The sequence below is a fragment of the Pan troglodytes genome, chromosome 2 (genome assembly GCF_028858775.2).
Source record: "Pan troglodytes isolate AG18354 chromosome 2, NHGRI_mPanTro3-v2.0_pri, whole genome shotgun sequence".
NCBI lineage: Eukaryota > Metazoa > Chordata > Mammalia > Primates > Hominidae > Pan > Pan troglodytes.
The window spans coordinates 128,343,353-128,805,941 of NC_086015.1; the positions used below are offsets into that span (position 1 = coordinate 128,343,353).

General features: G+C 41.4%; 3 protein-coding genes, 1 long non-coding RNA gene, 2 other non-coding genes and 2 pseudogenes across 39 annotated transcripts; 2 read left to right on the forward strand and 6 right to left on the reverse strand.

The window, feature by feature from the left end:
• Positions 1 to 4,782: 4,782 nt before the first annotated feature.
• On the reverse strand, positions 4,783 to 14,411 carry LOC134809590 (uncharacterized). Its single transcript, XR_010155742.1, has 4 exons — positions 9,070 to 14,411; positions 8,105 to 8,248; positions 7,445 to 7,860; positions 4,783 to 6,601 (listed from the first exon to the last, which is right to left on the reverse strand). It is a non-coding gene; the product is annotated as an uncharacterized LOC134809590 (long non-coding RNA).
• Positions 14,412 to 17,112: 2,701 nt separating this feature from the next.
• Positions 17,113 to 147,497, reverse strand: SLC12A8 (solute carrier family 12 member 8). 15 transcript variants are annotated; one of them, XR_010155741.1, is made up of 16 exons: positions 147,399 to 147,475; positions 145,996 to 146,091; positions 125,094 to 125,240; positions 121,956 to 122,147; positions 112,773 to 113,004; positions 71,098 to 71,211; positions 56,371 to 56,458; positions 54,541 to 54,628; positions 45,950 to 46,096; positions 43,253 to 43,898; positions 30,290 to 32,454; positions 28,733 to 28,830; positions 28,070 to 28,187; positions 22,269 to 22,329; positions 18,268 to 18,378; positions 17,113 to 18,012 (listed from the first exon to the last, which is right to left on the reverse strand). XR_010155741.1 is itself a non-coding variant. In XM_016941817.3 (16 exons), exons 5-16 carry the CDS (start codon positions 125,142 to 125,144, stop codon positions 17,850 to 17,852), a joined length of 1,998 nt encoding a protein of 665 aa, XP_016797306.2. In that variant the 5' UTR covers positions 125,145 to 125,240; positions 125,438 to 125,816; positions 127,305 to 127,411; positions 145,996 to 146,091; positions 147,399 to 147,482; the 3' UTR covers positions 17,113 to 17,849. The 15 variants fall into 15 exon arrangements, 12 of the variants coding, with proteins under 12 accessions (XP_016797306.2, XP_063663120.1, XP_063663123.1 ...); XM_016941817.3 differs by lacking the exons at positions 18,268 to 18,378; positions 30,290 to 32,454 and adding exons at positions 125,438 to 125,816; positions 127,305 to 127,411 and having other exon boundaries at positions 147,399 to 147,482; XR_010155740.1 differs by lacking the exon at positions 18,268 to 18,378.
• Positions 54,869 to 54,972, reverse strand: LOC112208725 (U6 spliceosomal RNA). The gene has a single exon (XR_002943302.1). It is a non-coding gene; the product is annotated as a U6 spliceosomal RNA (small nuclear RNA).
• A 12,831-nt stretch (positions 147,498 to 160,328) lies between the features above and the next one.
• On the reverse strand, positions 160,329 to 309,867 carry ZNF148 (zinc finger protein 148). Of its 16 annotated transcripts, XM_063807065.1 has the most exons (11): positions 309,591 to 309,781; positions 268,204 to 268,331; positions 265,934 to 266,017; positions 257,993 to 258,128; positions 249,590 to 249,706; positions 247,961 to 248,309; positions 222,769 to 222,894; positions 213,769 to 213,892; positions 212,371 to 212,454; positions 168,863 to 168,981; positions 162,211 to 168,595 (listed from the first exon to the last, which is right to left on the reverse strand). In XM_063807065.1, exons 6-11 carry the CDS (start codon positions 248,291 to 248,293, stop codon positions 166,997 to 166,999), a joined length of 2,385 nt encoding a protein of 794 aa, XP_063663135.1. In that variant the 5' UTR covers positions 248,294 to 248,309; positions 249,590 to 249,706; positions 257,993 to 258,128; positions 265,934 to 266,017; positions 268,204 to 268,331; positions 309,591 to 309,781; the 3' UTR covers positions 162,211 to 166,996. The 16 variants fall into 16 exon arrangements, with proteins under 16 accessions (XP_063663134.1, XP_063663137.1, XP_063663131.1 ...); XM_063807064.1 differs by lacking the exon at positions 268,204 to 268,331 and having other exon boundaries at positions 160,329 to 168,595; positions 309,591 to 309,857; XM_063807067.1 differs by lacking the exon at positions 268,204 to 268,331 and having other exon boundaries at positions 160,329 to 168,595; positions 265,934 to 266,012; positions 309,591 to 309,843.
• Positions 245,533 to 246,006, forward strand: LOC104005718 (deoxyuridine 5'-triphosphate nucleotidohydrolase, mitochondrial-like; annotated as a pseudogene).
• Positions 278,503 to 279,365, reverse strand: LOC134809591 (dnaJ homolog subfamily B member 6-like; annotated as a pseudogene).
• A 70,725-nt stretch (positions 309,868 to 380,592) lies between the features above and the next one.
• LOC112208851 (small nucleolar RNA U13) lies at positions 380,593 to 380,695 on the forward strand. Its single transcript, XR_002943403.1, has one exon. It is a non-coding gene; the product is annotated as a small nucleolar RNA U13 (small nucleolar RNA).
• Positions 380,696 to 381,190: 495 nt separating this feature from the next.
• On the reverse strand, positions 381,191 to 454,981 carry SNX4 (sorting nexin 4). 5 transcript variants are annotated; one of them, XM_001169563.7, is made up of 14 exons: positions 454,607 to 454,981; positions 439,071 to 439,192; positions 432,480 to 432,615; positions 432,255 to 432,404; positions 431,766 to 431,813; positions 423,909 to 423,964; positions 414,744 to 414,816; positions 411,182 to 411,243; positions 403,938 to 404,003; positions 395,223 to 395,312; positions 391,731 to 391,830; positions 388,269 to 388,414; positions 385,755 to 385,869; positions 381,191 to 382,369 (listed from the first exon to the last, which is right to left on the reverse strand). In XM_001169563.7, the coding sequence occupies exons 1-14, from the start codon at positions 454,745 to 454,747 to the stop codon at positions 382,322 to 382,324; spliced, it is 1,353 nt and encodes a 450-aa protein (XP_001169563.2). In that variant the 5' UTR covers positions 454,748 to 454,981; the 3' UTR covers positions 381,191 to 382,321. The 5 variants fall into 5 exon arrangements, with proteins under 5 accessions (XP_001169563.2, XP_054536913.1, XP_054536910.1 ...); XM_054680935.2 differs by lacking the exon at positions 381,191 to 382,369 and adding an exon at positions 383,722 to 383,871 and having other exon boundaries at positions 454,607 to 454,891; XM_054680937.2 differs by lacking the exons at positions 381,191 to 382,369; positions 454,607 to 454,981 and adding exons at positions 383,722 to 383,871; positions 445,525 to 445,585.
• Positions 454,982 to 462,589: the final 7,608 nt, after the last annotated feature.

Sequence of the window (462,589 nt, forward strand, 5' to 3'; positions counted from 1 at the left end):
GCACCCTCCCACCCAAGTTGTTCCTCCCCATCCACCCAAAACAAACCTTGTGTCCTGAGGCTCATGCCGTGAAATGTGTTGTTTCCTCAGGCCTTGCCCGGATGGTTTCTACAAGGGGAGACCTCGAGCAGCCAGCCCACAGATTCTTTGTGAGTGCCCACCACACTGGCAGACCTGTCCTCAGTGCTCTGGGGATACAAAGCTACAGGCTCCCTGCCCTTGGGGCACTCCCACCTGGGTGAGGGGGGAAGTATAGCCTGAATGACAGAGAGTGATATGAGTGAGGAAGGGTCTACAGTGCGAGGGGGCTCTGAGGATGATCAACATGTGAGAGGGGTTCTGAGGCAAGAGCTCCTGAGAGCCTCCTGGGGAGACGGGGAAATGAATGAGAGCCTTGAAAACTACATGAAACCGGTGATTCTCAGCCCTGGCCGGACATCACCCATGCCAGGGGAGCTTTCACAAAATGCCAGTGCCTGGAACCCCCCACTCCATCACAATCGATGGCTGTGGGGCCCGGACATCAGTATTCTTCCAAGGCTTCCCAAGTGGGTCTAATGTGCGGCCACACCTGAAACTGAAACTTACTGCACTAGGAAATAGAGACTCAGTGTAGGCTTTCAGCAGTAGAGGGACATGATCAAAGGGTCACTCAAGAAATATTTATTGAAGGGAGAGGGCCAGGGTTGAAAAACTACCTATCAGGTACTATGCTCACTAGTTGGGCAATGAGATCCTAAGAAGCCCAAACCTCAGCATCACATAATATACCTATGTAACAAACCTGCACATGTGCTCCCTGAATCTAAAATAAAACGTTTAGAAGAAACATTTAGTGAGCACCTACTCTGGCTATCCAAAGATGAAGAAGATGTATGTAGTGCCTGCCCTTGTCCAGCCAACAGATTAGGAGAAAAAATGGATCCATAAATATGTGTAATGTAAGGGAAGTTATTTCACATAAGTATGAACCAAGTGCTCTAAGGACATTGAGAGTTGCTAGAGAAAGCATTCTTAGAGATATTAGAACTCTTTCCTGAGAGATGTTTAGGAGTTTCCCAAGCAAAGAAAACAGAGGAGAATATTATACATGAAAGACAGAGTACTACATGGGTGCTGAGTCCTGTGGGGACCAGGTGTGCTCAGGGAATATTGGGAGAGGCGGACAGGAGGCTGGAAAGAATGGGGAAGGTAAACGCCAAGGGCCTGGATTCTATCTGAGCTCTCAGTATTTGAACATTGAGACAGAGGGGACAGATCAGAAAAGAGAGAGGAAGGTAGACCAGTTAGAAGCCACAGTAGTGATTCAGATGTAAGGTGATGATGGGCTGGACCAAGGAATTGACAGTGGGAATGAGGAAGGGAGAAACCCAAGAGACATCTCCTTAAAAGGCAATGGAATTTGGTAACAGAACAGAGATAAAGAAAGAGGGAGAGGTGAAGATGGCTCCACAGTGACTAATTTGAGGCAACGGGATAGATAACAGAGGAATAGCAAAGACTGAGGACGCTGGGTAGATGACTTAAATTTTGCTTAACTCCAAGACATCCACATGGAGATGTGTCCAAAAGGCTAGCAGAAGGACAGAAGCTGGATTGTAGAAGGTGAAGGGGGAAAATATAAGGAGAGAAAGTGGAATATCCAGATACAAGCTATATACACCAGGCACTCGGCAGGAGAAGGAAAGAACAGGGGTGGCACCTGGCAGATCAGGTACCAGCGTATTTGCCAGGACTGGCCCGTGTGTGGGTAGAGACCGGAGAAAGGAGGGGAAACAGGAGTCGCTGAGGAGATGGTCTGTAAGGCACAGGAGCATGGCGTCCAACAGAGGGGAAGAGTTTGCCTTTAGAGAGGACAGGCATGTCTTTTTTTTTTGGAGACGGGGCCTCACTCTGTTGCCCAGGCTGGAGTGCAGCAGCGTGATCTGGCTCACTGCAACCTCCGCCTTCTGGGCTCCAGCAATTCTCATGCCTCAGCCTCCCAAGTAGCTGGGATTACAAACGCACCACCAAGTCTGGCTAATTTTTGGATTTTTAATAGAGATGGGGTTTTGACATGTTGGCCAGGCTGGTCTCGAACTCCTGGCCTCAAGTGATCCGCCTGCTTCGGCCTCCCAAAGTGCTGTGATTACAGGTGTGAGCCACCACGCCTGACTAGGGCAGGCATTTCTTAATAGAGGTAGAGATGTCTGAGAAAATGTTCCCCAGGGCCCAGGTCCTGTCTAAAGAGAATAGATCAAAATCATCTAAAGCAGGGCTCAGGAAACATTTTCTGTAAAGGGCCAGATAGTAAATATTTTAGGCTTTGTGGGCCCTATGGTGCCTGTCACAACAGCTGTAGAACTCTGCTGCTGCAGTGTAAAAGCAGCCACCGACAATGCGTGAGTGGGTGTGCTGTGTTCCAATAAAGCTTTCGTTTCAAAAACAGGCAGTGATTACAATCGTTAATTTTATGTTATGTGAGTTTCACCTCAATTAAAACAAAAGCAGGCCATGGGTTTGATTTGGCCCATGGAGCTGTAGTTTGTAAACACCTGTTCTAGACAGTGGGGCAAGAGGGGTGAAGGGCAGGATGGGGAGGAGCACTTGGGGACTTAGAGAAGACAAAGGCTGGGCTGGCTTCCATGGGTCCCATGAACAGTGACCAGTGAATGATCTGAGTTCAAATCTGACTCTGTCACTTCCTAGCTATGGGACTTTCAGTAAATTACTTATTTACTTATCCTGAGCCTCAGTTTTCCTCTTCTATAAAATGGGGAAAAAGAGTACCTACATCATTGCATTGTTCTGGGAATCAAATGAGATAATGAATGTGGGTGGCTAGCATAAGGTCAATAAAGATTTTCTTACTTAATTTTAAGGATTGACTATGAATTGCAAGACCCTAGCTGTTCCTAGGGCTCCAAGCCCTGCCTGGGGTCCCTGATCATGGATCAGCTCTTCTCTGGACTGTTATCTAGGCAGGGCTTGGAGCCCTAGCAGCCAGAGAGGTGAGACTGGAAAGAAGGGAGGAGTTGGGCACTGGGGTGGGAGGTAAAGGAAGAGGCCCTACCAGTCAGTGGCAGAGAGAACAAAATGTGTATCCCCAGATCTACAGAGAAATAGACCCCACAGGTGCAAACACAAACTTCATGCACACATGCACACCAAGATGATGCAGCCCGTCTCCACCATGCTTGGTAAAACAAGGTTCTGAAGTGCTTTGTCTCCAGCTCATCAACGTGACCCACAGGGACAGGCCTCGTTGCAGTGTGGTTTATTGGACCCCAGTGTGGACCAGTGTGTCTCACCAGCACTAGCACATGAAGCTCTGGTCTGGGACTCCTGCTGCTCGCTGCAGAGCCTGGAGCTGATGGAGACAGCTAGTCACAGACTCAGGGCAGCCCAAAGCCCTTCCACCTGTGCTTCTCATGCCTTAACAAATCACCTGGAGAGGGATTGCTTAAATGGAAGGGCCCCAAATCTGCATATTAGCAAGCATCCCAGATGACTTTTTATTTTATCAGTGAGCTGAGGACTACACTTTCAGACATAAGGCTTTACTTCCTCATCTTTGAATGCAGTCACATGACGGCACAAGGAGGTCCCCAACTTCCTTCCTGGACTGTGGCTATACGGCAGGGTCCACCCTTATCTCTTATGCTTCCTCCTCATTGCTCATGAGAAAAAGATAATCTGAGGTTGTATTTCTTGGGGTGACATAAGTAATTCTGAAATACATGTGAGGATGTTCCAAGACACTGGGTTTATTCAGAAAAACAAAACACCAGTCCAGGGAAAAGCTGATCCAGTGTTCTTCAGCCAATGAGAAAATGTTATGGATAATCACTCTTCCCAGGACACTTCAGTTGAACCATCAAGTGCAGCCTATTCCAAGACCAGTTTCCTCTCATACTGGCCATCCAAGAGGTCTGTGCCCGATTCTTGCTTCTTAATCCTAGAACACTCTGTTGCTAGCAACTACAAACTGAGCTTCAGGCTGCTAGGGAAGCGGTTGCTGTCATCTAGTATCACAGTTTGTCTGAATCAAGCAAAATAGCTTTGCACACATAGACATTCAATACATACTTAGTGAGTGACTGAGCAAATCCATGATGGGTTATACAGGCTGATGGCATGTCAAGAATACTTAAAACCATAAATTGAGATGATTGCTTACAGAAGATACACCTCTACTCCTGTAGATTCAGTTGATTGGGCAAAAAGATCAACATAGATCATGAATAAATGACAGCGTATGAACGTAAACTACAAAGCAATCCACTACACACACACACACACACACACACACACACACACACACACACACACTCAATTTATCAAAATGTATATACAGTCATGTGTCATTTAATGACAAGGATACTTTCTGAGAAATGTATCCTTAGGTAATTGTGTTGTTGTTTGAACATCATAGAGTATACTCACACAAACACAGAAGGTACTGCCTACTACGCACCTAGGCTGTATGACATAGGCTACGGTTCCTATGTGACAAACCTGTACAGCATGTTACTGCACTGAATAATGTAGACTACTGTAACACAATGGTATTTGTTTATCTAAACATGGAAAAGCTGCAGTAAAAATAAAGTATAAAAGATTTAAAAAGGTACACCTGTACAGGGCACTTACCGTAAATGGATCTTGTAGGACTGGAAGTTGCTCTGGGTGAGTCAGTGAGTGAGAGGTAGGTGAATGGGAAGGCCTGGGACATTCCTGTGCCTGACTCTGTAGACTTTATGTAGACGCTGTGTTTAGGCTACGCTAAATTTATAAAAGATATTTTTCTTTCTTCAATAACAAATTAACCTTAATGTAACATTTTTACTTTATAAACCTTTAATTTTTTTAACTTTTTATCTCTTTTATATTAACATTTAGCTAAAACACAAACACATTGTATAGCTATACAAAAAGATGTTCTTTCTTTATATCCTTTACATCCTTATTCTATAATTTCTGCTTTTTTCTACTTTTCTACTTTTTTTCTAATTTTCTAATTTTTTTCTACTTTTAAATTTTTTTACTTGTTTTTACTTTTTAAGCTTTTTTGTTAAAAACAAAGATACAAACACACACATTAGATCTACACAGGGTCAGGATCATCACTATCACTGTCTTCCATCTCCACATCTTGCCCCACTGGCGGGTCTTCAGGGGCAATAATACACATGGAGCTGCCATCTCCTGTAATAACAATGCCTTCTTCTAGAATACCTCCTGAAGGACCTGCCTGAGGCTATTTTACACTTAACTCTTTTTTTTTAATCTGGAAATACCAGATTAGGTTTACTTTAAATTTTAAAAAGAGATTTTAGCAGATTTATTTAATTTTTCTTTTTTCTACACCACTTCTTTTTTAATAAGTAGCAGGTGTACACTCTAAAATAACAATAAAAAGGCTGAGTGTGGTGGCTCACACCTGTAATCCCAGCACTTTGGGAAGCCAAGGCAGGTGGATTACTTGAGGTCAGGAGTTCGAGACCAGCCTGGCCAACATGGTGAAACCCTGTCTCTATTAAAAACACAAAACAAAATTAGCTGGGTGTGGTTGTACACGCCTGTAATCCCAGCTACTTGGGAAGCTGAGGTGGGAGGATCACTTGAACCCAGGAGGCGGAGGTTGTAGTGAGCCAAGATCATGCCACTGCACTCCATCCTGGGTGATAGAGCAAGACTCTGTCTCAAAAACGAAAAGAAAAACAAAAAATAAGATAACAATAAAAAGTATAGTATACTAAATATATAAACCAGTAACATGGTTGTTTATTATCAAGTATTATGTACTATATATAATTGTATTAATATGTGCTATACTTTTATACAACTGGCAGTGAAGTGGGTTTGTTTACACCAGCATCACCACAAGCACGAGTAATGTGTTGTGTTATGACATTACAATGGCTATAACATCATTAGGTGATAGGAATTTTCTTATATAATCTTATGGGACCCCTGTCATATATGTGTTCTGTCTTTGACCCAAATGTCATCATGTGGCACATGACTGCATGTAAATGAATGTTGTTCCTTCCAAATCAGCCCCTTGGGAAGCCTCACAGAATTATTCCAGTGACACAGTCAATCCTCAAAATGTGCTGTGTGGGTATCTCATCTTTGGAATTTGCCTCAAGAGTTGGTTTACTTTATGGTCACACCTCATTTTTGACCCAAAAAAGGTGATTTAGCTTGATCAGTCCCCTTATTCCCAGGCTTGGTTCCAAATGATTTCTGGTGCTTCTAGGAATCAAAAGAACTCTCAAAGGATAAAAATTTACCATTCATTAGAATATTCAAAGGCTCTGAAGAGAGTACCAAAAATGGAATCCCAAGCATGATTTGAAGAATGGCAGAATTGTTGGCTGGAGTGTGTGATTCACCACAGGAGACAGAGCTCTGAAGGCACAAACCTAGTCAAGTCAGGAGACTCACTCATTTGCCCTTAATAAGGAACTTCATCCAGCTTTCTCATCCAGCAGCATGGTGGCAGGAACTGGCCAGATGCCCACCAAACTCAGTCCTCTTCTTCCTGAGCACACAGCTGCTCTGTAGCTCCCAGACTGCTTTCAGTTTGACAGATGATATGTCTACTTCTGGCCAACTGAATGAAGGAGAAAGTGACAGGAGCCCTTTCAGGCTTGGCCCCTAAAACCTTTCTGGGTTCCTCCATGTGTCCCTCTTCTCTCACCTGCCAGCTGGTGCTGAGAATTCAGGGGAAGACTCTGGGGTCATAGAAGGTGTTCAAGCCATGCAACTGAAGGAGCCCAGGTCCCTGAATGACAGTGTAAAGAAAAACTCATTCCCTTCTGACTTGCATTGGACTGTAACATGAACTAGGAATAAATTTATAGTGTTCAGTCACAGCAATGTGGGGGCCGTTTGTTATAGCAGCAAGTCTGGCCTGACTGACACAGACACACAGAATTACACTAAGTTGCCTATGTGAGAAGCAGCTTAAGTAGAATAGAAATTGACACTGCCATTTGGAGCATTTATCCTTATGACTTTCAGTTTGGGGTTCATATCTGAAGCCAGTGTTGTTTTCTCCATCGTCAGCCTCTTAATACATATGGTATATGTCACATCGCACAGATCAGCACTCGTCAAGCCCTCTTGCTGGCTGCTGGGGCATGACTGCTAATCCTTTGAAATGCCACCTGCCCTCAGAGCTCCCCAAAGTGAATCTGATGTATACCACATGGCCCGTATTTTAAGCCAGGCTTCACATTTGGTGAGTCCAACCTTCTCTAACAGAAACAAGAAAGTGCACACATGTACACATGCACTGGTGTGTGTTATTTAAAACAAGATAAAGCAGGAAAAAAAAACAGGCTTTCCAATATTTTAGAGACTCTCATTTAGAGAATCACTCTGCACCTTTTAGAAGGTGGCTGTGTCCCCCTTCACGCCAACGAAAGGTGGTGAGTCTGCATCCCCCACTCACCCTTGGCAGGTTGGAGGTTGGGAACAGGGAGCTGGTGCCAGCCGTGATGCTGCAGAATGGGCTGCATTCCCGGAAGCACAGCCAGCTGGAGACCCCTGATGCTGGTGGGCCTTTCTCACCATCTGCTTTGCCTTCTACTTGAATGTGGCCTTCTTCCCAAGAAGAGTGTCTTATCAAGAGTCAGGGGCTTAAGCCTCTCCTTCCTGCCTCAAGTTGACTAACTGGCATCTGTTTCTGCTGTGAGCCTCCCCAAAGGAGCCCAGGTACATCTCCAAGATGCAGGACTGCTGAGCAGTATTTGGTGAGCACAGATTTCCACAGTCCCCCTGCCGATGGAGAAGTGCCAGCAATGTAGAAAAATCTCCAGCCCATGCACTTCCACAGCGGATCCTCCCCTCTTAGATGTCTATGAGGACCTCGAGGGGATAAGACAGAGCAAGGTGTGAGTTGTTTACTCTCAGGTAAGCCATGGTTCAAAAGAACTGGAGAGCAAGGTAGGTTTTAAGTAACATTTCCAGCCAGGTGCAATGACTCACGCCTGTAATCCCAACACTTTGGGAGGATGAGGTAGGTGGATTGCTTGAGCCCAGGAGTTCGAGACCAGCCTGGGCAACAGAGTGAGACCCTGTCTCTACAAGAATAAATTTTTTTTAAAGTTACCTGGGTATGGTAGTGAGTGTCTGTGGTCCCAGCTACTCAGGAGGCTGAGGCAGGAGGATCACTTGAGCTTGGAAGATTGAGGCTGCAGTGAATTATGACTGTGCCACTGCACTCCAGTCTAGGTGACAGGGTGAGCTCCTGTCTCTAAATAAATAAAATAAAATAAAATTTAAAATTTCCAAAGCTCTGGGAAGGGAGGGAGGAGGCTGGGCAAAGGAGTGATATAGGGAAGTGGCTAAATAAATTTGATAGGCTAAGGAGGTGGCTGGGTGGCGCAGTGGGCAGAGCTGAAATGGCAGTTGAGTGGCAGCTCTGCAGCCTCTCCTCTCTCTGATTTGGGCTTGCAGGTTTCCTGGTGCTGGCTAGTGAGGGTGCACCGCTGTGTCTGTGTCTCACATGATACAGCATGACCTCCTGAAGCAGAACCCCACTGTGCTCTGAGATTCCAGGTGAGCAGATGCCAAGACACACTGCAGTTTTCATGGCTTTTTGTTTTTTTCCTGTGGTGTTGCCCACAGTAAGTGGCATGGAATGAGCAGGGGTGGGAGGAGAACATTCTTGAGATGCTCCTCCACATCCCCCAGCAACACCCCATCTTTATCTCCTCCAAAAAAATGTGTCTCACTTTTTTAGTACTCACAACTCCACGTGGAGGAAGGTAGGATTATAATTCCCATGTTACGGAGAAGGAAACCAAAGCTCAGAGATGAAGGAGGCTGCCCGAGGCCACAGAGCTAGTAAGTGACAGAGCCAAGGTGGAAACAGAGATTTTCTTTCCCAATTCCCATGAATTTGCAGCCACAACAACCTCCTTCTCAGGTGACCTCACTTAAAAGTAAAAGGCAGGAAGAAGAGGCCTGGGTTACAGGTAGGCCTGCTCTCTCCTGCCTGGGGCCTTCTGCCCCATGTGTCTTTGTCCATCTCATTCTCTTGGTTCAGAAGCCTTGCCACGTCCTCTCACCAACCTGGTTTGAAACTCGCTTCCTCCAAGAAGTCTCCTGGGCTTCTTCCTCACTGGTTGTCTCCCCGGCACTTGTGGATTCATCTTGTCGCATGTTGCTTGGCTGCATGCTGTATGCTTTGTGGTTACGCTCCAGCCATTTCCCGCATGCCCCCAAGTCACATATGGCAGGCAGAAGGATGCCCCTCCAAAGACGGTCTGGTTCTAATCCCCAAAACCTGTGAAGATGTCTCTTACAGGACAAAAGGGACTGTGCAGCTATGATTAAATTAAGGATCTTGAGAGGGGAGACTGTGCTGGATTATCCAGGCATGCCCGATCTAATCACAAGGGTCCTTCAAAGCAGAAGAGGAAGAGAGCCAGAGGAGGAGGTGAGATGGCAGAAGCAGAGGCCAGAGGAGATGTGCTTGCTGCCTGCTGGAGCTGAAGATGCTCCAGCTGAAGATGCTCCAGCTGAAGATGCAACAGCCTTGATCAAGGAAAGCAGACACTTCTAGAAGCTGGAAAAAGAAAGGAGCAGACTACCTCACAGAGCCTGCAGCAGGAGCCCAGCTCTGCCGCCTTGATTCTAGCCAGTGAGACCCATTTCAGCCTTCTGACCTCTAGAACTGTAAGATAACAAATCTATGTTGCTTTAAGCCACTAAACGTGTGCAAATTTATTGTAGCAGCCACAGGAAAGTAACACTTCAGGGCTGGGTGTACTGTTCAATTTGTTCCTGTCTCTACTCTCCCCCAAGACCACTTCCACAGGCCCCCAGTATATACAGTGCACTGGAGCTCAGCATACAGTGGAGGCTCTGAGAACTGCAAGTGACTGCCCCCTGCCCCTCCAGGGGTCTGGGCTGGCTCCTCGGCCTCTCCTCCCACTGGCCTAATATCAGGGGTGGAAAGCCCCCTGCTGGCCCTCCCCCAATTCTCCAGTGTAGCAAGGAGGGCAGAAACAGGAACCAACGAATGTGTCAGGTAAACAGGAGATCAGAGGCTGGATTTTTCCTGATCCTGGATCATGCAAATTCATTTTAAAAATAAAACCCCGTAACATTTAGAGGATTGATTTTTGCTATCACTCTCCGGCCTTCCCTCCTCATTCTCTAGGCACATAGGGTGGTCTGCAAGCCCCTTCAGGATCCGACTTAGCCTACCTCTCCTGCCTCAGGCTGCTGCAGGCCATAGGCTCCTGAAAGCCTAAATTATGGCCAGTCCCCATACACTGTGTCTCATCTCCTTGCCTTTGATCACGCTGTCCCTTCTGTGTAGATGCCCGGCCGTCCTCTCTGCAGCTAACTGCTTGAGTGCGGGTCATTTACCTCCTCCCCAGGGAGCCCTCCCTGACCATTGTCAGAGTGGGCTAGGGGCTCCTTTGCCCATCCATGGACCCTGGCTCTGCCACTGTCTCTGCTGTCACCACCACTGGGCTCCTTTCTTCAGTCCTCACTTCCCTCCACTCATGGAAAGGATGGAACTCCCATCCAACTTCCTTCCTCCATGACAAAGAAGAGGGAACACTCTGCCCCCTGCTCCACCTCTGTCGTCCTGTATTTGCTCCTCCCCATGGTGGGGGGCAATCTGATTGGCTAGTGCCTGGACCACCCTGCATTGGTAGGCAGGGCCCTGAGTTGAAAGGTAATGTGTGGCCACCACATGGTCTCTGTCCATCTGTTACTGGGTGACAAGACCAGCTGCCCTCGCCACCCAGATGGGCATTCTTTCTCTTGGTGCCAGCTTCTCATCCATCCTCATGGGGTCTCTGGATTCTTAGACTTAAGAGGAATAAAGGTAGACACTAGAGGACTTGTGTCAATCCTCTGACCTTGACTGCATTCTCCACTACAGCTCTTAACAAAAGCTTTGCACCCTCGTCCTGGTATTAATACATTAACAGACACATTGTTTCCCATCTCCTCAGTCAGAAACCTGGAGAGAAGAAAGGATGATGGAATCCTGGACCTCAAACTCCCACACTAATTTATAATTGTGCAGGATACCCCCTATTATATAGGTGAGAGGACTTGTTAGCATGACTCCTGGAGACAGCTGAGAAAATCACCGCTGTTCTGGTTCCTCACCTGAGTTTAAGAATGCTCTGGCATTGGGCTGTACTCATCCTTAAGGTCTGAGGTTGGTGGCTGGGGAGTCTGCTTATACCTGCATGGCCTGTGATCATATTTTTACATGATAGAGCTCTGAGACTGGTGAGGTGTACCTGACTCTGATGAGGTAGTTTCAGACACCCATCTACAAAGTTATGAGAACAGTTGCTCCAGCCATGGATGGATGGGTGGATGGATTGATGGATGGATGGCTGGGTAGGTCAATGGGTGGGTGTGTGGGCGGGTAGATGGATCATTGGATGGATCAATCTATAGACTGGTCTGAAGGGAGACCTTCATGGGCCCAGAAGGTCTGATACAACCTTCACTCATTCAGACATTATCACCTACAACTGTGGACTTCTTGGTAAAATTCAGGCCAGGAATCTGCCCCTCTCCCTATCTTAGAAAATGTTGCTGGTCTCACTGTCACATATACCGGCTGTACTGACATTTTGGGGGCATCCTTTAGATAAGAATGATCCAGTGACATGCATGTTTTGTCTGACAACCTGTACTTACCACTGACCTCTGTCAATATACACATTATTTATAATCCCTCTTAATGTGCCACCTCAGATCCTCTCTGCTCCACCTGTCTCTGGGGCAAGTCCACTTGTTCCATCTCAGCCGCCACTGGAACAACCAGTTCTGGTGGGCTGCAGCAAGTGTCTTCTTGCTGCAGCCTGCTAAGCACTCACGTCGTGCAGGTCACAATGGCAGGGTTGCTGGTGCCCACCCAGAGCTAACTTTTGATTATGGGAAGCAGAAGCCAGTAGATGAATTCTGATCCCTTCCTACCCCTAGGGTTCCTGTGGTTTCTCAGCAGAGTCCTTTGAGGTGAAGCATCATTTGCATATGATACTAAGTTGTTGCTAGCCCTCTTCTCCTGCTTTACCCCTCTTTCCTCTCATCCTGCTTCTGTGGCTGCACTCTCCAATCAAGGGGTAGCTCATAAGCTTCCGCTTTCTGAGAAATCCAGGCTAAGACCTGGTGTTACTATTACTATTTTCACAATCTAGCTGGAGTGAAATACAAGATTTTTGGACCTCATTAGAAAGTCAGCCTGTGTAGCACCTGCCTCCTACACTAGACCGAGCCATTCATTTTGGCGTCCCCAATGTGGAAAATAATGTTTGAATTCTGTATCATGCTCCATTCTTCTCTTATTCTTTTCCATAAAATCAATCACATTAGGAAGGTGCTCTTCCTGGATACTTGGATATTCTACTGCATTTGATTTTTAACCTTGGTACCATCTTTTTCAAACTGCTGGTTTTCAAACTCAGTACTATCCTTTTCAGAGTGGTTACTTTCTTAAGTGTATAATTCAATGATTTTAATAAGTGGATATAATCATAAAACCACCACCGAAATCAAGTTACAGAATAATTTCCCCAGCCAGGCGCAATGGCTCATGCTTGTAATCCCAGCACTTTGGAAGGCTGAGGCGGGAGGATCACTTGAGGTCATGAGTTCAAGACCAGCCTGGCCAACATGGCGAAACCCTGTCTCCACTAAAAACACAAAAATTAGCTGGGCTTGGTGGCACATACCTGTAATGCCAGCTACTTGGGAGGCTGAGGCAGGAGAATCACTTGAACCCGTGAGGCGGAGGTTGCAGTGAGCCGAGATCGCACCACTACACTCCAGCCTGGGTGACAGAGCGAGACTCCATCTCAAAAAAAAAAAGAAGAAGAAGAAGAAGAATTTCCTCACCACAAAAAGTTGTGTCATGCCCTTGGCAACCGATCCCCTCCCAGACCCAGACCCAGCCTTCTGTCATTGTGCTACTGCCTTTCCTGGAGGTCAAACAAATAAAACTTCAAGTATTTCATCTTTTGTGCCTGGCTTCCTTTACTTACCCAGTGCTTTAAAATTCAGCTACATGGTTTCCTGTGTCAGTACTTTAATACTCACTAGGATTCCATTGCGTGGATGCAACAGGATGTTGATCCATTCTTGTCAATAGAGAGTTGGGTCATTTCTACTTTCTGGTTATTTTACATAAAGCTACAATAACGTTGCTTGTTACCTCTGAACTGGACTGGAGCTGGACTCCCAGGCAGTCCTGGATACAGATGAGCCTGGGGGCAGGAAAGGCCAGGACCTGTAGACAACTGGCAGCCACAGGACTAGAGTTCCATCTTCTTTTTGAAAAGATTTCTCTGGCTGCCACACAAAAATGATACCTTGGCCAGGGTGGCATCAACATGAAAGGGGATATATTTGGCACTACAGCAATTCCAGTTGCTCTTCCAGCCCTCAGCCTCCAGGTCCACTCAGTGACAATGAGCAAAAATAGACATATTAAGATTAGTCATGGCCGGGTGGGGTGGCTCATACCTGTAATCCCAGCACTTTGTGAGGCTGAGGCAGGAGGATTACTTGAGCCTAGAAATTCGAGACCAGCATGGCAACATGGCAAAATCCCATCTTTACGAAAATTACAAAGATTAGCTGGGTACGCTGGTGCACTCCCAGCTACTTGGGAGGCTGAGGTGGGAGGATGGCTGGAGCCCAGGAGGTTGACGCTGCAGTGAGCTGTGATTGCACCACTGTACTCCAGCCTGGGTGACAGAGTAAGATCATGTTTCAAAGGAAAAAAAAAAAAAAGATTAGTCATAACAGCACAAAAGGAAAGGAGCAGACAAGATAAGGATCTGTCCACTCAAAAGTCAGGGCCGATTGCTGTGATTACCTTAAGCCCTCGGGACGCAGATTTGAGGACTGACCCAGAGGTCTTCAAATGGAGAGAATCAAGCTTAGTCTTGATGGACACCATCAGAGATGTCACCTTTAAGCATTTATCACAGTTACCAGTTTACATTTTTGTAATTTTTTAAGAAATGCTTGTTTCCTAGTAGAATATCATTCCACTTGTATCCTACAGTCAGTGACATCTGATTACTGGTTTCTAGACTTTTGAGACCAGTCTCCTAGGCAGGTGCTGGAGACAACCTCTTCTCGACACTGCTGAGGAGTGTGGGACATCCTCTGTAAACAAGAGACCTTATTCTTGCTGCTCCAGGAACTACTGGAGGCTGTCACGACAACTATGGTCCCTCAGGCTGAGCTCTAGGCCCAACATGGAGTCATGATATCTAGGCCACAAGACTTGGCCCACAGAGCTCCGTACTCTTTCCAGGAAGCTCTTGGGCAACAATGCAAATGAGACCATACCTGAATTTTGACCTATTCCTTACCATTCTGCTGTCCTTTCTGAAGCAAAGTCAGGACTCCCCACAAAAGCCTTCCCTTCCCTATTAAACTATCACCAGTAAATGACTGTGACAAAGCACCAACTGAAGCACACGCTTGGGAGCACAGGTGGCTCCTGCACTTGGTGCTTAAGGCGAGCAGTGCCTGATACTGCTCTCAATCCATCCCATGCAATGAGCAGGAACCCCAGGATTGAAGTGGCTTAAACTCTTTGTCACACAATCCAGGGCAGTGTAAGGCAGGCAACTCCTGGGCTAGAAGAGTTGGAAACTCGATGCGTCTCATACAGGCATCATGTGTGGGGCCAACAATATCCATGAGAAAGGGCAACCATCTCTGGAAGCTCTGAGACCCCATCTCAGGTGCTCTTGGCCAAGGTTAGATCATGTCCTTACCTAACCCATCAATGGGGAGGCAATGAGGGCTCCCAAAGGGCTTAAACAGAGTGGCTACTTTTTTAGCTTGTTACGTAGAATTCAAAAAAGCAGATTCAGTAAAGGTTCTGTGATAGGCTGAAAAAGGGCCCCCCAAAAGACCCAGGTCCTATTCTCTGGAACCTGTGAATGTTTCCTCATTTGGCAAAGCGTTTGCAGATGTGATTGAAGTACGGCTCTTGAGATGTGGCGATGATCCTGGATTATCTGGGTGGTCCCTGAATGCAATCACATGTATCCTTACAGAAAGGAGACAGAGGTAGACTTCATATACACAGAGAAGAGGGTGATGTAAAGATGGAACAGAGAGATTTGAAAATGTTGGCTTTAAAGATTTGGGTGATGTGATCACAAGCCACCAGAAGCTGGAAGAGGCAGGGAATAAATCCCTCGTGGAGCCTCTGAAGGGAGCTCGGCCCTGCTGACACCTTGAATTAACCTAAGTGTTACTGATTTCAGATGTCTGGCCTCCAGAACTGTGAAAGAATACATTTCTGTTGTTTTCAAGCCATCCGATTTATGTAATTTGGTATAGTAGCCACAGGAAACTAGAACAGCTTCTTCTTAAAAAGCGCCTGGGTAATATACCAAAAAAATTAGCCAGGCGTGGTGGTGTGTACCTGTAGTCTCAGCTACTTAGGAAGCTGAAGTGAGAGGATCGCTTGAACCTAGGAGGTGGAGGCTGCAGTGAGCTATGATCATGCCACTGCACTCCGCTTTGGATGACAGAGTGAGACCCTGTCTCAAAAATAAATAAAAAGGTCCTCCAAGGTCACCCAACTTAGCCCTTCATAGCTACAACCTTTTTCAGCATTTCTCCTTCCTACATGCCTACTGCCAACTCAGACTCTGCTTTCTAATGATGCTCAGAAATCTGGTATTTAACTAAAGCCAGATTGTGAGAACAGTAATAATAAATAAAACCTCATCTTCCAGGAGAGAACATTAGGATCTAGCTGACCCTTCATCCTGACCTTCCCAGCCCTCACCCACACTAAGCCCCTTCCATTCAACAGCTCAGCGTTTCTCAAAACGCGGTCCAAGGACTGCCTGCATTGAATCACCTGAGGCACTTGTTAAAGATGTAAAGTCTAGGACTCCATCTCAGACTTGCCAAATAAAAAGTTTAGGGGTGAGATGCAGAAATCTGCACTTTTTTTTTTTTTGAGACGGAGTTTCACTCTTGTTGCCCAGGCTGGAGTGCAGTGGTGTGACCTCGGCTCACTGCAACCTCTGCCTCCCAGATTCAAGCGATTCTCCTGCCTCAACCTCCCAAGTAGCTGGGATTACAGGTGCCCGCCATCACACCCAGCTAATTTTTTGTATTTTTAGTAGAGACGGGGTTTCATCATGTTGGCCACGCTGGTCTCGAACTCCTGACCTCAAGTGATCCACCCGTCTCAGCCTCCCAAAGTGCTGGGATTACAGGTGTGAACCACCAAGCCCAGCCTGAAATCTGCACTTTTGACAAGCATCCCAGGTGATTGTTAGCCCACTGATTCATGAGAACCTCCACTATAGAAGAAGGAGCCAGAAGTGATCCAACAGTACTTTCCTCCATGGCTTGATGGCGAAGCCTCTGACCCTGGGCCAAGTGCTAAACTTTTCTGGGGAAAGCTACTGCCACGGCCCCCGGTACTGGGTGCTTGTGATGAATGTCAGGCAGAGCTCATAAGGAAACCAAAAGAGTCCTGTCCCCTCATGCCTTTCATGCTGCAAAACAGCTGCAAAGGCATTCCAGGAGTTGAGGACCACAAATTCTTTTGAGAATATGAGTCACCATTAGGCAATTCATGTTAATTCTTTAATTAAAAAGACCCTCACTAAACAATAATAGTTTACAAATGCATGTACCTTTTGATCCTGCAATTCCACTTTTGGGAATTTATCCTAGAGATATACTTTATGCTTGCACATTTGTACAAGATTATTCACTGCAGAGCTGATTGTCATTGCAAAAGATTGGAAAGAATCCAAATGCTCATCATTGTGGAACTGGTGAAATAAATTATAACACATTTATACAATGAAAAAAGTGAACAAATGGCATATGAATTGATATGAAATGTCTCCAAGATAGATTGTTAAGGGAAAAAAGCAAGGTGCAGAACATGTGTATAACGTGCTAACTTTTGTGTATAAAGAGAGAATGTGAGACTCTACATTCCCATTTGCTTGTATATCCATAAAGAAATGCTGGATGTATGGATGAGAACAGTGGTTACCTCTAGGCCAGGGTAGACAGGAACTGAGCAGGTGGAGAATAAGGATTGGAGGGAGACTTTTCACTCTATATATCTTTTGGGTGTGGAAACATGTGAGTGTATTATTTATTTTTGAATAAATAATACAATAAAATATAAAACATACACTTATTGTGGCCCTCTGCACAAGCAATCTGGTTGTGCAGAGTCTTGGTGTCCCCTGCTAGTCTTAGTACCTGTATAGAGCTCTTCAGACTGGGTGTCGTGTTGCCGAGGCTAGCACCATTCCTGATGTCATCCTGGGTGAGACGTGGTCCTCAGAATCCAGATTTCCTTTTTTGTCTTTTTCCTTCTTCCACATGTTCTAAGAAAACATAGATTTCTGGCCAGGCATGGTGGCTCACGCCTGTAATCCCAGTACTTTGGGAGGCTGAGACGGGTGGATCACGAGGTCAGGAGTTCGAGACCAGCCTGGCCAACATGGTAAAACCCTGTCTCCAGTAAAAATACAAAAAATAGCTGGGTGTGGTGGTGCATGCCTGTAATCCCAGCTACTCAGGAGGCTGAGGCAGGAGAATTGCTTGAACTCGGGAAGCAGAGGTTGCAGTGAGCCAAGATTGTGCCACTGGACTCCAGCCTGGGTGACAGGGCGAGACTCTGTCTCAAAAAAAAAAAAAATGGGAAAAGAAAATGTAGATTTCCATTGTCCAAAGTGACAGCGGGAGGATGGGTCTTGAGTTTCTCAGGTTGGAGAAGCAGCTCCATGAAGGTCCTGGGCTTGGGTCTACTGTGCATGGGACAGCTCCAAAAGAGGAAGGTCCCAGCACTGCATCTAGTAGTGAGGCATCAGCTGCTCCCGGCTCATGAGGGACGAGTGGTGGTAGTGATCCCGAGTGGCGAAGTCTGCATTCTCCTGGGTGAGCTGAGTCATCTCCATGTCAACCTTAGCCAGGGACGGCGCCAAGATGATCTGCTCCTGAGGGGACCGCAAGCTCCTGCAGTGAGAGAGACACAGAGGATGGTGAGAAGGACAGAACAGAGACTGAACAGTAGAGGTGAGTCTACTGGGCATAAAGAAATTATTTGTAAACACACATGTATTTGAATGTTTAAAACATAATTGTTGAAAGGTATATGTACAAGTATATATGAACTCAAAGCATGAGAAATACAAAGTATCAAATAAAATAAAAAGAGAGAGAGAGTGATATTTACCCTCCCTCAGTAGAAAAGTATAAAGCCGTACCTACCTGATAGGAAATAACCAACAAAGAGAGGTTTTGCCCTCCAAATGGTATCATGTTGGGGCTCTGTAGCTTTTCTTTGCTTTTTTTTTTGTCAAAAATAATGGAATGGAGTGGCTGGAAAATTGACAAGAGCAGAAAGAGAAAATTCTCGTAGGTGTATTGAAAAGACAGTTGAATAAGGAGTGATTTCAAGAGCTAAGGCTCACACAGCAAGCAGCTAAGAGGGACTGCAAAGGCTTTTGACACCAAGGTGGCCTCAAGTGAAGAGCAAAACCCATATGGATTCCACTGTCACTGGAGTCTCTGCATACAGTTTCGGTTGGAATAAACTGGGAAAGAAAAATGTTAGGGATGCATAGGGAAAGTGCTAAGAGGAAGAAAGGAGTGAGGAAAGCTCAGGCTGGCTGCCCAGGCAGCTGCTACGGAAGGCAGACCCAGTCACAGCTCTGTCCCTAATCAGCTAGGTGGCCTCCAGAAGCCTCTTTACCTTCTTGTGTCTCTATTTTCTCATCTTCCCGGGTCTCTTCCAGTTCCTATAGTCTGTGTTAGGTCCGTAAGTCATACCTTAGACATGGATTTCCTCTTAAAATTTTTACTCTAAAAGAATCATCTACTTTATGAGTAGTAAGGTTCAATTGTTTGAATATGAAATATATTTGAGAGTTGTGAAAAGGTAGAAATCTAATGTTATTGATCTGTGGAACCTAAACAGAAAGTTTCAACGGACTCTGGCCAAATGTCCTGCTATAGAAGTTCAGATCACGTGACTATGGCATTACAGCCAGTTGTTGAGAACATGTATAAATCATATAGGTCTCTGAGGGTTCTTGAGAACTGAATTAACTTCTATAAAGGCTGAATATCCAAAAAGGTTAGGAGGTGACAAAAATGTCACACCAGTCAACATGTAAGTGTTTTTGCTAATGCTTTTGATTTGATTTTTTAGGTGAAACCATTACATTCTTCTGAGTCTGGAGAAGTAAAATACTTCACTCTCTAGTCTAGAATGACTTTCAAATCCTCATTTGGACAGTTGCTAGTGCTTCAAGAAAGAAAGCCTTCTCAATGACAGGCTCAACTTCACACAGTTCATGGGAATTGTAGGCATAACAGAGGAAGTAACCTAGTCAAATTCTTCTGCCAAAACACACCCTACATTCTTCTTCTTCTTAGGTTTTGAAGAGCATTTTGGGGGTTATAGTTGGGGACTGAGAGGGGAACTCAAAACTACAAAGCAGAAACACAGCTACAAATCTCTATTTTTATTTTTTTATCTTATTTTAATTATTTGAGACAGAGTGTCATTCTATTGCCCAGGCTGGAGTGCAGTGGTTGATCTCAGCTTACTGCAAACTCTGCCTCCCAGGTTCAAGCAATTCTCATGCCTCAGCCTCCCAAGTAGCTGGGATTACAGGTGTGCACCACCACACCTGGCTAACTTTTGTATTTTTAGTAGAGATGGTGTTTTGCCATGTTGCCGAGGTTGGTCTCGAACTTCTGGCCTAAGTGATCCGCCTGCCTCAGCCTCCCAAAGTGCTGGGATTACAGGTATGAGCCAGTGCATCTGACCAATCTCTATTTTAAAATAAATCACCATTTTTTTTCTTTTTTTTTGAGACAAGGTCTCACTCTATTGCTCAGACTGGAGTGCAATGGTGCTATCTCAGCTTACTGAAACCTCCGCCTCCCGGGTTCAAGTGATTCTCCTGCCTCAGCCTCCTCAGTACCTGGGACTATAGGCACCTGCCACATGCCTGGTGACAGGGTTTTGCCATGTTGACCAGGCTGGTCTTGAAATCCTGACCTCAGGTGATCTACCCGCCTCAGCCTCTCAAAGTCCTGGGGTTACATGTGTGAGCCACTGCGCCCAGCCTTTCTTGGTTCTTTCAACCTCCTGAATAACCATCCCAAAGTATCACCCAGCAGCCATGGTAAGGCCAATGAGTTTGATGTTGACTTAGCTGAGGCCTCTGCCCCCCACCTCACAGCCCGCAGAGCCTGGTGTTTGTGTTATGAATGGTGTGGACTGATTCTACTCCAAACAAAGTACTGTCCTTTTCTAAGAATAATCTCCCCCTAGTACATTCTTCTTTCTACATAGCACTGCTGTGACCTCCAAGGTGAAATCCTAGGAATTCAGAGTACAACATAAGGACTGGTGACCTCCCATGGCATTTTTAGGCTTTAAAACCAGAAATGACTAAAAATATTCCTGTAAATCAGGCAAGGCAAAAAAATAGTCTCACCCACACACCACTTGCAGCTCCAGAATCTGTAGGCAGCTTTTACACAGAATCTATTTCCATTTAAACTCTACTCTTTCTCAGGACTGGGTTGTAGGGGAGAAGAGATCAGTGAAGAAATGTTGTGACCTGGCTCACCCAACCTTGTGCATCGGACAGGACAAGAGGCAGAAAGATCACTCACCCTCTCTGCAGCTCCACATGAGACATTGAGCCCAGCTGGCCCAAGGAAGCAGATGACAGGGTGCTCCCCATGCACCCCAGCCTCCATCCCTGGGCCCTGTCCCTGCTGGTGTCTGTAGCCCTTGCTGCTGCTTCTTGTCATCCCAAGCTCCAGCACGAACGCTTTATTTCTTGTGCCATCTTGAATAGATTGGCAATTATTTGTGAAGAGTTGTCTTAAATAGGATTCTTGGGAATGGAGAGTGTTTAATGGGCATGGTGATGATAGCACAGCAATGTGAATGTCCTTAATGCCACTGAACTGCACACTGCACGTAAACATGGCTAAGATGGTACATCTCACGTTACATGTATTTCACTTTTTTTTTTTTTTTTTTTTTTTGAGATGGAGTCTCACTTTGTCGACTAGACTGGAGTTCAGTGGCACGATCCCGGCTCACTGCAACCTCTGCCTCTCGGGTTCCAGCGATTCTCCTGCCTCAGCCTCCCTAGAAGTTGGGATTACAGGCACGCCACCATGCCCAACTAATTTTTGTAGTTTTAGTAGAGATGGGGTTTCACTATGTTAGCCAGGCTGGTTTTGAACTCCTGATCTCAGGTGATCTGCCCACCTCGGCCTCCCAAAGTGCTGAGATTACAGGCGTAAGCCACCACGCCCAGCCCTATTTTACCATAATTTTTAAAATGAGGGGAAAAAAGGATTATGAAGTTACACCTGGGATCAATGGGAAAGGATCCCATGATCCACTAGCAATGTCTGAACATGCAGGGTGGAAATATTAGCAAGTACAACCTGGACATCTAGAGTCTCAAAAACAAACCAACAAAATGCAACCAAATGAACACTCGGTTGGGTTCTGCCTGGATTTTCCTAGCCTGCAGCTCTAGCTCCTCACTGATATTGAAAGGGGACAGAGGGTGGGTGTAATTCCCCAGAATCCCAGGGCCTTAAAAGGTAAGAAGCAGTGATACTGCAAGAGTGGAGGAGAAGGAGTGAGATTAGGGCACATGTGAAATATACCCTCTCTATGAGGCTTCTATTTCTCAGGAAAGTTTTTTTCTCCTTTCCTGTATATCTGACCATGGAGGTCCCACAGAAATCCTCCAGGATCTCCACTTTATTTCTATACTTGGCCTCTGCACTGTCCCCAACCCAGTCATGTCAACTACCTCTGACTCAGATGGAAGAATGTGCTTCCTGGCGTTACATTTCCCTTGGGCTTTAATCTTGTGTGTGATTATGCATTGATGTGAATGTGTCTTAGACTGTAAACTCACTGAGAGTAGTGACTTATCACCCCAGCAACCAGATTCTAAATAAAGCCTCTGTTCTTGATGACTGAGGATAAGAAGGGAAGAGGACACGAGCCTAGAGGAAGCTTCTGATGAGCCGAATCTGGGGGCCGAGTGTGGTGGAGTGCAGGCAGGAGCAACATCTGAGTCTCCCGGAGGTGCCCAGTTGTTAGGTTCCCATGCCACAATCCAGGCCCAAGCCCAGCCAGGAATGGGACACCCTTGGCACCTCCCAGGACTCTGGACACTCATCCATTCTGGTACTGGCTCCAAACTGGCACAGACCTGCAGGAGGGGAGCAAGAGAGACCTCATCCACCGGAAAAAGCTGAAGTTGGAGGCTGATCCTGCAGGGAAGACATATACATAACCATTTTTGAAGGTTCTACATAACGCATCTAGAAGCTCAGTTTTAATAGGGTGAATGCAAACCCCAATACACACACACGCACAGAATTAACACAAATGTTTTCCTTTTTCAGTCTAAACAAATAATATTCATTGTAATCTTCCATGACAGCAGCCTACTAAGGACTTTTACTCATGTGAATCCTTCAAAAGTTTATTTCCAAACTCCAAAATCACTCCTGAAAAACTGGATAAAGTGCTATAAAGACAAATGCAGAAGACTTGCTAACTTTAGTCTTAAGAATTAAAAAACTTTGATAAATTTTTTAAGATTCATACTGACAAGTGTTGAATACACACTATAAAATTTTCTACTAGACCATACACTGAGAATTGGGAACATGTCTTTTTCATCCTTATAATCATCACAGTACCTCACAGGATCTGGCACTTAAGAATTTTTTTAACAGGTGTTAAGTGAATCAAATAGTTCCACATGTAGAAATGTTAGAGCTGAATTGTTGTTGATTCTAGCCAAATAATCCTGACATCAAACACACAGATTTGAATAGGGTTTATCAATGGAAAAAAATCCATTCCTCCTTTGGTGTAGGTTTAAAAAAATTCACATAGTAAATTATATATAACTTTAGAGAAACAAATCAAATGTGATTTTAGAAAATGCTTTTCTAAATTATACATACTTATGATTGAAAATTGATTGATTAGATAATGTTCAATATATGATCAGGAAAATAGCATTATTTTAAGAGGCTTATGTTAAAATCTCCACAAATATCAACAGTATGCAGCTGATAACCTGTTTCCTCAATATCATTTAGGCCCTTATGGCTAAAGGGAAGATAAATTTTAGATCTGCATTTGCAATTGCAAAGAGAAGATTTCTAATACATTTTGAGATTGTCAGAAGGAAGAAAATAAACATATTTTATTAACTCACCCTACTTAAGTGTGATAATTTAGATTCTAAATTATTTGAATTTTAGATGGACATTGGCCTGAAATTTGATTTCATGTTTTCCTATGAATAGATTTCTAGGAAATAATTGAAATTTCTTAAGATCAAACTACTTTTTAAGAAATAAAGAAGCAATCACTGAAGTAATCACTGTTAATTAAAATATATTCTATCCATGATGTCAGCTAACATAAGGACCTCTTCTTAACATTACTGTTTTTCTAAATCATTATTTTTAATACACACGACTTAAAATGTTTGAAGTGCATTTCTTTCAAAGTGTTTGAAGTGCATCAGACTATTCTAATTCTGAAGAACCTTTTTTTCTTTTTTTTTTTTTTTTGAGTCGGAGTCTCACTCTTGTTGCCCAGGCTGGAGTGCAATGGCTTGATCTCGGCTCACTGCAACCTCCGCCTACTGGGCTCAAGCAATTCTCCTGCCTCAGCCTCCCGAGTAGCTGGGATTACAGGCACCTGCCAACATGCCCGGCTAATTTTTGTATTTTTAGTAGAGATGGGGTTTCACCATATTGGTCAGGCTGGTCTTGAACTCCTGACCTCGTGATCTGCCTGCCTTGGCCTCCCAAAGTGCTGGGATTACAGGTGTGAGCCACCTCACCCGGCAAACTTTTTTTTTTTTTTTTTTTTTAGTTTGCCTAAATAGTTATGGGCTATTTGATTTAGTTAGTAGTTGTAACAAGTTGCTTTATTTTAAATTGGAGCATCATAGGATTTTGCTGAAAAGGGCTCTCTAATGTATTTTTAAACAGCTTTATTATTAAAGAATAATTGATATGCAATAAACTGTGTATTGACTGTATTTTCTTGTTTTCTATATTCTGGATGCCCTGGCATTTTGGATCTTGATCCTGGAGGGTCTAGCTAATTCCTAGATACTGAATAGCAAACAATTCTCCAGTGGGTGGGCTTTTGATATAAAACCAACCAATCCAGGGCCTTCCCCTTAATGTAGTTCTTTATCAAACTCTCCCACACCAAGCCAATATTACCCCTGCCCTAAATCACACGAGGACGAGACAACTATAGTTCATCCCTGTAGCCCAGAGTCTGCTAAAATTACTCGAATTATTCAATCCTAGCCTTATGCAGTGTACCTACCCTGCCTTGCTCATTCCTTTCCACAAAAACCCAAAAGAGGCTCTAGGCCATGATCTCCCCTCTTCCTCTTCTGCCCCATGACTAACCCTGGTCCATCCCCACATGGCCCTGCATGGCATACCAAGCCTCCTGTTTCTAATGATCTTCCTCCTTCATGACAGTCATTTCCAGGTCTGTGTGTTTTACCACACCTGACTAAAACAAATCCTGGGTACATCTGCAGAACAAACTGCATGTAAAGACAGTCCATGACTTACAATTATTCTTTACGATTGGTTTATCAGGACATAATCCCATCATTAAATCAAGGAGTGTCTGTATTTAAAGTATACAATTTGGTCTGTGTGTGTGTGTATATGTATATATATATTTCACAGTGTACACATGGTTAGATGTGTGTGTGTATATATATATACACACAAGCAAGATAATGAACATGTCTAGCATCACAAGCAAGATAATGAACATGTCTAGCACCTCCAAAAGTTTCCTCAAGCCACTTCATAAGATCTCTCTCCCATGTATCCTTACTCCACTCCCATTCAAAAGTATCCACTGATCTGCTGTCACTATAAACTAAACCCAGCCTTAAAAGTATTTTTTGAAGGTCAGAAGTCCTTAATTTTGATAAAGTCCAATTTATAAATGTTTTCATGCTTTTGTTGTATCTAAGAAATCTTTGCTGACTCACAGTCGCAAAGATTTTTCTCTTACATTTCCTGCTAGAAATTTTATAGGTTTAAGTTTCACATTTAGTTTTAATATCCATTTTGAGTTATATTTTTATATGGTATGATATATAGGTGGAAGTCTACTTTCTGCATATGGCTTTCTGGTTGTTTCAGTGCCATTTGTTGAAAGACTATTCTTTCCTCCCACTGAATTACCTTTGAATCTTTTTCAAAAATCAGTTGACCTTATATGTGTGGGTCAGTTTCCAAATCCTCTACTCTGTCCATTGATTCACTTGTCTAGCTCTTCCACATCACACTGTCTTGATGACTTTAGCTTTAAAATCAGTCTTGAAATCAGAAAGTGCAAGTCTTACAACCTTATTCTTCTTTTACAAAATTGGTTGGGCTATTAGGTCCTTTGCATTTCCATATAAATATTTTAGAATCTGATTGACAATTTCTATAAAAAGGCAGCGGAGATTTTTGACTGGGATTATGTTAAATGTATATAAAAATTGAGGGATAATTAAAATTTTAAGAATATTAAGTCTTCCAATTCATGAACATAGTATATCTCTTCATTTATTTCTTTAATTTACTCTTTAATTTTTTTTCAGGAATGCTTTGTAGTTTTCCTTTTCTCATCTGTAAATATGGTGAATTACATTGATTAACTTCAAATGCTAAATGAACCTTGCATTCCTGGAAGAAACCCACTTGATCATGGTGTATTATTCTTTTCACATATTATTGCATTCCATTTGTTAAAATTTTGTTAAGAATTTTTGCATCTATATTCATGAGATATGTTAGTCTATAGTTTTCCAAAGAGTTTGTATAGAATTAATATTTTTTCTTCTTTAAATGTTTGGTTGAATTTATTAGTAAAGCTGTCTGGGCATAGGCTTTTCTCTCTGGTAGGGTTTTTAATGACCAGTTTAATTTCTTTAATAGATGACCTGAATAGCCCCATATCTATTTCTTCTTGAGTGAGCTTTGAAAGTTTGTATCTTTCAAGGAATTTGTCCAATTCATCTAAGTTGTCAATTTATCAAGAGAAAGTTGTTTATATTATTTCTTTATTTCACTTTTAATATCTATAGGATTTCTAATGATGTCATGTCACTCATTCCTGGTATTGGTAATTTGTGCTTCTTCTTCTTTTATTCTGATCAGTCTGGCTAGAGGTTTATCAATTTTACTGATCTTCTCACATAATCAGTTTTTTGCTTCATTTGCATTCTCTATTTTTTTCTGTTTTACATTTTATTAATTTCTACTCTGATCTATTCTGATTTATTATTTCCTTTTTTCTTCTTACTTTGGGTTTAATTTGCTCTTCTTTTTCTAGTTTCTTAAGTTGGATGTTGGGATCACTGATTTGCAAATGATCTTCTTTTCTAATGTAAGCATTTGATGCTATAAATTTTCCTTAGCTACATCCCACAATTTTGCTGTTCCATTTTCACTTTTATTCAGTTCAAAATACTTTGTAATTTCACTCTGCTTTCTTCTTTGAAGCATGGATTATTTATTTTCTGTATTTTAATTAGGGTTATGTAATATTCTTTAGTTTCTAAATATTTGGGGATTTTCTTTTCTTTTTTTAATTTTTAATTTAGGAGACAGAGTCTTGTTATTTTGCCCAGGCTGGCCTCAAACTCCTGGCCTCAAGCAATTCTCCTGCCTTAGCCCTCCAAGTAGCTAAGACAACAGGTGTGTGCCAACTGTGCCTGGCTTATTCGAGGATTTTCTGATATCTTCCTGTTATTTATTTCTAATTACTCCCCGCTCTGGTCAGAGAGCATACTCTGTTCTTGAATTGACTTGAATACTTTTAAATTTATTGAAATATTTTTTATGTACTAGAATATAGTCTCTCCTGGTAAATGTTTCATGTATAATTGAAAAGAACATATATTCTGCTGTTTTGGCGTAGAATGTTCTCTAACTGTCAATTAAGCCAGGTTTGTTGATAGTGTTATTCAAGTCTTCTGTAGACTTACTGATTGTATACTTATTTATCAATTATTAGGAAGGAGGTATTGAAATCTCTGACTATGGTTGTGAACTTTTCTATTTCTTCTTGTAGTTCTATCAGGTTTTGGTTTGTGTATTTCAAAGCTGTGTTTTTAAGTGCATAAATGTTAAGCTTTGTTATGTCTTCCTGATGTGTTTTTCCCTTCAGCTTCATGAAATCACCCTCTTTATCACTGTAATATTCTTTTCTCCAAACTCTACTTTGCCTAATGTTAATATAGCTACACTGCTTTGTTTTTCATTAGTGTTAGCCTGATGTATCTTTTTCCTTCCTTTTACTTTTAACATGTTTGTGTCTTTATATATAAAGAAGGATTCTTGTAGGCAGCATATAGTTGGGTCATGCTTTTTCATTCAATCTGACAATCTTTGGCATTCAATTAGGGTGTTTAGACTACCCATATCTAGCGTGATTATTGATATGGCTGGGATTACATATACATAAACCATCTTGTTATTTGTTTTTTGTTTGTCTCATTTGTCCTTTATTATCTTTTTCTGCCTTATTTTGATTGAGTACTTTTTATCTCCTTTACTGGCTTAACTATAACTGTTGTGTTATCTTAGGTTGCTTTAGGGTTTATAGTATACATTTTAAACTTACCACAATCGGCCATCAAGTGATGTTATAGTATTTAACAAAGTATAAGAAACTTACAACAGTATACTTTCACTTCACTGCTAGCTCTTGGACTATTGTTATTCATTTTTACTTCTACATATCTTATAAACCTCACGCTAAGTTATTATTTTTATTGGTAATCATTCATGTGCTTGTCACAGTTCTCCTCCTAGACTATAAATTATTTGAAAATGGGATTCACATCTGAATCAGTGTTGGCATTCAATTGATATTCAAAATCTTTTTTTTTCCAATGAATGGTAGAGAGAATGAGGGAACCAGTGGCAAAATGGCTCTGCTGCTTACCAAGGTGAAGCCCTGGACTGGCCCGGCCAATGTAGAAATACACAATGGCAGCAACACCCATGTTAACCAGGGTATACACCCACTGTATCACAAACATGATGAGAAGGGACCCAACAGCCTGTGAAAACAGAGTAGGAAGAGCAAATCACCTAATGGCTTTCTACATGGTAAGCAAGCCACAAGGCTAATGTCTTCAGCAACAACATTCCCTCTCATCAACTTCTGATCACTGTAAAAGTCTGAATAATAGAAGTTTATGAAGAATTCAAAAAACCTCACTTAAGCAGATATTTGGGCAGATATCCTCTGAAAATAACTCTTTAATTAAAACTATCAACTAGATATTCTATCTTATCTCCTTGTCCCATTCCTCCCTATAAGAAACAAATTAGGATGAAAGTATGATAACTTAGCGTACCTTAAAATTTAGTAACCCAGAAGTTATCATAGACAATTATTTAAAAAGGAAATTATTGATTAAAATAAGCGGTTCATTAAATGTAATCTTGCCATATGTAGTCTCATCTAAATTCTAATACAACAGGCAAATCACATTGCTTCTAATTAGGCCCTCCATCTTTCCTCCCCCACAGCCCAAGATCACACATGTGTCCACCTGAACTCTGTCCCAAAAACAACTGAGATCAAGATGAAGTTACTCACCCCCAACAGGGAGACCCAGGGGTTGCACATGTGGGTATAGAAAGAAGTGGATCTTCTCCAGACATCTTGTTCTTGGAGCCTGGACTTCAGGAAGAAATCTAAAAAATAGCCAAAGATTTGGCTGCCAAATTGCTATCAACCCTCTACTGTTTTTTAGGAAAATATACCTATGAGCTCCTCTTCCCCAATTTTGTAACTTAGCCTAAAAGACATCTCCCAGGGCTTGCTCTTGGAAAAGGAAGAAAGAAGTGTTTATGGCCTCCCACTAGCCAAGGATCTGAGAAAGAAAGAGAAGAAAGAGACAGAGTGGAAAGGAAGGTCCTCTGATGCTCAAGGCACAACTGTCCAGATATGTCATCTGGGGCAACTGGAAACTCAGCTCTCCCCTCTTTTTCAGATGTAAGGTGTTAGAGTGGGAGAACTAGACATCTGGTATTCTTGGCTTCCAGGTGTGACCACCGGGACTGCTAGGGCAGGTTGGCTTTTGTCTAATGAGAGATGGTCTTTGCTACCTTCTGACTCTGAAAGTTAGCTCATGTTAGACCTGTCTCAGGTATCAACCAGAAACTGATGAAGGAGAAAGATGGAGGGAGAATAGCTCCTCTGATTCCTTCCTCTGGCAATTGAAATGGCTGAGGGGAAAGGGGCCTGGCAATAAACAAATGCATGATCCTGCCTCATCCTTTCAGGCACAACAGGGCTTCTCAGAGCTATGTCATGTTCTATTCAGCTCTGCATTCTCAGTTTACAGTTGGTTCCAGAAGCGCTCAATTTAAAAAAAAAATAATTTTTTAATGTCAGAGTAGTGAAGTTTGGGCTTTTAGTGTAAGCCTCACCCAAATAGTGTACACTGTAGCCATTAGGCAATTTCTCATCGCTCAATCCCACCCTCCTACCTTTCCAAGTCTCCAACGTCTATTACTCCACAATCTGTGTCAATGTGTACACATTATTTAGCTCCCACTTATAAGTGAAAACGTGAGGCATTTGACTTTCTATTTCTGCAGAAATGCTCAATTTAACTATGAAAATGCATCTAGATTGTTTAACAATATGGTCTAATCACCATGAACACCACAATAATGTTTCAAATAAATGACATGTTGAATTAACTTTGCAGTATGTTTATACTTCATTTCAACACTAAAACTTCAGGTGTTCTCAACCTTCAAAGTTTGTTGCTCAGGAAATATAGTAGAAAGCTCCCTACATAGCCCTTCTCTGTTCTCCAATATCAAATTTCCACTTCAGCCAAACTGTCTTGACTGTGCCATCTCCTCTGCCAAGCCCTTCCTTCTTCACTATGGTCCAAATCCTGTCTCATATACCAGTGTTCTTCCCCACATCAACCACTCCTGATGTGTTGGTTCCTGGAATCTATCTGGGATCCACGTCTCATGGATCCCCTAGCCCTCTGCTTATCTAACTCCTATGCATCCCTCAGGTCTCAGCTCAGTTATCACTTCCTCAGGGAAATCAGCCCCCACAGGAAAATCTAAATATATTCCCACATACCATTAATATTTCCTTATGGCCCATTTCCTTCACAGCACTTACCATCATTTATAGTTGTATACTTATTTACATGTTTCTATGCCCACTGGATTATATGCTTCATGGGGGCAGGGTCCACATCCATCTTGAGCCTAGGGCTTGGCATGTAGCAGAACTCACTAAGTATTCCTAGTCCAAGTCTCCCAACCTCTCTGGTCACTGTTGCTTTATGATCTAGCCCCTTTGAAGCACATGCCATCAGACTATTTCACACCCTACCCTTCATCATTACAGTCTTTTACCAAGTTGTCATTCTTCTCTTGCTTGTTAAATATTTCAGCCCCTGGTTCACCATCTTTTTCTCTATCAGCATCCATTGTCATCCTTGGTGACTTCTACAAAAACAACTCATCCAAAGCCCTACTTTCTCGATTCCTCGAAATCCTCATACTAATAATCTTTTCTTTCACTCATCCCAACTGTCAACTCCCTTAGCTGCACTTGCGGTGTGTCATTACCAGTAACCTTACACTTCCTAAATCATGACTTTAAGCAATCTACTCTCAGCCCATAACCTCCTTTAAAAACAAAGTTAAGCTCATTTGCTCTGCTGTTCCTCATTCCAACCATTCATAGTCTACAGAGGGACCTTTAGATAATTTGCCTTAGTATGTTTTTGATTTCCATCACCTACCTCCCGCTTTCCCTAACCTCTTACCTACATACACATCTGCTCCCATGCTTCAGAATTACTCAGCAGCCTCATACCTAGGCAACTCATCCTCCTACTCTCTGATAGAACAAATTTACAAGCTCTCTTCTCCAAAGAGAACTTTTCATGTTCTCTCATCACCCAATTAGCCAATTCACTTGCATCTATACCCTCTATTCTTCCTTCCTTCCTTTCACGGTGGATGAACAGCCTCTGATCCTAAGGCCCATCCCTCCACTTGTGCCAGGATCCCATTCCTTTTGGCCTGTTCAAGGACTTTGTTCTCACATCATCAATTTTCCTGTCCCCTACTGAATCATTCCCAACAAATACAAATATACTGTCATCTCTCCCACCTAAACAAATGTCTACAGGTCACCCCTAGTTATTGTCCTATTGCTGTGTCTCCCTTATAGCAAAGTTCCTCAAAAGAATTGCCTATGCAGTCTCTATATCCCATTATTTCCCCAACCCACTCTTATGATTGTATCCACTTTTCCACTAAAACTACTCTTACCAAAGTTGCCAATGATTTGAATCTTTTCAAATTCTGTGGTCAACTCCTAGCCCTCATCCCATTTGATCTTTCAGGCAGCATCTGATACATGTGATCACTTTCTCCTTCTTGGAACAATTAGCCTCTAAGATGCCTCACTCTCTTGATTTTTCTATGTCACTGCCCACTCTCTCAGTCTTCTTTGCTGGCTCGCCTCCTCCTTCCAGCCTGAAAATATTGGAGTATTCCAACATTCAGTCTTCAGCACTCCTTTTTTCCATGTATACCCACTCCTAAGAGATTTCTTCTAGTCTCATGGCTTTAAATGCTACTGATATATTGATGACTCCAAGTTTACATCATCCTCGACCTCTCCCTTGAACTTAAGTTTTGAATAGCTCATTGTCTTCTCAGTATCACCCATTAGTTGGCTAATAAGCACCTTAAACTTAACATGACTAACACAGAAATCTATTCACCTCAAATCTTCATTTGAATAAATAACACCACCATTTACACAAACATGTAAGATTCATCCTGACTCCCTTCTTTCTCTCACACCTATACTTATTCCATCCGTAAACCTTGTTGATTCTACTATCAGAATATATTCTGGATACAATGACTCCTCACTGCCTCCATTGCTCCCATCCTAGTCCAACCCACTTTCATCTTTCATCCATTTACTGCAGCGGGCTCCTGTGGTACAGACCACAGCTAGAGTACAGTCCACAGGATTTCTCACTGTTAGGTGTAACCATGTGACTAAGTTCTCAGCAACAGAATGTGAACAGAAGCAGTGAGTGCCACTCCTGGCCCAAGGTCTTTAAGAGAATGTGTGCCTCTTCTCTGTGCACTTTCCCCTTCCTCTGCCTGAAATCTGAATGTGATAACTCAGTCTTGACTCTTCACACGACTAGGTCCGAGGGCACAGTGAAGTCATACAAATGGCAGGAGCCTGGATCCCTGAGTGGATGCATGGAAGAGAGCCTCCCACGGAGTTGGAACACCCTTCTTGCACTGTAAAGCAAGTAAATAATATTTTTTGGTTATTTGTTTAGCCTACCCTAATTAATATACCTCCAAATTGGCCTTGGCTCTCTCTCTTACCTCTAAAAGCCAGTGATCTTCTTAAAGACTGACTCTGGTCACATTGTAGCTGTAGCTAGAACTTTCAGCGCCTTCCATCACACTCACAATGGCCCACATGGCCCTATACAGCACTGCCCCCCACTTTCCTCACTGGACCCCTCTCATCTCTCTTCCCTGGCTCACTGCTCTCCAGTCACTACTGGGCCTCTGCCATTCTTGATGAGTTGCCAGTCCAGTTCCCACCTGGACTTTTTTACATGCCAGGTCCTCTACCTGGAACTCTTGTTCTACTTCTCTGCATGGCTCACTGCTTCATGCAATTCAGTTCTCCATTAAAATATCATCTTCCCAGTGAGATCTTTTCTAATAAACCTACCTGAAGCAGTGCATCTTCCTCCCCACCCTGGTCTCTCTTTATCCCATTACTCTATTATTATTCATTATACTTATCACTTACTGACATCACAGTATGGTATTTGCTTGTTTATCATATGTCTTCCCCTACTAGAATGTAAGCTCTACAACAGCAAAAACCTTCTATGTCTATTCAGCATGTTAAATTGTATAGTTTTAACAATTTAATTAATGGCAATCATAATTATTTTAAAAATTGTTTAATTTTAACAATTTAATTAATGGCAAACATAGGCTTAGTAAAATACAGTTGCCCTCTTGGTTATTAAGAAGGAACACTAGGCCGGGCACAGTGGCTCACACCTGTAATCCCAGCACTTTGGGAGGCCAAGGGGCAGGTGCATCACAAGGTCAAGAGATCGAGACCATCCTGGCCAACATGGTGAAACCCCGTCTCTACTAAAAAAAATACAAAAAATTAGCTGAGCATGGTGGAACACACCTGTAATCCCAGCTACTTGGGAGGCTGAGGCAGAAGAATTGCTTAAACCCAGGAGGCTGAGGTTGCAGTGAGCCAAGATCACACCACTGCATTCTAGCACGGGCAACAGAGCAAGACTCTGTCTCAAAAAAAAAAAAAAAAGAAGAAGAAACACTATTGGTTAAGAACTTATATTTTTGCCTCTCTCTGAGATCTGTCACCTGTTAAAGCTCACCGTTTTACAACACTTGATCTTACACAACCTCAATTTTACTGAACCTAAAGGGAATTGTGTGTGTGTGTGTGTGTGTGTGTATGTGTGTGTGTTCTGAGGAACTTGGGCAGAAGTAGTAGGAAAGGTTTGTCCTCTAGGCAGCCACAATGCTGTTTTATATATCAGCAATGTAAGGGAAAATTTATGCAAAGATGCTCAATGACTCTTTGAATAGGTACTGTAAAATAGACAATTATTCATAATTCTGAATAGCTAGGGTTTCAAAACTCTTCCAAAGTGACTAGAGGAATTTTTTTTCTTGTCTCAGATTTTGCTGGAGAAAGCAAGTTGTACAAACTTGTCAGAGGGGCAGGGGACAGCTTCTCATGCTAGAAATACTAGGAAGTTACAACTAGGCAGGTAACTTTACTTTATCAAGCCTCTACTCATAAAACAAACAAGCATGCATCGTGCATGTTAAAAATGCTACACATAACAAATATAAGGCAAAATATTAAATTGACTTTTAAAATCTAGTGATATGTCTAAGTTCTATGTTCACAGCAGATATAAACACTTTAAGCATAAAGGAGGAAACCCCAATTATGTTAATTTTTAAATAATAAATTTAAGTAATTTTATAGAAATTACTTAAATATTAAACCCTCTGTGAAAATTCACTTCATATCTTTATCAGAATAAATAAACACATAGTTCTAATTAGCATGTATAAACTGATAACATATATTGCCTTAGTCCACACAGAATCATGTTTAAAGTCCATGTGGTATTTTATCATGTTGATGTTATAATTTGCTTAACCACTTTCCAAATGCTGAGCACTTAAGTTATTTCTAATTTGTCATTAGCACAAACAATGCAGCTATGACAATCTTGTACACATTTTTTGGTTTGCTGTTTGGCTGATTTGGGGTGGTTTCCTTGATAAACAGTTCCCTCAAATAGACTAAGTCAGGGCAATTAAACAGTTTTGTGTTTCTTGTTACATCTTGAAAGATCATTCTCCACAAACAATGAACCAGAGGGACTTCTAGCCATGGCAGTATGAAGAGGTCAGTGAATCTTCTCCACACACACACACACACACACACACAAAAGTATAAAACTAGACAAAATAGTCCAAAACACTTATTTCAGAGCTCCAGAAATTTACCAGATGAAGAAAACAAATTGAGAAGTATTTATTTTTCAAAAATTTCTAAAGCTGAGGGTAAGAAACATGAAAGCCTGTAGCCTTCTTGCCTAAGCTGCTCCCATTAAGCATGAAGCTGGTCAGAAACCAGCAGTTTGCTGTCAGAGGGGCAAAGTTGATCCGAAGCCAGGGCAAAAGGCTGTGGCTTTATATGCTAAATATGATAAGCACAGTAGAAAAATGAATGGGGAAAATCCTTGCTAGCCTGAAAGTGCAGACCCAGCTAGGGTGAGCAGAAGACCAGCAGAAATTTAATGGGGAGATCCTGGAAATGAGAGCACCATAGAAAGACTAGATAACCTCCCCACATTTCCCTGGATGACTAGAAAACTATGCCCATGCCTGGGGAGGCCTGAAAGAACCTGGCAAAACATAAAACCCAGAGGAGAATGGGGAACTAATTGGATCCAGTTTTGACTATGCTTCCCAAGTGACACACAGATCCACTGGCAGAGAGCAGAGCCTTAAGGGCTATGCAGACACAGGGGGCAACTCCTAGGAAGCAAGGCTAAACACATAAGAATAAAAAGCTGACTAACGATATCAGCAGCCACACACCACGGGGGAGGCAGATGCCACAGTTGAAATCCAGGCAATTTACTAAAATAAACAAAAAACTAAAAACTCAGAAATATATATCAGAATAAAGAGTTGCTACAATACATTATTTAAATTGTCTAGTTTTCAACCAAAAATTACAAGACATGCAAAAAACCCAGAAAACTGTCATCCATGCTCAGGAAAGAAAAACATCAAGTAAAAGAAACTAACTGAGTAGGTTCATATGTTGTATTTAGCAGACGAAGACTTCAAACTTCAAAGCAGCTGTTAAAAATATATTTAAAGAATTAAAGAAAACTATAATGTTAATGAGAAAAAAATTAGGATGACAATGACTTTAAAAATAAATAATACCAACAGAGAAATATAAACTAAAGGCCAGGTACAGTGGCTCATGCCTGTAATCCCAGCACTTTGGGAGGCTGAGGCATGCAGATCCCCTAAGGTCAGGAGTTTGAGACCAGCCTGGCCAACATGGTGAAACCCCATCTCTACTAAAAATAAAAAATTAGCTGAGCACGGTGGTGAGCATCTGTAATCCCAGCTACTCAGGAGGCTGAGGCAGGAGAATCGCTTGAACCCAGGAGGTGGAGGTTGCAGTGAGCCGAGATCACACCATTGCACTCCAGCCTGGGCAACAAGAGCGAAACTCTGTTTCAAAAAAGAGAGAGAGAGAAATATAAACTATAAAAAAGAACCAAATGAAAACTCTACAGTTAGAAAGCACAGTAACAGAAATGAAAAATGTACTAGATGCTATCAACAGAAGATTTGAGATGACAGAGGAAAGAATCAGTGAACTTCAAGACAAAAATGATCCAAAGTGAAGAACAGAGGTGGAAAGATGGAAGCAAAGGAAAGAGAGTCTCAGAGGCCTAATGGGATAATGTCAAGTATATCAACAAATATGTAATGGAAGTCCCACAGGGACAGGAGAAAAAGAAAGGGCAGAAAAAATATTTGAAGAAATATTAGCCAAAAACTTCCCAAATTTGATGAAAAACTTTAATCAACAGGAAAGAAAGAATGAATCAATTGATGTTGCCTCTAGCAATGTGTACATACACCTAATTATCACAAATCTGCTATTTTTATTTAAATTTTTATAGCTTAATAGATACACAATTATATATATTTATTATTATTATTTTTTAAAAATGGAGTCTCACTCTTATTGCCCAGGCTGGAGTGCAATGGCATGATCTCGACTCACTGCAACCTCCACCTCCCAGGTTCAAGTGATTCTCCTGCCTCAGCCTCCTAAGTAGCTGGGATTACAGGCATGTGCCACCATGCCCGGCTAATTTTTGTATTTTTAGTAGAGGTGAGGTTTCTCCATGTTGGTCAGGCTGGTCTCGAACTCCTGACCTCAGGTGATCCACCTGCCTTGGCCTCCCAAAGTGCTGGGATTACAGGCATGAGCCACCATGCCCAGCTTAATGATATCTTAAAGATGATTTAATTTGTGTTCATTTAATCAATATCATGGCCTAGTTCAAAACAAATACCCATTGCAAGTGTTGGCATACACACTGTGTAGTGGTTAAGAGCACAGGTTTGACAGTCAGATTGACCTGGGTTCAAATTCTGACTGTCTCCTATCATGAGCAAGTGTTTAACTTCTCTGAGCCTCAGTTTTATCATCTGTAGAAAGACATAACAATGCCTAAATCTGGGCTTCAGTGAAATAGCTCATATTAAATGCTAATCTCAGTGCCAGGCACATAGGATGTGCTCAGTAAGTGCTGGCTATTTTTAGCTACTAATGATACTTAACAATAAGAATTCATTTGTTGAATGAATTCACTCATTCATGTCATGAATGAGTGAGCATTGATTTTTCAAATGTAAAACTTTGTATTTATCTCACCTGATATCTTTTCAGTAAAATCTGGATTTTGACCTTCCTGTTTTTAAAAATAATACGCTTCAGAAGGTATGCTTTCATCAGTTGTGTTTTGTCAGAATAATTGTTTCCTTCTGTGACACTGTGTTGTACAAATGTTTTTTATTTCTATTTAATCAGATATCTTGTCTTTGATGATGTCTACATAGTTAAAAATATCTCTCTTGCACAGCTGTTGTAAATAAATAATTCTTGTGTATATAAGGTATAAAATACAGCCTCAAGTTAATTTTTAAAATCCATGCTTTCAGGAATATTTATTCCATTGTGATTTGATTATTATTATTTTATAGCATCTGGTTTGTCAATGATTAGGTTCTTATAATAGTTTAACTCCTTCTATTTGATCAATGCTTCAGTGTTTTAGCCAATATTTGCTCAATTGCTCATCAATTCAAGTAGGCTTTACTGAGTGTTTGCTACATTATGTGTACTATGTGGGAATATCGTGATGAGTACAGAGGTAAAAAGACATAGTTTGAAAACAAAGGAATCTGACAATCTAGTGGCAAAGAAATGAGTTTAATATTTATTTCCTTAAGATAGACAAATAAACCTAAAGACAAATGTGTGAACAAATGTGATATAAATATGATGTGACATAAATATGAGATAATAGTTTATATTACTAATATGAATCAAATGTTATGGTTGCACAGTGGAAGACATCAGAGAATCCTCCTCCAAAAGGGGTGAAAGTGGATCTTAAAAGTCAGATGGATTTTAAATGATGTCAGAGTTTTCCAGATGGAGAAGGGGGAGGTGAAGCAATCGGAGGAGGCAGAACAGGGTGTATGAAGGCAGGAAGGAATAAAGAACATGGTGTGTTTAGGACATCAGTTTGGGTGAAAGTGGAACGCACAGTGCATGGGTTGTCATGAGAAGTGTGGCCAGGAACGTAGGTTAGGGCTGCATTGCGAAGAACCTTGCATCGTACACACTATCTGGGACTTCACATGGAAGGGGTTAAATTCCAGCAAGCATTTTTAAATAAGAGAGACATGATGAGAGTTTTATTTTAGAAAGATCATTCAGTGGGCAGCATGAAGGAGAAATGGGATGGGGGAGAGTCTTGGAGACTTAGCAAGAGTCCAGGTACAAGATGATGAGGGTCTGCACCAAAGTAAAGGCAGCAGGGAGTGGGAGAGAGGGAATGGTCAGCAACACCTATGACATTTCTAAGACTAGGCAGCTGGACAGCGACCACTTCCTTGATTAAACATTGCAGACTGTCCACGTCTCTCCTGAAAATCCAATGAGAAGACAGAAAAGGAATGAAACAGACAGAAACCCACAAACACGAAGAGAATGAGAGAGGAAAAATAAAAACAAGTCCTGGAAGATGGAAAGGTGACCGTAGTGACAGACTGAGCAGAGCAGAGGAGAGTGAACCCTAGGGCCTCCAGAGAGGATGCTGGCAGGGAGCAGCCCAGTTCATTCCGGCAGACCAGCTTCAGGACCAGGAAGCACCACATCCCACGCAGTGGTAAGGTATAGGTGGCTGTGGGAGGTCTATATTTGTTGTATACCAAGATCCTTTTCTCTGCCTATGAAGCCAAGTAACAACCCTTCCGTTGCCCAATTCCCTCCTCAAGGGGGTTTTCCTTTGAAACAATCAAGCCAGAGAGTGCCTAAACTTGGCACAGCAGGCACAGCAAAGAGTGTGGAAATGGAACTTGAAGCCAGGGAATTAAATGAACATCTATACCCTAAACAGTGAGACCCCTCTCCAACTCACTCACCTCATCCTGTTCCCAGAACGCCCGTACCTATCTGTGTGTCCCTCAGGCAAGGGATTAAAGAACTCTCCTCCAGAGGAAAACGTGAAGAGCCCAAGAGAAAAACCTCTAGATATTCACATTTGGGGGTCCTCCAGTAAAAGTCTAGCCCACTCCTCCTTATTCTACAGTCAGGTGCCCCAATTAACAAGCCCTGCTAATGTACAAAGCTCTTCTAAACAGTTTTTTAGTACTTCACTTAAAAAAAAAAAAAAAAAAGAGAGACAGAGGCTCACCCTGTCACCAAGGCTGGAGTACAGTGGTGTGATGATGGCTTATTGTAGCCTCAACCTCCCAGGCTCAAGCAATCCTCCCACCTCAGCCTCCTGAGTAGCTGGAACTACAGGCATGTGCCATCACACTTGGCTCATTGAAAAAAAATTTTTGTAGACACAGGGTCTCAATATGTTACCTAGGCTGGAGTGCAGTGATGTGATCACCACTCACTACAGCTTCAACTTCCCAGGCTCAAGTTGTCTTCCCACCTCAGCCTCCCAAGTAGCTGAGACTACAGGCATGTGCCACTATACCCCCACTAATTTTTTAGTTTTTTGTAGCAGCCGGATCTCGCTATGATGTCCAGGCTGGTCTTGAACTCCTGGGCTCAAGCATTCCTCCTGTCTCAGCCTCCCAAAGTGCTGGATTACAGGTGTGAGCCACCGTGCCCAGCGAGTGCTTCACTTTTAAGTACAAAAAGAAGTCAAAAGATCAATGGACATTTTAGTAAAAGCCTCCAAGATTTAAAAAAAAAAAAAAAAAGAGAGAGAAAGAGAGAGCCCAAACCAAAGAGAAAAGAATTAAAGAAAACAGAACAGTGAAAGGAACAGAAAAACTTTTTAAAATTATTTTTACTTTTATTTTTAGAGACAGGGTCTTGCTCTGTCGCCCAGGCTGGAGTGCGGTGGAGTGATCATAGCTCATTGTAACTTTGAATTTCTGGGCTTAAGAGATCCCCCCACCTCGCCTCTGGAGTAGCTGGGGCTACAGGCATATGCCACTATGCCCAGCTAACTTCCCTTTTAATTTTTGTAGATAAGGGGTCTCACTATGTTGCCCAGGCTGATCTTGAACTCCTGGCCTCAGGTGATCCTCCTGCCCCAGCCTCCCAAAGTGCTGGGATTACAGGTATGAGCCACCATGTCCAGCCTCAGAAAAAAATTTTAAAGGAGGAAGATCAATAATAGTATCAGAGAGAGAAGATAAGCCATTGTACCCATAGAACAAAAATAGATGATGTTCAAATTAGAAAAAAAAAAAAAGACAAGGACAAATTAGATCACAACCAAGAGGTCTTGGAAATTAAAAACTGCATAATTGTGGCATAGACTGATAGTTGCTACCTTATCTCTCCTCCTTTCTTAGGAAAAAAAGAAAAAACACATAATTTTATGTAAAGTAGTAATATGACCAGTTAAAAAACAATTTTATCAGCCTTCTTTGCAGTTTGTTGTAATCACATGACTAAATTCCAACCAATGAAATATGAGAAGTTGGAATGGGACTTTTGAGGAAGCCTCCTCCAAATGACTCAATTTAGAGGCTCACCCTTTTGCCCTTTTTCCCTCCCCTTTTTCTAGTGCCTGGAATATAAATGTAATGGCGTGACCCCAGCAACCACATGTTGGATCACAGAACAATATACTAAGTGATAAAGGAGCATGGGTCACTCAGGACCATGGAGGTGCCATGGCAGCCATGGACTGCCCACCTCTGGATCCTTGTGTATGAGCTAGATGAAGTCACTATTATTTTGCAATTTTGTTATCCTCAGTGAAAACTAATCGTGACTGATACAACAACCAACATTTTAAAAAAAAATCATTAGAAGCCTTGGGAGAGAAAATCCATGAAATATCCCAGAAAAAAAACAACAAATAAATGAAAAATAGGAAAGAGAAAAGAAAGAAGATTAGAGAACCATTTAAGAAGATACAAAATCGAGATAATAGAGGGGGGATGGAGGGATGGGGGTGGGGAATTATCAAAGAAAAACTATGTAAAAGCATGACTTTGGTAACAAATCTCTTGTTTCCTGGATCTGACACAGAAGTGTGGTAACAAGAGGAATTCTAAGACAACAGCTTTGTAGCAGACCTAGCAAACAAACAATCTAGAGTGGAACAGAAGGATGGAGCCATAGGACAGAGGGGAAAAAAGAAAAGAATACATTTCTGAAGAATTGGAGCATTTTGAAAATAACACAAAAAGGCATTTGACAGATCTGCCAGAGCGTTTAAAGAAAAATGATGACAGAAAACCAAGCAAAGAAAAAACTAAGGCAATTATTAATTCCAGGAAACAGCAAAAGTTGAGCAAAAAAGGAAATGTAATCATAGTGTAACATATGGCTCAGAACTGAGCAATATTTACTTAGTCATGATAACAAGAATACTAGCTTTTAATTTAATAAAAAACTGTGAGATAACTACTCTGGGGGCATTAAATAAGGGGAAGTCAGAGTGGCATATAAGAGTTAAATCCAGGCAGGGTGTGGTGGCTCACGCCTGTAATTTCAGCACTTTGGGAGGCTGAGGTGGGCAGATCACTTGAGGTCAGGAGTTCAAGACCAGCCTGGCCAACATGGTGAAACCCCATCTCTACTAAAAATACAAAAATTAGCTGGGTGTGGTGGTGGGTCCCTGTAATCTCAGCTACTTGGGAGGCTGAGGCAGGAGAACCACTTGAACCCGGGAGGTGGAGGTTGCAGTGAGCTGATATCGCACCAAATCCTCATTTACCATAACAGCAACTCAAAAGATGATGTCAGAAACTGACATATCAAGAAGTAGCAACGCAAATACATTATTTAGTGACAGATTAACAGAAGAAGCATATTTTTGGTTCAAAGTGGGATTTTCTGGGAATGGGACTGGAAATAGAGAAGGGTAAAAGGGGTGGTATAAAAGAGTAGGAACTACTGTTTCTGGTTATGTGACTTTTAATATTATTTGGCTTATTAAATTGTACACTTATTACATTGATTAAAATAAAATAATTTTTATTTTTAATTAAAAGTTCCCCAGAAATTTAGAGGCAAAGAAGGAAAAACAGGTTTCTGGGAGAACTTAAAACACTAGGTTTTTGGGGTTTTTTTTTTGTTGTTGTTGTTGTTGTTTTGTTTTGAGATGGAGTCTCACTCTGTCACCCAGGCTGGAGTGCAGTGGCATGATCTTGGCTCACTGCAACCTCTGCCTCCCAGGTTCAAGCAACTCTCCTGCCACTGCAACCTCCGCCTCCTGGGTTCAAGCAATTCTCCTGCCTCAGCCTCATGAGTAGCTGGGATTACAGGCACCAGCCACCATGCCTGGCTAATTATTTGTATTTTTAGTAGAGACAAGGTTTCACCATGTTGGTCTGGCTGGGATTACAGACGTGAGCCACCGCGCCCGGCCAAAACACTATTTTTCAGACACCTCCTTCTATGTCCCTCATCTCCTCCTCTTTGCCCACACCTGTCTGTATATAGCTCCAGGGAGAGCATAATGTAGAGGAAAGTACATGGGCCTCAAATACAGACAATACAATGCAGGGTGATGTCCAGCTGTGCAAAGAATCAGGTCAGAGTCTTCTCTGTGACCTAATGTGGACACAAGGTCTTATTTGTAAAAGGGAAAATGCTAATATATGTTATATTACACGAAGTAATAGATGTAAAGCACCTAGAATATGGTAGGTCCTTGAAAATACGAGTTCTCATTTTCAGAATTTCTCATGCTCTATAAGCCTCTCTGTGAGTGTCTCTGTGTATTTCTGTGTTTATAGATTTGAGAAAACAAAGCTTGAGCCACCTTCTTTCCATCCCCTCTTGCCTGGTTTGGGAGGTTCATCTTCCACAAAGAAAACATATTGCGTCCTTAACAGGTAGTTTATCACAACACATTTCCACTTCTCTTGTAAGGAGAGATGATTTTACTCACATTGGCTTTATACTTCCGTTCATTTTTGAGTGAAAAGAGATTGATACCCAATTACTAGCTGTGGCTCTCAGGTCTAACATACAGGAGTAGATAGAAATTTCTGTTTAAAATTAACTATCTATAACAGAGTACAATTACAAATAATTCAGCTGATACCTGAATATAATGTTTTAAAACAAATATTGCACAAAATTAACAAGGATTTTAAACCCAGTTATAACTGGTTCACAATAACTGGGTAGGTAGGATAATCAGTGGTCATCCCCAAATAAGAGGCCCCAGTGTGATACCAGAGCACTCACCTTCTCCACTGGACTCTGATTTGTTGCACAGCTCAGGAACAAGTTGCTCTCCATATGTTCCCTCAGGCTGAGTCCCTTCGCTCCTGGAAGTCTGCTTGTTCCAGCAGGACTCCTGCCCCTCCCAGGAGGCAGCGGGCAACCTGTCAGAGATCTCAACAGGGAAAGAAGGAGGGGATTTGAGGTCCAAGAGGAAGCTATCTTGTAGGGTCTCCTTGGTGGCCTTCTTGCTTTTCCTCTTCTGACTTTCTGGGGTCCTGTTACCCTCTCCTTGCCTGGGCTGGCTACTCTCAAGCTTCCTGGTTAGCTGGAGGAGCTGATCCATGTCCTTGGTGAATTCCAGTAGCGTGCCCTCCAAGACTCTTTGGGCAGGTCCCTCAGAGCCGTAACTGGGAGCTTTCTCTAAGAGCAGGTGCTCAGAGCAGTGGAGGCCTTCCGGGCCCTCCCTGAGCACCGGCTCAGGCACCGGGGTCAGGCTGCAGGAACACATGGACAGGGAGAAGTAAGAGTAGTCCACTGCGATGTATGTCAGCATGAAGTTGATGGTGACGATGGGGGCCAGAATGTTCACTTGACCCACAAAAACAAAGGCCATGGTCACCAAGCTGGTCAGGCAGATGGCAGCCACGGGTGTTTTGTTTGGCCCCTTCTGCAGGAACAAAAATAACATGCAGGACCATAAAATTTCAGATAGAACGCTTCAGAGATTTCAGAAGTTACAGGCTAGAAACACAACTCATAATGACTCAGCCACTTCTCCCCATGTGATTATTCATCTATAAACTTGAGATAATAATATCCTACTCATGGGATTAGTTCATGCATGTGAAATGCTTCACACAGACTGACATGCAGTAAGCTCCACAGATATTAGTTGTATTAGCAACTTTTTTTTTTTTTTTTTTTTTTTTTGAGACGGTCTGGCTCTGTTGCCCAGGCTGGACTGCAGTGATGTGATCTCAGCTCATTGCAACCTCCGCCTCTTGGGCTTAAGCCATCGTCCCACCTCAGCATCCTGAATAGCTGGGACTACAGGTGCACACCACCATGCATGGCTAATTTTTGTATTTCTTGTAGAGATGTGGTTTTGCTATGTTGCCCAGGCCAGTCACAAACTCCTGGCCTCAAGCAATCTGCCCACCTCGGCCTCCCAGAGTGTTAGGATTACAGGCATGAGCCACTGTGCCCAGCCATATGAATAACTTTGAACATGGGGCATTATTATAGAATTTTGACTTCCCAAATATTTTCTCCTTTTGTCTTTCATTGGGTTTTAATACCAGCATAGAAAATCAAAGAAATGCAAAGTTGATTCTTCCCAGGGAGAGGCAGATTCCGGAAGACACAGCAGAATCACTGGTGGCTGGAGGAGGGGAATTCTGACACTAAACATCCGCAAATGCTCAGGCACACACATTACACACACCTGTTATTAATGGAGGTGGGTATGGTGACCTTCAGGTGGACAGGAGTAGAAAAAAGGTGCTAGCTGCCTCTCCTGGGAGCTCTTCATCACAGTCACTGACATAGTTCTTGGGCCAAAAGCAACAGTCACTTCTCAGTCCCTGTCTTCTTTAACCCAGCTGGCTACTCTGTCCTCTTCGAAACACTTTCTTCACCTTACTTCTCCTGATTGGCCTCCCTCTTCACTGGCTGCTCCTTCTTGGTTTCTGTGGCTGGCTTTTCACGTCTCTGAACTCCACATTTAAAGCAGCCCCAGGCTCCATCCTCAGATCTCTATCTGTACTCCCTCCCTTGGTGAGCTCAACTAGGCTCACGGCTTTGAATACCGGCATTATACTGACAACTTCCAAATTTGAATCTCCAGCCTAAAACATTCCCCTGAAACCCAGGCTTACATATCCAACTGCCTACTCAACATTCCCAGTGAACGTCTAATAGGATCTCAAACGGACTATGTCCAAAACCAATCTGCATTTTTGGAGGAAGATAAAGGAAGAAATCAAGGATAAGTTGCAACGATGTGTTCCCTAAACCAGAGAGAGGCTGAAAATTGGAAGTGGCTGGGGAGGCCCTCTGGGGTACCCCAACAAGACAAAAATGAACTCTAGCTTGCAAACCATATTAGTGGGAAATGGGATTCTCTGTTTATGTCTCTTTGGTCCTCCCCTGGACTTTAGGAATGTCTATTTTAATCATTCCAGCCATGTCTCAACTGAGCTGTCCTTTATGTATCAGTTAAGGTTTGGTTCATGATGGTTAACAGGAAGTGTAGATGCCAGAGGGGTAGGAAATCATCAAACAGCAACCCCCAAGGGGCGGGTGAAACTCAAGGGCAGAGTTAGAGCTGCAAGGACCAGCTTGCCTCCTGACCAAAACATGCTTTCTTCTATGCTAAACCTGGAGGATCCTGAATTCATTTTTATTAAAGGATGGGGCACTGCATTTTCATGCTGCTCAGGGTCCAAGATGTTACCAGGACTGGTTAGCTAACCCAGTCCTAACAGTGCTAAGGGGCTGGGTGGCTGGGACATTTAAGATGCTTCATCTACTTAGCCCTAACCTAAGCCAGCCAGAGGACAGGGCTGAAAGAAATGACCTCTGCATTATTTTCTGTGTCACCCCAAAGAAATTGACCAGAGGCTCTGATCAGAAAAGCTTAACCAATTGATGGGCCAACAATGAGGTTAGCAGCAAAACATGTTTCAAAAAACAAACCAAAAAAAGAGGATTACTCACCCCTTGTCCCAGACAGGCAAGTGCAGGGATCACTTTCTCCTGGGCAATGCACTGCAGGATGCGGGGAGCTCCATAAAGTCCTCCCATACAGGAAGCCAGGGACGAGATGTATAAGCCCAAAAGGAACAGGAAGCCCACGAGGGATACCTGCGTGAGAAGCGGTTTCATTCGCCAGTGCCAGAACCTGCTCCTGTGCCTTTCTACTCCCCCAGCACCCACCCACCTGCACCCCATGCAATCATCCACTGAGTCCTCTAGATCTGATCTCTGGGATACAGTTTCCACATCCCCAGCCTCACCCCCATTCATTCCATGGTTTCAGCTGAATCCACCACCACATTTCATATGGATTGCACAGTGGTCCTCAAATGAAGCGTCTGCCAGACTCAGCTGCAGGGCTTGCTAAACACAAACTTCTGGGCCCCCTCCTCAGAGTTCCTGGTTCAGTAGGCTTGGGGTGGGGCCTAGAAATCTGGATTCCGCATGCATTCCCAGAGACCACACTTTGAGAACAAACTGGCCAACCACAATGCTTACTGGCCTCTTGTCTTTAAGCTCACCCTTAAAGATGAGTTTAAATCTTCAGATGAGTCACTCTGAATCATCCCCTAAGCCTCTGTTCTCTAAACTCAAATCTGATCACAATGTCTCCATTGCAGATATATCAAAATCTCCCCCTGTCCTGACATATAAGGCTCTTCATGGTCTGTGACCTCTTTAGCTCCACACCCTGCACACTGAAAGTCTGATCAGCATGATTTTTCTGTCTGTAGGAAGCCTCTGTTCACACGCCCTAATCTACTCATTGTCTGTTAAACTCCTAATTGTGCTACAAAACTCAGCACCAACTTCACCTCCACTGTGAGGCCATCCCCTCTTCCCTGACTACAGTAGTCGCTTCTCAGTGCTCCATAGCATCCCCAACATGATGTTAGGATAGCACCTATCATGGTGCCCCCTCCACTAATCTGGAGGCTTCATTTAAGCAGGTCTTCTGTCTTGTTTACCCTAGAATTCTTGGTGCCCAACACAGAAATATAAATGACGAATGAATGAATGAGATCCATGACCCACAAGGCACCAACAGATAGAATAAGAGGGCACAGCTGTTCTTCTTGGTGTCAACTTGCAAAAGATCAGGGTCCAAGATGTTACTAGCTAACTCAGGGCTAAAAGTGCTAAGGGGCTGGATGGCTGCATGACTGCTTGCCATGCACAGCCAGATCCCAAGCTGTCACTCATGAATTCACCCTCCTGGGCCAGACCTCATCTGTACCCACAGGGAAGCATCTTTGTTTTCTTATTTGAGGTGCCCTTTCCATTCTACTTTCCTTTAGGCACAATGGCCAGAACTGTACATTCCAAGTACTCATGCGTCCAATGCTTACAGATAGGTTAGAGTTAATATTCAGCTTTGTCACTTACACCCTTCTTGATGAAGCCTCTCCTCACCCCATTTTTTACTTCCTTGCATCAGCAAAGCACCGGATTCGTGTCATCAAGCTACATTGAACACAAGCCACTGGCTAGACTTCTTTCCTGGCTCATAAATTATCACTGGAATAATTTGACTGACTGATGAATCAGTCAGGATAGTTGATTGGAAAAAAAAAATTTCTTTAAAAAAGAATATATTTGTAGGACACTGGTGGTTTGTAGAATCATCAGGAGGCTAAAGGATGAGGCTCAGAAAAGGGCAGGACCAAGCCTGGAGGCATACCCAGCCTCTTCCCCAGGAACAGCTTGGCCAGGATGCTGCCAACACCCCTGCTGCCCTGTGGACGGATTCTCACCAGCTCTTTATCTTTACTTCATTGGTTACAATGGGAGCACGCAATGGCCTAGTGTAGGTCATGTGCCCTACCAGGGCTGCAAAGGGACAGGCAAAAGAGGTCTGGTCCATTGGGTTTCTCTTACACACAATGGGGGTACTCTCTCCCTTCAAGACCATTGGTGGAATAACCCCCAAATGGTCAGGAAGGTCAGAGGCTTGATGAACAAGACTAAGGTCCACTACGGAGCCCACCTTGTCTTTAATTCACTGTTGATTCCTGTCTTTATCATCTCATGCTTATCCCCAAAGAATCTCACCTGTCTCTTTTTTCAATATCGCAGATTTCTTGGGTTTATCCTGCCCACCCCACTCACCATTTTATTACTACAGGAAATCAATGTCATCTAGTGTTTCCATCACTTTATGTGATCTGATGGCATTTTGTTACTTTCCATCCTGTGGGATAGTTAGTTATGCTCATGGCTTATCCTGCCAGCACCCTGAGCACCTCACAGGTAGAACTGTATCATGCTTCCTGGCCCCCTTCCCCCAGCACCTCATGCAGAATCTGGCAAGCAAAGCTCAACAGCTGAATTCATGCAGCTTCATGACTTTGCTGTAATCGTGCCCTAGGTGCCTTACAAAACTGTTAGATAAGCTGGATCCATTATCAATCCTCAATCCATTCTGAGATGTGATCATTTATCGATAACCTTTATTTCCGTCTTCTCTACCAAATGCAGCCTATGTTGACTGGTTTTTAAAAACCAGATTCTATGATGAAATTTTATCAAGAAAGAGCCTTTTGAAAATTTAAGTCAATAGTTCTCCACTCTGCCTAAATGTAAGAATCACCCAGAGATTATGATTTAATTAGTGTAGAGTGAGACACAGACGTGGTTGAGTTTAAGAAAGCCCTCCAGGTGATTCTAATGTGCAGCCGATGTGGAGAACCCCTGGGCACAACACATTGTAGCCACTGCATTCTCCCCTCAAAAAATTCTTTGGGAGAGTCAGGCACGGCATCTCCTTGCAGAAATTTCACTGCTTCTTACCTAAAAGGTTATGTATATTTGAATTTTTACAACTCTTTTTCATTTAAGGCCTGTCTATTTACTCAGAGCAGGAATGAGTGGGAATGCCCCAGCCTGGCATCCTTCTAGTGTTGGACTGACCTCAGGAACTGGGTTGAGCCTCTGGCACCATGAGTACACAATATGGTGGCTTCCGTCTTTGGCCAGCCTTCCCACAGACACACCCTGGGATTCCTCCAGAGCCCTAGGAGCTGGGGTCAGACAGGGCCAAGTATAGCAACCTATGTCCAGTTTGTCAATTGTGTAGAATGATCTGTTCACTTACCACTTTAAAAAAATATAAAACTATTATTCAGTCTATTTTCTGAGTAATATATGAAATGTTGGTCTCCACATCTAGATAAATTATAAAAACTTCATTCCATCTCTCTCCTGCCTAAATCCTATCTCTTTCTGTCATTTGTCATCCATCCATCCATCCATCCATCCATTCAGGAAGCATTTCCTGACAACAGATTATGTTCCTGGCATGGTGCTAGGCAGAGCAAGGCTTATAGACACGTAGCTCTGCTCCCAGCCCTCACAGAACTTAATTGTTTTCTCTATTCATATCAGACTGAAAATTTGCTAAATGTGCCAGTGGAGGTGGAAGTGAGAATTTATTTGAGCAGAGGTGTGTCAACAGCTCTTTTTAAATAAACAGTGATTCTTTTCTGGCATACACCTGTTTGAGCCATCCCCCCACCCCCAGAGCTCTTTCCAAAATATTACGTGGGGTGTGAGCTACCCTGATTTCTTTCTTCAGTAACTACTGATGAAAATAATTACTTCCATCTCTCTGCTCTTAGTATTTTCTCCCAGCTCCCACTTGAGCTTCGGTCATTGAGGGACTCCACTCATTCATTGGCTGCTCTCTTCTCTCAAAGGACTGGATTTAAAGTCATTTGCAAGGGGCTCATTCTGTCTCATCTAATTGCGGTGACCCCTGACATAACTGGGGAGTGCACCCTAAAAACCTTTACAATCCCAAGTGTATTAATAAGGCCGAGTCTCAACAACACTTTGGTTTTTTCCTCCCACGTCTCATTTCTAGAGTCATAAGTTTCCTAACATCTCCACGCTCCATGAATTGATCAACATCTCAACTTTCAGTCAAGTTTTACCTCTCACTTGAGAGCCATTTTCCATAATGAGACCTAGTCTGCTTCCCTTCCTGAGAGGCAGGACTGTGTCCACGATGGAGGGCAGAGGACACTCAGACTGACCCACTCCCAGGTGCTGAGTGGCCCACTAGGCTCACTCCCCTGTTACCAGCGCTGTCCCATCCCCATCTTCCCTGTACAGCTTGTGTCATGAGCTTCCAAGGTCCCTCTTGAATATGTGAAACCATGACTATTAAATCCAGGAATCAGAGTTTGCTCTGTGGGATTACCCAGTTTTAGGGGGGTTTTGTATTTTTGAGACAGAGTTTCGCACTGTTGCCCAGGCTGGAGTGCAGTAGCACGATCTTGGCTCACTGCAACCTCCGCCTCCCGGGTTCTAGCGATTCTCTTGCCTCAGCCTCTCGAGTAGCTGGAACTACAGGCATGCACCACCACGCCTGGCATATTTTTGTATTTTTTGGTGGAGATGGGGGTTTCACCGTGTTGGCCAGGCTGGTCTTGAACTCCTGACCTCAAGTGATCTGCCCGCCACGGCCTCCCAAAGTGCTGGGATTACAGGCATGAGCCACCCAGATTCCCTAGTCTTAACAATAATACTTTTGGGATATTTTTCCTTCTTAGATTGCTCTTATTTTGCTAGTTAGCAAGCCCCAGGGCTCCTAAGGTATTTGGCCTTTTTTGTTTGTAATAAACATCTGTTTCCTGGCCTGTATACAAGTTTATTCTGAAACATTTAATCTATTTAATTTCACCCCAACTAACACTGTGTTTATACAATTCCTTTTCTAACTAAATAATACTGAGATTGACTGTTCTGGCTTTTCTATTAAATATGGTGGATTTGTGGGGAGAAAATGTGTTCCTAAAATAAATGTCTTGATCTGTAAGGGTATGCTCATAAGGAGTGTGGAAGGGAGTTAAAATTTAGTTAGCATCTGCTATGTGCCAGGTAAAATGTATTATAATTAGCACCTACTACATGCTTTCATGGGTTATCTCAGAGCCACCACTGTATACAAGACGTTTAAGAACACACATACACCTGAGAGCTGGGAGAAAGTTCCTCTGTGGTGGGGATAAAAAGTAAAAAGACGTCGCCGGGCGCAGTAGCTCATCCCTGTAATCCCAGCACTTTGGGAGACTGAGGTGGGTGGATCACCTGAGGTCAGGAGTTCAAGACCAGCCTGGCTAACATGGTGAAACCCCGTTTCTACTAAAAATACAAAAAATTAGCCAGGCATGGTGGCATGTGCCTGTAATCCCAGCTACTTGGGGGGCTGAAGCAGGAGAATCACTTGAACCTGGGAGGTGGAGGTTGCAGTGAGCTGAGATCATGCCATTGTACTCCAGCTTGGGCAACAAGAGCAAAACTCCATCTCAAGAAAAACAACAACAAAAAAAGTAAAAAGACGCTTCTTAGAGAAACTGTGAGTTGAGAAGCCAAATAATTAGAAATAGATCAGAGAAGCTGTAGGAAACCCAGAAAGAAACAGATTAACTGACCAGCTGCAGATCAGTAGAAAGGAATCCAGGGCAGCCTGCAGCCATTGAAGATAATTGTTCTGGCAGAAAGCCCCCAAGAGAAAGAGGAGTGCATTGGGGAGCTGCGTGTGAACGAGCGCCAAGGAGAGTATGTCAGAGACCCACCCTGTCTCAGTGTCCAGAGGTGATGTGCGGGGCACACATACAGAAGAGGCCTTTTTTCAGGCCCAGGAAAGCTCAGAGATGTGCCGGCTCAGAACTGAAGCCACAAGTAAGACAGGAAGCTGAGGTGAACAGGTTATCAGGGTGGCCGGTTGTGTCAAGTGACCAAAGTAAAGAAACTCCGCCCTTGCACCTCCCAACCAGTGTAGGTTGCACCCTCCCATTCTCCAGGTACTGCCAGTAAAAACATCTGTGGCCCAATCTACTGCCTGAGCACGGTACCTGCTACTGCAGCGGAGTCAGTCCCAAGGAGCGACACCAGTGAGCAGGAAAGCAGAAAAGGTGTGGGAGGAAACTCCTGTGTGGTCCCCTTTAGGGGGTGGGTAGTGGGAACCAGAAGACCCAGGTGCTGCTATTTTGAAGTCATCAGGGTCGGTTCCATCACTGCTTACTGACTTGCTGCACCTGCCCATTTCTACTGAGAACCAAGAGCAGTAGCTTTGTTCCTTTATAGGCTTTACAATAGTCTCTTCCAGGGAATGGTCTCTTGTCCTCTCCGAAAACTAAATCTCCACATTTCATCCCAGTGTGTGCATAATTACATTCCCAAGTGTCATTGCTGGGCCTGATGAAGCAGGTGCCCCCAGCTGGCTAAGTGCTTGCCTACCTGCTCACTGTCGGGACAGGTGGCATTCCAAAGGAGGCTCCCCTGGTCTGTGTGCCTATTATTAGGTGTGGGATTTCCACCCACAAAGGCTCTCATGTGCTGTCTCTGGGCTGTTTTTACCCTACTGCTGTTTGTGGCCTTCCTTAGATACAAAGCTGCCTGCCCTCCCATATACCTACTCTGATCATTCCCTTGAAAAGCAGGGGAAGGAGAGGAGGGAGGAGAGCTGTGGCCCAGGGGATAATCAGATCAGAGTCTCTAAAGGGTGGAAGGACCTCTGTGAAGGAAAGCACGAGAAAGGAACTTTAGAAGCAGGCAGAGCTGGTCAGCCACTGGCAAGCTGCAGACGAGCAGGAAGCATTTCCCTCGGTCAAACCAGCCTCACCCAGTCTGCTCCCTGAGGCCTTCAATTCCTGTAATGCAGCCAAGCTTTTCATTCCACAACTAGAGAACAGGCCCTTGGGAGTGAAACTTCAGACGGAAGCATGCATGTAGATACAAATGAGGGCTATAGATTCCTGCCCTGAGAGCAAACCTTGCCACCTGAGGGTCTGTGACCTTGGGTACTGGAAAGTGGGTATCAGTTCTCTCACTAACTGAACTGTACTGCCTTCCAAAAAACCTGCTTTTATACTAAGGGCAAGACCCTTGAAAACAAATAATCACCTTTGCATGGGTGCCTACAAGCCTTAAAAAGAAACCTGTGCTAATGTGAAAACCAAGCTCAAACATATCTCTCAAAAGAAAATTCAGAGTTTCCTGCCCCAGGTTGCCCCAGGCACTGGCCCTCCATGAAGATCAGCAGGGCTGCTTTGCAAAGCCTCACACCAAGAGAAAATGGTACTCTATCCTAAAATATAGGGGCTCATGCCTGTAATCCCAGCACTTTGGAAGGCTGAGGTGGGAGGATCACCTAAAGCCAGGAGTTCAAGACCAGCCTGGGCAACATGGCGAGACCCTGTCTCTACAAAAAATTGAAAAAAAAAAATTAGCTGGGTGTGGTGGTGCATGTCTGTAGTCCTGGCTACTTGGGAGGCTGAGGTGGTAGAATCACCTGAGCCCTGGAAGTTGAGGCTGTAATGAGCCATGTTCACGTCACTGTACTCTAGCCTGGGTGACAGAGTGAGACCCTGTCTTTAAAAAGTTAAAATTAAAATATTAAAATTTAAAATACATAAAATATAAGCAGTGATACTCAGGAGTTCACAGAAAAACTCCCTAACCAACTACATTTCTCTGAAAAATGATGGGAATCTCAGGGTCTACTTTTTCTCCAAGAACTTAAAGGAGGGTAGGAGTTTTTGGGGATTTCCAGAAAAATATCTGGAAATCTTATTCATGTGGCTTCTAGGACGCCAAATAAATGTCCTTGATGTCAGATGACCTCCAGCCAACGCCAGGAATTCATTAATCTTCTCCTGGCAGGGTGCGGACTCTAGAAACAAAGATGTTGCAGCCAAATCAACCCAGAATGTCTGAGATCCTCAGGAAAGCCAAAGGGGTCAAGGACCTCAGGGACAAGGAGGGCCTCGGCCCTCACCCTGGCACTGGGCTTCCGCCCGCTCCCTCCACCTCTGCCTGTCCAGCCTCCTTCTCCACTTGCCACTTCTGAACAGCACATTTGATTCATCGTGGAAGGTGAAGCTATTAGCAAAAGTGAGGCACTTGCTTAACTGGGAATTTGGGGTGAGCAGATTCTTCTGTTTCTGTCCTGATTTTTGACAGGAAGAGATGTCCCCATTATCTAGCCCCTCATATTCGTGAATCCCTCTGGGCATCATTATCTGTTTCTAGAAACCCCTAAGCAGGGCCTGTACCTTTTCCATCATGTCTCTTCCCCACCACAACCCAACACTTCAGTCCTGGGCTAGAGACTATATGAAGGCTGGGTGTGGTGGCTCACGCCTGTAATCCCAGCACTTTGGGAGGTCAAGGTGGGAGGATCACTTGAGGCCAGGAGTTTAAGACCAGCCTGGGCAACATGGTGAGACCTCATCTCTACCAAAAAATTAAAAATAAATTAGCCCAGCATGAGGGCATGCCCCTGTAGTCCCAGCTACCTGGCGGTCTGAGACAGGAGAATTGCTTGAGCCTGGAAGGTTGAGGCTACAGTGGGCTGAGATTGCAACACTGCACTCCAGCCTAGGCAACAGAGTGAGACCCTGTCTCAAAAAATAAATTAATTAAATTTTAAAAAGACTATATGGATTCCCAGACAGTACTGCAAGGGGAAGGTGGCCATTTGTTGGTGAGAACAAATAAATGACTCCGGCAGACTGAGCCCTTGGAGTAGCGCAGGCCTCACTCACCTTTTCCGCTATGAGGAAGTCATAGCGAAGGGCCTCTCGAGTGCAGATGGCGCCCAGGAGGAAGACGAAGACGATGTACAGAAACCACCTGCAAAACCCAAGAGCAGAACAGAGCTGCCCCCCACTCACCTCACCCAGCCCCATCCAATTCCCCCACTCAACCTTCTGTTTCCAAAGGGAACTTGTATCAGAATGAGAGAAAGGCCAGTCATGAAGCTTCCCCAGCTGGCTTGGGAGGACACTTTTTGTACTATTTCTCTTCTGGCATATTTCTTACCAAAAAAGGGGTACCATTGTTTTGTTTCTTTTTTTACTTTTAAATATATATAAAAATATGGAACACTTCACGAATTTGCATGTCATCCTTGCACATGGGCCATGCTAATCTCTGTATTGTTTTAATTTTAGTATATGTACTGCTGAAGTGAGCACTGTTTTTTCTCTTTCTTATATTAAAAAAGAAAAACATACAAAGGGCATTCCGAGTAGGGAAGTGGGAGACCCAGTTGCCTCTAGGTTGCCAGGATTCAGGCCAGGGTTGCCCCGCAGCCTCGCACCCCAGCCTCCTCCAGCAAAAGAACAAGCTGATGATCCTTCGGGCCTCTAAGTCCTGCTGGTCTGTTATCTTTGGATCAGATAACAAAGAGGGAAACTAAAGTCAAAAGGCAGAGAGCAGAGGCCTGGCTCTGTCCCCAAGATGCCCTGTAACCTTGAACAAGACCCAGGTTCCTGTGGTCTCCTCATTCCCATCTGGGTAGTGAGAGGATGGGCCAAGGGTTCCTCCTGGAACCTCCCAGCTGGGGCCAGAAACAAGACAGGGTCCTCATTCAGAAGCCTCTTTCTTTTATTTCCTTCCCAACACTCAACTCTATCTCTGTTGTCTTCATTTTCTTCCCAATGTTATTGCACAAAATACCCTGATGCTGTACGCCAGGCTGATAGCAATGGTTTCACTGCAGTAAGCTAAGAGCAAATTCAGTGTTTGTGAAACAGATACATTAATATTTTCTAAATACTGTGGTTAGAATAACACAGGCCCTTTTAACTTCTCAAGTCATTGTTTCTGGTCTCTGATCTCTTTGCCTCTTCACACCTACCCAATGAAGGGCAGAGAAGCTTCTTCCTGTGGTACAGAGAGAAACAATATTCTAAAAGGTCAGAAATAGACCCAAGGTTACCCAGCCTGCTTGTGTGGGTGGCACAGTGTGAACTAAAACCCCAGAGGCCTGACGGCCTGGGGGAGCTGGAGGGGAGGCTCACTGGGGGAAGAAGAAGAGCTGGGTGCTGAGCTTCCACTGTGTGCCTTCTCTCCTCGCCGCAGTCTACGTAGCACATACAGTGTCATTATCCCCATTTCACAGGAAAGGACATGGAGGCTCAGAGAACTCAGTAAATTGTCCAGAGTCATGCAGCCAATCAGCGGCAGAGCTGAGGTGCAGCCCCAATTCGTCTGATTGCAAAACTCTTCATCTTTATGCTCCCTCCAGTGATCCTGGAAACTCGGTGGTTAAAAAAATCCCCAAGTTCAAAATGGGGGTGGGGGAGGGACGGGGGCGGGAGGCCGAGGAAAGGAAAGAAAGGATTCGATCTGTGATCTGGGTCCTGACACTCCTCCTCGGCAGCATTCCCAGGCAGGGCGCATGAAAGGGCAGTGTCTGAACCCACCAGACGTGAATTTTCCAGCCCACCGAGTGTTAAAAGAAGGATCGGAATATGAAATAGATTGGTCACAGTCGGGGCACTCTCAGAACAAAAGGGGCAATCCCTCTTCTGCCTGGGGTTTTCTCTCCCACTCTCTAGCTCAGACTGATTGCCATGAGGGGAACTTACGAGATGCCAACAGCTGCCAGGGAGCCCAGGGGAATGCTGGCGGCAGGCTCCCTGAGGTCGCCCCCCATGTTGAAGCCGGCCATGACTCCTGAAAGACACCCAGATGGGGAATGGGGTGAGCAGCCTCCTCCACGCATCGCCTTCCCCAGGGCTGCCCCTTCCTCTCCTGCGGGACCCTCTCCTGGAAGCTGTCCCACGGCAAGCCCTCCAGCTGCAGCTCTGCGCACAGGCTGCTTTTCAATCTCCCCTGGCAACTAGGGAGGCATCCCTGTGGCGTGAAAGGGACCTTTGTGGGTTGGAGGAGGCTCAGGAGGAAAGCCCTCCCAGCTCCAAAAGCATCCTACCGCTCAGCGCAAAGCAACCAGGGGGTGGAAAGCGGCTTGCAAGGCACACAGAGGTCCTGCGCTGCCTGCTGAGCTGGGACAATGCCCTGGAGAGGCTCAGCATTACAAAGGTCTGGCAGCCTCCTGCTCAGCGGCTTTCCCTGCCTCTGCTGCCTGCGATTCCATGGGCCCTTCCTGTGTCCTCCGGGTCAGGTACCATCCTCCAAGCCCCTGAGCTACCAAAGGGCTTGAAATAAACTCCAAAAAAACCAATCCTGATGCCACTGACATGGAGTCACAAGCTCCTTTTCATCATCACCTCTCTTCTGCAAGAACACTAATGAAAACGAATTAATCCATGAGGGACCCACAGCACAGTGCTGCATGGTGAGGTGGGGATGTTGCCTCTTCCCATACAAACAAATATATGAAAGCAACAAGACAGGGTGTTCTGAACATCGGATGAGGATCCAGCCCACAAGTGCCATAACAACTCAGTGTGATGGGCTGCCCTGGTCAGGAAAGACCCGTGGAGGGGGGTGTATCTTGAATGTGGCCTTGAAAGAGGGATTTGAATGGGCTTAGGGATGGGAGTGAATCTAACTCCATGATTTGTGAACACTTTCAAACTGCCTGGGCCTGTGTCAAGTGCTTTACATGCATTTTTTTATCCTGTTTAATTCTCATAACAACCTCATCAGAAAGGTAGAATTATTTCCTCATCTTATGGAAAAGTGTTCAAAGAGGTTAATTAAAACAGCCTAAGGTCACACATTTAATAAGCAGCAAAGCTAAGATTCAACCCTGGTCTGTCTGACTCTGAAAATTATGCTCTTAATGCCTCTGCTATAATGCTTCACAGAATCCAAGCGAAGTGCAGTGAAGTGACAGTTTGGAACCAGAAAGTGAAAGTAGGGGGGTGTATTTCAGAGAGAACCCTGAACGCTGGCCCGCAGATGGGGTGCATATACTGTCACCCAGCAACTCCACTGTGAGGACTTTACCCATCGTAGGTAGTCAAGGCTATGAGGGAAGATTTAGCCCAGCGTGTTTATAAACGCTTGTTTAGAATAGTGGAAATTAGAAACAACCTAATGTCTAAAAATAGAGGGTTGGTTAAATAAGTGATGATATAGCTTTCAATAAATACTAGGTCTCAGAATATTGTAAGGGATATGTTGTGACATGGAAAGACGTTTAGAAGCTTTTGCTTAGTTTTAAGAAGCATATTAGAAAACAGAACACATGGTATGATCCCATTATTATAAAAATATATAGAAAAAGGAACTGGAACATGTTTTAAAACATTAACAATGTTATTTCTGGGTGATAAAAGAACAGGTCATTTTTATTTGACTGTTTATATTTTCTCAATTTTCTACAATGATCATTTTGAAACGTGAAAACTTTTAAGGTTTTGTTGTTGTTGTTTTTGTTTTTGTTTTTAACGGCCTGTTAGGCACATTTTCTTTCCTCTCATTCCCTCCTCTCCAAGATCCTATTAAGAGCATAGTAAAGGGGAAAAGTAGATAAATTCCCATAAGCAAAGAGAAGTTGGGAGGAGGACCCTAAGTAGATGAAAGGTTCCCATGAATGTCTGGAACACAGAACATAGAAAATGGAGAATATAATACCGAGGAAAAGAGAAGGAAAGAAAGCCTCGGAATGCTTCTCTACAAGATCTCAATACACTGAGGAAAACCAGGGCTGGACGTTTGCACCCCAAATAAAGCCCTGCTCAAGAATCAACAGCACTCACAAACTTCTCATCAAGGTAGGGCCCCAGCAGGGAGACAGACCTAACCATGCGACAGCTGGGGAAATCCATGCCCACAACCAAGATCACCCAATGTGTGATGAAAACCAGCAACAAATAAACAAATACACGCATAAATAGAAACAGAACAACCCAGGCTGGAAGAAACATATAAATCAGGATACAGAGAGAATTTGGAAAAAAACACTAATTAGTAGCTCCAGGTACATCCAAGAAGAATATTCTATCTATAAAACAAGGTGCTATGAAAAAAAATCCAAGAACAACAAAGAACTTTTGGAAATTAAAAATATGATCATTAAAATAAAAAATGCAACAGATTTAAGGGCCAGGTGTGGTGGTTCATGCCTGTAATCCCAGCGCTTTGGGAGGCCAAGGCAGAAGGATCACTTGAGGCTGGGTGTAATGGCTCACACCTTTAATCCCAGCATTTTGGGAGGCCGAGGCAGGCAGATCATCTGAGGTCAGGAGTTCGAGACCAGCCTGACTAACATGGTGAAACTCCATCTCTACTAAAAATGCAAAAAGTAGCCAGGTGTGGTGGTGCACACCTATAATCCCAGCTACTTGGGAGGCTGTGGTGGGAGGATCACTTGAGCCCAGGAGGTAGAAGTTGCAGTGAGCGGATATCATGCCACTCACTCCAGCCTGGGTGACAGAGATCCATCTCAGGAAGAAAAAAAAAAAAAAGAAGGATCCCTTCAGGCCACAAGTTTGAGACCAGCTTGGACCACACAGCATCTCTTCATAAAATAAAAAATTTATCCGGGCATGGTGGTACACACATCCCAGCTACTCAGGAGGCTAAGGCAGCTTCAATTGACTCACAGTTCCACATGGCTGAGGAGGCATCACAAATCATGGCAGAAGGGGAAGGAGAAGCAAAGTCACGTCTTGCATGGCAGCAGGCAAGAGAGAGCTTGTGTAGGGGAACTCCTATTTATAAAACCATCAGATCTCGTGAGACTTATTCACTGCCATGGGAACAGCACGGGAAAGAGACTCACCCTCATGATTCAATTCCCTCCCACCAGGTTCCTCCTACGACACGTAGGAATTGTTACAATTCAAGGTGAGATTTGGGTGGGGACACAGAGCCAAACCATATCATGACATAGTGCTCTTTATTCCTCGCCATTGTTGTACCTCCTACAGTTTGTCAGGTCACTTTGTACACCTTCCTTCAGATCATTTATACAGAAGTTAACCCATGAAGACCCCTGAGAACGCCACAGCAATATATGCTTCTGTGGAGGAAAGTGACTGATTCATCTTAATTGCTTCCTGCTTCCAAACACTTACTGTCTCCATAACAAACCCCCTTTCCTCCTCCCCCAGGTTCTGTGTAGGCTGCCTGTTGTGCAGTACATTAGGATGCTGCTCAGTGGGTGGAGAAAGGACTGACCGTGACACAGGAATGAGCCAGGCCCAGATATGGCCAGAAAGTTGGCTTTTGAGACAAAACAGAGAAGCCAGAAAGTAGATTATATCACAGACACAAAGAGCCAGAAACAGGAAAATGCAGGCAACTCGGACTGCAGACAAGAAGTCTCACGGGTGATTCCTGCTGGGGCAATGTGGGTGGTTCCCACAGCAAAGTGTACATTTGTTTTTGTTTGTTTGTTTGGATTTTTTTTTTTGAGATGGAGTTTCCCTCTGTCGCCCAAGCTGGAGTGCAATAGTGTGATCTTGGCTCATTGCAACTTCTGCCTCCTGGGTTCAAGTGATTCTCCTGCCTCAGCCTCCCAAGTAGTTGGGATTATAGGCACCTTCCACCATGTCTGGCTAATTTTTGTATTTTTAGTAGAGATGGGGTTTCACCATGTTGGCCAGGCTGGTCTCGAACTCCTAACATCAGGTGATCTGACTGCCTCGGCCTCCAAAGTGCTGGGATTACAGGCATGAGCCACCGTGCCTGGCCTGCACATTTGTTATAGGGGCTCACACACTGTGGCTGTCATTTCCAAAATTCTACCTCTGTGTTACCACACAATTCTTGGGCAATGTTCCCTAGCTTCGGTGAATTATAAATGTCTTATTCACTAGTTAGAGCTAGAAAAATTATTTTGACTTAGTATTTTTTTCCTGTCTTTGTTAAGTGTTACAGAAATTCTCTAGTTTGCTTTCTTTTTGCATCCAGTGCAATTTTAAAACACTATCATTAAGGTTAGAGTTACATTTAGGGTTGGCGTAATAGAACAAATACTATTTCCCAGAGCATTAGTGCCCAGCTGTTTTACAAATATTACATTTTTTAAAAAGTTCCACAATTGAAAATAAGGTTGGGAAAACCTTAATTAGAGAGGTTTTCAGTGCTGGGCTATTGTAGTGCCTATAATATGCTAATATTCATTGTCCATCTCTAAGAGGAGAAATACAGCGCACAGTTTCGCAAAACTTATTTGGCATTGAACCCTTTTTTTTTTTTAAAGAAATGAAACCCTTTCTTCATTATTAAAGTTCCACAGAGCACAGTTTGGGAAACACTCAGTGCCCATTTTATAATTACTATTTGGTCTTGACACTTTTCTTGGCGGGCTTCCAAAAATTGTTTAAATTTGGCTATTTAGGACTGGATGGAGTGGCTCATGCCTGTAATCCCAGCACTTTGGGAGGCTAAGGTGGGTGGATCATCTGAGGTCAGGAGTTCAAGACCAGCCTGACCAACATTGTGAAACCCCGTGTCTACTAAAAATACAAAAAAATTAGCCAGGCATGGTGGCATGCACCTGTAGTCCCAGCTACTTGGGAGGCTGAGGCAGGAAAATCACTTGAATCTGGGAAGCGTAGGTTGCAATGAGCCAAGATCACGCCGCTGCACTTCAGCCTGGGTGACAGAGCAAGACTCCGTCTCAAAAACAATAAAAATAAAAAATAAAACAGTTATTTAGAATCATGATTCTTAAATCTAGGTGATACCCTAGCGATCATCTACTCCAACCTTTTATTTCACAGATGAGTCAACGGAGGCCCAAAGAAGGGAAGCCATTTGATTCAAGTGTTCCAAGCTAATTGCTAACAGAACCAGCACTAACCCTCAAGCTTCCTGATTCCAAGTCAGTGTTGTTTCCACTACATCACATAGCCTCTCCATTTCTTCCTAACACCCCTGCTCTTCGTAGATTTCCCCTTCTGAAACAGTAATTGCATGATTAATGTGGGGTTACATACCCACAAGAAGGCTGAGCTTATCAGTTATAATCGGCGCTATGTATTGGTTTCCCCACAGGCACTTGCATCACCAGCTCCTAATCTCTAGACAGTGCTGGATTGATGGCATTTCTGGGTTTTAAACGCCAATTCCAGGAAGCAGTTAATTGCTTTACCCAAAAACATTTTTTCTCCCTGCATCACAACGATGATCTGTCTGGTCTGCACACTGTTACCATGTGACTTAGGTAAACAGCTTCCTTAATATGGGGAAAGCCTTCTGGCTTGGTCTTCCACCCCAGTCCTGGGGACTTCGGGCACATATTTATGGTCTCAGTTTTGATATGCAAGTCTGAAGGTGTCAGCCATCACTTGACCAGTTTAGGTTTATGAGGCTACACCTCGAGTGGCATCCGTAGCCACCTAGACATCGACATTACACCTACAGTTTCGATGGATGGCACCAGGTGAACAGGGGACTTGGGGTCAGCGCCCACTTCCAGTGTCTGGTCTCACAGAAGACATAGAGGGCCAGAAAATGAATCAACCCCTTATAGCTCTCAAAAATATATCCTTGGGTAAAATAACCAGTGTAAATGTCAATGACCACTTACCAACATTTGCAAGTGGGTAGGTCATCTCTTTTCTTCCCTGCCCCCTGAATCACCCAGTGGCACACATTGATCAAAGTCCTTACTTATCACCAATTACCACAAGCCCGTTTCCCACCCCAATTCCCTTTTCTGTTCCTGAAAATGAAGATTAGTAGGAAAAGAAAACCCCAACAGTTTTTCTAGGCTTTTCAGGTTCCTGTTAGTTCATAAAGGACTACTTACTCTTTCTCAAGGAACTTCCAAGATTCCTCCTGGGGACTTTTCAATCCAAATCTGTGTCCTCAGAAACTCTTCAACTTTTTCTTTCCATTTATAGCTTAATCGTTTCTCTGCTGCCTGTTTTCTAAGTTCATAACTTTATTTTTCTTTCTTATGAAGGTAGACTACACATGCACTAACGTGCCCAAGTCTCATCTGCTGCCTTTTTTTTTTTAACTGAAAAAAAGGGATCTATTACTGTTTGGAGGCAATGTGGCTCTGAGCCCTGCTTTCCTCACCTGTAAATGGGGATTATACTATTTGCTTTGCAGGACTGTGGTGAAGTTGGAACAGATATTCATAAGCACCTAGCACAGTGGCTGGCACCTTGTAGGTGCTAAATAAATGCTCACCCAGGAGAGATGGGCTCTGCTCCTTACTCAGAAATCCCTCAGATTCCTAAAGACTGGTCTGCCTCTCTTTACCTTCCTTCTGATTTCCAAACCCCATTCCTTTCCCATACCTGGCTTGTTGGTTGGTTTGTTCAGCTGTTCCTGCAGAAATCTCTAAACCTGTCTTGCTCTGTTCTTGGAGCAAAACTTGTGAGTTTCCCTCCCTCTCAATGTTTTAGAGATGCTGCTGGGACAGACAGTGTCAAATAATGCAACTTTCCACCTCCAGGACCCAGGCAAGATTTATTGGCTTCTGGATGAGGGGCGGCACCAACATTATGTGTTCTCTCTTTATGGGAAGCAACGGGGTTTACCGCTTACTGGCCGGGAGATGTTGGGGAAATAACCTCTCTAAATCTTTGTTTCCTCATCTGTAAAATGGGTAAATAATAGAACCTGTGGGAGGATCTAGGTTCCATGTGGCCTGATATTTTTTTGAAAGTACAAAATTATGAATATAAAATTAGGAACAAGGCTTTGGAAGGAGCTCACGCAAGTGAGGGACCTTGAAGCCCAGGCTTCAACCACTTCATGGCAGCCTTGTGTCTGATGGAACTAGTCAGGCTGTGGAGAAGTTTAAACAGAAAACTATACATAAAGTGCTTAGTGGCTGACATAATAGGTTATTGTAATGATAATAAGTATTGTCGCTATTTATAATTGTTTTGATAAAAACTGTTGATATGTATAATTATTTTGATAAAACAATTATAAATTAATTCCATAAATAAAATTACAAAAAATAAACATGTATAATAATTATAAAGCTTTTTTTTTTGAGACGGAGTATCGCTTTGTCGCCAGATTGGAGTGCAGTGGTGTGATCTTGGCTCACTGCAACCTCCACCTCCCGGGCTCAAGTGATTCTCCTGCCTCAGCCTCCCGAGTAGCTGGGACTACAGGCATGCACCATGCTTGGCTAATTTTTGTATTTTTAGTAGAGACAGGGTTTCACCATGTTGGCCAGGATGGTCTTGATCTCTTGACCTCGTGATCTGCCCGCCAACCTCCCAAAGTGCTGGGATTACAGGCATGAGCCACCGCGCCTGGCCTAAGCTTATTTTTTTTTTTTTTTAAGACAGGGTCTCACTCTGACGCCCAGGCTGGAGTGCAGTGATGCAATCTTGGCTCACTGCAACCTCTGCCTCCTGGGTTCAAGCAATTTTCCTGCCTCAGCCTCCCGAGTAGCTGGGACTACAGGCTTGAGCCACTGCACCCAGTCAAAGCTTCCTTCTTGTCTCCTGTTTCTGCTCATAAGTCCATCAGAATGAAGGGAGTGGAGTGAGCCCCCATCTTCAGACTGTCCCTACTTGGGGCTCTCTAGTCCTTAAACATGGGAACCCCATTCTGATCCAGCAGGTTCTTGTCCTCTCACTCACAAGACACATAACTTGTGAGGAGACCCAGGGGACGCCTAGGAGGGGGGAATGGGGGAAGTAGGCCAGAGGAGGGGTGAGCACTAACAGCCGGGCTGAGGGGCCTGGAGACAGCCAGCCAATTGGAGGGCCCAGCAAATTCCCAGAGCTTCCCAGGGTGTGTACATGAGCAGGAGAGAGGAGTCAGGCCCAGGGAGGTCAAAGGGCATCACAGAAATAGCTGGGTTCTTGAAAAGGAAGGTGACTGTGGACATTTCAGTAAAGGCTGTAGGTTTCCTACCACATTTTTTCGTGCTGGGTGTGGTCAACCACAGGCCCATGTGTTGGCTGTGGCCAAAGAGGCCCTTATCCCTTCCAGTAAGAGTTTAGAATCTGGGAACAAGGGTTACAGGACTTCACATGACTGATATTCTTTTCAGTGAATTTCCATTTCCTAGTTCCTCTGTGAATCGTGTTCCTGGATCCCTGGAGTGGCTGCATCCACATGGTATGTGTGAAACCCTGGAGAGGAGATGTCTGCTTCTCAGGGAAAGTTTGGTAGTGGAGCTTGGAGAAGGAATGCACTTTGAGAAGGAATGCACTTTAAGAAGCAAAGCAAGTACAACGTCCACTCCAAGCTCCCCCCACTCCACCCCTGCAGCCACCAGCACAGGGTGTAATGGAGAAGAGTGCAGTGAGGGGGCAGGGGGACAGCTTCCTAAATCCAGAGGAGCCCCCAGACCGAATCTCCAGCCGCTCTTCCCAGGAAGCTGCCTGCCCTTGGGATAAAATATCTGAAGTAACGTAACTATCATATCTCTGACAGGAGGATGGGGGGCTGGGGACAGAAGGGTTTGTTCATCAAAACTCTCTCCTCGCCACAGTCTGGAGGTTCTCTTGTTCCAGAAGAGGATGGTGTTGGAGGGAGCCCCAGCCATGACTCACTCGGAGCTAATCCTTAGCAAATCTATCACCATGGAAACTGCCAATCATCCATGCTTTTCATAGCTGAACCGAACATCTGCCAGGAGACAGCAAGTCATACAAACCATTCGTCCTGCCTATCGTGTTTACAATTGGGGCCCTGAAAAACAGAGACAGAGACACGGAGGGCAGCTCTCCACAGCAGGGTGACGGCCCAACTCTGGCCACTAATCAGCTTCGTGACCTCTGTCGGGTCCTTCATAAGCTCCTCTGCACCCCTCCTCCCCAGCTGGTAAAATAAAGGATCAGATCAATGATTCTTCACCTCGGTTGGGCCAATGGAGAGTGAGAGGGACAGGAAAGCAGGTCCCCTAATAGGGGTGGGGCAGAGAGGCCTGTGTAGTTACAATCTATGCGCTATTATCATTTTACATTTGAAAGCTTTCAAAATAATACTCATAATTTAAACCACAGAAAATAAATCTTGACTCATTGTCTTAGGTAGCTATAGCTTTCTCAGCGGAAGGACAACGACACTCCATCTCTGAGCCAGAATGTCCAGTGTCTGTGAGACTTTTAGTATCATTATCAAAAGTGAATATAGGCCAGGCATGGTGGCTCATGCCTCTAATCCCAGCACTTTTGGAGGTGGGAGGTCGAGGCGGGTGGATCACTTGAGGTCAAGAGTTCGAGACCACCCTGGACAACATGGCAAAACTCCATCTCTACTGAAAATACAAAAATTAGCCAGGCATAGTGGCATGCTGTTGTAATCCCAGCTACTCAGGAAGCTGAAGCACGAGAATCTCTTCAACCAGAGAGGCAGAGGTTGTAGTGAGCTGAGATCACACCACTGCACTCCAGCCTGGGTGACAGAGCGAGACCCTGTCTTAAAAAAAAGAAAAAGAAAAAGAAAAAGAAATATGGATTAAAAAGACAAAAGCCTGGGAGTTGGACTAGCTGATCTCACATGTGAGTCCAGCTCATACTCTGGGCTACTGGGTGGCATCTTCAAGCCTCAGGCTGCTGCTAACTCCTGCCTGGAGGGAGAAGCTGGAGGGGAGGCTCACCGCCCCCTTCCCCCACTCACACCAGGCATCCTCTCTCTTAGGAAAGCCAGCCGTGGGAGCAGAGTGGAGGGGCACATCAGGGCCACATTGCCAAGACAAACCCCTGGTGCACCTGAGGACGCCCAAGACATTCCCTGCACAGTGTGACCAGGCAAAGAGGCCTTCTGCCCTGCCTCTAGGGTAAATGCTAACCTGGCATCTTGGCCCAGGGGACTTCACTCAGTGGGGACACTGCCAGGCTCCAGAGAACACTCAGATGGTTTTCAATTTGTGTGTGGAAGGAAAGAGGAAGAGAGGCTGGGAAATATCTTCAGATGTTAACTTTGTTTAATTCCCTCTGTTTTTCCCCTTTCCTTTTCTGTCCATTCAGGAGGAAGCTGACCTATATTCTCTTGTCTTGTGGGAGACAAGAGGCAGAGAGGAAGCAGAATTTGCCTGTGCACTGTTTTGGCTTCTGTTTCTCAAAAGCCTAGGTCCTTAGAAGATTTTGGAGGGAAACAGAAAAGAAACAGCAGAATCGCTGGGGAAAACATGAGGCGACAAGGAGAAAAACTATCACACAGTTTGTGGGGCCACATAAAAATACAAATGCAGAATCAAAAATTATTAAGATTTTTTTTTTTTTTGAGACAGAGTCTTGCTCTGTCACCCAGGCTGGAGTGCAGTGGCACGATTTCAGCGCACTGCAATCTCTGCCTCCCAGGTTCAAGTGATTTTTCTGCCTCAGCCTCCCTGAGTATCTGGAATTACAGGCATGCCCTACCACACCTGGCTAATTTTTGTATTTTTAGTAGAGATGGGGTTTCACCATGTTGGCCAGGCTGGTCTCAAACTCCCGGGCTCAAGTGATCTGCCCACCTCATCCTCCCAAAGTGCTGGTATTACAGGCATGAGCCACCAGGCCCGGCCCAAGAATTTTAGCAACAGCAAAGCCTTAAAACAAGCACGAGTCCCTTCTCAGGGTGGGGACAGTGTAAATGCATAGGTCACACACCCAGAAAGCTGGCCCTGGACAGGAGTGTCCCCATATTTGACAGAAGATTGGTTCTGGAGTCGGGGGCAGGGAGAGAGAGAGGCTGTTCCCAGGTTCTGGGGAAATGAGGACCTGGAACCCCCCCCCCGCCAACTCCCTGGCAGTACTGGTGGGGAGCCAGTAAGACCCCCAGAAGGAAAGGTTTGGGGAGTACATAGACCATAAGCATAGGGTTCCCAATCTCAGATTTCCAGTCCTTGAACGTGGCTCAGAGGCAGCACAAACCTGAAAGGCCCTATGGACAGGACAATGGGAAGGCCTGGTTCTGTTTACAGATAAGGAATTGCAGAGCCCCCCAAACATGTCTGGGTACTGTTTAAAACCCTAAGCCCCTGGAGCTGGTGCAGAGCATGGCAGGAGCAGGTGGAGGCATGCTGAATTACTGCTGTTACTTTTAAGCCATCCTGGCAGAATGAAGGCTTGGAGTCGGAGACTGACTCTTTTTGTTTTATAAAAATGAAAGCGACACACTATTTCTGGCAAATCTGGATTTGTAGACCAGGATTCGACCTGCCACTTCCAAGCCCTAGTTCCAGGCTCATTTCCATGGCTGAGCCTTAAGAAAAGTCAGGCAGGAGGGTGACACAGTGATACAAGTGATAGACGAAGCTGGGACCAGAGTGGTCAGGTGGTAGACATAAGGAGAAGTAGAGAGAATCTAGCAACTCTTAGGAGGTAAAATTGACAAGACTTAGAGGGCACTGGAAAGAAAGAGGGAGGTCTGATCACTGGCATAAGCATTTGGCTGGGTGGAGGTGCCATTTACTGACATCAGGAGTACAGGAGGAGGACAAGTTGAGGGGTAGGTGAGATGGGTTTGGTTCAAACTTGTTCGGTCCCAGATACCCAAGAGAAGATGTCACATGGACAACTGAATGTATGATGTGAAGCTTGGAAGAGAAGTCTGGGCTGGAAGTGTAAATTTTGCAGTCACCAGTTTTGAGGGTGGTTATTCAACAATAAGCATGGATGAGACTCCAAGGAAAATAGTTGAGAAAGAGATGTGAGGGCCTAGGAGTAGCTTGAAGATCCCCAACACTGGACAGGCAGGCGGAGGGGATGCACCTATAAAGGCAAGTCAGCGAGTAGGAGGGAGCTGAGAAGCCTGCATCGTGGAAGGCAAGAGAAATGCAAGGGGAAGTGGGTTGTTGCTGAGAGTTAAATAAAGTGAGAGACTAAAAATGCACGCTGCATTTAGTAACAAGGAAGTCACTGGTGAAAGAGCCATGTCATTCAGAGACAGGCTTGCAATTCCCAAAGGAGAAACTGGGAGAGTTGAGCAGGGGATACAAGAATGGACATGGGGAGCCAGGTTGTTTGGCTATGAAGAGGAGAGGGAAAGGCTATTGCTATAAGGAAAAGTGGGATTGAGGAAAATCAATTAAAGATGATTAAAGTTATTGTCTTTTTCATTTTAACAGCTTTATTGAGGTATAACTAACATTCTATAAGATGTACATGTTTAAAGTGTAACAACTTGAAAAGCTTTGCTATATGAATATACCCATAAAACCATCACTATAATCAGGAATACACACACTCACACACACACACACAATTTTTTTTTTTGATACAGGGTCTCACTCTGTCACTCAGGCTGGAGTATCATGGCGTGACCAAAGCTCAATGTAGCCTTGACCTCCCAGGATCAAGCAGTCCTCCTGCCACCCACCTCCCACCCCTAAGTAGCTGAGAATCACTACAAGTGATTTTCCTGCCTCAGCCTCCCGAGTTGCTGGGACTACAGGTGCATGCCACCACGCCCAGCTAATTTTTGTATTTTTAGTAGAGATGGGGTTTCACCATGTTGGCCAGGCTGGTCTCAAACTCCTGACCTCAGGTGATCCGGCTGCCTCAGCCTCCCAAAGTTCTGAGATTGTAGGCATGAGCCACTGCGCCCGGCCAAAGCTAACTTTTTAATCATGTTTTGTAGAGACCACAGGGTCTCACTATGTTGCCCAGGCTGGTCTCAAACTCCTGAGCTTGAGGGATCCTCCTGTCTTGGCCTCCCAAAGTGCTAGGATTATAGGCACAAGCCACCACGCCAGGCCAGGAATATATTTTTCATCCCCCCAGAGTTTCCTTCTGCACTTTAGTAATCCCTCCTTCGTGCTCCTCTCACTCCCATTCCCAGGCATCTGTCACTATAGATTGCATTTTCTAGAACTGCATATAAATGGAGATTTATACAATCTTTTTTTGGTCTGACTTATTTTACTCAGCATAATTATTTTGAGATTCACCTATATTGTTGTGTGTATCGATAGTTATTTTTCTTTGTTTAGAGACACAGTCTCGCTCTGTCGCCCAGGCTGGAGTGCAGTGGCGCCATCTCAGCTCACTGCAACCTCTGCCTCCCAGGTTCAAGTGATTCTCCTGCCTCAGCCTCCTAAGTAGCTGGAACTACAGGCATGCACCACCATGCCAGGCTAATTTTTTTTTATATATTTTTAGTAGAGATGGGGTTTCACCATGTTGTCCAGGCTGGTCTTGAACTCCTGACCTCAGGTGATCCACCTGCCTTGGCCTCCCAAAGTGCTAGGATTACAGGTATGAGCCACCACGCCTGACCAGTTATTTATTTTTATTATTGAGTGGTTTTCTATTGTGTGGCTACATCATAGTTTATTTATGCACTCACCTGTTGATGAACATTCAAGCTATTTCCAGTTTGGGACTATTAAAATTTAAGCTGCTTGGAAGTTCATGTACAAATCTTCGTATGAACACAGGCTTTTGATCCTCTGCAGTAGATAACTAGGCATGGAATAGCTGGATGTAATTTTTAAGAAACTGTCAAACTTTTTTCCAAAGTCACTGTACCATTTTACATTCCCTTCAGCAGTGCATGAGGGTTCTGGTGTCTCCACATCCTTGCTAACACTTGTATGGACAATCTTCTCAATCTTAGACACTCTAGTAGCTTCTCCTTCTTTTTCTGTCCCTATCCCATTTGGGGTGGGGACAACAAGTAAGGAAATTGCCATATGTGGGAGGGCAGAGGGAAAGGAGAGAGAGACAAGGAGACAAGACAGATATCCTCTGGCCATCAATACTGTCTTGATCAAGAGTGAAATGCTTTTCTCTCTTCATTAAGAGTCTGTTCCCTGGGGACAAGCCCAGTCACTAGCAAATGTTATTTTTTATGGAGCATCTGGTCAACATGTTAGCTTATTGCCTTCCAGGCCAGGGACCCAAGCATGGGGCAGGAGCCCTACAGGGACCTTGGCTGTGGGAGGCTCCTCTACAGTCACTGCAGAGCAGGAACTTGGGGAAGGGAGGGTAAGGAGATTCATTCCTCACCCCCGCGATACTGGTTTGGCTCACACCTGATACAGCAAGAAAACAAAAGACAATAGTGTTTCTCTGCCCTCTAGGAGAAGATGTGCTGGTACGGGTAGGGGGAAGGGAAGTTTCGATTCCAGGTATGCACTTATTCCACCTGTGGAAAGAGCGGCTTGTCCTGCTGAGGAATCCGTCCTGTTCAGCCCTATGAGATATGTATCCTTTCTATGAACAAAAGGTGTCAATGTGTAAGGAGTGAGGAGGATTAAATCATATCGAAGGCCTTCAGTAAACTCTGTTAAAATAATAGATTTTTATGTTTGAGGCCAGGGGTTCAAGACCAGCCTGGGCAACATAGTGAGACCCTGTCTCTACAAAATACATACATAAATAGATAAAATAACAAAATTTTAGTCAAAGCTAAGCCCATATCTAAAGTTGGATATACATACCAAGAGCACCTGCAGGCCAATGATGATGCTGAATTTTGGAACCAAGAATGTATACCCCTAATTTGAGAGTAAAAAAGAACCCAGATTACAATACCTGTAGCTGCTGGGAAGAAAACCCCAAAGACAGTGAAAAAAGATTCCCCCGGGCTGTAATCGGGCAGCGTGTTGTTCTGTAGCAGTTCGGGTGAATATCCAATGAAACCATGTTCTGAAATAATGCAATGGAGAGCAACGTGAGCCCAGTGAGAAGACACAGGACACATTTCCCTAGATTATGGTACTATTTCATATATCGCTTTAAATATTGGAAAGGTAGGGGCATGTATGTGACACACAGCGACAGAGCGGGTCTGCAGAACCATCTACCTTCCCACTTCTAGGGTTGACTTTTGTGTGCTGCTCCCATAGACACAGGTGGATGAAATAACATGAAAGGAAGCAGTGGTTACTTCTGGGAAGGGGAGCATTTTCATCTTTTGCTTCATAGACTTTAATATAGCTGAAATAGCTTTCAATGAGCATGTATTTATATGTTTGTTTTCCATTAAAAAAATTAATCGATATTTGCAAGTTACTTCCGTACTCGAAAACCTTCCACGGGTCCCTAATAGCTACAGAATCAAGTCCAAACTCCTATCAAAGCCTCCACAACCTGGCAACAGCCACCGCTCCCTACTCATCCCTTGCTTTTTCTCCTCCCCAGCAGCCACACCCTGAGGAAGGCCACCCACACCCACCCCCATGCCTTCGTTAGGCAGTCTCTGGGCCTTCCAGACTCTTCTCCCACATCTCTAAGCATCGTAGTGGGCCAACTCTTCAAGCTCAGCCCAAATGGTGCTCCTTTGGGCTTTATAAGCACTCCCTAATCAGAATCTATTCCTCCCTCCTCACCGCTCTTGACGCTAGGTCTGGCCACAGTAGGACTTTCCCCAACTAAACTCCTTGAGGCATGAAATCCAGGTCTGCAGATCTCTATCCCCCAGAGCCAAGCACTGCACTGGTGCACAGTAGGTAGGTTGCAAATATGGGTCACGCTGAAAAGAACCTTTCTTTTAGATCTCTCAGCCTATGGACACATCTCGCTTCCACACTTTCAATTTGACTTGTTCACAGCCTACTTCATAGCAGGAACATCTCAGATCTCATTTCCTCAAAGCATTTTAAACATTTTTGTACATCGACTTTAACAAACTTTTTTCAAGTGGTTTCAACCCTGCAGGCACGTTGCTTCTTTGTCAAAGGAGGTCACTTTGAACAGCATCTGTGAACATGCTAGTGGGCTGTGGAATTTTAAGACACAAGTCAAGTGTTGTTGGTTTCAGGAACACCCAGGATATTCAGCCTCTGCTTCTGAATCTTGTCTCTGAGAAGGAGTTGGTTTGTTCCTATTAACTGTCGTCCAAGAGAAGCCAATCCCTGCTCCTTTTCCCTCAACCCCTGTAGTCCCGTAGGATGGGTATTCAGCTGTCACTCCATAGCCAACCCTAGGGTTTCAGGGACAGAATTTCCCCAAGCCTCATCCTCCACCCGCTCGGAGCTTAATTACAGCCCAAGCTTCCATCCACAAAAGAAGGCTCCTGCCACTCTGATGAGTCCAATGAGGTCGCCCGCACTTCACACAGCTTCCAAGATTCATAACTTCATAAGAAAAATATTTTTTTAAAAAAATAATGAAACGAAATCTCAGGGAAGCACAAGGGACCCTTGGGAGTCCAGTCAGGACTTAAATCATTGTCAATTGCTTTATTTTGCCTGAACACAGAATTTGTTCTGGCATATTCAATCCCAAGTGCTGTACAACTTTTCTGAATGGTTTGGCGTCTTTGTAGCTGGCCCTCCCCTCATTAACAAAAAAGCAATAATAGCTAAGTTAACTTTAGCTTATCCGCTGGCTGACCTCACTGATGAGTCTTAAGGAGGAGAAAACCAGCCCAGCCTGCCTTGGAACCGAGCTCAGCCAAGCTGGACTAATGTGCAGGTCGGAAAGCACATCTGAGCGGAGGGCTGTGTGTGCCCGGCAGGCCCGCCTCGCAGGACAGAAAACACTTCATCAGGCGTATTCATCTCCAAGGGCCCAAGGGCGGCCCTGACTCAGGGGAATATTTGGTCACTGGGCCTGAAGGGCTTTGCCCTGGCCAGCTTGAAGGTTCAGAGGGATTTCAGGCCCAATAGATGAGTCACTGGGAAGCCTTTTCTCTGCCCATCCCTTCAGCAAGACCCACAGGCTGAGATAATGAGTCACTTGGCTCCCTCGTGGGCCTGCCTCAGTTGCCATCTCTTGCAGGGCCAATGAGAAATGCAGCCCTGCCACATTCACAAAGTGCACACTCACGCTGACACACGCTCACGCTCACACTCACGCTCATGCTCACGCTCACACTCACACGCTCACACTCACACTACTGCTGGCCCAGCCTGCTCTGGGCTGAAGCCAAGCTCAGTTCTGAATCTTGCTCTAGGAAATAGTCTTAACTTTGCAAAGAACGCTATGGACAAAAATATGTGTCAATGCTTTGTTTACAATAATGTAAAATCGGGGGAGGGGTCGGGTGCAGTGGCTCACGCCTGTAATCCCAGCACTTTGGGAGGCCGAGGCAGGTGGATCACTTGAGATTAGGAGTTTGAAACCAGCCTGGCCAAAAGGTGAAACCCCATCTGTACTAAAAATACAAAAATTAGCCGGCCGTGATGGGGTGTGCCTGTAGTCCCCGCTACTCTGGAGGCTGAGGCGAGAGGATTGCTTGAACCCAGGAGGCAGAGGTTGCAGTGAGCCAAGATTGCACCACTGCAGTCCAGCCTGGGCAACAGAGCAAGATTCCATCTCAATTTTTTAAAATTTAAAAATAAATAAAAAATGAAAAAATCAGAGGAGGTTCTAAATGTTTATGTGGAACTGAGACATTTTAAATGCTTATAAAGAGTTTTTAGTATAAGAGAAAACTGTCCATGTTATATATACTATATGCTAATTCAGAAAACTGGATGCCATTTATAGTATAAATACAAAAAAAGGTGTATTAATCTATACATGTAAGAAACAGCTAGAAGAAAACACACCGAAATACTAACTGTGGTTGTTTGTATAATGCAATTACAGGCAATTCTTTTACTTTCTTTTTTTATTTCTACAAAACATCCACATTTAAGTTAAAGGGCTCAGTGCAGTGGCTCATGTCTGCAATCCCAGCACTTTGGGAGGCTAAGGTGGGAGGATTGCTTGAGCCAAGGTGTTTTAGACCAGCCTGGGCAACACAGAAAGACCCCTTCTACAAAACACACACACACACACACACACACACACACACACACACACACACACTTAGCAGGGCATGGTACTAGCTACTCAAGAGGCTGGGGTGGGAGAATCACTTGAGCCCAGAAGGTCAAGGCTGCAGTCAGCTGTGACTATGCTACTGCACTCCAGTTTGGGTGACAAAATAATTTTTTTAAATGAACATAATCTACTTGTCATCAAAAAATATCTTTTAGGAAAACAAACAAAACATCCCACAATTGAAAGCCCACTTTCTCGTCAGCTTTTCTATGTATGAAGAGCTTTTCTTTCTTTCCGTTTGTACTCTGTTTCCCAAAATGACTTGAGTGGCTTATGAGAAAAACATAAACAAGACAGGAAAAATAAAATAAGGACCAAAGAAAGAAAGAAACTGAGCAAAAGAGAGAGAGGGTGAGAACACCCCCAGTCGTACCTCCATGACCCACAGTCTGAGGCCTTATTCAGAGAGAATTTTCTAACTCTTTGACCAAGCGCACTGAGGCAGGGCATTGGATCTGGTGGCCCATCCCTCACATGGGCCACTTTCCAGTGGACAACAAGGAGCCCCCAAAGCTGGCACAGTGGACCCTGCCTCATTTCCTCTGCCCCTATTTTCCCAGGCCCTTTATGACTTGCACCCCTCACCTATCACCACCCCACCTCACGGTCCCCTGTCCTGAGCCAGTCCCCAAAGAGTCTTGCTCACTGGTCCCCATCCTGCCTGCTGGGGCCTGGGTCTCTTTCCCGCACCCTGAACCTGGTGGCCCACCCAGACCTGAGGCATTGTTGACTCTCTGTTGGGCTTATGCAGAGTGGGTGCCCAGGGGAGGCACTCATGTCTCTGACTGGCCGGTACTGGCTAGCTAAGCATGGTGTGAGGTCAGTGGGTCACACCCAGGGTAGGGCTGAGGTCCATGCCGCCTGCCATGCCCTCCGACAGTGGCTCTTAATGCCTGACTTGCTGATGCCCAGAACAAAGGTTCCTAATTCTTTTAGTTGCCCCCATTTGAGAGTCTGATGAAAACCATGGTCCCTGTCCCCATAGACACCACATTTTGCATACCATTTTGGGAAAGGGCAGATTTCTGAAGCCTCTCTGGAGAGCATGGACCTTAAGGTTCGAGACCTCTACTCTAGCAGCTACATCTGCACGTGAGATTGTCCCGCCAGGAGGCACCTACAACTTCCCAAGGCCTGACTGCCACCATGCCCTGCCTCAGAGTGGACAGCAGCCCTGAGAGTGACATAGCCAATAATGTCTTCATGCCACAGTCCTTGCCAAGCAATGGCCAAGACTGTGTGCACAGAGATTGTGCAGGTCACTCCAAGGACACCACAGGGCAACCTCACTTCTGAAAATAATGCTGAGCGACCAGTGACTGAACCCTTCCTATGTGCCAGCCACTGAACAACAAGACCTTACAATGTCATACTTGTACGATGACTAACTGAGGACACCGAGGCTCCGGAACGTGAAAAAGCTTGTCCGAGGGTTACATAGCCAGATCTGCCTGTATTTCACCCACTGCCTCTCCCGGTGGCAGAAGCCAGGCCTCTCTCCAGGAGGTGGGTTCCCAGGCCCTGGCACTGCACCCCCTTACAGCACAGGTTGCCATTCAGCCCCAGGAAACATGCCCACAGAGATCATGGCATCTCCCCCGGCCCCATCTGTGTAGGGCAGGCAGGAGTCCTATCCTGTGGAATACCATGTGCCTACCGGTATGCAACTGGCTGGAGCTTACACAGCTGGGAGGACACAGCCTGTCCTGGACCCCACATCTGAGTGAATTCAGGTCTCCATCTACCACACTGACCCTCTGTAATCCATCCCAAAGTCATTCCCCAGGAATTTCCTTTTTTTTTTTCTTTTCTTTCTTTCCTTTTTTTTCTTAAAGAGGCGGGGTCTCGCTCTATCACCGAGGCTGGAGTGCAGTGGCACTATCGTAGCTCACTGCAACCTCAAACTCCCAGCCTCGAGCAACCCTCCCACCTTGGCCTCCCAAAGCACTGGGATTACAGGTGTGAGCCACCACGTCTAGCCTCCCCAGGGATTTCTAACACTTGTTTCTTGACCTCAGAAGAGTCTCTTTGCCTCTCTGTTGGGCTTTCAATTCCTCTGCTGGTGAAACTGAGTCTTGTGGTCTGGGGTCCTGTCATCTGACATCTTTCAACTCTCAAAGGCCTGGGATGCCTGGGGCCTGCAGCTGCTGCGTGTGAATGGATCTGGGTTTGACCTGAACATCTGTTTCTCTATCCACGGAATAAAAATACTTTGGTCCAGTTTGAGCTGTATGCTTTTAGGAAGAACAAAAACAAAAAGGGGGGTGGGGTGGGGTGCGGGTAAGAGAGAGAACAAATGACAACAAGACCCAGGCAGGAACAGGCAGAGGGAAAGTCCTTGAAGCTCTGTCTGCAGAAAGGCTTGATCTTTCCACCCGGAATTCGGGTAATTCAGGCTTCTTGTGATGTGGCCAGTGGGCTGTGGCTCTTCAGGGCCCACCATCTGCTCCCAAGGGGTGCTCGTGGGAGCCTACCCTCCTCCCCTGAGCCAAAGGCAGGCAGCGGGGGTCACTAGTGGGACCGAGAGCTGCTCCAGCAGGGCTGCTTGGGGTGTCCAGCAGCCGGGCATGGGACCCTTGCCCTGGGTAGGCGGCTGCTGGGGGGCTCTGGGTGGCACCTGCGGTGCCCCCGACATCCCCTCCCCCCACGCCGCTGGGGGCTGCTGAAATTAGAAGAGGGAGTCGGGAAGTCATACCCCTCCCTGTGGGCGTCGGGTTGCACTGTTGACTAACTTAGAAAGCGAGATTTCTAAAAATGATGCTGGGGCTGCAGGCTGCGGGCTGCGGGCTGCTGCCGCGGCGGGGGCTTCCGGCGGCGCTCTCTTCTGGGTCCCCCACCCCTGGACCAGCGACCGACGACCAGCCAGACAGCCCTTTCCTGGGAATGGACAATGGGAGAGGCTGGCGCAACCGAGAATAGCCAGCGCGGAGGAAGGGCTCCGGACGGAGCTAGGAGGGTGGGGCTCGGAGGGCGCAGGAAGAGCGGCTCTGCGAGGAAAGGGAAAGGAGAGGCCGCTTCTGGGAAGGGACCCGCACGACGACGCCCGAAGGGCGTCGGGGGAAACGGTAGGCCCCGGAGACTGCGCGAGGCTCCTCAGCAAAGGAAGTGGGCGCGGCGCGCACGCAAGACCTCGCACCCGGCCTCGCGCGCCGCCTCTGGACAGCCCAGCGCCTCTCAGTACCTGTACCTCGCCAGACGCGGCCTCACGGAGACGGGGATCTGCAGCCAATCCGAAACTGCCTGACCCAGGGGGTCCGCGGAAAGGGGAGGAAGGGGAGTGTCCACGGGCCCCATCCTGCCACTTGTCACCCACAAGAGTTCCTTCCCAAGCAGCCCCACCCTCACCCGGACACTCACTCAGATACTGCCCAGCCCCAGATGGGCTGAGAGGCACAGAGATGGGCAATTAAACACAGCAGGCCTGGCCTGCCTGGGCTGGGGATGGGGTTTTTCTTCTGGGAGCTGCAAAGGGTGAAGCAGTTACAGGTCGTCAGGGAGGAGCCCAGTCAAAACTGAACTCAAGGAGCATAGATTTGGGAGAAGTCCCTGCCATGCTTATCCTCCCTCGGCGTGAAGCACAGGGCCCCCTTCCAGGCACAAGGACCCTGAAGATCTCTGGGTGGAGGAAGGCAAGAACAGTGGCAAAATCAGGAATCAGGACACCTGGGTTCGGGCCCTGGTTATGCGAGGACTCACTGTGGGACTGTAAACAAGCCCTTTTCCCTCTGAGCTTTGAAACGCAAATTTTGAGTCAGCGAGACTGGCATGGGCCAGAGACCCAGCCTTCCTAATGAGCTCCCCGGAGATGCCACGCTCCTGCCTGCAGATCGAACTGTCAATAGCACAGTACGAGATGATTTTCAGAACCCTTCTAATTCTGAAGTCTTCCCAGCCAGAAGCCCACTCTCAGGCCTCTCAGGACACACTGTCCAAATACACAGTTGGTTTCCAATGGCAGAGGTAAAATCCCAAACCAGCTTCCATAACATGCCCTCCTCCCTTCCCTGACTCTGTGATTGTTGATACAGGATGTGCTCCAGAACCGTGAAACAAGCTCACTACGACAGTTTCATATGTTAATAAAACCTTACTGGCCGATAATGAGAGATTACATGGAAGGGCAGAGATGAGGAAACCTTCATGGTCTAATTCATTGGCCTATTTTGACAACTGAGGAAACTGAAGTGCAGAGCTGGAGCCAATTGTTCAAAAGACACGCAGAGTCAAAAGGGGAACAGTAACCCTAATTGAGAGTACAGTTTGGAGTCCAGATAGTATCAAGTCCCAATCTGTTGGGCTCTCCCATTGAACTGGGTCATAACAATCCTGGTACAACTAACTATTGGTGTTCAATAAAAGTGTTTTGAAATAGAACTGAATCGGGCTGTATTGCGTTGGACTGTTTTGAAATTAAACTGAATCGGGCTGTATTGCTTTGTATTGATCACTGCCTGGAGATTTGGAAGAGGAAATAATGATAGGTTTCGAAGAGGCCCCCAAAGAGTCCTGGGCGTGAGCCTGGAGTCTTCCTCGGACCACAGTCTCCTCTCTGGCTTCAGCCCTATTGACTTTGGTCCTGCAAAGAGAGGGTGGAGAGAGGATGTGCACAGGGTTTCCAGCCTAAGACCCCACCCAGAGAGAAAATACACAGAGGGAGGGCTGGGCATTCCAACAGTGGCCAGAAGGGAAATCTGAAGTGGGGCTTGACCTGCCCAGAGGGCCAGGGGAGTCCCGCCCAGCCTGCCTAGAAAGGAGCAGCCTAGAGCCCCTGCCTGGCCATGGGGAGAGCCTCCACCCTGTGGGAGGACTGGCTGTTGTGAAACAGTGGGAAGGACCCCCAGGGCTGGGCAACCCAGGGGATGAAAGGCCAGATTGGGGGATGTCAGGGCAGCCTCCCTGGCCTGGGAGGGAAGGGGCTGAAAGTGTCCCGTAACAAGAGCAGCTCCTGCCATGCCCTGTGGTCTAGGAGGGCAGTCCCGGGGCTCTTTCTGAGCTAAGGATTCCTCATTTGTGAAAGGAAAGATAAGCCTTTTCTTCATGAAGAATGGTTTCTAATAACCAAGAAATTGTTCCATCTGCTAACACGGGCTCTATTTTAAATGCTTAATGAACCTTTTCTCATAATGGCCTTGGGGTCAGTAAGCTGAGATGAGATTTTTGCCTAGAGAGGCCTACAGCGGAAAGAGCTGTCAAATGCCCAAGAATGTGAAAAGAATCTGACTTGAGGAGACACTAGGTTCTCACCTGGGCCCCAGGAAACAAGAGGCATCTTGGGGTGAGAACAGTGCTGTCTACTTCCGCTGCATACCATTCGTTCCAAGTGCTTTACCGTATTAACTCATTGAAGCCTCACAACTACCCTATGAGGTAGATGGATTTTTTTCAGGGAAGGAAACTGAGGCACAGAGAGGCAACTGGGATTCAAACGTTGTGCTGCCACTGCTGCGGCAGTGCTTGTCCAAGGCTGCAGGGAGTCTTGGATGAGTGCCAGGGGCTCCAGCTGCTCCAGCTGGGACCCTGCAGAGGGGTCCAGAGGGACCTGGCCCCAGCCCAGCCCACAGAGCCCCCACTAGCCTACCCTAGAAAGGAGCCCTGAGAAAGGAAAATCTGGCCTCCTTATCTCCTGGGGTAAAGGAATGCACTCTCCCTCCTGCCAGGATAAGGGGCTGTTTTAACGGGAAGTCTCCACCCTGGCTGTGGGTTCCTCCCAGCCACCACTTATTCCTTCTGGCTGTCTCTGCCTCTGGCATCCCACTTCCCATGCTTCAACTCCTGACCCCTGACACCCCCAAAATAATCCTAACTCAACTCATGGCCCCCTCAAATCAGCTGCTCCTGCACAGCTCCAAGCTGGTCAAGAAGTCTTCCCTGCCCCACTGTTGCTTGGATATCCTCTCCAGGCAGGCAGCTGAGAGGGGGTGGGAGGTCAAGTGACCCCTGCAGGGAAGGGGCAGTCAGTATCAACACACCGATATGTAAGCAGAGCCCCCCTCCTGCCAAGCACCAGGCTGAAAATATTCACATGCTCAGACCCCTTCCCCACCAAGTTCTGAGGCCATGGGCAGCTCTCCCCCACCCCAAGTCCTACCCAAGAAACAAAGCAGGGCCTCCCTCAGAATGCCATGGCTAAAGATTCAGTATCATAGAACTGTAGAAAGTTAGCATCACAGCAGTCTTTAGCCTCAAATCCATTTTACAGATGGGAAAGCTGAGGCCTGAGAAAGGAGATGCCCACGTCACAAAGTTAGCAGCTGCTCAGGGGAGACCAGAACACAGTGTGGCCAAGCCCTTGTCCAATATGTCCTATGGGTCCCCATCTCTCTGCTGTTACTGGCTGGCTACTTGCCTGTTTTTTCCACTAGACTATGAGCCAGGTGGGGGCAGGCACCATACTCTCTTATTTTCTGGGGTGTCTCTGGCACCTAGCCCCAGGGGACATGCAAAAAATATAAAACATTAATAATAACAAACAGTGGAAACAACCCAAATGTCCATCCACAGATGAATGAACAAAATGTGGTATATCGATACAATGGAATGTTATTCCACCATAAAAAGGAATGAATTTCTGATACATGCTACAACACAGATGAACTTTGAAGACCTCATGCTAAGTGAAAGAAGCCAGATGCAAAAGGACAAATGTTGTATAATTCCCCTTACAGTAGCTCCCCTTTATCCACAGGGCATCCTTTCCAAAACCCTCAGTGGAGGCCTGAAATGGCAGATAATACCAAACCCTATATATACTATGTTTTTTCCTATGTATACATACCTGTGATCAAGTTTAACTTATAAATTAGGCTCAGTAAGAGACTAGCAACAATGACATAATAAAATACAATTATATTATAATAAAAGTTTTATGAATGTGGTCTCTCTCCCTCATCTCAAAATACCTTTTTTATTCTTTTCTTTCTTTCTTTTTTGAGACTGGGTCTTGCTCTGTCACCCCATCTGGAGTGCAGTGGCACGATCACGGCTCACGGCAGCCTCCACCTCCCAGGGCTCAAGTGATCCTCCCACTTCAGCCTCCCGACTAGCTGAGACTACAGGCTGGCGCCACCATGCTCAGCTAATTTTTTATATTTTTTGTAGAGACAGGGTCTCACTTTGTTGCCCAGGCTGGTCTCAAACTCCTGAGCTCAAGCAATCCTCCCACCTCAGCCTCCCAAAGTGCTGAGATTATAGGCATGAGCCACTGCGCCTGGCCCAAAATACCTTATTGTACTATACTATTTTCATCTATTTTTGGACCACTGTTGACCGTGGATAACTGCAACTGCAGAAAACAAAACTGTAGATAAGGGGAACTACTGCCTATGAAATATCTAGAATAGGCAAATTCAGAGAGGCAGAAAGTATCATAGAACAGAAGTTACTAGGGGCGGAGTTTCTGTTTGGGGTGACGACAAAGTTTTGGACGCAAATGGTTAGGATAATTGCACAACAGTGTGAATGTAACTAATGCCACCGAATTGTATAGTTAAAAAGGGTTAAAATGGCAAAGTGTGTGCTATGGATATTTTACCACAATAAAAAACAAAACAAAACAAAACAAACAAACAAAGAAAACCTCAAGCCATTTCTTTCCACAGCACCCTCCCCAGGGATCCTCAGAGATGGCACCCTGCATCCTTGCTTAAGGCCTGGGCTCCTCCCTGCCGTACAGATGTGGGAATAGAGGACAAAGGGGGCTTCCTGGCCAAGGATGGTGGAAGGTGAGGACACAGCCACAGGCCCTGCCTACTAGCTGTGGCCTCCCTCGGAGTGCAGCGGCATGATCACGGCTCACTGCAGCCTCCACCTCCCATGGCTCAAGTGATCCTCCCACTTCAGCCTCCCGACTAGCTGGGACCACAGGCTGACGCCACCATGCCCAGCTAAGTTTGTACATTTTTTGTAGAGACAAGGTCTCTGTTTGTTGCCACAGGGAACACCTCTTCGCACCACAGGGAGGCCCTTCCTCCATGAGAAGCGGGGCGGGGAAGCTGCCCAGCAAGCCATCTGACCACCAGTCACCAATGTAGGCAGAAATCACTGTGTGCTCAGGGCTTTAGGTGGAAAGGACCGTTGTGCTCGGGAGTTTGCCGACGTCTGGAATCCTTGGAGTTTTACTCAAGGGCAAGGTGCGTGAGAATTTGCAGCAAAGCCGTCAAGAAACACAAACTGCAGCGTCTCAATATCAAGCATGCCCAACTTCCAGGGAAGACTTCTGCAAAATCAAGGGCGCTGTTGTCCTAGTCCTAGGGCCAACACATGTTCTCATTTTCAAAACTTTCCTGGTCACTGGGACCCAAGGCCTGGGAGCAGCATTTAACCTGCGGTGCCACTAAATGAGAGCTGGCCTTGAGTGAGTGTGCCTTTAACCCGGGCTGCCCTGGGCTAGTGCCATATCACCTGACCTTGCAGCTTCAGGCTGCACTCCGCTTCCCTTTGTGGGGCTGGCAGGGGCACTCTGCTCTCAGCCTTCTAGCTCTGAGAGGAGAAAACCAGAAGTGGCCCCTTCCTGTGCCTCTGTGTGTTCCTTTGCAAGCCATTGTGTGCCCTTTCTGCAGGCGCTTATGGAGAGTGAGGTGTGTTTGTACCATCTCCCCGTCAGATTAGGAATCCTCAAGGTCAGAGACAAGTTCCCTCCTCCCTCCGGATCCCCTCCTCATCCCCAGGTGGCTGCAGTCACTGGGGTGCTGGATGAGTCCAGTGACCATACATCCTGCCCTACATCCTGCCTGGAGGAAGTGTTTTGATGATTGATCAACCCAGAGAGCACGAGGCGAGAGCAAGAGGAGGAGAAAGGATGCTGCTGCTCCTGACTGAACGTGATTGAGGTGCCCCAGGAAACTACCTTGCTATGCAAAGTATGGTCCCCAACCTGCGGCATTGGAACCTTCATTTTAACAAGATCCCCAGATCCTGAAGCACTGCCTTAGAGGATAACCCAGGGCCTCCAGGGACCTATTCTTCCAGGACAAGCAATGATAATGACAATGATTATTTATTGAGCACCTACTTTGTGCCAGGCATAACACTAGGCCTCTTATAAACATTATCTTATTTTATGCTTTGGCAACCTAGCGAGGCAGGCGTTATTACCTGCTTTTCAGAAACAAAGAGAGCAGGTCAGAGAGGTTAACTACCTTGACCAAATCTATGCAGCAAATTATAGCTGAGCTGGAACTTGAACCTGGAGGTCTGAGTCCAAAGCCATGTCTCTGACAACTGTAGTATATGTGATGCAATCTTTCACATTAGGCCAACAATGACAGCCACTTGCCAACTCTCTATGGGGCCCAGAGATTTAAAGGCAAATGCAATCCCCAGGGAGATGTCTAGAGGCTGCCCCATTGCCTAGTGCTGGCCTGGGGTGTGGGCACCTATGTGTTGGGGTTAGGTCAACCCTGTGGCAGAGGCCTCAATATTTCTTCAAAACACATCCCTGAAGATGAAGGTGCATGCCTCAGTCCCCAGGGAGCATGAAGATCCAGGCAAGAGGGACGTGTAAGTTGGATTGTGAGCAGGCCTGGAAGCTCTAGCACTGGCCTTGTCTGGGCCCTGGAGTGAGGGTAGTGGGGAGAAGAGTGGGGTGGGGGGCCCACGTGAGTCCTTTGTATATTATTTAACTTTCAAATTTGCAATTTGGGACATCATCTCCTGCCAGCCTCAGGAGGTGGCACTCTCCTGCCAGCTCCACCTCTGGGTTCACTCCCACCCCCGACCCTCGGCCAGCACTCACAGGCTGCTCGCACCACAGAGCCCACTCTCTGCACGCCCACTGTCAGCCCAGGACTTCCTGCCTTGTTCTCTGGGTCTGTAGCTGGCCGCCTTGCTCCCCACCCAAATGTGAGTGACTTGAGGGCACATATCCCACTTTGTGCTTTATACAGACCCACCATCCTGCCTCCTACCCCAGGAGGTACCCCCAAAATGGTGAAGCCAGAAGTGCCTTCAGGGACCCTTCTACAGTCACATGGAGAGTAATCTGCAAATTCCCCACAGCCAGGGGACACCTGCCACGTGCAGTGAGAGGAACACAAACCAGCAGTGGGGGGGCACAGGGAGGATGTTTCGGCCCACCCCTCAGCGGTCACCCACCGCTTCCTCGGAACTCCCAGCTGCCCAGGGCTGAGGTGGGCGAGGCTCAGAAGTGTGGAAAGGCCCTCCCCAGCTGGTGACTTCATGTGTCAGGCATCCATACCCGGAACGCCCAGCCAGGGAGTCGGGCCAGCCCATCCCTCCTGCTCACAGAGTCACAGAGTGGGAGCAGACTCAGGGGTCGAAGCTGGGCAGCGCTCGCTCGCACTTCCTTCTGCAACCTTGACCAGGTCCCACGGCCTCTTCAGCCCATGGCTCCTTTCTCTGATCCCCAAACCAAAGCCAGCAAACGAGAATAATCCAGAAGAGACAGCTGGGTTGTGGGATCAGGGTAGGGGCTCAGAGCCAGGGGTCTGGGATTCTGGTCAGCCAGTTTTTCTTCATCAGAATCAATCTCAGAACAAGAGGGAGGCCTAAGGCATGCCTGCTGCTGGCCAGGGGTGATGGGGACCACTGCCCACAGAAAGCCTTCTAACAAAGGCTGGATCCAAACAATCAAGGAACAAGGATGCCTAAAGCATTAGTTTCTCACCTAGCCAGAGAAATATTAAATGTGCAACTCACATAATTTTACAAACAAGAACCGCCAACATAAAATAAGTGGAATATTGAAAATATTCAACAGGTAGAACAAGTCAAAGTACATGCTTTGCTTCCTATTCAGGCCAGGAAGGGAGAGAAAGAGAAGAAATGGAAGGTGAGGAGGGATGGGGAGATGGCAAAGTGGGGGCAGAGGGGAAAAAGAGAGACAAAAGGATTGGGGAGAAAAAACAGAGAGAGACAAGCATAAAGGAAGAAAGGATGAGGCAGAAAGAAAAGAGGAGGGAGAGCAGGTGGATTTTGGGGAATGCTGGACAATTGGTCAGTCTTGGTCTGCAGAGGCTCAGAAATCCTTACCTGGACATGAGCCTTTGTTTATAATTCTTCACTGTTCTAACCCTGAAAAATACCTCTGTTCTAATCCTTAATCTTTCCCCCTTCAGGTCAAGAATGCCTTTGAGAATCTGGCAGTAGTTCTGAACCCTGTCCTAGAAAAATACACTTATTTACATACAATTGTGCACGCAACTTCAGGGGCTCAAGGACTCTATGTTAAAAATACTTATTCTAGAAGCTCCACTCTGATTGGGAGACCCATAATGGCCAAAGCAAAAACACCTCAATTGCCAGATGAAACTAAAATGAGGGTGGGATGTGTTGTATTCAAGTCTTCACATTGAGCTTTAATTATACCATTGGCTTCAGTGACAGAATTTAGGGCCTAAGCACCTTCTCCTGGTTACTACCCCAACAGTCATATTGGAAGCAAGGCTGGTTACTCCAAGGGGTCCATTGTGTACATGGATGGTTATTTCGCAGTAAGGGGCCTGTCAAAGACAGGTAACAATGTGTGAGTCAAATTAACCCTTTACAGATCAATAGGATTAGTAAATCCCATATACGTAGTAGTTTCCAAATCTGAATGTACATAAGAATTTCCAGTATGCTTATCTAAAATGTAGATTACTAGTCCAAAATTTGAGAGTATGGATCAGACTGTCTTTCTAATGAGTTTCTAGATAATTCCGATACAGGAAATCTCCAAACCAAACGCTGAGACACACTGTTCTCAGAGAACATTGCAAGCCTGAGAGGCTGAGCTTCTGGTCCCACAGGTCAGCTGATTCTCTACTCCTTGCAGTGCGATTCTTGTACAGTAGGGGGCAGGACTGAGCACATATACAAGGGCACCGCAAGACAAGGTTTGGACTACTGCATCAAAAAGGCTACCTTTACAGGGGAAAATAGAATGAGCAATGCAGAACATGAAAGGTATAGTGCCAGGAGAAACCTTCCAAGGGCCTTGAAGACAGTAGTTCCCAGATCTGACTTAAAAATCATGATAAAAAACTACCTGGAGCACTTCTTACAATCCAGATTCCCGGGCCTCAGGCTATTAGGAAACGCGCTCACACACACACACCAAGTTTCCTCAGGGATTCTGATACACACGCAAGTATCACAACTTGTTTGTTTATGGCACTTCAAGCCCAAGGGTATTTTGATCACTATACCAGACCATTATTATAAAGACGCTTTGAAAAACTAAAGTGCCCTTATAATTCTAAAGCAAAAAACAGTGAACATTACCAGGGTTTTCTTCTTCTTTTCTCTTCCTCTTCCTCCCCCTCTTTCTTTTTCATTGAGGAGGCTAATTGGAGAAGGTGGGCCACGCTGGAATGCCCTGAATGGGTTCCAGATGGTGAAGTCATTGGCCTCTTGGCCCAACTGTTCCTCCCTTTTCCCTGGAGTGCTGTACAAATATTATCATTTTCTGGCTGTGCAGTGACATAAAAATGGTTGAGAGGCTCTAGGTCAAGTGTAAAAGAAACTCATGGAAAGGGAAGAACAGCTCGGTCCAAAAGAAATTGTGGAGATACTTTCCGATTCTCTGCAAGGTGGAGAATCCCAAATCAGATGCCAAGCTCAGCGTGGATTGGTTTGGGCTCATCATGTTGTCCAGTCCCCACTGGGTTTGGCATCTGATCTGGGATTGTGAGAGGGTGGGGTGGGTCTCAAGAGAAATGCTGAAGGGGCAGCCCTGCTTCAGGCTGCTTAGCAGAGTGGTGGCGACAGGGAAACCCAGGCACAGACTGCAGATCCTCCGCCCAGGGAGGATGACCACGATAACAAGACTGTCTTACATTTATTTAGAATCTTCCTTTGCCAAGGCAATCGTATTTATAGTAGTTGCTCATTTTGAGTATAACTTTTAAAAAACATTTTGATTTTCTGAAATTTGGATGTCTTACAAGCAACATGAGGACTTAATGTAATGCTTTTTTCCACCTGAAAATTTGGTGTGAATTAAAATTGATGGTGACTTGGAATTGAGGAAATACGTTTTATTACGTCATTTAATCTCTAAATAATCTGTGAGGCAGATATTATTATTCTCTATTTTCTAGAGGAGGAAACTGACGCTTAGGTGATTTCCCCAAGGTCAAGGATTGAGAAAGTGGCAGAGCCAGGACTAAAATCCAGGTTCCAGTATTTCTTCCCTGATAATGTATGAGCAGATTTGTTCATACACTAGGAATTTGGGATTGCAGAGTAATTGCTCCAGAACTGCTCCAAAAACTGGCTGCCACCCACAGTTACTGGGGCAGAGAAAGCAAGAAGTGACTTTCCTTTTGCTTCAAGTAGAAATTTGAGGGAAAAGAAACAGAAATGTATATAGGTTTGTATGGTGGCTGTTTGTTTGCTTTAGGCCATAACAGAAGTCCCTTGATTACTTTAGGAGCTTCAGAATGTACCATGCTCATTCCTCATACCACGATCACCTCTGGTACGTGTGAGTTTAAAATGGTGCTCGTTCGGTCATTACAGATTTACTGTTTGAATTTGTTATTTTATTTACTTTAGAATGCTTTTCATTTTTAGCAATCAGGATTCTAGAGTGTCATATCTTTAAAAGTCTAGCATTTTTATTTCTGCCAGTTCAAGAGGATGCAGGAAGAAGTTTAACAGAAGAAACCGTCTTCAAAATAATAAAACCCCAAAATTATTCTCTACAATATCCAGTAAGTGCTGATTTTCTAGAAAACAGTTGGCAGGGGGAGAGGGAGAAGGAACCACCCCTCCCCCCAGACTCAAAGAAAAAATAACTACTTTGGACATATTATTTCTAATCCTTTAAAAAACACTCTTCCAGGAGGGTATGTCTTTCCATTAGACAGATGGACAAACTCAAAGGGTTTCGGTGACTTGCCCACAGCCACACGGCTAACAAGAAGCATGTGTTCTGATAGCATTAATCAGAAAAGCATATATTGCTGACATGGATTCCCTGTTTCATGAGGGCAGGGACCATGGCTATCCTATTCTCCGCTGTATCCCAAAGCCTACCTCCTGGCACCCCGTAGGCTTTGATGACTACCTATAGGGTGGGAGGATGCGAGGAAGAAAGAAAGGGAGGCGGAACAGGTGTGTGTGCAGCCAGGCGCTCCGTCCACCCTGCCACTCCTTTTCTTTGGAGACAGTGCTCTGACAATCTGTTCCATCAACTCCATTCTCCTGCAACTCTCATCACACTTTCACAAGCTGTGCAGATTACGTTTCCTAGGACTGTGTCCATCCATCTGCCTCACTGGATGCTGATCCACTCTGGTGTGTTTCCCAGTCAGTCACTCAGCAAAGTGCAACCGAGAGCCAACCATGTGCCCGGTACTTTCCAAGATGCCAGTATAAAACGGCAATAATATGGGATTCCTGTGCTTGAGGTTTTTACAGCCTGAAAAACAATGACCTCTGCATTTCCTACTCAGCACCGCGTGCCATCAACATCCAAGGTATGGGGATTTTCTGTAGCTGCCTATCAAACTCTCTCAGCTACCACCAGTGCTTCTTTCTGCTATATCTGATGCCTTGTTTTGTTACTTTCAGAGACACCAAAGGATGGCCGCAATTGAGGGACTCTTCTCAATAGCATGTTCTTGTGCTTCTTCATTTAGGACACATCTCCCATGCTGGGAAGTACAAGACAAATACGAGGAGTTGGGCAAGTGTCGCACTAAGTTCTGCCCCTGGCTGGGCAGCCCACTGACTTCTAAGAGATAATGAAATTTATGTATTTATTTATTTATATATTTTTTGAGATGGAGTCTCACTGTCTCATCCAGGCTGGAGTGCAGTGGTGTGACCTTGGCTCACTGCAACCTCCACCTCCCAAGTTCAAGCGATTCTCCTGCCTCACCAGGAGAATCTTGTGATGCTGTAAGATGATAAAATGCCTATGTGACGAGACGATGTGGGGCGGATGACGCAGCATCGTGACATAGCACTTGGCTATTATTGGCCTTGAGCTCTGGACTAGCTGGGGTTACAGGCGCGTGACACCACACCCAGCTAATTTTTGTATTTTTAGTAGAGACAGGGTTTTACCATGTTGGCCAGGCTGGTCTCGAACTCCTGACCTCAGGTGACCCACCCACCTTGGCCTCCCAAAGTGCTGGGATTGCAGGCATGAGTCACCGTGCCCGGCCAGATGATGAATTTTAAAATCAAGTTTTATTATGGGGAAACTGAAGACCCACAGATATTGGGGTGCTGGCCTAGGGTCCCACAGACAGTGGTAGAGAGAATGCTGGCTTCAAGTCTCCCAGTGCAAAATACTTTAACTACCGTCCCCTTTCACTTCACTAGTTAGCAGCTTCGCAAACTGCATTTTCAATGCCATGCCCTACATGGGACTTATGTGTCCTGCTTGTTTTCTAATTCAGTCAGTGAAGAGCAGGCGGCCCCAGCAGCTGGAAACAATGTGAGCTTGATGGTTAAGGACACGGACCCTGAGGTCAGAAGCCAGGGCTCAAATTCTGGCTCCATTGCTTACCAGCTGGATAACTGCTGGGCAATCTAACCTCTCTGAACATCAGTTATCTCATCTTTATCATGGGGACAATAACACACAGGGACTCCATGGATAGGATATAGTGAGATGTATAATGCTTAGTATAGCACCTGGCACAAACAGAATGCTCAATAAACATTAGCTATTACAGTATCCCCCCTCCCTTATCCATTAGGGGTACATCCCACGACCCCCAGGGGATGCCTGAAACCAAGGATAGTACCTAACCCTATATACACCACGTTTTTTCCTATATATGCATACCTATGGTAAAGTTTAATTTATAAATTAGGCACAAGAAGATATCAACCACAATAATTAATAATAAAATAGAACAACTCTAACAATATACTATAATAAAAGTTATGTGAACGTCTCTCTCTCAAAATAGCTTACCATGCTGTATTCACCCTGCTTCTTGTGATGATGTAAGATGATAAAACGCCTACGTGACGAGAAGTGAGGCGGATGATGCAGGCATCGTGACATAGCACTTGGCTATTATTGGCCTCGAGCTCAAGCCCTCTGCTACTTGACAGTTGACCTGATAACCAAGCCAGGTACTAAGTGACTGATGGCAGGTAGTGTGTACGGTGTGGCCACACTGGACAAAGCAGGGTTCATGTCCCGGGTGAGATGGTGCAAGATTTCATTATGCTACTCAGAATGGCGGGCAATTTAAAACGTATGAACTGTTTGTTTCTGGTATTTTCCATTTAGTATTTTCGGACTGTGGTTGACTACGGGTAATGGAAACCATGGAAAGTGAAACCGTGGGTGGCGGGGTGGGAGCTACTGTGTTACTTCCCTTGCTCACCGCACCACCTTCAAATCTTAAATTCAAGAAATGTACAGCAATGTGAATTGACCCAGGACTTTTTTCTCATCTTAATAAATTATTCCACTTTACTTTCTTCTCTGCTTACAAGCAGAAATATACTCAGTGTTTCAAAAAGTATTAATTTCAGCGAAGCCGTTTGGTAAAGAATGTCTGATAAGGACACTGTGAGATTCTGATGCAGGAATTGATGTAGACATCTGACATGATTTTCTGATGGCTTATTAGAAATAAGTTTGAGCCAGGCGCAGTGGCTCACGCCTGTAATCCCAGCACTTTGGAAGGCTGAGGCGGGCGGATCACAAGGTCAGGAGATCGAGACCATCCTGGCTAACACGGTGAAACCCTGTCTCTACTAAAAATACAAAAAATTAGCCGGGTGTGGTAGCGGGCACCTGTAGTCCCAGCTACTCGGGAGGCTGAGACAGGAGGATGGCGTGAACCTGGGAGGCGGAGCTTGCAGTAAGCCAAGATCACGCCACTGCACTCCAGCCTGGGTGACACAGCGAGACTCTGTCTCAAAAAAAAAAAAAAAAAAAAAGAAAGAAGTTTGAAAGGACTAAGAGCAGGGTAACAGTTGATGAACCACTTTTCTTAATCATTATTGCTTACTCTTGCCAAAAAAAAAAAAAAAAAAAAAACCCAACTTCGTAACTCCAATTATTTTTAATTTTTCAGAAAAGTGGCACATATTCTCAGAGAAGCAAGGGAAATTTCCCTTCACATCCCTAGATCGTATGCTCAGGGTGAAAGAGACTATTGTTTGGGCCACAGACTTGTGAGCCAGACGTGATTTTCACATGCAAATGGTGGCCACATACAGAGATAATCCAGGCCCCGGGCCAGGCAGAGACCCCAGCCGGCTGCCTCATCATGCTCTCACGGGGCATGTGGCTGAGCTGTAGTGCTGTGATGAGGGAGTGTGCCATCCAATGGGAGAGGCCATGTGTGGAAAAGGACTAAAAATACAAAGCACACTAGAAACCGTGCAAATGAATTTAGTTCAGAGTGAGAAGGCATTTTGTCACTGAATCATGGATGGGGCTGGCCAAGGTTTACCACAGGAAGTGAAGTGTTTGAGTTCATGTGCCAGACATGGTGCCGGCTGCTTTGTCTCCAGTATCTCAGGGCCAGGCCATCAGTGTGTGTGATCATGCATGGGTCTATGTGTGCACCCACTCACGTAGCCAGTGGCGCGAGAAAAGTAAATACTTATGGCAGGATCTTGGACCCTTTTAAATTTTTTCATCATTGTTTTGGATTATAAACTAACGAGACAAAAAATCAATCAAAGTTCTCATTGGTTAAAATAATTTTGTTTGTGTTTAACAAGTACGTGGATGTTCCCGATGGCGGTGGTGGACCAAAGACGGGATGAGAGGTGGGATGAGAAGGGCGGGAATGGAAACAATTAAGAGGCATGTACAAACAAATCAAGAAAATGAGATCACGAAACTGTCTCCCAAACTGCATCTGGTCTTCATCTCTACCCCACCTCGACTGCATCAGTCCAGGCTGTGTCTTCTCTAGACTGGACAATTGCAACCACCTTTGAAGGGCCCCAGCCTCAGTCCCTCCCCATTTGTGCCTACCCTAACTCCAGGCAGGGCTCCAAAGAGCAAATCTGATTCAACCCCTTCCCTGCTTCAAAGAGAAGCCTATTGACCTTTTGCTCAGCTTTTATGATTTCCGTATCTTTAAAACGCATGTTGAATTTTAAACTTATTTCTGGTTATTTTGTTTGTTTGTTTGTTTGTTTGTTTGCTTTTCTAACTAGAGAGACTAAGAAAATTCTCAAGATATGTCATCAAGCCTCTGTTTATAGTACATTCCATCTGGGACTTCTGAATGTTGCTACATTAGTTTTAACTTCAAAAATATTATATACTATGTGAGCTCAATTATGTTTTAAAACGAAAAAGGATGAAAAAAAGGCTATAAGGAAATAGCTTTTAGATATATTTTTAAATTAAATATGTATAGTTCTTAATAAAAATAAGTTAAAATTATAATTTAGTAGGTACTATCTACTCACATATATGAATACAAACATGCAAGGCAAGAATACTGGAAGGAAATACACTAATTATAAATACAGATGCTCCTTGACTTTCAGTGGGGCCATGTTCCGATAAACCTGTCATAAGTGAAAAATAACGGCTGTGATCTGAACAGAGACAAGCTACTGTTCTGCTTTTCACCAAGACCTGTGATTCAAGCCAATCCTGGAAGCCCTAGAAGCTGAAAGTTCCCTGAGCTTCCCTCTGCCTCCTCGCTTTGAAGCACCATCACCTCAGGGAACTGGGAAGAACTCTCTCTTGAACCTGAAAAGGCCCTGTACCCTTCTGGCCCTCTGTCCCCAAACCCTGTCCCAGCACACTCAGCTCCAGCACACCTACCTTCCTGCACTTTCTGAACTCTTCCACGCGCGCTGAGTCTTCACATACGCTGTTCCTGTTCCTTGGGATCACCATCCCCAGTTTACTACCAGGTGAACACTTGTGTGACCTCTGGGGTACACTCGCATCACCCTCTCCTTGAAGACATCTCAGAAACCCCAAGGTCAAGGTTCTTCCACTCTCCTCCACCTGCAACTTGCATATTTTCCTTTAAAATACTGACCCAGGAAATGGTGATTGTTTGGTTAGGGGAGAGACTATGCCTTATTCTTGTGTGTATCCTCAATTTCTAGCTTTGGGTCTGCACATAGTGGGACTCAGGAAAAGTTTTTCAGTGAACTGATTAGAGTGGAGGAGAGAGGGAAATCCAGGTGGGGAGGAGACAAAGAAATACAGAGATGAAGAGGCACATGAGCCAAGGAAGGATGGCGGAAATGAAGGAATCAGGGACCGAATGTTAGCAAGACACAACTTGACAACTCACTGTGGAAAATCTTTTCAGGAATAAATACATTTTCTTGTTTCAATCTAAGGTTTCATTTCTAAGTAGGCCATTTCTCTGCTTATATTTGTTCCTAGTAAGCCCCAATGTCAAATTAGCTTTTCCTTTTTTTTTTTTTTTCTTTTTTGAGACAGAGTCTTGCTCTGTCACCCAGGCTGCAGTGCAGTGGCGCGATCTTGGCTCATTACAGCTCCTGCCTCCCAGGTTCAAGCAATTCTCCTGCCTCAGCCTCCCGAGTAGCTGGGATTACAGGCATGTGCCACCACGCCCAGCTAATTTTTGTATTTTTAGTAGAGACGGGGTTTCACCATGTTGCCCAGGATGGTCTCCAACTCCTGACCTCAAGTGATCTGCCCACCTCGGCCTCCCAAAGTGCTGGGATTATAGGTGTGAGCCACAGTGCCTGGGCCCCCAGTGGGCTTTTCTAATTATAAGTGTATCCAACTATTATAAGATCCTCTTTAGACAACTTAAGCTTTTTCTTTAGATATTGTTCCCACATATTTCAAGCATGAAATCACTATTTTCCCTGGAGTGATACCTAAAACTTGCTTCTCTGCTGTTTGCAAATCCTCAAAAGTCAGGGAGGAAAGCTCTTACAGTCACTTTGGAAGGGTGTCACCATGCAAATTCACAGTTTCTGACTGCTGTGATTAAGTATCAGCCCATAAGGTAACACCTACTGAAGATAACAAGTAGTCTCAAATATTTATGATGACACTAAGTCAGAAATCATATTGCAGCAACCCACCAAGAGAAAATACCTTCTTCATATCTCTTCCAGGATACCATCCCAAATGGCTTCAAAAAGACTCAGAAATCTGTTTACAAAGCACTATTCCACAATGGTCAGATTTCCACAAATGGTCCCTAGAATCAGGGGTAGAATTCACAGTGATCACAGTCCTGAATCTAGGACTGTAAAGTTTGCCAGAGCAAGACAGACAATGATCTCTCACAAAGAGATATACGAATACACCTTTCTAAATGAAAAATGATACTTTTTGGAGAGGAAATAATAAAATTCTCTAATTAAAAATTTTTTAAGTATGGTTAGTTTGTCATTGAAAAACATTAATACCAGACTTATCAGTTAAGATGGCAGACTGAATACATGTACCAAATTTCGTTCCCTCCCCACATCATGCCCATATATATCAAAGAACTTTTTTTTTAGAGGTGGGGTCTCACTATGTTGCCCAGGCTAGTCTCAAACCCCTGGACTCAAGCAATCCGCCCCCCTTGGTCTCCCAAAGTGCTGGGATTAGAGGCAAGAGCCACTGCACCCATCAAAGAAATTTTTAAAAGGATATAAATCCATAAGGGGCTGGGCGCGGTGGCTCACGCCTGTAATCCCAGCACTTTGGGAGGCCGAGGCGGGCGGATCACGAGGTCAGGAGATCGAGACCATCCTGGCTAACACGGTGAAACCCCGTCTCTACTAAAAATACTAAAAATTAGCCGGGCGTGGTAGCGGGCGCCTGTAGTCCCAGCTACTCGGGAGGCTGAGGCAGGAGAATGGCGTGAACCCGGGAGGCGGAGCTTGCAGTGAGCCGAGATCGCGCCACTGCACTCCAGCCTGGGCGACAGAGCGAGACTCCGTCTCAAAAAAAAAAAAAAAAAAAAAATCCATAAGAATGGGGAAAACAGTAGAACACAGCAACAAAATTTCGGAAGTTAAAAAGTAGATAGTCCAGTGGTACAGATATCAGTCCCAAGAAAACGGAATGTCAAGTCAGCAGAGAGAAAATCTGAGAACCAATCTGATTTAGCCCTCCAAATGCTCAGAGGTCTCAGGAGCTGGCAGCACCAGGTATTTCTGGACATGGGTGTGAGAGATGGAGGTCTTGGCCTCCCAAAGTGCTGGGATTACAGGCGTGAGCCACCGGCCCCCAGGCAGTGTTCTGGTTTGACCCACTCCTGAGACCTAGAGGTAGGCAATGAGGAGCTTAGAAGCAAAATACAGAGCAGCTTGCTCTCCCAAGCACTCCCTCCGGTCATCTAGAACCCCAGGCCTATGACGGCTCCTCCAGCTGCCCAGACACATGCCCTTTTCTGGGACTCAGATTTGACTCTATGAACAGAAAGTAGGTACATAAATAACCAAAAGTCTAAGAGTTACTGCTGTGGAGATGCAACTGGAAAGAAGCAATGGTACTGGTAATATTCTTTCTTTCTTTTTTAGGGTCAGGGTTCTCGCTCTGTCGCCCAGGCTGGAGTGCTCACTGTGACCTCGAACTCTTGGGCTCAAGTGATTCCTCCTGCCTCAGCCTTCTGAGTACCTGAGACAACAGGTGTGCACCACCATGTCCAGCTAATTTTTAAAATGTTTTCTAGAGATGAAGTCTCACTGTATTGCCTAGGCTTGTCTCGAACTCCTGGGCTCAAGTGATCCTCCTACCTCAGCCTCCCAAAGTGCTGGGATTACAGAGGTGAGCCACCGCACCCAGTGCGACTTGGTTCTCAACTCTACCTATGGTAGGTGAGGTACTCACCTCTCACCACCTCTGTTTCCCCACTGTAAAATGGGAATAATAGTATCTACTTTTTTTGTAAGAGTTAAATGAATTAATACATATAAAGTACAAAAAATCAGTGCCTGGCATATAGTAATGCTCAATAAAGGTTAGCTACCACTGTCCTCACTATTACAGATAAGCAGCATCTGACTACACATGATAACTATCTGCAAGGGAAGTTCTTTCCATCCAAAGGTCCACAAGTCCTGGCCCTTGCTGAGGGGGTCCTTCTCCTCATGGCTTCCTGGTGTCCACAGCCTTTGCCATTTCTCAATCAGCCACTGGTTGCAAATGCGAGTTTAGATGAAGCGGGTGACGCTTATAACACCTTAAGTCTTTTCACACTCAGGATTAAGACATGGATCCCTAAAAGTGGCAAACTTAGCCTGCTGGTGGGCTGTCAAACAGCATAGCTGCCTCCTCCACCAGCCAGTGCCATAAGGGGCCTCTTTGCAAGAGAATCGATACACAGATGTGAGTGAGGACTCATCATAAACACAGGTGGTCACATGGGACTCGGAGGGAGCTGCACGGGGGCACAGGGCAGAGAGCACTGGCTGGGGAGCTGGGAGAACTGGGTTCCAACAGTGGCTATGTGTGACCCAGCGAAGGTCACTCATCCAGATTCCACATGCCCGGGTTCCGGGACTCTTAAGTGGTTTGTTGGTTTGCCTTTAAATACCATGTAATTAATGCAGGGAGAGAGGGAGGTCAGTCACAGGGCAGTGAGTCTACTGAAAAACACAGTCTATCATCCCAAACTGACTTCAGAGCCAGTGCTGACCTGCTTGGGCTTCCCATCCTCTTGTCTCGGCAGGGCTCATAACAATGTTATCACTTTTTAAAACATATGCCTAAGCTAGTTCCTATTCTAGACAATTGGCAGGTGCCCAGTTAATAGATTATTCCACCAGACAGTTGAATGCATTGGCCATTGATCAAAAATGAGGTCACTGCAATTCTATGTGCTAGAACTGGAAAAGCCTGATGAGAAACAACTGTATCTTTCTTAACAAATAGAAATCCATATTCCTATTTCCCTAAATTTGTCTTGCCTGGCTTGTAGCTCAGAAGCAAAGGAGGATTTTGTTTAAGGTCAAGTCGGTCTTGCTTTTTGGCCCCATATGTTTGGTTTTGTGACTGTCCATGCGTGTTTCACATCAGCAAATCCCCAGCTGGATTCCAACTGACCTGCAGGAATATCTGGCCAACACTGCCAGATCCCTGGTCTTTCTCTCAAACCTGCACAGTCGGAAAGAACAGGTCAAGAGACTCTTCGTCCCAGCTATCTGGATCCTTGTTTAAATTTTACTCACTTACATCTGTGCTGTGGACACAGGTAATATGAAGCACATGTACTTTTCTCAAAAAAAAAAAAAAAAATCTAAGGAACACAGAGCTGTTATATCAGAGGCTGCAACGTCTTCCCAGCACGTGGGCATTCGCAGACAAAGCTATCCCTGCTGACCTGCTGTGGGAAAGACACGCACTCTGATTTCACCACTGACCCGGCCACACTCTTTTGTCCAGTATATAACGCCTCCCTAAGCATCTCCTTTCCTTGCAAACAAAAAAACCCTGGAGGAAAACTTTCAAAGCCACAGTTTCTTCTCAGTTGCAACCCTTCCTTCCTTCCTTCTTCCCAAGAAGGTCTGACTGGGCTTGCAAGCTGGCCCCACCCTGGGCTGGGCCTCCACACAGGCATTGTGCGATCCTCTGCCATTCTGTGTAGATGGAATACCTGCGAACTGCTGCCAACACAGGAAGGTTGGCGCCTCTCTGGAGGGAGGCCTGGGGAGTATCCATCGCCCAGGCGACTGCAGATAAGCAGCTAAGGGGCTAGGGTTCTCCACACCTCCATGTGGGTTCCAGAGCCTTTCTCTTGTACTTCTTTTACTGTTTTTGATTCATCCTTAATTCATTCACTTAGCAAACCTATTGAGCCCCTGCCCACAGCAAGCCCTGTGCTGGTGTTGGAGGACACAGAGTTGACTGAGATAGATTCCTGTCCTCAAGGCTCTCATGTTGCTGAGACAGGCCACTCATGGAGCAACCCTGGCACCTGGGACTCCTGGAGCCCCCACTGAAACCACCTTTCTGCAATCCCAGTATCAATCCCATCAGCAGGGTCCCTTAGATCACGTCACCACAGACAAAGCCAACGGAGGGTGGAAGCAACAGGAGCGTGGTGCGGATCCACCAGCCCCAACTCCACCTCCTGGGTTTCATCCCTCCCTTAGCACCACCGAGGACTTCCAGATTCAGATTGTTTTTGGTCTTAAGAACTTTCTTGTCACAGCCAAGTGGCAGGCGGGACATGGTAATTGGCCTATGTTGCGCTTGGACCTAGCAAATGAGTAAACTTTTTAAGACTAAATCATCAATGCTACCCACTCTGGATCCTCCAAACACCTGCTCATTATCAGCATCTGCAATACAACAAGTACCTACCTAGGTAGTAACTAACATACATAATGGTGATTCACAAAGAGGAATGAGGGCAGTAAGAGGAAGGATCTCAGGCCTGGCCAGAAACCCCTATCCAGTAGCTCATCCCAAGGGTCCAGCTAGGGATACTGGCAGAGGGAAAGAGATCAGAACCAGAAAAAGAGGAAGAGGAAAAAGAGTCAGAGTCAGAAAGGGATGGGAAGAAAGAAAAAGAAAAAAAGACAGGAGAAACCTAATAAAGGTTTGAAATGGTCCTTGGGGCGAGGTGCGGTGGTTCATGCCTATAATCCCAGCCCTTTGGGAGGCCAAGACAGGTGGACTATTTGAGCCCAGGAGTTCGAGACTAGTCTGGGCAACATGATGAAACCCTGTCTCTACAAAAGATACAAAAAGATACAGGTGGTGCACACCTGTAGTCCCAGCTACTCAGGAGGCTGACAAGTGGGAGAATCGCTTAAGCCTGGGAAGTTGAGGCTGCAGTGGGTCAATATCACACCACTGCACTCTAGCCTGGGTGAGAGAGCAAGACCCTGTCTCAAAAATAAAAATAATAAAAAAAAAGAAAGCCGGGTGCGGTGGTTCACGCCTGTAATCCCAGCACTTTGGGAGGCCGAGGTGGATGGATCACGAGGTCGGGAGATCAAGACCATCCTGGCTAACACGGTGAAACCCCCATCTCTACTAAAAAAAAAATACAAAAAATTAGCCAGGCGCCTGTAGTCCCAGCTACTTGGGAGGCTGAGGCAGGAGAATGGTGTGAACCCGGGAGGCAGAGCTTGGAGTGAGCTGAGATCGCGCCACTGCACTCCAGCGTGGGCAACAGAGCGAGACTCTGTCTCAAAAAAAAAAAAAAAATTAAAAAAAAAGAAAAGAAAAAGAAATGCTACTTGGTGCTTCCCATGTCTTTCATTGTGGCCACAAATTCCAGCAGGTCTGCTGCCTCTTTAGGGGCCCTGTGATCCCTTCGTACTTCTGATTAACACAACCTTCCAAGGAATCATCCAAGAAAGGGGCAGAAATTCTCCCTGATGCTGGGGTCAGACTGCCCAAGGCCAAGGATGCAGAGGGCTGGGGCCGAGCAGCTGGGCTCCCAAGCTGGCCTCACCCTGTGTGCTCCAGGAGGTGCTGCTGAGGCCCTGTGGGCTGAGCTGGGAGCGCCCCTGCCTGGCCGGACACCATTCCCCGCCTGACGTGGGACTTGAGTTTGGTCCTGAGCTGAGCGTGTCTATGGCCTCTGTTCCTGGTGGCACTGGGGAGGTATGTTTTAGCCGCCTCAGCTCCTGGTCCTCACAGTCCACATCTCATTTCCTGCTTCCCCTTAAAGAGGCTCACCTCTAACAGTTTTAACCAGGCATGAACGGGCCCAGCGGAGACTGGCAGGTTCTCAGACCCCCTTGATCCGAAAGGAGAAAGGAAGCAGTAAGGAGTTCACCAACTTCCTCCAAGGGCACCCCAGAGCCAGCAGGTGCCAGGGGGCACCAGGGAATCACGCTTTGGAGTCAGGTGCCTCTGGGTTTCAATCCTGGCTGAGCCACGGACTATGCAAACTCAAGAAAGTTGCATAACCCCTCTGGGGCTTTGACTTCCTTGTCTCTAAAACTGGAATAACCATCTCACCCATCTCACTCAGTTGTTTCAAAGATAAATAGAATAATCTATGCAAAGTGCGTGACACAGAGTTGGTGCTCCTTCCCAGTTCGTCACACACATCCACACCCACAACTAAGCAGGTGTTTGCTGTACTTGTGGCCCTCAGCTGAGTGCAGGTCGAGTGGGAAATGCAGGAGGAAAAGGAGCCAGTCCTTACGTCAGGGGCTAACTGAAGAAGAGTTCCAGTCCTGGCCCTGAGCCTGTGCCCTGTGTAAAGGGGATGACAGTCTTGTCTCCAGGGTCTTGCCGGCCTGAGCGCTGAGGTACTTGGCCTGGATTGCTTTGGTTTCCTCCACTGAGCCTGGGCGCCCATCTCTGCAGATAACAGAGCAGAGCCTGCATGAGTAGAGGCTGAAAGGCAAAGGTTCTCAACCCTGGCTGCACAGTAGCACCAGGAGCACTTGAAAATACAGACCAATGGGCCCACCCCAGAGTGCTGATTTACTCGGTCCGGGGTGGAGCTTGGGATTCTTCTTTCCACACCTGAGGCTCCCCTGGTGCTTCTGATGTGCAGACAGGGTTAAGAACCCCAGGGATGGAGGCCAGGCTGTGAGGCTGGGGCCCCCACTTAAACCGCTCATCAGCTATTCTGAGACTTTCTTCCTCTCTGCTGGGCCAGGAAGGTGGCTGGAGACTGAGGCCTGGGCTTTGAAGTTACTTCACCTCTCTAGGTCACTGTTCCTGCATCTTTGAGGAGGGGAAAGCAACCCAGCCCACCTCCATCCCACCATCATCATGAGGGTCACATGAGAGAGTGCGGAAGGCCATGCTGTGTAGCATCACCCACCCCACCAGCCCAGAAGGAGAACATGAATGCCAGGATCCCACAGCCATTTCACGCAAAAGAGTGTTTCCTCTTAGTACCTCTGTGGGCAGTGAGGAAGGGTTGAGCCCGCTGTCCTGGGACGAGCCTTTCCAGCCATGAGAGGCCAGAAAACAAACAGTCAGAATCACAACTCCACACAGAGGCCATCCTGGGCACTGCAGGGCCCTTCCAGGCTGCCCTAGCTCACTGGAGCCCAGAAGACCCTTCCTGGCAAAGACATGCAGATGCCCTTCCACCACATGGCGAAGGGAGCCACAAAGGAGACTCGGGGACACGCCCTGCTGGGAGGACGATTCTACAGAATTTTGGTGGTAGCTAACTGCTGGCTCTTCATCTCAGGAGGATAACAGAGCCCCATCCAAGGGGGACCCAGGCAGATGTTCCCCATGGGGGCGTGGAGGGCTCCCTCCAGGCACCCATGGATGAGCCATCCTCACCCGTCCGGGCAGAAAAGGCCACTGAGTCAGGCATCACAACCTTCCACGCAGTGTGTTCGTTCTTTGCACAAGTATTTCCTGAATACCTACAAAAGGCCAGCACCGTGCATCCTAGGAAGACCCCAGGCCTGGCCCTCCGCAGACACAGTGCAGGCCAGCTGCGAGGCCCGCAGAGCAGCCAGAACATCCATGTGTTCCCTGCATCCCGAGTGGAACAGCCACCTGGGGAGATTCTGGGTGTGTTTCTGGGCAAAGAATATTGATTTTTAGCTTACCCACTTTGTATGTTTGGAATTTTGTCAGAAAGGTTTTTTTAAAAATATATAGAACAGTGAAAATGCCTCTTCTGGTAAATTAAATTCACTCAACAAATATGGCTCTTTCCGCTTCCAAACCAGCACAGGCTGCCCAAGCGTTTCGCCCAGCCCACCGCTTCTCCTGCTCCCATGCTGCAGGGCGCTTTACCCCAGCCCTGATCACACCTCCGAGATCTGGGCCACTGTCTTCGGCTGACCTCTCACACTAGCCTCGCCATTTCCCCCACACCTGTTCCAGCTGCCATGTTCCTCCCGAGTCCCAGAACGTGAAGCCACCAGCCAGCCAGTCAGGCGTCAGCCTTATCCCTTTTCTTGGCCTCACCCCATACCCCGCCCCCATCTCGTCTCTTTTCCACCCTAGAGGCCCTGCCTGGCTCTTTTGGGTTGCCGTAGCAGCCTCTCAAGTGAGTCCTGCCTCCTTTCTTCATCCCTATCCTGGGCCAGTTTCCGTATTGGGACCAGAGCAATCTTTCTAAAATATGAACTTGAGTCAGGTTTCCCGCTGCCCCCAAAATAAAGCCCAAGCCCCGCTGGGTGGCAGACAAGGCCTCTGCGTCCGTCTCCCTTAACACTCAGCTCCCAGACAATCTCCTCTAAAAAGTCTTTCCTGCCTCTCCGACTGTACGGGGAGCGCCAGGAGACCCGGGTGCCCTGTGCAAACCCCTCTCACACCACTTTCACCACTCAGTAACTTTTCTGTGTCTCCCTTGCACGAAGAACAGTTAAAATGAATGAAATGCCATGACATGCATTAACATGGATAAATTGCGAAAATATGTTGGCTGAAAGAAAGCAAATTGCACAATCATTCACTCACCATTCAAATTATTTATCAAGTGAAAGGATCCATGCGGTATGATACAATGTATATAAAATTTTCAAACGCTAAACAATAGCCGACATCACTTAGGGCCAGCTACATATGGTAGAAAAATAAAAACACACGGGGAGGATGAGCCTCCGGACAGTGGTCCCTTGGGGAACAGGAGGGGGTCGGTGAAGGTACAGCTTAAACTGCATCTGTAATGCTTTATTTATTTTTATGTTAAATAGAGCTCTGAAGCAAAACTGGCAAAATAATATCCATTAAATTCGGGTGGTGGATAAATGAATATCTGTTATACTCTTTCCTGTATACTTGAAAGCATTCATCAGTACATTTTTAAAACTTTTTTTTTTTTTTTTGGAGACAGAGTCTCCCTCTGTCACCCAGGCTGGAGTGCAATGGCACAATCTTGGCTCACTGCAACCTCTGCCTCCAGGGTTCAAGAGATTCTCCTGCCTCAGCCTCCCCAGTAGCTGGGACTACAGGCATGCACCGCACCTGGCTAATTTTGTATTTTTCGTAGAGATGGGGTTTCACCATGTTGGCCAGGCTGGTCTCAAACTCCTGACCTCAGGTCATCCACCCACTTCGGCCTCCCAAAGTGCTGGGATTATAGACATTAGACACAGCACCCAGCCTTAAAAATTTTAACAAGGAACCAGAGTCCCAAATGCCCTCATTAAAGTCCCTGGGGTCCTGAGCAGACTGTTATAGCCCCTCACCCAAAGGATCTCCATGGGCCTTGGGCCTGGCAGCCACGCTGAGACAGGCAGGAAGGCAGCCTGGAGATGTAAATATGATTTTCATCCTTGTTTTTAACCAATGAGAAAACCAAAGCTGAGAACATCTAACATGGCTCAAGACCACACAGGGGATCCTGGATTTCAGACCATGCCTTCTTCATGTACAATTTCCTGAACTACTTCATCCAAGAGCAAGAACTTAGGTCTAATACAGCATGGTGAAGAGAATTCCAGAATTAGAAGGAGAGCTGTATTCATATGCTTCATAAATCAATGAATAAACACGTTTTGCGGAGAATTGTTCAGAAAGGGGCAGAATTGGAGATACAACTAAATGGGAAATTTAGGGATAGCCCATGTGGCTCTTTGAATGCAAACAGAATGGGTTTGGGTTTTGTCCTACAGCAATAGAAAGCAACTGATGCTGTTTAAGCTGGAGAGTGACCGAGGCAAAGCACTGTTTTACGAAAAGTGATCTGGCTTCAGTGCATAGGAGGTGTCAGTCACCCTTAGGAAATGGCTGGGGACAACCAAAGGGAAGATCCTCAAGGGATAAATTTGGATTTGGAAATTATCTAAATGGCCCACAGAGGAAATGACATTGCTAATCTAAGGTGGGAACTGTGGGGTTGTAAAGGATAAAAGAGCTTAAGCTAGACAGAGAAATAAAAGTTCTTTTCCAAGTTTTCCAGGCTTGGGGAAATGGTGATAGGCATTCAGATGATAAGCTGATTATTGGCTTGTTGATTAATTGGTGGAAAGGGCAGTGGGGGAAGAAAAGGTTAACTAAAGAGAGGAGTGAGAAATTGAGGGCTTTCGCTTTGTCTGCCTTTAATTCAAGATGGTGCCCAGACAGCCAGGTAGAGATCCGACAGGAGCTGGCGATATGAGAGCTATATTGAAGAAAGCTGGAGAAGCAGGGGACAGCCACTGGTGCAGCGATGGTGGAAGTTTATTTCTGAGGAAAAAGGCACAAAAACAGTGACGTGATAGCAGAGGACTGAGCCCCGTGGCCTCCCTGCCCACATCAGGGAACAGGAAAACCAAGAAGAGAGCTAAGCCAGTGTTGTATTGTGGAAGAAGTAGGAAGAGACCATTTCAAATTAGCATAGGTGGTCAACAGTGCAAAAAGTTTCAAGAATAAGAAATGAGTCAAGGTCCTGGGGTTGAAGATCAGGAGATTATGGGAGCCTGAGATAAAGGAATCTCAGCAGACAGCAGAGGCAGGCATGCTTGCCCCATCCCTTCTACAGCTCCAAAGGAGTGACCTTGTCCTCACAGCCAAGCACAAGCCCCCTCCCTCACCCAGCAGAAGCAGCTCCCGTCTGCTACATTCAGCGTGAGATGGACCTGTGCCTGGCCTGGCCCAACTGATCCACCTCCCACAGATGGCAGAGGGCCATGGCAGGACAGAGAGTGTGCAGTGCAGGCTCTGGAGTGGAACCCTGTAGAGACCAGGCTACCGTCTTCCTAGATAACCAAACACTTCAGCTTGGAGAGGCATGAGTTCATTTCCAAATGCAGAACATAGGATTCAAATGTGCCACATGTCACTTTATTTTCTAAAATGTATTTTCTCTATATTTGCCTGACTTCTATGGCAATAAAATCATTTTGGCATGACACTCATCTTACATAAATGAAAATATGAGCCAACAGAATGGCATTTTAGTAGCTTTAAGCCAAACAAATTCTTGAGAGGGTCTTGTTTAAATTAAGTTTTCGTGCTATTTAGCTTTTTACAGTGAAGAAGCTCTGTGTCTTCAGAGAGCCTTGTGCAGTGATGCTTGTTTTTGGAAGGACGGGACAGGAGGTGAAGAAAGGAAGAGGGGCCCAGGCTGCCAGGCTGCAGATCAAGAAGTCAGGAGGTGAGGAAATGAGGACGATGAGGAGGACCCACTGTTATTGGAAGTTTGGAGATGAAATGAGAGACAAGACATAGAGTGAGGGTGACAGGGGAAGACAACTTGAGACGGAAGGACACAGTGGAGGGAGGGGTGTGCCAGGGGAAAGCATCTGATGAACGACAGTCTGCACCTGACTATGAGGCTGCCAGCCCCTTTGCCCACCTCCACTCTGCTCCCCGAACTGAGGCAGCCGGGCATGTCCCTGGCAGGAGATGAGAGAATTCTTCTCTGGAGAATATGAACTATACCAGAGAAAGACCTGCAGAAACGAACATTTGGGAGACTTCCAATGAAACAACGCAGTTTGCCACCAATCACCCTACCGTGATGCCCACCTGTCACAACTGCCACCCACTTGGGTTGTGGATGGAACTCCCGATCAGCTCTGTGGTGCCTCGTTACCAACAATGGATGGACAGCCAAGGACTACCAGACATTTGGACAAAGCTGGCAGCACCTGACAGGGAGAGCAGAACAAGATTGTAGAAAAAGAAATCTGGAAAAGAAAATAGGGAAAATAGAAAGCAAAAACAGGGTAAGATTATAGACGATTCAAAGAAAAAAAATACAAGTGGGAATAAAATACAAAAAAAATCCTCATTAATGATTCAAGAAAAGCAAATCAAAAGAAAAAGATTACATTTTTTTGCCCATCACATGACAGAAACTTGAAAAATTGAGCCTCTTCAATATTTTCCAAGGTATGGGGAATCAGTAACTCTTAGCTACTGTTAGTGATCGTTCAGAATGCAACAACTTTATTGGAAGGCAATCTGGTAGAACCTAACAAAATTTTTAAAGTGTTTGACCTTTGTCCTGTGAATTCTATTTATAAGCAATAATCCTGCAGAAATTAGCTCAAACTTTTGTACAGGATGTACACATCAGCAATATTTGTGATAGCAACAAACTGGAAAAATCTAAATACTCATCAGTAAGCTAATCTTTAAATATAAAGTATTTTAAATCTCTAATATGGAATGCTATGTGGGTGTTTTAAAAGAATGAGGACATCCTAAATGTACTGACATTGAAGGATATCCATGATATGTTAAAGAGTGGGGAGTAGCAAAACAATGTGGAATTTAATTATACTTTTACAAAGAGCTGTGCTGTGTGTGTTTATGTACATGCACATGTGCATGTGAGCTTGTGCATGTATACAAAATAGACTGGGGGCCGGGCGTGGTGGCTCACGCCTGTAATCCCAGCACTTTGGGAGGCTGAGGCGGGCAGATCACGAGGTCAGGAGATTGAGACCATCCTGGCTAACACGGTGAAATCCCGTCTCTACTAAAAATACAAAAAAATTAGCCGGGCATGGTGGCGGGCGCCTGTAGTCCCAGCTACTCAGGAGGCTGAGTCAGGAGAATGGCGTGAACCTGGGAGGCAGAGCTTGCAGTGAGCCGAGATCACGCCACTGCACTCCAGCCTGGGTGACAGAGCGAGACTCCGTCTCAAAAAAAAAAAAAAAAAAGAAAAAGAAAGAAAATAGACTGAGAAGCTATGTGCCGATCTCCCTCTGGAGAGTAGGAGTGGGAAAATGGAGTGAAGGGAAGAAACTTTCACTTGTCACTTGATAAATTTCAGGATATTTTATATTTTTATGAAACAAAGACATTGATTTTGTCTTTAAAATAAAAATAAAGAGAAAATATAGTTTGACTTAAGTGTATTTATAACTGTTTTCTGATTTTAAAATTAACTATTGTGGTTTTTAAATGTGACTTCAAATTCTTTGACACTTCTCCATTGAAAAGGTGAAAATTAGGCCGGGCATGGTGGCTCAAGCCTGTAATCCCAGCACTTTAGGAGACAGAGGCAGGCGGATCACCTGAGTTCAGGAGTTCAAGTCCAGCCTGGCCAACATGGTGATACCCTGTCTCTACTAAAAATATAAAAATTAGCCAGACATGTTGGCTAGTGCCTGTAATCTCAGCTACTCAGGAGGCTGAGGCAGGAGAATCACTTGAACCCAGGAGGTGGTAGTTGCAGTGAGCTGAGATCCCGCCACTGCACTCCGGCCTGGGTGACAAGCACAAAACTCCTTCTTTAAAAAAAAAAAAAAATTCATCTTCTCTGTTCTCTCTCTCTCTCCCTCTCCCTCTTTCTCTCTCTCTCCCTGTCTCTCTCTCTCTGATTGTTTGCTCTGGGAGAAGTCAGTTACCCCTTGTCTTAAGGATATTAAAACAGCTCTCAGGAAAAGACCACATGGACCACTGAGGCCTCCTAACAAGAAGAAATACCAACTTGCCAGTGAGATCCTCCAGCCCCAATTAAGCCTTCAGATGACCACAGACCCTGAGGACATCTGACTGAACCTCACCAGAGACTCTGATCCAGGGCCGCCAGCCAAGTCACACCCAAATTACTGGCTTACAGAAAAGGCCAGAGATAACAAATGTTTATTGTTATCTTATGCCACTAAATGTTGGGGTAATTTGTTTGACAATAATAGATAACTAATACATGGACCAATCTCCCTCTGGAAAGAAGTGGAGAAACTGAGTGAAGGAGGAGACTTTCATTCTTTACTTTACTTTTTACATTTTTACATTATACATTTCAGGATTGTTTGGAATTGTTTCGTTTTTTATATTTAAAGAAATGGGAAGAAATAAAGTTAGGCTTAAGTGTACTTTAAAAAAACCTTTTTTCTGATTTTAAGAGTAACACTGGTCAGGCACAGTGGCTCACACCTGTAATCGCAGCACTTTGGGAGGCCAAGGCGGATGGATCACCTGAAGTCAGGAGTTCGAGACCAGCCTTGCCAACATGGTGAAACACTGTCTCTACCAAAAATACAAAAATTAGCCAGGTGTGGTGGTGCATGCCTGTAATCCCAGCTACTCGGGAGGCTGAGGCAGGAGAATTGCTTGAACCCAGGAGATGGAGGTTGTAGTGAGCCAAGATTGCACCACTGTACTACAGCTTGGGCAACAAGGGTGAAACTCCATCTCAAAAAAACAAACAAACAAACAAAAAAACCACTGGTGAAAAGGGACAAAGTTGGAGGATAGATGCTAACCAACTTTAAGACTTACTATAAAGCTGTAGTAATCAAGACAGTATGGTATTGGAGACAGAATAGACAAACAGAGCAATGGAACAGAAAAGAGAACCCAGAAACACACAAATACAGTCAACTGATGTTTGACAAAGGCACAAAAGCAACTCAATGGAGACAGGAGAGTCTTTTCAACAACTGGTGCTGAAACAACTTGATATTCATGAGCCAAAAAAAACAAAAAACAAAAAACAAAATAACCTGGACACTCATCTTACACCCTTCACAAAATATTAACTCAATCTGGATCATAGAACTAAATGTCAAACAAAACTTCTAAAATGAGAAAATCTAGGAGTTTGGCAAAGAGATTTTAGGTACAGCACCCAAGGACCCAAGGCATGATCCACGGAAAAACACTGATAAGATAGACTCCATTACAGTTTAAAACTTCTGCTCTGCAAAAGACACTGTTAAGAGAATGAAAGAACCAACCACAGACTGGGGAGAAAAAATTTGCAAAACACACATCTGATAAAGGGTTTGAATCCAAAATATACAAAGCACTCTTAAAACTCAACAGTGGCCGGGCGCAGTGGCTCAGGCCTATAATCCCAGCACTTTGGGAGGCTGAGGCGGGTGGATCTCTTGAGGCCAGGAGTTCAAGACCAGCCTGGCCAACATGGTGAAACCCTATCTCTGATAAAAATACAAAAAATTAGTCAGGCGTGGTGGTACATGCCTGTAATCCCAGCAACTTGGGAGGCTGAGGCACAAGAATTGCTTAAACCCGGGAGGCAGAGGTTGCAGTGAGCCAAGATCGTGCCACCGCACTCCAGCCTGGGTGACACAGCAAGACCCTGTCTCAAAACAGAACAAAACAACTCAATGATAGGAAAACAAACAAACAAACAAAAAAATACAAGTTTTTTAAAAGGGCAAAAGATCTTGACAAACACTTCACCAAAGGTGATATACAGATGGCAAATAAGCATACAAAAACACGTTCAATATCATACGTCATTAGAGAATCGCAAATTAAAACAATGATGAGATATTACTATGCATCTACTAGAATTACTAAAAAACAAAAACAAAAAAACTGACAATACCAAATGCTGATGAGGATGTGGAGCAACAGGAACTCTCATTCATTGTTGGTGGGAATGCAAAATGGTACAGCCACTTTAGAAGACAGTTTGGCAGTTTCTTACAAACATAGTCTTACCATATGCTCCAACAATGATGCGTCTAGGTATTTATCCAAATGAATGAAAAATGTATCCTCACAAAAACCTGAACATGGATGTTTATATCAGTTTTATTAATAATTGCCAAAAACTGGAGGCAACCAAGATGTCCTTCAGTAGGTGAATGGACAAACAGTGCTACATCCAGTTTCTTTTTATTCAGTGATAAAAAGAAATGAGTTATCAAGCCAGAAAAAGACATGGAGGAATCTTAAGTGCATATTACTAGTGAAAGAAGCCAAGCTGAAAATGCTATGTACTGTATGGTTCCAACTATACAGCATTCTGGAAAAGGCAAAACTATGGAAACAGTAAAAAGATCAGTGGTTGCCAGGAGTTGGGGAGCATTAAAAGGCAAAGCACAGGGAATTTTTAGGGCAGTGAAACTCATCTGTATGATGCTGTAATGCTGCATACGTAACATTGTACATTGTCAAAATCCATAGAATGTATAATACTGAGTGAACCCTAAACTATTAGCAATAACATATCAATATTGGTTCATCACTTCCAGTAAATGTACCACATTAACACAGGATATTAATAATAGGGGAAACTGTGGTGGGGGAGAGAGAAAAGGGGTATGTGGGAACTTTTGTACTATCTGCTTAATTTTCCATAAACCTAAAACTGCTCTAAAAGTGAATTAATTTTTTTAAAAAAAGTAACACTGGTCATTTGAAGGAAAAGTAGAAATAAGATAATTTAGCCACATATAATCTCAACAGAAAGATAGTCACTATTATGCATAGTTCCTTCCAGTCTTTTTTTCAAATGTCTACATATATGTCCTCATTTTTTAAGAGTTGAAATCACTCTGTTAAATTCATTTTGAAGGTTTATAGTTTGGTTTCAGTTTGGATTTTTAACCACAAAGAAAATATCCCATATGAAACATCAGTGATACCAAAAACAGATTCTTGAGGAGCCAGTTGCTATGGGAATGGTTGAAAATAAATTTCATCTCACACTACACTCTACTAATGTATTGACCAGAAGGAAGGAAAAATATTTGGAGTAACTTAGAAGAGCAGCCAAGAAAACTTCTAATCAAGAAGAAGGAAAATACATCAGGCTAGTGTGAGGTTTCAAAGAAGCCAGTAGCACGGCCTTGCAATTTCACTAATTAAGCTCTTCCAGCAACCGTGTCACTGGAGGGGGAAGTACAAGGAATCAGGGACCTGAGTGGACTCTGTCTTTCCTTCACTGACAGTTTGATGAGCCAAAGGCCAGCAAGTCTCCCTCCATATGCAGGCCATCTCTGCAGGGTGGTACATGGCCAGGAAAAAAAAAAAAATCACTGTTTCCTTCCTGGAGATGCGTCAAATATTTAGCAAGCTGCAAAGCCTGGGCTCCAGGTGATCAGTATGGACATCACATTGGCCCTGAGCATTAGAGTGGGCCCTGGGGTTAACCCTTTAGGTGCCGGATCGTTGGGGCATCTGAAGGTTCCTGGAGAGGGACTAGGATGCCAGAGGGTAGGGGATACTCAGGGAGTTCAGGGGAGTGACAGTTTTCCAACAGAAGATTTTAACATGCTCAGAAGTAGTAAGGCCAGATCAGTGGATGCCAACCGAATGCTGACCTTCCCACAACCAACATTTTTCTAAAAGGCAGGACTGTGTAGGTGCACATCAGGGCTGGCCTCCAAGGGGAAAAGCAGAGTTGCTGTCACAAAAAGACAGCATATCATCGTGCAAAAACAGGCCCCACTTCTCACCTCAGGGAACAGCTTTAGCAACAAACAGATCTCGCTAAATAATTTTTTTTGTATTTAGTAGAGACAGGGTTTCACCATGTTGGTCAGGCTGGTCTCAAACTCCTGACTTCAGGTGATCCACCTGTCTCGGCCTCCCAAAGGGCTGGGAATACAGGCATGAGCCACTGTGCCTGGCCTGGTTTTTTTAATAGCAAGAAAATAAAAGGACACATAGGCATGGGCAAGGACTTCATGTCTAAAACACCAAAAGCAATGGCAACAAAAGCCAAAATTGACAAATGGGATACAATTAAACTAAAGAGCTTCTGCACAGCAAAAGAAATCACCATCAGAGTGAATAGGCAACCTACATAATGGGAGAAAATTTTTGCAACCTACTCATCTGACAAAGGGCTAATATCCAGAATCTACAATGAACTCAAACAAATTTACAAGAAAAAAACAAACAACCCTATCAAAAAGGGGGCAAAGGATATGAACAGACACTTCTCAAAAGAAGACATTTATGCAGCCAAAAAACACATGAAAAAATGCTCATCATCACTGGCCATCAGAGAAATGCAAATCAAAACCACAATGAGATACCATCTCACACCAGTTAGAATGGCAATCATTAAAAAGTCAGGAAACAACAGGTGCTGGAGAGGATGTGGAGAAATAGGAACACTTTTACACTGTTGGTGGGACTGTAAACTAGTTCAAGCATTGTGGAAGTCGGTGTGGCGATTCCTCACGGATCTAGAACTAGAAATACCATTTGACCCAGCCATCCCATTACTGGGTATATACCCAAAGGATTATAAATCATGCTGCTATAAAGACACATGCACAAGTATGTTTATTGCGGCACTATTCACAATAGCAAAGACTTGGAACCAACCCAAATGTCCAACAATGATAGACTGGATTAAGAAAATGTGGCACATATACACCATGGAATACTATGCAGCCATAAAAAAGGATGAGTTCATGTCCTTTGTAGGGACATGGATGAAGCTGGAAACCATCATTCTCAGCAAACTATCGCAAGGACAAAAAACCAAACACCGCATGTTCTCAGTCATATGTGGGAATTGAACAATGAGAACACATGGACACAGGAAGGGGAACATCACACACCGGGGACTGTTGTGGGGTGGGGGGAGGGGGGAGGATAGCATGAGGAGATATACCTAATGGAAATGACGAGTTAATGGGAGCAGCACACCAACATGGCACATGTACACATATGTAACTAACCTGCATGTTGTGCACATGTTATCCTAAAACTTAAAGTATAATAATAATAAATAAATAAATAAATATACATTAAAAAAAGAAAATAAAAGGACACATAGAAAATGTGCTAGGCGATGTCTGTGTGAAGAGGAGCTTCTAGCCTCATGAAGCTGCTCCAAGACACACCTGCTCACCTGATCCAGGAACAGCTCACACCAATTGTAGGTAAAGCCTATGGTAAAGCCTATGGGGGTTAGGGGGAGATGGGGTGGGCAAACTCACACCTACAAACATCTCCAAAGCAGTGAAGATCCATAAGGCCACATACTGGACTCTGAAAGGCTTACCTGGGTCCAGGTGGGTGAAAGAACCCACCACAAAGTCCAGTGTGGACACGGCCAGCAGGAACAGCAACAGCAGCTGGAGGCGGATTATCCATTTGACACCTGCGAGGTTAATGCCCAGCAAGGCCAGAAGCACCGCAACTGAAATTCCTCGCACAGCCCAAATATTCCCGAGGCCCAGCAAATCCGAGATGGATTCAGCAAAGCCGGTGATGTACATGGCACCTGCAACACACTGACATGCGATTCCAGGTAGAAGAGTCAGCAGGACAGAAAGGCATGGGCCCATGGGCAGAACCGCCCAGCGCTGAGAACCCTGCACCCCCATCAGACACACTCACTGGCACCAAGGCTCAGTGCCTGGGACCAGTGCAGGGTTAAACGAGCCCTTCCCACCCGTGAACCTGCCTCAGGCCCCATTTCTACTTGTCTACATCTCAACTAAAGAATGAAGGAGGAACCCAAGCTGAGAGCTGGCTGTCAGTGATAACAAAGATGAAAAGACTATGGGAGGAAGAAGATGGGACACTGGGCTAAAGAGGCCTCCGGATTTCTCAGTCCGAGTTATTCAAGAACTAAATATAGAACAAGAACACACAGGGGGTCCCATCTACAGAGCCTTAAAAGGACACTGCAGTAAACCAGATTTTTCTTCATTTCTCTATAGGTCAGTATTATTTTTAAAATTATCTAAAACTTAGCAATAGAAAAAAAAGTGAGTGGCACGTCTTTTTCAACGTCATATGTGGCGAAGGCTACCTAAGGACTATCTAGGTGAATGTACTTCATTTTACTCACTATTTGCTGTTGATTAAATGCATTATATGCCCCAGATTTAATAAAGTTACATGTTACCTTATGGATTTTTTTCCAGTACAGATGCAAATAACTTCTGTCCAGTGGAACATATAACCCAAAAGATTAGGATTTGTTGTCCTGTAAGACATTAACTGATTTTCTATCTAACCCAGCAATCTTATCCTAACATTTATTTATTCAACTGCCTAGTTATGAATTTACTAATCTGACCTCTGTCCACCCAGCATCCTTTGCAGATGCTCTTTAACATCTTACTGGCTCCTCCATTAATTCATAAATTAAATACAACCCCTGGTCCAGGTGACGCTTCCTATGAGTATTTGTTATATAATCTTTTTTTAAAAAAATGAAATGAAATCCTTGGCACATGTTTTTCTTATATTTGCCTGAGTATCATGATTTTATCTTTTGGGAAATATTTGAAAGATCATTTCAAATTAAATTGTTGAAAATAACATCAGTCTCACTTTTCCTAATTCCTCAGCCTCAGCCTTCTTCTCTCCTCAGGTTTGTCCTTCACTGCCCCCCAGGGCCAGCTGGTCACTCTAATCACTGTAGCCCTGTCCTTGCCATTCTCTGGGAACAAATTCTATTAGGGCCTCATTCGTTCAAGTCCCTCCTTTTCCATGAAGCCTCTCCTCAACCTCTTTTTCTGAATAAATAGTAAGCTAACTGCTAAGGCCATACAATTAATTATCTGGTTCCATATTCTATTATCATGTCATGAACGTAAGTTTGTCTCCCCACCCCACAACCAAGAATGCAAATATCTTAAAAAATTGTTTATGCTGATTGTACCTCTTCAAATACTTGCATTTGCTAAGTATGTTGCAAGCATTCAATAAATACTTTGTGATATGCTGATCATATAAAAGGTGCTCTGGGAAGCAGGCTCCATGAGTTCCAGCCCTTTCGTGTAAAGGCAAAAGGGTAATATAACTTCTGGATTTGAAAGGAGCTTGTGAACAAGGCCCCATTCTTCAATGAGATCAGCTCACTTTGCAGCTAGGCACATATCATGTTTGTCAGCATCCCCCAAATTTACACTTAGCTTAACAGTTATTCCAGCATCCCATAGTGGTAAACATTTCTGTCCATATTAGGATGAGGTGGAAAGCCCAAGGAATGTGAGGGAAATACAATCATTTCTGAGAGAGAGAGAGAGAGAGAAAGAGAGAAAGAGAAAGACAGAGAGACTAATGTTTTCCTGCATTCATCTCAGAACTCAAACTTCCTCTTTACTAAACACCAAGAGTGTGATGTGTGATAGTGACGTTATTTCATCAGTATTTGGCCAGGTCAACAGGACTCTTCATGGTCAAAATTATCGGAGCAAAATAAAAGTAAATAAAATAAATGACAAAAATGTAGCAATGGATACCATTTATATGGGCACCACTTTCCCAGGTACCTGATGTCTCTGACATGCAGAGGATGATGCCATGGGACCATCTGCATCCAAAGCTTCCAAACTGATTTTTTTTTCCTAGCAGTAGAACAATTTGCTCGCGCAATGTGAGCCAAGCTGTAAATGCTGCCTTTTGTTCCCAGTAACTCCAGTGGATCTCATCCTTCTGGTTTGTATCTAAAATTGCTTTTTAGCCCAAAGATGCCAGCAACAGGGGATGGGGCAGGGTAGGGGGCAGGGGAAGCTCCTCAGGAGGCTTGTAAGGGCATGGTGGTTAGGAGCATGACTGCGAAGCCAAAATATCTAAGGCCAAATCCTGGCTGACTTGGGAAAGTGTTTTAACCCCTCCATGAAATACAGATAATGATAGTAACCTTCAAAAGGTTACTGTGAGAACTAAATGAGATGATTTATGTAAAGACCTAGAACAATATCTGGCTCATAGAGTTGTAGAAACAATAGCTACCACCTGTAATCCCAGCACTTTGGGAGGCCAAGGAGAGCAGATCACTTAAGGCCAGAAGTTTGAGACTAGCCTGGGCAACATGGTGAAACTCCATCTCTACTAAAAATAAAAATAAGCCAGGCACGGTGGTGTGCACCTGTAGTCCCAGCTGCTTGAGAGGCTGAGGCAGAAAAATCGCTTGAACCCGGGAGACAGAGGTTGCAGTGAGCTGAGATCACGCCACCGCACTCCAGCCTGGGCAGAAAATAATAATAATAATAATAGCTACCGTCATTATTATGACTTTGTTATTCTTCGCTGCTGAAGAAGAGGAAACAGTAGCTAGCTATGAATATCATAAGATACTTTGTTGATGCTAAATAGATGATGGTACCATCACTGGAAATTTGCAATATAAGTTGTAAATAAGGATGCTTGAAACCAAAGAGACTTACTTTAAGGAAAGCAATTAACAGTCCAAAATTAAACTGTCTTCTCACAATGAGTCTGGGGGTAGAAGTGGGGGTGTTTATGGAGAGTAGGAAAGTAAATGTATCATAGAAGTTTAATATTTGGTTGGTAGAGGAGCTAGTAAATAATGTGTCTTGGTTGAGAAGTGTAGAAAATTATGATAGAAAAGGATAAGTTTAATTATGACTTCTGAGGGTAGACTGTCACTACTAGAAGAACTAAAAGCATAGTAGAACTTCCAAATCAACCAAAATGCAATAGAAAAATAACTGACACATGTTGCCAAAGTCAAAAGAAATGAAAAATAAAATTTTATATTTTTTACAAAGTAATGAAAAAGAGAATGTTTTATTCAAAAACTCAAGAGGCATAACTAAACTTGGGTTCAGAAGAGAAAAATGTAGTCTTAAATGATTTTATTAGTTAAAAAGAAAAATAAAGGAACGAAGTATTAACTTCAGTCACAAAAATATCAACATAAATAAAAAGATAATAGAGAGAAGTATTTTATATAAAGAAATATGAAATTAATGAAATAGAAGAAAAAATAACAAAAGAAAAATACAAGAAACAAAAGCTGATCTTTTAAAAAAAATTAAATAGATAAGCCTCTGGTAGCCTGATTACAAAGAAAAGAGAAAATGCAAAAATATAGACTATTAGGAAAAAAACTACATATACAGAGGAGAGTAAAGAATGAATAGAGGGCCAGGCCCAGTGGCTCATGCCTGTAATCTCCGCACTTTGGGAGACCAAGGTGAGAGGATCACTTGAGTCCAGGAGTTCAAGACCAGCCTGGGCAACATGGCAAAACCTTGTCTCTACAAAAAAATACAAGGCTGGGTGCCGGGTGCAGTGGTTTACGCCTATAATCCCAGCACTTTGGGACACCAAAGTGGGAGGATTGCTTAAGCCCAGAAGTTCAAGACCAGCCTGGGTAACATGTCAAAACTTTGTCTCTACAAAAATAATTTAAAAATTAGCTGAGCATAGTGGTGCATGCCTGTAGTCTCACCTACTCGGGAGGCTGGGGTGGGAGGATCACTGGAGCCCAGGAGTGCCAGGCTGCAGTGAGCTGTGATGGCGTCACTGCACTCCACCCTAGGCAACAGACTGAGACCCTGTCTCAAAAAAAATTTAAAAAAGAATGAATGGAGAATAGAAATGAGCCATAAATTATGGTATATTTATACTATACGATATTAAGTAACCATTTAAAAAGCATTGGTTTAAAACATTGACCAAGAGATATATCTATTACTTAAAGTGAGAACTACAAGCCATGGAATAATGTATGAAATTTGTCCCCATTTTTTTTTTTTTTTTTTTTTTTTTGAGACAGAGTCTTGCTCTGTCGCCTAGGCTGTAGTGCAGCGGCGTGATCTTGGTTCACTGCAACCTCTGCCTCCTGGGTTCAAGTGATTCTCCTGCCTCAGACTCCCGAGTAGCCGGGACTACAGGTGTGCACCACCACGCCTGGTTAATTTTTGTATTTTTAGTAGGGACAGGGTTTCACCGTATCGGTCAGGCTGGTCTCGAACTCCTGACCTCATGATCCACCCGCCTTGGCCTCCCAAAGTTCTGGGATTACAGGCGTGAGCCACCGCGCCTGGCCTTGGCCTTGTCCCCATTTTTGTAAAAACAAGCAAGCACTTCAAAAATCCATAAATACATGTGTATAAGCCGAGGGAAATGTTCCAAAAGAGAACACTGGGATCACCTCAAGGGTGTGGGGGAAAACTCTTTCTTTTCATTGTCTCCAATGTGTTAACTGACTACAATGAATATCATTATGTAACTGTCAAAGCATTTTATTAAAAAATACAAGCAAACATATTAAAAGTACCCTTATGTTTACGCAAAAACTAAATCAGGGTATATCATCACCCTGTCTGCCCAGGTTTAGGGAAGCAGCCCAGGACTCAAGGCCTTCGTCCACACTCTCAGCAACTGCCCAGCCTTCCCTAGAGCAATCCAGCCACCCCAGAGGCGGTACCCCTTCCAACGTGAATGCTGCTTTCCTTGGAAAACATTCCTGGCGGTGTGTTTAATGTGTAAATGTCTTAAGGGTTTGTTATACGTTAAACGTATTCTATTTCCTCCTAAATCTTAGACCAGGCATTCCTTTTCTTTTTCATTCTCCACAGAGAAAAGCCCAATTCCTTCTCACAAGACACAGTGGGTGTTGCTCACCATTTTAAAGAGAGAAAGTGGCCTATTTTCAGAGTGTAATGCTTCCATTCCAAGGTAATTCTTTTAGCAAAATTGCACCTTGACAATCACAGGCATTTTCCTTCCACCTTACCTGGAGGATCAGCGCTGCCCCTCAACACCCCTCCCCTTCTGACACAAACTTCCAGGTTTAAGGTTAAAGAGTTGGTGGATTAACACATATGTCCCAAATATGCGTTAACACCCATAACAAAAACTCCAGGCCTACATCAGGTCCATAAAAACTTTCCAGTCATTCATTGTTTTTATACAGAGTCCAGCACAAAGCATGTGAGCCACTAATGAACGTTCTTCCACGTGTCAGCACAGGCTGAAGCTAGACATTTTGGTGTTCAGGTTAAACAGTCACCAAGAACCCTCAGGCCCACACAGGTAAGTGGAGCAGGGAGTGAGGAGATTCTCTAGTCCATCGTCTCCTCCCCTGACAAAGAGTTTGGTCCCACAGAGCAGGCCCTGCCACCAAGGCCTGAGAGGGATGAAGGGGGAAGGGTTTTGTAGGATGCAGGGCAATGACGAGCCTTTGCAAGCTTTTGTTTTACTTTTTATTATTATTATTATTATTATTATTATTTTGAAATGGAGTATCGCTCTGTCACCCAGGCTGGAGTGCAGTGGCGCATTCTCAGCTCACTGCAACCTCTGCCTCCCAGGTTCAAGCAATTCTCCTGCCTCAGCCTCCCAAGCAGCTGGGATTACAGACGTGCGCCACCACGCCTGGCTAATTTTTGTATTTAGTAGAGACAGGGTTTCACTATGTTGGTCAAGCTGGTCTCCAACTCCTGACCTCAGGTGATCCACCTGCCTTGACCTCCCAAAGTGCTGGGATTACAGGCGTGAGCAACCACGCCCGACCTGCAAGCTTTTAAAATCGTTACTTTAAGTGTTAATATCTCCTCAGTTTTGATGCTCTAGGGAAGGGATTGACAAACTGGCTCACTGGCCAAATCCTTCTTGCTGATTATTTTGGTAAATAAAGTTTTATTGGGACACAACTATACCCGTTTTTTGTAAGCCATTTATCTGTGGCTGCATTCACGCTACAGTGGCAGGGTTGAGTAGTTGTGACAAAGCCATATGACCCTCAAAACCCAAAATATTTATGATCTGCCCTTTATAGAAGTTTGCTGACCCCTGCTTGGGGGTAAAATCAGGGAATCTGTTTTGACAATCATTAGAAATAAATGAATGCACACATGCCCTGGAATGAGGGCTGAGGGAGTTAATAAGAACAAGGAATAGGGAGCCTCAAAACCCCAACCGCACCCTAGAGGAAGGAGGAGCTCAAATCAGTAACCCAACCTGTCACCTTAAGAAACTAGGGAAAGATGAGCAAAGTGAACCCAAGCAAGCAGAAGAAGGAATCAATAAAGGTCAGAGCAGAAATGAATTAGGGACCAGAAAAACAATAGAGAAAATCACCAAAACCAATAATTAGTTCTTTGTAAACACACCTTTATCTAAGCTGATCAAGAAAAAAGAAAGAGAAGACATTATTTAAATTAGGAATGAAAGGGGAGACATTACCACCAAACTTACACAAATAAAAAGGACTATAAGAAAATCTATAGACAATTAATATGCCGATGCATTAGATAACCTACATGAAGTGGACAAATTCATGGCCGGGCACAGTGGCTTACGCCTGTAATCCCAGCACTTTGGGAGGCCGAGGCGGGCGGATCACCTCAGGTCGGGAGTTCAAAACTAGCCTGACCAATATGGAGAAACCCCATCTCTACTAAAAATACAAAGTTAGCCGGGCGTGATGGCGCATGCCTGTAACCCCAGCTACTCGGGAGGCTGAGGCAGGAGAATTGCTTGAACCCAGGAGGTGGAGATTGTGGTGAGCCAAGATCACGCCATTGCACACCAGCCTGGGAAACAAGAGCAAAACGGCGTCTCAAAAACAAAAAAACAAAAAACAAAACAAAATTCCCAGATTAAAAAAAAAAAAAAGAAATGGACAAATTCCTAGGAAGATATAAACTATCAAAACTAAATCAAGAAGAAGTAGAAAATCAGAATATGCCTATATAAGTAAAGAGATTCCATTAGTAACCAAAAAACTTTCTATCAAAAAAAACCCAGGACCAGATGGCTTCATGGCAAAATTCTACCATATGTTTAAAGAATTAACACCAACCCTTCACAAACTCCTCCAAAAAATAGAGAAGGAGGGAACACCTTCCAACTCAGTCTACGAGGCCAGAATTAGCCTGACACCAAAACCAGACAAAGAATCACAAGGAAACTACAGACCAATATCCCTCATGAATATATACACAAAAATCCTCCACAAAATGTTAACAAACCAAATTCAGCAATTTATAAAAAGGATTACACACTAACCACACCCTGATCAGGGACTCCCGGCCCACGCCAGCTACAAACAAAGCACAGGCACTCCAGAGACAGTGACCAGGGGGACTCTAATGTTTGGGACCAGGGCCCAAGTGGAAAGGCAGGAAAATAGCTGGGATGCTGGGGCAGTGGCGTCTCAGGCCGTGGCCGCCAGCACTTAGAAAACATCTTATCTGTGAACATCTTTTTTCCAAATCAGCCCATGTAAGTGGGACTCTCAGCAGCACAGCTCCCTGTCTTTGTCCAGGGGTGTTCACACCAGTGCCCATCCATGGCATCTGCCTCTAGAGGCTCACTTGGTGTCTGCACCAAGAGGGGGAAAGCAGGATTTTGCCTACCTTGCAGCCTGGTTGGCTATAAAATAGCAGAGAAGTAAAAAAAAAAAAAAAAAATTTATATACCAAGTCCCCAGGGTAATAAAGTAAACTGACCATTTATTACTCCCCTCTCCAACTACTATACTTAAATAACTTTCTGCAGTCAAGGCAAGTGCTTTTTAAGAGTGCAGAGGCCATCTGTTTGCCTTCCCTGCACTGTCTTAGACACACACAGGCACCCCCACCGCCCACACATGCACACACGCAGCTCTGTGCTGTTCGAGAATCAGATGTATTTATGCTGAAACACCCTGCTCCTGCTGCCTAAAAATAAAAGAAACAAAACCGATGCTTTCTCTGGGGAGATTCTTGCACACTCTTACTTAGACAAATTCTTCTCTTTAAACTGTTTTTTCAACCACCCACCACCATTTGCACTCTCATAAAAGCCTTTTTCAATCCAAGAAATGCTGACAAAGAACTGCTTCTTAATGTCTGTACTTTGTTCCCTCAGCATTAAGTCACCATGCCTGTGTTTTAGCTAAAAAAGCCTTAGGATTTCCCCCTACTCGCTCATTTTCGGAGTGCCTCCGTCCATTCTGATGAAGCACACTCCTCATTAACATTCTCCCTCTCAGACAGGGCGTCCACACAAGAGGCTGTCAGCCTCCCTGTGAAGGCCACCCGAGCTATCAAATGCTCCCGGGAGCTCCAGCTCATTTGAGAAGTGCCTGCTTCTAGGAAAGCCCTTTGGCACAGGCAAAATACCCATCTTCAGTAAAAAAGCGTCCCAGGGCCCAGGCCACCTGGTTGCCACCTGGGCTTCAGCCACTGTCATGCAATCTGGTCCCCAGATTGAACAGCAAGAATGTGCTGGCCAGGCCCTGCCCTGCTGGTTACATCAGGCATCCAGGAGGCGGGAGTGGCAGAGGGAAAGGAGTGCTGGACTAAGAGGTCAGGCCCTGGATAGTGACTTGACTCTCTGCTGAATTCCCTTCAGAGCCCCAGCCTGCTCGTCTGTCACATGCGGCAATTGTCCCCACCCTCGCCTCTCACCAGGTCAAGTGAGGAAATGGACAAGAAGAAAGTGGCAGAGGGCCAGGCAGGGGAAGCATCCCGGGCGCAGGCCTCACCTGTCCAAACACATAGAGCAGCCCGATGGTGCCTCCCGTCTGCCCACCCAGGACCGAGGAGATCATGGAGTAGACGCCACCGCTGCCGATGCTGCTGCGCTCCCCGACGCCAATGCCAGACAGCACCGTGATGAGGGCCACCAGGATGACGAAGGACACCAGGAACATGCCCAGGAGCACTCCTGTGTTTCCCTGCAGCAGAATAGCAAGGAGCAAGGTTGGATTAGGTGAGGAGGCCCCGCCAGCTCCCTGCTGGGGGCATTGACCACCTCCCCTCCTCCCACAGCACTGGAATAGGGGCCAGGGGCGGGGGCACAGAGTCAGGACAACTAAAAAGGACAAAGCAAGCACCACAACAGCCAAGGCCAGGAAGAAGTTCTAAGTGAAGGGAAGCGTCCTGGATGCAAATTCTTCAATGACTCTCCCACCTATAGGGTACAGTCAGAGCTGCTGATGCCCTCACGAGGTGCCTCCTAATCTCACTTTGTGCCTGACGTGCAGCGACAAGTTCTCTCCCCACCCCCACCCCTCCTCATGCTGATTCCCCTGCCTGGAAGGCCTCTCCTGGTCATTCTGTACCTTTGTCAGGTTAACTCCAGCATATCCTTTAGGCCTCAACGTTTAGGATTTCTCACCAGGAAGCTGGCCCTGTAACCCTTTCTCTGGGCTCCTCCAGTGCCAGGGCTTAGTACTTTTCACAGGACTTGTCATATTGAGTCTGTTTCCAAGCCAGTTTTGACCTCTAGGCTGTGAGCTCCAGGGTAGAATGATATGGTTTAGATGTTTGGATTTGGATCCCTTCCAAATCTCATGTCGAAATGTGATCCCCAATGTTGGAGGTGGGGCCTGGTGGGAGGTGTTTGGGTCATGGGGGTGGACCCCTCGTGAATGGCTTGGTGTCCTCCCACAGTAATGGGTGAGTTCTCACTCTGTTCGTTCACAGGAGAGCTGGTTGTTTAAAAGAGCCTGGCATCTCTCTTGCCTTCTCTCCGGCTATGTGGCACGCTGCTCCCCCTTCACCTTCCCCCATGAGTGAAAGCTTGCTGAGGCCTCACCAAATGCAGATGCTGGTGCCATGCTTCTTGTACAGCCTGCAGAACTGTGAGCTAAATAAACCTCTTTTCTTCATAAATTAGCCTCAGGTATTCCTTTATAGCAAGGTAACATGGACTAATACGGAGCAGGATCATGTTTTCTTCCCCTTCATATTCTCAGTGCTTAGCATAACCTCCACAAAATAGGTGTTCATTAAATGCTTGTTGAGCGAATAAACAAACCATGCATGCCTGGAGATGAACACATGTAGACAGACACATTTCAGTGTGAAAAGCAAGAGTCGCAGAGAGGCAGTGGACACAGCACTTCTAAGAAGGAGATGTAATGTCACATGTTTTGCAATAGAAAGCAAGGAAGACTCCTGATAGTCAAGACTCCATGTGTTGTGAGTGCTGGAGAGGGTCCTAGGAGTGGGCAGAGCCAGTTCAAGAGCTGAGTGGCCTAACATGAGCTGGAAAATTGTCCTGGAAGTCAGTTGTACTCTGTTCCAGTGTTCATAATATAATGCTCAAGGGCTCCACTGCTGGTCTGAGACCCACCCTGGCTGTGGCTAAGGCCGAAACCTGAGCTGAGGATCTGAGTGTGGTGTAGAATGAGAGCTTAGGAAGGTCTGGCCTTGCCCAGACTTCTTATGGGGGCTAAGAATCCTGTACATCCCACTATAAAGGAGCTTAAATCTCCCCAAATTTGCCTATGTAATGGTTAATTTTATATGTCAACTTGGCTAGACTACGGCAACTAATTGTTTAGTCAAACACTAGTCTAAATGTTGCTGTCAAGGTGATTTTCAGATGTGATTAATATTTACTATCAGTTGACCTTAAGTAAAGGAGATTACCCTCCATAGTATGGGTGGGCCTCGTCTAATCAGTTGAAGGCCTTACAAGCAAAGGCTGGTTTCCCAAAGAGGAAGGAATTCTGCCTCCAAGCTGCAATACAGAAATTCTTCCTGCATTTCCAGCCTTCAGACTCAAGACTGCAGCATCAATCCTTACCTGCTAATATATACATGACATACTTACATCTTCTGTTGGCATTGGCCTGTTTCTCTGGAGAATCCTGACTAGTAGATTCTACACCTTGAATGGCCTCCTCTCTTTCACCCATCTAGTCCAGCTCACCCTTCAAAGCCTGGCTCAACTGCATCTCCTCCAGGAAGGCTTCCTGACACCTCAGTGACTGCAGCACTCATAGCCTGTTCCACCCCAAGGGACTTAATGCTGTTTTCAGAACTCTCCTAATGCAATATCTACCCACCACAGCTGTTAGCTCATAGGGCTGGGCGGGGAGGAGAGGAGGGGATGAGGGCCCAGGCCATGTCTTGTCTTTTGTGATCCCACTGGCACTAAGTAGTGCTTGGCCCACAGCAGGTGCTCATCCATGTTTAGATGGTGACTGGCTTGCCTTTTGTTCTGCGCACCTGTGTGGTCTACTGAAGTCCCACTGCATGAGATGGCACTGTGTGTGGGACTGAGAACCCCTGCTCCAGACACACATCTGCTTGGAAGGTCCTAGGATGCTTTTGCATAAGAATTAAAGAAGAGGCCTTTTGTTCCTTCTACAGGGGGAGATGAACTGACCCCCAGGATCTCACACAGCAGAGTCCATCCTAGGCAATCCATCCCTAGAGGTAGGCGGCCCACACCTCTGACCAAGCATCCCCATGCACAGTCTTACCTACAGGGTTGCAGTGTGGTGGGGGAAGGCAACCATGTGGGCGGGCCCAAGATGAAGTGAAGAATACCGGGAAAACTACAGAGGGCCACAAGCTGGAGGCAAAATTGCCATCAATCTGATCTCTCTGACCCATCTCAAGTCCCGCCCATGATGAGCCCTGACTTCTGTGCTCTATTCTGCAGTTAAATCTACGGTGTGAGGTTTCCATTAGAAATTCGGAAGCCTATGTTCACAGGATGCTCATTTAACAAGCAATGCTAGCTATTCGTCGTGCTTGCTTCTGTTTCATGTTTCAGGAGCATCTGTGCTTCAGGAATCTGTGGCCTGCACTGTAGAATGCAAGAGTGGCAGAGCTTTCCTGTCTTGGGCCCGTGAGAGGCTCCAGGCCACCAACTCAGCACTCACCACCAGCCAGCCAGTCCTCAGGAAGAGCACAACCCCAAAGATGTTGATCATGCAGGATGTGAACACACCATCCCAGGTCCCAAACAGCACAGGCTCCCACACGAACAGCTGGGTCTTCCACCAGGGCTGGGGCTGGGCCAGGGCATCCTGCAAACAGAACACACAGAAATCAGCTGAGGGGCCATTGGGAGGGCCAGGGATGGCAAGAGAGTGGAACAGGAGGAGGGAGGTAGGAGAACTCAGCTTAAAAACAGTCCTGTCTTATTGTGCCAGGGCAAGTGTGTGTGTATACACACACGCATGCACATACACACACATGCACACACACACATCTTGAAGCATACCTCTACAAAAGGATCACTGTTCTCTCATAACAACAGTGATTCCGTATCCATATGTAGCAGAGACTCATTATTCACAAACGTAGTCCTTTTCCTCTGGTCATCACTCAAGTAGTCAGGGAGTCAGGTAGACTCCCAGCCTCTTTGCAGCTAGAGGTGGCTGTGTGACTGAGTTCTAGCCCTTGGAATGCAGGCAGAAGCAATAGATGACACTTCTAAGTGAGTGTGAGATTCTGGGTTTCACCTCCTGGGGCTCATGGTCATGAGCCCTCTTCATCCTCCAGTCCTAGCAGGGACAGCAGCTTCCGGCAGTTGACGTTTGGCCAACCTTTCTGAAGCGCTCTTTGCTCCTTCAGCCCTTCTAACACCTCTGCAATCAGCCCTGTGGATGAGATTCCCTGTTTAAAATGACTGAAGTTATTTCTGTTTTCCTTACTGAGCACTAATACAGTGATCTCTGCTGATACCCCAGGATTCTACAGCATTACTGGACAATTGTTTGGAATCAGAGGCGAATAATGAAAAAACAGATTCCTTGCTCATTTTTCCAATTCACAAATAACAAAGGCACTTATAAACACTCAAATGGAAACCCTTTACTAAAAAAACCATAACTTGGTGGATATACTAAAATGATCTTAAACAAAACCAGTAGTAACTCACACTGTGAATGCTCTTATGAAGGTTTGGCAATTAATCTAAACTCAAGCATGAACAGAGTCTTCCAGTGACCACAAACGACTACAGCAGTGATTATGGTTCTCAGCTGGGTGGGGTGGGTGGGGAGAGGGAGGCATCCAAAGCTAGGAGTCACTGTGTGCAATGAATCTGGACCTGGTGAGCAAATGTTATCCATAAACACAATAAAAAGGCAGAAAAATCAAGAGTTTAGGGGAAAATCCAAGATCCAGAGTCCACGGGGCATGGCTCCTGAATGGCTGAGAACAATGGGTGCGCCCAGGATCTAGAACCAAAGGCTGAGGCCAACGGCATGTGCTCAAAACCAAAAGGGAGGATCCCAGCTCCTCTTCCACCTCCTGTATCACACATCCACAGATCAAGAAGGGGCCTCGAGAAATACTCAGGGATCTCAGTTCAGCCACATGGGACTGATGGGCCAGGGGACCCCCTGTGTCTCCGTCAGTCTCCAACTCCGTAAGCTTCATTTATGCATGTACATGACTGCTTGCCTGTCCTTCACAAACCACAAATGAGCAATCTCCTGAAAGTCAATAATTGTCAGAACAGTCCTCGTGGTTCGGAACAAAGACTCTGCCAATCTAGGCTTGTCCTTGAGCAAATGGTACCAAAGGACCTGTCTGGGGAATGCAGGAGTTTTTCCCAGGATCCTCATCTCGAAATTCAGGATGGGTCCCAACTTCCTGTCTCTGCTTGTGTTCCACTTCCTATCGTGGCTTGCTACAGGCCGACTGTTCCTCAGTAATAACAGTGACTCTCAGCAACAAAAAGACTAATACTGTAGAGAGTGCCATCAGCTTCCACAGGAGCTCTCTGCTCTGCTCCTCACAGCAGCCCCGTGAGGCAGGCCGGGAGGGGGCCCCACTGAGGGCTGAGGAGATGGAGGCTGAGAGAAGAAACCTGACGGCCCAGTCTCACAGCCAGGGCTTCCCCCAGCACTTGTAAGATCTGTGCTTTTCCCTGCCCCACACTCACCTAAACATTACTTGCCCTTTTTGCCCCTAAATTTAAGTCTTTCAGGTTTCAAATTCTAACACTCTGGACTTTGCATAACTGCGAATACATCTGCCTCACCCATGAATGCCTTTGTGATGACAGAAACCTTATTCCTCTTTCACGCGTGCCTTCATTTTCCCACTCTGAAGGCTGGTTTGCATATGCATTTGTTTACCTGCTGGTGTATGAAATGCCTTTCATTTCCTTGATCTCACTGGACTAGTCAATCAGCCTCAAGGGTAGAAACTTAGAGCAGGTAGAAACTTCAGGAAACCCTTTACCCTGAGAATGAAAATATAACTGGTTTAAAATGGGTTTGGTGACTGAGCCCTGGCAGCTTGTTTCAGGATATTGAGGGGTGCGTACCTACCTTTTCTCACCACATGACAAAAAACCATAACTAAGTCTTCCCACAGTCTGCTCATCGGAGACTGGGTGGGAAGAGCGTAGGTTTGACCCCAAGGGAGTAACCCTGATGTTCTTGGAGAAAGAGAGAGACACTACATAAGCCCAGCAAGAGACAGAGAAAGAAGGAAAAGGACGAAACCAAAACAGAGAGAAAGGGGAAGCGGATGAGATGGAAAGCCCCAGAATAAAATGCCAAATAAAGCCCCCGAGGGATATTTCCCAGATGCCACGCTGCCTCCCAGGCATCCATGTAGAAATAGCAGCTTGGGGCTGGGCGCAGTGGCTCATGCCTGTAATCCCAGCACTTTTGGAGGCTGAGGTGGGTGGATCACTTGAGGTCAGGAGTTTGAGACCAGCCTCGTTAACATGGCGAAACCCTGTCTCTGCTAAAAAATACAAAAATTAGCCGGGTGTGGTTGTGTGTGCCTGTAGTCCCAGCTACTCGGGAGGCTGAGGCATGAGAATCACTTGAACCTGGGAGGCTGAGGTTGCAGTGAGCCGAGATTGCACCACTGCACTCCAGGCTGGGTGATAGAGTGAGACCCTGTCTCAAAAAAAAAGAAGTAGCAGCTTGTGTGTCCCCGCTCTTCTCACAGATCCCTTGTCCAGGCTCGCCACATTTGTGATGCCATTCAGACTTTAGCTAGTGCCCAGAGCTCGCCTCTTGGGAGAGGACTGGCTGGAGAACTCAAAGCAGCTCCCTTGCGTCGTGAGAGCTCTTGCTCTGTCCTGCATGCTCTCCCGTTCTCTTCAGCTCCTGCTCTGACAGGCTGAGGGGCAGGGCCACGGTCTGCAGTATGGGCAGACATGTAACATGAGGACAGAATGTCAGCTCCCGTCCACATACACACAAAGTACTGGATTCTCCTGAGTCTGCATCCCCAATTCCTTCCCCTGAGGCAGAAGGAAGGAACCCCTCAACCCAAATAGGCCCTCCCACAAAGTCCACGCTAAGATTCTCTGAGTGCCACCACCCAGTCATTTCTGTTGCCCAGGGGAGGAGGGGGTGGAAGGGCTGGGGTGATGGTTGCTGAAGGTTAGGCCAGTTCCAGGCTCTCTTGTTAAACACCAGGAGAGAGGTCTGGTCCCAACCATGGGTAGCTCTCTTTAGGACCTAGTGTCCCAGATTTGGGCCCCAGTCCTCAATTCCAGCATAACACGAATCCCATTCAACATCCTATTACATAGACATAATGGGCTGGGGAAATGGAATGTACCCTACGCCCAGCATTGAGTCTACAGCAAAGTAGAGATAGAGGATGAGGGGGATAAGAAAAGCAAGGGGCAAATCAATCCTTCAGAAAGGGCAGCATAAAACATGCCTGAGGGCAAGAGTCCTCTCCTCCCTGAAGACCCTCAGCCTGGCAGGGGCCAGCTTGACAGGTTCCAGGGGTGCGGCGACTTGGCGCCTGGCCCAGGATGATCCCTCTGCCATGCTCCTCATTGCTAGGGTCTTCCTTCCCAAGCCCCCAGGACAAGAAGCCAGACTCCTGTCCCTCTGAGCCCAGGGGCCTGCGCCCCATGCTGGAAAAACCATGACTGCCTGGTGGGTGTTTTTAGTTCAGAAGGGGAAATCGTTCTCCTGTGAATAATCTCCATACTTGAGCGAGGTGGGGGGCAGATTGGTGGGGGTAGGGGGTTGTCTAGAAAGGTGGGGAAGTTGCACCTGAGTGGGAAATACCCTCAATCCTGCATCCAGCAAGCAGAGCTGAGTAAGAGGCTGGAAAGTTCTGCCAGAGGCAATGACATGAGCTCAGCCCCAGAAGCCTTTTGCCTCAAACAGTCACCAGCTAAGTCTTCATGAATGCATCTGCAATGTGAGATGACACCTTTTCTCCTTTCTGGGAGCTGGAGGAAAAGCAATCAGGTGAGAAATTCTGCTTCTGTCCATGCAGGTCAGGGGTGTAGGTGGAAGCAAGACCCGGCCTGCCCCTTTCTCCCAAAGTGCACCTGCAGAGACTGGTTCCACCTGGATTACATACACATGCGAACCAGCAGATGGCTTTCTGAAAGTTAATTATTGGATTATTAATTAAACATCAGAGAATATACCCAAGCTGCTGCTGAACTGCAATCCAATGGGCAGACTGAGGAGCCTCATTCCTTTCCCCTGCCTCTGAACCGGCCCCATGTGCTGGACCACAGGGGTTGAGAGCTGGGCCGGGCGCCAGCATGGCTGTGGGTTCCATGGGCCACAGTCCACATGTGCAGCTACATGCCTGCCTCAGGGGGGTTCTGTAAAGTTTAGATGAGATGATAGTTGTGAAAGTTTGTGTAAACACGAAACACAACAGAGGATTTTAAATATACATGAGGATTTCTTCAGGGAAGTTGGAAGGAAGACAAAGAAGTCTTTTGACTGCATTTGCTGCTTTCCCCAGCTAACTTGTCTTCATGTTTAAAGTGGAATCCTTGCTCTACAGCTCAGCCCTGAAAGCTGCATCTCTAACCCCTGCCCAGCCCAGGCATTCTGAGTAAGAGAGAGCCCATCCCTTCTGTTTTGTAGTGGGAGTTCCAGAATGGACCTCCAGTGAGTGCTGCACCATGTGACTGATGCTGGAAATGGAAATGGCTCTGTAGCCAAGGAAGCAAGGATCCAATTGGAGCCGTCAAAGTCTGATTTCCCTGGGTTAGGATCTGGGCAGCACCCTTGGTCTGTATAGATTTAGTCATTCCTAGAAATGTGAGGTCTTCGTGGCTGTGTCAGTCTCTTCTACCACAGAGCTGGTATGAAAGCTGGGGTTGAAATCTAGTCATTCCCACAGACTCAATCTGTTGTTTTTTTTTTCTCCATATCTGTGCATCTTCACACTTGTTCAAGGCTGGGATTCTCACAAGGGCATGACCTGGTCACACATGGCTCAGCCCCCACAGTGATAAGACCATCAGAGGCTGTGAAAACTTTGATGCCGAAGTTCTGCCTCCCAGGACCACACAGCAGCCTCAAAACTCAGAGCCCAGAGACGAGCTCTGGAAATCTGATGTCACCTGGCAAATGACAAAACCCCACAGCAGCCATGTCAAGGCCACCTAAACAAGGGCTTCCTCTGCCCTTCCCAACCTCCTTAGCAAAAGGGCAGAGCTTTTCCTGCTGGACACAGGCTGCCGCTAGGAAGTCTACCTGGATTTAACACAAGGAGGAGCAAAATAGACCCTAATGCCCTCCCCCTAATAACAGGTGAACGAGTGAAACATCAGCTGCAAAAAGGTTATTATCCCAGGTGCTTCAGTGGATCAGCCACTATTCTATCCATTTAAGAATTCTTATGTAGTGAGTAGACCCATTCATATAGTTAAAATTTTTGGAATCATGTTAATATTTTACATATACTCAAAATCAAATACCATTAAATCAACAAAGATGAAAGTTAAAAATCTAAATAGAATGCAAAGAGAAACAAATTATCCTAGCTGTATTTCAAATGAATGACATAACCATACTTAAAGCGGAAAAAGAACTAACCAGAGTAACTTATGAACACAGTACTTTGACTATGTATCACATTCGAAAACAAAAATAACTGCAATTAATATTAAATGCCAGATAGAAAATTTGGGTATTTGTAGGAGTATGAATTACCAATTCTAAATCTGCTTTCTGTGAATTATAAGCAAATAACAAAATATATTGAATAAGAGTCAAGTTTCTCACAGTTGGAGAAGGAATTCCAACTAAGGAAATAAGAGGAGAATAACCCCCATACTGAGGAATTGGAGTTAGACGTATTAGTATGAATTTATGGTTTTTAATATATAGAGACCTAGATAGATCACTGTACATATTTATATTTACATTCCTTCCCTCTGCCCACTTAAAGTGTCTATAAGGCCAGGCACAGTGGCTCACACCTGTAATCCCAGCACTTTGGGAGACAGAAGCTGGATAATTGCTTGAGGCCAGGTGTTTAAGACCAGCCTGGGCAACATAATGAGACCACACCTCTACAAAAAATAGAAAAAGTAGCCAGGTGTGGTGGTGCATGCCTGTAGTCCTAGCTACATAGGAGGCTGAGGCAAGAGGATTGCTTGAGCCTAGGAATTCAAGGTCACAGTGAGCTACGATCATGCTGCTGCACTCCAGCCTGGGCTACAAAGGAGACCTTGTCTCAAACAAACAAACAAAAAAAGTGACTATAAGCCAAGACATCCCAGTGGCAATGAACATACCTAGCACCCAGATCTTGATTTCTAAATATCATTCTTCACTTTAAGGAACCAGGGCTCCTTGCAGAAGTTGCTAATTCAAGGCTAGGGCAGAGAACGTACAAAATGAGTCTGGAATATCTTGTACCAGAAAGTAGGGAAGTGCTAAAAAGAAAAAAATGACAAGGATGTGTCAAAAGGACACAAGAGCCACTTGAAGGGGCTCCCACTAGCCAAATCTGGCACAATTTGGCCCTGAAAGTAAATAATAGCAATAGAATATTCAAGGAATAGAATAAGAATCTGAGTCCATACAGACATAAATAAATTAATTAACCGATTTTTTTTCTTTGAGACAGGGTCTTGCTCTGTCACCCAGGCTGGAGTACAGTGGCATGATCACGGCTCACTTCAGCCTCAACTTTCCAGGCTGAAGCAATCCTCCTGCCTCAGCTTCCTGAGTATCTGGGATTGCAGGTGTGCATCACCATGCCCAGCTAATTTTTGTATGTTTTGTAGAGACAGAGTTTTGCGCTGTTGCCCAGGCTGGTCTCAAACTCCTGGGCTCAAGTGATCCTCCTGTCTCAGCCCCGCAGAGTGCTGGGATTACAGGCGTGAGCCACCCCACCCGGCCATGACTGATCATAATATATCTATTTCTGCTTATTGTCACTGAGTGGACCTGGAGGCTGAGGGCTGGAAGAGCAACTGGAATTGCTGTAGTGCCAAATATATCCCCTTTTATATTGATGTGGCCCTGTCAAAGGTATCATTCCCGTGTGGGAGCAAGAAGAGAAAGCCCTTCCTTACAGTGGAAAACCAAATGATCCATATGGAAGGAATTATGGGGTTAGAAAATCACCATTTTGCAGCCATCACAGCAATAGCCAGCTCTGCCAAGAATCATCAATGGATGCTAATGCTAGTGAGTGAAGGATTAATGAGGAAGAGGGTATTTCTATAGTCTCAAAGCATCTACAAATTCCTTATTAACAAAAAAGAGAAATTAGTAACTTTAGAGGGGATTAACCTAGTGGACACCACCTTAAATAAATAGCCAAAGTTAACATCACCAATAATGGGACAAATGGAAATTATGTAGCTCCTACTATGATGTCCTGGGAAAAGTACTTTATCACTGCTATGGTGTTCCTGACAAAAATAGAAAACCTAAATCTACCTGTGACAGGTCATTCCCCAAACTGAGGGACATCATCCCCAATTCTGCCTATAAAATACAAAAAAACAAAAATAAGAAAACCTGAGGACATTCTACAAAATAACCAACATGTGTTCTTTAAAAAAAAAAAAAAGAAAAGAAAAAAAAAAAAACAGTCAAGGTCATAAAAGACAAAGAAAGGCCAAGGGACTATTCCAGATTAAAAGAGACTAAAGAGATTGTCACAACTGGCCAGGAGCGGTGGCTCAGGCCTGTAATCCCAGCACTTTGGGAGGCTGAGGTGGGTGATCACCTGAGGTCAGGAGTTCGAAAACAGCCTGGCCAATATGGTGAAACCCCACCTCTACTAAAAATACAAAAATTAGCTGGGTGTGGTGGCGGATGCCTGTAATCCCAGCTACTCGGGAGGCTGAGGCAGAAGCATCGCTTGAAACTGGGAGGCAGAGGTTGCAGTGAGCCGAGATCTCACCACTGAACTCCAGCCTGGGGGAGAAGAGTGAAACTCTGTCTCAAATAAAATAAAATAGAGAGAAATCACAACTAAGGGTCATGTATGATCCTGGATTGGATCCTGGAAGGAGGTCTTGGGGAGAAGCTGGGGGATGTTAGTGGGATAACTGGCAAAATTTTAATGTAGAGCTACAGATTAGACAATAGGATTTTTTTTTTTTTTTTTTGAGATGGAGTCTTGCTCTATCACCCAGGCTGGAGTGCAGTGGCGTGATCTCGGCTCACTGCAAGCTCCACCTCTCGAGTTCACGCCATTCCCCTGCCTCAGCCTCCCCAGTAGCTGAGACTACAGGCGCATGCCACCACGCCCGGCTAATTTTTTTGAATTTTTAGTAGAGATGGGGTTTCACCATGTTAGCCAGGATGGTCTCAATCTCCTGACCTCGTGATTCACCCTCCTTGGCCTCCCAAAGTGCTGGGATTACAGGCGTGAGCCACCATGCCCGGCTGACAATAGGATTTTTCTATGTTAAATGTCCTGATCCTGAAAAAGATACTGTGGTTAGGTAAAAAAACATTCTTGTTCTTAGGAAATAGACACTGAAGTATTTATGGATAAAAGGACATGATGTCTCCAAATTGTTTTTATATGGTTTAGAGAAAATATATACATATATATAGAGAAAATGGTCTAATGATAAAGCAAAAAGGCAAAGTGTTAACAAGTGGTCAATCTGAATCGACTGAGTCAAGAGTATGTGGGGTTTTTTATTGTATTATTACAACTTTTCTGTAAGTGTAAAATTTTGTCAAATAAATAAATAGGTTGCAAAACATTATGAATGTATTTAATACCATTGAACTGTACACATAAAAATAGTTAAGAGGGTAGGCCTGGGGCAGTGGCTTATGCCTGTAATTCCAACACTTTAGGAAGCCAAGGCAGGAGGGCCACTTGAAGCCAGGAGTTTGAGACCAGCCTGGGCAACATAATCAGACCCCTTCTCTAGAAGAAGAAGAAAAAAAAAAGGCCAGGTGTGGTGGCACATGCCTGTAGTCCCAGCTACTTGGGAGGCTGAGGTGGGAGGATCGCTTGAGCCCAGGAGTTCGAGGCTACAGTGAACTATGCTCACGCCACTGCACTCCAGCCTGGGTGACAGAGCAAGACCTGGTCTCAAAAAAAAATAAAATAAAATACATTTTTATAACCAACTATAATAAACATGAAAATACAGTTCCAGAAAAAAATGGTATAAACCTTGACAATGTAAAAATAACAAAGCAACTATTAAAAATGGAAATGAAATTAGAGAAATGGAAGGAAGTGTATGTGTGCCAATGTCCTATTTTTCATATGGGAAACAGGAAGTGAAATGATAACAAATTGGTAACCTAAGAAACTGAGGTATAAGAATATTATTTAAAGTTACAGTGAGAACAATTAGAAGACATGAAAACCAGAAGCCATTAGCAATGACTGCCACTGGGGAATAGAAGTGAAGAAAGAGGGAAGGCTTTTCATTTCATGTCATGCTGTATTGTGTGAATCCTTCTCACTTCATGCATGTAGTACTTCTATGATAAAAACCCTAGACCAGCCACAGTGGCTCACACCAGTAATCCCAGCACTTTGGGAGGCCCAGGCAGGCGGATCACTTGAGTCCAGGAGTTTGAGACCAGCCTGGGAACATGGCGAAACCCCGTCTCTACTAAAAATACAAAAAATAAGCTGGGCATGGTGGTGTGCCCTTGTGGTCCTAGCTATTTAGGAGGCTGAGGCGGGAGGATCATCTGAGCCTGGGAGGTTAAGGCTCCAGTGAGCCATGATCGTGCCACTGTACTCCAGCTGGGAACAGAGCGAGACTCTGTCTCAAAGAAAAACAACAACAACAACAAAAACTAACTTATTTTATGTTTAAAGAAAAAATTACCACATTATTAGAAATATTTTAAAAACAGAATGGGTTTTTTGGCTGACCTGGCGTTAGGGATACCGTTTATGGCTATATGTCATTTTATTCAGTGGATGAATTCACCAAAAGATTCCTGTGATTTCCATCACATTTTAAAATGTATTGAATACATGGAATACTTAAAGATGGTGAATCCTTTTGTAAAATCAATGTCTACCTCAAAATTCTTTGTGTATCTCAAGTTTTTAAATTTGTTTTTGCTTTGTGTTATTCTTTACTAATAACTACCTAAAATTAAAAAGGAAAGTGACTCAAAAGGAGTCATGGCTTTCGGTTTTAAGTTGAATTCTATGAACACTGAGACTCATGGTAGAGCAGGAACGCAACTATTTTTGGCTTAGCGAGGGTTGCTCAGCCACCATTGCCTCAAGTTAATCAGTAAGCTCCTAAAGCCTGTAACCAGGGACAGTGACCATGGATGTGATTTACCGGATATCTGCAGACTGGGAAAAGAACATGCTAGAATATTTACACAGGTGAGTGGTTTTTACCACACTACCCTTTTTTCTTTCTTTCTGACTGTTCATGTGGGGAAGAAGACATTCACACAACAAATCAAAAACAAACAGGCTGGACATGGTGGCTCACATTTGTAATCCCAGTGCTTTCAGAGGCTGAGGCGGGAAGATCACTTGAGGCCAGGCAAGGAGTTCATCACCAGCCTGGGAAACACAGTGAGACCCCATCTCTACAAAAAATTTAAAAATTTGCCAGACATGGTGGCATGTGCTGTAGTCCTAGCTACTTGGGAGGCTGAGGTGGGAGGATCCCTTGAGTCCCAGGAGTTTAAGGCTGCAGTGAGCTATGATCACATCACTGCACTCCAACCTGGGCAACAGAGTGAGACCCTGTCTCTAAAAACAAACAAAAAAAAGGAATGTAAATAGGACCTTTCTCCCAAGCAGTGGTAAATGTTAAAGCATTATTGTATTAGAAATGCATCAAAGCCAGGTGAGGTGGCTGATACCTGTAATCCCAGTATTTTGGGAGGCCCATGGGAGGATTGCTTGAGCCCAAGAGTTCAAGACCAGCCTGGGCAAAATGGCAAAACTCTGCCTCTACAAAATATTTTTAAAATAACCAGGCATGGTGGCATGAACCTGTGGTCCCAGCTACTCAGGCCCAGGAGGTTGAGGCTGCAGTAAGCCATGATTGAAAAAAAAAAAAAAAAAAAAAGAAGCATCAAAGCTTAAATAGGTACTACCTCTAAAGACTTTTCACGTCAAGCACACCCACCCTTTGATTAAGGTGTTAAAATTCAGAAAGAAAAAATTTAGGAATTAGATTAAATTATACTTGATAATTATTGAAGAGCAAAAAGAGATACTGAATTGAATTATACTGAAGTATGTGTATTTCTTTTTAATTTAATTTTTTTTGAGATGGAGTCTCACTCTGTCACCCAGGCTGGAGTGCAGTGGTTTGATCTCAGCTCACTGCAACCTCCGCCTCCTGGGTTCAAGTGATTCTCTCACCTCAGCCTCCTGAGTAGCTGGGATTACAGGCACCTGCCACCACACCCAGCTAAACTTTTTTGTATTTTTGTAGAGATGGCGTTTCACCATGGTGGCCAGGCTAGTCTCGAACTCCTGACTTGAGGTGATCTGCTCGCCTCGGCCTCCCAAAGTGCTGGGATTACTGGCATGAGCCACCTCGCCCAGCCGTATGTGTATTTCTCTTAATCCTACCACAATTAATTGATAATGTTCTAGGAATATAGAACTATCTAATGTTTTAACTGTTATTCTGAAGAGATGTGTTTTGATCAGAGAAAGTATAAAATGAATGAAAAGGTAAGCTAAAACTCAGTTACTCTCCCCTACAGGAAGCCAGGGTGTTCAATCAGGCCGGGCGGCCAGAGTAAAAGCACCACCTAATGGCACCTTATTCAAATTACAAGAATAGTACTTCAGAGGCATTACCATAGCATCTAGGCTTTCCTTGCAAACCCCAGACGATTAAATGATGGCAAATGCAGTATTTTGTCTATATCTGACCATGGATGAAATTTAGCTTAAGGCAGTAAGAAGGTTTGAAGTTACCTAGTCCCTCTATTCATAGCTAGGTGGAATGTATTAACCATGTTTTTTTTTTTAAAAAAAAAAATCTGTATCTAATGATGTTATGACAACTTAAAAATCTTGCTGACCAAGGACATGAAAAACCTCTACAATGAGAACTACGAAACACTGATGAAATAAATTAAAGAGGACACAAACAAATGGAAAGACATCCCATGCTTAGAATTATTAATGAGAAGCCGGGCACGGTGGCTCAGGCCTGTAATCCCAGTACTTTGGGAGGCCGAGGCGGGCGGATCACCTGAGGTCAGGAGTTTGAGACCAGCCTGCCCAACATGGTGAAACCCCGTCTCTACTAAAAACACAAAAATTAGCCAAGTGTGGTGGCAGGCACCTATAATCCCAGCTACTCGGGAGGCTGAGGCAGGAGAATCGCTTGAACCCGGGAGGTGAAGGTTGCAGTGAGCTGAGATCACATCATTGCACTCCAGCCTGGGGGACAAGAGCGAGACTTCATCTCAAAAAAAAAAAAAAAGAATTATTAGTGAGAAGAATTACTATTGTTAAAATGGCCATACTATGCAAAGCAATCTACAGAGTCAATACAATCCCTATTGAAATACCAATGACATTGTTCACATAAATAGAAAAAAAAAACCCTAAAATTTGTATGAAACAACAACAAAAAATGAGCCAGAATAGCCAAAGCAATCCTGAGCAAAAAGAACAAAGCTGAAAGCATCACACTACCCAACTTCAAAATATACTACAAAGCCATGGTAGCCAAAACAGCATGATATTGGTATAGAAACAGACACATAAACCAAAGGAACAGAATAGAGAATCTGGAAATAAATCCACATATTTACAGCCAACTGATTTTCAACAAAGGTGCCAAGGACATATATTGGGGAAAGGACACCCTCTTCAATAAATGGTACTAGGAAAACTGTATATCCACATGCAGAAGAATGAAACTAGACCCCCATCTCTCAACCTATACAAAAAGCAACACAAAATGGATTAAAGACATAAATGTAACACCCAAACTATAAACCTGCTAGAAGAAAACATAGGGGGCATGCTTTGGGACATTGGTCTGGGAAAAGGTTTTATGGCTAAGATTTCAAAAGCACAAGCAACAGAAACAAAAATAGACAAATGGGGTCATATTGATTTAAAAAGTTTCTGCACTGCAAAGGAAACAGTAGAGTGAAAAGACAACCTGTAGAATGGGATAAAATATTTGCAAGATATTCATGCAACAAGGGACTAATATCCAGAACATACAAGGAACTCAAACAACAGCATAAAATGACTAATCCCATTAAAAAGTGGGCAAAACATCTGAATAGACATTCCTCAAAAGAAGACACACAGATGGCCAACAGGCACATGAAAAAATGCTCAACAGCACTAATTATCAGGGAAATGCAAATCAAAACCACAATGAGATACCACCTCACACCTGTTAGAATGACTATTATCCAAAAAATGTAAAATAACAAGTGTTTGTGGGGCTTTGGAGAAAAGGGAACACTTGTGCACTGTTGGTGAAAATGTGAATTATTACAGGCATTATAAAAAACAATATGGAAGCTCATTAAAAATTAAAAATAGAACTACCATATGATCCAGCAATCCCACTGTGGGTACTTATCCAAAGGAAAGGAAATGAGTATACCAAAGGGATGCCTGCACGCCCATGTTTATTGCAGCCCTATTCGCAATAGCAAAAGGAGTCAACCTAAGTGTCTATCAACAGATGAATGAATAAAGAAAATGTGGTAAATGTATACAATGGAAAAAGTATTTAGCCATAAAAATGAATGAAATCCTGTCATGTGCAGCAACGTGGATGGAACTGGAGGTCATTAGGTTAAGTGAAATTAACCAGGAACAGAAAGACAGATATCACATGTTCTTATCCATATGTGGGAGCTAAAACAGTTGACTTCATTGAGCTAAATAGTAGAATGATGGTTATCAGAGGGTGGGAAGGGGATTGGGGGGATGAAGAGAGGTTGGTTAATGGGTATAACTGTATAGTTAGATAAAAAGAGTAAGTTCTAGTGTTCTATAGCAAAGAAGGGTAACTATAGTTAACAATAACTTATTGTATATTTCAAAATAGCTAGAGGAGAAGATTTGAAATGCTCCTAAAACAAAGAAATGATAAATATTTGAGGTGATGGATACCCCAATTACCCTGATTTGATCATTACACATTGTATATATGTACCAAAATATCATATGTACCCCCATAAATACGTATAATTATTATATATCAACTTAAAAATGTTTTAAAATCTTGCTGGCCTAGGAAAGACTGACCCTCTCAGACCTAGTCAATTCTCAGAGAGAGCAAAAGGCTTAGCCATGAACACAGCTTTCTTAAGCAAAACAACCAATGCTGAGTCTATACCACCAAAGACCACCTCCTCATCTAACTCACACACCAAGCCAAGATTTCTCCTGACCCCAATCATCCCAGAGCCAGACACCTGGCAACCAGAGGCCACCCCTATAACCCAGAGCCCACTAGAATTGTTCAAACTGCCAGTCCTAAGCTGTCCACCGTGCCCTGCCTTTCCTCTCCTGCAGAAACCCCAATAAACCCTCACTCCTGTCTTCAGCCCCCTGAGCATCCCTGGTGCTTCCCCTGTGACCCTGTGTGGCATAGTGTATTCTCTCTTCTCAAGCAAGGTAAGTGACAGAAATCTTCTTTCAGTGGCATTGACCTCTGCATGTTCTCACCTCTGTAAGTTAAAATACGGCGGGTACAAATGAGTCACAGAACCCTGCCTAACTCATTTCAGTGAAGAACACTTTCACTCCAGTTTCTAGGTGGGACACTTTTATCCAGAAAATGTCCCCACTCTATTTTTTACAAATATGCAGCATTTGGGGCCCAGTTGTCATTTTGAGGCAAAGTAACCAACAGGTCTTTAAAGTGGAAAGGGGGAAAGACAGAGGAGAAAGAGGAAAGGATGTCAGTGTGCATATGAAATGCTCCCGCCGCATCTCAATCCTGAGAACAGGATCTGCTATTACTTCTCTCCAGCTCCAGGAGCATAAGCCTCTTGTCTTCTGCTGCCTTTAAAGTTGCTTCTGTCCATTGACCAGAGGTGGTTTTATGGTGAAGCTAACAGCTTAAGCCTTAGGATGCATCATTTGGCATTTGGTCCCTTCCAAAGATTATGCCAAATTTTCTATTTGCAATTTGTATCCTTTTTACTAGAGAGTCCATAAAAATGGTATAAGCTTCATGCCCTACAAAACCTGGGATAGTGAGGGGGTCATGGCCCTAGGAATCCCAGAATTGAGCCCTGCTCTTCCACCCAACCATTTGGGCCCCAGTGTCCTCATCTTAAAAAGAGGGGCTTCAAGAGATATAAATATGCTTAAAGAAAAAAAAGAGGGGCTAACAAGACCGTCTTGTCTGAAGTTCCCTTTTCCTTCCTCCTCAGCCGCATTCATTTTTCTACATCTACTAATAAAGCAATATGCTATTGCCTGGCACATGGCTGCTGAGGCTCACTTTGCATATTGCTTTTTAAAGATGCTAAAACAGCCCTGAAGAATGCATAGTAAAAATAAAAGTCAGTTCTTAACCATACACTGGCTAATGAGCACCCAGAAAATATGAGCCAAGCTTTTGCAATGAAGCCTGACACCCATACTCAAAATTGGATATGTCAGGGTCAACTCAGGGCTGTGTTCTGGGGCCAGTAGCCTTGCTTCTAACCTGGTTCTGCCTTCTAACCTTGCTCTGGGCAAGTCATTCAATATTTACGTCCTCCTGGACCCACTACTGCTGGAACTCAAGTCTCCGGGCTTGCTTCTTGACACGACAAGCAAATGGACTAGGCCAGAAGATCTCTGAGGACTCCTCCGTGTCTTGATTGTTTGGTTCTATTTCTATCTACCTCTCTTGCCAGTGCCACTTCTCTATTCACCATTGCCCCAAAACTTGACCAGGCTCTATCTTACCACACCAAGCTAACTCAGGTAAGCCATCTAATTGAAGAGGAAAAGACAGAGAAAAAGTGTGTATTAGTCCGTACGTGCATTGCTATAAAGAAATACTTGAGACTGGGTAATTTATAAAGAAAAGAGGTTTAATTGGCTTATGGTTCCACAGGCTGTACGGGAAGCATAGCAGCTTCTGCTTCCAGGGAGGCCTCAGGAAACTTTCAATCATGGTGGAAGGCAAAGGCGAGGCAGGCATCTTATGTCACCAGAGCAGGAGCAAGAGGTCCTGGGAGGTGCTGCACACTTTTAAACAACCAGATTTCATGAGAACTCACTCACTCACTATCAGAACAGCATCGAGGGAATGGTGCTAAACCATTCATGAGAAACCACCCCCAGGATCGAATCATCTCCCACCAGGCCCTACCTCCAACACTGGGAATTACAATTAAACATAAGATTTGGTGGGGACACAGATACAAACCATGAGAGAGCAAGAGAGGAGAGGACACAGAAGGGAAAGAGCCGGGACGCTGTACAAGAAGACGGAGCAGAGTCAGAACCCAGGCAGGTCTCAGAGACCTGGAAACTCCTCCTCCTGTGCTTGGGCCAGACATAACGGTTCTGACGGGGAGCCTGCTCCCACAGCCTGCAGCGGGTTTTTTCTAGAATAATTAGCCAGACTTTGGCCTGCAGACCTCCTAGAAAAGGGTCCACATGGACCCACTAGTGCTACACTTCAAGTCTCTGTGGTAGAGCAGAATGCAGAAAAGCATGAATCCAGTGTACTAGTTATATTGGTTTTTGGTGACTTATTCTCAGGCCAGCTTCCCTTTTAAGTTCCTGTTGAGACCCTCCAACCCTGAGAGAAGAAAGACAAAAGCTTCAGGCTAGCTGGAGGCACTTCTTATTCCATAAGAACTAGGAGATTGCTGTTGTTTTTGTACTTGGGATCCTGGCAAGAACTGTCATTCAATAAACACCTGGTAAATGAAACCGAGTTTTCTCCCTATTCCCAACGCTAAGAGCATGAGATTCCGCTGGACTTCAGACCTCCACACAGCTTGTCAGCTTGCCATCTGTTTTTGTCTCAGGCTACCTGCTTTCTCCTGCCAACTCAGTCTTCCTGAAACACCCAGATCGTCACAGTCCTGTCTGTCCAGTACCTGGCACAGACAAGCACCCAATCATGGCTCATTAGCCTTCTGTTCACCTCCCTCTGCACCGGCTGTTTCTTTCTTAGTTTTCAAGCCCCAAGTTTCACAGCCTACTCCGCTGGGTTTCTGTGTGCAGTCGGCTTCATCCAATCATCAAATAAGCATTTTACTTAGGGCTTGTCATGAGAGAGGCACTGGCCCAGACCCTTCCACATATGGCATCTCCTTTAATCTCATAAAAACCCTGAGAATCAGGTCCACTCACCCCATCACATAGTTGTGGAAATAGACTGGGAGCCTGTGGGTAACTTGCCCAAGGGCCCAGCCTATCCAGCAGCACAGTCAGAATGGGAAACCCAGAACCCAGGTTTGAGTCTACCACCAGAGCACACAAAGTGCCTCCAGATGGAGGCCCCTGGAACAAGACTTGGCCTGCCAGCAGTTCGGTGGGTCTCCAAACACACACTCACATTCCCAAACCACTCCAGACTCACCCAGGCCTAGAAAGCACACATCATCCTCAATAGACTGCCCACCCAGCAGGTTGTCTGGAACAATGTCCCACATTCTGGTGTTGGCCCAAGGTATGATTTTGGGTTTGAGACTCCTGCCTTAGGTCTTCTGCCTGACTCAGCTGTACTGAGTCATGCATTGATTTGCCAATGGATCCTTCTGCTCATTTATACCACTACCCCCTGGATTAAATACATACTCCCCTTAGTTTAATTATTAGCCATTTATATAATATAAGCTGAATGCTGACCAGGAACCAAGCACTATACCAAATATTTACACAAATTATCTCTTTTAATTGTCTTCATTCTCTATGGTAGTTTCAATCACTGGGCAGTCATTTTGTAGGTGAGGAAATGGAGGCTTAGTGAGGTTACGAAACTTGTTCAAGGTCACAAAGTATTAGAGCCAGGACTTGACCCAGGCAGCACATGCACCCTCGACCACCACACCATTAACACTCAGATCTACAGCTCCTTCCCAGCTGGTTCACTTATTACTGACCAATCTACACACACACACACACACACACACACACACACACAGAGAGAGAGAGAGAGCGAGAGAGAGCTACCCTATCTGGTCCTAAAATGATTAAAGCCAAACCAAGAGTCCATTCATTCACCCTCCACCTAACTTCCAAGTGTCCCCACCCTTGCCAAACTTCCTGTGAGCCACTTTCTAATCACCGTGACCAAGAGAAGAGCAGGTCAAGACTGAAGGTGGCATGACACCCACTAGCCTGTCTTCCCACTGGGCACTGCCTCCTAATCTTGTGTTCTGCAGGCCCCAAAGCTCCTAGCAGAATTTCTGATCCCCAAGACTGGAATAAAATTGTTCAAAGGTTCACAGGAAATTTCTTGAGGGCCAGCCACTCCTAGAGTTCAGCTTCCAGCATTTTAGCCACCTAACTTACTCTCTGTTCCCACGCAGAGGTCCTTAATTTGCCATCTGGGTGGCTTTGCTTATACCATTTGGAGCAGGAGGCACATAGCAAAAAGGATGAAAGCTTGGGACTTGGCATCAAACATGCCTGGCTTTACAGTGCTACAGTTCTTCTTGTGTCAAACCAAAATAATCATATCAACTTCAGAATGTTGTAGTGGAGATAAATGAGGTAATGCATATTAAGTGCTCAGTATACAGTAAGCGCCCACTAATTGGTAGCTATTATCATTTTCTCACCCTCCCACCTGGAATATGCTTCCCAAGTCCACCATATGTTCCACTTCCACCATTACTTTAAGACTTAATGCAAATGGCAACTCACCCAATTTCTAGCCAGGTAAGTTCAGTTCAGTAGAACCAACACTGATGGGGCATCTTCTATACACAACACACCATGCCAGGTATTGGGGATACAAAAATAAATAAGACATGCCCCTGAATTTAAGTTCACAGCTTTAAGGGAGACAGAAAAGAAGCAGCTCATTTCAATGCTACATGGTAAGTGCAGTGACACAGGATGCTGTGGAACAGAAGGGATGAGTTAACCATCACAGAGGGCCCTGGGGGCCAAGATGAGGAGTCTGAGCTGAATTCTGAAGGCAGTGAGAAGCTATTGAAGGAATTTAAGCAGAGGGGTCAAATGCACAGATCTATGCTTCATAAAAGCATCACTTTAGTAGCAATGTGGAAAAAGAACTTAGGAGAGTATGAATCATCCAATCAAGAAATGGTACCTTAACAAGACAGTGCAGGGGAGGGAGAGAGAAAGAAAGGATGGATTTCTAAATCATGAACACCAAAGGCCTTAAAATTGGGCATTGGGCCATGTCCAATTCTTCGATGTTTAGCTATTAGGGGAGAAGGAGGCAACACAGAGATCATTGTATCCATCACATTTTAGAAATCAACTCTCTCTTAGGGCACTTATGACAATTTAACTTGCATTGTAGTTTTCTGTTGTTTGTTCATGTGATCAATCAACTAAAATTTACTGTCCACTTAAATACCAATTTAAATACTTAAATACCACTTAAATACTTGGGCGAAGGTTTCAGTGACAAATTGTTGATAAGAAGCATCAGCAAAGATCAAGGGAAAGATATAAGCTCTGGGGAATGGTGTGGTTCAGCTGGAAGGTGTGGCAGGAAGAAGAAGATGTGGGGAACTCAACTTGAGACTCAGGTGGGGTCAGACTGTATAGGGCTGAGGCTGAAGAGTTTGAGCCCTGAGTGGTGCACATGAGGAGACACTGAAGGTTTTAAACAGGGGAGAGAGGAACAGATGCCATCACATGGGAGATCTCAGAATGTCTTATTTGTCTCTCCTTTGGGAATTCCTGGGCCTCACATTTTCTATCTGGGTTTCTTGTTCATTGTTGATTCTCTCCCCTCTGATGGGGCTTGTCCCCCTGTTACAAGGCTGGGAAATCCTCCTGCCACTCTCTAGAAGCAGGAGAGAAACCCAAGGGATGGTGAAAACTTCATGTTGAGTGATCATGGATGGCAAAGACCCTGGGTGCACATAGTTTCTGGATAAACACTTTAGTATGGTTTATCATTATTATTATTATTTCTTAAGGGATCAGCTCTCCATTTCTGGGTAGAGCCACTTCAATTCCATATCTACAGAATGCATGTAACTAATGATCAGCAGGGAGAAGATAAAGAAAAAAGAAGAAAAAAAAATAGCAAACACCAGGGCATCCAGAAATCCTTTTGGCTTCAGAACATAAGAGTTTTTTCAGAAATCAATTTACCTTCTTACATTGGTTTGATTCAGAATTAAAATGAGTTCATATTATCTGAGTCCTCACTGTGACTGTCTGTGGAAGACCTCTCAGGATGGAGTTTGGAGTTGTGGGGGATCCCAGGATTCAAAATCCACCACAAATAATGCCAAAGGTTTTCTGTATATGAACAGTTAATAATGGCTATAATATTTTGGCTATAATATTTTCTCATTGAACTGGATGACCAAAATAGACTTTGGAGTTAATTACGTCTAAAGTGTACACTGTAATGTTTGCATCCAGCCCACTGTCTGGGGATCCCGGTGCTCACAGGCCTCCATCACAGACCCTGGCACATCCTGAGCCTACCTGCTGGGCTGCCTCATGGAAGAGCTCCTGCACCTGGGACATCTGGGTCATTCTCCAGCAAGCAGGGATCCTGGTGATCTGGACAGGGAGACTGCTCTGGAAGGTAACAGCATCCTTGGTCAGGCTGGCTTCTCCTCTCCTCTCCCCTTGTTGTCCATCCTTTCTCTCTACTAGAATTGTTCAAACTACCAGGCGAGGCCCTGGCTGAGGAAGAAACCTTGTCTACCTCATCTGGAAACTTGGCCAGGTTACCTTTTTGGTACCCAGGTAGATCCCGCTGGTCCTTCAGAGCCCACCTGTGCTCAAACCTTGCTGCCCTAGAGCCTCAGGCACTCCCAGCTCTCTCCTTCCCTGAGCTCCTTAAATACTTGAGGGTCAGAGCCAGCTGCCCTGCTGCCCAGCCCTTGAGGACACAGAGTCACACTCCTCTCCCACCCTCAAGTGCCTCGTGAACCCCTCTCTCCAGGAGGAGGGCATCATGACGCACTAGACCTGGCTGCAGGTGGTGAGTGAATGTAGCTGCGCCCTGAGCAGAGGGGAGAGGGGCCATGAGGAGGCTGTTTTGGGGCCCTTCTGGAGCAGGGCCGGAGAAGGGTAGGGGATTGAAGAGGGTGAGTGAGAAAAGGCTGGACAGGACTAGGGCAGCTCCTCAACCCACCCCCCCAGGCACCCTCCCCTTCGCGCTGGACCTGGCTTTCCTTGAGGGGAGAAGGGAGTTTGTCCCCTTGATCTGTGTGGCGCCTCTCCCCAGCACAGTGCTGCAAGGTAGACGGGGCTCAGGACCCTTTGGAAGAAGGAGGAAGGGGGAGGAAGAGAGCAAGGGGGAGGGGTAGAGCTGATCGTCCTGGGAAGAGGGCGACTAAGGACAGCAGCCAGCGCTGGCGAGGAGGGAAGGCGCCCGGAGCACTGAGTGGGGGGTTGGGGGAGGAGGGTTAGCCCAGTGGGAAGCTGGGAAGGCTGGGGGACTTGGTGGGCTGCAGTCCTGCCAAAAGCCGGGTGACAGGTTGGGAGCCAGAGCACCCGGGTGTCCCCGGCTGCCCGCGCCGCACAGAGCAAGGGACCCCAGGCCTCCGCTCGCCCTTCCCGCCGTCCCGCGGCCTCCGCAGGCCGCCCCGCAGGCCTCCGCCCACATTCACCCGGCTCCTCCGCGGAGCCCCTACCCTCACGTTTGGGCCACGCTGGGACCCGGGCCCCTTGGCACCCCACGCAGACGCGGACCCGCACCCCAAGTACTGGGGCCAGGCCCGTGTGCCGGCGCGCGGGTGACCGGCGGTAGGAGAGGATCCACCTGGGCGGGGAGGTGGGGGCAAAGGTGACCCCAGGCCTGGCTCCTAACTGCGGGCCGGGGAGAGGAACTGTCCCGAGACCACCCTCTCCACCCCCCACAGCCCTTCCGCCCTCACCTGCTCCTGGGACAGCCAGCTCCCAGCGCCCGGCCCTCCCGGTCCCCGCCCCGCCGCCACGTGGCTGCCCCGGCTCGGCTGCGCGGGTCCCAGCTGTCCCGTCCCGGCGGGAGCACCCCTGCCACGCCAGCACCGGGAGTCTCGGGCCCAGGTGGAGAGGAGGCGCTGCAGAGGCTTTCCCTCCGCAAGGGCCGGGCCTTCGCGCCTACCTGGACAAGAACATTCACCTGGGTAGGGGGAAGGGCTGGGGGAAAACAGGGAGTAGGAGCCGCAAGCCCACAGGCTCGACGTGACCAGCCACTGCCTCTCCCCCCTCGACAGTGCCACCAGCGGAGATGCCCAGCCCCGGGACCAGGGGACTAGGGACAGGAGCCTACCCTGTGCGGCTCTGAGGAGTGGCTGTGAGCACTGCACGCAGGACTGAGAAAGCCCGGGATGAGCCCGGAGTGCAGGGAAACCCGCAGCCCCCTGGGCAGATGTGGAGAAGCATCTGGACAAGCTGACCGAGACCCCGGTACCGGGGGTCTCCGTGTGTGCCTGGCTGCGTGATCAGGTGACCCCAGACTCTGAAGGCGTGGAACTGCTTTTGCCAGGAAAGCGCTCTGGGCATGCTGTGTAGGGGTGAATTACCCTTACCCCCTTCACCAAGACCCAGAACTGCCTTTCCTAGGGGTGAAGTAAGGTTTCCAGGGCCTCATGTTGCAGAAAAAAAGAACCCTAAATTAACATACAGAGAGATTAAATTATCTCCATTCCCAATCTGGCATATTTCCTAAACCTTAAATAACTTGAGAGGCTTCCATGTGGGCTTCTGAGAAACAGGAGGGCAGCTGGGAGAACTTCCCACGCCCACAAGCCTTTGTGTGAAAATCCCTAAAAATAGAGGTTGTTCTTTTAAAAACAAAAGGGAAGGCTAAGCCATGGGAACACTGACAGAACCTAACCTCTCGCTTCTGCTCCAGCAAAGACGTGTGTGAAGATATAGAACATCATATTTGCCATTTTTACCATTTTAAGTGTACAGTTCAGTGGTATTAATCACACACAATATTGTCCAACCATCATCGCTATTTCCAAAACTTTCATCGTCCCCAGTAGACACTCTGTAGCCACTAAGTACTAACTCCCCGTTTCGTCTACCCTCAGAGGTAACTCCCCTCATCTACTTCCCCTCTCTATGGATTTACCTATTTTGTGTATTTCATGTAAGTAGAATCATACAATACTTGTCCTTTTGTGTCTGGCTTACTTCACTCAGCATAATGTCCTCAAGGTTCATCCATGTTGTAGCATGTGTCAGAATTTCATTCCCAGCAAAGAAATTTTTAATAACCCATCTCTGCCAGAAAAAAAGACCCCCCAAAAGTTACAGATTAACCATCTGTGAACAAAGGATGAATGGGTGGACAGGCTGACACAGTCACGTTACTGGAATCCATTATGCAGTCACCGCTTGGCATCTGCAGGAGATTAGTTCCAGGCTCCCTGACCAATACCAAAATGTGTAGATGCTTAAGTCCCTGATATAAAGTGATGCAGTATTTGCATTTAACCTACACACATCCTCCCACATACTTTAAGTAATCTCCAGATTACATATAATACCTAATTCAAGGCCAGGCACAGTAGCTCACACCTGTAATTCCAGCACTTTGGAATTACAAAAATTCCAAATCTCCAGGCCAAGGTGAGAGGATCACGTGAGCCCAGGAATTCAAGACCAGCTTGGGCAACATGGTGAGAGCCTATTCTTTTCCCCACAAAAGAAATTTTAAAAATTAGCTGGGCATGGTGGTGCATGCCTGTAGTCCCACCTACTTGGGAGGCTGAGGTGGGAGGATTGCCTGAGCCCAGGAGGTTGAGGCTCTAGTGAGCCATGATCATACCACTACATTAAAGCCTGAGTGACAGAGTGAGATCCTGTCTTAAAAAAAAACAAACAATCAAACAAAAAAAAAAACTATGTAAATTGTTGTTATACTGTATTGTTTAGGGAATAATGACAAGAAGAAAACTTTGTACATGCTCAGTACAAAAAAGCTGCAACCATGCTTTTTTTTTTAACCAAATATTTTTGACCTGCCTTGGTCAAATCCACAGATATGAAGGGCTGACTGTATTTCCACAGATTCATCAGAATGATCAGCAGAGTCATTTTTCTTATTCACTTTTGGTGGGTCATACATGACACTGCTCTCTTTTTTTTTTTTTTGCCTCAAGCTGGTTTCCTGTTTGCTGTCACCTTCCGATGAGTCTCCCTCTAAGTGTCAACATGAATTTTGAAGAATCTGCATTCAATTCCATATCAGCCTGAGTTAAAAACTTTAGAATGGGGAATCCACCTCTCGCTTTATAACCACCTACTTCCTGTCACTCATCATTTTCTAAATAAATGAGAAGTTCCCTTCAAAGCTTATAAGCATCTTCTAAACCCAGAAACAAATATAGTTGTTTATTTTCTTCATGTTAAGGCTACAGAAACCTGCCCTTTGCAAAGAAAAATATATATATATCCTGCTTAATGTAGATTTTTCTTATAACACCTTAAAAAAACAAAAAAACAAAAACAAAAACAAAAACCTCATGTTGAAAAATAGTATCTTGGCTGGGCGAGGTGGCTTGCACCTGTAATCCCAGAATTTTGGGAGGCTGAGGCAGGTGGATCATCTGAGGTCAGGAGTTCGAGACCAGCCTGGCCAACATGGTGAAAAACTGTCTCTACTAAAAATACCAAATTTAGCCAGGTGTGATGGTAGGCACCTGTGATTCGGGAGGCTGAAACAGGAGAATTGCTTGAACCTGGGAGGTAGAGGTTGCAGTGAGCTGAGATCATGCCACTGCACTCCAGCCTGGGCGACAGAGTAAGACTCTGTCAAAAAAAAAGAGAGAGAGAGAGAGAGATAGTATCCTGCATATCCTTTAAACATTGCCATTTTTAAGATACTGCCCTACATGAACTAGGAAAAGCATGTTTGTTGCATCATTACTTTGTAATACTTTAAACAATGAGAACAACCTAAAGGTCCATCAACAGAAGACTGCTTAGATAAACGGTACAGCCATACTATGACAGCTGGCATTAGAAATAATTAGGTGTTTCTGGGCTGGGTGCAGTGGCTCACGCCTATAATCCTAGCACTTTGAGAGGCTGAGGCCGGTAGATCACCTGAGGTCAGGAGTTTGAGACCAGCCTGGCTAACATTTTTTTTTTTTTTTTTTTTTTGAGACAGAGCCTCGCCCTGTCGCTCTGGATGGAGTGCAATGGCATGATCTCGGCTCACTGCAACCTCTGCCTCCTGGGTTCCAACGATTCTCCTGCTTCAGCCTCCTGAATAGCTGGGATTACAGGCGCCTGCCACCATGTCCAGCTAATTTTTGTATTTTTAGTAGAGACGGGGTTTCACCATGTTGGCCAGGCTGGTCTCGAACTCCTGACTTCGTGATCCGCCCCCTCAACCTCCCAAAGTGCTGGGATTACAGGCATGAGCCACTGTGCCCAGCTGCCTAGCCAACATTTCTCATAAAAATACAAAAAATAAAAACCCCATTTCCTATTTTTTTTTTTTTTTTTGAGACGGAATCTCACTCTGTTGCCAGGCTGGAGTACAGTGGCATGATCTTGGCTCACCACAACCTCTGCCTGCCAGGTTCAAGTGATTCTCCTGCCTCAGCCTCCCGAGTAGCTGGGATTACAAGCGCCAGCCACCACACCCGGCTAATTTTTGTATTTTTAGTAGAGTCAGGGTTTCATCGTGTTGGCCAGGCTCGTCTCAAACTCCTGACTTCAGGTGATCCACCCGCCTCGTTCTAAAAACCTCATTTCTAATAAAAATACAAAACAAATTAGCTAGGTATCATGGCGCGTGCCTGTAACCCCAGCTACTTGGGAGGCTGAGGCACAAGAATTGCTTGAACCTGGGAAGCGGAAGTTGCAGTGGGCTGAGATGGTGCCACTGCACTCCAGCCTGGGTGGCAGAGCGAGACTCCATCTCGAAAAAAAAAAGAAGCAAAGAATTAAATGTTTCTATACATGCTAACATGGAACTCTGTTCATCACATAATAATGAACAAACACAGCAAGTCGAAGAATAATGTATAGTGTTGTTTTTTTTAAAAGCAGTGTACACACACACACACACACACACACATATATGTGGTTTGTATAGAAAAATATGGCCGGGCGCGGTGGCTCATGTCTGTAATCCCAGCACTTTGGGAGGCTGAGGCGGTTGGATTACCTGAGGTCGGGAGTTCAAGACCAGCCTGACCAACATGGAAAAACTCCGTCTTTACTAAAAATACAAAAACACTAGCCGGGCATGGTGGCACATGCCTGTAATTCCAGCTACTCTGGAGGCTGAGGCAGGAGAATCGTTTGAACCAGGGAGGCGGAGGTTGCGGTGAGCCGAGATTGCGCCATTGCACTCCAGCCTGGGCAACAAGAACAAAACTCCATCTCAAAAAACAAAAAAAGAAAGAAAGAAAGAAAAGAAAAAAAAAAAAACACATCAATCTGTTAATAGTGGTTATCTCCAGGGAGAGATTGAGATAGTGAGTATAGACTTTCGTGTATAAATTCTGAATTTTTGTTGTTGTTGTTCTGGTAGAGACAGGGTCTCTGTTGCCCAGGCTGGTCTCAGGCAATTCTCCTGCCTCAGCCCCCCAAAGTGCTGGGATTATAGGCATGAGCCACCAAACCAGTCAATTCTGGATTTTTATTTATTTATTTTTTCTTGCAATGAGCATACGTTACTTTGGAATCTGGAGGGGGTGGGGTGGGAGGTGAATAAGAAAATTAAAAAACAAACAATGTGGGGTAGATTGTATTTCCCATATGCTCTTCCTACAATATGATGTTGGGATTCCTTCAAAAGGAGTTAGGGTCTATGTTACCTCCCACTGAGCCTGAGTGGACCTTTTTAAGTGCCCCAGCCAACAGGAGAAATGGCAGAAATGACACTACATGACTTTGTGGGCTAGGTCCTAAAGGCAATACGGAGCCTGGCTTCCTCACTGTCAGTGCACTTACCCTTGGGATTCAGCCACCATGTCGTGAGGAAGCCACATGGAGAGGCCACATGTTGGTGTTCCAGCCAATAGCCAGTGTCAACCACTGGACATGTGAGTGAAACAAGCCTGCAGATGATTCCAGCCGCCCGCGGAGGCTCCAGGCATTGTAGAGCAAAGACAAGCTGTGCTTGCTGGGCTCTGTCTGAATTCCTGACTCACAGAACCCAGAAGAGAAAATAAATCATTGTTGTTGTTGTAAGCCACTAAGGTTTGGGGTAATCTGTTACACAGTGATAGTGAATACCTAGAGCATCCAACCAAGGTTAAAAAAAAAAAAAACACTTTATTTCCCTTCAAAGTATTTCTATTTATTTCATTGTTTGAATTCACTGTTTTTGAAGCCCGGTTATATATATAAAAATAATAATATTGCTATTAAAACTCACTTTTTTTTTTTTTTGAGACGGAGTTTCGCTTTTGTTGCCCAGGCTGGAGTGCAATGGCACAATCTTGGCTCATGGCAACCTCCACCTCCTGGGTTCAAGTGATTCCCCTGCCTCAGCCTCCCGAGTAGCTGGAATTACAGGCATGCACCACCATGCCCAGGTAATCTTGTATTTTTAGTAAAGATGGGGTTTCACCATGTTGGCCAGGCTGGTCTTGAACTCCCGAGCTCAGGTGATCCACCTGCCTGAGCTGGGTGAGACACACAAAGCAATAGGCTCACTACTGTGTGCTTCACCTTGACCTTGAGTTGTTACTGAATAGAAGAAAAGGTGAATTTAAGGCCGGGTGTGGTGGCTTAGGCCTGTAATCCCAGCACTTCGAGAGGCCAGATGCTCCCTCACCTCTTTCCTTCCAGTGGCTGGCGCTGAGAAATGCCATCTGTGTGAAGGCTGGCAACAAAATCATAACCTGAAAGATAGAGTCATTTGTCAGAAAGTCTGAACCCTGGAGGGAGATCAGGGCTCCGAAAAGGTCAACCAGAATAGGAATGGGAAAGCAGGTTGAAAACATTAAGTCATGATGTGAATAGGTATGTACACAAAAACATATCTATCTCACAGCCTAGGCCCTGGAACCACAGTCAAAAGTGCCTCGAGAGGTGGCTCACCTAGTGTGGTGCACATTTTACAATCACCTAGGGGTGGTTTCAGAAAATACCAATACCTGGGGGATCCACCTCCAGATATTCTGACTTAATTACTTAATTGGTCTGGGGTGGGGCCTAGAAATCAGCATTTTCTTTAAACTTCTCAGATGATTCTAATGCTCAGCCAAGGTTTGAAAATCATGAGATTTCTAGCCCGATAGTATTTTTTCCCCTCTTCAAAACACCTGAGAGATGGAATACATCTTGTTGGCAGTGGTGTCTTATTGTAGTTACAATTTTCAATGACAGGGAGAAGGTGGATATATCACTAAGGCAGCACAAGTAATTTACTATTTAAAGAGAGTAATTATATAAACTGCATATATATGTTTTAGTTGGTCATTGTGATGCACCTCCCTAGGGCAAGCCTGCGTATTTAAAAAAATCACAGGAATTCTGCACACACTCACAAGGGTTTGCCGGCTCTGAGGGTGGAGCCGAGATTGGAACATAGGTCTCATTCCAATGCCAGGCTCTCTCCTCTGCACAATGCAACCTCTTTAATCCAGGTGAAGAGATAAAACAGAAAAAAGTTTTCCTTCTTCACGGACTTTGAAATGCAATTCCAAGAGCCCCAGGTCCAAGAGGGTGTCCTGCCAGAGGGCCACCCAGCATTCCGGGGAGCTGGGAGGGGGTGACTCGGGAGATGCAGGCCGGAACAAAGCACAAGCCCTCACACAGGCTGAGAGAGCCTGGCTCCCAGGGAAGTTGGGGCAGGCCAGTCTCCTCCTCTGGCTTCCCTGGTAAGACTGAGTGGAGAGGGAGGGGCCGCAGCTTTCCTGGTGTCGGGTGTTCAGCTCCTTTTGGACAGGTCTCTCCTCCAGGATCTAGGCTATTTGTTGATTCTGGGGGTTTGCCCTGACAAGAGAAAGTCATTCTGCCTCTATCAGCCACCTGGCATCTGTCATGGGCTGGGACCTGGTGGGAGCACAAAACAAAATGTAGATGCAGAAAAGAGCCAGAGAAACAGGGTCCAGATTATTTTATGATGACAGTGGCAGCCTCACTAGACTGTGACAACAAAGTGATTAGCATTAGCTTTTCCTCAAATACCATCTACGGCAGACCCAGTGACAGGCTGTCTAGAGTGTAGATGAGAGAAGTCAGGTCTGGATCTGAGACCTGATTCTCCCTCTTCACTCTATGACCTTGCCCACGGTCTCCAATGTGTCTAAGCTTCCATTTTCTTACTTGTAGCATGGAGTTAATGATTAAGACCTGCCGAGCCTACCTGGCAGAGTGGTTATGAACATTCTAGAATTTTACTGGGGACTGAAATCCAGATCAGCTATCTCGTTTTCACAATCCACTATTTTCCCTCCCATTTTGAAAATCACATGTCCAGTTTTCTGGTCTTATGGCAGTTATCCAGAGCCTCAAACTCCCTGCGAGTGATTCTTCTGCCGGACCGGCAAGCTTCTCTTTCCATCCTTGGATATAACTCAGGGGCCTGCATCCCCTCCTTCAACCACATTCACCAAACATCTGTTGCTCACTGACTGTGGCCAACACAGAACACAGAGTGGGAAGCAAGACCGCTCCAGGCAGGCAGGCAAGACAGACATTCATCAAATGCTCACACATTACAAACAGCCATCTAGAGGCTAGAGAAACTGTACAGAGTGATGAGAGAGATTCTGAAATGGTTAATGTGACCTAATCAGGAAAATCAGGATACGCTTTTCTGGGAAAGTGATGCTAGGGCTGAAATCCAAGGGATGCATGGGGTGGGAGTAGGAGGTTTAATGGAGTGTAGAGAGAAAATAGTGCCTTTGTAGCCCAAGAGGACATGACCAAGTATCCGAAGCTGAAAGCAGTCCAGTGGTGAAAGAGGAGAGAGGATGAGAGCCTTACTGTAGGGAAGGCGGGGGCTACGGGCAGCGGATGACCTCACAGGGCCAAGGTAAGGAATGCCATGTTTCTCCAAGTAACAACTGGGAAGCTTCTGACGCATGGCTGTTATGTGGAGCAAGAACCAGAGGCCAAGAAGAGTGCATGTACAGGAACTTACAGAAACCCAGGCAAGACCTGAAGGTGGTTTGGGCTGTGGTAGAAAAGGGAGGGAGGGTTCCAAAGAATTTGAGAAATATTCACAAGCCCTGCCCTCCAGGAGTGGCCTGATTGATTAGATCATAGAATACTTACTGAACCCCATCCAGCAGTGAGCATTTTCCATTACTAAGCCTCACATGTGGACATGTCTCTTTTTTGCTTCTTCTTTTCTTTGCTCCTATGCAACTGCAGCAGTGAGAAAAGGGCTGGGGCCCACCTGCTCACTGATGAGTCCTGGCCATCCTACTCCTTATTCATTCGATTCTCATATACTGAGATGCCCCGGTCAGCACGAGGTGGTAAGGTGCCAAGGGGAAGGAAGTGGCTCTAGAGGCCTTATAGTTCCAGCCACATCCTCTAGCTCATTTCTATACTAGGGTTTGGGAAATGGGCATAGCACATATTGTATTAAGAGGGTGCCTTGTTTCCCACTGGCCTTTGATTCTTGTGTGCCACTTTACGGAATTTTTTTTTGAAGGTTATGGCAAGTGCAAGTTGTAGTTGAGTGCAGAATTCTGGCATTTCCAGGCTCCTGGATGACAGCATCACCTTAATGCCACTGAATTTCCACCATACTTCTAATACCTTCAAATAGCCCTCCGAATGCCTCCTGTACCCCCTAGCATTGTTCATTCATTCACACTTGCTCATTGTGTGAGGTAGCTTTATGCTCTCTGAACTTAATGCCTTTAAGAAGCTTACAATCTAATCCAGGGGGTCTCACAATCTTCTCCTGATGATCAATTTAGTTTTGAATGTTCCTGAAATATGAATACTTAAAAAAAAAAAACAAATAAACCTAACCTGCATGAGAGGCAGGGCTTCAAAACTCATCACATAGCATCTGCTGGTTGTTTCTATTCGATGTATACCTGTGATTACGGTATAGACACTCAGGAGAAAGAAATAAAAATAATAGCAAAGAAGGGACAGAAATAGTGAAAGAAAAATAATGTAAGAGAAAAAAAGGAAGAGAGAAAAAAGGGGTTCCAACATCCTAACCTCATTGTCCATAATTTTGCTTTTGCCTCATGGGTCAGCCAGGTTCCCGTTCCTGACTAACCAATAGCTTAGGAGTGAGAAAGTGGGGACTTCCACCTCAGTATATTCCCTTACTTTTGTAGGATGACACTTCTGCTTATTGTTTCTCATTTGTGGCAATGTATGTCAGTGTTGTTTAGACTTCGTCCAGAATGTTCCATCCCGTTCAGTGTATGTGATAATGAAATCATACTTTTTTTGAGACAGGGTCTCACTCTGACACCCAGAGTGGAGTGCAGTGGCACAATCACGGCTCACTGCAGCCCCAACCTCCTGAGCACATGATCCTCCCATCTCGGCCTCCTGAGTTGCTGGGACTTCAGGTGTGCACCACCACACCTGGGTGTTAAAAGTTTTTTTGAGAGATGGGGGTCTCTGCTATGTTGCCCAGGCTGGAGTCATAGTTTTTTAATGAAGTTTTTTGATTATGTGTTTCTAAGGTTTAGGGCATGTGCTATAAAATAATACGCTGTACTCCATTTCCCAGTGAACACAAATTATGAGATAAGTAATCACTTATTTACAAAATTCCTATCACTTCTGCCTCACTAACTAGTTATTCCTTGTTGGTCAATTAAATCCAGACAGACTCTCATATCTTCTTCAGTCTTTTGAAAGATAATATTGTCTGCAAGTGAAAGTTATTACATGTTCTGCTTTACATGAGATGAAGCTTCCAATTGTGAGGAAGCCAGGCTCTCTATTGCCTTTAGGACCTAGCCCACAAAGTCATGTAGTGTCATTTCTACCATTTCTCCTATTGGTTGGGGCACTTAAAAAGTCCACTCAGGCTCAATGGGAGGTAACATAGACTCTACTCCTTTTGAAGGAATCCCAACATCATGTTGTAAGAAGAGCATATGGGAAATACAATCTACTCCACATTGTTTGTTTTTTAATTTTCTTATTCATCTCCCACCCCACCCCCTCCAGATTCCAAATACTTTGGAATCTGTATTTACTGAATACAGTAAATACAGTAAATACACTTGTCCAACTCTATCTTGCTTTTGTGCTGCTTCAAAATCTGGATAGGCTGGGCACAGTGTAATCACACCTGTAATCCCAACACTTTGGGAGGCCAAGAAGGGAGGACTGCTTCAGTCCAGGAGTTCGAGATCAGCCTGGGTAACATAAACAAACAAACAAACAAAAAAACCCTGTCTCTATAAAAAATAAAACAAAGATTAGCTAGACGTAGTGGAGCAAGCCTGAAGCCTCAGCTATTCAGAAGGCTGAGGCAAGAGGATCTCTAGAGCCCAGGAGTTCGAGGATACAGTGAGCTATGATCATGCCACTACACTCCACCTGGGCAACAGAGCGAGACCTCCTTAAGAAAATAAATACATAAAATCTGAATAGGGTATGTATTTAGCACTTTACAGTTTACAAATTATCTCAAGTGATTTGACATTCACAGCAATTCATATAGGCATTCTTTACCCTTAATTTGCAGATGAAAAAGTTGAGGCTCAGAAAAATATGTGACTTGAACGAGGCTACACAGATAGATCAAGGCAGAACAGTGATTTAATCCTCTTAAGTCCTCTGCTTATTTCACTGCCCCTTATTTGCCCATGCAGCCTATAGAATATTATCAAACTACAGCTCTACTGTCTCACAATCATCCTCAACAAAAAACATGCATAGCTCATTTAAAGCTGTCCCATGCAGCATTGGATATGCTGCCTTGGAAGTATTTTCTTGAAGGATATTTTTAGTCCGAGGTAGGGTGATCACTTGAGACCAGGAGTTCAACAGCAAGCCTGGGAAACATACCAAGACCCTGTCTCTACACAACATAATAAACATAATGGGGCATGGTGGCACATGCCTGTAGTCCCACCTACTCAGGAGGCTGAAGCAAGAGGATCACTTGAGCCCAGGAGTACAAGGCTGCAGTGAACTATGATCATGCCATTGCATTCCAGCCTGGGCCACAGAGCAAGACTCCATCCCCCTCCCCCCGAAAAAAACATAAAACAATCCACAAAAAAAGGAAACCCTATTTTTTACACACATATTACTAGACTCTGTGTATACTCTCCCCTTCCCCCCCACCCCCGACAATGCACAAAACTGCTCTCAGCCATCTTCTGTGAAGTCTCAAATTACTCTGCATGCGTTTACTCTGCTGTGTCCTCTTTCAGCCATTTCGTGATCTAGCAATCAGGCTTAACCCTCATACTGTCTTCACAAAAGTTGCGTTAGGGTGATGGTGCTGAAACTTCCATAGTTTTCCCATAGGGAAAACTACCGTATCGGAAGTTTAAAAGGTAAGTTTGGCAGAGGCCAAAATACCTTGAAGGAAATGGCCAAGGAAGAGAAAGAGAATCATACAAAGGGACAGCTGGAAGTTATTTAACATGAAGTACCATAAACATAATCGTAGTCTGGGAGGATTGAACAAGTAGCATATGACTTCAAGGTGTTTAAAATATTAATACCTTTCCATGAAGACTGCTAGAATGACGAATCAGCCTTGGTTTAGTTATTTCTCCACTTCCAGGAAACCATCTCTCACCACCCATTTCCAACCCCGCAGTGGGGTACAGGTGACCCTCTAGTGTATTTTCACTCTAACGTGTGTGAACCTCAGTCCTGTGGTAGGTCAGTTCCTTCAAAACAAAGTCTGTTTCTCATTTCCACAGTCCAGGCTTGAATCCTATCCCTAACTTTGTTATTTTTAGGTAGAGTATAATTTTTAACAATGTTCCCTATTTCCACTTTTTTAGTCTGTATATATTTTCTATCTTGTGAAATTTATTAAGATTATATTTTCTAATCCTATCCTAACAAAGGGAATAAATGTACTTACAAGTTTGAGGGATGAGATTACTCAGCATAGCACTCAACACATCTTAACACTCATTGTTTGCTTGAATAATCTAAAGTACAATACTGCAACCTGCAATTGATAACACTATAAATACCTTTCACATGGTCAAATAAAGATGCTAATGGCCTCAACCATCTATTATTTGCATGGAGCACAATGCCTGTTATTAAATAGATGATTGGTGCTGAATGAACGCAGGGTCAAAGAAGTCGGCCCCAGTAAGACTCAAATCAATAGAAAACACAGTTCCTACCTTGGGCAAGGCATTTCTTTGGCTCCCTTCCCCACCTTGACACAACATCTTATTTTCAGAACCTTATTAAGAATGAGAAGCTAGGGAAAATTAAGGTTACAACTTTAAAAGTTCATCTGTATTAGTAGGTAAATATGCAAATGCTCAAATGTTCTCTAACAATTCAAGTCCATTTCTAAACTTGAGTTTTCCCAGTCACTTGAAAATCACTTTGAAATGTCATTCTAATTTACAATATCACATTTCACATCCCAGCTCTTACACATATGCATATGCAGCTGTGTGAATGTCTGGGTAAAATGTTCCTTTTAATTACACTTGAAAATGACAAAAGAAAGAAAATTATGAGACCCAAATTTTAGCTTTAGTTCACTTAAAACTTTTCACCTCCATTCATTCTTTATGCATCATATGAATATAATTTATATCCTATCAGGTTCACCAGAGAAGAAATAAAACAGAACAGCCAGCATTCTGAAAAAAAAAAATTTTAAATTCAATCCAAACATATAATCAGGAAAATCTTCATAATCACTTTGTGCATGATAAATTGTCGAGTAAGACTCAATGACAACACATTAATTCAAGTGACTTCAATTTTTTATTTTTTCTTATAATCTTTAGAAGATTGGAGAAGTATCATGTAGAATATCTCCCCTCCCCTCTCCCCACCATTCCTAATCATTCAAGAAAAACTGGGATCTAGGAAATGCATTAGTAGACTATCAGTGGTATTATTATGTACAATTGGTTAAAGCACCATGCTAATAATAAGGCCAGGGTCCTAGGACTGATCATTGCGAGGGCCAATTAGTTTAAATTTGTTCCATGGACCCAGACTGCACTCCTAACCACAGACAACTTTCTTACAATGCATCCCGCTGGTCACAAGCTAGGGTACTGGCAAGGTGGTAGATGGATGAAAACAAATCTCCACTAATGAAAGAAAAAAGAAAAGAAATCCCACGTATGCTGACAGTGGGTTAACAGAGTCTTATCTGTAAAGAAAAAAACACATATTTTCTTAGCCCTATGATAAACACGTTTCAAGTCTAAAATATTCAATGACAGTAACATTTGACTCTTGCATTTTAGAATAACATTCCACATAAAGCTATAATAAAGGCCCTGATAATTGTTACCCAATTTGTGTAACTGTTAATTCCACACAGAAATTCTTTTCTCTTTACGGTTGTATCTATGCACCATGATTTTTGCATATTTACCATTCGTTATTTGGTTCAGAATATTGTGAAAAATTCAGCTCGAAAATTATCCATAAAACTGTATTCTATATTTTATTTTTCAAACAGCCAGTGTCCACATTTAAAATGCAGAATTTGCAAATATTAGTCTAATAATTCAATTTAAAGTAAAGCAAAACAACTTCCTTTAGTATCACAATACATAAAATGGTTTTATAAACTCCAAATGGCAAAGATAACTATATGACAATAGTGTTGAAAGCCGTGAAACTCATTAAACCTCTTATCAATAGGTCAGTTTAAAGAACATCTCTATGTTCCATGACTATGCATGAAACAAGCTGTCACTATATTATAAAGGCTCAGCAATTCATTCATGGCATAATATAGGGTCAAGCAAGATTTTGTTTTTACAATGACAATTAAAACATATTTAAAGAAACAAAAAATCCTTCCAATTGTTTAAAAACAATTCTATTTGGAGAGCAAAATATTTTAAAATATATCGACTTACCAAATTTCAATTGTCAGGCTGCTGACTACTGATGTAAAAGTTTATATTTAAAAATATCACAAATCTCTTTTTATTTAACACTGAAAATTTCAATGTGATAAGTTTCATTGCAAAGCAACTGTCACCTGAGTAGATTTTAAAATTTAGTGCTCCTATTTTTGGGGGGAGAGGGGAAGGAAAGACCCATTTTGTATCTGATCCCGAGTTTGCAGTTGAGTCCTTCACAATGATTTCTTAGGGAGTTGAAGAAACAACCTGCTGCAACCTTCCCAAGACACACGATGCCCCCCTTTCCCTCGGAAATTTGCTCTAGCATTTTAGGAACTCTCAGTATTCATCAAATATTTCCATTTCACTACCCACTCAAGCATAGCAACCCAATTCATTTAGTTCTATACAACAGTGTCTATATTATGTACATATTTAATTATCAATAGGAAATAGAAAATAAAAATTTACAGTGATTGAGAAAAGGTCAGAAAATGGGATAGGAATAGTAATACTGTATAATCAGAATATCCTATTATCTTACCAGTTTTAATGACAGGGTTTTTCCTTTATTAGTTGAAATACAAAGAAGGCATAGGGGATCCCAGGAAAATAACACTATATATCAGAAAATTCAACGTGCTCCACCATCAGGATTTCCATCACACATTTAATTTCTTCTGTACAATGTTTATAAACTTGTTTTTCTTTTCAAAATCATCAGATTTTCAGATTAAATTCAGCACTACACAGTATGCCCTTGAAGTAAAATGAGGTTACCTGCTTTATTTGGATACCAAGTTCCCTTCAGACAGCATTAAAATAAAGACAAGTAAGACTACACAGATAAAATCCAGTATAATTCAAATCCAACAATGAAAAATTTCCCCCATATTGTTGCAAAATTCTTTCTACTGAAATGCTTTGCTACAATAATAAAAAGCATACATTACATATAAAAGATACCAGTGTACTAAAAAGTGACAGAAGTGGACTAGCAAATCCTTCAAAGCACATTATATAAATGACTAGCATTTAAAAACATTTTTTCCTATAAAATGTAGGTCATATACATTTATAAATTGGCGGTTTTATTTCTAAAGCAGTGATGTGTGTTCAAATAGCTGTCCTGTACAATATAATGTCTACTCACTTGAAACTATAATAGGTTTGTCTTTCTTTGTATTGAAGTTGAATAAATTCATCTGATCAGCTGAGAAACCAAGCTTGAAAAATAAGTATCTAAAAATCAATGTAGAAAGTTTAGAATTATTGAAATGTAGTTATGAAATATGAAGAGAACTATCTATTTCACAATGGAGCTGAAGTCACCTCAAAACTTACGGGCTTGAATCTAAAACAGAAACAAATATTAAAATCCAAAGCAAATCACAAAGTTAGGTAGCAGTACAGAAGCAGGAAAAAAAACCACATCCCTTCCTTCAGTGTGATGGGCACTAAGTTTTGCGGTCTTCCTCCATCTTGCAGAAGAGTGGTAAGGCCATTCAATGCTTAGTGAAAGTGAGTACAGATGAAGTCAGATTTAGCCTGTCTCCCCTGCAACTTCAATTATGCTGTGTAAACAGTGTTACGTTCCAATAGGAGGAACAATGGAATTTGCTTATAAAAACTGATTAAAGATAATCATTATTAAATGAAATAAGGATAATTAATAACTCTGAAATGTTTTTAGAACTTTCCTGATGCTACTTGTAGAGTTAGCACTGCTATGTATTATTGCTTACATACAGTACAACATCATATGCCTTCTAACATAAAGCAGTACTGTGATTTGTTTGTACATATTTACAGATTCTTAAAAACAAGCTGTAAAAACATTACATACTTTCAGACAATACAAATTAGCACATTGGTACTCACTTCAAAACAAATGGAATGCATAACATTAATAAACATCATAAAGGAAGACTCACATAAAAGTCCTTGATTGTCAAGACACGTTTATATATAAACTCTAACTGTGCAGAATTAAAGATTCAATCATAGGTACATCCTTATTTGATGAACCATATTTACAGCATGGTATTGCATAAAAAAATAAAATAATGTTTACAGGGTTTTACTTTTTTATCCATTGGATTAAAGAAAGCAACAAACATAACAAGAAATGTTTGTCTGCTTTAGTTTGTTTCCTACCAAAGTTTAAGTGAAAAAAGGAAACACGGTTTTTATTTGCAGAATATAGCAAAACAACTGGAAAATTATTTCCCTGAAATAAAGCAATTTGAAACGGAAAATTAAATTAAATTTCAGACTCAAAATACTTCTCAATGATTATTATAGTGCTTCTTCAAGTAAATATACTGTGAAAAAAAATGAGTTCTAGTTTAAAATGTTCTAAGAAATGCAGTACTACAGTAATGCCTACTTTTAAAGTTTCCCGGCCTTTTTTTTTTTTTTTAAACAGCCCTTTAAAAACCCAAATTAATCAAATGAAAGAAGCGGCAAAAGATCTAACCTAGCTGGCACTCTGCAAGTGTCTCTCCTCTGCGGAAACGAAATCCTGCCCTGAGCACAATTCTTGACATAACTGCCTTCTGCCTCTTGAGATAAAAATGACCTGACCGATGGCTGGCACCCTCAGCCAGAGCTAAGAAGATGGATTCCTACCTTATTAAGTACCACATTTGCATGTAGACCCAAAACGTTTAAGAGCCACTTAAATATTCAAGACAAATGAAATATGTGAGAATAAGGTTTTAAAAAACCCTTTAGAAGATGTTCAAGAGATATTACCTCGCCTAACGTGATGTTTCCAATCTTCAAACGTGAGTAGGTCCCAAGAGGAAAAGCACACCTCACTCAGATTGATCAAAAGTTTAAGGGTGTACCAGCATGTTTTTATAGAACAATGTGCTCACTTTGAGAAATGAGAAACATGAATTGCAGAAGAATATCTCATATCCTCCATGTTTCAATCTGAAGCAGCACACAAGGCTACTTATGTTCTCCATTAATGCCCAGATAGAAATTAAATAACCTTCTGAACCAAAGTGGGGAAATCCAAAACTGTTGAGATGTTTGTTATATTATGATAGAACAAGGTAACTCTGGTAGGCATTTGGAATTTCACAGTAAGAGAGTGATGACTATACGTAAATGGTAAGTCAATAAGTTATGCTGGCTGAGTATCACTTATCTAAAAAATGCTTATAACCTGGTAGAAAAGTCTGCCATTATGTAGATTTAAAGAAATGTGTTGAAAACAGGAATGCAACACCTGAAAGTCTGCTTGCATAACTACCATTTTCAAAGGCCTTCCTTCCCAAGCTCACCCTAAATGCTCAGCAAGAGTCACATTCTAAAAACTATGCTGGTGATGTTAAAACAACCGAAAAAAACCTCTCCACTGTATCAAAATTGCATCAAGTTCTCCATGAACAAAATTTTTGATCAGGCTCCAAAACAACTCAAGAAATAAATGCCTACTCTCACCAAAAGAGAAAAATACCAATGCCTATTTAGGGTGAGCACAGTTCCATTTTTAACATATCACCTGAATGAAGCCTTTTTGTAATTATGTAATGCACAACACAACACACACAATCTTAAGAGTCAATAATGGCAGAACTTAAATATTTACTTCAAAGAAGTCTTAAATTCTTGAAAACTTTGGCAGCAAAGAAAGCTGTCAAACGGGAAAACTACTATTTCAAGCAAAACTTAATAACCAAAGTATACAGGAAACCACATTAAATATAATTTATATTCCTTATCATAAAAACACCAATATATTCAAAATAAATGAAGGATGTTAAGGGTGGATAGTTATTTCTTCCCTTTCTTTATGAGAACAGTCTTCGGATAACATTAAATAAAAGAAAAAATAATTTAAACGGATAACATATTCTATATTGAAACAAAGACTGCAGAGCTATAGGGCCAGTATAAGAGTCAAAATGGAAATTAAGAATATTTTCATTTTCCAAGGGTATTAATTTTAGATTTTCACTGGTGCTATATCAGGATGTGCATTGTGACAACGATGGCAGAAATTTAAAATGTAAAAATGAAAAAGTTGTAACAAAGAGTCAATAACTAATATAACTTCCAAAAATCAAAACTGCCCAACACATAACTCAAACCATCATTCTTCAGAAAAGTGTGTGTGTGTATATATACATAAAAGCACTATTTATTGTACCATGCTGTATTATTTTAAGACAGAGTATTAAAAAAAAACATTCATGGTATAAGGATAAAGTCTGTAGTTTATTTAGATTTTGAAATGCAACAAAAATTTTCCGATCACTCATCTAGCTGAAAAAGAAATGGTAGTTACTGGAATTAGTAAACACTTTTGGTTTGTAAAGTTGTAATGAGCAGTGTTCATTAAAAAGTAACTCAAGATAAAATATGCAATTAAAATGCCCATTTCTTTAGTTTCTCTGGATACTGTTTAATTATTCAATCTATCAAGAGTCTAGAAAGAAAAAGATTAAACCAGGTTTTACAGTTCCAAAGATATCCCAATTTCCTTTTATTGCCAAAAGTTAAAATTGTCAATTATGAGATGATTATGACACAACCATATCAAACCTAAAAATCTAATTTTTTTTTTTACTTTGAGAAATCAAAAATACCAAATAGATTCTAAGTGCTCTATGTTAACTGAAGTGTATATGTAAAGTAAAATACAATTAAGCTTTAAAACGTGGAATATACATTTTGTGTAAGCATTATGTTCTTGGGAATGTAATCTACAGAATTTCTTTTACTAAAACTTCAAAACCTTGATACCTGCACATGAAAAATCATAAAAAATATCTAAGTACAACTGTACAAAGAAACTGACACCAATATGCATACTTCCATAGAGAAGTGACTGCTTCAACAGTTGTGTGTTTTGGTAAAAGTTTTGAAAGTATGCATATTTTTAAAGTAATTAGGCTTTTAAATAGTGGAGTCTTAGACTATCAGATTTTTATTACTTTTTTTCCTTCAAAAAAACACGTCAATATAATGCAAAATGAAAATCAAGGGTATATGGCATATCATTCTTTTTAAAAGGTGGTTTCTTGGTTTTTTTCCCCCTATAGGACACACTAATTTATTTAAGCCATAATCTCTTGACATTAAACTTTTAAGTTCACTCTGTCTGTAAAGTATACTCAGATTCCCTGCTGAAGTGCAATGACTATGCTGAAAAACTTAGAAACAGTATGAGTAAATTTCACACAATTACTAATCTCCTAAGAATGTACAATGTTATCAGTTAGGAAACAATTGTGCGAAAGTCTTTTTTTTTTCCTTTTTAACTTGGTGTGGGTGGAATAGCAAGTTTCTGATCTAAAACAAGTAATGCATTGCTTCTATAAAGGTGACAACATGTAAGGCAGTTCAAAGAATGCTGACTAACCAAACGAAATGCAGTTATTGGATTATCTTGCTATTCATATCAGCTTAACTTGTTATTACGCATTGCTCTTAAATCTGTACAGCACTCCATTTACACAGAGTAACCCCACTCTTGATTAATCTGTTCTAAAGTGCCAGTATTATTTACACTTTTTTTTTTTTTTTTAGCCAAAAGTCTGGCCAGTTGTGGCATCAGGTGAAGATGTCATCCCAGCTCTATTATCATTTACATTCACCAAGGGAAATTCTGAAAATTCAGCACTTGTCCCTGGTCCCCGAAGGTTCACCTGTCCATTGGCAGTGCTAAATTGAGTAGCTATTCCAGCTCTTGATCCATGATAGGGAGCACGGAAGGGCTGTTCAAAGGAGCTCATTTGGTAAGCTTGGTGGACAGGCTGGGCCTCAGCTTTCTTCTGAGAAGTCACTTGATCCAGAAAGTCCTGTGTTGATGTGGCAGAAGCATGGTTTGTCTCATCACCTGAAAAGGGAAATGAGTGCTGTGAATCACCAACTATTAGTCCAAAGTGGGACTTATCTGGAGTTGTTCTTAGTGGAGAATTCATTCCTGATCGAAAGCTATTGATGGGCATGGTGGCATAGACCTGCTTGTCTATGGAAGAGAATGCTGGCTGATTTGGGAGGGTCTGGTTATCAGTCACAAAGTTAAGGCTCGGGCTATTCAAATAGGCATCATTTTGGCTAGTTCTGTCCAAAGCCTGCTGCAGAAACTTGGAGTATTCCTGCAACATGTTGGCTTTATCTGATGAGGATGCTTGGGAGCTTGATCCAACATTCTCTGACGGGGTGACCTCTGGTACTTCTGAAGAATTTATTGATATGCTAGAAGTCACTTCAGTATCTGCAACACTGAAGGATATCTCATGCTGTCCATTAGCTTTGTGGGAATAATGATCCAACAGAGTCTGCAGTACCTCATCTGGAATAACATTTTTGTCATGATTACTCTTAATCTCCACATTCAGTGCCTGTGACTCTAATATGGATGCCGTGGTACTTTCATCAATGACACTTGCCACAGCTGCTTGTGTTACAGAAGGCTGAGAAGCTATGGTACCCACATTCAGCGCATATTCCCTGCTGTTGTTACTTGCTGCTTGAAGATACCGCTTCTTCTTCAAAAACTGCATGGCATCATCATAATTAGTACTACTATGCACAGGTTTACTGGGCCCCTCCTGCAAATTATCAACCTGATCAATGTCAGCATTGCCTTCTGAGTCCAGTAAAGCCTGTTTATCCACAAGTTCAAAAGCATACTTTGAAACTTTGCTCTCTTCATATGTGGATAAAGGTGAAATTGTTTGATTTTGCTCCAGTGGCTGTTTCAGACTTCTCTTACTATTAATTTTTTTGAGAACTAACTTAGGTGGGTGTATTTCTCCTGACGCATCTTCTAAATGCGAGCCCCCAACTGAAGAATGTGGCATTTCAACAGCATATTCTGCAACCATATACTCATCTTTTACTTTAGTACTTGAAGAATAAAGAGGCAAGTAATCATTTTTGTCTTTTTTCAGGTCAGATTTGTCCAAAGCACTCTCTTTGTCCATTCCAGATGATTTTTTCTCCGTTTTCTGCCTCTTCTTTTTTGGCAGTGAGTTGTCTTTTGGTGATGTAGAAAAGCCAGAATCTTCCTCAGATGTCAGAAGGCCACCTTTGATGGCACATCTATTTAGTTTTTTGTCATGATTTTCATGGCACATACGTTTATGTTTCAATACACGATCTGTTCTGGAAAAATACTGTTGAATTCAGAGGATGGTAGTGGGTTGTGGTTTTGGTCAACCAAGAAAAGAAAAAGTGAAACAAAACAATTAATATAAAGATATATTAATGCAATAACATACATAATTCCAAACAAATTCACTGAGCCAATTTTCTATTATAAATCTAATCTGTAAGAGTTAGAAGGCCCCTCAAATAGCTCTAAGTTGTAATATTTTCTAATCTAATTTATAATTATTGTATAATTTAATTACAGTAGAAGAATTTCAAGCCATCTCTCTTACCTGTAAACAGTATTCACACTGGTAAGGTTTTTCTCCACTATGAGTTCTCTTATGCCTTTCCATATGATATTTTTGTATGAATCTCATACCACATTCATCACAGCGAAATGGTTTTTCACCTAGCACATAATATAGAAAGTTTAAAACAAAACAAATATTGTAAAATAATGAATTGCTTTGCCATAAGAATCTCTAAAATAAATGGCTTTTGAAAGTTGTAACTTCCAATTTCATTTGCCAAATATATTTTGCTTTATAAAAATGAAAAGGATTAGCATATGCTATTGGAAAGAAAAGGATGAATACAGGCACAGTCCATTTTCCTGTCTTTTTGTTATGTGCGTATGTAATACCCTCTTTCCAAGAAGAACAGCAGTGCCAGGAATTTATAGCAATATGAACAGACTAGCTGATGTTTCTAATCTTTTTTTCAATCATATAAAATATTGTATAACAGTAAAAAACAAAAAGTTACCCATGCACAATACAACACAATTCCTGGAGACAGTTTTTTAACTCAATTCCTTTTTTAAAACATTTGTGGTTAAATAAAATCTGAATCCTGAAAATATCCTTAAAAATCTAATTTAATAAAATACAAAAAGAACTTAAAGAGTCTTAAGTTTGTTTATATTTATTCTTTTCCTCAACTCAAGCCAGCACTTCCCATATCATTTAGGGAATGAATTAAACTGAGTATTGTTAATTGGACACATAACACATAACCCCCATTTTTGAAAATCCCCTAATGACTCCTAGAATCTTCTGATTCATAGTCAGGTGTGTTATCCATTGTGCCACTGGCCCCCGCAATGATTTCTAAGCTGTAAAGAACCACTACTATGAAGCTCTAAAATAGTTTTTACTGATAAAACCACAGTCTAAGTAAACAGAAGGGTATGACAAGAAGTTACCTTGAATAATGCTTGTTGGGGAAACTACTGTTTCTCCCTTTCATACATTTAACAAAATTTTTACCAAATACTACTACTATATCCAAACCCCTTGTTGTAGGAGGTTAAAAGTATAAGACATACTACTTGTCTTCAAAGTTTATAACATAATTGGGAAAACAAGATACACACATTTTAAAAAGACAACTAACAACACTATGTCTATTCTGATTTACTTTTACATCTTTATATTTCACTCTTTCTCTTGGTAACCCTTTCAGACAAACCAAAATACCTACCATCTCATGCTTTCCTACTTTTGCCCTGATTCACGCTGCTCCTTCGATTGGGAATGTCCACCTTTGGGTGTTCAAATACTATATTCCCTTTGAGACCCAACCCATCTCCTTTGGGATACTCTGTCCTTTTCTCCAAGGTGAAAGGTATCTTTAAGTTTCCACAGAATTCTATCTGTACCTCTTCTATGGCACTCATTACTTTCAACTCAATAATCATTGAGTTAAACTTTTTTTAAATTTCAAATTACTGAGTTGTTTACTGCTGCACTATTCACAATAGCAAAGACTTGGAACCAACCCAAATGTCCAACAACGATAGACTGGATTAAGAAAATGTGGCACATATACACCATGGAATACTATGCAGCCATAAAAAGGATGAGTTCATGTCCTTTGTAGGGACATGGATGAAGCTGGAAACCATCATTCTCAGCAAACTATCACAAGGACAAAAAACCAAACACTGCATGTTCTCACTCATAGGTGGGAACTGAACGAGAACACCTGGACAAAGGAAGAGGAACATCATAAACCAGGGACTGTTGTGGGGTGGGGGGAGGGGGGAGGGATAGCATTAGGAGATATACCTAATGTAAATGACGAGTTAATGGGTGCAGCGCACCAACATGGCACATGTATACATATGTAACAAACCTGCACATTGTGCACATGTATCCTAAAACTTAAAGTATTAAAAAAAAAAGAAATAATTATATTTAATTATTTTGCATATCTCTATTCTTCTACTAGATTATATTTCTTTAGGTCAGAATCCAGGCCTAAATTATACTGATGTAGTTCAAAGTACCTTACACAATTAAAAAAATTTTTTTTTCTTGTACAGATGGGATCTCACTATGTTGCCCAAGGCCTGTCTCGAACTCCAGGCTCAAGCAATCCTCCTCCTGCCTTGCCCTCACAGAGTGTTGGGGTTACAGGCATGAGCCACTGCGCCTTGCCCCTTGTGATAATTTTAAGTGCCAAATGAAAGGCATAAATAGTGACCATTACAGTGGATTATCAAGGGGAAAATGTTACTATGAGCTAGTATAATTTGGAATGGTTTCTTAGAAGTGTTGAAATTTAAGCTCAGTAGCAGAGAGATTAAAGCCAAGGGGAAAAAAATGTTGGGGGTGGGGAGGGAAATAACAGTACTCTAAGTGTTTAGATACTATAAAATGTGCAGGAGAAATGGTGTCTAAGAAGAGAATTTAATTTGGCCACAAGTAAATTGTTTAAAACTTTCAGGAATGTAACTTCAGTAATTACTGCAGAGCTACCAAATTTTAGAGCTGAAGGGTTTCCAGTGGCTTTTGAGCTGTGCTCTTTCAAGCTCCAGAGGCCCACACGGACGGCTGCTGATGTGGCAACAGGCTCAAAGCTTACCACTCAAAATTAGTACAGAATAGCTCACTTGTATACAATGGGGCTCCAAGTAAGGGTTCCAAAGATTCAGAGACTAGAAAGACAGCTTACTACAATGAATCCAGACCAATTCACTCATTTTACAGAAAGGAAATATTGAAGGCCGAAAAGTTAAGGCACTTGGTCAAGGGGTAATGAATGCATTAACTAATGAAGCAATGGAAGCTGGGAGAGAAAGTCACTTATAAAGGAAGTTTGGAAGTGAAAGAAATGAGAAGATGGAGATGGGAAATAATAGTTAAGAGGCAATCCATTCCAGAATAAGCACTGTTTAGGACAGGGAGACTGAATTGACTGAAGGCAGAGGAGCCAGTGAAGAGAAACTGATTATCAATACTGAATACCGCTGAAATGGTGCACAATCAAAAGAACAAAATCCAGAGGAACCAAGATGGGAAGGGAAGGAGATTACAGGTAATGTTGTTGGACAGGGGAAGAAAGAATACGTGCAAATTTTGAAATAGAACTGGTAAAGCTGGGTGCAGTGGCTCATGCCTGTAATCCCAGCACTTTGGGAGGCTGTGGTGGGTGAACTGCTTGAGCTCAGGAGTTCAAGACCAGCTTGGGCAACATGGGGAAACCTGTTTCTACTAAAAATACAAAAATTTAGCCATGTGTGATGGTGTGCGCTTATGGTTCCAGCTACTCGGGAGGCTGAGGTGGAAGGATCGTTTAAGCCTGGGAGGTGAAGGTTGTAGAGAGCCAAGATCCAGCCACTGTTCTCCAACCTGGGTGACAGAGTGAGACTCCATCTCAAAAAAAATTAAACTAAATTTAAAAAAGAATGTAGATGATAGAGCTCATTAACGTCAGAAGTTAGTTATTTATCAAAAGTGATAATGAAAGAGAAAAATCAGTAAGTTGATTACAATTCAATTCATTCTATATATTTGTGGATTGGAAGACAACGTTAAGATGGCAAAACTCCTCAAACTGATCTACAGATTTAAAACAGAAATTGACGAACTAATCTTAAAATTCGCATCTAAAAGAGCCAAAACTATCTTGAAAAAGAAGAATGAAGCAGGAGGACTTATACTTCCAGATTTCAAAATTTACTACAAAACCACAATAACCAAGATATCGTGATAATAGCTTAAGGACAAGACATACATATCAAGGAATAAAATTCAGAGTCCAAAAGTAAATCCTTACATTTATGGTCAACTGATTTTCTAAAAAGGTGCCAAGGTAATGGGGAAAGAATAGTCTTTTCAACAAATTTGATACCCACATACAAAAGAATGAAGTTAGACCCCCCAACCAACTCCCACACCTCTCACACCATAAACAAAAGTTAACTGAAAATGGATTAGAGGCCTGAATGTGAGACCTAAAACTATAAAAATGTTAGAATATAATATAGGAATAAATCCTTATGACCTTAGTTAGGCAATGGTTTCCTATACAAAATCAAAAGCAGCACAAGCAAACAAAAAATAAATAAATTGGACTTAATCAAAATTTAAAACTTTCATGCTTCAAAGGACACTATCAAAAAAATGAAAAGATAGGCCAGGCACTGTGGCTCACACCTGTAATCTCAACACTTTGGGAGGCAGAGGCAGGTGGATCACTTGAGGTCAGGAGTTCAAGACCGGTCTGGCCAACATGGTGAAACCCTGTCTCTACTAAAAATACAAAAATTAGCCAGGCATGGTGGCACACTCCTGTAATCCCAGCTACTCAGGAGGCTGAGGCAGGAGAATCACCTGAACCTGGGAAGCAGAGGTTGCAGTGAGCCGAGATCACACCACTGTACTCTAGTCTGGGCGACAGAAAAAGACTCTGTCTAAAGGAAAAAAAACGCACACACAAATGAAATGACATTTAGGAAATATGTCTGCTGTTGGGACTGAGGAAGAGTTTGGCACTTCCTCGAAAAGTTTAACAGAATTATCACATGACCCAGCAATTCCATTCCTAGGTACATATCTAAAAGAATTGAAAACATGGATTCAAACAGATGCTTGTATGCCAACACTGATCACAGAATTATTCAAAATAGACAAAAGGCAGAAGTAACCCAAGTGTCCATCAACAGATGAATGGATAGAAATATGTGACACATACAAAGAATGAAGTATTATTCACCTAGAAAAATGAAATTATGATACATACTACAACATGAGTGAATCTTGAAGACATTACGCTAAATGTAGAAGCCAGATACAAAAGGGCAAATGTGGAATGATTCTGCTTATATGCGGTATCTAGAACAGGAAAATTCAGAGTGATAGAAAGTAGAACAGTGGTTATCAGGACTGAAGAAGAGGGGAAAAGAGAGTTATTGCTTAATGGGTACAGAGTTTCTATTCGGTTACACAACATTATATATGTACTTGATGTCACTGAATTGTACACTTATGATAAACTTCATGGTATGGTTGTAAAAAAGTGAAGACATAACTCCAGAATGGAATAAAAAATATTTACAAATCATGTATCAGATAAGGAACGTGTATCCAGAATATAAAGAGAACTCTTACAACTCAATGGGAAACACACAACTAATTTAAAAATAGGCAATGGATCTGAATGGGCATTTCTCCAAAGAAGATATACAAATGACCAATCAGCACATGAAAAGATGCTCACCATCATGATCATCAGGGAAATATAAATCAAAACCACAAGATTTCACTTGATTTCACCACTTCACACCCACGAGGATGGCTAAAATAATAATAACAAAAGCATGGATGTAGAGAATTGAAACCCTCATACATGGCTGGTAGAACTGTAAAATGGTATTAAGTGCTTTGGAAAACAGTTTTGCAGACCATGAAAATGTTAAATATGACCCAGCAATTTCACCCCTAAGCACATACCCAAGACAACTAAAAATGTTAAGTTCACACAAAAACTCATGCACAAGTATTCATAGCGGCATTATTCACAATGGCCAAAAGAGGAAACGGCCCAAATGTCCCTCAACCAATAAATGAATGAAAATGTGACATATCCAACTATAAAAATGGAATGGAATATTACTCAACTATAAAAAGAAAGAAAGTGCAGGCTACACACATGCCCCAAATAGGCAAATCCACAGTGACAGAAAGTGATTAATGGTGACCCAGGGCTGGAAGGGAGTGGAGAATGGGGAGTGACTACTAACAGGTATGGGTTTTCTTCTGGGGGGTGACAAAAATATTCTAAACACCAGATAGTGGTGATAGTTGTACAACTCTGTGAACATACTAAAAACTAATGAATTATACATTTTAAATGGGTGGGTTTTCTGAAATTGTGAATTATATCTCAGTAACGTTATTTTTAAATATGCATGGTAATACAATTGATACTATGCAAAGTGAGAAGTTATTTTTTTCCCTCAAGGAGCTCAAGATTAATTAAAAAGAAATTAACTGGAGAAAGCCGAGTGCAGTGCCTCACGTCTGTCATCTCAGCACTTTGGGAGGATGAGGCAGGCGGATCACTTAAAGCCAGGAGTTCAAGACCAGCCTGGCTAACATGGCGAAACACCCCCAACCCACCGTCTCTGAATGAATAAATACACACATACATACATAAACTGGAGAAAACCCATGTTTAAATTACTTGCTACATTCTAATAGATGAACCAATAATTAACAGTTTATTTAACTAAAAGCAACACTACGGCATTTCCTTTAACAAAAAAGTCAACCAGGTGTGGTGCCTCAAGCCACTGATCCCAGCACTTTGAGAGGTTCAGGCGGGAGGATCACTTGAGTCTAGAAGTTCAGGACCAGTCTGGGTGACACAGTGGACCCTGTATCTACAAAAAATTTTTTTAAATTAGCAGGGTGTGGTGGCACATGTCTGTGGTCCCAGCTACTCAGAGGTGCAGGCAGCAGGATTACTTGAGCCTGGGAGGTTGAGGCTGCAGTGAGCTGTGATTGCGCCACTGCATTCCAGCCTGGGTGACAAGTGCAAGATCCTGTCTGCAAAAAAAAAAAAAAACCAAAAACCAAAACAAAACCAGAAACATTAACGCCTTAAAAGTAATTTGTACAAATGTTCTTTTGTTGCTAAAAACAATCCTCCTCCCAACTAAATAGAGCAATTATGATGGCTAACTCAGTCAAAAATGAATGCAAACATAAATTCACCTTCCATGGTCATTTATTATTTTTTGATTGGTTCTCATTTTTTATTCCTGTCTTTTGTTCTCCTTTAGTACATATTTCCTTCCTTTTTTACTGTACCATCTTTTTTCATATCCCTTTTCCTCCCTCCCATTCTTATACTCATCTCCATTCCTTTCTTTTAAAACTAGCCATTCTAGATATTTTTAAAATTTAAGTTTTGCCACTTAAGGATCCCTATTTATGGATTAGGGAATGTTATTTACAGAGTTAAAAAAAATCAAAACACTTAAAAAGAGTATACAGGAAAATGTCTTCCTCCTATCTTTGGCCCCGACAAAGGTAACTACATTTATTTGTTTGTGCGAGTTTCTTTACAGAGTTTCTTTTTTCTTTCTTTTTTTTTTTTTTTTTTAAAAGACAGGGTCTCGCTATATTGCCTAGGCTGGTCTCGAATTCAGGGGCTCAAGTGATATTCCCACCTTCTAAGTAGCTGGGATTACAGGCATGCACCTGGCCAGGTTTCTTGACACAACATAAGTAAAAATGAATACATAATCTTTTCTACTTTTCCCTCATTCTTTTACAAAGATAGCATATTTAATTCACTGTTCTTATCTTTTCTTTTTCCTTCAGTCAACAACGTATTTTGGAGATCTTAGCAGCAGAAAGAGAATTAGCTCATTCTTTCTGACAGCGGATGTTATTTAATTTTCACTGATGGAAAGACATACTACAATTTATTTAATCAATCCTCTATTATTTCCCAACATTTGCTATTATGATTTTGTATTGGATAACTTGTAAATGTATTAATTCACATATATGCAGGTATATTTGTGGAATAAACACCCATAAAAAGAATTTCTGGACAAATAAAATATATGTTCATGATTTTGAAATGTATTACTAAACTGGTCTCCACAGGAGATGCTATGAATCTGTACTCCCACACCAGCCATGGATGTGTTACAATTTCCCTATAACTCACTATGTTGTCAAACTTTCTGATGACTACATATCTAATAGGTGAAAAAACATTATCTCAGCAGGAGGTGGATGGAGCCATCTTATATTTCATTTTCTGCGAACTGTCTGCTCATATCTTCCACCTACTTTTTTGTAGTTCCAGGTTTTTTGCTTGATGACTTAAAATAGCTTTATTAAGAAGGTTGGTCTTTTGTCTATAATGAGTTTCAGGATTTTTTCCTGGCCTTTCCCCTGCCCTTGAATGGTAGGGGTAGAGTTGTTTGCTAGTAGAGATTTTCATTTTTATGTAGTTGAATGTATCAATCTTTTCTTTTATGGATACTGGATTTTGAGTGTTATTTAGAAAAGACTTCTCCACTCCGATCTGCTCATATTTTCAGACACATAAGTTTAAACTGTTAAGTTTCATTTTTTACATTAAATCTCTCATATGGCCGGGTGCAGTGGCTCATGCCTATAATCCCAGCACTTTGCGAGGCCGAGGCAGGTGGATCACCTGAGGTCAGGAGTTTGAGACCAGCTTGGCCAACATGACAAAATTTCCCGTCTCTACTAAAAATACAAAACTTAGCCAAGCGTGGTGGCACACGCCTAATCCCAGCTACTTGGGAGGCTGAAGCAGGAGAATTGCTTGAATCTGGTGTCGGGGAGCAGGCAGAGGTTACAGTGAGCTGAGACTGCGCCACTGCACTCCAGCCTGGCAAAGGGGTGAGACTCTGTCTCAAAAACAAAAACAAAAACAAAAAAAACAAAAATGAAAAACAAATCCTCATATATTTGGAGCTTATCTTGAGGCAGAATGTGAGGTATGGACAAAACTTTTGTTTTTTCAGATGGCTATCCAGTTTCCCCAACACCATTTGTTGAAAAGTTCAGCTTTTCTTGATCACACTTACCATTCCTTTATCATAATCACACACTAATTAAGTTCCATGGGTCTATCCCTAGACCTGCTCATCTGTTCCACTAGTGTGACTGTTCATAAGCCAGAACCAAAATGTTTCAATTCATAAGCCTTTATAATATCCTTTATTGTTGGTAAGGCTAATCTTCCTCATTGCTTTTTCTGCATTCTTCTCGTTTGTCCTGCTGGACCACTTTCCATATAAATTTCAGAATTAGCTCATCTAGAATTAGAGGGAGGAGAGTTCTCTGAAGTGTTTATGTTAACTTATGAACAATTTGATATTATTTACTATGTTTACTCTTTTCACCTAGGAAGAAAAAAGATACGTCTTCCCATTTCACAAACCTTTGTATCCTCCGTAGTGCTTTGAATGATTTCTTCATATGGGATTTTCTACATCTTCTTAAATTCATTCCTGGGCTTGTCTTCTCGTTGATATTGTGAAAAGAGTGTTTTCTTCTGTTATATCTTCTATTCCCTGCGTATGTGTGTGTGGCTATACAAAGGGTATGGTTTTCTGCTATTTTAATGAATTTACTTATTTGCAGTAATTTTTCAGTTGAACCTCTTGGGTTTTCCAAGTTTATAATCATATTGCTTGCAAAAAATATTTTTTAACTTATTTTTCTCATCCATTATTCTCAAACAATTAAAAAGAAGTAGTGATAATGGGCTCTACATCTTATTCCTGATGTGTGTACTTTCGTATGTTTCTGATTCTTTTTTTTTTTTTCTTTTTTCTTTTTTTTTGAAGAGCAGAGTCTCACTCTGGCACCCAGGCTGGAGTGGAGTGACACAATCATAGCTCACTGCAGCCGTGAACTCCTGGGCTCAAGTGATCCTCCCCAACTTCAGCCTCCCAAGTAGCCAGGACCACAGGCATGCACCACCATGCCCAGCTAATTATGAAAATTTTTTTTATAGAGACAGGGTCTTGTTATGGTGTCCAGACTGGTCTCGAATTCCTGGCCTCAAGTGATCCTCCCAACTCAGCCTCCCAAAGTATTGTGATTACAGACATGAACTACCACGTCTGACCTGTTTCTTGATTCTTGAAATAAGAATAAAATGACTGATATCTATTTTTCCTGAGAAAAATAAAAACACTTAAATGAAAAATTCCCTTATTGAGAAAATCCCTTTATCATTTTTCCCCTTGAGGGCTAAAGCGTCTCTACTGGAAAAGGAAGATAAATCTATACAGCACTTGAGTGATTTCAAGAATGACACAAAAAGCTTATCTGAAAAGTATCAAGAAATTTTAAATGTTTTTTACATCCAGGAAAGCAATAACACGGTAAGGAAAAAAACAATCTCCAGGTGTCCCACAAAATGATGATTTTCCCCTACCCAAGGGCCCTAAAGTTTCTCTTCTAACAGTTATCCAGTGGGACTGTTTCCCTAATGTGATGTTTCTCCCTGGTAACTTTGACACTGCACACAATCAGCTGTTTATGGATAAAAATTTTTACTATAATATATGGGTAACTGTTAAGGTAAACTATATATGAGAGAGTTATAAAGACATAAGATTTATGTATAATCTAGCTCCCTATGGTTTGACATACTAATCTGATTTTTGGCAACTGCAAACCTTCCTTTCCCTCTTCAAACCATTCCATCCGGCTGCTGCAATGACCCACCATATCAAAATGGTTCTTGTAAATCACACTCAGGTCACCAATACAACCAAGTCTCTTCAGAAATCTTTTTTTTTCTGAGACGGAGTTTCGCTCTTGTCCCCCAGGCTGGAGGGCAATGGTGCCATCTCGGCTCACTGCAACCTCCACCTCCCTGGTTTAAGTGATTCTCCTGCCTCAGCCTCCTGAGTAGCTGGCATTACAGGCATGCACCACCATGCCCAGCTTATTTTTGTATTACTAGTAGAGATGGGGTTTCACCATGTTGGCCAGGCTGGTCTTGAACTCCTGACCTCAAGTGATCTACCCACCTTGCCCTCCCAAAGTGCTGGGATTACAGGCATGAGCCATCGCACCTGGCCCAGAAATCTTACTAGTCCTCTCAACAGCATTCAACTCAAGTGATCCCTTTCTTTTTCCTGAAACTCACTTTTGCCTTGGCATCTATGACATCCATACTCCTTCAACCTCTCCAACTGCTCCTTCTCAGTGGTCTTTCCAGCTCACCCTCTTCCTTCCAAATGTGAAATGTTTTAGTTCTTCAAAACAAGCTTTCTGCTTATCTCATTCTATATTTTTCTCTTTGGCATGAAGGGAAGCCCATCTATCCATAGCTTTAATTACTCTCAAGACCTCCAAAACCACATATCCAAACTGCTTATATAATATATCCACTTCTGTAACACTTAAGAATCTCAAATACATCATATCCCACAATAAACTTAGGGACTGTGACATGGTTTGGCTCTGTTCCGCACCCAAATTTCATCTCAAATTGTAATCCCCATAATCCCCATGTGTCAAAGAGGGACCAGGTGAGAGGTGACTGGATCATGGGGGCATTTCCCCTCATGCCGTTCTCCTGATAGTGAGTTCTCACGAGATCTGACGGCTTTCTAAAACAATTTTCCTGCTCTTGCTCGCTTTCTCTCACCTGCCACCACGTAAGACTTGCCTCTTCCCCTTCCACCATGATTGCAAGTTTCCTGATGCCTCCCCAGCCATGTGGAACTGTGAGTCAATTAAACCTCTTTTCTTTATAAATTACCAGTCTTGGGTATGTCCTTACAGCAATGTGAGAATGGACTAATACAATCTTCAACTTACAGCTTATGCCACAAATGGCACTCCTCTCCCCTCTAAACTGCACAAACGAGAGAACTGTACAGCTTTTTTCTTCTTTATCCTCTCTCCATATTTGGACAATTGACAGGCCCTACTGATTCAGCCTACTAAATACCTATCAAATCTGTTCACTTTTCTCCACTTCCCACTGTCATCACCCAAAGGTCAAGACACCATCATCCTGTGGTCTAGCCTATCACATAACATCCTCCTAAGGAGTAGTTTCTCTGGGATCTATTATCTTCTTCTAATTCCACATTACAGCCAGCCTCTGTTTATTTAAGTAAATCTGATCATGTTTAAAGCATACTATTGGCCTTCTGCTGTTCTAAGAATAAAAATTAAAACAGGGTCCTCTATTCATCTGGCCCCTACCTTTCTTGTGTCTGACCTGTCTTCGCAATTCCCCACTCTGCTTTCTGAGCTCTAATCAAAGTGGCTTTCTTTCTATTCCTAAACTACCATGCTTTTTTCTTACCTCCATAATCATTTTCTGCTGATTTTTTTCTACAAAATTTCCCCAAATGAATTCTTTGTTATGACAGCAAATGTAAAGCACTTAATACTCAAAAAATGGTATCCACTGTTGTATTAATCAGAATGTATGTGAAAATTATTTTAATAATAAAGGGTCTTCATAAAATCTGGGTGAAAAATAATGATGAGACTATGACAAAGTTAACATGGCATAATAAACATACTTGACAACACAAGGAAACATCCATATTTAATAAATTACAAAGGGTAGACAATAAAATTTACAAGCATCATAACTATTACACTAACCAAAAAAAGATCATGTACCATTATGTGATGCAACATAAAATAGTACTTAAGAGTACAGGTTCTACAGCCAGATGAGCTGAGTTTTAATGCTGGTCTCAGCATTTCTTACTGTGAGAAATAAGCATGTATTTAAACTTCTACGACTTTATATTCTCATCTGCAAAATGGAAATATTAATAGAATATACCTCAGAGCCAAATGTTAAATGAGATAATTAATGTGAAGTAGGAATTTAAGAAAGAAGCCTAGCACAGTAGTATAACAGCTCAAAAAAATGTTAGCTATTAAGAACAGGAATGAGGAGGTTGATAACAAATGATTACTTATATATTGATTATACATACATATTGATTATAATTATAACCATACTTACATATTGATTATAATTATAACCCAGTGTCTGGGCTATATATCCTAAATGAAAATATCCTTAAGCTGAACAATAAACTTGAGAAAAGGTGAAACAATGACAATTACTAAAATAAATCCATGGACTAATAACTACATACCCAATAATTTTCCTTAAAACTTTAGAAAATATCAGAATATCTTTGGCATATAGTGCTTCCAGGAGGTTGGAAAGATCATTTATCAGGCTAAGTAGAACCCATATACTATGCAGGAAATTACATCCTATAGGAAATCATCTGAGACTAAATTACAACCAATGAAGTAGAATATAAAAACTGAGAAGCTGCAACACTAACACAAAGACATGTCAATGTCAGTTAAATCAAAGTGGCAAAAAACTCACAGGCATTATGGTAACTAATGAAATAATTAATTTTTCTGGGTATCAAACTTTTTAAATAACACCTTTCTAGTATAGAATGGTTTTCTTTCCCTAGAATGCAGGGCAGTGAGAAACTTCAAATTCTGCATTTCAAATTGGCAATGTTTGCCCATTTTGTAAAATAACAGATTGGGGTCACTAACTCCTCCCTCCCCAAAAAGAAAGTTTAAAAAATTCTTTTTTCTGGGTTTTCTTTTGCAGAGTTATGAAATTACACATTTATATACACTGTAATATTTAAAGTAGTCTATTTCTCAAGTTTCTTAGGATGAAACAGCAAATGAGAGCAGGAAAACTTTTTTTTTTTGAGACAGAGTCTCACTCTGTCAACCAGGCTAGAGTGCAGTGGCGCAACCTCAGCTCACCACAACCTCTGCCTCCTGAGGTTCAAGCGATTCTCATGCCTCAGCCTCCTGAGTAGCTGGGATTACAGGCACGTACCACCAGGCCAGGCTAATTTTTTTGTATTTTTAGTAGAGACAGGGTTTCACCATGTTGCCCAGCTGGTCTCAAACTCCTGACCTCAGGTGATCTGCCTGTCTCGCCCTCCCAAAGTGCTGGGATTACATGTGTGAGCCACCATGACTGGCTGAGGGAAACTGTTTCGTGGCTTCCATAGATTAGGTTTTAAACTTCCACTTTATGAGGGAGCCATCAATGAAAACTGATCAATTACCTCTAGTAAGAGCAACATCCTCAGGAAGCCCTATGCACAAATTAAAGATCTGAGAGTTGGTCTAGGAAGTATACATGAAAAATACAAAACAAAACAAAAAAACCATTGTCCTAATTCCAAAATAAGCTGAACACCATACATTTATGACACTTCCACATCTCACTTTTCTATCAGCCAGTTATACACTCGGTACACAACTGGTACTAGCATCTAAGCATATTAACACTAAATAATTGATGTTCCAATGATGGCACCTATGCAGTACAAGACCTAAATTAAAGCAATAGCAGTTACTGTAAACACCATCTAAATATGACGTATGTAAAATTAGTAAAATGGCTGGATATGTAGGCACCAGTGAGTTCTTACCAAACACAAATGAGTTAGAATCCCAAAACGTACAACAGATTTTTAAAAACAATGTTTACTAAAAAGTATCCTGACTTCTAACATTTTAAATTAGTCATGTCTATTTCTGAACTTGATATAAGCCCCCCAATTTCCAGCTACCTCCTGAAAACAAGTGCCCTATAATAAGAGCTCAGCAGTGAAGGCTACATTAAGCCCATAATGGACTTACCAAATCAGATGACTCTATGTTGAGTCCCCTTAAAAGAAACCCATCATCAGCTTACTCTTCATATAAAACTGTAAAAATGCACATCGGCTTTCTTCCCTTTAAAAAAATTAACTAGGGTATAAAAGATGAAGGACCATTCTCTCAGAAAGCATACTTTTTTCATGACTAAAATCATTTTCCTAATCAGGGTCCTGTGGCTTTTTGCCCACCCATACGATGTCACTATTATTCTGCCACAATAAAATGATTTGCTTTTTTTATACTAGCTGCAACTTACACTTTAATTTCATATACACTGTATTTCAGAAACATGGTTTAGGTGCTCTAATTTGAGCACAGAGCATTAACACTACTTTTATGCAAAGAAACGAGAGAATCAGACTCAGAATTAGTGACAAATTCAGCAGCTATCTCTTCTGGATTTGGCTGTCAATTAAATATCTAAAAAGAATAAACAAGCACTACAGGTTCCAGGAACACGAAGTGTTCTGCTGCAAGAGGTCTATTTCTTAAAGTATCATCTTAAAAATGCAGGTGTAATTTGCATTTCAATCTAGAATACCTGCCTTATTTCTCTCTTTAAAGCTTAAATCTCTATTCTTGTACACCATACACGAAAAAACAACTCAAAAAGGATTAAAGACTTAAACGTAAGACCTGAAACCATAAAAATCCTTGAAGAAAGCATGGGAGAAAGCTCCTTGACATGGGTCTTGGTAATGATTTTGTAGATATGACAACAAAACCATAAGCAAATAAAGCAAAAATAAATGAGTAGGACGTCAAACTGAAAAGTTTCAACACGCTCAACAAAATGAAAAGATAACCTATGGAATGGGAAAAAACATTTGCAAGCCATATATCCATCAAGAAAAGCTAATATCCAAAATGCAAAAGGAACTCATACAACTCAATAGCAAAAACCTACAAATAGCCTACTTTTAAAATGGGCAAAGGACCTGAATATACATTTTTCCAAAGAAGACCACACATTTTTCCAACAGGCATATAAAAATGTACTCAACATCACAAATCATCAGGGAAATGCAAGTCAAAAGCATGAGATGTCATCTCACACCTGTTAGGATGGCTATTATCAAAAAGTCAAATGATAACAAGTGTTGGTGAAGCTGTGAAGAAAAGAAACCACTGCACACTGCTGCCGAGATTGTAAACTGACAGAGCCATTATGGAAAACAGTATGGAGGTTTCTAAAAAAACAAAAAAACTAAAAATAGAACTACCATATGATCCAGTAATTTCATTTCTGGCTATATATCCAAAGGAACTGAAATCATTATCTTAAAGAGATATCTGAACATTCACTGTAGCATTATTCACAATAGCCAAGATATAGAAACAACCCAAGCATCTGTCAATGGATGAATGGATAAAGAAAATGTGGGGGGTGTGTGTGTACATAATGAAATATTATTCAGCTTAAAAAAGGAAAGCCTGTCATTTGTGACAATGTGGATGAATCTGGAGGACATTATATTAGTTGAAATAAGCCAGACACAGAGAGACAAACATGCATGATCTCATTTATAGGTGGAATCTAAAGAGGCAGAATTTAAAAAACAGAGTAGAATAATAGTCACCAGGAGCTATGGTAAGGGGGAATGGGAGGATTTTGGTCAAAGGTTACAAACTTTCAGTTGTAAGATGAGTTAGTTCTGGAGATATATAGCATGGGATCTATAGTTAATAATTTGTAAACATGGAATTGTTGAGGGTAAATCTTAAGCGTTCTCACCACACACACAAAAGATCGTTATGTGAAGTGATGGTTATGTTCATTAGTTTGACTGTGGCAATCACTTCACAATGTATACATATATCATGTTGTATACCTTAAATATATACAATTTCCATTTGTCAATTATACCTTGATGAGGCTAGGGAGAGGAATAAATTATCCTCACCAGGTGATGAAAGTTTTGCCCAGGTCATGATGCTAATAAACCAAGCCTGGGAATCAACGCTGGCTGGCTGCCTTTCATCTCCAGAAAAGCTGCTTCAGTGCCTTATTCATCTGACATAGCTTATCTCAGAGCATCCCTGAGTGCGGATCTCTGATTACATGTACATACTTCTTTCAAATAATCTGTAACTTACCTGTAAGAAACTCATGCTCAATATTTTCTATAGTTAAAAAAAAATGTAGACCAATAATATGCCAAATGGCACCCCAGTCATTAATTCATTTAGCAAGTATTAAGTTGTTACTAGTGTCTGGTCTTCTTCCAGGTAGATGACAGCAGTTGGAATAAGTTGAACCTAAGTTTTCTGGGGTTTTTTGTTTGCTTTTGTTTTTTGCATTATTTGACTATTTGGTTAGTTCTGAAAGCATCATCACAATCAAGACAATATATTTATCTTAAACCACAAAATTTCCTTTTATTCTCTATATTTCCTTTCTCCTGCTCCTCTCTGTCATCCCCCTCCAGGAACAAATTGTCTGCTTTCTATTCCTATAGTTTATCTTAATTATCATTATGGATCTTTTCAAACATACACAAAAGTAGAGAACACATAAAGATCCCTCGCTTATCACCCAGCTTCAATAATTACCAATAATCAGCAAATTTTATTTCGTCTAACCCTTCTCATTATTTCTTTCTTCGCTACTTTCTTATTTTAGGCAAACTTTTTACTAGAGTGTAACAGTCATAGAGAAAAGTAAATAAATCATAATCATAGCTCATTAAATTTCCACAAAGTCCATCAACTCACGTAACCAGCACTCATAATCAAGAAATAGAACATTATGAGCACTTCCTAAGTGCCTCTTGAAGTCTCACCTGATCAGCATGTCTAACTTCTCAAAAATAACCACTATCCAGGCTTCTAATACCACAAATTAGTTTTCTCTTTTAACTACCTTTTTATCAAGGAAAATTTAAAGCATATAGAAAGTACACAGAAGGTACCCTCACTATATTTTAAAAGTAAACATACTGAACTGTAATAGATGTACAGAAAAGTATACAAACCGTAAGTGCCGTTTGAGGAATTTTCTCAAAGTGAACACACCAGTGTAATTAGTAGCCCAATAAAGAAAGGGAACGTTAGACACTGCAGAAGCACCTCCACCCCTTTTCTCCATCAGTGATCACTATCCTAATTTCTAACACAATTAATTTTGCCTTATGAACTTCACATGAATGGAATTATATAGTATATATTCTTTTGTGTCTTTTAGTCAATGTTATGCTTGTAAGATTAACCCACAATGATGGGTCCAATATTCATTCCATTCATATACCACAACTGATTCATTGTGGTAGATTCTTGATGGAAATCTGGGTTGTTTCCTCAGTTTTTGGTGACCACTAACAAGGCTGCTTAAATGTTCTTATCCTTTGGTGAAAATATGTATGCAATTATATAGGGTATATAGCTAGGAGTGGAAATGACAGATCATAGGGTTTGTGTATGTTCAGTCTCCACAGATTACCGAAGTGGATGCACCAATTTACAGACTTGCCAGCAGTATGAGAGTTCCAACTGTTCCACATCCTTGTGAGTACTTTGTACCACCTGTATTTTTCATTTTGGCCATTCCAGGGTATATGCAAGTGGCCTCAGAGTACAGTTTTATGTAATTTTCCTGATGGTTAATGAAGCTGAATACCTTTTCATACATCTAACCATTTAGATATCCTTTTTGTGTTTCTGTGAAGTGTCTATTCAAGCACTCTGCCCACTTTTCTACTAGCTTGTCCTTTAACAGATTTGTAGAAATTCTGTACATATTCATCAGGCTTGGTTTTTCACCTTCTTGATGGTGTCTTTAATGAACAAAAGGTCTTAACAATAATGTGACCCAAATTACCAATTTTTCCATTATGATTAGTACTTTCTATATCCTGTTTAGGATTTTCCCCCCATTCCAAGTTATGACATTATTCTCTAAAGTTTTCTAATAGAAGTTTCATTATTTAAAAAAAAAGAAGTTTCATTATTTTACCCTCATATTTAGATCTACAATTCATCCAGAAATGGTTTTTGTATATGGTGTAAGATAAAAGTCAAGATTAATTTTTCCCCCTAGACCTAGCAACATTCATTAAAACATCATCCTGCCAGGCCTGGTGGCTCACACATGTAATCCCTGCACGAGGCAGGTGGATCACGAGGTCAGGAGATCGAGACCCTCTTGGCCAACATGATGAAACCCCGTCTCTACTAAAAATACAAAAATTAGCTGGGGGTGGTGGCGCATGCCTGTAATCCCAGCTAATCAGGAGGCTGAGGCAGGAGAATCACTTGAACCAGGGAGTCGGAGGTTGCAGTGAGCCGAGATTGTGCCCCTGCACTCCAGCCTGGCGACAGAGCAAGACTCTGTCTCAAAAAAAAAAAAAAAACCCACAAAAAAACACATCATCCTTTCTCAGCCACACTCCAGTGTCATCTTTACTGTACATCAAGTGAATGTAATATATGTAGGTCTGTTTCTGGAGCAACTGATCTCTGTTTCTCCCTGTGCCAATTATACAATGTTTCAAATGATTATAGCTTTATAATATATCTTGATATCCAGCTTAGCTCCATGCTTTTCCATATATGTTTTAAAATCAGTTTGAAAGCTCTCCCCTCCCATTCTCTCCCCTCTCTCTCTGCCACATACGCATCTGCTGGTATTTGATATTTTAACTGAAATTGCATTTAATTCATAGATCAGTTAGTAGGATAGACTAACATTAGTCTCATAATCAATGAATACATTATATCATTCCATTAAGTTTTTTCATATCTCTTTATAATGTTAATTTAGAAGTCTTGCACATCAGGTCAGATTTATTCCTGGCTATCTGATCCTTTTAAGTTATTTTAAGTGGTATCATCAATAACATGTTCATGTTCTATTCATTGGTATACATAAAAACACAATTAATTTTTGAATACTGACCTTGTATACAGTGATAACTGATGAATTTACTATAAATTATCTGCAAGTTATTTTGAATTTTCTATGTATTTAAAATAATTTGTGAGTGATAGTTTCCTTCTTTCTTTACTTTTTTTTTGTTCTGGCCTTACTGCACTGACTAGGACCTCCAATACCATGTTGAACAGAAGTGGTGATACCGGCATCAATCTCAGGGGGAAAAATTTTAGTATTTCACCATTAAATAATTCAATAGTTGTTATAGATGTTTGCTACATAGTCAGATAAAATAAGTCCCCTATTATTCTAGTTAAGATGTTACTAATCGGAAGACGTTAAATTTCACCAAATGTTTTCTACCTACCTACTGAGATAAAATTTCCCTCCTTAATTTGTTAATTAAGGGTGAATTTGATTTGCTGATATGTGAATATTAAACCAGTTTTGATACTTGAAAAGTTGATGTTGTCATGATAAATTATATTTAAATACTGCTGGATCTGACAGTTAATACTCTACATAGAACTCTTAAACCCATGTTGATAAGACAGAAATAGGTCTGCAATTTTCTTTTCCTGTCATTTCTTTCTTGGGGTTTGGGTCAAGTTATGATGGTTTCATAAAACAAACTGAAAAGTGCTTCCTCTCTTTCTGTTTTCTGGGAGAGTAAGACTAGCATTATTTTTTCCTTAAATATCTAGAAGAATTCACCAGGGAAGCCACCTGAGCCTGGAGATATGTGAAAAAAATTTAAATTTAGATTCAATGCATTTAGTATATACAGAATTAGTCACAGAATTATTTCACTTTTGGTAAACTGTATTATTTTAGGAATGTCCATTTACCTTATTTTTCAATTTTTGAAACAAAGTTTTAATCTCTCTCCCCTTTCTTATGACTATGTAGATCTAAGTGATGTACACATTTATGTTCCTAATAATTACCATTTATATTTGATAGTGGGCTGAGGTTTGCTTTATGGCCAAATGCATGATCTCTTTTGACAAATGTACCTACCATGTACACTTGAAAATAATGTGTACTTGGTTACTGTTGGGTACATGGGCTATATATGTCACTCAGGTCATGGTTGTGTTATTCAGATCTCACAGATTATTCTATCTCACAGATACTTTGGTCTCTTGTACTATTGATTATTGATAAACACATTATCATAGGTAACCACTATGTGAATCTGTCTACTTCATTTTGTTCTGTCCATTTCTGCTTAACAGACACACGTTTAAAATTTTTTGAAAAATCTTCTGATGAAGACAACCCTTTATCATTATTAAATGTTTCCTTCATTTCTAATAATGCTTCTTGCCTTATTCTCTTCTGTCTGACATTAGCTTAGCAACACTTGCTTTTTGTGGTTGTTTCATACACAGCATTTTTTAAAAATTATTTTATGTTCTGCCTTACTAATCCTTACATATAAAGTGTGTCTCTTGTAAGAAGCATGCCATACGGTTCTGTTTTGATATGAATCTAACTCTTTACATGAAAGTATTTAGATTATTTGCATTTAATGTACTTTCTTATCTGTTTTGGATTAAATCTTTATTTGTTTTCTGTTTGTCCCATCTGTTCTTTGTTCTTTTTATTTTTCTTTACTGCTTTAAGACTCAATCAAGTATTTATTTTTCCATTTTTCTGCCATTTGATCTTGTTAGATTTTATAATCCTTTTAGTGATTATACAGAAATGAATTATTAATTTCTAATTTCAATGATTACTATTACCACTTCCATGACAATACTAGGATCTTGGAGCATTAATTCCATTTACCCGCCTCACTATTTTTGCTATTGGTGTTACACATTTTCAGACTACAAATATTTTAAGCCCCACAATAACATTATCAATGTCTGGTCTGTAAATATTCATTTACGTTTAGCCACATATTTAGTGATTTAATGTCTCCACCTGCTTTTTTTTTTTTTTTTTTTTTTGAGACGGTGTCTGGCTCTGTTGCCCAGGCTGGAGTGCAGTGGCACAATCTTGGCTCACTGTAACCTCTGCCTCCCAGGTTCAAGCGATTCTCCTGCCTCAGCCTCCCAAGTAGCTAGGATTATAGGCATGCACCACCATGCCTAGCTAATTTTTGTATTTTTAGTAGAGACGGGGTTTCGCCATGTTGGCCAGGCTGGTCTCGAACTCCTGACCTCAAGTGATCCACCTGCCTCCACCTTACAAAGTGCTGGGATTACAGGCATAAGCCACCATGCCTGGCCCACTCTTGACTACATTTCCATGTTTTCATATGGGATCTTTTTTTTTCAACCTAAGGAACTATGGTTTCTTTTAGTGTGAGACTGCTGGGAACAAATTTACTCAGTTTTTCTTCACCTGAAAACATTTTAATTTTACCTTCGTTTTTTATGACTAGTTAGGGAACTAGTCATAAAGGTACAGAATTCTAGGTTAGCTTTCAGCATTTTAAAGATGTCATTCCATTTTTCTCTGACATTCCATTTTTTTCATTTCTGATGAAAAAGCATCCACTCTTCTTACTGGTTCTTTGAGGATAATTTGTCTTTTTTTTCCCTGCCTGTCTTTAAAATCTTCTTGGTCTTTAGTTTTCAGCTGTTTCAAATGATGTGCCTCCTTGGTTGTTTTTTTAAAAAAAATTTAACCTGCTTGGGATTAATAGACATGGCTTGATATTCTTCATCAATTTTGTAAAGTTCAGCCACTGTTCTTTCTCGTATTTATCTGCGATTCCAATTATAAATATGCCCAGCTTTCCTCAATTAGAATTCCATTAAAAAAAAAAAAATCGGCGGGGCGCAGTGTAATTCCAGCACTTTGGGAGGCCGAGGCGGGTGGATCACAAGGTCAGGAGATCGAGCCCATCCTGGCTAACACAGCAAAACCCTGTCTCTACTGAAAATACAGAAAAAAAAATTAGCCGGGCACGGTGGCAGGTGCCTGTAGTCCCAGCTACTCGGGAGGCTGAGGCGGGAGAATGGCGTGAACCCAGGAGGTGGAGCTTGCAGTGAGCCGAGACAGCACCACTGCAGTGTGGCCTGGGTCAAAGAGCGAGACTCCATTTCCAAAAAAAAAAAAAAAAAAAAATTAAGCCCTGGCTAGGTGTGGTGGCTCATGCCTGTAATCCCAGCACTTTGGGAGGTCAAGGCGGGCGGATCACCTGAGCTCAGGAGCTCAAGACCAACCTGGCCAATATGGTGAAACCCCGTCTCTACAAAAATACAAAAATTAGCCAGCCATGATGGCAAATGCCTGTAATCCCAGCTACTCGGGAGGCTAAGGCAGAAGAATCACTTGAACCCAGGAGGCAGTGGCTGCAGTGAGCTGAGATCGTGCCACTACACTCCAGCCTGGGCAACAGAGCGAGACTCCATCTCAAAAAAAAAAAAACAAAACAAAACAAAAAATTAAGCCCTAATGCTCTAAGACATCCATTCTATGCAGTAAATTATCCTTTCCTACTAGTCATGTACTATCCTTGAGAGAAGTGAGGAATCCCAGTAAAGATTGTGTCCTATGTCTCTTTCTCTGTTTTCATTTTCTCTGTGATATTTCCTACTGATGTCTTTCAATTCATTAATCTTCTCTTTTGTTGTCTCTAATCTTCCATTAAACTTATGTGCAATGTTTCTTATATCAGTTATTATGTTTTCAGTTCCAGAACTTCCAGTTTTGTTTTTTTGTTTTTTTTTTTTTTTTACAAACTGCAATTCTCTGGTAAAATTATTTCTCTTTTCATCTATTTTCCATACCTTTTCCACTATTTTCTTAAATGTCAGTAACAGTTTAAAAACTCTACTCTGATAACTCTAATCTCTGAATCACCCATGAGTTTGTTTTTATTATCTATTTTTCTCTTGGCTTTCTGTCATTCTGTTCTGTCACTTAGCATGAACTGTAACTTTTATTGGATGAGAAACACTGTATATGAAAAATTACAGGGACTGGATTATAATTTCTTCTTTTAAAATAGGTTTGGCCGGGCACGGTGGCTCACGCCTGCAATCCCAGCACTTTGGGAGGCCAAGGTGGGCAGATCACCTGAGGTCAGGAGTTTGAGAACAGCCTGGCCTGAACATGGCGAAACCCCGTCTCTACTAAAAATACAAAAAAATTAGCTGGACGTGGTGGCGTGCACCTGTAGTCCCAGCTACGTGGGAGGCTGAGACGAGAATCGCTTGAACTCGGGCTGCGGAGGTTGGTGGTGAGCTGAGATCACGCCACTGCACTCCAGCCTGGGCAACAGAGTGAGACTCTGTCTCTATTAAAAAAAAAAAAAAAGTTCACCCTTTCTTCTCCAGAGCACATACAGGGGATTACGCCAATTTCAGACTAGGTTATTTGTGGCAAATCCACAACTCTGTGGTTTTTCAAAATAAGAAAATGCTTCATTTCCTTCCCATTTCTCTCTACCCTCAAAAATTTTTATTTTTAATAAAAACTGCTTCCGGATGTCTAATGTTCACCATGACTTCATAAATCCCTGAAATATTTGCATAAGTATTATACTCATTGTTTTTTCATCTCAACTGTTTCCTCCTCTTCTGAAAACTGCTCTTGTCTTGTTACTCATTTCCTATTCTGCCTCCTTCACCTTCCCTACCTTTATGGTGTTCCTTCTAGTCAGTGACAAGCAAAGTACCAAAAACTGTAATACAATTACAATAGTAGTTCTAAGATTTTATATAACCTATTCTCTCTAATAGCATCAGGTCCCTTAATTTTACTATGGACTTTTAGATTATTTAATGTGAATGAGGGTCTTCACTTACTGAGATCATACTGTTAATTTCATATATACTGTGGTAACTGCATTTTTTTTAAAGAGATAGCATCTTCCGGCCGGGTGCAGTGGCTCATGCCTGTAATCCCAGCACTTTGGGAGGCCAAGGTGGGCGGATCACGAGGTCAGGAGATCGAAACCATCCTGGCTAACACGGTGAAACCCCATCTCTACTAAAAAATACAAAAAAAATTAGCCGGGCGTGGTGGCAGGTGCCTGTATTCCCAGCTACTCGGGAGGCTGAGGCAGGAGAATGGCGTGAACCCGGGAGGCAGAGCTTGCAGTGAGCCGAGATTGCGCCACTGCACTCCAGCCTGGGAGACAGTGAGACTCCATCTCAAAAAAAAAAAAGGGGGATAGCGTCTTCCTATGTTACCCAGGCTGGGCTCAAACTCCTGGGCTCATGATGTGATTCTCCCACCTTATCCTCCCAAGTAGCTGGGTCTACAGGTGTGCACCACTGCACCTGGCTGTAACTACATTTTAATTGTTACAAGCAAAGCATGAATCTGAAAATTAGTAAGAATAAATACAAATTAATCATATGTTAAAATATTTTCCAAATGTAATTTATTACCCATATGATATAAGTTAAATCTTTTAGTGCTTCAGTTTGGTAGTAAACTTTTATTTTAAGTAACTTATTTTACTTAAAACAGTCTAACCCATTTTTTAAGAAATAGATGTTATGTAAGAATACTTACATTACCCACTGAATATTTAAAAATTCATAATGTTCTTTAAAATATATAATAAAACTTAGGCTCCAAACTCAACAAAGAAAAATCAAATCTAACTGATATGCCACATTTTTGGTTTTGGATTTCTGCCTATTTCAAAAAAATATGTTAATGTAAACTCATTACCCTTTTACTTTTTATTTTGTATTACAGTTAGAAATATGAAGTTAATTGTATATTGCACAGAAAAATAAAATTAAGCATGATGTTATATCTTGGAAAGTACTAAGAGGCCTTTTGAGAAAAAAATACTTCATCAATTTGAAAAACAATCTATGGGAAAAAAATTGCAAATCACATATCCAATAAATGAAAAACTCTCAAAAATCAACAATAAGGAAAGAAATAATCCAATTTCTTAAATGCGTAAAATAGCTGAACAGACACATTATTCCTCTACCCAATATACAAATAAACACATGAAAAAATGCTCAACATGTTAGGTCCTTATAGTAAAACCACAGTGAGATACTAGTACACACTTATTAGAATGACTAAAATGAAATATAGCAGTGCCAAGTGCTGTCAAGGACACAGATCAACCAGAAATCTCATAAGATACTGTGGAGATGTAAAATGGTATAGTTGCTTTGGAAAATGCTATGGTGATTTTTCATAACATTAAACATACAGGCATACCTTGGAGATATTGCAGGTTCAGTTCCAGACAACCACAATAAAGCTAACATCACAATAAAGCAAGTCACACAAATTTTTTTCTCAGTGCATGTAAAACATGTAAAAGTTATGTTTACATTATACTATAGCCTATTAACTGTAAAATAGCATTACGTCTAAAAAAAACCAATGTACATTATCACAATTTAAAAATACTTTATTGCACTGGGTGCGGTGGCTCATACCTGCAATCTCAGCACTTTGGGAGGCTGAGGAAGGCAGTCCACTTGAGGTCAGGGGGCTACAGTAGTACTTTTAATTTCCTTTAAGAACTTTTTCCTTTGCATTCACAACTTGGCTTACTGGCACAAGAGACCTAGCTTTTCAGCCTCTCTTGGCTTTCAACGTATCTTCCTCACTAAGCTTAATCATTTCTAGCTTTTGACTTAAAGTGAGAGGTGTGCAAATTTTCCTTTCACTTGCACACTTAGAGGCCACTGCAGGGTTAACTGGCTTAATTTCAATATTGTAGTGTCTCAGGAAATGGGGTCACAGTAGAGGCAGAGAAATGAGGGAACAGCCAGTTGGTGGAGCAGTTGGAACATACACAACACTTATCGATTAAGTTCACTCTCTTATGTGGGTGCAGTTTGTGGTGCCCCAAAACAATTACAATAGTAACATCAAAGATCACCGATCACAAATCACCACAACAGGTAATACTGAAAAGATCTGAAATATTGAAAGAATTATCAAAATGTGACACAGAGATAGAAAGTGAGTGCACGCTGCTGGAAACATGATGCTGACAGACGCTCAACACAGGGTTGCCATAAACCTTCAATTAAAAAAAAAAACACTGTAATTTGCAAAGTGTAGTAAAGTGAAGTGCAATAAAATGAGGTATGCCTGTCCATTTATCATATGACCCAGCAATATCACTCCAAGGTATTTTCCCAATGGAATACTACTCAGCAATAAAAAGCAATGAATTATTGGTGCATCAACACAGATGACTTTCAAATGCACTATACTAAGTGAAGTAAGTCAGATTCAAAAGGCTACATACCATATAATTCAATTTATACGATGTTCTGGAAGAGGCAAAACTACAGAGACAAAAATCTTATCAGTGTTTGTCATGGGGTGTTGGTAGGAGAGGGGCTCACTTCAAAAAGTGCAAGGGACCCTTGGGGAGTGACGGAACTAGTCTGTATCTTGACTGTGGTAGTAGTTACAAAACTGTCAACACGCACAGAACTATACACTAAAAATGGTAAAGCTTATTGTATGTAAATTGTACATTAAAAGAAGTCTGAGGTCAACAACACATATTTCCCTTCATGGAAAACGAAGATTTAAACTACCTATACATACCTAAACATACTTAAACAAAACATTGGAAAAAATCCTGAGCTTTTTTGCAAAATAAAATAAATCACTATTTGCCCATCTTTCTCCAAAAGATCAAAACTTCCTGATTTATTGATAAGCAGAAGTACTACAAACTTACTGAATTTCTCATCTGATTACTTCAATTTGCTCAGTGATTGATACAGGGTGGGGGAAGTGTTGGAGGTTTATGGAAAGGAGAATGTATGAAACACCTGTTTAGGAGAAAGACTGACAAGCTTTTAAAAGGGCCACAAAGCAAATATTTTAGGCTTTCAGGGGCCATATGATCTCTGTCACAGCTACTCAGCTTTGCTGCGTAGCCATAGATAATACATTAAGGAACTGGTAAGGCTCTGTTCCAATAAAATTTTAATTACGACAATAGACAGGTGGAGCTGGCCGATTGTTTGAACTAAAGACCCAATCTGGATGAGCAGGAGAATGAAAGGACTAAGGAAATCATTTCCAGAAGTCATTATGGGCCCTCTTAAAATCTAAAGTGACCCTAATTCACTGTGGCTTTCTGTTGGAGTAACACAGTCAGGTGAATAAAAAGATCATTAAATTTACTTATGGCTGTAATTTAGCCAACGTAAGTACTATGTATGAGAGGGCAAGGGTATGAATGTAAGCAAGGTAGTGAATATGATAAATGATGACAATTTAAATTAAATAAGGAAAATGAAGATATGAGGAAAATGAGGGATAGTGAAAAGGAGGTAGAATCACTGGATTGTGGGTCCTCGTGAAGACAAAGGACTGTTGAAACCTAAGTACTAAACGACATGAGGAGGACTGATAGGAGAGAGTGCCTGGGAAATAAGAAACTACAGTCACAGGAAGACTAAAGCTTGATGAGCACTAGTCTAACATGACCATGACAGAGGAAGAATAAATGACAGTGTCACCAAGAAAACAGAGGTCTAAGAACTGAGAGGGTGGGGCATTCAAAATAACCTGACAGGGGTTGACAAGCTTTTTTTTTTTTTTTAACACAAAGGGCCACAGAGTAAATAATATTAAGCTTTGTAGACCAAAAGGTAAAATCAAGGATACTGTATACAAACTCATATAAGAGAGAAAACAATTTCCACAAAAATTTTATTAATGAAATTCAAACTATGATAATAATAATAATGCATAACTTTTCACCATACAGTTCTACTAATGAAAACGCTGGAATTCTCTTTTATAGGGCTTCAAAATTAGCATTCCCTATCATTAAAGTCAATTGTAAATGTATGTTAATGCTGATCTGCAATGAGATTTTATGCATTTCATCTTTGAAACCGTCTTGTCACAAAGACAGATACTGATATCAATCCATGAAAATGTGATTTTATCAAGCATTATTCACCACTTGGAAGGCATTTACAGAAAATTTTATTAGATCCCTGATATTTGCCTTTTATCATGTATTACACTGGACATTAACTACTTCCAATTAAAGAGTAGGCAGAGTTGCACAATTAAGTGGATTCTGAAATATGAAAACTTTCTTTGCACTTGCATCAAGGTCCAAAATCTGACGAAATTGTAGTTTGAGCTTGGAAAATATATCCACTGCCTATTTGTGTGAGAGTGGAGATTTTGCTTCTTGTTCTGATAGCATAGGAAGTACATAAAACAGCATTTTGTGATTCAATATTAGGTGCTGTCAAGATAACTTTATCATGGGAGAAATTTCACATATAAACACTGGTTTCCCTTGTAATAACAGGCTGAATTTATTACGAAACATTTTCAAGTCTTCAGCAGAAGCTAATTTCTAAAGCTATTCTTCAGTGATTGAGATTGGTGATATTAATTCAGAAAAAGTTTAATTTTGGCTTTACATTCAAAAGCTCCCAATAAGACTTTACCACTTCTAAGATATTAAACTGCTATATAATAGAGTAAATCAGAACATTCAGCTTCCATAGCTGACAGAAATTCACGGAACACTGATAATAGTTAAGCCCACCAGAGCAAATGAAGTTCACTATTGACACTATTGGTTCAATGACACATAATGTATTCAAATGTTTCTCACAAAGTACTGGTCACAAATACTAACATGAAAGGCCATAAACTTTAAATGCTTTGTATTTCTCAAGCTTTGTAAATTAGTTCAACTAAACTATTCTGTTCCACATGTATTTTTTCCCCACCATTCGCTGTAACACAACTTAGCAGATCCACTTCAGTTTATATTAAAATGTTTTATCAAGTTCTTTACTCATTTTTTTGAAAACACCTTGACATTTAAGTTGCATACCATTCCATTCATCCATTTAAAGTGTATAATTCCATTTTGAAACTATTCTTGCCTATAGTTGTTGCACAGAGACGAATTCTTCAGTCACTTCAAACCTAGTATTGACTTCTTGAGTAAATAACAGGGTAATATTGTAGTATAAGAAATATATATTTAGGCTGGGCACGGTGGCTCACGAGCCTGTAATCCCAGGACTTTGGGAAGCCAAGACGGGTGGGTCATCTGAGGTGAGGAGTTCGAGACCAGCCTGGCCAACATGGTGGAACCCTGTCTCTACTACAAATACAAAAATTAGCCGGGTGTGGTGGCATGCACCTGTAATCCCAGGTACTCAGGAGGCTGGGGCAGGAGAATCACTTGAACCCGGGAGACTGAGGTTGCAGTGAGCCAAGATTGTGCCACTGCACTCCAGCCTAGGAAATAGAGTAAGACTCTGTCTCAAAAAAAAAAAAAAAAAAGAAATATACATTCAATTTTTGTCCCCAGGTCCAGACAAAGAGCTCCTAAAACTCTAGTAATTTCCTGAGTGATCGGGGTGATAAAACCATCTTTTGTTCTAATATTTGGTCTTTGTCCCTGATTCCTGACAGAGCTCCTAAAATCCTTTCAATTTCCTGAGTGATAGCAGTGTCTTTTATTCCTGACACAGAACTCCTGAAACCCTAGGGATTTCCTGGGTGATAGAAGCCTCTTTCGTTCTAATGAGGCAACTCTTTCTGGGACCCTAGATAGCTTCAGGATAGGGGCTGGTCACCAGAAAGACAAGGCCTTGAGTAGAAGCCTAGAAATTTCAGCCCCATTCTCCTCAACCTCCAGGAAGGGAAGAAGGGCTAGAAACTGAGTTAATAATCAATCCATCATGCCTACATTACTAACCTCCATAAAAGCCCCTAAGTAATGAGGTTCTGAGAGCTTCTGGGTTGGTGAACACATCCAAGTGCCAGGATGGTGGCACACCCTAAATCCACAAGACAGAAGCTCCGGTACTTGGGACCCTTCCAGACCTTGTCCTGTGGACCCTCTTCATCTGGCTGTACATCTGAATCCTTTGTAATAAAATGGTAAATGTAAGTAAAGCGCTTTCCTGGGTTCTGTAAACTGTTATAGCAAATTATCCAAACTCCCTCCCCCCATGATTTATAGCCAGTTGGTCAGAAGTACAAGAGGCCTAAACTTGTGATTGGCATCCGAAGAGGGGGCAGCCCTGTGGGACTGAGCCCTTAATTTGCAGGATCTGATGCTAACTCCAAGTAGTTAGTGTCAGCATTTAATTAAACTGTATAATAGGACAGCCGGCTGGTGTCCAAAGAGTTGGAGAAGTGTTTGTTGGTATGAGGAAAAACCCACACACTTGGTGTCAGAAGTGGATAGAAACAGATCATAGTAATTGGTACCATCTGTCAACTCATCAATAGCCAAGGAAAACCACTTGAAATCATCTGCCTTGTTTTTTAATTGACTATTGATGTTGATACCATGTAGGATTTCATTTGAGAATCAGAGTTCCATCAAAAAAAGTTTAAAAGCCATTCTCCTATATTAGTTTCACTCCAATTTCTCCTGTTTAAACTACTATTAAATTTCATCTGTAATTATTTTTCCTCTGAAATGCCTTTCATGTCCATTTCATTCAATTTTCAGTCTTCAGGTCTTTTTCAGAACCTCATCACTTAATAAAATATACTTTGCTAGAGTATGATAGTAGTATTCCTAAGAAATCTCATCATTAAACAATCATTTCAATGAGGCAGGGGAAAGAGAGACTGAGATTAGTTTCAGAAGTTAGTTTCCTTCAGGGGAAAAAAATTTAATGGCTAATTAATTAGATCTACAACCCAAACGCTGCTGAGTGAATATATCCAGGCTGTTATAGAGTAAGTAGCTTTAACTCTCAGTTCAAAAGAGTAATGATTTCATGTAAACTTCAAGTTTATACACAATATTCCAAGAACAGCTTTCGAATACAAAATACCACATAAAATACAAGGTGGAAAATGAACAAAAATACTTTTATTCTGCTAAGATAGTCTGTTACTACTGCTTATTTTTTCACTGCAATCTTTTACTTTTTAATATCAGAAAAGGCCTAGATAATGTTAGACACTGAGCAAATTCTCCTACTAAATAATCTAGCTGAAGTCTGGATGATTAAAGCATAGCATCAAGTATTGCTTTTAGTAGCTAGCCTCCACTCACCCTGTAACAATCAAGAGCTTCTTCAGCCTTGCCTGGCATCGCATCTCCTTAATAACAGCACCTCAAAAGTTTCCCAGCCAGTCTCTAGCATTTTTGTCAAAGGCTTCTGCATAAGCCAAACTCCCTTGGATTTGTCACGGAATCCTAACATTTTAAAATAATACCTTTCAGGTTCCTATAAGTCCATTGTCTATTTCTCCTAAATATCATTTAAGAAAACAAAATGTCTGAAGAACAGGTAGAGCACAACAAGATTTTTCTATTGGGATAAAGTTAGACTTTCTCAGGACTCTAGAGTTAGAGTGGATCAAACTCCACGTCCTCCCCCTCAATCCACTGATAAAGAACTAAAAGTTAGATGAAGTGGGCAAGACCATATATGATTGATTTTTAAGGTGAAGAGAGATGAAGTGGGAAAGAATATATATGATTGATTTTTAAGGTAGAGTTCCTCCATTATGTAAGTACAATAGGCCCATATAGAATACTGTGTGTCTTCAAACAGCAACAAATAGGTTGTTCTTTTTGTGTTTGCAGTCATTTTGTTTTTTTAATGAATGCACTTGTCTCTTTAATTTTAACTAATCACACAAATGTAAAACAAGAAAGAGTAGGGGTCATTATTCTTGTATCAGATAAAACAGACTTTAAACCAACAGTAAAAAAAGACAAAGAAGGTCATTTTATAATGATAAAGGGTTCAATTCAACAAGAAGACTTAACTATCCTAAATATATATGCACCCAAAATTGGAGCACCTAGATTCATAAAGCAAATACGTCTAAACCTAGGAAAAGATGTATACAGCCATACAATAATGGGAGACTTCAACATCCCACTGACAGCCTTAAATAGATTATTGAGGCAGAAAACTAACACAGAAATTCTGGACAAGTGTCTAATTTCTCACTTGACCAACTGGACCTAATAGAGCTCTACAGTATACTCTACCCAACAACCATAGAAAATACATTTTTCTCATTTGCACACAGAACATATTCTAAGATCAACCTCTTGCTGGGCCATAAATCAAGTCTCAATAAATTCAAAAAAATGGAAGTCATACCAAGCACATTCTCAGACCACATTGGAATAAAAATAGGTATCAATACCAAGAAGAACCCTCAAAACCACACAATTACTAGAAACTAAACAACTTGCTCCTGAATGACTTTTGGATAAACAATGAAATCAAGGCAGAAATCAAAATATTCTTTGAAACAAACGAAAACAGAGACACAACCTACCAAAATCTATAGAATGCAGCAAAAGCAGTGTTAAGAGGAAAGTTTATAGCACTAAACTCCCACATCAAGAGGACAGAAAGATTTCAAATTAATCATGTAACATCACACCTAAAGGAACTAGAAAAACAAGAACAAACTAATCCCAAGGCTAACGGAATAAAAGAAAACAGAGTAGAAATGAAACTGAGACCCAAAAACCATACAAAGAATCAAAACAAAAAGTTGGTTCTTTGAAAGGATAAACAAGATTGACAGACCACTAGCTAGATTAACAAAGAAAAAGATTCAAATAAGCACAATCAGAAACAACAAAAGTGACATTATAACTAATCCCACAGAAATACAAAAGCTCCAGTGAGATTATTATGAACACCCCTATACACACAAACTAGAAAATCTAGAGAATATAGTTAAATTCTTATAAACACACACCTCCCAAGATTGAATCAGGAAAAAATTCAAACCTTGAACAGATCAATAACGAGTTCCAAAATTAAATCACTAATAAAAAACACACCAACCAGGAAAGAAAAAAAAAAAAAAAAAAGCCCTGGACCAGATGGATTCACAGCTGAATTCTACCAAATGTACAAAAGACAGCTGGTACCAATCCTACTGAAACCATTCCAAAAAATCAAGGAGAAGGGATTCCTCCCTAACTCATTCTACAAAACCAGTATCATCCTGATACCAAAATCTGGCAAAGACACAACGGGGGAAAAAAAAACAAAACTAAAGGCCAACATCCCTGATGGAAATAGATGCAAAAATCCTGAACAAAATACTAGCAAACTGAATCTAGGAGCACACCAAAAAGTTAATTCAGTTTGATCAAGTATGCTTTATTCCCGGGATGCAATGCTGGTTCACCATATGCAAATCAATGAATGTGATTCACCAAATAAACAGAATTAAAAACAAAAATCACATAATCATATGATCATCTCAATAGACACAGGAACAGCTTTTGATAAAATCCAACATCCCTTCATTATAAAAACCCTCAAAAAACTAGGCATCAAAGGAACATACCTCACAATAATAAGAGCCATCTATGACAAACCACAATCAACACTATGCTGAACAGGCAAAAGCTGGACACATTCCCCCTAAGAACTGGAACAAGACAAGGACGCCTATTCTCATCACTCCTCTTCAACATAGTACTGGAAGTCCTAGCCAGAGTAATCAGGCAAGAGAAAGAAATAAAAGACATCCAAATAGGAAAAGAGACACTCAAATTATCTCTCTTTGCTGACCATATGATTCAGTATCTAGAAAGCCCTAAAGACTCTGCCAAAAGGCTCCTAGACATGATAAACAATTTCAGTAAAGTTTCAGGATACAAAATCAACAGCGTTTCTATACACCAATAACATTCAGCTGAGAGGCAAATCAAGAACATAATCCCATTTACACTAGATGCACACACACATACTCATACCCTAGGAATACATCTAACCAAGAAGGTGAAAGATCTCTATAAGAAGAACTAAAAAACACTGCTGAAGGAAATCATAGATGACATAAACAAACGAAAAAAAGTTCCATGTTAATGAACTAGAAGAATCAATAACATTAAAATTGTCCATACTTCCCAAAGCAATCTACAGATTCACCACCATTCCTATCGAACTACTAATATCATTTTTCACAGACATAGAAAAAACTATTCTAAAATTTATATAGAACCAAAAAAAAAAAAAAAAAAAAAAAAAAACAGCCCCAAAAGCCAAAGCAATCCTAGCCAAAAAAGAACAAAACCAGGACTTCAAACTATACTACAGGCTACAGTAACCAAAACAGCATGGTACTGGTACAAAAATAGATACACAAACCAATGGAACAGAATAGAGAACCCAGAAAAAAAAGCTGCACACCTACAACCAATTGATATTCAAGAAAGTTGGCAAAAAATAATCAATGGGGAAAAGACCCCTAATAAATGGTGCAGTGGAAACTAGCTAACCATATCCAAAAGAATGAAAGTAGACTTCTACCTATCACCATATGCAAAAATTAATGCAAGACAAATTAAAGACTTAAATGTAAAACAAAAACTATAAAAATCCTGGAAGAAAACCTAGGAAATACCCTTCCAGACATAAGCCTTGGCGAAGAATTTATGACTAAGTCCCGCAATTGCAACAACAATGAAAACTGACAGGCAGGACATAGTGGTTCATACCTGCAATCCTAGCACTTTGGGAGGCCAAAGTAAGAGGACTGCTTGAGGCCAGGAGTTCAAGACCAGCCTGGGCAACATGGCAAGACCTGATCTCTACAAAAAAAACTGCAACAAAAACAAAAATTGACAAGTAGGACTTAAAGAAACTAGAGTTTCTGCATAGCAAAAGAATCAGCAGAGTAAACAGACAACCTACAGAATGGGAGAAAATATTTACAAACTATGCATTCAACAAGAAACTAATATCCAGAACCTGTAAGGCAGTTAAATCAACAAGCAAAAAACAACCCCATTAAAAACTGGTCAAAGGACATGAGAACAGACACTTCTCAAAATAAGACATACAAGCAGTCAACATATGAAAAAGGTCAGGCACAGTGGCTTATTCCTGTAATCCCAGTACTTTAGGAGGCTAAGGCAGGTGGATCGCTTGAGCCCAGCAATTTGAGACCAGCCTGGGCAACATGGTGAAGCCCGGTCTCTACCAAAAAAAAAAAAAAAAAAAAAAAAGCAAAAATTAGCTGCAAGTGGTGGTGTGCACCTGCAGTCCCAGCTACTCAGAAGCCTGAGGTGGGAGGATCGCTTGAGCCCGGGAGGTTGAGGCCACAGTGAGCCCAGATCATGCCATCGCACACCAGCCTAAGTGACACAGCAACACCATCTTTAAAAAAAAAAAACAATGAACACCACAATGAGATACTATCTCACACCCCTAAGAAGGGCTATTATTAAAATGTCAAAAAAAAAAAAACATGTTGGCGAAGCTACAGAGAAAAGGGAACACTTATACATTATTGGTAGACGTGAATTATTTCAGCGACTGTGAAAAACAGTCTGGAGATTTCTCAAGGAAGTAAAAACAAAACTACCATTTGACCCAGCGATCCCATTACTGGGTACATACCCAAAGGAAAAAAAAAATTCTACCGAATGACACATGCACTCATACGTTTATGGCAGCACTATTCACAAAAGCAAAGACACAAAATCAACACAGGTAACCATCAGCAGTGGACTAGATAAAGAAAATGTGGTACATATACACCATGGAATACTACACAGCCATAAAAAGAGCAAAATCATGTCTTTTGCAGAAACATGGATGCAGCTGGAGTCAATCACCCTAAGTGAATTAACATAAAAAACAGAAAACCAAATAACACATGTTCCCACTTATAAGTGGGCGTTAAATCTTGGGTACACACAGACGTAAAAAATGGGAACAATAGACACTAGGGACTCCAAAAGGAAGAAGAGAAGGAATGGGGGAAAGGCCTGAAAAACTTCCTATTGGGTACTATGTTCACTGTCTGGGTGACAGGATTAATAGAAGCCCAAATCTCAGAATCATGCAATATCCCCTTGTAAGAAACTTGCATACGTACCCCCTGAATCTAAAGTAAAAATTTTAATTAAAAAAAGTTTAATAATTAACCTATGACCTCATCAATTCACTCCTAGGTAATTAAGAGTAAACTGAGTATATTTTCTGGAATAATTAAAAACGCACACTGAAGCTAGGCACAGTGGCTCAGGCCTATAATCTCAGCACTCTGGGAGGCCAAAATCGGAGGATCACTTGAGCCCAGGAGTTCCAGACCAGCCTGGGATACATAGGGAGACTCCATCTCTAAAAAAAAAAAAAATACAAAAAATTAAAAAAGATTACCCAGGCATGGTGGTGTGCTTCCAATATTCAAAAATCCTGAGGTCTTCAGGAGTTTGAGTTTAAAGAAGTAATTGAGTATTTTTCCAAAAGAACATGGTGTGAAATAATTTGTAAAACAAAGCATTATGTCTAGACCCAACTGAATGAATGTTTCATCTTCTGTAGAATGTAAAATAATTTTTCAGGGGGCCCTACATTAAAGGAAGGCAGGTTAACAAGTCAAAGAGTAGAGAAACTTATCTTGTTTCAGAGTACATTTTCTACAGTTTTTGAAAATATTTTAAAAAGGCAAACCAAACCATACTATGGACAAATAAGAAAAATAAGAAACTACTGTGAAAAATAACTTTAGCCAGGCATGCTGGTGCACACCTGTAGTCCCAGAAACTCAAGGAAGCTAAGGCAGGAGGATTGCTTGAGCCCAGGAGGTGGAGGCTGCAGTGAGCTATGATCATGCCACTGCACTCCAGCCTAGGCAACAGAGGGAGACTTCATCTCTGAAAACAAAAAAAGTATTTAAGTTTTGCCTACTTCTCAAACTGACCAAAGCTAAAGTAATATTACATTCCTTAAAGCTTAACTATGTTGTTCCATTTGTTTTAAAAAAATTTAAATACCTAAATTTGATTAATACATTTGTAATTATGAGTAAATATTTTAGCATAAAAATATTAAATATTATACAATTTTCTTCATATTAGTTATGATTAACAGTAACTTATTTTCCAAATTTCCAACTTTCCTCACAAAACAGTATTTTTTTTAACATGGCAGTTAAATGCCTTGGTATCTTATAATGCTTTACAAGATAAATCTGACATTCCTTAGCTTAGCATCAAGGCTAGACAATGCAATTCCAAAATCAAGCTTTCTAGACTTATCTCCTCACCCCCACTCTCCCCGTCCTTCCTGCTTTCCTCAGAATGGCCATTTACATGCACATCTTGCCTCTGCCCACTCCGTTGTGAAATCCGGTCTTACCCCTACACCCACAGACTTCGTTTCAGTGAAGCATAGAAGGCTACATACATATAGGCTACAGGCCAGGTTCAGGACTGGCTTTACCCTTACCTGAACAAAATAAAAATCTCCCTAGTTAAAACCAAAAGTTGATGTCACTTCGAAATTTCCTTGGTGCTTGATCTACCCTTTCAACAGCATATTGGTTAAGGGCACAAACTTTGAAGAGCTAGATTGTTATTTACCAGTTATACGCACTGAGGGAGGTGACTTAATCATTTTGAACCTTATCTGTAAAACAGGAATACCAGTACCCTCCTCACAGGACTGCTGTGTGGATAAAGTGAGATAATTTATGTATTGGGTTACAGTGCTTGGTGGAGAACAGGTACTCAATAAATTTACTTGAGTATCACTAGGTTTATGATAATCATGAATTCTTAGGAATTGCTAGGTTTTTTTAAACTGCAATGAAGTACCTGCCTCCTTCCGGTTCTTTTAAGCCAGGATATATGACACACTGCTTGGCCTCTTGTCCAGCATCTGCAACTGTCTGGGTGTTTGCCTGTCTGCCTCAGTTTTAACTTGCTACCCTGTGTGTGTTTCTGAATCGATTATCTGAGTATCTGTTTACCTCTTCTCGCCCAACGATTCCCAACTTCCTTCAGTACACTGTAGATTTTCTTTCTGGTCCTGGCTTCCATCATGCCTTTGCTTTACTACCTATGGTTCCTGTGATGACACTTGACTCCCATGCAACACATGGATTACAAAGCCTAAATCAAATTCACTCTTGAGATCACTTAAGTTCTATCTCTTCCATGAAGACACCAATCTGAATTGTCTGGTCTATTTCAATGAAATTCTAAAGCACAGGTTGTCTGCATCATTGTGTTGGAAATCTGACATATGCTTCATCAAATTGTGAGTCACATGATTCACATGTTCATTCATTCAATGACTATATGTAAGAATGAGACCACTTCAACCAAGTCTCAATTTGTTAAAGACTTGTTAAAACAAATGCTACACATCTTTTTTAAATATAGCTGCTATGAACTAACAAAAACATTCTATATAGATTTGAGGGGTAGGGATACTCATACATAAAATACATACACTTAATTGAAAACTGGGCAACTTTCATTATAAAGCCTCTGATTTGCCATATTTCTGTTGTAAGACATAATAATAAAATGGAATCAATCTTCTGGATGACTTCCCCTATCCTCCTAAACAAAAAAAATTTTAAGTATGGTTTAATATTTTTATATATATCAGGTTTTTATCAATTTATATATTTAATTACACCATACTTTAATTATATACATATATACACACATATAAATGATCTCTTTTATGTCTTTATTGGGATATTTTGATATATAGTGTTAAGCTTTTATATGTTTTATGTATAACCAATCTTTTAGTATGAATTATTAACAGCTTTGCAAATAAAAAAAAATTGGTTTCTAAAAGCTTTGATAAAGCAGAAAATGTCAGTCCCAGCAATCCATACTTCTCTGCTTAATACTTCCTTGGCAAGCTCTGTCCATGCCAGTGCAGTCTGGGCTTCAGCAATCACAATGCCAGGAGCTTGTAGTGCACACAACATTCTCAGTTACACAAACAGTATTCATTTCCTTCATCCTCACAAATTAAGAGTTAAACTCTAAGTAGGTCTTTAACATTTTCTTTCATAAGACTTCTCTATTAGAGCTAATTAACTATAAATTAGGGCTTGAAAAATGTGAGCAGAAAACTAATTTTTATCGATAACTGAACCATACTAAGGGAAATATAAAGGGTTAAGCTAAGTTAGTCAAGAGTAAATCAACATTCTCTCTAACCCCACCCCATTAGCCCAACTGGTTTACAAAAATAAGATGCTGTTATTATTCAGCTATTTAATACAGTTGTGAATAAAAGTCATAGTAAAGAGAAAAAGAGGACTGCTGTGTTTTCAGGCATGAAGAACACTAACTTAGATGACAGGTTTTCCAGTGTTTTTATATTTTTACAGAGAGAACTGTATACATCTAAGAACTAAAGGCTTAAAAAAGAACCTTATGGAAAAAGAAACCTAGTGAACATATATAATTCTGAGTGATTTAGTTTTTTCAAAAATCTCTTTTTTTTGGGAAGAGAATCTTTTTTTTTTTTTGAGACGGAGTCTTGCTCTGCTGCCCAGGCTGGAGTGCAATGGCATGCTCGGCTCACCACAACCTCCGCCTCCCAGGTTCAAGCGATTCTCCTGCCTCAGCCTCCCGAGTAGCTAGGACTAAAGGCATGTGCCACCACGCCTGGCTAATTTTTGTATTTTTAGTAGAGATTGGGTTTCACTATGTTCTCAAACTCCTGACCTCGTGATCCGCCTGCCGTGGCCTCCCAAAGTGCTGGGATTACAGCGTGAGCCACCGCACCCGGCCGGGAGGAGAATCATTTATAAAAACTTCCCTATAGAAATAGCTTCGTAACATTTTTACTAATTGAAATAAAAAATAAATTATGAAAACTGGCATAACTAAAAAGCTACCATAATTTGTATAACAGAACATCAGGATAGGTATTCTGTGGCTTACTATTTAGAGGAATTTACAAAAATAAAATTAAAAATTGTACTTAAGTTTTTTACTCCTCAATCCCTCTTGGTGATAAGACTGGCAGTTTCTTAGAGTAAAATGCTCATGGGGTGAGAAGAAAATAACACAACTATGGATATATGCCATTCTAACATTTATTCTATATATGCATTTTTAAAATAGGCACCTTAGACAAGGAAAGGGCACGTCAGACAAAAGTACTTGATCCACAAGAAAATCTGCCAATGATGATAAATGTTTAACCTTGATATGCGCTTGATCAGTAATCCTGGCCCTAAACAAAATGATCAATTATAATTATCTTCGACCTTAGCCTCAAATCCTCATCTTCTCTCTCACATCCAAAACATCACCTAAATAAAGGATCTGTAATATTCACAAAAAATATAATATTCACAAAAAAGGTAAATCTCCCATAACTGCCAAAAATAGCAGTCCTGAGGATATTTACAATGTGGCAGTTTTCAGTGCCATAGTCTAAAGGAATAAAGCTTAAACCAGAATTTCAGGGATCAGCCTCTGGATGAAAAAGTACTCTCCCCTAAAATGGTGTTTCATAGACAAGCCCAAATGTAGGAAATGGAATTAAATAGTAGCCTGTCTAGAGCACATTAAAAATTTTTCCTTTTGAAACCAAATCAACTATGTTCTTGGTTTTAATAAGACACAGGTTTCTTTATTGTTGGCCACAGCTACCAAGCAAGTAATGATTTTTAACTATGTTGCAAAGGGACAGAGAATGGGCTTGGAGGCCTGAGGGAACAGGAGAAGACAGTATAATGAGACCTAAAGGGAGAAGGAAGGATGTATGGAAAATGGAGCCTTTAAGGGCAGATGGTTTTCACCAACCTTTGAGGGTCGGTTAGGTGACTCATTACTCATTTGACAATTTAAAAATGGATAAAAATATGGAAAATCTTTTTAAATGCCGTAACTATTTAAATGCATTCTTCTAAACTAAGGGCCTACAAATAAAGAAAGCCTTCACATGGGCAAACTTCAGGGCACTACCCTCTTCCAAAAATAAAAGTCACTTAGAAAATGAAAGGAAGAACAGTAAGAACAGAATAATAAATGATGGAGACCTATTTGTGGTTCTAGATATATATTCCCAAATAGGTTTAACAAAAAACATTTTACTGTCTTTAAAAAGAATCTATAAAAAGAATCAAGAATACGAAGTAAAGAAGGGAAAACTATCCCCTTATATCAGTTCCACCTAGTAGGGAGGGAACAATAGGGCAGAATTGATTCTCTCTTCAAAAGAACTTTTCTTTGTTAAGGAACCCTAGTGATTGCTTTGCCCTGGTTCCTCTCAACTCCTTATCTTCTTCTACACTGTTCTCTCTAACATGAGAACTCCAGCCTTTGCTTCTACCACTTTTAGATGCTACTATACCTATAGGAAGGCTAAGCCATAATTGGCTTAGTGACAGAGCAAGAAAAACTCAAAAAGGCCCAAATATAACTTTCTGCTTCTAGTCCCATTCTGCATAGCCAGTGATTTCACATGTGTACTCTGGACTCACAGAGGCTTGAGCTGAAATCTTGGTTCCATCATTTATTAGATATATACATTTGGGAAAGTTCCTTGACTTATGTGCACTTCTTACTACCTCCTCATCTATAAAATGGGGATAGTAATAACTCCTGCCTTTCAAGATTAATGTGAGGACTAAATGAGATATTTAACACAGTTTTCTGGTACTTAGTAAATTCTAAACAAACATTAACAACCCATTATACTCTGCTTAAATCCAAGATTCCCCATGGTCTAGTGCAGTTGATTACAGGATTGTGACCAGCACTTTTTTAAAAAAAGAATTCATACTCACACACAAAATATCACAGTGCAATGAAGGTAAGTATTGTTTCAAAAATATGTTTTTCAGATACACACCCACCCACGCACATATATTCTTAACTTAGCCTCATGTGGCTTTTCTGTGACACCTTCCCTAAGAACGGACAGCACATGTGTCTCTTCCTCAGGGCACAATAGTATCTTGAGAATTTTGTATAAAATTCTACAACACTTAACTGCACTGTGCTTGCTTATATGTGTGTTTTTCCACGTCTGTTTTTCCACAAGAACGTAAACTCCAAAGAAAGAAACTGCCTTATGTTATCTATTTCTGGTGCTTGAAAAACACTGGATGCTCAATAAATTTTTGTTGAATGAATGAGTAAAATATCAAAACCTATTAGGTATTAAGAACACACAAAAATAATCACTTTCATTTGTATCTGATCAGGTTTTATTGTTATATAGGAATTTAAATTTAGCTATAAGTCACACAAAATCTATAAAGTTTTTTCTCCCACAGTGCCTAGTATAGCCCCTTCTAATAAAAAGAGATGAATACGTTTACTTAAAAAACTGAAACTAGTAATGTGCAAAATGATTGTTAAAAAGTAGAACATCCAAGCATACAGACATGTTGCACAGTTAAAGTTTTATTTATTTATTTATTTATTTATTTATTTATTTTATTTATTTTTGAGACGGAGTTTCACTCTTATTGCCCAGGCTGGAGTGCAATGGCGCGATCTCGACTCACCGCAACCTCCGCCTCCCGGGTTCAAGCAATTCTCCTGCCTCAGCCTCCCGAGTAGCTGGGATTACAGGCATGTGCTACCACGCCCGGCTAATTTTGTATTTTTAGTAGAGACGGGGTTTCTTCCATGTTGGTCAGGCTGGTATCGAACTCCCGACCTCAAGTGATCCGCCCACCTCAGCCTCCCAAAGTGCTGAGATTACAGGCATGAGCCACTGAGCCCAGCCCAGTTAAAGTTTTATTTAAGCAGACCAGACACATTCAGGCTTCTTTTTGGGGGCAAAGAAAATTGAAAAAAAAGTTATCAGACAGAAAAGGTTGTTTCTATATGACAAACTGTCCTTTCACAAATACTGCAGGTCCCATGAGAACACATCGAAATAACAACACTGGGCAGGTACTTGCTTGAGTACTTAAAACAGAAAAATACGAAGAACTTAAATATTTTCAATATTCTCATATTATCACAATTCTCAATTCTATTCAAATGTAAAATTCAAAGTTATACAAATTTACCAACTCTGCTTTTATTCCATCACAAAAAGCAAAACACTGGAAATCAATTCTAAAGAAACACTTTTCAACATGCTTAGAGGCAACAGAGGCAAAGTCAACAGACTACTAAATCAAAGTTACTTATAAAAGTTGGTTTTACCATTGGCAAAAATAGATGCAAATAAATATTTGCTCTAAAATGAGACTTAGGTTTTTACGGTATGTGTTCCTTTATAGTAATCCTCTAGAATATTTAATTTCTAAATCATTAATAACTTGACTGAGAAATTGGCAGTTCTCAACTTTTTAAGATTACATGTCTAAGGGTAAGGTATATACATGAAAGGGAAAGAAAGAGAATGAATTGTACTGCTGCTTTAGGAGTCAGGAATTTGCTTCCTACCCCAGACTAATTAATGATAATTTTGAGTTCAGTAAACACCTAAGGAAATAGCAATTTCAGAAAATCTTCCTTCCTTTTGTGACTTTAAACATATATTTTAGGTTATTATGCAACTCTATTTCAAAGTAATTTCTTGGGCTTGGACATTAAAGTTAAGTCTTAACAGTTAACATTGATTTATTGAAGGGAGAAAAAAGATAATCTGTGATTTATAGTCTAAACCAATGGAAATGGCAGCAAGTCACTGCCACTTATTAAAAATTCTTCCCTCCATTTGAAATAATCATTTTCATGAACCTAGTAAGGGTGGTTAACACTCACCAGTATGAATCTTCTCATGTCTCTGTAGCAGGTACTTCTGTATGAAACGCATGTCACATTGACTACATTGAAATGGTTTTTCACCTTAAAATAATTTCACATCCACAAATTAGTTACTGAATAAAACAATGGTTTTTAGTTACTGTTTCTGAGGAAAGAAAAATCTTAGATGCCCAAATTTTGGAAAATTACAAAATAGCCATACAAATTTTTAATGTTATTAACAGAATTTTATGTCCTCTCAATTTTTTTCCCAGGATTTAAAAATTCATATTCTCACAATCACAGAAAAATGAGATTAAATTTGATCTATATATTCAAGGGGGGGAAGGAAATAAATAAAACAATTTAAAATTGAATTTTAACATCATGGGGTGAGAAAGAAATACAGGTTCTCACGTGTCCTAAACATCTTTTCTTCCTTTTTATCTGGAAGAAGGTGCGCCCATCCTGTTTTCTCCCTAGTTAACCATCCATTTATGCCCTTTTACACATTTTCTTCAGAGCCTTCAGAACTTTCTAAACATCCCTTTTTTAAAAGATCCTGTCTCTTCAAACTTTCTCTCTCTGCTGGGGCTTTTCCTTTTAAGGAAAGTATTCTCTGGCCTGCTCTATGCTGAGAAACCTTGTTTCAGTCCTGAAACACTTCTACCTTAGTACTTTCTCTCCTTCTCTTTCACTACACCTCCTTAAAAGAGTAGTCTACTCTAAGTCAAATTCTTCACTGCCCACTTGCGGTTTAACCCTTATACTCTGCTTTCTGAAAAGCTACTTGTGATCTCCTTGCTATTTATTCCAAAGATTTTTTCTTGGTTCTCTAACCTCTATCCTCCTAGGGCACTGGCACTGTTGGTCACATCCTGCTTGGAATTCTATCTTCTACTAGCTTCTGGGACACTATTTTCCTAGTTCAATGAATCTCCCTTATAACTGTTTTTCTTCCTCATTTCATCTTACATGTCTAGTTTGTTTACCCAAAGGTCTGTCATCTTTAATACTGTTCTCTACAATTTCATTATCTTAGCTATCATTTATTTATATTTGATTTCCAAATCCATGTTTTAAACTCTGCCTGGACATTTTGCACATACAAAAAATGAACACTGATAAACAGGCTTTTAATAATACATTCTTTAATCATTTCTCTAGCTAAATGGAGCACATTAAGCCAAACAGGTGTCCAATTAAGACTATTTAATTAATTTTACACATCCATGCTAATTGTTTTCTCACTTCAGAGTTTTTCCTGGTTTCCTTCTGACATTCTGGCCTATAAAATCTCTGATTTGGAATGCCAGATTAGCTATGGTCTTAGGAATGAATGACAGTTACACGAAGATGAAAATAACAAAGATAATAACTTTAATGGCCACAAGCCCATTTTAATTCAAGAAATACCTGTATGAATGAAGACATGTCTCTGTAAGTGATAGTTCGTTCTAAAGGCAGCATTGCAGTGCTCACAAACGTGAGATTTAGGGGTTTTCAAACCAAGTGATCCATCCTCATTTATTGTAAGGATCTAGTTCAAAAAAAAAAAAAAAGGCAAAAACAAAAGAAATAAGTTTTTAAAACGTAATTAAATAGTAATTTTAAAAAAAAGATAATGCAAACAACAGTCGCCACAGATTATGAAATATTTTGTTCTTAAATGATCTTGAAAAGACTATTAGAATAATGTTATCATTAACTGTAGGAAAGTACAATGTGACTCAGAATGAGCAAAAATCACTAATAAAACCTTGGAAGCTGGTTAAGTAAGATCTCATCACGGCCTTCTCCTCTGTAATGCTTATGCGTGATGGAGTTCCTAAGTCTTCAGTTAGGGTGAACACAGGTATATTTTCAATTTCAAATTCTCATATATGCAGGAAAAAAGCCTTTAGACATGATCTAATATCAATCAGTATGGGGCTAATTAAATAAATCATGGAAAATGAATACAATTTAATATTATGTGGTTGTGAAATAAAATGACAAAGCTCTCTATATACTTATATGAAAAGCGTGTCAGGATTTGTTAAGTTAAAAAAAAAAAAGGCAAAGTTTAGAACCCAGTGTATAGTTTTGCTAACTTTTGTATATAAAAGGTACATATAGGAATATATATTTGCATAGGCATAAAAACTACTTGAGAAGGATATATATACATAAGTATATAACCTTGATTGTGATGGCTGGGGAACTGGGCAGACAAGAAATAAAATGGGAGGGAAGTTTTACACTGTCCACTTAACACATTTTTTTGAACCATGTAAGTGGTTACCTATTACTAAAAAAAAAGAGAACACTAAGTTTTCAAGTTACAATATGGTAGAATTTATGGTCTGTTTCAGTCTAGGATCACTATGGTTATTCTAGAACTACTAAATTATTATTAAACATATTCCTAAGAATATTTGTCAAATAAATAAATTAGAAGTGGGTATGGGGTCCATCTGGGGCATAAGTACTGAATAAGAAAATTATTCAGCACTTATAAATTCAGTTTTTTTAAAAATAGAAGTGGGTAAAAAGAAGGAAGACAAGAGACAAAGCAACCTTGTCTTTCTGGGCTTATTGAGATTAAGAGTATTGCGAGCCTGGTTTGGATGGTACCACACAGAAACTCACCTTAGGCTGCATGTATTCCAATTTATCAACAACTTGTTCAATGTGCAACATTAAGCTGCCTTTTGGCCAGGCATGGTGGCTCAAGCCTGTAATCCCAGCACTTTGGGTGGCTGAGGTGGGTGGCTCACTTCAGTTCAGGAGTTCGAGACCAGCCTGGGCAAAATGAGGAAACCCCATCTCCACTAAAATACAAAAATTAGCCAGGTGTGGTGCCACACACCTGTACTCTCAGCTACTTGGGAGGCTGAGGATGGGAGGATCACTTGGGCCAGGAGGTCAAGGCTGCAATGAGCCATCATCATGCCACTGCACTCCAGCCTGGGCAATACAGTAATACCCATCTCAAAAAAAAAAAAAAAAATTGCCTTTCATCAGACATGTGGAAGAGTGAAAATAATGATTCCTTTTTCATTATTGACGAAAGCACAAAAAAAAAAAAAAGGCACAATATTATGCTGAAACAGCAAAGAAAACTAGAAGATCTGATCAGGAGGGGTATGGCCAGTGAGAGGGAAACAATGCTGTAGGTGTGGGCATACAGAATGGGGCTAAGAAACTGTCCAACAAAGGTAGAGAAATCTGGGAAATAAATATAAAGAACTGTGGAAACTGATTAGGGCCTGCAAACACACAGCTATGACCCCTTCTCAAACCTAGAAAAGGGCAGTACGTAAGGGGAAAAGGGCAGTACGTAAGGGAAAAAGGCTTTAATCCTTAAAACATTTTTACTTTAAATTCAAGAAGACAGTTCAGCCTATACTATATGCAGATCAGTGGTAATTATTATGCAAATTATACAGGGCATTTGGATTCTGGGCAAACAGCCAATGTGGTCAACAATGCTTCAAAGTCTATGCACCAAAGTCATGGAAGGGAAACATTTGGCAGGAGAATGGAAGTGGGTGTCACAGCTTCCTGAGGAGAGTCAAAGAAAGTGGAAAGCTTCATCTCTGGGCCAGTCAGTTTTGAATTTTTTCAACCCCTCCAAGTCACATAATAATAAGCAAGTTAACACTGTGCAAAAGGAAAACACACAAAATCTTTTAAAATATGACTCAAAATATTTTATACATAAAACAAACAAAAAGATGTTAAATACTTATATAAAATGGAACTAAAAACAAGACAGCACCAGGTATTTTTTTTTTCATGTATGTTGATAACAAATAAGAAAATCCAACTGCCAAAAACCATGGCACTTCAATAGCTTTCTGTGGCATAGCAACTGCAAGGAAAGGCTTTGTAAAGAACAAATCTGGCCCAAGTTGCTTAATGTGAAACGGATGTAATCCTTGACTGTACAAAGCCCTTTTATGAAGAGTTAAGGAGTTCTAGGTCATTGTTTTCTGGCACTGGAGGTACTGCTGCCTTTCATTGTAGATTTAAGCCTTAATTCAAGGTGAATTTTATGGATGAAACAGCTACCACTGCCTTGTGGATAAACACACAGGAAAATCTAGCTTTTTTAAAGTTCAAAGACAGAAACACCAAATTCTTGGACATTTTATATTTTCCTTACTTTCTTTAGGCCAGAGTAATAAAGGACATAAACTCATCTTGACTCAGATGAGCATCAATGGCCCTTCCAATTTGTAACCTGTTTTAAATATATCCAACTGATTTTTATTCACCCTTATAATCTCAGTGTTCAAAATGGTATCTGGAGCATAGTGGAGACTCTATACCTGTCAAAGGACCTGGCTGCCTGCTGTCCATAACAATTACTCCTCCTAGCTTACCACTTTATTGTTTTTTAAATTTGTTGCTAAAAGCAATACTTTACTTTTCAATTTTTTAGTCTTCAGATAACTGAGTAGTGAGAGAAGCGGGTAGGCAAAGAATAAAATCCCTTAGCAGAACACAAATAGCACACTAACGCAGGCAAAATTTTCTTCCCCGGTATAGACTTGCCTTCTTTTCTTGCTCACACCTTTTCAAGATCTTTTAGTAGAATGTGATCTACCAGCTGAGTGTGTTTGCCTTAGAGATTAGCAGTCTTATCTGCAACTGGTTCCATAAAACATCTTTGCTTTTCTTTTTTCCCCAACATATGGACACCATTACAACTGAAGAATTTTATGTTTAAAATTTTAAATTCTAAGATGCCTGCTAGACATCTTCAGATGCTTTATCTTGCCCCTTGTCATTGCTACTTCAGGAGAAATATGGTATATTACATAGACCAAGCAATCAGGTTTTAGCAAGTGGAGAAATTAGTAATACTCTAATTCTCAACACACTACATTTTTTTTTCTTATCTGTTTAGTAAATTTAAAACAAGACTTTATAGAAAAAAATTGAGTATCAAATGGAATTTCTCAGTTAATCTGCTTTCTTAATCTCATATCCATTATGACATATTTTCTGTTTTAAGACAAATCTATTACCAGCCAGCTACCTAAATATACACATATGGTAAAGGTTATCTTAAATAATATACCCATTTTCATCAGGCAAAGCCCTAAGGTCTGCCTATTCAAATTCAGAGATTTTTCACTCCATAAGGATCACTGCCACTGAATAAATGAAACCTGACACCCCTCACTGAGAAAAAGTTCTGTTTTCTTAAAAGGCAGACATGATTTTTCACATTCAAATGTGTACTACTAAAATTATTAAAGCATATTTTAAACTAAACACTATAGGTTTTTATCATATATTCCTGAATCAATCAAAATCAACTTTGAAGCCACCAAAACTCAAAAGACAACTTAGATAAGAGAGTTTACATTTCTCACCTATTATGAGACGTTCTACTGCAACTGGGGATGGAGAATGACAGCTGTGACAATTCTCTTTACTCTCCAAATCCAATGAGAAATGGAAAATAGTGCAAGTCCAAAGATATACAAATAACAAAGTCACCCTGAGTAATACCCATCATGACAACTTGACTGTCCTGGTCATCGTTAATAACCTACTCTAACATTGTCACTTTCTTTCATTCATCAAGATTTTTTATTGTTTCTCAGTACTAGATTTTTCTCATAACCAAATTTCCTTTTTAAATGGTAAGCTTTTGACAGCACCAGAACAAGAAATTCACTGTATCATAAGCATGGCACAACAACTATGTTCAGCAAAATGACCCTGGGTTTTAGAAAAAGGCTGTTTCTTCCCTGTTTCCTGAATATTAGGCAAAGAAGTAGGTGATATTTTCTAAAGAAAGATTTACATCAGATTTTTTTTCAAAGTTAGGGTTCAGTTCTATGGAAAAACAATTTATCCAAGACACACAATTTCCTGGGAAAATTAGATAAATAAAACTCTATTATTTTGCCAATCTTCTTCCTTCATTTTCTTACTATTCCATACTTCCTGTTTGCATCCTCAGTCTTATAATCAGTTCATCTTTAAAGCTACTTCTTCCTAAATCAAGGTAACATGTAGAAGAAAGCATGACAAATGTCTGGTATATCTACTTCTCTGTTTCTTTTCATTAAATTTTCCTTATTTTACGTAATTCAATCTTTCTGATACCAAAGTCTAAAATCTTTTCTGGGAACCAACAATATATAATAAATTGCTGGGAAAGGATTCTCTATATAATCTATCTGATGTGTGAAAAGTGCTCTTCCTCAGTTCAGCATAACTTTGAATAATGAATTTTTATTCAGATCACCTAAAGTGTTACAACAAACAACCCAGTTCCTTTTTTCAGTACCTGATGAGAGATCCTGGCACATAACAGGCACTCAAATTATTTGTTGAATAAATGAAAAGAGAGATACATTTCAGAATAAAGAGAAGGAATTAAAAATATCCTCTCTCTCATTCAGTTACTAAGGAGTTGGAAAAGACCTATATAATATATACAACATGGGATTTAGATAATATTGTTATATTTTACTGAAAAAAATTCTTAGATTTCATTAATGTTAACCCAACAATCCTCCTAAAACCCTTCTGAGATGGAAACTGTTACCTTCTAATTCATGTAACAAGTGAATACCAAAGTCCAGTAGTAATACCTCATTTATTCAGAAACTTCTAGTGTCAAGATTTGAAGTTTTCAAGCTTAAGAGTATAACAGTCACCAAAAACAGACTCAAAGGGGCAAAGGAAAGTGATGTTAAGTGGCCACCCAGATATACAGCAATGTAAAAATGAATAGCACGTCACCAAGGAATGAGAAGTGAAGTGATTATAAGCAGTATAACACTTAAAGTCTAGCAGTGAGGATTTGCAGGGTCAGGTGGATGGGGGAGAGCCCTAAAATCTCTGTTCTCCTAGAGGGCTTCAACTGCAATACGCAATTTAAAAAAATGTTTATGTCAGCTTCAAGACATTAAAAGCTGAATTATGTTCAAATACACTATATTTAAAAGGAAAACAACACCTTAAAGATTTCCCCAAAAAAATGGTGAAAATAAAATGAAATTTGATATTTAAAAGGTGTAAGCTTCTATTATGTAGAAAACTTACTTTCTTAAAACAGCTAATTCCACAACAGATGCAAATAGCTTGACCTAGATGATGTTCCCTAGCTCAGTTACCCTCTTCATCAGGCATGCTGCCAAGTGTATTTAGGCAAATTTCAAGTGTCAAAACCTACCTTAAGATGATCAGGCTTTCCCATTGCATTTAAGTTTTCCAAAAAAAAAAAAAAAAAGACTCAGCTTTGCCATATGAGAAAAGTTCAGAAGGCAATTATTGCTTAAAATCCATGGCAGCTAAAGATGGCATAACAACACAGGACTTTAAGGCAGCCATAGTTACATGGATGTTTATAAGCTCTGATGTTTTTACTAAAACTCTATCACATTAGTTATACTTCTTGTGCAGATCCCCAATCTAATACTACACAATGGTGACACAAACTCAAAATATTCACAATGGCAAGATTTTAAGATTTTGAAAAGATGCTGGGGGAGAGTGGAGTCCTCTAGGCATAATAAATCATAATTCTTTGAGGAACTTAAAATTGTTTTTAAGGAATTTAAAACAAGTAACACTTACTGATTTACAAACATGGGTAAGTTTCTCTTTCTCTTCATACCAAAGAGCAGAATGAATTATTTTAACAGAAGTTCTGAAGTATAAATTTTTATATACACTCCTGAGAAAATGTAAAATTACTCACTGGTTATATCTTAAAGTTCTAAGACTCCAGACACAAAAAACCCATTCACCTGGAGATGGCAGACCAGTGGTTAAAAAACAGTCCAAAACCATTCCCTGTCCCATTACATGTAACATGCCAGGACAATTGAAAAATAATTGTTTGTTCTTTATTTAAAAAAACAAAACAAAACAAAACCAGAGACAGGGTTCCACAATGTTGCCCAGGATGGTCTTGAACTCCTGGGGTCAAGCAATTCTTCCGTCTCAGCCTCCCAAAGTGCTAGGATTACAAGTGTGAGCCACTGTACCTGGCCTGTTTGTTATTCTTACACCTCTGTCTGCTGTATATTGTTTCTAGTCACTTCATCTTCCTAAGAATTCTCTAAAGGGCTACCCTAAAACATTCTCTTATACGCACTATACTTAGAATAGGACAACTCTGTCATCTGGCCACTACAGAGGTATATAAATACTTAAATAATACCTTTAGAAATATTCTAAAATGATACATTATAATGAGTTTATCGCAAATTAGACAAGCAAAATAGCTTAAAGCCTGTAAATACCTAATCTATATTTACAAATACCTAGAACATATCACCAAATACAGAGTCCAACACCCAATAAGAAGATAATCTGGGTTTTAGTCAGAATTTCAAGAAGAGAGTACACTTGAAATAGATACCCCATAGATCAGCAATGAATCCAAAGTAACAAGCAATCACTATCACAAACGATTTTAGAAATAATTTTTTACATAAAACCTAGTATTATTCTATATCTGAAGAACTTGATTTGTTCATTAATGTAAAGAACCCCCAAAAATGATATAAATTACTGAGAAAAACATTAAAGCCCCAAAAAAAGAAGTGGAGGGAGAGGGAAGAAAAGAAGAAGGGAGAATTTCACAAAACATGAAATATAAAATGCCAACAAAAATTTTAGAAGTTTAGTGTGACCAGAAACTAAAGAAATTCAAATTTAAACTATAATGAGGCTCCCATCTTAAGCAAAGTCAGACACTCAAGACCAGTGAGAATGCAGACAGATACACCTCAGGTCCACTGCAGGTAGAAATGTAACTGGTATAACATTTCTGAAAAGAGTAACATTATCAAGAAATCTTACCAAAAGTTCACACCCTTTGATCAATAGTGCACAAAGATACATACTCAAACATTTTAAGTGCAGCATGATTTAAAACAGAAACAAAAGGACTACAACTTTCAAACAACATAATAATGTCCAATAAAACAACCATTAAATATAACATGATCTATTAAGAAATAGATTATGTAGCTAATAAATGATTACAAAAAACATTAAAAACTTTAAGCACAAAAGTTGCTTACATTTCAAGTGTTAAAAATCAGCTAATTTATTCTATATTATACCTCCATATCTATCTGCACAAATTTGAAAAAAGAAAGGGAATATGGCAGAAAATCCAAGTAGTTATCTCTAGGAAATGTAACTATGGGTTATTTTAGTCTCTATGTTTTTCAAAATTTGCTATTGTAGGCATATTTATATGTCCCCAAAATAGTGGTATGCTGGCAAATATTTAACCACCAACTAAGGAATCGGGGGTATAGAAACATTTGCTGATTTCCAGGGTGTAAATATTCCCACCATAGCTAATTATAAGCTACCAATGGTTTTGGCAACTAATTTGCAAATGAAATCTTGCAAGCCAGCTCAAGCTGGCTCCAACACACTAATAAGTCCAAAAGTATACAAAAATATAAATAATAATGATGATTATGATTTCAAATCACAGATTTTTAAAAAGCCATCAAAAAATCATATTACAGTATGATCTTTTTAAAAAGGACTTTCTCACCATATGAGGGAAGAAAAAAAATAAGAGTTAACTATAAAAATGCAAATATGCTGCAGAGAGTTCAGAGAATTTCTAGGAATACCAAAAATGCTGTATACATTCAGCTATCACTATACTAAAGAGAAAAAAACAGGCCAGGAGTGGTGGCTCACGCCTGTAATCCTAATACTTTGGGAGGCTGAAGTGGGAGGATGGCTTGAGACCAGGAGTTTGAGACTAGCCTGGCCAACATAGCAAGACCCCATTTCTGTAAGAAATTCAAAAATTAGCCAGGCATGTTGGCACATGCCTGTGGTCCCAGCTACTCAGGAGGCTGAGGCAGGAGGATCCCTTGAGACTGGGAGACTGAGGCTGCAGTGAGCCATGATCATGCCACTGCACTCAGCCTGGGTTACTTGTTTATTTACTAACCCATTCATTAACCCATAAAATATTTACTGAGGATCTATTATGTCTCCTATTCCAGGCTCTTAGGATACAGCTGTGAACAAAATGAAGTCCCTGCCCTCATGAAGTTTACATCCTATTAACAGGGATCCTATATCTTTTCCTGATGAATAACTGGTATTACATTTTCCTGAAACCTTAATATAAAGATAAGGAAAACTAATACAAATGAGAAGAAAGGGCAATGCATGCCATCCGATAGAGATATGGAAAAAGAAAAGTTCACTTTTAGACAAGTCAGGAACATGGTGAAAGAGAAGCAGAAAAATTGAAAGCAAGGCCCACCACCTCCATGCAGGCATGCACCCCCTCCTACTAAACCACACAAGACTTCTACATCTGCCTTAGGGTCCAGCCAGGTTCTTGCCTATAGAATTAACCAACAGTTGGAATTAAGAGGTTGTGATTACCACCTTAATACATTGTCTTACTTTTGCGGGAGAACGTTGTTTCCGCTTCTTCTTTTTCTGTAAGTCTACTGGCTCTCTGATTTGTTTTTTGTCTCTCATCAGTTGCTCAGATACATCAGTAAAAGTAATTTCCTGCTTTACGCTTATCTGTTTAAAAAAAGAAAAGCCAATTTTAGACATAAATAAAAAGTTCATTGTGACAAAAGGCCATTTTATGTTTAATCCTTTGCTAAACCCACATACAGGTGCTTCCAGAATGATGATCTATGTGTGTGTGTGCTAACTATATACAGTGCTATAGAATTCATTAATAGGCAGTGGGTAATAAGAATTGAGAGTACATAAATTGAGGGATAAACAGATTTTTTTTTAATCTACTTGAGAAAAAAGATCAAAGACGTCCTGGGAAAAGATGATCATAAGACCAAGCAGAAGTCAAGAAATCGTAACATCAATTTCATTCCCACATTTAAGGAAACTGATACTGAAGTTAAAAGCGCACAAAAAAGGTTAAGGTCCAAAATTCAACACAATACTAGGGAATGAAAGAGGTATTTAGACTTCTAGATGGGCTCTGTATTTATAAAATATCAAGTAAACCACACAAATTCTAAAAGATAATTTGTCAAAAGAAAGACAAATTAACAATGAAAATCTAATTATCTTCATGCTCAACAGTTTTGTCATATGACTCAAGATCTCAGCCAGTACTTTCCTGGGCTCTACAACAGACCATCACCAAATATGTGTTTATAGAAGCAATTATAATTTTAGGCTGCTACACTGTACAAGACATGATGCTAACTACGTAATAGAGAAATACTAGAAGAAACATTAAGATTTCAACAATGTTCTTCAATTTTCAGATCTTAATTCTCAGAGTTACTTGTCCTTAAAGAAAGAAAAGAAAAACCAAGGTTCTAAGATCACTAACAGTACCGTCGTCAGTTCTCATCAGATTTGATGGTGTTCAGTCATCCCCTCCTCACTGCTACATTTTCAATCTATCCTTGAAGTAAAACAAGAACCTTAAAACTAGGAAACTTTCAACTCAGGCTATAAAATACAGTAAAGATCCTTGAGAATAATTCAGTAAGTACAACGTGCTAATGGCTACATTTTCAAGAAACACACTAAAAAGCATGGTGCAAAAGATGATGAACATCTTACAGATTCAGTGTAAAGGTGGAAAACAGCTATGTAGAAGAGGTTCACAAGAAAAATGCAACCTAAGCCAGGAATTTCAGACTGACAAAATAAAAAGTGGAAGTTCTCATGAATTCCTGAAATGCAGGCCATGTGAGAATCACAAATCAAGAACCCTGGCACAAAAACATGATGTAAATGATTATTTATTTAGCTAGTAATTCTACCAAGTTACAGAAGGGTACAGTGACCACTCTTCTGGCTTCATTGGTATCAATTATTTTGACTACAAAATACGATGGTAAAATCACCACCTACAAGACTTGGGAATACAGACCTCTTATCACCTCTGAAGTGGTATTTACTGAAAAACAATAACTGGGAATGGGTATGAGACAAGAAGAGATAACAGACTATGTAAGCAGCTGTGGAATTTCTCTGCCCTACTTTGAAGGAGTACCAAAAAGTAGTACAAACATTTCTGTCAGCGTGTAAATTCCAAATAAACCATGGAAATGTAGCATGTGGCAATAAAAAAGAGGAACTCTTTTTAGCAAGTGTCAAGAAGAGTGTAAGATAAATTCATAAATAAGTTCTGCTGTTAACTGCCATTCACAAACCAAACAAGAGCCTTTATATGCAAACAGTAAAAAAGATTAACACATATATCTGAACCTGTTATTTCCACATATATGGAAAGTGATTATATTAATACTGTGATTTTCACCTAGTCCCATTAGTACCCTCATGCTTATTTGCAGGCCTGAATTTCAATGCTGTTCTTATTACCAGTCCAGATATGCCACCACCACCACCATCCACCACCATCCACCACCACTCTACCTGCCCTTCTTTCTTCAGATTTGACTAAACTCAGACATTTCTCCTAAAACTCTAAAGCCCCTGCTCATCCACTGAGTCAGTCTCCCTCTGGGCTTCCCACTTTGATACTACAGAAGCAGTCAGACATGATTTCCTTTTCATATCTCCCTTCTATACTCATCTAACTTCTTCCCCAGGTTAAGACAGAAGTAGAGACCTATAGTGTCATGCTTCCTCTCCTCTTGCCACTCCCTATGCCGGTTCTTTCTTGCAAGTTCTAAAATATCTCTTAATTACCCTTTTTCTCATTTTCAATCTTTCCCTCTTTATTTTCCTGACTTTAAAGAGTCCTCCCTATACTGAAAATATTCTTCCTTTGATTCTAATCATTAACTCAACTCCAGAATGACTTGCTTTATCAAGACTTATTTCTCACCCCAAAATAAAGTCTTACTTTTATATTTAACTATTTCATGTACATGTATACTGTTTTGATATTTTAAAGTAAGATACTCTTTGTTGGTATTTCTTATAATAGCTGTCATTCATTTTCTCATTCAACAGCTATTAAGTGCCTGCTCTGTCAGGCTAAAATACTATAACAAAAACATTTACTGAGATTGTAATATGTGCAAAGTGCCATTCTAGATACTAAGCACATTCTAAAGATCAGATTTCCTTTTCAAAGGTCTTAAAATGTACGTGCAGGGTTCTGATGCATTACCAAAAAAAAACCTAATACAGACAGCACATGTGTCATACTCTAACTGAACAGAACAGAGAATAAGGGTAGAAATTCAAAGGGAGAAATAAAGACAACGTGAAATAACTGCATCAGGCTTTGGGGATGAAACAACAGACAATGACAGCTGCAAGTTTAGCACATATATCCCCCCTTTTAACTTTTTCTTGCAAATTTGCTACTCTTCTTAACTTCACCTAGTCTCAATAATGATAATAAGCGATGTAACAAATATAAATTGTACCTAAAATAATGTTGCCAGACACAATGTGATGAATAAATGTTTCACTACAGTTGCAAATTTTGGTCTACCCCCTCTCCCCACCTTCCAAACAAGATGACTGACTCCTTGGAATCATTTTAGACTCTTCTCTTCATTCTCAACATCCTGCACCCATACCCAGTGACATCCACTTCCCTCCAATTAACCATACCAACCTCACTGACTTAGAGCATTATCATCTCCCAATGTATTCTTCTACAAATAAATTAATATAAAACTATTTCCTTAACATTTCCTCAGTGAGGAATTGGCAACAGACTGTTGCCTATAGTATTCATTATCAGCTCCCCAGCTCAGCTTTCAAAATTCTATATGATCCACTTTACAGAAAAGACCTAAGGTACTTGGCAGAAGGATATGACCTTACCCTCACTCCTCTCCACTTCTGAAGTCACATGTTCCTATCAATTTTCAATTTCAAATTTTGGTGTTCTCACTCATCTTCCAACCCAGTAGAGTAAAAGGAAGGTGGTCTTTCTGTTTTCCCCTATACTCCTGATTCCATTCCCACCCATTTTCATAGCTCTGCTGCTTCACTATCTATTTTATAGTCTCCCTGACACTACTAGCTACTTCTTCTCTTCTTAAAAGCACACTGAAATTTCCCCTATAAGTTCTTGTGGACCAAAATTTTTCCAGCTACTATATTCCTTCTTTTGGCCAAACATTTTAAAAGAATAATCTGTAGTCAGCATACAGAGATAAAATAACTGTGCCCAAATTTAGAGAAATGGTTGTTCTGAGAGTAAAAGTAGTATACACAGCCGTATAAAAAAAGATGTGTTTAACTATCACTAGAAGGAACCTGTTCCAAAATATTGCCTAGGAAACACCCAAGTTAAATCAAGGTGACTAAAAGTATAACTAGTTTAAATGTAAAAGGCAAGGTATAACACAATTAACTGTACTGTAAACGTACTGTCTAACGAATGTCAGCAATATTTGGGGGTATTCATGGAGTCCAGAAAAGGAGAAATTTAAGATTTAAATTTAATTTGCATGTATATTTCCAAGATAGAACTGCAAGAACAGTTTGATGTAACCAGACAACAGGAAGACTTCAAATTCCAAGCTCACAAAGTCACAGAACAGGACAGGGAGGTGAAGCAGTACACTGATGGATAGGCCTGTGTGAATCACGAACTATATCTGTCCCGTTTGCCTGATCCATGACTGCATGCAAAATTTTGAAAGGAGCTACATTTGTTAGGGGAAAGTCCACAGCTATCCTTTGATTTTCGAAAAGGTTCAGAGAGCCACAGTTGGAAACAAACATTCTGATCTATTTCCCTATTACATTTCTCACTATAAATGTAAACTCTGGTTACTATATCAGCATCTTATAGTTTATATAATTAAAGATTAACTAGATGAACTGATCAAATCAAGTTACCTTACCTGAAACAGTGCTGACCATCCCTACCCTACTTGGAAATTCTAGTCTTCCAAGTTCCATAAAATCACCTAATTTAAGTTCTCTCCTTTTCTTCATAGCAGTTCTTCTGGATCCATCCTTCCAGTAATATGTGCCTGTATTTTGTAACAGTTTCAGTAAATCTACATCAGTGGTTCTTAACTCTTTATGTTTAAAGTCGGGAGAATAAAAAAGGAAAGACTGAAAATGAGAAAAAGGTCAGGGTAATTAAGAGATGTTTTAGAACTTGCAAGAAACAGCCAGCATAGCATGGGGACTCCTGAAGGTTCCTTATGCCCTTTCAGGTCATTCATGACATCAAAACTACTTTCACAATAGTACCTGCTTTTAAAAACTCTCTTTCCCTTAAAAGTATACAGTGGCATTTTACAGAGGCTAATTAAAATGTGATATCATCACAGACTTAATATATGTCACCACAGATATGCATTATATCCAGTTATATTAAGCCAGATAATAAAGAGATATCAAAAAAATGTAAAACAATTTCCCTCTTCTCACTAAATTTTTTGTTTTGGAAAACAGTTATTTTTTATTTACAAATGTTACATGCTAACATGTAGTAGTTTTATTGTGACAAATTAATACATAAAACTTTAAATTTCTCAGCTTTAGTTTTGAATATGGTAAATACTGATATATATAACCAACATAAGCAAAAGCTCTGAGGAGTCCTCAGTATTTTTTAAGAGTATAAAGGGACCCCACGGCCAGAACATTTGAGAGCTGCTAATCTAGATACATCTTAACTATACAATCCCTTTCTCTCTTTCACTCAATCTCTTTTAATACAGATGCCCGGGCCCTACCAATATAAAGAAATTACTATAGATGTTGTGTGCATGTGTGGGTTAGTAGACATACATGTATTTTCCTAGCTTGTTTGCTGAGGTCACTGAAAAGCAACGACACCCAACACACCTAGCATCCAGAACTTAGTTTCTAAATGCCATTATCCAAACAAAAAAGAACCAGAGTTCTCTGAGAAGTGGCTGAGCCCAGAGCTGGGTCGGGGAAAAATATAAGATGACTCTAGAAAATCATAATGTCAGAAGCTAAAGTGTTCAAAAAAGGATCAGAGGATGTCAAAAGGACATAAGACCCAGACTGAAAGAGCTCCTAATGGCCAAAGATGGAATCTGAGCAAGAACGTAAGCAACAACAGTACTGGATTATAACCCACAGAATAAAATGCATATCCACAGATACAAAATGAAACAGTAAAAACAATAAATAAATGGAGGAAATGGGACAGCTACAAGGAACATCAATATAGAAGGAATGAGGAAAAGACAAAATCACAATTAGGTAAACATCATGGTAATAACCATTACAGGCAAGGCCCACCAATAGATGCTAAAGTTAGTAGGCAAAATTTTGAGAGAGAGGATATTTAAACGGTCTCAAAGTATCTCCTCCAAGATATCTGTCAATTATAAAGAAAAAAACAGTAACTCTACAGTGGGGAAACCTGGCAGATAATCACAGTAAAGAAGGATCAAGGTTACTATCACCAGTTTTAAGACCTATCCACATTATGTGCCCCCGATATGATGCACTGAGGGGGACACAACATCACTTCTGTGGGTAGTCAAAAATGTAGAGCATCAATCTAACCATGAGAAAACACCAGAGAAGCTCAAATTAAGAAACAGTCTACAACACAACTGACCAACACTCATCAAAGTATAAAGGTCATAAAAGATGAGGAAAAGTCTGCGTTCAACTGAAACAGATTGGAGGTGGCTAAAAAAACAGGATAACTCAATGAAATGTGGGTCCTGAATTGAATCCTCAAACAGAAAAAGGGTATTTGGAGGGAAACATAAAATTCAAACAAGGTCTGTAGTTTAATACTATTTCACCAATGTTAAATTCTTGGTCTTGACAACTGTACCATATGGTTACATAAGTTTTAACATTAGGGGAAGCTGTGTGAAAAGTTTATGCAAACTCTACTATTTCTGCAACTTTAAGTATAAAATAATTTCAAAATGAAAAGTTAAACTAGACTCTGATTTTTCTAACTACAAAAATACTCAGCATTTACATGGCATTTTTATGAGTTTGTGATTCTGCCTCCTCAGCATATACTAAGATTTATCAGACATTCACTATCATGCACTGTCCTAAGTGCTGAAGATATTAATACAATACATGGGGAAGACATGGTCTCTAGCCTGTATAGTCTATTGCATTAAATCCTACAGTAACACTACATTAAGAATTTTCATTAAAAAAATAGAAAACTAAGGCCCAGGAAGGTTGAGTTACTTGCCTAAAAGCACAGTAATTAAGACAGAAAGACAAAATTTAAACCAAAGTCTTCTGAATCCAGTGACTAAGATCCTAATGATTGTGATCTGTGAATTGTTTCTTATCCTCATGTTACCAATAAACAAACTAAAATTTCAGGGAGGTAAGTGTCTTACCCAAGTTATTAAGTTGTAAAACTAGGACTTAAGATCAAATACTTTTCAGTCCAGGACTGCTTTTCAATAAATCTAAATTATTCAAACTTATTTAAAAATGCTTTTTATAGAAACATACTGTATTTTTCCATATATGAACTATAGTTTGGTTGCTTTCAAAATAAGAAAAAAACTTCTAGTGGTTTTAGAACACCTAGTGATTATTACTAAAGGAAAATAAAATGCCAGGCACAGAGGCTCATGCCTGTAATCCCAGCACTTTGGGAGGCCGAGGTGGGTGGATCACGAGGTCAGAAATTCAAGACCAGCTGGCCAAGATGGTGAAACCCCGTCTCTACTAAAACTACAAAAATTAGCTGGGCACAATGGCAGACTCCTGTAATCCCAGCTACTTGGGAGGCTGAGGCAGGAAAATAGCTTGAACCCAGCTGGCAGAGGTTGCAGCGAGCCAGGATCGTGCCACTGCACTCCAGCCTGGGCGACAGAGTGAGACTCCATCTCAAAAAAAAAAAAAAGACAAAATGCCAAGAATATTTAGATGAAACATTAGAAGACTTGGGTTTCAATACTATCTCTTCCAATTATTAGCTAGGTGAACTTGGCTTCCAGAAGTAGTATGGCAAAACAAGAAAAGCACAGGCTTGGGAATTCAAAGAAATAAAATCCAGTTTCAAAGAGTAATACTAACAGTGTGTGAGGTTGAACAACTAAAATTGGGATCATGCCGAACTTTGCTCACCTGTAACCTGGAGGGGAAAATCTCATAGGATTTTTACAGAGTTAAATAAGATAACTCTGTAAAGTACTAACTACAGTACAGAGCAGTATGAAATAGTTCTTGATGCTACTTAGTATCATAATAAACTCATCTGTTAATTGGCAGTAGTAATAATATGCATCTTACATCAGAAAATCAAAAGAGATTACATGAAAAGCACCTTGAACACCTTAAAGCACTAAACGAATATACAGTTATTAATTATCATACAATTAATAGGTGTGTAATTGCTTGGATACACAAAGGATTAGCAATTTCTATAAAATATCTCTACGTAGACATCTTGATATCTAAAACTCAATATGCCTAAAAAAAAAATCTTTCCTTACACATTAGATCCTCCTTCTAAATTCCCTGCCTTTCAATATATCATCCCAGTATCCTATCTAAAGATTCTTTTTTTTTTTTTTTAAGACAGAGTCTCGCTCTATCACCCAGATTGGAGTGCAGTGGTGCAATCTCGCCTCACTGCAACCTCCGCCTCCCAAGTTCAAGCAATTCTCATGCCTCAGCCTTTCGAGTATCTGGGACTACAGATATGTACCACCACGCCCAGCTAATTATTTTGTATTTTTAGTAGAGACAGGGTTGGCCGTGTTGGCCAAGCTGGTCTCAAATTCCTGGCCTCAAGAGATCCACCCGCCTCGGCCTCCCAAAGTGCTGGGATTACAGGCGTGAGCCACCATGCCCAGCCAATGCTATTTTTTAGTTTTCTTTTCTACCTTCCACCCAGGACAAAGTCCAGTTGTTGCTGTTCTTCCTAAATATAATATACAAATCTAGAAATTATACTTCATATTTCCTTCTTTAGATTATTTATAATGATACTAAGTTGGGACTCTCATACACTACTAGAGGGTCATCTTTTGTAGACTACAATTTGGCCAATATACAATAAAAGCCTTAAGAGACCTATACTGAAGAAATACTTTCTCATGACAAAAAAGCACATATACAACACCACAGTATTATTTATAACAGTAAGAAAAGGGTGCAAATGTCTAATACCCAATAATAAAGAAATTGGGAGATAAATTATAATACAGCTATATGGCATTATACAAATATTAGAAATCTGACTTTTAATGACCAAGATGAAATGCTCACGGTTTAAGGTAAAGTAATAAATATAAATAGGCATGTAGATAAATACATTTTCACAATTTTATACAAACACAAATATAGACACAGCAAACTTTATGCAAACACACAACTACCTACGTAGAAAAAAAAAACAAAAAAAGAAACATTAAAATGCTAGCAATGGTATGTCAAGAGCAGTTTTCCTAAAGTAGTAAGATTATAACAATTTTTATTCTCTTCTTTATAGTTTTAAAATTTATACATTTTTCAATCTTAAAAAGATATTAAATCTAGTCCTAGTACAAATCCTTACCATTAATTAAAAAAATATATTATTATCTTAATATACTAAGTTGTTCTAAAAACTGAAACACTAACCCAGCAAAGTAAAGTGAAAGGAAATCTCTATGGGTAAGTTTGAGAAAGAAACCAGAACTATCAACTAAATCTTAATCTCCACAATTCACATAACCAGCAAAAATCAATTCCCAGTGGATTACTGATCTAAATGGGAACGGAAAACCATAAAGCCTCCAAAAGTTAAAAAAGGAAAATATCTTCACAATGTTGGGACAGGCAAAAATTTCTTAAGAAGGACACAAAAAATACCAAAAGGAAAAGACTTATACAATAAATCGAACCTTATTAACTCCTGTTTACCAAAAAAGTAAAAAGACCCACCAGAGTCAGAAATGATCACTGCAATACATGCATCCAACCAGTGGATAAAGAACTACTACAAATCTGTAAGAGAAAGAAACAACCTACTAGAAAATTAAGCAAAAGATGAACATCTACCTTACTAAAAAATAATATTTAAATTGTCAATAAACATGAAAAGATAATCAATTTCATTAGTTACTAGTGAAATGAAACATTAAGTCATATTGCAATTCCACTATCATACCACCAAAACAGCTAAACTTAAAAGGACTGACAAGATCAAATAGCAAGGATATAGAACAATTATTATAAATTGGCAAAACCAATTTAAAAAACTTCTGTCAGTATGTACTAAAGCTGAACATAGGCATATCCAGTAAATTCAATTCTAAGTATATAACCAACAGAAATGAGTACATACACACACAAGTGACATCCAAGAATATTCACAGCAGCACTTAATACCAAACATCTAGAAACAATCTAAATGACTATTAGACTAGAATAAATGAAATTCACCCAACTGATGATTCTACAGAAATTACATGCAATAACATGGGTATATCTCATAAACAATGAAAATAAAGAAACCAGATACCTAGTATATAGTGCCTATGATTCTGCTTATTTCGAATTCAAAGTCAGGTAAAACTAATAGACTATGACAAAAGTGTTGGGGTGGTAGTAATCTTTAGGAACTAGAGGAGTGCTGTGACCAAAAGGGATTCTATATCTTGATCTTGATAGCAGTTACACGAGATGTTCACTTCAGAGAAATTTAATCAAGATGTACTCTTATGATTTGTGCGCTTTTCTGTATAAATGTTACATTTCAATAAAAAGACATATACCTAGAGCAATGTTATAAATGTGCATACACACACACACACACGCTCCTTTCCAATTATTTCATTTAAACAAACCCAGTAATAACAAATGTCAATCAACAGAGGAGTGTGATTAAATAAATTATGGCATATCCTTTAATCACTCATTAAAATAGGGCAGTTTTACATGCAATAACATGGAAATCTCCACAAGATGCGTCATTAAATGAATAATGTAAATTTCAAATGCATACAAATAGCATTATCCAATTTATGTAATAAAACAAAATATTGTACATTTATATTAAATATGGTTTTTTTGTTTTTGTTTTTGTTTTTGAGACAGAGTCTCACTCTGTCGCCCATGCTGGAGTGCAGTGGCGCGATCTCAGCTCACTGCAAGCCCCACCTCCCAGGTTCATGCCATTCTCCTGCCTCAGCCTCCCAAGTAGCTGGGACTACAGGCGCGTGCCACCATGCCCAGCTAATTTTTTTTTGTATTTTTAGTAGAGACAGGGTTTCACCATGTTAGCCAGGATGGTCTCAATCTCCTGACCTCGTGATCCGTCCACCTCGGCCTCCCAAAGTGCTGGGATTACAGGCGTGAGCCACTGCACCCAGCCAAATGTATGTATTATATATCCAAAATGTATTAGACATAAATGCATGCACACAATATGTTTCTTTATAAATGTAAAACTTCCAGAAAGGTATCAATATTAGTAGCTATTTCTTTGGAATTAGAGTAGTAGACAGACATCGGAAAGAAGGAAATTTTACTTTTCACTTTATTATTTCTTCTACCTTGTTTTAATATTTACAATGACTATGCAGTCCTTTTATAATAAAATACAAATATAAAAACACCAAAGTAGACCTCTCTGAAACTGATGTAGCTAGGCTGACTCTACATACCCTGTCCTAAATGATTTCCAGTTGGTGTACTACTAGTTTAAGAGCATAACTCTCCTTCAGTACCACTGTCTCACAATTCCAGATGAAGCAATTAGACATCAAAGGTCAGACAGAACTATATTAAGAGTGTTAGGAGACTGGTTATGTTATTAAAGTCAGCTGGAAACCAGCTGTGGTGGCTTACACCTGTAATCCCAACACTTTGAGAGGCTGAGGCAAAAGGCTGGCTTGAAGCCAGGAGTTCAAGGCCAGACTGGGCAACCTAGCAAGTTTCTATCTCTGTAAAAAATTTAAAAATAAAAATAATAAAGTCATCTATAAAGAAATCTTCTACCAACAATTCATGTCCACTTAAGGGGGAAAAAAAGGATATAAACTGGGTCAAACAACCTTAAGAACAAGTGAGGATACTGAAAAATAGACCATGTTGGGTCAACTCCCTAAAACAATCTACTGGAAGAGATAATCTGATTCATCTACTTGCCTGTTGAGTTGAAATCATTAATAATAAGCAATAAACACGACTCTCACCAGGAAAGGAATAGCACTCAGTCCCTGCTTTCTGCCCAAATAATGATTGCTGTTAGATAATACACTTTTTTAAAGAGCCATGTGGTATGAGAGTAAAATCTTGTGAAAAAACTAGAGTTGAAGTTAGTTACCATCTATTCTCCTTAAAACAAGCTCAATTAAACTACTTGTGAAAATGATATTCAAATAATACACTGAGGTAAAAAGGATTTGAATGTTTGTTTTGTTGTTGTTGTTTCTGAGGCAGGGTCCCACTCTGTCACCCAAGCTGGAGGGCAGTGGTGCCATCTCGGCTCACTGCAACCTCCACCTCCCAGGTTCAAGCAATTCTCGTGCCTCAGCCTCCTGAGTAGCTGGGATTACAGGCGCCCACCACCATGCCTGCCTAATTTTTGTATTTTTAGTAGAGACAGGGTTTCACCATGTTGGCCAGGCTGGACTTGAACTCCTGACCTCAAATGATGTGCCCACCTCAGCCTCCCAAAGTGTTGAGATTAGAGGTGAGAGCCACCATGCCTGGCCTGAATGTATTTTTTGAAGCACCTCTTGAAACATATATCCCCAATAAAAGACAATGCAACCACTTCAAAAGGTAAGGACCCAACAGCCAGTGCAAAAACCAAAACTACTACTGAATCCCTCAAATAAACTTTAAAAGAAATGCAATGGTAATTAAGAATTGGGTGTAACTAACGATAGGATTCAAGGAAATTTAAAAACTAAAAACCAAAACAGAGGTCTTATACCAATGGCCAAATATGTTTTGAGTTTCCTGGGTCATTAACTGAATTAATCATAAACACGAAAATGCACAACAGTATGCCTGCAATTTTATACATGCTGCTTTATAGCACAAAAATTCATGACTAACAATGTTACATGAATGCTAAAGCATTTTTTAAGGAATTACACATGCCTGAAATATTTCATATTTTATTACATCATTATGTGACTAGAGCATGATTTTTTAGATAGTTCCTACTTTATAAAATCTTTTCACTCAAGTGATACAAAGCAATAGTTTTCTAGAAGATGAATGCAGCATACATCACTGTGAATTACAATTTGCTCTGTTTTGCTAATACAGAACATAAGTCCTTCCTCTTAACATGCTTGCCACCAAACTGAAAAAATAAAGACCATAAAAATTTATGATTTGCTAAATCCTCCTGAATGGGTCTGATAAGTGTAAAATGGATAAGCCAAATAGTTTTTTTTAATTGCTGAAATAAATTTTGTTTCTGAGTTGAGAGGCTTTCTAATATAGTACTATCTAATAAAATATTTTGAAATGATGAAAATATCCTTTATGCTATCCAATACAGAAGCCATTAGCTACATGTGACTACTGAACACTTGAAATGTGACTAGTGTGACCAAGGAACTGAAAAATTAATTTTATTAAAATATAATTTAAATGTCTAAAATATTAAAAAACAAAGTTCTAATGAGAAAGATGTAGACGTTCAAAAGTTGGCCTAGGCCAGGTATGGCAGCTCATGCCTGTAATCCCAGCAGGATCACTTTTGAGGCCAGGAGTTTGAGACCAGCCTGGGTAACACAGCGAGACCCCATCACTATTAATAAAATTTATTAAAATAAGAAACAGCTGGCCTATATTTTGCTGTTGAAAACATAGTGCCATTGAGCTAAATCTGAGTGACTGACTTAGAGAGCCAAAATAAATCCTGAAAATTGGCAGTTATCACACATGATGACTTATACTTCAAATGTCACCAAACACTAGCGAGTTTACATAGGCTACAGAACTTAAATAATTTTAAAACACTAAAAACTCAATTTTTTGCTTTGAACTAACCAAAATAAGTTAACATAAAGTTCTTTGTACCTTCCACATGAATGAGCAAATCAAAGAAGAAAATCATTAACATGCTCAATATCAATTTTTAAAAGGCTTTATTTAGCACAATCTAGAAAAACACTTGAGTAAAGGACTGTTAAGTTTCTACAGTTTTGGGGACCTGTATCATACTATTCTAGATCAATGTTCTCTCTTCAATTCAAAAATGTACATTCGGCCAGGTGCAGTGGCTCACACCTATAATCCCACCACTCTGGGAGGCCGAGGTGGGTGGATCACCTGAGGTCAGGAGTTCAAGACCAGCCTGGCCAACATGGTGAAATACTGTCTCTATTAAAAATACAAAAATTAGCCAGGCATGGTGGCGGGCATCTGGAATCCCAGTTACTTGGGAGGCTGAGGCAGGGAGAAATGCTTGAACCCAGGAGGTGGAGGTTGCACTGAGCCAAGACCACGCCACTGCACTCCAGCCTGGGTGACAGGGCGAGACTCCATCTCAAAAAAATAAATAAATAAAAGTACATTCATGGCCAGTTGTGGTGGCTCACACCAGTAATCCCAGCACTTTGGGAAGCCAAGGTGGGAGGATCGCTTGAGCCCAGGAGTTCAAGAGCAGTCTGGACAACATACTGAGATCCCATCTCTGAAAAAAATTGTAAACATTAGCCAGGCAAGGTGGCACACAACTGTGGTGCCAGCAACTTTGGAGGCAACAGTGAGAGGATCACTTGACCCAAAGAGATCAAGTCTGCCATGAGCCATGATCATGCCACTGCACTCCAGCCTGGGTGACAGAACAAGACCCTGTCTCAAAAAAAAAAAAAAAAAGAAAAGAAAAGAAAAAAAAAGTACATTAATGAAACCCAGACCTGCCCTTTACCTCCCTGCCTTATCAACAGGAACCCATAAGTAAGAAGTAAGGGATAGAATTTCTCATGTCTCTTATGTTCTACTATAAACCAATGTTATGCAAACACTTTGCAAATTCTGCCCATCTGGTATATGGCATAATACAGCTTTTCATTGATTCATTTTCAGAATGGACTCAAATTTATCATTATCTATTAGGAATAAAAGGACTGAATTATGGGTTACCATAAAAATGGAATTATCAAGCAGACACTGAAGTTGTTTTAGAAGAACACACAATTGAGAAAAATTCAAAATATACTGTTAAGTGAAAAGACTACATAAAAAGCAATATGATCTTATGTATGGCATGCTTATCAAAAAATCATAAAGCACATACATTAAAATGTTATGAGTGACTATATCTGGGTGATAGGGGTATGGTAGGGTATTTATTCTAGAGATGAATACCTATATTCACAGAAAAACCTGCACACAAATGTTAATAGCAGCTTTATTTTTAATAACCAAAACCTGGAGACAACTAAAATGTCCCTCAATAAGTGAATGGTAAACTGCGGTACATTGATGCTATGCAACACTACTACAAAACAAACAGTAAGAAATTACTGATACATGCAACAACCTGGACAACTCTCAAGAGCATTACGTTGAGTGAAAAAAATAGTCAATTCCAAAAGGTCACATCCTGTAGGATTCCATTGATACAACATTCTCAAAAATGACACAGTTCTAGAAATAAACAACAGATTAAGGATATTCAGGGGTTAGGAATGATGGAAGGAAGAGAAGAGGTGTGACTATAGGGGGTAGCACCAGAGAGATCTTTGTTATCCTGGCTTAGTTCTGAATCTTGATTGCTCTGGTGGTTACACAAATCTACACATGCTGCAAGGGTCCCCAACTCCCAGGCCGTGGACCAGCACCAGGCTGTGACCTGTTAGGAACCCGGCTGCACATCAGGAGGTGAGTGGCCAGTGAGCAAGCAAAGCTTCATCTGTATTTACACACTGTCCCCACTGCTTGCATTAATGCCTGAGCTCTGCCTCCTGTTAGGTCACCGGCAGCATTAAATTCTCATAGGAGCTGAAACCCTATTGTGAACTGCACATGCAAGGGATCTAGGTTGCCTGCTCCTTTATGAGAACCTAATGCCTAATGATGATCTGTCACTGTCTCCCATCACTCCCACATGGGATGGTCTAGTTGCAGGAAAACAAGCCCAGGGCTCCTACTGACTCTACATTATGGTGAGTTGTATAATTACTTCATTATATATTATAATATAATAATAATAGAAATAAAGTGCACAATACATGTAATGCTCTTGAATCATCCTGAAACCATCTCCACCCCCACCCCATTCGTGGAAAAACTGTCTTCCACAAAACTAGTCCCTGGTGCCAAAAACGGTTAGGGGTTGCTGCATAAAGTACTCAACATGGGATACACTGTAGCAATGTGAATTTCTTGATTTTGACATTGCAGTATATTTATATAAAATGTAACAACTGGGAGAAATTGGATGAGGGATGCAGGGGGTCTTCTCTGTACCATTTTTGCCACCTTCCATAAATCTATATAATTTTAAAATAAAAAAATTTTTAAGTAAAAGGATAGATTTTTGTCCTTTTCCCCTTCCTGCTCTTGCCTATCCTCTTATCCTCCAGGAACCAGTCAGGTCTAAAGCCATAAGCTGGGGCCAAACAAGGTGTCAGATACCAGACAGAAGGAAGAGGGCTTCTACATGGGAGGATGGCCCAATATAAGATGTCAAAGACCAAGCGGGGTGAGGTGATTCTCCATATAGAAGGGCAGCTCAACATGAGGTGCTGGAGCCCAAGCAGCATAAGGAAGAGTCTAGATTGTGGGAAAAGGGCAGCCTGGACCACCATGTCAAAAGCTAAGTGGGGTGAAGAAAGTATCAAAGAGTGGATGTAGACCAGTGCAATGTATCTAAGTAAGAGTGCCATAAGGAGGGGGTCTGCTTGGTGCTAAGGTCTAGTTCAAGTTGTCAAAGCACATGTAGGAGGAGAAAGGTATCCACGCAGGACAGGGGTAGCAAGTACTCCTGTGAGGCTTACAAGCCTAGGAGCATCTGCATTAGGGGTTAGGATAATAAGAAAATAAGTAAATATGCTGAGATAACAAGCCAGGTTTCTCACCGTCTAATGTACTCTGCTGGACTTGTAATGGGAGGTAGCAGTAGGAACTTATGGTTTTCAATATTGATAGATATGGAAATTATAGAAAGGAATATGTGCACTATATGTAAATGTATATCATTATATACATACATACATTCTCTAGCTCTGTCCACTGAGAGGCCTAGGAGCAGCTATATCCCAACTGCAAGGAGCAGCATGTTCAGCACCCAGACCTTGGCTTCTAAATACCATTCTCCACTAAAATGAACTAGGGGGTCCTTGGAGAAATGGCTGACTCCAGAACTGAAGCAGAAAAAGGACAAGATAAGCCTAGAACATAATGTGCCAAAAAGCAAAGAAGTACTCAACGACTGACGAGATATGTCCAAGAACATAAAACCTGCTTGAAAAGGCTTCTGTTAGCCAAATCTTAAACAAACTGAGTATTAAAATAATCACAGTAATAGATTTTAACCCAGCAAATTTTTAAAAACCCTAATTCCATATTGATAAATAAAGTGTGATAAGGAATAACTTTATAGCAGCAAAGCCTGGAAGGTATCAATTGATCAAAGTGAACCATCATCTGAATGACGGCAAATAAAACTCAGGTGCTGCCTGTCAGAATGCAATGGCGAGAAAACACAGCATTATTTCCACAATATTCCTGCCAAAGATGCTTAACTTAAATATCCTAAGGAGGAAAAAAAATCAGGTAAGGCCTGAGGGACATTCTACTAAATAAATGTAAAATATAAATTCCAAAAGTGATGAATTAACCCAGACTAACAAAAACTGAAGAACATGACAATTAAATGCAACATGTAATTTTGAACTGAGTCTTTTAGCTAACAAACTTTAACTGCTGGACTTTAGCAGCTCTCTCCCAGTAACTAACAGAACATGTAGTTCAGTGAGTACATAAAAGAGTTAAAGAATACAATTAGTGGCCGGGCGTTGTGGCTCACACCTGTAATCCCAGTACTTTGGGAGGTGAAAGCAGGAGGATCGCTCGAACCCAGGAGTGTGAGACTAGCCTGGGCAACATAGTGAGACTCTGTCTCTACAAAAAAATTTTAAAATAAGCCTGGCATGGTGGTGTGTGCCCGTAGACCAGGTAGCTCAGGAGACTGAGTTGTGAGGATTACTTGAGCTCAGGAGGTGAAGGCTACATTAAGCCATGATCACACCACTGCACACCAGCATGGGCAAAAAAAGAAAAAAAGAAAAAAGAAACAGTGAATACAACTAAACAACTTGACCTAACTGACATTTATAAAATAATCCAACCAACAATAGCCAGAATACACATTCTTTTCAAGTACACATAGAACACTCACCAAATAGATCATATGCCAAGCACTGAAACAAGTCTCAATAAATTTAAAAGGGCAGAAATCATACAGCATATATTTTCTACCCACACTTACTAGATATTAATGATGAAAAGATATCTGGAAAACTTCAAAATATTCAGAAATTAAGCAAAACACTTCTAATTAACTCATGAATCAAAAAGAAATAAAGGAAGTTAGAAGTATCTTTAATTGAATTAAAATGAAAAAAATATATCAAAAGCTATGCTGAGAAAAAAGTTTGGAGCTTCACACGTTTAGGTCAAAAATGAATATCTAAAATCAGTCACCAAACTTTCTACTTTAAAAAGCTAAGATAAGAAGAGCAAATGAAAACCAAAGTAGTAGAAAGAAATAATAAAAAGTAAAAATGAACAAAAGTTAAAGTGAATAGTGAAAATCGATAAAACCGAAACTTCACTATTTGAACAATGAAAACAAGTAAATCTCTACCCCGTCTAATTATGAAAAAGAAAAATTATTATACCAATATCAGGAATGAGAAAAAAGAAATCACCATTGATCCTTAAAACAACAAAAGAAAATATTAATAGAACTTTGGTCAATTAAACAATTAAGAAAATACAATTTACCAAAACTTATTCAAGAAAAAATGTTTAGTATGAATAGCCTACTTATGTTTTTTAAATAAAATTTGTAATTTAAAACCTTCCCACAGGCTGAGGTGGGAGGCCACTTGAGCCCAGGAGTTCAAGACAAGTCTGGAAAACATAGTGAGACCCTGTCTCTACAAAAAAATTTTTTTCTAATTAGCCTGATGTGATGACATGTGTGTATAGTCCCAACTACTTGGGAAGCTGAGGTGGGAGGATCATTTAAGCCTAAGAGGTTGAGATTACAGTGAGCTGTGACTGTGCACCTGCACTCTGCACTCCAGCCTGGGCAACAGAGCAAGACCTTGTCTCCAAAGAACAACAAAAAACCCTTCCCACAAAGAAAACTCAACTCTAGATTAGCTTTACTGGTAAAGCCTATCAAATATGTATGATAAAAATATCAATCTTACACAAACTCTTTCAGAAAACAGAGAAGGAAACACTTCCTAACCCATTTACAATGAGGCCAATATACCTAAAAACGACATAGCTATTCCAAAAAAAAAAAAAGAAAACCATGGACTAATATCTCTCATAAACATACAAATGTTTAAATTAGCAAACTGAATTCAACAAGAAAAAAGGACGACACATCATGACCAAGTGTGATTTATCCCAGGAACGCAAGAGCTGTTTAATATTTGAAAATCAGCATAATTCACCATATTAAGAGAATAATGACAGGATATTCATATGATCATTTCAATCGATGCAGAAGAAGTACTTGATGAAGTTAAATATCCATTCATGTTTTTTTTTTTTTGAGACGGAGTCTCGCTCTGTCGCCCAGGCTGGAGTGCAGTGGCGCGATCTCAGCTCACTGCAAGCTCCGCCTCCTGCATTCACGCCATTCTCCTGCCTCAGCCTCCGAGTAGCTGGGACCACAGGTGCTTGCTACCACGCCCGGCTAATTTTTTGTATTTTTTTAGTTGAGACGGGGTTTCACCTTGTTAGCCAGGATTGTCTCAATCTCCTGACCTCGTGATCCGCCCGCTTCGGCCTCCCAAACCACTCACGTTTTTTAAACAAAGTCTCAGCAAACTAGGAAGAACACTTTAACCTAATAAAAGTAATCTATGAAAAACCTACACCTAATTCTTTTTTTGAAACAGTCTCACTCTGTCACCCAGGCTGGAGTACAATGGTGTGATCTTGGCTCACTGCAACCTCCGCCTCCTGGACTCAGGTGATCCTCCCAATTCAGCCTCCCAAGCAGCTGAGACTACAGGTGCACGCCACCATGCCCAGATAATTTTTTTTTTTTTTTTGGCAGAGATGCGGTTTCCCCATGTTGTGCAGACTGGTCTTGAAGTTCTTAACTCAAGCAATCCCTTGCCTGCCTCGGCCCCCTAAAGTGCTGAGATTACAGGCATTAGCCACTGCACCCAGCCCCTAACATAATTCTTAATGATGAAAGAGTAAATGCAGTCCCCTTAAGATCTGGAACAAAGCAAACATGTCTACTTGCATCGCTTCTATTCATCATTGTTTTGTAGGCCCCAGACAGTGCAATAAGAAAAAGAAATAAAAGAGATACAGATTGGAAAGTAAGTAAAACATATGGACAATACAATAGTGAAGAAACCTAAGGAATCTACAACATAACTACTATAACTAATCAGTAAAGATAACAAAGTTACAGAATACATAGTCAATATAAAAAGAATCAACTGCATTTCTATATTCTAGAAAGTAACAATTAGAATTTGACATTTTAAAACATACCATTTATGATAGCGTCCAACCAAAACCATGAAATACTTAAGGATAAAATTAACAAAATGTGCCCAATAACTTTACACTGAAAACTACAGAACAATGCTGAAATAAAGAAAACCTAAATAAAAGTAAAGGTGTACTATGTTCATGGACTGGGAGCCATTATTGTTTAGATGTTGGTTTGTCAATCAAGTCAATATACAGAATCAATGCAATCTCAATCAGAATCAGTTGACTTTTCTAAAAAAAAAAAAAAAAAAAAAAAAAACCTAAAAGGTGGATTCCATACTTTATATGAAAATGCAAAGGACCTAACATAGTCACTACAGTATTACAAAAGAACAACAAAATTGGAGGACTTACACAATTTGATTTCAAGATTTACTATAAAAGATACAGCAATCAAAACAGTGTGACACTGATTTAAAGACAGACACTAGGTCCATCAATGAAAACCCACAAGAAAAAAGACTTACACAAACACGTACCAAGAGAAATGAAAAAAGACTTGTACAACAATTTTCCTAACCACTTTATTCATAGTAATTGAAAGCAAGAGACAACACAAGTAACCACAAAAAGGAGAATGAATAAACAAATTTTGATATTAATTAAAATGACTAAACATTAATCAATAGGGAAAAAGAATGAACTGTTGATACATTCAACCAACATGGATGAATCCCAAAACATGTTGTGCAAAAGCAGCCAGACACAAGAGTTACATGTAACTCCATTTACATGACGTTCTCAAGGACAATGACAATCTATGAAGAAAAAATATCAGAACAACTGTTGTGGAGGAATTGACTGGGAAGAATTACAAAAAAACTTCCCAGGATGACTAAAACATTTGGTATCTTGATGGATTATGGATTATACAAGTTTATGCAGTTGTCAAAACTCTGAACTACAAACTCAGAATCTGAACATTTCACTTTAAACTTTTCCTCAATTAAAAACAGAATGTATATTTTCACTCAAAAAAAATCTGATTGCCTACTACAACCCAGGTATTGAGAACACAAAATTTAAAGGCAGGATACAGAAAAAAATACCTTAAAGTATAATGACAAGACAGTCTTGCAAGCAAAGAAATGCAAAGTTATTATAGTTACCATAATGAAAAATCACAAGAAAGAGACATCTTTTAAGGTGAAACATGAATAACAGTAAATTGCCAAATAAATAATATTATAGGCATATACGACATGAACAAAAGTAACAGAAAAAAACCATAGTGGACCTAGGCAACTAAATTAATTTGATATGCTTAAAGCATAAAATGGTGGGGAAAGGGGCTGAACTACAGTTAAAAAAAAAAGTTGGATAAGGGACGGGATTATGACGGCTATTTCCGCCCATGCAAAAAAGTACATTTTAGCTGTTTAGTAATGAGGAACCACTGGGGAAGTTTCAGTAAGGGAATGACATGTATACATCTCATTTGGAAAGATCACTGTAGAAACTATCTGAAAGATACACTGGAGAAGGCGCAGGCTACTGTCAGTCCAATAAAAATGTCAGTCTATTGCAATCTATAGACTACCTCATCCAACAAAAACAGAATGCACATTCTTTTCAAGCTCGCACGTAACATTTCACCAAGGTGGACAACATTCTGGGCCATAAAATACAATCTAACAAACTTAAGAGAATAGCAATCATATGGCGTCTGCTCTAAGACCACAACAGAATTAAACTACAACTAATAACAGAATGGTAGCTAGAAAATATCTCAAAATACTTGGATATTAAACAACACACTTCTAAACAATAATGGTTCAAAGAATTTTTTTTTTTTTTTTTTTTAAGACAGAGTTTCACTCTGTCACCCAGGCTGGAGTGCAGTGGCACAATCTTGGCTCACTGCAACCTCTGCCTCTGGAGTTCAAGTGATTCTTATGCCTCAGCCTCCCACATAGCTGGGATTACAGGTGCATGCCACCATGCCTGGCTAATTTTTGTATTTTTAGTAGAGATGGGGTTTTGTCATGTTGCCCAAGCTGGTCTCAAACTCCTGAGCTCAAGTAATCCGCCCACTTTAGCCTCCCAAAGTGCTGAGATTATAGGCATGAGGCACCACACCCAGTCCAAAGAAGAAATCTTAACAGAAATTTTAAAATATATTGAACTAAATGAAAATAAAAATACAATTATCAAAATCCATGCAATGTAGCTAAAGCAGTGCTTAGAGGAAAATTTATAGTATGAATGCATATATTAGAAACAAAAAATCTAAAATGAATACGCTTCCACTTTAGGAAAGTAGAAAAAGAAGAGCAAATTAAATCCGAAACAAGCAGAAAAAAATTATAAAAATTAGAGCAGAAATAAATGAAACTGAAAATAGGAAATAGAGGAAAAAAAATCAAGAAAATCAAAAGCTGTTTCTTTGAAAATATCAATAAAATAAGCAAGCCTCTACCACTGGGCAGGGGGAAATGCAGAGTTGTTCGAACATGAGTTTCAGTTTCAGTTTTGCAAGATGAAAAAGTTCTAGAGATCTGTTGTACGACAATGTCAATATAGTTTGCACTACTAAAATGGACATTTAAAAATTGTTGCTCTCTCCTCTGCTCGCATTTTCACTCTGCCATGCCCTGCTCTGAAGAGACACCCACCGTTACCCTCAGCAAACAGGCTGGTTTGCAGAGGAAGGCAGCATGCAGCTCCGTTTTGCCCCATTCTCTGAGCAGGCCACAACCCTGACTCAGGGATCCACACAGGCCACAGGCTATGACCTCAACGGTGCCTATGATGATACAATACCACCTATGGAGAAAGCTCTAGGGAAAATGGACATTCAGATAGCTCTTCCTTCTGGATGTTACAGAAGAGTAGCTCCATGGTTTGGCTTAGCTGCAAAACACTTTATTGATAGACGAAGATTACTGAGGAAATGTTGGTGCTGTACTGTTTAATTTTGGCAAAGAAAAGTTTAAAGTCAGAAAAAGTGATCGTATTGCACAGCTCATTTGTGAATGAATTTTTAATCCAGAAATAGAAGTTCAAGCTTTGGATGATGCTAAAAGGCATTCAGAAGAGTTAGGTTCTACTAGAAAGAATTAAAATTTATGCCAAGAATAGAAAATGAGAACTCATACCTTTTTCTTAAAGAGTTTTTGCTTAAAGCATTTTGGTAAAACTTCTGTAATCTTAATAGCTTTACCTTCTAAAAATACTGCATTTTCTTATGATCAAAGAAAAGAGTACCTCTGTTCAGATCACACAGAAATTTTGTTTTTCTGCTGACAGTTGTATGTAAATCTGCTTTGTCCTGATATAAGACAGTGTCTTTTTAAAATCAAATGTACATCAATTACAGACCCCAAAAAACCCTATATAATTTAACTTAGTAAATGATACACCAAAAAAAAGGGAATTGTTAAGACAGTAATTTTTTTTAAATTACTGTCTTAAGACAAGAAAAAAAGAAAAAAAGAGAAAACACAAATTACTAATATCAGAAATCAAAGAGAGGACATCACTATAAACCCCTGGACATTAAAAGGATAATAAAACAATACTATGAACTTTGTTCCCACAAATTTGACAACTTTATCAAAATAGACCAATTCCTTGGAAGACACAATCTGTCAAAACTCACACAAGAAGAATCAGATAATCTGAAGAGACCTATATTTATAGGAGAAATCAAATCAACAATAACTTTCCAAAACAGAAAGCACCAGACCCAAAGCAGTTCACTGGTGAATTCTACCAAACATTTAAGGAAGAAATTACATCAGTTCTCTACAATCTCTTCCAGAAGATATAAGCAGAGGGAATACTTGCTAATTTATTCTATGAGACCAGCATTACCCTAATATCAAAAACAGACAAAGACATCAAGAAAACTATAGACTAATATTTCTCATGAACACAAATGTAAAAATCCTCAAAATATGATCAAATCAAATCCAACCACATCTAAAAAGAACTATATACCACAAACAAGCAGGATTTATTCCAGGTATGAAAGTTGCTTCCATATTCAAAAATCAACTAATGTAATCCATTACATCAACAGGCTAAAGAGGAAAAAGTTACTGCAATGGGCTAGGTAAAGCTGGTGAATGTATGTATCAGAGCACAACTACAAGTAGTTATCCACTCATTCACACCATGTGCCAACACCTGGACTACAGTGAAAAGTAAGACAAAACTCCTGTCCTTATGGAGTCTACAATCCATCAGAGAAACATCGTACAAGTAAATCACAAGTCCTTATCACAGGGACTCAACCTAGAGTCAAGAGAAGTGACAGGCTGATGATGATGGAGCACTATCTAGAGGTTATAAAACAGGTATGAAGTATGACTGAGGGTAATATCTCAAGCAGGATATATTAAAGTCCTAAAGCAAAAGAAAAAGTACATGTTAGATGAACTGAAAGGAACCCAGGTTTGATATCATAGAAAGAAGAGACAAGAATTTACATGATGGTTGTGGTTTCACTGATTATTGGGTAAAAATAAAGGTAGAAGAAGGAAAAACATATGGGTGCTTATGAAACATCTTAAATGACGTCTGGGTAGATAGGAAAGAGTAAAGGGCTGATATACTTTAAAAAGATAAACAGATCAAGCAAGCGGAGGATACAAAGAGAACAGAGAATAGGAGCATATTAGAAAAATTTAAGAAGGCAAGAATTACAGAATTTGAAGGAAAAACCCTTGAATGTGTGATATTTTTCTAGTTACGCTGAAGATTCAAATGTTTTACTCTTTAAGGAGAAACCTAGAAGTTAAATAAAATATCTTTTAAAATTAAGCATTTAAAATTTAATACCAAAATAATCCTGAGAAATATTGTTATCCTGAAAGAAATAAGCTTCTAAAATAATATAATACAAGAACTTAATTTTGCCTTTCAAATATGATTTATGTCAATATTTTAGTATATCTATTCAAGAACACTATTTAGCCCTGAAACATTTTCTGAAATTTCTTCAATGACTTGCAGTATTACGTAACAAAAAATTATGTTTCTAAGTTTAATATCTTATAAAGGAATTACTTACAGGTACATTAAGTGCATACTGTAGTCCTTGAGGAAGTCTTTCATGTGTTTCCATCTGCTCTTCATCATTTTTCACTGTCTCCTCATGGACCATGAGTTCATCATGTGATATCATATCCTGTTGTCTCATTTCACTTTCTTGTAACACTTCATCGGCAGCAAGGATCTCCTGGTGAGGCATACTTCGATCTTGAAGTACTGAATCCTGTAGCTCTCCAGACACAGTAGACTGGCCAGACACTCCACCCATTACAACCATTGTCCTGGAAGACTGCATTTCGTCTATGCCGCCACATTTAAGAAACAATCCTTCCAGTTTGTCGTCAATGTTCATGCTTAAGTATAACTGCCTAGAAAACCAAGTTTGGCAACAAAACATAGTAAATTAGTTTTATATGACTACTTCATTTTAAATTTTCAAATTAAGAATTTGAACATTCAAATACAAAGATTTTATTGATGTACTTTGGAACTGCCTCCAATTTTAAAATTATAATACCAATATCGGTTTCCAAAGGCTGGTAGAATAAAACACAAATTTTCATTTTCATATAAAGGCATCAAATCCTAACTACTTTATTATTGAAAAATAAGCCTGACATAAAAGCAAATTAGGGAAAAGTATTTGTAACATCAGTCAAGGGATCCATATTCTTTAATATATTAATAATATATTGAAATGTGTTAAAAATAGAGATGAATTCAGTAAGGAATAAACTGACAGAACATCATCAAGCAAATCATTTTTAAAAATTTAGAAATAGTCATTAAGCATATAAAAAAGAGTCTCAGCAGTAATCCAAGAAATTACCATTAAACAGCACTATCATATTTCATCTACCAAACTGATAATGACTCTTAAAAAATACATCCAATGTTGAAGTATTAAAAAAAGACACTCATCTACTGATAATAAAAGTATGTATTAGATCAACTATTTTCAAAAGCCATTTGGTATCAAATGCTATGAAACGTATCAAAAGCTATAAAAATGTACATATTCTTTGAACAAGGAATTCTACATTTTGGAATTTATCTTGATGAAATAAAAAATGTAAACAAAGGTAGACACAGAAAATCACTACAGTAGTCAATACCATAATGAAAATGTTAAGTATATTTCAGTTTAGTCACTTCTTTCCCAAATTAATCACCTAAGCAATGACCAACTTTGATCATAGTTTTCAGCAGTCAAATACCTAAGTTAAATTCCAACACACTACTGAAATCAAAATACTCTTTCCTTTACTAAGGTTATCATTAACAGAGAAAACTTTACTGAAATGAACAGCTCAAAAAAACCTTATAAACAGCAAAATCCACAAATGTATAATTCATAACTTGCTAATCTTTCTTCCCTGGTACCAGGTATTATCAACCTAGAATATATACAGTATATCTGTACAAAACATCTGATTTCACTTTTCAAAATCTTTAGGTAGTAAAGTTAAAATCTAAAGGTCAAAGATTGCTGGGTATGGTAGCTCACGCCTGTAATTCCAACACTCTAGGAGGCCGAGGCGGGCGTATCGCTTGAGCCCAGGGGTTTGAGACCAGCTAGGGCAACAAGGCAAAACCCCATCTCTACAAAATAAAAATACAATAATGAGCTGGGCATGGTGGCACGCACCTGTGGTCCCAGCTACTTGGGAGGCTGAGGCAGGAGGATGGCTTGAGCCCAAGAGGTTGGGGCTGCAGTGAGCTGTGACTGTACTACTGCACTCCACCTGGGTGACAGAACAAGACCCTGTCTCAAAAATAAACAAATAAAAATAAAGGTCAAAGATGTTACATACATCACCAAATAGCTGCTCTCTTCAAAAATTTCATTTATCACATTTCTTAGAAAACAAACTAAAACTAAATGAAACAAGTCTCTTAAGGCTAAAATTTCATTATTCTGTCCATTTATTTGGAAATCCTTAAGAATCAATTGGTGAAAAGTATTTGTAACATCAGTCAAAAACTCCATATCCTTAATATATTAAAATACCTTAAAAATTAGAAGAGATCAATAAACTGACAGGAACACTATCAGACAAATCACTAAAGAAAACTTAGAAACAACCATTAAATATATAAAATAACTATATTTTTATGTTTTAAATATATAAAACATTGGCCGGGTGCAGTGGCTCACGTCTGTCATCCCAACACTTTGGGAGGCCGAGGTGGGCACATCAGGAGGTCAGGAGATCGAGACCATCCTGGCCAACATGGTGAAACCCTGTCTCTACTAAAAATACAAAAAAATTAGCTGGGCATGATGGTGCATGCCTGTAGTCCCAGCTACTCAGGAGGCTGAGGCAGGACAATCATTTGAACCCAGGAGGCGAAGGGTGCAGTGAGCCGAGATCGAGCCACTGCACTCCAACCTGGTGACAGAGCAGGACTCCATCTCAAAAAAAAAAAAAAAAAAATTGGAGGGAGTAAATATATACATAAGTATATACATTTATGGGGTACATGAGATATTTTGATACAAGCATGCAACGTGAAATAAGCAAATCATGGAGAATGGGGTATCCATCCCCTCAATAATTTACCCTTTGAGTTACAAACAACCCAATTACACTCTTTATTTTTAAATGCACAATCAAGTTGTTATTGACTATAGTCATCCTATTGTGCTATCAAATAGTAGGTCTTATTCATTTTTTCTATTTTTTTTGTGTGCCCATTAACCATCCCCACCTTCCCCTTCTCAGCCTCTAGTAACTATGCCCTTTTACTCTCTATATCCATGAGTTCAACTGTTTTGATTTTTAGATCCCACAAATAAATGAGAACATGCATTTGTCTTTCTGTGCCTGGCTTATTTCATTTAACATAATGATCTCCAGTTTCACCCATGTTGTTGCAAATGACTGGATCTCATTCTTTTTTTATGGCTGAATACTACTCCATTGTGCATATGTACATTTTCTTTATCCACTCATCTGTTCACAGACACTTAGGTGGCTTCCAAGTCTTAGCTATTGTAAACAGTGCTGCAACAAATACAGGAGTGCAACTATCTTTTAATATACTGATTTCCTTTTTGGGGGAAATATACCCAGCAGTGCGATTGCTAGATTGTATGCTAGCTCAATTTTTAGTTTTTTGAGGAACCACCAAACTTTTCTCCACAGTGGTTGTACTAATTTACATTCCCACCAACAGCATAGAAGGGTTCCCTTTTCTCCACATCCTCACCAGCATTGGTAATTGCCTGTCTTTTGGATATAAGCCATTTTAACTGGAGTGAGATGACATCTCATTGCAGTTTTGATCTCCATTTCTCTGATGATCAACGATGTTGAGCACCTTTTCATATGCCTGTCTGCCATTTATATCTCTTCTTTTGAGAAATGTCTATTGAAATCTTTTGCCCATTTTTTGATTGAATTACTAGATTTTTTTTCCTATAGAGTTGTTTGAGCTCCTTATATATTCTGGTTATTAATCTCTTGTCAGATGGGTAGTTTGCAAATATTTTCCCCCATTCTGTGGGTTGTCTCTTCACTTTATTGACTGTATCCTTTCCTGTGCAGAAGATTTTTAGCTCGATGTGATTTTTTTAAATTAATCTTATGCCTAGCATCAAGCCAAAACAATAAATATTGAGGAAGTAGTAGTACTCTGGGGACAGATAATATTTTGGAAAAAAGGCATAAAGTGCTAGAGTGAGAGACCTGGAACAGGAAGAGAGCACACCTTGATACAGAAGTAGTAAAGTGAAGACAAAGTGGAAATACTCCAAATGAAAAACAAATGACCTCTTCAAAAATCTTCCCGAAAACCAACCACATGCAAAGAAAAAGAAATCTCTCTTCCTTTTTACTAAGTTCCTTATTCCTATGGCCCCAAATTAAGGCATATATTTGGAGTTAAACTGTCTGGCCTGGAAACTGTTTTTGAAATACCCTGAAATTTCCCCAAAATACCAGCAAGTACTAAGATACCAAAACAGACTCCAATATCAATGGACACAAGGTTTTAAATAAGACAAAGTTTTAAAATGAGCTTTGGAAATATCTTATCAAAATGAAAACTGTATGTACTCTTGATCCAGCAATCTCACTGCTAGGGATATACAGTATACAACCTTATGGGTTTATTCATAGACATTCACCAAAGAAGTAAGTATAAGGATGTTTGCTACAACCCTTCAATGGGAAAAGACTGGAAACAAATTTAAGCATCCATAGACAGGTGACTTGTTACATTAATTATGACTCAACCATACAATGGAACACATGCAGCCATTAAAAGGAATGACGTTAGCATTATGTGCTGGTTCTCCAAGATAAATTAAGTGAAAAAAAATCAAGGAGAACTATGTAGATAGTAAGATCTTTTATATATATATATATATAGAGAGAGAGAGAGAGATACATATACACACACACACACACACACACACACATATATATATATATATATTTTTTTTTTTTCTGGTAAGAAACTTACCTGGAATTTGGAAAATGAAATAAGAAAGGATCTTCATGAAGAAGACTAATTTTGACTTTTTATTATTCCTTTTTCATGTACCAACATCTTTTCTTTCTTTAATGTTACGGCAAGCTAACAGGGTATGAGTAACAGAATTGACTCTAGGTCTTGTTTTTCTTCTTTATTTTAAAACAAAGACTTAGTGTTATTTTAAAATATGTTTCAAAGACAAAGTGAGTCATACCTCTATCATATACCTCAACCTGTCTCTGGCCAGGAAATTTTACCAGGCCCATGGAAAAAGGGAATAGGACAAAGCTACACTTAATAATGAAAGATAAAAGTACAAAAAAAATACATTTTTATTGTCTTTGCACCTCCCTTCTATGCCATTATGGTTTTAACCTTTCCCACTTAAACTCTTAAGTGGTCTCAGTCAAAGCTCTCATGTGCCTCACTGCATATTCAAAAATCCAAATACAACAAAAGGTCCCATGCTCAAAAGCTAACACATGCCATATCCCTCCTCTAATTTCATTATTTTTAGGGAGGATCAGCCAAGTGTAAAGAAAGAAAACTGAGGTAATCAAGCCACACTAATATGTAAATAATTAACTGTCTCTTCCTGTTAACTCCTCAAAAAGCCAACTGCTTTCTAATCCAAATGTGTGTATAATTAATGGAAAGTCAGGGGCTAGGGATACTACACAGAAGAGAGGAGGAAAGAAATAATGCTCCCTTTAAATCTTATTACTCACATGGAAGACTGATTTGGAAGGGGAAAAAAAACTAAACAATTAATTTCAGCTTCAAGGAACCTCTATCCAACTGGAAAGAAAAGAAAATACGTGGAGTAATAAGCCACTCTGAGCTCCCTGTGAAGACCCTTTATCTTGTAGAGACCTTAGGCAGCTGACACCACAGAGTACAAAATGGCAGCGCTGTTAAGAACCAAGACAGGCTGGAAAATGATGTCCAAGGGCTAATTCAGCTAAGAGTGAGAGGCAATCCTTCCTCTGCACTGCAAGTTACCCAGAGCAGAGAATGATGAAAACTACAACGGAGCAGGAAAGAGAAAGGAAGGAGACCAACTCAGGCCAATTTCTCCTAAATCTCCCTTTCGCAGATTACTTCAAATTCTGCATTCTTCCCCCGCTTCCATGATTTATTCTTCCCTCATCACCATCCCTCTGCGAGAGAAACTGTCTACAGGGGTATCTAGGGGGCCACAACACAACTTCCAGTTCCATTAAATTTCCCCTCCCTGCTCCCACTCCCAACCCCCACACACCTAACATCCTTCCTATTGACACGTGTTTAGTTCAGCTGTGTAAAAGCCTAACTGCAGTGGCTTAGGTAACCCTCTAGTCATTTAAGCCTAGTGGCAGAGGGCTACTTAAAAAGAACGTAAATTATCTGCCATTACCTTTCTCCTGTCTACCAGAAGAAATAGCTGACTCTTCTTGTGGTCATCTTCTAATTTAATGTTTCTAATCAATTATGTGTAAGTAATTAAAAACTAAGCTTTATAGATTTATATTAAGTTGAAACAGAGTAAACAGTTTTGGGTCGGGGCTTTTAATAAGGAATTAAATACATAGGCTTTTAATACAAATGTTTTTGACAATTATGTCCAAAACTCGGGGAACTGTCTGGGCTCGTCTTCAGAGGACAAAGTTAACAGAAGCATTACAAATGGACAAGTTGGGCACTACTACTCATTTTTAATCAAATATACAAGGCTCTTAAAAATGCTTGCTTGTTCTACAAGGGTCAATTAAAAACTGGGGGAAAAAATGCTTGCTGAGGTTTTTTGTAATGGGAGTTTCATACAATTAATGAGGTCTTTCCAAATTAATATGTTTATGTCTGTATTCTAAAATTCAGAAATTATGAAAACCTGGAGAGGAAAGACAACTAATGTGTGCTGAGATGTAAGACACTGTGCTGGGCACCTTTAAATATATTACCTTACTTAATATTTACAATAACCCTCAAGACAGTAACAGCATATCCCCATTTAACAGACAAATTGGGGCTTACCCAAGGATACATAGCTCAGAAGGAAACTGGGATTTCAAACCAGACTTACCTGACTCAATGCACTTTTTACCTTATCACACTATTTCCTGACTTTAAAAGGCCCTGGACACATTAGGAAGTAGTTGAACTCTCATTGTCCTCTCACCACCTGCTCTTAAGGCCTTCTGTCATCATTGCTTGGCTTGGCAAAGCAATCAAACTGTCCTTAGCTGACTACTCCACCTCATGGCTACTACGGGAGAACTTTCCGACACAGAATCCCCTTTTCTCCTGTGGGAGGATTCAACACTTTCCACGTTTTCTATTTTCCAATTTTCTACCTGTTACTCATATCTCAGTGAATTTCTCCTCAGCCATTCTTTCTTTTTCATGTGTTTAAATGTATCTTCTTAAGCCACCTTCCTTCCTCTGTTTTCTCAAAGCCTTACCAGGAACATCTCTCTACCTTCCCATTCCAATTGAAAATTTAAAAATAATCCTAAATATGGCTAATAAATGTAAAACCAGTCAGTCCTAATGATACACCTGTATCAAAAAAAGAGGGCTGTACATTTTTAAATGAAAACAGATTTGAAGGCTTGTGCTATATGCTCTAAAATTTTTTAAAGCACCAAGTTCCCTTTCCGAATGTACATGAACATCCATGTGTCACTTATTACCTTTAATTAATCTGCATTTGAGCATGAAAGAAATAAATATTTCTCACTTAGAGATCCTACGTTTCTGTTTCATTTATTGAGTTTGGTAGTAATATTATTTTCCATAAACTTTTTTGAATAATATGGAACTTCAACTATGAGTCAAAGCAGGTTATAATAGGCAAGCTTCTGAACCTAATCATCATCGTCTTTTGTATAAAAAGAGTAATTCCCAACTTAAAATATTCTCACAAATTCAGTAATACCTCTTCCCCTGACTTTGTAACAGAACCCATTCAATCTAAAATGAAACTTCACTTGTAAGCCAAAAGAGAAGCACTCAAAGGAACTTGTTCTGAAAACAGGTAAAAGAAAAAAGCTAGATTTCACAAATTACTTCTGATCCAAAGCACTCTGTTATTTGGAGGATGCCAGTTACATTAACTTGGATATTAACATTTCTAACCTATGTTTCTAACTGTGAGAAATTATACCTTAAAAATATCAGCATTAGAAATACAAATATCAACCGGCCTCCAGATCATTTGGTGAGATGAAACCCATGATTAATACCAGAACCTTTAACAAATTTGCTATTTGTTATTCTGAAGAAGTTTTGTATTTGCTTTCATCCTTGAAAAGTATAGTTTTGATCTGAGCAGAAACTATTTCATCTCTTATTAATAAAACAAAATCTATTTCTTGTCTAAGTACATTCAAAGACCTCTTCAGATATACCTCTGTATAACTACCATTTTGTATCTATAAAACGTATCTTCTAAACCATGTTAATTTTTAAAGTACTACTATTTCAAAATATCCTAATAGGAACATCATTTATAATAATGGTAACTGGACAAAATGGTCTCTGATCAGTGCTAACAAGAAAGGATGTTTAAACAAATATCTATTTAAACAGCTGCTAACACAAGTATTAATCAGAAAACTTACACGTTAACAATAATCATTTTATATGACTTTAAAAACCTAAAAGCTTTAAAAAAAAACTCTATTTTTTCACCACAGAAAAATAATTTATAAATATTTGAGTAAGTCAAAGTTAACAGGCATTTCTATACCACACTGAAGCCCCTCTCAAATAAAACAGAATCTAGGCATATTCTGCATTCCAAATACTTATCATCTGTTTTGTAAAACAATGTAACATCAAGAAGATAGTAGTATTTAGAAATACTAAAACATCAAATTTACGGAAATCCAAACAGTTTAAGAAACAGCTATAATTTATCTTAACAAGGAGAGGGGGAGGGAAAAGGTAAAAAAAAAGTTCACGCAAAGCAGAATCTGACATTCTGTTGGATCTAGTCATTGCATCCATTACATTTTATGCCAATATCAATAATTCAAACATTAATATTCAAACTATAGTTTCTGTAATCTTACATAATAAAGAAATATTTTTAAAAAACTTCTTAAAACAAAATTTCCCTGTATACTATGAACAAATGTTAAACACCTAATTTTTTTTTTAATTACATGAGATGGGACTGTGCACATACCACTATGCCTAGATTGCTAATGGTTATTTTTAATACATACTATACAGTAACCAAGACTCATTCCAGAACAACAACAAAAAAGTTAACTGTTTAAGGCTTTTTTTTTTTTTTTTTTTTTTTTTTTTTTTGAGAGAGAGTCTCGCTCTCACCCAGGCTGGAGTGCAGTGGTGCCATCTCGGCTCACTGCAAGCTATGCCTCCCAGGTTCCCGCCATTCTCCTGCCTCAGCCTCCCGAGTAGCCAGGACTACAGGGGCCCACCACCTCGCACGGCTAATTTTTTTTGTATTTTTCAGTAGAGACAGGGTTTCACTGTGTGAGCCAGGATGGTCTCGATGTCCTGACTTCGTGATCCACCAGCCTCAGCCTGCCAGCCTGCTGGGATTACAGGCCTGAGGCAATTTTTTTTTTTTAATGAAAATAAATCTGACTCAAACCTTAATGTGACAGATAGCTGGCTATCTCCCCAGAATCTGTTCTCTCCTTCTTATGCAGTAATAAAAATTAAGTGCAACATATGGCTGCCTAGGTCAGAGTCACTCACTTCCCAGCCTCCTTTGCAACTGGTTGTGACATGTGACAAAGTTAGAGCCAGAGGGATCTGAGTGAAAGTGATATACACAAACTCCTCTTAAAGGTAAAGAGAATGCCCTTCTCTTTTTCTTCTTATTAGCAGACACAATGGTAACCATCCTCGCCCACAATACAGAAACTGCATAGAAGAAGAGCAGAGCAAGACAAAGGAGCCCTGGGACACAGTGATTTTGCAGCCTCCATTTAATCTCAAGATAGTTTACACAGACTTTTCAAGTAAATATAAACATATTTCTACCTTTATAAGCCTCTGTCACAGTAGCCAAGTCTATATACTAATATATCAAACTTAAGTGATTACTGAATTATCTATAAGACTGCTTCCTTATATTAGTGCAGGCATACATACAACATGTATAGATGTATAAAAACTGATATGTTTTCTCACATTTTAAAAATTATATAGCAAACATCATTAAATTTGACTAACATGTCTAACTTTCCTCGGTGTGAAAACAGTTTCTCTGAAAATTCTGGGAAACTTAATGAGTGTATATGTGTTCAGGATAGGGGGTAAAAAATGCTATACCCTGTTGAGAAAAAGTGTTAAACCAAGAAAATAACTCTCAATTAAATTTCACTTAAGACTACACATTTTTGTTGTGTTAGAGTCTAAAATGACATCATTATTCATCATTTAAATTTCTTTTCTCAGGAAAAAAACTAGTTTCTTCCAAATATAAATACCAAAACTTTAAGAAACTATTATATAAATTCAGTATAAAATTCTAGCAGCTGAACACAATGACTTTATATTTGAAAAAACTTATTTATTCAAGATTATGAAAAATAAGTATTAAAATTACCCGAGACTAAGGTAAAAACGAAGACTTCAAGGAAAGGAATGCTGTAGAGTTGAAAAAGAAATCATGGTTGAGTTTCTACCTTTCATAGGCTTCAGAAATCCTCAATACCACCTTAATCACTTATGCCATCCGATTCCTACAATAAAACACACACACAACAAACATTATTTATGGTAGGAAAAGATACTATACAAATATAATATGTGCAAATTGGTATGAATACTGAAGTGAAAATTCTTTCTAAATACAGTAAGTTATGACTGAATGACCAATGTACTGACTTGTTTTTATGTTTGAAATTGGGAAAATACAATAGTGGTAAGTAGACAGTAAATGAGAAATAAACTTGGCCTTATAAAGAACAATTGCCGGCCAGTCGCAGTTGCTCACGCCTGTAATCCCAGCACTTTGGGAGGCCGAGGCAGGCGGATCACGAGGTCAGGAGATTGAGACCATCCTGGCTAACATGATGAAACCCCGTCTCTACTAAAAATACAAAAAATTAGCCAGGCATGGCAGCCGGCGCCTGTAATCCCAGCTACTCGGAGACTGAGGCAGGAGAATGGCGTGAACCCAGGAGGCAGAGCTTGCAGTGAGCCGAGATCGCGCCACTGCACTCCAGCCTGGGCGACAGAGCGAGACTCTGTCTCAAAAAAAAAAAAAAAAAAAAAGGAAAAAAGAACAATTGCCTAGATGTGGAGTCTACAGCCTCAAAGATACAGGATATTCAAGGAAATTCAGATAATTACAAACCTAAAAGGTTAGAAAAAACAAAACTTAAGAAACTACTTACAGGGTGCAGTGCACCAGCATGGCACATGTATACATATGTAACTAACCTGCACATTGTGCACATGTACCCTAAAACTTAAAGTATAATAATAAAAAAAATAAAAAGAAACTACTTACAAACAGTAATCATATCTGCTTTGTTAAAGTCTATGAAGTGAAGAGAGAAGAAACACAATGGCAGGCCTTACAAACAAACAGAACTAACGCATGCCAAAACTTAAAAGAAACTATTATATAAATTCAACATAAAATTCTAGTGGCCAAAAACAATAGAAACGACTATGGTTATAAAATCAGCAAGATTCCCAGCAAGATTACCAGTGACAGAGAAAAGCTGACAAAAAGATAGATAAAATCATATGGAACATTTTTAGCACATTCAAAACAAAAACAGAGTATAGGCTATACACAGGAAGAAAACTTCCTGACAGTAAGTATTCTGAGCATAGTTAACAGACTAAAGATTTTATGGAATTTCCTACCCTGGAGGCTCTTAAAATATTAGATTCCTATCTATCAAGAATAGTTCACATACACTCCTTCACAAGAAGTGTGGAGACCAGATGATACATGAAAGATCCTGTGATTTTACATTAGCTTATGATGGTACAAAGGCAAAAAGAATAAATAGTCTTTCCCACCTACATCCATATCACTAATGATTTCCTCTTTGAACTTCAGAAAGTATAATATTAATTCATTTTTTAAAAAACATTTCAACAGTTTATATATTTTTTTAAAAGCTCAAATTCTTGTAGAACTATTCACCTCTCAGTACTCCTGCATTTCAGAATTTTCCTGGATATTCATGTATATCTCTTTTTCCAGATACACTTTTGTGCAAAATAAAATTTATTTTTCTCAGTAGGATTGTATCATATATAAACTATAGTGAAATGACAACAGTAACAATAAGAGGGGAGGGGCTCATCACAATCCAGAGTTGTTACAATATATTATGTAAAATATCTATTATACATATGTTAAATATGTTAAAAGGAACTCATGTTTTAAAGTTTTTTAATTATGAAAAACTGCAATCAACAAATAAGAGATCTTCAACAAAGATGCAGAAATTATGTAAAAGAACCAAATGGAAATCCTGAAGTTTAAGAATACAGTAACAGAAAGAAAAAATTCATCAGAAGGGCTCAACAGATTTATGGCAAAAGAAAATCAGTGACCTTTAAGATACATCAATAGAAACCATCCACTCTGAAAAACAGAGTGGAAAAAGATGGAAGTAAAATGAACAGAGCCTCAAAGATGTATGGAACAACATTCAGCTTACCAACATTTTGAGTACCAGGAAAGAAGAGAAAGAGCAGAAAAAAAAAAATTAATAAAATATTGGCCAAAAACTTGCCAAATTTACTTTTACTTTTTTTTTGAGACAGAGTCTCACTGAGTTGCCCAGGCTGGAGTGCGATAGTACAATCTCGGCTCAGTGCAACCTCTGCCTCCCCGGTTCAAGCGATTCTCCTGCCTCAGCCTCCCGAGTAGCTGGGATTACAGGAACCCTCCATCATGCCTGGCTAATTTTTGTATTTTTCTAGAGACAGGGTTTCACCATGTTAGCCAAGCTGGTCTCGAACTCCTGACCTCAGGTGATCTGACCATCTTGGCCTCCCAAATCCCCACCTGTGCTGGGATTATAGGTATGAGCCACCACATCTGGCCCCAAATTTAATTTTTCTAAGGAAAATAAATCTACAGATCTAAGAAGCACAATGAATTTCAAGTAGGAAAATATAAAGCAACCTACACCTGGACACAACATAGTCAAACTTGTTGAAAGCAAACCTAAGGAGAAAAATCTTGAAAGCAGGAAGAGAATAATGATTCAGCATATGCAGAGATTAGTGGCTAACTTCCAGTTAGAAACAATAGAGGCAAGAAAGACAGTGAAATCACATATTCAAAAAGCTGAAAGATACAGCTGTCAACCAAGAAGACAGCAAAACTATCCTTCAAAAATGAAAAAATATTCCCAGATAACCAAATATTGAGAAAATTTTTTTTGCTAGTAGACCTGCCTTAAACAAACACTAAAGGAAGCCCATTAAGCTGAAAGGAAAACACATCAGACTTAAATCCACAGAAAGAATTGAAGAGCACCAGAAATGGCAAATATGTGGATTAATTCAAAAAACACTCCATAAACATATTTTTCTCATTTCTTCCTCCCTTTAAAAGACCTAAGAATGTATAAAGCAATGATCACGACACTGTACTACTGGGTTTATAATATATACAGATGTATATTACAATAGCAGTACAATAAAGAAGAGAAAATGGACCTACATTGGAAGAAAGTTTAGCTTACTGATAATAAGCAGCCTGTTAAAATGCATAATCCTGACAGCAACCACAAAGAAAATATCTTTAAAAATATAGTTAAAAAAATCAATGGAGAAATTAAAATGGCACACTAAAAAGTATTTAACACAAAAGGCAATAGAGGAAACAAAGGAACAAAAACATAGGTGATATCTACCTATATCTATGTAAAGATACATATATATATAAAGGATCATATCATATATAAACCATAGTGAAATGACACTATATATATGAGTATATATATATATATACTTGCTTTATATATGTATATATATCTTTTTATATATGTATATATATCTTTTTATATATGTATATATGTAAAGATACATATATATAAAGGATCATATCATATATAAACCATAGTGAAATGACACTATATATGAGTATATATATATACTTGCTTTATATATGTATATATATCTTTTTATATATGTATATAAAGATATATCTTTTTATATACATACATCAAGATATCTTCTTATATATGTAAAGATATATATCTTTTTATATATGTATACAGATATATATGTATATAAAGATATATATATATATAGTGTGTGTGTGTAGCAGATACCAAAATGGCAAATGTAAATCCAACCATATCCCTAATTAAATATGAATGGTCTAAATAGTCCAGTGGAAAGGCAGCGACTGTCGGAAAGGATAAAAACACAAATTCCAACTATATGCTGTCAACAAGACATATCCTACATTCAAAACTGAAAGTAAAAGGATGGGGAAAAAAGGATATACTATAGAAGCAGTAACCGTAAGAGACAGAATGGCTATATTAACATCAGACAAAACAGACTTTAAGACTATAGAGACAAAGAAAGACATTTCATAATAATAAACAGTCAAAACATCAGGAAGATATAATAACTGTGTATGCACCTAAAAAGAGTCCCAAAATAATGAAGCAGTAACTAACATTATTAAAAGGAAAAATTAAAAATTCAACAATTATATTTGGAGATCTCAATGTCCCACTCTAAATAAGTGACAGAATAATTAGACAGAAAATTAGCAAAGACAGAGAAGACCTGAACCACACTATCAACCAACTATACCTAAGTGGCATATATAGAAAACACTACCAAACAATACTAGAATACATACAGTTTTAAAACATTCTCTAGGACAGGCCACACGCGGGGCCATAAAATAAGTCTCACTAAACTTAAATGGATTGAAGTCATAAAAATATGTTGTCTGAGCCGCACAACGTGGCCCACGCCTGTAACCCCAGCACTTCGGGAGCCTGAGGTGGATGGATTGCTTAAGCCCTGGAGTTCAAGACCAGCCTGGGCAACACAGCATGACCCTGTCTTACAAACAAATACATTTATATGTTCTCTAACCATACCAGAATTGAATTTGATATCAACTAAAAAACTGGGAAATCCACAAACATTTGGAAATTAAACTTCAAACTTCTAAATAACAATGACAAAATGTAAAGGGAAATTAGAAAATATTTTTAACTGAATGAAAATGAAAACAAATATCAAAATTTACAGGATGCAGCAAACGCAATACTTAAAATATACAGCTTTAAATATATATTTGAAGAAGAGTCTCATATGTATCCTCCTATCAAAAAATGTAACTGATTCAAATACTCTTTCTTATTCTTCCATACAGTTTCAAATTTTTTTTTAAGTAATATGCTCTCAGGCATTTTATCTTTGTAGTTGTCATTATGAATGTATACCTATTCTTCCATCATGAGTCCCAATACCTATTATTTATATTTTAAAAGATAATTATTTATGTATACTCTTTTTCTTCCTAAAGACACCTGGCCAAACTAATTTAAGAAAAAAAAGAAAAAGAAGCAAAAGTCAAAGTATAAGTTAGAGACTCATGTCATTCAGAGATGCTACAACCTGGAGCGAAAAGTGAGCCCCTATAATCAATGATAAAGACCTTTAAATATAACAGAGAACTGTTCTTCACTGCCCACCTCAGCCATGGAAGCTGAGATTACTATATTCAACAATAAAAAATGAAAACTTCCGTTGGGCAAAATAATAAAATCAAAAGATGAGCAAAAGTAATTTGTCTAATAAATGACAAGAGGCTCACAAAGAAATGGTAAATATTTGAAGTGATGAAAATACTCTAATTAGCCAGATTTGATCATTACACAATGTAAGCATGTATCAAAATATATAGTGTTTATTTTGAATATACAGTAATTTTAATAGTGTGTAAAATTTAAATATACACTATGTATGTTACCATAAATATACACTATGTATGTGTCAAGCAAAAATAAAAAACATTATACCCTCATAAGTATATACAACTGTCAATTGGAAAACTTAAAAAAAAAATGACAAGAGGCTCCTTTCCTTAATATACAAATATATAAAGAGCTCCATAAAAGGGCAAAGCACATGACCAAATTGGTAACTGAAAACACACATTATGGCCAATAATAATAGAGAAAATCCTCAAACTCACTCATAAGAAAAGCTAATCAACAAAAAACTGACAAATATTAAAAAGTTTGATACTAGCTAGTGTTGTCAAAGAGATAGAGAGATCCCCTCTCTCATAGACTACTGATATTTGGCCTTCTTTTTAGAGTTAGGCAATTTATCCACCAAATTGTTAAATGTACATAATCTTTGGTCCAATAATTTTTCCCTTCGGAATTTATACTACTGATATATATATATATATATATATATATATCTGTATATGTATAGAAATTGTCTGGAAGGATATACAATGATTATACTGAATGGGGAAGGGTTGGAAAGCCTTTTTTCGATGTTATAACATTCTCTATTGCCTAAGTGTATACACCTATCATAATAAACATGAGTAAAGAAGTGAAAAATGTTGAACATGACAATTATCAGAAGATATGGAAAAACACATATATATCTGTAGTATAAATATATGTATAGATATATATCTGTAGTATATACATATGAATGTATATTTATATGTATATGTATATATGTATATTCATACTACAGATATATATATAATTTTTTATATATATATAAAATTTTACATATATAAAAAAATTTTTTTTTTTTTTAAAAGACAGAGTCTCGCTCTGTCGTCCAGGCTGGAGTGCAGTGGTGGCATCTTGGCTCAACGCAACCTCTGCCTCCTGGGTTTAAGCGATTCTTCTGCCTCAGCCTCCCGAGTAGGTGGGGTAACAGGCACCCACCTGTCTGGCTAATTTTTGTATTTTTAGTATAGCTGGGGTTTCACCATGTTGGCCAAGCTAGTCTCGAACTCCTGACCTCAAGTGATCCACCTGCCTTGGCCTCCCAAAGTGCTGGGATTACAGGCATGAGCGATCACGCCTAGCCAGATATATTTTTAAATATGTGCAAAGGTGTACCCAAGAATATTCACTACATCATCATTTATAATAGCAAAAAAAAGCCTAAATATCCATAAGTAGATGACTAATTAGACAAATTATGGTATGTCCAAATATCAGAATACTATGCAGCATAAAGTGAAAAGGAATGATTTGCAAAAATGTGGAAGTTTATTTTTTAATATTACTGAATAATATGGTGTGATCTCATTTGTGTAAAAAAATGTGTAAATATAAGCACACATATAAATGCTTGTATACGTATAGAAATTGTCTGGAAGGATATACAATGATTATACTGAATGGGGAAGGGTTGGAAAGCCTTTTTTCGATGTTATAACATTCTCTATTGCCTAAGTGTATACACCTATTATAATAAACGTGGGTAAAGAAGTGAAAAATGTTGAACATGACAATTATCAGAAGATATGGAAAAAACAGGAAAATCCTAAAATATGGCTGCTGAAACTCCAAATAATTTCATTCCACAAGGTGAAAAAGAATTCTCAGGCTGAGCGCAGTGGCTCAGGTCTATAATCCCAGCGCTTTGGGAGGCCAAGGCAGATGGATTGCTTGAGCTCAGGAGTTCAAGACCCGCCTGGGCAACATGGCAAAACCCTATCTCAAGAAAAAACACAAAAGTTAGCCAGGTGTGGTGGCATGTGCCTGTGGTCCCAGCTACTTGAGAGGCCTGAGGTGGGTGGATCACTTGAGCCCCGCAGGTAGAGGGTGCAGTGAGCCAAGATCACACCACTGCACTCCAGCCTGGGCAACAGGGCAAAACCCTATCTCAAAAAAAAAAAAAAATTCTCAAAAAACAAATTTTAAAATGCACAGAGAAATTTTAGAATTTTTATGATCAGGCTGGGTACAGTGGCTCACACCTGTAATCCTAGGACTTTGGGAGGCTGAGGTAAGAGGACTACTTGAGTTCAGGGGTTGAGGACCAGCCTGGGCAACATAGTCAAGACCCTGTCTCTATTAAAAAATTAAAAATTAAAAATACAACAAACAGAAGAATTTTTATGATCATTAATAACTGACATGAGTATGTGCCACTGACATATATGTAAACTCCTTGAAAACTGTTAGATATCTTCTTTCATGTTGTGTGAAAGATAAAAGCATAGGTTTAATATATGCACCAACATCATTTGCCTTCCTAACATAAAGGAAATGAGGCCTAAAAGAAGATATGCAAGTAATCTTAAGAGAAGATAATTGACTTCATCTTATAAAATTAATAATGTTCTTTTCTATGTACATATGTCCATATCTACATATTATTTATAATATTTATAATAGTGATACCATGTTATTTATATGAATATAAAAAGAAAAGATATTGGCCATAAATGCACACTTATACCCAACAGTTACTGTAAGTATGTGTAGTAACATGGGCATCCATTACAGGTAAAAATTAAAGATTGACTCAAAGAATGCTGAATTACCTCCATTAAATACATCAGGCAAATGCCCATCCCGCCAGATCACGTGCTTGAATTTCCAAGCTGCTGATTCCTCCTCCCTCTATCCTACAAAAGTACACAAATACAGGTTAACCCCCAAAAGAATCAGGATTAAACATAGTCTTAAAGAAGTCAGGTAAAACTGTTACATTTAAGTGTCCTAAGTCTACCAAAATTCTTTCCATGGTAGATACGTTAGAGTAAATAAAATTAGTAACAACTAACACTTAGTCTGAGTGCAATGAGCCATCAAATGCTAAATGATATCACAACAATGACTCACATACAAATTGGACTTTTTCAAACTTAACTTCCAGTGAAGGATTAAGATTTCTTTGAAGTCAGGACAATAAACTTGACTATCATCTTAAATATCATAACATAGGAAGGAAAGCACAAATGTGTTTCACTAAAATCATATTTTGATACTCTCCAACACTCATATAGCACTATTTCTTGATAAACTCTTACAGTAACATTTCCCTCAGCTGAAAAAATCTAAATATATTAAGGATGCAGTTTTTGAAAACACAAACAGCATTTTAAAAGTTCAAAGCAAAAGGTATTTAATAATGCTAAAATGGTCCATCGATATTTTTTAAACATCATGCTATAACTAACCTTTTAGCAGAGACTAACACAGAAAATTAACATTCCACATTGGTACTGCATTGATGCCGACCACAGATCACTTTATTCATGTAACTGGGATTTTTCCGAGGTATATTAAATGAAAGTAATGAAGACTGAAAGTTGAATTATCAGAAATAAAGAACAAGCCAAATATAATTTTATTCAGAAACAATAGATAAAGCATTTTATGTAACAGTCCTAATACAAGTTTAGGGATCCATAAATACCTTGCACATCAATAAAAGCCATAAATGTAAAAGCAGAATATTTTCTAGAAATTGATAATCTCTAGAAAATAACCAAGTACATCAATTCAAGGCTGTATTTACATATGCTTTATCAAGAACTACAAACAGTACAGTCTTTCTGATAATTTAGAATTTTCCAGTACTTAGCTAGTCAGTAGCTTTGTTACTGAGGTAGTTACAAACAAAAAAAATCTATTTTAAAATACTTGATTTCTACTAAGCTCCTAATTGCCTGCCTCAATGTTTTGCAGCCAAGCATTCAAAAGCATATACATGTCATTCCTCTCAACTATGCAAAGTTATTTTAAGTACATACTCCTATAGCAATAGTACCAAAAGGATAATAAAAGCTATAAAACTATACTACTGTTAGACACTATTAAAAATGGGTAAAGTAAAGCTAAATTATGTTAAATTAAATTAGGTTTAAAGTTGCTTCTCTAGGTAGCCAATTAAACCTAACTTACTATGTAAACAAACTGCTACCTAATTTAAGAGCATATTTTTGTAACAAGTAGCTGAGTCTCAGCAAATCACAGTAGCCAAGCCTCAACCAATTACAGACTGCCACCTGATAAGACCATGTCCATATAAGGCAAATGCCAAGCGGTAACCAATCAAGCTATTTCTGCTTGTCACTTGCTTTTTCTGTGTATAAATACTGCCTGCCTATGTTGCTGGGTGGAGCTCTCCAAACCTCTTCTGGTTCAGAGTGCTGCCTGATTCATGAATAGTTCTTTGCACAGATACACTCTGCTAAATTTAATTTGTTTAAAATTCTTCTTTTAACAACTGTTTCTGCATTACACTGCTTGTTCACTATTCTATTAGAATATTATATATTCTGTACACATATTGCTACATACATTACTATATTCAACTTTTAGAATTGCTAATTACAAGAATAAAATTGAATAGAAAAGGACACTGCAAAGCCTATAGACAGGGAAAAAAATGTCTTCACATTATGCATTTTAACATTGTGAGTCTTTAAAAGTTGATGTGATGTATCTAATCCACAATCAGGATATTATTACACATCTCATCATGAGCTAGTAACATCTATAGACTGGACAAATGTTTTTGAAATCTTAACATTCCGTTGAAAACATTTTCACAAAAAGCATACTCACCTTCTTGCATCACATTTTATTGAAAGCACTAAATTACTGCAGCTACACATCACAGAATATAACTTAGATATGTAAAAAGAAAACAAAAATAAAATAGTGAAGCAAGAAGGAAAAGGAAATGTGCATACACACAAAATAATATAATCTCAAAGTATAAATTTATAAACAGAAATTCTGGAATGTCTTTCCCACACAACCACTCCTCTACCATGGAAACCCACAATTTCCCCCAAGTCACCTGTCACATAGTCTGTCTCTGGAACCGTAATTCATTTAGCATCATCTACTAATTTCATTTCTTCAAGCCTCTATCCCCCTTTCTTCTCTTCCACTCCTCTCAACCAAGAATGGGGAGAAGAGAACCTACTAAGATGGAAACGGAAACCATGCAAATACAAAAAGACAGATAGAAAATTACTTGGACAACCACCCAAGTCAGTTCAGATCTTCCTCTTTCCTTGCCCTACTCCCCCACTTCAGCAGTCAGTGAATATTCCTCCTTAGCAATTCTTTTAACATTTTTCTGGCTAAATAATCTGATTATAAACACTTGGGCAGATATAAACAGATTAAGACTAAAAATATACAGATATTCCTTGACTTATGATGAGGTTATGTCCCAATAGGTCACAAGTTTATGCCTATAGCTAAACGCCTATGCCTTTTGCATCATCATAAAGTCAAAATATCCTAAATCAAACCACTGTTAAGTAGGGAACTATTGTATTTTAAGGTAGGAGTTTTATTGTATCTATGCTATCAATCAAGGTAGTATTTGTTTCCTATCAACCAATGACAGCAAATGTTAATAGATACACAATAATATACATAAAGACTTTTCATTTTACATGGTACAAACTTGTATACCTATATAATATTTAAGGAAATTTTCTACTAATACCAATTTGAATAATTATGGCACAGAAATAAAATGCACAAGTATTTTGCAGAAGTCGTTAGCTACCACCCTTCCGCTATTTAGTTTTGATAGACTGGCAATGTTCCAATATACTTACTAGCAGGTGGTCCAATTTATTAATTAAGCCAACATTTTTGTCATTAACTCAGTCAACATTTTTTATCACATGATATATTTTTACAACACATTAAGATTCCTAAGACATAATAAAATACCCTGGTCTCTGTCCAAAGGCATTCATAATTTAGCAAGGATGATAAGCACATACAGAGTAAATGTTTGTGATAATAATGTGATATAATTGAAGCATAAGAAATTTATCATAGAAAAATCAAAGCAGGGAGCAATTAACTCTCCCTTTGCTACCTTTTCAAAAGAAAAGGAAGAAGGTGATCTCTTAATGTTGATTCCACATGTAAGAATATATGCAATATGTAAGCAATGAATATATGCTTTGGACTCTGCTCAGTAGTGTTCCTAGGACACTACAGGTATTAAATCACTTAATCAAAACAACAAACCTATGAGATAGTATTGTTATTATTCACATTTTACAGATGACAAAACTAAAAGGTTATATAATTTCCCAAAGAATACAAAAGTAGTAAGAGGCAGACCTGAACTCCTTATAAGGGTCTACAAGGCCTTACATGCACTCCTGTGCTTATCCCCCACCCATCAACGACCACCTCCACCACCACCCACCCTCATCTTTCAGACCTCATTTTCTAGCCTCTCCCCTTGTTCACTCCACTCCAGCAGCAGTGACCTGACCTCCTTATTGTCGCAGAATCTCCAGCATACAGCAGAATCTACTGCAGTGGCTGTTCCTCTGTCTGGAACACTCTTCCTTGAGAGATCCTCGTAACTAAATCCTTTAGCTACTACAAGTCTAGCTAAAGTCTTGTTAATGAGGTCTCTTCCAGTCACACCATTTGAAATTGCAACATCCCACCACATACACTCAATCCCCCTTTTATTCTGTTATACATTTTGCACAGTACTGCCCACCTCCTAACATATTACACAACCGACTTATTCATGTTTTTTTCTGCCCTAACTATAAGCTCCACAAGAGAAGAAATTTTTGTCTGTTTTATCCACTGACATATCCCAGTGCCTAAAACAGTGCCTTACACATAAGAGACTCAGTATTTTTTTAATTATTAGTAAAGCTGGAATTTCCTCCCAGGAAATCAGGCTCTAGAAGCTTAACCACCATACAACACTCTCTTTCTAATTATGGAATCACAGATAACAAAACAAAGGCATGTAGAAAAGTCACCCAAGGTCACATAAACCTAATAAAATGGCGAAACTTGGTCTCAAAACCAGCCTAAATGGGGTTTGGCAACATTACCTTACCTAGAATTTCCAGAAAAAGACTTGACTGTCTCAACAATAAAGAGATTCAACCTATTGATAAGTCCACTATAAACTTTATCAAACACTGTATCAAATGCACCATGGTAATTCTTAGCAACATAAATAGGTTAGTCCAATCTAACTTAATTTCCATTCTGTGTTTAAAAATAATGCTAGTAACAAATTTCAGAAGTACTCCTTCAGAAAAGCTACAAAAACTGCATGCACGTTGCAACAGATAGGAAGAGCTTCTTTCATATTTTCAAATATTTCACATTTCATGTTTTCAAATATTTCACATTTCATGTAGACAGTTTCTACTGATACAGTATTTTCAAAGTATATCTTTATGTTGTTTGCAGAGTATACTTTTAGCCCACCAAATTATGTTTTAACTGTCATCTTTGCCTAGAAAAGTAAGATTGCTAAAGATGAAGTTTTATGAATTAACGTAGCAAGATCCAGATAAGAGATGTGTTAGAAGAAACTCCCACAAAAATTCTGTCAAGAATATAAATTTCTGAAGCAATAAATAAAACCTTAATGTTACTCCTAAGTATGATCATCCTTTGAAAAGCCATTCATTGATAAAGAACATAGTTCTTGGTTAATTAAGGTAATCTTTCTAGAAAATTATTTTTAAAGTTTCAATGAAACGTGTAATGCTTACACATTTTTAACTGTTTATGCTCCCATGAGCACTACCAAATAAAAAGGCTACCTCTGCCCTTTAAATCAAAAGCCCAAAGCAATGAAAGGATAAATTACAGCACACATGGCATAAGAATCTGAAACTAAAAATGCTTACAGTCCTTTAGCATCTTTTAACTAGAGCACATTTTACACATTATACATTTACACATTAGTCAAGTTATATTTTTAAATTAGTTCTTACTTTTATGATTTAATGAGCCTTTCTGAATGATGTTTTAAAAAGAATAAAAACTTGTTCCAGGCAAGAGATTTCTATGAATTTGGTTTGAATCTCTACAGAGTGACAATGCAAAGAACAGACGTATGTGTTCTTTAAATTTATAGTAACTGCTTTCAAATTTAAAGTTATTAAGATTCCCTCTAAGGAGTTATACTTTATATATTTTGAACTAAATGATATCTGAATGGCCTAATAGTATATTTTTCATAACCATATCTATCCCAAGGATAACCAACCAATAAACTCAAACCAACCACCCCAGAAATCACTTTTTTTTTTTTTTTTTTTTGAGATGTAGTCTTGCTCTGTCACCAGGCTGGAGTGCGGTGGTACGATCTCAGCTCACCACAACCTCCACCTCCCAGGTTCAAGTGATTCCCCTGCCTCAGCCTCCCACATAGCTGGGACTACAGGCGCATGCCTCCATGCTCAGCTAATTTTTTGTATTTTAGTAGAGATGGGGTTTCACCATGTTGGCCAGGATGTTCTCGATCTCCTGACCTCATGATCCACCCGCCGTGGCCTCCCAAAGTGCTGGTATTACCAGTGTGAGCCACCGCACCCAGCCAGAAATCACCCTTCTTAAGCCATTTTCCATTTCTACTCTCACAAAAAAAAAAAAAAAAAAAAAATCAAGCCAAAAATCTTTAAAACTTTGCAATTAGTGTGGTTACTGCACTTAGCTGAAAAAGAAAATCCTACAAAGGAGCACTCAGATATATAGAAGCTGGCTGAGCAAAATGAGTAAAATAAAGCCATCAAGTGAAAATTTTCACCTACCCTTGACCTTTTCAAATCAACTAACCAATACACATTTGTCAAACAAGAAACCAACTGTCCATCTATGTTAGAAAAAGTGATGCTACAAAAGCATTGTTATAAACAATGCTACAAAAATAAGCATTTTATAAACTTTAAACTACTAAAGAGATAGAACTTTTAAATCTAAATCACCTGCTTCCAGAAGAAACATTCCAAAACTAACCTATCACAGTGAGGATGCTGCACTAACAAGCAACTATGTAATCCTTCCCCAGATAATGTAAATGAGTTTTTAAGGTTAGTAAGCCACCAAACTTAAGGAAAAGCTGTTTAATTCTTACATAAGTTTTTACTGAATAAACATTAATTTTGTAAATAATCATGATACACTTTGTACTATGATGATCAAGATCACCCAGGCAAACTCTGAAACAATCTTCTCAAAGATGAAACCACCATATTCTGATAAAGTACTTTAGAGTTTACAAAGTGCTTTCACATGCGACATTTCATTCCCCACCCCCTAAACACTCACACACAACTACCTGAGCAAGTATTATTGTTTGTCTCAGTTCTTTAGATGATGAAACAGGTTCAAGAGGTTAAGTAACGAAGATTACACACCATCTTAGTGGCAAGACAAGGACTTCAACTAAGGCCAGGCACAGCAGTTCATGCCTATAATCCCAACACTTTGGGAGGCCAAGGTGAGAGGATCACTTGAGCCCAGGAGTTTGAGACCAGCCTGGAGAACATAGTGAGACCCCAGCTCTACAAAAAAAAAATTTTTTTTTAGTTAGCCAGGCATGGTGGTGCATGCCACCCAGACACTAGGAAGGCTGAGGTGGGAGGATTACTTGAGCCAAGGAGTTTGAGGCTGCAGTGAGCTAGGATTGCACCACTGCACTCCAGCCTGAGCAACAGAGTGAGACCCTGTCTCCAAATCAAAAACAAAAGCCATCAACCAGATCCTCCACCTCCTAATAAATGTCTACTCTAACATAACACCACAGGTAAGGTCATTTTCAAATTAAGATATATTTAACGTTACTCTTAGCAATATTCTAGGAGTCAGAAAAAAAAGTAAACATCTTCAAAGTTCAATGTAACACCAATAGACATAAATTTTGAAATGAAGATGCTATTTACAATGATAGGTACATATGTATACAATCAGAAAACTCATCATTTTTATTACATAAAGTTACTGTAATAATGAAGGGAACCCTAGAAAAGAATATAGAAATGCCCACTTAAAAATTAAAGTTTAACACTTCATTTAACTTTGATTTTTAAAGTGTCAATTCTTTGTGATCAAAAACATGTTAAAATACTATTACAAGTAATTAGCCAGGCATGGTGGTACACGCCTGTAATCCCAGCTACTTGGAAGGCTGAGGCATGAGAATCGCTTTAGCCTGGGGGGCAAAGGTCACAGTGAGCCGACATTGTGCCACTGCACTCCAGACTGAGTGACAGAGTGAGACCCTGTCTCAAAAAAAAAAAAAAAAAAAACAACTATCACAAGTCAAAAATAACAAGAAGGAATGGAATTACTAGTTTTAATATGAAATATAATTAAATATGGTCATTTAAAAACTTGTAAGTGGGCCACAAAAAGCCATACTCCATTTCCAGTCCATCTTTTGATATTTTTCACCTTATTCAATGCCAGAACCAATCGGATCTACTCTGTCTAGAATACATGCCCAGAATTACACTAGGCACTGAACACAATGTAGAGGTGTGCCTAAACATAAAAGAAATCATACAGTCACTGAGCAAAGGGAATCATTTTTAATCTGATTAGGAAAACTGAGATTTGCCATAAGAATCAATTAGAGAATACTAAGAAGTAGCTGCAAAGGAGCCCAGTGATTCCGTTGTTGTTGTTGTTAGTGATGGAGTCTCACTACATTTCCCCAGGCTGATCTCAAACTCCTGACCCTCAAGTGATCCTCCCACCTCAGCCTCCCAAGTTGCTGAGATTACAGGTGTGAGCCGCCATCCCCAGCCAGAAACACTAGCTTCTATTAATGTATGGTGAACATGTTCTTATTTTGGGCCAATTTATTCTCCATTGGAAAACTAGGCAATGTAAAAGCACGACAATTTATCTTACCTTTTCCAATCTATTAACTAGAATAAATCAGTTGCATAATACAAGATTTTCAGTCTTTTTTTGAAAAATGTTTAAGAGTGCTAAAATGCAGTAACATATTACGGGAATAGTTGAAACATCTTAAGTACAATCTATTAAACACATCTTTGAAGAAAATGCTCAGAATTCAAAAACTCACTTTAATTAACTAAATAACAAAATTCTGTTTATGTGTAGACGCACAGTAAAACAGTATGCATCTATTCCCTAGCAACCTCTTGAGCTGGATATGACTGACCTCACAAAAACCTTCTGAGTGTCAGATAGTGTGGTTTATAAGTGAAGCACACATTTTATATAATGCTTAGAAGTAAACAAGGCTGTACATTTTTAAATAACTAAAATAATATAATTGGATTGTTGGTAATACAAAGGATAAATGCTTGAGGAGATGGATGCCCCATAACCATATTATGCCTGTATCAAAATATCTCATGTACCCCATAAACATATACACCTACTATGTACCTACAAAAATTAAAAATTAAAAATAAATTTTAAGTTCACAAAGCACATAATTATATACCATTATTTTCAGACGAGATCTGGTGCGTTCAGGGTGGTATGGCCGTAGACAATATATACCATTATTTTCAATGCTGAAATAACTGCCTGGATTGAGATGATGCAGGGACTTCAACTTCCAGTTCAGATAAAATAGCCTAGATCTGTTCTCCTACTGCCCCTACTCACGAAGCACAACTGTAAACCACTGAAATAACAAGCAAAGGAAAATCCAAAAGTGGTAAAAAGGCAGTAAACCAATTTGGGACCCAAGGAACGGAGAAACAAAAGAGCAGCAGAGTGTTTCTGTCCTCACACCCAATAGAAGAAGACAATCCAGACCTGGCATTTCCCAACCACCAATCTAGCAACAGAAAGCAGCTCAGATAGTCACATTCCTCCGCCAAAACAAATGGCAACAACTCTCTGATGTTGTCCTGAAAACATCAGGAGAAGGAGATCAACTGGAAGCCCAAATGACAATAAAGACCACAGGAAGCACTCTTCTTCCCTATTTGGCCTGAGGCTGTTTTCCACCTAGAGATAGAGAGGCAAGTAGGCGAAATTCAGGGACCTAGCCATAGCAAGTGGCTCAGGTTGGGCCAAGAACCTCTTCACTTGCCCAAAGTTACCAGGACAGGCGAGAAAAGAAGAGACCAGTAGGTGGGTCCCACCATAATCCTCTCCCATCTGTAGACAATCAGAAACCCAGCATGGGGAAACCCCTTCCAGTGGGAGCTCCAGTAGGATCAAACAAACCAAGTAGACTGCAAAGTCTCTAAAAATTAAACTGCCACTAGAACCACAGCCCACTCCTAAAATAAAAATTTAAATAGGGCCCAGAGCCTCCTAAGGTAACAGATAAAATGTCCATGATGTAACAAAAAACACCTAAGAAAATCATACCATAAATGAGAAAAGAAAATCAACCAAAGCCAAAGTAGAGGTAAATCAGATGTTGGAATTTGACAAGAATTTTTAAGCAAAAGTTTCAACAATATATTAACAAATTCTACTGCAACAAGTGAAAAAAAAACAGCCATAATAAAAATGTTTCCACAATTATACATTATCCAGAAATAAGTGAAAAAATGGAAAATCTCAGCAAAGAAACAGAAGTTATTAAAAAAAGAAGCATAGTCTTCAGATACCTACTACAGAAAAATTTGGAAAAAAAAAAAAAAAAGCAAAGCCAGCTGCAGTAGCTCACACCTGTAATTTCAGCACTTTGGGAAGATGAAGCAGGAGGATCACTTCTGCTCAGGAGGGTAAGATCAGCGTGGGCAACACAGTGAGACCCCATCTGTACAAAAAAAATTTACAAATTAACTGGGCATGGTGGCACACACCTGTAGTCCCAGCTACTTGCCAGGCTAAGGTAAGAAGATTGCTTGAGCCTGGGAGGTCAGAGCAGTAGTGAGCTGTGATCACACCACTGCACTCCTGCCTAGAAAAAAAAGTAAATAAAATAAATAAGCAAATAAATAAAAACTAAAAAGAAAAAAATTAAGACAACTAAAAAGTACAATAAATTTTTAAGGTGGGCTCAATAAAAACACAGAGATGGGCTAGGCATGGTGGCTCGTGCCTGTAATCCCAGCACTGTGGAAGGCCAAGGCAGGTGGATTACGTGAGCTTAGGAGTTCAAGACCAGCCTGGGCAACATGGCGAAACACCATCTCTACAAAAAATATAAAAATTAGCCAGACATGGTGGCTTTACACCTGTAGTCCCAGCTACTCAGGACGCTAAGGTAGGGGAATGACTTGAGCCTGGGAGGTGGTGGCTGCAGTGAGCCAAGATCGTGCCACTAACTCCAGCCTGGGTGACAGAGCCACACTCTGTTTCGGGGGGGGGGAAAATGGAAAACATGGGGAAGAGAATCATTGAACTTGAGGACAGAAAAGTAGAATTCACCCAATCTGAACAAGAGAAGAAAATAAATTGAAAAAAGTAGTAGCTTTAGGGAACTACAGGGCAATAAAAAAAAAAAATCCAACATTCACACCATCAAAGTTTCATAAAGAAGGAAGAAAGGGAGTGGGGCTCAAACACTACTTGAAGAAATGATAACTGAAACGTACTCAAATTTAGGAACACTAACTTGCAGATCCAAATAGCTAAGCAAATACAAAGAGGATAAGCCTAACGAAATTCACTCTAACATCATAATTAAACATTCAAAAACTAAAGACAAAAAAAAAACCTTGAAAGCAGCCAGAGAGAAACAACACATTACCCATAAGGGAACACCAATTCAAATGACACCAGATTTCTCATCTCAAACCACAGAGGCCAAAAATAAAAGTAGCACAGTATTTTTCAAATATTGGAAAAAATGCAACTGCCAACTGGGAATTCTATATCCAGTGAAACTGCCCTTCAGAAATAATAAGGAAATAAAAGTACATTCTCAAATGAAGAAAAGTTAAAAAAAAAAAAAAAGTCTCTAGCACACCTATCCATAAAAGACTGGCTGAAGAAAACTTGCTGAACATAAAGAAAATGATTTTTTTAAAAAGGAATGTTGAAATATCAAAGAAGAAACAACAGAAAGAACAGAAATATAGGTATAAACAAGACTTTTTCTTGGTTAGTTTTATAAATCATATTACATGATGGAAACAAAAGTTATAACACCATCTGATACTCAAGACAATTATATTTAAAATTGGAGAAGGTGAAAGGTAAAATAAAAGTGAGGTTTCCACACTTCTGTTGAAGTATAAAAGTTGATACTAGTAGACTAAGTCATGTATGCATATAATAACCAAAGCAGCCACTACAAAGCCGAGATAGACTCAAAACAACATTATAAATAAGTCAAGATGGAATCCTAAATAAAGGTTCTAGTAATCTGCAAGAAGACAGGAAACAAACATTCACGCACTACCAGAAAAATTCTTAATTTATATTAAACCAGAAATGTAACGATTTCTGTAGAAGATTCATCCTGGCTATGCTAACTTCACAGCAGACTAACACTACATGACTCACATTTTAAACACGATGGAAAAGTAGATCCATGCTTTTACGTGTTTTTTTTAGTATGCAATCTTTTCCTACCACTGACGTGTCAAGGCTCACCTTGGAGTACATTTAATAAAAATGCAAAGTACACATAGAGATTTACAATTTTAAAGACAAAAAAAAAGGTCCTATTATGTGGTCCCAATGAGAGGTGAAGCCAGCTGGACTTCCTGGGGACTAGGGACTTGGAGAACTTTTCTGTCTTACAAGAGGATTGTAAAATGCACCAACCAGTGCTCTGTAGCTAGCAAGAGGATTGTAAAATGCACCAATCAGCGCTCTGTAAAAACTCACCAATGAGCACTCTGTAGCTAGCAAGAGGATTGTAAAATGCACCAATCAGCGCTCTGTAAAACACACCAATCAGCGCACTGCAAAATGCACTAATCAGCGCTCTGTAAAACGCACCAATCAGCAGAATCCTAAAAGCAGCCAATTGCAGGGAGGATTGAAAAAAGGGCATTCTGATAGCACAGAAACAGAACATGGGCAGGGACAAATAAGGGAATAAAAGCTAGCCACGCCAGCCAGCAGCAGCAATCCGCTCGGGTCCCCTTCCACACTGTGGAAGCTTTGTCCTTTCTTCACAATAAACCTTGCTACTGCTCACTCTTTGGGTCCGTGCCATCTTTAAGAGCTGTAACACTCACTGAACGCGAAGGTCCATGGCTTCATTCTTGAAGTTAGAGAGACCACGAACCCACCGACAGGAACCAACTCCAGACACACCAACAATAAACTGAAAAGTCTATGACAAATGGGGACTCTGTTGAGCTGTCTATAAATACTTTAGATTTGGTACAATTATAGTGAAAGTTGAGTTCATTTGAAATGTTCAAAAAAAAATGTTCCTGTTAATCTTCAAATGGTGCTTGTTATAGTTTAACAGTTCTGTTAAATGCACGCATTAAATTACTTGAGTTACCCAAATGCAGCAGCTGCTCCTAACCCTGTATGGTTAAGGACTTTAACTGGCCATCTTCCTCAAATTCTATTCCTTCCTGACCATTCTCAACAATTCTCTTTGTAGTGATTTTTCTGCCATTAGCCATTTTAGAAGAACCTGATATCAATTTGGAAGTGCCCATCCCACTACCACCAAATGACATGGAAGAGAATGAAGTGAAGCCCCCATGACCTAGTGACCCGAATGAAACAAATCTTGTATCAAAAGAAGAAAATCCACTTCCAAAAGATGGAAATCCACTGAATGTGGAAAAAATGACTCTGTCCCTTGGCCTCCTCAGGGACCCCATTCCAAAAAAAAGTCCTCAAAAGGGTCTTCAAAGAAGTCAAATAAAAATGGGTCCCTTCCACCAAAAAAATTCCCTGAAGACATCATCTGGGTTACAAAATGTGAAGCCAAACTCAAATGGACTGTCAAAATGACTTCCACCTCCTCCTCCACCATTTAATCCTTCTTTGCCATCATTTAATCCTGTCATAGATGTACCATCTTTTAGCATCTTACAGCACCTCACATGCCTCAGCCACTTGTTTTGATTTTCTCTCTGCTTCTTCTTTATTCTCAGGTATCTGGGTGCCACTTCAGTGCCAGTTTCCATTATGCTTTTTTAATATCCTTGGGTGAGGTATGTCTCTGCACACCTAGAACTTCATAGTAATCCATCATGTTTTAGCAGATAGTTGGAAGAGGACTGAGGATGCAGGTGGCAGGCGATGGGACACAGGGGAAGTGGGGCAGTGGCCTGGATGCTCTGGGCTCTGGATCTCCTCTCAGCTAGCCTGAGTAGATTTTTTTTTTAATGGCCCAATTATATGTTGCTTGCAAGAAATTTAAATTCAGCAACATAACAAGTTAAAAGCACAAGAATGGAAAGACATGACAATAAATTTTTTAAAGCAGAGTGGCTACATTAATAACACAATCAACCAACATGGTCTTCTTGACATATGTAGAGAATATTCCACTCAATAACAGCAGAATACACATTTTTTTCAAGTACCCATGGAACATTCACCAAGGCCATAAAACAAACCTCAAAAAACTTAAAAGAACTGAAATGGTAACAGTGTATTTTCTAACCAGTAACTAGAAATCAGTAACAGAAAGACAACAGGAAAATCTCTAAATAGAGCAATAAACAACACACTTTAAAAAAGTCCATGGATGAAAACAGAAGTCTCAAAATTTTTAAATATACATAAAAATAAATGAAAATAAAAACATAACACACATCAAAATACATGGGATGCAGCTAACAACAATCAGACGCACTAAACGCTTACATTAGAAATGAGGAAAGATGTCGAACCAGTAATTGAATTACCAAAAGAAACTAAAAAAGAGCAAAATGAAGCCAAAGCAAGAAGGAAGGAATTATTAAAAGAAATAAAAGAGGAAAATAGAGAAAATCAATTAAGCAAAAAATTTGTAAGCCTCTATCAAAACCAACAACAACAACAACAACAACAAAAGACAAACAGAAGACACAAAACATCAGGTATGAAACAGGACATCAGTACAGATCCTATAGCAGTTTTAAAAGAATATAAGGGAATACTACAAACAATTTTATGCTCTTAAATTTGACACCAACTTCACAAAACCACATTAGCAAAACACAACCAAGATGAAACAGAGAATATAAATAACCCCATAGCCATTAAATAAAACTGACTTCTTAATTTAAAAGCCCCCCCAACTGCTGCCAAAAAACAAAAAACAAAAAAAACCCTGCAGGCTCAGATGGCTTCACTGGTGAATTCTACCAAACATTTAATGAAGAATTAATACCAACTGTTCACAAACTCTTCCCAAAACTTGGGGAGAATATTCTTCAACTCATTTTATGAGATCAGCATTACTGTTACCAACACAAGACAAAGACATCACAAGAAAAGAAAATGACAAGCCTATAACTCTTACAAATGTAGCTGCAAAAATCCTCAACAAAATACTAACCAAATCTACCAACACATAGAAAGGATTATGCATGACCATGTAGGATTTATCTCAGAAATGCAAGGTTGGCTTAAGATTTGAAAATCAATATAATACACCACATCAATAGAACAAAGTCCAAAAACTTTTATTTTTGGCAGATCATCTTAGATGAAGAAAAACATTTGATGAAATACAACACCATTTACACAATAAAAACACCCAACTAGGAAAGGGAACTTCCTCAACCTGATAAAGGCCATCTATGAAAAATCAAAGCTAACATCATATTCAAAAGTAAAATAATAAGTGCTTCCCCCTAAGATCAGAAAGAAGACAAGGATGTCTACTCTTGCTACTACTTCTATTCAACACTACAGTAGAGGTTCTAGCAAGGTAAATGATATGATTTGGTTCTGTACCCCACCCAAATTTGATCTCAAATTGTAATCCCCACATATCAAGACAGGGACCTGTAATCCCCACATGTCAAGGGAGGAAGATGATTGGATCACACGAGCAGTTCCCCCATGCTATTCTCATGATAGTGAATGAGTTCTCAAAAGATGTGATGGTTTTATAAGCAACTGGCATTTCCACTACTTGCATTTCTCTCTTCAGCCAACATGTGAAGAAGGTCCTTATTTCCCCTTCATCTTCTGCCATATTTGTAAGTTTCTTCAGGCCTCCCCAGCCAATTAAACCTCTTTATAAATTACCCAGTCTTGGGTATTTCTTTATAGCAGTGTGAGAATGAACTAATCCCCAAAACTTACTGTAAATTTTGCTTAATTTACAGTAAATTAAGCAAAAAACTGAATTAAATGGCATTAATATTGGGAAAAAAAACTGTCTCTATTTCCAAATGACATGATCATATATATAGAAAACCCTATGGAATCCACTAAAGCTACTAGAATAAACAAGTTCACCAAGGATGCAAAATTTACAAAAATCAATTATATTTCTGTACACAAGCAATGAACAATTCAAAAATAAAATTAAGAAAATCATAAGCACTTATAATAGCAGGAAAAAATAAAGTACTTGGTAATAAATTTAACAAAACAGGTACAAGACATGTACACTGAAAACTACAAAACATCCCTGAAAGAAATTAACAAAGACCTAAACAAACATCTAATGTTCATGGATTGAAAAATTTCATATTGTTAAGAGGAAAATACTTCACCAAATCACCTACTGATTCAGTGCAACTCATATCAAAACCCCAGAACCTTTCTTTGCAGCAATGGACAAACTAATGCTAAAATTCATATGGAATTGCAAAGGACCAAGAAAATCCAAAACAATCTTGAAAGAAAAGAACAAAGTTAAAGGATGCATACATTCTGATTTTAAAACTAACAAAGCTACAGTAATCAAGACACTGTGGTACTGGCATGAAGATAAACATATAGATCAAGGAATAGAATTTAGAGTCCAGACTTAAATAACTAAATTTATGGTCAATCTTTTTTGTTAAATTTTATGTATTCTTTTTTTTTTTTTTTTTTTTTTTCTGAGACAGGGTCCCACTCTGTCACCCAGGCTGGAGTGCAGTGGCACGATCTCAGCTCACTGCAAACTCCACCTCCTGGGTTCAAGTGATTCTCCTGACTCAGCCTCCCAATTTTATGTATTCTTTTTATAGAGGTGGGGTCTCATTATGTTGCCCAGGCTGGACTCGAACTCCTGGGCTCAAAGATCCTCCTATCTCAGCCTCCCAAACAGCTGAGACTACAGGAGTGTGCCCATTGCACCAGGCTAAGTCAACCAATTTTTTGACACCAAGACAATTCAGTAGAGAAAGAAGTCTTTTCAACAAACCAGTGCTAGAACCAAGGAATATCTACATGCAAAAGAATGAAACTGGATACCTTCATCATTCCATATACAAATATTAACTCTAAATGGATTAAAGACCTGGCTCAGTGGCTCATGCCTGTTATCCCAGCAAACGCAGGTGGATCATTTGAGCCCAGGAGCTTGAGACCAGCCTGGGCAACATGGCAAAACGTCATTTCTACCAAAAAAAAAATACAAAAATTAGCTGGGCGTGGTGGCATGTGCCATAGTCCCAGCTACTCGGGAGGCTGTAGCTGGAGGATTGCTTGAGCCTGGGAGATCAAGGCTGCAGTGAGCCTTGATCGTGCCACTGCACTCCAGCCTGGGTGACAGAGCAAGACCTTGTTTCCAAGAAAAAAAAAAAATTAGTTAAATGAATTAAAGACCTATAAGTAACAGCTGAAGCTTCAAAAGTGTCAGAAGAAAAGTCTAGTGTGGTGGCGCATACCTATAGTCCCAGCTACTCAGGAGGCTGAGACAGGAGGATCACTTGGGCCCGAGACGCCAAGGTTGCAGTGAGCTGTGATAGCACCACTGCACTCCAGCCCAGGAAAAAAAGCAAGACCCTGTCTCAAAAAAAAAAAAAAAAAAAAAAAAGCTATACAACAGCAACAGCATCAAAAACAATACTTAAACTTAACTAAGGAGGCAAAGACTTGTATGCACTGAAAACTACAAAACACTGATGAAAGAAATTGACGACACAAATAAATGGAAACACATCCCATGTTCATGGATTAGAAGACTTAATGTTAAAATGTCCATACTACTCACAGCGATGTACAGATTCAATACGATCTCAATGAAAATCCCAATGGCATTTTTTACAGGAATACAAAAACAATCCTAAAACCCAAACAGAACCACAAAAGCCCCCGAATGTAGCCAAAACAATCTTGAAAAAGAACAACAAAGCTAAAGGCCTCACACTTCCTGATTTCAAAACACATTAAAACAGTATGGTACTGGCATAAAAACAAAACATACAGACCAATGGAACAGAACAGAAAGCCCAGAAATAAACCCAGGCATACAGAGGCAACTGATCTTCAAGAAAGGTGCCAAGAATCCACAACAGGAAAAGAACAGTCTCTTCAATAAATGGTACTGGGAAATCTGGGCAGCTATATGAAAAAGAATTGAAGTTTGACCCTCATTTTACACCATACATAAAAGTCAACTCAAAATAGATTAGAAACTTTAATAAGGCCTGAAACTGTAAAACTCCTAGAAGAAAACATGGGAGAAAAGCTTCATGGCACAGCCATGATTTCTAGGATTTGACACCAAAAGCACGGGCAACAAGCGTAAAAACAGACAAGTGAGATTACATCAAGCTAAAAAGCTTCGCAGAGCAAACAGATCAATCAACAGAGCAACCAGGCAACTTATGAAATGGGAAAAAATATTTGCAACTACACATCTGCTAAGGGGCTAAAATCCACAATATACAAGGAACTCCTACAACTCAATAGCAAAAAATAACAAATAGCCTGCTTTTCAAATGGGCAAAGGACCTGAAAAAATATTTATTCAAAGACAACATACACAAGGCCAACAGGTATATAAGCAGATGCTCACCATCAGTAATCATCAGGAATATGCAAATCAAAACCACAATGAGATACCATCTCACACCAGTAAGAATGGCTATTATTAAAAATCATAAACTAACAGATGTTGGTGAGGCTGTGAAGAGAAGGGAACACTTAAATATTGCTGGTGGAAATGTAAATTAGTTCAGCCACTGTGGAAAACAACTTCAAGATTTCTCAAAAAACTTAAAACAGGCCAGATGTGGTGGTTTACACCTGTAATCCCAGCACTTCAGGAGGCTGAGGCAGGAGGATCACTTGAGTCCAGGAGTTTGAGGTTGCAGTGAGCTATGATCTCACCACTGCACTACAGCTCAGATGACAGAGCCAGACCCTGTCTCAAAAAACAAACAGACTTAAAACAGAGCTACTATTTGACCCCACAATCCCATTACTGGATGTATATCCAAAAGAAAGAAATCATTATACCAAAAAGATACATGAACTTGTATGAACAACCATTATCCAAAAATAACAATAACAAGTATTGGCAAGGATGGAGAAATTGTAAACCCTGTGTACTGTTCATAGGAATGCAAAATGGTGCATAATTTTTTTTTTAAGTTCAGAGGTTCCTCACAAAACTAAAAATAGAACTACTGTATGTTCCAGAAATCCCACTTGTGCATATTTATCCAAAAGAATTGATAATGGGTTTTGGGTTTTTTTGTTTTGTTTTTTGAGACAGAGTCTCACTCTGTCACCCAGACTACAGTGCAGTGGTGCAATCTCGGCTTACTGCAATCTCCCGTCTCCTGGGTTCAAGTGATTCTCCCAACTCAGCCTCCCAAGTAGCTGAGACTACAGGCATGTGTCACCAGGCCCATCTAATTTTTTTTTGTATTTTTATTAGAGACAGGGTTTCACCATGTTGGCCAGGTGGGTCTCAAACTCCTGACCTCAAATGACCCACCTGCCTTGGCCTCGGCCTCCCCAAGTGCTGGGATAACAGGCGTGAGCCACCACCATGGATTTTTGAGGAAATATTTGCACTCATGTTAACTACAGCAGTAGTCCCCAACCTTTTTAGCACCAGGGACTGGTTTCATGGAAGACAATTTTTCAATGGGTCAAGGATGGTTTCAGGATGAAACTGTTCCACCTTAGATCATCAGGCATTAGATTCTCAAAAGGAGCATGTAAAACAGATTCCTCACCTGCGCTGTTAAAAATAGGCTTCACGCTCCTAAGAGAATGTAAGAGAATCTAATGCCACTGCTGATTTGACAGTAGGCAGAGCTCAGGCAGTAATGCTCACTCACCTGCCACTCACTTCCTGCTGTGCAGCCCAATCTGTAACAGGCCTCTGACTGGCAGCAGTCCATATATATACACACACACACAATGGAACATTATTCATCCTTAAAGAAGGAAATTCTATAATGTTGACAACATGGATGAACCTTAAGAACATTATAAGTGAAACAAGCCAGTCACAGGAGGCCAAATACTGTATGATTCCACTTTTATGAGGGATTTAAGATAAAGTAGTCAATCTCATAGGAGCAGAAAGTAAAACAATGGTTGCCAGGGGATGAGGGGAGGTAGAAATGAGGAGTTGAGGCTGGGTGTGGTGGCCCACACCTGTAATCCCGGCACTCTGAGTGACCAAGATGGGAGGATCGCTTGAAGCCAAGAGGTCGAGACTACAGTGAGCTGTGATTGCACCACTGCACTCCAGCCTGGGCAACAGAATGAGACCCAGTCTCTACAAAAATAATTTAAAAATTTAAAATTAGCCAGGTGTGGTGGCAGGTGCCTGTAGTCCTAGCTACTCAGAAGGCTGAGGCGAGAAGCTTGTTTAAGCCCAGAAGGTTGAGACTGCAATCTGTTACCGTGCCACCACACTCCGGCCTGGGCCACAGAGTGAGACCTTGTTTCTCAAAAAAAAAAAAAAAAAAAAACGCAGTTGCTATTCAATGGGTATTGTTTAAGCTATCCAAAATGAAAACGTTCTAGAGATCTGCTGTACAACATTGTGCTTATAATTAACAATACTGTATTGCACACTTAGAAATTTGTTAAAAGGATAGGTCTCATATTATGTATTTTTTATTACAATAAGAAAATTTTAACTGTTATGCTTCAAAAGACACTATCAAGAAAGTGAAAACAACCCACAGAATTGGAGAAGATATATGCAAATCATTTACCTGATAAGTCTAACATCCAGAACATATAAAGAACTCTTAAAACCCAACAATAAAAAGACAACCCAACTAAAAAACAGGCAAAAGATCAGAAGACATTTCTCCAAAAAATACATACAAATGGCCAATAAGCAGATGAAATGATGCTCCACAGCATTAGCCAACAGAGACATGCTAATCAAACCATGAAATATTGCTTCACACCCACCAGCATAGCTATAATCAAAAAGACAGTATGAAGTGTTATCAAGGATATGGGGAAACTGGAACCCTCATATACTGCTGATAGAAATGTAAAATGGTAAAGCTGCTTTGAAACATAGTCTGGAAGTTACTCAAATGGTTAAACAGAGGTACCACATGACTCAGCAATTTTTCACTCTTACATACACATACACAAAAGAAATGAAAACAAATGTTCACATAAAAACTTGCACATGGACGTTCACAGCAGCATTATTCACAATGGCCAAAAAAAAAAAACAAAGTGGAAACAACCCAACAACTGATGAATGAATACAAAAAAAAGTGGTAAACCCATATAATAGATTACTATTCAGCAATTAAAAGGAATGAACTGCTGACACATGCTACATCATGTAACATTACACTAAGTAAAAGAAGCCAGACAAAAAAGATCATCTACTTTATGATTCAATTCATATGAAATGTCCAGAACAGGCAAAGTCCTAGAGACTGAAAGTAGACTAGTAGTTGCCAGGGACGGGGAGGAAGAGGGAATGGAAATTGACTGCTAATGGGTAGTTTCTTTTTAGGGTGATGAAACTGTTCTAAAATTGATTATGCTGATGGCTGTATGCCTCTGTACGCTGAAAACAACTGAACTGTATAGCTTAAGTGGGTGAATTGTATGGTATATAAGTTATACCTCAATAACACTGTTTAAGGAAAACTATATGATGGCTGGAATTTGCTTCAAAATAACATGGAAGATCTAAGTAAACGGAGAAATATCCTGTGGTCATGGACTGAAGGACCTCTATATTAAAAAAAAAAAAAAAAAGATCTTCTCGAATTCAACTATAGGTTTATTCAATTCCTATCAAACTCCCAGCAAGATTTTTTTTGTAGATACAGATGTGATTATTCTAAAATTTATATGGAAAGGCAACAAAACCAGAAGAGCTAAAACAATCTTGACAGAGAAGAATGAAGTGAGAGGAGGCACTCTACTCGATAAGACTCACTATAAAGCTATAATAATCAAGACAGCGTGGTACTGGAGGGAAGGCAGACACACTTATCAATGGAAGAGAATACAGAACCCCAAAACAGACCAATACAAATATGTTCAACTGATTTTTGAGCAGTTTGGAAGTTTTTTAAATAACTAAACCTGTACTTGCCATACAACCCAGCAATCCCACTCTTGGGCATTTATCTCAAAGAAAGGAAAACTTTTGTTTACAAAAAACGCTGTACACAAATGTCCATAACCTCTTTATTCATAATAACAAAATACTGCAACATACTAAAAGTTCTTTAACAAGTGAATGGCTAAACAAAGTATGTATACAAAGTATACATACATAAACAAACTATGTCATTCTGGAAAGAACAAAACTATAGATAGTAAACAGTTTGCCAGGGTACAAGGAGGAGTGTTGGAATGGGGTGGGAATATAAAGGGATAGCAAGAGGAGTTTCCTTTGTGATGATGCAATAGTTCTGGATCTTGGTCTTGGTGGTAGTTACATGAATTTATATATGGGATAAAATTGCTAGAACTGTGAACACACAAAAATAAGTGCAGGTTTAAAAAGCAGTGAAAATGATATAAATTCTGTAGTGTGGTTAACAGTAATATACCAATGTCAATTTCCTAGTTTTGATGTCTTACTAGAACTTTATTAAGATGTCTGGGTGAAGGGTACACAGGACTATGTACTAATTTTGCCACTTCCTGTGAGTCTATAATTTTTTCAAAATAAAGGTTTTTTCCTGTTTTTATATAGTAGGGACAGAGTTTCGCCATGTTTCCTAGGCTGTTCTTGAACTCCTGAGTTCAACAGATTCACCTGCCTTGGTCTCCCATAGTGTAGGGATTACAGGCATGAGCCACTGTGCACAGCCCAGAATAAAGTTAAAAAAAAAAAAAATTAACATGTGAGGCCAGGTTCAGTGGTTCATGCTTGTAATCCCAGCACTTTGGGAGGCCAAAGCGGGAAGATCACGTGAGCCTAGGAGTTTGAGACCAGCCTGGGCAACATAGCAAGACCCCATCTCTATATAGAAACTAAAAAAAGAGAGAGGAGAGAGGGGTAAAGTGGAGGTACAGATGACATAAGCTTAGCCATTAATTGCTATATGAGAGTTCATAATATTCTATTTTTCATCATTTACATTTTTCCATAATAAAAGGTTAATAAAAATATAAGAAAGCCATATACCAAAATATTAAAAGCAGTTTCTCTTGATTCCATTTTTCTTTATGCTAATATGCATTTTAAGTTTTTTCTATTAAATAAATTTCTTACATAAAATTTAAATATTAAATTTCAAAATTTTTTTAAATTTCAATGTCATATATAAATTTTTAAGGAAATCTTTGCTCATATTGTCTTTTTGGAGATGTTCACTGCTCCTGGGGCCACACAAATCATACTCAGACATTCAGAGCCTGGAAAACTCAGTTCACTTTTTTTGTTTTGTTTTTAGGAAAAAAAATTAAATATAAAAGAACCCCATTGAGGGAACACTTATTCTATTTTATGGAATTGTTGCCCAATTCTTTAAAAAATTAATTTAAAAAAGAACCCCATTGATACTGCTTAAGCAATCTGAAAATATTTCATGTAAATATCCAATTTGTATTTCCCCAATTACATTTCACCTGAAGGTTCCAGTTATCTTTTTCTAAAATTAACTAGGGGGTCTTGCTATAACAGGTTTACAATCAGCACAATAATTCACCACTTTAGTGATCCTCACACAACAGAACAAATGTGTTAAGTTCAAGATACCCTAAGATGTTTCAGTAATTCTGGTTGAGTTTGCATTCAAAATTTTGCCTAAGCTATCATAACTAACTTTAATTGTTTTGTTTTAAAAATTGTATGTGGTCTTTTTAAATTTTTCAGACATTTTCTTAAAAAGCAACCACTGAAAAGTTTACAGTGGTAACAACACCATGCTGAAGAATTCAAAAATATGTGTGAATCTGAAAAAGTAACTAATTCACTGAAAGACAATATTTCTCACAATGCGATTATTTAACATTGTAATTTGATTAAATTTATCTGTATCAAGCAAAAGTGATGCCACACCCTTTCCCTCAGCAATGATTTAAACTAAGAAGTAGAGGTAATAAGAGACCTGAGCTCTGCATTATCTGTCCAACCTTGGGTAAGTCACCATCTCTCCATAACTCAATGTCTTCATCTACATACTGAAGGAGTTATACTTGTTAATCTTCCAGCTCCACAATCCTGTGTTCTAATGTTCTAATATATACTTCATAACCTTTGACCCATGATCATTCTAATGACAACATTGGAAAAAGATTTATAATATACATGATATAGAGATATCAATTAGATTACAAATAACTTTCATAGGTTTAAATCATTTGGGAGAATGTTATTCTCAGTACATCAGATCAGGGTTTTGTCAACATCAGCACTACTGACATTTTGCAGTGGATAATTTCTTTGTCATGGGGACTGTCATATGCATTGTAGGAGGTTTATCTACCCACTAGATGCCAGTGGAACCCCCTCGGCGTGCTGACCAAAAATGTCTCCAGACGTTTGACAAAATCACCTCTGGTTTGAGAACTATTGCATTCGATTTAAAATGTCCAGGGTTTCCAGACAAGGGAAAAAGAAGAAGACTGTTTTTGTTTTGTGATATAGGAGGAATGGCATAAGAAAAGACAGGAATGTTTTCCAGCAAAACAAAAGGTCGGGCTGGGCACAGTGGCTCACATGTGTAATCCTAGCACTTTGGGAGGCCAAGGCAGGAGGATAGCTTGAGGCCAGGTGTTTGAGACCAGCCTGCTCAACACAGTGAGACCCCAGTCTCTATTTAAAAAAAAAAAAAATTGCAACTCACATACTAGAAAAAGGTACCCTCTTGTATGAGGCCTAATGAAAACATTAATTAAATATTGTTGTGTGTGGCTAATGTAGTAACAATGAGAATAAAAGTATATAAGCTATGGGGAAATCCATAGGTATTCCATCCATGCCTTGTAAAGAATCCTCAATAAAGAGGTCCAAACGTTTTCAACAGAGATTAATGACATTAACTTAATTCCTCTTCTCCCTAGCATTTCAAGGAGGCTAAAAGTGCTCAAGTTACTTACTCCCTATTCTAACCACTGAGAACACTCGCATGAAAAACATATCTTCCCCCCGTTAAAAACCATAAGCATCTGCCTGTTGTAATCAAATGTAAATGTGGTACAAATCCCACTAGAAGTACCACTGGGTAATATCCTCAAGTCCTCTGTTTTTAAAGAAAGGCCAAAGAAATCCAGTGTGGAGAAATTACTTTTAAATGTTTTAACAGAAAAGTAAACGTTCACACGTTCACTTTTTGGCTCAGCCATATTTTCCACCAAACAGACAAACACCCAGTTTCCTTAGTCTATTCTGGGATTGGTCACCAGACTGGGCATAAGAGACCCAGAGTCTATTCCAGCTCCAAAACAGACTGGTAATCTCAAGCAAATTATTTACTCAGGTTAAGGTTCTATACCTGTATCATGCTAACAATACTGAAAATCTGCCCAGAAACAAGCACAGAGAAACCCAGGACTTCCTCCTGCACCCAAAGGACAACTGCAAATATATTTTTAGATTTATTAAATCTAAATATCTGAACAGGATTTTATTTATAGCAACATTTCAACATACTTGAAATTTCCAAACTGAGTGGTGCCTTTACCACTGCCCTCTATAAAATTAAGAAACGCTCTTGTTTAATCACACCATGCCTAATTTTGCAAAATTCTTCATGCAAACTCAACAAATCACAATTATTATATAAAACAAAAAGCTGTTTTAAATGCAAGCTGTTGGAAAGAACTTCAACTTTTGCATTTCCAACTCTAGCTTTCATTCTACTGCACAAGTAGTTCTTTCCTGTCATCGTAAAAGGTGTTTCACAAAGTCTGGAGAGCAAAAGTTTGCCCCACAGCCCAATTCTGGAAAGGCCTTAGGATTGTTCTTACCACTAGACAGGCAGGGTTTTTAAATATAAGGATACAGGTGTACATTTTTTGCTCTTAATACCCAGTAAAAAGCTGTCTAGTAAAGCAAGTTACCTGCTGACCTTTTCACAGACATGAAACTGTAAACACAATGCAGTTCAACAGAAGATTTGTAAAAGAGGAATAAGAAGAAAAACGGGTGTCCATCATCAGCCTTCGGCGGCCCCCCCGCTGTCTGGCGGACACTTGTTAGTGGCTGCGGAGAAGCCACTCACAAAGTTTCCCATCCCGCTGAAGGAAGGGGTCCTGACTGCGCCAGCGGGGCAGGCCCAGAAGGCGCGGTATCTGGGAGGTCCGGCCGCCGCAGACGACTCCGCCGAGGCCCCAAGTGCGCCAGCTTCTCCGCGCCCCTCCGCCTCCTCCTCCTCCTCCTCCTCCTCCTCCTCCTCCTCCCCCCTGCAGAGGGGCGCACGCGCACAGACACACGCACGCACGCACGCACTTACACACAAAAGGAAGTCATGGAAGGTGCTGGTCCCTGCATACAGGCACACTCGTGCGGGACACACACACACACCCCCCCCAAAAAGAGGCGTGCGGGGTTCGCCAGACGGTGGGCAAAAGCCCGTCCTCCCCCGCTTCCAGGGCCTGCTCACTTCAGGGAGCGCCCACTCGCCCAGCCACGGGCCAAGAGCGCACGGACCCAGGCGGGCGGCAGCCCACCCGCCACCACGCAGCTCCACTTCGCTGTTCCACAGCCACCAACCGCACAGCCCGCACAGTCCCGCCCGCGCAGCTGGCCCAATCGGGCCTGGGCTGCAAAAGCCCAGGGAATATGAGGGCTCCCTACTTCCAAGTTTCTTTAATAAAAATATTACATTTAATGATGCTTGTCAATATCCTCACCTCTACAAACCAAGGCCTGTTTAAGCCCCTTTCCTTAAAGAACCAGTTATCAATAGTATCCAACAAAACGCTGCAGAACACAGCTTTGTATTATCACACAGCCTGACAGTAAGAAATCTCTTTCAGTAGCCTCCGCCTTAATCCTTCCTCTTACTCTAACTTTTCCACACCCTAATTTACTCATTTTAGTTTTTTCTTGCCTTGCTGTTTTATATTGTTCCCAAAAGAAATCTTCTCTAAACCATCTTTCCATTTTACTTTTCTAATACTTGAAGTAACAAGCTTCATAAATCGGACCGGCACGGGGACTCAGGCCTGTAATCCCAGCACTTTGGGAGGCTGAGGCGAGTGGATCACGTGAAGTCAGGAGTTCAAGACCAGCCTATCCAAAATGGTGAAACCTCATCTCTACTAAAAATACAAAAAATTAGCCGGGTGTGGTGGCGGGCACCTGTAATCCCAGTTATTCAGGAGGCTGAGACAGGAGAATCGCTTGAACCCAAAAGGCAGAGGTTGCAGTGAGGCGTGATAACGCCACTGCACTCCACTCTGGGCAACAGAGCAAGATGCCATCTCAAAAAAGAAAAAGAAAAAAAAAAGCTTCATAAATCACTTCCATGATATCTCCCACTTTAGCTATTCAAAATCTCTCCACAACTTTTATAATTTTTATCAGCTCCTACCAAATCAATACATAAATAACTTTCTCAAACACTGCGTTTTTCTTGTCTGTTCTCATTTCCTCAAAGCTAACACTCTCCAACTTACACAAATTTGCCCCAAACTGCCATCAAAGTTTGTGCATCTATTCCAGAAGCCCCTATGGCTACAGAAAAATCTATTTCCTAGGCTCGTCTCCAAAACCTTGAAAATGACCTTTCCAAATATTCTGTAACAATTCATTTAACTCATTCATAACTCAAAACTAGTTCCACTACTAGTCCCACTTCCCTTAAAACTAATTATATAACCTAATCAAATAAACAAATTTTAATATTATATGTATCTACACATACAGGTGTGTACATATGACAAGCACACATATACAGGGGCCTGCAGAACAGCAAGTGTGCATTTCATTCTAATCTCTTGGATATTGGCTCTTCTCAATTTTACAGGGAAAACTTCTCCATGCCACCCTAGATGTTCAAAGGTCAAACCCCTGTATTGTGAAGACATTTATCTATGTTGAATTAATATAGTTATCATTTAAAACACACTTCTCTCCATGTCTACTATAATCCTTCCCATCACCTTCTTTAAGATACTCATCATTGGCCTAACCCACACAATCCACCCAAATATTCAGAATATGCTCTCCCTCAACAAGGTCCAGTCTGAGGCACATCCTAGAAACAACTCTAGACTGAATCAGGCAGGGCTGCTACATGATGGTACAGCCAAGTTTCATGAGTTGAGCAAAGTGAGAACCCTGGGCCCTCTCAGGCCTTCAACACTCTGAGTCTCCAGAGATCTTTCATTATTAAATTTGGTGGCTAAATAGATGTAGAAGTTAAGGCAGGAAGAAAGTGATGAAAGCCCAGGGCTAAATCCTGGAACTAATCCTGAAGCAAAGCTACACTAGGATGGAACACCAATACTACGTATTTTGTGCCTTGTCATATTTTTCTCACTGCCATTTCATGTTTCTACATTAAATATGCTTTCTCTCTCTCTCTCTGAAACATGAACATCAAAAACTCTGATATGGGCCATGCACAGTGGCTCATGTCTATAATCCCAGCACTTCAGGATTATTAAAGTCATTATAGACAAAAAAGAAAGTAAAGAGTCCACTTTAGTTCCCTTAGGACATCTCATTCTTACCATGTGCCCCATTCTTCCACATTTTACCCGAATCTCTTTACTTATGCAAGTTTTTGCCAGTTTTTGCAAACAGAAAACATGATGTGGTTTTCAAGCACACAAATAGAGATCTCAATGTCTCTATCACTGACAATATTTTTTTAAAAGCTGGCATGACATACTGCCACCTTTTATCATGGGTGGCATAGACTGTTCTTATTTGCACAGAGAAAGAATAGGTTTCTGACATCAGTTATTTCCTGCTCACTTCAGCGAGCGCCCACCTGCCTGCCCTGCCATGGGCCAAGAGCACACAGACCCAAGTGGGCGGCAGCCCACCCGCCACCATGCAGCTCCACGCCACTGCTCCGCCAGCTGCTAAGTGCACCGCCAGCACAGGCCCGCCCATGCAGCTGGCACAACTGGGCCTGGGCTGCAAAAGCCCAGGGAATACGAGGGCTCCCTACTTCCCAGTTTAATAAAAATATTACACTTAATGATGCTTGTCAATATCCTCGCCCCTACAAACCATGGCCTGTTTAAACCCCTTTCCATATGTTCTCTCCATATTTTCTCTGCTGCAAGCTACTCCCTCCTCTCTTATGCCTACAACTTCAACTTCCTCATTCATTTCCAGTCCATCTATTTACCAGATCCTATCAGCTTCTCCATGTTCTATTGTCAACAAACAATAGAACATCTTTTGTCTTTTACCTTCGTCTTTTTTTTTTAGACAGGGTTTTTGTATTTTTTTGATTTTTTTAGACAGGGTCTCACTCTGTGGCCCAGGCTGAGCACAGTGGTGCAATCATGGCTCACTGCAGCCTTGACTTCCAGGGCTCAAGTGATTCTCCCACCTCAGCCTCCTGAGTAACTGGAACTATAAGTGTGCACCACCATGCCCAGCTAATTTTTTATTTTTGTGTAGAGACAGGGTTTCCCTATGTTGCCCAGGCTGGTCTCGAACTCCTGAGCTCAAGTGATCCTCCTGCCCCTGCCTCCCAAATCACTGGGATTACAGGTGTGAGCCATCATACTCAGCTTACCTTATCTTTAATACACCTCCACCTCATCTTTTGTTTCCAATGTCTCATTTCTTAACCCACAAATATCTTTCAGCTAAATTTATATCAGTATATTACACATGAATGGTTATGATTTTGCAAGTATTATTTATTTTATAAACAAACTGTTGGGAGGCCAGGAGGGAAGATCGCTTGAGACCAGAAGTTTAAGACCAGCCTGGGCAACATAGGAAGACCACATCTCTTTAAAAAAAAAAAAAAAAAAAAATTAAAATTAAAAAATTAAAAAATATATATATACATATATATAGAAAAGAAAAGCCAGGTATGGTGGTACACACATGTAATCCCAACTACTCAGAAGGCTGAGGCAGAAGAATTGCTTGAGCCCAGGAGGCAAGGCTGCAGTGAGCCATGACTGGACCACTGCACTCCAGCCTGGGTAACAGAGAAGACCCTGTCTGAAAAATTAAAAAATAACAATAATAAGAGAACTGGTAAATGTAACAAATCTAGCTATTTTTCTCAATTCCCGTGGCTCAATGATTCTAATCACTATCAACTCTTGCCCAATTATTGTGACCACCTGTCTCATCTTACCTGGCTTTTCCTGGACAATCTGCTTCTCTCATGACTAGCTATATCATTCTCCTACTCCTTCAGCTTCATAAAAAAGGACTTGCTGCTTCTTGCTCCCCAGGACCACTCCCTGTTATCCTATCACTAAAAAATCGCTTGGGAGTCACATTACTCACTGAAACCATTCCTTCTGCAACATCTACCAACCTCCAGAACACCCTCCTATTTCCCCTACCCAATAACTTCAATTCTACTTGCTCCCAAATTCAGCCATTATTCTCAATGACTTCAACAAAGATGCTCAAGAACTTTCTACACCCTGACCTTCAAAAACTCCTAAGACCTTCATCTGCACTTCAGCTAGCCACAAAGAAACAAAACAGAGCCATCAACTGAAAAGTGCTAGGCCGGGTGTGGTGGCTCACGTCTGTAATCCCAACACTTTAGGAGGCCAAAGCAGGTGGATCACTTGAGGTCAGGAGTTCGACACCAGGCCTGGCCAACATGGTGAAACCCTGTCTCCATTAAAAATACAGAAAATTAGCCGGACATGGCGGCTCATGCCTTAATCCCAGCTACTTGGGTGGTTGAGGCAGGAGAATCACTTGAACCTGGGAAGCAGAGGCTGCAGTGAGCCAAGATTATGCCACTGTACTGCAGCCTGGGTGACAGAGCGAGACCCTGTCTCAAAAAAAAAAAAAAATAGTTACAATCCACTAGGATTGTAACTTCAGAGACCACCCCCCTTTTCTTTATCCACAACTACTTTATATTCTAGTTGTAGACCTGCTCTTTACCTCCACTTGGCTTTATTGTCTCCCTATATAATTTAAACCTGTCCAACAGCCATTTTAACACTGTCCTCTCCAGAATATCATGACCTTCCATTATTCTCACTATGCATCTCCCCAGTGATAGACAATCCTCACCATCTGTTTTCTCCATGCCCACGCACTGGGTGTTAAGCACCACCAGAAAGCTATGAAATCTTCCACAACAGATTTATTCTAAATACAACTCTCCATCTCATTGACTAATCCAAATCATTTTCATATTTAAATCCCTAATCCCAACAAATACTCGAACCCTTCTATAAAATTCCCTCAAATCACACCTTCTCCACCTGTAATCAAATCCTCTTCACAGCTTCTAAAATGCTGTAACTTCATCCATCTGTTACTTCTTGCCTCCAGTTTTAGAGTAAGAGTTGTTGTTCTTCCTTCTCAAACTAAACTTCTTTAATCAATTCCTGTATTTATTGCTTCCATATTCTTCCAACCCACTCAGTAAACCACCATGCACCCTGGTCTCTGAACTGCTCTCTTGAAGACCACAAAAAAAAAAAAAAAAAAAAACTAAAAAATCTATGTTCCAAATCGTATGATCCCCCACCAAAGTCCTTACCCGTTTTTTGTTTTTGTTTTTGTTTTGAGACGGGCTCTTACTCTGTCACCCAGGCTGGAGTGCAGTGGTGCAATACCAGCTCACTGCAACCTCCACCTCCCAAGCTCAAGTGATCCTCCCACCTCAGCCCCCCAAGTAGCTGGGACTACAAGTGCACGCCACCACACCCAGCAAAGTTTGTTATCTTTTGTAGAGATGAGGTTTCGTCATGTTGCCCAGCATGGTCTCGAACTCCTGAGCTCAAGCAATATGCCCACCTCAGCCTCCCGAAGTGCTGAAATAACAGGTATGAGCCACCATGCTCGGCCAGTCCTTACCCTCTTTTTGGCAATGACACTTAAGCTACCCACCTTGCTTTATGTCACTGTAATGATTCTACTCTGACTTCTCTGGTTGTTTCTTCTATCTGAAATCACTGCTGCTCTTCCTAGCCCAAATGTGGATATTTTCCCAAGGTCTGACCTGGAGCCTCCTATAATTCTCAGCCACTGAGGGTCTCATCCCTCACCACTGTTTCTACATTTTCATTCTTCATATGGCTATCTTCCCCCAGCTACCCAAAATAATCTTTAAACCATCACCCTCTCCTACAATCCAATTTACTCCTGAGGAATTAGAATATATAATGATTTCTTTTTAACTAGAATTGGAATGCATAATGATTTCAACTAGATTCTTCAACTATTACTTCAATTAACACTTCAATTATCAGTCCAAATAATTTCATAACCGTCAGTGCCCTAACTAAATCCAGAATTAGTAGCTATATAATTATCAACTCTATGTATGTATTCCCAACTCTATATTGGACTTCTTTTCTTAGCTCCAATCCAGTACTGATGCCTCACACACAGGTCAATGTGTCTTAAAACCCCAAAACAGTTCTGCTAAGTGATCTAATAATTTCTATTAATGGCACCATCAATCTCAGTCACCCAGATTAAAAGCCCTAGAGCTTTTCTTCAGTTTTCTTTTTCTCTACTGTTTCCCAAAAGCCTATCTGCCATCAAACCTTCCCATTCTTTCTTTGAGGTATTTCTTATAGCTATCCCTCTCCTTTTATTCCCACTATGACTACCCAACTTATACCCTCAATACTTCACACTTTTTTTTTTTTTTTTTTTGAGACAGGGTCTCCCTCTGTCACCCAGGCTGGAGTGTAGATTTCAGCTCACTGCAACCTCTGCCTTCTGGGTTCAAGTGATTCTCCTGCCTCAGCCTCCCGTGCAGCTGGAACTACAGGCATGTGCCACCATGCCCCGCTAATTTTTTTATCTTTGTAGAGACAAGGTTTCGCCATGTTGCCTAGGCTGGTCTCAAACTCCTGAGCTCAAGCAATCTGCCTGCCTCAGCCTCCCAAAATGCTGAGATTACAGGCATAAGCCACTGTGTCCAGCCTACTTCACACTTTTTCCTAACTTTGTCTCCCAGTCACCAGGTTCTCTTCATTACAAAAAGAGAAAGGTCACCAGATTAGTATTCTTAAATAGTCTCTTATTTACCCGTTCAAAAATCAACACTGGTTCTCCACTGCATACTGACTTAAGTTAAAACTCCTCAGACTTCAGCCAGGTATGGTGGCTCATGCCTGTAATCCCAGCACTCTGGGAGACCGAGGTGGGCAGATCACTTGAGGTGAGGAGTTTGAGAACAGCCTGGCCAATATGGCAAAACCCTGTCTCTACTAAAAATGCAAAAATTAGCTGGGCGTGGTGTCACATGCCTGTAATCCTGGCTACTAGGGCGGCTAAGGTAGGAGAATAGCTTGAACCCAGAAGGCGGAGGTTGCAGTGAGCAGACATCGCACCACTCCAGCCTGGGTGAGTGAGACTCTGCCTGAAAAAAACAAACAAAACTCCTCAGACTTCAAAAAACTTGAAACCATCCAATAATCATGGAATAGATAAATACACTGTGGTATATTCATATGATAGAATACCACACAGCAATGAAAAAAGAATAAACAGCCAAACATAACATGGATAAAACTCACAGACATGCTCCTTGAGAAAAAGGAACTAGACACAGAAATTGGGTTCCACTTATACAAAATTCAAAAACACACAACACTACTCTGTTATGACAAAAGTCAGAATAATAGTTATTTTTGGTTGGATGAGATATCAGCTTGGAAATGGCACATGAGGCATCCTTCTGGAAGTTGGAAATGTCCTGTATATTGAACTGGGTGGTGGCTACATAAATTTATACCTAAGTGCCCTTAAGATTGGAGCACTTTACTGTATTTATCTCAATAAATACATTTTCAAAATCCAAGTTAGCCTGAATTTTTGAGATAGTCTGCCTACTTCCCAGCTTTATTTCCCTCCATTCCTCAACATGAACCCTAAATTATAGCTAATCTAGACCACCAACCCCTAAACATGTCCTGAACTTTGCTCACTGTCACTCATATCACTCCTTCTTCTAGGAAAGCCAACCCTCACCTTCTTGCCTATTATCTTATTTATCCTTCAAGGTCTAAGCTTCGCACCAATTTCTCCACAAAGCCAACCTTGAACAAACCTGCCACAGTACTTGTGTCATAGATGGATGTGTATGTTTTGTCCCTGGATAAATTCCTGAAGAACACGGACTGTGTCATATATAAACATGTATCCTTCACACTCCCTACCATAGAACCTTGCACATGGTAAATATAAAAATATACCCTGAATGAATAAATTCTGGCAGTCCATTGCATACAGTAAATATAAAAATATACCCTGAATGAATAAATTCTGGCAGTCCATCAAAGTATCCTCCAGTCTAACCCTCCTTCTCATATCCACCCATCACTGCTTCTACTCACAATTCATCCCACAGTTCACGTATTTAGTTTCTATCATTCAACAAATAATTGAGCACCTACTACATGAAAGAAACTAAAACTATACTCTAATGTACTGCACTAAACTACCCAAAAATATAATCCAATTTCAGCTGCTGCCATTTGAATATTTCTACAACTCTAAATTTCCAGTCAGCCAGGCATGGTGGCTCACACCTGTAATCCCAACACTTTGGGAAGCTGAGGGAGGGGATCACTGGAGCCCAAGAGTTTGAGATCAGCCCAGGCAACATGGTGAGACCACATCTCTACAAAAAAAATTGAAAATTAGCCAGGCGTGGTGGTACATGCCTGTGGTCCCAGGTACTCGGAAGGCTGAGGCAAGAGGATCACTTGAATCCATGAGGTAGAGGCTGCAGTGAGCTGCTGCGTTCACACAACTGCATTCCAGCCTGGGCAACAGATCAAGAGCCTCACGTTCGTTCATTCAATAATAAATAAATAAATAGAATATTTCTAGTCATCTTCCCCTCTTCCCTACCTCCAACTGCATTCCACTCCCATATTCTAATCCTACTGCTATCAAACTAATTCAAGCCCTTCTTAATATCTCCAGTAGCCACCTAACTGGTCTTTTTGTTTTCTAACTGGTCTTTTCACATACAATCTTACTCTACCACCACATTACCCGCAATCTATCCAGTAAGGTATAGCTATTGCCAGCTATCTAATATACGGTCCTTGGCTCAATTCTCTACTCAGAAAAGTTCAACAGCTATACACTAATGATTTCTGCTAACATACTTTAATCATATGTTAACATACTTTAATTCTCACATCCTCACCATAACCCTTGCCAGGAAAGTATGATTATCAATTTTATGAGAAAATGGAAACTCAGAAAGGAAATAATTCTCCATAATCATACAGTGGATAAACAGAAGAGCCAAGACTAAAACCCAGCTTCTGTTTGCTTACCAAGCACAACACTACATCATATCAAATACAAACTACTTAGCTTAGCTTTCAAGGCCATCCATTTTCAACCCAACCCCAACTGACTCTCCTACCTTGTATTATACCTTATTCATGAACTCTCTGCGTTCCAAACTATAGATTGTGATTAATTATTTTGTCGGTCATGAAATCAGTTTAATGAGTGACAATCAGCTTTTTTTTCTTCCCCCTTGGCCAGCTTTTTTTCTTTTTAGTCAAACAAAATAGATAACATCCAACTGCACCTGCCACTGTTAAGGACAGTTACTGTATTATGAAACTTCTTGTTTTACCCACACACAAACATTCATACATGCATATATTAGATAGAAGTGTGACATGTATTTCTTACTATAGGTCATAGTTTAAAAATTAAAACCTAACTCACCATTCCCCACATCTCCTGGGCTTCTCACCTCCAAGCCTTTGCTTACGCTAATCTCTCAGGCAGGAATGCTCTCTTTCAGTAATCTTTGCCAATCAAAATCTTATCAATCCAAAACTTAAAAAAAAAAAAATCTTATCAATCCCTTCAAAGACTAGCTAAAATTCCACTTTTATGCCTTTAAAATTCTGTCTCAGGTTTTCTCCTAATCAAATGCATTTTCTGCCTTTTAAATTCAGTAATATTTGGTATATTTGTGACTCACAGATATATTCGTGATTATAGTACAGGTATTTGTGCACAAGTCCAGCTGCCCTACCACAATATAAATCCCAAAGGTTTTATTCCTGACAGCAAAGCATTATATGCTTTTGCATATAACAAATGTGCATTATCTGTTAAATAAAGCTCATCCCATCATTTTCTGAAACCTTGTTATAAATCAACATAATTTAATAACTTCTACTATATTCCAAACTTCTGTTGACTCTTATCCTTCAAATAGCCTTACCATCTTCCTCCTCAAAACAGCCCTCTCAAATAATCCTCTTTACCTTCCATCTTCTCATGCTTTCCTCCAAAGATAGCCTGTCATATTTCAGTAATCTTTTCCCTCCTTCAGAATCACGCTTTCTATCAGATACCACCTTTCCTTCCCCATCTGCTTATCTTCTACCTTATTCCTAATTCTCTAACACCGATACACATTGATCTATATTCTTTAAACAGATTTTTCTTTTCTTCATCATCTCTTTAACCAGATTTATTGAATTATTTCAATTCATTGCTAGTGCATATAGTTTGGCAGCCCTGTTAAGTCCTTTGTAGAAAAAGGCAGGTTATGAATAAATGAAAAAGAAACATAAAACATATAGACAATTCAGATCTCCTAAATTATCTCAAATATCTCATTCATTCATTCATTCAACAAGCTCGTGTCTACTGGACACATGCCCTCAGTTCTGTCTATTCTATTCCGTAATTCAGAAAGCAGCTGTGAGAAAAGCATGCAGGAAAATGCCAGGATAACAGGGCCAAGTTGACTCATGCTCTTCTCTCATGAAGGCCAAGTAATTTGTGGGGTACAGGCTCATAAAAGAACAACTAAAAGTTACACTATACGAAGATGGAAAACAGACCCCATAGTTGTTTCAGGGGGCTCAACATCTACCAACAAATGTGAATCTGAAAGGAACAAACCAGTAGGAGTAGCTAAAATGAAACAGGCAGAAAGCATTCAGACAAAAATAGATCCAGACTCTAGGTTCACTTTAGGGCTGCAAGAGGAATTTGGAGTCATTTAGTTCCTCTCTGAGATCCCTAAGGAATCTTTTCAAATATAAGTATGGTTCACTTAAATCATTTCACCAAACCTTAGCCAATGTTCATTTCTCCATTCCCTGAACTCCTACAGCACTTACTGTCTGTAAAACTCATTTGTGAACTTAAACTATCTTGCTCAAGGTAATAAAATTATTAACAAACATACTCAGAATTTATTTCATCTGAGAAAAATGAGTTTTTTAAAAAATTTATTTACACATTCAAATCAGTATGGTCCTCTTTAAAATATGTTACTTTGGAAGGCTACCACTTACTCATTTATTCACTCCATCCATCCAACCATCTGATGCACTCAACCAACATTTATGTAGTGCCTAACTAACTACATGTGAAGCTATCACCCCTGTTCAAAATATTTCCAACTTCCTCCTTGGGAGTGTTTTCAAAATCAGCTAATAAGTCAACCAAGAAAATTATTCCCGTTTCTGTGATTAACTGGATTTAAGGCAAAACTATTCTTCATTCACTCTATTTCATATTGACTAACCTTCAGCATTTCTAAAAATCAAAATTTCAAAGTAAAAAGATCTGTCATCAATAAGACCATTCAGAATAAGATTATACCATGTATTATTTAAAAGTGTGCCTCTTGGCCGGGTGTGATGACTCATGCCTGAAATCACAGCACTTTGGGAGGCCAAGGTGAGTGGATCACTTGAGGCCAGGAGTTCGACACCAGCCTGGCCAACACGGCGAAACCCCATCTCTACTAAAAAATACAAAAAATTGCCAGAAGTGGTGGTGCACACCTGTAGTCCCAGCTACTCTGAGACTGAGGCAGGAGAATCGCTTGAACCTGGGAGGCAGAGGTTGCAGTGAGCCAAGATGGCGCCACTGCACTCCAGCCTGGGTGACAGAGAGAGGCTCCATCTCAAAAAACAAACAAACAAACAAACAAAAGTGTGCCTCTTGGGCTGGGCGCAGTGGCTCACACCTGTAATCCCAGCACTTTGAGAGGCTAAGGCAGGCAGATCACCTGAGGCCAGGAGTTCGAGACCAGCCTGGCCAACATGGTGAAACCGTGTCTCTACTTAAAATACAAAAATTAGCTGGGTATGCTGGTGTGTGCCTCTAGTCCCAGCTACTTGGTAGGCTGAGGCACGAGAATCAGTTGAACTCAGGAGGCGGAGGTTGCAGTGAGCCAAGATCGCACCACCGGACTCCAGCCTGAGTGACAGAGTGAGATCCTGCCTCAAAAAAAAAAAAAAAAAAAAAAAAAAAAAAGGCCATAGAAGCCTAGAAAGAACATTCTAGGGTCATTTTAATACATTTCCAGATTTCCCACACTAAAACTCTCCAGAAGACAAAGAATACTGCAACCTCAAAAAAAAAAAAAAAAAAAAAAAAAAAGTGTGCCTCTTGAAGGGATTATGAACTCCTAGCAAACAGGGACCATGTTTCGCTCACCTTTATAGACCCCTTCCCCCAACAGCACACACTAGATACTCAATAAATAGGAAAATTCTATAGAATTGTACTCAGAAGTTAATTCAGAAAAGGTGTTCTAAAAACATTCTGAACACTGCTACTGAAAATGACCACCAAAATATAAAAGTTCTTATCTGGAGATATAATTTTGATATTTGTTTTTAAAAATCAACTTTCTGAAATCTTATACCATAACTGAATTATTTCACAACTGTCTTTCTCTCTCAAAAGAATGTAAATACTACTTTGGGATGCCAAGGTGGGAGGATCACCTGAGGTCAGGAGTTCAAGACCAGCCTGGCCAGAATGGTGAAACCCCATCTCTACTAAAAATACAAAAATTAGCTGAGCATGGTGGCACGCTCCTGTAATCCCAGCTACTTGGGAGGCTGAGGCAGGAGAATTGTTTGAACCCAGGAGGCGGAGGCTGCAGTGAGCTGAGATCACACCACTGCTCCCCAGCCTGGGCAACAGAGCAAGACCCCGTCTCAAAAAAAAAAAAAATTGTAAATACTATAAATTCCTTGAGAGAAGAAGCTTATCTGTTATTTTTACTATCCTAAAAAAGAATTAAACCAGACAGTCCTAAAACAGTCATTTATGCCTGAGGTAAAAAAAAAAATCTAAATTAAACCAGCACCCTGCTACAGACCAGATTTTACTCCAGATTAAACTAGCTTCAAATTTAGAAGAGACCCCTTGGTCCCACCTCTTCCAAGTTGTTACAGAACCACTGCAATTCCATTCTAATCCAGTCTGTCTTCTTCCCTTAAATCTAAAGGTCCTCTCCAGATATCCCTTTTGTCCTTCACGCTGTCAAACACACACACACACAGTTTTGTCTACAATACCCCCAAAGTACTCAGCAATTTCATACAATCCCACTATTATCGCTAACAGTGAACACTACTTTCTATCAGTCATTCAACAGGTATTTATTAAGCACTTAAGAATCAACCTGCTGTTAGTTTCCCTAGAGACTACAGGAAGTCTCTGCTCTAGAACAGGTTACAATGTACCATTTGCAAAACAAAGAGAATAATTGTCACAAATACAAAATTTAGCAATACATAAACTACATGTGAATACTGTTACTACTGAAAGTAAGGAAGACTCTCAAGAGTTGCCATTACTTAGACTCCCAAAAAGAAGTGGAGTAATTATCTTTCTAATCTCCCAACATCCACCATAGTGATTTGCACCTCATACACAAATTTCAAAAACACTAATATTTTATGACTCTAACCTAACAGAGGAGATTGGGCCCAGTATAGTTTTTTCCTACCACATTCCCAACATATTAGTGACTTAAACATGCTAATTTCCTTAAAAATGACAAAAATTTTAGTCTCATCACCATAAGGTAAACCTCCTTCACATTAACTATATCCAAATCCCCCTCAAAATTCTTTACCTTTTCTTCAGCCTCCTCAAAATGTATCACCACCTCCATCAGACCCTGTTCCTCATCCTCATCCTCCTCTTACCACATTTCCCATCTCTCCCTACTACATCCCCCCAAAAAACACATGTATATGCCAATCCATTACCTCCTAAAAATAAAAACATAAGAATTGTGGCCGGGCACGGTGGCTCACACCTGTAATCCTAGCACTTTGGGAGGCTGAGGCAAGCAGATCACTTGAGCCCAAGAGTGCAAGACCAGCCTGGGCAACATGACGAAACCCCGTCTCTATAAAAAATACAAAAAAAGTTAGCCGGGAGTGGTGGCTCATGCCTGTATTCCCGGCTACTTGTGGGGCTGAGGTGAGAGGATTGCTTGAGCCCAGGAGGTGGAGGCTGCAGTGAGCCGGGAACATGCGCACTGCACTTCAGCCTGGGTGACAAAGTGAGACCCTGTTTCAAAAAAAAAAAAAAAAAAGGGGGGGGGGCAGGGCGAAGTGGCTCACGCCTGTAATCCCAGCATTTTGGGAAGCCGAAGCGGACAGATCATGAGGTCAGGAGATCGAGACCATCTACAGTGAAACCCTGTCTCTACTAAAAACACAAAAAAATTAGCCAGGTGTGGTAGCGGGCACCTGTAATCTCAGCTACTCAGGAGGCTGAGGCAGGAGAATTGCTTGAACCCAGGAGGCAGAGGTTGCAGTGAGCCGAGATTGTGCCACTGCACTTCAGCCTGAGCGACAAAGCTAGACTCCGTCTCAAAAAAAAAAAAAAAAAAAAAAAAAGAATTGCCACAGAACCCTAGAAAAAACATTCAAGGGTCATTTTAATGCATTTCCAGATTTCCCACACTAAAACTCTCCAGAAGACTGTCAAAGAATACTGCAATCAGGCCGGGCGCGGAGACTCATGCCTGTAATCCCAGCACTTTGGGAGGCAGAGGCGGGTAGATCACGAGGTCAGGAGATCGAGATCATCCTGGCTAACACGGTGAAACCCCGTCTCTACTAAAAATACAGAAAATTAGCCGGGCGTGGTGGTGGGAGCCTGTAGTCCCAGCTACTTGGGAGGCTGAGGCAGGAGAATGGCGTGAACCTGGGAGGCAGAGCTTGCAGTGAGCCGAGATCACACCACTGCACTCTAGCCTGGGTGACAGAGCGAGACTCCGTCTCAAAAAAAAAAAAAAAAAATACTGCAATCTGGTAACTAATTCCAAGATGAACAACTATCATTGTCAAGCAACTCCTCTTCATCTCTAACAAGCAAATCTTACACTGCAAAGATGGTTCCTACAACATGGTCTTTCTGATAGGTCCATCCAAACTTCTCTTTATCATCTCATCCAGCATTTTTAGTCTAATTGTCAATGTTCTTTCTACTTCAGGAAAGCCATACCTAGGCTAAATCCCTAAAATACAATGGGGAAATCAAGAGATACAGCCTAAGATTGTTGGATTCTAAAATCAAGGTTTAAGCATATTATTTAAAAATATAAACACACTGAATAAAATAACTAAAATAAATATCAAAGGTCAGAAAGGAGGAGAAAGGGGATAATGTCAATGACACATTCATAAACATCTTCTGACTCCGATAATGTCATTTTGATAAATCAAGAAATAATATTATATGCCCATTACTTGGAGACATGGAAAAAAGCATGGTAAGAAATACAAAATTAATGCTTAAAAGTAGCAGCCTCAGTAAAGTGGAACTGCAATAGGCAGGTGAGACAGGGGCTGCTGTTTTTCATTATAAGTTCCCTCAGAACAATTTTATAATAAAAGAGTAGAGGCCGAGCACAGTGGCTCACGCCTGTAATCCCAGCACTTTGGAGGCCAAGGCGGGTGGATCACTTGAGGTCAGGAGTTCGAGACCAGCCTCACCAACATGGAGAAACTCCATCTCTACTAAAAATACAAAATTAGCCAGGGGTGGCGGCAGGCACCTTTAGTCCCAGCTACTTGGGAGGCTGAGGCAGGAGAATTGCTTGAACCCGGGAGGTGGAGGTTGCAGTGAGCCGAGATCACGCCATTGCACTCCAGTCTGGGCAACAAGAGTGAAACTCCGTCTCAAAAAAAAAATAAATAAAAAATTTTAAAAAAAGGGTAGAAAGACAATAATGACATATTTAAGTGCATTCTGCTTACAAAAATTAAAAGAACAGATAATATACAGTGCTGGTGAGGGAAAAGGGAAGGAAGACTAGCCTTCTCATGCCATGATGACAATAAAATTGAGTACAGCATACTATGTTTAAAAAAGACCTGGCCAGGCATGGTGGTTCACACCCGTAATCCCAGCACTTTGAGAGGCCAAGGCGGGCGGATCACTTGAGGCCAGGAGTTCGACACCAGCCTGGCATGGTGGGGTTTCACATAGTGATGGGGTTTCACCATGTTGGCGAGGCTGATCTTAAACTCCTGACCTCAGGTGATCCGCTCGCCTCAGCCTCCCAAAGTGCTGGGATTACAGGCATAAGCCACCGCGCCCAGCTGTATATAGTTTTTTCTTAATAAAAGGTGAATAATATCCGGGTAGTTTTTAAGAGTATGGTTCTAGCCCAGAGTTCCCTCTTGGAAATCTGGTCTGGTGTGAGCTCAGCAAATCCAGAGAGAGCTTGGTTCATTTCCTGACATAGAGATGCTAATCCTCCCTCCAACCTGGCTCTAGAGTCGTCCAGTCTCCTAGGTTCCCCTAGACCTTCTGATAACTAGTCCTGACCTCCTTGCAACCTAAAACCAAAACAGATATTCTAGATCCTCCATTCTGCAGGCCCACACTTTGCTGGCTGATACGTTTTCTTCAATACCATCATGCCTGAATGAGAGTATTCTCTCACTGGAGAACTCCCTCACAGTTCACATCAGGAACTGTGAATGGCAGAAGATCTCCCACCAGCCACAGATTTATGGAACCAATCCAGCCAACTAATTTGAGCTACAAATGAAGTATCTAAAGAAGAGCCAGCAAGCATGTCTTCCCCCCCACCATTAATTATAATCTTGTGTACTGCAATCCAGGCTGAATAATACGGCACCAATTCTCCTGGATCAGATAAACTGGGCAGTGAAGAAAACCACCAAGTCAATTAATTTCCATTCCAGCGTTTGCCAGGATAGTATTTACCCAACCTCGGGTAAGTGTTAATACTTCAAATTTTCTAGAATCGAAGCTCCATAGCCTAAGGAATCCCCACAGGCCAGGCCCTTTCTCAAGGTCTGCTTCAGAGGTTCTCATACTCATTGGTGCACGTCTAAAATGTCACAGACCAAACTACAGACTAAAATCTAATTCTCAGTGACCCCAACCACGGCCCAGACCCACACTTACCAGATGTCATCTACTGAACAGCCCACACAGGTTCGGAACTAGGCCATCCCGGCCCATCTGGAATAACTCTTCAGTACTCAGGCCAATATTTATTAATTATACTACATCTGTCTATTCTATTATGCATTCCCTGCATCTTCTCTACTATTTAGCACTCCCTCTTGCTTCAAACGCGATCCTTTCTATTCACGGGAACTCCTATCTCCCTTCTTTCCTTCCCTGAGAAACGCTTCAGTTCTTTCCATAATGAAATACCTAACGTATCTGCACAATGAACACCCCCCAGAATCCTCAAGACTCCTCCACAGCCACCTCCCCGCATTCCTCCACCTCTCCGGCATCTTTCCTCCGGCCCCTCTCCCTGTTCGCACTCCCACTACGTTTCCTGCAAGCATTCCCTTTTCTCCAACCCCTGCCCTTCCCTTCTCCCAAAGAGCACACTCCGGCAGCAACAGTGACTGAGGCCTGCGGTGCATAAAGCACTGCACCAGGCACGGTGGACAGAGCCCTGGTGTCTCCCTAGCCTTTTCACACCCACACCCAGCACCCTCCGGCCTCCCCGTGCAAACATCCCACCTCCTCCCCTACCTCTGACACCCGCCTCCAGCCTCGGAGGCCGCCTTCTCGCCTCCGCCACCCCCGTCATTATCCCTCCTCAACCCCCCAACCCACCCTCCGCGCCCTGCTTCCTCACGTCCCCCAGCCAGCCCCAGCGTTTCCCTCGGCCTCGGCTGGCCCCCTGGCCACCCCCAGCCTCGCCACGGCTCGCTCCCCCCGGGGTCAGGCCGTTACCGCCGCGCGCTCCCCCCGCGCGCCGCCCCCTCCCCCTCCCCCGCCCTCCCCCGGGCCCGGGCCTGCCAGGCCGAGCGCTTTACCGCGGGCGGGCGCCGAGTCGCGCGGTCACCGACTGCAGGCGGCGGCAGCTCCAACCTTTCTAGGGGCCTTGAGAGGAGGGGAAGGGGGGAGGGGGGAGAACTTTTGCTGTGGCAGCTTCGGCAACAGCTCCCACCCCTGCGCCTTTCTCCTCTTCCTCCCCCTCCTCCTCCTCCTCCTCTTCCTCCTTCTCTTCCTCCTCCCAGAGCAGTAGAGACGCAGACATGCCGCAGCTAGAGCGCCGCCGCGGTCGCCGCCACTGCCGGCCCGGTGCATTGTGGGAAGCCCCGCACACGGGAAGCGCTCCGCGGCGCCCGCCCTCGTCTGGCGCAGAGACCTGGCTGGAAAGACACAGCGTGGCTTCGATTCCGGCGCCTGCGTGTCACCAGCCCAGGGTGGCCGTGGAAGCTGGACCCGAGCCGCAGGCCCCCTAGGCTGGGCCTGGGAGGAAAGCCGTTTGAAAAAGATCGGAACTGAGGAACTCTCTTAGAGCGGGGGACTCCCTGCTCCTACAGCCTTAACCAATGCCCAGCGCTTGGAAAGTCGAGGACTCGGGGATTCGGGAGCGTTTCAGGCCTGGGGAAATGGAAGGGTCGGGGACCTAGGTGAAAGGTTATTTGCCAGAAATGTCTTGGCTTTTTCATTTATTCTGTCTTACCTAGCCCTTCGCCGCCACCTCCAGTCGTTGGCCTCTTACCACCTTCAAATGCCACCTTTTCCGGAAGATGTAGCCCTGCGCCCTTGAAACTGGCAAACCCTATTAGTGTCTGCAAGCTGAGATGCAGGGTGTGGGCATAGACACAGATCAAGAGATCCGGCCCTGGACCCTCTTGGGCAGAACCTTGCCCTTCTCATTTCACCTGAAGCCCAAACTTTGTCTGTATGGCAAAGACTTGGTAATGATCTCTATAGAGCTAGGATTACACAGTTGTCTCATCCTTTGGGGGCCCTTTAGCCAAACTGTGACCTCCTTAATGGTGCCTTCGTCAGCTAACATTAGGCGCCCTGAGGTGCTTCTGCATACTGCCATCGTTTACAATTACTCATCTTTGTGTACACACCCTAGCACAAGGTCAGCCATATAACATAAAAGATGCTCAGTGAATGTTGAGTAATTGTGAGCATCTGGAACTTGCCGTGGGATAAAACGCGTTCATTGGGATTTCTTCATAATATGAAAATTCCATTTAGCGCCTCTCTGCAATACTTAAACGTAACCTTTGAGGGGAGAGGGAAAAGAAAAGGCATGAAAATATCTATAGAGCCATTTCTGGTGTTCTCCTTCCCTTTTCCACACCCGCCTTCCCACCCCTTGCCAACTAAATGTTCATTTGAATAGTGCTTTTTGGCAAAATTCCAAACTCCTGCATTATGCACTTGTGATGACACTGAATTAGATTAGTGTCTGCAAGGTTAATGTTCCCTCAGGCATTAACCTTAGTAAATCATGATGCCTGTTTAGAAATAGCTAAGGCCCAGAGGTTCAGCTTAATTTAGACACAGGTAACTAAGAGCAAGAGTAAACCACAGCTCCACAATCAACTCTCTCTGTGTGCTTTCTCCATTAAAAAATATAAATTTTAATAAGATGACTGCACATATTCTGAATGTTAATTGCAACAAAACAATGACACAAGTTAGAGCCAAGGGACAGTTATCTGGAGGACAGCCTTCTGGCAACTTCTAGCACCTGCAGTGGCATCAAATTCAGACGTCATAATGAAAAACACCTCTGGCAGCAAGAAAGCCGACTCTCAGTATTAGGCAGTGGGAAAACTAATAACTGAAAAGGGCTCAAGGCCTGGAGGTTACATCCAATGGGCTAGGATTGATTGGTTTGCTATTAGGAATAGATCTAGTTCTCTGCTCAGCAGCCTAACAAGCGATAGAGAAACAGCTGTCTAAAATGGGCAGAACGAAGAGCACTACAGGGATAGTAACAGCAAAAGCGATGGTGAGGAGCAAGCTTAGGTCCTTTATAAGTTAAACTGGAAAAACTTCTCAGCTTCAGGTTGGCTCTCCATGCTCCTCTTGCTCACTTCCCTAAACACCACCCGTAGGTACTCAGCCTACTTACTTTTCCTTTTTTTTTTTAACTTTTTATTTTGAAATAATTATAGACTCACAAGAAGTTGCAAAAATAGTCCAGAGTCCCATGCTTTCCCCAATGGTGACATCTTACAAAGCTCTAGTAAGACATCAAAATCAGTGTCAACCTAAATAACAGAGAGGCTTTCTAAAAGAAAATAATGTTTATTTGGGAATAGAGCATGGCAATGAAAATATACACATCACGGTTAACTGCATATTCAGGGATGTAAAGGAAGACAAAGGTGTTTAAAGGAAAAAAATGGAAAGGATTACATAATTGTTTTGAAATAATTATCCTTGACTACAAAGATCAATAACAAGGGTGACGCCAGTCCGAGGTTGGACAGGCATTTGCTGGGGAGATGTCCTTGCAGAAGTATTTTTTTATGTAAGGTTGTGATGGCCTTTGTGCAAGGTTGTGGGTTTTGCAGTCTTTTTTTGATAGTTTTTGTTATCAGGTATACAAATGTAAGAACCCTCTCTTCGTAGGCAGCCTTCCCTAGCTCTGTTTGTCAGGGTTTCTTAACATTAGTAACTCCATTTTGATTGTGACAACTTTCACACCAGGAAATCGACAACAGTAGATTACTGTTTACTATAGACTTCAGAACTTATTACTTGCCATTTTCTTAACCTGTGTTCTGTTTTGTGTGTGTGTGTGTGTGTGTGGTTCAATGCAACTTTACCTCACTTACAGATCCTTGTAACCACTCCTATAATGAAGACATAGAACTGTTCCATCACCACAAAAGAACTCCCTCATACTACCTTTTTGTATTCACAAATCCCCTTCCGCACTGCAACCGCTCGCCCAACTCCATGCCTGTCCTCTAGTAACCACTAAACTATTCTCCATCTCTATACTTTTGTCATTTCAAAAATGTTATCTAAGTGGAATCATACAGCATGTAAACTTTTGAGATTGATGTTTTAGCCTAAACATAAAGGTCCACAGCTCAAGCAAATCTAAAGGGCACAGACACTTCCAGCTGATGGTTTCCAAGGGGGAATGTAATATTTAGGAAATCAAGAGAAGTCAGGAATCTGAGTTTTGGGGTGAAATCTCACAAATATTAAATGTTGACAACTCATTCTGTTTTTTTTTAAGAACACAAAAGCATGTCAGACAAAACATGCCTGTGGGCCAGATTAAGCCCATAGCCCCCAGTATATCTTCTCTGATGTGACCTAACCCATAGAGGCTGGCACCGCTGTTCTGATGGGTGAGATTCTCAGGGACTCCCAAGGCCTCTTTCCTCTCTTCTGGCTCTGGAATTAGTTCTGAGGCTTGGTCTTTGCACTCCTTCCAGGAGAAGAATGTACTTCCATCTCTTTCCTGCTTCACCAGGTCTTCAGACCCTCCTCTAGTAATCTCTTTCCTTCCTTTTTTCTAGTATTCTCAGACTCAAGACTAGATGGAAGTTCTGTCTTCTCTATCCTTATGGCTCCCTGCAGCACTAGCCATTCGTCAAAGCTGGTTCTACCTTAAGGATAAACTTGTCCTTTTCTTTGCAAAACTCTAAATTCATAGCTTTGCTACAGATTAATCCACAAGAACCTGCCTCTACTGCGTCACTCCTACTGTACCCAGAAAAATATGGCTTTTCCTGTTCCTAAAGGAGTTCTTTTCCTGGGACATCCTGGGACCCCCTGAATTCCTGCTTCAGATATGCTTCAGGCCTGGGGAAATGGAAGGGTTGGGGACCTAGGTGAAAGGTTATTTGCCAGAAATTTCTTAGCTTTTTTGTTTATTCTCTCTTACCTAGCCCTCCGCTGGAGGGCAAAGGGCATCCCAGATAACTGATATATTCTAAAACTAATGAATAGTCTACTGTCTCCTGCTTAGGATATAGAGTGTAGGTAATTTCTTGAGTTTGAGACAAAAAACCCTGCACCTCTTAGAAACATCTAAAGAAGGTACTAGGTTGCACTAAAGTTCATCAGTTGTGAGATAACTATGGTTTAGAGGGGCACAAGGGAAGACACCACTGAAAGGCCCAAGATACATAAGAATGAATGAAAATGAGGTCTTGGGCCAGGATGATATTAGTGGGTAAGGAAAAAATAAATAATATGAGGATAATATCTACTAGTGCCTAGAGGTTAGTCTGGTGATTAAGTCCACAGATTCTGCAGCTGAAGCCAAGTGAAGTCAGGGTTTGAATCCTGACTCTACCACTTACTGGCTTTGCAATCTTAAGTTACTTAACCTCTCTGTGCTGTCAAGTGCCCCATCTAGCAAATGGAGCTAAGAATAGTACCTTCTTTTTAGGGATATTATGGCTATTAAATATTAACATAGAGTAGTTTAGTGTTTATTTATTTATTTATTTTAGAGACAGGGTCTCTGTTGCCCAGACTGGAAGGCAGTGGTACAATCGTAGTTCACTGCAGCCTCAAACTCCCAGGCTCAAGTGATCCTCCCACCTCAGCCTCCTGAGTACCTGGGACTACAAGTGTGCGCCACCATGTCTGGCTGATTTTTGTATTTTTGTAGCAATAGGATCTGGCAGTATTGCCCAGGCTGATCTCAAACTCCTGGCCTCAAAGCAAGCCTCCCAGCTCGGCCTCCCTAAATACTGGGATTACAGGCATGAACCACCACACCTGGCAATGTAAAGCAGTTAGAACAATAACTGACACATAGTTAAATGTTCTATGTGGTGTTGATATTGCAGTTGCTATTATTACTATTTAAAATAACCTAAAGGTAACACTGAACCAAATTTCCTAAAAATAAAATTCAATAGAGAAAAGACATCAGTTTCTACAAGTGGATTGGGGTGAGGAAAAGAATAGAAACTACACAAGGACAAAAAAAAAAAAAAGAACATGATGAGAGAGGTGATTTAGGTGGGAAAATACCTTTCAGAATGTTTACCATGGGGAATAAAAAGGGTATGCAATAGGTAGATGGCACTAGGAAAAAAATTGACCTGCAAAAAAAAACTGCCATTATTCAGATATTTTATTTCTGAGCATAATCTTTGCCTCAACAATTTTATAAGGCTGATGACATTGGTCTGTTTTAAGGATGCTTGCTACTTTCTATCCAGCCAACACCAGTGAATCAAGTGCCTACCTCTTCTTTCCCAAAGTTTAACCAGAATGAAGACAAGTTAACTATTCATGTATTAAAGTTGTGGGTTTTCATAAGAGAGAAATAATAACAATTTTTACCATCCCGGAGTGTTCAGAGATCTCACAATTTGCTTATTGCCAAGATGGTGCAATATAATGCAGAAATGATTTTTTTATTTCTTGTTTTTACTCTCAATATGATTTGAATTAAAAAGCATGTGAGAATTCTGGGCTCATCAAAGTATATCAAAACTACCCTGTTATATGTAGTAATTCAACACAGAGAAAAAGCGTTCATTTTCCCTCCATTACTATCTTTCTAACTTGCCAATATTCGGCTTAAATATTTATTTAAAACCCACATGCCAAGAGCTACAAATGGCACCACAAAAGGGATAAAACAGATACAGGATTGCACTAAAGCCTATCAGCTGTGCAATAACTATGGTTTGGAGGGACACAGGGGAAGATATGGGGAAAAGGTCAAAACAGGCAAAGACACAAGAATTAAGCATTGGGGTTAACTCTGTTTTACCTTTTCTTTCCTACTTGATTTTTCACGAAGGCAACCATTTTACACTTCCTGAAGAAAAGTATGTAGCTGTGTAAGAACACAGTGTTAAGGTTCAAAGAAGACTAAGACATGTTCTAAGTTCATGAGAAGCTGTAAACTAATGGAGGAGGCCGGGCGCAGTGGCTCATGCCTGTGATCACAGCACCTTGGGAGGTGGGAGGATCGCTTGAGCCCAAGAGTTTGAGGCCAGCCTGAGCAACACAGTGAGACGCCATCTCTACAAAAAATCAAAAAATTAGCTGGGCATGGTGGCACATGGCTGTAGTCCCAGCTATTTGGGAGGCTGAGGTGGGAGGATCACTTGGGCCTGGGAAGTCAAGGCTGCAATGAGCTATGATCACACCATTGCACTCCAGCCTGGGCATACAGAGTGAGACCCTGTGTCAAGAAAAATTTTAAAAATGAAATTAGCCGGGTGTGGTGATGCATGCCTGTGGTCCCAGCTACTTGGTGGGCTGAGGTAGGAGGGTTGCTTGAGTCTGGGCAGTTGAGGCTGCAGTGAGCTATGATCACCATTGCACTCCAGCCTAGGTGACAGAGCAAGACTCTATCTCAAAAAATAAATAAATAGGTAAATAGATAATGTAGCTAGGGTGAGAATGAGCCCTCACTTCTTTCAATTGCTCAATTGTGGTTTTTGAATACCTAGTATGTGTCAGGCAATGAGCTGAGTGTCAGGGATATTCAGTCCATTGAGAAATCCGTACATCTGTTCTTTTATTCATCAAACAAATTGTTATTGAATGTCTGGGACTATACTAAATACCAGAAATACTGTGGTAAATAAAATACTCTTCTAGGCCAGAAGCTTACAACCATCAGTTGGTGGAGTAAAACAGGTGAATAAACTGCTTCACTGCAGGGTGATACATTCTAATATAGAGATGAGCACCGGACGCTGGAGGAGGACACTGGAAGAGGACCTGTGCAGCCCCGGGCCAGGACAGCTTCCCCAACATGACATTTTAGCTGAGACATGAAAGGGGTGGTATTGGTGGAGTCCTGAGCAGAGGAAGGAGATGGCATGTGCAGAGTCCTAGTGCCAAAAGGAGCTCAGTGTGTTCAGGGACCTGCGAGTCGTTCCGAATGAATGCATGCAGGAAGTGGTAAAAAAGAAAAAAAAATGATACTGCAGTGGAAAGCACCAGCAAGCTCCAGAGTGCCTTGTGGACTTAGTTGAGGTATCTGACCTTCCTTTATCCCAAGAACAGTCTTTCCCAAAGTGTGGCTGGATGATAAGAAGATCTTAGATGGTACACAGAATACTATTTTTTTTTTATTTTCGTAGTTAATGGGGTGAACACGCATAGAAAATATATAGATAGATAGATCTATTTCATGCATGCAACACATTGCTTATCTTATATTTTTGCTTAGGATGAGGTTGACTGACAAAAGTAATTCAACTGACAGAATACTACCTAGATTATAGTTGGTACATGAACAACCATGAATGACTGATGTTTGGGCAAAAATGCCTGAGGCTGACAGATTGCCATGGAAAGCTTTTATGTAGGGAAGTCACATAAGAATACTTCTAGGTTAGAAAGAGCACTCTGGTTGTGGAGAATAGATAAGGACAGTATTTGCCAAACTTCTGGTTAAGTCACATGAGTGGATTCTGAAATCAAATTTAAAGTTGTGCTGGGTGCAGTTGAGCAACCTGCAATCCCAGCTACTGGGAAAGCTGAGGTGGGAAGATTACTTGAGCCCAGGAGTTCAAGAGCAGCCTGGGCAACACAGTGAGACCCCATCTCAAAAAAAATTTGTTTTTAATTTTCTTTAAGTTGTAACTGGCAGAGTTTTTTTTCAGTAAAACATAATAGGATACAATAAATATTATCAGACGGCTTCACATACAATCAGATGGCATCACATGTAACAATACTTTTAATTTTACATATGCATCTATAAGCATGTATGCATGTGTGTAAGTGTTACTAGGTTACAGCACAAAATATTTTTCTTACTGTGGGTCAAAGTCAAAGAAAGTTTAAAAGTCACTGGAAACAGACCAATTAGGAGTCTGTTGCAGTATTTTGTTCATTCAATTAGTGTTTATTGAGTACATGTTATGTAACAGGTGCTATTCTACGCACTGAGAATATGGCTGGTGAACAAAATTGATAATGTTCCTGATCTCACAACATTTACACTTTGGTGAGGAGAGGATACAATGAGCAAGTAACCAAATAAGTTCCTAAGACAACTTAAGTGAAGTTCTTTAAAAAGCAATAAATCTGAGGGAGAAATGTAGGCTCCACATAGGCTGGTCTCTTCTTTTTTCTTTTCTTTTTTATTTTTTTTCATTGCTGTGTTCCAAGCATAGAGAATAGGAATAGTGCTTAGAACATAATAGCTGCTCAGTAAGTATTCGTTGAATGACTGAATGAATGAATCATTCAATGAAGGCAGCTGTTGGCTTGACTTAGGTAGTTAAAATAGAAATTAAGAGAACTAGATGGATTCAAGATATATTTAAGAGGTAAAATAAATGGGGTTTAGTGAGAAAAGTAGGATTTGGGGGTTAAGAGATAAAAATAAGAGGAATAGTTTCTCTACAACCTACTCTAAAGATAGTAACCAGAGTGATCATGTGATTTCTCCATTGCAAACCCTCCACAGCTTCCTATTGTACTCGGAGTAAAGCCCAGGCTCCTTACAATGGCCAGGAATGCTGTCCATGACCTGGGCTTGGGTGCCTCACTAACCTCATCACTAAAAATCTCCCTCTGTCTCGCTCTGTTCCAGCCACACTGGCCACCTTGCTGTTCCCCAAACCCCCAGTTAAGGCACTGGTCAAGGCATTTGCACTCACTGTCCCCTCTTGAAATGCTCTTCTCCCAAATATTCACATAGCATAGACCTCTCTTTCTTCAAGTGTCTCCTTCTTGGAGAGGTCTAATGTTACAACCACGTAATGTTACAACTCATGTACCGTGACATACATTCTTCTGCCTGCTCAGTTTTTCCCCACAGCACTTACTGTGAGACGTGTGTATGGGGGTGTGTGTGTGTGTGTGTGTGTGCAGCACTCTAACATACTATTATAGTCGATTATCCTCATTGTCTGTCTCCCACAGGAATGTCACTATCCATGAGCGTAAAGCAGTTTGGCACATTGTAGGTGCTCCATCAATATTTGTTGAAAAAACAAAGACAACTCTCAGGTTTCTGGTTTGAGCAACTGGGTGATTGTGGCTTACTGAGGCAAGAAACACAGAAGGATACAGAGTCCGATGGGAAGTGACAAGTTCCTTTTTTGACATGCTGAGTCCGTGTCTTGTGAGAGCAATGTCCAGGTGGGAATTCTCTTTAGGCAGTTGAATATATGGGTCTGGTCCTCCAAAGAGCCACAGATATAAACTTGAGGGATTACTGGCTTATAGATGGCATTTGAATGGATGAGACCAGCAAGAAAATGTATACAGAGATGAAGAGAAGACCTTGGGGAAACAGCAGGAGCTGAAAAACAGCAATAGTAGAAGAGCCCACAAAGGAAAGAGAGCAAGTGATGGAGTTAGAATGAAAAGCAGTTGTGCAAATTCATGGGAGAGTAGTTTTAAGAAGGGAGGTATATTTATTATCTATTCCTGTATAAAACTTATTCCAGCCTCATAACTATATATAATTATTATGTGTCAGTTAAAAATACATTTTAAGGCCAGGCGTGGTGGCTCATGCCTGTAATCCCAGCACTTTGGGAGGCTGAGGTGAGAGGATCACTTGAAGTCAGGAGCTCGAGACCAGCCTGACCAACATGGCGAAACCCCAACTCTACTAAAAATACAAAAATTAGCCAGGCATGGTGGCGGGCACCTGTAATCCCAGCTACTCAGGAGACTGAGGCAAGAGAATCGCTTGAACCTGGGAGGCGGAGGTTGCAGTGAGCCAAGATCATGCCACTGCACTCCAGCCTGAGTGACAGAGAAAGACTGTGTCTCAAAAATAAATAAATTTAAAATAATTACCCCAAAATTTAGTGGCTGAAAGCAAAAACATTTATTATCTCACTGTCTGATAAAACAAACTCTGTCTCTCTACACTGTCACACAGAACACTGCTAACACCAGGTGTACAGGGTTTTTTCCACACTGAAAATTCTCTGACACCAGTTGGGTGTCCTACAATTAAATTCTGACACTATCTACCTGGAGTTTGGGTCAGATCCCACAAGTTAAGGGCTCAATCCCACAAGACTGCTCCCACCTAAAATGCCAATCTCAAGTCCAGGCCTCTTGTACTTCTGATCCACCCACTATAAGTTGGGGTTTCCCATGACCCTCTCCTCATGTGCAATAATTTTCTAAAATGGGGCACAGAACTCAGAAAAACACTTTATTTACGTTTATGGTTTATCATAAAGGGTACTGTTAAAGCAAACTAAATATGGCCTGAGAAAGCTTCCATACTTCTATATTTGAGTCCTTGTGGATGAACTGTAACCTAGATTAATAGTCAGACAAAATTGAAAACCTAACTTAGGAGTGGCCAGCCGTGGTGGCTCACGCCTGTAATCCCAGAACTTTGGGAGGCTGAGGTGGGCAGATTACTTAAGGTCAGGAGTTTGAGACCAGCCTGGCCAATATGGTGAAACCCCATCTGTACTAAAAATACAAAAATTAGCTGAGCATGGTGGCGTGTGCCTGTAGTCCCAGCTACTCGGGAGGTTGAGGCAGGAGAATTACTTGAACCGGGGAGGCAGAGGTTGCAGTGAGCCGAGATTGCTCCATTGCACTCCAGTCTGGGCATCGTGGCAAGACTCCATCTCAAAAAAAAAAAAGAAGAAAACCTAACTTAGGAGTATGTGCCTGTTACAATAACTGAGTCTTGGCCAATCCCAGTGGCCATACTTCATTCATAGACTAAGTGTTCAAACTGGGTTCCAATAAGGCAAACGCCAACCTGTAATCAATCCAGCTGTTTCTGTACCTCACTGCCGATTTCTGTATGTCATTTCCTTTGTTTTTGTTTGTTTATTTGTTTGTTTTGTCTATAAATCTTCTTCCACCATGTGGCTGCACTGGAGTCTCTGTGAATCTGCTGTGATTCTGGGGGCTGCTCGATTGATGAATCGTTCATTGCTCAATTGAACTCCTTTAAATTTAATTTGGCTGAAGTTTTTGTTGTTGTTGTTGTTGTTGTTGTTGTTGTTGTTGTTGTTTTTGAGATGGAGTCTCGCTGTGCGGCCCAGGTTGGAGTGCAGTAACACAATCTTGGCTCACTACATGAAGTTATACTTTTTTGTTGTTGTTTTTTGTTTGTTTGTTTGTTTGTTTTTTATCAGAACAGATGAACAGCCAGATGAAGGGATACATGGGGTGTAGTCTGGAAGGATCCCAAGAACAGGAGCTCTGTCCCTGTGGAGTTGGGGTCCACCACCCTCCTGTCATCCTACTATTATTGTTGTGCAAGAGTTTTCAAAGAGCTTAATCTCTAGCCTCTTCCAGGAAGTCTGTTGGTAGGCCCGAAAGTTCTAACCTTGTAATCACTTGGTCTTTCTGGTGACCAGCCCCATCCTGAGGCTATTAGGGGCAAGTTACCTCATTAATATAAACTCAGATGTGACCAAAAAGTGTTCATTATGAATAACAAAAGAAACTCATGAAATACCAAGGGCTTTAGGAGCTCTGTGCCAAGAATCAGAGACCAAGACCAAATACATTTCTTGTTACACCACATGCTATTTCTGTGGGTACAGGGTCCTGCGCTACCTAACTGGGTCCTCTGTTTTAGGGTCTCTTACAAGGCTGTAATCAAAGTGTCACTCAAGGCTGTGGTCCCATCTGCAGGCTTCTCTAGATAGTGATCCTCTTTCAAACTGTTGGCAAACTGTTTCAGTTGTTGACAGGATTCAGTTTTCTAAGGACTGCTGGACTGAGGGCCTCAGATCTTTCTCATGGGGATTTCTCTATAGGGCACCTCACAACATGGGAGCTTGCTTCATTCACCAGAGCAAACCTGAAAGGAGAATCCACGAAAAGTGTGAGCAAGTCTTCTATAACCTCATCTTGTAAGTGCTATGTCATTCCATCTCACTTTTGTCTTATTCTAGTCATTAGAAGCAAGATACTAGGCTCAGCCCACACAAAAGGAAGGGATTAAAAAAGGGAGTGAATACCAGGAGGTGGGGATCACTGTGAGCTGCTTTCGAAACAGCCTCCTACAGAGGATGTGTCAGTAGTGTTAAAAGTCATAGAGTGGTCAAGCGTCCAGGACATTTGGCAACAAGGAGCAGCGTTTGTTATTTTAGAGACAGCTGGCTTAGCAGAGGGTGGAGGCAAAGCCAGATGATGAAGGTCTGAAGAGTGAATCAGAATGGAAGAAGTAGAGGTGGCAAGCACAGACAATTCTTTCAAGAGGCTTAAATATAAAGGGAAGGATAGTGATAGAGTGGCTGCAGGAAGGAATGGACTCAAAACCAGATAGCGGTTTATTATTATTATTATTATTATTATTTGAAAGAGATTTAAATGCATTTAAAAGTTATCAGGGGCCGGGTGTGGTAGCTCATGCCTCCCAGCAGTTTGGGAGGCCAAGGAGGGAGGATCACTTGAGGCCAGGAGTTTGAGACCTGCCTGGGCAACTTAGCAAGAACCTTGTCACTACAAAAAGTTAAAAAAAAGTAGCCAGGAATAGTGATGCCCACCTGTAGTCCCAGCTACTTGGCAGTCTGGAGTGGGAGGATCACTTGAGCCCGGGAGGTGGAGGATGCAGTAAGCCAAGATTGTGCCACTGCACTCCAGCCCAGGAGACAGAGTGAGACCCTATCTCTAAAGAAAATAATAAAAATAAGAATAAATAAAAGTTATTGGATAGGCATGTATAGAAAAAAGAGATTAAAGAAAGAAACTGGATCCCTTCCTTACACCGTATAAAAAAATTAACTCAAGATGGATTAAAGACTTAAATGTAAGACCTAACACCATAAAAACCCTAGAAGAAAACCTAGTCAATACCATTCAGGACATAGGCATGGGCAAAGACTTCATGACTAAAACACCAAAAGCAATAGCAACAAAAGCCAAAATAGACAAATGGGATATAATTAAACTAAAGAGCTTCTGCACAGCAAAGGAAATTATCATCAGAGTGAACAGGCAACCTACAGAATGGGAGAAAATTTTTGTAATCTACCCATCTGACAAAGGGCTAATATCCAGAATCTACAAAGAACTTAAACAGATTTACAAGAAAAAAATAAACAACCCCATCAAAAAGTGGGCAAAGGATATGAACAGACACTTCTCAAAAGAAGACATTTATGCAGCCAACAGACATATGCAAAAATGCTCATCATCATTGGTCATCAGTGAAATGCAAATCAGAACCACAATGAGATACCATCTCACGCCAGTTAGAATGGCAATCATTAAAAAGTTAGGAAACGACAGATGCTGGAGAGGATGTGGACAAATAGAAATGCTTTTACACTGTTGGTGGGAGTGTAAATTAGTTCAACCATTGTGGAAGACAGTGTGGCAATTCCTCAAGGATCTAGAACTAGAAACACCATTTGACCCAGCAATCCCATTACTGGGCATATGCCCAAAGGATTATAAATCATTGTACAATAAAGACACATGCCCACGTATGTTTATTGCTGCACTATTCACAATAGCAAAGACATGGAACCAACCCAAATGTCCATCAATGATAGACTGGTTAAGAAAATGTGGCACATATACACCATGGAATACTATGCAGCCATAAAAAAAGGATGAGTTAATGTCCTTTGCAGGCACATGGATGAAGCTGAAAACCATCATTCTAAGCAAACTATCACAAGGACAGAAAACCAAACACCGAATGCTCTCACTCATAGGTGGGAGTTGAACAATGGGAACACATGGACACAGGGCAGGGAACATCACACACTGGTGCCTGTCGGGTATGGGGGGCTGAGGGAGAGATAGCATTAGGAGAAATACCTAATGTAAATTACGAGTTGATGGGTGCAGCAAACCACCATGGCACATGTATACCTATGTAACAAACCTGCACATTGTGCACTTGTACCCTAGAATTTAAAGTATAATAATAATAATAATATTTTTAAAAGGCAGTAGAGTGCGCACTTCAGCAGCACATATACTAAAATTGGAACAATACAGAAAAGATTTGCACACCCCCTACTAGGCCCGGCTGGGTGTGGTGGCTCATACTTGTAATCCTAGCACTATGGAAGGCTGAGGAGGGAGGATCACTTGAGCTCAGGAGTTCGGGACCAGCCTGTCAACATAGTGGGACCCCATTTCCACAAAACAATAAAAAATTAGTGGGGCATGGTGATGTGAGCCTGTAGTTCCAGCTGCTTGAGAGGCTGAGGTGGGAGGATGGCTTGATCCCAAGAGGTCAAGGCTGCAGTAAGCTATGATCACGCCACTGCACTGCAGCCTAGGTGACTGGGTGAGACCTTGTCTCAAAAAAAAAAAAAAGCTGTATGGGACGGTCACAGGACTGAAAAAGGGGCCCCAAGCACAATAGAAGTATTAGGCAAAGGGGCAGAAGAGAGGACAAGACTAGATAGAGGTCAATCCATGGAAGAAGTGGCAGGAAGTCAATAGACGCTTTTATTTCCTCTGTAAACCACGAGATCACCTGCTGAGAGGAAGTGGGAAGGTGCTGTGGTAGGAAGTCGGAAGAGTTTGGAGAAGGTTTGAAATGGCTGCATTCAAAAGGGAAAATAAAGAGATTAAGAGCAGCTCGAGGACTCTGAGATTAGACCCATAAGGAGCAGCTTGTTACGTCACTTTCTCCAGCAGCATCCAGCAGCTCAGGTGGAATATGGGAAGGCCAACAAATACCCGCAATAAGCTCAAGGTTTCCTAAGGTCAGCACTGCAAAGAATATGGGTCAAGGAAATCAATGGCACTGGCAAAAGGGACAGACCTGTGGTCTAGCCAGAGAGGAGAGAAATCCCATTCAGAGTGCGGGAGCAGATGGGGCTAACGGGAGATAATAAAAGGGCCAAAACCTCAATACAACTGAAAACCAGGCACAGTGAGCAAAATGAAGTAAGAGAGCTGAAAGTTAGATAGTTGGGGTCAGAGATAGAAACGAATCACTTGGATGGGATGATCAGGGATGGAGAAGACCAGTAGTGAGCCCAGGAAAGAGATGATGTGGGCCTAAAAAACTACCCTTTATTAAGCCCCTACTTGTCCAGGCTTAACATGCTAAAAGCTTTACCTGTATAATCTCATGTAATACAACTCTCAAAGGTAAGGCTTGTATCAGCATTATACAGAAGAGGAAACAGGCCAAGAGAAACTGCATACTTGGCTAGGCGCAGTGGCTCACGTCTGTAATCCCAGCACTTTGGGAGGCCAAGGTAGGCGGATCACTTGAGGTCAGGAGTTAGCCTGGCCAACATGGTGAAATCCCATCTCTACTAAAAATACAAAAATTAGCCAGGCATGGTGGCACATGCCTGTAATCCCAGCTGCCTTTTAAACAGAACCCTTAACTTTCTTTTTTTGAGTTGAAGTTTTTGCTCTGTTGGCCAGGCAGGAGTACAGTAACACAATCTTGGCTCACTGCAACCTCCGTCTCCCGGGTTCAAGCAATTCTTCTGTCTCAGCCTCCTGAGTAGCTGGGATTACAGGTACCCACCAACAAGCCTGGCTAATTTTTGTAGTTTTAGTAGAGATGGGGTTTCACCATGTTGGTCAGGCTGGTCTTAAACTCCTGACCTCAAGTGATCTACCTGCCTTGGCTTCCCAAAGTGCTGAGATTATGGCATGCCCAGATCTCTTTTTTTTTCTTCTTCTTCTTTTCTTTTCTTTTTTTTTTTTGAGACAGAGTTTCGCTCTTGTTGCCCAGGCTGAAGTGTAATGGCGTGACCTCAGCTCACTGCAACCTCTGTCTCCTGGGTTCAAGCAATTCTCTTGCCTCAACCTACAGAGTAGCTGGGATTACAGGTATCTGCCACTACGCCTGGCTAATTTTTGTATTTTTAGTAGAGATGGGGTTTCACCATGTTGGCCAGGCTAGTCTCGAACTCCTGACCTCAGGTGATCCACCCGCCTTGGCCTCCCAAAGTTCTGGGATTACAGGCGTGAGTCACCGCACCTGGCCCCAGAGCTCTTAACTTTCTAAATAATTCTCCGATCTGTCTTCTGCTTTCATCTTTAACACACCTACCTTAGTTTAGGCTCTGAGTGGCAGTATCACCTAGCACAGCGCAGTGCTTCTCAAACTTTGGCTGCTTCAGTTATCTGCAAGGCATATTGAAACACAAATTCTAGGCCCCACCCCAATTCGAGAACCCCAGAATATCTGATTCAGTAAGTCTTGGATAGGATCTGATAATGTGAATTTCTGTCAAATTTCCAGGCATTGCTGATGCTGCTTGTTGCTGGTTGAGACCCAGTGGCCTAGAGGTTGATTTCAAATGTTACCCCTCTTATTTACTATATGACCTTCAGCAACTTATGTAGTTTCTTTTTTATTTATTTTATTTTATTTTTGAGATAGAGTCTTGCTCTGTCACCCAGGCTGGAGTGCAGTGGCACTATCTGGCTCACTGCAACTTCCACCTCCCAGATTCAAGCAATTCTCCCTGCCTCACCCTCCCAAGTAGCTGGGATTACAGGCGCCCACCACCACACCTGGCTATTTTTTTGTATTTTTAGTAGAGACGAGGTTTTGCCATGTTGTCCAGGCTGGTCTTGAACTCCTGACCTCAGGTGATGCGCCCGCCTTGGCCTCCCAAAGTGTTGGGATTACAGACGTGAGCCACTGTTCCTGGTCCCAATTTATATGTTTTTAATTGCTTATGCTCTGAGTGTCGTATCTAAGAAATTATTGCCTAATCCAAGGTCAAAAAGATCTACACTGATTTTTCTTCTAAGAGTTTTATGATTTTAGCTCTTACATTTAGGAAGTTCATGATTTTGAGTTAATTTTTGTGTATGGTGATAGGTCAGATAATTCTTATGATTCCATGAGATGAATATTGCAGACTACAGGGCACATTGTAAGTGCTCAGGGACTGGTAGTTAGTATTATTATTGTATGATTTGTTTAAGGAAATCACCAATGTACAATAATCATTGAATAAACTTCACAGAAAGATCAATCTTACTTCTTCACGGTCATGTCTTCTTTGGGGGAAAAACCGTAACATGATCACCTAATTTGATTGTCCACCTTGCTCATCTCCTTGGTAACTTCTAGTTGTTTCCAAAAGGATGAAGACTTGTCACAGGTAGAGAATTCAAAGCAGAGGTTGGTCCCAAAGGCAGGCCTGGCACCATCCTGGGGAATGAGGTACCTCTGGCAGAAGCATAAAGCCTCCCAGGGTGACTGCAAAAGAGGAAAAAACATGCATTTTGGCATGGGTATTTTTCATGAAACATTATAGTTTCATCTTTGTGTTTCTATGTCCATGTGCATAAATATTTATTCACATAAGCTTTACACAGAGTTAATTAACTTCTAGGGATTTACCAAGGACCCAAGCGCTACAATTAAGTCATCAACCCAGCTACCCAAATATACCATATTTATTATCTGGATCTTCTGTATTCTCAGTGGTTCCATGCGAGTCTTCTCTTGGGAAGTCCTGCACACTAAAATCTCAGTGTTTTTAATTGGGTGTGGAGACTGCTTTGCCCCATCGTATATTTGGCAATGTCTGGAGATATTTTTGGTTGTTACATCTGAAGGGGCATTACTGGCATCTAGTGGGTGGAGGCCAGGGATGCTGCTAAACATCCTACAATGCACAGAATACCCCCCATACAAAAAATTATCCAGCCCAAAATGTCAATAGTGCCAAGGCTGAGAAACCCTGACTAGCTATATGTGAGTTGTCTATGCTTACACTTTGAACTAAGGCAGCAAGCTGTGATGGCTCTGAAATCAGAGAGACTGGGCTCAAATCCCAGCACTGTCACTTACTGCCTCTGTGACCCGGAGCAAGTTACTCCACCTTTCTGGGCCTTAGTTTCATCTGCTAATCAGTGTAATATCTATCCATGTGTATATAAAATAATCTAATATACATAATAATCATCTAACATATTTTAAATCATCTTATGTGTAAACACACACACATGTGTCTGTGTTATATGCTGCCCAATGACTAGTACATATTAAATACTCAATAAATATTAGCTGACATTAATATAGGTGACAACAATATTATATATAAAAAAAAAACTTAGGGCCAGGCATGGTGGCTCACACCTGAAATCACAGCACTTTGGGAGGCCGAGGCAGGAGAATTGCTTGAGCTCAGGAGTTCAAGACCAATCTGGGCAAAATAATGAGACCCCCGTCTCCACTAAAAATAAAAAATATTTGCTGGGCGTGGTGGCACAAGCCTGCAGTCCCAGCTACTTGGAAGGTGGGAGGATTGCTGGGGTCAGGGAGATCAAGGCTTCAGTGAGCTATGATTGCACCACTGCACTCCAGCCTGGGCAACAGAGCAAGACCCTGTCTCAAATAAATAATACCTTAGTTTTTTTTTTGTTTATTTTGTTTTTTGTTTTTTGTTTTTTAAGTTGAGTTTATTGGCTGGGCACGGTGGCTCATGCCTGTAATCCCAACACTTTGTGAGGCCAAGGCAGGCAGATCCCTTGAAGTCAGGAGTTCGAGACCAGGCTGGCCAAAGTGGCAAAACCCCATCTGTACTAAAAATACAAAAATTAGTAGGGCATGGTGGTGCATGCCTGCAGTCCCAGCTACTCGGGAGGCTGAGGTATGAGAATCGCTTGAACCTGGGAGGCAGTGGTTGCAGTGAGGCGAGATCAGGCCACTGCACTCCAGCCTGGGCAACAGGGCAAGACTCTATCTCAAAAAAAAAAAAAAAAAAAAAAAAGTCAGGTTTATTGAAGTATAATTTACACAGAATATAATTTATCTTTTTACAGCATACATTCAATGAGTTTTGGAGGATACCGTTCTATAACCACCACCACAATCAAGATATCAAAGTTTCATCACCCCACAAAATTCCCTCATACCCCTTTGTAGAAAATTCTCGCCCACACCCAGCCACAGACAACCACTAATCTGCTTTCTGCCCCTATAGTTTTTTGCCTTTTTCAAAATATTGTGTAAATGAAATATCGCCTTTTATGTCTGGCTTCTTTCATTCACGTGATACTTTTGAGACTCACCCAAGTTGTTGCATGTATCAGTAGCTTTGTTCCTTTTCATTTGAGTAGTATTCCATTGTTTAGAGATACCACAATTTGTTTATCAATTTACTAGTTGAGTTGATGTACTTCTGGGTTATTCATCCAACAGGGGTGGGATTTCTGGGTCCTATGCTAACTGTATGTTTAACTTTGTAAGAAATTGCCAAACCCCTTTCCCAAAGTAGCTATCATTTTGCATTATTGATCCAAATCCTCGTCAGCACTTGGTGCTGTCTGGTTTTTTGTTTGTTTGTTTCATACTTTAATTTTAGCCACTGTAGAAGGCAGATAGTGGTATCTTGTTGTGTTTTAAATTTGCATTATCCCTAATAACTAGCAATGTTAAGCTCTTTCATCTTTATTTCATTTCATAAAATACAGGACATTTTGGATGCTTTAAATCTCTAAAACTGTATTAGGTAGAAATAAACATGTTCATGCTGATAAGAATTAAATGTGTGCCTTCTCTCCACCCCATCATCTCCAAAGTGACTGCTTCCCCACTTCCCATAAGAAAAGAAATGTCTGGTTTTGTGTACTCTCTAGCAACCCAAGCTGTAGCCAATCTGCGTCATCCTCCCTGTGTAATTAGAGGCTGGAGGTGCCCACGTGTCTCATTTTAGGATCCTGTGGGCTACATTTGGCCCAGATTAGGTTATACTTTAGGCATTTCACTGCATATCTCTTCTTTTTCCTCTCAATGTTCCATTTCTCAGAATGTTTGTTCTTCAGAGAACAAATAGATCTGGGCTGGCATGAAAAGTCTCATTCTCTGAGGACAGTGGGGTGAAAGGGACCTCTGTCAGGCACGATCTCAAAAGCAGAAAAGAAGAGAGCTCAAAATCCACCAGCCCTCAATGGCACAGAGTCTTGGACTCAAACCCAGCAAGAGTGCACTGCTTCACTTACTAAAATCGTCTGTCCACAAAAATCCTGTTTATTTCACAAGTGGGCACTGGCCCTGCCCACGTCGTCCACGTTTTCCTCTCCCTTCTTCTCACACAGAACCTATCACCACCACCACTTTTCCTTGCTTCCTAGTTATAGTTGCCAGATAAAATGCAGGATGTCCAGTTAAAATTGAATTTGACATCAACAATAAATTTTTTTTGGTATAAGTACACCTTGTACAATATTTGGAGGCTACCTCCACTGCCAGTGTAGAGGGAGCTAGTTTATTTTTATTAAGGAAGTCATGCACTTATTTGGTGAAAGAGACAAGAACCTGTTTGACTTCTTTTGGATCTATGCGTGGTTGTTTTCAGAGGCAACTGCTTACTTTCCCCACTGAAGCATCGGTCATGAGACTTCAGAAGCATGAAGAAACAGAGCTAGATGACAGTGACCTACCTTTCAGGAACAATCCCTATAAAAAAAAAACAATGAAAAAAGCAAAGCTCTTTCTGGGCTGGCTCTGTATAACCATATGAAAAACTGACTACCAGCCAGGTGCAGTGGCTCAAGCCTGTAATCCCAGCACTTTGATAGGCCGAGGCGGGTGAATCACCTGAAGTCAGGAGTTCGAGACCAGCCTGACCAACGTGGTGAAACCCTGTCTCTAATAAAAATACAAAATTAGCTGGGTGTGGTGGCACACACCTGTAATCCCAGCTACTCGGGAGGCTGAGGCAGGAGAATTGCTTGAACCCAGGAGGCAGAGGTTGCAGTGAGCTGAGATTGTGCCACTGCACTCCAGCCTGGCGACAGAGCACTACTCCGTCTCAAAAATAAATAAATAAAATAAAAATAAATTAAAGGGCCACTTCAGCTCATTTCTGCCCAGCGTTTTGGGAGGCTAAGATGGGAGGATAGCTTGAGGCCAGGAGTTCGAAACCAGCCTGGGCAACATAGCAAGACCACACCCACCCACCCCCACCCCCAGGTCATCTCTACGAAAATTAAATTAAATTAAAATTTAAAAACTCATTTCTGGAGTCAATTTGATATAAATTCATTCATTTAATTTCAATAGTTTTGGGTTGCTGCACTGTATACCAAACCTGCTAAGGTTCACTTCCCCTACAGGTACGGGCAACAAGCAAATTGGAACCCTCTGGCCCCACATGTAAGTTTTAGAGGAAAAAAAAATGCAAAATATAAGTAAATGTAAACAGAACAAACATTACTTTTTAATAGAAGAGAAAAAATTTATTTAATGCCTCCTATGTGCCACGTTTCCTGTGTGCATTATCTACGTGTATCTAATTTTTGCTAACATATTTGTGAGTTGTGTGTTATGAGACTCTGAGTACAATAATTTGCCCAATACTAGTGGGTAGCTTGGACTTGAATTAAGGTCAGTCTGATTCTGAAACCAAAGGTCTCCCTCCTAATCTATACAAGTCCGATAACACGATCATCCAGGAGAAGGAAAGAAACGCTTCCCAGTAAAAATGCTCAGTGGCGTGTGGAAATTATCTCGAGTCAGCCCCACAGTCCAAGGCCTGCGAATCCACCAACCAAGCAGAACCCATCTGGACAGCTCTGACAGTGATGCAAAGGAGAGGTTTGAGGTGCCATGGCCATGGATTGTTTGAGGCAGCAGTGGGGCTTGAGTGAAGGGTCAGGACTAGAGATGGGTAATCGTCTCCTTCCAATATCACCATCGTCTCTGGAAACGATCTGAAATACAGAGTAGACATGAGAAGCAACTACAAACACTGAGGCATCCAAAAGTCATTGAAACAGAGGGGAGGAAAAGCATCTTGTAATTGCCAGAGGCCAGAGCAGCAAAGAGATCAGGAATCAGGCAGGCTGAGAAATCCAATCTCATTTCTAGCCGCCAAAGCACCATGACATGACTGTGCCTCCAAGGTAACGTCTGGGCCAGCCACGTTCAGGGACTGGGACCTGCGTCCTCAGGTGTGAACACCAACAATAGCAAGAGCTAACACTTTACATAGAACTTTCCAGGTGCCAGGCTCTGTTCTGAAAACTGTATATCCATTAACTAATTTACTCTTTACAACAGCCATTTGAGATTAGTACTCTTATTATCCTCCCTTTATAGATGAGAAAACTGGGACAAGGAGAGGTTAAGTAACTTGCCCAAGATCCCACAGTGGTTAGGTGGCAGAGCCGGGATTCAAGCAGGGCGGTCTGTGCTCTTTGCCATCAGGCCATACTGCTCTGGTCTTTGCACTGGTCCAGGAGTAGTGCTAATGAGGTCTGAAGAAAGGATTGAAATGATAAGTTGAGGCCGGGCACGGTGGTTCATGCCTGTAATCCCAGCACTTTGGGAGACCGAGGCGGGTGGATCACCTGAGGTCAGGAGTTCGAGACTAGCCTGGCCAACATGGCAAAACCCCATCTCTACTAAAAATAGAAAAGATTAGCTGGGCGGGGTGGCATGCACACCTGTAATCCTAGCTTCTTGGGAGGCTGAGGCAGGAGAATCACTATAACCCAGGAGGTAGAGGTTGCAGTGAGCCAAGATCGCCCCACTGCACTCCAGCCTGAGTGACAAAGTGAGACTCTGTCTCAAAAAAAAAAAAAAAAAGAAGAAGAACAAATAATGAGTTGGGATCAGCTTACCAAAGAGGGCCATGGATAAAGGAGGGATGGCACTGGGGTAGCCACTGAAGGGAATCGGATTATGCAATATCAGGAGAGCAGCAGGAAGAGGAAGGGAATCCACAGTGTCAAGTGCTGCAGGGACAGGAGGGCCTAAGAAATGGTCATTGCAACAGGCAATCAGAAGCTTATGTTGAAGATATGGGTTACTCTATAATGATACAGATTTGGCTGCTGTAATAAAGACCAAAATAACAGTGTACAGTATATCTTCCTCACACAAGAGCCCAGCATAAATAGTTCAGGGATAATGTGGAAGCGCCACATTGATGGGGACCCGTACTCCTTCTATCTTGTTGCTCTACTATCTTCAGCACATGGGGTTGCTATTTCAGGTCAAAAATGACTGTCCCTGACATCCTTCTACATTCTAGCCAGGGTGCAGGTGAAAAGCAAAAGTGAATAGCATGCCCCCTTTCTTTTCAGGGGACATCCCAGAAGTTACATACATGGTAACACTTAGCTGCAAGGAAAACTTGCAAATGCAATCTTTAACTGGGCAGTCTGGTATGCAGCTAAAAATAATGGGTTCTATTTCTAAAAGAAGATGACAGATGTTGGGACATAACTCTCTGTCACGAAGGTCATTGGTCACCTTTGGAGTTACAGTTTTGTGTGAACCTATAAAGTTTGCAGGGAGATGATGGAGTGAATAAGGGTGAAGAAGTACCATCTGAGAAGGCTGGTGTTGCTGGAAATAGAGAAACTCAGGATAGTTTAAGAAGTAACAGAATAGAGAGTTAGTTTGTACAAGAGAAACAGGGAAGCAGGTTTGTTTGTGGAGAGCAGGAAAAAATAAGAGGTGATGCTGGAGAGGTGAGGACAGTCGATGGGGCAAGGCTTCAAGGATATTGGGTGAGAAGGGATTGAGGTTCAGTTGGAGAAGTTAGCCTTGGGCACTTCTTTTTTTTCTTTGGGACAGGGTCTTGCTCTGTCACTCATGCTGGGGTGCAGTGGCACGTTCATGGCTCACTGCAGACTCAAACCCCTAGGCTCAAGGCATCCTCCTGCCTCAACCTCCAAAAAGTAGCCAGGACTACAGGCGTGTGCCACAATGCCCAGCTAATTTTTTCATTTTTTTGTAAAGACGGGGGTCTCACTATGTTGCACAGGCTGGTCTTGAACTGCCGGCCTCAAGTGATGCTCCTGCCTCAGCCTCCCAAAGTGCTGAGATTATAGGCATGAGCCACCATGCTTGGTCAGCCTTAGGCATTTCTTTCTTGAAACAAGAGAGAAGAAGGCAATGAGTAAAGATACAAAGACATTTTTATGTGAAAAGTAGGAAAGCTGGCCAGGTGCAGAGGTTGAGGCCACAGTGAGCTATGATTGCACCACTGCACTCCAGTGTGGGTGACCTGTCTCAAAAAAAAAAAAAAAAAAAAGAGAGAGAGAGAGTAGGAAAGTTGAAGAAACCTGGATTCAGGTGTCCTCAATCCCTGCCATGTAGGTGAGATCATCTCCCTCCATAAACTGTGTTTCCAAATGTGAAGGCTGCTGAGAGCTTATGAAATCTAAGAATGAGGCTCCATCTGCCTCACTAGCATCTGATCGCCTGGGGGCACCCTGCCTCCCAGGAGGAGGTTAATGAATATGCAATATCTCCCTCCTACAGAGTTAGAACACCTGACAGAGCTGCCTCTAACCTGGGAAGCCAAAGAGACACTGTGGGCACAGAGTTGGCCCTCAATAAATATTTGTTATGTGAATGAATGCATGAATGAATGAACCAACGCATTTCCTACTCCATGATTTTGGATAGTTGCACATGTTCAGAACATTAAAATTTCTCTTGAGCAGTACAATTCCCTGAAGGCTGACATTCATTTCAACTGATTCCATTTCCAAACCTGCTTCCTTCTTCTCTAAAACATGAGAATTATGTGTTCCCTGGAATTTCTGAGATGTGGATTTTACTAGGCAATGGCTGGATCTTCTGTTTTGAGTTGTCAGAGGAGCTTGTAGGGATCCACTCAAGCTAAATGTTGACTTCCTCCAGTTTAAAAAAAATAGCATCACTAATAGGTTGGTTTTTTTTTCTCTCTAAAAGGAAAATATGCATTCATGGAAGTCCTTCGTGTGTATTTGTTTCCAACTGCCATAATGTCACATCATTTCAGATGCCAGGCAAGCCATGAGAGAACTCAAGAATCCAGATATTTCAGACCAAGAAAACAAAACAACCTCCCCTCACCTCCACTTCCAGCCCTCAGTTTTTGTAGTTGCTTCTCATGTCTGCTCTGCATTTCAGATCATTTCCAGAGAAGATGGTGACATTGGAAGGAGAAGATCAGATCAGCCATCAACCACCCACAAAATCAGGATTTTTTTTTTTTAGAGACAGCATTATCTCACTTTGTTGCCCAAGCTGGTCTTGAACTCCTGGCCTTAAGCCATCCTCCTGCCTTGGCCTTCCTAAGTGTTCAGATTATAGGCATGAGCTATCATGCCCAGCCAGGAAGTCTTTTATCATAGTCATTGTATGTGGTGATGTGCTGAGGACTAGACAAACCAAATAACAAAGAGCTAGCGGCTGCTGCCACATAGGCACAAAGGCCCCCTCTCGTGAGAGAGTCCCCTCCCTGTGACAACTTGCAACCTTGACCCTCCCCTGAGCTTCTTGCTGAAAGAAGCCTATTCTGCTGGTCAGACACACAGAAATGATTTTCGAGCAAAATGATTACATCACTTCTAATTATGATTCTTATTTTCTGGCCTCAACATGAGGAAGTGATGTGCTTGCTTTTATCCTCACCTTCAGATGCCAGCTCTCCAAGTAGCCTTCACCTTCTGAAGGGCAAAGCTGCCTCTGGTCTGCTACCCTTGGAAATCTCTCTGAACTTGTCTCTTTCCAGACACGGTATTCTGTAGAGCGTTCTCTAAAGCCCTGACTCTATAACACAAGAAAAGAGCAGGTGTGCAAGGGAGCTGAGACAACTATCCCCTTCCTTCTCCAAGTGGGGCGGCTTTTGATGAATATATTTGGGTCACTACCTCTGCCTCTTTTCTATTCTCCTAAGAACACCGAGTTTCCCAATGTTCTGGGCAAGGAAACAGGGCACCACTTTTGGTCTCAATCCCACCCTGCCTTCCAGATTATTCCACTAACATCTGTCTGGAAACAACCCAGGGCCCCCATATCACTTATGTTTGACATGAGAGCCTCCAACTTCTCAGCCAGCATCCTCAAGTGGCCAATGGGGCTCTTCCTGCCAGAGCACTAAAATTACAAGGTTGCATTTGTGTCCAATCCTTGGTTAAACATAATCAAATTGGTGCTAAAACTTGTCTGTCCTTTTCTGACCACATGGTTATGGTCACGGGTGATTTGTGCCTCTGTGAGGTCTATCTTAGCCCATGCCAGGGTCCCCACGCTGACCTGGCCAGGGCCCAGATCCCTTTCTAATTACAGAGCAGCTAGCCTGGGTTCTTCTGTGTCTGAATCTTGTCCCAGCCCTTCTTGATGCATTTGATATTTCATACTCAGTGTTTGGTTCTGGGTATCATATTTAAGAAGGACATTGACAGATTTAGGAGAACACCCAGCTGGTGAGGAATCTGGAAACCATCTTATGCCAAGAATGGTCAGAGAAACTGAGGACACAAGCTAGAGAAGAGAGAATTGGTGAGTGGACATGGCTAGACATGGTTGTTGTAGAAGCTCCAACTCTGGATTAGGGCAGAACAAGGACTGGTGAGATACATGTGTTGTTTTCAACTCAACAGAAGGGATACCTTTCTTTTACTAACCCAGCTACACTAAAGTAGTGCAGACTGTTCTAGGAAAATGGTAAGTGCCTCTTTACCTAAACTGTTCTAGCAGAGGTTATCTGGCCCTCCAGCAGAGATGTTCCAGAAGGAATTCTTTTGTTGGTTAGGAGGCTGGCCTTCCAACTGCATAATTGCCTATTTCTATGAAGAAGACACAGAGAGGGTCTGGAATTTTTTGGTGACTATGATCCTGTTAAGCCTCGCTGCTTGCTTGGCTCTAGACATCAGTCAGCTTTCAACTATTATTATTATTATCCTTTGAAATTCTGACATGCTCTCCAGGAATTTAAAATATTCCCTTCTGCAGGGTGACATAGCCTGCCAGCTTTCAATTTCAAACTTCAAAGCTGCTTTGGACATAAAGGTTTGCTTTGACAATTTTAAAGATTTCTAGCCATAGGAAAAATGACTTGCACTTTGGAAATTTGTTTTTGAAATGTAGACCTATTGACCAATTTACTGGTTAGATTGAGAGTCCTCTCAACATGGACAAGCGCCTGTTTAGCTTACCTTTGTTCTCGGAAATAAAAAGGCCTGCCTCCAATCTAGAGTTGTCTGGAGCAGCAGTTCCCCACTCTAGATGCACATCAGCATCAAACGGCCTCCGAAAAAAATAAGATAATTGCCCAGGCCTCACACTCATACGCACTGATTTAATTGGTCCGGGATTGGACTCCTGCATAATTTCTTTTTTTTTTTTTTTTTTGAGACAGGGTCTCACTCTGTCACCCAGGCTGGAGTGCACTGGCGCAATCATGGCTCACTGTGGCCTTGACCTCCCAGGCTCAGGTGATCCTCCTACCTCAGCCTCCCAAGTAGCTGGGACTACAGGCGCATGCCACCATGCCAGGCTAATTTTTGTATTTTCAGTAGAGACGGGGTCCTACCATGTTGCCCAGGCTGGTCTCGAACTCCTGGACTAAAGCAATCCACCCACCTCAGCCTCCCAAAGTGCTGGGATTACAGGAGTGAGCCACCGCACCCGGCCATCAATAATTTTTTAAATGCCATGGGTCATTCCAATGTGGAGCCAGGGGTGAGAAACTGTTCTTGAGGAATTAAGAGTCGCAATAGTCAAATATGCCCCATGTTCCTCTCAGAAACTATTTCAGATCAAGCCAGTTTACTTGGTTTCTAGAGGATTCATAGTAATATCATATTCCAAAAGATCGTTCCGGAACAAACGGATGAATTCTTGATAACCTGTTGTTTTGATCCTCAGTGAACCTTGTGTCTCAGGTCTACTGGACCCAACTCTCACAGTGGGATGAGAGTGGGGTGGAGTTTGAGGGATGTTTTTACATCTCTAATGACAAAAGTAGGATTTTCTGCTCAAGCTAAAATCAACTGCAGGTGTTTTGAGTTTCCCTTGGATGCCCCTTGCCAAGACACAGTTTCCCTCTGCCTAGACAAAAACATCTTTCTCTGAAGCTTTCAAAGTCTCAGCCAAGAGGCAGCACTCCATTAGGGAGGCTTTTTGATATGCTGATTGCAGCTGCTTATATTCCAGAAGAGCTGTCAACCGGGAAAATCACACCCACATGACTTTTGAAATATAACTGCCCGCAGGAACCCATGAGCCAGCAGATTCACCATTTTGCATGCTGCTAGACCCTTGTCACCCCCCACAAAAAAAAAAACCCATGAAGACAGAGGCCTCATGGATCTTGTTCATCTTTCTAATTTCAAAGCTCAGAAAAATGCCTGACACAAAGTGGATGCTCGATAAATGTATTCATTGGATGAATAAATGAGTAAATGAATGAAATGATACTCAGGGCCCAGATAGAACTCCAGTGACTATCAAGATCACTTAACAACTAACTAAAAGATTTATGTCCACATTCTCGTTTCCCCAGAGCTTCGAAGAAGAGCTCAGATACCAGCGGAAGGCCTTGCAGACATCTTCACACATTGACCCTGGGAGGAACAAGGTGGCCAGAACAAAGACAAGTCAATCTATAAGAAGCCTTGGATCTCCTTCTAAGTTACCAGCCTCTCTCATTGGCAGAGTCCTCCAACCTCCACTCCCTTCAGCCTGAGCATCATCAAAGTCCCCTTCTGCAGAGCTGCCTCCCAGAACCCAGGAATTCGCTGCTACTAACCATATTAATGTCCCTACTAACCAACTTCCCTCCAGGGAGAGCCCCTCTCTAATACATTTATTTTGCCCAGGTTTCAAGGCCAAGCCCCCTCTCCTTGCACAATTCCAGTTTTACCGGTCATATAGCACCCTGCTCTGCCCAGCTGGGTAAGGCATCATCAAGCCCCTCTTATCCTCAAAGAAGGCAGCTCGGCAAAAACATTCTATTGGTAACTCAAAAAATTAGAACGAGGCTTGTCCAGCCTTAGCAGTATTAGCAATCATCTGCTGGAGAAGCATACAAATTTGAGTTTAAAAAAAGCCAAGCAGCTGCATTCTCCCAATCCCCAGGGCCCTAGAACACACCCCATGAAGAGTAGAAATCCTTTCTAGAATATAGAATGTGGGCTTTGATGACAAGATTCTGCCTTGGTCCTCTTTCTCCTCAGCTGTCACATCACCCGCCTAGAGGGGCCTGGTTACAAAAGGGGAAGCTACACCCAGTGAATTGTAGCTCCCCCTGTAGCCTGGCACTAACTGTGTGACTGGGCAGAGCTGAGCAGTTCTCCGTGAGTCTCTGACTGGTACAATAAGGAATTTTTACTTTGAGGCTAAGTCAGCTTTCTGATGAAAGGAATTCACTACGGCTCAGTATAAGTATTGCCTGTGTCAGTGTGCACATGGAAAAATGAGATGCTAGGACCCAATAGTTAATGTGTTCAGTCTCTTATATTTATCACAATCTCTGCCCGAGATTCAAAATGAGGAATTAAATGCCGGAGACCTGAATGCTAGCCTCGTGGGTGGCTCTAGAAAAGTCCCATCCATGCATTAATTCAACTAGGAAGATTGTTTCCCTATGGATCACACCTCTAGGGATATGCATCTTGATTGAAGAGGGAAATATTCAATCAGCTTGATTTCCAACAATAACCTGTGATTGTTAACTGCAAGTTAATGTTTTAAGAGGAACAGCATTCAAATTTCTAATCAAGGGGCCATTGTTATTGGTATGATTATTCCCTCCCTGCTTATCCCTAGCTCTGAAATCCACATCCTACGTGGGGTGGAAAGTGATCACTTATTTAGGAAACTTCAATGTGTTCCACATTATCACAACCCCTGGGAAGTTCAATCCAATGGGATGATAGATTAGGGACTGAGAGGCAAGGCTGAGAGACAGACAGTACATTTAAAGTAGCATCTGGTTAGCAGCCGCCTGAGGCAGCTTTTCTCAACTTCCCCCTAGCAGACGCAGAGTATTGAAAACTCTAAGTCATTCAAATACTTAAAACATATTCATCTGACAAGTGCTGAGTAAACAGTTACTGCTTGCAAGGAACTTATGGTCCAGTCAGTAGACCAAATTCTGTGTTAATTAAGTATTGCTACCTAACAAATTACCCCAAAACTTAGTGGCTTAAAACAACATACAGGCCGGACACAGTGGCTCACATCCGTAATCTCAGCACTTTGAGAGGCTGAGGCGGGTGGATCACCTGAGGTCAGGAGTTCAAGACCACCCTGACCAACATGGAGAAACCCCGTCTCTACTAAAAAAAAAAAAGATACAAAATTAGCCGGGCTTGGTGGTGCATGCCTGTAATCCCAGCTACTCGGGAGGCTGAGGCAGGAGAATCGCTTGAACCCAGGAGGCGGAGGTTTCAGTGAGCTGAGTTCGCACCATTGCACACTCCAGCCTGGGCAACAAGAGTGAAACTCCATCTAAAACAACAACAACAACAATAACAACAACAACAACAACAAAAAACATACATTTATTATCTCCGATTTCCAGGGGACAGGAATCCAGGTACAGAGCAGGTGAGTCTCCCAAATGAATTTCTCAAAAAGCTGTAGTCATCTCAAAACTCAACTAGGAAGGACACGTCTTCCTCCCTCACTCAGGTGGTTGTTGGTAAGATTCAGTTGTGCAAGGGTTGGGGTGAGTATCCCTTGTTTCTTGCAGTGTGGACTTCCCCATAGAAAGTACCACAACATGGCAGCTTCAACCTGCAGATGAGCAAGAACACTTCCAAACTTCCCACCCATCACCCATCACTGCTGCGATTCAGTGGGTATCTTAAATGTTTAGTAGCTACCCATTTGCATTTAGGCTTTCTTCTTGTTCCTTCCTGTATTCGTCTATTCTCACGCTGCTAATAAAGACATACCTGAAACTGGGTAATTTATAAAGAAATAGAGGTTTAATAGACTCACAGTTCTACATGGCTGGGGAGGCCTCACAATCATTGAGGAAGGTGAAGGAGGAGCAAAGGCATGTCTTACATGGCAGCAGGCAAGACAGTGTGTGCTCATGAACTATCCTTTATAAAACCATCAGATCTCGTGAGACTTATTCACTATCACAAGAACAGCATGGGAAAAACCTGCCCCCATGATTCAGTGACTTCCCACTGGGTCCCTCCCTCAACACGTGGGGATTACAGGAGCTACAATTCAAGATGAGATTTAGGTGGGGACACAGACAAACCATATCACTTCCTTCATCAATTTACCCATTCAATAAATATTTTGGGGCTCTCTCTACATGCCAAGCACTATTTTGGGTAGTGGGAATACGGCAGTGAACAAAACAAATTTCCTATTCTTAAGGACTTTACACTACAGTAGAGAAAAAAGATAATAAATAAATAAGAAATGTAGAGTATAGCAGAGGATAAGCGTTACAGAAAAAAATAAGGCAAGGTAAATGGGAGGGGAAGGGCTGAGAACTGTGTGTGTGTGTGTGTGTATGTGTAGGTGTAAGTGTAGTTGTGGGCGATGGGAGGTTATAAGGTGACGTTTGAGCAGAGGAGTGAAGAAAATAGAGGTCTTGGGGTGGGAGTGTTCTTGGCATGTTCAAGGAACAGCAGTAAAGTCAGTGGAGCTGAGGAAAGTCAGTGAAGCAGAGAATAGCAAGGCACATGGTGACAGGGGTAGTTTGTTGAGGGCAATGGGGTTCACTGCACAATAAGTTGAAGGGCTTTGTAAATCATTTTAAGACTTTGAATTTTACTTTAAGATAGAGTAAAAATCTACATGGGCAGATTTGGAGAAGAGGAGCAACATAATGTGATGTAAGATCACATTTGTTGCTAGGTTTTTTTTTTTTTTTTGGTTGTGGGAGGGTGGTTTTGGTGTTTTGTTTTTTTTTTAGAGATGAGATCTCCCTCTGTTACAGAGGCTGCAGTGCCATGGCATAGTCGTAGCTCACTGCAGCCTTGAACTCCTGACCTAAAGGGATTTTCAGCCCCTAAGTAGCTTGAGCCTCCTGAGTAGCTGGTACTACAGGCTCACACCACCATGCCCAGCTAATTTTTTACAGACAGAATCTCACTGTGTTCCAGGCTGGTCTCAAACTCCTGGTCTCAAGTGATTCTCGCACTTCAGCCTCCCAAATTGCTGGGATTAAAGGTGTGAACCACCACACCTGGGTTGCTAGGTTTGAGTGACTGTCAGTGGAGGCAACAAGGAAAGCCCAGGAGACCACTTGAAAACTGTTGTTTTGTGTGTGGGTTTTTTTGTTTGTCTGAGACAGGGTCTTACTCTGTCACCCAGGCTGGAGTGCAGCAGCAGAATCACAGCTCACTGCAGCCTCAACCTCCTGGACTCAAGTGATCCTCCCACCTTAGCTTCCTGAGTAGCTAGGACCACAAGTGCATGCCACCATGCCTGGCTCATTTTTTTTTTTTTTTTCAGAGATGGGATCTCACCAAGTTGTCCAAACTTAGTTGAAAACTATTGAAAAAATTCAAGGCCAACGCCAAGCACGGTAGTTCAAGCCTGTAATCCCAGCACTTTGGGAGGCCAAGGCAGGCGTATTGCATTAGCTCAGGAGTTCACGACCAGCCTGGGCAACATGGCAAGACCCTGCCTCTACAAAAAATTTAAAAATTAGCCAGGCATGGGAGCGTACACCTGTGGTCCCAGCTACTCAGGAGGCTAAGGCAGAAGGATTGATTGAGCCCAGGAGGCTGAGGCTGCAGCGAGCTGTGTTCCTACCATTGCACTCCAGTCTGGGTGACAGAGCATTTATAGGAAAAAGAAACACTCAGGGAGGGGCAAGTTGGGGAATGTGCAGAAACTAGGAATTCCTTCAAATGTGTTAATTTGAGAGCCTATTAGAATCCCAAGTGGACATGTCAAGTAAGCAGTTAGATAAATGAGACCGCAGTTCATGGATTGAGTCTGGGCTAAAGATATAAATCTGGGACTCATCAGTTTAAATCTGGGACTCCTAGGATTAAACCCTGGGACACTCCAGCAGTGAAGAAGTGGCCAATAGGTAAGAGGAGAATCAAGAAAAAGTTGGCCTGGCATGGTGGCTTATGCCTGTAATCCCAGCACTTTGGGAGGCCAAGACGGGAGGATCCCTTGAGCCCAGGAGTTTGGGACCAGCCTGAACAGCATAGTGAGACTCGGTCTCTACAAAAAAATACTACTAATGAAAACAGAAAAAATGGTGCCAGGAAAACAAGTGGAGAAAGTATTCCAAGGTATTGCATCTTCCTTTAGTTTATCTAAGTGTTATTCAAATGCTAATGTATGTAAGAATCACTCTACAAGGTAAATACATAATATCTTAATTACTTCTTTCATGGGAAATATAAAGGATTTTCAAGGCAATTGAAGCGCTGAATGAAGAACGAAACTGTGGTCAAATGGGAACCGAACCCACTGAGGACATGGAATGTAAGCAGGATTCCATAGTACTAAAGGGACAGAAGCAGTGTTTCATCGGGAGTCAGGTGTTAAGGGTTTATTGTATTTTTTTTTATAAATTCAATTTTTAAAACTTTTTATTATAGAGAATATCAGGTATACAAAATGAGCAGAATAGTATAATGATCCTCTATGCTGCCATCACCCCATTCAACAATTATCAACTCATGGCCAATCTGATTTCTTTTAAATCCAGTTAGTACTCCCCGTTCAATTTGAAACATACTGCAAACATTGTACCATTTATTTCATCTGTAAATAGTTTTGCAGTTATCTTTAAAATTTTTTTTACATTATACAATACCTTTATCACCCCAATAGTTAACATAATTTCTTTTTTTTTTTCTTTTTTTTTTTTTTTTTTTTATAGAGACAGGGTCTTGCCATGTTGCCCAGGCTGGTCTCAAACTTCTCAGCTCAGGCGATCCACCGGCCTCAGCCTCCCGAAGTGCTGAGGTTACAGGTGTGAGCCACTGCACCCAGCCACATTTCTTAATATTATTTAAAAAAACAAAAAACAAAAAAAAAAACACGAGCTAGCACTAGGTTAATTTTTTAAAAAAAGAAAAAAAATCCAGTCAGTGCTCAAATTTTTCACTCATTTAATAACTATACTTTTTAATCGCTTGAATCAGAATCTAAATAAGTTTCATACATTGAGAATCTTTTTTTTTTTTAAAGAGTCTCGCTCTGTTGCCCAGGCTGGAGTGTGCTACACGATCTCCACTCACTGCAGCCCCAATATCCCAGGCTCAGGAGATCCTCTGACCTCGGCCTCCTGGGTAGCTGGGACCACAAGTGCGCATCACCACACCTGGCTAATTTTTTGTATTTTTGTAGAGATGGAGTTTTACCATATTGCCCAGGCTGGTCTCGAACTCCTGGGCTCAAGTGATCTGACTGCCTTGGCCTTCCAAAGTGCTGGGATTACAGGTGTGAGCCACTGTGCCTGAGAATCTTTTAAGTCTCTATACATTCCCCTTCTACCATTTCTCTCATATAGAGAGAGAGAGTTATTTTTTCTCCTGGCAAATTATTTGTTAAAGAGAGCAAGTTGTTTGTCCTGTAGAGTTTCCCACAGTCTGGATTTTGATGACTGCATACTCATATTGCTAGTGGTGAAATGTTTAACATGTTCCTCTACCTCTGAATTTCCTGTAAAATGGGAGTTGAATCTAGGGGCTTGATCAGGTTTGTCAGATATTTTTGGCAAGACTACTTCATAGATGCTGCTGTTTTCTTCCACCAGGAGTCCCTTAATGTCTAGTTATGTCTCTTTTTCGTGATGATGGTAGCTGTTCATGATCAAAGCCTAGATTCATTATACATTAGGGGTTGCAAAACGGTTCTAACGCTATCCTTCCTTCTTCATTTGTCACCTGTAATACTTCCATAAGGAGAAATTTCCCCACAATCTGTATATGGCTTCTCAGTGATAAAGTTCACATAGGAAAGGCAATGTAAACACTTGCTTTCTTACCTTTATCTATCAATTTTCAAAATAATGAGTTGGCCTCTAACATGTTCTCACAGAACCTAACTAGGGCTTTTGTTTTGGGAAGGGAATAATGATGAATGCATAGACTTAATTATTTTATGTTTCAATCCATTGCAATTATCTCACTGACACTCAAATTATCTGTCATTGGCCAGTGGAAGCCCTTCAAGTTGGTTCCTGAGTCATTTTGATGAATAATCCTCACTATCTGGTATTCAAAGACATTCAGGTTTATGTTGTGTATTTCCTACCCAGACCTGGAATCAGCCATTTCCCCTAGAAGCCCTGATTCCTCTTAATGGAAAAGGAGTTGAAGTTGTTATGCACGATATGGGGTCACAGAATCAAAGAGCCAGGCAGTAGGTGTCGAAGGAGATGCCACCTCTGCGAGCAAAGCTGTATTAGAGTCCTCTAGAACTCAGAGTTTGACTGGGAACCATTTACACCAACCTCCTCTCAAGCTGTCGATCTAAGAAAAGGATGCTATTATCTCCCAAGCAGAGAGTGAGGGGCCAAGCTGGACAATTTTGTTTCATTCATGCCAAGTAAGTAAAAAGAGAAAAAAAATTGAGCCCACGACAAAATGCTACTGAATAGGAGAAAGGACAAATCCCTTCCTCCTTGAAGAGCAAGAGGAAGGGGATAATTCCTGAAAATGCAGACTACTGCAGGATACAAGAAAATGTTGGAAAATTGTTTGACATCTTCAACAGAATGGAAGAAGAGATGTCTTTCATAAAACATGAGCAGTCAGCCATATGAAGAAAACAAGCAGAGAAGAAAAAGAACAAAATAAATCAAACAGTAGTAGATGGATAAGATGAAGAATTCTAAGGGAAATTCAAAACGCAAGAGCAAAAATAGAACGAAATTATACATATACATTTTTATATACAATACTGTTGTTTTCTCCCAGCAATAGATGAGAAACGTCTTTCTACACGTCATTAACTATCTGTTTTCATGATATTTCTATGACTGGACTGCACGGATAATTCAACATATGAAGGATCACTCTTCACTTACTATATACACCCTCTTGTTAGAAAGTTAAGCATTTTCCAGACTTTTTTCTTTTTTGCCATTATGAGCAATGTGAAAAGGGTGCATCCTTGTGCATGTGCCCATGAATTCAATAACTTTTTTTTCTTTTTTTTTTTTTTTTTTGAGACAGGGTCTCACTCTGTCACCCAGGCTGGAGTGCAGTGATGCAATCATGGCCCCCTGCAGCCTTCACCTCCCAGGCTTAAGCAATCCTCCCACTTCAGCCTCTCAAGTAGTTGAGACTACAGGCACGTGCACCTGTATGGCTAACTTTTTGGTTTTTTTGCTTTGGTAGAGAGGGGCTTTTGCCATGTTTCCCTCGAACTCCTGGCTGGGCTCAAGCCGTCCGCACAACTTGGCCTCCCGAAGTGCTGGGACTACACCCATGAGCCACCGTGCCCAGCCCAAATTCAATAACTGTTTATTGAGCACTTAATGATTACCAGGCACAGCACTAGGTGCCAAGGTACATGGTGATGAAAAAGATGGACACAGTTCCCATCTACATGGCCCTTGTGGTCTAACAGGGAAAGACAATTAAGTATGAAATTTCAATACTTTTGTGATGGGTGGTAGAGAAAAGAAATACAGGTGATAAGGAAGCACATGGCCAGGAAACCTAACCTAAGAAAGTGACATTTAATCTGAAACCTGAAAACGAGAGGAGTTAAGCTAAGAAAAGAAAAAGCAGAACAATATTTTAAGGAGGGAGAACAGCATGTTCAAAGACCTGAATGTGAGAGAGAGCAAGGCACACTCAAGATGAAAGAAATTCAGTGGCAGCTCAGAAAGGGCCTTGCCACTGAAGGATTTTCAGCATGGGAGGGTCATGGTCAAGTTTTTTTGTGATAGATCTCTGGAGCACAATGGACGTTGGATTATAGCCTAGCATAATTAAAGGTAGGGAAACCATTAGGAAGTGAGTCAATAGCCCAGGCGTGGAAGGGTGGTGGGCAAGAAGAGGGTATTGGCAATGAGAATGTAAAGAAGCAAATAGACTAGAAAAATATATTTAGGAGAGGCTGATTCATTTGACGTGGGTGGCAGGGGAGAGGGGAGTCAAAGCTGGCTCTCTGGTTTCTGACTTTAGAAAACCAGGTGGTGCCATTTACTAGTAACGGCAGAAACATATAGAAGAAATTATGAGTTCAGCTGGGTAATGCTGAGTTTGAGGTTCCTACAAAACTCCTAAATGAAAATATCCATTATGCATTTGGCTATACAGATCTGGAGCCCAGGAGAGAGGTCTGGGCTGGAATTCTAGACTTGGGATACATCAGTATATGGGTTATAATGGAAACTTTGAGAATGGTTGAGAGCTTCCAGAAAGCATATATACAGGGAGACAGAAAAGCACCTAGGAGAGAACCCTGAGGAGCAGCACTAACATTTAAGGGATGGGCAAAGGAAAAAGACTTTTAAAAGACTCTCCAAGTCTAGACGAGTAAATTGCTTCTTTCCAATTGCTTCTTTTCCAGAAAAAAGAAATCCAGAGAGCATGCAACTTTAAGAAGCCAGTAAGGCTGAGTACAGTGGTTCATACCTATAATCCCAGCACTTTGGGAGACCGAGGCAGGCCAATTACTTGAGACCAGGAGTTGGAGACCAGCCTGGCCAACATGGTGAAACCCCATCTCTACTAAAAATACAAAAATTAGCCAGGTGTGGTGCCTGTAGTCCCAGCTACTTGGGAGGCTGAGGCAGGAGAATCACTTGAACCCAGGAGGCAGAGGTTGCAGTGAGTCAAGATTACGCCACTGCACTCTAGCCTGGGTGACAAAACAACACTCCATCTCAAAAAAAAAAAAAGAAGAAGAAGAAGAAGCCAGGAGAATGGCTTGCGTTAAGAGGAAAGGTGTGGCTAATAGCATCAAATATTTTCCAAGAGGTTAAGAAAGACAAGGGCTGAAAAGATTCTACTAGATTTAGTGACCACCTAAATGACCTTGGTCACCATGATAAAAGCAGTGAGTGGCCGTGGTGACCAGATATTATGGTAAATAATTAGGGGGTTTTGTTTGTATTTTTTAGACACAAGGTCTCACTCTATTGCCCAGGATGGAGCAATGACATGATCATAGCTCATCACAGCCTCAAACGCCTGGGCTCAAGGGATCCTCCTGCCTCAGCCTCCTGAGAGCTGGGTCTACAGCCATGCACCACCACACCTGGCTATTTGTTTTACTATTTTCTTTTGATTTTTGTAGAGACAGGTTCTTGCTACGGTGCCAGGGAGGGCTGGTCTCGAACTCATGGGCTCAAGTGGTCCGCCCCAAGCTTCCCAAAGTGCTGGGATTACAGATGTGCCCAACTGCACCTAGCCATAAAGAGTGAGTTAACTGAAGGTGAGAAAGCATTCAGTCTCATTTGACTTTTGACCCAGTTTGAGAATCATTGTCTTTTACTAGGCAAGTTTAACTCATCTACATTTATATTCATAATGGTTTTATTTGGGTTTGCTTCTTTCATTTTCTTTTATGCTTTCTAGTTTTTATATTCCCTTGCTCTTTCTTTTCTATTCTATGTTTTGCTGAGTAGATTCTTTATTTACCATTAGCTCCTGAGGTGAATTCGAGGGTAGACAGTCTGCTTTTAAATCTACTCAGTAGTGGAACCAGAATTTGCATCCAGGCAGTCCAGAGTCCACAGATTCTAGCTACTGTGCTACGCTGCCTTTCTTGCAACTCACAGCATCATAACAGACATGGAAAATTAATTTGTCCTTGAAAATAGTCACACCACATGGGCAATAATTTCACTTCCAGAAATATATCTTAAAGAGCCAATCAGAAAATTATGCACATAGGTACTCACTGCAGCATTAAAAAAGTTTTTTTCCACTCTGTCACCCAGGCTGGAGTTCAGTGACACAATCACAGCTCATTGCAGCCTCAACATCCTCAGCTCAAGCAATCCTCCTGCCTCAGCCTCCCAAGCAGCTGGGACTGCAGGTGGCTCGAGCCACCACGTTCACCTCAATTTTTTATTTTTTGTAAAGATGGTGGTCTCACTATGTTGCCCAGGCTGGTCTCGAACTCCTGGGCTCAAGTGATCCTCCCAACTCAGCCTCCCAAAGTGCTTGGATTAGAGTGTGAACCTCCTCCAGCCGGCATTTTTTAAAAATAGTAAAACAATGTAAATTTGCATAGATTTTCCTTTCTTAAAAAATACTGGCCGGGCGCAGTGGCTCACACCTGTAATCCCAGCACTTTGGGAGGTCGAGGTGGGTGGATCATCTGAGGTTAGGAGTTCGAGACCAGCCTGGCCAACATGGTGACACCCCGTCTCTACTAAAAATACAAAAAAAAAAAAAAAATTAGCTGGGCGTGGTGGTGGGCACCTGAAATCCCAGCTACTCCAGAGGCTGAGGCAGGAGAATCGCTCGAACCCAGGAGACAGAAGTTGCAGTGAGCCAAGATCGCGCCATTGGATTGCAGCCTGGGCAACAAGAGTGAAATTCCATCTCAAATAAATAAATTAATTAATTAATTAATACATAAATAAATCAGCTGTTTCTCTTTAATGCTTGACTTGTCTTAGAGTCTGTGTTAATAGTTTTTTGCCTTGTTTGTGAATTTTGGTTGTAAATTGGTCATGGTCATTTAAAAGTTGATTGAAAAAATATATATGTTAAAATGTGTGCCCTGCTTGCTTCCTGGGCTGGCTATTTACAGCCCAGAACAGGACATGACATACAGGAGTGGGAAAGCAGAGTCCATCTGAAGGTGACAGAAGAAGCAGGCATTTTCCAGCACCAGGACCAAACATATTAAAAGACTAAGAGATTTGCTTCTAAGATGTCTGGCAATGAAGCACAAAGAAACACAGTAAGTTACATAATTTTTATTGTCCAATATGACAAAGAAATTCTAATTCTTCTGCGGGAGTAGTTTTATCTGGGATCTAAAAGTCAAGCAGGAATTTATTCTGTGTATCCTCCTGGAAAGGGTATTGAGGGACGCTAAAGACTATCTTTAAACAATTGATAAAGAAATCCCATTAAACCCATTCATGTGGATGGCCTCTATGAACTTGCCATCCAAGCTCACAGTGAGGCATCAGCTCCTAACCAGGGGAAGGCGTTTATGCCTCGCAGCTGAACGGGGGTTCGGGTGCGGTCTTCTGGTTCATCTGCAGAGCTCTGCCTCCAGCAAGGCCCTTCACATCCCGTGCTTCTCCAGCTTTGCACAAAAGCACCCTCACGTGAACACCAGCTGGGGGCGGGTGAGAAGAGGTTGTAGCCCAAAAAGGCCAGCTGTAAGCTAAAAATTTCTTTGAAAATTTGCAATTTATATTTAAAATTCATGTGAATTTTACAGTCTGTTTCATAATGTGTTTATAGATAAAAATGTGTTTTCCCCCTTAAAACTTCTAAAAAATTGGTGCTCCGGGTGGATGGGCTGTATTTACCCTATTTGAGTATCTCTCGGCAAGCTACCCTGGACCTCCCCACCTAATCCCCACCCTCCACAGACATATCATGATTTTAATTTGATGTTGAGCCAGACTCTCCAAGTCTAGATGAGTAAATTGCTTCTTTCCAATGTTATACGTCCTGGAATAGAACATCATATATTCTTCTAACATATAGAGAAGAGGGTCTATGTAAGCTTTGGTTGACAGGTGTTTTTGAAATTGCCTTGCGAACATTTGTGAGTAGGACTTCCTGTACAGACAGGGGTGACCACATTAGGCAAGAGCTACAGGATCTTTTAAGCTCTAGGGCTCATGATTGGTCATGACCTACCTAAAGTCCCAGGGAGAGCATGTCTGGGTGGCAGGCACTTGGCAGGGCTGACCTCACTACAATCACAAGGCTCTAAATGAGAGGTTTGAAACCCCCCATTTGCCACAAGTTCCCTGAGAGAGCAAACATCTCTAGGAACTTCTGCACATTGAATCATTTATCCTGGAAACTCAGTCCCTATTCAGTTGGCCCTTTCTCTGGCTAGGACTTTTGGCTTTCAAAAGTCCAGGGTGGGTTAAGGCAGCTCTAAATGGCAGAGGGCTGGTGTGCAACTCCTCTGGCTAGATTTAGGGCTGGGCCAGGCTGTCCATAGGTGTTTAAGGTTGGATGGAAGGCACAAGATCATTTGGGGAAAGATGTATTCTCCTGAAATTGGAGGTCACATCCTTCATGAGCAAGACTTTTAGAGTGCTGTCCATGGGTGTGATGAAAAGGGGCTCATTAAGAATAACAAAGGGGCCAGACTCAGTGGCTCATGCCTATAATCCCAGCGCTTTTGGAGGCCAAGGTGGGAGGGTCCCTTGAGCTCAGGAGTTCGAGACCAGCCTGGACAACATAGAGAAACCCCATCTCTTCAAAAATACAAAAATTAACCAGGCATGGTGGTGTGTGCCTGTAGTTCCAGCTATTCGAGAGACCGAGGCAGAGGGATTGCTCTAGCCCAGGAGGTCGAGGCCGCAGTGAGCCATGTTCGTTTGTGCCACTGCACTCCAGCCTGGGCAACAGAGCAAGACTGTATCTCAAAAAAAAAAAAAAAAAAAAAAGAAGAAGAAGAACAAAGGAAAAAGAAAAGAAATAAAGAATAACAAAAGACACTCCTGTTAGGAAACTCCAAGGGTTTTAGGTGCTCTGTGACAGGAATCTAGGCAAAGACCAAGGATACTCTATATTATACCACAGAACCCCCATCCAGAAATCCTTGGGGGTGGGAACAGGGGCAGCCCAACCCATGGGACTTCCCTGAAGTGATGTCATTCCAGGACTAATACCCTGGGAAGAGGAGATCCTTCACCTAAGGACCTGGATCATTAAATGAGGCCCTCAGCAAGTTGCAGTGGGGAATCCACTTCCCTCTACTGGCCTCATTGTCCCAACTTTCGACTGCCTTAGTAGAGGGAGTCAAGGTGGTGTCAGCCTGTGGATTTTGGAGGTACAGAAGAGAGAGAGGGACCTCTGGAGAGAGTCACAAAGCAAGCCCTGCCTTGTGAGCCAGATTTTCCTTTTTTTTTTTTTTTTGAGACAGGTTCTTGCTCTGTTGCCCAGGCTGGGGTGCAGGGATGTGGCCATGGCTCACTGCAGCCTTGATCCTCTGGGCTCAAGTGATCCTCCCGCCTCAGCCTCCCAAGTAGCTGGGACACCAGGTGTGTGCCACCATACCTGGCTAATTTTTTTAATTTTTTGTAGATGAGGTCTCACTATGTTGCCCAAGCTGGTCTTTTAAACTTCTGGGCTCAAGCAATCTTCCCACCTCAGCCTCCTAAACTGCTGGGATTACAGGCGTGAGCCACAGTGCCCAGCCCAGACTGCCACTTTCGTATCACTGTGTTCTCTTCTCAGTTGTATGTCTTAAGCTTTTGTTAAAACCTTGTTTAAGTAGGGTAGCCTTGTCTCCACTGTCTGGATGGTAAGAAAAAAGGTTATATATTCACCCTTGGGACAGAGGATCAAAGCAGGAAGCAGGTGTGGGAGCCTGGGGTTGGTGAAAAGAGACTCCTAGGGAGAGGATAAGGTTCCAGCTCCACGTTAGAGCCACATGTTCCAGCTGCCCGTTCCCCTCAAGAGATTCTGCTCTCATGCCAAGGAATAGATTCTGCTCTCATGGGTATTTTATTAACATATCTGGCATTTCCTTACTACCAACTACCCTCAATCTGCTTGACCCCATAACCACAGCTGTCAATACAGCAGCCAGGAATCCAGATCTTGGCCTGTGGGTGCAGCTGCCCACAGATGGAGGTGTGCAGTTATTTCAGACCTGAGACCCAGGCAGGCAGAAATGTAAGAGACCTCCAGGCCAGGGCGAGACTCCAGAGGGCTGGAGATCGTTTCTATCTGATGGACACAAGGCCCTCGGGGAAATTAAAATCCTTTCCACCTTGAATCCTGTCCCAGGATCTTGGTGAACTTTCTGGTGAGCGTCTCCGCCCTCAGCAAAGAAGGGTCAGAGGAACGAATGACCTGCATAATCCTAGGGTTTCATGGGTTTCACATTGTGGCCTTTGGGCCTCTGGGGTGGTGGCAGCATCCCAGCCGTGGGGGTGCAATGCGCTGTCCTGGGTCTACAGTTTGCAGTAGTACCATTCCTTGATCATATCTGTATGCTGAACAAGCATGGCTTGTGATGAAATAAAAAACTATTTCTTGCCTCCCATTACCTTTTTTTTTTTTTGAGACAGAGTCTCACTCTGTCACCCAGGCTGGAGTGCAGTGGTGTAATCTCGACTCACTGCAACCTCCGCCTCCTGGGTTCAAGTGATTCTCCTGCCTTAGCCTACCGAGTAGCTGGGATTACAGGCACATGCCACTGCACCTGGTTAATTTTTGTATTTCTAGTAGAGACAGCGTTTCGCCATGTTGGCCAGGCTGGTCTTGAACTCCTGACCTCAAGTGATCCGCCTACCTTGGCCTCCCAAAGTGCTGGGATTACAGGTGTGAGCCACCACGCCTGGTCTCCCACTACCCTTTTTAACGTGAGTCAGGGTGGGAAGTGTTTCTTCTGCTACAGAATGAAAGCTCAGCAGGCTCAGTTTCAGGTCATAGAGAGGCTTTCAGTCACTTTATATCAGAAGGACAGTCTCAATTCAATAGTTACATATAAATAACTCTTGAGTCTTCATGTGAAGGAAAGGCTTCTCCCTCTCTTGCTGCAGACACTTGTAGTTGATGCTGCTGTCTCTGAGAAAGGGGTGACGATCAGCTTCTTCCTCCAACCCAATCTCCTCCTCTCTCCCTTCCATAGCACTGTTTCCATCATCACCAGGTGAGGGAAAGGGCAGGAGATGAGGTAAGGGGCTGGTCACATGCCATTTGGCCAGCTGGCTTTGCTCTCTCTGGGTTGGCAGAGAATTCAAACTGACTTTCTGTTTGGATGCTTTGTAGATTGCTCAGAGACTCCCGTCCCTGGGATCTTTCTTCCACAATTCCTTGGCCAGGGTGGTGCATCCATTTCTGAATGGTTTCTTGTGACATCTTTAATCCCAGCTTCTTGCTACGTGGGCCTCAGAGATTCGCTCTTCAGCTTGATCTCACGTTATTGCCCAGGCTGGAGTGCAGTGGCGTGATTAATATCTCACTGCAGCCTAAAATTTTTGGGCTCAAGTGATTCTCACGCCTCAGCTTCCTGAGTAGCTGGGACTATAGGTGTGTGCCACAACATCCGGCTACTTTTTTTATTTTGAAGAGACAGTCTTGCGATGTTGCCAAGGCTGGTCTCAAATGCCTGGCCTCAAGCAATCCTCCCACCTCAGCCTCCCAAAGTGCTGGGATTATAGGTGTGAGCCACCGGACCTGGCCTTTGCCCACTTTTTGACCCATGAGAAACATTCACACTACCCTTTTGTTAAATCAAGTTTACCCTAAAGCTGCCTCCTTACATATTTTAAATTCAGCCTAAAGGTTTCTCTGTACATAGTGAATAATAACCTAAAGGAAGGTGTAAACAGAATGTATTCTACTCTTGTGCCAATCACCCAGTTTTGGCCATCAAAGGGGGCCAACTGTTCAAACTGTGTTCAAATAAGGCAAATGCCAAGCTGTAACCAACTGGGCCATTTCTGTACCTCAGTACAGAATGTCACTTTCCTTTTTTCTGTCCCAAAATCTTCTTCCACCACATCACTGCGATGGAGTCTCTCTGAGTCTAGCTCAAGAGGCTGCCCGATTCGCAAATTGCTCTTTGCTCAATTAAATCTGCTAAATTTAATTTGGCCAAGGATTTTCCTTTAACAGAGGGTGTCAGAAATGGGATCTGATGTAGAGCTTCCAGCAACCCCTAGGAGCACTGAGTGACCAAGCGAGGTACCCCCTGGGCCCACTATGTCCATTGCTCTCTCTCACAGCAACTGGGGATTGTGGTAAGTTCTCCCTCAGATTCAGAAGCTCCATGAACTTGTGTTTTGAGCTCTCTGAGTTTGAGCAAATTTCTGATCCAAACTGGTTTTGGAAGTCATGACAGAAATTGGACTGGGTCTAGGATTGAATTGGATCTGGTCAATAACTGGCTTGGATCCAGTTAGAGGCCTTTTATAGATGTCTGACTGGGTCAGAAAGAAATTGGTGGTAAGTGGCAATATTGCATGTGGTGTAAACTTCAGCTTTTGGAAATTTGTGGGGATTTTTGTGTTCTACCCCCTATGTTTCTTTCTTCTTGCATGCTTAGGTAAGGAAAAATCATTGACAAAGTTGGTTGAGAGAATCTGAGAGCCAAAGCCAATATTTTAGGTAAAAATTGGATCCTTAATTTTTGAAGAATTGAGTACCTTCCAGCTTATACGTGCATAAGTATTAGGCCCTGAAAGCAACAAAGGCTTAGGAAATGGTGAAATCTTAAGCTAAAGATAAGTTACAGTGGAACATTCCAAATAAACAAGGCTGGGCCAGGAGTGGTGGCTCAGGCCGTAATCCCAGCACTTTTGGGAGGATAGCTTGAGTCGAGGAGTTTGAGACCAACCTGGGCAACATAGTGAGACCCCATCTCTCTAAAAAACAAAAAAGAAGAAACAAATGAACAACACTGCACTGGAAGAAGTGCATTTGAAAATGAGGCCTCCCAAAGTAGTCTCATCTAGGGGTGCCTACTGATATGCAGAAACTACTAAAGAGTTGGGGTTTTTTTTGTTTGTTTTGTTTTGTTTTGTTTTGAGACAGAGTCTCTCACTCTGTTGCCCAGGCTGGAGTACAATGGCACAATCTCGGCTCACTGCAAACTCTGCCTCCCAGGTTCAAGCAACTCTCATGCCTCAGCCTCCCGAGTAGCTGTGATTACAGCTGCACGCCACCACACCCAGCTAATTTTTGTATTTTTAGTAGAGATGGGATTTCGCCATGTTGGCCAGGCTGGTCTCGAACTCCTGACCTCAAGTGATCTGCCCGCCTCGGCCTCCCAAAGTGCTGGGATTACAAGCATGAGCCACCTCGCCCGGCCGAAAAGCTTCTAAAGAGATTTTAATATTTGTATTTAAAGACTCTTTATAAAAAGCAAATACAAGCTTAAACAACTAGCTGATAAGAAAAATTAAATCTGCTAATCTGTTAGCTTAGTTACCATCCCACCCCAAAGGTGAAAAGAAAGCTAATCTAGATAAAATGTTTATAAGAGGCAAAGCTACTTTTTCAGATTTATTCACACTGAGTCCAGATATAGAGCATGCTATTTTTGCCTTATACCTTAATGGGCTTCACCCTAAACTCAGTTAATTTTAGCTAACAAACAGTGGCTAAATTAAAAAGAACACTTATTGAACTAAAATCCACCTTTCTGGGCCGGGCGTGGTGGCTCACACCTGTAATCCCAGCACTTTGGGAGGCCGAGGCGAGTGGATCACATGAGGTTAGGAGTTCAAGACCAGCCTGGCCAACATGGTGAAACCCCAACTCTACTAAAAATAAGTAAATTAGCCAGTGTGGCAGCGCACACCTGTAATCCCAGCTACTCGGGTGGCTGAGGCATGAGAATCCCTTGAACCCAGGAGGTGGTGGCTGCAGTGAGCTGAGATGGTGTCACTGCACTCCAGCCTGGGTTACAAAGCGAGACTGTCTCAAAAAAATAAATAAAATAAAATAAAATACAGCTTTCTGGAATTTAATTGGCTATCATGAAACCCTTTTGTAAAAAAAAATTACATTTATTAAGGAAATCTCAATTTTTGAGGATGTCTGCCTAGGTACATTAGAAACTCTTACCATTGTTTTAAGTTTACATAATAAGTCATACCTTTGTGTAAGGTGCTTTTCTGGCCATCTTGTCTGGATTGAACTTTTACATAAGCACTGTTTTTTCCCTTGGTTTAAGCAAATGATGATATAATATTTAGTCCTAAAATCTTAGCTCTGTGCTTATGAAATATACTTTTTTTGTTTTACCTAACAGTTGTCTCTTTAGAAATGCAAACTTATTGCCTGGTTAGTAATTGCTTAGGGCAATGAAACAGATAATTGGAAGATTGATAGTCTGAATGGGGAAAAGAAAAGCTATTTAAAAGCCAGCAAATAAAAAAAAGACAGCTTTATGACAGCTCTAAGACTGTTTCTATGTGTTTGTGTGTCTAGATGTGTTATGTACATGTGATAATATTTGGTAAATATAGTTTTAAAATTGTTGGTAAAATAAAAATGGCTTCAAAATGATCAGTTAAATATTATTAGATGCTTGATTTGACTGTGAGCTTGTGTTTCTGGTCTAGAGCCTCTACGAGTCTGGATAGGGGGCCATTCTGAGGTCTGGAGGGGTGCTCTTAGTGCCTGGACCAGCAGCTACAAGTCAGAAGCAAGCCCAGTATGCGCCTTCTTCCTTGCTTCCCCTGATTGCTTACCAGCTATTTTGGGAGAGGTTGGATCCCTTAGGTATAGTAGCCAAAAGTGATGCCTCATGCCTGTAATCTCAGCATTTTAGGAGACCAAGACAGGCAGATCACTTGAGGTCAGGAGTTCAAGACCAGCCTGGCCAACACAGTGAAACCCTGTCTCTACTAAAAAATACAAAAATTAGCCAGGGGTGGTGGCGGGCACCTGTAATCCCAGCTACTTGGGAGGCTGAGGCAGGAGAATCACTTGAACCCAGGAGGAGGAGGTTGCAGTGAGCAGAGATAGCACCGTTGCACTCCAGCCTGGGTGACAGAACAAGACTCTGTCTTAAAAAAAAAAAAAAAAAAAAAGGGCCGAACACAGTGGCTCACGCCTGTAATCCCTTAATCCCAGCTACTCGGGAGGCAGAGGCACAAAAATTGCTTGAACCTGGGAGGCGGATGTTGCAGTGACATTAAAATATTAAAATATGAATTATTATATGAATTATTAATATGATACAGAAAAGTGAAATATAAATTTAGATCTCTTAATAAATAACAATTCAAAGAAGCATCTTTCTAAAAAATTATAAAATGGTTTTTCTCTACAAATACTGATATAAAACAGTTCAAAATTACTTTCTAGGGGCCAAGCACAGTGGCTCATGCCTATAATCTCAGCACTTTGGGGGGCCAAGGCGGGTGGATCACCTGAGGTCAGGAGTTTGAGACCAGTCTGACCAACATGGAGAAACCCTGTCTGTACTAAAAATGCAAAATTAGCTGGGCATGGTGGCGGACATCTGTAATCCCAGCTACTTGGGAGGCAGAGGCAGGAGAATCACACTCCAGCCTGGGCAACCAAAAAAAAAAAAAAGGTTTCAATTAAAGGAGTAAAAAATAGATAAAGCTAAATAAGTAAAGAAAGTTTGGAGGGCAATGTAAAATGTAAAACGTTTATAAAAATCTTGTATGGTTAAAAGATAATAGATTTGATCAATTTATTTGTAAGGTTGTATTAAAATTAGCTTTAGTATTGATAGTTTACTAACACAAAAGTAAAATTTTGTTTTCTCTTTTGAACAAAAATGTCATGTAGTATTAATAAGACAATAAAATATTTTTGTTCATCCTTTGAGTAAACTGCAAAAAGAATAAAGAAAGAAGAGAAGAGACAGATTCTGTCTCATACAGTCTTTTTCAGGTCTTTTGATTGTTCAGAAAACTGAGTCTCCTGTATCTAAGACTACAGGTTTTGGGTTTTTTAAGAAATCTTTTAATTATCACTTTGGCTAAATAAATAACTATTATTTTACGGTGACCTGTGATGCTATTTTGGTCAAGTGTTTTAAGCCTTTGACATATTTAATAGGCTTCCCAAAATCAAATATCAGCTTCAAAATTAAGTCTTTTTTGACCTCTAACTTTGGGATGCTACAGTTGGTTCCTGAAATATCCAAAAGAGAGAGAAACAGGATTATTTTCCATATTACATTACATGGGAAGCACTGTCAAATAAGAAATGATGTTTAAAAAAAGATGTTTAATCTTCTTCAAGTTATATTTAAATGAATATGCTATTAATATCTGTTCCAAAATTATATGGGATTTCTAAAATTCTAATATGTCTGGGTATATGCTATCAGTCATACTTATGGTCATCATGTTAAGTTTTTGTAGGCCACAGATATAACCAAATTTCCATATCAATTGTGTCTTTAACTATGACCATTTAAAGTCATTTCCACAGTTAACTGCTTACTTCTGGTGCAGTTTTCCTGAAAACTTCAGAAGCATGCAAAATCCTAGACTACTGAGTCTTTTTTTTTTTTTTTTTTTTTTTTTTGAGGCAAGGTCTTGCTCTGTTGCCTAAGCTGGAATGCAGTGGCATGATCTTGGCTCACTGCAACCTCAGCCTCCCAAGTAGCTGGGAGTACAGGTGGCTAATGTTGGTATTTTTTAGTAGAGATGGGATTTCACTATGTTGGCCAGGCTGGTCTCAAACTTCTGTCCTCAACTGATCCACCTGCCTTGGCCACACAAAATGCTGGGATTACAGGCGTGAACCACTGTGCCTGGCTGAGTATTGAGTCTTTAAGGAGGTTCATGAAAGGATGGAAAGGATTGTGAAAAGCACTCTTGAATACAGATTTCTGATAACTTTAGATCATATCATTTGGACTGAGTAAGAATTCCCAGAACTCTAATAGAGTGACTGGTTCATGAAGCTGCCAAACCAAGCAGGACAAAAACTAATTGAATACCAAGAAAATACTTTGCCAGATTTTCACACTAAATCAGAAATTATTTAGATATACAATTTGAATGAACTACATGGTCCAAGTCAAATTACCTATGATAACCCACCAGTTATCAGTGCTATGCACCTAAATTGGAAAAATAACTGGTAATTAAGAGGACCTAAGTCCGGTGTTAAGTATGGACTCATGGAGACTCTGGATAGCTTCCTTGTCCTTCCTGAGTCCTTAAAGCTTTCGTTATTAAAATCTCTGCATTTTGTGACTCATCATGGAAGAGATAAAATGATCCAAATTAAATATAGATATTGGTGTGGTGACTGTTCCAAATTTCTAAAAAAAGGCTGGGCACAGTGGCTCACACCTGTAATCCCAACAATTTAGGAGGCCAAAGTGGAACTATCACAGGCCCAGGACTTCAAGGCCAGCCTGGGCAACATAGTGAGACCCTGTCTCTATAAAAAATAAAGAATAAATAAATTCCAGAAATAGTTTATAACCAATATTTGGTTTGGCAAACCCACATTCCTGGTGAGACAATCAAAACTTCAGATACATTTCTGCTATCTGATGGGCATTTAATCATTTATAGCAGGATTTCATTCAATTGCCATTTTCTTTTTATTATTATTAACAGCATCTCTTACCCTGTCACCCAGGCTGGAGGGCAGTGGCACAATTTCAGCTTACTGCAACCTCCACCTCCCAGGTTCAAGCAATCCTTCTGCCTCAGCTTGCTGAGTAACTGGGACTACAAGTATGTGCCACCACGCCCAGCTAATTTTTTTTTTTTTTTTTTGTAGAGACAGGGTTTCACCGTGTTGGCCAGGCTGGTCTCAAACTCCTGAGCTCAAGCAGTCTGCCTGCCTCAGCCCCTCAAAGTGCTAGGATTACAGGCATGAGCCACCATGCCCAGTCTGATTGTTATTTTCTTTTTTTGCTTCTTTGTTTTTCGAGATGGAATTTCACTCTGTGGTCCAGGCTGGAGTGCAGTGGCATGATCTCAGCTCACTGCAACCTCTGCCTCCCGGGTTCAAGCAATTCTCCCACCTCAGCCTCCTGAGTAACTGGGATTACAGGCGTGTGCCACCATGACTGGATAATTTTTGTATGTTTAGTAAAGATAGGATTTTACCATGTTGGCCAGGTTGGTCTCAAACTCCTGACCTCAGGTAATCCACCCGCCTCCCAAAGTGCTGGGATTACAGGTGTGAGCCACTGTTCCTGGCCTGATTGTCATTTTCAATGCATGTCTTCTGGTTGTATTAAAGCTTTCCCATGCAAGAGGGCTGTTATAACAGCAGCTCATTATGCCAAAGTGTATTTTCACCAGGTAAAGAGAGCTTTTCATGGTCCTCCGACTGAGGACAATCAACTTCTTCACAATATAGGACCTGAAGATGAGTTCAGGTTCTGAGAACATCAGAAACAAACCACCCTTGCCATCTACACTGCAGCAAAACTTCAGGACCTTGAACCTTGGATTCATTATCTCACAACTCAGAAAGGCCCTTCTACACTCTTGGAACTGTACGCCCATTGGAAACCTTAAGGTAAAGCTAACCAGGGAAGTTTCTCCCCAGAAGAAGACAGCATCCTTGACTTGGACAGCTTTTCCCCAAGATCATGAATCAAGACTTCTCTGCTATCATGAGGCTCTTATCTGTCAATTTTTCCCTTTGCTTTGCATCTATGAACAACAAAAGTGAAAAGGTGGTCTATTGTGTGCACTCATGGGGTATACTTTTATTTGTGAAGGATTTTGCAACCAGCTTTATACATGCACAATATTATGCCTCGATAGATGGAAGATGAAGGCCCAAAGTAGAGAGAAATTTTATTGGTACATTTGTTGCCTCATCAGCAGTCAGAAACATAACATTGATCCACTCTTCCTAACCTACACCATGGGTTAAAGAGGACATTGCCAGGAGGTCTTTGTTTTTCTAGATGGGCATCATTTGTTAGGTCTCTTTTCCCCAGGGTTTAGAGTAAATGAAGCAAAGATTAGAAATTTACCCTTCATGATAGGCTCTATAGCAGATTCTACTGGAAAGGCTATTGTATTAGTCCATTCTTGAATTGCTGTAAAGAACTACCTAAGGCCGGGTGCGGTGGCTCACACCTGTAATCCCAGCACTTTGGGAGGCAGGGCAGATCACGAGGTCAGGAGATCGAGACCATCCTAGCTAACATGGTGAAACCCTGTCTCTACTAAAAATACAAAAAATTAGCCGGGTGTGGTGGCGGACGCCTGTAGTCCCAGCTACCCAGGAGGCTGAGGCAGGAGAATGGCGTGAACCCAGGAGGTGGAGCTTGCAGTGAGCCAAGATCGTGCCACTGCACTCCAGCCTGGGCAACAGAGCGAAACTCTGTCTCAAAAAAAAAAAAAAAAAAACTACCTGAGACTGGGTAATTTATAAAGAAAAGAGGTTTAATTGGCTCACAGTTCTACAGGCTGTACAGGAAATATGGCTAGGAGACTTCAGGAATCTTATGATCATGGTGGAAGGTGAAGAGGAAGGAGGCACGTCTTACATGGCCAGAGCAGGAGGGAGAGAGAGAAGGGTGAGGTGTATGGCACATAGACTTTTGCCATACAATTTTAAATAACCAGATGTCATGAGAACTCACTCATTATGATGAAAACAGCAAGGGGAAGTCTGCCCCCATGATCCAACCACCTCCCGCCAGGTCCCTCCTCCAATGTTGGGGATTACAATTCGAACATGATATTTAGACAGGGACACAAATCCAAACCATATTAGCTATGGTTACACACCAGATTTTTTTTTTTTTTTTTTTTTGAGACAGAGTCTCACTCTGTCACCCGGACTGGAGTGCAATGGTGTGATCTAAGCTCACTGTAACCTTTGCCTGCCCGGTTCAAACAATCCTTGTGCCTCAGGCTCCCGAGTAGCTGGGACTACAGGCACGTGCCACCATGCCTGGCTAATTTTTGTATTTTTCGTAGAGATGGGGTTTCACCATGTTGGCCAGGCTGATCTCAAACTCCTTGGCCTCAAGAGATCTGCCTGTCTTGGCCTCCCAAAGTGCTGGGATTACAGGCGTGAGCCACCATGTGGCCAGACTTTAAATTCTCTTGTGTGTACCCCCCTGAACTTAAAAGTTAAAAAAATTATCTTGTGAAAGTTCTGCTAAATAATAGAATTGCTCCAGATTACCTACTAGCCAAACAGAGTAGCATCTGTGCCATTACTGGCATTTCTTGTTGCCCATGGAGAAATAAATCAGGTATTACAGAGATTTAGTTGTAGGGGATTAATGAATTAAAGTGAGTAGACTCTTTATCTAGCTCATTCTTTGATCTATTTGATTTTAATTGGTTTGGTTCATGGGAACATTGGCTAGGGAGCATACTCTAAACTCTTGGTATTATCCTCCTGACGGTGATAATAGTAGTTTCCCTGATGTGTTGTATTCTCTCAAAAGTTTTAAATGTTTGCATGCAGCCATCTGTAGAACGTCGAGTGGTCTCTTTTCAACTGGAATGACAAGAGCTGAAATAACTGTGTGACCATGAGGGCACTGTAACCTACGAATGACATGCTGAGACCAGAAACCCAGAATGACTGGTCACAGAGTGGTGCTAAGGCCCTGAGTTTTGGTCACACTCTCACCTAAGTGAGAACCTGACCAAAAGCAGGGAAATTTTAAACAAAATTATGGGAGGCCATTGTTTTGGACTAAGCTCATGCACTGGGCCCCATCAGACCAGATCAAACCAAAATGGAGTTATTCATGCTAAATGTGACATAATCAAACTAAGACTTTAAGGAAACATGATAGATCCTAGAACAGACCAGATTTTGTTTTTCTCCCATAAACAGGACATTCCAGCACAAGGAGGTATCCTCTACTCTAAGTCTTACAAAAAAGCCTGAAGTCCTTGTTCCCACCTTGTAAAACCCACTGTTCTACTAATTCCCAGTAGGTTTCAAAACCAAGTAAGTACAGTTACAATAGTGATAGTGACATCAATGACTTAAGTTTTGGCCATCCTCTCCCGGTTGAAAGGATGACCAAAAGGGAAGATTTGTTCAATCAAGTTTAGCCTCAAATTGCCTCGTTACATATTTTAAGTTCAGCCTAAAGGTTTCTCTGGACATAGTGAACTATAATCTAAATGAAGGTGTAAGCAGACTGTATTCTACTCTTGTGCCGATCACCAAATTTTGACCAATCAAATCAAAGGGGGCCAACTGTTCAAACCATGTTCAAATAAGGCAAATGCCAAGCTGTAACCAATCCAGCTATTTCTGTACCTCGCATCTATTTTCTGCATGTAACTTTCCTTTTTCTGTCCAGAAATCTTCTTCCACCACGTGGTTGCACTGGAGTCTCTCTGAGCCTACTCTGGCTCAGGGGACTGCCTGATTTGTAAATCATTCTTTGCTCAATTACATTCTGTTAAATTTAATTTGGCTAAGGATTTTCTTTTAACACTTTGTTCCAATGAAATGAAATGAAATCTGAGACGATCCTAAGATACCAGCAAGCTTCTGGCTGTCCTACAAAGCTTAAGTCAGCTCATCTGTCTGTCATACTCTGGAGAAGGGAATCAGGCCCCAGGCTCCTGTGCACCCCCTCAACACCTGAGGCCTCCTGGTGTGATCGTGTGATCACTGTTTCCAAAGAGAGCCACCATCAGTTCTTCCCTCTGTTACATGTATGGCACCCAGCTATCCAGAAGTGGAGTCTATAACACCCCTCCTTGAATCTGAGCTAGCCCGTGGCTGCTTAACCAACAGCATGTGGTGGAAGTGAGTCTGCACCACTTCTAGCCTTTAAGAGTGTTGACCTAAAGGAAGAGGCTGATGCACAAAATATGATTTTTTATTTTATTTGAGCTAAGATGAGAACCTCGAAGACTCAGTCCCAAGAAACCATGGAGCTGAGCTCTGTTCAACCTTTGTTACAAGCAGGCTTTTAAAGGCAAAAAAAGGTGACAAGGAGTGGGCTGATACAAAGCTTCTTGTCAGGAATTCTCATTGGTTTACAGAAATAAGATTGATTGGTGTTTGGACATACATTGTTGAGCCATAGAGTATGAGTGATGGTGTCCAGTGTGCCACATTGTTAGATTAATTTATAGCTACTTTTAGGCCAGGCAGGGTGGCTCACGCCTGTAATCCCAGCTCTTTGGGAAGCCGAGGTGGGTGGATCACCTGAAGTCAGGAGTTCAAGACCTGCCTGGCCAACATGGCAAAACCCCATCTCTACTAAAAATACAAAAATTAGCCAGGCGTGGTGGCACATGCCTATGATCCCAGCTAGTCAGGAGGCTGAGGCAGGAGAATCGTTCGAACCTGGGAGACAGAGGTTGCAGTGAGCCAAGGTCGTGCGACTGCACTCCAGCCTGGGCAACAGAGTGGGACTCCCTCTCAAAAAAAAAAAAGAAAAAAGAAAAAAAAAGATAAAGAAGTTTATAACTACTTTTGGTGACAGGCAGTTTAGAGCCCACACTACAAGCAGCTTAGCTCAAGGGGGATGTGGGACACAACGGCTGCCTCATTCCTATGCCTCTCTGGGCCTGACAGTTTAGAGGAGATTCACATTCCCCAGATTAAAAGTTTGTTTTCATTCTCAGGAGGGTTGGCAGCTTCTCACTCCTCCCAGTTGGAAGCCAGCCTCCATGTTGTGAGGAAGCCCAGGCAGCCACATGTGGAAGGGCCAAGCCCCTCAGCCAACAATCCCAGCCAACCTTCCAGCCATCAGCCAGCACCAAATGTGAGGTAGCCATTGTGGAGCCCACACCATGTGGAGCAGAGACAAATTGTCCCCACTGAACCCAATTGTAAAATTGTGAGCAAATCAATAATTGTTGGTTTTTTTTTTTTTTTTCTTTTTTTGAGATGGAGCCTTCCTCTGTTGCCCAGGCTGGAGTGCAGTGGCGTAATCTTGGCTCCCTGCAACCTTTGCCTCCTGGGTTCCAGTGATTCTTGTGCCTCAGCCTCCCAAGTAGCTGGGACTACAGGGGTGTGCCACCATGCCTGGCTAATTTTTGTATCTTTAGTAGAGATGGGGTTTCACCATGTTGGTCAGGCTAGTCTAGAACTCTTGACCTCAGGTGATCTTCCCGCTGCCTCGGCCTCCCAAAGTGCTGGGATTACATGCGTGAGCCACTGCACCTGGCCAATAATTATTGTTTTAAGGCACTAATTTTTGTAGTTGTGTGTGTGTGTGTGTTTGCAGCAACAGGTAACTGAAACACTTGGTAAGCTCTGCAAGTAGCCCCATATGAGAAATAAAATTCCAAGCCCCCCCAACTGAATGAACCATCTCTTGGCCAAGGGAACCCCAGAGAAACTTTGGAATCTGAGTTGCCTGCTCTGGCAGGATGGGAGGTTGAACACGCCTTGTTATATCCACTTCCCCACTAACTGCCTAATGGTTTTCTTCCCTAAGGGCTAAACTGAAGCCAGCCCTTTCAAAAGATTCCATCAATTTTTTTCTGGTTTTTCTAGAGGAAAGAAAAAAAAAAGGCTCCTCTACTGATATTAACCAACCGCCTGACACTGCCCCTCCTTTTCTGTTTAATAAGGGACCCCCAAGCTCGCCAGTCTACAGAGGACACGCACAGAGGGTTTTTGTGTCCTCTGCTTCACATTTTGATATCAGAGGACCGTAAACTCCACCCTCAGGTCATGCTAAGGCTGACATTTTTTGTACAAGGGACGCATGAAGGGGCATGAAGCTCAATTGAACATGCATACACTTCTCCTTTCATAAATATTCATGACTCCTCCTATAGCTTATTGAATATGTAGATTTGGCCACCTTGGTCAGCATAAATCCCTGTCTTATTCTTCCCACCCTCAAAGTGTCTGTTTCCAGCTTCTGGTTGGAGGCTACACTTCCCGGCCTGTCAACATGGCCACCCTGCAGGCTGCAACACTTTATGAGAAATGAAATTCTCCTTTCCAAATGTATGAATCTCCATTTTTCAGTTGACACTTGGAAGCCTTTCCCACTAGGTTTTAGGCACAGTAGATAGCACCTCCCTTCCTTCCCACTAGGGGGAACGGGGGATTCAGCATGGCCACAGATCTCTCCAAGGAAATCTCTTTGCAAGGCATTCTCCCTCTCCACAGTCTACTGCCTTTTTATATCCCCGATATGCCTGCAAAGTACAAAAGATGTGGAACTGGTTCTTTAAATTTTCTTTTTAAAATTTAAGGTGTATTGGCTGGGCATGGTGGCTCACGCCTGTAATCCCAGCACTTTGGGAGGTCAAGGCGGGAGGATCACTTGAGCCCGGGAGTTTTAGACCAGACTGGGCAACATAGCAAGACCTCATCTCAGTTATTAAAAAAAAAATGTAGGAGGTATGGGAACTCTGTTTCATGATCACTTAGATGTCAAATATCTTTCACATTAGTCCTCAGTTAAATCTGAAGTCCCAAGAACCTCACATTCAGATCGCGTGACACTGAGTCCAGGATTGGTAGACTTCAGGCATATTGCACAGAGCAATAATTTTTCAAAATTTTTTTCAATACTGAAAAATCCTGGCAGAATTTTATTTGAAGGCTTAAACTAGCTAGAGGCTATGCCCCAGTTGAAGAGACCTGGGGACTGTTTCCTGCCTCCCATAGTGACCCCTAAAATGACATAAATGCCCTGGGTTCTGCAGAACACGATTTGACCACCACCAGTGTAAGGCAAAGAACCTGGCTTTGGAGCAGGTGAGCCACTCTGAACCTCTGTGTCTTCATCTGTAAAATGTGGAGGACGATAATAAATAATTATACCTACTTCACAGATTGTTATAGGAGAGTTCAATGAAATGAAGAGCGTGAGTGAATCTGTGCTGAGCTGGTATTCCACAAATGTTTGCTCTCGCTCTCCTTTCATTTTGACTCATGTTTCAAGTCAACAGCAACACTGACTTTCCTGCTTGGGCTTGGTGGACAGCCTGCACTGTATCCCTAGGCCTCTGTAGAATGTCATTAGGTCAGACAACTTGAAGCTTCTCTTCTGGAGAGGCCTCAGACCATCCCACCTACCATAGGAATCTGAAACCAGATTCCCAGTAAGAAAAGGGTTGCCAAACCCTCACACCTCCTTGCCCACAGGCTGAAAGGCTAAGGTGGATCAAGATCACAAAAATGCTGGGATGAACCCAGGCCCTTTTGGCAGCCCCACACTACAACCCAGGGAATTCCTCCTGAGAAAGTTATAATACAGGGTGGTCGCAGGAGAGGAGAAAATTCCAGGCAGCAATTTCACATGACTAACCAAAAGGAAACTGTTGAAATAGCTGCAGAAGCTAGGGACTGATAAAACACTGAAAACCAGCATGTGGACCAAGCTGGCTAAGACTGACTGGACCCAACATGGTGCTGGATTTGACCTAGATTTCTCCTAGAACCTCATTATCTGCTCATTAACATACAAATCAGACACCCACCAGTGCCATGACAGTTCCCAGAACACCCATATTTAGTATAAAAATGGGTGGCACCACAGTTTCAAAAAATCTCCACCTTTTTCCAGGAATTTTCATGAATATTCCACCGCTTGGTTAAAGAAACCCATAAAGGTAGAAATCCCAAACCTCCTAGTGTGACCCTTTTGAGTCTGCCCACAATCCCCTTTCTTGAGTGTGTACCTTCACTTTGCAATATATCTCTGTATTTTCACTATTTTCTGACTCATCCTTGAATTTCTTCTCGTGATGGTATCAACAGCCCAGACACTAGCTGGGGGCGAGATCCCACCAGTATTTGGGAGACTCCCCCAGCCCACTGGTTATTGCTCCCTTGCAATCACTGTGGAATAATGCTAAATGCTGTACGTTCACTATTTTATTTAACCCCAAAACAACTCCCGGGGGGTTGTTACTGTCGTAGATCAGTGACTATCTGGGCTGGCAGTGCGGGCAGTAAGAAGAATTTAACAAGTCAGTTGTAGGTAAAGAAAGGCAGATTTATTAGAGAAAGTATGAAAATACGTTGCAAGAAAGCAATGGGCAAGTTAGCAAGAGAGGAACTGACTGCAAGGAGATAAAGGCTTGCAGCAGACTTTATAGGATGGTGCTTGTGCTGTGTGCTGAAGAGGGCTGTGCAGTGCTGATAACACCAACGTTGCAGTGAGCTAACTTGCAGGTGTCTGGTGATAGTTGGGTGCAGCAAGATTGTGAGTTATCTGCACAGGAGGGCTGTGTGTCCTGGTCCATGAAGAAAGGCAGACTCATAGCTTATCTGCTTTTTCTTTTTGCTTTCCCCTGATCCCGCCAGCCTCATTCCTTTTCCCTAATTAGTGCTTTACAGATACCCCTTTTTACGTTACCCCTTTTTACAAGTTAGAAAACGGAGATTCAGAGAGGATAACTCAGCAATTTCCGAGGTTGGCAGACCATCAGAATAACTGGGGAGCTCTTAAAATGCACATTCCCAGGCCCCGCCTGCAGAACAACAGAACCAGACCTTAGTTCTGTGGGGTCCAAGGTCACACACCTCTCCAGTAGGAAGACAGGGCTGGGACTGGGATGAGACAGGTGAGGCCCTCGCTGTCGGGTGCCCATCTGTCTGTGTGACCCAGAGAGCATGGGCCTCCTTCCAGTCTGCACCCTTGGTCTCACCCAAGACCCACCCAAAGCAAAGCCAGCATTGGGATTACAGATCTGTCTGCAGAAAGTCCACACCCTTAGCCACAAAACTATTATTGTTAATACTACAGCCCCAGGATGCCTTAGGGCAGAGATTCTCAAACTGGAGCCTGCATCCAAATCACCCAGAGTGCTTGTTAAAACACAAAGCGCTGGGCCCCACCCCATTTCTGAGTCAGCAGGTCTGGTTGGGGCTGAGCATTTACCTTTCTAACAAGATCCCAGGTGGAGCAGATTCTGCTGGCCCAGTACCACACTTGGAGTACCACACTTGGAGATTCACCGCCTGAAGGTGGAAGGAGCTGGCACCTCAAGCAACAACTCTCTTCTCTAGATTTCTTCTCTCAGAGTCTATGATGAAATGCTCTGGGCAGCTGGATTGCCTGACCCTGCAACCCCGAGGCACTCCACTTCCAAGTCGTAGTAAATTCCCTCATTGCTCACCTGTATCCAAGCATCTTGATGCAGGTATTCTACGCTGCTCCCCGTTCCAATAAGGAAAGAGTATCCTAAGAAAGGGTCTAAGATTTTCCAGGAGTGAGGGGTCAGGCCTTAGCAAGGTCAGCACTGATAGCATATTGCTCTGTTGGCCCCATCATCTGCATGGGGGCTTCTGGGATGGCGTTGTTGAGTTCATGTTCATCTTTGGGCTTTTTGTAGCCCCACATTTATGCAGCTGTCTGGGAAAAGGAGAACCTGGTCTGAAAGTTGCTAGGTGTGCTCCCTCCGTGAGTGATCACCCTGAGAGCAGTTGCAGACATTTGTGTTAATTAGTTAATTTAATTTTATGTGCACCTAGTTAGTGCTCTAAAAGAGAATCTACAAATTAATGGCAGCTCATGAGCAAATGACTGAAATTCATAGCCCCCGGGCTTTATGGTTTTGGTTTTCGTTTTTAAACAGCCCTACAGCCTGTGGGCCAGCACTGGGTATTTCCTTCTAATCCTCAAAAAAGTATTTCTGATTCATTGAAAACCTAATTGCACAGCTCATAAGGGAAGTTCCTTCTAAAATGAAAACCCAGCATCCCGGGGGCATCGGCCCTTACTCATTTCCACCCGTTACCAATTGCAGACTCACTCAGCTGCCAGCACCACTCTCCTCAACACCCTGATTTTACCCACCTGTCTGACCCCTGACCTCTAACCCCTGACCCATACCTCTTCCTCCCAATGTCCCTATTTGAATCTGGGCCCACTATGGTTGGGGAAAGTGCTTAAAGTTGGTGTCAGGACATGTGGTTTCACCTGCTAACCAGCTGCATGCATTTGGCAAAGTTACCTTTCCTCTCTCAGGCTTCAGTTTTCTCATCTAAATACCTATGAGGGTAACAGGAGGGTGGTTTCTCCTCAGGGAAATGGGAGGCCCTGCTGGGAAGAGGAATCAGGACAGGAAATGAGACAGCCCTTGGGACAGGAGAAGAAGGACCCGCTCTGGGGCTTTGGGAATTGGACTTGGAGGTGCTGGGAGGGCAGGAACCAGCTCTGGCCTGGGGTGAGCTGGTCCTGTTTAGTTAGAAGGGAGACTTGTGGCATCACTGAGTGGCCATTTTGGTTTTTGCTGGCAACTGCAGTGAGGGACAGCCTCTCACTTCAAGGTGATGCCAAGAGTTCTTGGAGCTCCTTCTCCTGAATCATGGGGAGAACTGGCTCAAGCTGGTTGGGGCCTGGCTTGTGACCCATTGTGTGTACATGAGTTCAAAGAGCTCAGTCTCCAAAACTTTGTGGCCATGGAGCCCAGGCTAGGTCTAGGCTAACTATAACCGTGCAGAGGAGTCCTTGTCCCCATTTTGAGCCCTGAGAAACCACTGTGGCATGAGAGGCAGGTCTCAGTAGCCTGGAAGCTTCCTGCGGAGACAAGGTCCCTGCCCTCAAGACAGTTCCCAAGTGGACATGGTGCACTATTGGCCAACTGCTTGTTGGCTGCAGCCACGACAAAGAGTGGCCTTTTAGGCCTCTTTGTTTCTTCTCAGGGAGGTGAAGTAACCATGACTAGGAAGCACCCAGGGTTCCCTAGATTGACTATGGGAGGAGTTCCAGGGAGGACTTTTTTTTTTTTTTTTTTTTAACAGAGACCACTCCTTGTAAAAAGGACATTGTAAATAATTAGTGTGTTGGGAACATGGAGTCACTTCTTTAGACCTTAAAAAATAATTTGTTGTTTTCATTCAAGTGGGTAAAGCAAGCTATTTGGTTATTTAAGAGAACTAGCCTATGATCTTATGGGACCACCAGCAAAAAAATTCCATGATTCTGTGAGATGTCCCAGATCCCTTACTCAATTGAACAATAGCCAACGTTATTTACCTAGCACATACCTACCAGGCACACTTGCCATGCATTTATTGTCATTATTGTATCTAATATAACATTTCTTTTTTTTTTTTTTTTTTTTTTTTTGAGGTAGGGTCTTGCTCTGTCACCCAGGCTAGAGTGCAGTGATGCAATTTTGGCACACTGCAACCTCCACCTCCCAGATTCAAGTGATTCTCCTGCCTCAGCCTCCAGAGTAGCTGGGACTACAGGCATGCGCCACCACGCCCAGCTAATTTTTTGTATTTTTAGTAGAGATGGGGTTTCACCGTGTTGGCCAGGCTGGTCTCGAACTCCTGACCTCAAGTGATCCGCCTGCCTCAGCCTCCCGAAGTGCTGGGATTACAAGTATAAGCCACCACACCTGGCCAATTGTATCTAATATAATAGTTCTGCAAAGTAGGTGCTATCCACACTTTGCCCTGAAGAATCTGAGGCTCAGTAAAGGTAAGTAACTGACAAGTCATGGAACTTGTAAGAGGTGGAGCCAGGAGTCCAACCAGGCCTGAATGTGACTTCAGAATTCCCTGATTTGCAGCCTAGAGCCTCAGTCTTGGCTACTGTTCTAGGACCAGCCCCACCTGGAGGTCCCTAACTCTGGTGCCAGTCAGGAGCTCACCTTTGTGCATGGAGCAGAGGGACCCTCCCTTCAGTGTGAGGACAGGGCACTGGGAGGCAGTCAACTCATGCCTGGGACACTGCTGGGGGAGGGCTAGGGGGAAACACTGGTCCATCCAGGCAGAACCAAAACATGGTAGGATGTTTTAAAAGTCCTTTTCAATTGCTGGGCACGGTGGCTCACATCTGTTATCCCAGCGCTTTGGGAGGCCAGGGGAAGAGGACTGCTTGAATTCGAGACCAGCCTGGGCAATACAGTGAAACCCCATCTCTACAAAAAAATGAACAAAACTAGCCAGGTGTGGTGGTGCGTGCCTGTAGTCCCAGCTACTCAGGAAGCTGAGGCGGAAGGATGGCTTGAGCCCAGGAGGTGGAGGCTGCAGTGAGCTATGATCCTGCCACCACACCCTAGCCTCGGTGATAGAACGAGATGCTGTCTCAAAAAAAGAAAAAAAAAAAGGCCTTTTCATATTCCAATTCCATTGAAATACAATACCCACAACATGGTGAAACAATTTGAATGTATGTTCAAATGGTTTGAAAAAGATGCTGCCCAGCAAGAGTGGAAAATGGACAAGCAAAGCACCAGTGTTTGTACAGACAGGAACGCTAAAAAAAGGAAAGGGGAAGAGTTTAAAAAATAAAACCTTCTTTTTTTTTTCTAAAGTGGAGCAGAAAAATCTCAAAATGTGATTGGGAGATTGAAGAAAAGAAAGAGGCACGTCCTTCCTCCCAGGCTGGAAGATTGAAGGGTGCCTGGATAGATGGTGAATCTGAGATTCTCTCCAGAACCAGGAATGCCCACCTATGCCCCCTAGAAGGGTATATTCGAATCTCCTGGGGACCATTCGCTGCCCACCAACATCCCACTCTCTAAATTTCTTGCCTCAAATTCTGATACGCTTTCCCAGTTGAAGGTCTTCCTATAGCTTTGATTACTGCTAGGAGTGTGCTAGTGCAGAGGGCAGAGGCAGCAAAGAATGGGCAGAAAATCAGGGAGAATTGCCCAAGTGTGGGTGACTTAGAAAAAGAGATTTTCCCCTGAGGAATTATATTGATGAAATCTAGGCTTGAAAGGTCCAAGTTCAAAGGTCTGCTTACTTTATTATCGTTTTACCCAGAGGAATGTGCCTGTTAGGTTAATATTTATTTTATTGAATAATCTAGTTTTAGTTACTGTCAATAAAAGTCAGCGCTACTTTTTATAGGAAAAAAAGGCAGTTTTGTGGCTAATTTCAGATCTCAGAGAGGTTGTTCCTGGGCCCATTGGCTCTACCGCCACCTGGTGGTAGATTCCTGTAGAACAGGGCTGGCCATTTGGGTTCCGGACCAGAACCCAAGTCTGAGAGGTTGGAATCCTGATCTGCTCACCCAGGAGCAGGGTGACCAGTTGGACAGACTTCCTCTCTCCCTGAATTTCAATTCCCATATCTTAAAATAGAGACTATAATATCTACTTTTGGAGTTTGTCGTAACAATCAAATGAGTTAACATATATGTAGTGCCTAGTGCATAGTAAATGTTTAATAAACTATTAACTATTAGCCTCATTGAAAAAGAACTTGATATCCCCATGGGCTTGTTTCCAGTGGTTTGCCATGGAGTTCTGTTCTCACTATTTCCATAACTGACTGGAGCAAAGCTACAGAAGACATGGCCCCTGCATCATGGCCAACACTCTGCTGGTCAGAGGCTGGGAGAGACTTACAGTTTGGAGGGACGGGCCCAATCTAACGGATTAAATTGTAAGAGGAGTAATGCAAGTTCCAAATGACACATAAAGTCTGCCAAGTGCACACATATTGGGTGAGGGACAAAAAAAAAAAAAAAAAGACCAAGTCAAAAACACTGAGGGATTTTGGGAACAGATAGCTCAACAGGAGCCAATTGGGTGACACAGGCACCAAAAATTCTAATTTCATCAACAGCCATGAAGGAACAACATATATGAAAAGTCTTTAAAATGTTCATACAGCCTAACCTTGTAATTCCACTACAAGAAATCTACCCAGAGGAGGAAATCATCAGAAACAATTGCATACAAAGATGCTCACTTCAGTGTGGTTTATAAAAATGAAAAATTAGAAACAATGTCCAATAATAGACAAAAAGTTAAATTGTGGTTTATCCATGCAGCCCTTTAAATTTTTCAAAGGGAAATGCACATGAAATAAGTTGAGGGGGATGGTGAGAATCGGGCTCTCATTACAAATAGAGGACACATTGATAAAAGGCAGAATTAGATAAGATATAACAAAAGCCTATATGCATCTGATAAGATAGCTTCAAAATTTATAATGCAAAAATTGACAACCCTGCAAGGATAAATGGACAAGTTCAACTTTAGGAGACTTTAATACACCTCTCCCAGTAATTTATAGATCAAGTCAACAGTAACAACAACAACAAAAAGTCAGGAGACTGATTTGAGTAATAACTCCGTTTACTGCAATACCTCAGTCTCAGTGAATTGATTTTGTCTGTGCACTTATCAGGCAATTACAATAATTTGTTAGAATGACTCACAAACCCAGGGAATGCTTACTTATTATTCCTGATTTATTACAAAGGAAAATTTAAAGGATGCCAATAAACAGCCAGATGGAAGAGACGTGAGAAATAAAAATAAAATCCTGAGTACCTCCAACAACAACAACGACGACAAAAAATCAGTAAGAAAAAAAGAAGGCGGGCGTGATGGCTCATGCCTGTAATCCCAGCACTTTGGGAGGCTGAGATGGGTGGATCACCTGAGGTCAGGTGTTCAAGACCAGCCTGGCCAACATGGAGAAACCCCATCTCTACTAAAAATGTGAAAAGTAGCTGGTCGTGGTGGCAGGCACCTATAATCCCAGCTACTCAGGAGGCTGAGGCAAGAGAATCGCTTAAACTCTGGAGGCGGAGGTTGCAGTGAGCTGAGATTGCGCTACTGTACTCCAGCCTGGGTGACAGAGTGAGACTCAGTCTCAAAAAATAAAAAAATTTTAAAAAGAAAAGATTTGAACAATAGAATTTAGAAGCTTAATATGAGGGCCCTGCATAGTACACTGCACCCTACAGCTGGAGAATACATGTTCTTTTCAAACACATCTGGGATGTCTGGGCACAGTGGCTCAAACCTGTAATCCCAGCATTTTGTGAGGCTGAGGCGGGCAGATTGTTTGAGCCCAGGAGTTCCATACTAGCCTGAGCAACATAGGGAGACCTCCATCTCTACAAAAAATTAGAAAATGAACCAGGTATGGTGGTGTGAGCCTGTAGTCCTAGCTACAGAGGCTGAGGTGGGAAGATCACTTGAGCCTGGGAGGTCGAGGCTGCAGAGATCCGAGATCACACCACTGCACTCCAGACTGGGCGACTGAGCAAGACCCTGTCTCTAAAACAACAACAAAGACAGATATAGAAGATTTATAAAACTTAACTACACACACACACATAAACGCAAACCAACTATTTCAGTATGTGGGGCTAAATTCTAAGGGGAAGTACAGGGAGTTTTGGGAGTCAGAGGATCAGGGATGATCTCCCAGAGAAGGTTATGACTGGGCTGAGTTTGTGAAGATAAGTTATCCAGCTAAAGGAGGTGGGGCTGGAGGCTGAGCTATCTCAGGCAGGGCATACAGCAGGTCTGAGGGCCCCTAGGCAAACAGAAGTGAGTTTAGGGAACTGCAAATCCCTTCCCAGAATTCATCTCTTGCTTCCAGGCAGGGGCCCTGACATGCATCTGCAGGGGCCCCACTAAAAGCTATCGGTCAGTTTCCATCTCTAACAGGAGATGGGGGTCTTCAGTTACCATCCAGCCAGGGCATGTCCCCCAGAAAGGAACATGAGCTGGGCCCGAAAAGGAGCTGCCCAGAGCTCCAATGTCAGGCAGGATTGGGGAGCTCCCTGCAGGTGGGCAGGATGCAGGACCCTTGAGGCCCCACCACCTCCTAAGGAAGCCCCTCCCCATCCTCTACTACTCCTAAAAAGCCTGGAGGGCCTCCCTGCAGGCTGGCTCAAGCAACATGGACTCCCAGCCCTTGCCCCGCCCAGGCTCACACATAGTTTCTCTGGGGCTCAGGCAATGTTAACACAGCTATCACTGGCTTCCTGCTCACCATGCCAAGCTGTCACACACGTGAGCTCAGGTCTAGGAAAGAACTCTAGAGGGGTTTGCAACACTACCTGTCCAAAGTCTCTGAGTAAGTGAAATGCAGTGTTTAGCCCAAACCTTCATTTTAGCTAAGTGCCTTCCTGTGTCCTCCCCAAGAACCACTCTCAGGGTACCCTCTCACCTGGTGTGGGGCCTCACTTTACCCTCCTTTCAGTCTCTCCTTCCTGACTACTGAGCAGGCAGGGAGATGTGAGAGCCAGAGAGATTTGGGCAAGCCACACAGGCCCATTAGCTCAGCAGCTATGGAGAGAGAAGCCATAAAGAAGGAGTCTTGTCTGGAAAGCAGAAACCTGGACGGACAGGCTGTGTGGCCAGGAGCAAGTCACTTCCCCTCTCTGGTCCTCAGTTTCTTCCTTTTTAAAATAACAGGAAATCATCTCTAAGCTTATTTCTAGCTGAAGATTCTGGGATCTTATTTAAAGAATTGGGTCTATTTCAAAAGTCGACTTAGTTTTTTTGAGGTGGGGGACAGGGTCTCCCTATGTTGCCCTGGTTGGTCTCAAACTCCTGGACTCAAGGGGTCCTCTGCCTCAGCCAGCTTCAGGAAGTTCTTAATTGGAGGATATTGTCCCTTTTTTGTTGCTTTTCTGGGGCTGTTGCAAGGTGGAAAGAAACGGAGGTGGGCATCCTTGAGCCACTGCTGAGCCATGACTAGGAATTAGACTTCGCAAGGGAGCTGCGTGCAGTGGCTCACACCTGTAGTCCCAGCACTTTGGGAGGCTGAGGCAGGAGGATAGCTTGAGCCTAGGAATTCAAGACCAGCCTGGGTAATGTGGCAAGACCCTGTATCTACTAAAAATAAAAAAATTATCTGGGTTTGGTGGTGCGTGCCTGTAGTCCCAGCTCCTAGGGAGGCTGAGGTGGGAGGATCGTTTGAGGCCAGGAGGCAGAGGCTGCAGTGAGCCAAAATTGCACCACTGCACTCCAGCCTGGTGACAGAGGGAGACCCTGTCTCAAAAAACAACCAACCAACCAACCAACCAACCCAAAACGCCCAAATGATGATGCAGTGAGTATCTCAGTGCTCGATTGAGAGCATATCTGTAGGTTAAATTTCATGGGAATTCTTTAAAATAAAGTTTTATGTCTTATTTTAGGGTAAGTAATCTCCCAAATAGCTGAGACTACAGGAGCATACCACCCAGCCTGGCTAATTTTTAAATTTTTTTTATAGAGATGGTGTCCTACTATGTTGCCCAGACTGGTCACAAACTCCTGGGCTCGAGCAATCCTCCTACCTTAGCCTCCCAAAGTGCTGGGATTATAGGCATGAGCCACCATACCTGACCATCATCTGCGATAGCCCCAAACTGGAAATCACTGTCATTTCCATTACTACAAGGCAAATGAAATGAATTATGGTCTGCCAAAAAGAGACTGGGGTATCTGTACTGACCTGGGCCGATCTTCCAGATATGTGAAGTGTGTACTGTATTCCCCCATTTGTGTGTGCTGTTGGGGAAGGTGTACGTGTCAGTATATGATAGGTAATTTCTGGAAGGATGCATAGGAAACTGGTAACAGTGGTTTCCTCTGGGGCAAAAACAGGGGGACTGAGGGGCAGAGAATGAGCAGAAGGACACAACTTTTCACTTGTAGGCCTTTAGCACCATTTGAATTTTTGTTTTTCCATCTCCATATATTAACTTCAAAATTTTTCTTCTGGTAATATAGTGATTGTAACAATTGACTTTAAATGCAAAAACAACCTTGCATTCTGAGATAAACTCTATTGGGTCATAATGTATATTGCTGGATTCAATTAGCTAATAGTTCAGTGATTTTGCATCTATGTTCATGATGTATTTAGGCAGTCACTTTCTTTTCTTGAAATGTCTTTGGCCAGTTTTGGTATTGTGGTGATACTGTCGTCATAAAAAGAGGTGGGAGGGAAGTGTTCCCTTTTTCTTTTATTTTCTGAAAATTTGCATAGAATTGGAGCTTTTTCTTTCTTAAATGTTTGATAGAACTCACGAATAAAGCAATCTGGACCTAGTTTTCTTTGGAGTTTTTTTTTTTTTTTTTTTTTTTGAGATGGGGTCTCACCTTGTTGCCCAGGCTGAACGCAAATTCCTGGGTTCAAGTATCCTCCTGTCTTAGCCTCTCAAGTAGCTGTGCCTGTAGAAAGATTTTTTTTAATAACACATTTCTTTGATATAGGGCTACTCAGGTTTTCTATTTCATCTTGTGTACATTTTAGTAAGTTCTATTTCTCAAGGAATGTGTTGATTTCATCTATTGGTTTAAAGTTGTTCATAGTATTTCCTTATTATCCTTTTTTGTTTTGTTTTGTGTTTTTGTTTTTTTGAGACGGAGTTTTGCTCTTGTTGCCCAGGCTGGAGTGCAATGGCACGATCTCAGCTCACCACAACCTCCGCCTCCTGGGTTCAAGTGATTCTCCTGTCTCAGCCTCCTGAGTAGCTAGGATTACAGGCATGCGCCACCACACCGGGCTGATTTTTGTATTTTCAGTAGAGACAGGGTTTCTCCATGTTCGTCATGCTGGTCTTGAACTCCCGACCTCAGGTGATCTGCCTGCCTGAGCCTCCCAAAGTGCTGGGATTACAGGTGTGAACCACAGGCCCTGGCCCTTATTATCCTTTTAATGTCTGTAAGACCTATAATAATATCTCCTAGTTTGTTACTAATAGGAATAATTTGTTTTATTTTTTTTTCTTACAGTTTTGCTAGGGGTTTATTAATCTCCTCAAAGAATCAACTGTGGCTTTGTTAAATGTATTGTTCATCTGTTTTCAATGTCGTTAATTTTGCTTCTATCTTTAGTATTTCCTTTCTTCTTTGTTTGTCCTGTAGCTACTTTTTTTCAAATATATAGATATTTAAAGCTATTAATATATCATTTAGGAAGCAAGTACAACCTACTAATTTAGCCTTTTATTATTTTATTTCTCTGGGCTACTCAATCTTGAAATACATTTCCAATTCTTTTTTTAGAGAAAACTTTACTTTTTATTTTTTTAAAGGCTACATTGGCAAGAATTTAGAGAAAACTTTCTAGGAGAATCAGGAAATACTACCCATGGTGGGTGGAAGGGAGTATATGTAAAAATCTAGAGAATGATTGTAAGGATAGAAAAAAAACCTAATATTCCTGTTCTTTTTCATTCCATTCCAAGCTGTGTTTATTCTAAAGATACTTGAATTTTAGGAACCCTCAGTTCCTTTTTGAATGCTATGTTGTAATTACCAGTGACTCATTCATCTATACTCAAGTTTTTGGATATAAATGAAGGTTAAATATGACTCCGGTTAATTTAATGCTTTAACTATACCATACCAACTGCATCACTAATACACTGTCAAGATGCAATCTTCCTTTCTAATTACATTAACTTGATGAGTCACCTTTCTTTAGTTATTGCTTATATTACCTTTTAATATTTATCTTTGGTGAACTAATTCTCCCATCTTTTTAATAATTCATTTTAATTTCCGATTTTTAAATACTTAAAAGGGTTATAACAAAGGTTATTTTCTTTATACTTAGTCTGGATAGTACAAAAAAATTTCCATCATAAAATTCTTTTTTTTTTTAAAGGAATGATTGTGCTAGAAAATGAAACAATTTTATTTTATTTTTTTTTTTGAGACAGAGTCTCACTCTGTTGCCCAGGCTGGAATGTAGTGGTACAATCTCGGCTCACTGCAACCTCTGCCTCCCAGGTTCAAGCGATTCCCCTGCCTCAGCTTCCCAAGTAACTGGGATTACAGGTGCCCACCACCACGCCTGGCTAATTTTTGTATTTTTAGGAGAGTATTTGTATTTGTAATTCATGTATTTTCACCATGTTAGCCAGACTGCTCTTGAACTTCTGACCTCAGGTGATCCACCTGCCTTGGCCTCCCAAAATGCTGGGATAACAGGTGTGAGCCACCACACCCAGCAATACAATTTTCAAAAGGAACCCCATCAAGATATTCCTAGTTAAATATACACATAACCAAATGTACATTTGTATATTTTAGAGAAAATAACATAATTTTTGTTATTTTAATTGTAGCAACAGAGTCTAGCTATGTTGACCAGGCTATTCTTCAACTCCTTAAGATGGCCTTAAGTTGCCTCAGCCTTCCAAAGTGCTGGGGTTACAGGCATGTAACTGCACCCAGTCTAGAGTTTTCTTAAATCTTTTTATTTATTTATTTTTGAGACAGGATCTCACTATGTCGCCTGGGCTGGTTTGAGACAGGATCTCGCTATGTTGCCTGGGCTGGAGTGCAGTGGTGTGATTATGACTCACTGTACCCTCAAGCTCCCAGGTTCAAGTGATGCTCCTACCTAAGCCTTCTGAGTAGCTGGGTAGGGATTACATAGGTGTGCACCACCACACTTGACTAATTTTTGTATTTTTTGTAGAGATGGGTTTTCGTCATGTTGCCCAGGCTGGTCTTGAACTGGGCTCAAGCAGTCGAACCACCTCAGCCTTTCAAAGTGCTGGGATTACAGGCATGAGCCATGGAACTTAAATCATTTTTGAAACATAGTTAATAATGGCCTTCTCAAATTAAGTCAGCTAGTAGAAAAAAGTCTAACATTTTACATTGAGTCCAAAGCTAGTTTGGGGGAAAAGGCTTTTGATCTTTAAATGCCAAGGGGAAAGGTATTTTATCTGTCAAGAGATGATACAATTCAGTGGAATAAAATGTGTATCCACACAGATGACTTTTGCTTCTACCAATTTTATCTTTTATAAAACCCTGACATGGCCGGGTACAGGGGCTCCTGCCTATATCTCAGCACTTTGGGAGCCAACGGGGTAGGATCGCTTGAGCCCAGGAGTTTGAGACCAGCCTGGGCAACACAGTGAGACTTCATCTTTACAAGAATAAAATAAAAAAATTAGCCAGGCATGGTGGTGTACCTTTGTAGTCCCAACTACTTGGGAGGCTAAGGTGGGAGGATCACTTGAGCCCCCAGAGGTTGAGGCTGCAGTGAGCCATAATTGTGCCACCATACTCCAGCCTGGGCGACAGAGACCCTGTCTCAAAACAAAACAGGCCGGGTCAGGGTGGCTCACGCCTGTAATCCCAGCACTTTGAGAGGCTGAAGCAGGAGGATTCCTTGAGCTCAGAAGTTCAGACCAGCCTGGGCAACATCAGATCCTGTCTCTATTTTTTTTTTTTTTTAAAGTAAAACAAACAAAAACAAAAACAAGAAAAACTCATGATCCTTTTGTGGTTCATAAGCATGATGATTGGGTATTCACACCCACGTGTGAGATGTGCCTCCCTCAAACCTTGTTACAACTTCAACCATTACCCATCTGACAGTAAAAAAAAAAAAAAAAAAAAAAAAAAAGTAAAATTTTAAAAATCATGTCTTATATTTCAGCATCTTATATTTTTAAAAACCAATATTTTGGTAGATGACAAATTTATACCATTAATGACTTTATTTTTTTTTCTTTCCTCAACTTTTGTTTTAGGTTCAGGGGATACCTGTGTAGGTTTGCTACATGGGTAAATTGTGTGTTGCTGGGGATTCGTGTACAAATGATTTTATCACCCAGGGAGCGAGCATAGTAACCAATAGCTAGTTTTTCGACCCTCGCCTTCCTCCGAATCTGCCCCCTCAAGGAAGCCCTGGTGTCTATTGTTCCCATCTTTGCGTTCATGTGTACTCAATGTTTAGCTCTCACTGATAAGTGAGAACATGTGGCATTAATCACTTTAAAACATAGTATGACAGATATCATTTTCTTACAGAGCATCAGATATTAATATGTATGGATCACTTTGTTAAATTAACAAAAATCATCTGAAAATCAGCACAATATTTCATTTATTTATTGTATAAGTTTGGCAAACAGCACAAAAATCCAGCAACATTTAAAACATATAAAAAAGTCAAATGCTAAACAGGACTAGGGATTTTTTTTTACATCATTAGAAATAACGAGTACACATTTTAAGATTCTGCAAAGCTAGCAAAATGAAGATGCTTGTCTTCTGAACATATACTACAAACACACATACAAAAAAACAATATAATTTATCTTTACAAAAATTACAGCCAAGCAATAGAAAAGAAGGATGTTAATGATGAAGATAGCAACACATATGTTTAGTACATATATCTTACACATTGAAATGCTACATCTTATACCCTGAAATGCCATGTGTAGAGAGCCAAGCAGAGTAAATTTAGGCTCATTACTGAGGTTAAGAATTATTTGAGAAGAATTTAATTCTTATATGTAACATATTCAGTTAAAACTTTCTATATAGGAATTGCTAGAGGATGACAATGTATCCCATTATAGATCTGAGAAGTTGAGTCTTCTTTATTGGCAGTATAAAATTTCTGACCAGTATCAAAATTCTGGTAAAACACAAATTGAAGGCATTTTCTAGTGTATGCAAACGTTACAAGGGGCATCAATGAATGTAGAAGAAAATCGTAGATTTTTCACATCAAGTTTCTGCTGAGCTTTGTCAAACCAAATAGCTCAACTATAAGGCAAGAGAAAACAACTCCCTATAACAGATTAGTGGATCTTACCAAGTAAATATAGGAATTCAATCTTAGGGAAAAATTCCCTACATTAATAGATCTGAAACAGCTGGTCTTGAAACAAACATCTAGAAATTAACGAACATCTTGACATTCAGTCATTGGTTCAGAAGCGTGACAAACAATCTGTTGGTATATATTATTAAATTAACTTTTTGGAATCAGCACCAGTCCCCAAAACCTCAAATTATAATATTTAATCTTCATTAAAATATATCTTTTTTGTGCTACATTAACACGACTACAATCAAGTTAAAGAAAGCTGAATTTACTTAACTTATTGTATATGTTTATGTATACTAGATAGCGACTTAAATTTCTTTTATTTACTTGTGCTTCTGTTTTGGGGCACTTTGATTGAAGAGAAATTCAATTCACAGGATTACATCTTGCTAAAGCATTCCTTAGCATTGGTCCAAACTTGAATTCCCTAAAAATAAAAATAAAAACTTTAAAATGTGAGTTTGGAAGGAATCTGAAAACCCAAGTACTTGGCTTAGTGGTACACTAAGTTTTGCTCTTTGGAATAATTAAGAAGTCGAGAAAATATGACACTATTTTGGGAAGTGGCTAATATAAGCAAATGTCTAATGCTTCTGAAAAGAGAAACAGAATCTCTAATACGAACTTATCTTCAAAATGGAAAAAGAACTCCTACAACTTGTTGGACAACTGAGTTAATTCATTTCATATCACATACTCGAGTAATTTCTATTTGTAAATCAAACAAGTTTTCAGTCTTTTTTTTTTTTTTTGGAGATAGGGTCTCACTCTGTTACCCAGGCTGGAGTATAATCCACCTGGAGGTGCACGCCACCACACCTGGCTTATTTTTTGTATTTTTTTTTTTTGTAGAAATGGAATCTCACTATGTTACCCAGGCTGGTCTGGAATTCCTGGGCTCAAGCGATCTGCTTGCCTCTGCCTCCCAAAGTGCTGGCATCACAGGTGTGAGCCACAGTGCCCGGCTCGGTTTTTTCAATGTAATATTTGAAACAAAAAACTTCATTAGTCTAACAAATATAAATTGAGTTATTAAATTATCACTCTAATAACTAAAGTTTTGATAAAAACTAATTATGTACTAAATTACTGAATCCCTCTTAGTACCTGAAGTTACTTAGCACAGTTATAGATGGCCTAATATGCATAAGCAAAAATACATGTTTATAGAGATGTAACAGTAAAACTTAAGGGTTTTTTTCCTTTTTTTTGAGACAGAGTCTTGCTCTGTCGCCCAGGCTGGAGTGCAGTGGCGCGATCTCGGCTCACTGCAAGCTCCACCTCCCGGGTTCACACCATTCTCCCACCTCAGCCTCCCAAGTAGCTGGGACTACAGGCGCCCGCCACCATGCCCAGCTAATTTTTTGTATTTTTAGTAGAGACGAGGTTTCACCGTGTGTTAGGCAGGATGGTCTCGATCTCCTGACCTCATGATCCACCTGCCTCGGCCTCCCAAAATGCTGGGATTACAGGAGTGAGCCACTGCACCCGGCAAGGGTTTTTTTCAATAAGGTATTTTTTCAATAAGATACATATTCTCCAATAATTGCTCATTTATGAGAAAGGAACTTTTTAATACTTAATCATTAAAGTGTGTCATTTATTAAGGTTTTGAACAATTTTCTTTTTCTTCTCTTTTCTTTTTGAAAGAAGGTCTCAGGCCGGGTGTGGTGGTTCACACCCGTAATCCCAGCACTTTGGGAGGTGGAGGCAGGCGGATCATGAGGTCAGGAGTTTGAGACCAGCCTGGCCAACATGGTGAAACCATCTCTCCTAAAGATATAAAAAAATTAGTCAGGCATGGTGACACACACCTGTAATCCCAGCTACTCGGGAGGATGAGGTAGAATTGCTTGAACACGGGAGGCGGAGGTTGTAGTGAGCCGAGATCATGCCATTGCACTCCAGCCTGGGTGACAGGGTGAGACTCTGTCTCAAAAAAAAAAAAAAAAAAAGAAAGAAAGAAAGAAGGTCTCACTATGTTGCCCAGCCTAGTCTTGAACTCCTGGGATCAAGTGATCCTCCTGCCTCAACCTCCCAAATAGCTAGGATCACATATAAAAATCTATATCACTTAGGCAAGAAAATAAAACGACAAAATTGTATAGTACCATTCTTGGGAAACAAGGTGAACATAAACTCTTATTAAACTTTTTGTTTTACTAGTTATCTAAGGATTTGTGAATAAACCTACAAAATATCCACCAGTATGTCCAAATACAGCTATAGTAGTATCTTTTATATTCACAGATTAAATTTCTAGCACCCTCAACCACTGCAGCCTAAACAAAACGGAGGGGGAAAGTCCTTTGAGACATTATATAAAGGTCTTGCACTTTACTTTGGAAAGAAGTGAATGAGAGATCACAAGAAGCTTATTAATGAGTCTTTTACAGGAAACACAAAAAAACTAAAAACCTTTGTTATCTGGTCTTTCAGATTTCTTGAGGTTAAAAAGTTAGATTGGAAAAAGGACTGTACGACTGGGTGTGGTGGCTCATGCCTATAACCCCAGCAATTTGGGAGGCCAGGGCGGGAGGACTGCTTGAGCCCAGGAGTTTAAGATCAGCCTGGGTAACACAGTAAGACCCCATTTCAACAAAAAAAGAAAAAGACAATGGATTGTAAATATCTAGCACCTAGCTGCAGGCAAGAAGAGGTGACAGAATGAAGGCAAAAAAAAGACAGAGATGCTACCAAACTACAACATACTCAACCTTTAGCACCTACAGACTCACCAGTCATGATCTAAACTTGTTTTAAGTGACTCCAAAGATCCACGGTATACAGTAACTTATAATTCACTGAGCATAAATATGAATTTGTCCAAACCAAATGGAGCCCACTTAACCAGTGAGTGCGTATGGTGTTTATGCCTCAAAATATCTTTGTTCTCTCAGTGATGGCCCACAGCCAAAAAATAAAATTTTGGGACAAACTAAAGCATAAGAATTGTATATATATTTATATGAGTGTGATTTTGCCCTATAAATGTGAGAATTCATCTTACCATGTAATTTACTGAGATAATGCATGTAAAAGTGCTTGATAAATTATGACAGGTGATACAAATCAAAGCACTGGTACTGGTAGTCACACTGGCAGATCTTAGGTTATAAAAAAGAGGTTAAGGAATGTTTCCTATTTTGTTCTTAAACCAACGTTTTAGAAAGTCTTCCATCATTGTCAAACATTTATTTTAACTAGAATAAGCTTCAATGTTTGTATCTTTCACTATGGATATCAGCAACACAAACGATTTACTTTATGAGGAAGCATATCATAACCAGGTCTTCACGAAATAATGTTCAAGCTATTTTCCAATCAAAGCATATACCTGGAATGGTATTTTACTGTCTGGTCCAAGAGTACCATATGATCTAAATAATCTTGGTATATATTCTCAAATACAAGTTATAAATGGGGGATACAAATTTGGACTTTAGATGAGTGGAGACTCAGTAATGGGCATACTGGTTATAACACCAGTAGAGGCTGGACATGGTGGCTTGCACCTGTAATTGCAGCACTTTGGGAGGCCGAGGCAGGAGGACTGTATGAGGCCAGGAGTTCGAGACCAGCCTGGGCAACACAGCGAGACCCCCATATCTATTTTTTAAATATTTAAAATTTTAAAATAAAAAAACCCAAACAAAATAAAATAGAAATCCTACAAAATTAAAATAGAGAAATTGGTAAACATTCTACAAGAGAAGAATAAAAATGAAAAAATTTTTGGTCAGGTAATTTAAATAAATGTATAAGCACTTCTGAATATACATATATCTTCATTGAAATGGGAAAAAACCTACCTTTTTGCACATACTGATCTGCATGACTGCATAGCTTATGAGGGCCTCCTTTAAGTCTCGGTTCTTTTGTTCTTTGAAGCGTTCAATATCAGCCCATGCGTTTTTCACAAATTCTCTGAAATAAAAGGTATAGCCATTATTATTCTTATTTAAGTTAAATAAACTGTGTACTAAAAAGTTAACCAGTTCTCATTGGCGTTGGTTTTTAATTGCCTATGTAGAAGGAAGAGTTATTGCTTGTATAAGAGTTTTTTTTATTTTCCTAAAAATTATAGTTAGGGAAAAAGCAGACAGACAGTCATATATTCTTGTACCTTTTAATCTACTTTTTCTTTTTTTTTTGAGACAGAGTCTCACTCTGTTGCCCAGGCTGGAGTGTAGTGGCGTGATCTTGGCTCACTGCAGCCTCTGCATTCCGGGTTTGAGCAATTCTCCTGCCTTAGCCTCCTGAGTAGCTGGGATTACAGGCACACACCACTACGCCAAACTAATTTTTGTATTTTTAGTAGAGACAGGGTTTCACCATGTTGGCCAGGCTGGTCTTGAACACCTGAGCTCAGGTGATCTGCCCACCTCAGCCTCCCAAACTGCTGGGATTATGGCGTGAGCTGCTGCACCTGGCCTAATAATCTAAGTTTTTGCCACAAGGATTCTACCTTTAAATTATTCCTATAAAATACACATAGATGACTCCTTAAGCCAGCTCACAAACCTAACAGGTGTCAGTCACAATGAAGTAAGTGCCTTCCAGGGGTCACTGGAAAATATACACTCTTTTGACAAGATGGATTATGAATCACGTTTAGCTTTTTTTTTTTTTTTTTTTTGAGACCAAGTCTCACTCTGTAGCCCAGGCTGGAGTGCAGAGGCATGATCTTGGCTCACCACAACCTCCGCATCCAGGGTTCTTGCCGCAGTCTCCAGAGTAGCTGGGATTACAGGCGCACGCCACTGCACTCGGCTAATTTTTTTATTTTTAGTAGAGACAAGGTTTCACCATGTTGGCCAGGCTGGTCTTGAACTTCCGACCTCAGGTAATCCACTCTCCTAGGCCTCCCAAAGTGCTAGGATTACAGGTGTGAGCCACCACGGCCAGCTGCATGTACTTGTTTTAAATGACAACCAAAGTTTAAAAAATTTTTTAGCCAGGCATGGTAGCCAGTAGTCCCAGTGATTCGGGAGGCTGAGATGGGAGGATCACTTGAGCCCTGGACTTTGAGGTGGCAGCGAGCAACAATGGCACCACTGCACTCCGGCCTGGGCAGCAGGGTGAGACTCCGTCTCAAAAAAATGAAAAATAATAATAAAAATTAAAATCCCGAGAGGTATTTGTCTTTTTTTTGGAGACAGAGTTTCGCTCTGTCGCCCAGGCTAGAGTGCAGTGGTGTGATCTCCGCTCACTGCAAGCCCCGCCTCCCGGGTTCACACCATTCTCCTGCCTCAGCCTCCCGAGTAGCCGGGACTGTAGGCGCCTGCCACCGCGCTCAGCAAATTTTTTTGGTTTTTAGTAGAGACAGGGTTTCACCGTGTTAGCCAGGATGGTCTCAAACTCCTGACCTCATGATCCACCCACCTCAGCCTCCCAAAGTGCTGGGATTACAGGCATGAGCTACCGTGCCTGGCCTGTCTTTTTAAATTCTATCTATTACTTTGCCATATTTGGTGCTAGTAGTTCTAAAAATGAACAAAACCACCTCAAAACCCAAAATACACTCTTGGTCTGCCTTGGTCTATTCACTGACTGTCAGATGAAAACAAAAATAAGAAAAATGAGTCAAACAGTGATAGTGGGTCTCTGAGAACTGAATTTCTAGAAATACTTATGTAACAATTACATGCTAAGCCCTATGTAAGGCACTGGGATGTGAATGTGGAAAAGATACAATCACTGACTTTGAAGGGCTTAAATTTAGCCAGGGATAGTCACACAGAACAATCAATCATCTAATACAAAACTGCCATACCATACTGGCATGAATTAAATGCCATGATAGCCTGAGAAGGCTTCACAATGAAGTAACACGTCAGCTGGGTACTGAAGGAGGGGAGGGGGAGAAGAAATGGTGGAGGGAAAGTACAAAGGGTAGAAATCAGGAATAGTGCAGGAAAATAATATTATGAAGTTGAAACTTTTATTTCTCTTTCCCCCACACTGAAACAACTGTTTCTACAACATTATTTTTGATAATTCAACTTTCTTTTATTTTTATTTATTTATTTATTTATTTATTTCTGTAGAGACAGGGTCTTCCTATGTTGCCCAGGCTGGTCTCAAACTCCCAGGCTTAAGCAATCCTCCCATCTCAGCCTCCTAAAGTGTCAGGATTACAGGCGTGAGCCACCACACCCAGCGTGATAACTCAAATTTCTTAGGAATGCATTTTAAAGGAACAGGCTGTATTCAGGGATGCCAATGAAGCTGGGAATTGTTACCAAAATAAATAAATAAATAAATAAAATAATCTGCCATATAGTCTACAAGCCTAGCTTACTTAAACATCGCAGCATCTTTACCTGCCTTCCAGATTTTTAGACTTTAGCTGTTGTTCTCCTTCATTTATTTGTTCTTCTAGCACCTTTATTCTGGCTTCTCTCTGCTCTGGAGTTTCTTGACCAAAGAGCTTGGTAGTCATTCCCTTCAAAGAGAATGTTCTCACAGTCTAAAAGGAAACAGAAACAGATGAATGGATAAACAAAATGCGGCATACACATACACATACAATGGAACATTATTCAGCCTTTAAAAGGAATCAAATCTGATATATGCTACAACATGGATAAACCTGCAGGACATTATGCTAAGTGAAATAAGACAGATACAAAAAGACAAATATTGTATGATTCCACTTACATGAGACCCCAGTGTTTACACTGTATTAGGTATTAATAATCTAGAGATAATGTAAAGCAGGGGGTCCCCAACCCCAGAGCCACGGAGTGATACTAGTCCATGGCCTGTTTGGAACCAGGCTGCATAGCAGGAGGCAAGCGACCACCTGAGCTCTGCCTCCTGTCAGATCAGCAGCAGAGGCATTAGATTCTCTTAGGAGCACAAACCCTATCGTGAACTGCGCATGTGAGGGATCCAGGTTGTGTGTTCCTTGTGAAAATCTAATGCCTGAGATGATCTGAGATGAAACAGTTTCATCCCGAAATCATCCTCAGCACCCCCTGCCCTGGTCCATGGAAAAATTGTCTTCCACAAAACAGGTCCCTAGTGTCAAAAAGGTTGGCGACTGCTGATTTAAAGTATACAAAAGGATATGCACAGGTTACATGCAAATACTACACCATTTTATAGAAGGGACTTAAGCATCTGAGGATTTTGGTATCCAAGGGATCCTTAAACCAGTCTCACTGAAGATACTGAGGGATGACTGCACTACTGAACTATATACTTAAAAATGGACAAGATGGTACATTTTATGTTATATATATTTCACTACACACACAAAGGAAATAGAAAACATTTGCCATATTTCCCCTAGGTCAGACAAAACGACCATAAGCTTCACAACCAGGGATCTCTTATATGAGTTTTTATTTATTTTTACAGAGTCATAGCCAAGAATCCTAATAGAATTTCTAACATTGAAATAATATGGAGTAGTCAAAAAGAAGACACTTCTAACTGAATTTCTTTTTTTTTTTTTTTTGAAATGGGGTCTTGCTCTGTTGCCCAGGCTAGCATGTAGTGGCACAATCATGGCTCACTGCAGCCTCAACCTCCTGGGCTCAAGTGATCCTCCCACCTCTGCCTCCCAAGTGGCTGGGACCACAGGTGCATGCCACCACACCCAGCTAATTTTTAAATTTTTGGTAAAGACAGTGTCTAGCTATATTAATCCACATTGGTCTCAAATTCCTGGGCTCAAGCAATTCTGGGTTTACGCCTCTGCTGCTAAAGGTGTCGGGATCGCCATCATAAGCTACCATACCCGGCTTGAATTTCATAATCAAATGGAAAACTTCCACGTGAAATATTAGACGTTATTTCTTACTCTGTATGAATGATATTTTAAAAATTACTTTATGTTATAAAAAAAGTCGATAAATTCACTAGGCAACTATGGAAATAAACCAAACTAAAGAAGCATATTTAAAATCTGCATAACTCAACGCTCAAACTTGGGCATCTATTAATAAAACAGGATACCTAAATCCAAGCATGGGAAGGCAACCCCAAGCTTCACTGCTTTAACATTTCCTCACTCTCTGGAGTTTACTGAAGAAAACACTTTTCCCTTGACATGTAGGATAGAGAACCAAGCTCCCTGAAAATGGCCTGGGAACTTCTCTCACTGAGTTTTAAAAATAAACCAAGGGCCTAGTTTACACATGTGTCCTGGTCACAAGTCTTTCCCCACATATATCTGTGACTTTTCACAGATGTAGCCAGTGGGTAATCTCTGTGAAAAGCACTTTTAAAACTATAGTGCTTGGACAGGCACGCTGGCTCATGCCTATAATCCCAGCACTTTGGGTGGCTGAGGCGGGCGGATCACGAGGTCAGGAGATTCAGACCATCCTGGCTAACATGGTGAAACCCCGTCTGTACTAAAAGTACAAAAAAAAAAATTGGTCGGGCGTGGTGGCAGGCGCCTGTAGTCCCAGCTATTCAGGAGGCTGAGGCAGGAGAATGGTGTGAACCCAGGAGGTGGAGCTTGCAGTGAGCCGCACTCTAACCTGGGCAACAGAGCGAGACTCCGTCTAAAAAACAAACAAACAAACAAACAAAAAAAGACAGTGCTTATTAACTAAGTAGAGACATTGCTGCTGGTTTACTACTTTCAGAATGTGTGTTGCTCACCATGATGGCTGATTTATTGCAATGAAATAACTGGAGTAGAAAGCTGATTATAAAAATGATCCAAGACTAATGCAATCAGGTACAGAATTTTCCTCACAAGTACTCACTGTAAGCATTAAAGAATAAAGTACATCAAAAGCTCCCTGTTAGGCGACATGCACTGGTTCTAAGTGGGTAAGGCTTTTCAAAGTCAACTAAAATTTCTGCAAAGTACCTTGCAAAGTTAAACTTGATAAAGGTCACTGCATGTTTTTTCACTTGGACTTAGAAACCAGATGATAGACTAGGCATGGTGGCTTACCCCTGTAATCCTAGCACTTTGGGAGGCGGAGGTGGGAGGATCACTTGAGTCCAGGAGTTTGAGACCACCCTGGTCAACATGATGAGACTATAAACAAAATTAGCCAGGCATGGGGGCACATGCCTGCGGTCCCAACTACTCAAGAGGCTGAGGCAGGAAGACTGCTTGATCCCAGGAATTTGAGGCTTCCATGAGCCCTGATCATACTACTGCACTCCAGCCTGGGAAACAGAACCAGACCTTGTCTCAAAAAATAAAAATTAATAAAAACAATTTTTTTGAGATGGAGTCTTGCTCTGTCACCCAGGCTGGAGTGCAGTGGCGTGACCTCGGGTCACTGCAACCTCCGACTCCCTGGTTCAAGCAATTCTTCTGCCTCATCTTCCTGAGTAGCTGGGACTACAGGCGTGAGGCACCACACCTGGCTAATTTTTGTATTTCTAGTAGAGATCGGGTTTCACCATGTTGGCCAGACTAGTCTCGAACTCCTGACCTCAGGTGATCCACTGGCCTTGGCCTCCCAAAGTGCTGGGATTACAGGTGTGAGCCACTGTGCCCAGCCCAATAATTTTTTTTTTTAAAAACGAAACTGGATGATACTGATTACACCAGAGAAATGTTGGCAAAATTTCTTATAATTCTATACAGTACATGGTTTTAATGGCTTACATCATTTTGTATCAAGATAATAATAAAAGAATTATAAAGTTACTCACAATTTATTCCCCTGTAAAAGGTTCAGCCGTCCTGAGTATTGTAACTGGAACTGATTCTATAGGAGTGAGTTACTCACTCAGAGTGAGTGCTTGTGAGGAACATTCCGTGTTGCTACAGTATCATCAGAGGCCAAAAGGAAAATACTCACCCCAGTTACCAGTTCCTCACACTGCTGCTTCTTGGATGCTAAGTCCTGAGCAGCCATCTCCAAGTCATACTGCATAAGTTCATGTTTCCTGCACACAGCCCTACAGATGAAAAAATGTGCTGCCATTTAACTTTTCCTTTAACATGTCAAACATTTTTTTCAAGGGTAGAGGAGAACCATTCACAATGTCTCACTAGGGCAGAATGTGTGTGTCCAGAATTTTCAAGTTTAAAATGTAGTAGCCCAACATTAAAAATGGAATCTAATGGAATCTAGCAGAACCTAACCATAAAAACTTCATATATTCTTTTTTTTTTTTTTGGAGACAGAGTTTTGCTCTTGTTGCCCAGGCTGGAGTGCAATGGCGCGATCTCGGCTCACTGCAACCTCTGCCTCCCGGGTTCAAATGATTCTCCTGCCTCAGCTTCCCGAGTAGCTGGCATTACAGGCATGCGCCACCACATCCAGCTAATTTTGTATTTTTAGTAGAGATGGGAATTCTCCATATTGGCCAGGCTGGTCTCAAACTGCTGACCTGAGGTGCCCCGCCCACTTCGGCCTCCCAAAGTACTGGGATTACAGGCATGAGCCACCTGTACCCGGCCAAAAATGTCATATATTCTTAACACAAAAAAAGTTGTTTTCCATATACTTGGAACATTTCTTTCAATAAACATGCCATTATCACATACATAAAACATTTTTTAATGTATGAGAACTACATACATAATGTATACATATGTATACATAATTACATACATAATGAACTACATACGTAATTAATTCTTACATAATGTAAGAACTAATGCTGTAATCTCACATAGCAACTGAGTATTCTTAGAAAAGATAATACCTCAAAGTTTTCTTCTTTGTGATTTAGAAATGTCTATTAGGTATTTTTTTTTTTTTTTTTGGAGACAAGGTCTCACTCTGTCACCCAGGCTGGAGGGCAATGGTGCAATCTCGGCTAAATGCAACCTCTGCCTCCTGGGCTCAGGCAATCCTCCCACCTCAGCCTCCTAAGTAGCTGGGACTAAGGCATGTGCCACCACATCCAACTAATTTGTGCTTTGTAGAGATGGGGTCTCGCCCATGTTGCCCAGGCTGGTCTCAAACTCATGGGCTCAAGCAATCCATCCACCTCAGTTTCCCAAAGTGCTAGGATTATATGCATGAGCCATGTCGCCTGGCCTAGAAATGTTTATTAGTTTTTATGATCATAAAAGTAATCCATGTTCACTGTAAAAAGAAAAGATTCGGCCGGGCGCGGAGGCTCACGCCTGTAATCCCAGCACTTTGGGAGGCCGAGGCGGGTGGATCATGAGGTCAGGAGATTGAGACCATCCTGGCTAACACGGTGAAACCCCGTCTCTACTAAAAATACAAAAAAAGCCGGGCGAGGTGGCAGGCGCCTGTAGTCCCAGCTACGCGGGAGGCTGAGGCAGGAGAATGGCGTGAATCCCGGGGGGCGGAGCCTGCAGTGAGCCGAGATCGCGCCACTGCACTCCAGCCTAGGTGAAAGAGCGAGACTCCGTCTCAAAAAAAAAAAAAAAAAAAAAAAAAAGAAAAGAAAAGATTCTAATACAGCAATGCACAAAGTAAAAAAAAGAGGCTGGGCATGGTGGCTCATGCCAGTAATCCCAGCACTTTGGGAGGTCGAGGTGGGCAGATCACCTGAGGTCAGGAGTTCAAGACCAGCCTGACCAATATGGTAAAACCCCATCTCTACTAAAAATACAAAAATTAGCCGGGCATGGTGTTGCATGCCTGTAATCCCAGCTGCTTGGGAGGCTGAGGCAGGAGAATCACTTGTACCTAGGAGGCAGAGGTGGCAGTGAGCAGAGATTGTGCCACTGTACTCCAGTCTGGGCAACAGAGTGGAACTCCAACTCAAAAAAATAAAAAATACAAAATACAACAAGAAAGTTCAAGAACACTCTCTTTCCTCCAATCCCACTATCCAGATATAATCGGTGTTACCAGATAGTATATAATCTTTCAGAATTTAGCTAGGCATTGACAAATACTATATCCATGCACCCCAAATGGTTCCTACATCTTTTCTCATATGGCTATACACCCTGGCCATCTTTCCATGTCAATATACATTAATCCCTTTTATAATTCTTAAGAGCTGCAGAGAATTCCACTGTACTCAGCAACTTTCTTTTTTGAGACAGAATCTTACTCTGTCACCCAGGCTGGAGTGTAATGGTGCGATCTCAGCTCACTGCAACCTCCACCTCCCCTGTTCAAGCAATTATTCTGCCTCAGCCTCTCCAGCAGCTGGGATTACAGGCACCCACCACTATGCCTGGCTAACTTTTTTATAATTTTAGTAGAGACGGGGTTTCACCATGTTGGCTAGGCTGGTCTCGAACTCCTGGCCTCAGGTGATCCATCTGCCTTGGGCTCCCAAAGTGCTGGGATTCAGGCAGGAGCCACCTCACCCAGCCAACTTTCTTTTGCTTGGTGACTTGAAAATACATTGGTGAGACTTCCTACTACTCAAAGCCCTAGAAGGAAAACAAGCTAACAATGTGCAGATGATTTCACACCAATCACCACAGAGGTAAGGGAATAGTGCTCTTTTGTTTTCCTAACAGAATTCTTATACTGCTTTTAAAAGCGGCAGGACAGTGTTGGCTCATGCCTGTAATCCCAGCACTTTGAGAGGCCGAGGCGGGCGGATTACCTGAGGTCAGGAGTTTGAGACCAGCCTGGCCAACAACGGTGAAATCCTGTCGCTACTAAAAATACAAAAATTAGCTGGGTGTGTTGGCAGGTGCCTGTAATCCCAGCTACTGAGGAGGGTGAGGCAGGAGAATAGTTTGAACCCTGGACGTGGAGGTTGCAGTGAGCCGAGATCATGCCACTGCACTCCAGCCTGGGTGACACAGCCAAACTCTACTCTGTCTCAAAAAAAAAAAAAAAAAAAAAGTGACAGGACAACTGACCAAAAGCCACCTATTCTGGGAAAATAATTCCTTTTTCTAAACTGATCAGAAAAAAATATATTAACTTTTTCCTAGTCACGCAGGACCATCTAAAAGAGAATTCCCTTTGGCTCTGTAAAAGATAACATAAGAACAAATAAGAAAGTCCTTGTTACATAAGGATGTTGTACAAGCTACTGATAAGACACACAGAATAAAAATAGCAATATACAACCTAGTAACAGATACTGTTACACACACTGAATCTGTATTTTGCTTCCAATCTTCAAACTGGAAAAAGTGGAAACAACAACATACAGGCACACTTGATGCCTGAGGCTGGCAGGTTTTATCAAAATGATGCTTCGAGGGCAGGCCTCATCTTACATGTTTATGCCTAGCACTCTGCAACACAGAGAAATACAATGAGACCTCACTCATTATCTGAGGGAATGCATTCATTTAAAAAACACTCTACTATCTGTACTTTACAGTGGCATACGAGGAGAGTGGTGAACAACCGTGTGGCTGCACCTGGAACTTTTATTAAACTTACCGCAATGCTTCTGCATAAAAAAGATACTCTTTTAACTGATCTGCATAATGTTCTTCATCTTCCAAAATATCATCAATAGAAGATGCATACCTGTTTTAAAAAAAAAACACACACATTGCATAAATAGAGTTACTTTCATTGGAATACAAAGTATTAGGGTTCTAGAGAAGTGCAATTAGGCTGGGCGCAGTGGCTCACACCTGTAATCCCAGCACTTTGGGAGGCCAAGATGGGCAGATCACTTGAGGTCAGGAGTTCGAGACCAGCCTGGCCAACATGGTGAAACCCTGTCTCTACTAAAAATACAAAAATTAGCCGGAAGTGGGGGCGGGCGCCTGTAATCCCAGCTACTTGGGAGGCTGAGGCAGGAGAATCTCTTGAACCCGGGAGGAGGAGGTTGCAGTGAGCCAAGATCATACCAGTGCACTCCAGCCTGGGTGACACAGCAAGACTCTGTCTCAAAAACAAACAGACAAACAAACAAACAAAAAACAGCAATTCTAAGTGTGGCCCACAGACAATTTGCTACCCATCAGTGATGTTATAAGTACAGACAGTGAGAATTAGCGTTTAGAATCACTGACAGCAATGTGTAATTACCATGATGATTTTATTGTATTTTACCAAAATGTTTTGGTCAGCAATGACTTAGAAATAAACAAACAAAAAAATGGTCCTTTTCATAGGCAGTTTAAGAAGCTTGTAAGACTGTAATATCTTTTGTTCAAAGACATACATAAAAGGGCTACAAAATCTGTAGAAAGAATAAGAGTTTGGTATAATTGGTATACATATGTTCTTGGTTGCAATTATTTATTATAATGATGCCAAATAGCTACAAAAGAAAAAGTAGAGTAAATAAAGGTTGGAGAAAATTTTAGAAGCTTATTTTATACTAATTTTTTTTTTTTTTTTTTGAGACGGAGTCTCACTTTGTCGCCCAGGCTGGAGTGCAGTGGCGCGATCTCAGCTCACTGCAAGCTCTGCCTCCCGGGTTCACGCCATTCTCCTGCCTCAGCCTCTCAAGTAGCTGGGACTACAGGTGCCTGCCACCACGCCCAGCTAATTTTTTGTATTTTTAGTAGAGAAGGGGTTTCACCGTGTTAGCCAGGATGGTCTCGATCTCCTGACCCACTCGCTTCAGCCTCCCAAAGTGCTGGGATTACAGGCGTGAGCCACAGCGCCCGGCCATTTTATACTAATTCTTAATAGCAACCTCTGCTTTGATTGGGAGACTCCCTCAATGTCATCCCAGTTTCATTCCTGCGCATGAGTCTTCATTTGTACAGAATGTGATGGCTCCCACATTGCTTCTCCAAACCATACAAGCACATGTCTCAACACCTCTAGGAAATTTTCCCAGACTGCTTTAGTCTTTAGTCATCATTCTACTTTCGTTCCCTTATCAACAATTTGAACTTAAATTTTATCAAAGTCATATCCCATGTGTTGGTTTTTTTAAAAGTGATTCTTATTTATTTGAATTATCTATTTGTTGAGCATCTACAATGTGCCAATTGATAGGCTGAGTGTGACAAATCTAGTGACAAGAGAAAACTCGGTACTAAAGCCAGGGCAGATGGAAAAGCTGTAATTGGAGATTGTACACTAGAACCCAGGAGTTCGAGACCAGCCTGGGCAACATGGCAAGACCCTGTCTCTACAAAAAATACAAAAATTAGCTGGACATGGTAGTGCATGCCTGTAGTCCCAGGTGCTCAGGAGGCTAATTTGGGAGGAATGCCTGAGCCCAGGAGGTCCAAGGCTGCAGTGAGCTGTGAATGTGCCATTGTATTCAAGCTGGGGTGACAGAGTGAGACTCTGTCTCACCAAAAAAAAAAAAAAAAAAAGAAAAAAGAGAAGAAACCATAGCTGATACAAGGTATTGTAATTTAATATAAAATTGTATGAAATACATGGCAAGTTGCAGTTTATCAGATACATTTAATTACACACAGCATTCCACTGTTTAGTTCCTTTTAGATTGACATTAGATAAGGAATTACCAGATCTAGATAATGCAGGACAAGTGAGCCCCAAAATTGGAGGTTAGCCCAGGAGGGTTATCAGCTTCGCCCAAGAAAGAATTCAAGGGTGAGCCGGTGGTGTCAGGTGGAAACCTTTTATTGAAGAGCACTGCTCCTTGAGGAGCAGGACTAACTCATAGGCAGTACACCTAGAGTCGGCCTCGTGTGTTGGTTTTATTTCTCTGATAGCATTGTAAATTCCATAAGGACAGGGGCTATGTGTATGTACTACTTCTGTGTGATACAACAGGTATCCTTCTTTCAAATTAATTCTGGTTCCTTCGCATGGACATACTTTATGTCTCTAGGCCTGCCTCATCAAGTTTATTGAAGTTGTAAGACAAAATAAACAAAACTATGCTAAGGTTCATTTGAAAAGCAATGTGCTTACAGGATTTATGTAAGCAGTGAACATATACATTCTGTAAGTACAAACTTACAGCTATGAGAGTGAATAATTTCTTATATGTGACTGAAAAAAAGTCTTGAGAATCACTATTAAGAGTAGGAAAACCTGCCTTTAGTTCCTAAGTCTATGATTCTGGAAGAGTTAATGTGAGAAAACAAAGAGGACTTGTGGCCTGAAGATAGGAAACACAGTGTAGGGAGAAATTGGAACATCCTAGGGTGGGGAAGTATAAATGATAAAGATTTTTAGATCTCAGTACTCAGAATTTTATTTAACACTTTCATAAATCAACTGAAGGGATAATCCTAAATTCTTGGAAACATTGAAATGCCAAATCAAGAGACCACAGGACAACTTAAGGTTAAACAAAATAGTTGAAAAAAGTAGCTAGTTGGTTTGGAACATGGCCTAAGGAAAAGTAATATTTAGATAAACACATTTTTTCTTTTTTCTCTCCTAGCTTTAAAGTATAATTAAAGAACTGTATGTATTTACAGTGTACAATGTGATGTTTTGACGTATGTATACATCATGAAATGATTCAATCAAGCTAATTAACATATCCATCACCTGACATACTTAGCATTATTTTTGTGGTGAGAATATTTAAGATCTATTTTTTGTCTTTTTGAATCACAGGAGTTCTTTCTATACTATGGTTAGAAATGTTTGCTCCTATACTTGCTTCTTCACTGTCTTAATAGTCTCGCTTTTTAAAAAATAGTAAAGGCCTGGCGGGGTGGCTCATGCTTGTAATCCCAGCACTTTGAGAGGCTATGACGGTGGATTACTTGAGCCCAGGAGTTTGAGACCAGCCTGGGTAACACAGTGAGACCCTGTATCAATTTATATTAAAATTTTAAAAAAATAGTAAAACATACATGATATAAAATTTACCTTGTTAATAATTTTTAAGTATACAACTCAGTGGTATTAAGTATATATACACTGTTGCATAATCATTACCACCACCCACCTCCATAATTTTCTCACCGTCTGCAACTGAAACTCTGCACCCCATTTAACTCTCAATTTCTTGCTCCTTCAATGGTATCAAATGGTAAATTGCTCATCAAAATTTAAACAAAAATTTTAAATTTGATGAAGACCAATTTGCCATTTAAAGTAATTTTTTCTTTTCATATCCTTCTTAACAATGTTTTCCACTAAAAGCTATACTTTTACCTTTTACAATTATGTGTATGATCCGAATTGAATTAGTTTTGTGTCAAGTGTAAGATAAGGCTCAAGGTTCTTTTTTTTTTCCATGTAGATATCCAGTTATTCCAACACCATTTGTTGAAATGAACTATAGAAGTGTGAGTCTATTTCTGTACAGAATTCTGTTCCATTGACCTATTTATCTTTCTTTCTTTCTTTTTTTTTTTTTTTTTTTTTGAGACACAGTCTCACTCTCACCCAGGTTAAAATGCAGTGACAGGATCATGACTCAACTGCAGCCTTGACTTTCTGGGCTCAAGTGATCATCCCACTTCAGCCTCCCGAGTAGCTGGGACTACAGGTGCATGCCACCACTCCCAGCTAATTTTTGTAGTTTTGGTTTTTTTGAGACAGAGTCTTCCTCTGTCACCCAGGCTGGAGTGCAGTGGTGCAATCTTCGGCTCACTGCAACCACTGCCTCCTTGGGTTCAAGTAATTCTCCTGCCTCAGCTTCCTGAGTAGCTGGGACTACAGGTGCACATCACCACACCTGGCTAATATTTATATTTTTAGTAGAAACAGGGATTCACCATGTTGACCAGGCTGGTCTTAAACTCCTGACCTCACATAATCCACCCACCTTGGCCTCCCAAAGTACTAGGATTACAGTCTTGAGCCACCATGCCGGGCCTAATTTTTGTAGTTTTTAGTAGAGACAGGGTTTTGCCATGTTGCCCAGGCTGATCTCAAACTCCTGGACTCCAGGGATCTACTCACGTTTGCCTGCCAAAGAGCCGGGATCACAGCATGAGCCACTGTACCTGGTCAATCTGTTTAACTTTATGCCAATACCTCACTATCTTTATAATTTAGCTTTACAGTAAATCTTTTTTTTTTTTTTTGGGAGGTGGGAACAGAGTTTCACTCTTGTCACCCAGGCTGGAGTGCAATGGTGCAATCTCGATTCACTGTAGCCTCCGCCTCCTGGGTTCAAGTGATTCTCCTGCCTCAGCCACCTGAGTAGCTGGGATTACAAGTGCCTGCCACCACACCTGGCTAATTTATTTTGTATTTTTAGTAGAGATGGGGTTTCGCCATGTCAGCCAGGCTGGTCTTGAGCTCCTGGCCTCAGGTGATTCACCCGCCTCAGCCTCCCAAAGTGCTGGGATTACAGGCGTGATACACTGTGCCCGGCCTAGTAAATCTTGAAAGTAATATATTCCAGTTTTGTTCCTTGTCAAGATTGTTGTAGCTATTCTAGGTTCTTTAAATGTCCATATAAACTTTTATTTTTTATTTTATTTTTTTGAGACGAAGTCTCACTCTGTCACCTAGGCTGGAGTGCAGTGGTGTGGTCTCAGCTCACTGCAACCTCTGCCTCCCGAGTTCAAGTGATTCTCCTGCCTCAGCCTCCCAAGTGGCTAGGACTATAGGCATGCGCCACCACACCCGGCTAATTTTTGTATTTTTAGTAGAGACAGGGTTTCACCATGTTGGCCAGCCTGGTCTCAAACTCCTGACCTTAAGTGATCCACCTGTCTCGGCATCCCAAACAGCTGAGATTAAAAGCGTGAGCCATTGTGCCTGGCCCATGTAAACTTTAGAATTAGCAATTTGGGGAGAACTGACATCTTAACAATGCCTTCCAATCCATGAACACAGTTTATCTTTCCATTTATTTAGGTTTTAATTTATCTCAGCAATTTTTTATGTAGTTTTCACTGTAGAGGTCTTTCATATCTTTCATTAAATTAATACCTAAGTTTTATGTTTTGATGTTATCATAAATAGCATTGTTTTAAATTTTTTATTTTCAAATTGTTGTTGCTAGTATATAATAGATTTTTAGATATTAAACTTGCATCCTGCATCTTAATTAAATTCAGTTGTTGGTTAGCCATATGCAGATTTAAACTGGACCCCTTCCTGTTATCACATACAAAAATCAACTCAAGATAGACTAAGGACTTAAATGTAAAACCTAGAACTATTAAAAAAAAAAAAAGAAAAAGAAAACCTAGTAAATACCATTTGGGACATAGGCTATGGCAAAGATTTCATGATGAAGACTCCAAAAGCAATTGCAACAAAACAAAAAATGACAGTTGGGACCTAATTAAACTAAAGAGCTTCTGCACAGCAAAAGAAACTATCAACAGAGTAAACAGATAACTTATGAAATGGGAGAAGATATTCCCAAACTATGTATCTGACAAAGGTTTAATATCCAGAATCTATAAGGAACTTAAACAAATTAACAGGCAAAAAACAACTCAATTTAAAAATGGGCAAAGGAGGCCAGGCGTGGTGGCTCACACCTGTAATCCCACACTTTTGGGAGGTTGAGGCAGGAGAATCGCTTGAACCGGGGAGGAGGAGGCTGCAGTAAGCTGATAGCACCACTGTTCTCCAGCCTGGGAGACAGAGTAAGACTCTGTTTAAAAAAAGAAAAAAAGCCGGACGCAGTGGCTCACGCCTATAATCCCAGCACTTTGGGAGGCTGAGGTGGGCGGATCATGAGGTCAGGAGTTTGAGACCAGCCTGGCCAATATGGCAAATCCCCGTCTCTACTAAAAATACAAAAATTAGCCGGGTGTTGTGGCACATGTCTGTAGTCCCAGCTACTCGGGAAGCTGAGGCAGAAGAATCGCTTGACCCCGGGAGGTAGAGGTTGCAGTGAACTGAGATGGTGCCACCGCATTCCAGCCTGGGTGACAGAGTGAGACTCTGTCTTCCAAAAAAAAAAAAGAGGGCCAGGTGCGGTGGCTCACCCCTGTAATCCAAGCACTTTGGGAGGCTGAGTTGGGCAGATCACTCAAGCCCAGGAGTTTGAGACCAGTCTGGCCAAAATGGCAAAACCCTGTCTCTACTAAAAATACAAAAATTAGCCTGGTGTGGTGGTGGGCGCCTGTAATCCCAGCTACTCGGGAGGCTGAGTCAGGAGAATTGCTTGAACCTGGGAGGCAGAGGTTGCAGTGAGCCAAGATTGCGCCACTGCACTCCAGCCTGGGTGACAGAGTGAGACTCTGTCTCAGAAAAAATGAAAACAAAAATAAACATGAAAATAAAGGAGTGGGGGGAAGGACATGAACAGATACTTCTCAACAGAAGACATACATGTGGCCAACAAACATGAAAAAATACTCAACATCATTAAAGAAATGAAAATCAAAACCACAATGAGATACCATCTCACACTAGTCAGAATGGTTATTATTATTATTATTTTTTTAACTTAAATAACAGAGACATGTTCTTGCTATGTTTCCCAGGCTGGTCTTGAACTCCTAGGCTCAAGAGATCTGCCCACCTCAGCCTTCTACAGTGCTGGGATTACAGGCGTGAGCCACTGCACCTGGCCAGAATGGTTATTACTAAATGGTCAAAAAATAACATGCTGGCAAGGTTGCAGAGAAAGAGGAACACACACACTGCTGTTGGGAAAGTAAATTAGTTCAGCCACTGTGAAAAGCAGTCTAGAGATTTCTCAAAGAACTTAAAATAGAAGTACCATTCATCCCAGCAGTCTCCCAGTACTGGGTCTATATCCCCCAAAATATAAATTATTCTACCATAAGGATACATGCATGCCTGTGTTCACTGCAGCACTATTCACAATAGCGAAGACATGGAATCAACCTAAATGCCATGAACGGTGGACTGGATAAAGAAACTGTGGTACATGTATACCATGGAATACTACACAGCCATGTAAGAGAATAGATGCAGCAATAAGGATGCAGCAACATGGATGCAGCTGGAGGCCATTATCCTAAGTGAATTAACACAGGAACAAAAAACCAAGTATCACATATTCTCACTTATAAGTGGGAGTTAAACATTCAGTACACGTGGATACAAAGAAGAGAACAACAGAAATCAATGCCTACTTAAGGGTGGAGGTTAGGAGGAGGGTGAGAATCGAAAAACCACCTCTCGGGTACTAAGCTTACTGGGTGATGAAATGATCTGTACACCAAATCCCCACGTCAGGCAATTTACAAACCTGCACATGTAACCCCTGAACCTATAACAGAAGTTGGAAAAAATAAAATTAATTCAGTTGTTGGCCAGGTGTGCTGGCTCCCGCCGCTAATCCCAGCACTTTGGGAGGTTGAGATAGGAGAATCCCTTGAGGCCAGAAGTTTGAGACCAGCCTGGGAAACACAGCAAGACCCCATCTCTAAAAAAAAGAAAAAAAAAAATTTTAATTCAATCTGGGAACAGCGGCTCATGCCTGTAATCCCAGCACTTTGGGAGGCCAAGGCAGGAGGATTGCTTAAGGCCAGGAGTCCAAGATCGACCTGGGCAACATAGCAATACTCTGCCTCTACAAAAAAATAAAAAATAATTAGCCAGGCGTGGTGGCATGCACCTGTAGTCCTAGCTACTTGGGAGGCTGAGGTGGAAGGTGTGCTTGAGCCCAGAAGGTTGAAGCTGCAGTGAGCTGTGATTGTACCAATACACTCCAGCCTGGGCAACAAAGTAAGACCTAGTCTCTTTAAAAAAAAAAAAAATAAAAAATAAATAAATAAAATCAGTTGTTAGTTCTACAATGTTTTTGGTTGATTGTTTATGGTTTTCTGTATAAAAGACCTTTCAACTGAAAATATAGTTTTGCTTCTTCCTAATATTTAGGCCTCTTATTTAATTTTCTTGTCTCACCATATTGAGTAGGACCTCCAGTACAATGTTTACTAAAAGCGGCAAGAGCAAACCACCTTGCCTTTTTCTTGACCTTAAGAGAAAGCCTCAATATTTCACTATTAAGTACAATATTGGCTATAAATTTTAGACTGAGAAAATTCCCTTTTATTCCTAGTTGATGAGACTTTTTACTGTAAATGGGTGTTAAAATTCATCAAATGCTTTTTCTACATGTATGGAAATGAACATACCTTCAATGTTTTCATCTTCATTCTGTTAAAATATGAATTAGATGGATTTTCAAATGTTAAACTAACTTTGCACTCCTGAGATAAATTTAAGTCAGATATGTACACATAGAGCGCAATATAAATGCCAGCAAACTTGATAAAAACAGAAGAATAGAAGAGTCACTAATGCTTCACTACAGGACTTCACCTCAGGCTTCACAAAAGTTCTCGAGGTACCTACACATCCATATGATGACCAGCACTCTGCAGTCCATCACCCATTTCTTTTTCTATGGCACTCCATTCACTAGGGAGTAAAAGATAAAACCAAAAGCAACATGCATTAGAGATATGGAATAGTATTAAATGGACTCTTTTCAAGATTCTTGTCTAGCTAGCTTTAAAATAATGTATAGCACCCGTATTTGGGTTTATTTTCTATAACTCAAATATGCTGTTTTCCCCTTAAGTTTAACAACTAAATGTGAAGTGAAGGCTTCAAACGTTGATGCTTGCTGCTAAGCAGAAGGTAAGTATCATACTCAACCGCTTCTGGTTATAGATAACATTCTCAGTTAGGCGGCTGATTTAAATCATTTGTAAAGCTTTTAAAAAATACGGATGCTAGCCCTACTCTTCATCTACTTAATCAGAAGCTGTGGGGATAGAGTGAGACATGTACATTTTTAAATACTCCATGTACGGCTCTGATGAACATACCTGATTACATGCCACTGTTCTAGTAGCTAACAGAAAAAGACAACTGTATAGAAACAGTAGGTGCAGAGTAAAGTTTTAATAATAATAATCATATTACACAAGAAAGCTACTAGAGCCACAGATCATTTTGTTGTCATTTCTGTGAAATGCTTTACATTAAAAATCTTTTTATGGAAGTTATATATGCTTATTATAGTAAACTGGGAAAATAAATCTATAATCCCAAATGCCAAGAGATAACATAATTTGATACACCTCCTTCTAGTCTTATTTGCGTAATTTAAAGTGGCTGAGATCATATGGTATATGTGAGTTTGTGTCATGCTTTTTCTAAATAGTATTTTCCCATACTATTAAAATAATTTGTTCTAAATGTCATTTTAAATGGCAACTCACAATCTTTTTAACCATTTTCCTGGCTATACAGGTTGTTTCCAATTTTTCTGCTATTTAAAGAATGTATAATAAACATCTTCAATTCCAACATATCATAAAAAATAAAATAGTATTATACTCTTAGTATAGATGAAAACTATGTATCTTTTCCCTAAAAAGTTAAAAAAAAAAAACAACAAAAACCACAACATTTTGTGTACAATTTCAGAGACTTCAGACAACCTGAAGTCCACCCTCACCTCTTGGATCTAGAACTCGAACTGAAAAACCACAAGGGTCGCTCTAGTATTTTGTAGCTCCATGAAATTAAAAAAAGGAAAAGACTCCAAGAATGCCTGAGAGTCAAGATTTTGGACAGGAATGAAAAATATTAATTACAACAAAAAGAAAGGTTTAGAGCTAAATTTAGTAACCCAGTCTGGTGTTCATCAAGGATAAAATCTCTAGCCCCAAACAGGTCTGTGGAAATAGGTTCTATTTGTTTATATTTCTGTACGAGACTTTGTTTAAACATAAGAGTTCCACGCTAAAAAAAGGTTTAAAAATCACTGTCCTCATCTACCCCAACAATTAAGAACAGACACTCAGGCCCAGAAACCTAACACGGTTTACTCAAAGTCAAGCAGCTGATCAGAGACAGAGCTGAGCCTAGAATCAACCTCCAACAGAGTCCTCTATCTACCAGTCCCAACTTAAGGCACTTAACTTCTTTTGTTGTCTTAGTCAAAAGAGCTTTTTGGCAGGGCATGATGGCTCACGCCTATAATCCCAGCACTCTGGGAAGCCAAGGAGGGTGGATCACCTGAGGTCGGGAGTTCGAGACCAGCCTGACCAACATGGAGAAACCCCGTCTCTACTAAAAATACAAAATTAGCCAGGCATGGTGGCACACGCCTGTAATCCCAGCTACTCGAGAGGCTGAGGTGGGAGAATCGCTTGAACCCGGGAGGCAGAGGTTGCAGTGAGCCGAGGTCACGCCATTGCACTCCAGTGTGGGCAACAAGAGCAAAACTCCATCTCAAAAAAAAAAAAAAAAAAAAAAAAAAAGCTTTTCACCACTTACCATACATATAATTAAAAAATTAAAAATTACAGAATTATTAAACACAAGTACATCTTTGTGTCTTTGAGCTTTGAGGTACATAACAAGTTGGTATGCCTTTGCACATAGCTTTTTGAAAGAAATGTGTCTATTTTCCTGGAATCTCTTGAAAGGAACTGTAACACTGAATCTGGGAGAGACGGTTACTTTTGGTTGCTTCCATATGGATTCACAACCTATGAATTAAGATGAATATTTTAAAATGTTCAATTAACAGAACACAACATTTTAGGCTATTAGCTCCTGACCGCTTTCATCAGCTTTAAATGCATAGTTACTGGTACTTAAAACTCTTTCCTCCTCTTCTCTAAGTCTTTTGCAGAGTGAACCCCACCTATGTATTTAGTCCATTTCTGCACAGGTGGATCTCAAAGTTCCTGTCTGAGCATGAAACTAGTCCTATAAGCCCCTATGGGGAATAGCCCTTTTTTAGGCTTATCCTAAATTGGGTCAGGTGCTATTAATAAGGGAAGGAGGCTGCAAAAGGCCTAGGGATGTAAGAGCACAAAATAAACTCCTCTACTTAAATGAACAAACAAACAAAACAAACATAACATCAGCAGCACCATGAACATACTACAAAATCTTCCCGTTTCTTCTCTGTAAGCCTAATTCCTGCTCATTTCTCACCTACATAACATCTGTTGCTTCATGTCAGTCCTTTTCTAGTCACAGCTCAGTCTTTTTTCTTAGTCCATTCTCTCACTCCAACCTCCAATTGCCATAATTTTACAAAAATTACTTAAGGAATATATTGAAAAAATTTCAATTAAGAAAAAAAAGCTGATAAAACCAGCTTTGTATTTCTTCCCCTCTCAAACTGCAAACCAAAGAACAAATTAATTTTTTTTCCGATTATGTGGTCCCCAACTTTTGAATTTTTTCATTACTCTTAAAGGTCAGCAGCACTGAAAAGATAAAAACCATCTCCCACAAACTGGCGCTGCTCAGCAATCCTTTCCACATTCCGAAGTGTTGTCTTCATCAGTGCTTCTCAAGCTGGGATGTTTTCATCATGAATATTGGAAGCCATATAATAGACATGGTACACTCTTTCTGAAGAATAAATTTTACTTAAACATTAGAGGGGAAAAATAAACTTTTAAAAATAAATATTAAAGTATCCATACAATGTAGATTTTGCATGAATTGATAAAACTCAAGCCTTCAGAGAGTTCCTGCACTTGGTACAGCTGCTTCTGGCCAATGTCGTGTGAATTGGTGAAGGGAGGTAAAGGAGGTTTTGCAGTAGGACAAGTTTAAGTATTATTGGCACCCCTCCCTCCAACCCCCAAAAGAGAATTCTCTGCACTGTTTGAGACAGACTGCCCAATGTCATTCCCCTCAATCCCCACAACCACACAATTACACAAACTTGTTCTCAAAAAAGATACCTACTTCACGGTGCCTTCTACAACTCACCTCTCCCCTGCCTTAAGACAGCTCTGCACCTTCCCTATCTTCTCCCTTGTCCATGCTCCTATCCCTCCCCTGTCCACCATCCCACCCCAGCCCCAGCCTCTTCTCAAAAAAGTCTTATTACCCTTCAAAAATAACTACAGTTCATCTTTTTCCTCAGGCACTTTTGAAAAAAAAAATTCAACTTTCATTTTGGACTCAGGAAGTACATGTACATGTGCAGGTTTGTTACATGTGTACACTGGATGGTGTGAAGATTTCAGATACAAACGAGCCCATCACCCACACAGTGAGCACAGCGCCCAATAGTTAGTTTGTCTACCCTTGTCTCCTCCCACCCTCCCTCCCTGCTCTGGCAGTTCCCGGTGTCTACTGTTGCCATCTTCACATCCATGAGTAGGGACTTTCTTAAAAGACTAATTAATAACTTGCTGTCTTTCCTTCCTTAATCCTTTCCTCTTATTCCTAGGATCACTAGGACATAACATCATACCACTTAAACTGCTTTCCAAATTAACACCAAAGATGTACTTACCCATTTTCCCCCTTCTCATCTAAACTCAATTCTCTTTTTTGTTTTTTTTTTGAGATGGAGTCTTGCTCTGTCACCCAGGCTGGAGTGCAGCAGCACAATCTCGGCTCACTGCAACCTCCACCTCCTAGTTCAGGCAATTTTCCCACCTCAGCCTCCCAAGTAGCTGGGATTACAGGCACACGCCATCATGCCCGGCTAATTTTTGTATTTTTAGTAGAGATGAGGTTTCACCATATTGGCCAGGCTGGTCTTGAACTCCTGACCTCAAGTGATCTGCCCGCATTGGCCTCTCAAAGTGCTGGGATTACAGACGTGAGCCACTGTGCCTGGCCTAAATTCAATTTCTCTACAGTATAACTCCAAGCGTTATTGAAGTGTTCCCTTCACTTGCTTGACTTTGAATACTCCATGTTCCTCATCAATTTCTTGCCTGATCCCTGAACGCAGATATTCCCTTGAGTCTCCTGTAGACTTGCTCTAACCCTCTAATATTATCAACTAACTCTATGTTTTAAAAAATCACTCTATAAGGACACACTTTATATATACAACTCGTATTCTCACTAGCTTCTTAAATTCCTGATCCAAATTTCTAACTGCTTAATAAAAATCTTTAGTTAGAATGCAATTTATCCACATGAGAACCCTCAACCTCATCCCCCAAACCCACCATTCCACCTACATTCTCTATCACAAATCTTTAGGCACTCAACTGCCCTAAATTAAATCTTGGTATTCTTGGCACCTACCATGGTAACAGGAGCTCAGTTACCGTATGCTGAATGACTGAAAAAAATCCACTGGTAAGTCTATCATTTAGGTCTCTTTATTCTTCACTGGCAACTGCTGTAGTTCAGGTCTTGATTAAATTACCTCAACCACCTCTGGTCTTTCTGGCTCAGTTGTCCTAAGATGTTTTTATTTATTATCTATTTTTGTTTTTATTTTTTTGAGAGACAGGGTGTTGCTCTGTCACCTGGGCTGGAGTGCAGTGGTGTGATCATAGCTCACTATAACCTTGAACTCCTGGGCTCAAGTGTTCCTCCCATCTTAGCCTCCCAAGCAGCTAGGACTATAGGCATGTGCCACCATGCCTAATTTTTAAACTATTTTTGTAGAGATGGGGTCTTGCTATGTTGCCAAGGCTTGTCTTGAACTCCTGGCCTCAAGCGATCCTCCTTCCTTGGCCTCCCAAAGTGCTAGGATTACAGATGAGAGCCACCACATCCAGCCTCATGAAATTTTTTAAATGTAAAGTGGCTTTCTAATAATTTATTAAGCTGGCAAAAAAAAACAAACATGTACAATATTTATCATGTGGCATTAATGCAAATAATTTTCTTTAAAGTTTGATTCAACCAATTGATCTTTTGTCTACCTGCCTCTCAAATTAATTAAAAAGTTCATTTATTAACTATAATAAATGTGCTACCTTTGAGAATGTTTAGTTTATGTTAATTCCCCCCCACATGTCTCCTATGGGATATAATTTTTGTTTTTAAATAAGCATTGTTCCCAAGCTTAATTGGGTTCCAGTTTGAATAATACTAAAAATTAGAGATGACTTGTGCATAAATCTAAAAGCAATTAATATTAAGTCAGACAGTATGAGGTAGACTTCAAAAAGTATAATACTATTTGTCTTTCTTCCCATTATACTATTCTTTTACAGTTGACCATATATTTTCATAGACCCTGGTCCTAGTTATGAAGAGTTTACATTTTTATAATATCAATAAGCTTCTTTTAATTAAAAAAGTCATATAACCTTGATCTGTCTCAACTGACATTTAATTTTAATGTATTGATCAACCAAAGACATATGGATAACCTACTACTCTAATAAATGAATTAAATAAATTTAAATCTCTATCTCACATCTTACATTCAAATAAATTATAGCTGAATCAAAAATTTATGAAACCACAAAATACAGAAGAAATGAGAATTTTTTTTCCCACCTAGAACCCGCCACCTGAGAAAAAATTTTTTTCATTTTTTGAGATGGAGTCTCACTCTGCCGCCCAGGCTGGAGTGCACTGGCGTGATCTCAGCTCACTGCAACCTTCACTTCCTGGGTTCAAGCGATTTTCCTGCGTCAGTCTCCTGAGTAGCTGGGATTATAGGAGCCCACCACCATGCCTGGCTAATTTTTGTATTTTTAGTAGAGATGAGGTTTCACCATGTTGGCCAGGCTGGTCTCAAACTCCTGACTTCAGGTGATCCACCCGCCTTGGCCTCCCAAAGTGCTGGGATTATAGGCATGAGCCACCATGCCTGGCTGAGAAAGTTTTTTAATAATCCGAAGTAGGGGACCAGGCATGGTGACTCGTCTGTAATCCTAGCACTATGGGGGGCCGAAGCCAATGGATCACCTGAGCTCAGGAGGTCAAGATCAGCCTGGGCAACATAGTAAAGTCTCATCTCCGCAAAAAAATACAAAAAGTAGCAGAGCATGGTGATGTGTGTCTGTAGTCTCAGCTACTTGGGAGGCTGAAGCAGGAGGATCACTAGAGCCTGAGAGGCAGAGGTTGCAGTGAGCCAAGACCACACCACTGCACTCCAGCCTCGGTGACAAAGTGAGACCCTGTATTAAAAAAAAAACCGGGTGCAGTGGCATACACCTGTAATCCAGCATTTTAGGAGGCCGAGGCGGGTGGATCACGAGGTCAGGAGTTCAAGACCAGCCTGGTCAACATGGTGAAACCCCATCTCCACTAAAAATACAAAAAAATAGCCAGGTGTGGTGGCAGGTGTCTGTAATCCCAGCTACTTGGGAGGCTGAGGCAGAGAACTGCTTGAAACCAGGAGGCAGAGGTTGCAGTGAGCTGAGATTGCGCCACTGCATTCCAGCCTGGGCGACAGAGCAAGACTCCATCTCAAAAAAAAAAAAAAAAAAAAAAAAAAGGGCTGGGTGCAGTGGCTTATACCTGTAATCCCAGCATTTCCGGAGGCCTAGGCAGGCAGATCACTTGAGGTCAGGAGTTCGAGACCAGCCTGACCAACACGGTGAAACCCCATCTCTACTAAAAATACAAAATTAGCCCAGTGTGGTGGCGCATGCCTGTAATCCCAGCTACTGGGGAGGCTGAGGCAGGAGAATCACTTGAGCCCAGGAGGCGGGGGTTGCAGTGAGCCGAGATCACATCATTGCATCAGCCTGGGTGACAAGAGAGAAACTCCATCTCAAAAAACAAAAACAAACAAAAAAAGAAATAATCTTCTCTCCACACTCATAAATGTTCAAGAATTATTGTTTTCAGGCAAAAAGGTAATTAAAGCTAATTATTTTTAAAGTTTGTATGATGCTTACCTGAAAACTCGACCATAATTCCCATGTACTTTATATACACCATAGAGTCGATCTGCTACTCTCTGAAATAAATATTTAATAGAAATTGCTTTTAGGTCAAAGTTATATCCTCATCCAAAAAAAAGACCCAAAAAACAAAAAACATGCTTACTACAATAAACTTGGAAATAGAAAAAAGAAAAATAGTAATCTCTGAAAATCCCATCCTCCTAAAACTAAAACCAGTGCTCTTACCATATTTATCATATCTTATACTTTTGTACTTCTTTTTCTGCAAAGTTTTTAATTACTGTTTTTAAATTGCCTACAGCAAGAGTGGTAATATGCTTACCCATCAGGTATTTAATAAATACCACTATAAATAGTTGCATAAAATTCCACTAAGTAGTGTATAAGACATACAAGCATTCCTTGTTGAATAATCTTGTTGGGATTCAGTTATTCTTAATTTTTCAGTATTATAAAAAGTTATCTCTGAGAATAAGCCTTTTTCCTTCAGATTGTTTCCTTATAATAAAATCCCCAAAGTGGAATTAACCAAGGGAAAGGATACATTTTCAATTCTATTGAGATATAGTTTTATATATAAATGCTGAATACATGCATATACTTCTATGCTACTTTGTCAAAAGATAACTCCTAACCAACGAACACATTATTTTAATAACAACAGAATTACAATTTACATCACTGAAATGTGTACTGCCTAGCCATTCACAGAAATTTTACAAGTTAAAACAAAACCTCAATATGGTAATTAATTTGCTTTACGTTCCCCCAAAGCATTATGAAAACAAACTGGAAGACCAAAGGCTCATCCTACAAAAAGCTCTAGAAAAAATTTCTGGTATACAGTTTCTAAGTATAAGCTCTAAGGATAAATTAGCTCCCTGATTCCTTACTCAAACATGAGTATGAAGAATTAGACATTAATGATAGAACAAATCAACCCTTTCAAGATCTCATCTTACAGTGACAGAACCGCCACTGCAAATACTTCAAGTAGGTGTATGAGGATCATAAAATGTTTTCCATCTATTGTTGGCCTGCTCTGAGGAAACACGTACCCACTAGACTAGGGGTTAACACACTACAGGTCTGCCACTTGTTTTGTAAACAGAGTCTCACTGGAGCACTGTCAGGTTCACAGTGGAGCTGAATAGATGCAACAGAAACCATAAAGCTAACAAAGCTGAAAACACCTCCCATCTGGCCTTCAGAAAAAAGATGCTGGCCCCTACATTAGAACCAGCTTTCAGGACAAAGCTCATAGTCCTACTCCTACTTGAAACTCTTACAGGTTGTCCCCAGACCTCTAAACTAATTTCTCTAGAATGTCATTTCCTCCTTCTTCTTCTTCTTCTTCTTCTTATTATTATTATTATTACTATTATTATTATTATTATTTTGAGACGGAGTCTCACTCTGTCTCCCAGGCTAAAGTACAGTGGCACGATCTCAGCTCACTGCAATCTCTGCCTCTTGGGTTCAAGCGATTATCCCACCTCAGCCTCCCGAGTAGTGGGGATTACAGGCATGCACCACCACACCCAGCTAGTTTTTGTATTTTTAGTAAAGACCATGCTGGTCAGGCTGGTCTCAAACTCCTGACCTCAAATGATCTGCCCACCTTGGCCTCCCAAAGTGCTGGGATTACAGGTATGAGCCACTGTGCCTGGCCCCCAAGTATTTTTTGAGCAGTCTGTGCAGTGTTGAATGTTTTTCTTTTCTTTTTTTTTTTAAGTGGTTCCATCATCAAGTAAGGTTGGGAAACACTGAGACAATAAAATTTAACAGTTTTTTTTCTGTAGGACCTTTTAGACCTTTAACACCACATATGAATCATGACTGCTCAAGGGAGATACGGTTTGCAGTAGGGAACATCTTACAGGGTTAGCATTCCAGAGAATATATGATGGAAAATGTCATTCTAACACTAACTTTTCTAGATCCCTGTACTTTTAGATACCAAACCTCCTTCCTAAAAGCTGAGCAGTCATCCTCTACTAAGATATTAAGCATGGAAGAAAAGAGAAGTTGCTGAAAAACCACTTAAGAAAAAAAAAAAACTAGAAGCAATGTGAGGGTACAATGCAGATTCTCTGAATGTTTGTCCCCCATCTGCACCTCCCACGAGAACTATTGCCTAATTTGTCTGGGTAATTTCTAGGCAACCAAAGGTCCACAAATTTTATCTCATTAATCCACAGTCCTTTCTAATACCCAGTTCTTGACTCTAGCCTAATAATTCTCGCAGGTAACTTTTATGAGAAGGTATCTTATAATTTATTCAAAGAGTCCAACGATACTCTTGAACAGTTAAACTGGAGATCAAGACAATATAAGACCTTCAGAAGAATTTTTTCCTTTATTGTATTTTTTCTGTACTGTCATGGAAATCTTGAAACATACAAAAAGCATGTAGAACAGAAGGATATACCTCCATTTCTCAACACCCAGCTTCAGTAATTACTATATGGCCAAACTCATTTCTCCTAAAACTGCCCCCACTCTCCACTGCTCATCGGTGGACTCTTATTAAAACAAATTCCAGGCAATATATTTCATTTCAAGAGGATTCTGGCCAGGCATGGTGGCTCATGACTATAATCCCAGCTCTTTGGAAGGCTGAGGTGGGCAGATCACTTGGGGCCAGGAGGAGTTCGAGACCAGCCTCGTTAACATGGTGAAACCCCATCTCTACTAAAAATAAAAATTAGCCAGGCATGGTGCTGCATGCCTGTAATCCCAGCTACTCAGGAGGCTGAGGCAGGAGAATTGCTTGAACCCGGGAGGTGGAGGTTGCAGTGAGCTGAGATTGTGCCACTGCACTCCAGCCTGGGTGACAGAGCGAGACTCCATCTCAAAATAATAATAATAATAACAACAACAACAACAACAACAAAGAGGATTCCAGATTCCAATCAGCATAAAATGTGACCTTACCTGGTATCCTAGTCTCTTTCAATGCCTTTGGCACAGGCATGTTCTAAGGTTCCTTCTAGGTTGCCACAAGGGACCAGAGCGGATGGTACATTTTCCAGGTACATTAATTTACTGAGAAGTATTTCCCTCTTTGCCTATTACAGCTGAACTATATGGTTAAGTATAATTATTATTCCTTGATTTCTAGTCCCTTTTGTCATGGCAGACTATTATCTGAAATTAGTTTATTTGGTAGAATTTAAGAGCACAGACACAAGATGGCCTAACACCTATAAACTATTTCACAGACCTTTAAAAAAAAACATGAAGGAATATGATGTGTAGATCTAAAATCCTACACTTATTTACATTCCAGCACTGAAATGGCAGGCCTTTTGATAACATCCAAAACAACTATTCTATTACAAACCATGGAGAGAAAACAGGCTAAGTGAGTTGTTTATGACAGAAACCATTGCACATTTTAAAAAAGTGCAGTTTGGATGATGAACATATAAATTCAAATGCAAAAATCAGTTATTCATGGTAAATACCACCTACTACTTGAAAACAGAATGATTACATGAGAAGCACTTCCTTATTCATGTGCATCAAAAAGCTTTTGGGGACCACTTACAGCTCTGACTCGAAGAAGATGTGAGATGACAGACTGCAGTTCATCACTATAGTGCTTAAGGTCAGTAAATCTCCTGAAACAGGAAACAAATAAAACATCGTTTTTCAAATGAAAACAAGCAGTCAAAAACTGAAAGAAAAAAACAGTAGTTCCCGACAATAACAAAACTGATTCTATTTAACCATATGCTGGCCTTAAACATTTACACACCAATATAAATCCAAAACTCTAAAATAAAATGATATTTTCTGTTGATATTTTGAAAGTCAAGATATCACACTTCATAATTTACCTCGTGGAACTGAGATAGATAAAAAACATCTGTTGGTATGAAAAACTACTTTGAAAATACAAAACAGGAAAAACTTTAAGGAGCTAAAAGATACATTATGGTGCAATCATAAACTCATGGTCTCTAACCTCAATCTTAATTCTGCTCAAGTAATTTGCTTCCCTCATCTATTAACTGCCATTTTCCATAAGGACCAAAAACTTCTGATGCACCATCTGTCATTCTCCAAACAACCAAGCTTCACAGATAAACAAAAACCATCAGATGGGAACGACTCCCACCTCTACCTCCTGCCAATCAACTTACACACTTCCCCATATCTACATCATTTTTTCCCTCCCACTAGGATTTCTTCCCATCTAACGCTCTAGATTCCATTCCAGCTACACCCCATATTCCTGTTTCCTGACCTCCTTTCTCTATAAACTTCTTCTCATCAGCATATCAATTAACTCAGGTCTCTCATAGATTAAAATACACACTCCCTTGACAACACACCCAGCTATTAACACCCTGTCAATATCCACCCCTTTTATAGCCAAGCTTTCACAAGGCATCACTTCCCCAGCAATAACCACTTCTTCCATTCCCATATACTGCACAGCCTATGAGAATCTAGCTTCTGCCTCCAGCACTATATAGTAGGGAAATATTCCTGACAAAGTCACCAACTATTTTCATGTTGTAATATCCAGTGATCAATCTTAGTTCTCCTCTTACTTGATCCTTTTGGCAATGCAACAGCTGACATCATCCTCCTCCTCAAAAATCTGTTTCCTTGTCAGTATTACTTTCTCATGGCTTTCCTTTTATTTCACTCTCTGGTCACTCCTGAAGCTTCTTTTGTAGTACTCACTTCCTTCACCCATCTCTTATATCTCCAACTGTAGTCTGCAAAAAATTCCTGAAATCTTTTTTTTTTTTTTTTTGAGACAGAGTTTCACTCTTGTTGCCCAGACTGGAGTGCAATGGCGCAATCTTGGCTCACCGCAACCTCCGCCTCCCGGGTTCAAGCAGTTTTCCCGCCTTAGCCTCCCGAGTATCTGGGATTATAGGCATGTACCACCACACCCGTCTCTCTTTAGTAGAGACAGGGTTTCTCCATGTTGGTCAGGCTGGTCTTGAACTCCCAACCTCAGGTGATCGCCTGCCTTGGCCTCCCAAAGTGCTGGGATTACAAGCGTGAGCCACCATGCCTGGTCGAAATGTTTCTTAAAAACACTACTGATGGTCTCTCAGAGGGATGTGAATACATCAAGGTCCTCGTGGGACTCAGGAATCTGAATCTGAATTTTATAGCTCATCCACAGGATTCACATGCTGGTAGTCCTCAGGTTATACTTTATTTTTCTTTCCTTCTTTTTTTTTTTAAAGGCCCGGTACTGTGTCACCCAGGTTGGAATGCAGTGGCTTGATCCTAGCTCACTGCAGCCCTTGATCCACCTGCCTCAGCCTCCCAAACAGCTGAGACTACATATGGGCATCACCATGCCCAGCTGACCTCAGGTAGTTATACTTTGAAAACATCCTTAAAGTGCTGGCATTCTTCAAGGTTCAGTCCTGGGTCCTCAGCTATCTTCCAATCAGTCTTTCAATCTATACATTCCTATGTGACTTGTCATTCACAAAGCTTCACGATTATGATCTACATATTGCTAAATTCCAAATTTCTACCATCAGCCCAAATCTCTCTTAACTCCAGATCTATAAAACCAACTGATTTAGTAGACATTTGTACTTGCTTCCATAGCCAAAGCTCAACCTATCCTCCACTACTCCTCAAATCTTTCCCTTGTGCTCCCTTGCACTCTAAAGAATGAAAACCTGAGCGCCATCTGTATTTCCTTCTCCTCTCCTTCACCTCATGCATCCCACTAATTGCCCAGTCTGTTGATTCTACCTCCTAAACATTGCCCCAATCCACTCACTTTTCTCTGGTCTCTCTGCCAATGCCCTAAATTCAGATTAGCATCATCATCTCTCACCAGTCCTCCTGACTGGCCTCCTAGCCCACTCCCACACTCCTCTAATCTACTGTCCACTCTGCTTGGATGATCTTCCAAAGTCCAAATCTATACCACCCCCTTGCTTTTAAGCAGCTTTCTACTGCAAAGGTTATCCGCTGATCCTGAGACAAAGTCCAAACTCTGTAATGTGGCTTAAAAAACTTTTCACAGACCCCAAGTATTCAGTTACTGTGGTTCATTGAAATAAAGAGGCAGTGGTGAAGTTGAGGACATCAAATCACTAGATAAAATACTTAACCACTCTTACTCCCCCAGGGCAGTGTTTTTCAGCAAGGAAAATAATTTAGGGATAAAAGAGTTGGCAAGATTGGCTCCCAATTAAGTACAGTACAAATCTCCCTTTATATCCAAGATGGAAGGTGGAAAATGTACACTTGCATTTGTAGGATAAAACTTTGAAGGAATATAAACCTAAAAACTAACATGGTGTTACTCTCTGGGGAGGGGAAATGGATAGAGAGGAACAGGAATGAGACTTTTCACTGTACAACTTTTCCGTACTTATCAATCGACATATATATCTGGTTAACCATAAGAATATATTATGTACTCCAAAACATTTAAATAAAATTAAATTTATATATAAATATATATAAATATGTATTTTATATAAATATATAAAATCTCAGATAACTGTGAGCGGCTTTCTTTACATAGAGCCAGTTACAACTGAGCTGGTACAATTTTCCCTTAGAAGTTTTATGATTTGAATTTAAGTTTCAAGAGGCTAATACTTTGTTAAACTCTAATCAGATCTTCCTGTGCTGGGTCCCAGGAGCTAGAAATTCTAAAGATCAGGTCTTCTGGAGCTTCTCCAGAACTGACTAGGTCCCCTAAAAATGTTTCTTTGTCAGCTTCCATACTCAGGATCTGGCATGACTACAAAATTCTTAGCTGTCATATTTGGATATGAGAAATGTATAAGAATATAAACAGTAAGCCTCAGAATACTTAAATTAGGTGAAGCAGAGGTTTCTGGAGTTGAAAGGTCTTAACACCTTTGGTCACAGAACATAAAAGGCACACTAAAGTTTCTCTGTTTGATTAACACATTGGTACAATCTCTTGTGAGGGGAGAGGAGTGACAACACAAATCATCCCCAGGTGATCACATCACCAGAAAGTCAGGGCTAAAAGATTCTAAACACCTAGGGGACAGAGACAGATGTGCACCTTTGAAAAAAATCACAATTACTGGGAAATCAGAAGACCTAAAGGTGAAGAGTGAAAAATTCATCAAGTCTTAGATAACAATGTATGTTTAAGAAATAAAGGAATGAATTTTCTGAAAACGAGGGTATAACTTCTTAGCCCAAGTCAAAATCTAGAATGTCTGCATATTAAAATGAGGAATCTTATCATAAATGATTAGGTGTTCTTAGAGAAATATTAAAGACTAAAAATCATATATAACGTCAGAATGTTGCAGTTTCACTTGAAAAGAGGGAGTTTAAAAAGAGGACAGTCCATACTAGGAAGATGGTGACATAAAACTTCCCTCCTGAAATACTAACTATCTAAAATCCCTGTCTTAGAGACATGCAAAAGTGAACGTGTAAATGCAGACTCTGATAAGACTCTAGTTTGAGGTTGTCTATATCCAAACCCAATATGTCCTATGGCCTGAATCAGCCATATTTTCTATTCTCCTCAAAGTACACCTATTGCCATTACAGGCTTTATGCTTCCCTTTATTTTCCATATTCTTTTTGAGAAGGGGTCTAGTTCTATCACCCAGCCTGGAGTGCAGTGGCACGATCTTGGCTCACTGCAACCTCTGCCCCTTGAGTTCAAGTGATTCTCCCATTTCAGCCTCCCGAGTATCTGGGATTACAGGTATGTGCCACCACGCCTGGTTAATTTTTATACTTTTAGTAGAGACGGGGTTTCACCATGTTGGCCAGGCTGCCCTCGAACTTCTGACCTCAAGTGATCTGCCCACCTTGGCCTCTCAAAGTGCTGGAATTACAGGTGTGAGCTACCATGTCTGGCCTTATTCTCCATATTCTTTAACATACTTTTAGTAAGTAAGCCTGGACAGGTGCCTCTCCTAATCAGATGTCATCCATTTCTCAAGACTCATGTTGAAAAGACCCTCCATCAAGGCTTTTTGAGAATGCTTCTCTCCAATCTCAAAGGCAAAAACATGGCTAGGTGCAGTGGCTCACATATGTAATCCCAGCACTTTGGGAGGCCAAGGTGGGAGGATCACTTGAGACCAGCCTGAGCTGGTGAGACCCTGTTTCTGCAAAAAGTACAAAAAATTAGCCAGGCCGGGTGGATCACCTGAAGTCAGGAGTGCGAGACCAGCCTGGCCAACATGATGAAACCCCGTCTTTACTAAAAATACAAAAATTAGCTGGGCGTGGTGGTGGGCGCCTGTAATCCCAGCTACTTGGGAGGCTGAGGCAGAGAGAATTGCTTGAACCCGGGAGGCAGAGGTTGCAGTGAGCCAAGGTCACGCCACTGCACTCCAGCTTGGCGAGAGTGAGACTCCATCTCCAAAAAAAAACAAAAACAAAAACAAAAAACCAGCCAGCCAGGCGTGATGGCACTTGCCTATAGTCCCAGTTACGTGGAAGGCTGAGATGGGAGGATCATTTGAGCCTGGGAGGTCGAGGCTGCAGTGAGCTGAGATCATACCACTGCACCCCAGCCTGGGTAACAGAGCAAGACTTTGTCTCAAAAACAACAAAGGCAAAAACACAGCTTGGGGTATAACTTATCTATCTTATATGGCTTTCCTTTTTTTTTTTAGACAGAGTCTCAATTCTGCCACCCAGGCTGAAGTGCACTGGCACAATCTCAACTCACTGCAGCCTCCACCTTCCCGGTTCAAGTTATTCTCGTGCCTCAGCCCCCCAAGTAGCTGGGATTACAGGCATGTGCCACCATGCCTGGCTAATTTTTGTAGTTTTGGTAGAGACAGGGTTTCACTATGTTGGCCAGGCTGGTCTTGAACTCCTGGCCTCAAGTGATCCGCCTGCCTTGGCCTCCCAAAGTGCTGGGATTAGAGACATGAGCCACCGTGCCCGGCCTTATTTGGAGTTCATATTTGCATACGGCTGTAGTTTTCTCTACCTAGCTATTATACTGAAAATAAATCAAGCCATACAGATTGTCTTATGCTTCTTTACAACTTGTGCAACTAACCTAAGATAAAGCCCTGAAAGAAAAGAAACTGTAGTCTGAGTGACTGTTAGAAATCATAAATGACAGTCCACTCCCCACCCTCCTCTTCTTCTAGTTTCTACACTTTGGTTCTTGCCTCCCTATCTGTAAGCATTCTGTTTTTTTGAGACGGAGTCTTGCTCTGTTGCCCAGACTGGAGTGCAATGGCGTGATCTCGGCTCACTGCAACCTCCGCCTCCCAGGTTCAAGCAATTCTCCTGCCTCAGCCTCCTGAGTAGCTGGGATTACAGGTGTGCCCCACCACACCCAACTAATTTTTGTATTTTTAGTAGAGACGGGATTTCACCATGTTGGCCAGGTGGGTCTCGAGCTCCTGACCTCGTGATCCACCCACCTCGGCCTCCCAAAGTGCTGGGATTACAGGCGTAAGCCACCGCACCTGGCCTCTGTAAGCATTCTTAATACGATGTACCTTGAGCTCCTTGAAGAAAACTCACTATATAGATTTTTCTCTATCCATACTTCCTGCCCCAAACTCAGCATAACAAAATGATATAACCTGATATTTAGAAGCTCGAGGAATAACCTGAACATATCATAACCTCAATTATCTAACTGGTTTTCTTTTAAAAGAAAAAAACTATCACTTTACGTATGAGTTAAGTTACATAGATTTTTTTTCAGCCAAGAAAAACTGGCCACATTAGATGAAACTTCTACTATGCAATGTAGCACAGTACATGAGTGGTTAGTATTGTTTACTTCTACTAGGGACAGGAGATTGCCGGGCATGGTGGCGGGTGCCTATAGTCCCAGCTACTCAGGAGGCTGAGGCAGGAGAATGGCGTGAATCTGGGAGGCGGAGCTTGCAGTGAGCTGAGATAGCAGCACTGCACTCCAGCCTGGGCGACACAGAGAGACCTCGTCTCAAATAAAAGAGAGTACGTTACTTATATAATCCGGTCAGTTTACCACCTAGATTTTGACTTAGTGGGTTTAGTTTATTTGCAACAATATAAGATGCTCAATAAATGGAGATAGACCTTGGGCACATCTCTTTTAAGAAAAATATACAAGCCAGGCACAGTGGCATCCGCAGGTAGTTCCAGCTATTCTAGAGGCTGAGGCGGAGGATTGTTGAGCCCAGCAGTTCCAGACCAGCCTGAGCAACATAGTGAGACTGCATCTCAAAAATATATATATATGTGTGTGTATACATATATATGTATATGCAATCCAATATGCAAAAGAAAGCATTTACAGAGTACCTAAGGCCACATAAAAGTAGAAGACTCCAGGCCCTCCCACTCACTGCTCTTAACAGTCTAGTTTGAGGAAAGATAAACATGAATGAAGCGAGTACTAGAAGCATCACTTTGTAATCCCTCTATAACAATCTTTCTGGTTTTCTGAATTTTAGGAAATAACAAAACTATTTTAGTAATATATTTTAATAATAATATAAAAAATCTATTGTAACAGCTAGATCTAGAAGAGATTCTACATATTAAGAATCTGATATAACAATGACCAATATACACAATTATCCAGAATTTAAGACAAACAAATCCTGTTACTAATTACACAGCAATTATACACTTTAGCAAGAACATAAGGGCAAAAAAAATGCCTTGGTGACATTATTGGTCATATTAAACTTAAAATTCTACACACAATATGGATAGTAAATAAAATTCAGCAGTTCAGAAAACCTGGCTGGGTCAGAAAAGGGAGGAAAAACATTCAATTGACAAAATATTTTTCATTCAACTGAAAAATACTAATTGACAAAATACTAGTATTAATCAAAAATATTATCAAAATATCAATCAAAAATGATTCTCTAATGGATGTATAGCCACCAAAGTCATACACTTAGCTTACTAAGTTTTCCAGAGCTTTTTTTGAGGGTGACTTATAATTTTAGTTCTTAATCTAGAGAACACCTCTTATATACCATGCATGTTAGTATAATACTTATAAAAACCTCAAGGGAACCATAGATGCAAATTAAGTGAAAGAAGCCAATCTCAATGTTGACATACTGTATATGATGTGACATTCCAAAAAAAAAAAAAAACAAAACTATAGCGATAATAAAAAGATCAGTGATTCCCAGGGGTTGAGGGAGGAGATGAACAGGTGCAGTAGAGAGGATTTTTAGGACAGTAATACTATTCTGTATAAAATGATAATGGTGGATACACGTCATTATCCATTTGTCCAAACTCAAAAACTGCCCAACACCAAGTGTGAACCCTAACATAAATGATGGTCTTTGCTGATAATGCTGTTTCAATGTAGGTTCATCAACTGTAACAAACACAGCTCTCTGGTGTGGGATGCTGATAGTTAGGGAGGCTGTGACAGGTCAATGGGGAGGGGTGTGGAGAGAAGGTATTTGGGAATTCTCTGTATACTCCACTCAATTTTGCTAACTCTACTAAACCTGTAACTGCTGTAAAAAAAAATAGTCTATTAAAAAAAAAAAAAAAAAGGCCAGGCATGGTGGCTCACACCTGTAATCCCAGAACTTTGGGAGGCCAAGGCGGGTGGATTGCTTGAAGTCAGGAGTTTGAGACCAGCCTGGCTAACACGGCGAAACCCCATCTCTACTAAAATACAAAAATTAACTGGGCGTTGTAGGGGGTGCCTATAATCCTAGCTACTCGGGAGGCGGAGGCAGGAGAATTGATTGAACCCGGGAGGCAGAGGTTGCAGTGAGCAGGGATCACGCCACTACACTCCAGCCTGGGCGACAGAGCAAGTCTCTGCCTCAAAAAATAAAAAAATGAAAATGAAAAAACTCAAGTTACCATCACAACCTCCTAATTACCAAAATTTAAAAATATTCATTTAGATTTTATATTCAAAATTTATATGAAAAATCAGGGGCATTTTGTTAATATGTTATGGTTTATAAAGTCAGGCATAATAGGTCATCAGAATATGCAGACCCCACCTTTGTCTGATAAGAATTTACACAATGTAGAAATTAGTGCTGAAGGATTCACTAGAGAAATTCTAACAGATCTCATAAATTTGGTCCTCCAAAACAAAAAAGCCTCATCTGCCTAAGCACATATCCAATTAAAAAACTCTAACTGAACCAAATTGCCAAGTAAAGGTCCATATAATGTAGAGTTTGAATTATCCACCAAATTTAAAGATTAAGCAAAACCAAAATCTTAAATACATAGGTCCCACCCCATGTTAAGTAATTTCTGAATACACTGGCTTCTTTTACTATGGAAATGCTCTCACAAATACTAGCTGATATTAATAAAATCAAGTATTTGTCATATACCTTCGTGAAATTTTCTTGGTATACAAACTAGACGGTTCATTATTAAGTATATGTAAAAAGTATATAATTTTCTTATCTTGAGCTGTGCATATTTAACAAGCAAAATCATATAAGGAAAACTATAAAATTAAAATTACTTTTCTCATTTTTCTGATATTTGCAACAACACTTAACAAACCCTTCTAGAAAAAAGCAATGGTTTAATTTTATAAAACTTCAGTCACAATCATACCCCTAATCAAGTTATCAAATTTCAAATTCAGTTTTAGACTTTAAAAGGATTTCACTAAATGTGAATATGTAAACTATTTAGCAAATAAAGTGCATACATTCAGAAATGAAAAATTAAATAGATTGATAGCACCATTCAAAACAACATTGTAACTGTTATTAAAACAAAACCTTACTTGTCTGGGTTTTTCACTCTGAATGTTGCATTAAGCGCTTTTAACCTGGAGTCTGCCTGGAAAAAATAATTTGTTCACTTAATACAATTACACTTCAGGGTATAAAATTCAAACAATTTTACTTTCCCTTTAGAATTAAGATGCTCAAGTACAGTTTTCTTCATATCAATTGTTGTAAACACATTAAACATGCCTAAAAAAAAAGCTTAGTAATTATTTTTGAAAACACTACAAAAACATACTATAAAATAGACTGAATACATGGCATTCAATGGTACCAAAGTAAAACAACTGTACACACCAACCAATACACGAACAGGCATATAGCTCTGCATTATTAGAATTCGGAAGAGGTCATGTGAAAACAGTAGTTTTTCTCTAGGCCAAGAAAGGCAATGATATGTATATATAAACTAAATGAAACTACTGCTTTCATGGCCGGGCACAGTGGCTCATGCCTGTGATCCCAGCACTTTGGAAGGCCGAGACAGGAGGATCACTTGAGGTCAGGAGTTTGAGACCAGCCTAGCCAACATGATGAAACCCCCATCTCTACTAAAAATACAAAAAAATTAACTGGGTGTGATGGCGCGTGCCTGTAATACCAGCTACTCGGGAGTCTGAGGCAGGAGAGTCGCTTGAACCTGGGAGGCGGAGGTTGCAGTGAATTGAGATCACACCACTGCACTCCAGCCTGGACGACAGAGAGAGACTCCATCTCAAAAAAGAAACTACTGCTTTAGAGTCTGCATCTACTGAGGGTAGTTCCAAAGCAAATGTACATTGGTTTTTCTCATTTTCACAATCTATATTTTAGAAGAAAGAATATAGAAACACATGTACTAGGCCGGGCGCGGTGGCTCACGCTTGTAATCCCAGCACTTTGGGAGGCCGAGGCAGGCGGAGCACGAGGTCAGGAGATCGAGACCACGGTGAAACGCTGTCTCTACTAAAAATACAAAAAATTAGCCAGGCGTGGTGGCGCGTGCCTGTAGTCCCAGCTACTCCGGAGAGGCTGAGGCAGGAGAATGGCATGAACCCGGGAGGCGGAGCTTGCAGTGAGCCGAGATCGCGCCACTGCACTCCAGCCTGGGCGACAGTGCGAGACTCTGTCTCAAAAAAAAAAAAAAAGAAATACATGTACTAAGTAACACTCTACTAAATAAAACAAGCTAGATTACAGCAATTACTTTCTAGATAGCAGAAAATGTTGTAAGACAACACAACTTTTTAACTATTTTCTTCACTTATTTCTAGATAATTACTCTCAAAGAAGAAACTGAGGGATAAATACTAAATAATAATTTCACTGCATAAAATGTATACTTAACACATCCAAATCCTGTCCTGTCCTAAATTCTCATTAAAAAAACAAAAAAAAAGACAACCAAACAACTTTTCTAACCAAGGTAGAAGAACTATTAGGGTTCATAAAAGGTAGCTCAATCAGGAATCAATTTCTAAATGTGGTCTGGTTTTTAAAATCCCACCTTGAAAATTTTACACTATTACAACTTCCAACCCATAATTACAAATACTGTTAATGAATAAACAAACAAAACAAAAATATTACTAAGGCTTCCCAGGTTACTTGGCTAAGAAAATAAAAACAAATATAACAAATATACTACTCACAAGTTCAGCCTCCTAGAACTCCAGACCAAAAGAGATTTAAAGGGCTATCTAAAGAATATCTAAAGTAGTTTATTTTGATTTTAGGGAATTCTCTTATGGAATTCTCCTATTTCTAAAATCAGTATTTCACAAATTCTGGATCCTTCTTACATCTCAAGGAAAAATTAGCTAATATACATCAAAGTCCTTATAAATAAAAACACCTATGAATTTAAGGTATACATTAAAAATCACTAAAAACCAAAGGCTCTTGTAAGTGTTCATGACTTCAGTCACATGCAAAATGTGATTCTTTAAATGAGGATGAAACTACATAAAACACTAAGAAAAAAATATTCATTTCTATCTTTTCTTGAATCTCATGCTTTTTAACACCAGCAATTTATTTTTTACTTTTAAAGTCACCAATTTACCAATTTTTTAAAAGTCATATAAATGTAAAAGGTCACCATTCTAACCTTTGCTAACCAAATGTTTTGTCAGATCAGGTCCATCTCCACACCCAACTCAATCTGCTCATTTCACAAGATTACATAAAACAGGGGAAGCTGACTAAAATGTCACCAAACCGCTGGATCTCTGAAAAACTACCTGGACTGTTCCAAATCTGATAGGTTATCGCCCACCTAATCAGATTCCCCATTCAACACCTAAAGATGCCCCTTAATTCATTATTGTTTCCTATGATCCTATTTTACTTCCTTTAAAACAGCATTATCTGAAATCATCTTGTTCACTTGATTCTTGGCTGTCCGTTAAGAATATAAGAGCCATAAGCCGGGCACGGTGGCTTATGCCTGTAATCCCAGCACTTTGGGAGGCTGAGGCGGGCGGATCACGAGGTCAGGAGTTTGAAACCAGCCTGGCCAATATGGTGAAACCCTGTCTCTACTAAAAATATAAAAAATTAGCCAGGTGTGGTGGCACATGCCTGTAATCCCAGCTACTCAGGAGGCTGAGGCAGGAGAATCGCTTGAACCCGTGAGGCAGAGTTTGCAGTGAGCCGAGATCGTGCCACCGCACTCCAGCCTGGGTGACAGAGCAAGACTCCATCTCAAAAAAAAAAAAGAATATAAGAGCCATAAAAAGGCACAGTGTGAAGGTGGCCCTTGGACTGTACAAAGGCTGCTGTGGCAACACTTTTACCTGCTTTATCTTCCCCCACACATTACCTAGTAAAGCACACCCAGTCTGGGCCTCCCTGTGAAGGAGCATTCCTCTTCCTTGGCCTCTGGTGACTTCACTGCAGGTTTCTTATCATCACTAATGTCTCAGCTCAAATGTAAGCTTTTTAAAGGAGGGTGACCATGTGGCCTGGTTTGCCCAGGAGAGTCCTGGTTTATAACTGTTGTCCTAATCTTTTTTTTTTTCAAGACAGAGTCTTGCTCCGTCACCCAGGCTGGAGCACAACATGTGGTCCCCATCTTAAATGTCCCTATTTCCTCTCTAAAGGGGTCCCATTTGGATAATAAACTTTATGGTCACTCATCTTAGGGTAACCCCTGAAAAATAATCCCTGCTGTCATATTCCCCAACAAGGACGATGCTTTATGTCCTTTATACTACTTATCACTATTTTAAAGTATCTTATTCTTTATTTAAATGCTAACTTAATGTCTCCAATCACTAAAATATAAGCTCCACAATAACGCAGAGTTTATGAGTATTTCCAGCTCATTCACTACTGTATCCACAACACTTAGAAGAGTACCTCACACTGTAGGCACCAGCATTTGGAATCTCCACATTGGATCTCTCAGAGTTCCTGTGCAATAACGAGATTAACAGAGATCCTAACTAAGGGCCCAGACCTTGGCTCTGGTAGTACTTGCCCCAAGGAAGAGGCAGGGTCCAGGGTTCTTATGAATCAGCCTAAATTCATTTAAGGATTGGGTATTTAGAACAATGCTTTCATGACTAACTATGTTAACTGAGTTAAAACGTTACTTTTATACTAAAGCAACTAGTTTATATGTTCATTACTCTAGGGATAAACCCTTTGCTCTTCTTTCACTGAATTAAGTAAAATGAGTATTTATATTTTGTGTATGTATTTATTTTTAAATAGAAACAGAGTCTTGCTATGTTACCCAGTCTGGTCTCAAACTCCTGGGCTAAAGTGATCCTCCTGCCTCAGCTTCCCAAGTAGCTAGAACTATAGGAACATGCCACCAAGCCCAGATTGAGTATTTATATAAATATTCCACCCCCACAAAAAGAAGAAATGTCAATAACCAGTAATGATGAAAAAACTGGTTGCTCATGCTTATGTTAAATAGAACACAGATAAAAAGAAACTAAATTTTGGCCAGGCGTGGTGGCTCACACCTGTAATCCCAGCACTTTGGGAGGCTGAGGCAGATGGATCACGAGGTCAAGAGATCAAGACCATCCTGGCTAACACGGTGAAACCCTATCTCTACTAAAAATACAGAAAAATTAGCCGGGCATGGTGGTGGGCGCCTGTAGTCTCAGCTACTCGGGAGGCTGAGGTGGGAGAATGGCTTGAACTGGGGAGGTGGAGCTTGCAGTGAACCGAGATCACACCACAGCACTCCAGCCTAAGTGACAGAGTGAGACTCCGTGTCAAAAAAAAAAAAAAAGAAAGAAAAAAAGAAACTAAATTTTATGATTATCTTTCTGGGTGTAATAATCATTCTCAAAAATTTTACGAAAATACTGCCGGCCAGGCACGGTGGCTCACGCCTGTAATCCCAGCACTTTGGGAGGCTGAGGCAGGCAGATCACAAGGTCAGGAGATCGAGACCATCCTGGCTAACATGGTGAAACCCCGTCTCTACTAAAAAATACAAAACAAAAAATTAGTCAGGCATGGTGGTGAGCGCCTGTAGTCCCAGCTACTCAGGAGGCTGAGGCAGGAGAATGGCGTGAACCCGGGAGGCGGAGCTTGCAGTGAGCAGAGATCGCACCACTGCACTCCAGCCGGGGCGACAGAGCAAGACTCCATCTCAAAAAAAAAAAAAAGAAAATATTAATCTAGTACGCCAAAACTACAGACAAAATATGTCTGAGAAAAGGAAAATTAAAGTAAGATAACATTTCAATTTGAGGACAACAATCCAAGAGCCAAGGTCAAATATTCTTATAAGATATGACTATTTGGTCTCATTCAGAATGACCTCATGTTCACAGAAATAAAGCTTTCAACACTTCAACAACCATCTCTGCAAATATTAATTATATAATTAATAAGCAAGAGAGGTAATATGGGATGGTAATTAAGGAGGGCTTTCAGTTAGTCTAGACTTGGATTCAGCCTCTATCACTTGTAATTATGTGACCTTGGCTAAGTCACATTCTAGAGTTCCTCATCTAAAAAATGGGAATATTAACTCACCTCAAAGGTACTGAGGCAATATTGAGCAAAATAAACATAGTATAATTATAGTATAGTGCTTAGCACATAGTAAGCATATATGATTATGGTAATACTCAGATAAGAAACTGTTTTAGATTCTAAAAAAAGTTTTCTTCTTTTTTACCGTTTTTGACAATCTTTCTCAAATTATCTTCCTAAAAATAGTTTTCTTTATCGCCTTATAGCAATAGTTGTCAAGTTTTAGGCTAATGGGATGTACGTCTGGGATGAATTCAGTATTTTGAACAAACAATCCCATCAACTGAGTTACATGCAGTCCGCTGACCACACACTGAATTAAGAGTATACAAGCAAAATTCTACTTTTTCTTGAGGCCTCCAGTTAACCATTACAAACAATTAATACTGAACTCATCTATGATACAGTGAAGCCCTAGGGGTTACAGGTGGGTAGGGATTTTGCCTCACGCCAAATGTACCCATTCTGCGATGTGTGACTCACATACCACTGCTACCTCCTTTTCCGCTATCAGGCTCAGCTGTCAATTGTCACTACTGTCACAATGTGCCTGTCTCCACTCACTTTTTAATCCTCTGCTAAAATAGGCTGTAACCTAAAAAACAGCAAAATTTGTCTGAATACCTATAATAAAATTAATGGGTCTGCTACAGGAAGACCAAAGTATAGTAGTAAAGTATAGCAGGAAGCCATGTTACATCCCCTTGAACATCTCAGAAGTCAGTTTTGCTTAAGTCCCAGCTTTCAACTGTGATCAGATTAGCTGTAACTGCCAAATATATGACCTCCAGATAAGTGAAATGTGACACACTCATTCTCTTTATATATATATATATATACACATACACACACACACACACGTATGTTATTTACATATGATTGTGGACATTTGTATGATGTACACATGTATATGAGGCTATGCAAAAAGGTCCCATTTCCCTGATGGGAGGAAGGACTTAAAACAAGAAACATCCACAACAAAATAAGGAATACAGAGAGACACATGGGTTTCCGAATTCTCTCCATCAATTTTATTTCTGGCTCACTACATTAGAAGTCTGATGTTTTGAATTATTAATTCTGTATACTGATATTACCTTTCAAATACTTTTCAAAAGTACAATACATAAGGCTCCCCCACAATGAAACATTCTATCTAAATACTTAAGCAGCACTTACACATAAGATACAAGGCACTGGTAAATAGCAATTTTATAATGATGGAGAAACTCCAGAGTTTTCTCAGAATCACTAAAGTTACGGCCAAAAACTGTATTCAAAGACAAAAACTGATAACAATTAACTGCAGTAAAGACTTAATGACTAGAATTTTTTAAATTTTTGTTATATAAAGAGAATTCACTAAAATGATTGTATTTTAGTTTAATCTTTTCCTTGTTAGCTTTTAACATATCAAACTATTTTTCAGAAAACTCTATCTAAACATAAACTCAAATTCTACCATTCTCTCTGAGTGTTATAAAGTGATGAATTACAGCCAAGAAAATTCTAATTGTTTCAGTATAACTGTCAACTAAATATTTATAGCTGGGCACAGTAAAACTAGCACTTCGGGAGGCTGAGGAGAGAGAATCGATTGAGCCCAGGAGTTCGAAACTAGCCTGGGCAACATAGTGAGACCTCATCTCTACAAAAGAAAAATTTTAAAATTAGCTAGGTATGGTGGCACGCGCCTGTAGTCTCAGCTACTTGGGAGGCTGAGGCAGGCGGATCGCTTGAGTCCAGGAGTTCAAGGCTGCAGTGAGCCATGATCACACCACTGCACTCTGGCCTGGGTGACAGAGCAAGACTCTGTCTCAAAATCATAAAAACTCCAAAATATTTATAAATTAGAATCAGTTTATGACAGAACTGGTTTATCATATTTTCTCTGCAGAAAAAAATTTTCCTCTTTCTAGTCTGTTTTGTGCCAAATTTCAAATATCTATGGGCCAATGCATGGGAAGTGTTTTTTAAATTACTGTAAAAAAATTTTCTTCTTCTTGTCTAGACATATTATATTGAACTTTTGGTACTGTATTATCATGTGAGTCATTGAACAATTTATATTATGTTATATATCAATTTATATTCTGTTAGTCTACTTACCTATTCAGTTTACACCAGAGATGAAAACTTTAAAAAGTTTGTAATAACCTTTGTTGTATTTCTTTTAGGGAAGAAATAAACAGCAGCATAGAACTCAAGTGTCCAGCTTACCACTACTAATGCTCCTCGATTTTCAGATCATCATCTCATTCCCAAACACTAATTCTAATGACTAAATTTAAAAAGCTGTTACAAAAACTAAATAATCCTGTACCACTAACAGATAAAACTTAGAACTATTTAAAAATGACTCCTTTGTCCCCATTTCAAACTGACCACCATGTCTCAACAGACAGAAGAAGCATGACTAAGGGCTTATCTTTTAGACTGCTAAGGTTGGACTCTTTCATATCTGATAGAGTGAGCAATTGTCGGGGGCAGGGATACAAATGGAAACAGGACAGAAGAAAAAAAGAGGCAAGGTATAATACTAGTACACTGGGGAAAATCTACAACTTGTATTTAAATTACTGCTTCATTACTATAAACACTAACTAAAAAAAAAAAAAAAATTCACTGTTTCAAAATGTTCTTTCCCTGTAGAATAAATTTGCCCATTATAGTCTCGTAAGTAACTAAAATTACACAAATCAAAAGTGAATTGTAGTGTTTCTTCGAAAACCTTACCAATGATATTTATTGTAAGACGATTTCCAACATTCATTTATTCAATAAATACCAAGTTCCCAATGAGTGCATGGCACCATGCTGGGAACTGTAAAGGAACATGGCAAATTTCATATAAATATTCTTACCTTCAGCTGAAACCCAGTTTCATTCACAGTCTCCTTCCAGTTACCTTCCTAAAAATTGAAGTTAATTTTAGAAATCATTATTGCAAAGCAAATATTCCAAATTAAGTAAATTAAATTTCTATCATTCTGTTCTTACTTCAGCAGGAATTGGAGAGAGAAGTTTAAAAAAATTTCTTTTCACTTCAAAATTAAACATTCAATCCAACTTCTAAAAGATTACCAAAGGTGAACCCAAGATTTTATAGATCTGGGCTTCAAAATACTGAAGACAAATTTTAATATTATTTAAATGATACCAAAAATACCATCATCAGTATCTTTAAATAGAAAAAGTTAGCCAAAAGAATGACATAATCCATTAATTAGAAATTCATAACAAAAAATTGCATATAAATTAATGAAAAGATCCTTAAAATAAGTATTCTACAATTTTTTTAAGAAACCCAAATTAAATGAATATTTTACTAAGACTAAATAAAAGAAAAATACCTGTGTTAAAAACAGATAGAAGATTTTGTCTCTACAAAGGATGGGATGTGAAGCAATCCTCAAGAGAAAGTTTTCTAAACCAATCCGTCGCCTCTCCACAAAATCTGGATCCATGTTGTCAGCAGAGAGTTTATGCCAAACAAATTCTGCCTAGGTAAACAAAATAATCATTAAGAATAGTCTCAATGCTGAATACTTCTAAACTACTGCCATTTCACTTCTTACCCGTTTTTCTGGCAGAGGTGGCACAACAATATGTGGATAGTAAACTAAAAGGTAGCTTCTCAACAACTCAAATTCACTATATCGCCGCCATAGTGAGTCTGTTAGGACACTCTGACCATCGGTATGTTCAACTGACCTGAAAAGGAACAGAACAACACTTGTTATTTTTTATAAACAAAAATACATACACATAAATACAATCACCTTTAAAATTATAACTACAGAATGATTATGAACCAGGCACTAAGTAAAGAACTTTTCATACATTTTCTTTTCTTTTTTTTCAAGACAGGGTCCCACTGTCGCTCAGGCTGGAGTGCAGTGGTGCAATCACCGCTTACTGCAGCCTTCGCCTCCTGGGCTCAGGCAATCCTCCCACCTCAGCCTCTTGAGTAGCTGGGACCACAGGCACATGTCACCACATTGGCTAATACTTTAATTTTTTGTAAAGATGTGGTCCAGCTATGTTGCCCAGGCTGGTGTCAAACTCCTGGGCTTAAGCCATCCTCCTGCCTTGGCCTCATGTATTTTCATATTTAATCCTTATGACGACCCTGTGAGGCAGAGATTTATTATCCTCATTTTACAGATGAGGACACAGCTGCACAGTATATGCTCTGCCTATGATCACAAAGGTCTGTGGATAAAGCACTCAGATCCATCTGATTTCAAAGCCCTTACTCCTAACCACTTTCTTTCTGTTACAGAAAGCCTGTTTAAACATAAGAGAAACAGTTTTATTAGGAACACTCTAAAAGCCTTAATGCATAAATGATTGATTTTATAATATGATAAAATCTAGTTTAGCTAGTGTTTCATTAAATAAAAAGCATTTTTAACTTCACTTCTGCCAAAATGAGAGAATAACATTCACAACAAAGACCAAGACACCACAAAAACTTCAATTTAGGTTATTAATAAATCAGATTAATCCAAGTACCAAGAAATATCCAAAAGAACAACATATTAGTTAGCTCTGAAAGAGTGGCGAAGAGGGGTCATAAAAATTCATCTCCAGTCTTACTTTTAATTATAAAGGGCTGGTAGGCAATGCCATGTCTCATACATACAAAAGTTCAATTTACTTTTGGCGGAAAGTTAAGGTAAAATCATATAAAGGATATTTTAAATATTTTGACTACTTAGGATTTCTTGCCAGCATAAGTAAGACCTATTAGGAAGCACCAGTCTTCTAAACATTATCAGGACCTTGCTATTTTCTAATTTGCTTGACAATAACCTGTTTGCCCTCCATGAAATGCACAAGGTGTATTTGTACATTAGGACAAAAAGTCATAGAAGTTAAATCAGTCTCCAAATAAAGTCTAGAGAAAGTATTTACATCATGCCATGCTCAGCACAATAGATGCTCATTTTTATCATTTTTTAAGTTTGCTACTAAATTTATTCATTGCATATTAATAAAAATGAACCAAAATATGAAATGCAAAATGCACAAATGGCTCCCATGGCAAAAAAATAGAATTATTAAATCATAATTCATTTTAAAGAGTATACCTAGACATTAGTTATAACTAATACTATCCCAATTACAATGCCCAACTTCAGCTGAAAAAATACTTGGGTTAATCTCAAGTTTCAATTTATTCAAAATCACTACCAACAAAACCCAAAACTTGTAAATAAGTGGATAAATAAAGCCTATAAGCAGTACACCTACAGGGCTGATAGAAGGTCTGCATAAGTGTTTTAAAAAAACAAAAACAAAAACGCGGTTGGATGCGGTGGCTCACGCCTGTAATCCCAGCACCTTGGGAGGTCAAGGTGGGTGGATCAGGAGTTCGAGACCAGCCTGGCCAACATGGTGAAACCCCGTCTCTACTAAAAATACAAAAAATTATCTGGGCGTGGTGGCAGATGCCTGTAATCCCAGCTACCCAGGAGGCTGAGACAGGAGAATTGCTTGAACCCGGGAGGCAGAGGTTGCACTGAGCTGAGATCGCGCCAACGCACTCCAGCCTGGGCAACAAGAGCGAACCTCCATCTCAAGAAAAACAAACAAACACCAAAAAAAAACCCAAAAAGGCAGGGTCTAGTAGTTTCATTATAAACTGACTAAAAGCACAGAGAAGACTTTCATTAGACCCCAAAACTACCTCATTTATCTAATCACTCAACAACTATTCAATAGCACCTAAATGGTTTTACTTGTAATATTTAACCCCCACAATGAAAATATGATCATTAACCATGTTTTACAAATTAAAAGAATTAATAACATACTGCCTTCCAAGCCATCAAGGCATTACTACCTATTCTAAAAGAGACATATATTTATTTTAAAAGAGTTCCTATTCAATGAAGAAGAACACATACAAAAATCTCTTGGGGAATTAAAAACCAGGGACTTTAGTTTTATTCAATCTTAGCCCACTAAACTATAACACTATAGAATAGGCACATATCAAAAACATCCTGTTTAATTTTAAAGTTAAGAATTTACTGGCCAGGCGCAGTGGCTCATGCCTGTAATCCCAGCACTTTGGGAGGCCGAGGAGGGTGGATCACGAGCTCAGAAGATCAAGACGATCCTGGCTAACACAGTGAAACCCCGTTTCTACTAAAAAATACAAAAAATTACCCAGGCGTGGTGTTGCGCGCCTGTAGTCCCAGCTACTCGGGAGGCTGAGGCAGGAGAATGGTGTGAACCCCAGAGGGTGGAAGTTGCAATGAGTTGAGATCGTGCCACTGCACTCCAGCCTGGGCGACAGAGCAAGACTCCGTCTCAAAAAAAAAAAAAAAAAAAAAAAAAAAAAAAAAAAAAGAATTTACTTTGGAAGCTAGAGTTAACACTAATTTTTAAAGTATTTTTTAGGTGGCTAATTTACAAAAAAAAAAAATTACAGAAACAAAACCCTCTCGACAATTGGATTACAGACAGTTGCTAAATGGGCTTTCTACTTGTATCCAAAAGGTAGGTAGGTAGGTAAGCTACATGACAGAAGTTGAATTTCTAGTTAACATGAAGGGTCAATAATATTCATATTGTCCACAACTGTCTGCAAAACACTGAATTACAGAAACAATACTACATAATTAAATTAAGAAATTTGATGATTGTGGTTGATGAAGGTCAGTTAACCTTAGGGATAGTATAAAACAATCTATTCAAAATCAGTATTTCTCAAATCCCATGTCTATATGATGTGGAGTAGGGAAGAATTTCTTAAAACAGAAAAAACATAAATCATAAAGAGAAAAGACAGATAAACCTGTCTTAAAATGGAAAGCCTTTGTAGTTTAAAAGACAACAATCAAAAATCATGGTCCAGCTGGGCACATTGGCTCACACCTGTAATTCCAGCACTTTGGGAGGAGGCCAAGGCAGGCAGATGACTTGAGGTCAGGAGTTCAAGACCAGCCTGGCCAACATGGCACAACCCCATCTCTACTAAAAATACAAAAATCAGCTGGGTGTGGTGGTGCAAGTCTGTAATCCCAGCTACTTGGGAAGCTGAGGTGGGAGAATCACTTGAACCTGGGAAGAGGAGGTTGCAGTGAGTCAAGATCATGTCACAGCATTCCAGCCTGGGTGACAGAGCGAGACTCCACCTTAAAAAAAAAAAAAAGGTCCATCGCCCATCTGTACTGAAAGCAGCTGGACCTTTAAATAAAAAATGTAAAATCCTGGGCCCTACCCCAAATCCTGCAGTTGTTTAACCAATTTTTCAAGTAATTCCAACATGTTTTTAAGTATAAAATCCATGTTTTAAAATAAATTTATATTGAAATACAGTTGTGAAAGTTGACTCAATAATCCTTTTGTGTACCACACATTTATTGATGATCTACTTAAATATGTATTCACAGTCTAGCTATTACTGATGTATGGTCACTTCTAACTCCCAGGTTCAAATTAGAACTGGGCTACAGAAGAAAACAATGATCCTTTATTTATTTCAAAGTCAAGTACAAACATTATTAAGTTATTCCAGATTATCCAAATCAAGGTTCTCTCCTAGCAGTAAAAGTAATCAATACCTATGTGGGTGAAAAAACAGGCATATACCAAATATATCCTTTTTCATTGTAAACTTAAAATTTACTTAGAAGGCTACAGCTAACACTGTTTTCTAAAGTATTATTTTTAAAGTGGCTAATTTAACTTAAAAAACAAAAAAACAGAAACAAAAATCCTCTCACAGGGCCATGATCTTTAAAAAATAACCTTACAAATCTCTGGGATACATAAACATATATATGTCATGAAATGACCTAATTTTGAAAAGAACCACATTACCTCTCTCTTTTCCTAAACTTCTTACTGTATAAAAATTTTCTTTCTTTTTTTTTTTTTTAGAAGATTCTTTTCTCTCTTTTTCTTTCTTTCTGGTAGAAGGAAAACTAAATTTTCAGAATTGTCTGTAGACAATCTTCACCGATTTAAACTTTTATTCTAGGCAGAAACACAGACCTGGAAGAAGCCTTGAAAAGTCACAGGGTTCAGCACTAAGGCAAGCTCACAGGTAAAGCCTATGAAAATGGTAGGTTAAAATTTTTTTTCTTAAAAAAGTATTAACATTGGCCGGATGCGGTGGCTCATGCCTGTAATCCCAGCACTTTGGGAGGCCGAGGTGGGTGGATCACGTGGTCAGAAATTCGAGACCAGTCTGGCCAACATGGTGAAACCCCATCTCTACTAAAACTACATGGTGACGGGCGCCTGTAATACCAGCTACTTGGGAGGCTAAGGCAGGTGAATCACTTGAACTTGGGAGGCAGAGTTTGCAGTGAGCCGAGATCGCGCCACCGCACTCTAGCCTGGGTGACAGAGTGAGACTCCATCTCAAAAAAAAAAAAAAAAAAAAAAAGTATTAACATTAAAACATTGTTATAACACTTAACTTGGTTTGGTAGTTTTTTTTTTTCTTTTTTTCTTTTTTTGAGACAGTCTCTCACTCTGTCACCCAGGCTGGAGTGCAGTGGCAATCTCAGCTTACTGCAATCTCCACCTCCCAGGTTCAAGTGATTCTCCTGCCTCAGCCTCCCGAGTAGCTGGGACCACCACACCTGGCTAATTTTCATATTTTTAGTAGAGACGGGGTTTTGCCATGTTGGCCAGGGTGGTCTCAAACTCCTGACCTCAGGTGATCTGCCTGCCTTGGCCTCCCAAAGTGCGGAGATTACAGGCATGAGCCACCACGCCCAGCTAGGTTTGGTAGTCTATAATTTTACTGGCTATCAACAATTCTCTCATATCTATTTGTTTTAATTGAAAGCATTTCTGCTCAATCTCTGCAGACAGAAAAGAAACAGTGCACTATTCTTTATATAAATTGTTAATAACTGACAACAACAAATTGAGTCTTCCCTTGCCTTTCTTTAGACAAAACAACTCTAATTCCTTTAGCTTTTCCCTTAGGAGGTAAAAGACAACTTTTCTGGTGAGTTTTTATTTCCTACTCCATAATTTGTCTTTTCTATTTTTACTCACCAAGTTCTTTTTCTTTGTTTTTTAAAGATGTCTACTTCCCTTTATTCTTAATTTACTCCAAGTTCTAAAGCACCAATCTCAATGTTTCTGTTTGTTAATTTTTTGTAACTCCCAACTGTCTTAAGAGGATTCAGACCTTATTCTCTACTCCTAGAATTCTTTGTTAACCATTTCCACCTGCCCAAGTTCACTTCTACATGCCAGAGAACCTGGTATTCTTTTACAGAATTGCACAGGGATTCTAAGACCAAGGAATCCTCCAAAGCATGTATCGTTATTTGATACATGTTATTTATTCCAGATTCCAAAAGTATTCCACTAACCTCCCCTCTCCCCACAAAATAAATTCATTAAAATATAGCTATCTACCAAGAGTATCACAGCAAAAGATACAGCTGTTTACCCATTAAAAGATAAAGACACAGGGCTGGATGCAGTGGCTCACACGAGTAATCCCAGCATTTTGGGAGGCTGAGGCAGGAGTATCACTTGAGCCCAGGAGTTTGAGACCAGACTGAGCAACATAGTGAGACCCCATCTCTACAAAAAATTTTAAAACTGCCAGACACAGTGGCTCACACTTGTAATCCGAACACTTTGGGAGGCCGAGGCAGGTGGATCGTTTGAGATCAGGAGTTTGAGACCAGCCTGACCAACACGGTGAAACCCTGTCTCTACTAAAAACACAAAAAAATTAGCTGGGTGTGGTAGCACATGCCTGTAATCCCAGCTACTTGGGAGGCTAAGGCAGGAGAATCGCTTGAATCCGGGAGACAGAGATTGCAGTGAGCCAAGATCATGCCACTGCATTCTAGCCTGGGCGACAGAGTGAGACTCCATCTCAAAAAAAAAAAAAAAATTAGCCAGCCATGGTGGCTCACACCTGTATGCCAGCTACTCAGGAAACTGAGGTGACCCCAGGAGTTTGAGGCTGCAGTGAGCCATGACTGCACCACTGCACTCCAGCCCAGGCAACAGAATGAGACCCTGTCTCAAAAAAAAGTAAAGAAACAAAGTCAATCCCGAAAAAAAAAAAAATAACCTTTAAAAAATTCTGTTATACAGCAGAATCTGCATCAATAGCTATCAGAAAAAGCTTTCTGTCTACCTGCCCAGGTGTAATTTTCGTTACCCACCTTGTTTCAATGAGGTAAGCAGTATATGTTTCTTGCATGTTCATGGCATTTCTTCCAGTTCGTTTTTCTGCTTCTGAAACACTGATTTCTATCTTCTTCAACCAAAAATTATTGTGTGTCATCTGGACGAAAGTAAATAAAACAACAACAACAACAAAAACCTTTAAGATGGTACTGAAAAATGCCTCAGCTATATAAATTAAACCCATTATTGGGTTTATATATTTCAAAATAGTTACTTATAGTTCTTGAGTTGCCAGGGGTTGCAAAATGGCAGCAGCAAATGATAGCCTGTCAACAAACAAAAGTACATTAACTTTTCCAGAGGTATTTTAGTTATGTATGTATTTATTTTTATTTTTTTTTGAGACCAAGTCTCACTCTGCCACCCAGGTTGAAGTGCACTGGCGCAATCTCAGCTCACTGCAACCTTCACCTCCTGGGTTCAAGGGATTCTCCTGCCTCAGTCTTCCAAGTAGCTGGGATTACAGGCACGCACCAACATGCTCAACTGACTTTGGTATTTTCAGTAGAAACTGGGTTTCACCATGTTGGCCAGGCTGGTCTCAAACTCCTGACCTCAGGTGTTCCACCTGCCTTGGCCTCCCAAAGTGCTGGGATTATAGGCATGAGCCACTGCACCCGGCCTTCCAGAGGTAGTTTAAAAGGTAAGAAAATATCTTAAAAACACATTAGACACAAAGGATTCTGGGAGGATAGTGGAGTAGGAAGCACCAGGAATCCATCTCCCCACCTAGACGACAACTGCACTGGCAGACTCTGTCTGATGTAAGTATTTGGGAACTCTGGAGTCCAATAAAGGCTTGCAACTCCCAGGGGAAGGCTTGGATGACAAAATGTGGTTAATTTCAATCAATTTCAGCTACCTATCCCTTAGTGCCTAGCAGGCAGCTGTGCAGCATTCCTGGAACAGCCTGATGCAGCCAGGGTAGGCAAAAAGGACCTTGTTCTCCAAACATCCAGGATCTGTCCTCTGATCACCAACTGCTTCTTCTAAGAGGCACAGACGAAGTGGTGGTCATTGCTGTTGCTCCTCCCCACGTTGTTGCAAGCCTCTTGTCCTGGCTGAAGTGACTTCCAGGGGACTTCAAAAGCCAGCATCCTGTTTTTCCTCCCTTCATTTTTCTTTTGACCCCCTTTTGTAAGCCAGATGTTAAAAACTTGGACCTTCAGCCAGGTGTGGTAGAGCGTGTCTTTAGTCCTAGCTACTAAGGAGGCTGAGGCAGGTGGATCAGTTCATCCCAGGAGGTCAAAACTAGCCTGGGAAACACAGGAAGACTTTGTCTCTTCAAAAGAAAAAATTGGACATTTAAAAACAACTGGATTTGTGAGGACAATTAGAAAATAATCACACATGCCCAGGAAAAGGCTCAAGCTCAGGAAAGATCTATAAAGACTTTAAGTTTACACCTCTCTCAGGCTGACCTTGACATTTAAAAACAACTGGATTTGTGAGGACAATTAGAAAATAATCACACATGCCCAGGAAAAGGCTCAAGCTCAGGAAAGATCTATAAAGACTTTAAGTTTACACCTCTCTCAGGCTGATCTTTGACATGGAGACAGCCTACAGTAATTTAAAAATAAATAAATAAATAACAAAAACAGCAACCCCCAGGGTAGGAGAAGAATTCGATGTCCAGAGTTACCACATTATTACATGCAAATGCCTAGTTTTCAACAACAACAAAAAAAATCACAAGGCATATAAAGAAACAGGGTGGTATGATCCCTTCAAAGGGAAAAAATACATCAACAGAAACTGCTCCTAAAAAAGACATGATGACAGATCTACTAGAAAAAGACTTTATCCCTTTTATCATTTCTTTTTTTTTTTTTTTTCAGACAGAGTCTAGCTCTGTCACCCAGGCAGGATTGCTGTGGTGCAATCTCAACTCAGCGCAACCTCAGGCTCCTGGATTCAAGCGATTCCTGTGCTTCAGCCTCCTGAGTACCCGGGATTACAGGCTTGTGCCACCATAGCGGGCTAATTTTTTTTTTTTTTTTCTGAGACAGTCTTGCTCTATCGCCAGGTCGGAGTGCAGTGGCACGATCTCAGCTCACTGCAACCTCCACCTCTTGGGTTCAAGGGATTCTCCTGCCTTAGCCTCCAGAGTAGCTGAGACTACAGGCCATGTTGTCCAAGCTTGTCTTGAAGTCCTGGGCTCAAATGATCCACCTGCCTCAGCCTTCCAAGCTGCTGGCATTACAGGCATGAGCCACCATGCCTGGCTGACAAAGACTTTAAAGTAATCATCTTATAGATGCTCAGAGAACTTAAAGGAAGATGTGGAGAAAGTAAAAAAAAAAAAAAAAAAAAAAAAAGATGTATGAACAAAATAGAAGTATCCAGTACAGAGATAGAAACTTATAAAGAAGCCAAAAAGTGGCAGGGCATGATGGTTCATGCCTGTAATCCCAGCACTTTGGGAGGCTGAGGCGGGCAGGTCACCTGAGGTCGGGAGTTCAAGACCAGTCTAGCCAACATGTTGAAACTCCATCTTTACTAAAAATACAAAAACTAGCTGGGTGTGGTGGCGGGCGCTTGTAATCCCAATCTCAGCTACTCAGAGACTGAGGCATGGAGAATTACTTGAACCCAGGAGGCGGAGGTTGCAGTGAGCAAAGACCACGCCACTGCACTCCAGCCTGGGTGATAGGGCAAAAAAAAAAAAAAAAAAAAAGAAACCAAAAAGAAATTCTGGAGCTGAAAAGTACAATAACTGAAATTAAAAGTTCACTAGAGGGGTTCAAAGGCAAATTTGAGCAAGCACAAGAGAGAACTGGCAAACTAGAAGATAGGAGAATGGAAATGATCAAGTCCAAGGAACAGAAAAAAGATGGAAGGAAAGTAAACAGAGCTTAAGGGACATGCAGGACACCATCAAACGGACCAACATGTGCACTGTGGTAGTAAGGAGAGGGGAGAGAGAAAAAGGAGAAGGGACAGTATCTGAAGAAATAATGGTTGAAAATTTCACAAATATGATAGAAGAAATGTATATAAACATCCAAGAAGCTTGACAAATTCCAAATAAGATGTTTACTGAGACACTTTATAACTTTTCAAAGACAGAATCTTGACAGCAGCAAGACAGAAGCAACTGATCATATATAAGGAATCTTCAATAAGGTTATCAGCAAATTTCTCATCAGAAACTTTGGAGGCCAGAAGACAGGGAGCTGATATCTTCAAAGTGCTAAAAAATAAAAATAACTGTCAATCCAGAATCCTATATCTAGCAAACTGTCCTTCAAAAGTGTGGGAAAAATTAAGACATTTCCAGAGGCAGGAGAATCGCTTGAACCCAAGAGGCGGAGGTTGCAGTGAGCCAAGATCACGCCACTGAACTTCAGTCTGGGCAACAGTCACACTCTGTCTCAAAAAAAGAAAACAAAACAAAAAAATAATGAAAATGAAATTATAAAAATAAGTCCATTTACAATAGCATCAAAAAGAAAAAATACTTGGGAATTAAGGTGGTAAAAGACTTGTACAATGGAAAGTATAAAACACTGCTAGAAATTAAAAGAAGATAAATAAATGAAAACACATCCCATGTTCATGATTTGGAAGATTTAATATTATGAAGATATCAAAACTACCCAAAGCAATCTATATATTCGATGCAAACCCTATGAAAATCCCAACGACATTCTTTGACATTCTTTGCAGAAATAGGAAAACTCATCCTAAGAGTCATATGGAATCTCAAGGGACCCCAAATAGCCAAAGCAATCTTGAAAATGAAGCATAAGGCCAGGTGCGGTGGCTCACGCCTGTAATCCCAGCACTTTGGGAGGCTGGGGCGGGCGGATCAGGAGGTCAGGAGATTGAGACCATCCTGGCTAACACGGTGAAACCCCGTCACTACTAAAAATACACAAAATTAGCCGGGCGTGGTGGCAGGCGCCTGTAGTCCCAACCACTCAGGAGGCTGAGGCAGAAGAATGGCGTGAACCCGGGAGGCGGAGCTTGCAGTGAGCCGAGATCGCACCACTGCACTCCAGCCTGGGCAACAGAGCAAGACTCTGTCTCAAAAAAAAAAAAAAAAAAGAAAATGTAGCATAAAATTGGAGGACTCATACTTCCTGGTTTCAAAACTTACTACAAAGCTACAGTAATAACAACAACGTGGTACTGTCATAAAGACAGGTATATAGACCCATGAAATCAGATTGTCCAGAAATAAACCCTCGAATATATGGTCAAACAATTTTGTGACGAGACAGTTCGATGGGAAAAGGACAATTTTTCCAACAAATGATGCTGGGAAAACTGAATATCTACATACAAAAAAAAATAAATTGGACCCTTACCTAACACCGACACAAAAACTAACTTTAAATGGTTCAAAGACCAAAGCATAAAACTCTTAGAAGAAAACACAGGGGAAAAGTTTCAAGACACTGGATTTAACCATGGTTTCTTGGATATGACACCAAAGGCACAGGCAGTAAAAGAAAAAATTGGCAAATTGGACTCCATGAAAATTAAAAATGTCGTGCATCAAAAGACAATATTAACAGGCCAGGCGTGGTGGCTCATGCCTGTAATCTCAGCACTTTGGGAGGCAGAGGCAGGAGGATTACTTGAGGTCAGGAGTTCAAGATCAGCCTGGCCCACATGGTGAAACCCCATCTCTACAAAAATACAAAAATTAGCCAGGCGTGGTGTCATGTCTGTAATCCCAGCTACTCAGGAGGCTGAAGCAGGACAATCGCTTGAACCTGGGAGGTGGAGGTTGCGATGAGCCAAGATTGCACCTCTGCACTCCAGCCTGGGCAACAAGAGCGAAACTCCGTCTCAAAAAAAAAAAAAAAAAAAAAAAGAGAGAAAGGACAGTATTAGAGTAAAAAGGCAACCCAAAGAACAGAAGAAAGTATTTTCTCTCACGGATCCAGACTATTTAGAGAACTCCCAAAACTCAACAACAAAATACAACCCAATTGGGCTGGGCATGGTGGCTCACGCCTGTAATCCTAGCACTTTGGGAGGCCAAGGCGGGTGGATCACCTGAGGTCAGGAGTTCAAGGCCAGCCTAGCCAACATGGTGAAACCCTGTCTCTACTAAAAATACAAAAAATTAGCTGGGTGTGGTGGTGAGTTGCCTATATTCCAGCTACTTGGGAGGCTGAGGCAGGAGAATCGCTTGAGCCTGGGAGGCAGAGGTTGCAGTGAGCTGAGATCACGCCACTGCACTCCAGCCTAGGTGACAGAGCGAGAATCTGTCTCAAAAAAAAAAAAAAAAAAGACCCAATTCAAAAATGGAAAAATGAGCAAAGGACTTGAACAGACATTTATTTTTCTGAAGAAGCACATGAAAAGATAATCAACATCACTCATCATTAGGTAAATGCAAATCAAAACTACAATGAAATACTGCCTCACACCTATCAGAATGGCTACTATGAAAAACAAACAATAGAAAATCAGTGTTGGTGAGGATGTGGAGAAATTGGAACCCTTGTGCCCTATTGGCGGGAATGTAAAATGGTGCAGCTGCTGTAGAAAACAGTACAGTGGTGCCTCAAAAAATTAAAAATACAATTACCATATAATCCAGCAATTCCATTTCTGCCTATATATCCAAAAGAATTAAAAGCAGGGTCTCAAAGAGATATTTGCATATCCATGATGTCATGGTACCATCATTCACAATAGGTAAAACAAGGAAGCAATGCAAATGTCCATCAACAGATGAATGGATTTTTTTTTTTTTTTTTGAGACGGAGTCTTGCAGTGTCGCCCAGGCTGGAGTGCAGTGGTGCGATCTCACTGCAAGCTCCGCCTTCCGGGTTCACGCCACCATTTTCCTGTCTCAGCCTCCCGAGAAGCTGGGACTACAGGCGCCCGCCACACGCCCGGCTAATTTTTTGTATTTTTAGTACAGACAGGGTTTCACAGTGTTAGCCAGCATGGTCTCGATCTCCTGACCTTGTGATCCACCCGCCTCAGCCTCCCAAAGTGCTGGGATTACAGGCGTGAGCCACCGCGCCCGGCTGAATGGATTTTTTGAACGTGATATATATACAAACAATGGAATACCATTCATCCTTAAAAAGGAAGGAAATTCTGTCATATGCTACAACATGGATATATGTATCTTAAAGACATTATGATAAGTGAAATAAAACAGTCACATAAAAACAAATACTGTATGATTCCATGTATATGAGGTACTCGGAATAGTCTAAATCATACAGACAGTAGAATGATGGCTGCCAGCAGCTGCGGCAGGGGGAAATAGGTAGCTGTGGTTTAACAGGTACAATTTCGGCTCCGCAAGATGAAAAGAGTTCTGGAGGCTGGTTGTACAATGTATGTGAATGTACTTATGACTGAACATTTTTAAACCATCAAGATGGTAAATTTTATATCATATATATTTTAACACAATTTGTTTGTTTTTTGAGACAGTTTCGCTCTTACCGCCTAGGCTGGAGTGCAATGGCACGATCTCGGCTGACCGCAACCTCAGCCTCCTGGGCTCAGGCGATTCTCCTCCCTTAGCCTCCCGAGTAGCTGGGATTACAAGCATGCATACCACCGGATAATTTTGTATTTTTAGTTGAGACGGAGTTTCTCCATGTTGGTCAGGCTGGTCTCGAACTCCCGACCTCAGGTGATCCACCCACCTCGGCCTCCCAAAGTGCTGGGATTATAGGCATGAGCCACCGTGCCCAGTTTAACACAATTTTTTAAACTGAAGAATAAACACATTATACAAATATGAATGATCCTCAATATTGATATCTAATTTGGGGTTTAACCAAAATCGAATCTCTCTCTCTCTCAAAAGTCAAATATTATACATATGCCGAAAGGCAAGATTATCAGCAGTCAGCATAATTTTTTTTTTAACAATCAGGAGTCATCTTATATTAAACTTTAAATTCACCTAAACTTTTGGCAGTGGTTAATAGGCTCCACCCTTGAGGCAGCAGAGTTTTAAGAAGAGCAGACTCCTTTCTTTTCCCACTAGAATATCTCAGGTCTATACCGAAAGGTGAAAAAGAACAATAAATACACCACTGGCAGACCCTAGGCTGTATGTTTCAGAAAGTGCATCACTGCAGAAAGGTTTCAAATACACCCAAACTAACTCCAAGTCTAAACAAGGAAGAGAAAGTGAGACCACAGGATAACTGCTATGCTATGGCTTTTTTTTTCTTCTTTGCTCACTGTCAAAATTGAGGTGGGTTTTAACTTAATTTAAAATATTGTACTGTATTATAATTGGAGTGTTTTATGAAGGAGAGATAAAAGTAGAAACTCAGTGCAGCAAAGGGTAAAAGAAAAAGCTACACATATCAAATTAAACCTAGCCACTATAAGGTCTGAAAGAGGTCTGTGACAGTGCAAAAATATGAATCAGGAATGAAAACAGATGATACACTACACAGCTCTCCCAAAATGTACAGGAAAAATGAGGAAGAAGGTAAAAATGCTAAAAGAAGATAAAGAAAAAGAGCCAACCCAGTGGGTTGAAATCAGCCAACAAAAACAAAAATCTCAGTCCTCAAGGCATTTTTATAAAATATAAGTTTTTATATATTTATGTACTAAGAAAATAAGAGAGACAGCAGGAAATCATCAACCAAAAGAAAGCTCAAGAAATCACCTAAGCACAAGCCACCCAACATCAGGGTTGGTTATGAAGCCCTCGTTGGTTGACACATACATATATACATGTATTAATAATACATTCTGGCCCACAGCCAAGCATTTTGATTTACGATCTGCTCCAGTGACAAATTCGCTGAATTCTGAAAGCACATCCTGATAAAGCAAGTTATTAATATCTCCCCAGTCAAAAAGATAAGACATATGAATCATAAATTGACCCTGTCATACCATCCAGTTCCAAAGAAGGAAAAAAGATAAAAGCATAAAATCAGCTATCATAAAAGCTAAAGAATACAAACAGGCACACAACAATAATACCAGTAGGGTTGGTAGATGATATAAAATTACTGAAACTGTCAGTAGTAAAGTACAGAACAGTGCCAAGAATAACACAAGTGAACACCATAATTGTTAAAAGGACACATTCAACAGATTTAAAGATGGACTGGCTTGTTGAATGGCAGATGAGACCAGGGACCTTTTAAAGAGACACCTAATTTTTATTTTATTTTTAAATATTATGTGTAGAGAAGAGGTATCGCTATGTTGCCTAGGCTGGTCTCAAACTCCCGGGCTCAAGCAATCCTCTCACCTCAGTGCAGGGTCAACAGATACAACAACTTTTTTTTTTTTTTTTTTTGAGACAGAGTGTCACCCAGGCTGGAGTGTAGTGACTCAATCCTGGCTCACTGCAAACTCTGCCTCCTGGGTTCAAGTGATTCTCATGTTTCAGCCACCCAAGTAGCTGGGATTACAGGTGTGTACCACCACATTCAACTAATTTTTATATTTTTATTAACAGTAGAGATGGGGTTTCGCCATGATGGCCAGGCAGGGCAAGTAATTTAGCCTGTCTGTGCTTTAGTTTCCTCATGTGGAAAACAGAGATAATAGTACCTGCAATAAATGGAATGTTTGTGTCCTCCTAAAATGTGTATGTTAAAATCCTAACACTCAAGGTGATGGTATTAGGAGGTGGGGCCTTTGGAAAGATTAGGACATGAGGGTAGGGCCCTCATAAGTGGGGTTAGTGCCCTGATAAAAGAGGCCCCAGAGAGTTCCTCTCCTCCTTCCACCATGTGAGGACACAGTGAAAAGACAGCCTACAATGAGCCAGGAAGCAGCCCTCACCAGTCACTGAATCTGCCAGTTCCTTAATCTTGGACTTCCCAGCCTCGAAGACTGTAAGCAATTCATTGCTATTGTTTATAAGCCACTCAGTCTTTGGTACCTTGTTATAGCAGCCCGAACAGACTAAGACAGTACCTAATTCACAAAGTCATCGGGAACATTTAATGGGTTAATGCATATCAAGAGTTTTTAAAGTTGCTTGGCACATAGCAAGAGCTCAAGTATTACTTTTCTGCCATTATTTTTAGATTTAAATTTTTTGATGATGAAAATTATACATGCTAAATGTACAAACACTGAAAAAAATTAAGTAAATATAAATCATCTGTATCCCACAACCCAGCACTAACCACTGTTACTATAACGGTATACTTCCTTATCACCTTTTTTCTAGGCGTGATGCTTCCGTGTTACTGAAACATTCAGAGAGTTAAGGATAAGAACCACCTATTGAAATCACTTCCCTTTGGGGCTCTGTCTACACAGATCAGAGGTAGCTGGTACTAGGTTAAAAATGTTGTGTTTACTAATAGTGATGCTTACTTCAGCTGTAAATAACTTAGTTCAGGCTGCTATAACAAATGACCATAGACTGGGTGATTTGTAAACAACAGAAATTTATTGCTCACAGTCCCGGAGGCTGGGAAGTCAGAGATCTAGGAAATGGCAGATTCCGCTAGGGTCTGCTTCCTGGTTCACAGACGCTGTGTTTCACTGTATCTTCATATGGCTGGAAAAAAGGAGACTTCTGGATTTTTTTTTTTTTAAAAGGGCACTAATCCCACTCACGAAGCCTCCATCCTCATGATCTAATCACCTTCCAAAGGCCCTTCCACCAAACACCATCACAATGGGATTAGGTTTCAACATATGAATTTTAGGGAGACAGAAACATTCAATCCAAAGCAATAACTAAGAAAAATAGGGTTATAACATATAACCAGTTCTCTTGTGCTTTTTTCTATAAAAATACTTTTAAAATAACAGCAGAGCTATTCAGAAAACATTAATTTTTAAATACAACAATATGTTAAGTTTGAACAGTGTTCCAAACTGAGTAACATATTCATGGTCCATGAAATTAATTTGGTGGGTTGTGACCAACATTTTTTTTTTTTTTTTTTGAGACCGAGTCTCGCTCTATTGCATAGGGTGGAGTGCAGTGGCATGATCACAGCTCACTGCAACCTCCACCTCCTAGGTTCAAGCGATTCTCCTGCCTTAGCCTCCCAAGTAGCTAGGATTACAGGCATGTGCCACCATGCCTGGCTAATTTTCATATTTCTAGTACAGCTGGGCTTTCACAATGTTGCCCAGGCTGGTCTCAAACTCCCGACCTCAGGTGATCCGCCCGCCTCAGCCCCCCAAAGTGCTGGGATTACAGGTGTGAGCCACTGTATCTGGCCTCCAAAACTTTTTTTGACACAAGGTCTTGCTCTGTCACCCAGACTGGAGTACAGTGACATGATCATGGCTCACTGCAGCCTCAACCTCCCTGGTTCTTGCTCCCACCTCAGCCTCCTGAGCAGCTGGGACCAAAGGCACAGGTCACCACACTAGGCTAATGTTTTTATTTTTTGTAGACTGGGTCTCCCTACATTCCCAATACTAGTCTCAAGGCATGGGCCTCAGCCTCCTAAAGTTCTGAGATTATAAGTGTGAGCCACCGCATCCAGCCCAATGCTTCTTTTTAATTTAAAAACATAGAAAAGAAAAATATCAGAAAGTGTTACATGCAGTAATGGCTAAGTATTCTTTCCTGAAACAACAATCACATATTAAAGTATGTGTATGCTGATTATGATGTAAAAGTGTATTTTGCTTTGAGAGGCCAAGGCAGGAGGACTGCTTGAGGCCAAGAGTTCGAGACCAGGCTGGCCAAAATGGCAAAACCCCATCTCTACTAAAAAAAATACAAAAATTAGCCAGGCGTGGTGGCATGTGCCTATAGTCCCAGCTACTCGGGAGGCTTGGGCAGGAGAATCGCTTGAACCCGGGAGATGAAGGCTGAAGTGAGCCGAGATTATGCCACAGCACTCCAATCTGGGCGACAGAGGGAGACTCTGTCTCAAAAAATATATATATATATTTTTGGGTCGGGCATGGTGACTCACGCCTGTAATCCCAGCAATCTGGGGGGCTGAGGTGGGAGGATCACTGGAGCCCAGATGTTTGAGACCAGCCTGGGCAACATAGGGAGATCTTGTCTCTACAAAAAAAATAGAAGAAATTAGTCAGGTATTGTGGTATATGCCTGTAGTTCCAGCTACTCCAGAGGCTGAGGTGGGAGGACTGCTTGAGACCAGTAGGTCAAGGCTGCAGTGAGCCATGATCATGCCATTGCACTCCAGCCTGGGCAACAGTGCAAGACTTGGCCTCAAAAAAAAAAAAAAAAAAAAGAAAATGTATTTTGTACTGTGAATCACCTTCAAAAAAATCTGAGAGCCACTGAGGTAGAAAATGGTTTTTAAAAGTTCTTGGGGCTGGGTGCTGTGGCTCACTCTTGTAATCCTGGTGCTTTGGGAGGTGAAATGGGAGGATCACTTGAGCCCAGGAGTTTGAGACCAACCTGGACAACAAAGTGAGACCTCTTCTCAATCAATAAAAAATTACTGAGTATGATTTTATCATCTGCTGCTAAAGTGATGAATTCTGTAATTATGCCTATAATCTTTATCTTCCTTTTTAATGTTATCCTTACCAACAGAATGCCTCAAACCTTACTGACAATCTGGTCTACTCCACTTAGTTCTCTGCTGCCAATCAGTGAAGGTAGTCAATGTGCACAGGAATTTTTAACCACCAGCTGCTCAATCACTCTGCTCCATCAGCATTCCCAGGTCTAGAGCACTCTCCCTAAAAATCACTTATGAATTCCTCAGGTAATGGGTTTTCTCTGGCAAATACTGTAAATGGTTTTTCTCTGGCAAATACCTGTCTGTTAACTGCCAACTCAATGGAATCTAAAAAACTACTCTGTCCTCTACTCCCTTGCTATTTCCTCTCCTTCTGCTCGGGCTAATTACTACTTTCTTAGAGAATGAATTCCCTTCTCATATTTTCCATTTTCCAAATTATTTTAAATAGAACTGACTATAGCTTTAAAAAACTGTACAGAAAAAGAGCTTACATAGAGTTTAAAGAATCCTGATCAGTGGTGTTAAAACCAGAAGAGTCTTGTGACTCTTTGGCAGTGCAGTTTCCACAACCTCTTGGGGTAGGATAATTGGTATAAATTACTCTCCCTCTTAAAATCTGCAGTCAAAAATAAGGCTGGGCCAGGCACAGTGGCTCACGCCTGTAATCCCAGCACTTTGGGAGGCTGAGGTGGGTGGATCACTTGAGGTCAGGAGTCCGAGACCAGCCTGGCCAACATGGTGAAACCCCCCTCTTTACTAAAAATACAAAAATTAGTCAGGTGTAGAGGCACATGCCTTGAACCACAGCTACTCGGGAGGCTGAGGCACAAGAATCACTTGAACCCAGGAGGCAGAGTTTGCAGTGAGCCAGGATCCTGCTACTGCACTCCAGCTGGGGCCAAAGAGCAAGATTCTGTCTCAAAAAAGAAAAAAAATGGTGGTTAAGCAAGCTGTTTTTTCATCTCTGAACACTATTTGCCTAGACATCTTTGTAGTAAAAAAATGGATAAATCAACACATCTTTCAAACCTTTTTTTCCTTTCCAAAATAACAACTTAGGCTGGTCTGAAGATAGTAAGTTATCTCAATTTATTTTCACAATCAGTTACAGATCAAACTCTTTGTTCTACTGTTTCCCCCCTTCTCACTACTGCACTTGACTAGTCTAAAAAAATTACAACTTAGTGTTAACTACACTAAAAACTTTAAAATACAGTATTGAAACAATGTACAAGACTATTTTAAACTTTTTTTTAATGAAGCAAAATGGCTTAATGGAAAAAGCACTGATTTCAATGCCAGGTGAACCTAGATTCAAATCCCAGCCATGCTACTGACTAGCTTGTGACCATGGTCAAATTACTTCTCTATGAGCCTCTGGCTGGTTCCATTTACCCATCTATTGGAAGTAATTTTGGGAATTAAATGAAAAGTAGAGCCCCACTGTGCACAGCACACGCAAAACTAACTTACTTTTCTGGTGAGACCAAACTCCTATCAGTAACAGCTACAATGAGGCCATAAAAACATTACAGTAATTTTCAACTGAAGACAGACTGAGTGAGAGTATGGAGAGAAGTGAAGGGATGTGAAGACCTTCAAAGGACGGGTTTTTAGTTTGATTTTCTCTTTGAGGGGAGAGGAGGGGAAGGGGAAGGAATGCACTGAATGTATGTTTGTTTAAACACCTAGTAATTCTGAAATATTTGCCCAAATGGCTTGTGCCTCTTTATGAATTACTAAATTAGGGAGTTGTTTTAAGAAACCACATAGGCCGAGGGCAGTGGCTTATGTCTGTAATCCCAGCACTTTAGGAGGCTGAGGCAGGCGGATCGCCTGAGGTCAGGAGTTCGAGACCAGCCTGGCGAACATGATGAAACCCCAACTCTACTAAAAACACAAAAATTAGCTGGGCATGGTGGCACACACCTGTAATCCCAGCTACTCAGGAGGCTGAGGCATGAGAATCGCTTGAGCCTGGGAGGCAGAGGTCTGCAGTGACCCGAGATCATGCCACTGCACTCCAGCCTGGGTGACAGGTCAAGAGACTGCTCAAAAAAAAAGAATAAAAATGTCAGGAAGTAGTATGTAACTACAACTTATACTGCATGATAGCATCCCTGGGTTTTCAAATATTTAGAACTACATATACATAGTGTTCTTTCAATTAATAAAAGACATATATAATGCCTTTTAAATTAACATAAACAGATTTTATATTCTAGTTGCAATTTCATATTAATTAAATACCTAATGGCAGGGTGTGGTGGTGTGTACCTGTAACCCCAGCTACTCAGGAGGCTGAGGCAGGAGGACAGCTTGAACCCAAAAGTTCAAGGCAAGTCTGGGCAACACAGAGATACCTCATCTTTACAAAAAAACCCCCAAAACTTAGCCAGGTGTGGTGGCATGCATCTGTAGTCCCAGCTACTCAGGAGGCTGAGGCAGGAGGCTCACTTGAGGCCAGGAGGTCAAGGTTGCAGTGAGCCATGATTGTGCCACTGCACTCCAGCCTGGGAGACAGAGTGAGAACCTGTCTCAAAGAAAAAAAAAGCACATCCAAAAAAGTCTTCATGCTACCTTATATACCCAGGTATGTTCCACAGCAGGCAAAACTTTCAAATCCTGAAGTCCCTGCTTAGCTGGTCTCTAAACTTAAAAGTCTTTCAGGCCGGGCACCATGGCTCACACCTATAATCCCAGCACTATTGTGAGGCCCAGGTGGGCATGAGCCCAGGAGTTGCAGACCAGCCTGGGTAACATGGTGAAAACCCATCTCTACAAAAAATACAAAAATTTGGCTGGGCATGATGGCTCACGCCTGTAATCCCAGCACCTTGGGAGGCCGAGGAGGGTGGATCACTAGAAGTCAGAAGTTCGAGACCAGCCTGACCAACATGGCAAAACTCCATCCTTACTAAAAACTAAAAAAAAAAAAAAATTTAGCTGGGAGTGGTGGCGCCCATCTGTAACCCCAGCTACTCAGGTAGCTGAGGGATGAGAATCGCCTGAACCTGGGAGGCAGAGGTTGCAGTGAGCCGAGATCGTGCCACTGCACTCCAGCCTGGGTGACAAAGACTATGTCTCAAAATAAATAAATAAATAAATTAATTAATTAATTTAGCCGTGCGTGGTAGTGTGTGCCTGTAGTCCTAGCTACTCAGGAGGCTGAGGCAGGAGGATTGTTTGGGCCTGGGGGGTCGAGGGTGAAGTGAGCTGTGTGAGCAATGCACACAAAAGGAGACTTTGGGCAGGGTGGTCTGATGTGGAGCACTGCAGTTAGTTTCTTAAAGGTTTCAATATAAGCAGGTCTACAAATCTTGCATTATATATGCAAACACTTTGTAATGAAAGCACTTACAAATATAAGATGATACATTTTTCCCCTTTTCCTCAAGCAAATGAAAATCACTAATTACTAAAGGGTCTTCAAAAAGTACATGGGTTATCAATAAGTCTCCAATGGGAAACACAGCACTTCCCCCAAAACAAAGAAATTACAGCCAAATGAGGAGTCTAAAAAATGTTTTCTCATTTGTACCTTTTCTTGAAGCTGACATTTTCTTCAATTTCCTGATGGCAGCACCAGGCCAACCACCCTTATTGGCCCTGACCTGCACCTCACTCTAGTCCCCCATTCCCTTCCTTCTCAAGCACTGTTGCCCACTCCCCACTGTGTCCCTTTAAGCTACTCCCCAGCAAAACCCCTTAGCAACTGGCTGAAACATCAGCGTTCTTCTCACGGTCCAGATCTCCCAGCTACGCGACCACTGAAAACCCCCTCCTCCAGCCTCGCCCATCCGGGGCCCAGACCCCCACGCCTGCGGGGGCGCCCCCCCGCGTCCCTTTCCCTCCCCTTCGCAGTCTCGACACTTCCCTCAGTCACCCGCAGCGCCTGGCGCTCGCCCCACACCCAGCACCCTGTTTTTCCACTGAGCCTCCTCTCACTGCACCTGCGGACCCCGCCTTTCCACCTCGCTCCCCCTCACTGCTGGGCCTCCTCGGCCGAGCCCACTGGCCTGGCCCGGCCCAGCCCAGCCCAGCCCAGCCCAGCCCAGCCCGGCCCGCTAGGCCACCACACAGGCCATGAGGGCTCTGCCGCCCCTTCTCCTCACCGTGTCGACCCCAGAGCTCTCTTCTCCGGCCCCCTCCGCTTCCTTGCCGACCGCAGCCCCCAGCCCAGCGTCTGGGGAGCCCAGCGGCTCCAAGGGCGCCGGCTGGAGCTGCCGCTCGGGGTCCGGAGGTGCCTGCTCCATGGCTGCAGTTCGGCGCGGCGAACCCAGTGCGCCTGCGTCGCCGCCGCGCCCGCGGCCAACCGGTCTCTCAGCTAGCGACGCCCGCCCCTCCGGTAGCCATCGCCTCGCCCCTCTTGTCAACCTAGAGGGCTCGCGGAGCTGCAGCTGGAGGCGGAGCCGGGGGTGGGAGGACACGCAAGCCCGCGGAGGACCTGGTCAGCTGCTTAAGCCAGGAGACCCAGAAAGCAGGGGCAGCTGGTGAAGAGAGAGACAAAGAGAAAGGCAAGGGGAAAGTGAACACTTGAAGTAGGCACGGCGATCCTAAAGCCAACGAAACTCAAAAGAAATTGGAGGCGTTGTCTGACCTGCTCCTTCTGGGCCTCTGCCTTGCCAGTTATTATTGGGTCTGTTTTCTCCCGGAAAGATCAGAGCTCTATAAATTGTTAACTTTCAGCAGGTTGAGTAACACATTCAGCAAAAGGTAATACTTGCAAGTTTTTTTTTTTTCTTCTTGAGACGGAGTTTCCCTCTTGTTGCCCAGGCTGGCGTGCAGTGGCGCGATCTCAGATCACCGCAACCTCCGTCTCCTGGGTTCAAGCGATCCTCCTGTCTCAGCCTCCGGAGTAGCTGGGATTACAGGCGCCCGCCACCACGCCCGGCTAATTTTTATTTATTTATTTATTTATTTTGTATTTTTAGTAGAGACGGGGTTTCACCATTTTGGCCAGCCTGGTCTGCAACTCCTGACCTTGTGATCCGCTCGCCTCGGCCTACCAAAGTGCTGGGATTACAGGCGTGAGCCACCGCGCCTGGCCTTTGCAAGGTTTTGAGGAAAGTGAAGCGTTCTGTTGAAGCAGGGCTTGAGTTCTATTGTAAGTGTTTCATGAAGCCCTGGAGACCTCTGATAATTTTCTACAAACATCCCTTTTTAAAATTTTCCAAACCTGCTTCCTTGACAAGCTTTCACTATGGCAACCGGATGGGAAATGCTCACTGGTGGTAACAGATTGTGGTACCTTAAAGTACTTTCTATACAAAGTCGGGTCTCAATTTTTCAAGTACAGAAACATTTTTCTGCCCACTTAGTTATTTCAAGCTGTAACACACAATTTTCTCTTCCTGGAATGCTTTATCTGTCCTGGGAGCAAATTTTCATTCATTCCTAAAACCTCAGCTCATTTATAATCTTCAAGTGCTAAGTTGTTCATAAATCTGTTATGGGCTGGGCACCGTGGCTCACGCCTGTAATCCCAACACTGGGAGGCCAAGGCCGGCGGATCGCCTGAGGTCTGGAGTTTGAGACCAGCCTGGCCAACATGGTGAAACCCCGTCTTTACTAAAAAAATTTGCTGGACGTGGTGGCGGGCGCCTGTAACCCCAGCTACTCAGGAGGCTGAGACAGGAGAATCACTTGAACCCGGGAGGCGGAGGTTGATCTCAGTGAGCCGAGCTCGTGGCACCGCACTGCAGCCTGGGCAACAGAGCAAAACTCCGTCTCAAAAAAAAATAGATTTTAAAATCAGGGCAGAATGGATCTGATGGTTATTTCCCCCTATTTTATATACACATAATACATGTTAATTGTGGGAAAATTAGAAAAGTTGAGCATTAAAAAATTAAAAGCCACAATTTAAGAGTGAGAAAAAAAGAAAAATAATAAAATAAAAAATGGTTCTTGGCCGGGAGTCTCAGGCCTGTAATCCCAGCACTTTGGGAGAGGCCCAGGTGGGCAGATCACTGGAGGCCAAGAGTTCGAGACCAGCCTGGACAATACGGTGAACCCCGTCTCTACTAAAATACAAAAAATTAGCCGAGCATGGTGTTGTGTGCCTGTGGTCCCAGCTGCTTGGGAGGCTGAGGCAGGGAGAATCGCCTGAACCTGGGAGGCGGGAGGTTGCAGTGAATTGAGCAACAGAGTGAGACTCTTGTTTCAAAAAAAAGAGAGAAACAAGGCCGGGCACGGTGGCGCAAGCCTGTAATCCCAGCACTTTGGGAGGCCGAGGTGGGCAGATCATTTGAGGTCAGGAGTTTGAGACCAGCCTGGCCAACATGGTGAAACCCCGTCTCTACTAAAAATACAAAAATCAGCCGGGCATGGTGGCATGCACCTGTAATCCTAGCTACTGCAGAGGCTAAGGCAGGAGAATTGCTTGAACCCAGGAGGCCGAGGTTGCAGTAAGCCGAGATCATGCCACTGCACTCCAGCCTGGGTGACAGAGCAAGACTCCGTCTCAAAAATAAATAAATAAATAAATAAATGAATAAATAAGGGTTCTTTTGGCCGGGCTCGGTGGCTCGTGCCTGTGATCCCAGCACTTTTGAAGGCCAAGATAGGCAGATTGCTTGAAATCAAGAGTTCCTAGCAGACCACAGACTGGTACCAGCCCACAGCATGGGGGTTGGGGACCCCTGCACTAGATAATATGCCTTATTCTTGGGGCTGTCTATAGGCTAACAAATTATTTTTGGTAAAGAGATAGCAACTAGTGGTTATGTAAAAAGCCTGAGGTGGGAGGGTAGCTGGCATTTTGAATTTTTTTAATGGGTCCATGTTTGGGACACCCTGCCCAATGGCCAGAATCATGATAGCTGCAGTTTTTTTATGTGCTTGGCACTTCACATATTAATACTTTTTCATGCAGTGCCCCTCCCTGCAAGACAGGCATTATACAAGCTGGGCATGGTGACATGTGCCTGTATCCCAACTACTCAGTAGGCTGAGGTGGGAAGATCACTTGAGTCCAGGAGTTTGAGGTTGCAGTGATCCATGATAGGACCACTGCACTCCAGCCTAGGGAACAGAATGAGACTGACTCTTAAAAAAAAAAAAAAAAAATCCCAGCACTTTGGGAAGCCGAAGTGATTGCTTGAGCCCAGGAGTTCGAGACCAGGCTGGGCAACATAGTCGGACCCTGTCTCTACAAGAGATACGAAAAGTAGCCAGATGGGGTGGCATGCCCCTGTAGTCCCAGCTACTTGGGAGGCTAAAGTGGGAGGATCCCTTGAGCCCAGGAGGTCAAAGCTGCAGTGAGCAGAGACTGTGCCATTGCACTCCAGCTGGGTGACAGAGAGAGACTCTGTCTCAAAACAAACAAACAAACAAACAAACAAAAAAGACATTATTTTCCCCATTTCACCAATGAAGCAGGCTCAGTAATATTTGACAAAGTCACACAGCCATTAAATAAGGGAAAGAGATTCAAACCCAGATTTGTAGGACACCCAGAACCCAAGCTCTTGGGCCATGCTGCTTCTCTTCATGGGGGAGAGGAAGAAGAGAGATTCTTCTAGAGAAGATGCAAATAATTTGCAGAAATTGAGAATTGATTCCTTATGTGAACACACACAAAGAAAAGCAGGTTTCCTTGGCATATGAAGGCAAAGTCACACCTGTGTGCTGAGGTCTGGGAAAGCCCAAGGCTAACTCCATGGAGATTATGGAAATAGATGTTCCCCCTTCTTCTGACTCTGGAAGGGAAGGAATTCCCCCTCACAGCCCTCACTGGGGGAGAGCCTGCGGTGACCTGCTCTGGAGTGAATGGGAAAGCCTCAGGAGCAGGAGTGACTAGCCAGGCAGAAGGTACTTCAGTCCCTTGCATGTCAACAGCATGTTTTAGATTTCAATTTGTCATTAATTTAACATTTATTGAGCTCCCATGTTAGCCTGGGAACACCAAGAAATATCTATTCTCTGGTCCCCATCGTCCAGGTTCTGTTCTCCCCCTTCCCAGGATTTTCCTCCTGGTGCCTGGCCAGCCTCCCAGGGACTGTGACAGTCACTTTTGTCTCCTTCCTCTGAAACTATCCCCTTCTTCTCAGCAGCAATCAAACCCAAACCCCACCCCATTTCTCCTTTCAGTGTCAGTGTGGATGACATTTGCCCTTGGTCACAGCACAGGATCTTTCTTCCCACCCTCCTATCAGTACCACCATATTCTTTTGGAGCAAATTCCTCATTGTGTGAGGACTTGTGTGGGGAGCAATTTTTAATATGTACCTCTATTGTAGCCTCCCATCATAGGAGTTGAGGAGCCCAGATCCTTCTTGTACCACCTCTGGGAGGATTATTTCAACTCACCAATTCAGACCCTTAAACTCCCAAGAGTTTGAATCTTGGGTCGGAGGGAATGCTGGAGGTTGAGCCTGTGGCACTGCTAGGGCCAGGTTTTTGCCAAGTCGAATTTCCTGTGTGTTCTGTGCCAAGTGTCTGGAGCTACCTTGATTCTGCAACTTTCTACAGAATCACCAGCCTTAATTCTGTGAATTCCTGTCCTATTTCTCTATTTGCTTTATATGACTAGAGTTCATCTTTGTTCTTTTTTCTTTTTTCTTAAGAGACAGGGTCTCACTCTGCCACCCAGGCTCGAGTGCAGTGCCATGAACATAGCTCACTGCAGCCTCAACCTCCTGGGTTCAAGCTATCCTTCCACTTCAACCTCCCATGTAGCTGGGATTATAGGCCCGTGCCACCATGTGCAGCTAATATTTTTTTTTGTAGAAATGGGGTTCTACTATGTTTTCAAGACTAGTCTTGAACTCCTGGGCTCAAGGGATCCTCCCACGTGGACTTCCCGAAGTCCTGGGATTACAGGCATGAGGCACAGCACCTGGCCCTGGTCGCTGTTCTATGCAACCTAGAGCTGTAACGGATGCAGTGAAGCACTCATCTACTCAACTAAACATGCAGTAAATATTTATGAAACATCTACTCTGTCCCTGGCAGTCTCAGTGTCAGCCAAGGTGATTTTCCAGACTGATTCATGGTTCTATGCCCTTGGAGAAGACTGGAATATATACCCAGAATCAGAAAAACCATATCCTCAACCCCTATTGCTTGAGAAACTCCCCAAAGTGCTACAGCAAGCCAGCTACCAGAATCTTCAACAGCTAAAAACATGGAAGCCTCTACAAGGTAGCAATTTTTCTCCCTAGACGGGTAACTTAAATACACTTTGATAAAGACCTTCTGAGGCAAATAGTCACTTACAGCTAAGAAATTTAAACCAGACAGGTTAGGAGGAAGCACAGGTTGGCCAAAGTACTTCCAGACAAGTGAGTCTTGTGGCACCTCTCAACTAATATTGTGCATATGAGTAATAACAGCTTACCTGTAAGGCTATTTTGGAAACTCAGAAGAGCCTGGCTACTTGTTTCTCACCTCCCACCAGCAACCTCCCATTCAACTCCGGGCCCCAGACACATGAAGGACAACTCTTGGGGGACCATTTCCACATTGTGGAGATCCCAGGGGAGCCCATAACTATTTCACTTATCTGTGTGAAGAGAGTCCACCAAACAGACTTTGTGTGAGCAACAAGGCTGTTTATTTCACCTGGGTGCAGGCGGGCTGAGTCCGAAAGAGTCAGCAAAAGGTGGTGGGATTATCATTGGTTCTTATAGGTTTTGGGATAGGTGGTGGAGTTAAGAGCAATGTTTTGGCGGCAGGGGGTGGGTCTCACAAAGTGCATTCTCAAGGGTGGAGAGAATTACAAAGAAACTTCTTAAGGTTGGGGAGATTATAAAGAAACTTAAGGGTGGGGGAGATTACAAAGTAAATTGATCAGTTAGGGTTGGGCAGAAACAAATCACAATGGTGGAATGTCATCAGTTAAAGCTGTTTTCACTTCTGTGGATCTTCAGTTGCTTCAGGCCATCTGGATATATACGTGCAGGTCACTGGGGATATGATGGCTTAGCTTGGGCTCAGAGGTCTGACAATAACCGCCTCTTGCGTACAACTGCCCACCAGGAGGCACATACCCAGTGTGAGAGAGGGATATGGTCTTGCCTTAATCTCTGTTAAAACTGCACATGTCTGAGGCAGGCGGATCACCTGAGGTCAGGAGTTCAAGACCAGCCTGGCTAACAGGGTGAAAACCCATCTCTACTAAAAATACAAAAAAATTAGCCGGATGTGGTGGCAGGCACCTGTAATCCCAGCTACTTGGGAGGCTGAGGCAGGAGAATCACTTGAACCTGGGAGGCAGAGGTTGCAGTGAGCCGAGATCATGCCACTGCACTCCAGCCTGGGCAACAAGAGTGAGACTCCGTCTCAAAACAAAAAACAAAACAAAACAAAAAACTGCACAAGTGCAAGCCATTTGCACTCTGGAATTGCGTGCCATGAAAACTCCTAGTGGTGTGGAACTTAGTTTGAATTTGAAATCACGTTGCATGCACAACCTGCCCGCTGACTGCAGAGCATCCCCTGTAAGCCACGGCAAGGCCCATGGAGCCTGAGCTTTGTGTAGCTCGGTGCTTATGATGTACCACCTCCCTTCAGTCCCAACTCCTCTTCCTCCTCCATCCTCAGGTATACTGATTGCACACTCCCTGTGTCAGAGGCGTTTGAACCAGAGCGAATCCATTTTGAGTGAGGGCTAGGAAAATGAGGCCGGGACTTGCTGGGCTGCATTCCCAGAAAGTCAGGCATTCCTAGCCTCTAGATGTTTACAGTTAAGGGAACAAATTAATAATGTTTACTAAACAGACCCAGACTTGGGAGTGTCCAGGTATCCCGATATCTGGAGAACAAAGGCATTCTTGATTTTGCTTTAAAAATAATAATATCGATTCTCGCAAAATATAGTAATTAAGAAAATTAATCCTTTATCATAAACCCTTGTAGCAGACCACACTCTCCCACATACCCAAGCATTGTACCTAGGGTGAACATGTTTCTCCTCTTACTTTTGGGAATGTCCTACTCTGTCAATGGAGTAGCTCTTCTTTTACTACTTTACTCTCTTAAGAAACTTGCTTTTAGTTTGCACTGTGGACTTGCCCTGAATTCTTTCTTGCGCGAGATCCAAGAGCCCTCTTTTGGGTTCTGGATTGGGACCCCTTTCCTGTAACACCTGTGCAAACTATAGTGTCCCTATTATAACCATCTCATAGTGGTAGATTCCATTCAGATTTAAGGTAAGCCCAAAGACCACTTTTGGGTTTTCTTGACTCTCTGAGAAAAGTTGTATAAGCACCTGTGTTCTTCTGGGTTTGGCTAGATAGGGTTGTGTCCCTCTATGGAATGGACAGTCATGTGGATGAGGGTGTCATTTTCCCACCCAATAAAACTCACTGAGGATGCTTCTGTAGAAGTGAGAAATATGATGACTATATTCAGAATAACGATAACTCAGCTGGGCGTGGTGACTCACGCCTGTAATCCTAGCACTTTGGGAGGCCGAGGCGGGCGAATCACTTGAGGCCAGGAGTTCAAGACCAGCCTGGCCACCATGAAACCCCATCTCTACTAAAAATTCAAAAATTAGCCAGGCATGGTGGCGCGTGCCCAACCCCAGCTACTCGGGAGGCTGAGGCACGAGAATCGCTTGAACCTGGAAGGCGGAGGCTGCAGTGAGCCAAGATCACACGACTGCACTCAAGCCTGGGTGACAGAGTGAGATGCTGTCTCAAAAAAAAAACAGAAAACAAAACAAAACAAAACAAAACACATGTTGGTCAGGCTGATCTCGAACTCCTGACCTCAAAAAGTGATCCACCTGCCTCAGCCTTCCAAAGTGCTGAGATTACAGGCATGGGCCACCACACCCGGCAATCATTTTTTAAATTAAGGAAATATTAACAAGCAAAAATAAAAACATAAAAGTATAGTCTTTTCCCATAATAAGTCCTTCTAAGAATCTGTAGAAGTTATTAATCAAGTAGTAGACATTCGTAGTGGGAGTTAAGCATAAGGACTAGAATTGTGTGTGGGGTGAGAAATTCAGTACTATTGTTTTTGGTGACAACCAGGTATTGGAGATAATGATGACCATAACGTATTGAGTTCAGTGAATCAATACGGATATGCCATAACTTACCGAATATACAATAAAAAATTACCTTTAGAGGCTTAAAAAC

Bases quoted from the DNA above. Each gene is read 5' to 3' on its own strand.
- SLC12A8 (XM_009446336.5), bottom strand. From the start codon at position 146,046: ATGACCCAGATGTCCCAGGTGCAGGAGCTCTTCCATGAGGCAGCCCAG. The intron at 56,459-71,097 runs GTATTGTAATCT...GGTGTCTTTCAG, and splicing joins TTTCTTCCCAGCAGCTACAG to GAGTCATGGCCGGCTTCAAC. The intron at 46,097-54,540 runs GTGAGTGAGGCC...CTTCTCACGCAG, and splicing joins ACTTCCTCATAGCGGAAAAG to GTATCCCTCGTGGGCTTCCT.
- ZNF148 (XM_063807060.1), bottom strand. From the start codon at position 248,293: ATGAACATTGACGACAAACTGGAAGGATTGTTTCTTAAATGTGGCGGC. The intron at 213,893-222,768 runs GTAAGACAATGT...TTTTTGAACTAG, and splicing joins AACAACGTTCTCCCGCAAAA to ATCCTTACAATAAATGAGGA. The intron at 168,596-168,862 runs GTAAGAGAGATG...TGAATTCAACAG, and splicing joins AGTGTGAATACTGTTTACAG to TATTTTTCCAGAACAGATCG.
- SNX4 (XM_054680935.2), bottom strand. From the start codon at position 454,747: ATGGAGCAGGCACCTCCGGACCCCGAGCGGCAGCTCCAGCCGGCGCCC. The intron at 431,814-432,254 runs GTATTTTTCTTT...TTCAATTTTTAG, and splicing joins TCTATCTGTTTTTAACACAG to GAAGGTAACTGGAAGGAGAC. The intron at 395,313-403,937 runs GTAGGTACCTCG...TTTTTAAAACAG, and splicing joins GCTGGTCATCATATGGATGT to GTATGCATCTTCTATTGATG.